Source organism: Sinohyriopsis cumingii, chromosome 17, assembly GCF_028554795.1.
Source record: "Sinohyriopsis cumingii isolate HCF-2022 chromosome 17, ASM2855479v2, whole genome shotgun sequence".
Classification (NCBI taxonomy): Eukaryota; Metazoa; Mollusca; class Bivalvia; order Unionida; family Unionidae; genus Sinohyriopsis; species Sinohyriopsis cumingii.
Genome location: NC_142977.1, coordinates 29,799,898 through 30,364,545, shown reverse-complemented (window position 1 = coordinate 30,364,545; position 564,648 = coordinate 29,799,898). Strand labels below are relative to the sequence as shown.

At 35.5% G+C, this 564,648-nt stretch overlaps 4 protein-coding genes across 12 annotated transcripts; 2 read left to right on the top strand and 2 right to left on the bottom strand.

Moving 5' to 3' along the window:
• Positions 1-27,913: 27,913 nt before the first annotated feature.
• LOC149778346 (carbohydrate sulfotransferase 10-like) lies at positions 27,914-30,248 on the bottom strand. The gene is made up of 2 exons (XM_089938313.1): positions 29,709-30,248; positions 27,914-29,223 (listed from the first exon to the last, which is right to left on the bottom strand). The coding sequence occupies exons 1-2, from the start codon at positions 29,875-29,877 to the stop codon at positions 27,998-28,000; spliced, it is 1,395 nt and encodes a 464-aa protein (XP_089794439.1). The 5' UTR covers positions 29,878-30,248; the 3' UTR covers positions 27,914-27,997.
• Positions 30,249-45,854: 15,606 nt separating this feature from the next.
• On the top strand, positions 45,855-107,505 carry LOC149778345 (ATP-binding cassette sub-family F member 1-like). Its single transcript, XM_089939167.1, has 19 exons — positions 45,855-46,137; positions 50,949-51,035; positions 53,763-53,988; positions 59,356-59,426; positions 60,090-60,206; positions 62,512-62,612; positions 65,584-65,669; positions 68,925-69,064; positions 72,209-72,357; positions 73,066-73,149; positions 74,473-74,597; positions 79,737-79,849; positions 80,629-80,803; positions 85,578-85,652; positions 89,831-89,901; positions 92,592-92,624; positions 94,023-94,256; positions 98,683-98,755; positions 102,581-107,505. The coding sequence occupies exons 1-19, from the start codon at positions 46,000-46,002 to the stop codon at positions 102,772-102,774; spliced, it is 2,292 nt and encodes a 763-aa protein (XP_089795293.1). The 5' UTR covers positions 45,855-45,999; the 3' UTR covers positions 102,775-107,505.
• Positions 107,506-137,949: 30,444 nt separating this feature from the next.
• Positions 137,950-515,048, top strand: LOC149778344 (disabled homolog 2-interacting protein-like). Of its 8 annotated transcripts, XR_016415494.1 has the most exons (25): positions 137,950-138,112; positions 170,998-171,125; positions 186,566-186,692; positions 242,439-242,492; positions 321,217-321,347; positions 327,283-327,392; positions 408,578-408,700; positions 418,494-418,538; positions 457,415-457,636; positions 461,763-461,864; positions 468,095-468,193; positions 471,275-471,360; positions 472,580-472,634; positions 474,533-474,665; positions 475,745-475,907; positions 476,431-476,510; positions 477,496-477,674; positions 481,211-481,350; positions 482,070-482,145; positions 484,168-484,258; positions 484,744-484,854; positions 487,352-488,752; positions 491,369-491,571; positions 496,602-496,717; positions 508,817-508,954. XR_016415494.1 is itself a non-coding variant. In XM_089939158.1 (24 exons), the coding sequence occupies exons 1-24, from the start codon at positions 138,040-138,042 to the stop codon at positions 509,067-509,069; spliced, it is 4,185 nt and encodes a 1,394-aa protein (XP_089795284.1). In that variant the 5' UTR covers positions 137,950-138,039; the 3' UTR covers positions 509,070-515,048. The 8 variants fall into 8 exon arrangements, 7 of the variants coding, with proteins under 7 accessions (XP_089795284.1, XP_089795285.1, XP_089795287.1 ...); XM_089939158.1 differs by lacking the exon at positions 496,602-496,717 and having other exon boundaries at positions 508,817-515,048; XM_089939159.1 differs by lacking the exons at positions 418,494-418,538; positions 496,602-496,717 and having other exon boundaries at positions 508,817-515,048.
• An 8,396-nt stretch (positions 515,049-523,444) lies between these two features.
• Positions 523,445-555,772, bottom strand: LOC149778343 (uncharacterized). Of its 2 annotated transcripts, none has more exons than XM_089939156.1 (9): positions 555,565-555,772; positions 554,247-554,472; positions 552,704-552,864; positions 548,674-548,901; positions 542,282-542,463; positions 541,684-541,858; positions 531,012-538,148; positions 530,026-530,190; positions 523,445-528,929 (listed from the first exon to the last, which is right to left on the bottom strand). In XM_089939156.1, exons 2-9 carry the CDS (start codon positions 554,453-554,455, stop codon positions 528,784-528,786), a joined length of 8,403 nt encoding a protein of 2,800 aa, XP_089795282.1. In that variant the 5' UTR covers positions 554,456-554,472; positions 555,565-555,772; the 3' UTR covers positions 523,445-528,783. The 2 variants fall into 2 exon arrangements, with proteins under 2 accessions (XP_089795282.1, XP_089795283.1); XM_089939157.1 differs by having other exon boundaries at positions 554,247-554,464.
• Between the last annotated feature and the right edge of the window lie 8,876 nt (positions 555,773-564,648).

The window sequence follows — 564,648 nt, the reverse complement described above, 5'->3', positions numbered from 1 at the left end:
TGTATGACCAAGATTGTTATTTTTTCTATCTACGGTAAATTGTCTTGGATCATTTTTCAGATACCGCCATAGCATTATACAATTACAACTTGCGCAATGATTATTCTGTTGTTGTTTCAGCGCATTAATAAAATCAACATCAAGATCAAAATTGCGTTTATTTTTTTTATCACAATGTTCATAACCAGATAATTTTTTTCTTATTATATCACCTCGATATTCATCGAGGTCATCACTAATCACTGACGAGTCCATGACGATTCGTCTCAATTGAGATATTTTTCTAACTCGAGACACTGCGAGATAAACCAAGTTCGACCATTCGATGTGATCATCAACGATCCAAACAACTGTATCAGTAATAGTTAATCCCTGAGATGAATGAATCGTCATCGCATATCCAAGCGTCCACGGGGATTTATCAGCACGTAGAGCATCTTCAACAACATCAACATCAACTGCAACAATATCATTTAACACTAAATTTTGTTTCTCGGTCTGTCCTGGTATATCAACGTCGATATTTTTTGCCGTCGCGTATCTGCTGGTCGATAACATAACGGAACTGACAACGTTGGAAACTTTTCTCGTTGTAACTGAAACAATTCCCGTTGAAGTTTATCACGAACTATCTTTCTGCTTGCAACTATCAAATCGTTTGGTCGCCACGTTTGCAGAAAGTCTTTCATGGGTGTTTCTGAAATTATTTCACGCAATATTTCACACTGAATTTTATTCGGTTGTAGTCTGATTAATTTTTTAAATTCCTTCAACGCTGCATCAAGTGCTCTATGATCATCAGATACTTCTTCAGCATAGTCAACGAAATTTTTCAGCCAATCATGTGGAGATGGTCCAGCTACGGGTGGTGGTTGACCATCATCGCCGCACATTATCACGGCAGTATTTCTTGTTAACAACCAATCAAGAAATGTTTTTAATGTTTCTAGCGGTACAGTGCATATCTCATCCCATATTATGATCCTTGGAATGTATTTCTCTCCCATCCTTAAAGATGTCCATGCATCACCCTTCCATCAGAAAAAGCTGTGATAAGTACAGGAATTAACACCGCGTTGTTTCATCTCTCTCGCTAGTCTATGTGTAGGTGTTAGTACAATCATATCTGAATTCTGAAATAGTTCGATAGCTCGAGTGGTTTTACCAGAACCGCCAGGTCCGTTTAGATAAACTGTTTTGTGTCTGGTTATTGGATCGTATACCGATGGTAACAACGAAGTTGTCAACGTTTGACATTTTTTACAGTAAATATCTTTAACCGCAACATCAGCGGATTCGGAATAATCGAACATATATTCATTTTTTATTCTCCACGAACCCCACGATGTATGAGTGCCTATGTTTAATCCTTCTAACAGTATTGAATGTTTTTATTTATATAAAACGAATCAGTAGCAACTCTGACGGCATGCGTAGAAACCTTATTCATCATCGATAATAGATTTATTGAAACATACGCGAGCATCGATGATCTTAAATGAGTATACTGAGGTGACTCACCGTCCATGTAGCTCACAATTGTACCTAATTTATTTCCATTTGACAAGAAAACTGTTTCTCGACTTATAAACGTGTTCTTGTTCATTGTATCAACGATTATAAAATCTAACTCAGTATCGTCCATGATCAATCTTGCACAATGTCGTCTGTGATCATATGCTGCTCCTTGTGTAAACTTGCCAATTATTTTTCTACCAAGATCCTTCGAATCGGTTTCGTCCGAATGTGGTAACCAAACCTCGGTTTGTTTTCGATATGATATAATTGCCTCACTTACAATCAACCGTGTTAATATCGTATAATCAAGCATATGCCGTAATAGTACTATTGGTGTCCACATTTTTTCTGAAAAATGTTTTCCAAACCAAACATAACAAATTGGATGAAGTCCTTTAGACATTTCGAATGACTCGATACGAGCGAATCCAGTTAGGTCAAAATCCGGTAATGGTCCATTTATCGATACTCGCGTCATTCCGTGCGTCGGATGACCGAATCGCTCAAAATATACAGAACAATCTCCGTATCCAAGAAAACTTCCGGGATAACACGCAACCATATCAACTGAAATAACATCTCTGTGATCGTATTTAGTATTCCACAATCCGCCGTGTCCATATTCGACACAACTCGATACTATGTCATTGAGAAAATCAAACCGAGTTGGTTTCCACGAATTTTTCTCTCTAGCAAAATGAGCCGCAACTGACGGAACAGTAAAACAGCTGCTCAATAATTCGTCAGCGTCATCAGTATATTGCAGTGCAAGATTTTTCATTTTTTCATGAAGAAGATCTGTTCGATAAATAACGCCATTTGGTCTCACAAACTGATCAAATTTCATATCTGATTCGTCGTTAGAACTCTGAAATAACCATACTGACACAGGATCGTTTTTACTTATTTCGTTAATAAAATCAAACATACCTCCATCAGAATTATCTATGGGATAACATTTAACAGTTCGATTTCGTGGAAACACTGTTACTGCGTTAGTCCACGCGTGTGCGTTATGATCAATAATTGTAATTGAGGCTCCTTTTGATTTATATTTTGATTCATACAATATCTCCCCTGTTATCGTCGCTACGGTTATTGGAAATTTTAATATTTTTCCTAACCCAGCTACATCTTTGATAGACGCACCGGTATCTTTAACCATATCTCCCCACGTGTTTATTATTTTACGTCTTTTATCCGTTAAGCCGTTTCCACGGGCCGCGTTCGTAAAATGTTCTGTTACTCGTTCAGCCACACAATTTATTTTTGAAAGTTTCATCGGTGATAGTTTATCAACGCTGGGTTTTTCATTTAACACATAGATTCCATAAATAACCGCGGTCACGGGATATGCTCGTTCATAATACGGTTTGTCAATGCCAGTCAATAGACCTGGTTTGGAATTTCTACTTAGTACGACAGTTTTTTTATTGCCGTGGACAGGATCATATTTGTCACGGATAATCCAATCATCTGTTTCTGTCAACACGACGAATTTTATTCTGAAAAGATACTTGCAATTATCAAGATAGTTAATGATAGTTGCTGCTCGTTTGTCGTTCATCATAGCGTTAACGATATTTTTGTTGCGTATAATCTTGAACGTTGACCAGACATGAGATGCACCATCTGTGTGAAATTCTTTCTTGGCGTTGTGAATTTTATTAATCAGACCTCTGTTTTTCGGATCAACCAAATATTTCATCGGTAAGTCAGAGGATATTCTGTCAAGATTAAATCTATTTCCACCTGAGGGTTTTATTCGGGATAATCTATCGAATTCGTTCATATATATCAAACAAATATTTAAATAAAGAATATATGTATACAATGTCTCAATGCAAATGGCTCATGGTGGGTTCAGTAAATCGATGCAATAAATCCTGTAGAGGTGAATTTTGTTGGATGCACTTACAGGGCATACGGCGGGGGAGTCTAGGACCAATACCGTGTCTGCAGTGTGGTGTTGGAGTGCGAGGCAAAACAGAATTATGCGGAAAGTGCGGGGGAAAACGGTTCAGAGAGCTTAAAAGATATTATGACAAAAAAAATAATAATAGTGAAAACGCTATAAAATCCGTGGAGGATTATATATCAAGATTTTCAGACAAACATTGATTTAAACAAATAATATTATTATAATGGAGCAAAATATATTTATCCCACATCCTGTCATCAAGAATTACGAATCAGATATTAATGGTATGATCAGACACTGCAGGTTAAAAAGACTGGTTGGTTATATTACTAATGTTGGTTATCTGATGTTCACATGCGGGGGGGAAAAGAAACATTATCTATGTCATAGATTTGTGTATGAATGTCACAAGGGGTTAATCAAAGATGGTTTTGTTATTGATCATACTGACGGGGATCCTCAAAACAACTCCTTATCCAACCTTTGTGTTGTCACGCAAAGCGCGAACTCTGCACGTGGTAATACTGGAAGATGTAAGACAGTTTCTAGAAGGGTAGTAAAGTCCACAAACATAGAAACCGGTGAAGAAATTACATTTCAGTCTATGAGCGCGGCTGCGAAATACTTTGATGTTAATCCGCGTTTGGTACAATTTATCGCAGAAAATATAACCAGATCTGCTTTCTCAAAAAAATATAAACAGAAAATCACCTTTCAGTATCAATAATTATCATCTCTACTTCGAATTAGATTTATTTTTTGGGGGGGTCAGAAATTATCATTATTATACTACTTATTTTTTGGTTCATGAAGGGAGGTAATCATATACAACATCCAAGGTCTGTGATGCCTACCCGTTTATGATTTCTAACTTACAAAAATATACAGTTCGTGTATTTTTCTGTTCTTTTCGTGAAACATTTAGAACAGCGCAACACGTAGAATACATGTATATTTTATCTAACCTACAGAAAACTGACATGTATATTCCAGCTTACTGAGCGCAGAATCCAGCGTCTAGTCTGTATCGATCGTGGGGTTAATTTTAGATCTACAGTACAGCACAGGGATCCTGCGTGCATTTACTCGATTACAGAAATACGTGCAGGAATTAAAAATCAGTTACATTTTCCTTGTTCAGTGCAGAAATTGTGTACGTGTGTGTGTGGTTCGAGTAATATTAGCAACTAAATACTCCATTGACTATGACACAGATTTACGAGTGGTTAAATCTCGTAAATATATTTCTCCACTGAACAGTTACAGAGAGGACTGAAAATCTCGTATAGTCACAGGAAGGATGAAAACATCTAACAGTTAGATGGCGTGGTATAGTAAATAATCCAGCTTTTATAAATAACTTGTTTGGTAAAAACGTATTTCTTGAACTCAGAATTGTTGGTTCCTTAGCTATATATTAACTTTCGAAACATATGTTCGTAACAAGGTTCGATAGCTCAAACAGTATGGCATTGGACTGTGACGCTCGCGGTCCAGGATCGAATCCCATGACTGACAATTGGTCGGGTGGTTACGCATATTAGCGATTTTTATAATTAATTGGGGCACCGCCAGCCTCTCTCCGCGAGAAACACCACCCATATATCAACTGGTACATGTTTTGTACCACCCACGGGTTGATTATTTGGTGGGTTCTCAGCGGAGAAAATGGCCTCTTCATTCATTCATTTCATTCATTGCATACTTGATGAACCTGCTAAAAGACTCGAATAGAGGTTCATTCATTGTATATATCCATTTCATTATATATTCATCATTGTATATATTCATTTCCTTAATTAAGTTATATGTTGGTGCCGTCCAATGCATAATCTGAGCTCGCTAATACACTCGATAGGAGCTCTTCATTCATTGTTGTCCTTGAAACATCCCGACGAACTCGCTAAAGACTCGATAGGGGTTCTGGGATAATTTTTTTTTTTATTTTAAAGATTTATATACTAAATAATGAACCATGAAAATATCAATGATGTAATTGTTGCTATCAAAATACTAGAGGAAAACGGGATTAATATATCTAATGAACTAAATCCTGAAAAAATAGTTTCTGATTTTGAGATTTTACAAGAACGTAAAAACCAGGGAATACACACACTATCATCTGAATACAAGCTCATGAAACGGATTCAGGCGGCAATGTTTCAGTCGCTAGCTACCGTAGAAGATAATCAGGTGAAGGAATTCATTCCTCTCTCTGCCGCCGTAGAAAGAATTAGATCGTTGTTATCCCACGAGTACGAGGAAAAGAAAACAATTAGTACTCGCATAAGACTATTGAGAAAACTTATGCTAGAGAGGAACCTAGTTGGTGAAACGATCCAAAATGAAAATGAAAATGACTGGCCTGACCACGTGTAGATCATATTTGTTCTGAATTATTATTTATTCTGAGATTATATTTATTCTGAATTATTATTTATTCTGAATTATTATTTATTCTGAGATTATATTTATTCTGAATTATTATTTATTCTGAATTATTATTTATTCTGAAATTATATTTATTCTGAGATTATATTTATTCTGAATTATTATTTATTCTGAATTATTATTTATTTTGCAATTTTGATGGGTTAGTTGGTACTTAGATTTATGTAAAATGATCGATTTTACAATTTTGATGGGTTAGTTGGTACTCAGATTTATGCAAATCAATCAAATTTCCAATTTTGATGGGTTAGTTGGTACTTAGATTTATTATTTATTCTGAATTATTATTATTTATTCTGAATTATTATTATTTATTCTGAATTATTATTATTTTTTCTGAATTATTATATTTATTTCTGAATTATTATTATTTTTTCTGAATTATTATATTTATTTCTGAATTATTATTTATTTCTGAATTTGATGGGTTAGTTGGTACTCAGATTTATGCAAATCAATCAAATTTGTAATTTTGATGGGTTAGTTGGTACTTAGATTCATGCAAATCAATCAAATTTATAATTTTGATGGGCTAGTTGGTACTCAGATTTATTATTTATTCTGAATTATTATTATTTATTCTGAATTATTATTATTTATTCTGAATTATTATATTTATTTCTGAATTATTATTTATTTCTGAATTTGATGGGTTAGTTGGTACTCAGATTTATGCAAATCAATCAAATTTATAATTCTGATGGGTTAGTTGGTACTCAGATTTATGCAAATCAATCAAATTTATAATTCTGATAGGTTAGTTGGTACTCAGATTTATGCAAATCAATCAAATTTATAATTCTGATGGGTTAGTTGGTACTCAGATTTATGTAAAATGATCGATTTTACAATTTTGATGGGTTAGTTGGTACTCAGATTTATGCAAATCAACCAAATTTATAATTCTGATGGGTTAGTTGGTACTCAGATTTATGCAAATCAATCAAATTTATAATTTTGATGGGTTAGTTGGTACTTAGATTTATTATTTATTCTGAATTATTATTATTTATTCTGAATTATTATTATTTATTCTGAATTATTATATTTATTTCTGAATTATTATTATTTTTTCTGAATTATTATATTTATTTTTGAATTATCATTTATTTCTGAATTTGATGGGTTAGTTGGTACTCAGACTTATGTGAAATGATCAAATTTGTAATTCTGATGGGTTAGTTGGTACTCAGACTTATGTGAAATGATCAAATTTGTAATTTTGATGGGCTAGTTGGTACTTAGAATCGAAGATTCTTATTTATGTGAAATGATCAAATTTATAATTCTGATGGGTTAGAGATTTATTATTTTTTCTGGATTATTATATTTATTTCTGAATTATTATTATTTATTCTGAATTTGATGTGTTAGTTGATGACTCAGATTTATGTGAAATGATCAAATTTTCAGAAAAAAAAATAAAATATTCAAAAAAGATGAATTTTTCAACACAATTACCTCATCAGATATATTTTGCACCAATATTTTTATTTATTAATTATTTTTTTAAGTTGATCGACTTCAATACAGGAGTGTGCCTGATCTCTGTCACAAATGATCTCGATAATATGTTCTTGACGGAGTTCATCTAACTGTTCTTGTGTTAATAAGAAATCCTCGCTTCCGTATTCATCAATAACTAAATTAACGTTAAATTGTTCTGTGTTTTGTGAAAACCATGTTCTGATGGCGTTTTCAGTGCTTCTTTGTCATGTATAAAAACCCTCACGTGCTGGTACATTATATATATTTATTGGATTAATTTAGAGTCGAAGATTCTTGATCAAAGATCTAAGACTTTACATATAAATTTATCACAAGCTCTTCTCCACGTAGGTCAATTAAGCGATTAAGGTGGTCTGTGAGTTTGAAATTTATTCGTGACAAATACTGATTATGCGTGCGTAAATAAACAGGATTGGTTGGTACTTGCACGATCAAATCCCCAGGGGGGACTTGTGGTGTAAATGTATATAAAATATATCCTTGTTGAGCTTGATTTGATTTTCCAAGATCTATTTGATAACTGCCTTCTATTACGTCACAAACTAGATTAACCGCGATTGTCGATGTTATATTAACGATTCCCGGAGATACGTGTCTTCCACCGCCGAGTGGATCATTATTATATCTAAGAACAGTTGTTGGTGGGGCTAGTTTTCTCCACGCATCGAGTATTTCAGAAAAACTTTCCGTGATAAGATCGTTGAGCGTTTTTCTTAATTCGCTGGTTTCAAATCCTGGTAGTGTAAATTTTAATAATTCTGCTTCAGTTATTTTATAATGATCAATGTATGCTTGTTTGATACTACCTTTTTCTCCTTCATCTGTAAAATCATGAGCATTTACTATCTCAATAATTTCCTGATTAAAATATTTAAGATCTAATACAATTTGATTTAAATGTTGTATCGTTGCAATGATCTGATGTTTTAGATCGTCATTAGGATACTCCAGGATATAGTTTTTAAACAACTGTGCTAGTATCGTTAATGTAGTTGTGTATTCAGTTCTAATTTTGTTAGCACGAAATCTGAAATTTCTTTCATAAACGATAACAACTAAAGTTTCTGTAACATCATAGATAGAAAACGGTGGTAAAGGATATCTTTTACCATCTTTCAAGGTGTAATAAGTATCCCTATTAGTCCATGGATACGAACCTCGGTATTCTGGAGTTGTTATAAAACTGGCTTCGTCAGTAAGAAATTCAATTAATTTTGGTTCTGGTGGTCCTTCATGTACCGGGGAAACATCAGGCCAACCTAGTACGGATCTGATTGAAGATTGATGAATATCAACGGCATAATCAGGAGAATGTATCTCTATCGTCGAGGACAGCGTCGGCTCATGAATATTAATCGATAGTTTTGCTTCCTTTCCTGTTATTGATTTTATTCTACGTTGAAATTCATCATTGATCTCCTCGATCTCATAACTACCAGTGGGTATTCCAACAACAACCCAGTCAGGTGTTCCATCGGGTTTGTTTTTATTAGCAAATACGAGCGAATTATTTGCTGGTGTACCATTAAATGATTTTGATTTGATATTTGGCCAGCTGTAATATACCCGTAATTGCGCTAGTGCAATTTCATTAGCGTGAATTGCAGTAGGAAAGTTAATACTAAATTCAGGATTAATCGAGCTTACCGAGATCATCGTTGTCTTGTGCGGGGTTGTGTTAGTCACGATCTGCTGCAGTAATTCCGTCATTATTAATATTTGTATCTTTAATACCGATACCTTCGTCGTATATTTTAGTTATCATTGAAAACTCGAAATCAGATATAATTCCATCACTGAGACTCGCTGATAACAACGAGGACAATTTCGAGTATGCTACCGTCGCTGTGTGTAATTTTATTATGAAATCGGATAATTTTTCATTCGTGCAAGTACATATTTTTTTTGCGATGATATTAAGTACACCTGCAATCGTTGTTGCTGCTGAAATACAAATAGTTACAGCTACTGGTGCCATCATTGTTACCGTGGATAATATTATTCCAGCTCCAGCAACAACAGCGGATACTGAATAAACAATCACGTCGACGATAACTAATCGTCGTCGGTATTTTTTTACTTTTACTGTATATTGTTCGACTTGATCTTTTAGCGCCGCCTGCCATTCACGCGCTTGATTGTACCTGTATTGTGCACCGTCCATATATTTTTATGCAGTAACCAATTGAGGTGTTTCAGCTACAAATTCCAAACACCACCACTAAGATGTTGCGGTTAATTTCTCATCAGCTGCTTCCAGAATAAATATTTCTTCAGTTCCGTTATTTAATATAACAGATGCAACCCCGGAAAACCTGTCGGTGGAATGACGCCATGGATACGTTGTGAAGATCTCAAATCGCGCAGCACTAAACACAGACAGCCTGTACACGCCAGTGACTGTTGCGGTATATTTGATTGTATTATTTTGCTGCGACCATGTTGCAAATCCCGATGATACCGTGCATACGATGTTTGTGATATGTCCGGGAATTATTCCGGCTGGGATTTTAATCAAACTGATTTTATTGACGACCTCAGGAATCCCCGCTACGATGTCTTGCTGTGTTTGTTTAATCGTGTCTAGGTTAGTTTTGATATCAACGAGTTTCATGTCAATGGCGTGCGGAGTGCCGAAGAATTCATCTACGGCATCATCGGTTTTTGAAAATTTCTTCGAAATCTTCCAAAAGCGCCTGCGTGAACATCATACTCGGCCCGTAACGTGGATAATTTACCGTCTACGGTGTCGACGTATTTTTTTGTTGCTGCGTCTTCGTCGGATGTTGGATCTCTTAAAACTACTATTTTATTTCCGTTCATGCTAAGTTCACCTGTCATTACGTCACCGGTATTTTTTACGCGATTAGCAACACTTTTTGCAATTTCATCTCTGATGGTTTTAAGTGACATACTTGAATCCTTAATTCTGCCGCTGTCAGTAAACACAGGAATATTATCCGTAGCTGCACCAAGTACTCGTCGGATTATATCATTCCATTTGATATTGCTTGTTTTTAGTTTACCATGTCGATCTTGAAAAATAACAACCTCATCTGGGTCAACTCCAGCCAGGTTCATAACGTCAGCGAGGTCATCCTTAGTCGCGTACTTTGACAAATCAACATCGCCGGATGCTCTCTTAACACGTGAGGATCTTCTTCCGTAAAAATCAACCATTATAATAAGACCTGTTGTTTAAAACGCTTTACGCGCAACGAATCGGTTGCTTGTATAATCATGCACGATTTTATGTGGCGGTTTGGATGATTTTGATATAGCGTTAAGTACATTAATTACTTCACGGCCGCATATTGGTGGATCTGTCATTATTTGTGTGGGTAACGTTGAATACCAAACTCTGGTTGTTGCGTGGAGTGGTGCGACATACTTGATAAATTCAACTGGTGGAGCTAACCCGTATGAATCGAAATAAACGATTCCACGTGGATCAACCGCGTATGATACCCAATGAGTACCACGTCCAGAACGTTCATCGAGATTAATAATACCTGTTTCTAGTTTGTTTGGTTGTTTTGGTAATTGATCTCGCATGAAAACACCTCTGAAGTTTTTTATTTTTAATCGTTTAGCAGCATCAAGTAAATCAAAATTTGATGCTGGAGCGTCTAACGTGGAAGCCTCAGACCCTTTCCCCAACGAGATCCTGGCAATCTTAAGCCGCGTCCCTTTTTTTGTATCCTTGCCCTGTTGCTTTCTTTAGAGCCATTCCAGCAGCTGTTCCAACAGCACCTAACGCGGCTGCTTTTGCTACGGCTGGCGCGGCAGCAGCTATTAATGCTGGTATAGCCGCGAGAAGTGGAAATATGCCACCGGTTTTAACCATGTCTTTGATGGCGCTCGGGGAAAGATGAAATTGAACTCCAGTTTTTGATTCCAGGGCTTTATTGAAATGTTTAATCTGATTATTTGTCAACGATAATTTGTTTGGACCACCACCAATTTGATCTCGTTTTAGTGATATTTTAGTTCCACATTTGTTGGTGGTTTTTGATTGAAGTTTTTTGACCTGACCAGGAGTCAGAGTAACATTAACATGACCATACGACATTTTTATATAAAATATATTTTTCTAAATAATGCGATTACAAATTTTCCACCGGTGCATCAACGACCCTCATTCGACCACTACCACCTTCAAGTAACATGGCTTTATCGCTAAGTATGACCGCGATTGCTCTGTAGAAGGCACCAGCACCTGGTGGATTAGTAACACGAGCTCGAAAGTGTATATCAACGACAGATTGTTTGGATAAATCAAGATGCTCCAGTGAAAAATAATAAATCGGATATAGACTTGTAAAATCTAATTGTGATATTTGCAAACCAGTATCTATATTTTGATCACGTCCCATGAATGACATTAAACGATGATATGCGCGCGCTACATGATTTTGATCAAAATTTAACAATATATCCTCTGCTGGTTCTTGATGTCCATTTATCCGTAAGAAAACTTCATTAACTCCAAGATTGTCAAATATCATATATGAATGTTCTTGATTATTTGTTCGGTCATTATTTTGCAGCGCAATAAAAATATGTCGTGGTGAAGAAACACCCTGTTGTGATGCTATATGCCATGTAAATAAACCATTAACATTACTTTGAATAGCATCTGTGGTTACTGTTAACCATGATAGCAATGATTTACCGCCTTGATCCATAAAAGAAAGTAATTTTTGTTCCTCAGTAATAGATGGAGTCATTACTGGCATCCACAGTGAAAGTTTTGATATATTTACTTTACCATCAGCAACACCAGCACCTCGCCAGATTGCATCATTATCATCGCCTTTTCTTACGAGCACAACTGTGTGTTTAGCTCCAAAGATGACCTTTCTAACATTTCTACAAAATCCAAAGATGTGAGATAATGGAATTGCACATGAAAAATTTCTATCATTTCCTGACAACGTTGCTCGGCGTGTTGCAAACCCTAAGTTGTAAGTCGCATTAACACTTCCTATAATATCAAAAGCAGCACCTGGTCTGTCTGCGTGCTCAAAGTCAGCCGGTTGTGGATCAACTGCAGTATCTCGAGGTGTCCGTATTTTGGTATACTGAACATGATCAGCGTTGTTGGTAATATCTTTAGCAAACATCATTGTTGGACCGGCTGATCTTGTGTAATCATCAGAATATCTCGCTAGACCAATTATTGTTGTAGCAACATCAACATCCTTCTGAATCGATTCGATATTTTTTCCATCAATCATGTATGTGGCGCTATCAAACAACGCCATAATCCCGTTGTTGACAAAACCAACGCGCAAATTAGCAGCATATGGCGTATTAGCTACAACATTCGTTACAAGTCTACCTTCTACTTCAATAAACGCCTCAGCGGGCAAGAAATATCTACTTGTATCATGAACCTGTAATTCGATTCTCCCCCGCTGATTTGGTTGTATTGCGTCATAAGAATAAAACTGATAATCACGTATAGATTCATACTTAAGGACAGGTGCCTCCATATCAAATGCTGGGTCTGATTCGCGCCTGAACATTTTTATTATAATTACCATTTTTCCAAATGATGATCATCGTCGACGAAGCCCGCTTCCTGCTATTAAATTTGCTGTTATATTTTTTTCCGCTTCTTCAGATAATTCCGCTAGTTTTTGATTTGCAGCTTGATTTATTATTTTACTTACGTCTGCTGGCATCACCTCAGTACTTGCCAGTTTCACAGGTGGTTGTTGTTTTCGTCGCAATAATCGTGCTAGTCTTTCTTTGATCGCCGAGAATGCCTTACCAGCAACATTGATAATTGCACCAGGAGCTTTATCACGAACAATATCGATAGCTTTCATCGATAATTGTTTTGCAATAGGTGCTGCTTTTGGAGCTATCCTTGTAAATAATCCCTGAATAACATCACCAAGTCCATCTCCGTAAGTAGCTCTGTAGATTGGTAATCGTGAGTTCACCGCTCTGACCGATACGGATTTACGATGATTATTGTGTATGATCATCTTATTTTATTTACCATTTATCTAATCGCCGTGACTAATCATCAACGAGCTCATCAATAAGCTCTCGGTAAACGCCAATATCCATGACACCACCTTGAAATAATCGCCGACAAATATCAGATGCTTCAATTATTATTTCTGGTGAATTATTTCCGGCACGTTTTCCTCCTATAAGAACTTCTAACCGTGACACATCATTAATGATATTATCAGGACAAACAAAATTATTTCCCAAACCACTGCCAGTAGCTCCTTCTTCTGTTGTCTCTGCTTCTTTAGATAAGGATTTTCTCGCTCTTTTAAGATACTTCTCTTTAAATTTCGGCGAAGAAGACTGTTGTTGTTCCATTTGTCGCAGAGGTGAAGAAGATTGTTGTTGTTCTATTTGTTGCAGAGGTGGAGGAAGTTGATACTGAGAGAGTTTTTCCTGTTTTAGTTGTTTTATTCTCTTTCTATAAAGTCTTTTTACTTCTTCATGAAGACTTTCGTATTCTGAACCTCTAGCTTGTTTTTTGTTGTAATATACGCGATATATCCATTTAATAAAATTATCATCATTTATTTTTTCATGACGGGTTTTAAAATACTAGATTTATTGAGCATACTATTTAATATTGCTTCAGGTAATCGTTCTTCTTTAGTATTTCTAATGTCTTCAACAATTCCTTTGTTAAATCTTGCAATCAATTCTAAGTTTTCTTCTACTGGTTTGGGTTCAGATGCAAGTTCTTCTCTCACGTCGGCGACTTCAGTACGAAGTTTTCCAATACCTTCAAGTATTTCTTCACCGACATGTGGAGGTTGAGCTGCAGCTATTTCCCTGGCTATGTCAGGTGGAAGATCTCGTAAAATCTTCTTTGTTTGTTTAGTTCTTCTTGCTATTTTTTCGGTTTGTTCCGCTGTTTGTTTTGATACCGGAAGAAGATCCTCTTTGATGACTGTTGTAACCTTTTCAGTAGCTGCAGTGACGGGCTTAAACAGTTTTTTAGTTTCTTCTTCATACTCAACTTGTGCTTCTTGCTGCGCTTGTAGATTTTTTCTGAATGAATCTCTAACAGGAAGAAATTTTTTGATTGCTTCTAATCGTTCTCGAGCTATTCTTGCAGTATGAGATTCCGGATGTACCATTTTATTATAATATAATGATTTAATTATAGCAGCAGAGGGGGTTCGTCTACAATTCTGTTTGGGACAAACAATAATCGTAGACGTGGTATTGACCTCTATGAAGGGTCATTATTTTTTTTGGTCCAAACACAAGGTGACCATTCCCTTAAGTGGTCTGATCCCCCCCTCTGCTGCTCTATCTAGTGAAGATATTTGTAAAATAAAAAAATTCTTGGAAAATAATTATTTTCGATTTAATAATACGAATGACATCCAAATAATGGGTTCTTTGATTGGTATTCTTATGGCTCCTTAATACGCTTCCCTTTTCATGGGTAGATTAGAAAAAGATTTTCTTCAAAGCGATAAGTTTGATCAATCTGTTGGGTTCATATTTTAGATGACATATTTATGATCTGGAACCATTCAACTGAAAAACTGAAAAAATATATTGATCTCATTTTCACCCGACGATTAAATTTACTTATACTACATCTAGTACGCATGTTTCATTTTTAGATGTAAATGTAATTAAAAACATATTGATAACACTATCTCTACAAATATTCACATAAAGGAAACAAACATCCACCAATATGTGGAATATTCTTCATGTCATCCCATGTCATGTAAAAACGGTATACCATATAGCCAGGCCAAAAGATACCAACGCATTATTTCAGATGATTGTCAATTACTAAATTCGTTGAATAAATTACAAACATATTTCCAAAATAGAAATTATCCTGCACATATAATTGATTCTGCGCTGAAAAAAGCCCGTAATCTTACTCAACATGAGGCTTTAAACACAGCATAATGTAAAATAGAGAAAAATATAATTCCTTTCAAAATACAAAATAATCCTTCATTACCTATTATAGGTCGTATAATTAATAAATATTATAGTCTCCTAAATTTATCCAAAAAAAAACAGCGTAAAATCACTTTACAAAAATAAACCGATTCTAGCTATACAAGAAAATGAAAAAGACAATTTTTGCGTCATCTAAATGTAACAGACATCGGTGCACTCAATGTGCAAACATCAGAGAAAGTACTTCTTTCAGTAGTGCTAATACAAAGAGGTATTTTCTCTACATGATAACACTAACTGCATATCAACTGATGTGATTTATTTGATAACCTGTAAAAAAAATGCAGCATGCAATATGTTGGACAAACACTTCAACAAATTTCTAAGAGAATGAACAGTCATCGCTTTCATATAAAAACAATTATAGAGATCCTCAGTTTCCCTCTAGTATTTCAAAACACTTTAACACCAGTAATCACTATCTACTCGACTTTTCTTTCATGCCGATAGATATTGTGCATGCCATGGTGATATGAATAGACTCATAAAAGAAATTCATTGGATTCATAAGTTAGATACTTTGTGTCCTAACGGCCTTAATGCCCATGCACTATATAAAATGTATAAAAAAAAAAATTTAATTGATATATTGAATAAACTTTATAACAATTTAATTATATGTTTGACTGTTTGTCTCTATCTTATTCTATTATTTTAATGAGTTTAACATGAAACATGCAATGACCGTATCAAGAAATAGAGTGTATTTGATTACGTGTACGACTGGGGAAAATGGGGATAAAGTTAGTTATGTCCCCATGAAAGAAGAACAGAAAGCATGCAAGGGAATAAAAATTTGATTTGTCGATTTAAAGGATCTATCTAACCTGATCTAACATTGAGATAAGAATCATAAACATTGATAATACGATGGTTTAAACAGTATGGTGTAAATAAAGCATAAATTGTCAAGCACTGAAGCTAAAAGTTTTGATAAATAAAGGGTGTTCTTTTGCCGTACTCACGTATCCACACCATTAGCTACAAAAAGTACAGCAACTGACATGGCATTTTACAGGAAAAATCGATTAGAATACAATTAGCAATTTTCTTAATAACGAAAGTATCCATATTCGGTGACTGCTCATGGACTCTTCTATCGCTTGTTCAAAAGACATTCTATGTTTGTTTAATATGTTTTCCCTGGATACCATGTATATAGTGTTTGACCAGTGAAAATACTTCCTTTCCTGTTAAGGATCACATAGGTCAAATGATGGAATTAGAATAACATCATTATGATACAGGTCACGAACTCCTTCAGGGGTTTAAAAAGAAGTCTTTGGTAAATGTCAACATATTGAACACCTAATAGTTACAATGAACTGTCTGATGTAATCTTTTGTTTAAGTGAATGTATAATGTTCAACATTTGCTACATGAGGCATTCTATTGGTTTCGTCCCTTTGCTATTTTTGAGTTTCCTATTTATTAATGTATTCTCTATTTTCCTTTCTCCTTGTCTGAAAATATTTTTTATTTTTCATCTCTCCAATGTATCATGTTTAACTCATAACAAAATTGCAATAATCGAGTTTGTTTAACCCATTCATATTTATTTTTTTCTTTTACATCTGGAACATACCATTGTATCCATACCATGCAATTATCTCTTTGATTTACACTTTGCATTGAAGAGAAATAAATTGCTTGTTGATTTTGCTTAAAATTATTAGGTTCACGTTTTTCATGTTACATAACTTAAGAACAAGAATCCAAACAAAAAACGGGGACTTACCTGGGATCTGAATTTCTGTAAAAAGTTTAGAAAAATTCAAAATTGTCTTTAAAATTTGTTTTGAATTTGTTTCGGAATTCTCACTGTCGCAGGTAAAGCGTTTAATTGCATACATTTGAGAAATCTTTAGAGAAGCCAGCAAGCATTCACAATGTCATTTAATATCGAGAATTTTGTTTCAAATCCAGCCCATAATCGGTTAGAGTCTAAAAAAAAACAAGGACAATTTGCTTCAGTTTGCCAGGCATTATGATCTTTCTAAAGCGAAAACACCTTTAAAAAAGCAAGAGACTATTTAATAAACTATTTAGTTGGAATGGAAATTTTGGTTAATAGTGCTTTGGGTTTGATTGGTATGTCTATATATCTGGTTTTGATATGAAATTAATGGAATTACAGCTAAAATACTAGATCAAACTGCAATAAAGAACGCTTCAGCTTTAGAAAGAAATGATGGAAAGAAAACGAACAGACAGAGATTTGTAATAAAAATGAAAATAATTAGAACTGACATGAGGAGCCCACCCCACCCCACCCCTACACAGACCCCGTTTTACAAACTCGTTCAGGGGTGTTTGATGTTACTAGAAATAGTAGGTTAATACTCACTATTCAGGAAAGAGTAGATACATAGTTACGTCACGTTTATACAACTGCTGAATGCCTCAAATGGCCAAGAGAGCATTGGACTTTCTTTATTACAAAGTTCATTTGCTGGCAAAAATCGTGAAGTCTACACTTCACTGTCGATACAACAAGGTGATGTTGGTAAGGAATATATATATATATATATATATATTGAAAGGTTATCAATTGGTACCTGAGGTACATTAATAAAGATTTAAGAATTGTGGAAAATGAACGGGACAAACCTGTGTTGACTTTGCTTGGAACTAATAATTATTTGATAAATGGTGCTCAGACAAAAAGGTTGATAAAGATTATGATATCCTCGAACAGCTCATATTAATTGAGGAGTTCAAGAAATCCATCAATAGTGATCTCAAGACCTATTTTAATCAACAAAACATGTAAACTTTCGTAATAGTTGTTCGCAAAGCTGATTATTAATGAATGACTCACAAAATTTCATTTGTCAGTAAGTCTCCATCTTGGCATTTTTTGTTAAAATGTAATTTCAGTCTCATACGAGTATTTCCAAATCTCAATCAGGCACAACATTTAAAAATCAAATTCCGATAAGACTGATCAGAAATCCGTATCTCTTCCTACGTTCATGTATTGTAAAAGGAAAGGACACGTCATTTCTGATTGCTACATAATTGAAACATAAGCAGCAGAATAAAGACAGAGCTGTTTTTATTTATAAGAGGTCGTTATAAGAGGTCACGGTCTTATACTGAAAGTAATAGATTTGTACATTTGTTGGCTCAAACAAACCCCCCGTCTGATAATATTTTGGAGGCTTATGAAACAGTCATGTCGAAAGGTTCTAGAACGCTTATTAGTGATTCTGCCAATTATATCTCTATTAAATTATTAATGGACTCTGGAGTTTCTCAAAAGCTTTTATTTTAATGTACTTTGTCTTTATCAGAGAATACTTCTACCGGTGCAAATGTTCTTATTCAGGGAGCAGAGTGCAAGTGTTTTAATGCTTCCCTCCGTTGTGTCAGTTTGGTATCATATTTAGTTTCAGGAATTGTGACAGCAGTAACTTCTGCCCCTATTGAGGGTATTTCTTTATTACTAGGCCTATGACCGAGTTCGAGATAGGGTCGTGGTGAATCCTTAGAAACTAGCAAGCATTGTTTGGATCAAAAAGTTGATCCTACTGGAAGTGAAATCCCGTATTTGTATCATGCTTGTGCAGTTTTTCTTTCTATAGGAAAATGAAAGCTCTTGAAAATGATGTTGATCAGAAGAAAAAAAACTTTAGCTGACAAATATAATGGTAATTTACTTAAAGAGGTCGCCTTTGTTCGTGTTACTGAACAATTACTAGATTTTGATCATTGTTAACATGTTTACTAATTATTTTCTTTATTAGGGCAATAAATCACAATCACTCATTTTCGAGCATAATTAAGATCCTGCAATATTCTGTTTGGTTTAAAGGTTTAGCAAAACTGAAACCACACAAGTCCCAGTGTGATACTTTGTGAAACGAAACAGGTTTTGTGGGAACATTGAGATCACCCGATGTGACGTTCTGTCGTATTGGGGTGGGGTTCTCCCAATATAATTTAATTAAATTAAATTGAAAGTTCCACCCTGGCTCGTTAGGTTAGAAAGTTAAATTAGTGATGATGTAGATTTACAGCTCTGAGCCCCCAGTCAGCAATGCCGACGGTTAAATTATAGAGAACACGAAGATGAAATTCAATCAATAACAATTTAATAAATGTGATAATTTAAAAACGATAACTTCCAATCACTCGTCTTTCCCTCGACCAAGTGACGGCCTAATTCATCCCGTGATTTACAGTGTGAGTTCGATTTTCCCCCTGTCCTTGCATCTACTCATCTATTTCTTCCCGCTGATTCTTCCTTCTTTCCGTTCCTCTAACTCCTTCTTTGTCTCTGTTTCTCTCTCTACTATCTCCTCCTCCAACTTCGCTCCAGACTTCAACTTCTTTCTTCTCCTTTCCCTCTCTATTATCTCCTCCAATTCCGCTCCCAGACTTCACTCCACCTTCTTCTCCTTCCCTCCTTTCCTCCGTCTCTCTATCCGAGACAACGGGACCAAACTTTAACTGGTCTGTCCCTCAAAGCTTCCTGTGAAAAACCACAAGGCGTTAACAAATGTTTTATCGAACCTCACCTCACACTATAACGACAATTAACCATCAGATAGCTGTCACTGTTTCGGCCACGAATGCATACTCATCGAAATTCCCACACACTTCTTGCAGGGTAAACAATGGCGTAATAACACAGTATCAACGAATTGTTATACAGACATCAATACATTGCGTCACGTCAGTATATACACATATATATTTAATCTCATCGTACTACAATCTGACAAAATCAGACGCATGTCTGTACATTACAAATATTCAACAATGGCAGAATCTATAATCATATGAACATATGTGTTAGTCTACTATAAAATACCCACATAGTAAATTACAATATTAACTCTTACGACGGCTGGCAAGCTATATAATTCTTTACAAATATCAACTCATTTCTTCAAAATATGCAAACATATTAACAAAACAAAGCAATTCTTCGTACTACGATTCTAGTAATAATAAAGTATACATACGACCTACAATTAAAATGCAGTCGCATTCCACAAAGACCGAACAAACATCTACTGACCTTTGAAGCTTTCTGTACTTAGAATTTCCCGCTCTAAGATTTTCCCGCCAATAACGAATGGCTATTCGGAGTTACGCTAACCTCTTCTCTGGGTAATTTCTCTCAGCGAACTAACTTTTGCCGGAAAACGCACGGATATCATTCTACCCAAATCAAGGTCTCCCCCCTATCTCGATTCTGATTGGGTGGCGCTGTGCCCCTGTCCAATCGTCTTAGCGGCCAGTTCAACCTGTCTGTCTGTTTGCAGGGGAAAGAAGTTAGGACACTCCCACTTCTTCATGCAATTTCTTTTGATCTGGGAACATTTCGACACCTAGGTGATAACTGGCTATCGGGCGCCTCGCAACTCCGATGTCCGGTTCTTCTATTCTAGCCACAACAGTCTTACGTAACGGATTAGTGCTAGCCTTCGGCAATGTTCGACATCAAACAATGACCCGTCAGAATTACCTTGATTATACATGTTTCAAACTGGCTACTCTGGGTCGGGGTAAACATGACACCCGAGTTACCCACTAATGACGAGTGGTCAGTCAGCTGTCAAGTTGTCGTTCCTAATTCATAGACAGAAACTTCTTATTAAACTGCCCTGGCTGTTCATTTATGTGTCATAAAGACTTATCACATAAACGTGAATCATTTTTATTGGCCGAGAATTAAAATTGATATTTCTAAATACTGTAGACCTTATCACATTTGTCAAATAGTAGCTAAACACAATAAATAGTTAGAAGATACGTAAGGCTCATCTGCAACCTATTCCTGCATTTGACGAACCATTTAGAAGAATAATGGTGGACTGTGTCGGTCCCCTACCTACGACCAAGCAAGGGAACCAATACATGTTGACCATAATATGTGCGTCCACAAGATTTGCAGAGGTAATTCATTTAATAAATATTAACATTAAAGCCATTGGAAAAGGTTTGGATAACTTTTTATAACACAAATTAGTCTTTCCAAATCTGCCCAGTCTGATCAAGGATCAAATTTATGTATGGAATTTTCCAACAACTTATGCATACACGTTCTTCATGAAACAAGAGCATCTGGAGCAGGAAACTAATCTGGCAATGGATTTTTTGGAAGTTCCAGGCAGTTTAAGAAGCCGGTTGGATATGACGCATGCGCAAAACTACATTCAAGCAACAGTACCAAATTTGGTAATGACAACCATGTCGGTTTTTGAAAGAAATAACCATTCTTGTCTTTCGAAGAATGATATGTATCGGAGAATATGGAGAGTGTTACAAATCAAGGGACTCATTTCTGAAGAGCTTGTTTTCCCAAACGAGGTGTTCGACAATCAAGGGTCGTCCGTAGTAATAGCACGAGCGCTAACAGATTATGTGTTAAAAAACCGACTTGAGTCGGATGTTGCTATGAAACAGAGGATTAGATTTCTTGAAAAGGCTTACGCACAAGTAAAGCAGGATGTTCTGATAGATGTGCAAAGAATTTTTGAGATGGATTTTATGCTGTTTGAATACGGAGTAACTCCTCCAGGATTTAATGAGGGTGACCAAAATTTTTACCATACCACTGCTTCAACAGATACTTAGTTTACCGTGAATGAACATTATCATACACATAGTTGGTGCTACTACTATTACGACAACTACCAAAGTAGCTCAAATGAGATTTTCGCCAAGGCAACATCTCGACATACCTATCTGAAACTCTTAGGAATGATGAATGACGTATACAATGTGGTTAAGAGAATTATTTCATAACCCCTTCTGCGCTTATAGAATATTTTAGTGTTTTAGAAACTCATAACGTAGAATCCTTTCTGTCCTCACAGAATATTGTATTGTATTCGAAACGCATAACGTAAAATCCTTTCTGTCCCTACATAATATTTTAGTGTATTCGAAATTCACAACGTCGAATACACGTATGTAAATATATATTATCATTTTATTCTCAGTGTAAATGTCATATTTGATTTGGACATTATACATTGTTGGACAATTAACGTCCAATTATCTTGCTGTTATAAAGGACTCTTGTGATCCCATTTTTCTTGTATAAATTATCCCATTCTTTATATCGGGTATCATAATCAATAAAAATAAACTTTTCATAATGACATATTTTGTTCCTTATAAGCCATGCTTCAAATGCACAGTATTTACTTTTTTCTTCCTATCAATAAGAAAGAATTATCATTGTTGTTTCAAATGCAGCAATCCAAATGTGTATTCTGTTGCCCCTTTGCCAGTTCGAAAGCAGAATTATTTTTCAAGGAAGACTATCCGCATTTGGTACTGCCTAATACAAGAAACAATTGATTCGCATTATTTGGCTATTGTGTAAAAGTTTCATACTTTGGTCCTAATAAGAGTTAATAACTCTGATCGGTTAAGAATTAAAATGTTTTTAAAAACTTTTTTTAAACAATGTTGCTTGGTCGACTAGAACCAACATAATTTCATTTCCCATTTAACTTCCAGGCTTCATACGATGATGAGCAATGTAACGTTGTAAGCCTCATTTTGGCGCCCGGAGACATATGTGCCCCCCACCCCACCCCACCCCACCCCCAGCTACGCCTCTGGCTGAGATGACTAGAGGCTTGTGTTGTGTTTGCTTGGTATTGATTGGGGGGGGGGGTATCTGTCTGGTGCCCATTTTCCAAAAAATAAAAAGGTATTTTATGTTTTTGTGTTTCCCCCTCAGGTATGTAGTATGTTTTATTTAAAATAGAATTTTATATCAAAAATTTAGTCTTAGAATTTTTGATGGGGTATTTATGTTTCTTTTGTGTTATCTAAAAGGTTGTTCGTCCGATCCTGGTTTTTTCCACCTTGCTCGAAGTTCCTTCCCTTGTATTTTTTCTGACCTTTGCTAGAGGTTGCCTAGGTCTCAGTGTATGCTATATGTAGTGGTACTATATTGTGTATATGCTATTATATATATATATATATATATATATATATATATATATATATATATATATATATATATATATATATATATGTGTGTGTGTGTGTGTGTGAGACAGCAATTTTAGATCCAGTGTTCTTTTTCCCAGTTGTATTTCTTTTTTACTAATTTGGATTTAGGATCCGATGCATTCTATTGTTATATTCGATTAAATAGTTTTGGTTTTTGAATTTTGACGATGGAACGGTGTACTATCTTTTTCCTTTTTTTTTTGTAAAAAAATTTCCTATTGTTTTAATCGAGTGCTAATATGTGTCGTTACTCGTGGTAGTTCTAGGAGTATCAATATGTAGGTTACACTCGATTCAAGGTCCACACTTCTTTATTTTCATTGTGTTTCTCCTGAGTCGACTTAGGCCTCCTTTTATTAATTTATCTAAATATTGTATTAGAAAGAATCCAAAATTGTTTATTTTCCACGTGTGGGTTGGTCAAACCATACAGTACGGGAGCTGTATGGTTTTAAGATAGATAAAGAGTTAGTAAAATATGAATTATCCCCTGTTTGTGTTTTATGTCTGTGTTTGGTCTGTTTATAATCTACATGGGGTATTTTTTCAACTCTTTCATGGGCCTGTCCACTTCGCGTAGCGCCATGTGACTTAGCCCTATGATGTCATAGTCTTTACTTTCCCCATGTAGGTTCCTTGTATCTATGTATATTTTGTCTATAAGTTTTCTAAGTTAGGTAAGAATTGTGTATGTATTTATATATATATATATATAGAGAGAGAGAGAGAGAGAGAGAGAGAGATAATAATAATCTCTCTTTTTCCCTCTTATACTCCTCTTTACCTCTTTATCACAATTATTTGCTCACAGGCCATCATGGTTTCTACTATGTACTCTGTAATTTTGTATAAAGTTTTTTCTTATTGAAGTCTCCATCCATGTATAATATATTTGCCTTTTGATATCTCCCCCCTTTGTTTATTTCTTCTGTCACTTTCAATCTACATGTTTTCCTGCTCTCGCACTGTATAATTGTGTGTAGTTTACTAAAAGGGTCTTTTTTTACACAGTGGACATTTTGGCGATACTCTGACCATGTGCCATCTCACTGCTACCTCTCCTGTCAACCATGCATTGTGCATGTATTTGAAGCAGAGGCTTTGTACTTTTAGGGAGCGTAATTTGGTCCAGTGCCCTCATGCTCTTTTCCAGTTAATCTCTGTGTTCTCATGTTCTACTTTACTTTTAGTTTATTTTTGTTTTTCTATTATTTCCTCTCTAATGTATCTATATGTTAGTTTTTCCTCCTGGTCCCATAAACATTTTATATCCCTATATTTGGTTAGTATTTCTTTGATATGTCTAAATTTTCTTGGTATTTCTAGTTTTTTTTTACAAGTTTATTATTTTTATAAATGTCCCCCCTGTTTCTCATTGTGAACCCAGACCAGTAGATGTATATTCCCTCCCATGGTGATGTTGGTATTGCTTTAATCTTTTTAAATCTATTTATAATATTTGCAGTCTTTATCCAAATGGGGTTGGGGAATGCTAGTCCCCCCCCCTTGTGCTCTATATAAAGTTTCCCTCTTGACGTAGTGGGTCTTAAAATCCCATATGTAATTAATAATCTCCTTATCTAGTTTTTCTGAATTTTTATTTTTTATGTTAATAGACTTGGTAATAAAATTTATATTCGCGTACATGTACGTTTTGGCCACTTGGGCACATTCCATTAGACATTCAGATAATACTGAAAATACCAAATTAATATTTAAACAATGCATTTCAGAAAGCCAGACCGCTGCCCCCTGAGACCTTTACTGGAGTCCGGTATAACAACAACGGTCAAAATGGCGGATTTCACCCCTATTTATACGTGCTGGAAACACACTCGGGGAAATTCGTAACAAAGTTTTGACTAAATATGGAAGAATCCGGAAAGATTAACCTGAGCGCCTCCTAGTAGAAAGACAAGCGCCCAATACACACACGTGGCAGGATCCAGTTTTGTAAATTGGCCCCTGGCAAATTTCTTAACTTACGGCTATGGTGTGACTTTTTCAGCTATTATTGTTTAGTATTGATAGATATGGATATATTTGTGAACTAGGTGTTTTGGGCTTGTGTTGTTCTTGAAATTGATGTCAGGCATGTACACCTTCCATAGTTGCTCTGCAGTATGTTGATAGTGAAATACCAATTGTTGGCTAGGAAGAAGAGCTAGCCTCCCATAGCAGTAGACACGTGGGTTCAAGGCAACTAGAGTATCTCAAAAACGGCTTGGATGACAACTATTCTGAATTGCATCAAACAATTTAGTAGACAATGTTTTTCAAAATTTTCATCCAGGGAAATCGCTTGCGTTTGCACTGTGAGCACCACATTCTGTCAAAAATGGCATTTGGATGTGAAAAATGCAGGTATAAAATATGGGTTGGGGTGCATGATCCTCTGCTGCTGTGAACTGCCATTGACTTCTCTGGTCAAGTGAATAATATTCTTATGCTTTGTTTTAATATAGGTATCTAAAAATATGGACCTTTTTGACCTCACTTGTGTATTTGAATTTTTATGATTTTGTATACTAGGTCGCTGATTGCGGCATTAAATTTGTACATAAAAACTGGACCCTGCCCCCACAATAGTAAAAATGGCGCCCGATTTCAGATGACAAAAATAGCAATTATTTCACAATAAATTATACAAAAGATTCAACATCGATGATGAACAGTTGCATGACACTAGTGACGAAAAATTATGAACATACACGAGTCTTACCTTAATCCTGGAGAAAAGATGGATACAATTGCCTATTTCTCTCTCAAAATAGTTGGTAAGTGATAACAGTTTACAATCCTATCATGTACACACTGAGTTTCAAAAATCTTTATCCAGATGATAAATATTTAAACAAATCATTTTTATATGATTTACATATTTTATCAAATTAATTTTTCTTTGTGCAAGGGTCATATATCAAAATAATTTTGCTACAAGTACTATTATTTGCATTGAAAACAGAGGTACAACTTTCCAACATGAAGGGAATGTTAACAATAAAAGGATATATAAATTATCTCAAACAATAATGATATGTGCAAATGCACTTTATAAGAATATAAGTTGACATGTAATCAGGATTGTTTCATTATTTCTACCGTTTCCCCATCCTAGCAATTTAAACTAACATGATTAATACGCGGATTTTCTTTATTTAAAAAAAAATATTTTTCTTATAACAATAGCGACTATTGTATTAATATGTACAATCTGAAGCATTATATGTGCAAACTAAATTTTAAAGGATTACCTTTGTAGTGTTTAGTTAACATACGTATTTGAGAAATGAATTTGAGTATTATGCACAGAATTATGTAGATTGTTAGGTTGTGGTCAGAGTTAATTTTTTAATCCGCTATTAGGTTCCATCTTAGTAAACTAGTGCATATATTCATGTGACATGTTAGAATTTACACATGCTTGAATTGTGAATTTGAAAAAATGGTTAAAGTGTGTAAGATTAGTTAATATGGATGTATGGATATGTCAGAGCATGGATATTTGAATATTTGGGTATTTTGTATGAGTTGTAATGAAAAGAAATGCGCCTGATTGTTGTGATATTGTTTAGTATAATAGGATTAGGAATATTTACTGATGTGACGCCATTTATTGATGTATGTATGATAAATCATCGATACCGTGCTTTATTGCGATGTTGTTTTACCATACAAGAATGTATGAGTATTTCGATGTGAATGAATGTGTGACCGAAACAATTTAATAGCTGATATCTGATGACAGGCTGGGTGTAGTGTGAGATGAGACGGCTAAGGAAAGTATTGTACCGTCCTTGTGTTTTCACAGGAAGCTCTTTTTTTTTTGGGGGGGGGGGGACAGAACCTCTGGTTCACTGAGTCTCCAGTCTCTAAGAGGGAAGACGGAAGTGAAACTTACAGAGCAGTCGGAATCGACAAGTCAAGGAGGAGGAAGAAAATGAGTCGAGGACGAAAAAGTGGAGAAGGAGGAAGAATATAGAGGAGTCGATGAGGGGAATGAATTTGAAGAGAGTCGGGAGGAAGAGGAGAATGAATCTGAGGAATAGGAGAGAAGAATACACAGATGAGTAGATTGCAAGGACAGGTGGAAAGCTATCTCACACTACAAATCAAATGATGCAATAGGCTATCACAGGATCGAGCGGAAGGAGAGTGATTGGGAAATTTTAATCATTTGACTACTGAATTGTCATTAAAGTGCTATTCGTTGAATTTCATTGTTTTTCTACTATATTCAGTCATTAAGCCATCGGCTTTGCTGACTGTGGGCTCGGAGCTTTACATCTATCTTTCACTAATTTAACTTTCAACCAGAATCGAGCCTGGGTGAGTATTCTATAATAATATTTCAAATAAAATATTGGGAGCACTCCACCCCAACCATAACACATCTGTCACAGTGGTGGGATAAGAACCCGTCACGACACAAATACACTAAAACATTTTATTATTTACCACTTCACAGAAGTTATTAATCGGACCTAAGGGGACCTGAAAGGTATGACGGATTGTTGGGATGGAGAAAAAATCATTTGAACTCATTTAGTAGTAGTAGCCTAGTAATAGTAGTAGCAGTAGTAGTGGTAACACGTATGTTATGCTATACAAATATTTATTGGTTAATTAAGTATCTGTTGAAGCAGTTGTGTAAATGAAAATTTGGTCGCCCTTTTTAAAACCGGGGGGATTTACTCCGTATTCAAACAACACAAAATCCATCGCAAAAATCCCCTGTACTTTTCTCAAAACATTCCGCTTCACTTGTGCGTAAGCTCTCTCTAGAAACTTAATCCTCTGTTTCCTAGCAACAACGGTTTCTAGGGTGTTCTGTACTACATAGTCTGTTAGTGCACGTGCTATTCGTACAGACGACCCTTGATTGTCAAACACTTCCTTTGGGAACTCGAGTTCTTCGGAGACGATTCCCTCAAATTGTAACACATTCCAAATTCTTTGATATATATCACTCTTTGCTAGACACGACCGCTTATTTCTTTCAAACGCCTCCATGGTTGTCATAACCAAATTTGGCACAGTTGCTTCGATATAATTTCCTTCATCTGTCGTATCTAACCGGCTCCTTAAACTGCCTGGGACTTCCAGAAAATCCAAAGCAAAATTAGTTTCCACTTTCAGACGCTCTTGTTTTATAAAAAATGCATACTTGTGACGACAAGGGTCACACAAAAGAGCCACTGGTGCAAAATGTGGATCGAGTCCGTACTTTGTAGACAATGCATTTGCCACTATATACTTCAGGACAATTTCGAAGGAGACGACTCTGTTCTGACACTCATTTTTAACAGTTGCATTGCTGTCTTTTTCCCTACCAGAAATTCTATTTTCAATTTTTAGTAGTTCAGCCGTAAACTCTCCAAATTTCTCGAGATAAACTTTATCGATGTATGCCGAAAAAAGACGAGACCATGGATCCCTTGTAACCATAAAACTCTGTGCATTATTTATCATGGAATCAGTGCAGGACTTAGCCTTTCTGTAAAACAAGTCTCCATGTACTTCCGTCCCAGAGTATGTTTCTATTTCCTCTGCTTGTTCAGGATGGGAAATCATATAAAGGGCCCGACCCCAAAAAGTACTCCCACTTTTAGGAACCTTGCAAAAGCAAACGTCTTTAGAAGTAAATTGCTCCACTGGTGTGTATGTGTAGATATTCTTCTCCACTGGAGACCGGAAACTAGAAAAATATCGTTTCACCAAATTTGTAGTGCAAACATTCCTCAAGTGGTTCATTCTCCGTCGAACTTCGTCTTCTACCATTTCATTTGTGAGTCTCTTAGTTACTGTTGTCTTCGATGAATATTTGGACCAGGTGGCTGCGGTCTGGCTTTCTGAAATGCATTGTTTAAATATTAATTTGGTATTTTTAGTATTATCTCAATGTACTCTACATACCAACGAAGTTAAATTTGACCAGCTATTAGCAACACGAGTCATCATCATATGATATGCCCCTACCCCACCCTAAGTGACTAGCGTATGAAAAGTCTACTAATTGAAGTACTCTATGGCCTATTATTCTCAATTCTTCTAATACTTATATTAGTTCCAAGTTCGCAATATTTATATTACTTATACTAGTACCTTGTATACTACTTATTCTATACTACTTATTCAAAATTTTGTTTCCATGGCAACATAAAGAATATTATAAATATCAAAAGTCACGTCATCTTAGCTAGCCGCAATTAATATCTGGTAGGAAACATAATGATTTCTTGAAAATTTCGTACATAGGAAGTTCTTTTGTGTGTGTGTGTGTGTATATATATATATATATATATATATATATATATATATATATATATATATATACCTGGATGTGGCAGTCCAGATGGTGAAAGGTATAACCAAGCAAAAAGTGAAATAATCGTTGAAATTATGAGAAAACAAAAGACTCTTTTCTTTTTCGTGTATGTCCTCCTAAGTTTGTTCATGTCCATCGTTAACTTTGTGATGGATAAGCCAAGCTTAACGGTTTTCATTTCCCTTGATTCTTCATTAATTCGTTAGTCTTTCTTCTTGGTACCTCATGATGCAGATTTACTGGTCAATGGGAGATTTTTGTGAAATGGTTTTCGTCTAAATAACCGAAGCTCTTTTCCATCGTCCTTTACTCTCATTAAGAAACATGCTTGTCACGTAAAAATAGCTTTCTAAAACAAGGCGAGTCAGCGGTAGAAGCAGAACTGAAACTGCGACCTTGCCTCCCGAAACGGTTTTTATCCCGGAAAATGCAAACTATTTCATGTTCAAAATGAGTTCCATTCATGTTCGACACACATCAAACGCTGTATCCAAATTGTCTGCTTTTATTAACCGAATATTTTAAAATATTCCAAAAATATAAAACCGTCCAAAGTCATTGCATTTACTGAGGATCGTATACTGCATATGAAAGATAATCAAAAGAATTCTGTGTGCATATTCAAATCCTGTAGTTTGACACCTGTTACCGTTATGGTGTCAAAGTTTGACGAAACTTGATTCCCTTTCAGTGAGTGTAATGAAGCGAAGAAAAGATATGTAATTTTAAAAGAGAATGTCAACTAAGCCAAGAAATATTGATCTGTAATGTTTTCAATCGGATTATTTCGTCCGTACATGTACACTCGCTTTAACTATACACAATTTACACACCCACATAAATGCATACAAATACCGACAAACATGCGTAGACGCGCATATCGATGCAGTTTTAACCACACACACACACACACACACATACATACATACATACATACATACATACATACATACATACATGCATGCGTGCATGCACGCATACATACATACATACATACTTCCTATGTACACTTCATATCCTCACACTGTGTATTCTGTCGGGTTCCTACATGAAAGAATAAAGTCACAGCGATTTTCAATATTAGCAATTAGAAATTTTTTCTATGCTTTTCATGCTTCTTATTATAAGCGGTAATATTTGGGGGTTCTTTGTTGTTGTTGTTGTTTCTACTGTTGCTGCTGTTTCACGTAGACTTGGCCTTATACACTTTACCAGTAGACATTTAATAATCAGGCAAACTTATAAAAGCTCTAAAATCAGATAAAAATTATTTGTTCCAAGAGGGGTTCTTTTATTTATTTATTTACTTGTCTTACCGTATTTACTCGCCTATAATTCGAGTCAGACTGTAAACAACAACGGCCCTGATCGGACATAGCATTATGCGCCTGCACATCAGGGTCTATCATTTTTGTTCTACTGATTGCTCCTAACAAACTGCACAAACCCAGAGCTGACGGAGCAGTTCACTATATCTAAGCTCATCCAGAGATGGAAAACTGTGCTACTGGTCTCTTAATTACATAAGATAAATTGAAACGAATTTCATTTAAATCTAAAACAAAATCGCTTCTGTATTTCAGTTGATGCTATGAAAAATCAAAGTTACTATATATTCTCTTTATCTGAGTACAGTTTATGGGACCATGTCATAAGCTGGTTTGTTTTAACTAATGTTTGGGCCATCTCCTCCCCCCTCCCCCCGGCCAGGAAACAGGCGGCCGACATAATATTTGTGATTTCTAAGGAGATGATAAGGACTCAAGGTAATAATTCAGTTCCCATAGTAACCTATGCAAACACCATATTAAAAATTCAATAACTTTAAATGTACGAGTGTTCATTATCAAACCTATATTTATCAGTATAGATGAAACCTGGATGTCAGCTTCTGTGTAGAGAAAAGGATGTGAGCCGCAGCACTTTCTGGGCCTACGCGTGTTTGAAACCTGTGCTTTCAAGTCGGCACTAAAGAGTCGGGTGCTAATTTCAGTAATGAGTGTTCCAAACTCAAGATTGTTAAGGGACTGAAATTCCATCAAGAAAACAATGTCTCTATTGTTTTCAGTTACAACTAGGATAAGCTCTCAAACGATTCTTTTTCCTAACAAATAACTTACATTATTAACCAATCCTAGCTAGCCAAACCCATATATACTCTATTTTATGATCACCTCTTTCCAGGCTGGTTCCCATTTTTCGTACAATTAGTACCGTGTGTCCAGAAGGTGCTAACTAAGAATGGCTGACTGCTGGAACTTTAACTGCTCATGTGGAATATATATATATATATATATATATATATATATATATATATATATATATATATATATATATATATATATATATATATATGGTGATCACAGCTATCAGATCCGCTCATCAGATCAGATATTTATCTATTGATGAATTCATTGATGAAATTTGATTTCGTGTTCCAAAGCTTGTAAGCAACACTTTCGTAGCAGAGTAAGGCAAATGTAGCGAGATGACTGGACCTGTTGGATCAAAAGTGATAAGTATAAAACAGTTCGAGCTAATGTTGGTCACTGTATGTTTTCTGCGATCATGACAATACTTTTTACTTGAGTCGGGTTCAGAAATGAAAATCCATGTTTCATCACCTGTGACAATCTCACTGAAACGTCTCTGGAAGCCCATTAAATATTCTGCGAGTAGCTGTTTGGCTATTTAAACTTTAGTCTATTTTTATTTAAACGATTCTTCAACACGTTCAGTGTACTAAAAACATTAAGGGCCGTGATAATATAAATATCTTCCACAGTGTATCGAACATGTTCATCCATTCCCCTTTTCACAACAACCACAACTCACCAATCACAGACAACACTCATTCAGGACGTGAATTCGCGACCATCTTTAAAACGACTTTAAAATTATAGGGTATGACAGAGAATTACACCAATACACTTCTTCAAGTCGGCTTTGAAATCATTTTGACAGCATCCTTAGACAGACCGGATTTTTCATTACGTTCTTTGCTCAGTTGCAGAATTGTTCTCATTCTGCAACGTTTTTGTTTTCCTCCATCACCGTCTCATTTACCTCTGATACGTTACACGCATATATCTGCAGGTACCAGGTGTGCTGCACTTGCAGCTGCAGATCTTTGTATTGAAGGTTATTTAGTCAGTCTATAGCGTTATGTATATCTGATTTAATTGTTTGTAAGTTTTAAAATCTTTTTATTTTTAATTTCATTATAGTCAAAATAATGTAGTTCTGTTACTAGTTACTTTTTCCAGAAAATAGTTTGACCTTGACTGTTCATTTTTGTAAACACATAAGGCTGACCTGGTTCCCGACCTTAATTTAAAATTAGTAAAAGTCACGCGAACAAGCTTTTTTTTCTAAATTTATTTTTATTGTGGGAATAATAAGAGTGGGATCGAGGCTGTACTGAATACGTGACCCTAAGCTTTTAAATAGCTTTATTGAAGTAAACAATATTTTTATTTTATTCTTTGATTAAAATGATCGATTCTTGTCAAGGCCATGCTGGGAGTACGTGATGCGAACATGATTACGTGACCGTTATCTGGGCATCTGTTTTCCGTGATATTCAAGTTTTAAATCATTGCTTAGAGAGATTTATCTCTGTTTTTGCTTCTAAAACTAGGACGTGAAGGTGTTTCTTTTGTTTTCTCATTTTGGGAATTACATTTTAATGTTTGTTTGAATTATTTGAATTCTAAAAGATTAATTCTTTCTCTGGAAATATTTTGAGTGCTCATACAGAATTCTCGAACAAAGAAATTTCTTAAAATTTTTATTCGGATTTCCAAAACCGGAGTGTTATTTCTTGCGTGTTTCTACAAGGAACTGTAGACTTCAACACAGTACAGGATAAATCATACGTCAAAGACATCCATCCTGGATTCTTCGTCGTGACTCGAACTGGAATTCATTAGAATATTTCATGATTAGGACATCTAAAATTTTATTCTTGGAGTATTTTTGGATTTGATTCTTAAAACCGTAAGGTCTTACTTTTAATAAACGTTTGTTTACGAACATTCCAAGTGTGACAATGCGTCTCACTTTGGATTAATCTGATTAAAATCAGATCTCCGCTGTCCTACATGAAGATCTGTCGACGGCCGCTTAGGGGTCATGTTCTGGTGACCTTTGAATTAGCCAATGGAAATGCAGCTTTCAAAAATCTGAAAGAGAATCAAATCGTACACATTGATGCTCTTCGTCTACACTGCGCTGTCTCCAAACGTGAAGATATAAGATCTCATCTGATTGACTGATAAAATTAGCGATTATTGTAATAACATAGGTTACCAGAACATGATCCTTAAGTAGCCGCTGTCAGATCTTCATGTATAATAGTGGAGATCAGACTGTAATCAGATTGGACATTGGATTAAACCTATACATGTTATAAAATTTGGACCATTATTCATTTTCATATAAATGTTGAATATTGCTATATTATTATTGAACTACGGTCAGGTGTCTGAGTGTCCACCTTGTGTACAGTGAACTGGATCTTATCGGCAACCACATTTGACCTAGATCACTTCTTATGTGTAGCAAGGTTATTTAGTGACCATAGAGTCATTTATCGGAAGGCTCGCAAACTAAATGGCCAGAGGTACACTAGGATCATAGGGGTTCGTATCGTTGGTTACAATTTATCTACAAATCTTACATGTACTTATATAATCCAGGTACATGTATGATTTTAGTGGTAAATAGAAAGCAACGATACGAGAGCTTGTGACTGAAATCATCGATAAGAAGTAATGGAATAACAGTTGTTAACGGGTCAGGTAGACTAAACAAGCTGAGAATTGCTACGCATTCACCTCAGTACTGCTTGTTTAGCAGAGTCTTATCCCTTGTCACCTAGATGCCTTCGTGTGTATATGTGTGATTTTTAATGTTTAAGGAAGCTTTAAAAAAATGATTACGCTACGTTGTCTGCAGAGTGACAGTTGATAGTGATGTCTAGCACTGGGGCATCATGGCTTAACACCAGTTTGATTTTTCGGCAGTGTTTGGTGTTACTGTGTTGGTCACTTTGCTTTGATATAAATGTGGTTATGTACGATACTGATCGATACACAATGTAGACCCAGGCAATGAATTAATTGATTGTGGCAACAGATAACGTGTTTTCGATCGACTGATTTTTTCTACGATAGCATGGAATGTGCACTGGGAAGCTGAGAATATTTTATATTGAGAAATATTGAAAGATTGCTGCGGTGGTTAAGTATAACAATTGCAAAGACAAACACCATGGTCGATTCTCTAACGGTGGTATTAATCTACCAAAGGACCGGGATTTAAGAAGTGTAGCAGTAACACTGAAATCGCTTTATTGACTGAATGCATCGTACATATTTATCAAGGAGATGTAAACAATGATGTACGCGTTCTTATTAACATATGCGGAAAATTGATTAAGTTGGAAGTGACCTTAGAAATAGAACGAAATAAAAAAAATATAAAAAAATAAAAATAAAAGAAATCTGCGGATTATTGATCACGAAAGAGTACACCCAAAAAAAGGAATAACTCACCCACTGTGTCTGAATTTTTTGATGATGATAGTGAGACTTGTTCTATCTGTAATGATGAGGATATCCAAGAGCACGCTAATGAAAGAAATGCTTTTGGGTCATTGATATATATATGGCGTCCGAACTCACTACTCTACAGAGTATATACGAAAAGTGTTATAACGACACCGACAGCAATTTTCAGATGCTATTGGTAAAAACAACGAAGCAAAACGATTAAGGAAATTTACCAGCGCTGTCGGAAATTTGATGTTACTGAATACAAAAGCACAAAATCTTGTCGCACTTGAGTTGGAGCAGTACTCAGTGATGGGTGACTTGAGTTACTTTAGTCCGATACTTAGTTGAAATTTAACTTATACGCGTTTTCCAGTGAATTTACATCTTCGTTTGCAAACTTTTATACTGATATAAAAAATAATTTAAAATTTCGAGTTACTATAAAGTCGCGTAGTAGATTCTGTAATACTCACTACCCGCCTATGCTTAATATCAGTGTACCGTTTGTTGTGGAATAGAAGAAAATACATCGGCGAATGTTATGTATACTCAATCAGATTTTTAAAAAATGGGAGATGGTTATGAAGACTCCAATGTGTCCATTGAATACATGGATACATCGAACTACATCAGTGTTTCCACCAATTAGATCAACGTTTGCGTGTATGTATATAAAACCCCAAGGCATTGGAACGTAATAAGTGCAAAGCTGTCTGCCTTGAAAAATATTAACTATGTAGCCGAACATGCCATAACAAATACTGTAAAAAAAAATGCAATGTTCTTATGCCATGGTCTGGGCGTTGGGCCTTGTCTTAAGTGCAGTATCGGAGTCGGATCATATAATCATCTTTGCCAACCCAGTGGGTCAGCTCGTGAATACTATCAGCTATAAACTCACATCACAAACACATGTGACTGCACAGACAGATAAAACCAAAAACAATAAAAGATAAATAAATGAAATAATAACTTGGATCGAAGCGATTATAGTTTCTGGTCGTGATACAAATATAAAAATTAAAACAAGCCATTGACGAAATTCTTGCATAAGCATGACTAATGTACCCGAGTTAAAACAGCTGGCACGACAGCATGGAATATACATATCAAGTCGTAAGAGTAAGGCTGAAATACTTGATATATTGAGACCCATAATTACACTGAATCCACAGCCACCACTAGTTGCCATTGCATCATCAATAACAACAATAACAATTACCAATAAAACGACGATACAACAACTAAAACAATTTGCAAGTCGGCATAATATCCGAATACTGAGAGGTGCAAGAAAAGCACACATCCTTATAAAATTAGTTGAGTACGAAGAAATCCATTTTCGCCGTCTTGAATCGGCTATCGCTATGAAGCGGCTAAATATGTTCGTGCAAAAACACAGCAATCACAAGTTCCTGAATTCAAATTTCAAAAATGTGATGGCAAATTGGAAAATATCGTGGCAATTATCACACCCACATACACGCCAGGTAAAGACCCTCAACAACTATTTATAAAATATGATTCCTGGAATCGTGTTAGAACACTTTGGTCACATTGGCGTTAAAGCAGACATTGTGCTTAACTCTCATCTTGTTATGCCGCTTAGTTGTGACGAGGATGGATTTAAAGTTATTGCACCGTGGATTCACAGTGGTGTCCGCGTCATCCTGAACCACACGACACCAGTGACATTAGCGATGAAATTAGCACAGGCATTGAAAAGATTCTGGAAACGTTGGAAAAATACACCAATAAAGGATCGGGATGAACCCTCGAAAGATGTGAGTAAGTCGAGGTACATCTCGAACCGTATCAACCGTTTCGTGGATTCAGTTACACAGCAACATCAGCGTGGATCCCACCAAGGTCAGCTATAAACGTAAAGAATTTTGACAATCGTTGTTTTGACTTGTAAATTTGATCGGCGTCATATCCGGCCAGTGGTAATCAAAATCTGCCTCGAAAATAACAATAACACCTGTGTAAACCTAGCTTTGATGATGTTGAATTTCCAGCGCAGGTTACCAAAGCCACGCCGAAGAAATCTGAAAAACTTAATCCAGGTATCACTGTTAATGTGTTCGCTTATGATAAAGGCTTTTATCCGTTTGCATTATCTCCACATGGACAGCATGAATTAACTCAGATTAATTTGTTGCTGTTGAGTGAAATGAAACAATCAGACTAAGTACCGGTATCGCACTACGTATGGATAAAGAATCTTGGTCGGTTTCTTAACCGACACAGTAAGCATCATAACTAGAAAATTCCATGCAGACGTTCCATTCATGTATTTAAAATTCAGCAACTGCAAATCTGTAATGAGTTTTACTGAAGTATTGTCATTGAAAAACAGCAGCAAACAATAATATCAGAACCTGGTTAAAAACAAATTGTCAAATTTACTGCAATACAACAAAATATGAAAGTCCCCTATATCATATACGCAGAACATGAATGATCTTAATGTTTCAGTGGCAGTTGTGTCAGGCTCTGCCGTCAAAGACACATGCATCTGATATCGATCGAAGTATGCAAATCGCCTAACGAATCTCATGTGGGTGTTGTTATGTAACAGTACAATGTGATTGCAAAACTGAACCACCAGTCCTTTATCGTACCTAGATCACCAGTTTTCTTGACAGAGTTGAGGTGTTTCTTAGATCGCTCGAAGTTACGCAAAATGGATTCGACAGCAGCCTTATTCATCAGCAATCATGCTTTTGAAAGATGATAACATTCGTGAGTTTTTAGTAGCCATTCATCGTATTTGTGGAAAAGCTTTCACTTCACTTGATAGCAAGGTTCGTGACGTCACTGGTGCGTACAGAGGTGCTGAACACAACTCGTGTAATTTGCAACTGAGAATTGACGAAAACAAAACAAAAATTCCTGTGTTGCTTCATACCTTACGTTTGTATGATTGTCACGTAATAATGCAAGCAGTAACCACTTCATCAGGATTACCAAAAAGCGTGATCCACAACAACATGGAAAAAATACATTACGTTTAGGCTGTGACAATTGCATTTCATCGATTCATTCAGTTTATGAATTTGTCCTAGAACAAGTTAACGAACAATCTGACGGCAGAGAACCAGTAATCATTCGTCAATACTGTTCATCCAGTACGGATATTTTAACGAGGAAAGGTGTGTATTAATAAGAGTACTTGATTGACTTGGACACAATTGCTGAACCTCATTTGCCACCGAAGCGTTTTATTCATTGTTGTCATGTGAAGATATCTCAGAAAAAGGTAATATTACTACTTGTGGAGCAAGCTCGGAAGAAACATGCAAAAAAAGTTTGGTCAGCATTCGAATGTAAAAGCCTCGGTGACTATCACGATATGTAGCTGAGTACATTTGGGTTGTTCCTTGCTGATTTGTTTGAAAAAATTCGCGATACTGCCTTGCAACTGTACAAGCTCGATCTTGCACATCACTTCTCGTCACCAGAATGAGTTGGGATGCACTGCTGTCCAGAACCAAAATCGAGCTGGAATTGCTCACTGACATTATCTGCACCTTTAAACGAGCGATTGCTCCGTGGCGGAATATCCATTTCAAGCCACATACACGCATATGCCAACAACTCACGGGTATGGCCACGCTGACCCCAACATATACATTATGTATCTAGATTTTTGAAAAAATAACCTTTATGGGTTGGTAATTATGCAACCACATCCGGTTGGTGGATGTAAGTGGATCGATCCTACGCACATTCACCTACAAAATACGTGCATGATCAACAGTGATCACCGATACTCCTATGAAGTTGACATAGAATATCTTAAACATTTGCATGACGTACACAACGATTATACGCTGACACCATAAGTGCAGTTGGTTGTCCCTGTATCAGTGCACTATCGTTGATGAATCCGGATGCAAAGTCACTGAATGAACCAAATTGATACTAAGGCTTAGGACGAAATACAACCAAGTTCTATACATGCGAAATCTACAGTTGTATCTGCGATTGGTTATGCGTGCAACCAAAATCCATCATGTGCTTGAATTTCGCCAGATGAATATGGATATGAGAATTAAGGCCACCGATGACTTTGAGAAGGACTATTTCAAACTCATGAACAATGCCGTGTTTGAGGAAGCATGTAGAATCTACACAAACTAATCAGCGTTGATCTTACCGTGATAGTGAGCAAGCCAGCTTTCGAAGGCTTGTCACTGACCGGTTCTTTGAATCCATAAAAATCTTTGATGGTGGACTTGTTGCCGTTGACAGTAAAAAAATAATCCAACTAAACTAACGCTGACAAAACCGGTCTATGCTGGTTCTTCCGTGCTGTACTTGTCGAAGCTGCTCATGTATGAGTTCTACTATGACAATATCAAGTCGTTTTTTCTGTCGTTTTTTCTTCAGGATTGGATCAAAATGATGTATATGGACACTGACTTGCTACTGGTGCATATCACCACCAGTGATGTGAACTCGGACATGGCACAACTTAGTTTGATTAACTGATTTGAAAACAGCGAGTATGCGAATGAACATCCGGTTTTTTAGTAACGCCAATAATATAAGCATTGGCAAGTTCAAAGACAAATGCTCGGGTAAACTAATCGAAGAATATGTGGAAATGCAACACAAAATGTACATTATTGTGGTCGGTGGCTCAAAAAATATAAAAAACATTCCATGGGTGACTGTGCAATAAGATTTCATCGACGAACTGTACGTAGAGTATCTTCGAAACCGACGTGAATTCGTTCACACGGCGAATATGATACTGTGCCAGAAACATCACATTGGTGTATACCGATGCACTAAGGGATGGATACTCCCCGATGGAATCACCACTTCCGCGTTTGGTCACCGTACTGTTGTAAACCAACTTACGATTGATAGTGGTTAACGTGTCAATACAAATACTGGTGGCAGTTCCGTATTTACTGGAATGACTTCCAATTCCTCTCGCACAAATGCACGGCTGGGAAGCTTTGGTTCAACAGGTGACGATCCCAATCAGTAATCTGTATGTGGTCATAGAGGATCAATTCGTTCAAAAATCGTTAATACATCTACTAACCATGCTGAAGCATTAGCACGACGTTGTTGCCCGGCTTCCAACTCTCCAGATCCATACAAATACCGAACAAACTTGAGTCCGAGTTGTTGTAATGGTGCTGGCTGTAAATCATTTTCTTAGTAAAAGTAATAGATTTTTTGTCGAATTGCATTGGCGAATTTTAATCCAGTCGTGCGTGTGACTTCATCGTTCATTGCTGATATTACCCATGGAAGTCATGCTACTCATTCCTGAGACCACCCTGGCTTTAAGAAGAATTCCTGTGTGTCCTGATGACCGAATAACCGTTCTGCAGGAAAGCGATTAAATCGTTTCACAATAGCTTGGTGACATGCACATTGACATGTCCGACACTAGTTTGGTTAACATCACAGCAACACATCCGAGAAATTCTCTGCCAGGATCCACTTGTAACAATCGTGGCAAAGTGAGCGGTCCACGTGCATAAATATGCTCGAGTGCATCTACAACACTTGTAGAATCTTTTGATGTCGATGGCTACGCTTCTTTATATTTACTGGTCACATCGACAATGGTTACGCGTAATTTACCTTGTCAATCACGAACACGAAAGAAATAAAACAATTTGCCTGATGGACCTCATTTAGTGTTTGGACATCGAACCAACCACGTGAAATTTTTCTTGGTACTGGTAGGTAAATTGGCAACAGCGCTTGTTTGGCCAACCATGTTCGAGCAATCCCAAGAGTGACCTTTGCCGAAATATGGAGATCACCAGTTAGTGCATCAATCTGACCTTTGAACTGAGTGCGATGTTCTTGTCGTTCCAGATGGGCTTCAGTTTTGTCACTACTGCTGTTGTCTGTGCACTCCAGGAGAGTACTTCATACTTCGATCCTTCATCTGTTACATTTGCCACCAATTACTTGAAGCTGTGGACTGTTTCTAGCTTCGTACCTTGGACCCTGATGTCCGTGCTGATGCCCTTGGTGTTGTTTGTTATCATTTTGGTCTTCTCTGCACTAATTTCCATGCCGTAGGCTGCAGAGTTTTTGTCAAGGCTCTTTACTAAGCTAGATAATTATTGCTCATTTCCTGCTAGTCTGTCAATGTCGTCGGCAAAACGTAAGTTGCTGACTGTTCTGCCTCCGATGCTGACTGTCCCTTCATGCTTTTCAATCGCGTCAGCCATGATTGTTTCCATAAAGATGTTGAATAGTGTCGGAGGTAGCAGGCAAGCTTTTCTGACTCCGACTGTCATTCTGAACCAGTCCCCTATGCTGCCGTTAAAGTATACAGCACTGGTGCCCTTGTCATAGAAGTGCTCTATTACTGTTGTCATTGATGTTGTACAGTCTCATGGTTGCCCACAAGGCTGCATGCCCTACCCTGTCAAATGCCTTCTTGAAATCCACGAAGACGTGGTACAAATCTTGCTGGTGTTGAAGGTACTTCTCACACAACATCCTGAGGTTGAATATCAGCTCTATTGTGCTGCCCCCTGCTCTGAAACCCGCCTGTTCCTCGGCAATGATCTTCTCCGCCTGTGGCTTTAGTCTGTTCAACAGTATCCTCAACATGACTTTGCTTGAATGGCTTATAAGACTGATTGTACGGTGGTTTTGACACTGTTGCAAGTTGCCTTTCTTGGGGAGGGTGATGATAAGTGATTGGGTCCACGGCGATGGCCAAACTCCTGTTTGCCAGATCTTGTTGCAGATATTTGTGAGGGAGATAATCGTTGCTTCTCTACCAGCTTGGATCAGTTCTGCATTGATGTTGTCTACTCCTGCTGATTTCCTCTTTTCCAGCTAGCTAACTGCGGCTTCCACTTCTTCACGTATGATAGGGTGGTTGTCGTTGTTAGTTGCTTGAGGGACGTTCAGTACCTCTGGATCTATTGTGTCTCGGTGGTTGTAAAGTTCTGCACAGTATTCTATCCATCTTTTCAGAATATCGTTTTCTTCTGTGAGACAGTTTCCGGCTTTGTCTTGTAAGGATGTAACCCGCCGTTGTTTTGTGCTTGTTAGAACTTCGACCAGTTGGAATGCTTTCCTGCAGTCGTTCCTTTTGAAGTTTTCCTCAATGTCTTTGGACTGTTCTTCTATCCAGTTCTCTTTTGCTTTTTCATGCTTTTCTTGACTTCCCGGTTGACTGCCTTTTACTGATCTACCCCTTATGTATCTTTCTTTTTCTTCTTCATTTTCCTCCTCTTGTCACACAGGTTCAGGACCTCAGCTGTGACCTAGGGCTTCTTGACTGGGCGATGTCTACCAAGGATCTCGCTGGCTGTTTTGGTCGTTGCTGTATCGAAAGTGGTGATCAACGTGTCCATGTCGGTATTGCCAGCATCGAGGATGATGAGCGATGCAACTTTTCCACCAATCATTGCCTGGAAGGCTTTTGCTACTTTGGGATCCTTCAGTTTCTCGAGATCAAATCTTATTCTACTCGCGTAAGTAAAAGCAATAAAACATTTTCGTGGTGTTTATCATGACTGGAAGTAAAGTTAAGTAGGGTAGAATTGTAATGTTGATAAATGGTGAGCGGCATCGTGGTTTGAGTTTTGTACCACCAATATCACGTATCACAAAACAAAAAGGAGACAAGTTTTATAAAGTAGCATTATCATCAACAGATGCCGGAGATGAAATTGACTTTGAAGTACTCAAAGTGTATTCTGAAGGATGGTTAACCGTCTTTGGCGTTTGTGTTTAAGATTAGATTTTATCATTATTATGTACCTAATGGAATCTGACCACGTTGGTGTGGTTGCGGAATTTACCGACGGGGTGTTGGATTAGCTGGCAGTGGGTGTTAACGTCAATATTTTTGTTCGACTTGCTGATGAATATCTGCGCCAGAGTTGTGTTACCAAACCATCCAACACACTGTCATACAATTTTGTTACGGGTCAAGTAGAAATCGCCATATGGTTTCACTCTGTAAATTCTTTCGGGCACTGACATTCGCCATAAACTCTACTCCCCCCCGCCATGATAGGGTCAAGTGTGTGGAAAATTTAAATTGATAAGAATGCATGAGTCACTTATATGTTAAGTAAGTCAATTTTAGTAGGTCGGGTGGCAGGGACCCAAAGGGGCAAAAAAGTCAAAATGCCCATTTTCATACTACTCCCAGATCGCCTTTCAGGGCCTCATCTGATCACCAGTATTCAGCTGAGTCTATTTTTATCTCGTGCCTCTCTTCATTCTCTCTCGAATCAATGTTTGCGCCACGTGCGAATGTTGTTACTATTAGATTAGTCACTAATGGAGTTTATCGAATGTATAATATTACTACTTTTGGAGCAAGCTCGGAAGAAATATCGGAATTACGGGAGACTTTGTTTATTGATTTTAAGGGGTGATACCTTTTAATTCTAAAATGAATATTTGAATGTCGTTTAAACCTATCATCTTGATAATTTCCAAGAACGGTTTATGTCAGGTAGCTGTTTTGACAAAACAATTTGTTCCTTCCATAATTTAGATAGATTGGAAGATTGGTGAAATTTATGATAAATGGCGTGCATTGGGGTTTGAACTTCAAACTTGTTATCATGTGACGTCACAAAACGTGTGTACGTCTATATCCGCCATTTTGAGTCCCTAGCCCTTCAAACCGGCACCTAATAACATTGTTTTTCCCGCATAATTACGAAGGCATGTCTCATTTTGTGCGTAAGAATATAATAATACATCACATTCTGTTGTGCATGTCAACTGCACGAGACTGAAGGCGTGACTTTTCTACTTGTTTTCTTCAAGTAAAACATTTAAATTTCAACCATCATTGTTATTCTTTCATAAACAAAATAGATCGATCAATAAACCAACGCATAAACAAATGGAGACACAAACAAGTAGAAACATGTAATGATTTTCAATGTTCATGGGCTAAAATCAATAATTTGGCTATCGTTCAAGTTAAAAAGCTAATTGTTAATAAAAAGTTCATATTTCTAAAAGTATTTCAGGAAGACTTCTTTTTAACATTCGACACAAAGTCATGTTCCGTTTGGCAAGTATTTCGTTTGAACAAACTGAAGATGAAACTTCTTTGAACGGTTATCGCTTTTATTCAGTATCATCCTACGTCCAACATCACCACAAATACAACATTTGACCATACTAATTAAACTGATTTGTCAACAGTTTTTGGCACAAATACTGTTGTCGTGAAAAGGATTTGTACATAAACGTTCTGGCATAAAACACATGCTGCGAAATTTTAATTCGTAACTGAATTTGTATCCCGAAAATCATTGTCCAGAACCACTATGTTAAGATGACAAGCTTAGTGATACACTTTTTTAAAAAAAAAAACACTTTTAAAAAATGTCAATATTGTCTTTTTGTAAAAATAAATAAAAAATAACTGCATTTCTATTTGATAGTAATATGCACGATTACATTTCAACTTTACTATTCTGTCTTTCGATATAAGCAAGGGAACTTCCAGCTTTATTTTTATTTTCGTGTTATAGGGCACTTAATTTCAAGTATAATCTATGTATCGTTTCTATGAAGTAAATGTCCTTATCGACAGTTAAATCAGATTATTATCTTGAATATACATGATGACTAATGTTGGCAAACGTTTCTTAGGGACTCAAAATGGCGGCGCAAGGTGTGCACACGTTACATTATGGGCATTTATGTACTCAATCCTGACGTCTGTGAAAACAACCCAATTTCCGATTGTGTAGTTTGGTTCTCGGGCCTTACTTGCTACCACACATGTATTAGTACCATAGGGGACCAGTCTACTGATTGCGCAACAAAATTAGTCTGGTTCCCTGCTAAGTATTCCCGCTGCGTTGCACTCTGTTTTATTAGTATAGTATATATTAGTACAGGGGGCGCTCACCAGTTATTATGTACTTTAGAGAGAGTGACGTATGTAAGGTTAAGTTGTTTGCATTTAAAACATGCACATTGGAGAGAACGGTGGCATACCTCTATGCTACATTAATGTAATGTGGATGATATTTCTTTGGATATTGTACTTTTGGAAATTGTACACGATTTAAACACACTGCTAACTAAAATGAATTCTCCCTTGTGCTAAAAAAATCAGCCTGAATTAGTCTAAAGCACACTATCCACAGCGGCTATTAAAATAGGGAAAATGAATTTTGCCAGACTAGACAACACCATCTTTTGAAAGTGCAATGAATGAATTACCAAATATATCAAATGTAACGAAAGTTATGGGCTCTTTTTTATACAATTTACCTCTTAATTCAGGAAGTGAAAATGATTAAGTGGAGCTAGCACTTTTTTTGAAAGATGCACATCTGGATTAAGGCAAAGCTGTATACTCTATAACCCTTATTACACCCATCACTCATATACCAAAGTAAAGAGAATTAGAGGTTCTTTGAATTTTACCTAAGATATACAATGTCTTTTTTTAAATGACCGGTATAACCAGTGAGAAAAGCCGGGGAAATTCTTTTTCTTTAAAATCCTACCTCATGTAAAATACGAAACTGTAGAGCGCCACCTGAGCGGCGTACAACACAGAGAGCATACTGAGCAGGGAACCAGACTAATGTTGTTGCGCAATGAAGAAATACGGCAAATGATCAGACAACAAATATAGATTGGTTGAGGACCAGTCGGATAACATACATGTGTTCAGCAATCCTTACTGTTACAAAAAACACGATTTTTAAACAGTTATTTTCCGGCAGAAGCAAAAGATAAGTAAAATGCCGAAGAAAACCAAAGGAAAAAAGAGGGACGACGATTGGGACGATTCAGAATTGGTGAGGAAAGCGGAAGAAAAGATGAAGTCTCTGTCAATGGAAAACAACGAAGAAAATATGGAAGGCAAAAAGTCGAAAAAGGTTCATATAACAAATGATATTATTCAACCAATATATAGTTAACCTTGGTGTAAAGCTACCCTGTTCCTGAATCAGCGCATTTGCTAACATATTACTGCCCCTTGTACCACACTCCTGTAGAAGTGCCACGGGGTGGGGGTGGGGGTACTTGGAACTATCAAAAAGTAATGTGCACATATTTCACCATACTGCGCATATATATATATATATATATATATATATATATATATATATATATATATATATATATATATATATCGTGCGTCATAAATGTTTGATGATCAAAAAGCAAACTAAAACTTGATTTAAATGATTTTTATACGATTATTTAGCGTTTCTTTGTATAGCCCAATTCATGTAATGAAGTCACCTGCTCGTACTTAATTGGACATGTGCGATGTAGTTGTTTTGGGTTCATCACTATTTTTCTGCACATGTTGGGCTATACATGACAGTGAGAATAACTGGCAGGGGAAGAGCTCGGTGGGGTGGGAGTGGATGTGAGTACTTTAGACCACTCTGTCAATCGGGGACTGGTATGTTAAAAGACGAATCATAATAAGTACACAGAATGAAAGTTAAAGTAACAAAGTATGAAAAGATATATATATATGGATCAGGATAACTTAATCAGGTTGCAAATGCAAAGGTATATATTCATTTTTTTATGGATTTTGTTTTGTGAAAGCATAATTACATATTTTTTTAAAAGTTATTCCTTTTGTCAGATGGAAAATAATATGATTATGGGGATGTACCAGTGGATGTATCCCACACACCCCTCATCTGACATTTCTTTGCCATATGGAATGGATTCAGCCCTTGACTCTGATTTTAAAAGCAGTTAACCTTTTCTGGGTCAAGAAAATTACCATGTAGATCATGTTTAACCTCATTTTTTGTGCAAATTACATCATCAGTTGCGATAATGCCAGACTTAACAGAAATAGCACCTTGTGAGTTATATACTGAAAAACTGACATTGTGTACACATTCTGGAAGATGCTGACTGCCCTTCCAACAACCTTATGATACAGATTCAGTTGTAACTATGACAGTTGAACAATAATGACAGTGACGGGCAAAAGAGTGTAGTTTTTTTAATGTGGGTGACATTGTTTTTTTAATTTGAATAAGAAATGGAATCAAATGAAGTGCACTAATTGGGTGTACAGTAGATTATAAATGAAATAAGTGACTTAAAAGAAAGATGAATTAAACTGAATCAGATCCAGCCATTCCAGTTATTACTCCTGTTGTGATCATTCTGTCCACCTAATTTTAAGTCTTTATTTATTTTAAAACAACATAAGTATATGATATATACAACAAAAATACCTAAATTCAAATTCTGCCTTCTTACAATCATAGTCTCATGCTTGTATATGTTCTTGTAAGTACTGGCCGATTTGCCATTTATCATACCTGTCCATCTGAGTAAAGTCAAGAATGATCAAGTGATGTCATTACTTAAATTTGGATAGAGGTTGGTTAAAAGTAAATAATTGATATCATAATTGTTTAAATCAATGAAAACACGTAAATACTTGTGTGCACTGGTTTTGAGCATATTTTACATTGGTGTTTCTGGTAACCAGTGACAAAGCATAGGGGTAGCCTAAATAATAAATTGTTTTTCTTGACATGACTGTTGGTGGAGAATAACTGGGTGAAGAAACGATTTGTGCTGGAGTGTTCACTTTATAATTCAGTAAGATTATCTGACCACTTGCTACAGTTTAATAAATTTATTTCAACGAACCTTTGTATCCTGAATGGTATGTTTAATCCCTCTTCTGTGAATCCATTGCATTCACTTTTTAATACTAATCACTGTCAGATAAGTAACACAAAGAAGCAAAACCAACAAGTTTAGTAAGATCAACAAGCAATTATTTTTTGGTATCCAGATCTACCTGCTAGAATGATAATGCTAATTTGCAGTTTACAGTTGCTGACAAAAGTAGTTGTGTGTGTATTGGGGGTGGGGGCTAAAGAGTTTATGTTAAAAATTAAAAAAATTCATCCAAAGCTTTATTTTTTCATGTGACATGATATTTGTTATCAATTTATTCACACATGTACTGTGTTAATTACTTGAATTGATGACTGGATCTTAAAATTTCATTTCCTGCATTCTGAAAACTTTGGTAAATAGGTAGTTAGAGGGTTTATTCAGCAAGTGAAGTTAGAAGTCAGCAGTCATTTAAAATATTGCATACGGTTATTAATTTGATTTAATTTAGTTGTCTGTCTGTAAGTTTGAATTTTTTTTTTATTTTTAATTTCATTACGTTTCAATTTAATGTAATTTTGTTTACTAGGAACTTGATATTTTTTCAGAAAATAGTTTGACATTGACTCTTCAGTTGTAAACACCTAAAGCTGACCTAGTTCCCAACCTTGATTTCAGAAATCACTGAGACAAGTAAACAGCTTGTTATTTTTATCTTATTATTTAAAGTAAAATGGTTGATTTTTGTCATGGTCATACTGGGACTATGTGCTTTTAGACATAAATACTTCTCGAAGGTTCTGAAAAGTTGACTCTCATCTGGGAACTTGTTTTGCATTTCAAGTTCCTGTATAATCTTTGTTTATAGAGTTGTGGCTTTTACGTTACACTGGAAAGTGTCAGTTGTGTAAGTTGGAGTTGCAATTTAATTTTTATTCTAATTATTTGGACTCTAAAGGATAATTCTTTTTCCTTGAAATATATGTTTACTCATACCGAATCTGAATTCATGGACATTAATTCAAACACCGGATTATTGTTTGTGAACAACACAGAATTGTAGACCTTACATCACCATAAAGGCTACAGTATATGTCATTGCTTTCCATCTTGGATTTTTCGTCTTAACTCGGAACTTGAATTCTTTAGAACGTTTCATTACTAGGACTTCTAAAATTTAATTTGTGGATTGTTTTTGGATTTGATTCTTAAAAATCTTAAGTTCTTACCTTTTCATTTATACAATAGGTTTTTTCCAAGGAACTAAATTATTTGTTATATTTTTCGAAGCTTGATGTATTCACTCTTTCTTTTGTTACTGTTTATTTGAGCCTAAACAAGTAACATAAGACATTATATGCTTGGCTTGTAAGTCTAACCCAAATGCAAACTGCACTGATACAGATCTGTCACCGCAAAATATGCCGACATATCTTGTTGTCGCAGAATAGAAACTGAGTGGGTTTATGGACTAAATGAATAAGACAAACACAGTGTGTGAAAGATGGAAATTTATGAAATGAATTGATAAAGAAAAATATATGGTGTAAAAATATAATGATTCTCTCACGCTCTCAACATACGATTGACCCAATCACTCTACACAAACATTCACACATTGAAAAAAAACCAAAAATATGAATTCAGTGTGAAATACAGATCCAAGAAACATCATGGACTGCAGATACGTTTCAAACAGTATTATATACTACAAGAGAGATTCACATAAGTATGGATTCTGATTAAGATTCAAAATGATCTTATATTCAAATGTTTTTCAAAATAATGTCATAAACTATAAGAGAGATTCACATAATCTCTTGGATCACAACTTAGATTCAAAATAATCTTATGAACATAAAAATGCACCCAATTGGAACAACAATTGAACCAAACGTATGCATCTAGACCCCTTGTACAGTCGCACGATTCCTTGGGTTGGCCCACACACTTATCGGCCGCTTGCACCCTTCATGGATCCACCACATACGTATGCACATATACAGACAGTATGCGGCCTCCTTTTGAATTAGCTACGTCTACGTCCATGGCACATACATGCGTATTGACAGCATGCAGCCTTAAATGTTCTTGAAGCTCTAAACAGCTTCAGATAGCGCTAGACATCTCTAGTCAGAGTCAGCTACAATAAAAACAAACTGGTCATAATAATAGTTTCTGTAAAATCTCTGGATATATGCTAATACATTAAAGTTAACCTCTAACAGTGACTTGTAGTTCAAAGTTCAAATCTGCATTGTAATAAATGCATTATTACGCGATAAGACATTACAAACCGAATAAGCTTCGCATATCAAATGAAATATTAATTTGACACTTACCCCTATGGCTGGAGAACAATGGAGAGCATACACTCCTTGACATGATCCAAAACAACCAGTGTAGGTTTAGAAATTGATCTTACTTAAATCCATAGGAGAGTGAGCAATAGTCGAGGTAAAATACCTGTGCATATCATGTTATTAACGTCCCTCGTCGCAAGTAATTTCCGGCGAGGTACATGTTAATACAGTCGCTTACCTGGAAAAACACTTACTCACCCTAGATAACATTGTACGTATGTACAACAAAAAATAGTCCAATAGTTCTAAGGCAAAACCAAGTTATTTTTTTTTGCCTAATTCTGTGACACTTGTTCTGTACAGTTTTTTTTAGGCATAATCAGTAGAATGATCAAAATACACCCTAATCTGCTTCACATTATGCAACAGCAGATCAGGGTCTATGTTGTTTGCAGTTGGAATGTGCTTTTAATCAAGTCTGTATGATACTTAAAGATCTGAAGGAATGAGATACTTAAAGTGTATTGGGTTCAGTAATCCGTTTGTTTTATAGATTTGATGACTTCAGGTAAATGATGTAATAATTTTAGAGAATGAAAAGAGGATTTGAAAGATAACATTTTGATTGATAATTGTTACATAAATGTTATTGCTACTCCTGTTGAATGGATGTTTTCAGCAATTAGCAGTTAAAAAGATGTGGTTTTGGCCAGTCGAGCATCAGGAACTTTTTTAAATGTATTTTTAGTCATTATTTAATTTTCCTTCGACAGAAAAATACAGAGAAGGGCAAATCAGCTAAGTTGAGACAACTAGCCGCTGAACTGGCCACTGAAACAGATATTCCAGAAGAGGAACAGGTACTGATGGATAGTTTGCATTTTGTTTTATTTTAATTCACATTGTGCATGTTCATACATGAAGAATCAATAATGTAATGATGCCATATTATGGTAGTAGTCAATACATTTCAAAATCAGATGATATCCTAGTGGAATAGACTGGAGAGAAACTGGTGGTTGTTATGGGTTTAATGTCATTTCTAAGTGCAAGATAGGATATACATGGCAGCCAGATTAACTGATGGAGGAAGAACCCAGGAAACCCCCAGTAAGAACCACCTGCACATAGGAAGCCACTGTCAGGCTTTTCACATACCTCTCTGAGATGGAAAAAAGGTAGCCCAGATTTATATTTAGTGCCTCAGAGTTCAAAGCCTCCATTTCTTTTTCTTGTTATGATCGATTCACTATATTCTAGTATGAAATATTTTTATGTTTTATTTTATTTTGAAAACCATAACAAGCCATGATATGTAATAGACCAAAGTAGCCTGTGGGACTACCTGTATCCTTTCTTACACAAATGATGGCCCATGCCCGCGATTCTTTTATGTGCATGTAACAATATTTTGAAAATTTTTGTGTAAAATTTACCGTTGACTCTTGTGCCATGGTTACAAACAACAACTACAATTACAACAGCAACATTGATCGAGTGTTTTTCTGGAAGTCGAATCTGGGTTTTTTTCATGCCAATATTTAACACATTTGCAATCAACGTAGGGCATGTTTAAGCAATCATCCGTGTCTTTGTGTATGTCAATAAAGAGAGTTTCTAACAAAGACATAAAGGTTCGACATCTATTTATACAATTTTCAGAAATAGTTTGTTGGAAAATCATGAGTGGACATTTTTTTAAAAATGATATCCAGAATTTAATGTTAAAACAATTTACACCATATAAATGCAGATTTACTGTAATAAACAATTAGTTGAAAACCTGTAAAATATGAAAAAGTGAATGAGGAAATGGTCAAGAATTTTTATTCATCTGATATCAATTGTTCAATAGTGAATAATTCAAAGTCAGTTGTTTTTATAGTAGTTTATTGTTTTCATTGATTTTAGTTTATGATTCTATCCTGAATATGCCTGTGGTCATAGGATCCCATTTTATTTTGAATATGACTACAGTCGTGCTCTACTATGTATGTGTGCAGTGTCTCTAGAATCATCACAAACGTGGTTGGGAAAGAAATTGTTGGCTTCAAAATCGATCGAGAAAATGATGGATGACAACTTAAATGTAAACATTGATGTTGATAGTGAGGGTGGTGACATTGAGTTGACGATTTGGATGATTCTGATGATAATATTGACTTAAATGATGGGTTAGAATTGAATCAAGTTGATGAAAGAGAGGATGCATGGCTTCATGCACTTTTCGACATTGATTCAGAGAATGAAGCTGGCTTTGAAGGCTTTTAAGAGGAATGAGTCCATTATGATTTTTCACCTCAGCTTCAGCCACGATTTAAATTGATGGAAGGAACAACTGTTCAACACCCAGAAGAAGCCGATGCACAACATTACTTTGGGATACTTTAATCTGGAAATAAATTGATGAAACAAACCATTACGCTGAACAGGCACGTAGAAAGAATTCCCACCACCACCAAAGTCACAAGATGGACGCCAGTCGATATTCCTTCAATGAAGGCCTTTACAGGCTTATATCAAATCTGTCACGAGTCATGATTTTACTGAAGGAAATGACAAATATATACTTATTTTGTTGCCAATAATTATGTCTTGATTGAAGATAACTTATTCCCTTGTCAAAGTTTTCATGAGAAACTGCACGCTGAAGTACATTCTAGAATGTGAAGTAAGCAAATTGTACCCGGTGTTCTGTTGTCCAATTTTAGTAAAATTATTATAACGTTTCAACTAACTGTGCAAAACTTCAAATTTGGTCCAAAATACTAGAAATAGAATTATCTTTATTTTATTCACGTACTATATGTATTAGCATTTCGTTCATCTTCATGAACGAAAGATTCACTGAACATCATGCTAAATTTTTATAATGTGTGGGGTTTTTCTTCTTCTTTCAAGTCATGTTTAAAATACATTTGTGTGCATGTACATTGGTAAATGATAACAAAACATATATCACTGTTGCAAATTTTATTACCTTTTCAGAGATAATAGTTTTGTAATTTTAAAAAAGAAATAACAATGTTACAGCATTTTTAGTAACATGGTGAAGGTCATCACAGTTTCTGTTGCTGTATGATGCTCCATTTTACCACATTGTATTTAGAATTGTTTCTCAGGAATCAGGCACTCTAGTTGAATTGGTAAACAGGATAAAATGGGTTAATGAAACTATTACCGCAGATCCTAGTGTGATCGGTGGGTGTCCAGTTTTCTCAGCTGATGGCAGCAAATCACCTACTCCTCAAAAATTCTTCCTAGAGTTTCCCTACATCATATGCACCAGATGTGGCTCTGTTATAGGTTTGGCCAGCAAAAAATAGTATGCTCTACACCAGTGTCTCACCTTGGTTTTGTAGGCAATAACACCATAGATATCATTAAAGTGATTGTATTCCAGTGTCTCAACTTTGTAGGGAAGAACACCAGACATTGATAAAGTGTTTGTATACCAGTGTCTAACCTTGGCATTGTTGGCAATAACATTAGAGACATCATAAATGTGTGTAATGTAGTTTACCTTAGATTTATTGGCAATTATCTGTGATTTAAATTCAAATGTATCAGATAATTATAACTTTTAGAAAGAAGATCCCCCGCCAAAGAAAGACAGGGAGAAGAAAGGCAAGACAGTTAAGGAAGGGAAGAATAATAGAGCAGAATTAGATGAGAAGAAGAAGAATGCCGAGCCGGTGAGGGCAATGGAAGGGGAGGAAGATGATGAAGAAGAGGTAGAAGAGGACCAGAGGGGGAGAAGCATAGAAAATGGGGATCATGAGGAGGGAGAGAGCAACCAGCAGGAAGAGAACAGTAAGAGAAGTTGTGATCTTCACAGTTTTATCATTCATTAATACTTTGTACATGGAGTTTTGAAATAGCTAATATTTGGTTTCTGCAGCTTCTGAAAGGTTTTGCACTGAAATGAGATATTTTCTGAGGCAGTACTTAAAATGTTATAATTTGAATCTTTTGGGGTATATCCTACTCTGCAAATTCCTCACAAAACAAAAGCAACTGAGACATAAAGTTTTGTCAGGTCCAGATAAAGTAAGTGAATTATTATCCTGTACATGACTGGTAAAATCCATACCCTGACGTATCTTGGACTGTTCATGTTCAAAGTCAGACAAGTAAAATGTTCCATGTTGCTAGCCTGGGACATGTGCTTCTTTTCCTGTTTTTAATTTCATATTTTGTAGTTTTATCTACCTTTATCTGACAAGTCATCTGGTGAAGCTTTTTTCACCTAGGTCATATGTCCCAAAGGATTAAGAAACAAAATCAATTTGTAATGAATTTGTATCCCCACCCCACCGCAGGTTCTAATAAAATGTTTTTTTAAAACACTTATGATAATAAAAAAAGAAAACCTTATATTGTTATCATTTATTCCTTTGTATTCATTATGAGCGTTAAAGAATAAAATATATCCCCTAGCTCCGTATACCAGTATATAGTTTTCGCTTCCATACCGTAGTGTGGATCACTTATGTATGATAACACACAATACGTTGTTCATTGACATGCTCCAAGGTTTTAATATGTTATCTGACTGAAAACTGGATCAACAAAATCACAAACAAGAGGGAAATAATTGATACCTTGAAGACAACCACATGACAATGTGTTAGGTGCAAAATAACCAAAATTAAATTATATCCAGGTCAACTATACAGACATGATTTTTCTCCATTTTAAAGCTGAATTCCACTTTTCTCCTGACTTGAATACGATTTGCCTTGATATAGTCCGTTTTTTTTATTATTTATATCATCTCTGATCTGATTTTTTAAAAACAGTCTGTTCGGTCTCATTCCACTACGACCCTTATATCGTTCCATATATTAGTTAGCCCACAACTCTGGTAAAGAGTATTCTGATTGGTCAAAAGTTTAAATTTATCCAGTGAACCTTCGTGTAATGGAAACTGATGGCAATGGAAAGAAGAAGCAGGGGCAAATTTGACCCCTGGATCTGGGGCACTGCCCCATGAGACCTCATTCGGGGAGGAATCTCAAACCCCACCTCCCATAACATTTTATCAGCTTTTTTGGTAAGTTTGTTAGTTTTTCAACTGATTATTTTGTTACATATTATGATCATAAATTGCACCAGGAGCATTTTTTTATGATTGTAAGAACTAGTATTTCGCCAACAATATGATCATTAAAGTGTACTTTGACCTCATTCCTCGACAGACTGATAAGATGGGGTCAAAAGTGTGAGAATTAGCATGACTAGTGCATATCTGAAAAAATCATGACTTGAGTCCTGGCAGTTTCTGTTTTAGGTGATGTGTTGCCTCTAATGATAATTTTTCACGGTATGAGAAAGCTAAAATAAATATTCATGCACCGAAAGAATGAATCATGCATGTGCAGGAGAAGGGTCGTATTGATGAGATGGTGCTGCAGCGGATTAAAATTTTAACTCGAGTACACAGTTTTATATTCTTTTTAAATACAATTTCAGTTGGAGTGCATTGTCCAACATGAAATTTTCGAATGATTTGAAAGGTGTCCCACAACTTACAACTTGAGAAAATGATGTGTCCCAGATCATACAGTACACAAAAAAATTACTTTCAAAATTAATTTATGATGTCCCAACAAAATATGTGTCCACTTATATACAGTAAATATGGCACCTCTTAAAGCTAACTCTTCATAAAGGTGAAATTTCATCTTTTAGACAAAGGGTAGTAACTCTTGCCAATTATGGAGCCAGCTTTCCCTTATCTGCATTCTTTACCTACATGGCAGTGCAAACAAATTCTGATGCCTGGGGCCCCACTAATTTCAGATTGGACCCATCCTGTATTTTAAAAGAGGTACCTGTAAGGCTTATCAAAAGAAAATAAGCAAATTTGTCAGAAAAAACTTTGATTGCGCTGATGAAATGCAGCAGTGTATTTTCAGGATGTTCTCTTACCTGCCATAACATAGCGCAATCTGATTAAAATCAAATCACCACTTGAAGTGGAGATTGTAACACTGCATGGTGTACTAAAAATATGTTTTGTTCTCTCAAACCCTCCTGACATGGTCATGTTTCAAGAAAACAATTTTCAGTCATCAAAATAGTGTATCATAAACAGAAAACAGTCATGTTGTAGCTTATGTAAAACTATCCTTTGGGAAGTTTAAATAGCAGTAATGAAATGGCAAGGAGGTCAGGCATAAACTGTCATTTCATTTCACATATTACTTAATTGGCTGTCAATAGTGTGTGAGATGTGTTTGAAGACTGCATTGAGTGAGCCCATTGTGCTAATTTGGATGAGTATGATCAGGACTTGGAACAACCCAATATAGGTAGTTCAAAGAGTTCTAGATGCATGTAGGAGAACTGAAGTTATTAAGTATCATTGCTGTGAAAATGTTTGAGCCATGTGTATTACATTTTTTTGACAAGTTTGTGAACAGCATTAACATTTCTTTGATATATAACACACAAAGCATGGTCTTTCAGTTGTCAATATAGTGTTAAAGTGTGATTTGTGTTTTAAGCTAATTAAAGGAGTAATGAGCTACCAACAGTATCCATGAAGCCCAACAAAAATAAGTTTCAGAGCTGGTCAACAGAGTTTTACTTTGTGAAGCACCCTGGCAAAAAAAAAAATAAGGTGGGGGAGAGCAATTAATTCTTTGCACATACAGCAAAGACATATTGACATGCGCAGTTTGGAATCCAGCAGAGAATTTTAACACCAGGACCATCCAGTCTCTAGTGAGTGTAATGACACAAACTGATACTTCAACCCCCTATTGAATTTATTTTGAATTTTAGCAACTGCAACATTGTGTGACAAAAATTATTAAAAAGAGGAAATTTTGGGCATGTGGAAATTAGAGTTCGGGCTTGTCTAATTTCATTCAGGGCTTGTGATTTTAATAAAGTCATCAGCCCTGGGCCTGTGTTTAAAAAAACATTCTTTGAGCACTGCACAGTGGTAGATGAATGGGCTATGATGGCGTTGCATCACTGTTACCTAGGGGTATTGCCTGCCTCTCCACACTCTACCACCATACATGATAATAAAGGGCTATATATCTGTGACTCAGAATACTAAAGCTTTTTCCAGAAAGACAGGTACCAGCCATGTCTTCACTTCTTAATTTGGACTCTTCGGCCATTTTCCAACTAGTGGAAAAATTGGCCACCTGCTACCACCACACATGACTGTAAAGTCAAAACATTGGTTGACAATGACACCTTTTCAGCTGCTTCTCCAGTTGGCAAAACTCAAAGAGATTAACAGTCAGCTGCCCAAATGTTTTTGTGATCCAGGGAATGCTAAAGCTTTTTTCGGGAAAGCCAGGTACCAGCCAATTCTTAATTGTTGAATCAGCGTTCTTTGGTGATTTTCAGACTGGTGGAAAAATTGGTCAACCAACATGATTTTGAGTCTATTGCCCAAATTGTTTGGGGTCATAAAGAGAGCAACTCACCATGCAAGAGCTAATGCATTGACTTCCTCTGCCAATCTTGAATTAATATGTTGTGTTTCATGTATATGCACCATGTACCCAGACTTTAAGAGTGACTCACTCCAGTTGGCTCAGCATTGCTGTTTGGTATCAAAATTGAAGAAATTCAGGAATTACCCTTCAAGCTGGTTGTTCCACATTTTAGAAACCTGCCATCCGAAAACAACAGAAGGATCCCCAATTATGACTCTATGAGAAATAGTTACATTAGAGGCCTTGCATTTGAATTTTTCTTCTTTGGATTGTCCTCATGACCTACCTTGCAAAAATTAGTAAACTAATTTTATCAAAATAGGAAAGATCACCACATTTGACTACTGCTTTTATTAATGTGAAAGATCCCTCTCTGGCAGAAAAAAAAGAGTCAAATATGACATAATTAAGGGACAAAAAATTTCAGCCACTCTGGGTTGATAATTATCCATGGGTTGGATTCATTGACCCTGCAGAAAATATGTCTTGCAGCTATTGCAAACAATCTGTCAAACTGGCATGTGTTGGAAATTCAGCTAGTTTATTTGTCAATGTAAATTACAAAATCAGGATTTAATCAACCAAGACACATGATAGTTTTGGACCTGTGTAGATTAGTATTGGTCTGACACTGGCCAGCGTGTGCTGAAAATCTCTTTAGTGAAAATTACATTATGAAGGGAGGACAACTGCTTCATACAGTATACAGAGTTGTCCTTCCAACAATCTTTCATAGAGTTTGTGCCCTTCAGGTCATCTGATACTTGACATTTCTTCATGTTTTCTGGACCCGATAAACATGGATCTTACATGCTTCTACAATCATTTGGGAGGTAATGTGGGCTTACACCTTCCTTCCATCAGTTTTGATCACGACAATAATTAAGAAATGAGGATTTCAATATCTCTGATTGCCTAAGATGGAAAAACTCCTGATCAGTGTTCAGAGATTTCATTGCTATGATTTATGCAGTTTTTCTTTCCTTGTAAAAATATTTCTTGTATCAGAAGGAAATGAGATTTTCAGTATTCCTGTACCTGCAAACTGTAACATCATTGCATCATGTGTTTTAAGTCTTGAAAGTTTAATGTCTCATTGTCAAAGTCTATCACAAGCCAGTCTATTTTTTTCATACAGTTGTAGTCCCATATCTCTGTGGTCTTTAATGGAGTTAGGTTAGAATAGACCTAGTGACAGATTTCATGTGAAGTCATATTTGGAGAAATATTTCCATAATTGATGAATTAAATGTCAGAGCATGTAAGCAAGGTACTGCTGCATCTTGAAAAAGTAACGGTAGTACCATGGTCTAAATTTATGGCTGCTGTCAAGTACTATAAGGTAAACAGCTGCACTTTCAGAAAAGGAATCACAACTACAACAACCTTAATATTGTGTTTCAGAAATTGTGCAGGTGTTAAATTCATTCCCTGCAATAACAATCCAGTTGCATCAAATGCCTGTTAAGTTTTCACACATTATGTCAACTTTTTATCTTGTTTGGCCAGCATTACTTAAAAAAGAAGAAAGAGAAAAGACTCAAAACTCCTTAATCAGTGCTTCACCAAATGTACCAACTTTGGCAATGAACATACTGGCAAAATGTATTTGGCTACTGTGAGGAAAATTAATATTCTGGTCCTGGTGATTTTGCTTCACAATGATGTGTGTATATGTTTCATATCAATTAATGTATAACTGTTTTTATTGCAGAAGATGCCAAGGAAACTTCAGAAGAGAAGCCCAGGCTGAGTAAAAAGGAGATGAAGAAACTAAAAAAGAAGGTTTGTTGTTATTCCTTACATTTGACAACCTTATTTATCACCCCATCCCCACCCCCATGACAGAAAAGTGATGCAGAGTTTGGGCCCCTTAGTATTGAGTATACACATATTTTAGTATAAAACAAAGGGTATTAACTTTTGTACAGTGTATCTCTCAAGCTGTATCAACTAGGCCATCAGTATTATCAGTACTTTGATTAATTTGATTAATTTTAATCTGCAACCCATCTGAAGCACATGACTATCAAAAATGGTATCCCAGTAATATCATCATCATTAACTTTTCTATGTAATTCTCATGATCTTGGGTTAAAACTACATTATCGAGTAGGCTCAGTTAGAACTACATTCGAAAAGATAGGGAAACCTGTCCATAGTAATATTTCATTGAACCATATTGAAGTGGTCATTATAAATAAGTGATTTTAATTTTTGTTTCAATGTGTATGGATTTTTGTATGAGTTGTACCCATGGAACTTGGCATTTCTACACAGATGGTCTTTAGAAGCAAGTGATTGCTGTAGCTGTTCTGACTATTTATTAATCATATACATGATTTTAAAGTGAGATAAGTTTGGAGATTTTAACAAAAAAATCTTGTTTATGCCTTAATATATTCCCACAATAATAATAATAATAATAATAATAATAACTTTCTTTAGATGGAGTATGAGAAGGAACTGGAGAGTTTAAGTACCGACAACATTAATAACTTCTCCGTATCCCAAGCAGAGAAGTCTGCCAAGGCTGCTACACTGGAAAACCAACAGGATATCAAGGTAAATACATGGAAGATAATTCCATTTTATATCATTGTAAATGTTTAAACTGAAAAAATGAAGAATTTGTTTTAAACTGAGATACAAGTTATTACCCTGCACATAAAAATGTAGTCAGTATAGTATTCACTTTATGTGTTTGCCCTTCTGTCCACCTGTCTGGATTGTAAGTCCTTTATTGCTGCATCTGTAACTAGGTAACTGGGTGGAATTCTCAGATTCACAACAGAACTCTTTTGATGAATATATAAATAGATTGTTTAATAATGGATGACTTGAATGAGCAGCTAATTATGAAAATGTGCATATATATATAATCCAAATATTGGATTTAATTAACATAAGAACGCACAGACTTAATGATGAAAAATACAACTTAATTAATTTAGCAAAAATAAAGAAATGGGGTGAATGGTTCACAGTGATCTGATAATGAAACAGTGGATATAGTTTACTTAGGTAGTAAAGGGTGTAAACTTTTACTCATGTAGTAAAATGCATTCACTCAGGCAGCAAAATTATGGTGATTAAAAAAAGGGACAGATATACAACTTATCTTTACAGTCCCAAAGGATACACTGGGTTTTACGAACCCCAAAATTAGCCCATGGCTAACAAATTACATGTACAGAGATACACTCTGTCATCAGTACACTGTTTCAGCTCCACAGCTGCTACAGTTCAGCTTCACAGCTGCTACAGACTCGGAACGCTTCAGACACAGACATTCTGGTCTCTCCAGACACAGACAGTAGACATTCTGGACACCCCGGTCACAGGCAGCTCTACAGCTGAAGATGTGCAAGTCCTTGAAGTAGCCTGTCCACTGATAAGACTATTTCATACTGTAAAGAAATGTACATACGGTGAGGTATTTATACACAGACAGTCTGTGCAATGTAGACATTCGATTCGTCCCATTGAGAGCACTTCGCACATGGGGCATGGGATGAACCGAACTCAGTATCTCAAAATACGACACAATATACACAAATCACCCTCGGGTATCGTGGTACACAAAAAACGAAAACTCCAGTACATGTATTCAGTAAATAAAAGAGTTTAATTCCGTGACATCATCAGATTTGATTCATACATATAAAGCATTTGATAATTGGGTTATTGTGAACTTTTTGCAGGATTTATTGAAAATTGCTATTTTAAAAAATGTCTCGGCTTTAATTTTGGTAACCTTTCGCCTATTGCCTCCCAACTTACCTTGAAGCGTGTATCTTGAGATGAAAACTTGTCTGTGTTGCTGGGTGCATCTTGAGATGAAAACTTGTCTGGGTTGCTGTGATCTACTTGTCGTAGTTTATTCAGCAATGCCTCTTTTCAGATTTGTACTTGATTACCTTAACATGGAATTTTTACTGTTATATCTTTGGATGAGGGTGTTGCCACAGTGGCAGTCAAACTTTTACTACTATAGTGGGGATATAAACTATAGTACTTTCTTCTCCCACTTATGAAATATATCTGCCCTCACATATGTTATTCTGAGTTATATTTCCATAGTTAAGGATGTTTCATTTTTCATTATTTTCATCCATCAGTTCCTATCTCAACCCATCAAGAAGAACACTGCATAATCTGTGTAGTTTTATCTAGGCAACATGGATGTGCCATAACAGAAGTGGATGAAAAAGAACTCCAGCCAAGTATGAATATATTTTTAAAAATAGTTATCGACAGGAATTGTGCAAGTTGTCAGTGACTGAACTGACAAGATCTTTGTCTGTTTGATAGTGTCACCCATACAGTAGTTGTTAAACTCTACAACAAATGCTACAAGGTTTTAATGAAAAATGTCTGATAATAGTTTAAGTAGTGATTTTAACTCACATGACACTCATATTTATGTTTGAAAATGATAGACATATCAGGGATAGATGAGTGTAGATTGTACACTATTATTAGGTGACAGTCAAAATTTGAGTTCAGTATCTTTTACTGAATTAGACTTCAAGCTTTCAAAGGTCACACAATTCATGATTGAATGCAGAAATGTATGTAATTTGGATTGTTTATGTAGCTTTAAAAAAAATTCAGTCAGATCGATATGATGTCTGCATTGTGGTAGTTTATAGTGATGTCTAGCACTGGGTCATCATGCCACAGACATGTAACTTGTTGCCCCACCCAGTCACATTATAAACTGTCGTCTCACAAAGCATAGTAAATTCACAGGATTAGCAGTTAATCATCCTATTTTGAGCATTATATCATACCAGTTAGTATAGTGAATAAAAGCACGATCAATGAGACTTGACTGTAGTCTGTATGCTATAAATTTTTATTTCAGGTGGAGAAGTTCTCAATCTCTGCCAGTGGAAAGGATCTATTTATTAATGCTAGTCTGTTTATCACAGCAGGTCGGAGATATGGTCTAGTTGGACCCAATGGGTAACATTGTGTTTTTAACTCATAGATTTTTTCCTGTTAAATCATTAGTTAAACTACAGTTAACATCAGTGAGTTAAAATTTGGCTTTTATAAAAAGAACTGCTTAATATATCCTTACCATGTTGGTTCATGGATAATTTTACTGGTCATTCATGGATAATTTTACTGGTCATTCTCAGTATTTGTTTTACAACAGTCTGGACCATCAATTGACAGTGTCCAAGAAAACCAAACAATATATTTCATGGCTACCTGCATCTGAAAATGTAGCCGATGGACTTTTTCAACAGTTGGGATCAGTAGTCAGCCTGTGTTGTAGCTTGTGGGCCTGCATATTAGAAATGGGCAAACATCATAGAAATGGACATATATTAGAGAAATAGACATACATCATAGAAATGACATATATTATAGAAATAGGCATGCATCATAGAAATGGACATATAGAAATAGGCATACATCATAGAAATGGACATACAGAAATAGGCATACATCATAGAAATGGACATATATTATAGAAATAGGCATACATCATAGAGATGGGCGTATGTCATATCAAAGGCATACATTTTAGTATATGTGTGTGGAAATTTCCTGCTTATGAAAGTTGGGCTCTTCACAGTAGCATTATCTCTTTTGCCAAAGTAGTGATAGTATAATTTGAGACAATATAGTAATAGTATATAGTAGTAGGAATCTAGTGGCTCACTTCTAGGCAAAATGCCTTTAAAAGGCTTGTGATGTAAAATTGTGCAGTTGATTCATAGTAGATTGATAATATATATGACATGTACTAAAGATTGATACATAGATGCATTCTTAACCTCTGTCCATAAATTGTTCTCCTCTGGTTCCTTAGCTAGAAGTATACAGAATAATACATAACAATTAAGGGCTGCTTGTACAACATCAATGAAAAGTATAAAAATGCTTATAACCGAAAAGTGGTTGACAGAAATGATTACTTTATTTTAAAAAATATAGGTATTTACCCATATTAAACATTTCAGGCTCAGTAAGCCATTTCATGAGTACTCTAAAGTGGTCTAAAAAGAGCATTGCTTTCAGACTTGAATGAGTCTGACATTTTGACATGAAAATGTATCGCTCAGCAGTTTGATTGAGCAAATTGTAAATTTGTTTGTGAAACTGATTAATTTTTACTAACTACTAAAGTACTGATTGGGTCATGCATACTTGGCAGATTAAATAAAATATTCTATTCAGTATTTTGGTAACAGTGGTAGTTTGATATACAATCATTCATGTTTCCGCAAAAAGATATTCATGTAGGTTTATTTTAGGCACTGTGATCTGTGATTTTTCTAGGCTGGCATCATTCAGATTATACTTACAAAATATTTAAAAAGATCTGGATTTGAGTAATGGGTAAAATTTGAAAAACCCTGACTTGAGTAGCATAACAATGCCGATAATGACAAAACTAGTTCAGTGATCCACCTTGGTCCCAGCTTTGTGGGATTTCCCTCCAAAGCCATGAATACATCTATTCTTCTGTTGCTAAAAATAGTTAATTTTTCTAATAATAATGCACTTTTTGTATCTTTTTTATTGGTCTTTCACCTTGAAAGGACTGAGTCAATGAAAGGGGCATAATTACAATACTAATTCTAAAAGAAAATGATTAAACTCAAGTAGTTACCTCCCCTGATAAAGTTTGACTGCTTTTGTGGATGACATGAAACAATACAGAAATATTTGCTTTGAAAAATGTTATTCTGAGTTAAGAAATAGAGAAGAAAAGACAAAACAAATTTGATTCAGATTACATGCATTGATATTGGTACTTATATATGGTTATAAAAAGGAATATGGTCATCAGTCTCTCACAAATTTAAATCCGTCACATGTATACTGGTAATGTAGCATATTGCCTAAACCCTCAGAGACACTAGTATTAGATGTACACAGTTTGTACAACCTTGAAAAATCTTTGAATTGGTTGAAAAGCTAATTTAACGTTTCCCAAGACCTCTTGAATTTGTGTTAGAAATATAAAACTTTGAAACTGATAAAAGCATCAACATTTTAAATTCAGAGTTATTAGTGTTTATACATTTAAAAAAAAAAAAATAAATTCAAGAAATGGGGAAAAAATTGTATGAATCAAATGACATGACATGGGTGGTTACTAGATGGAGTAGCATTCCTTGGCTCTAGTGGTGCTACTTAGTTATGTAATATATTTTTTCTTTTACGTTTGTACCTTTAAAATTTATACAGTGATAAGCAAAGTAAAAGTGAAGAAAGTTAAATTTTTGGTAAGAAGAAAAACTTTTTAAGTCCTTGAAAACTCAAGAAAAATGCTCGTAAAAAGCAATTTCTGGGTATATACCTCGACTTACTAATGTCTAATCTTTTTATTTCATTATAATCAATTTTGGAATGTAAATGACTTAGTAATCTTTTATTTTAAATCAGTTTCTAAATGGAGATCATGAGGATATCTCAGTATGCCTTGTCACAGGTATTACATAAATGTAACTTTGTTCATCCAGCAGTTCTTCCATCTGTCTTTGACAAACTTGGTTCAACCAGCATTTCTTCCATCTGTCTTTGACAAACTTGGTTCACCCAGCATTTCTTCCATCTGTCTTTGACAGACTTGGTTCACCCAGCAGTTCTTCCATCTGTCTTTGACAAACTTGGTTCACCCAGCAATCCTTCCATCAGTCTTTGACAAACTTGGTCAGGTCTTATGCAAGTTTCTCAGTCAAGTTAGAACTTAGGTGCTTAATTTTAATGTGAAAATTGTTAGGTTTCTCTCACTCTCTCATTCTGTTTCTATAATTTTAGCGGTCATACTCCTTTACTGCATAACTAGGAACTAACAGTATTCACAGTGACAGACATTATTTGTGCATTTTATGGACACATTAATCCTTTTCCTTTATTCATGTTAGGTTTTGGTCTGTTTCTTGTACAGAAGTGTTCTCTTTATGTTTTACAGTTACGGCAAGACAACCTTGTTGCGACACATACAGCTGAGAGCCCTCAATATCCCTTCAAATATCGATGTGCTCTATTGTGAACAAGGTATATTCATCTTGATTGTTATGGCTAAGCACAGGTGGCATGCTGAACTGTCACAGAGAACTGCATCCAGATTAAAAAAATAATAAATGTGTATGTTTTATTATTAGAATTTTCCAGTTGTTTTCGAATGTATCACTGCAAAATCCTAAAGAATAAGCAGTGGCTGATATTTTGGAGTTATCACCAGAGCGTGATGTGATTTAAAAAAATAACTCTGATCTGAGTGTTATTATGATTTTGAAATCTTTCCAATACTTCATCAGCTGGAGACAACTAATCTGTTAATTAACTTCAGGGGCCATCAAATTATCAACAATTTTGAAAATGAAGCCAGCTTGGCTTCTAAGAAGCACCTAATTAGGTTTGTGTGGAATCACTCATGAGCATTGACATGACAGTTGGTGGACACCTTTTGCATTGGGATAGATGAAGGAATACCACATACATGATTACATTAAGACCCAATTAAAAGATACAAAATTAAATATGAATTGCACTAACAAGACTTTTTAAACTGGTATTTATTTTAAACAGTTTTGTCACCAGTATTCATTACCAACATTTTCATTAATAGATATTTTATCATGTGTTATTTATTGAGAAAATCAGGGATGGTCCTGGCTTTTAAAAAGCTGTCGCCAAAAAAATCGCCAACCTCAATATTTTGTCGCCAATTTTCAAAAAGTGTCGCCAAAACAAGTAGTGTACATTTTTCCAAGTGTTAATTTAGTCTATTAATGTAACAGGCAATGAAAATTACAAAAGATGTGTTAGTTAATACTTTAATTACAACAAGCATTAACAAAATGTTACAAACTGTTACATGAAGATCTGTTGCGATTTTAGAGTTGCCCACTTGTTAAATGCAGTTTCAAAGTCTAATTTTTCACATCTGTACATGCTGATTCTCATTAAATTCTCGAGAGATGAGATGCAGAGCTTATTTCTGATGTCAGTTTTTATGAAGTTCATCTTACTGAATCCAAGTTCACAGTCTACAGTGCTGACAGGTGACACCAGTAGTCTCTCAGCAGCCCCCCCCCCCATAGCTAGCATCCCAGAGCTTGTAGTGAATTGCTTCCTAAATCCCAAGAATGATCACTGAATGCGGTATAAATTTTCTCGACAAGGAAAATAGGATCTCCATTCCCACGAATGAAACTTACACGAGTCAACACCTGGCAATATTGGACCGTATATATAAGCATAAATTCACACCCAATTTAGGGATTCTTTCACTCCTGTATTTTGAGAAATAAATAATTATTATTAATTATGCAAAACTTTTGTTGTTTTTTTTTTTGCTATTTCTTGTTGTGGAGTTTAAGTCTCTGCAGCCGTAACACGGAATTGATGGCAAAAGGAAAAGATCAATGAGTAAAATGCTGCACTGGCGACAGATATAATTGTGATTGAGATTTTTTTCATTTGCTTTGTATTTATACACAGTCGGTACTTCAAAGGTTATAAGTTTTCTATGAAGGTTTAGCAAAACTATTGTATTGGTATATGTATAAAAAAAAAAAACACACAGAAGGATTAGCCATACAGTTTAATTGTATCTGTTATTTGCGTCTTCAGAAGTCGGTCAGTTGTAGGTATAGTGCGGTAGCATAATTGATCACAGCATACAGTACTCAGCCCAGATGTCAGCATAAGCAGATTATGATGTAACAATGCACTGTAAAGATGGGGTTGTCAATACGAACAAAGGATCGTTTGTGTAACAGATTGATTCCAATGCATTGCTTAGTCAAGTTTGTGGCTTCCTTTTGTTCTCGCTTTTAATTTATCCAGTCCAAATCCATGATTGTGTACAAATTAAATAACCAAAAAGTATGTCGCCAAAAAAATCGCCAGATGGGATATTTTTGTCGCCAATAAGGAAAAAAAATCGCAATTTGCGACATTGGTGAAGCCCAGGACGATCCCTGGAAAATAATTTTGTTAAAGAAAATGTTGCAGAATGTGATTTATCATTTCATAATGATTCCTAATTTCCATGAACTGACCACCATTTTTATTGATAAAATGAGTGATAAATCAAGCTATCTTTGTCCAATTGTGATTGCAATTTTATAAATATTTAACAATATAAGCATATGGAACCCACTCTTGCCATGTCTTCATGAGTTCACTGGGTATGCTAAAATGAAGAAGTGGTGTATTTACAGTGTTAGAACTTTTTTTTAAAATTTGCACCTTATAGTCAGTATTATGCTGACATACCCTTAAAGCTCAATACAGACATATTCTTTGCTGCCTATTTGTGTATTTTACACAAATGAATGAAATATTTTTTAATTATAAAAGACAATTTAAATGTAAGCATTTTGTCCCAAGCTTTCAGCATATTGTTCTTTTTTGAGCACACTCCCATATTTTTATGGTGACATATTTGGTCAATATAAATTATGTTGTCAGTACAAGTTCCAGATGATTGAGAAGATGTTATTACCATTTTGTTGTGAGAACACATGCTCAGATAGAGCTATGTAATCAAAAGCACCCTGAATTACTGTTGTTCTGGGTCACTGATCCATCTGATGCATTGTACAATGCATGGTTAATGTTCTGATGACACTTTTTGTAAGGTATTGTATTTTGGGTACTTTATGCTGGTCATGTTACACTCCATTGAATTTAAAAAAGAATTTAGATCTAAACCAGGAAGCAAAATATGCTACTTATTTGGTTCTTATTTTGAGGCCCGGTACTTGGATTATGTTACAAACATTGATGAATAATATCTATTGGTTTTGTTAATCAGTTCTTCACTTGGAGTAATATAAAATCATGTCTTTCTTAAATACTGATATATTTGCAAAGAATGAGGACATTGTTCAATTATTTGTCAAGATGTAGAATATCTTGACCTTGTTAATAGGAGTAGAATCTTGTAAAAAAAATTAATTCCCACTGTAACAGTGTGTGCTTTTCCACCTTCAAAGATATTCCCCATGTGGTTGATCTCTGGCGTGATTAGAAAATATTTTTGTTACAGTTATAGAAGAAGTATAATTTCCCTTTCTTCCTTAGAAATTATTTCCTATGTTTAGTAATCAGTCCCTATATTTTTTGGCTGCAAATAAACAAAAAAAAACATTTTCCCAGTCATTTGTATCATTGAGTAGGTATTATTTTCTGATTTTTTTGACTAACCTTTCATTCTCTGGTTGTTCTGTGATGTGGAAAACAAATTTTTCAAATTACGTGCAATTATACAATAAATATTTCATTTTCATTTTCATCTAGAGGTTGTGGCTGATGACACCAGGGCATTTGATGCTGTTTTAAAATCTGACAAAAAACGATTACACCTGATAGAGGAAGAAAAGAAGTTGATGGAAGAGGCGAACAAAGGGAATACCCATAACACTGACCGTCTTAATGAGGTAACTGTGGCATTCTCCATACTATTTTTTTAGTTACATAGTAGGAGGACAAGTCTTTATACATAGGAGGAGGACAAGTCTTTATACATAGTAGGAGGACAAGTCTTTATATGCCCCTCAATGAATGTGGATTATAGTCTTACCCTTATCTATCCATCAGTTTGTCTGGTCAAGTTTTTCATTTAGGTTTTTCAGGAGGGGAAATAAAGTTTTGACATTCTTGTCCAGAGACAAGTAGAATTTTAAATTGTGCAGTAAAATCTATTTTATGACGATATAACAAAATATAAGATTGCATCCAGATTAAATCCAGATATTCAGTGTATGCAACAAAATGTTTTTACAATGCACACTGCATATAACTATATATATATATATATATTATAAAGTTCTACAATGCCTATTGCATGGTGTTTTACTTGAATGTTTATGTTTGCTATTTGAAAACAGATTTACAATCTGACCATTTTCCTGTCCTTGTCCTCATAGAGGACCTGTGTAGTACACTGGTAATATACTTGCCTGACACCTTTCTTGGCCCAGGTTTAATGATGCATTGTAGTAGCTGCATATGCATTGAACGTAAATTGGGGTGGATTATGTCACCAATATAAGCATAGTTGGATGTACATGTAGGTATCATTCACATTTTAAGGCCATGATAAAGAGTCTGTGTTAAATTTGAGTAAAAGGTGTGTGTGTGTGTGTGTGTGTGTGTGTGTATTTGTTACATCTTATCAGGGCTGATGTTTGGGACACAGTATTTTAATGAATCTATGACTCCATTTGATTGGGTTTAATCTATGCTCAACCAGGACATGTCATTGTGGAATTTACATAAAATAGATGCCGATTCCCAAGGAGAGAAAAAAGAGATTTAATGTGCCAACCACTTTAGTCAAGGATTGTATTTTTTTATGAATATGAAAAAATTCCATGAAGTGATCTTTTACAAGTCACTATATTCCGCCAATCTCTTTTCCAAAATTCTTATGGTGAAACTAGGAATTGTCTGGAAATAAATTTATTCCATAATATTTCTTGGCTGAGAACATGCTACTAAACTGTAACAGCCTAGATGAAAATAGGATACAAATTCAAGTATTGAGGTACATTTGACTTTAACCCTTTTTATGAACATTGTTGACTAAAGTAAAAGTTTTGTAATCTCAACTAGTTTTGAAAGTCATGTTCTTCCAGTAGTCGTGTGATCTTGAGGTAGCACCATTTTGCATTTGTGAAGGAAGCCAAGTTTTGATAAGAGTTGGTTATGAAACGAGGGATAGCTAATCTTTAGATCAACTGGTCATGGATTAGACAAGCTTATGGGACAGTCAGTCATCCATTGTCTGTCTCTCTGTCGATTAGCACAAATTTGTTATCACTACTTCGTCTATACTACCTGCAGGATATCCATGAAATTTTATACACATTCATCCCATGGTCTAGTTAGTCCTAAATGAAAATGGTTCTGCTCAAACATCCAGCTATCATGGAACATTTTTATCGCTTCTCCAGAACAAAAAGGCATGTCAACATGGAATTTTCACCAGAAGATTTGATGATGTCTAGTTAGTTCTTAAAATAAAAAGAAAACAAGTCTGTTTGGACATCAGTATGGCTGCCACAGTAGCCATGTTGAAAATCTTGTTTTCTCTACTCCATTTGAATGGATGTTCCTATCAATCTTGAATTTTCACTAAACAGCTTTTTTATGATGTCTAGCTGGTTCTAAATGAACATAGTACCAATCTGAGATCAAATATGGCTACCTTGTCATCTTAAAAATCTTGTTATTGCTACTCCTTCTAAATGGAAAGTCGTATCAGCATGGGGTTTGTGCCACACAATTTTTTTATGATGTTGGTACTAAATGAAAATGGTGCCACCATTACATACTTTAGGCAAAAAAAGAAATTAGTTTCCAATTGCACTGGTTTTAAAATTAGGGTGGGTAGGTCATTTATTATTTTTAAACATATATTTAATGCCCTTGTTTTCTATCCATTTGAGGGAGGGGGGAGCTTGGGTCAGCATTGAGAAACAGATAGTTGGCCAATTGGAAACATTTATTTTTTTGCCTTATGGACACCATATCTTGAAAAAGTTGTTATTGCTACTCTTCTTGAATGGATATTAGTATTAGCATAGTGTTTTCAGTTAAAGACTTCTTATGATGTTTAGCTGATCCTAAATGAAAATGTTGCCAATCTGAAATCCAGTTTGATCATCACAGCAACCATCTTGAAATCTTACCGCCACTTCTGAATGGAAAGTCATATTGGCATAGGATTTTTCACCAGAAGACTTCTTATGGTGTCTAGTGTGTCTTAAGTAAAACACAGCATTGATATGATATCCAACATGACAGTCACAGTATCAAGGGTATTCACCAAACGATTTTGTATGACAAGTTGGTACTAAATGAAAATGGCGCTGATCTGACATCCAGTCTTGCCACCGTGGCAACCATGTTGAAAATGTTATTGTTACTTCTTCTAAATGCAGACATGATTTTTCTCCGTTTTAAAGTAGAATTCCGCTTTTCTTCTGACTTGAATCAGATTTTTCTTGATATAGTCCGGGTTTTTTTTATATCATCTCGGATCCAGTTTTACTATGCAAATGTACATGATTTGTTTACAAGTGCTGGCATCTGTGTCCATTGTTTGTTTACCATAGAAAGTAGTTCCTAAATGCACATTAATGCAATATGAAGGTGTGCAATATCGTAAAATACTGAATGATACTGACAATGTAAAGTTAACAGAGAAAAAAATTAGCATATAATAATGGTCTTATCTTGAATTGCTGGAAATTCTTTATGGCCAATAGAATATCAGACTGCATATTAATCAATATGATCAAATAGATAATGATCCATATGAACAAAGCAATTAAACCCATAAAAGCCCAGACAAAAGTCAAACAGAAAGTGAAACTTCCATTATATCATTTTATGAGATTGACTGATTATGATCACACCATTGGCCTCTTGGCTTCTTCTTTCTCAAACATTTCTGAAACATCATGCTGAGTCATAGAGTATTTGAATGAAGTTCGTAGAGCTTACTGCACAAATCCATTAATATGTTTTTAAAACAATGTTAAAATTCTTGAAATGCCTCTGTCTCTTGTTGCCAGATATATGAAGAGCTGCGAGCCATTGGTGCAGATTCTGCAGAACCACGGGCCAGGCGTATTCTGGCTGGTCTGGGTTTCACAGCAGAGATGATGGAGAGAAAAACAAGAGACTTGTCTGGTGGCTGGAGAATGAGAGTTTCATTGGCTAGGTCAGGAATGATAATAATGTACAGTAATAGCTCTTAAATAATAACAGATACGTTGTAATAAATAAGCTCGATATTTCATGACTTTAGCACTCATATCTAGGGACTATATTTTAGAACACGTTATCAAAAAAAAATTGTTTTACAGTTTTACATTCAATCATTATTTTTATATCAGGGCAGTAAAACATACATGGGACCCAGGGTAGACACTTTTAATGTGGGGTACTCAACCATAGATAAAATTTAGAATTTTCTTATTATTTTAATATGAATTCCGCGAAATCACAGTACCCAAGCATGTTTTAAAAAATCTGCCTTCCCTGGGTACCATGTATGTTTAAACAGAACATCCCTCAGTACATTTTCATGAACTTACATTTCAGTGACACAGAAGTTTCACAAATACATTACCCGCTACATGTATATCATCTTTTGCAAGATTAGTTTCATTGGAAAATTTACAAAATACTTAACAAAACTTTGTGACTTACTGTAGATTCAAGTAAATTCTATTCGTGTACATACTAATAGGATGCTTATTCCATACAACTTTAAAAAGTTGAAGAAGTCAAGCCCAGATTTTTTATTCAAGTTTACTATGGTTGCATACCTGTGACTCAATTACATTGGTACTCAGTGAATAAGTCAAGTGATGTAGAATATTGATGCATGAGATATCAAAGTTTTTACTGTAGTTTTTTTTTGCAGAGCTTTGTTTCTGGAGCCAACATTGTTACTACTGGATGAGCCTACAAACCACTTAGATCTTAATGCAGTCATTTGGCTTGACAAGTATGTATTTCATTTTTTTTACAGTCCTAGCTTTATCACAACATAATCCTTAATATGCCAACATAAATATTCTTATAGAAAATATTGTTTACAGTACTGTTTATACTCACTTGAAGCTCTCCAATGGCCTAAGTGATTAGAGCATCTGCCTCAGATGGGGGAGGTTTTTTGATCGAACCCCAACCAAGTCATGCCAGAGACTTATTAAAATGGTACTAGCAGCTGCCTTGCTTGGCACTCACCATTAAGAAGTTTGCATTAAGACTGATTGGCCTTTTGTCAAAATAATGTGACTGGGTGGGACATGATGCTCCAGTGCTAGACATCACTATAAACTGCCACACTGCGGACACAGTAGTGATATGACAGAAATTGTTTAAAAGCTACATCAAAAATCCAAATCAAACACATATGCTCACTTGTCAAATCCAACTTCAAACTTATATAATGCAGCAGAGGGTCTGGAACTATGCAGTTTATTAGGAGTAAAAAGTAGAATAAACATCATAGACTTTGACCTGCATGCAATTTATATTCCTGTAGATCAGGGTCTGTGTCTGTTTGCCATTGGACCAAACTTATGAGTAAGCATATAAGTGGTGTCCTCTGCATTTAAATGGTATTATGAACATTGTTGGCTAAATTAAATTTCTAAACATTTGAAAGTATGTGTCTTGTCTTTGGGAAGAATGTAAATTACACAAGAACCTTTTTAGTTCTTTTTTTTTCCTGCTCAGATGCAAAACTCATGAAACTTTTATGAAATATGTGGTAGCATTAAAGTGATATATGATGGCAGATATCAATTCTGTTGAGGATTACATAAATATTTTGTTGTTTGATAATGGAAACATGCTAAATTATTTTGTCATTTACCAAGGTTTGAGGACTGCATTTGGTTATTGTTTCAAGGAGGAAACAAGGTATGCAGATTACTGTATTTTGTTTATGTATATTTGCTAATTTCAATTTGTAAGCAGTGTGAGGGCATTTTCAAGTACTGACCAAATGGTTCTGGAACTGGTCAGTACTTGTTAACATCAGGGCAATGTAAAGTTACAAGTACTGACCAGTTCCAGACCATTTGGTACTTTATTAGAATTTGTGAAAAAGGATGATTATGATGATTTGAGTTTAAAGATAACATTTTTATAATCCTTAACCTGTCAGATCCAGAACTTCTCAAACCCATTGCCAAAATTGATTTCAATTTAGTCAGCTTCATTTGGTATGAGATGATCAGAATTTATTTTGTTTTGTTAATGTTAGTCAGGCAGCTTATAAATAGTTCACTGTATTCATTTGCTTTACTTTTTTGTTCAGTTACCTCCAGATGTGGAAGAAGACTTTGCTCGTAGTGTCACATGACCAGAGTTTTCTCGACAATGTTTGTACGGACATAATTCATCTAGATCAGCAACAACTCTTCTACTATAGAGGAAATTATAGTATGTTTTATAAAGCATTTTGTTAACAAACACTACCGATTTTTAAACTTAAACAATATTATATTGTATAACAAACATATCTTGTATGCTCCAATGTTAACCTTATATGTTCTTGAGAAAGAGAAGAACCTGGAAAAACTTTAAACTTTGGATGAGTGACCATATATCCTTGTATTTGTAAGAACCAAGCATGGAACATACAACTACTAAGGTATTAAGTGAGGGCGTTACATCTTTAAGTTGGTCTAGGTTTGGATAGTAGTTACAGTTAATAGTTCAAAGAATGTGAATGATTGCTTGGTATTACTCTGGTTACCTTGTGGCAGATCCCAAAGATTACACTAAAATATATAGAATATATGGTAACTTTGATAACTGTTTTTGTTTGATTTGAATCAAATTATGTAATTTAGGATTTGTTATCCTAACTAATAAAACTAAAATGTTATAGTTTTTTGTCAATTAGGAAAGATTTTTTTATGTAAAAGAGGGTAGGTGGGGCTTAAAACAAATAGTGGAGCTACTAATAGGTCATACCACTCATGTCCAAAGTTTCAGTGTCTATTGCTGGTGTGTAAGGGTACATGGCTGTCCCTCCAAGGTCTTTCATTTCCTCCAAGTTAACAAGTGATTTAAAATGTGTATTGTTCAATATTTAAAATGTGTATTGTTCAATTTTTATGGGTTTTTTTCTTCTTCTGAAAAGCTGTATTTTTGTATAGTTATTAAATCTTACAAAGCTTTATGATGATATTTGTGGGTAGCTATGTTGATATTCGTGGGTAGCTACAAGAGTTTTGTTGTTTGGGTAGCTGACTTGCTTTCTCAATGTTGTGGGTTCAGTACCTGCCTGGTGTACCAGAGTCAGACACCTCTGTGTGTGCATTGGAAGAAGTACATTTTACCATTCCCATATGATGTTGTAGGCAGCATCTTTGCTAGCGAAGGTTCTGATGTTAACCTATCTGCACCTTGCACATTAATCAGATATTTCAGTGCTTTGGTTATGTGAATTTCATGGGGTGCAGCAGTAAGCCACAACATAGTCAAAATCAAGTTGTTCATATTTGAACACTGTTGCTACATGATCAAGACATGGGAAGAACACATCTGGAATGGACTCATAAATAAATAATTTTTTACTGCTCGATTGTGTTAGCCTTTCCCTCAAATAAACCTGTAATGGTAAGGGAGACAACTCATGAAATCCAATAGTTGTTACTAGAATAAAGCACTGAAATATCTGATCAATCTGCTCAGCTGTAGATAGGTTAACATATTGGAACTTTGGCTAGCATAGATGTGTAGGGAATTGTAGTCCTAAAAGTGCTATTAGAAACCAGCCAACAACATTATTATTTTTTATTTTACTTACTGTAATTTCATATGGTTTATCATGTTATAATATTTAATAACATTTTGCAATTATTATTGTATTAATATTTTGCGATTATTATTTTATCCTTACTTTCTATTCATCAAAAAGAAAATGGGAATAATTTTATTTGAGTAGAATCATCATTGTTTCATGCCTTATTTACTTCCTTATATGTTGGGAGCAACTACAAACAATCGTCCCAGATTATACACCAGCAGATCAGGATTTTGTTTTTACTCTAAAGATTACTCATTTAAAAAATTGCATTAACCCAGATCTGCATTATGTGATGGTGAATCTGGATCTGTTCAGTTTGTACTTAGACTTGATTTGTTATCAAAAATATACTTCATACAAACTAGCATATTGAGTTTGTAGTCTATTATCAAGTGCATACTGCATACAATTCTATTATCAAGTACATACTGCATAAAACTAGCATAATGAATTTGTACTCTATTATCAAGTACATACTGCATAAAACTAGCATATTGAGTTTGTACTTTATTATCAAGTACATACTGCATACAACTAGCATATTGAGTTTGTACTCTGTTATCAAGTGCATACTGCATACAACTAGCATAATGAGTTTGTACTCTATTATCAAGTACATACTGCATAAAACTAGCATAATGAGTTTGTACTCTATTATCAAGTGCATACTTCATACAACTAGCATATTGAGTTTGTACTCTATTATCAAGTGCATACTGCATACAACTAGCATAATGAGTTTGTACTCTGTTATTGTCAAGTATATACTTCATACAACTAGCATAATGAGTTTGTACTCTGTTATCAAGTATATACTTCATACAACTAGCATAATGAGTTTGTACTCTATTATTATCAAGTATATACTTCATACAGCTAGCATACTGAATTTGTACTCTGTTATTATCAAGTATATACTTCATACAACTAGCATACTGAATTTGTACTCTATTATTATCAAGTGTATACTTCATACAACCAACGTACTGAGTTTGTATTCTATTATTATCATATACTTCATACAACTAGCATACTGAGTTTGTACTCAGTTATCAAGTACATTCTTCATACAACTAGCATACTGAGTTTGTACTCTATCAGTGTTTCCCTTTACGCACATTTTACGCTGGAGAAAATTGATGCACACATTTTGTTTCTGTGCGGTTTTTTTTTTTTTTTTATGCAAAGGATTGGACAATGGATGGTATCGTATATACTTCGAGCATAGGCATTGACTGGTTCCCCACTTTGTTTGCTCCCTGCCTTGTGCTCCTCTATTCGTATAGCAGAGTGCAACGCAGGGAACATATGAAACGATAAACCAGGCTAGCATAGGCAATGTTATGACGGAGTAGCTTCTCCTAATTTCGCGAGCTCTTACGCGATTTCCGTTGAGCTCAGCAAGCTGTCATCTAGATGTTTAACCTCAATGCCTGTTGCACTAGAAAGTGATCTCCAGATTAAAACGTCGTGCACTAACAATCATCAGCGAAGAAAGTGAAAGAAGCAGAACACAAAAGAGTAACCGTGGATCTAACTTTAATGAAAAATGGAGAAAATAATTCCCTTGACTGGAATATGGCACATCCATTAGGATTACCGGTGTGACTTCTGATCGCGTGATTGCAAAGACTGCAAAAGTGAATAATCCTTTCGTGACAGGGTTTTAGGATTTTAAAATATCTGCCCTCGTTCGCTACAAGATATCTGGAGAACACATTATAACCCAAGATATTCTTTCACAACAAAGAAATCAGTAAAGTTGCAGAGAGAAATGCGTTATATGGATTACAAAGTCAGTGGGTCATTGCAGATTTTGTTGGTTTTTAACTTTGCTCAATAAAAGAAAGCTCTTAAAGTTCAAGTGTAACTTATTGGAAAGAAGATGAATCATTATCCTCCTTGATATTTGGACAAATGTGTTCTAGGATGAAGTACAATGAAATACACATTTTATGAAAGGCAGTAAATTAACTGCCATTTGGTTAAAAAGATTAATTTGGCTTTTTGTGTTGGCTTGTATGTAATGTGTTGGGCTATAATATTGCTTCATATTGATTATAAGGAGACCGTTAAAAGTACGACTTTAAAAGAAAAATGAACTAATAAAATTGTTCTTTAATGGACAGTGCATTTGTTTGTTAATTGTGCATGTTGGTTTATTTGTATGTTTAGAGAGAGAGAGAGAGAGAGTATGTTGTGAAAGTTGCAATATCCTATTTCAAGCTGAAAAGTACGAGTCATATGAAAATTTGTCAGTACATTTTTGACCCCCACATTTTTTATTTGCCCCCCAGTTCTGACACCAGAGATTTTTTTTTACCCTCAATTTTACAGCCCTGGGGGATACACTGACTCTGTTATCAAGTACATACTGCATAAAACTAGCATAATGAGTTTGTACTCTATTATCAAGTACATACTTCATACAACTAGCATACTGAATTGGGTGGTAAACATTTGTAACAAACTGGAGGTCATCTACCATGAATGAACACTATTCAGGTTATATTTTCATTGCTGCTGGCAGTACCTTTTTATTTCCTTTAATGGTGAGACAATTGTATCACTTTTTCTGGCAGCAACACAAATGGTGGTAGTGTTGACTTAGTTTGCCCTAGATTGTATCTGCAGAGACAATTTGCAGATATGGGGGGGTGGGAATGCCCTATTGCATTTTGTTTACATCAAGTGGATATGTTTTGTTCTCATGCCCTGAAAAAGAGTTGATATCATTGATCATATGTCATAATAAACATAGCATCAAAAGTATAAAAAATGACATGAAGCAGATATAGAACTAATTGATCGTACAGCTTTCTTCATGACTGGTATGTTTGTACTTTTGTTTATCTCCAAGGTGTCAAGTGACATTCATTGTATTCATTGTTAATGTTACTTAGTCAACACTTGCAGCATTATCTAGCTATTTTGGGTGCTTAATCCTTGTTTAATTTTGTTTCTTATCAAGCCTCAGTTTGTCTTCCTGTTGCATAGCGATACAACCCAAAGCAAGTTGGTTGAAACAAGCTAGCACCAGTGGTGTCATTGAGATGTTATAGTTAAATTTGTTTGAAAGTGATGTACCTCCTGAATCACTTGCTATGTAGCACTATTAATTCCAGAAATGGATCAAAAAGTGGGGCTATTTAAAAGAAACAGCAATCACAAATATCTTTTTTTGTTTATGCAACAAATTAAAACATGTCAACATCATGGGTACTCATATCATGGAATGATTAAGTTTTACACTTCCTTTTAACTTTTCCAGCTTTCTTTGTTTTGCTTCAGTAGTTGTTGAGTCATATTATTGCATGGTTTTGTATGATTTCCTTGTCTGCTAAAATAATGTTGTCCACTGTCCAGGACAGTTATATATTTTAGTGGACAAGGAAATTTTAGCAAATCATGCTATAATCTGACTCAATGATGATAGACACTAACCGTGTCCAAAAGACACATGTTCAGAAATGATATTAGGTGATATAACTTTTACTTTATGACTATGAAGGGAAAAGACAAAAGTGTTTGCCCCTTTTTGCTTTGGACACTTGAGTGTTATATTTATTGACCTCACCCTATGCCTCTGTTGTCTGTTGATTGAAAGCTTTGTTGTCTACACCACCTCAGAGCAAATAGTTTGGTCTGTTCCCTGCATAAGCATGAATAAAACATTTTTGTATTTGTTTCTAACTAATAATCAGCACCAAGAATTCCTATCATTGACAGCTTTTAACATTACAGTTACTTTTGTTACATTGCAGCAACCTTCAAGAAAATGTTAGTCCAGAAAAAAAAGGAGCAGACAAAGGCATATGATAAACAGGAAAAGTCTCTAAAAGATATGAAACAATCTGGGAAATCTACCAAGCAAGCTGTAAGTCTTGTTGGCATTACTTTCTTGACGAATACCATAAGTGGTAAAATTTTAGTTTTAGTAAATTTCAACAATTTCCTGTTTCTTAAAATAATCTCTGTATGAATTTTTCAATAATTGCCAGAACAATTAAGTTTATTAAAAATGTCATTTACAGCCCTTACAGGACAGACAAATGCTAAATTTGCAAGAAATATAAATTTGTGGATGGACTGAACTGAACTTACAGAATAATTTTAAAGCAGAAAATACAACACCATATGTACTCACTTATAAGTTCAGTTGAACTGCAAACAGTACAGACCCTCAGTGAATAATTTTAAAGTGAAGACAATTAACTCTATGATATGCTTGCCTGCCCATTTGATTTTGGTTTTCAAGGGCACAGTCATATAAAGTTTCTGTTAAGGTTTTGAATAAAAAAGTTTAGTTTGCTTACATTTCTTAAACCAATTGATAAATTTTGTTTATACATTTACTTATATTGAATTATTATGAATCTAAGACAGTTTATTATGCAGAAAATTTGTTTGTTCCTTGAGATTGATGTCATTTCATGAAGGATTTTGTTAAAGTATTTTTTTTTATTTGATTACACATCCTGGACCTGTAGATGGGTTTCCTTCATACTTTGGATGAGTCATTATGAAGCTGAACGATTCATTTTGCATCACTGTCACTCAGCCATTTAAACTTGTGGTCAAGATATCGTGTTTTACAGCAGTGTTTCCATCATGAGCTTGATGTGCATGCACTGACCTTGTTTTTATATTCAATAGGAATCCAAGGCAAAAGATGCCCTAACAAGAAAGCAGCAGAAGAATCGCCAGAAACAAAACCTATTTCAAGAGGAAGAGAAAAAAATGGATCTGCTTCAGAAACCCAAGGAGTATATTGTCAGGTTCACATTTCCAAACCCTGCTCCACTCAACCCGCCAGTTCTGGGCCTTTCAGGTAAGTAGAGCAAGGTGTTCTCAGGGAGTGCCCTAGACAATGTCCTTTGTCATTTTTATTCATAAATATTTTAGTTAAGATATTTCTTTTGTATCATATATGGTATATACTTGCTTGTAAGTTAAGTCCTTGCTTATAAGCAAGGATATACATTAAATCCTTTACATATAACGTGTCGCTAGGTTATCCGTGCTTAATCAAGTTGGTGGTGGATATAGCAATTGGTTTTCTCTGCCTGGTATTACATGATTATCCATGCTCAGTCAAGTTGGTGGTGGATATATCATTAAGTTCCTTCAGCCTGTCGTTTGTTTCAGGAGCAAAACTCAAAACTATTTGCAATTCATAAATTGTAAATTTTTTTACATTTTCATCTGTCATCTCCATCCATCATTCACACTTTCCTATTTGAAGTATGATTTCAAACTTTGTTCAGGAAATCTCTATGAAACTTGGTAAATATCAGTTCGGCGTGTCTTTTGCAGTTCATAATTCTGTAGCCATATTTTGTAATTCTATCCATCCAACACCTGTGTTTCTGTTGCAAAACCCAAAAACTGTTTAAGATGTCTCTATCACAGACATGCCTTTGCATCTGCAAATACGCATTTAATGTTGAAAATCCACAAAAGTGGGGATAAAAAATCTGCATGTCATAAAATATGCTATCACCAACCAGAATAGGAAATTATCAAATCTGCGCATGCACAATCATTTAAGAAAGTCATTGCAAATACGTGTGTTCTGAGGTGGTTCTGATATAAAAATCTACATTCACAGATTCTTTTACATTCTGTTTACGATGTGTTGTTTTTTATTCTGGACAAAAAAATTCATGTCTTCTAAAAAGCAATTGGATATCGATGAAAGTGATTCAAAACTTACATTAAAATATGCTCTCAATGTTTTTGTAAAGAATACACTGAGGAATATGAATTCATAAAGCCAGGAAACAATGCAGACACAAATGCTTTCAGCAACATCTGTAATTGTGAATTTTCAATAAAGTCTGGAGGAATGTTCGATATATGCAGACACTTTTCAGGAAAAAGTAATCCGATCAAGAAAAAGAAGTTAAACGCTCTGAGAAAATTGTTGGATCTAGAGTGACCTCATCTTCTATGCCCAAGTTTGATGTAATGAGAGCTGAAGTAATGTTAGTAGATATTATTACTGAACTCAATCTGCCTATAAGCACACTTGATACATTTTCAAAGGCTTTTAAAATTATGCTTAGTGACTCTGATATTGCTCAACAATTTCACTGTGGTAGATCAAATGGAACTGCTATTGTTAAAGGAATAATGGCCAGTATTACGTTTAAGTTAGCTGAAAGAATGCGGAATTGCCCATTCACTGTTTCTACAGATTGAAGCAGTGATCAAGGAAACTTCAAGAACTTTCCTCTTGTTATCAGAGCTGTTGATCCAGTAACAGACATTCTCTCAATCCATGTTTGTGAAGAAACATTCAATCTTATACAGAATGTATTACAAGTTCATAACATTCCTTGGAAGAATTGCTTGGCTGTTGGGTCTGACAGCGCCCCTGTGATGGTTGGGAAAAACAGAGGAGTCTTTGGGTTTATGAGTAAAGAGCAACCTAATTTATATCTTTCAGGCTGTGTTTCACCTGATACATATAGCGGCAGAAAAGGGTGCTGCATATTTGCCACTTAATGTTGACCAGCTTTTGATTGATGTATATTGTTATTTGGACAAATGCAGTGAACGTCAATCAGTGTTCAAAGATACGCAGATTCTATATGATACAAAAGCAAATAAAATTCTAAAACATGTTTCAACTTGATGACTAAGCATCCACAGGTACTTACAAAGACTTCTAAACAACTGGGACCCGCCTCATGAATTTTTCAAAGAGCAAGAGAAGCCTGCATCACCCAGATCTTTAATCGAAAGAGTAAGTAAGCTGAGACACACCTTCTCTTCTCCAACAAATTGCCTAGTATGTCTTATCTTGGTAGATGCTTAAAAACCATTTGATGATGTGAATATAGAGCTACAGTGCGACACCATTAATACATGTGCTAAAAAGACGTCTTGAAAAGCTTCTTAAAACCATTCTTTTTAAGTTTGTGAAGCCTTCAGCTATGCTTTATTAGTCTGTAAGAGAAGTTCATGAGAGAGAGGATAAAGATATTTTGATTGGACAGCCTGCAACAGATATTATTGCTAGAAAAGATGAGGACCACCTGAGAGAACAGAGGCTGCAAGATTTTTACGATGGGGCAAGAAAGTTTTTTGAAACATCAGCAAAATACATTAGAGACAAGTTGCCCCTTAAAGATGACTTATAAAGCATGCTGAAATTTTGGATCCTGCATTGCAGCTAGAAGCTAAAATGGCATCTTTGGATTATTTCTTTGAAAGATTTTAAGTACTATTACCTGAGGAAGTGACAGCAGCAGATGTGAAATTGGAAATGGCACTATATTGGTCCACAGATATTCATTCATGTCTGAGAAATAGAATCAGTGAAACCTGGGTTGCTATCAGCCAGCTGAAGGAAGATGAAACAGTTGTCTTCAAAATATTGTCAAAAATAATGCTTTCATTAATGACAATTCATCTGCACACTGTGAGCGAGTTTTCTCCCTAGTGAGAAAAAATCAAGAGTTCAGGAGTAGATTGAGTGCAGAGACTATAGAGGCACTTTTAATTTCAAAATCTAGACCAGGGTCAGCTACAGACAGGATCTACACTGAAAGTGAGCTGCAGGACCTAAAAAGTGCTTACTACAGGTCCCTTAGGATGAATTAAGTAATCCTGGACTTGAATTTTGTATATTTATATATATTGTAAACAGGTGGGTAATGAGTTTTATACATAACTATTTATTATAAATAAGCATTTCTGGTATTTAATGAAGTCTTGAAAGAATGTAGTATGTTTATTCATGCTAACATACTTCTGTTCATCATTTTTGGTGGTGGCATCCCTCAAAACATTTTCTGGGGTAGGCATGTCTCCTATCAGGTATGATACAAATGTTAGACTACTAGTGCCATTATGAAATTAAATTAGTGTCGCCTCTGTGAAACATGATACTCATCTAAGTCTAGTGTTTCCTGTTTGTAATAAATTATACATGTTAGACTGGTGTTACCTCTATGAAATATGATACAAATGTTGAAGTGTATGTTAATATATTAGTGTAGGCACATTTACTTATCTTAAATCAAATACTGATCATTGTTCTAAAATTTAACACTAAATTTATTTTAACCAAATTTTATTCAGTTCAAATTGTTGAAAACTCTGTACCATAAATATCAAAAATAAAACCAAACTTCCACATGAAACTTTTTGATCACTATGGACTTGAACATTGGTGGCCAGATAGTAAACTGGATCAAGAAAAGAGGATGTTGGGTCTGTCATAACAAATAACTGGGTAGTACAACATTTTCATTGTGACATCACAGCATGTTATAGTCAGTCCAGTTTGTAGTGAATCACACTTTTAGGTTAACCTTCTCCAAAAATGTCCACATCCTTTTACATTGACTTTGCCATATGCATTTCTCGGGGCATGTATATTATGACCTTCAAAGGAAATATGGATGTATGAGGATCCAAATAAAGTGAATAATTTCCATTTAAAGGTATATGTACATGAAATTCTTAATTCTAAGTATTTACACCTGTTGCTGAAATAGTTGGAATTGAATGCCTACATGACCTGTATGATGTGTACTTTAGACTAGTGGAGCCTTTTGAAAATTTATTTATTTGATAGACTAGTGGTACCCCTGTGAAATATGATGCACGTATTAGACTGGTTTGTGCCTTTATGAAAAATGATACACATGTTAGACAGGTAGTTCATTTATGAAATATTCTACTCTTGATAGACTGGTTTGTTCTTCTGGTGTAGCCGAAGTGGTCTAAATCGCTCACCATTCTGGATCACTGCTATTCACCTGTCTGCATGGGTTGAGGCTCAGGCTTAGCCAGTGGGATACATAAGAAAGCTTCCCCTGGATGGGTGGTTCTTTCCAGGGGGTTTTCCCAGGTTCTTCCTTCACTTATACTAGCCACCATATATAGCCTATCAAACCCTATATCAACAACAATAGTTCCTTTTGCTATTTAGAAGTCTTCCGGTATTTATATTTTGTCCATTTGTCTCTTCATCATCATTATATGCATCATTCACAATTTTGTTTCTGGAACAAAATGCGTGATGTATATTACTTCTTTGTAGTTTTTGTGTGGGGCTGGACGTATAGATGACTTTATCTTCTTATTCATATTTATTCATGTCTAGACTTTACCATAAAAATACTCTCTGGCCATAGTAGCTTGAAGCATGATGAAACAGTGTCATTGAGCAATGCAAAATCTTTTGTAGTTCTTTTATAAGTAGAGCATGGGTTTTTATGAAATGAAATAATTATACATTTTGAATAACATATCATATGAACAGCATAGATCTGTTTTTTTTCTTGTAGATCAGTGTCAATGCTGTTCTTGTTGTTAGTAAACACTGTAGACTCGGGTCTGTTAGCACAACATGTAGGTGTTATATACCTCAATTAACATGGTAGACAAAGTATACAATTATATTACATGGGTAGGTCTGTGTGTTTTTCTTTGGTATGCTGCCTAGTTTACACCAAGGAAGAGAGTTCTAATAATGATGACGTCAAAATGAAAACAGTATGGCGGTTTTATTACCAAAAATTAATGGTCCCTTAATTAATTTCAATTTTCCTACAACTTTTATTGTAATTATATATGTATCCTTTCAGGTGTCACATTTGCCTATGAGGGACATGAGTTACTTTTCAAAGATCTTAACTTTGGTATAGATATGAGCTCCAGAGGTGAGTCTTATTGTTCCCCATTTTAACTTTGACATAGATATTAGCTCCAGAGGTGAGTCTTATTGTTCCCCATTTTAACTGTGGTATAGATATGAGCTCCAGAGGTGAGTCTTATTGTTCCCCATTTTAACTGTGGTATAGATATGAGCTCCAGAGGTGAGTCTTATTGTTCCCCATTTTAACTTTGGTATAGATATGAGCTCCAGAGGTGAGTCTTATTGTTCCCCATTTTAACTTTGGAACAGATGTGAGCTCCAGAGGTGAGTCTTATTTGTCATAGACCAGAAGAGCCTGTTTATTATTCCTGCTGCTCCAAAACTACTTGTAGGAATTCCATGCAACTTGACACGTTCATTTTGAGGTCTAGTTTGTTCTGAATGAGATTAGCTTGAGACTCCAATATGACTGTCAAAACAGCCATCTTGACAATAATGTTGTCGCTATTCCTCAGGAATGAATGGTCATGTCAGCATAAGGTTTTCACTAAAAGACATTTTATTATAGTTAATTGCCTTAAATGAAAATGGTGTCAGACTGACATTAAGCATGGATGCCATGGCAGCCATCTTGATTTTTTAAAATCACTTTTGTTTGATATGTATGGTCGTATTGATGGGGTGTTTTCATCAAAGACTTAATGTAATGTCTGGTTGCCCCTAAATGAAAATTGCAGTAATATTACATCAGATAGTAATATTACATCAGATATGATCACCCATGCAGTCATCTTCAAAATCTTGTGTCAATAATTCACTTAAATGGAAAGTCATATCAGCATGGAATTTTCACCAGAAAGCTTCTTTGAATCTCAAGTTGGTCCTAATTGAAAACAATGCCAATCATGAATCCCATATGACTGCCATGATGACCATCTTAAAAAGTTTGTTACCAATATTCCGCCTGAATGGATGGCCATACTGACATTGTCATTAAAAGACTTCTACTCACATCAAGTTGCGTCTAAATGAAAATGGTGCCAATTAAATCCAATATGCTCACTGTTGTGGTCAGTTTTAAATCTTGTTAATGCTCAAGAATATCTGAGACAGTTTTAGCATTCAGCAATTAAAAGGAAGAAATGGTCTCAGATTCACAAATTCATTTTAAGATGTAGACTATCAGTCACATGGTGGAACTCTTGTTATTTTTTAAGATCCTGTCTGTCTTGGTAGACTGATGTTATAATAACCTTTTCAGTTTTTTAAAAATCTGAAAGTAACTTCTCAGATCAGAATATATACCTTTCATTTTCTTTATGATCTATAATTTTGAACCCCATTTTTTTAATTCAGTAAATACTGATGAAAATGTGTCACTTGTGCAAACATTCACTGACAATAGTTTATTAAATTCAGAACCTCTCATTAGAAGTTTTGTTAATACTTTTAGTACATTACTAATGTAAACAATGGCCAGGGGACTTTTCTTTTCATAAAGTCTGCAGAGTATCCATTTACACTGGTGCTGGTTAGTCAGTCTGGTCATAGTGGGTTTATGGTATGGATGCATGTCCATTTTCTGTCCATCAACATTTGCTTGCAACCACTCGTATGGCCATATTTTTTTTTATCCATTTTCGAACAAACTTGAAATGTAGGTTTTTGACATCATTACATTGTGAGTTCAAATGTGAACAAGAACTATTCATCATCTTGCATAAGGTATATCTTATATCTGACTGGTTGAGGTTATTACCAATGGAGTCCATATTTCTGATTCTGTTTTGATCAAACTTGAGATATGTACTTTATGATCAAGATGACCACTCAGGTGGTCTAGTGGTTAAAGCGTCCGCCTCATATGCGGGAGGTTGTGGGTTCAATATCTGGTCGAGTCATACCAAAGACTTACAGAAATGGTACTAACATATTTCTCGCTTGGCACTCAACATTAAGAAGTTAGTGTTAGGACTGGTCGGCCTGGTGCCAGGATAATGTGACTGGGTGGTGGGACATCATGCTACATGTCTACGGCATGATGCTCCAGTGCTAGACATCACTATAAACTGCCACACTGCTGACATCGTAGCGATGTGACTGAAAAATTGTTAAAGCTACATTAAAATCCAAATCACACACATGATCAAGATATTTGACACATTCAGTAATGAGCATGATACATCCATAGTACTGAGGTGTTGTTTTATCTAATTGGTTTAACTTTCTACCACTTAAAAGACTTTTTTTTTCAAAAGGAGTAAGCTTGATAAATAATAAATCATCAAGCTGGCAACTAGTTTTATTATGAGAAAGATATGAGACTGTTAGAGAAATTCAGGGCAGTTAGAAATAGTTCACATTTTTATGCAATTTAAATAAATTTGTACCTTTAAAATACATTTTCTCACTCTCTTTTCATAAATTTAACCAAGGGAAATTAGCCATGATAGTGACTATTGCATAGCATAGGTTTGGAGTTTAGAGTTATTCTCCTTGGCAGGATATTAGAATGTGATATGCAAAATAAATTTTATAACACACAATGTGTTAATTTCAGTAGAACAATGTATAATTTAAAAATTTGCAAAATAATAACACCTTAAAAATTAAAAAAGAAATATTATAGAATGTGCAGTTGTAGGTTAGTGTAAATTTCCATTCAGTGTTGTAATTAAGGATCAAAGTTTTTTAACACAATAATAGGTTTGTTTTCAAGTAACATATTTCTTACAAAAGCCATGCCTAATTTTACAGATTTATTTGCAGAGAATTTCTTTCTTAAAATATAACCACGTTTCAAATTCTTTAATATTTGGAAGCAAGTTGGATGTTTGGTGAAATAAAGTTAGACAGTCACTACAATGGATATGTTCAGGTACCTGAAGCATTTGTCACTGATAAGTTATCACATTCATTCTGCATTATCTTCAGGCGTTTCACATATCCAATGCCACTACGTGCAAATTATTTGAAACATTAAACATTTACAGATATAAATACTAAGAGTAAGGAAATGTGTCACCTAAAACAAAATTACTTGTGAATTATAATTTAAATTCATGGGAAAGACATGTGACTGTATATCATGCAGTTAAAAGATATGTTATTTGTGTTTTCAAATGGTAGTAATATTTATTTTCATAATGTTTATTTTCCCGTTTAATTTGAATCTTTGATTTCAAGGTCACGGGAACTACCTGTTCGGCTATACTCAGACACAAATGCATAATTAATGAGCATGACCTCGATTCTATGAGCCCGATTGGCTGATCTGAATAACAGTATATTTTTAGCAAAGTCAAAAAAGCCATGTGCATGTTACAATTATTAGAATGTAATGTTGATGTAGTGTTTAAAAATTAGAGTGTTTACAGAGGACTCCTGTGTAAGTGATTTTCTGTGCCCCAGATATGTAAAAAATTCCATCCAAATACGTGTGATTAAGCATTTCCAAATCCTCTCTATACCTAAGTGGAGTGCACAGTGGGAAGAATTTGAATTAGGAAACCATTCTTCATCTTCAAGACATGAGGTGCTGCTTATTCAAGAAACCTGGACATTTTTCACAAGGGAGAAATTGACTTCAGCCATCAATTTTTTATGCGCCTGACAGGACTCATAGAATGGTGTGTAATTTTTCATTTCCTGCGTCAGAGACGCACATTTGTGAGTTTTTGGAAGCTGTGATTATGTACATGTCCCCACTTCAAGATTTCTGAAAACCATTTTGTTAATCTGCAACCCAATCCCAATGTCTCAAAGTTCCAGGCCTCTGTCTTAATTGGTGCAGGAGTTGGAAGCCGTTACTTGTACATCAAGAGAAGTAGGATAGCATAATCCTAACCATTATTTTTAAAAACGTGAGGATAAATATACATTTTTAGTCGTGGTTTTTTTTTTTTTTGGACCCATTAGTATGATCAGACATAAGTATCATTTTATCGATGATGATGGCAGTAGTGGTGGCATAAACATTGTTGAGAATTTTGTGTTTATCATTGTTGCAAGTCAGATTCATGGAGATGCATCAAGTCATACAGGGGAATGTGTCAAGTCAAAAACAGTTGTACCTCAAGTAAAAAACGTGGTTTAAAACACTTCAAAAATGGGAATACATCAATACATATACAGGGGAATATATCAAGACTTGGACACAGGTGAGATTCAGGTGAGACACAGGTTCCATGAAACACTTCATTTTCTGATAAATGCATTGCTTCATTTTGTTATCTGTTTCAGTGGCCATTGTTGGACCCAATGGAGTGGGTAAAAGTACCTTCTTGAAACTTCTCACAGGAGATCTACAACCTGTAAGTAAAATAGAGGATTTTGTCTTAATGTACATTTTGATGTAAAATTCATTAGGTTTGTTGAATAGTACAGAGAGTCCATCATTGAGATGCAATTTCTTCTAGTAATTACCATTTTGACCAATCCGTCTGTCTGTCCATTCACAATTCTTCAGCAAATCAGTATTTTCTAAATAATTATTAAATAGACCTGCATGTGCTTTCATGGGTTTAACCTCATGTAGAAGGGCTATGGCTCCCAGATTTCTTGTCCCCCATACTTTCGTTTCTGCAAAATTATTTAACCAAACTTTTGTTTCATTTCAACTAAATCTGCTGTATCTTTCAAATAGCTCATAGCCATCACTCTAACATTTAATTTACTCTTTTCACATTTCAATACAGAGAGCATATCACATTTATCATGATTTCTCTGAATGTGAATTAGAAAAACAAAATTGAAGCATGAATTTCACTTGACAAGACTTGTTTGACAGATATTTATTTCTCCATTTTGTTACAGATAGGTATTTTCCACCATTTTTATTGCTTGCTGTTTCCTTGTGTATTGTTTTTTTTTATTGGGAAAGTTTGGATCACACCTTAATCCTGTATCAGGAGATGCTACCTCACCATACAATATAATCTATTGTTTTCCAGAAATGTTTTTCATACTACAACAGCATTGTCCTTGAACATAATGATTTTGTGAATTTCACAGTTTATTTTGAAATCTAAACTTGAAAATCCAGCCACCAGGTATTTTAGAATCCATCCAGTCTTTTTTCTGTTTTAATCCCAGGTAACAGGCAAATGGCATTTTTAAGCAGCGTATATCTTACATATACCAGTAACTAATGGTTTCAGTTTCTCCCCGTTAGCACTGCATACTAACATGACCATAAGCAAAAGGTCACCTTGGAGGACAAAATAAGTGTGTGTTTGTTAATGCAACGGCAGCATTAAATCCCTGTGGCAGCAGGAGATAACTGTAGGACAAAGTATGTGTTGGAAATGGCAGATCAACATAAGTTGAGACCGTGGACTTTTGTCGACATTAGTTTCATTTGTTATCTTGACAAATCTGGTAAAACCAGACGATGGACCTTTATATTTTGATTTTATTTGCTGAGATATTAAGATTGTAAACATCAGCAATGCCAGTGTAATTGGGTAGGACTCTATATCTGTTTTATAGGGTACTACTCACCACTACCATGAGTGGGTCACAGTGACCTTCTTTTCATGTTCTGTTGATTACAGTTTGTCTGGCACTAGTGGTTCACTCATTAAACATGATGGCTATGTTTATCTTGGAGGGTACTACTCACCATGGGCACAAGTAGATAACAAAGACCTACTTGTTTGGGTGAGTTTGCAGGGTTGTTTGATTATGCCATAGGAACACAGGGTAGACATGGTAACCCTTGGAATTCTTGTTTTAATTTTATATGCTTTGAAAGGATTGATGCAATTACAGCAATGAAAATAATGATGGGATTATGAGCTTTGAAAGGAATTATGGGGATGGAGGCCTTGACTGTAATGATGAAATTGTAGACCTTAAAAGGAATGATAGTGGGGTTGTAGGTCTTGAAGTAAATGATGAAATTTTACGTATTGACCACATTTTCTACAATTTGATTGGATGTTAATGGTCATATGATACTGATCTGGATTTTGTTTAATGCATAAATAAATTCTGCACACTACTTTAGGTTCCTTGTTTCCATGTAATTTTATGTCAAGTTTCATCTGTATCAATGCCTTACCCCATAATAACAAGAAGAAGCTACCCACCTACTCTCCTGAGATTTCCGATAAAAGTTTACAAATCCCAGATTAAAACTGCCCTTATGAAGTTAAAACAATGCAATTGCACAGTCCTACCTGCACTCCAACACTCTCTTCTCTTGCTGAAGAAGGTATATGGCAGACTTTACAAGCCAATCTTTAGAATTTATGGGTTTTGCATTGATAACATATTCCAGCAGCTGTTAAAGGTCAGGGTCATATCACGAGCAAGGGATCTCACTAAAATGGACACAAGTGTGCTTATGGAAGATCGAAATACACAGAAAGGAAGAAAAACGATTGCTATAACATGTGCAATACACAAGCAATAGTTATAACACCATGTGCAATACACAAGCAGATGTTATAAACAGGAAGGGCCTGGTTTAAATAGCATCAGCCATTTTTCTTTTTTAAAATTTTTAAAAGTTGTCATAATTAGCTCGTGCGATAACTGGCATTACCCCCATGACACTGTTACATAATAATGGACCAGACACTGTTACGTAATGATGGACCACTCTTGGCTGACGAAGATGTGACTATGTATTCAGCTGCAGTGAAGAGGCAATTGAAAGAAAACTTCCAACTACCTATAAGCGAACGCTTTGTTAATAAAACATGCTGATATGATGACAGAAAGAATGTAAATTGGAACTATAAGGATTAAATGATCATGGTTGGTTATTTATTGATGTGTAAATTGTTATCTAATCACTCACAAAGTTAACATAAAGTTCTTCAGACTTTATTTACTTGGTGAGTGATTAGGTCAGATTTACACATCAGTAAATACCCATACATTATCATTTAATCCAGTATGAAAGGAATGATGCGATTTTAGGCCTTGATGGGAATGATGGTATTGTAGGCCATAAAATGAATGATGAATTTTAATTTAATATTTTTTATTTCAGACAAAGGGAAATGTTATCAGGAATCACAGATTGGTAGGTAACTTAAATGTGCATATGGATGGTTGGGTAACATAAGGGGAAGCATAAAATAGCTTGTTATATGGATGGTTGGGTAACATAAGGGGAAGCATAAAATAGCTTGTTATATGGCATGTGGTATTTTATACAAGGGCTGCCTATTCAGATCCATAATAGTTGATACAAAATCAACAGTTCTAATCATTTATGACACATATGGGAACATACACAGTTATTGTGGTCCATCAGATTGTGGTGTATATTCATTTTGGATGATATTTCAGCCAGTAACATGTAAATGAACCTGAAATCCATGTAAGAAAGGGCACCTTGTTGGTCAGAATGACAGTAACATCTTGGTTACAATACTAAACTATTGCCTTGTGTAGGTGGGATTGCAGGCTTTCTCTCAAATCAGTTTCAGTTGCCTAAGAAGGTGTTACTTGCAGACTGTTGCAGAATTAAATTGTTTACGTGTATGTTCTGTTCACACCACAAAGGTATTTATATTTATGTGCATATTTGTTGGTGTTGGTTGGTTTTTAACAATATTTTTATAAATCTGTATGTTCTCAATTTACATTGCACTTGCAATTTGAAGAAATCTTTGGCAACTTGCAATTTATTACTCATCTGTCCAGCCTGTAACCAAGTCTGAAACATCTACCATAATCACCAGAGCATGAAAATTGTTCCCATACAGTACAGATGTTATTAAATACAGTTTAGACCTTTGAACTGAGCACACAACATACCCAAGAACATCAGTAAACATTAGTTACACAATTTATGGGGGGGGGGGATATGAAAGGATCTTCAGATTGAATATTATTGAATGATTGTAATTTATTGTATACATTTTTATGGCCAGCTCTGTCATTTTTTTTCGTGACAGCATCAGTGTTGTGCAGTTTAATGAGTGGGACAATTACTCTTAAAATAATGCTAAATGATATACTCTTGTGTACTATATATTTTATTGTGTATTCATGATATCTTGTGTGTTATGTGGTATATTATGTGTTATGTGATATCTTGTGTTAGTTTTTAAAAAATATGTGCCAGGGTACTTTGATTTCACAGAGTTCATATAAAAATGATAGGAAAATTCTAAATTGTATCTATGGATGAGTACCCAACTTTAAAAGTGCCTTCCCTGGGTCCCATATATGTTTTAATGGATAACCCTTACATTATATCTTCGTGTGTAGCATATTTTCTTATGTGTTGCATGCTATCATGTGTTATGGTATCTTGTGTTGTGTATACCTTGTCTGTTACATGAAATCTTCTGTATTACTTAATATATTGTGTGTTATGTGATACCTTCTTGTGTGCATGGATTCATTTGTTGTTTGAAAGAGAAAGATCCTGATTAAGCTTTTCTATTAAAATGTTTTGTTTTTCTTTTAGAGGATAGGTAAGTATGATCAGCACTCTGCCGACCAGTTGAATTCGGATGAAACTCCTGTGGAGCATATGCAGCGGAACTTTAACATGCAATATCAAGATTCTCGTAAAATACTCGGCAGATTTGGCTTGGCATCACATGCTCATACAATCAAAAACCGTGATCTGTCTGGTGGACAGAAAGCAAGAGTCGCCTTTGCAGACCTTTCCTGCAGGGAACCTGATGTTTTGATACTGGTTCGTAATATATTTTCATTACTGTTTTTATTATTGTTGTGACAGCTGCTGATATTTTGCATTGACAGAGCAGTTGACCAGATAGATAAAACACATTGCTGTCAAATCTCTCTAATGCCTGTCTTCAGTAAAACCTGTCTCAAAGACCAGATCTGGGGCCAGTTAGTTACGAATCTATTAGTCTGAACTATAATTTACATTTTAATTTTTTTTTCATAGTTATGATGCCTTACTTTGGACAGATGGACTTACATTACAAAGGTTCATTTTGGCTGCCCTTGTACCAGTGACCATTTTTTTTATCTTAGGTGAAAAATATTTTTCTTTATGGCACCATTAAGGTGCATAAAAAAAGGACCCAAGAAAAGATCATTATGGCTAATTTTAGACTGAATTGAGCTAATATCCAAGCTTACAGAATAGAGTGCAACACATTACCAAAGAGGTGTAAAACGATCAGTTTCATTGGCAGCAGATATGTCTTACTGATCATGATTGTCTTGGGCACAAATCCAGAGTACTTAATCAATGGTCATTCATAGAAAATACAAATCCAGAGTACTTAATCAGTGGTCATTCATAGAAAATACAAATCCAGAGTACTTAATCAATGGTTATTCATAGAAAATACAAATCCAGAGTACTTAATCAATGGTCATTCATAGAAAATACAAAGAAACAAAGATGAAATCTTATGGAGAAACACTACTGCATTTACTTCCCAAGTAATGTACAGTGAGGAAAAACTGTAGACCCAAATAACCAAAATAAATTCTGAAGGGGAAAGGTTAATCAAGCTGGAGGAAATCAGATGCATGTATGAAGGCTTGCGACAGCTGGGGGGAAGCTGACAATAATTACAGGTGCTGGGGTAATAGATTTATTCATTTTTGCCATAAAATATGAACTTGTACGGTGCGTATGGCTTGAATCTGTTGTTATTTGATCCAGACTAGATTGCATGGTGTACTAAAATTTTATTGTCCACTAAAATAACTCGCATGAAAAGTGGAAAGTTGTTGTAGTGGACATGAAAACTGTAGCAAACTGTGCTAAAGTGCAACTGACATCTGATTCAAAGTATATAATGCTGGAAAAGTTTATATATTCAGAAAATAATACATTCACAGTAGGAGTGCTTGTGATAATAATGTGTTTGAACCTCTTGAAAAAACAAAAACTAGGTCAGGATATATATACAACTTGTTTTGTTTCTTTCTGTATTATTTTACTTTTTGACTCTGTACTTTTTGACCCACTGTTCCAGTTTCAGGAATGAACACTGCATTAACTGCTAGAGTGTAATAATTGCTCTTTGATTACATTTGATCAAATTAGTTATGTGTTGTATGCATGCATTTTGAAAGTGACAAGATCATGTTTGCCTTCATAACCACAAGTACAATGCTTGGAAACATTTTGTTTCTGTAATTGTATAACATAGGATTGCTAAAAGTAGCCATTTTGATTTAATAACTAAATATGTACATGTTCTACAGTTTGATTTCATTTAGGAATGTGAGGTATGCAAGAAAGATGTGTTTTGTAAGGAATGAAAAAAGATTGTCCATGTACAAGACCATATTTATTCAGGGCAGTTTTTATTTTTAGCTTTTGTAAAGAGAAAAAAAGACGATTTTTAGTTACCTAATGATTTTGATCTTCCTCATGTATTACGACCCTACTATATTCCATTATCATTAAACCACTAAATCAACAATTCATTCTTGTTTTAATTACGATGTACATTGTCACAACAACCACATGGCTATGCAGTGTTATTTACACGGTAAGTAAACATGCTAGCGCTTTGGTTATTCCAGCTGAAAACCGATTTAGGGCAAGAATGGACAGAAGATGTCAAATAATTGATGCTGCCAGTAGGGAATTGAGGCTCTCTTGAGGGAAATGAAAATTTGTCAATGTGCTATTGAATCCATTGTCCATACAGCAGTTGTTATAAGGACAAGCAATCAAACGCATTACTTGTTATTTGAACTCGCCAATAAAGATAACAATAGATGGGTATATTGAAGAATAGATTTGCAATAGAATGTTAATTTTATCCAAGTCAAAACAGTACAAGCACTTATATATACATACAAATCGATTTAATGGAGTCCATGACTTTCAAATTTACAGTAGAAAATGACAAGCTTTTTATATTTTACTTTTGCATGACTATAATGAAACAATAAGACTAGTTGACTAAGGGTCTGTGGTCTTCACTTTAGCATGTACTGAGATGTAATTTTTGTTTTATAAGAAAACATCAGAGGGCTTCCAAGCTCATTTTAAAATGCACATGGTGTTTTGTTACTTTATAAGGAGAACTAATTACCGATAATATTTAAAGATATTGTCTTTGAAGTTCTTTATCCATTTGTTAATAAACACCAGTAGATATTGTAATGACAATAAGAGAGCATATGCATCAATCAATGTATTTTCTCACCAACAATTATTAATTTTTGTAAAAACAAAATCGCAATTTGATACTATCGATCTTTTTTGCAAATGTAGATCTTATTAGTAGAAATTTCATGTCCAATAATTTAATGGATTTTTCAAAAAACACAGAGTGATATGTATGCAGAATTATGATACATTTGACTAATTATGATTTTGATAATTTGATTGTGTACAAAAAATTAAAGGATACGAAATACAGTATGTTTAAAAAAAATTGTAGATAAAAAAGATGTTTCACAAATAAAGTGGGTCAGGTGGGAATATTTTATTGTCATAGATGGAAAAACCACTTGTGACAGTACAAAATGTTTCCACTTCACTCCTGAAATATTTCCTTGTATCCACTTTTTAAAAAAAAAGAATTTTTGTTTTTATTTAAACTTTTTCAGGCAAAAACTCGATTTGCTTGTATTTCTGTCTCCTTTCTGCACCAGAGTGATTAATGGCTAAATTTCAACATCCATGAAAAGAAGTTCTGAAATGTTCAATGATTTTAGGACAGTGATCTTTTGTGTAATTTGACTGTACAAATAATACTTAAATTGTGTATTTTGTCAATTAGTTGCTGTTTTCAAATGCAAATAAAGAGAGTTTTATTTTGATTTACATTTTTCTTGCGTGGATTGATATATTGAACATTGTTGGTGTGGGGGTTCTGTACAAACATTACACAGCAGATTTAAGAACATAACCTATTTATAAAAAAGATTTGAATGATTGTGAGTTCATTGGTTATTTTGGTTCTTTATTTTATTTTGTTCATTTCTGCATTCCAACATAAATGTTTGGCCTTGGAAGACTTATCATAATCTAGTTCAGTAATGGACACTAGACACAAATTTTGATCATCACTTAAGTTTGGCATGCAATTAAAATGCATAAATGGTTGATTTATCGGTCATTTTCAAACATCGTTATCATTTTTTTTAGCGTCAAAATCATTACTTAAAAAATTGTATTCCTATATTTAACCAAGTGGGTTTTTTTTTTCTTAAAAATGTTTTAGTTGGTCATAGAGTCTGTATAGCATATGATATTGTATGAGTGACAAAAGATCAACTAGGAACAGATGATGCAGGTTCAATCGCTAATTTTTTGCAGGTTTCATGTGGAAAACTAGTAAGTTAATACTTGAAGCCAACGTTTTGTTGTTTGGAGGTCGCTCTTGGACATTTTTTGATGGTTGCTCCCTGTTAAATAAATATATACCAATAAGTCTACAGTCTTGAATGGGGGTGGAGGGAAGAGAGAAAGAAGGAACAGAAGAAGAAGAAAAATGAAACAGGCCTAGATAGGGAGATGTAGATTTGAATAACATTCATATATTTCCTTAGTTGAAAAAGTTCCAAAGTGATATCAACTATGTGGCAGTTTTGACACTGTGTTGATAAAATATTTCACCCACTTATATATTTCATTAAAGTTGATGGGTGGCCGAGTGGACTTTTTCTTATCACTGCCTTCTCTCCTCTGTCCACATGGGTTTGAGTCTTGGGCTCGGCCAATGTGGGTATGTGAGAAAGCTTGCCAGTAGCTTCCCCTTCATCGGTGGTTCTTGTTAGGGCTTTCCTAGATTCTTCTTTGACCAATTTCTACTGGCCACCATGTTTAGCCTATCATGTGCTGAAAAATGGTGTTAAACCTACAACAACAGCATATATTTCAGTATCTCATTATGAAATATATAATTAGTATGGGGTATACTTTTTTAGTTATGTACACTGGCTTTAAAAGTTTGATCCTCCTATTTGGGGTAACTGATGTTTTCATGGTGTTGTATCTAGTTACCGTGAATGGCTGAAAAGAAAGCATGTAGATATGTAACCTTGTCTAGCTTTTGTTGGTTTTATTTTGAGTCTCCAATTATGTATGGGTTTTTTTATAGTTGTGTGAAATGTATTTTTTAGTTTTGTTGTAATTTGTTCACAATTGTCCTAAATTTTGGGTATTGCAGGATGAACCTACCAACAATTTGGACATAGAGTCTATAGACGCCTTGTCTGATGCTATCAATGAGTTTGAAGGCGGTAAGTACATATATTTTGAATCTCATTAAAAGTGTCATTTGTTGAGGAATTTGTAATTTTAATTCAGAATTAAGTACACAAAATAGTAATGCATTTTTTTTCTATAATAAAATATTTAAAACTCCCAAAAATGCAAATCATTCTAATCATAATAGAAGGTATGCCAAGTTTGACCCAATCTGCTGCCAAGGTTGCTTAGAAAGGCTGTTGTGTAAGTAATTTCATGTTAATGCAGTAAGTATAATTTACATAATGATAGAATTTATTTTCAACTTTTTTATATGCTGTTATTTGTAATGATACTGATTTTGTTATAAAAAAAATGTTGATATTACCTAATGCAAAAGAACCAGAGCTTTAATATGGAGCTGGATGTAGAGGTCGACGGGACATCTAACTTGAATCCAATTTTTCTTGATATAGTACTTTTTTAAAATTATCTCCAATCTGGTTTTTTTAAACCAGTCTGTTTGGTCCCATTCTGTAACAACCCTTGTAACATATTCATTCCATATATTAGGTAGCCCATGGCTCTCGTAAAGAGTATTCTGATTGGTCAAAAGTTTAAATTCATTCAGTGAATCTTCATGTAATGGAAACTGATGGCAATGGACAGAAGAAGCGTGCTTGCAAAAAATGGCGTCCCAAGTTGTCGAGAGAGACCATGACAAAAGAAGTTTAAATAAAGGTTTAAAAAACATATGGGAATGGCTGGAGCAAAAGGCGATGGAAATTTAGTTGGTCAGTTTTTAAGAAAACTGAAAGCTAGAGGACTGGCATTTTGTGATTTCTCCTCTATGGTAATGGCAGTTGGAAGAGTTTGGAACAGCACCTACAACAGAAGCTGCATACGTACAAATTGAAGCTCAGAAGAAAGATTTTTTGCATGAGATAACAGATGTAGCTCTCTGTCAGAATATGCGCAATGCATGTCACCATTACAAGCACCAGCTTGAAAGGAAAAAAGGCACTTATTGAAAAGGAAAAGAAATGATTGCACATTGAGCCAAAAAATCAGTCAGAAAGGAAAGCTAAAGAAATCTTTGCCAAAGCCACAAAAAGAGCTCGACTGGGATATCAACAGGTTGTGTCCATTGGAGGAAAAGACAAGTGAATGTATGGGATTATTTGTACATAGTTGATGTACTTGGGTGTTTATTTTACAGATTTGTTATGAAAAGAGAGAAGTATAATATATTTGCTGCAAAAATTGACAAATCATTGGGACTTAATTACGATGTGAACACTGACATGCACATGAAATAACTTGAGCACCAATAGTATTGGAGAACAAATTCATGTGACAATAAATATTGTGAAATTATTAAAGTTGAAAATGTTTGATAACGTTGTTAGTTTTTCAGATGATTATTTTGTTATATATTATGATCATAAGTTGCACCAGGAGCAGTTTTTGATGAGTGTAAAATGCATTTTTGGGCAGGGACCTTTGGTCTCCTGGACCCCCGGATCGGGGAACACTGCCCTCAAGACCCCATTGGGGGGAGGACCCCTCCATCAAATTTTCAGCTTTTTTTGTGGAATATCAAAATCATTTCTGCAAGTAAAAGTTCTATTTTTTTTAAAGTAATAATGTTTTACTAAATATCTTCATTAAATATCTCAATTTTTGTCCTGCCTTTATTTTTTAAAGCGTAGCACTACTTTACTTTACTCCAACTTTCTTGCAAAGGGTTGCTGGAAAGATTGTAATGTGTAAACTATCACTCAGTGATTATGATACATTTGTGACATAGTACTCCTCATAATGGTGTAATTGGAATAGAATATATTGCCTTATAATGAGACTGACCACCTTATAATGAACAAATAATTTAATTAGACCTATAGAAGTTCTCTCCCATGGATATTGATCGGCTGATGTAAACTCTTTGGTGACAGTAGTAAGCAGTGCCTTAAAAGAAAATTATGATGATACCTGAAATAATGTTTCAAATATTAATATTAATTTTCTATTGGCATATAAAAGAAAGGAAGATTTAGAATAATATTGTTGAGATTATCTTGAGTAATCTGTTTATCATAGTAACAAGGACATTACCATAGTAACAAGGACCAGGAGTAGCAGTATCTCTAAGAGTTGTGTTCTTCCATCTGATCTTATGTAAATTGCCGTCATTTGAATTCTCTAAGCTTACTCAGTGTTCAATGCTTCATTTGTGTGTGTTTATGATAATGTGAATTAAATTATAATTCAAGTTTTTCAGCCATTTGGTAGCACACATTTATTATGACTACTTAATCTGCTTAGAGGACTCCCATGAAACATTACAGCCACATTCATCCCTAGGTATAGATGGTCCTCAATTAAAATGGGGCCAGTCAAACATCCAATATGGCCACCATCTTGACAATCTTGTTATTGCTACTTCTTTTGAATGGATGGACATATCAACATGAGGTTTTCAGTTAAAGACTTTTTATGATGTCCAAATGGACCTAGATGAAAATGGTGCCAATCTATTTCCAATATGGCTAACATCTTGTTATCACTACTCCTAAATGGAAAGTCTTATCAGCATGTATTTTGACCAAAGAACTTCATATTTCTGGTTGGTCCTAACTGGAAATGATCTGACCTCCAATATGGTAACCACAGTGGTCATTTTGAAAATATTATCACTACATATTCAGCATGGTTTGTCATATCACTATAACCAAAAGACATTGTAAATGTCTAGTTGGCCCTAAATGAAAATAGTGCAAATCTGTGTGGCAGCCATGACAGCTATGTTGTAAATATTGAAATCACCTTTCCTCATAAAAGGAACGTCGTATCGAGCTGGGTTTTTCACCAGAAGACTTCTTATGAAATCTAGTTACTTCTAACAGAAAATGGAGTAATTCTGACCACCAGTATGGTTGTAGTGAGGTTTTCACCAAAAGACATTGTAGGATATCATTGGTCCTAAAAGAAATTTGTTTCAATCTGTTATCCAGTATGACTGCTTTGCTTGGGCATCTTGAAAATATTGTTATTGCTGCTCCTCCTGAATGGATGGTCACGTTGACATAGGCTTTTAACCAAAACACTTCTTATTATGCATAATTTTACCTATTGAAAATGGTACCAACCATACATCCACTATAGCCACCACAGCAGCCATATTGAAAAAATCAAGATTTAGTAGATAAAATGAAGAAATGGTCTTATTTTGGATTCCTGTATAAAAAAAATTGGCAATAGTACATTAGCCCATTAGAGGGACTCTTGTTTAACGAGGCATACATTTTTAAGCATCAAGTTGCCTCAGCTTGTACAGTATCTACATGGTTGAAACCACTCCAGTGTCCTAAGTGGTTAGAGTACCCTCCTCAGATGTGGTAGATGGCATGTTCAAACCCCGGCTGAGTTATACCAACTTATAAAAATGGTACATACAGCTGCCACGCTTGGTGCTCAGCATTAAGATGTTAGTGTTAGGACTGGTCACCCTGGTGTCAGGATAATGTGACTGGGTTTGACATGATGCTACATTTCTGTGGCATGATGCCCCTGTGTTAGACATCACTGTCACACTGCTGACATCATAGTGATATGACTGAAAAATTGTTAAAGCTACGTTAAAACTCAAAATCACACAAGCAGACATAGTTGAATACATGCACACATAGTTGAATACACAGTGATTTAGAAATGTTATTTCAGATAGCATATTTACAAAGCTAGTTTGTTTTCTAGTCCAATCTCAGTACACAGATGGCTGTTTCAGTGTAGGATTGCTTTCAAGGGCCAGTTTAAATGTGTAAATTTATTTTCAAAGATTGTAATTGACTTTCTTTTTTGATTTTCTTTCCCTCCAGGTGTAATCATTGTAAGCCATGACCAAAGATTGATACTAGAGACAGAATGCCAGCTGTGGGTGGTAGAAGATAAGCAGATCAATGAGATTGATGGAGGTTTTGATGATTATAGAAAGGAACTTTTGGAAGCTTTGGGGGAGCAAATTGCAATACCACAACCTATATCAATAGCTGAAGCTGTGGCCTGCTCCTAAATGGACTGTATTTTGTACACACACTGTCAATCAGATCATCAAAAGGAAGGATAATAACCAGTTTTTAGGTCTACAGGTCATAGACCAAAATAGCTTATGGGATGGCTTGTTGTCCATGAACTGTTGTCATTCATTTTTTTAGCTGCATGTTAGCATAAATTTGGTGTTAGTACTTTTCCTAAGCTATTTGGCCAGTTGTCTTGAAACTTGAAATACATACACATCCTAGAGTCTAGCTGGACCTAAGTGAAAATGCTGCTGCATATATATCCATTATGGCCACCATAGCTGCGATCTTGAATATATTTTATCACTTACCTTCTTTTATGGATGGTCCATAGGTTTCAGTTAAAGACTTTCTTTGAAGTCTAATTGGTCTTAAATGAACATGGTGCTATTCTGACTTAAAATATGGTCACCATAGAAGCCATCTTGAATATCTTGTTATCGCTACTCTTCCTGGATGAATTGTCATATCAGCATGACATTTTTACCAAAAGACTGTTAGGTCTAGTTAGCCCTGAATGATGCAGATCTGCCATCCTATATGGTCATCCTGACAGAACTATTCTTCCTACTCCTCCTCAACAAAAATTCATACCAACATGGAGTTTTCTTCAGAATTATGTGATGGCATGTTGTCCATCAACTGTGATCATCCATCCATCCACTGACACAAATTATTGCTACTTCTAAGCTACTTGGAGGAAACTTTTCACACACATTCATCCCAAGGTCCAGTTGGATGTAAATGGCCTAAATGAAATTGGTCTGATTGGACATCCAGTATGACCAACACAGTAGCCATCTTAAAAATTTTGATCTATTGCTTCTCTGAAATGGTTGGTCCTATCAACATGGAAACTTCACTAAAGGACTTCTATTGTTTAGTTGGTTCTAAATGAAATTGGTACTGATCTGACTTCCATTATGGATGCCATGGCAGCCATATTGAAAATCTTGTTACTACTCATTCAGTGTAGCTGCTAGGGTGGCTAATTTGAAAATAATATCACACAAGAATATCAGATGGTTTCAACATGTGGCAGTTAAATAAAAATGTCTTATCTGAAATTCATGGAAATTCTTTTTGGATAGTAGACCTTCAGTTCTTTTGAATGACCCCTTAGAAAGAAGCTTTTGGCCACTGGGGGAGAAGAAATACATGTAGCAGTGTTGTATCTACCCCTAAAAGTAGCTGAGCTGCTAAATGGTCTATTTTGTGTACATACTGTTTTATGTGCCTTTCAGACAGTTGAAAGGGAAGATATTAATTTGTCTTTTTAAGAAGGAACTGTTGGAATCTGTAGTACAGTAATAGTAATGACACAGGTTGTATCTGTCCCCAGAATTTAACACCATTATTGCTTAGCCTTTCTTATCATGTTGACCTCTATGTAGGTCAGTGTTGATTTAAATATTTTTCAGACATTAATATGTCATGCTAATATACAGTTTGGATACAGGGTTCTCATTCAGAGCTTAAAAATGGAAGTTGAAGCCTCCCAGCCTGGAAAAAAATAGGGTCCCAGATAATATTTTTAAAAAATTAAAAATTGGGGTCCAAATCCTAGAGACAGGATTACCAGTAACCATTATTTAGCTATAGAATGTTATAGTGGTTGAAGGATTAATTGTACATCACAAAGTAAACAGTGTAATGCCCTGTCGTCAGAAGTCTTGTTTAGTCGGTCAGTACATAAACTCAAACATATAACAGTTTAAGTAAATGAAACCCCAATTGTAAGGCATCATTTTTCAAATAGTATTGTGAGTGAAAAGTTGGCTATCATATTTAGAATTGATCTTCACTTCCCCAAAACTGCATTTACTCATATTTATAATTTATTGTATCATTAGTGTTATTAATAATGTTGATGACAAATCAAGTTTTACGGATTCTTTTCACATTATGATGCCTTACTCTCAAAAAATGAGTGATATGTTACATTGAACATAAAATTGACTTTATTATCAATATTTCAAACTATTACATACTGAGATGTAGTGTTTTGCAAGAATTATATATGCCCTTGCATCTCGTGTTTTTTTATGAATCTAGTTACAAAAATGTAAATATTTTTTATTCCAGTTCTAGTGTAATGGCGATCTGTATGTATTTGTGTACTAAAGTTACACTGCTATCATTGGAGTAAATTTGTCAGAACTTCCGATATTTATACCTTATCATTAAATCATACATGATGATATTTTAATCCAAGCCACAAAATTCATTATGAATTTGTGGTGTTGAAAACAATCCGTCTAAAGGCCTATTGACTATAATATTTCAAAGTTGGAATTTCAAACATTTGTTGATAAACTGTACAGATGTGAAACCTGGCCTTGCTATCAGAACAATCAGGCACCTAATTGGCCAATCGGGTACCAATCCAGAGGTAAGTTCACTGCCTCATCCAGAGAGATTGCACAGCTCAGTTGATCCTCTTTTTTTTACCCCAGCCCATTCATTAAATTAATCACATCAACAAAAAAGTCATGTTGATGGATATTGTTACATGTGTTAATGTTTAATTACTCAGTGATGCATAGCTCATGTTTAAGAACATACTTCTTTTGAAGTATACAGTAATGGTAAAAGCAGTAATGAGAATGAGTGAAGATATAAAACATGATGCTATAGTATTTTATATTATTAATTATTAATACCATGTAATTGTTTTAAATTATCTATTGTCAATTCTTATGACTGGTAGATGAATAATAGCAGAAGAATACATATTGTGCATATTTTTTTAAATAAGGAATTTAACACAATTACTGCTTATATGTTAATATTGTGTTACCAGTAGCATTATATAATGATGTAAAATTACTCATTTTTTGCACATGTAAAGCTTGAACACATCAGATACATTGATCTGTGTGCTCTTAAGATCAACCGTTTGTTATTAATGTTTGAAGATCTGGTTTGGAGGGATTATGGTACACTGTCCATTATATGTTACTAAATAAAGCTTGTGTTGTGAAAAATAATAACAAACTCAAAGGTCATGTTAAAATTAGTAGCAAATGTAAATATCCACTACCCTTTCATGTCAGTCATAGGATGAAACTCAAATTTCAGTGATTGAGTAGACCTGATAGTAGTTATCTTCCTTTGATATTCTTTCGCTGCTGGTATTATAAGTGGAAACAAGAGTTGAAAATGCTTTTAAATGGAAAAGACAATATTTTCTGCAATAATATTATAAATTTTTATGTAAATACTCCAGCCACATATAAAGAAATTAACATTTAGAAAAATATAAAGATTATTACAGCAGTATGTGCAATTTTCCAGATTTTGACAGATTTCTGTCTTTAGACACCACCAGTCAGATTTTAGGGAATTTACAGATTCATTCTTGCATTATCTGAACAAATTCCTTTATCTCTGCATCATGTTTTATTAGGCTTTACCATTATGATTGCAGTATTTGTAAGCTGCATTTGATTGGTCCAGGGGCCCCGAGTGGCTGAGTGGTCTAAAGTGCTCACCGTTCTGGATCACTACCATCTCACCTCTGTCTGCGTGGGTTTGAGTCACAGGTTCGGCTAGTGTGGATATGTGGGAAAGCCTGCCAGTAGCTTCTCGTGGGTCAGTGGTTCTTCCCGGAGGTTTTCCAGGGTTCTTCTTCCACCAGTTATACTGGCTGCCATGTATAGCCTATCTTGTGCTGAAAATGGCATTAAACCCTAGAACAACTAGAACAACAACTTGATTGGTCCATCCAGGCACTGGCTGGAGGTTTTATGTGGTTTCAGCCATTTGAAAAGTGTTGTAGTAAATAACTTTACCTGTGTTTCCTGGCATATTGGAGAAATAGCTGTTAAAAAAAGCATTCCTACTCATGTTTAAGAAACTAATTTCAAACATTCAGTGGACTCAAATCACTTAAAAAGGGTATTATGAAAAGGTTAATTGGAACAGCTGCAGGAATAGGTCTGTAATGGGGTGTTAATGTCAGACTATATTAAAAGAATCAGGATACATGATGCAATGACAAGATTATGTATGGGTCATCAGGAAAAGAGAATTATACAGACATTTAATGTTGCAAAATACATTTTAAAAATACAAGAGCAAAATTAATCCAATGCAAGAAATATTCATTCAGGATCTGCAGGACAATTATAATTAAAAATCATGTTCACAGTATGAGGTTTGTGATACAGACGAAAGAGGGATCATGTTAAAATGCAGCAATGTTAAGTTTCTAGGTAAGGTCAGAGTGTTTTTATATCGTTGCAAATTAGTTATGTAGTTTACCTGCAGTGCTACTTAAAGATTGAATTTTATTCCACTGTTTCATCACTGCAGTTGTTGGCTTACTAGACAATTTGTAGTAAGCTTATAAACATCATATACTGCAGCAAATAAAATACTTCCCCCGTAAAATTAATTTCTCAGTATCTAAAGTTAATCAGGAAATTGCTAGAATTACTTTCAGACCATATTGAAAGAATTCAGGGTCCTGGAATTAAAGGATTTTATCCGCCATTTATTCACACTGAATATTGTTGCTGACAATGTACAGGTATGTACAGGTTCATAGGAAGAAGCAATATAATGATATAGAAGTTTGATACTTTGAATCAGTGTTTTATCCATTCCAGAAAGACTGCCTGGATTCATGCATGTCTTAGACAAAAAGAAAATTGAAGAAATAATTATAATGACTTTAGAACTGGAGAATTATGAAATAAAATCTGTCAAAATTGAAATAATTGTTTCTCAGTTTCTCTACACACACAGACAGACAGAGGCTATAATCCAATCTGTTTTGTGCTGTATACTATGTAATTACTGTATACAAATGGAATTGTTACAGTAATTTAACAATTGTTCATAACTTGTAGAATACTCTAGGCAAATTCATGTGAAGATTACTGGTACTCATTTGTAATGCCCCTCAATTGCTTGTGTCATTCATCAAATCATGGTCAAGGTATTTCAGCTAAACTTGGTATTGAACTGCCATTTATGCTTAGAATTTTCTGTATTCAGTATATTTTTTAGCATGGAAACAAAGTGCAACAAAAATAAAGCAGCAGGGAAGTTTAACAGACCATCGCGTTCCGCCAAAATAAACCTTCCTACGCGAACTTTCTCCGTAGAAGCCTCAGATTTCACTTTTACAGCCTTCTACGGAAGCTAATTTTCGTGCATTTCAGACTGAGTGCATCGGGTGGTCGCGCCGGTGTGTTAGTAAATATAGCGTCCAGGACAGGAAAAATAAATGAAGGGAATTTTTTGTTGTTTTTTGTTGCAACGTTGGGCTGCTTTCTCATGAATAAATTTGATCGAGACCAATTCGATACCGACTGCGTGGATCGTGAAGATTTATCGTGATGAAACCATGCGGCGTTGCCTGAGCGCGGCTGAACAAATTTTTAAATTTATTTATATCCATGTCGCCGTTGCACCAGGTCTGATGGATATTTCTCAGCGTGTGCGTGTCTACGCCATTGAACACCGATAAAATATTGCAATTGTCCCTAATCACCTTGGGAATTTGCGTATTATCTCTGTGTCACGTAAATAACATCGGTGTTTTTGTGTCTGCCACGCGAGAATATTCTAGCCGGGTTGGTCTGCTTGTCCAGCATAACATCGTCGAAAACAACAAGATTATTAACATCGCCGTCCAAATTTTCCACGGATGGAGCTTCATTGATGTCTGTGATGAATTCGATTGTGCCTTCGTCGGTATTATCGCTAAATTCTTTTAACACTTGATAACAACGTTGATCGTCAACGGATGGTGCAACCAAGTACAATTTGTCCCATTTTAGCCATCGCATGATCAAATTCAATAACAATTGCGTCTTACCAGATCCAGATGGGCCGATGATTATCATTCTAATCGAATTCGGTAATGCCGCATGATGTTTCACCTGCTCGCGTCGTTTCGTGGCTGAAAAATCAATTACATTCATGTTACTAGAATACATGGATCTATATTGTGTTAAGTGTCGCACACACACAGCTACGATAAATCCAACCGAAATCGTTACACGCAATAACAGAAACGCAATTGCAGGAGAATGCGAAGTTTGCAAGACACGCAAGTTTAGATTTGTAAAACAAAAGCTAGAAGAACCGGAGGAGATATCGCAGCCTCCTTGACAAATCTACCTGGGACCCCCTGGGCGAAATATCCCGGAGAGAAGCATCTACCAGGGTACAATTATTGCGGACCCGGAACGAGACTCGATATCAGACTCGACGATAATAATCAACCATTTCATAGTGAAAATCCGGTAAACGCTATCGATAAAGCGTGTTACTACCACGATCTCGCATACCGCAGCGGAGATTTACAACAAAGGCATCTTGCTGATATCAAACTAATTCACGCACTAGACGCGATTCCTGATAAAAGTTTCAAAGAGAAATTGGCATCCTGGTTGATAAAAGGCGCGATGAAAGGTAAATTAGTATTCGGTGCTGGTAAATAATATGGAACAAATATATTATTCTCCGCGAGGATTTTGGCGAGGAAAATCAGCGATTGCCAAACTCGCCAAGGCCGCTAAAGTAAAACAATCCGTCGCTGAAGCGTGGCTATCAAAACAGGCAATCTGGCAAATATATCTTCCTCCGCCTAAAAAAATACCGTACGCGAGTTTCACTGTCAGTGTACCTAATGAAGTCCATCAAGCGGATCTGATGTTTCTTCCTCACGATACCGTCGACGGAGTCACATATAAATATGTCCTGACAGTCGTTGATATCGCTAGCAGGTATAAAGAAGCGGAGCCGTTATCGAATAAAACAGCAACGGAAATTGCCAAGGCATTTAGCGAAATTTACTCACGATCCCCGTTAACATGGCCGAATCTTCTCCAGGTTGATCCAGGTCGAGAATTTCTTGGCGCGGTTACTTCACTGATGAAAAAGAATAATGTTAAAATCCGTCGCGGTATTGTAGGTGTTCATCACAATCAAGCTATCGTCGAAAGATTCAATAAAACGCTCGCGGAACGATTATTCGGATATCAGTACGCGCGTGAATTTATTCAGAATAATCGATCTCACGATTGGGTATCAAGATTGCCTCATGTGATTAACGCGTTAAATAATGAGACGACTCGAACGATAGCAATGAAACCCGCAATTGCAATTACAAAATCAAATATACCTCTGAAGCGAGATTCCACAATTCAGCCTGTACTAGGTAGCGTCACAGTCAGGTATTTATATAAAGAAGGCGAGGCTGAAGGAGGCAGAAAAAAAGCAACCGACCCAACCTGGAGTGTTACAACACACAAAATATCTGCCGTAACAAGATCATCAGGAAGACCAGCGATTTATATCCTAGATTCGTTAGCGCCTCAACGCGGATTTACCAAAGAAGAATTACAAATAGTCCCCGAAGATACTCAATTACCACCAGCGTCATTGAGATAATTTACTCGAATTCGTCCTAGTTGAGATAATTTTCTTACTCTCGACACGGCTAAATATACCAAATTTGACCAAGAAATTCTGTCATCGACGATCCAAACTTGGCCATCTACGGTCAATCCTTGTGATGAATGTATCGTTGTTGCGTATCCTAGTTTCCATGGTGATTTTTCTGCATTTATCGCGTCATTGACAAGATTAATATCAACAAAGATAATATCATTCAAGACCAAAATCTTTTCCTCTCCGCATGGCAAAGTAACGTCAATATTTTGTCGCCTAGTATTAGCGGGCCTATAGCATAACGGTACCTGCAACGTGGGAAATTTCTCGCAATGCAGCTTGAATAACATTTCCTGAATAATATCACGAACAATTTTCCTACTAGCGACGATCAAATGATCGGGACGCCACAAATTTAGAAAATCGCTCATCGGAGTCTCGTCGATTATTTTCCTCATGACGTCACATTGAATCTTATTCGGCTGTAATCGAATCAATTTTTTGAATTCTGTTAGTAAAGTATCCGTCGATCTATAATCAGCGTCGATTTCCTCATAATAGTCAACGAAGTTTCTGAGCCATTCGTGAGGAGATTCGCCATCGATAGGATCAGGCTGGCCGTGATCTCCGCACATTATCACGGCGGTATTTTTTCCTTGCAGCCAAGCTAATATCGATTTTAATGTATCCAAATTCACTGTGCAAATCTCATCAAATATAATGATCTTGTTAATATATTTGTTTCCCATGCGTGCCGATTCCCATGATCCACCGCTGTACTTGAAATAACTGTGATACGTGCAAGAATTAACTCCGCGTTGCTTTATTTCTCGCGCTAATCTGTGAGTCGGAGTCAACACAATCATATCAGAATTTGCAAATAAGTTTATCGCTCGCGTTGTTTTACCGCTACCGCCAGGTCCATTTAGGTAAACGAATTTACTGCGTGAAATTGGGTGAAACCCAGATGCGGCCTTGGAAGATTCTCCAAATTTACCTCGATGAAATTCATCGCGATCTTCAACATCGGCGTCTTCACAATAATCTAGAATATCTTCGTTTTTTATCCTCCAAGTTCCCCTGGAGCTACCATCGGTGATTAAATTTTCCAGCCTACACTGGTATTTTTTATCGATATAGAACGAATCCGTCGCGACTCTTACCGCGATATCAGAAAATTTGTTTATCATCGACAGCAAATTTATACTAACATAAGCGAGCATCGATGATCGTAAATGTGTATATTGCGCTGATTCTCCGTCAAGGTAGCTAATCACGGTACCTAACTTTGCTCCATCGATGATAATATTCTCTCTATTGCAAAATATTCCTCGTGATACCGTATCGGCGATTATAAAATCCATCTCGGCGTTGTTGATAAACAACCTAGCGTGTCGATGTTTATGATCAACGGATCCACCTTGAGTAAATTTACCGATTATTTTTCTTCCTATATCTTTCGCGTTGTCACAGTCCGTCGGTAACCACACATTAGTTTGTTTTCTGTAGGATATAATCGCCTCGCTTACTGTCAACGACACTAACATCGATGAATCTAGCATATATCTCAATAACACCGTAGGAACCCAACGGCGCTGAGATAAATGCCTACCGAACCAAATGTAGCAAATTTTATGTAAATTTTCAGCAAACTCGAACGAAGTAACACAAGCGAATCCGGTCATGACAAAATCAGGCAACGGCCCGTTAATTGCTACTCTTGTCATCTCGCTGGTAGGATGGCCGAATTTAGCAAAATAATCTGCACAATCGCCATATCCAAGGAAACTTCCAGGATAACACGCGCTCATGTCAACAGAGATCATATCTTCGAAATCATACCTGGTATTCCACAATCCGCCATGGCCGTATTCGATACAACTAAGTTGAATATCAGCGAGGAATTCGTTCTTTGTAGGCTTCCACGGGTTTTTCTCTCTAGCGGCGTGAGCGGCCACAGACGGAACTGTAAAGCAATTCGTTAGTAACTGATCGGGATTAGACGAATATTTTACCGCAAGTTTTTTCATCGACTCGTGTAATATCTCATCCCGGTAAATATCACCGCATGGCAAAATAAACTGATCGTATTTTTCTTCACTCGAGAATAACCATATCGATATTGGATCAGATGCGCTTAATTTTTTGATAAATCTAAACATAGCATCGGAATTGTCCTTCGCAGAAAATTCCGTAGAATTTTCAACGGGATAAAATTTAACAATACGATCTCGTGGAAATATCATTACCGACTGCGACCACGCGTGGGAATTGTGATCGACAATCTCGATTGGTGATCCTCGGGATTTATACGGTGATGAGTATAATATTTCTCCCGATAACGTTTTCACCGTAATTGGAAATTTCAGTTTTTTGCTCAACGCAGCTACGTCATCCACCGATGCACCATTAGCGACAGTCTTCGCCCACGCATTAATTTTATTCAACCTCAACTGGGTCAGACCAGATCCACGTCGGGCGTTTTTCATGTGCTCGATAGCACGCTCGGCCACGCAATTTATCATTGGCGATTCTTTCATCGCAGGTAGATTTTTCACATCCGGATTATTATTTAGCCGATAAATTCCATAAACAACTGCACTAGATGGATATGCCCTAGCATAATAAGAACCATCGATTCCAAGTAATAATCCATGCTTAGAGTTTTTATCGAGAACATTTTTCTTACCGCCACGCACTGGATCTCGTTTATCGCGAATAATCCAAGTATCGTCGGGCATTTGTGCGATAAATTTTATTCCAAAGATAAATCGCTCTTCGGAGTGTTCGGTTTTTATATGCTCGATTATTTTCTTGGCTCGTTCCAGATTCATCGTAGCGTCAACAGAGTTCGTTTTCCAAGTCGACCAAGTGTGAATCGCTCCATCATCGAAAAATTCTTTTTTCGCTCGGTCAACTTCAGGAATAATATATTCTGCCTCATCAAGATCAAATGCGTCCATAATTATATTTTAGACAAATGTTTAAATTATAATGAATCAATGCAAGTGGATACTAATCGGTTCAGCAAATAATTGTGATAAATCCTGTAGAGGCGATTATTGCGGCGCTCACATACACGCGATTCGACGTGGCAGTAAAGGACCACAGCGATGTTTAGTTTGTCAAGTTGGCACGCGAGGAAAAACTCGGTTGTGTTTGGTTTGTGCAGGAAAAAATTATCGAGAATTGCGGAGATATTACGAAAAAAGATCCTCGTCAGTGATAACATGCGAAGAAGATTATATTAATCGATTTAAGGCAAATAATGATTTAGACATATAATTATCATATATGAATCAAAAATCAGCGATTCCTGAATCAACAGCAATTTCTGAGTTTAAATCTCATCCTACGATCACTGGATACGAATCATCATCGAATGGCGTCGTCAGACATATCAAAACAGGAAATCAAGTCGGTATAATCGATAAATTTGGATATCTCAAATTTACCATCAACAAAAACAAAAAACGAAGATGCACGAGTTATTCCAATCACAAGTTTATATTCGAATGCTTCCACGGACCAATAAAAATCGGTCTTGTTATTGACCACATCGACGGAAATAAGTTAAATAACAAATTATCCAATCTTCGGGCGGTGACTCTGAGTGAAAATTCCAAATTTGGTAATGCCGGTGGCGTACGGCGACCAGCTAAGGCGGTCAAATCGATAAATCGAGAAACAAATGAGGAAATTGTATTCACATCGATGAATGCCGCTGCAAGATATTTTAGTATTAATCCAGCATCGGTGCAACGTGTGACAGAAAAAATAATCAACGCGACATTCTCCTACAAACTCGGCTCATGGATCGAGTTTTGTTATACTCCGATAATATCAGATTCGGAAAGTGAAATCGAAGATTTTTGAAATTGAAGATTACAAATATAAATATAAATGAATGAAGAAAATGTAAACAACATCATCGAGGCCATCGAGGATTTAAAAAATAAAAATGTAAATTTATCCTCAGATTTGGACACGGGTAAAATCCGGTCCGAATTTGAGACGATCGTCCAAGGGAAACTCGAATATAGGTACACGCTACCATCCGAATATAAGTTTATAAAGAAAATCCAGATTGCCATGTACCAATCTCTCGCATCTGTCAGTGATGATCAAATCGAGGATTTTGTTAAATTATCGACGCTGGTAGAAAAAGTAAGGTCGAGTTTATCTGATGAATACGAATCGAGAAAAATTACTAGCTCGCGCGTCAGGCAGCTAAAAAAGCTGGTCGATGAAAATAAAATTAGAATTGGAATCGAAGATTCTTAAGATTCTCAAGATTCCCAGAATCGAAGATTCTGAAGATTCTATCACAAAAAAAACAAAATTTCCTGATTTTTATTATTTTTTTACTGAAATTGTGCAATTTTCTTGTTTCTGACTACCATTTACCCCAACAAATTTACGAAATTATATAAATTACTCAATTTGACGGGTATTTACCCCAACAAATTTACTAAATTATATAAATTACTCAATTTGACGGGTATTTACCCCATCAAAAACATAAAATTACACAAATTTCTTAATTTCAAGAATCTCCGATTCTAATTTTTATTAATTTTTTTTTATTATTTACTGAATTAATTTATTTACTGAAATTGTGCAATTTTCTTAATTTTGACGGGTATTTACCCCACCAAAAACATAAAATTACACAAATTACTTAATTTGACGGGTATTTACCCCAACAGATTTACTAAATTATATAAATTACTCAATTTGACGGGTATTTATCCCATCAAAATTAAGAAATTTTACTAATTTTGAAAATTTCCCTGGTTTTTATTTATTTTTTTGGTCATTTTTCTCTGGCGGGCAGATTTAAAAATCTTGAGAATCTTAAGAATCTTCGATTCCAATTCTACGATCTCACCAGCAAATTGATACTCAGCGTTTCTCCGCGTATATCAAGTAAATGTCCATTTTGGTCCGTCAGTTTGAAATTTATCCTTGATAATAATCGATTGTGACATCGTAGGTAAAATGGATTTACTGGCTCTTTTATTATCAAAGAACCCGGAGATGCGCTAGGTGAAAACGAATATAAGATAAATCCCTGCTGTGCCTGCTCTGACACAGACGAATCCACGTTGTAGCTACCTTCGACGACATCCGCGTGAAGATAAATCGCGATAACCTCCGTTATGTTAACGATACCTGGCGAGATATGCCGCCCTTGCCCGGCAGGATTATTATTATGTTTGAGAATCGATTCTGATTGTATTTTTTTAGTCCACGCGGCATGTAATTTCGGAAATAAATCATCGATGGTATCAGTGACGGATTTTCTCATTTTATCAACATCATAATCGGGAAATTTGAAATTTGGTAGCGTTTCCTCGGTTAATCCGAATACTGTCATGAATTTTTGTTTTTCTCCTGAATTTTTGATCAACTCGAATTTGCTAATAGGAAGAACATAATCGGCAATTGATATATCGTCGATTATCGCCCGAATGAACATGTTGTGATAATATTCAACATCATTCGCGAGTTGATTTAAAATCTTCACGCGTTCGATAATTTCGCTACATGAACCTGATTTATTTAAGATGCATTCATGAAAGGATTCCCGCAATAAATTTAATTGTAATTTATGTTCTTGAATAAATTCGTCGAGGGTTCTTCTTATCAAGATACCGTCTACGGGGGTTATTATCCTGTTAATATTGGTAGCGTCGAAGATTTTCACACCGGGGGGAATTTTAGGAAGAGACAACCACGAGAGAATTCTTTCGTCCCTAAAAGTAAAAGCGAACATTACCAGGTTAAATTTGTGGTTGTTCCTGAGATTAATGGCGCTGTGGATTATAGGTTTATGTCTGATATCTCCGTACCATCCTTCGTCGGTGATAAAATCTGATTTTTTTGGCTCCGGTAGTTCTGGAGGAGCTTCTTCGTGCCAACCTGGAATAATAAAATCTGGTTTTTCTGGTTTTGCCAGAGGTGCGATTTCGGGCCAACCTAGAACTGTCCTAATCGATGACTGGTAAATATCGACGATATATGGCGATTTTACTTCGATTATCGACGACAACGTTGGATCGTGCGAGGATATTTTTATTCCTGGAGTAGCATCGCCAGTTATATTCGATATTCTACTGGTAAGTTCCTTATCTAGTTGCTCAATTTCGTAACTGCCTGTTGGTATGCCAACGACGATCCAATCGGGAGTTCCATCGGGGCGGTTTTTATTGGCAAAAACAAGCGAATTATTCGATGATAATCTACCAAATGATTTCGATCTAACATTGGGCCAGCTGTTATAGACGCGTAACTGTGACAGCGCAATTTCTTTAACGCTAATTGGTGTTGGAAAATCGATACTAAATTCTGGCCTGGTTGAGCTTGCCGATATCAGTGTCGTTATCGGTGGTGTCGTGTTTGTCACGATTTGAGTTAGTTCCGACATTATTGATATTCATTTGTTCAATCTCAGAGTAGATATTTACCATCACAGAAAATTCTAGATCGGATATAACGCCGTCGTTGAGACTCTCAGAAAGCAGCGACGATAATTTCGAATACGCCTCGTTGACCTGGGATAATTTACTCGTGTATAGAGACAATTTTTCATTCGTGCACGAGGATATTTTTTTCGCGATGATATTAAGAACACCAGCGATTGTCGTTGTCGATGAGATTATTATCGTTACTACGATTGGCGCGATTGTTGTTACCGCGGATAAGATTATTCCCGCACCGGCGATTATTGCACTTACCGCGTACACGGCGACATCGATGGCAACTAATCTGCGTTGATATTTTTTTATTTTTACCTGATACTCGTCGAGGAGCTTTTTTAGCGAATCCTGCCATAAACGCGCCTGATTGTATCGGTAGTCCGATGCGGTCATTTATTATTAATTTTTCCAATCAATTATTGGAAATGGAATTCCGGAAATATATTCGAAAATTATAAAATAATTAGTTGGTTCCGTCGTGGATCTATCTGGTGGTTCTAGCTCAAATATTTCCATGATACCTTTTTCCAACAAAATATTTAAAAATCCGGAAAATTCATTGGATATGTGGTGCCATTTGTGTGACCTTGGTGTTATCTTGAATCCTACCTTGGAAAAAACGTATACTCGATATGCACCGGTAGATATCGGGGTGTGGTAAAACGTGTTATTTTCGGGGGTCCATGTATCTAATATCGTTCCCATCGTAAATGACATAACACCAGCAATATCTCTCTCTCTCAAATCCTCTGGTATGACAATACGTTTTAATTTATCAAGACTCACTGATGATATTTTTGTGTTAATATCGCTAATTTTTGTAGTTGCGTCGAGAAGTTTCGTGTTCAAATCTCGAATTTCTCCGTCGTACACAGATGTATCGACTTTTTGACTCGCCAATTCACGTACCACGTCAATTTCCTCTTTAATTTTAGTAATATCATCGTCGATTTTTTTCGTTTTCTCGCTGAGATCGTCGTGTGATGTTTTATCGCTTTTCTGACTCATTACGATATTTATTTCGGTAATATCGGTGAAAACGTTAGTGATGTCATTGCTGATTTTTCCTACCTTTTCGCTAAGATCATCGTGCGATGCTTGGTCGACTTTTTTCTTTGCAAGTTCGTCTGCGGCGGTGGAGATATTATCGACGGATGTTTTTATATCTTCCTCGATTTTTTTGCTAAATTTGGTTAAGGTATCGTCGAGTTTTTTAAGATCGTTATTTAGCCTGTTAAGTCTTTTTGTCACTCTGTCCTGAAGATCATCGTGTAATGCTTTATCGGCCTTCAGAAGCAACGTTGCTGATAGCTCGTTGTCCTTTTTTTCCACATCCGCGATATTAGCCTTCAGGGGTAACTTCGCTATAATATCGGCGATATCAGCGATGGATTTTGATACCGAATCTGACAGGCTAGTAAATTGATTAATGCGATCGTTATATTCGTCTCGCTTGATTATATCAGTTATTTTGACGTTGCTTGTGTGTAATCTTCCTTCGCGGCTCTGAAAAATAGCAGCTTCGCCAGGATCTACCTCTGACAGCGATAGAAGATTATTAATATCATCCCTGGTTGCGAATTTTGATAGATCGACGTCAGTCACTTCTGCTTCCTTCTTCCTGTAGATGAATCTACCGTAAATATCAACCATGATATTTATCTATGGCATATTCAAATACGATTCTATGATACGGGTCGGATGATTTTGAAATTGCATCAAGGACATTAATTGATTCAGGACCGCATATCGGTGGATCCATTAACGTCTGCGTCGGAAGTGTCGAATACCAAATCGGAATATTTAACTTTGACACGTAACTGATAAATTCTTTCGGTGGTGCTAGTCCGTATGAGTCAAAATAAACACCTTCGCGAGGATTAATCGCGTAGGCGACCCAGTGTGTGCCAGGGCCGGTACTTGAGTCGAGATTTATTATTCCCGTCTCGGTAGGGTTCGGTTTTTCTGGTAGTTGATCCCGCATAAATACGCCTCTGAAAAATTTTATTTTTTTATTTTTTGCTTCGTTGAATAAATCTAAATTTGAGGCTGGTAGGCTAATTTCAGACCGGATCCGTACGGGGGTCGTCTTAGATAAAGGCCGGATCCGTACATGGGAGGTCGTCTTAGATAGAGGCCGCTTCCCTTTTTTTTACCGTATCGCCCTCCCATTACTTTATGCGCTAATGTAGCACCTGCGGCTCCAACCGCACCTAACCCTAACGCTTTTGCACCTGCTATTAACGCGGGAATAGCAGCTAGCAGAGGGAAAATTCCACCCGTTTTGACCATGTCTCTGATGGCGCCTATGCTAAGACTCACATGAACGCCGGAATTCGCTGATTTAGCTTTGGTGAAGCGTTCACGTTGACCCCTAGTTAGCGATAGTTTGTTAGGACCACCATGAATTTGATCATTTTTCAAGGTTAATTTCAAACCGCATCGTTTGACTGTTGCTGTTTGGAGTTTTTTCATCTGACCCGGGGTCAGAGTTACGCTGACGTGTTCGTATGGCATATTAATAATCGTTTAATCTAAATTTAGAAATCTTAAAATCTTCGATTTTAAAGTTACATTTTCTCGACAGGTGCGTCGATGACTCTCATTCTACCACTGATTCCTTCCAAGATCATTGTCCTATCGCTGAGAATAACCGCGATCGCTTTGTGATTAAGTCCACCTGTGTCAATTCTGGCTTTGAAATGGATATCAACGACAGATTGCTTTACCAAATCGAGATGTTCCAGGGAAAAGTAATAGATAGGATAGCGAGTATTAAAATCCAGCTGTGATATTTGCAATCCGGTATCGATATTTTGATCACGACCCATGAAACTTAACAAGCGATGATACGCACGAGCCGTCGAATGATTTTCAAAATCAATTGATATTTCCTCGGATGGTTCTTGTTGGCCATTTATTCTCAACGACACATTTGTTGCTCCAATGTGATCAAATATCATGTGACTGTATAATTGATGATATCTACTGGTACGCAAAAAAGCGATAAAGATATGCCTGGGTGCAGAGGTACCCTGCTGCGATGCAATACGCCAGGTAAAATCACCATTAATATTGATAGTTGTGGAATCTGTTGTTGTTGTCAACCAAGACATAACAGATTTACCGCCTTGGTTCATGAATGATAATAATTTTTCTTCCTCGATTATTGATGGAGTTATCGCTGGCATCCACAAAGTAAATTTAAGTAATCTTACTATGCCGTTATTATTCGCGGCATCATTGGGACCTATCACGCCAGTAGCGTAATCGACAGCACCTTCTCGCCAGATAGCATCGTTGCTATTTTCCTTCCTGACGAATATGACGGTATGTTTTGCTCCATAGATAATTTTCCTGAAATGCCTACAAAATCCGAATATATGAGATAACGGAATAGCACAAGAGAATCTTCTGCGATCTCCTGCCAGCGTGAGTTTTCGTGTAGTAAATCTGAGATTATAATCATGATTAATATTAATGATCATATCTTCGACACCAGCGGGAGCAGCAGGAGTGGCGCGATCAACCGGTCTTCTGACGATATACGGATTACTATCGGGGCGATTAGAATTGTCTTTGGCAAACATCATACTAGGGCCAGCTGATCTAGTAAAATCATCCGAGTATCTAGCTAGGCCTATTATTGTCGTTGCTAAGTCAACATCATTAGTAATTGACTCAATCTCTCTTCCGTCGATCATATAAGTGGCGTTTTTGAATAATGCCATAATACCGTTGTTAACAAATCCGACCCTAAAATCTCCTTCATAGGCGGTATTATCTGTTTTAAGAATTTCTCCAACAACTTCGATATATGCCTCAGATGGAAGAAAATATCTTGTTGTATCGTGAACTTGAATTTCCAAGCGATTTCCAGTATTTGGTTCAACTGCGTCGTATGAGAAATACTGGAAATCACGCACGGATGTATCTCTACCTACAGGCTCATCCATGTCGAACACTTCGTTTGACACTTGTGCAAACATTTATTAATAAGAATTTCATCTAAAACGAAGACCGCTACCCGAAATAAAACTTGTATTCGCTACTTCATTTGCTAGATTTGTGTTAGCAACTTCCTGTGCTAGCTCATTTATTTTTTTATTTGCTGCGTCGTTTATAGCTTTACTGACCTCGGGGGGCATTTCGCTGGTGCTAGGTAATTTGACAGGTTGTTTTTTTTTACGCGTTAAATTTGATATTTTACCTCTGACAAAATCGAAGCCTTTAGTGGCCAAATTACCAATACCAGAAACGACAGTCTCGCCTATCTTTCCTATTGCTTTTGACGCGAATTGCTTAGCTGCGGGTCCTATTTTAGGGACTACTCGCGTAACGAAACTTTTAACGATGTCGCCGAGTCCATTGCCGTGAATATATTTGTATACAGGCAATCGAGAGTTAACTATGCGGACCTGTCTAGGTCTGCGCTGATGTTTGTGAACAATCATGTTATTTCAATTGCGTTGTTTTAATCGATGAGTTCGTCAACGAGTTCTTTGTAAATGTAAGAATCGATTACGCCGCCGCGGAATAATCGCTGACAAATATCTGAGGCCTCGTTGATTATTTCAGAAGAATTGTTTCCGGCTCGCTTTCCTCCGATTAATATTTCAAGGCGAGATACATCGTTGACAACGCTGTCAGGGCAAACGGTATATCCGCTTCCTGTTTTTGGTTCTGGAGATGAATCACTATGCCACCCTGAAAATATATCTTCCTCCTCTTCTTCTTCTTCTGTTTCCTTCGGTTTTTCTGTTTCTTTTATTTTTTCTAGAAATTTTTGGTAACCCGGATCATCAAGTTTGATGGGTCTTTTCTTTGAAGCAAAATATACCGCGGGAATCCAATCATCTTTGGTATATCTATCAAAATGTCTGGGAAACAAATATTTTCCTCTTTCTTCGAAACCAAATTTGGCAACGTTAATTAAATTATCCTCGCTCTCCCTGAGATGTTCAATAGCATCAGTGGTAAAATGTATATAAGAAGTTGTAAATTTTTTCCCCCCTGTGGGAGAAAGTACCGAAGATGTATCAGTGGATTTTATTTGTTTTGGTCTTGCCCCCAATTCCTGCGGTTGTGGTCCTATCGATTTTCCTATGTTGGATAAATGCCTCGCATTTGCGGCTTCTGAAAAACGAGTATAAATAGGATCAGATTTCATCGCCCGGGGGAAATTAACTCTAGCTCGGTATATATTATTATACCAAATGTCTCGCGATTTAATTTTTTTCAATCCGTCTTCTGTTAAAAAACTCGCCCTAATGTTAAAAGAATCTTCCGCAAACCCACCAAGTGCATCAATATTATCACCAAACAAATCAAATTGTTTCGTCATTGTGTTCCAACCACCATCAGTAAATTTTTCTTTTATTACATCTCGAGGTTCTCTCCCCTGACTATCCTCTTCTTCTTCTTCTACTTGCTGTGGTTGTTCTTGTGGCACTTGTGCTTGTGCTTGTACTTGCTGCAATTGTTCTTGCCGCGCTTGTGCTTGTGCTTGTACTTGTGCTTGGTGAATTTGATCCAGTCTATCTGGCACTGCTCGAGTATGTTCCTCAATATCTTTCACCATGGGAACAATTCCGCGTTTCCTGAGTTCCTTATCATCTTTTTTGTCACCATATGCGACTCGCTCAACTGTTTCGGTAACTGGACTTAACAATCTCGACGATAAATCGGTAAGATGATACTTCGCGTCTTCGTAATCGCGAACATTTTTCTTGAATAATTTTTTTGCCGGGATAAGTTTCTTTAGTGCCGCTAATTGCTCTCGCGCTAATCTAGCGGAATGAGGCTCTCCAACTGTGCTAGTTTTCGAACTCATATTATTTTCAAGTATATTATTTTAATGCGACGTAAAATTGGCCAAAGCAGCCCAACGTTGCAACAAAAAACAACAAAAAATTCCCTTCATTTATTTTTCCTGTCCTGGACGCTATATTTACTAACACACCGGCGCGACCACCCGATGCACTCAGTCTGAAATGCACGAAAATTAGCTTCCGTAGAAGGCTGTAAAAGTGAAATCTGAGGCTTCTACGGAGAAAGTTCGCGTAGGAAGGTTTATTTTGGCGGAACGCGATGGTCTGTTAAACTTCCCTGCTGCTAAAATAATATATATTGAATACAGCAGCAGAGGATATTAACATAAGTATTATCAAACTGAGTGCTGGACACTAGGATATGACTCGATGCATGAGGGGGGAAGGGACAGATGGTATATGATATCTCTAAGTTTATGTAAGTATTTTTATTAACTAATGAAATTAGACTTTATTGGATATGAAATATGAAGCGGATTGGTTGTACTGAAGGAATACAAATCATATACATTGTTTAACAGCATGTCTCTACGAATTCAAACAACAACAGAATGTCCTATGTACATATCTCCAAGGTCATTAGTATATTTGATAGAGCAACTAATATTTTAGTTTAAAAAATCACAGGAATTATTCATTAAATTTGAACATACATTTAAGGACAACTTGCCATCATCTGGAATTTTACAGTTTCCATTAAGTTAAATTGAGAGTAATGTTTCAGTTTTAAACTGACCGCTCCAGTGGCCTAGGTGTTAGAGCATCCGCCTCAGATGCGGGAGGTCGTGGGTTCGATCCCCGGTCGAGACATACCAAAAACTTAAAGGGTACTAACAGCTGCCTCGCTTGGCACTCAGCATTAAGAGGTTAGTGTTAGGACTGGTCGGCCTGGTGTCAGGATAATGTGACTGGGTAGGACATCTTGCTACATGTCTGCGACATGATGCCCCTGTGCTAGACATCACTATAATCTGTCACATTGCAGACATCATAGTGATATGACTTAAAAATTGTTAAAGCTACGTTAAAAATCCAAATCACACACACATGCACATTTTTGAACTTGAATATAAAGGATTGCTAGAGTTATTTACCATTTTTTAAACACACACACACACATTAGTATTAGTATTATTATATACATATATACACACCACATACATTAAATATAACATGACATTTAAAGTGTTGGTATAAAGCAAATTGATATACCAATACTATTGGTATGTCAAACTGTGATCCGCCCATAGCGCAATAATACAAATATGTAAATATTCTTTCAACTGCAGGCCTATAGATCAATGGTGAATTTCTACTCATTCATTATTCATAAATGACATATGAAAATAACGATAAAAATTATTAATAGTCCCTGTTTTCTAAATGATATTAAAATGGTACACAATTTTTCATTGGAATCCTTTCATTTTTCCATTCTCCTCTCGTGTGTAATTAACAAAATAAGCACAAATCTGGAATGAGAGAAAAACATATTGCACTGGACGAAAACATTAAAACTGAACTTGTACCAAGTAAGCTACAGTAATCTGGTTCGTCGTAACAGCATGTTTACACTTTAATTGGGATCTATATACAGTGTCCATAATATCAATGATACATAGTTGCAATAGCCAGTGACACTAGGCCTATATGTTAATTTGTCAATTACGAGGCACACATACTGTATTGTATTTTAATCTTTTGTTGTTTCTTAAACCTATTATAATGTTCTAAAAATCGATTATTAAGTATTAAATATAAAAATGTCCAAATGGTTGTCCCTGCCCTCTCTCTCTCTCTCTGGATTATCATAGCTAGATACATGTGAAAATCCATGAAAATACGAGTGTTGTCTCTGAACCAATGAATGGTAGTAATGTTAGTCAAGCCGTCCAAAGCGGCGAGAGATAGAGAATTCTTTAGTCTTTAGAAATGTTAATTAAAGCAGAATAATGACCTCGATGAACTGTCAATATATTAAAATATATTAATTACCTCTTGTTGGTTCGTCATCACTTAGTTTCTATTCCACCCTAATTTCCATACGCCAGTACATGAATGCCTGACAGTTCAGGTTCAATGTACAAAAAGGTAACCATGTTTGCAGTGCACTACTTTCGTCATAAAAAAACATTTCATGTTTAAATCATGAGTGTGTCTTATTTGGATTTAGTAAATGTGAATAAAAATAGAAACAGGCAGAGTACAATCGACTTATCAATTTGCATGTGTTATTGTGAACAAGAAGAAAAATCGTAGAACTACATTTTGTAGCGGACACACTCGCAGGGATGTTAGTTCATTCGCTCGGTCAATACACAGTTACACACAATACACAAATATTTGAAATTCGTTGTAATATTCATTGATAATTTGTCCAACAAACCTGCTCATCATATTGTAACATCATTCAAAGTGTAACATAAAAACCATAAAGAAGAAAATAAGTTTGCATATTACAATATGAATGAGGGTGACCATATAGTCTTAGGCGCTTGACTTTTCTGATCACTGAAATGTCGCCTCTGTCCATGAGGGTTCGAATCTTCGGCCTGGTCAATGTGGGTATATGAGAAAGCTTACTGGTATCTTCCAGTGGGTGTTGTTTCTTTCCAGAGTTTTCCCGGGCTTTTCCTCCACAAGATATACTTTATAGCCTATAATGTGCTGAAAAATGGCATTAAACCCACGAAAATATGGTTATAGCATTTAGATTTTTTTAACCAAAATACCATTTGAATATTTTCAATAAACAAAATGTAAAGTTATTATTTGAATTAATATATCTGGAAAACGTTTTGGAACTTTTCATACAACAGGCCAGAATGGACAGCTTTTAACAAAGTGTAATGCATATAAATTTGCCCATGGTTTTTATTGATTTCTCATTTAAATATTGCTTTTTATGATGTATTAACCCCCAACCCACACTCCCAAAAAATAATTTTGTAAAGGGTTATTGATTAGTAACGATAGCTTAACATTTTACTGTTACTGTTGAATGTCTCTTTTGAGTAAAATCTCTTTTTTCAGTGGACATCCAACAGCCCCGTCCCAACACATATAACTAGATAGAAATTTAGGATCTCCCCATATCGATTTAAATATAATGGCTGTACGTGTTATTATCGTTGTCCTACCTTTTTCTGGTGTTTATGTATTTTCTCTTTCGTTTCCGAGTTTCTACTTGTAAGTGACATCTGCCCTGGAAGTAGTTTGAGTTTGTTTTTGCTTGTTACTAAGTAACAGCCCTAAATATAGTATTCCCTTTATCATATTGTCCATGAAAGTATACTCTACTTCCTTACTTACTCGGCCGCCAAATAAAGATGTACATAATGCATATAATTTTGTATAGTAAATAATTTTGATATCATGCACTGTAGTGTTCAGTCTTTAATTTGGACAATTTGAAACATCAAGTGTCAATCATTACTCAGGTTTTTGGAGGTGTTAATGGAAAATATGAAGATGATACAAATAAGTTCATAAATCATAGGTACAGCTAAAACAACAATAAAAAAACAACAACATTGAAACGCATTTTCACAGAGTGTTAGGTATCTCAAGTTAAATCACAAAGAATACAAGTCTGTCGTCCTCACGTGAACAGATTGTATTCAAGTATGCTGAAACTCGTTGAGTATCAAACACTTAAATATAAAAATGCAAAATATCTGCTTTTCACCTAGGAGAGTAACAAACATTTTTTAAATTCAAGAAACGTTTATTTAACATCTGCGATAAAATTATACCTGAAAATTATACAAGGAGGCCTGGTCATTTAACTGGAAATGACAGAGGTTCTGCTCACATAGTTGAAATTTAAATTTCAAATATTTTAAATTCGTCGTAATATTCATTGATAATTTGTCCAACACACCTGCTCATCAAGGAGTTAATAAGGCAGGATCATGATCAGAGAGCGACCAAAAGTTGTTGAAACAATATTGACTGTTTTAACGTATGTAAATAAGATTTCCGAAGAAGGGTTCGTATCCTTTTGAGTAATCTTGATACATTTTTTACAGATGCAACGTAAACTCAACACCACTTACTGAGAAATTTTATTCAACACTGTTTAACTCGAATATGTCATGAGAATATTATCAGTACGTTAAGGGTGTCGTCGAATAGTTTAACCTTCAAACATTATACAATCATCGTAATTACTAGTTACAATAATGTTATGCTACGTTTTCTTAGGAGTTTCCTGATGTTTGGCTAAATATATTGCAAGTTCTAAATATTACAGTACACCACGTATAATCAGTGATTCAAGTTGGAAGGTATCGGGTGTAGAACTTGAATTTGTCATGGCTTATGAACAAGCTTATAGTGGAATGCAAGGAGGGATTTATATGAAGCCAGTGATATGCAAAATCAAACTAAGAATACTATGCTCGTCACAATGGAAAGAAACCACTGTGAAAAACCAAAGTCATATAGTTCGTATGGTACTGTGTGATAATACATATCGGTTAAATCAGGAAAAATAAATAATAAATTCAATGTACAAAAATGTTTTACACACTTCGGATGACAACGAATCCGGCTACCTTTTTGAGCTAGATTTGAAATTCTTGACACATGCACAATTCAAAGAAGAAAATTGTTTTGTCAGACCTTCCAAAAGAATTAGTGGTTCATAAAAAAGGCAACCCAAACCTAATGTACATTGACACAGAAAAATACAACATTCGATACGGGGCCCCGAGTGGTCGGGTGGTCTAAAGCGCTCTCCGTTACGGATAACTGCCATCTCACTTCTGTCTGCGTGGGTTCGAGTCTTGGATTCGGCCAATGTTGGTATGTGAGAAAGCTTGCCAGCAGCTTCTCGTGGGTCGGTGGTTCTTTCCAGGGTTTTCCTGGGTTCTTCATCCACCATTAATACTGGCCGCCATGTATAGCCTATCGTGTGCTGAAAAAAAGCGTTAAACCCCACAACAGCAACAACATTCGATACAAAACCGAAAATATATGTACAGTTAAAACTAACACTGAAACAAAACTGCGTATATTTATCCTTTTCGAGCAACAACAGTGTTTGCAGTCGCATTTTGAGCTTAATACAGCGTCTTATATCGAACTCAATACAGTATCTACAATCATATATCGAAGTCAACAATCCTACGTTGAGTTTATTACGGTGTCTGCAATCCTATATCGAGCTCAATGCAATGGTTGCAATCCTATATCGAACTCTATAAAATAGATGCAATCCTATATCAAGCTCAATGCAGTGGTTGTACTTTTATATCAAACTCAAAACTGGCTGTAATCCTATATCGAACTCAATAAAATAGCTGCAATCCTACATCTAGCTCAAAACAGTGATTGCAATCCTTTATCGAGCTCAATGCAGTGGTTGCAATCATATATTAAACTTGAAAAAACGATTACATTCCTATATCGAGCTCGATACAGTGTTTGCAATCACACATCGCGCTCAATACAGTGGCTGTCATCCTATATCGAGCTCGATACCGTGGTTGCAATCCTCTATCGAGCTCAATGCAGTGGCTGCAATCCTATATCGAACTCAAATGGTTGCTATCCTATATCGAGCTCAATACTAATTTGCTATGAAAGCAACAAATGACTTCAACAATGACCTCCTGAAATTGACGAGTGTCTCAGTGTTTCGCAAGCAGTTTGAAAATCTCTTAAGTAAAGAATAACTGATAAAATTTGTTTGAATGAAAATAAATATGGTAAACTTAAAGACCCAATGCCGCCATTACGTGCAACCAGTCGTATATGCCTTATCATCGGAATAAATACTGAATGTTAAAAGATATTGGTCCTAAACATTGTTGGTTTTCTTTAAAACCATATAATATCGACGTTTCATCACATTATGAGCCATGTAATTTCTCCTTCGAACTGAGAAACCCTGACATTTTTCACTTCTGTACGAATTAATTCGATGTTGATCGGCGACGTTCGTGGGTAAACCGATTTCAACCGAAAGTTGCAATACAAGATTTGATGATGTCACCAGTGTAAACTTCAGGTGGCGCTCAGTAGTTTCGTCTTTTACATAAGGATTATATTCCGAAAGAAAAAGAATTTCCCCTGTTTTCAACACTCGTTTTACTGGCTATTTTAAAACAAAGCCTTTGTACATCACAGGTGTTGTTGGCTTTATTGCATATGTGCGCGTATAAAACAAAAAACTGCAAGCACCGCTTGGTCATTTTCACTTCCAGGACTTAAGAGATAATTGTATAAACATAGCCTATAACATTTTTGACATTTTATATATTTTGTAATTCATTCATTGCACTTTAAGTAGCTGGTATTGTCTAATCCGGCAACATCTATTTTCCCTATTTTAATAATTGCTAAAGATAGTTTCTTTTAGACTAACTCATGTTGATTTTTCGAGCATATGAAATTAGTCATTATTGTTAACTGTGTGTTTTAGATCATGTACAATTTCCACAAGAACAATGTTCAGAGAAATTTCAGACAAAGTACATGACAGTAACCTAGAGGTATGCCAACATTCCCTCCACTGTGCATGTTGAAATTCCGACAACTTCACCTCACAAGTGTCAGTCTTTCTGAAATTAATATAAGAAGCTAATACCACGCTATATCGGTTTGTATTCGCTCTTCAGTGCATACTCCAACTCCCCAGCTGACGACCAGTAGTCTTATTTTTTTATCCAATGCACGCTTTTCCTCTCAGATTCTCTTAGAAATGAGGGCCTTCCCCTCTTCATTCCCTTTCAAACAAATTTGTGCTCCACGTGCAAATGTTATTTTTATTAGATCGGTTCCTAACAGAATTTCTCGAATGTATGACTTCACTACTTTTGGAGCATTCTGGAAAAATATCGGAAATACAAGCTAATTCGTTGACTTGAATATATGAAAGTCGTTTAAACCTAACATCTTGATTATTCCCAAGAGCGTTGCTTTTTTAACAAATCATTTCCTGCCTTCCATAACTTAGATTTGAAGAATGGTGAAATTTATTATAAACGGTGCCATTTGGGGCTTTAAAAAAAAAGAGATATCATTCGAGAGGAGATCTATAACTGGAAATGATTTGTTTTTTATAATTAGCATGAAAAGCAAAGATGACACTCACTAGTCAATGCAAAGAGGAGTTGCAATATCAATATGTTATTCTAAGGAAGAGATTGCTGTATGAGTGTTGGCTACAACACTTTAAAAACATACAAGACTCTAATGAACAGTAACAAAAGAAAGAATGAAAACAACAAGCTTTGAAAAATTTAACAAATAATGTATTTTCCTGGAAAAACGCTGTAAAAATGAAGGGGAAAAAATTCGGTTTTAAGAATCAAATTCAAAAATAATCCATGAATAATACATGAATTAAATTTTTAGACGTCCTAGTAAAGAAATATTCTAATGAATTCAAGTGCGAGTCCCGACGAAAAATCCAAAATGGAAGGCGATGATTTATACTGTAGTCAGTATAGTGCTGTAGTGTCTATAGTTATTCGTTCTTCCACAGACAATAAAATTCCGGTGTTTCAATTTCCGAATAAAATTTAAAGAAATGTCTTTGTCCACGAATTCTGTATTAGCACTAAAATATTTCTAGGAAAAAAAATTACTCTCTTAGAATTCCAATAATTTGAATAAAAATATAAATATAACTCCTAAATGGTCACAAGCAAACACTTTCCAGTGTAAAGGTTAAAGCACAAACTGAGAAATATCGCTAAACATCACTATTAAATCTAACTACTGCTCAATTTCGGGAAACCCAGGATTGAGATACACAGGCTGTTTACAAATCTAAAATCATGTACTCCCAGTATGACGTTGATAAAAACCAATCATTTTATTCCGAGAATAAATTAAAAATAGAAATCAAGGTCGGGAACAAAGTCAGAAATAGAAAGTGTTTCTTTTATTAGGTATTTATGAAAATATTCTGGTCAAACTAAATTTTCTGGAAAAAATCAAATTCTTAGTAAACAAAATTAAATTACTTTGACATGTAATGAAATTAAAAATATATTTTTTAAAACTTACAAACAATTAAATGAAATCAAATATAAATTAAATCTATCTATCTATCTATCTATCTATCTATCTATCTATCTATCTATGTGTGTGTGTGTGTGTGTTTTAACAAGCAGTTGTTAACATGGTATAAGAGAAAATATGCTATTTGATGACACCAGCTGTTTGAGAAAGGGAAATGATATGCCACACATAAACAAGCAGTTGTCGGAGTATTCAAAGATGAAATCAATGACGCACCTTTTACAGAGATTTATGGCTCAATTAAAATCTAAAATCGATATGGTGTAAAAGGTATGTGGGAGTTCAAAGAAGTGCGCAATCAACGAACATTTCATATTTCGGATGAATGGGGATTATTTACTCAGTAACATGGACATTAATCAACAACTGAATCTAATGTCATTCGTTCATTCATGATGCACACAACTAAAAGGAGTAAGGCAGTTTGTTGTGTTATCATGACAAATTATATTTATTTTGACAACGCAAACATCTTTTCTTGTGGCTATTTACAACAGGAAATTTGGATTTCTTCAAAATTCAAAAGAAAAAAACTAATGTCTCATCAAGCAATGATTTCTGTTGCAAAGAAATTGTGCTGAAACGGTATTTCATCAATCCATCCCCCCAAATCATAAAAGATATCACTACACAAAAAATATACAAGCTATAATTAACTCTGGACATTTTTCTCTCGATTTATAAATTTATAAAAACATACGAAGAACGAAGATAGTGTAAAATGCAGGGGTGAAAAGAAATACATACAAAACGTCTGAGGAAATTTCAATTGCTGTCGCCATTTAGATATGAACAAATTAAAAAATAGAAAATCACTTGCACAGTGTACAAATCCACCATGTGTGATGGAGTAAAAGAAGTAAATAAGACTGAGCAAAGAGAAAAAAAAAAGAAAATAAAACGTTTTTTTAATAAATAAAAAATAATGAAGGAGTAAATATTATACCGGTAGATACTGAAAACAAAATAAACATATGAGAGGCGGTGGAAGAGAGATGACATTTAGTTATGAAGACTAAAACGTTGAAATAATGGGTAATGAGTTACCCACGAACTTAAATGCAATATTAAAAACCCAACCACTTACTAAAATAAAATTGATGTGATGGAAAGCAGTATACCGAATACTGGCAATAAAATGATATTATAATAATAAATGAGTGAGAATTTCAAGTATTAGACCGATACTGGTTTATTTATTTATTTATTTATTTATTTATTTATTTATTTATTTATTTGTTATGTATTTATTTATTTATTTATTTATTTATTTATTTTTAACGGTTAGAATTAAGTCAGCTAGATATATTTCAGCTAAATATGGAATACCACTGAAATATAATGGAAGTCCAAGCTTCTTTTTTATTACTATGGTTGGGCAGATTTAGGTGAAAAACTACTTGAAACCATGGAAGATGAGTTGGAGTTCGCTAAGCTAGAGGCAGACAGAATAAAAGCAATATTCTGTTGAAAGCGAATTGTTTAATTCAAGAAACCCAACATAACCAACTAACAAGAGAGATACCTAAAGAAAAATATTTAAATATATAATTTACGTAGAATACAACAGAGGTGACTGATGACTGATAATAAAATTATATCGTCTTTATCTTGGTTTTATTTGCAGTGTAACTTTAAAACAGATCAGTTATAACTAGTATGTGGTGGTGGTGGTGGTGGTGTGGGGTTTAACGCCATTTTTCAGCACACGATAGGCTATGCATTGCGGCCAGTATTAATGGTGGAGGAAGAACCCGGGAAAACCCCGGGAAGAACCACCGACCCACGAGAAGCTACTGGCAAGCTTTCTCACATACCCACATTGGTCGAATCCGAGACTCGAACCCACGTAGACAGAGGTGAGATGGCAGTGATCCGTAACGGAGAGCGCTTTAGACCACTCGGCCACTCGGGGCCCCATAACTAGTATGTGTGATGGCTTGATTCAGAACTGCCATTTAAGTATGCAGGGGTTCCTATAAGGCACCCCCCCCCCGCCTCAACTCTCTCTCTCTCTCTTGAGGAATTTTCTTTCACAGAGTACTGATTTATAGAACAAAAGGAAGGAAGGAAGACAAGAAGGAAATGTTAGATGAATACAACGCATATTTTATTAGCTTTTAGATAGTACAACTTGAGATTTCCTCGTGGAATTAATAATAATAATAATAATAACGACTTTTTTTTAGAGAAGGTAAATCAGTTAGTTACAAAACTAATCTACCTTGAGGCCTTCTAGCTCTTGTGTACAATATATGCAGTATATACAATGTAATATAAAACATCTGGCTTGACATTAAATAATTAAGTGATTCTAAAAATCAAAGTATCACGCCTGGAGCATATGCACAGGCATCTGTGAACACATAAACATATATGAGATATAAAATATCCTGCATGGAAAAATTAAACTGTGAAAATGATGCAAAAGTTCAAAAGAGCAGTCAGTATTTATATTACTAGAACTGTTCACTTCTCTTAAGGTTTCATCCATTTGAGACACCAATTATGAAAAGAATAAACGCTAACCGCCTTTCGTATGTCACTGGGAATGTTGTACCATGCCAGTGGACCAGTATATTGAAAATAGTTTTGAAACAATTCCTTCTTTGGCCTTGGTATAATTTAATTTTTACTTCTCACGGACCTTAAATTTGGAGTTCTATCAACATCTCTTTGTTTAAAGATATTGCTTAGATGAACAGGAATGGCTTTTCTGGATACTTTATACACCAATTTGACTTTTCTAAGAAATATTCTTTCATGTATTGTTAAAATCTTTATATTATTCATTATTCTTTATATTATTCATTGCATTCTGGAAATTGCCTATGCATGGATCTAGAATTAAACGGCATGTCCTCTTTTGGAGTCTTAAAAGTGTTGTTATGCTTGAATTAGAGGCATTACCCTAAATTACATTACAAGAGTCCAGATATGGCTGAATATAACCTTTATAAAAGATGACCATATAATGAATAGGAATGTGTGTTTTGATTTTCTTCAGTAGCCAAAGATAAGAAAAAAACTTTTATGAGACATGTTTAATGTGAATATACCAAGTAAGATTGTCATCTACATAGAACTTTGTCATGAAAGGCCATATTAAAACTCACATTTTAAATTGAACATGGAGTTTATCGCTATCTAACCTTGCTCTGTGTTGTTGTATTGTAACTAGCAGGGCTTTTTTTCTGTATTTATGATCATATGATCATACTGTTTTTCTTGCACCATATTTGAGATCTGCTGAGAGCATCTTGTAAATTAGTTTCAAATACAGTTTCAGTTTTATCCATCTCAGACAGTGTAATTTCATCTGCACAGAGGTCAGTGGAAGAAATTGAAGTACCTATTTTGAGAGGTAAGTCGTTGATGGATAGAATGAATAGCAGAGATCCAAGAATAGAGCCCTGTGGTACTCCACAATTAATATTTTTACTTTTAGAAAGGTAAGCTTTTATAGATGTTTTATACATTGTATCAGTTAAGTAAGAAATAAACCACTTTAGGAAGTTTTCATTGCATTGACAGATTTATAGCTTTTCAATCAAAATTTCACAGTCTACAAGCTCGAAAGCTTTACGAAAATCAACCATAATATAGCCTGCCATTTATCCTTGATCTAATGCTTTCAGCCATTTATCAAACAAAGATGTAAGTGAAGTTTCAGAGGAGTGATTCTGTCTGAAGACAGACTAATTAACATAAATAAGACCATACGTGTTGAAATAATTGAAAAAGAATCATGTACATATTTTTCTAGTAACTTGGAAAGAAATGGAAGGATTGAGATGTGTCTGTAGTTATTTAGATCATCTTTTGTTCCATTTTTATGCAATTATGTTATCTTGGTAGTTGTCTGTGGAAATTTAATAGATCTAATACTTTAATTGCAAATGAAATATATACTCTCTACAACTGCAAATGTAGCTACCTTTAGTAACTTTGGTACAATCATATCAAGTCCTGTAGCTTTTCAATGGTTCATTTTTTTCTTCAAAACTATATTTCGCGCAAATTCAGGACTCATTTAAGGAATTTCAAACTTTATGTTGTATGGGAATTTTATAGCACAAAAAGTTTCGAGTCCCAGATGATCAGATGAAGTTATGGGTTCATCAAGTTTTTTTCTTCAGGAATTTGAACGAAAAAGTCATTAAAAATATTTTAGATGTCAGTTGAATTATAAATGCTCTCATGATTGAGGGATAAAATTTCAGTTTTACATTTCCCAAACTGTAAAATCTCTCCAGATAGCTTTCGAGTTATTTCTATTTTTTTATCAAGCACTTTTTCGTAGTGCGCTTGTTTGGCTTGACGTGTCATTTTATTAACTTATCAAAAATACTATATTCAGTTTGATTCAGGCCCCCCCCCCCCGCAATTTGCATGTGCTGTGAAACGTAAAATTGATGTTGCCTATATACGAAAAATAACAAGCCCGTCAAGTTTTGACCCCCCCCCCCATCAAATTTTGCCCCCCCCCCCCCCCCCGAACAAAGTTGAAATGCCGTCCCTAGTTAGATTTCCTACAGATACGAGCTGGTCTCTTTGTTTTATTGCATCTAACATTTCAGTGGAGATCCAGCCTGGCTGGTGATCTTTCTTTATCCTGTGTTTTTTAAAGTGGCATGTATGTCTACTGTTTTTATGAAACGGTCCGTCCAAATATCTAAAACATCATCAATATATTAATTATTCATTCAGTTTTTATATCTACTACTTGAATAATAGCGTTTACATTGTATTCTTATCGATTAAAAGACTTACGCCGTAAAATTGGGGTCAGTATGATTAAAAGCAGATCTCACTGTGGGCTAATTTTAATCAGATTGATGAAGTGGTTAGAATAAAAACAAAATGTAAAAAGAAAGAAGCTACTGGTTTACATCCACATAGTGTGCCTTATCTAAGGAAACAAACCACACGAAGCATGTTTAAGTGCATTGCTTATCAATACTTCAGTTATTTCATATGAAGCGTGATTTTTGCACACGCTTCTGCAGCAGATTGTATAACGGTGTCAACCCACCTAGACGACAAGGCAATGTTTACCATTATGAGCCACGTGATTTTTCATGATAAATATAGCACTCCATCGAATACCAGCACGTGCGTTAATGATTAATTCGCCACGAAAGTTTATCATTTTACTCAAAGGAACAATTGAATTAAATTAAAGCAACAATTCTATTTGAATAAAACAACTTACAGCGACATAATTTCGTTGTTTTATGAGCGATATTTGCAAAGGGATTTGTTATTGGTGCGGATTATCTTGCATGTTTACAATTTTTGTTGTTAAACGGGGTTCTCTAAGGGTAATTTATTAAATTTGTCGATCTTTAAAAACAGTAACGTTAAACGCGATATTATGTGATTGTTGTTTATATAAACAAAATACATTTACAGTAAATTGCACACACTAAACATGATTCAGATCTGAATATGCGAAACCAAGCTCAATTTGTCCAGAGAGAGAGAGAGAGAGAGAGAGAGAGAGAGAAATACGAATCAGGGATGCCTATATTTGCATGGTGGTACATATATCGCGATTTCCGTTTGATTTACCAGGAATAGTATAATATATGTCTACTAGCGTGCTTGTTGGTCACATTGTTTACGAACTAGTCAACTTAACAAGTAAATAAAATGCTGCAGTTTTAAGAATGTATTGGCACTTACAAGTAGACGAAATTACTGGACTTACAAAGTTTAATCAGTGTCAGATTAAGGCCCTAAGCACTGGAAATATTTTAGTGCCCTCATATGAAACTAAAAATAAAACCAACAAAAAATAATTAAAAAAAAATAAAATAAATGAATAACAATATTAAAACCTAATAACGTGGGAAAATACCAGTGTTGCCATCATTCCAAATCTAATTACTCGTACATGCAGATCGAAATGTTCATATATAATTCATTCAATTTTATCATTAACAATTAATATGAATGTTTCCTTGTGCCTTTGTTGGGCTAGTGCCATAAGCACGTGTTTAGTGTACTTGATGGGTAATCCGTCACTGAATTGAATACTTTTGATAATACAATTTTTAAAAAAATGTATTACGGCTGGTTTTATGATGAAATACAGTGTCCATTGATTTAAATGGTTGGAAAACAACTATTCATAGTGATGACAAAATCAAGCTAATTGTAAAATGTGTTGTAAATACAATCAGAAAAAGGTATTGTCGAAACGTATCTATTGCGATATAAATTATATCATGACTTCTTAGTCGTGGTGCATCTTGTCGTCTTAAAATATACAATCGTTTCGTTGACAGTCATTATTTTTTAAAATTAGAAATTAATATGTTTCAAAGCAAAACTTAACCTGGCCAAGAATATTCTAGGCTTAAGAAATAATTGTATTTTGTAAAACAACGTGTTGCAACATGTTTTCTTTGAATATACACTTCATAAATCAGTTTTAAAAAATGCTGTGAATTATTAAGTAAAAGATAATTGTAACTTAAATTTAATTTTGGGTTGTATTTTGTTAGCAACAAATCATAAGGAAGCTCGATAGATAAATAGGAAAATCGGTAAAGAGACGGGTGTTTGGAGTAAACAGATATTTAGATATATGACATTGTATCTTTTATCTTTATCGTTCACACACACACACACACACACACACACACACACACACACACATATATATATATATATATATATATATATATATATATATATATATATATATATATATATATATATATATATATATATATATATATATAAAGAGAGAGAGAGAGAGAGAGAGAGTATGTAAATGATGGAATATTTTCATATAGTTTTTGGTAAGGAACACTAGTAGACTATACAGACGGCCAATTAATAATTGAAAATGCTTAAGAAGGAAACGTAACTTTTATTAACACTTATCGGTTATAGCATTGTTCTACTTAGAGTTTGATCCAAACATGTCTCCATGACCCATTTTACCGATCTTTACCAAGAATGCCTCCAATATGTATTTTACCAATCCATACTCAGATATTTTATGAAAGTTATTTTCTTCTTTAATCATTACTTGTTTATTTATGAGTTTTTATTTCTTTCTTTTCTGTAATAGAATATAACAGGACTTACATGAAAGATTTTTTCCTCGTTCTTATGTTGTTTTATCGCTCGATTTAAATGTTACAGATTGGTGTTAAGTTCGATCGACAAATACAATAACTCCTTAAAATATATAAGTATAGTGCTTTATATGAAAATAATGCAACATACCAAAAACAGTGTTTCTATTTATTATTTTGCGTCTTTAGAAATAAATTATGTTCATACTGCTAGCTACTACAACCTTACAGTTTTTGACATACCCTTTATGGAGCCTCGTCATTTCGAAACGGTGCGATTGATGAATCATTGCTCTGAGTGGCGGATACGACAAAATGTGAAAGGGGAAGTGAGTTATCGGGACGCGTTCAATCGATGTACTACTACTTGCGAATATACTACATGTAAAACATAGAGAAACGTGATGGCACTTTCATCTTATAATAGAAAGGATATTCCTTTTCCAAGCAGAATCTTTGGGTGGCTTAATGTCTGGGGTAAGTGTTTTAATTATTTTACTTTGTAAACTGCTTTGATGTGCGACTTCAGGGCAAGCAGACGTCAGGTAATAATCGTAGTCGCACGACCAGAGACACCGAGGCCCATTATAATTCTCCGAGGCGTGTAGTTTATTTAAACATTTTGAACTTTTAAAGAAAACAGGGACTCCATTGGCACCGAACATTGTTAGTAACAATTAGTGTTCCAGGTATCCTCTTCATCATTTCGCCATTGTAGATCAATATTTATTCAGATGCCGTTGATATTGCCCAGATTTTTATTTAGCTATATGATCAAAGCGGTGTTTAAAAAAATTGATCTCTGTTTGAAACAAATAATCGTACTCTTTACCTTTTTTTAACAGTTTATCTGTCTCTTCTTTGATCTTTAATGAAGAAGAATAAAATGTCCCTATTAGGCTCTAAGTTCAAATTACGTCAACCATCAAATTTTACTTCATAAGTAACTTAACGCCTTGCCTCGAGCAGTCTTTAAAATCAATCATTCTAGATCGCACAAGCAGGCAAGATTACATGATGAATAATACCGTCACCTTTAAAAAGGGACCCATCAAACGGTGATACACGTACAAAGTCCAGTGTACCAAATTTCAGGCAACAGCTTATCATATTAAACTGCAGGAAAGTTGAAACAGTGATGAATTAAGCAGACTGAAACAATGTAATTTTATTGTTTTTATTATATACGGAATGAAAAACGCCCATAGCTATTTGACACAAAAGCATAGCACGTGCGACACAGTGCACTGAGTATAGGTATTTAAGATAGACCAACAAGTATCTCAGTTTTTTTACCTTCTTCTGACATCAGAAATATACCCCCCCCCCCCATACACCCCCAAACAAAGCAGATAATAAAAAACAAAAACAAAAAAACAAAAAACAAAAAACAAAAACGGATATGTAATGTTTATATATATATATATATATATATATACATACAATGAGTAGTATAGTCCCTGGTACTTAAAGTATTGGATTAAAACAGCTCATTTAGGTGCACAAATCAGTTTAGGGATTTTTAATTTTTTTGAAAGATGTTTTTCAAATCTTTTAAACATTACTATAATATATATGCAAAAGTCAGTTTTGGGATTTTAATTGTTTTTAATAAATATTTTTTAATTTTATACACACACACACACACACACACACACATATATATATATATATATATATATATATATATATATATATATATATATATATATATATGATTGGTATATATTATATACTAAGCACTTTAATCAAGTACTGGGCAAAAACACCTTAGTTTGATATACAAATCAATTTCATTCTTGTAAAATTTATTTAAAATTTTTTTTTTAACCTGGGGGAAAATTTGTTGGGTTAGCAACGAAAAACAAGGAGAGTTGGCTAACCGGAAACATCGTCTTTTTGGGTCTTAGAAATATAAAGTCAATAATTAGTCATGAGCTATTGGGAATGGCCTTAATTGTACAGGAGTAAATGTAGCTAAAATTTAAACATCTTATGCTTTCAATTAAATTTTCGTTTTTAAAATCACAAAGGGGTTTGCCACAAGGGGATGGTGCTGGAAAAATATATTTTTGAGCTCTGTAAAACCTTATGAATCTTGATTTTAGAATGCTTTAGTATCTGTACAGTCAGTTCTAAGAACAGATTTCTGCTGTCATATGTAGCTGTCATGTGTTAATCCAAAATCATCTGTATAAGAATGAACGGGTACAAATTTGTCTGAATTGGTCATGGCTGTATATAAATGTAATATGGACACTTAACATTTTTTTTTACCATTCTTATTAGACAGAGAAACAGAAAATTTATTTTACCATCACGGATAATTTGAAGCATGACTGTTTAATGGCCTCCCTGATAATTATGACATAAGGCTGAAGACTTTAAGCTGCCATTCCTGTAAAAGCAAGAAGTGTATAAAACAAAATAAACAGGAAAAAAATATAAAGCTTGCAATACCCTGCATGATTTAATGTCTTGTTTGGAAATTTTATATAATTATATCTAGTTATTTATAGGTGACTACAGGGGAAACAAAAAGTTATTGTCCACTAGCCCGAGGTTAGTAAATTCTTGTTGGACTAGTTGTTTTCATAATTTGAATAGTCCAATTAATGATTAACTGTAATTATTGCTGGTTATATTCCAGGCCAAAAATTAGGGATAATACTAGCTTGAGGCTAGTAAATTTCTTGTTGGGCTGGTTGTTTTCATAATTTGAATCATCCAATTAATTGTAATTATTGCTAGTTATATTCAGGGCCAGAAATTTGTGATAGTCTGCTAGCCTGTGGCAAGTAAATAACTTGTTGGCCCTGTAGTTTTCATGATTTTAATAGTCTGATGGCTAGTTTTTAATTAAGATTCATTTATCGCTCGTCAGCATATACATGTATTTACTATGTCATAGGTATTTTAAAAAATATCTAAATGATTGGATGGTGGCTAAGTTCTCTTGGAGCTAATTGCATAAATCTGCATGATTCAGTTGCTCCCTACAGAGTTAGAACAATTGGAATTTGACTTCTTGTATTTGAAAGCAAGGCTGTATAAATCTTGACTGGTTTTCTTAGATTGATAAAATAAAGTTGTATGTCAAAGACTGTAAACTAGATTTATGTTCTTGTTATACTGGCCACCATATAGAGCCTATCATGTGCTGAGAATTGGTGTTAAACCCAAAACAACAACATCAAAATGTGATTGTAGTGCCATTTTCATAAAAATCCCTATTATGATGAACCATTCTATCTTTAAAGGATTAGCATTTATAGAGACAAATATATATTCCATTTTGAGATTCCTATTGTTTGTAAATCCACCAAAAACTGATACTGTCATGAGAGACCTCACCTTGATTTCACTTTAGCTCAACAGTATCTATGAGAAATGATTTGTTTGTAGAGTTACAATATAGAATGACCAGGGTGAATGAGGTCTTTGTTTTTTTATCTTATTTATTTTTTGTTCTGGATGATGAAGCTTCTGACAGATATTTTCCCAGTCATGTTAATTTCTAGATAATCAAATTTTAATCCTGTTGTGAACTTGTGATGAATATTTTCAAGCAGCTTCAGTGGTTTTCTGAAGCAAGATGGATACTTTTGGATTATGAATGATGGTCTTATTTGAGTGTTGTTAATATAGATATGTTGTGTGACATTGTTTTGTGAGAAGGACTAAAAGATTCAAGAAAAGGACTGGTTTCTCAGTCTATTAATCTTTCTGGTTACAAGGAAATTTATGTTAAATTTTAGGCCTGGTGTATTCAATGTCTTGTGTAACCGCTCTGGTGGCCTTGTGGTTACAGCATCCACCTCAGATGCAGGAGGTCATGGGTTCGATTCCTGGCTGAGTCATACAAAGACTTAAAAATGGTACTTACAGTTGCCTTGCTTGGTACTCATCATTAAGAGGTTAGTGTCAGGACTTGTCTGCCTGGTGTCAGGATAATATGACTGGGTGGGACATCATGCTACATGTATGCGACATGATGCCCCAGTGCTAGATATCACTATAAACTGCCACACTGCAGACATCATAGCGATCTGACTGAAAAATTGTTAAAGCTACGTTAAAAGTCCAAATCACACACACACACACTCAATACCTTGTTATGTACACCTCACATAGGACATTAAATTACATCGACTTTTAAATATAGCAGTCTTGGCTCAATACAATATGACCTGGAATTCCTTTTTACATGTACATGGTAGCCTGCAGAGTTTCAGGTTGATTTATCCTTTATTAATTTTACATTTTTTAATTTACTCTAGTCAGTTTGAGAATTTCCAGAAGTGCAAGTGGTAGAACAGAATTGTTGAAAAATAAAACAAATGTAAAAATACACTGTAAACAGTCATGAGCTATTTATGTCAATAAAGACATACATTCGCCTAAGATTGATCATTTTACAGTATGAGTTGTATTCAAAATAGAAAGCAGGTAGCTCATGCTTCAGCAAATAGATTCACTATTAGGTGACTTCTGTATAATTAGCACCAAAGTGCTTTGAGTGGGTGTGGGGCCAAGCAGGTGTGTCCCCACTTCCAATGAGCAAGAAACAACCAGAATGCTTCCTGGAGCAAGTTTACTTTACAGATCATCCTTTCATTCATTACTGCATTCATTCCTTCATCCATCCACCCACCCACCCATCCATCCATCCATCCATCCATCCATTCATTCATTCATTCATTCATTCATACAAGGTTAATTACCTGGGTAGTTTTTATGGAATGGGTTACTGTCTCTATGCCCAACCCCACCTCTTTTATCCGGGTTTGGAACTGGTGGATTAGTTTCTGAATGAGGTCTTCCAGGTAGATGTTTTTCTTTTCAGTCCAGTGGTTACAATTATGCTCAAGAAACTTGAAAACAATGCAGGAACTTCAAGAAGCTTTGTCCTACTAGGAGTTCTGTCCCACAGGCCCCTTACCTACTTGTTTACTTCTTTAGCAAAAGTAGATGTAATAAAAGTCCTCTGTAACTGATGATACAAGCCCTAGTAGCAAGTCCTTAGGTAGATATTATAAAAGTCCTCCATAACTGATGATACATGTTTTGATAGGATGACCTTGTGTTGATGTAATAAAAGCTTGGGGATTTGTGCTGGCAGTTGCCCAATGTAGTATCATGAAATCATCTTTTTCTTGTTTATCCAAATTTCTATGGTTTTGAGAGAATAAAATATCAATATTTGTCATTATTTAAATTCATGGACTTTCTTCTTGTTCGCAGAGTATTAGTATTCAGTGGGTCATTAAATTTTTGGTTTGATGTAGATACTATGAAATTCCAGAAAATGGGTATCCCACCAAAAATGTGAATTTACTTTAAAATATTACTGTTTGAAGTAAGACCTTGTACTGATAATTAGATACATGTGTATGTATTGCAAGCAATGAATGTAAGCATAACTTTATACCAGTTTTGCATTCATTCCACTGATTATATAGCCTGTACTCTATGCTCTATTCAGCACATTACACCTAACACTGTAACAGCTGACACCAGCTTATTTCCTGTTTGAATCAGGATGTGAGATCAATGCAGCAGATGTAGATAAAGAGTTTTGGGTACACATGGACATTTCATTAAATACAGGCATATGACAGTGAAGATTGCTCTTCACGTTTTTTTTGTCACAGATATTGAAACTCATTTGTTAAAGACCTACAATCTAAGTTTTTATTGGTTATGGGAGGGTATTGCAGCTATGATCTCTTATCAGTCAATGAGATGAGGTGATTGGAAGAGAGAATTTAATTGGCTCAGTTTATCAGCATGAAAGATCATGTTTTTCAACAGTCTGAGAAAGTTTTACTGGGGCTAGCAATGATTGGTTAAGCAGATTTATTCATTTTCTTGAGAAAGAAGAAAATCCTGTTACAGACTTCTATGGGTGAATAAAGAATGTAGCAGTTTATTGTCCATGGCTTGTGAATATAGTCTGAGCACCAGACACCTCAAGGAGATGCAAATTTTTATTAAAAAAAGTCATTTTAAAGTTTTTTTCTGCCCGTACAAGAAGTATTTGTACTCCTGTATGAAATTGAACAATCAGTGTCAGTGAAATTCATATCTCCATCTATGATTACTTTATCCCTCAATTCCAGCATTATTTTTAACCTTAGGGCCAGTTCTTCTAGTGTTGGATCAGCCTGTGTTGGTTATATATATATATATATATATATATATATATATATATATATATACTGTATATATATATATATATATATATATACACCACAACCAAATCAAAGATAACCATTTCTCACTTGGTTGTGTAGTCTTTCCAAAGTGATGGATTGTGTTTAAGAGTCTTTCCAAAGTGATGAACATATTAATTGTATCTGTGTAGAAGAAACATTTTCTGCCATTAAAAAAAAATATTGTTGGTTATATTTTATGTTACAGTATCACACCTCTATAATAATAATAATAATAATAATAATAATAATAAAGACTTTATTTAGAGACGGTAACTGGAACTAATCTACCTTGAGGCCTTCTATCTGTTATGTACAATATATACATTATATACAACATGTTGTGAAGAATGTGGCTTGACACTAGATAATTAAGTGATTTTAAAAAAATCAAAGTATCAAGCCTGGAACATATGCACAGGCATCATGAACACATAAACATGTTATAAAATATAAAATATCATACTGCATTGAAAACTTCAACTGTGAAAATGATGCGAAATTACAGAAAAGCAGGTGGTATTCATTGTACTAGAACTGTTCAGTTGACTAAAGATTTCATCCAATGAGACATTGATTATGAAAAGAAGAAATACTAGGAGCCTTCCTTATGTCACTGGGAATGTTGTTCCATACCAGTGGACCAGTATATTCAAAACTTTTTTTAAAAATGATTCCTTCTTTGGCCTTGGTATAATGTGTATTTTACTTCTTATGGACCTTAAATTTGGAGTACCATAAGCATCTCTCTGGTGAAAGATATTGCCTAGATAGACAGAAATGACTTTTCTGGGTACTTGGCCTTTCTAAGAAATTTGGAGTACCATCAACATCTCTTTGGTGAAAGATATTGCCTAGATAGACAGAAATGACTTTTCTGGATACTTTATACATCAATTTGTCCATTCTAAGAAATATTCTTTCATGTATTGTTAAGATCTTTATATTATTTATTACATCCTGGAAATTGTCTATATACTGATCTAGAACTAAATAGCAAGCCCTCTTTTGGAGTCTTAAAAGTGTTGTTATGTTTGAATTAGAGGTTACTACCCCAAATTACATTACAATAGTTCAGACATGGCTGAATATAACTATTATAGAAGATGACCCTATACTGAAAAGGAATGTGTGTTTTGATTTTCTTAAGTAGCCAAAGATAAGAATGAACCTTTTTTGGAACATGTTTAATGTGAATAGACCAAGTAAGATTGTTATCTATGAATACACCAAGAATTTTATCATGAGAGGTCATATTAAGGCTCACATTGGCAAATAGAACCTGGAGTACGTCGCTATCTAGACTTGCTCATTTTTGTTGCGTTGTAAGTAGAAGGGCTTTCGTCTTTTCTGTATTTATGATCATACTGTTTTCCTTGCATCATAATTGAAGTCTGTTGAGAGCATCTTGTAAGTTATTTTCAAGTACCATTTTGGTTTTACCCATCTCAGACAGTGTAGTATCATCTGCATAGAGGTCAATGGAAGAAATTGAAGTTCCAATCTTAAGCGGTAAGTCATTGATAAATAGAATGAATAACAGAGGTCCAAGGATAGAGCCCTGTGGTACCCCACAATTAATATTTTTACTTTGGGAAAGTTGAACATTTAAAGATATGTTTTGCACTTTATCGGTTAAGTAAGAAGCAAACCAGTTTTGGGAGTTTTCACTGCATGGATAGATTTTTAGTTTTTCAAGCAAAATTTCATGGTCTACAAGGTGAAAAACTTTATGAAAATCAACCATAATAGTGTCTACCATTTCTCCTTGATCTATTGCTTTCATCCATTTGTCAATCAAAGATACAAGTGCAGTTTCACAGGAGTGATTCTGTCAAAAGCCAGACTGATTATCATGAATAAGATCATAATTGTTAAAATAGTTGAGAAAAGAATCATGTACATGTTTTTCTAGTAATTTGGAGAGACAAGGAAGGATAGAGATGGGTCTGTAGTTATTTACGTCATCTTTTGTTCCCGCTTTATGCAGTGGTATAACCATGGCAGTTTTCCATGTTTGTGGAAATTGATTAGACCTAATACTTTGGTTGCAGATGAAAGCTATACTCCCTACAATTGCAGGTGCAGCTGCCTTTAGTAACCTTGGTCCAATCATATCAAGTCCTCTAGATTTACAATCATCCATTTTTTTAAAACATATTTCAACAAAAATTCTGAACTCATTTCAGGAATTTCAAACTTTATATTGTTTAGTAGATTTTAGCACAAAAATGTTTGTTTCCAGATGATCAGATGAAGTCCTGGGTTCTTTAAGTTTATCAGCAATTTGAACAAAAAAGTCATTAAAAATGTTTGAAATGCCAGTTGGATTATCAGTATAAATGCCTTCATGATTGAGGGATAACATTTCAGTTTTACTCTTACAATGAAGTAATTAAATCCACCCAATTCATTTTTATTTGATCATTGAGAAGGTCTCTATTTATATCACCTAGAATGTAAAATTCTTTCTCTTCATTTGAAATTTTATCAACTTGAAGTTCAGAATATTCACACCAATCAGTATGTGATGGTGGGGGTCTGTACACAAAACCTACTAAGTAGGGCTTAGCTTTTTATGGAGTGATGAGAAGTCCATGATAACATGGTGGGCTAATTCAGTCCATAAAGAATTAAGCATGATATGTAAATTCTCTTAATCTGGTGTACAGTGTTTCAAAATAATTTGTAATGTGAAAATAAGGTCATAAACCTGTTCATTATAAGATGAGACTGGCCAAAATTAAACTCAAACAAGAAAAGCTTCACCTGAACATACCTGGAAGTCTCAGTTGGCACAGTTTTGCTTGACACTTGTGTCATAACAAACTTTCATTTCGTCAGAATGTGCATGTAGGGTTCCTGTAGTTAAACAAGTTTTGCTCAAGGCTAGTTAATTGAGTGAGTCAGTCTACACAAACATACATTATCCTTAAATTAGTCATTTTGCCTATCTAGAAAACCTTAGAAATTATCCAGCAAAAACATGCAAGTTATATAAACCTTTATGACACATGGAGTAATTTTCTGTATAGTTTAAATTGTATAGAACAAATATCTTAACTTAATACATTTTAATTCACTTAAAATATTGACTTCAAAAACTGTAGTGTTACTTGAGATTCTGTAATGTCTATGAATTTCTTATTCGATTGAGAACGGCCATTGTAGTGCCATTGTTTTGTAAAAAAGTAAAACAATCATCCATTGGGAATATAATCCTAAGGAGTAAATTGCTGGAAAGAGGAGTTTTACATTGAGCTTATGACCTGTTTACAATAAAATTGAAGAATATTTTGTCTTAACTCCTAGACAATCCCAGCTGGTTCCAGGTGTTGCATTTCAACCATATATGTATACTGTATGCAAGTACAGGTAATATGTCTTGGAAATGGATAAGTGGAGTGACTTGTGTATGATTTGATGAACTTGTCTATGATTTGATAATGTGCAAGTCTGTTTCTGGTGGATTTTGTGGATTTAATACCTTTTTTGCTAGATTTAGTTTTCTTTGCACAAGATCCATCTGGCATAGATTGAAATATAAAAATTGCTTCATACAGTATCATTATCTTGATGTTGCAATCAGTTTTTGTTATCGAAGTAAGTAGACAGTGAAAATTTGATCATGCCGGAAACTTGGAGATTATTCTAGTAATTAAATTTTGTCTTTTGTGACACTTGGAGATTATTATAGTTGCTATATTTTATCCTACATTTCTGTTAAGAGATTATTCCAGTTAATAATTTTTATACAGACAAGACACTTGCCCTTGCGGGGCCCCGAATGGCTCAGTTGCCCTTGCAACCCTGATGTGGAAAAAATCTTTTATCATATGGCATTGACCATACATACATGGTTTTGCAGGCAGCCTCTGGCTCCTCTTGAAAGATGTGCAGATGGTATCAGTTTGGAAAGTAAAATGGCTAGACCAGCTCAGAAACCACTTCCACATTGGACAGGACATAAAGCAAGCCACATAACTAGTCCCTTCCATCTTCAAGGGGTTCAGCAATGATCTACTCCATATAAACCAACAAAATAATCTTAGGGCATCAATTGGGACTATCTTCATGGGATCACCCTCAATAACTGACCCAGTCAAAATCCAATTCTCACTGCAAACTATCTACAGTTTCTTAAGTACTGACCACTTTTCATTGAACCCACCTAAAAGAAGAGTAGCACAATCATTGAACCTGGTAAAACAGTGGTTAAAGAAACTGAACCAATAGTCCACCTTGGTACATGTACATGTATCTCCAGGAGAAACATTACAAAAAGACTGAAAAAGTGGTTAAGATTCACTGGCAGAGAAGAGTACTGTATTTTGTCATGGAACCAGGCCTATATGGGGAGAATGGGGTGAACCTAATTCAATCTTACAATATGTATCACATCTTATTGCATTCATGATCTCTACAGCAGAATTTGCAATGCTGAAAATAATTAAGCAAAATATTCTTCATTAGAATAGCTTTCTCCAAGACCACTCTGGGGGCCTAAGTGGTTAGAGCATCTGCCTCAGATGTGGAAGGTTGCGAGTTTGTGCCCTTGCCAAGCCATACCAAAGACTTTGGTTCTCAAGCCATTGCCTCGCTTTGTGCTTAGCATTAAGAGGTTAGTGCTAAGTGACTGGTTGGCCTGGTGTCAGGATAATATGATTGGGTGGTTCATGATGCTACATGTCTGTGGCATGATGCCCCAGTGCTGGACACCACTATAAACTGCCACACTGCAGACATTGTAGCGATATGACTGAATTATTTATAAAGCTACATCAAAAATCCAAATTGCACACACACACACACACACATCTAAATAGATGTGTCACAGCTGCAATCTATATTCTTTTATAATATAGACTTACTAAAAATAACATGGCATTTTAAGTGTAGGTATAAAGCAAATTGATATGCCAATACTATTGGTATATCAAATTGTGATCTGCCCATGGCGCAATAATACAAATATATAAATATTCATTCAACTGCGGGCCTATAGATCAATGATGAATTTCTGCTCATTCATTATTCATAAATGACATGTAAATAACAGTAAAAAGTATTAATAGTCCCTGTTTTCTAAATAATATTAACATGGTACACAGTTTCATGGGAATCCTTTCTTTTTTCCATTCCCCTCTCCCCTGTCATGCGTAAGGGAAAATATAAGCAAAAATGTAGAGTGGGAGAGAAAAACTTTGATCTGTACCAAGTAACCTATAGCAATTTGGTGAAAATCCGTGAAAATATGAGTGTTTGGGATTTTCACTTGTGTCATACAACGTCTCTTGACCTATGAATGATGGTGAAGTAACCTCCAGTATCTGGTTCATTGTAAGGGTATGTTTATGCTTTCTTTGGGATCTATCTACAGTGTTCATAATATCAATGATAATGGTTGCAATAGCCAGTCAACACTAAGTCTATATGTTAATTTTGTTAATTACAAGGTACACATACTGTAGCGTATTTAATGCTTTGTTGTTGTTGTTTCTTAAACCTATGATAATGTTCTAAAAATCGATTATTCATTATTTAATATAAAAATGTCCAAATGGTTTCCCCCGCCCCATCTCCCTCTCTCTCTGATTATCATAGCTAGATATGGGTGAAAATCCATGAAAATAGAGTGCTGGGGATTTTCGCGTGTCTTACAACGTCTCTAGACCTATGAATGATGGTGAAGTTTAGTCAAACCATCTGGGGGGGTGGGGGAGAGAGAGAATTTTAGTCTTTAGAAATATTAATGGAAGTAGAAAAATGACTTAAATGAGCTGTCAATATATTAAAATATTTTAATTACCTCTTGTTGGTTTGTCATTTCGCTTAGTTTCTTTTCTATGCTAATTTCCATATGCCAGTACATGAATGCCTGATAGTTCAGGTTCAGTGTACAAGAAGCTAACTGTGTCTGTGGTGCACTACTTTCTCTTTATTCATAAAAATCGTATTTCATGTTTAAACCATGAGTGTATCTTATATTGATTCAGTAAATATGAGTAAAAATAGGAACTCGAAAAGAAAACAATGAGCTTATCAATTTGCATATGTGATTATGAACAAGAGGAAATATTGTAGAACTATATTTTGTAGTGAACACACTCACAGGGATGTGAGGAGTTCATTCACTCGGTCAATACACAGTTGCTCAGAGCATATCGTAACTCCATTCAAAGTGCAAATACTGTATGTGTATTTATATGTGACATAAATAATATGTATAGTATGTACGCTGTATCAATGATATACCACTTGTTATATAATAAAAAAAATTGGGGGGGGGCCCGAGTGGCCGAGTGGTCTACAGTGCTCAACATTATGGATCACTACCATCTCACCTCTGTCTGCGTGGGTTCAAGTCTTGGATTTGGCTAACAACAACAGCAAGAAGTATAAATTTGTTTGGTTTTAATGAAAAATTTATACATCTCGTCGTATATCATTGAGTTGTTGTTGTTGTAGGGTTTAAAGCCATTTTTCAGCACACGATAGGCTATACATGGCGGCCAGTATTAATGGTGGAGGAAGAACCTGGGAAATCCCCGGAAAAAAACCACCGCCCCTCAAGAAGCTACTGGCAAGCTTTCTCACATACCCACATTGGCCGAATCTGAGGCTCGAACCCACGCAGACAGAGGTGAGATGGCAGTGATCCGTAACGGAGAGTGCTTTAGACCACTCGACCACTTGGGGCCCTGCTCGTATATCATTGATACAACATAAATACTATATATATATAGTGTTTAATTCATCAAGCAATAACACTGCAATTAAATAGAAGAAAAAAAATCCAACATGATACATTTTCCTCGTAGCAAACTTCAAAAGGTAAACTTCATGTAAACACAACACTAATTATGTTGACAAATTGTTGTTTGTTTAATTGTAATAGACACAAGTTCAAAATGATTGAAGCTGATATATTCATGCACATGAATTCTTTAGTAAATGAATTAATCTTCTTGCATCTCAATTCAGCAGTGTTCTAATACATGCTGAGAGTTTTCATGATTAAGTAAAAGGTATTATGAGGAATTTGTAACTCTAGGAATTCAACTGTGTGCAAGTTCAGTGGTTCTGCATTGTGACAGTGACCATATTGGGCTTTCATTGATGCGGCTGAACAAGATCTGGTGGCACTTACATGATTATTCTGTATAATTTATTCATATTAAAACAAAGAAAAGTTTTAATCAGCAACTTTGTTAATTTCTGACAGAAACATGTAAAAATAGTTCTCTTTGAAAGTAAGTACATTGTATCATATTTTATGAGTCGAAGGCAGGAATTGTATCATCATAACTCTACATTACATTGAAGAGTAAATCTCTAGAACTTAACTATTGGTAATACTATTTCTGTCTTAATGAGATGGATAATTATTTCTGCCAAAACTACAGTTTAAAGCATTATTTTTTGTAGTCTCTGGCACAAAACTGGGCCACCTTACAAGCATAGTTTTGATCCAGTGGATGGAATTATTGTTAGAATAAAAGAGGGAAGGTGGTTGATCATGATTAACTAACATTTTCTCCCATGCAGTTGCTTGAAGGGTGTTTATGAAGGAGAAATAAATCAGATGGGTCATATAAAAGCAGTTGTTTCCACTCCACATCATATTTTAAAACTGGTTGTTATTGGCTAGTAAGAAATAACGAAATGAGAAATAATGTCATTGGGAGCTTTTACTCATGCTTACCCTCCAGTTTACTCCACTAATGGCCCCCATCCATCACACCTAAGGTTTGCTTGGATGGGAGCCAGTTACGGTAAATTTGTTTGCATGTTTAAACATGTGTTGAATGAAATGCAACACAAAACACTGAAATCAAATAGACATATTTCTTTTTTTTAAAATGTAAAATTCACATTTCACATCGTGTAAATAAATTTTGAAATTTCTGAATGAGGTCCAGTCTGCTGTTGTTAAAAAAATGTTCTCCTATTGAAACATCCACTTCTGTAGGCAGATGCCAATATAAATGGGCTTTTCAATACTGGATTTCACTACCTGTCATTTGTAGCTCGCTTTCATTCACTTACTAGACTGCTTTTGAAGTAAGAAACCACTTAGCACATTTCCAGAGAATTCTGTTAAGATAATGTTACAGTTTGTGCATAGGAAAAAGTCTTTACTCAAGAAAAATGAGGGATTTTAAATGACAGCAACTTAAACTCAACATTCTGTGGAAGAAACATATTAATTGAAAACAAGAGTACATGTCTGACATCCCAAGTAAAAGCATGCTTTTCTTTAAGTGGGTTCATAATGATACCTCTCATAAATTTTGCATCAAAACACCATTTCTGGCCTTATCATTGTAGGGCTTACAATCATGTACTTGTGTATATTTACTACACTATATTATTTACCTAGCTTTACAACTAGGGGCGGCCTGTCCATATAGGCAAACTATGCAATTGCCTAGATCATCAAGTTATATGGGGCGCCAAATTTTAGAAGTTTTCCAGGCATTGGGGGTATAGATTGCATGGTTCTCCAAGGGTGCCAGTTGCTGGTAGCAATTCTAGGGCTGCTGCTGTTTACAATTTAGCATGTCTTGAATGTGCAGGTGTACCAGTAGTTTTCAATCTGACAGTATATCAAGTCTTGCTGTATCACAGTGATATAACCCAGAAAGTCTTCTAATAAATTTACAATAATCCCAAAATAGTGTTTTAAACCAAACTGTCATTGAGCACATTGTAATTCCAATGATTAACTTAAAAAAAATGATTCCTCTCAAATTACAACTGAACACAATCTGTTTCCGTATCTTGGTTTAAGAGGACTGTTTCAGAATTTTTGCTCTTAGTTCTTTTCTTAAAGTGTGGATAATATTTCACATCAGAATGTGGCATCACTAGGGCAAAGCCACAGTTTGTAAGAAATGGTTGTTCAGCAATACACATCAGAATGTGGCATCACTAGGGAAAAGCCATATTTGATGAGAAAGGGGCCCTGAGTGGCCAAGTGGTCTAAAGTGCCTCCATTACGGATCACTGCCATCTCACTTCTGTCTGCGTAGATTTGAGTCTCAGTTTCGGCCAATGTGGGTATGTGAGAAAGCTTGCCAGTAGCTTCTCGAGGGTCGGTGGTTCTTTCCAGGGATTTCCCAGGTTCTTCCTCCACCATTAATAGTGGCCACCATGTATAACCTATTGTGTGCTGAAAAATGGCATTAAACCCTACAACAACAACAACAACATTTGATGAGAAATGGTTGTTGAGCAATGCACATCAGAATGTGCCATCACTAGGGAAAAGCCACAGTTGATGAGAAATGGTTGCTCAGCAATACACATCGGGTAGTTTAATGATCTTTCTGTTCAAATATTCCATCAAACTTCATTACATATCTTTGCAAAACTTTTTATTAACTGACCTTCAGTAAGTAAATTTTTATTTTCAATATAAACCATATCAAGCTTGCAAGCCACTGTTTCTACAAAAGCATCATATATACAGGTCCAAAAAGTTTGCCTGGTTGCGTTTAAAATTGTGATGTGGTGTATCCCTACATTGCTGCAAGAGGCAATGTCATGACCGTCCAAGGATGTGTTACTTTAACTACAAGATATATTCAAGAAAAGCCTGTCTTACGAATGTAATCATGTCATAATAGGAGGTAAAAGAAAAATTGCAAATGCAACAATCAAACGTTGGTTGAGGTATGGCATGCAGATTGTCAATGACTTACATGTAAATAGCTGTCAGCTATTAGCCCAGTGAGAAGATTGGGGTAAAGGTTGCATTTCAGATTGGTTTGGATTAATCAGCAATGAATGGATCTCCATGTGAAACCCAGACTGGGGTCCTGTCCTATATTTTCCATGTTGCAAGTAATCATCATTCATTACAGAAGCATGAATAATGTGTCATCATTGGGTTGCTTGTATTGTTCTTTTTAACTTGGTGTTTTACCCTTTATTGGTTTCCTTTTTATTTTAGTTCTCTTTCGCGTCATAATTGAGCATGATTAAGATTCCAAAGAGACCTCGTCAGCAACCATAAGCCTATAACTGAGCAAAAAGCTAGTATAGCTTGACCTGCAAAGCATTCAAAGCTTGACTGTGCTATTACAAGTTACAACAATATAATAAACAGCAAGTATGTTTATTTTCAAATAAAGCCTTGATACAATACTGACCACAAGATTGGAACAAGTCTGTAGAACTGGTTGCATTTTCAGGCACTTTGTTATTGAGACAAGTTACAGTGTTAGACTCAGTTTGATTGTTATACAAGCACTCATTCAGCCAATATACATTGATGCTTAAACCAGGTTTCATTGGGAGAAAAAAAAAGCAGCAAACTAATCAGTGAAGGCAGGGGTAAAAAGAAAATTGCACCCTTTGTAAGTGTTCAGCCCTCGTATGGTAAAGACAGTAAGTCTGTTAAACTGAATCATGATAAAACCAAGAGTAGTTTCCAAACAGATGTTCTGTAACTCAATGTCATGTCTCATTGCAATTTTGAAAAGTATCATGGTTTAATGGAGAATTAAGATGCTTTTTGAACAAACAAAACACAATTTACTTTAAAACAAAGTAACAGTTAATAGCATTATGTTAGCCTTTGGCATCTCATGTATAAATTTGCTTTTTCACCCAGCTGCTTGCTTGACAGGTGCTCTTTAAAGAGAAGTCAAATTGTGTCATCATTCACATCGATCAAGATTATGCATTATCAAATTCACCAACAGACGATATGATTTGGAATGGGAAACTTCGTAAAGTCGCACAGACTTGATTGCATTCCATTAACAGCTGCTATGAAGCACCATTTTGTCCCACAAATACATTTTCAATACATGTTATACAAATTTAAGGTGAAAATGTGTAAGGGCATGGTTAAAGTAATCCATGTAGAACAGTGGTTCCCAACCTTTTCAAGTATGAGGACCCCTTCTTAACTTCCCCCAAAAATGTGCACATCACGATGTGCTAATAGTTGTAATTTTAGTCATCCTTGGAATAACCCTGTGGGTCAGCAGCCCACAGGTATGGAATCATTGCTGTAGAGTTAAAGTCAGGGGATGATACTGGCAGCTGGATGCTAAAACACTTTGAATAAACCCTTTAGAATAATATCACTGGTGGACAGTTTTTGACCTATTTTATCATTATGGAGGACAACCTGGCAATTTCTTCTATACAGGGATGTTCATATTTGCCATTAGATACTATTGATAGTGAGTCATTTTCAGTACATAAATAGGGCTTCAACATTGACACCTTTTGTTTGGTTTACTCTCTGTAAACATTTGCAAAATTGGTCACTCTGTAAATAAACAAGCACAGGGACACAGGAATTACCAGTTCCAATTGAATGATCTCGTTTCCACATCTCAGCTTAAGATGACTTTTCAGATTGCATATGTGGCATCACTAGTAGAAAGCTCAAGTGTCTGGCTTGGATTGGTTGTGTTGCACATTGCACCACATTACACATCATGTTCATTTACTGATAGTGCTGACAAAAGTTTCTGAGAAGTAAATTATTTGACTTGATGGAACTTGATCGATGAGAGAATCTTTGATGAGTAACATTTGATTTAAACATGCTTGCAAGGCACTGCAGTTTTTTAGTCTTTGTAGATCCTATAAAAGCATTCTTTGTGCATTTACATGGAGTATGTCGGGTTGTACAATTTATTTGTTCATTTTGTACACACATACATATGCAACAGTACTCAACGATATCAATATGATCCTAAGTAAAGTTTAACCTATTCAACAAAGACATGTCTTGTAATCTGAATCAAATCATAATAAATGGACAGCAAACGAAACAACTTCAATCTAAGCAAGGAATGTGGTACACCCTGTCAAAGGCTTGCATATAAGTTTATATCTGCCTGTAATCTGCATACTAGAAGAACTACAACTAAGCTGATCATTAGTAATTTTCCATTTTCAGAGCATACATATCTTAAGATTTTGAAGTCTGCATGTATCACACATTATCCAGAGCAAGAAAGCAGGATTTTCAGTTGTACAACTAAGCCGTCAACACAAAAAAAATGGCACTACTCTACTAAAGAGAGACCTTCTGAAGACGAAAAGATCATCAGGTTTATAAGTGTATCAGTAATGTATCATATCGTAGTCTGTGTATCATGATTCATATCAATGCATGGCAAAGGTGATGTTTCACACATAATTTACTTTGATTTACAGGATTCTGTATAAGAACTTCCTTTGTATCTAACTCATATTATCTCAGTTATCATTTTAACTGACCACTTGTGTATCCCCAAATCAGTTCACAGATTTGATTGGCTTAATTGTTCATCCAGATCCCATGGTTATATGATTAATTAGATTTGAAGTCTTTCAGGTGGCAAGGATATTAGTTACACAGATATAGACTTACAAGTCTTGGAGGATGATAACAAATGTTAGTGGAACTTTGTTACTAGTATATTTTTCTTTTGATTTGGGTCAGGACTACATATATTTTGTTTTAAAGGTTCAACAATATTTGCTGCCATATTGCCATATAATATAACTAAAAAGCACATGGTATGAAGACTAATGTCTCTTGTGTGGACCCTGGGGCAGTCCTTCAATCATAGTCCAGGAAATAAGCTTTCACACCTCAGTTGTTATGTATGATGTGTATGTAGAATGTTCAGATGAAGGGGAAAACATAGTGACCAGTTAGTTGCATGGGATAATTAGGATAATTATAGGCACCTTATTGCCAGTGATGGGCATTTCAAGTTAGAAGATAGTCATTTAAGTTCATTTGACTGGTAAACACCCAAGATATAAATGGACACATTTTGGACAGAAATGCTAATAAAACTTGATCACCACTGCCACAAATTATGTATGTTGCTGGTGTTAGCAGTGTGTCCCCAAGCCCTTTTGCATATAGCTGGAATTCTTCTCATAAGTGGTTGTGATGTGACATTATCAAGTGATATGCCTATCTCTTTGCTGCCCTAGGTGAGTTAATTATTAGCAGGTGGATCCAGACTTCCTGGGATTGTCAACTTACCCCAGGAAAGGTGATATTGATATATTTGTGCCATGCTGTATGAGATTGGGAGGGAGTTTTTATCACCTAGAAGTGTTCTTAATATATCTTTGCCAATATATGCTATCTCAAACATTTGTATGGCTTCTTGAGTAGGATTGCATTCCAACATAGTGTTTTTAGTATTGATGCAAAATCACTTCAGTGTATACAAGAGAATGATTTTATTCACCATGAGTGTTGATTGTAAATATTGTCTATAAAAGATACACTTTTGAAATATAGGGATATGACAGAGTTATGGCAAATAGATAGTAAAAAGAGTTATGACTGGATCAGAGAAGATGTAACTAAAAGAATAAGATGTAGAGGTAAAGAACAAGACAACTGGGGGGATTAACTGGGCAAGAACTTGGAAAAACGGGGAGAAAATAAGAGTGTTAAAACACAAGTATTATTTTTAAATATCTGCACAACGCCTGGCTTACAGGCAAAGAAGCTGTTAAACGTCGTATGATGAGGATAATACCGAAATGCAAATTTTACCAAACTACATACGATTGCCCAGTGTGATAAAAAAATAATAATAGGATACTACTGATTATGGAAATATGTAAAAAAAAATACAAATACCAGAGGAACAATATATTTTGTGTAGATGTGGATTATGAAAATAAAGTGGTTTTTAAAATAATTGATTGTATAATATCAACAATGATTTCCTGTGGCCAGGTGATAAAAATTATCAAATAATGAATGCTGTTAAAAACTTTTTTGTTTAAAGGACTTTTTATATAAGGTGAAGCTTCAGTACAGAGGGAGAGATGGGGGATGATATTTGGTAATACCGCCCGCTAGGGGTGAGTAATGCAAAAGTGAGCTGGAGCCCAGCCCCCAATTCTGTCCTCATAGTATAAAAAAATGAAACTCAAACATAGAACTGAATAATATTTTATTTTTTTTAAAATTATTTTTTTCCCCCACTAAATATAGATTAAGAGTAACAGGGAACTACCATATGGGTGAAGTAATTTGCACAGACATCGCAGGGCTATGTCACAAGGCGCTACCCAAAGTGAACAGACCTGTGAAAGAGCAACAGAAAAACCCATACGGTGGAAATGGACAAACAGAACAAATAACAAGGGGAGTAAAAAAAACTCACAATAAATAAGGACCTACCCACACTAACCTGTAGGGACTAACACCATAACAAGAAAAAAAATTAAAATATACTTTTGGAAATTTTATAACTTTTCCATAAATAAAGGAGAAGACTATATTCTGCAAAAGGAGAAACATTAACAAATAAAGAAAAATGTGGATCCTTATTCAGATATAGCCTCTCAGTCTGAAGTACTTATGATATAGCGAGAAAACGACACACAATTATCACTCATCTAAAACATTAAGTTTCTTTTTAAAACTACATATTACACCGTTTTCTCAACAAAATTCAAACTTTCTCAGTAAATTAAATCAAACTGTTTAAAAATCCAAACAAATCTCAATAATTTGGAAATAATTTCCAAACTGAAACTAACTTTATGATAAGACAACTGGGAATATTTTGATAATGTCTGCCATCTCAACATAGAAATATATAGCACACACACAATATACATGTAGCAAACACATATAGCATACATGTGACTAAGGAGATCTCTGGCAAAGATCACCAAACTAAAAGGGGAAGGAACTCCGACATTGGGGACTAAAACCCAGAGTAGGATGAACAACCCTATAGATCATACTAAGGATACAAATACCCCATCAAAAATTCTAAATTTGAAAAAATTTTGATCAAAATTCTATAAGAAAATATACAAACATACATACCTTTGGGTGATACACAAACATATAACAACACTTTTAATTGTTTTTGGAAATTGGGGGGGGATCTGTCTGGTGCCCCCCCCCCCCCGAAATATTGTTTATTGTAACAAAGCATTGTTTTGGTATACCTATGCTTCTTTAAATGATCTTGTTTCATGATTTTGATTGAGTAATGCAGTCTTAATCAAATTAATTTATCTCCTACAACAGGTAAAGGTTTGTATTAAGCTGTTAGATGATTCTAGTTTTCCCTTCTAAACATAAAGTAACAAAAAATGGCCTTGTATTTTTTGAAGATTTTCAGTGGCATTCTAGGTTTTCACTTGGATTTAGTTAATTTCAAAGAAAAATTACACAAGTTCATAGAAACTGAAAATTAGTCCAATGAAATAGCATGATTTGATGTCAATAATTGTCCCATAAAACTAAAATAAATGCAGTTTTTATGTACTGTTTGCATGTCTTGTATTTGCTTACTTTTACTAAACCGACTATTTTTATAAATGCCCCCACCTAATTTTCAGATGGGAAGTGGGTGTGAAATTTTGGGTTGTAAACAGTGAAAACTTTGTCAGCCTGTTTATCATCCTTTGTTCAGCCATCCTGCCCTGTGTGTACATTACACAAGTGGATAGCATTTGTGGGAAGATAATTTGGGTCATGCGATCATCTGAAGTGGCATATTCAAGCACCTGTCATTGAGCCTATTGCCGTGGTATATAAATTAGTTGTCTTGCCATATCATTACATATATGCAAAACCTTTTAAAACTAGGTCTCACGTTGATAATAGTGTACTTCCCATTTTGAGTACAGAGTTCCTTTCAGCATCGTTTAAAATGTGTATAACACATTTTACTGTTTGTCCATATGTCTGTCGTTTTTCTGCCTAATTCATTTCCACACATCAGCTTCAACTCTCCACTCTACCTTTATCAAACTCTCTAAGTAGATTGCATTTGGATAAAGATAAAAATCTAGTAGGCTCAAGTGGGATTTTGGGCTTCTAAGGCCAAGGTCAATCACTGAAGACAGAAAACTGTTTCCACAGAATAAATTGTATGTCAGATACATTTGACTAAACATTAATAATGGCTTACATATGATAGAAGAAACATTGATTTTGTGGTTGACCAGAGGTTAATAATACCATGACTGAAGGAAGAAATAAATTTTTTCACAGCATTAGTTATTCATCTTAGACCTAATGCTGTAGACCAGGGGTCTCAAACACCATCTTGGACCCGTGATTCAAACATTGCCTGTTCAGCAACGAATTACTTGTGGCCAGATCCAAAGAATGGCATAGAGTAGAATGCATCAGAGTTGCATAAGCTGACAAGTAGGAGGAAACCCCGACCAAAAAAAAGAAAAAACTGAAACTGAAACAAATGCCACTGGACCATCAATGTCAGGTCTTTGGGATTTGTTTTCTGTGGCCTGTGACGAACTTGTCTGTACCGTCAACGAAACAACCCACGTGGATGATGCCATTAACGCGATGCTTGAATTGTATCTGGGCATCCCTTTGTTGCCACGAGAAGAAGACATATACGGCTGGTGGAATGCTCACAGGTTTCATTTCTCCTAATTGGCCAAATTAGCTAGATGCTATTTGTCCACACCAGCTTCAAGCGTTCTGAGCGAGCGGCTGTTTAGTTGTGTAGGCAGGACTTTTTCGGATTGTCGTGGATTGTTACTTGGCAAGAAGGGAGAAATGTTACTGTTGCTTAAATACATCCTACCTCATCTAGGTTATCAGTATTAGCTGCATCCAGCATACAGTGATGTATAACTTTTAGACTTAAAGTAGGTGTATTATTACATCTTTGCTATTCTCATTCCCCCAAGTCTTTCCCGAAACAGACATTGGGTCGCATATCCTGCCTCCCAGGAGTGCAGGACGATGGTCTTTTTGTCCTTGTTGAAACCAATGAGTTTGACACAGCTGACGGATGTGCTACCTGCTCCCTTTGGATACTCTGCCCATTCTCACCCTTTGGTTAAGGAGGCAGAGGAAGAAAAATCCTGGTTGTTTGATAAAGCAGTAAATAAGGATTAACACCTCTTGCCCAGTGAGTTGTGCCCCAAATCTTAAGATTCTGGTGACTCCAAAACTACCTGCTGCTATTGCCAGATTCCCTCCTCCGGCTCCTTAATGTTCCAGTAAGTTAGGCTGCTCCCTCAAAATAATTATAAGTGCCAGAATGCATGCCCAGTATGTGTATGGTTCTCCTGTGTTGTGGAAGATTCTGGTTTACCCAAATGTCATTTGGTCAGGTATGTTCCTAACAGAAAAGTACTAGCTATGCAGTATTATAAGAATAAGGTAAATTTTAATGATATATTGATCTGTCTGAGAGAACTGTCAGTCAGCATTTGCTACAACTTTAGGCTATCCACTGAGTTTCAATAAATAGTATTTTGTGTTTTTTTAAAGCCCTGATTACATATTTCTTGTCTTTTTATTCATTTACAAAGGGCTTTTGCTATCACTTTTTCTGACGATAGTTTATATTAATAAAGCCTTTGCCATATCATTGTTAATGGTACAGTGTGTTTGAACTGACAGTAGTTTTACTGCCAACTGTAACATTTCCATTTTTTCAGATTTTTTACATGTCAAGATAGCTACTTAATGTAGGAACTGGATAAATAAATCACAATATTTACCCCAGGTATAGTTAATCATAATACATACTGGAATATGTGTGACAGAACCAGGATTTCAACCGGTAGATTGGCTTCTAAACCAGCAGATTTTTTATTGGCATAAAGTTTTTGTTTTAAGAGGACAGTATTAAATCAAATGCATTTTTTTTCTCATAATATGTAGTCTCTTCATACAATAACAAAACAGAAAGTTTTGAACTTTAATCAGATTTGGATGGAAAATGTTATAATATTAATTAATTAATACATGTCATTATATTGTCAGTTACTGAAAAAAATAAGATTTGTTTATCTTCAGGTTCACTGCAGAGATTTATTTAAATGAAATCTAATAGCAAGTTTAGCATTCCTTCACAAGACCAGTGTCTGGTGACCACTGATGACATTCGTTGTGATTATTACTTGTAAGCTTCACACTTTGCAGACTCTCACTAGTTCTCTGATCCAGATTCCCTCCTTTATCACTTTGTATTTTGTGAACGATGTAGAATGTTCCCTCTGTGTCAGCTATAGAATGTTGTAAGGACAAAACTACAGCGATCACTCCACAAAGAATCTCAAAAACTTCAATTTTCCTGCTACTGGGTTTGTAAGGTTGCTGACTGCCATTTCTCCTGCAAGCTGTGTTCAACCTGATTAGAAAGTTTCTGACTTAAAAAGAATTATTCCTGAGCCCCATCCTCAAGGTCTTCTTTCATGTCCGAAGGATCCAGATCCAAAAACCTGTCGGCAAGCTTCACCACTGTAAATAAAAAAGAAAAACATTGATTTAAACTTTAGATTAACAATACATGATGTATTTATGCTTCTGTTAATACATCCAAACTTTAAAATTTATTGTCTTGCAGTTTTATTTATCTAGGGCTTGAACTTCAGTATGTACATTAAAACTGCATAATAATTTATGGCATAATAAGATGCTTACCTTTGAAACACACACTGCAAACTCTGAATGTCTGCTACTGGTAAATGTCTGCACACACTTAAACTCCAATCTCTCGTAATATTTCATAGGTGCTGGAGTTTAATTTGACATGAATTGAAAGTACCTTAATAACTAAATAATATACATTGTCTAAATAAACATTTTCTTTTATTCCTTTGAACGAACTGAACAATGACGCCTAAAACTTCTTTATAAACTGTATCTTGTACCTATTATATCTACAAATAACTGTTAAACATATTCTTTTGAAATTCAAATAATTTTAGCCTGTAATTGTAGCTATTAATCCGTTTAAAGTATTTTTTGAATTAATATCCTATGTACATTTTGATTCTTTCAGGTAAATCTTTTGTCCATCTAAGTATTGCATGTATTTGTACACACTACAGATTGATGATTAACTTCCATTTTCTAAAAGTGCACATGGTACTAGGCTGAAATAAATATTCCCCACCCATCACTCCTATTTAGATATAAGCAAGGGCCTTCCATCGACTTAAAGATATCAGATAAAATAATTCAATCAAGAATGTACAATTTGTAATCATCAACTATCAAATTTTACACAAGAGAGAGATATGCAAGAATTCTAAGCAAAACATGACCTTGAAGGTGCCCTGCCAACTTGGCCCTTTGTAGTTCTAATTGTAATGCATATACTATAGTCATCATCGCAAGTCATGGAAGACAATCTAGTATTCCTATTTCATCCATTGATATTTCCTTGTTTTGTTATGAGTTCACATAATCAAAAAAATATGTCATCAACAAGAGTATAATAATCTCTGAAGCATAAATGAACTTAAAGAGCATGACAAATTAAGTTTGTTATCAATGATGAAAAGATTTAACTGCACTCGCAGTGATTGGTTAAGCAGGTTTATGCATGTCGATGTGACACGAGGAAACTCCCACATAGGTAGCCACATGCGATAAAATGAAAATAGAAGATTGTCTCCTGTGGTTTGCAGCAGTGATATACTAGTATATTTTATTGGGAAAATGACATTAGCACATACTGTGTTTAGCTCACAGAGTCTGAGTAATGTCTCTATTTGTGTCATCAGGGGACCAAAACAACTGCTGAAAACTGTAAAGTACATAGAGTATACCTTAAAAGCAGAGAGAAGAAGCTACTTTAGTTCTTGCAGTCTTAAACAGACTAACTTAATGTTGTGCAGTGCATGCATCTGTTCAGCACAGTAATATAATAATAATAAAATCAAATGATAAATATGTTTTTCAATCATTTGATCACCTCACCATGCCAAGGCAATGGTGAGCTTATGGCATGTCCATGTGTCCATCATGCATCTTGTATTGTTGGCCTTTCAACAATGTACAATTTTTCCAGATGCACACAATCTGAATGAGTTGATGGAATCTATTAAAACTGTTTGTATGTGATCTGTCACATACCTTCCTAAACACACACACACACACACATTACACCCACCCACCTCATGGGCAAGAGTTTATAAACATATTATTTAATTTTTTTTACCTACATTGTTTTTAGATGTATAATGACCTGGAACAAGCTTCTTAAGATCCTTATATAAAAAAATTAAAAAGGGGAAGGATATTTTGAACACATAAGTATTTTATTTATTTCCTCCTTGTGCAAGAGGTGTAATTCTTCATAAGTTCTTTCTAAGACTTGTGTTTACAAAGCTGATGAATTATTATATTGTAAAATCAGTGATTTATGTAGTGTTTTGATGTATGTAAATGTTCTTTGGACCAGTATTATGTGGCATGGACAACAATAGCCCTTTTGCTTCATGTTAAATATCAATTATCACATTTTATGAGCTAATGAGTTGACAAAGGAGCTCTCAGATCACTTTACCACCCCTTAGGTAAACTAGTATTTTCTAGTTATGCCATATTTTTACTTGTTAGAGTTCTCATATTGATAAAATCCCACTAAAGATCTTGACATTACTTCTCAACCTAGTTTATCCAGTGTAGCAAGTGGTTGCAGAATTTCACTTGCCTAAATACTTAGTATTGTTATCAGATCTTGAGATGAAAAATGGAACATAAAAAATTACTTTATAAAGCAATGCAGTAAATTGTAGTCGTATGGTTCAAAGGATGCTGGTTGTGGTATTTGTAGCCAGGTCATTTATATATATCATAAGCAAAGTTGAAAACAGCATACTGTTTAAGTAAAATTTCAGTTAAATCATGGAGGCTTAGGTCACTGCAGATTCAATAAAGATTATTCTCACTATGTCTGAAAGTGGGCACTATTACTGGTAATTACATTGTTGAAGTGGAATTTAGACTTCTTATGTTTGTAATTTTTTAATGCTTTAGTGGATTAAAACCAAATTTATTATGAGACAGTATGTTAACAATACCAAAGTTAAGTTCAATTTTCAACATTTCATGGAGTTAATGGTCACAGTTTCACTGGGAACAGTGCTGTCCAACCTGCGGCCCGCCAGCTGATTTTAAATGGCCTGCCAGAGCTCGAGCAGCTATATAGTCATTGCTTTTCAGTTTTCTGCTGCGGCCCTTGGCTTCAAGAAAAACATTTTTCAGTGGCCCATGGTGTCAAAAAGGTTGGACAGCATTGACTTGGAACATTGCCCTTAAGTTTCTGTTCATTTACTTCAAAGAGACATTGTGCAATGAAACCAAAATAAAATAGATTGAAGTCAGATTTGAAAGTTGGCTTTTTCCATTAAAATTCTAGAGTAATAGACCCAATTTGACTTGGAAATTTGTCGTTCAGTCACATCATTTTGGCAGGGACATCTGTATTGTATGGATAAATTCATATTTCCTTTTTTTTGAAAAATGTAGATTATTTTCTCCTGGAAATTCCATTTGAAGCAGAATATATAGGAGTGCATTGTTATAAAATGGAATGTATAATAATAATAATGAGGACTTTGTATAGTACCTAATCTTTAGAAGCTCTAAGCACTTTACAACATTAGACAACACCTATAAGATAAAAAAACATATAATAATATTATTACAAAAACAAACACCATGAAATTAGAAAAAACATTAAAAAATGTTAAAAAAACTTGTTGAGAATATTTCAGGTTGGAAACATTATTAGATCTTTAAGTTTGTTCTTGCAGTCGAAATAAGTGAGTTTTGAGAGCCCTCTTGAATGTGATCACTGTGTCTTTGTGTCTGAAAGTTCAGTGGGCAATTCATTCCACGTTGCTGGGCCCTGGTATGTAAAAGAACGCTGTCCATATGACTTTGTTTTCATAGTGGGAATAAAGAGTATACGATTGTCAGAAGAGGAGTGTAATTATCTTGCTGGTGTGTACACATGGGTGAGATCGGATAGGTATCTTGGACTAGAGTCCGACAGTGAAACATAGCATAGAGAACAAATTTTGTGTTTGATTCTGGATCGAATGGATAGTCAGTGTAGGGTACAGAGCAGCGGGGAGGTGTGCTCTGATCGTGGTACTCTAAGTATGATCCAAGCAGGTGTGTTTTGAACTTTCTGAAGTTTCTGGAGTAGATATTGAGATGAACCAGACAGAATTGAGTTACAATAGTCCAGTCTTAAAGTACTAATGAACACAGAAGTGTTTTAGTGGCATCATCTGAAAGATATTTGCGAACTGAGCTGCCTGTGTGCCTGTCACCTATTTTGTTTCTGTACAGTGACTAGAGTTCTCCAACATCTACAACTATTAGACTTTTTAAACCACTTGCATTTTGGGTAAGAGAAAAGCCTATTGAATTCTTGTCAGATGGTCAAAGGTCAAGGCCAGAATACTTTCTGTCAAATTTCCAGTCAAGTTCTTTTAAGCAGTTTTCGAGAAGAAGCATTTGAATTTTTTTATATTTTGCAAAGATGGTCATGTTTGAAAATGAAAATGAAAGCTGTTCATCTCAGGACACATTCTGTTTAATCTGGTTTAATTTCTTTTAGTGGCTTTTGAGAAGTCATTTGCATGTTTTTCAGAATTTAGTAATGTCAGCCATATTTGTTAGCAGACCAGTGTCATTTGTACAAATCTGAAATCCCTCAGTGCAAGCACATGTAATCCTGTTAAGTTTTTGCGATGTTCTTCAAATTTGTTGTTATTTTCAGTAATGGTATACAGTATATAATTTTGCAAATTTGAAAGCTTTTCATGTAAGGATGCTGTTAGATTTGGTCAAATTCTTTTGAGCTGTTTTTGCGATGCTGTTTAGATTACTATACTACAGTATGGGGTAATTCAAATGATAAAAACATAGCAAAGCTAGCACATCTTCAAAAAAGATCATTTTGGGCTAATATCAATCCAAAAGAAAGCATAGAAAATTTATTTGGTGAGTTAAAAACATTACCTATTAAAGATTGAATCCGGTTGAGAAAAGCCAAATTAATGTACAGGAGGATATCCGACAATAGTGCTCCTGAATATTTACAATCACTCACCACCTGTGATCCATGTCTACCAAACAATATAAAATTCCCAAACAAAATAAAGAATTGTTCAAAAGAAGTTTCGAATACTCTGGAACTTTGCTCTGGAATAGTATTTTAGTTGAGATTAGAAATGCCACTTTATTTCCTTCTTCCAAAAACAATATATCTTGTGGATTCAGAGATGCAGTTAAAATAAATAAATATCCCTTTGTATGATAGCCTCAGGGTAGATTAGTTCTGCAGCTAATTGTGTTACTCTCTTTACATAAAATTGTTCTTATTATTGTTGTTATTATTATTGTTTAGTGATGTTTCTAATTTTAGTAATGGTAACCACATTTGATTTGGAGATCAGCATCAATTGTACAACTCTGAAAGCCATTCATGCAAGGATGCTCTCATCCAGATTTGACTGAATTTTGTCAATTGGGCTTTGAGAAGTTGAAAAGAACAAGTCCTGACATTTGACTCACTGTGGATATATACCATGACATTGATTTTGTTTCAGCTGGATTAATGTGGAGCTGCTAACAACATCTTTTCATGATACATGTTTCAGTAAACTTTGATTTAATAAACTTGCCCCTTTTACCACATTAGCAAAAATTGAAACTGCATCAATAGAGAGCTGGTGTTTGAATTATTGATTAGTTACAGGATAACGTTGAATTTAAAAGTATTTTTTCTCTTATAAATTGTGTTGAAGTGTTCGCTGTGTGCATATCATGTGCTTGTACAGTATGCTTGAGCTAAACATTCTAAAGGTAAAAATGGTTGAGGACTTTGCAGAGAACATTCAGCCTGTGTTGTTGTAGCCTTACGCCCAGGTTAGCGGGGAAAAAGCAATTTAGCAGTAGGTGATATTTTTGTTTCATAAATTTAAATGGATTCATTTGAACATCTTAAGGCATAAATTGTGAAACATTTTACAAGTTTACATATTTATTTAATGATGTGTCAGTGGAACAAAAACATAGATGTCAAGTTTGCTTTTAACTGTTTAACTTAATTGATATAGATTTGTTCTTATCTGATCTGATGGGCAACCTATTTGCAGATTCAGCATTTTATCTGATGTGACTTTTAACCAGTTTGTGCCTTCAGGTGCTTTTGGCATTAATGGGGTACCTGAGATATTTGCATAGATAGTGTGCCTCATTGCACCATAATGGATTCAATAATCCTCTTATGTGATATTTAAAAGTACACTTGAGCTGGGTAACAAAGAGCTTCCCTCCAAAGAGCTGATCTAAATCAGTAACTTGGGTAATTAAGGATTTCCTGTTCAATTTTTCTTTCTGTACTTGATCAATAAAGGCTTGTTCTGTAAGCAAGGTTGTTCTGTAAGGGAATTTGTTATGTTCATATTTATCTAGCCAGTTAGGCTGTTAGAGAATCATATTATAATTGAAGTGTTTTTTTTTTTTTTTTATCCCTATCATTTAATCTAAATCAATTTGTTTTCACAGTGTTAGCTGTGTTATTCAATCTGGAGCAACAGTGAAACCTTGTGTGAAATAGGGATACAAATACTTAGTTGCCACCTAATTAATTAACTGGATATGTTGTGGCATTTATCCATACTATGATTTCTTAATAATAATAATAATGATAATGATAATAATAATAAATACATTTTTATGTTTTGAAGTTGCCACATTACATTACAAAAACAAATACCCCTTTTATCCCACAGCTATTTACCTGTGTGCAATTAATTTTGATTGCATACTTTTTCTGTCACACACACACACACACACACTTAGGATGTATGAATGGACCCCTTTTAGTATGTTGGAATAAAAAAAAATGATACATAACATTTAATAACTTTTGTTGCTGTTGTTCTTGGTTTTAACAGTACTGTTAGCATAAACTGGAAACACTGAGGTACATGTACCTGACCCAGGCTGGCCTTAGTCAGGTGTGGAATCGATGACCCTTGGATTAAGAGTCTGAGCTACTGCAACTCACAACAAATTTGTTTGATAAATAACTTTGAATAATTTTTTTATGTTGAATAATTATTTGTTAGCATAGACTGGACATTCAGAGGCATCAACCCAGGCTGGCCTGGGCAGGTAGGTAACCAATGGTAAATGGACAGAAAATTACAGGACAGAAATTCCCAAACATGCATGAGACATAATATCATAGCAGAAAAGGTCACAATTTGCATTATCATAGTCGCAGGACATAAGGTCACACTTTGAATCTTTGAAAACTTATTTATAAAAGAAAATGTCATTATGTTCTCTTATTCTTAATGATTTCAGTGAATGAATGGCTTCACAGGAGACTGGTAATTGTTTAGAAATTGAAATATTAAGGGAAAATTCTAAAACAAGCATATAACATTGAGATCATTGAGGTTTATTTAAGGCTTACTCTGTGACAAGAAAAGTAGCTTTGTTAAGGATATCCAGGTAACATTTTGGTTGCAGTCTTTAAGATGCAGTAGGTATCCAAGTCGTAAAAAGAGAACCACAACACCTAGTTCTACTACTGAAGAGACTAAAAAAAATTGTGTACTGAACATATGTCAGGCAGGAAGACCATTCCCAAGTTTCTTTGTTGTTTTCTTGCAAACATTTCACTGACAGGATATACAGAATTGCAAGAAGAATTATGAGACTAAGACTGCATTAACCATTTAAATGAAATCATTTATAAACTTTTGCATTAGCAATGGCAGTTAGAACAATGCGATTATTTTGTTAATACTGTTTATATTCTTATTTTGTTGCAGACTGCTATAAAATATCTTGATAATGTTAAAAATCATATGGCTGTTACTTATTTATTATCTTAATATCTCAATGGAGAAGGTAAAATTAATTAATTTATGTTCTTTATATGAAAACCAGCAAAATTCCAAAATTCCAAGTTTGACTATATCCTGCGACATTTCTATCCTACATATATCTTATAATAGTAAAAATTAAAATTGTGACTTTCTTATAACCAGGACTGATGACCCATTGATTATGAGTTTGAGCTACTACAGCTCCAAACCTGTAGTAAATAAAAATCTCCATGTCAGCACAGCTTCAGTGATAATGTCTTATAACTTCGGCTTTGGATTAGTTGCATTTTAGAATTGTAATAAAAGAGACATTACAGCTGAACTTGGAAAACTTCATTACAACCATGACACAACCTTACCAAGGACAGTTAGTCCAATGCATTTAATAACTAGATAGTGAAAGCATCCCATTGCTCAGTTGCACAAGGTCATTTAGTAAACGTATGATTTAGCTAATTAATATTAATATTTAATGTTCGACTTATGTCATATTATCACTGATTTTCACAGGGAAATTTTTTAAATTTATTAGGCATTCACACTGAATTACATGTTCTGGAGAAAACACCAATTTTTTTTCTCTCAGTATTATTTTCATTACAATATTAACATTCATTTCAAGTCAGTGCTCGAGTGACAAATCTCTTTTCAGCTGTTGTTACTTAATATTTTGGATCCTACTTGATTTGCAGTTTTGAAAATTGGCTTGTGGATATGCTGGAACAAAAGTAACTCATACCAAACTAGGTCAACTACATCCAATTTTAATCCTTGAATGGCTTCTGTATTTTTCTTATCTGGGACCCTGTTTTACCAAGTCTCATGAAACTTGGTGTGTGACTGTGTCACAAAGAAAGTAACTTTACCATGCCAAAACTAGTTCAATGTAATATGACTATGTGACTTTTTACTTTTCAAGAATTCATTAATTATATCATCTGTATCTTGGACTCTGTTTCATGTGCACTTTTGAAATTTTTTATGTGGATGTATCTTACCAAAAGTAACAGAACCATAATAACACTAGGTTGATGTGACATTATAATTGAGTGACATTTTATTTGCAGCTGTTATGCCCCCTATTTCGTCTAAACTGACAAAATTTCCATTGTTGATGCATATCAGGGTGGGTAATCCTGTCATATAAAACAAGGTCTTTGTGATCTAATTTTCATGCTTGAGTTGGCTATTCGTCTTTTTCAGCTATTTGTTATACCCTTAGTGTCTTGGACACCTTTTCTACCAAATGCGTGAAATTGGTATGTAGATGCATGTCAAGGGGAGTAACTCAACCATACCAAAAGTAGGTCACTGATCTAACTTTAATGCTTGAATGACTAGAGTATAATCTATATAGACATCTCTATATCAGTTTGGATATTGTCAACTACTCCAAATGAAGTCCTGATGGCAGGTTGTGTTTAATATTTTAACATAAACTTATATGTAAATCAGAATGTAAGTATATCAGTATTTCTTTTCTTTCAGATGTTCCCCCATGCCAGATTGATGATATCACATTTCAAGCAGGGAGGCCACCAAAAGCCAACTGGGATCCATTCTTCTGTGTGATTCGACAAGATCTGAAGACCTTCACTTGCCATAAATCTGAAGAGGTAGAAGTCATTGAATTTTGAACATATATGAGCCTTCATTACCTAACTGATGAGATTTTTTTAATTCATCTCAGAACATGTTTCTCAAACATAATGATGGCAATGATGATAATGTTGGTGGTAGAAATGGTGTTGGTGGTGGTGGCAGTAGCAGCTTAAGCTTGATCCTGGTAACTACAGAGGTCACATTGATGCATACATTTGCATCCTGGATAGAAATAATCAATCAGGATGAAGAAATAAAACATCCAGTATTGCAGTGATGTCAGATAGTTAGAATGGGATGCACATGATGCATTTTGCATTCAAGTTTGTAATAGTTTTGCTTATATTCATTCTCAATAATCCTTCATGAAGTAAGAGAAGGTTTCAAATAGCCAGTACTTAAATGATTTAAAAAAATCATGTTTCATGCCTATACAAAAGAGTCCCAGTCATTTGCACCATCTACTGTAAGTGTAAATGTGGTGATGAAAGAGGTCTTTTGGATTCTGTATTAGTCTGGTTTCCAATCTTTACCTGGTTAATTTTAGATTGACGATCACTAGTTGGGATTCTGATCAGTGTACAGTAATTTGCTGTGTTTTTATGTAAACCAAATGGTGCATGTATCCTAAATTATAGAAAGAGTCTTTCTTCAGTAGTAGTTGTGGTTTTCTCCAAAAATCAGTGATTTTAGTACTGTGCTGTAACAAATAAATAAATAAATAAATAAATATATACGTATATATATATATGTGTGTGTGTGTGTGTGTGTGTGTGTGTGTGGTATAGTGCTGGTGCTTCAGGGAATAGTTTTAGTATCGTAGTCATTCTATTCCTTAGGATTTAAATTCTAATAGGAATGTTTGCTACCAGTAATTAGAACTATGCATGTTTGCATTTATCTCGGTATTATGCAGAGTATTCATTCAGATGAATCACAACCATCGATAAATCTTAGACCAGTCTGTTGCAGACAATAAAGTAAGAGTATTTTATGTTATGCAAGTTTTTATGATGGCAGTTTGAATTGAATGGATTTTTGTATAAAGAAAAGAGTAATAAATCTAATCTTGGTACAACATTTTATTATTCCTTTCATTTTCAGCAGTAGCATCACTTTTCTTTTTCTTATCATCCTTAATGATCTGACAACACATGTATATTAAATACAATAAGTAGAAAAGACAGGTACTGGAAACTCTCTTCATACCTGTACATCTGCATTGTCACAATATTAATTGCGATATAATTCTTTTTATTCATAATGCAGTAGCTAAATTAAAACAGACACATGTAAAAGATAACATTTATTGCAGTAATGAAGTTGAATTATCAAATACCTCAGCCTTTATGATCTCCAGGAAGATATCAGCCAGAAAATACAGGGAGATGAGGGGTTTGCATCACATGTAGCTAAGTTTTCATTGGTCCTTAAATTAACAATTCAAAGCAAACACCTGATCCATTAAATTGATACCTCACAAAAATAGTGAAGGCACAATATTGAAGAAAAATCTTCACATATAATTCAAAACAATGCAGTATCTTTGAAAGCTGGTTAAAAACTCTTGCCTATTACAAAGACATTCTAACAATCAGTATTTGTCTGTCAACTTGAAGTCAATAGATATTCAACAGTGTAAATATATATGATCAATTACAGTATAGCTAATTATTGCAGAGGTCATATATTAGTGAGGAAAGATGGAAGAGATAAGAGTGGTTGGGAATCATGTAATAATTTGAAAATGTTCATTTTATGAATGTTTTCATTGCAAAAAAATATATGCATATTAACTTCACATTTTGAAAAGGTAAATCTGAACATCCTTTCCTTAGAGATAAGCAGTGTGAAAAGAAAATGTCTTAGAGCTCTACATTTTTGACATTGTAACAGAAGGTGTTCATCAGTTTCAATATGTCTGAATGAAATATGGTTATTGTTGTAATTCAGGGGTGCACAACCTTTTTTGGCCAAGGGCCAGTTTGCATTTTCTAAGACCACTTGAGGGCCACAAACACTAATTTCTTTAATTACTATTCATGCACCAGATCTCTCTGTTGTTTTAATTTGCCCTGAAGGCCGGACAGAACTCCTTTGTGGGCCCAATCTGGCCCACGGGCTAGGGGTTGTACACCCCTGTTGTATTTGAATTATCTTGGCTATTTCTACAAATCAAAAATAAGCATCAGATGTATATTAAAGTTTGTTCCACATAGCATCACAGATTTTATTCTCTCTATAACTCGACAGATTTTGAAGTCAGTGTCATCAAATGTAGCTAAAAGTACCTAATTCATTTCACATGAAGCATTTAAAACAAATACAGTTACAGATAGAGTAAAATTTTTGACGCTATGTGGAATGGACTATAGTATAGTAAGCAATATGCAGAAAGTCGTACATTTTGTTTGATGGAAATTTCTTCATAAATAAAGTAACTATAATCAATTTGGACTACCTCTGCTTTTTCTGTGATTGATTGACCAATAAGTTGCAAATAAAAAAAAACAGTTTGATGCATATGCTACTTCTTGGTCAAGCCTTATTTCATACTGTTAGGTATATTTAACTTGCACTGTTTGTTAGTTTGTTTTATTCGTTATATGCTGTGGATAATTTTATTTTGGACTTGACCTTGTCCAGAAATCAAGTTCATTTTCTACAGTACCTGAATCATTGATTTTGGTTTTGTAAACATCAGGTTTTATCTAATTCTGAGTCCAGAACATTGCAATTTTCCATGAAATGCTGGGTCTGCCTGTTGTTGACCACACATCTTATATTATAATTATAACTAAGAGTTTATCTTGTAAATATTTGGAACCTTCCAAAAATATTTTTTTTTCTCCATTAGGCAATAATTTTCTTTAGAAAATGCTAATTGTAACCTGAGGTCAAGTAGAGGACTATATAATATTGTTCAGTTAGAAATTATTCATTCTTGCTGTAAAATCTAAGCAAAATCAGTTGTATTATTACTGTTTCCAGTATTTATTTGGACTAGAATTTATTTATCCAAATTATTTAATTCAAGTTATTCTTCCCTGGAAAAACCAAGAAAATATCATTCTTGGAAACAGAGCCTTGAATTTATTAATATCAAATTAGGATATATTCTTGAATTGTATTATTGTGATTCAACAACAAAATTTGGTACATCACTGTGACACAGACAAACCACTACAAGCAAATCAACACTTTCAGCATTGGATTTATTTTGGAATACCACTACTATTTATACAGAACTTTGATCTCTAGGACTTGTTTTAGTAATTCAAGGATTATTTGGGATTTATTTTGCAATACAAAAAGTAAGTTATTTTCACATTTTCACTTTGTATTCTAAGGTAATAAATTATTTGTTGAATTTTACAAAACTTGTTGGTTTTTGCTTTATTCTATTACTTAAATTCAGATCATAGAGTTGTAATACATATATGAGATTTCATCTTGTTGGTTGTCTGGAGCTAGATCATGGTACATTTTGAAAAGGTAAATCTGAACATCCTTTCCTTAGAGATAACTGTGTGAAAGGTAAATAGTATTCCACATTAAGACCTAACCTTTTATGCAGTTAATTGGTCTTTTGACAAAATCTTTTTTTGTTAAGTTGGGTAAAAATTGTGTGATATTTAATTAAATTTAGCAGTCTTATACAGTAGTGAAAACTTTGTTTTTGTTTAAGCCAGTAGGGGCTACCTCCCTTGCTTTAGTTCAAACCGGTCCACATGGCAAGGGGTGTAATCCTTGATAGCTTGTGTGCTAGGTTTAATTGTCACAGTTTTGTTGTTTATAACATAGATTTAATAATAATAATAATAATAATAATAATAATGACCTTATTTAAAGAGGGTAACACAATTAGCTAAGAAATAATCTACCTTGAGGCCCTCGTACAAAGGAATTTATTTATTTTAGTTGCATCTCTGAAGCCACTAGATATATTGGGTTTGGAAGAAGGAAATATAGTGGGCGTTTCTAATCTCAACTGGAATACTATTCCAGAGCAGAGTTCCAGAGTATTGGGAACTTTTTTTAAAATAACTCCTTATTTGGTTTGGGAATTTTATACTGTTTGGTAGACATGGATTGCAGGTGGGGAGTATTACCAGGTAGCCTACTGGAATAGTGATTGTAAATATTCAGGAGCACTATTATGGGATATCCTGTACATTAATTTGGCTTTTCTCAAACAGATTCGGTCTTTAATAGGTAATATTTTTAACTTACCAGCTAAATTTTCCTTGCTTTCTTTCTGGATGGATATTAACCCGTATGCTCCTTTTTGAAGATGTGCCAGCTTTGCTACGTTTTTATCATTTGAATTACCCCATACTGTATTACATTAGTCTAAATAGGGTTGTATGTAACTGTTATAAAATAGTTATCCATGCCTTTCAGGGAGAAAATGTCTTATCCTACTGAGAAGCCATAAACTTGATTTGACCTTTTTACTGATATGTTTAATATGTTCAGTCCATGATAGGTTATTATCTACCAGAACACCAAGTAGTTTATCATGACAGACCATTTGCAAATTTGTATCCTTCCATGTCAGACATAGTTTATCACTATCAAGATTTGTCCTTTTTTTGCTGTGTTGAGATAAGTAATATTTTTGTTTTACTGGTATTTATCACCATGCCATGGCATGTGCACCAGTTTTCCAGTTTGTTTAGGTTATTCTGTAAAGAAATTTCAAGTTCATTGTGTTTTGGATGTCTGACAATGTTATGTCATCTGCACAGAGATCTGTAGATGATATCAAGTCTCTTAGTAATTAATATTAATTTATTTATTAATAAATAAAATAAATAGTAATGGAACTAGAATAGAGCCTTGTGATACTCCATATCCAATTGTTCCAGGATTTCATGACCCACCATGTCAAAAGCTTTCCTGAAATCTACAAATACAGATCATATTATTCTACCTTGGTCAAGTGCCTGAAGCCATTTATCAGGTAGGGAGATCAAGGCAGTCTTACAGGAATGTTTCTGTCTAAAGCCTGATTAATTAGGGTGTAACAACAAGTGTTTGGTTAAATATGACATGAATGAGTCATGGACATGTTTTTCAATCAATTTTGACAAGTTGGGTAGTATTGAGATTGGTCGGTAGTTATCAGCGTCATCCTTAGAACACGATTTATGAGTAGGAGTTGCTTTTGCAGTTTTCCATATTTTGGGGACAGATGAGGTTGCAATACTAATATTGATTATGAATGTTATGCTATCTACAATAGCATAGGCAGAAGATTTAATGGGTCATGGATCAATCTGATCAAGTCCTGTAGCTTTCTTGGTATCAAGTTCACTGAGATATTTTTTAACAAAGTTTTTTATACTGGCGGTTTAGAGAAACATACCTCCTTAGGAATTTAGCTGCTGCAGAACTTTTTCAGTTCATTAAAGTTGTTTTCTATCACTAGTTCTTTTAACTTTGTGGTAATGTTGGTGAAAAAATCATTGAAAACATTTGCAATGTCAGTGTCATCAGTGACAATGGTGTCATTTACCAGAAGTGAGTGAATTTTATTTGTCTGATCTTTGTGTGTTCCTCCAGTTTGTTCATTGAAGACTTTCCAAATGGAGTTTGTGTTGCTCTTTTTGTTTTCAAGCAATGATTGGTAATAGTTTTGTTTAGCTTTTTTAATCATACTTTTTGTTTTATTTCTCCATACTTTATATTGTGCATTGTTTCCCATAGCCTTAAATTGGTCTTGTGTTTTCATAGCATCCAGGATTTCAGTAGTTAGCCAGTTAGGTTGGATTTCAGACTTTGCTCTATGTACTTTCAGCGGTGCATGCTTAGAGACTACATCCATGAATAAGTCAGTCCACACCCTCAGAGCTTCATCTATGTCATCCAAATTTTGGATCATATTCCATGAAACTTTATATAGGTCATTGAGGAATTGTTCTTCATTAAAATTTTTGAATGATCTGTAAGTGATCGTTTTGTATGTATTTTTCTTCATTTCTCTTGCATGTAACCTTTCGTGGCAAAAGAGTAGTATAGTGGTCACTAAGACCAACATTCAGTACATTAACACAAGCCACATTGTCTGGTATGTTGGTATAAATGTGATCAATAAGAGTGCTTGATTTTTCTGTTACCCTTGTGGGATCATTTACCAGCTGATCTAGGCCTAATGATTCAATAAATTCCATCCAGTTGTTCCTTATTTGAGTATTGAGAAGGTCCTTTTTTAGATTGTTGAGTATGTATATTTCTTTCTCCTGTGCAATAATATTTTCCATTTGTTTCAAAAAGTTTTCATTCCAAATTGCTTTGGAGGAACGTGGCCTATAAATGAAACCAGCGAGGAATGATTTTGAAATTGTTTGAATATTTTCCATGCAGATACTCTCAATTTCTTGTGACTCCATGTCAAGTCGCCTTTCTGCATTTACATCTTCCCTAATGTATACAAGACCTCCCCTGCTGTCTCTATGTCCCTGCGTAATGGTTTATTGTAGCCTTGACAGTGAAATAGATCATCATTGTGGTTAGCATTTAATTTGGTTTCAATGAGTCCTAAAACATGTATATTATTTTCCTTGGAAGACATCATTAACTTAATCTGGTCTATTTTTCCCACTATACCGTGTACATTTAAGCAACCTATGTTAAAACCTTTTGTATTTAGTTTCATATCAATTATATATATGTCATCATGCAATGGGGTGGTACTCACTGAGATTGTCTCCATACTACTTTTATCATTCTGACATCCTATTTCTATATTTAAATGTTCATATATATTAACGTCTTCAAATTCACATACAGACCCTGAAAATCCATTAACAAGAGTCTCATTAGGTACATTTAGATTTGTTGTAAATGAAGTATTGGCATTCTCTTCTTAGCCAGCTTCCTAATATGTATAATACATTGATTGTCAGTCTTTGTGTCCATATTTATGGCCTCTGAAGCACTCAATCTGTTTGCCATGATGGCATACTTGTGTCATGTGCCCAGTTTCTCCACAGTAGAGACATTACTTTTCTTTATAGTGTCTGAAAATGGGGGCATACATGTTAATATTTCTCAGTAGTTGTGAGGTTCCTTTTCTGCTTAAATGAATGTTATCTATGTGGTAGAGACTTAGGTTGACATCCTGGTTCTGAAGAAAGAAAGATATGTATTGTGGAATTTACTGTAGGTTGAAGTCTTCACATCGGTCAGTTATCAGATCATTGATTTCTTTCACCATGGCGTCCACATGAGGAGGTAATCCTGATACCATTATTTTACTTGTATTTGGGCTGCAATACTTAGCAGCATACAGTAAACCTTCAAAATCTGTTCTGATTTGATTTAGTGACCTTCCCTCACTGGCATCATTTTCACCTACTAAAATAATAATTTGGTAAGGTTACTATTCATTATTCTGTCCATGATGTTGTCGATTTTTGCACGTCTTAGAGTCTTGTACATCTGTTTTGAAAAGTCTCATTGGTATTATACTTTTCAATATTGAGGAACCAATTATTAGAGTCCTATATTTTCTAGCTTGTGATTTCATGTGTTGGACTCTGGACTGTGTTTCAGACACATCTCTCGGAGGAAGATGTGCTGAAATTTGTGTTTCAGTTGTGTGAACTAATTGAGCTGATGTTGATACATTTGTCTGAGCACTGGGAAATGCAGTTTTTGGTGCAGGCAACATACTTGTCTGAGCTTAGGGCCATGGTGTACACTTATTGATGTTGCAGGTGTGACACATTACTGAGAGAGGAATACTGTTGTTTGCAATGCAGGATTAATTTGATTTGCATATGTGCTTTAGTACAAATCCATCAACACATATTACTGATGGTAAAAAGGAATTATTTTAATCATTGTTAAATTACCAATTTCTTATGTTCATCTCCCATTTTCTTTCCTGAAGCAAGATAAAGCTAAACATTTAAGTCACTGCCCTAAAAAAAGGAAATGCCTTATGCTAAATTGGTATACCTGTGTGGAAAGGGAATACATTTTGGTTAAGCATATAGGGTTGTTTTAAAAATGGATTTATAAGAACAAATGTTTAAAGACAAGTGACTCACCAGTTTCTTAGTTTCTTGGGTTTTTTTTGTGCAGTTCTTTATTTTAATGCAGTTGGCACCATATTGGGCATGTGTGTCAAATGCCACTGGATGCACTAGCAAAATTAGACTTATGCAGAATGAATGAATGAATGAATGAATGAATGAATGAACAAACAAATGAATGAACGAGTGAATGAATGAGTGAACAAATGAACAAACAAATGAACATATGAATTAATGTATGACTGACTGACTGACTGACTGACTGAATGAATGAATGAATGAACTGTTATGCTGCAGTGCAGTTGAACAATGCTATATAAATTGAAAACTCATTATAACATGCTTCATTAGGACATAAATTGGATGACATGGCTTCAGAAATTTTATAATAATTTCAAGAATTATTTGTAGTTATATGTACTAACAAACTTTAGTGCAAAATAAACAAGAGTTTGATTTAATAATTAGGCAAGATATGTTTTATTACTGCTTGCTTATTTTTGAAAGATGTTAAATCCTTAAAAAGCTGACAGTTTAGTTAATCTAACTATGATTGAACCCAGAGCAATGAAACCATTATGTGTTCTTTGTGTTTTTGTTCAATACCTGCTGAATCAGTCATAATACATATCCTCTGAAACAAAGTTTATTGCCACATAATCCACATCCCTCTTCATCATTTTTATTTTTGAGTTAGAAATGCTAATAATTACTTCAAAACACTCCCATATACAGAAGACCCTTATCATTGTGATCCTACTGTTACATGTATAACTGTACCAGTATCCACTGTTGACTGGAATATAACCTTGTAGGAGTGGAGAGATTTACTGTTATACTAAAACATACTACTCCCTGTTTTTGCTCTGCAGTTAAGTGCAAAGTCATCGTTAAAAACACAAGTGTTGATGAATACAGGTTTTCTTTAACTTATATAAAATGATAAATCTTTTTATGTAGCTCCTTTATGTAATTTCTGTTATAGTGACTTTCAAGCCAAAATACAATTTTTGTTTAGAAACTTCTCAAGTCTGAATAAAAATCCAGACCATGAGTACGTCCAGTAAATATGAAAGTTTTGTAAAATGCAGTGTTTCATAAGTTAGCATGAGTGTATTTTTTTGTTGCCAAGAAATTTGGTATTTGGATTTAAATGGAATCTACAGAAAAATTCCAGAAATTATGCTTCTTTGTATAATTTTGTTGGAGTTGCTATAATGGTCACCGTGAGTCTGGCTAGAGGGTACACGGCTTTCAAATGTTTATGCTTTAGTTACCATTTCTGTTTTACTGGTAACTGTATGTACCAAAGAATGGTTCTCATCCCAAAAATTAATATGTAATAACTGTTTCAAGTATTTCATGTTTAATAATGCATTAAGTTGAAACTGCTTCACCGAAGCCTGTATTTGTGCACCCTCCTCAACTGCCTTGTATAGCTGTATTGATACATGTGCAATATATTGTCTTCAGTTAAGTTGATTTGCTTGGATATTGCACAATGCAGTACATAGCATCATGGTACTTGTGGACCCTGACCATTGTGCTATAGCTTGGTTCCACTGTACATACATACATACATACACAACTTAATCTAAAGTCTGTTTCAGTTTAATATTGTAATATACACCCCTAAGTTAGAAAATGTCAGTGCCCCGTGTGTCTTTAATAGAAGAAATATTGCTTGTAAAAATAGTGCATCCCTTTATCGATAACTTTTGCACAATGGTTCCAGAAACATAGACTGCACTATAATCAAGGGCGCGAGGGACCTCTGAAAAATGAAGTTGGTGTCATTCCAGCTCAGCATTGAGAAAATTGTGTAGGAGGTGTAGCTATTAAAATGCTGAGTACTTGTTTTATAATTTTGATGGGAATAATTGTCATTACACTGTTTGATCTAATGAAATTGTTTACTTTTCAGTATAAATTACCTTTATTTTCAAGATAACCAATCTCTCAAAGACTGTGAAAGCACAACTCCATTAGGTTTCAACACATCATGCACATATTCCTTATTGTCTGCCTGCAAAACATTGTGTATTATGTCACTGCTTTTTGCACAACAAAACAAGATTTCATTGTTGAAAAAGTGCAGATATTTGTTTTGTGAAAAAACTGTCAGCATTGAAGCTTGAATTTTTTAAATGATTTATTACTGGAATATTGATGCCGTGATTTCATTGCAAGTAATAGTGAAACATCTGCTCATCTTTGAGCAAATCTCTGAGTGCTAATTCAGGAATTTTAAGTTCACTGCAAACATCAGAACTTGCTTCTCCATTATGAACTCTGTTAACCAAAACTTTCATTTCTCTGGATACTCCTTTCACTTGGTTGCCTTGCTATCTTTGATCAAGTATGTGAATGAGTAGGATAATACAAGGAATTTAATTACAATATTATAACTGCTTGAGTGGTCAGTTGAAATGAGTTGACCTGACATACGGCCATGACCACTAGCTCTTATGCAGGTAGGATTTGCTTGCCTTTTAACACTTTGTTTTTAAAAATTCCATTCCCTTGATTCGATTTGATACAGTAGATATAATTAACATGATATTACAAAGCAGGTGTGCTCATAATTGAGTGTAAGTGCAACAGATATGTCCACGAATTGGAGATAAAACACAGCTGGCATTTAATAAGGTTTTCATAGAAATGCCAGCAGACATAGCTGAGATGGTAGATTGATATTTTTCATCTTTGAATCCAAGAGGGAATATCACATTTATGATGATTACACTGAAACCAAATTAAAATATACAACTAAAATACAAATTTCACTTGACAAAACTTATTTCATTGCTGTTTTTTTCTTATTGTTTTGCCACCAGTAGGCATTAGTGATGAACATTTTTTGAGAGTTTGAACCTTACCATGTACTGGGAATATTTTGTGTGAGGAAAAATGTGTATAGGTCTTCTTTTTATAAGTTGAGAATTTCTTGATGTTGATTCAGATTTTCAGATGCTAACCACCATTTTCAGTTATGTCTAGCAGTATATCAGGGTTTCCTAATTTTATCACAATTGTTTTCATATTTGACTAGCTAAGGTTATTAATCGTTTTGCCATTTTAATGAAAACCACTGAGAGTAATGCCTGCCTTAAAGCATGTATTTTTCATACATGAATATTGTATATTCATGTGAAGAAATATTGACTATATTCATCTATGTATGTATGTATGTATGTATGTATGTATGTATGTATGTATGTATGTATGTATGTATGTGAGCATGTATGTATGTATGTTTGTATGTGAGCATGCATGTATGTATTCACAGGATGGCTATATAATATGGAGTCAGTTTAAGTGTCACCCAAAGGGAATACGAAACTTAAGATAAAGGCAAAAAAGATCAAATCCTTAGAATAAAATGTAAGGTTTGTTATATAGGCCACATTCTTTTAAAAAGTACAAGACCTTAAATTCTGAGCTGAAACATTATAGTTCTTGTTACACCTTTTAGGATGGTACATTGGGTCTGTTGCAGATCATCTAACCTGGAGGGCTTAGTTGAGATGATTGGTTTTAACTCTTTGTTTAATTTAACTGCATGTAAACTTGACTGCAGCAAGAAGGAGGAACAGTGTTTTTGCATATTGCATATATATGAGCTGAATTCTAAATGTACTCAGAGTTGTTACATACTCAATGCCATTAAATTGCAAATGCCCATAACATGTAGATGTGCTTTTAAATGTATCATCTTTCATGTCAAAATGTTATTGCCCTTTTTCAGTTTATATTATATCTCCACCATGGCAGAACCTTGTAATCAGCATAGTGTAGGAACCAATAAACATAATTTGATGCAGTTTGGATCTTGATGGACGTATCATAGGTTTTATCTCAGCTCCATTTAGGATAGAGTTATAGCCCAAGTTCAAGAACCGTTCAGTGTATTCTGATGTAATTTGGTATAAACATAGCCTCATAGACTTAAAGCTGTGTGTCTTTTATGGGTTGAGTTTCATTTCTAATAGCTATGTTGGAATGATCTTGACTATGGTTTTTGAAAGATAATTTCACCAGTGTTTTTTTGCATGCAACTTTTGTTTGATGAGTCCCTGAAATACTTTAATTTCAAGCATTCCATATTATTATTTAGAAGGCTTATGGCTTGGATGCACATCCTCCAAACACTAATTTCTGCAATGTAATTTTAATGAGGGATATTACATTTAAGCCAGAGTTATAATGCACCATTTGGATTTTCAACATTCACTTGGCATTTGGAAGAATTATTGCCCCATAATTCCTATTTTTTAAAAACACTTTGGTTGCCCAACAGCTCATTTAGGACTCTTGATACTACTTCAGTTCACACAGTAAACCTATGCAAATATGATGATATTTAAAATTCATTAACTTAAAATTTTTAATGCTCATGATCAATTCAATATTTATCAGAATATATACATCACAATAACAGCTTTTATGTAGAGAAAACTATAAGCAGCATCATTTTCTGGATCTACATGTGTTTGAAGCATGTTCTTTCCATTCCACACCAGAGAGTCATATGATAATTTCAGTAACATGTTTTTCAAACTCAAGTACATCAATAAAACATTGTTGCTATATTTTTTCTCAGTTACAACCAGGATAAGTTGTCAAAAGTTTTTGCTAAAATCTAACTTTCATTATCAACCAGTTGTGGCCATCCAAACATATCTACCTATTTTATCTTTACCCATTTCTAGACTGGTTGCCGTTGTTCCATATACCATGGGTACCACGAATCCACTAAGGTACTGCTGATTAGATTGTGGAAGGACTAATAGCATTGCTACTTGGTCTGTTTATTTTTAAAGATGTCTTAAAAAATCTTTCCAGGTTATAATGTTTATTGCAAAATTATGCTAATTTGTACACTTTCAAGTAAATTAATATTTGAAGTTGTAATAAGATCTACATTAGTGTTGTTCTAGCATTGTAAAATTAGCTGCATTCTGAAAAATTTGTTTACCTTATGCTTCACATGTGATTAGAAACTTTCCACTTTAGAATGTGGTCATACATTCTTCAAAAAAGTAGACAATACATGTTACTATTATCTGCAATGAAATATCAGCACTACTGGATGACAAAAGTTTAAATTATATGCCAGCAACACTAGTTTCATGAAACATTGCCCTACCTTGTTCTTTTGTTGTTTTCTACATACATGTAAATCTTCTGCAAAGAAAGATGCATTCAGCAGAGTCTGTCAAGCTGTGCAGAAAAAACTGCATGAGATGCAGGACACATGGCTGAGCCAAAAGGCTGATGATACTCAGTCCTTTGCTGACAGACATGACATGAAGAATTTCTGTAGTGCTGTATGTGATGTTTATGACCCAGTAAACAGCAGGCACAGCCCCTCTCTTGAGCACAGATGGCAGCACTTTCATAACCGAGAAGGAGAAGATACTGGATCGCTGGGTGGAACACTTTGACAGTGTTCTCCACAGACCCTCTTCCATCAATGATGAAGTGATCAACTGTCTACCGCAAGTGGAGATCAATGAGAGATTGGCTGACCCTCCAACAGTGCTGGAAATTCACAAGGCCATTGAGCTCCTGTCTAGTGGGAAAGCTCCAGGAGCAGACTACACCCCAGCTGAAATCTACAAGTCTGGTGGGCCAAAGCTTGTAGAAAGACTAACAGAGATGTTCTGTGGGATGTGGAAGCAGAAACGCATACACCAGGAATTCAAAAATGCATCCATCATCCACATTTACAAATGTAAAGGCAATCGCCAATCCTGTGACAACCATAGAGGAATCACTCTACTCTGCATCGCAGGCAAGATCTTCGCCAGGGTACTGCTGAACAGACTCACAGAGCACCTTGATCATGGCCTACTGCCAGAAAGTCAGGATGGCTTCAGAAAATATCCAGCTATACATCACAATGTGGACCTGACTAAGGCATTCAACACTGTCAGCTGGGAAGGCCTTTGGAAGATCATGACCAAATTTGGATGTCCAGATGTCTTCATTGAAATGGTGAGGCATTTTCATGACAGCATGCTTGTCAGAGTGCAGGACCAGGGCAACTATTCCGAACCCTTTGCAGTCATGAATGTTGTGAAACAAGGATGCATCTTATCACCCACTCTCTTCAGCCTCATGTTCTCCGCAATGTTGATAGATGCTTTCAAGGACAGTGATGTGGGAGTAGGTCTCTGATACTTTCTGGATGGGAAGTTATTCAACCTGAGGAGGCTTTAAACCAAATCCAAAGTCCAAGTTGAGAACATTCGAGACCTCCTGTTTGCAGATGACTGTGCCCTCAACACAGCACAGAGGCAGGCATGCAACAGATCATGGACCTTTTTTCCACAGCGTCCATCAACTTCGAACTCATCATCTCTACCAGTAAGACCGAGGTTCTGCATCAGCCAGCTTCCGAAGAAGATTACCTGAAACCATCCATCGCTGTCATTGGCCAGAAGCTCAAAAATGTCAACAGGTTCACATACCTCGGCAGCACCCTGTCACAAGCAGTCCACTTAGATGATGAGGTCAACGCCAGGATTGCCAAAACCAGCATAGCATTTGGCAGACTCCACTCAAATGTCTGGGACAGGAGAGGCATCAAGCTTGTCACCAAACTCAAAGTCTACGCAGTAGTTGTTCTCCCCTGCCTCCTCTATACTTGCGAGACCTGGACTGTGTACAGCTGCCATGTTAAAAAACTGAACCACTTCCATATATAACTCATTGAGAAAACTAATGAGAATCAGATGGCAGGACAAGGTACCGAACACAGAGGTGCACACTCAGGCTGGCATGACAAGCATCCATACCATGCTGTGCAAGGCACAACTCTGATGGGCAGGCCATGTTGTCTGCCTGCCGGTAGAGCGCCTACCTATGAAGGTCTTCTGTGGAGAGCTACAGCAAGGCAAGATATCTCATGGTGGTCAAAAAAAGAGGTACAAGGACACCCTCAAGGTCATGCTGAAGAAGTTAGGCATTGACCCTGACAGCTGGGAGAGTGTTACTGTTGATCAATCTGCTTGGCGCAGTCAAGTTTATGCCGCAGTGGCAGCCATTGAGGACAAAAGACTGGTGAATGCAGCTAAGAAATGTGATCTGCGCAAATCCAGGAACAGCATTTCTGCAACTCACAGTCAGCAACCTGTACATCCATATTCCTAGTGCAGCAGACTCTTCCAGGCCCAGATCAGATTGAGCAGCCATCTCCTGACCCACCCCAAGTGAATCAATGATATTGTATGGTCTTCATCGACATCAGTGGATGAACATCATCATCATCAGTCAGTTTTATTTAGTATTTCTTTAGAAAAAAACATGTCATCATCTTCATCAATTATATCCTTATTTGCTTATGAGATCTGTAGTATATTTTGCAAAAACATAAGAATTTTTATTTTAACTTTTTTCAATAGGTCAAAGAATTGCCTGGATTGGTAGAATTGCCCAATATCCGTTTAGATGAAGGGAAGTGGGAATTTGACAGAAGATGGGGTTATGAGACACTGAAAAGTATCAAGGAAAATGCCTTACAGCACAGAGGTAAGATATAAAAAGTATCAAGGAAAATGCCTTACACCACAGAGGCAAGATATAAAATTTATCAAGGAAAATGCCTAACAGCACAGAGGTAAAATACAAAAGGTATCAAAGAAAATGCTTTACAGAACAGGTAAGGTACACAAAATATTAAGGAAAATGCGTTGCGGCACAGAGATAAGACATAAACAGAGATTAATCATCTTTCCATACAGCATCTTTCACTACCTGCTGTGTTATTTAGTACATTTACTTAAAAATTATAGATGCAGATACAAGAAATAGCTCTTGATAGAATTTTTTAAAAAGAATTGTGGCTTGCTGATCTGAATTACACACAACCTGAGTGAATACTAGATTTATTACTTTGTTTTGCCTCATGTACAATTTACTGATGGTTTGTTAAGCAGCGTGATTTGCCATTAAGTATTGAGGGAGATATTCATCAACTTAACCAGTGCCAACAAGACTCTTTTAGATTATTTAAATTGGAAATAGATACTCTACCTATCATGGAATTAAAGAGCATGCAGAATGTACTGGAATATAGCTTGATAAGGGTCTAAATCAGTTGTTTTTATTCTACTGGAGGATTATTTTAGAGAGGTTTACACTAGAAATGTCATGATTAATCACTTAACATTACCATTGGATCATATCAGCATTCTCTGATTCATTTTATTGGAATTTGCACCTTGACCTAGTTAGTACATTTGGGTTTTGTACAACTAATTGATCAGAAAAAAATCAGAAATCTGTGGAATTCTAGCCTTAGAGCTTTTTTCTGATTTTTTAAAAATTGAAGTCAGCATTGATGTCCCCGATATTAACTGTATAAAAAATTATTCTTTTTTAAGCATGTGAGAGACGTCTCTGATTGTCAGCGAAACTCTATGGTTCAGAGGTTAAATTTGTCTCACCCCCCTTTCCATTTAGAAAAACAGTGTCATTCTGAAACTAACAACATTGTATTTTACATTATGTTTTAGGCTAAATTTAAATTGTTTGTTTGCATATGCGAAATCACCATTGTGAAATGTGTCTCTGTAGGTTGCCATTTTTTTAATTATAGTTTAGACTTTGGTGATATGGTACAGCTCTACATATTCATATGGCTGTTTAGAGTGCTCAGTAACGTACAGTGGAAGCTTGAATATTTCCCTTCAAATGATGAAGTAAATAGACTGTAAAACCATCAGAAAAACTTTGACATATTACCCCACCTCCTAATAAAAATGGAATAAAGTTAGGGTCAGACCATTTTTCTTATAGACAGGTTTTGTAAGGTTGGTAGGCAATTGTAATATTTATATATATGCCTGCCATATGTTATGTTATGATGTTATCCATCTGTCCATCATTCTGCCATAAAACTTTGTGATTTGAACTTGGGGTAAGTAAAAACCTTATTGATTTAGGGTAGAAAAAAACCCCACAAAGGTCAAGGTTGCTATGACAAAAAAGAAGAAAAATAGTTTCTGCACAGTAAATCAAGTTCTTCATTACCTACAGTTGCTAAACTTTGTGGATGGCTTGTAGTTGGGGTAAAGAAGAACCAGATATTGTTTTTAAAGCATGATATATTCAGGTGAAACTAATGTAGAATTTGGCATTTTACAGTCATAGGTAAGCTTAAGTTAGTAATGAAACCAAACAAAGCATGATCAGCCAGTTTCTGACATTTGGAATATCATTCTTCTTTTCCTTTGATGTTCTACACAAAATCTCTTCTTATATCGGAACATTTAATCATTCAAATCTTATGTCAATTCAAGTGACATTTGTATCATGTCTTTTGTGTGCTGTATTTATTATTTTCTCCTTGCTTTCATGTATTTCCCATTTTGTTGATTTTGAGGGTTTGATTACATTGATATCAGAATGATGCTTCTTGTTTCATCTCTCACATAGTATCTGGCAACAAGGTAAGTAACTTCTACCAAACAGATGTTTGTTTCCCTTATATTTCTTTCAGCTTTCAGTAATGCATTAAGGCATTGGTAAATTCATACATAAAATGTCAGTGTGAGATACACATCACCAGGCCTATATGGCTGGAAAGTAGGGACCTGCTTTTTCCTTTCCATCTCTGGAGAATGCCCTTCATTCCCAGAAGGGATTTATGTCACTTTATTATGTAGGGTAGTTGTCAGCTTCCATTAGAGAGCTGTTTGAGATAAGGAAATCACCTGTTTTGTATGTGTGTGTGTTTGTGTGTGCTTGTGTAGGATGCTTTTAGCTCCCAAGAGAGAGTGAACCTTGGTACTGTCTGGTTGAGGAAAGTTTCTAGTGCCTAATAGTATTATCCCTGCCTTTCCAATCCAATGATAATGCAGTCATCTTGCTCAGGTGGACCTTGATTTAAATCAAAGATATTACGTTCATCAAGATGGTCGCTATTGCTTAACTGGCTTTAAGCAGCTGTTCAAGAATTTTGTACTGTTTTTCATGATATATGTGCTTGTTGTCTGTCCTTATCTTCATTTTTGTGTTCATCATGCATTGGCTGATCTGTTCGAATGTGTTTCTTCATCTTCTTGTTTTGGAAACAAGAACAATTAGACTTTTTCTCAGCTGTCTTGCTCCACTGCTACAACTTCGTTTGTTGTTGAACAAACCACCATCATGTGGTACTCGCCAGTCGACCCATTTATGCTATGATGGACTGTCATTAATTGCTTTAAATGACCACTCCTTGGCTCTCCAAACTACATTGTGCACTAGACTAAACAACCTGGCACTACATTCATCATTACTTATATGTAAACTGAAGTGAAAAAAGAAACATTGTGTCAAAGCTGGCTGGTGTTGAACAGGAAGAATTCCAGTTATCTCCCTTTTTCCCTTTCTGCCACTGCAATTTAAAAACACAGACCTTAATTTAGATAACCTAATTCAAATCCCTATTAAATTGTCAACCTTTGTGTGAATTATCCAAGAGATACTGCTGCGTATCACATTGTTTAATGCCCAATCAGTAGGACCACCAGAAAAGTGCACAGAAAAAGTTAATTTTATCAATGATCAGAGTATCAGCATCTTTTTCCTGGCAGAAACATGGTTAAAAACATCAGGTGATGAGCCCAGGTGTGCAGATCTGACACCCACCAGTCACTCCATCAAGTCTTTCCCCCACCACTCTCGCGAAGGTATAATTGCTGTCATCGTAAAGAACTCAATGTTCAGCCGTCTTAACCACGCTACAACCTTCAGTTTCTACCACACATCATTTGAACTAGTACAAACCACACTCGCACTGGAACAAAGGTAAGTCCATTTTTCTGTCTCTACCGCCATCCTCCTAGTAGAAAACACAAGCTGACTAAATCTCTCTTTTTGGAGCAGTGTCTGAATCTCCTGGAGTATGGAAATTTGATAGGTGGCAACCTGATTATTCTTGGAGATTTCAACTTTCACCTTGACTGTTCTGAAAACCCATACACATCAAAACTCCTAGATTCCATTCACGTTTTCAATCTCAAACAGTCAGCCAACCTACCCATAAACATAGTCACATTTTAGACTGGATTCTTCATAGAACTGATATGGTCCTCCCTGGTGTCCCACAAACTTGCATCAGATCACCTCTGCATTATATGCCATCTTGATGTATCAGTCCCTAACCCTCCACCTTTATTTGCTACTAAGAGAAACCTCCATATGATAAATAGAACCCAGCTATTGCCTGACATCCAAGCAAACCTAGTGATTTGGTTACCTCTTACAGCAGAACAACTTGATAACTGCCTGCTTTAATTGCTCAACAAATATGCCCCAGCAACCATGTGCAGAGTATCAATTCAAACATGTTCTCTGTGGTATAGAAGTGTTAGGGACCAGCTTTGCACTGCTAAAAGAGACCACCATAAAGCTAAGAGGCTTTGGCTGTCCACCAGACTCACTATTCATAAGCAAATCTATGAAGCTGCTAAGAAGAACGTCACAAAGTCCATACAGCGAAATCAGCCTACCACAGTACTAAGATCATGGAAAGTTCCAGCTGCAGAGAGCTCTTCGAGATTACTAACAAGCTAATGTCAAGGAACAAATGTACACCACTTCCAACTACCTTCTCTCCAGTCAACCCTCCCAACCTGTTTGCAAATTTCTTCTGTGACAAAGTACAAACCATTAGAGATAAGCTTGACAACACAATTTCAGTTGACTCATCATCACCATACAGTTGGGATACAGAATTTCAGCGGCAACTATTAGCAGCATTTGAACCTGTCTCTATGGATTTAGTGATGAAGAGTGTACCAAAGTCATGTGAACTTGATCCAATTCCAACATCACTGCTGCTTGAGTGCTTAGATCCAATATTGCATTCCCTAATTGGTGTTATTAACACCTCTCTCTCATATGGGGAATTTCCATCATTTATCAAAAGTGCCATTGTATAAAGCCTCTGCTAAAGAACCCAACACTCAACCATAATGATTTAAAGAACTAACACCCAGTTTCTAATCTCCCATTCATGTAAAAAACTTAGAAAAAGGTGTTCTCTCCCAACTTGTATCTGAATTCAAACAGTCCTTTCAGCAATTTACAGTCTACATATTGCCCTTGCCACAGTACTGAAACTACTCTTCTGAAAGTAGTTAATGTTTGACTTTCTGTCAGCTTTGGATAGTGGAAAGATTACAGACCTCACCCTCCTTGACTTGTCTGCAGCATTTGACACAATAGACCGTGATATATTACTTCACCATCTCCAGCATGTATTTGGCATTCATGATACAGCCTTATTATGGTTCAAGTCCAGCTTGGTCAACAGGACACAAATTGTGTTTGCAAATGGAATACACTCCAGTCCAGTTGATATATGTTGTGGTGGTCCACAGGGGTGTGTTCTTAGACCTGTTCTCTTCATTCTGTACACTCAGCCACTCTCAAGTGTCATAGATTGTCATCCAGTGTCTCACCAGTTGTACACTGATGACACCCAAATATACAAATCTAGACACCCAACTGAAGTTGATGCTACCATCCAGGATGCAGAGAGGTGCATTTCCAATGTGAAATCATGGATGACATGTAACATGCTGCAAATGAATGATGATAAAATGGAAGCCATTCTGATTACAACACAAAGATGTTCTCACTCACATCCTTTACCTCAGACAATAAATATCAGCAACACCAACATTAAGTTCACACAATCAGTACGAAACCTAGGTGTTACTCTCGACAGTACTCTTGACAGTACTTTCACATTGCACCAACATGTCATGAACGTATGCAAGGCATCATATCTTGAGCTGAGGCGCATCAGCTCCATTCACAAATATCTTTCAGTTGATGCCACTGAAACACTTGTGTGTTCCTTAGTACTTTCAAGACTGGACTATCGTAACTCAATTCTGTCTTGTTCATCTCAATATCTACTCCAGAAACTTCAAAAAGTTCAAAACACAGCTTCTTTGACCACCCTGAGAGTACCACAATCAGAGTACACCTCCCCTGCTCTGTACCCTTCACTTTCTATCCAGTCCATCCAGAATCAAACACAAAATGTGTTTTCTGTGCTACATTTCACTGACAGGCTCCAGTTCAACATACCTATTCGACATCACCCATGTGTACACACCAGCAAGATACTTATGCTCCTCTTCTCTCACTCGTATTCTCATTAAAATGAAGTCATATGGACAACGTTCTTTTGCATACCAGGGTCCAACAATGTGGAATGAATTGCCCACTGAAACACAAAGACACAGTGATCTCGTTCAAGAGCACTCTTAAAACGCCCCTGTTTCGACTGCAAGAACAGAAAGACCTAATAATATTTCCTTACCTTAAATATTTTCAGCATTTTTTCTGTTATGTTTTTTTAATTTCATGGTGGTTTTTTTTGTAATCATATCATTTTATATGTTTTTTGAGGTGTTGTCTAATGTTGTAAAGCGCTTAGAGCTTCTAAAGATTATACAAAGTCTTCATTATTATTATTATTATTATTAATATAAGGTCTACATCATCTGGCTGGTCATGTTCCACCAGACATGAGGTAATGTGTCAGGTGAAGGTTACAGTCATCAAAATTCTGTCACTGGTTATTAGGTACTGGGCACAAGGCACTAGGCTTCAATCAAGTGACCATCATAGGTCTGGCATTGGACACTGGTCATTGGACACTGGGTGATATCCCAAGTGATATTCACCAAGTGTCTGTCAAGGAGCAGCAAGCACCAGGCATCAAGTCACCTGGCACTGGACACCATTTGCCACATATGTTGTATGGTGCTGGTCTTATGTTTTCAGTATCAGGTCACTGATAAGGGAGCACCAAGTGCCAGTTTCCAGACACCAGGTACTGGACACCTGCCGATGTACATCCATTATGCAAGACTGGTCTTCAAATTGGGTGCCCGATTTTGACCACCACTGGTCTTGGGAAAGAGATAGGTTCAATAACCTGCTTTTCTTTCTGTTTCTATTCTGTCACTTTGGGAACTTGCTTTGAGTTTTGAAAACTGGTCATAGGGAAGCATCGAGATATCCTATCCGGATATATACCCTTTGCTGCGTTCCTATTCAACCCTATGGAGCTCGGGGACTCCTACCACCTAATGGCGAGTTGGGTGTATCTCCTTTTCAGAAAATGACACCATGGATGCCTGTGCTTTAACTTCATGGATCAGCATTCCAAGATCTTCCCCCCTCTTCTTGCATCAATATTAAAACCATGAATTGTTCTTTGGTTTTCGCTGTGTTTCAGATGGACCGAAAACTTAGTGTCTTATTTAACTATAAGTACCTGAAATACTTACACATAAATCAAGTCCAATTGCAAAAAGAATAGACCTGGATCTGCTGTTACCTAATGTGCTTCAGATCAGTGTCTGATTTGTTTGTTTTACTATTTAGCCATTACAAACTGCATATACCCCAAATCTGTTGGTGGGTGCATTTGATGGCAGATCTGGGTTTATGTGGTATGTTACTTTTAAGTGAGCATATATGGTATTTAGTTTGAAAATGATGCACACTGTCATTTGATCAAGACTTGATGATAAATAGCAAAGAATAAAGAGCATATGTCTGAATTCTTTTGAGTTCAGCTTGACTAAAATGTGGAATTATGCAACTGAATTAAACCCTTTTTGATTTAATATATGTCAAATAGCAACAGTTCATGTATATTCAGTCACTGAAAATTAATTTGAAAAAGTTAATACTGAATCCTACTCTTTTTGTTGTTTGGAGTTCATTTTAAGGCATTTTTTGACAGAACATCCCTGTATATTAAACAAATGTGTGCTAGAGGGTTTGCAGTGCTGACTCATTTTAAGATCTGTTCATCCTGAGTTAAGAAGTAAAATGATATAGGCCTGATATAGGAAATACATATTTGAATAAATAATAGTAAATATATTTTCGATTGGGAAAAGAAAGGTTCCAAAAGTGATATCACCTCTGTAGCAATATCATTTTTCTCCCACTGATATATATTATTATCTCATGATGCAATACATAATAATAACGATTTATTGTTGTGGATGTTGACAAGTGTCTGTTTTGAGCAAGATGCAGCTTAGCCATATGCATTGACTGACGAATAGTTACTTTGTAGTCACTTAGTATGAACCTATATGATCTAAGTAATTCAGGGTCAATTTAGTTAATTTACTGGCATACAAGTCTTTCATTTTTCATTTGTATAATGTTACCAAGAAGTTTTTGAATGTAGATTTTAGAGATCTTTACATAATACTGAACAAAAAGACACTCTCAAGTGATGGAGAAGGATAAATTTACCTTGTCTGTGTTCTCAATTATTGTTCCGTTATTTGTGTATTTTCCTATTTTTTGAAATTACAATTCCTATATTCAACAACATTTAGCTATGTTGTCAGCATAAGTGGTTTAACTCATTTTTGAGATGATTACACACACACACACACATGCAAATTGTCACACACATACGCAAATTGTCACACACATATACACAAACACATGCATACAAACACATGCATACAAACATACACACATATACGGTAATATTGTCAGACACACAGAGAGAGAATTGTCACACACAAACACAAACACACATACATACAAACACACATGCACACAAACACACATACACAGAGTAGAATTGTCACACACACACACACACACACACACAGACTCACACACAGAGTAGAATGTTTTGAGAGATCACCCATTCTAGCTACGTGGAAATCAGGATTACAGGCAGGTCAAGTCTGAACACTATTTAATATTGAATAATGAGTGCATTAACCATGTGGTCTCCCAGGATGGATGGTCATCCTGTATTTTAACACATGCACATGGTGCTGATATTTAGAAAAGTAGTATGGAAAGTATACATGTAAATAATTTTCACACTTTGATGTAAAACGGAATAAACAGGAGTGAATTTTTTCTTTGTAACATTTTCAGTCCATTCAGTATGCTCCTTGATTCACACTTGTCGGGGTGATATCATATCAGTCATTAGCATATATGTTTTTGCCCCATCTTTGTGATGTCTTCTGTACACATGGAATACTTAATACAAAGAAGTTCACTACTGTCATCATGAATAAATTCAAATGATCAAGTATGCTCCACTGCCAAAAGAGTCGGCCTGCTGTTGAAATTAGATAAATCATCCATTATTACAAATATGTGTTTTGGAATATCTAAATATATTGTATTTCCCCTATGTTAATTTTATAGGGTTGTACTAAGGAAATTGGTATAAAGTGGGATGGCCTTATCATTGGATTTATGAGCATAGAGTTGATACTCATAATATGATATTTATGGTATCTCTAATCAATTACATCTTGTATTCACTCACCTGAGCTGTTGTGTTTTACCTTTCTTATCATATTACCTTTCCTTTGCTACTTAACTTGAAAAGGTAGCAGATTTCTCTTTTACTATGCCATATAGTGTATCATCTTTTATCTGATATTTTCATTGTGTAGACAACCAGAGGAAGCCCCATTATCTCACACATTGTTTGCATGTCAATTTATTTGTAAATGTTTATCAAGCTTTCTTAATGTTTTGTTTGGTTGATCTTTTTAATGATGATTATTATCCATTTAAAGATAGTTTAAGTAGAAACCCTTGATTGGAACAAAAATTTTAAACAAGGACATTTATCATATTGTAGAATTTGAGTTGCATGTATCTTGCATGTCTCCAGATAAAAATCAAATGACCTGCCACCATTTTTTGTTATTAGCACATCGCCTGGCTAATAAGGCCAGGAGAGTTTATGAAATCATCCTTTGTCATTAGGTGTGTGTGTCTGTGATTTGGATTTTTAACATAGTTTTTAAAAAAATTCAGTCATATCGCTATGATGTCTGCAGTGTGGCATTTTGTAGTGATGTCTAGCACTGGGGCATCATGCTGCAGACATGTAGCATGATGTCCCACCCAGTCACATTATCCTGACACCAGGCCTACCAGTCGTAACACTAACCTCTTAATGCTGAGCACCACGTGAGGAAGCTGTTAGTACCATTTTTACAAGTCTTTGGTATGACTCTGCAGGAGATGTCATTAGGTGTCATGTGATTTCTGTTTGTTCACAGTCGCTACTTCTCAAATACAGCTCAACAGAACAAAATTTGAAAATATGGCTATCTTTACTGAAAATAGACAAACATTTTTAAAAACAGCTTATCAGAATTTGGTTAAATATAAAAGCACCCTTGCAGATGGTTTTTCAAATTTGTACAGCATTTCTGGTATGAAAACAATACAGATTGAAAGAAGACTCCTTATGAGAATTAGTTTAGTTTATAAAGTTGTATATAATGTGTACTAATAAGTACATAGGAAGGTGACTGACTGGTCTCCAGTCAAATCATTGGTCCAACCCAAATGTTATATAGTATTATGTACATTTGTGACTAATTGTGTCAGAAATGTACTCTGATCTTGTGTTTGCTAGTGGTGTGCATAGATTGAGATACCTTTAGATATAGGCAAAAGGACACTTAGTAATATATTCGGTTATGCAGGGACTAACCAGTACCCATCAGTTTGATAAATCTCAGATATGACAAATTACCTGCACAATCAGTAAAGATATTGCAGCTGAGTTGATCCATTTACTTCATGTTCACTGTTTATCTTCACATGTTAACAACCATTTTGGGCCATTATACAAGGTTTTTGAGATCATCTCAAAGATTTTTAGGTGTTTTTGCTACTGCACCTAAACTACTGGGAGGATTGCCATGAAATTGTTTACACACATGTTCATCACATGGTCTTGTTGGTTTTAAATGAAAAAGGTGTCACATGGATATCTAATATGGCCACCATGGAAATCTTGTTATCTCTGCTTCACCTGAAACAATATATTAACATGTTTTTTGATAGATGTTTTATGATACATTGATGGTCCATAAATATGCAGTTGGTGTTGACCTGACATCCAGTATGGTCACCAGAGTGGCAATCTTAAATATCTTCTTGCTTTACTACCAAACAGATTCACGTACATGTACTGACATGGGGTTCTCACACAGAATAAGTTCTTATGATGTCTAGTAGGTTCTAAATGAAAATAATGCCCATTGGGCATCCATGGTGGCTATCTTTAAAATCTTGTTGCAACTCCACTCAAGTCACGGATCATATTGACATGCTGGATTTATTAAAAGAGTTTAATTTATCTAATTGATTCCTAATTAAATTTTATCGCTACACTTTCTGAATGGATGATCATAGTGACATGGAATTTTTCACTGAGAGACTTCTTATGATGTCTTGTGTTCCTAAATGAAAATGGTACTGATTTGATAGTGGCCACCTTTACAATTTTATCACTTTACCATCTGAATGGATGGTTGTGTCAGCATGAGTTCCAATTCCTAATATATTTCTGTGTAACATTGTGCTTTTACCACACAGATATCGATAACAGTTATCCTCGATATAATAACTCATTTATTCTATATATCTTTTCTTTAGATATGGAATAAAGCGATCAGTTTCTGTAATGGAACAGTTTTGGTTTCTTTTGATTCTGTTCAAAAAGTGTATGATGTGCTACTTTTACTGAAAGTTTAATGAGCAGAATGAAATTTTTTATTTTTTTAAAAGTGGTGAATCTATTGGTATCAGATGACCTCAGTATAAAATATCTTAGGTAAGCATCTAGATCAGGCATAGGCATCTTCCTCCAGGATGGAATATTGACTTTTAAAGCCATGATCTATAATGTGAATTATTCAATAAAACCTCGTCATGGGCCAGATCCAGCCCACAGGTCATATTTTCCCCACCCCTGATATAATGTGTAAGAAGAAATTGCTACATATGTATATTTGGTCTTATTTCCCAATGCATTAGTTAAGTACAAGTTGTAGTAGCTGCTGCTGTTGTTATTCTTATTAGTAGTACATGTAGTAGTAGTAGTAGTAGCATTGCAGAATCATGTTTTGATTTCTTCAAACATCATATCTGAACCTAAAAGAGTAAATGGTGATTACTGTTTTATTACATATAGATGGCCTATGAGATATGGTGGTTGTTGCTATGTTGCTATGTTTCACACAAGCATAATCCCTCCATGAAGTGGGAGCCATGGTAGTTCATTTTCTAGAGTGTTTAACTTGTAATCCAAGGATCACAGGTTTGAGACCCACCCAGGCCAGGCTGGGTGACTGTCTGCTCCACTGTGTCCTTCAGAAATGCACTTTGCTCCCATTCCACAGCATAATATAACCAATAATATGTTAAAAGTACCATTAAACCAGCAAACTAACCAACCCTCCAGAAAAAACCAAGCCATTCAGCTACCCCAAAATGCAAAAAAAAATCACATTAAATTTTCTATTTGAAATTTTTGTCTTTTCATAACTCTATATCAGTGTAGTTAAAAGCTGAGATTTTTGTCCAGCTGCATGTACATATACTAATGAAAAGTGGGTAGACATTGGTTTGCTTAAGCATAACTGACTTGACCTGAGTCATTTCATCATTGTGCCAATAAAATGATGTTTGAAAAGCATTTTGTTAGTTAATTGTTCATATTTTGTTCAGCATTGTATACTAATTGACATGTAAGTTACTTAATAACTGTTTATAATGATTTTAAGAACCATTAACCCTCAATAACTGCTTATCTTGACTAATAACTGTTAAACAATCATATTGCAAGTCATATGGGAATCACCTGGATATTTCATAGGTTGCATCGGTCTATTTGTATTTCTTGAAACAGCTGAAGTGAAGAAAAAAACAGATTGAAAAGCAATGTTAACTCAACAGCAGACTGCATGAAAATTGGAGCTGATGGTATAATCCAGGTTTTGCATTGTGACCTTGACATTTAAAATGGGAGAAAAACTGGAGCGATCAAACAGTGTACATATAGTTTCATGTTTAAAATAATTCAGACTGTATTTGGATACATGAAAAAACCATTTTAATTACATTTGTGATAATTTATTTGTATCCCATTCTCTGCAGTTAGGATATAGTAATATTTTGAAACTAACAGCTATATACTTTTCTAACATATTTGAACAAGTGTCACTCTCTATAAAATAAAATTTTGCATTAACAGCTCTTTGATAAGGAATTTCAGCTAGGACCATTTAGATGCTGCTTCATATTTTAATTGATAACACAGATGCCATTGAAAACATGATGTACCCTCTATCCTGTTTAACAGCAAAAAGACCAAAGAGATCTGCCTGAGGTTTTTATACTTATTGAAGCAAAGTTATTAGTTCCAATGTTTGCCACAATGGTTGCCATTATATATAATATACATTTGTAAGAGTTAATGGCTGCTGTTTTCAGGCATGAGTATGTGTCAGAGTCCTTTACTAGGTTAGTACTAAGACACTCCCTCACTATAAGGACCTTCATTATAACAGTTCTTGCTATGCTGTGGTAGTAGTAAAATTGTTATGTGTTGCGTACTTTATTATAAATTCATATACTCATTTGCAGCAGCAGGGAGGGCGAATCCTACAAGATACTTTTCCGAGATACCCCATCCACGGAAACTATTCCCGATAGAAGCGTTATTTCCATGAAATAACACTTTTATTCAGAAAACGAGACAAAAAAAAATGTCCTTGAAAATGCTTTGTATTTCCGCTGATATAACGCGAGTTACTTCAATAAATCCGACTCGTATCCGACATAATTTCCACGGTGAGGTATCATCGAAAAATCAGGTGTAGTTTGCGCCCCCCTGCTGCTGTGAGAAGTCGAAGATTTCCAAGGAAAAACATTTTTATGTTAACCATACAATGTATCAAGTCCGATACGGTATCGTGTCCGCGGGTCGTGTAAATTTATTGTCACAAATCCATGCGGGTTTCTTTGAGCGCGACTAAAGAAATTTTTGAATTTATTTATGTCCATATCACCGCTACACCATGTCTGATGAATATTTCTCAGCGTATGAACATCAACTCCATTGAATATCGCAAGAAGATTACAATTATCCCTGATTACTTTAGGAATTTGTGTATAACGCTGAGTAACATAAATCACATCAGTGTTTTTGTGACGTCCCCGGGAAAATATTCTTGCAGGATTTTTTTGCTTGTCCAGCATCACATCATCATACACTACTAGGTTATTTATTTCCCCGTCGAGGTCTTCAACGCTGGGAGCTTCTTCGATATCAGTGATAAATTCAACTACTTCCTCGCCATCTTCACTCAGCGCTTTTGCACTCTCATTAAAATCTTTTATAACATTATAGCATCGCTGATCATCTACAGATGGTGCTACCAAATACAGCTTATCCCACTTCATCCACTTCATTATCATGTTCAACAGCAGTTGCGTTTTACCTGATCCTGACGGTCCTATGATGATCATTCTGATAGAGTTTGGTAGCACTGAATTATGCTTAACTGGCTCCTTTCTTCGCGTCGCAGAAAAATCAGTGATCTCCATTTGTATATAAGGAATAATAATTATGGATTTATATTGTGTAAAGTGTAAGGCACGAACCCCTACAAACGACATAACAACCATTACAACAAAAAATAACAGACAAGCACTTTCTGGTAAGTGTGCGCGATGTGGCACAAAAAAATTTAGATTTCAAAAAAAAAGCCTGACAAAGTCAGCGGAGGTGACATTGCAGCAACCCTCGGACGACTTTCAGGTACCCCTTGGGCTAAATATCCCGGAGAAAAACATCTCCCAGGATACAATTACTGCGGTCCAGGGACACGACTAGATATCAGACTTGATGAACAATCTAAACCAAAACCGGGAGAGTATCCGATAAACGCTATCGACGCAGCGTGTCACATACATGATGTTGCTTATCGAAGTAAAGATCTACAAGACAGGCATATCGCGGATGTGAAATTAATTCATGCACTAAGCGCCATAAAAAATAAATCATTTAAGGAGTCACTCGCTAATTGGTTAATAAGATCAGCGATGAAATCTAAATTAGTATTAGGCGCTGGATAATTAAATAAAAATGCAAGCGATTTATTATTCCCCAATCGGATACTGGAGAGGTAACTCAGCAATTAATAAACTCGCCAACGCGGCATCAGTAACACGCGAGGTTGCCAAAAAATGGCTGTCAAAACAAGCAATATGGCAAATCTACTTACCACCACCTCGACAAATCAATTTTGCACATTTTGATGTTAGTACCCCCAATGAAGTTCATCAGGCTGACATACTATTCCTGCCTCATGATACTGTCCGTAGAAAAACATACAAATACGTGCTAACAGTAGTTGATGTTGCCAGTAGATACAAAGAAGCAGAACCGTCAGCGACTAAAACAGCGTCCGAAGTTGCCTCTGCGTTTAAACGAATTTATCAGCGAGGACCTCTAAGCTGGCCACGATTATTACAAGTTGATCCTGGCAAGGAATTTCAGGGCGCGGTATCATCACTGACAAAGCAGCATAACGTTGTTATACGACGAGGGCATACTGAAATTCATCGGGATCAGGCAATTGTTGAGCGATTTAATAGAACACTCGCTGAGAGATTATTCGGATACCAGTACGCGAGGGAATTCATTTACGATACGAGATCTCGTGAATGGGTTGCAAGACTGCCAAACGTGATAGCCGCACTGAATAATGAAATTACCAGAACAACAAACATGAGACCTGTAAATGCAATCACAAAAAAATATATACCCCGCGTCAGTGAACGTGTTTCAACGCAGCCAACGACGCTAGCGTCCCCACTGCTGGGTAATGTCACCGTTAGGTATTTATACGAACCAGGCGAACTAGAAGGAGGAAAAAAAAGAGCAACCGATCCCACATGGAGTGTTACCACACACAAGATATCCAGCATAACCAGATCAACTGGGAGAAACGCAATCTACAGATTAGATTCAACTGCTCCTCAGCGTGGATTCACACGCGAGCAACTTCAGGTGATTCCCACGGATACACAATTACCACCTCGATCACTTAAATAACTGCAGCAACACCTCTGCGTCGATTACACTCAAGACAGGTCAGCATTACATTTTCACGCGTATGACCGAGATTGCTGTCTATTCTATCCACGGTAAATTGTCTTGGGTCGTTTTTCGGATACTGCCATAATAATAAACAATTACAACTCGCACAGTGATTATTCTGACGCTCACGTAACGACAACACAGCGTTGATATCCAGGTTAAACTCTCTATTATTTTTCTTGTCGCTTTGTCGGTAACTGTCTAATTTTTTTCTTATTTGATCTTTTTGCGTTAACTCAACAACGGCTGACTTCGTTGACGTATCTAATACAATTCTTCGTAACTGAGCCATCTTTCTTACTCTGGACACGGCTAAATAAACTAAATTTGACCATTCGATGCGGTCATCAACGATCCAAACAGTTGTATCAGAAATAGTTAATCCTTGTGCTGAATGAATCGTCATAGCATATCCTAGTGTCCACGGTGATTTATTTATTGCTAATGCATCTTCGACCGCATCGACGTTAACTGTTACTATATCATTCAATACTAAATTTTGTTTCTCTGGTTTTCCGGGAATATCAACATCAATATTCTGCAATCGTGTATCATCTGGTCTATAACATAACGGCACTTCCAATGTTGGAAATTTCTGCCGCTGTAACTGAAATAGTCGCCGCTGAAGTGTATCTCTGACTGATTTTCTACTTGCAACAATTAAATCATCTGGTTTCCACGCCGTTAAAAAGTTATCAAATGAAGTCTCTGGAATTATTTCACGCATTATTTCACATTGGACTTTATTGGTTTGTAGCCTAATTAGTTTTTTAAACTCCTTTAATGTGTCATCAAGCGCTCTGATGTCATCACGCATTTCCTCGTAATAATCAACAAACCCTCTCAACCATTCGTGGGGAGATTCGCCGACAAATGGTGGTGGTTGACCATGATCGCCGCACATCACAACTGCGGTATTTTTCGTTAACAACCACGTCAGGAACCGTTGTAATGTATCCAGCGGCACAGTGTCTATTTCATCCCAGATGATTTTCTCCGGGATATACTTCGTTCCCATTCGCTCAGGAGTCCATGTACCGCCGCTGTATTTGAAAAAGCCGTGATAAGTGCAGGCCTTTACTCCGCGTTGTATCATTTCTCTGGCAAGTCTGTGTGTTGGTGTTAGCACGACCAAATCAGAACCGCGAAATAGTTCGATTGCACGAGTTGTCTTACCACAGCCTCCAGGTCCGTTCAAATAAACTGTTCTGTGTCTAGCAATTGGATCGTACACAGAAGGCAACGACAAAGTTGTCCACGACAAGGTTGTTGATTTACGATATTCATCTTTAATTTCAACATCAGCTGATTCACAGTACGCGTGCAACTCTTCCTTTTTTACTCGCCATGTTCCCCATTGATCATCCGATGTTGGTAAATCTAACGCTGTTAAATCGTCTTCGTTAATATAAAACGAATCTGTTGCAACCCTTACCGCGAAGGGAACTCTATTCACCATCGACAATAAATTTATAGAAACATAAGCCAGCATAGAGGATCTCAAATGAGTGTACTGAGCTGAATCACCGTCGATATAACTAACAACTGTTCCTAATCGTTTTCCAGGCATCCCCGGCAATGATATTATTATATCCTCGCGGCTACAAAATGTATCTTTCGCAGTAGTATCAGCGATAATGAAATTTAATTCTTCTTCATCCATAATTAATCGACTGTGATGTCGTTTATGATCATATGCTCCACCTTGAGTAAATTTACCTATCAATCTTCGGCCGAGATCTTTACAGTTGCGCTCATCATGTTTATACGCCAGTGTGCGTAATTCTTCTTCAGACGCTGTAGGATAATTTAATTTTAAGTCAGAATAACACGCAGTATCAGTTGGAGTTGGTAACCAAACTGAGGTTTGTTTTGAGTAACAAATAATCCCCTCACTGACAACAACAGATGTTAGTATTGTTTTGTCAACCATAAACCGCAACAACGGAAACGGCACCCACTTCCTTTCGTGGAAATGTCTGCCAAACCAAGCATAATTAATAGGATGTAACCGTGTTGCAAATTCGAACGATTCCACGCGAGCAAATCCAGTCAGGTCAAAATCAGGTAAAGGTCCGTTAATAGCTACTCTTGTCATTAAATTTGTGGGATGTCCAAATCGTTTAAAGTATTCAGCGCATTCGCCATAGCCAAGAAAACTTCCTGGATAGCACGCAATCATATCCACCGATACCATATTATCACTAACAAATACACTATTCCATAAACCGCCGTGTCCGTATTCGATGCAACTCTGCTGAACATTCTCGAGAAAACTCTTCATGGTTGGTTTCCAATTATTTTTTTGTCGTGCTATATGTGCGGCAACACTTGGAACAGTAAAACAATTAGTTAGTAATTGATCAACTTGCTCAGTTGAATATTTTTCTGTGAGCGCTTTCATTTCATTTTGTAACTCCGCAGTTCTATATATTTCTCCGTTCGGGGTCACGAACTGGTCATAATCACCAACTTCAGAACTTCTAAACAACCATACCGATACCGGATCGGTTTTACTCATTTGATAAATACAATCAAACATACCCGCGGAATAATACCTTATAACACGATCGCGTGGAAATATTTTAACTGATTCCGTCCAGGCGTGGCTGTTATGATCAATAATTGTTATTGAAGCTCCACTACGGTTGTATTTTGATTTATACAATTCCTCGCCTGTTAGTGATAATACCGTTATAGGAAATCTTAATAATTTTTCTAGCGCGGCAACATCCTTAATTGTGGCCCCTGTATCTTTGACTCGATTAGCCCATGTTGTTATTTTATTTTTTCTGATCTCAGTTAGACCATTTCCACGTGCTGCGTTTTTAAAATGTTCCATTACTCGCTCAGCTACACAATTTAACATTACTGATGTTTTCATTGGCGTGAGTTTATCTACACTTGGTTTCTTTATCGGATATATTCCGTAAACGACTGCAGTTACTGGATACGATCTGGCGTAATACGGTATATCAACCCCCGTCAACATTCCTGGTCTAGAATTATTGCTCAACAAAATAGTTTTCCTTTTAATGTCAAGGATAGGATCATTTTTATCACGGATAATCCACGTGTCATCGTCGTTTTCGTTGACCACTTTGACAATAAATTTTATTCTGAGCAAGTACTTCTGAGAAACGCTAGCGTTCCCATCAAGAAACCCAATAATTGTTTTCGCCGTAGTATCATTCATGGTAGCATCAACAACACCTTTGGTGTTATCGCGAATAATTTTATATGTCGACCACACATGTGCGGCACCATCACGACGAAACTCTTCTTTGGCGTTCTTGATAACACCAAGCAGTTCCTTTAACTCTCTTCGTCGTGGATCAGCGGTTAACCGGTCAAGATCGAATCGAGAACCTGATACGGGTTTTATTCTGGATAGTCTTTCAAATTCCTCCATATTATAATTAAGACAAGTATTTAAATAGACAAAAATATTATATATAATGAACGGAAACTCAAAGAGTTTCTCATGCAAGTGGATCAAACTAAATTCATCAGCGCCGTGTAACAGACGTTGCAGAGGCGAATACTGTGGACAACATGCTCAACAGGTCCGCGGTGGGAGTCTAGGACCGATACCGTGTATCAGATGCGGCATTGGAGTACGAGGAAAAACTCAATTATGTTCAGCGTGTGGTGGAAAACGCTATCGAGAACTAAAACGGTATTATGATAAAAAAAATCCAGCCTCGAACGCTCTCACGGAGCGTGATTACATAAATAAGTTTTCAGGCAAATTATGAATTAGACAAATGATTTGCTTATAGTATAATGAATCAAGAATTCGTCCCCGAACAAGAATTTGTTCCACATCCAACTATTCCAAATTATGAGGCAAACCGAGATGGCATAGTACGACACTGCACGCGAAGACGACCAGTTGGTACAGTTGATAATGCTGGTTATTTAAGATTTACTGCCACGTGCTCAAAGAGGTATTTATGTCATCGTTTCGTCTATGAGGTTTTTAACGGAGTGATCCCTAAGGGTTTTGTCATTGATCACATTAACGGTAACATACTTGATAACTCTACAAACAATCTTCGCGTGGTCACTCAGAGCAAGAACTGCCTACTGGGTAACACAGGGTGTTGTAAAACAGTTGCAAGAAGAGCTATTAAATCTATAAACGCAATTACAGGTGAAGAAATTGTATTCCAGTCAATAAACGCCGCCAGTAGGTATTTCGGTATTTGTTCACCTGTTGTACAGCATGTCGCAACCGGGATCTACAAAACAGCATTTTCCAAGAAGCTCAAACAGAAGATTTCATTCTGTTATATCATTGACACAAAGGACTCATGAAGAGTACCCGGTAAGTGATAACCGCTCATCTATCTCTGGAAACGCTAGCGTTTCTCTGGAAATGCAAAGCATTTCTCTGGAAGTCAAAGGGGTTTCTCGTGCATTTAAAAATATAAAAATATATAATAATATGAATCACGAAAATATAAATACCATACTTGTTGAAATTAAAGAATTACAACAGCGAGGTTTTAATATTTTACTAGACACTGAAACAATTATGTCAGATTTTGAATCCTTGAATGAGCTATCACGGTCCGGGAAGAACAATCTCCCTGCCAGATATAGGTTCATTAAGGGTTTGCAAGATCGCATTTACAGATCACTTGCCACGATAACGTCCAATCAGGTATCTGAATTTATTCCACTGTGCCGTGCAGTTGAGAAGATCAGGCTTGGATTGTCATCCGAGTATGAGACTCGAAAATTAATTAACACCAGGGTGAGACTGTTAAAAGGTTATATAAAGAACGGAAACTCAAAGAGTTTCTTAGACACGGAAATGCCTACTAGTATTTGTGACGCCCAAGTATAAATACCGCAGCGTGTGACTCACAGCACAAAGTAGAACCTGAGAACGCTAGCCCCGCTTGGAGTTGAGAAATTCAAAGGTAAAAAAAAAGTGTATTATTTTTTTTTTGCCTTGGAATTTCTCAACTCAATGAGTGTTCAGGATTTGCTTGAGCGTTTCTGCATCAATACAACAATGAGAATAGTTCATAATCTGTTCTCGTTGACACCAAGCTGTGATCATATGATTTTGCTGTAACTGCGTCAATTGTGACCGAGTTAACAAGAAGTCTTCGTCGCCGTACACGTCAACGATTATTCGAACGGGGAAATACTGTCCCGAGAAACTCTTTGAGTTGAGAAACTCTTTTGAGTTTCCAAATGCGGTTTTTATTGCCTCGTAAAGAATTTGCTTATCATGAATATGAACTCGTGCATGAATGTATTCATACATTATACACAACCGTTTTTTTTAAATGCGTGCTAGGACTTCACCAGTAAGTTTATACTAACAGTCTCGCCACGCAGGTCCAACAAATTCCCCCGTTGGTCGGCAAGTTTGAAATTTATCGTTGACAACCACGAGTTATGACACCGTAGATAGACCACATTGATTGGTTCTTGCACAATCAGAAAACCAGGGGGGTCTTTTGGTGTGAACGTATACAGAATAAACCCCTGTTGTGCCGTCGTTGTGTCAGCGCCAGCGCTGTAACTGCCATCGATGACGTCACATACAAGATTGACCGCGATAACATCTGTGATCGAAACGATCCCCGGTGAGATGTGTCTGCCATCGGCGGATGTACTGTTGTCGTGTCTTAAAATAACAGGTTGTGGTTTTGTTCGCGTGTACGCGGCAAGAATATCTTCGAAAGATTCCGCGATGAGATCCTGGACTGATTTTCTCAGCGTGGGCGCGTTATATCCAGGAAGTGTAAATTCTGAAATCTTCTCCACGGAAGTACCATACAGGGCTGCAAATTTTTTTCCTTTGTTCGGATCATCCAGAAATTTTTGAATTACTTTTTGATTTATAATTTCCATCACGGATGCGAGTTTGTTTAGTTTTTCTATGGTTGTGATAATGTCACCGCGTGGTCTTGTTATATCAGAAATATAATCTTGGAAATATCCCCGCAACAGTTCTAGCTGTTTTTGATGCATTTGTTTGATCGGAACAAATAACTCAGATTCTATCGTGGATACATGTAAAATGAAGAGAGAGTTGGGATACCCGCCTCCGCGGAATTCTAAACCCAAATCGTCTTCGAAAATTGAATTGAATTGAACTTCTTCTATTAGTGGTTGATGTCGAATTAAAACAAAATTGTCGCTGCCGACGCTGGCGACAAGGTCGTGTACTTCTTCTTTCGTGGTCTCGAAATCCGACTTCAGTGGCAGTTCCGGACCCGGTTCAACCCCGGGTCGTTCTTTTGGCCATCCTAATACGGCCCTGATTGAGCTGTTATAAATATCCACGGCGTATCCTGGCGTTGAGATTTCAATGACCGCAGACAGCGTTGGTTCATGAGCTGTTATAGATATTTTGGCTTCCTTGCCGGTGATTCGTTTTATTTGGCGTTGTATCTCATTGTTGATTTCTTCGATCTGATAACTCCCAGTGGGTAGCGTAATTGTATTCCAGTCAAGTTCGTCAGAGTCGGCTTTGGTTTTCCACGAAAACACAAACGAATTATTTGGCTGCTGACCACCAAATGATGCCGCTCTGACATTAGGCCAGCTGTGATACACACTGAGCTTTGCTAATGCGATTTCACTCACACGAATTGGAGTTGGAAAATTAATGCTGAATTCTGGCTTCGTCGAACTTGCTGAGATCATTGTGGTCCTTACCGGTGTTGTGTTTGTGACTATTTGCTGAAGCAGTTCTTGTGACATTATTTATTTGTTTAGTTTTCAAATAGTCATTGTACGCATCTGACATTAGTTTGAATTCAGAATCTGATATCAACGCAGCATCGCTACTTTGCACGTCTAACGATGATGATATCAGCGATGATAATTTCTGATATGCGGTCGTGGCTGTATTTAATTTTGTCGTGTAATCGTGTAATTTTGTGTTAGCACACGAGGATATTTTTTTTGCTATGATGCCGAAAACTCCTGCCGTGGTTGTGGTCGCACAAACAGAGATCGTGGCAGCGACTACTGCTGTTACCGGAGTGACCGCTGATAGTATTACTCCCGCGGATGCAACAACGGCAGATACTGAATAAACCATAATATCCAGCACTGTTATGCGGCGCTTGTATTTTTTTACTTTTTGACTGGTTACTTCGATGACAGTTTTTAACTCAGATTGCCACTCACGGACTTGATTGTATCGATATTGTTGAGCATCTGGCGTCGTTGACATTTATTTAAAAATCGCTGCCGATTTTCAATTACGCGGTAACCAATTGAGGTGTTGCAGCGACGAATTCCAAACACCACCAGTAAGATGTTGCTGTTAAACTATCGTCGTCGGCTTCAAGCATAAATGTTTCCTCGGTTCCGCTGTTTAGTATTACGGTTACAACCCCGGAATACTTATCGGTGGAATGTCTCCAAGGATATGTTGTGAAGATTTCAAATTTAGCGGCTGAAAACACAGACAACCTGTAAACACCGGTGGCTGTTGCTGTATATTTGATAGTGTTATTTTGTCGTGACCATGTTGCGAATCCCGATGATACCGTGAATACGATGTTGGTGATATGCCCTGGAGTAACTCCAGTGGGAACTTTAATCAAACTGGTTTTGTTAACGATCTCAGGAATTCCCGATACAATATCCTGCTGTGTTTGTTTGATCGTGTTAATGTCGGTCTTGATTTCAACGAGTTTCACATCGGCGACTGGAGGAGTCCCAAAGAACTTATCCACGGTCTCACCAGTTTTTTGAAAGTTTCTTTGGAGTCTTTTAAACCCGTTCACGTGAACATCATACTCTGACCGCAGCGTATTTAGTTTACCGTTGATGATGTCCACGTATTGTTTGTTTGACGCATCCTGGTCGGATTCGGGATTCGCTAACGCGGTTATTTTGTTGCCGCTCATGCTGAGTTCGCCTGTCATCGTGTCACCGGCTTTTTTCACACATTTATCAACACCTTTATCAATACTGTCTTTGATGCTTGCGATTGATATATTCGAGTCCTTGATCCGGCCGCCATCACTAAATGCAGCGAAGTTATCCTTGGTAGCTCCAAGAACTCTGCGAATTATATCATTCCACTTAATGTTGCTCGTTCTTAGTTTTCCTTGCCTGTCTTGGAAAATAGCAACTTCATCTGGGTCAACTCCGGCTAGATTCAAAAGATTATCGACTTCATCTCGGGTCGCATATTTTGAGAGATCAGCATCTGTGCTTGGTTTACCTCTTCGTGTGAAAGGTCTTCCGTAAATATCCACCATTATTCTTATTGCTGTTTTTTAAATGCGAGCATGAAAATGCTAAGCATTTCTCGATGCGGTATATTCATACACTACTTTATGAGGAGGAGTTGATGGATTTCTTGAGATTGCATCAAGAACATTTAAGACCTCGTTCCCACAAATGGGCGGATCAATTAATGTTTGTGTTGGTAGCGTCGACTGCCACACTGGAATTGGAAATCCGAAGGATTTCTTGGAGAATCTGCTGTTGAGAGTGCGAGGCACTCCGCGGACATACCTGAGAAACTCAACTGGCGGTGCTAAACCGTACGAATCAAAATAGATAATTCCACGTGGATCGATCGCGTAAGCAACCCAGTGAGTTCCCGGACCGTCTTTGTTGTCGAGATTGATAATGCCAGTTTCTGGATTATTCGGTTGTTGCGGTAATTGATCTCGCATAAATACTCCTCTGAAATGTTTTACACGCAATTTTTTAACAGCATCGAGTAAATCAAAATTAGAAGCTGGAAGCTTCAACATCGGGGACACTTTATGTTTCGGCGTTAGAAATTTTTTGGATACCATGATGCGGGAGTTCCCGGTAGTCTTAGCCCTGATCCGCGAGCGGATCTCCCCTTTTTTTTGTACCCCTGTCCGGTTGTTTTCTTTAGTGCCATTCCAGCTGCGGCAAGAGCTGGTGCAACAAGACCTAATATGCGTGCTCGCGTTGCGGGGGAATTTGATGACGATGAAGCTAAAAGTGCCGGAAGGGCCGCAAGTGGTAATATACCACCCGTTGTCGTGCCCCGTTTGCTATATCGCCCCCCGGTTGCCTTCTTTAGTGCCATTCCAGCTGCGGTTCCAACTGCACCAAGTGCTGCGGCTTTTGCTACGGCTGGTGCTGCCGCGGCAATCAACGCCGGTATTGCTGCGAGAAGAGGAAATATTCCACCGGTTTTAGTCATGTCCGCGATAGCTGCAGCAGAGAAATCAAGTCGGACACCGGTTTTTGCTGTTAGTGCCTTATTAAAATGTTTAATCTGAGTATTAGTCAACGACAGCTTGTTTGGACCACCAGTAATCTGATCTCGTTTTAGTGTTATTGATGTCCCGCACGTGCTAGCGTGTTTCGATTGCAATTTCTTCGTTTGACCGGAAGTCAAGGTGACATTAACGTGACTGTATGACATTATATTTCAGAAACTAATCTAATTGTTACATGTTTTCTACTGGAGCGTCAATAACTCTCATTCGTCCGCCAACACCTTCAAGTAGCATTGCTTTATCGGAGAGTATAACCGCGACAGCTCTAAAACCATCAACGGGAAACTCACCAACGTTAGCCTTGAAGTGTATATCAACGACAGATTGTCTTGTTAGATCCAAATGTTCCAGCGAAAAGTAATAAATCGGATACAGCGTTGTAAAATCCAGTTGTGATATCTGCAACCCGGTATCAATATTTTGGTCACGTCCCATAAATGTCATCAAACGATGATACGCACGCGCGACCTGATTGTTTGTATAATCTATCAGTATGTCCTCAGATGGTTCTTGATGCCCGTTTATTCGCAGCGAAACCTCAGAGACATTAAGTTTGTCAAATATCATATTACTTTGTAGTTGGGAATTCAACCTCGCATTTTGCTGGAGTGCAACAAAAATATGTCGCGGCGCTGATATTCCCTGTTGTGATGATATATGCCACGTAAACTGCCCGAGACCGGCACCTTGAATGGAATCTGTTGATGTTGTTAACCACGATATCAGTGATTTACCGCCTGTGTCCATGAAAGAGAGTAACCGTTGCTCTTCAGTGATCGATGGGGACATCACTGGCATCCACAAAGCAAGCTTGAATAATATTACTTTACCGCCAGCAACACCGTCTTCTCGCCAGATGGCGTCAACGTCATCACTTTTTCGGTTAAGTACAACTGTATGATTGACTCCAAAAATAACCTTTCTGACATGTCTGCAAAATCCAAAGATGTGAGACAGTGGAATTGCGCATGAAAATCTCCTACGTTCACCTGATAACATTAATTTACGTGTAGCAAAACCTAAATTGTAATTAGGGTTGGGAAATGATAAATTTTCTACTGTATCAACAGCAACAGGAGGAACAGCACGGTTGGTTGGTTGTCTCATAATGCTAGATCTGTGATCAGGATGATCAGAATTATCCTTAGCGAACATCATAGTCGGACCAGCTGATCTAGTGTAATCATCTGAGTATCTCGCTAATCCCAGGATTGTTGTAGCAACGTCAACATTATCCTGAATTATTTCAATTTCTCTTCCGTCAATGCTGTATGAAGCACTTTTGAACAGCGCCATGATACCGTTGTTAACAAAACCAACTCGAACATTAGCTCCGTATGGTGTATTAGCGACAACATCTGTTACAAGTTCACCCGTGACTTCAAGAAATGCTTCAGCGGGCAGGAAATATCTACTTGTATCCTGGACTCGTAATTCAATTCGTCCGCGTTGATTAGGTACTGTTGCCTCATAAGAATAATACTGATAATCGCGCACGGACTCATCTTTTAGTGTTGGTGCATCCATGTCGAACGCTGGATCAGATATACGTTTAAACATTTTATATAAAATTATTGTCTTCTAAAACGAAATCCGCTTCCTGATATCAGGCTTGTATTTATTTGTTCGGGTGTTTGGGTTACAAGCTCTGCAAGTTTTTGATTGGCAGCCTGATTTATTACTTTACTGACGTCCGCGGGCATAAGTTCAGTACTGGCCAGTTTCACCGGTGGCGGTTTTTTTGATCTACGAGTTAACCGTGACAGTCTGTCCTTGATTGACGCGAATGCTTTCCCGGCGAGATCACCAACAGATCCAAGGGCTTTATCCTTAATGACATCAATAGCTTTCATCGACAATTGTTTTGCAATCGGTAACACCTTAGGGGCTATTCTTGAAAACAAACCAGTAACTGTATCACCGAGACCATCTCCGTAGGTTGCTCTGTAGACTGGTAATCGTGAGTTCACTACGCGGACTGGTAACACGCTAGCGTGTCTGGGTTGAGAATTGTGCACGATCATTTTATTTAATTATTGTTTCTCTAACTAAATTTGCTAGTCGCTGTGGTAACCATCCGCGAGTTCATCAATGAGCCCCCGGTAGATGCTGATATCCATGATGCCACGCTGAAATAGTCGTTGACAGATATCTGCGGCTTCGTTTATTATTTCCGGAGAGTTGTTTCCGGCACGTCTTCCTCCGATGAGAACTTCCAACCGTGATACGTCATTGACGATATTATCAGGGCAAGTAATGTGACCACCAAGACCACTACCTGTAGCTCCAAAGAGGCCAAGATCTCCGAGAACATCACTGCCTTCATCTGGACGCTTCTCTGGTGGCGGTGAATAGGGAGGAGGAGATCCTTGTTGTCTACTTTTGTCAATTTTCTTCATTGCGCCTATAAGTGCTGAAAATTTTGAATCGTTAGATTTAACCGTTTTCTTGTCGTAGTATATACGATACACCCACTTAACAAAATTGTAATCAGCCGTGGACTTATATTTCTTGTTTAAAACTTTTTCTTTGTTGCGTAAACCCCCTAATATCAATTCAGGTAATTTTTCTTCTGGCGTATTTTTAAGGAATTTAATAAAACCCGGATCAAATCTCGCAGTTAGTTCAACAATTTCCTTTGCTGGTTGGGGTGTAGCAGCTTCGGAGACTTCAGCGACTTCAGCGACGGGTGGAGGCTGAGCTGCAACTATGTCAGCCGGAAGATCTTGTAAAATCTTTTTTGTTTGCTTCGTTCTTTTTGCTATTTTTTGAGTCAACGGGATAATACCCAACTTTTCTCTCTCCTCCTCTTTAATATCGCCCCATATTGCCTTTTCAGCGGCTGTTGCGGCTTTTTGTGTAGCTGTTGTAACGGGTTTAAATAATTCTTCCGCGCCAGCTGCAAATTCGATTTTTGCTTCTTGTCTTGCTTGTAATTTTTCTCTGACACTATCACGGACAGGAATAAATTTTTTAATTGCTTCGAGTCGTTCTCGTGCTAGTCTAGATGCGCGAGATTCGCCAATATTTGCCATTATTTATTTGTCCATGATTTAATTCCCCCGCATGGATTTGTGACAATAAATTTACACGACCCGCGGACACGATACCGTATCGGACTTGATACATTGTATGGTTAACATAAAAATGTTTTTCCTTGGAAATCTTCGACTTCTCACAGCAGCAGGGGGGCGCAAACTACACCTGATTTTTCGATGATACCTCACCGTGGAAATTATGTCGGATACGAGTCGGATTTATTGAAGTAACTCGCGTTATATCAGCGGAAATACAAAGCATTTTCAAGGACATTTTTTTTTGTCTCGTTTTCTGAATAAAAGTGTTATTTCATGGAAATAACGCTTCTATCGGGAATAGTTTCCGTGGATGGGGTATCTCGGAAAAGTATCTTGTAGGATTCGCCCCCCCTGCTGCTTTTGCTCCCATGGACAGCATTATAATGAGAAAGTGCTACATGTAGGATGCAAAGTGTAACGGTTAATTACTGACTGGTTTAGCGATAGTCTTTACAAATTTCAGAGCCAGCATTTTAAGGATTTCATATTTTTTACTTTTATGTAATTTTTTAACTTTTAATTTTTTTTACCATCTTTATCTTTCAGCTTTTATTTATTACTACTGATACTTCATGTTTATCTTTCCTTAGAAGAATTTATGTTTGCAAAGATATTTTTGAAATTTTATACTGTTTACCTTTTTAGATCTTTACTTTCAAGCAGCACCATATATAGCTGGTATTGTACCAATCTGCATTTAAGCCCTAATGCATACATGCATAAAAATGTTGGAGAAAAAATTTAAATTTGAATCAAATTAAAGCAACCATAAACCATATATTCTGAGCAAATGTTCATTCTGATTTCATCACATATTCCCCAAATAGCAAACAATTGTCATAATTCATGGACCAGTGGATCAAAATTATATCCATTTATGCAGATATTGGAGCAAGTACAATAAAATCTGTTATGAGCAACCTCTGTATGAGCGACCACATGTCATTTCCTACCACAGTCATAATGCATGGATCGATTTTATTATATAAATGTTCTGCTGAATGTGACCAGCAGCTTCAATGTCTTGGCAAAATATGCACTTTTACACTGTTGTGATTAACTTCATTGCAGATTTAGGGATAAACTCCACCAAACTTTATTTAATCCAATGACTGCTTACATGTGCTATAAAAATAAAAAAAGAGACTTGCTACCGGTATCTGAGATTGTGTGGGTACGCTTATAGTGTTTCATATTTTCTATTGCAAACCAGACTAAAGTACCTGTTGAGTATTCCAGCACTTAGCCGGGTTCCCAGCCTTATAGTAGCGGAACTTTCATAGCTTAGCTGCCAATATGTATGAGTAGGACCCAGTATCCAGCTCTATGAATGACCATATCACAGGAACAGAGACAGACACCACTGACCTTTACGTAATCATTTGTAACAACGATCGCTTGAATACTAAAGATTGTTCTGATCAAAAACATGCATGAAAAGAACAAAAAAAAAAGATTCTGGCTACCAGTTTGTATATAGTGACAGATGGTACAGTCCATAAACCAGGCTAATGTACATGTCGCGAATAAGCCATTGTAGTGTCAAAATTAAGGACTCATGGTACTAATTCAGTTCCTATGGTAAACCTATGCAAACACCATGCTATTAAAGATTCGATAACTTAAAATTTTTGAGTGCTCATGATCAATCCTATATTTATCAGTATAGATGAAACCTGGATGTCATCTTCTGTGTAGAGGAAAGGATATGAGCCATGGTATTTTCTAGACCTGCATGTGTTTAAAACATGTGCTTTCAATTCCGCACCAAAGAGTCAGGTGCTAATTTTAGTAATGAGTGTTCCAAACTTACGACTGTTACTGGACTGAAATTCCATCAATAAAACAATGTCTCTATTTTTTTCACTTACAACTAGGATAAGCTCTCAAAAGATTCTTTTTCTTACAACATGACTTAAATTATTAACCAATCCTGGTCAGCCTAACCCATATATACTCTATTTGATGTTCACCCATTTCCAGGCTGGTTCCTATTTTTCCATACCATTAGTACCGTGTGTCCGTAAGGTACTAGGTACTGGTCACGTATTTTGTTGTCTTTAGAGTTAATCTGTATTGCATATAGCTGAATAAGGTTTGTCTATTAAACCAGCAAGTGAGAATCGTTTGAGGGTTTCAATTGATAGTTTTAAAGGCTTGTGATGTTGTTGTTTTTTTTTACCCCGATGTTACTGTGATCACAGGGGCTCGTATCGTTGCTTAAAATTGACCTGTCATACATGTACTATATAATAAATATTATTATATAGTACATGTATGACAGGTCAACTTTAAGCAACAATACTAGTTCCTGTGACTGTGATTACATGCCAGTTATCAAGCTGTTGTCTATTCAAGTTGGTGCAACTTGGTTGCACACTTTGTTTATAGAGTTAATCCCTGCATATCTTCTTTGAATTAAGCCATTGACTTCTGTCTATGAGTAAATGATTCTGTTTCTGGATGAGATAACTGTTTTCTTTTTTATTTCATTAACTGTTAGACATGAAATGCACATGTATAGATTTGTCATATTTTTCTAAAGCTTTCTCAAAACCGTCTTGAGAGTCGATATTACAACTGAGCACTCATAATGTTAACACCTAGTACCTAAATAACAGTGGAAGAACCTCCAACTAAAACGAGAACAATTTTAACGCTGTGGAAAATAATTATTTTAACTGAAAGAAGTGAAAAAGAGAAAACCACTGACAAAGTAGTTTTTTAAATGTCAGTAAAACAAATTCAGGGTGTTATAAATGAAAAGGAGTAAATCAGGAATGATTTCATATGCTAATACATGTACATGTGCTCTTCAAATGTAAATATGATTTCATGTTTAATGATAGAAGTATATTTTTATTACTTTATAATTGTTTTCAGATGAATGCTTACAATATTTTAGCAAGAACTATTAATACAGAGTAGAATATATGCACAGTGATTGTGGTTTTCTTTAAATTGTGCTGAAACTGGACCTTGGAAATGGTCTTTTTGTATAAACCTGTTATGAGAGACCACCTGTCTTAAGAGACCATTTTTTGTTGGCAGAAGGGGTGGTATCTCATAACAGGTTTTACTGTGTGTGCTTAACTTTATGCCAAAAATACACCTGAAGCTATTGTTGTTGTAAGGTACAGGTTTGTTTTGTAAGTTCATCATAAAGATGGATGCTTTCATCTCCCCTTTGCAATAGATTAAATTTGCCTATACACAGTAGTTGGCAGTGCATCAAGAAATAAGGTATATGTGCATGTAAAACACGATTTCTTTCCAATTATTAATACAGACTTTTCTACCTGTGTACATAGCCCACAAACTTTGAATTGCATGTTGCGCAGTATATTGATCTTAGAATGTATTCTTTGTCACTGAAACTTCAAATAAATTGTGTAAACTAATGTTTTGTTAACTATACTTGATTCAGGGTCAACATAGAATATGTGCATGAATAAATAATTAGCAAAGAATATGTAAAGGGTTTATAACTTACAGGGCATACATTAATATATTAATAAATGAATCAATGGAATGGCATGTAAGGATTCTTCACAGTTTTCAGTGGTGTCTTGTGCATAGTAGCATTATGTTAAATTCGAGATCAGTTTGGTTGAATGCTGTTTTGTTGTGCCTGATCTTATGTAACTGCACACCTAATGGGGGAAATTTTCTTGTACACATTTAATTCAATATGAAGTCTTTAATTCTACTTCCTGACTCCCTGATTGACTAAAGGACTCATTGGCTCCCTGCAGTGTAGTTCTGTAATCATATTATGGAAATATATCCACTTTCCATTCACTCTCTTTGCAAAATTTAGTGTACCAGAAATTCAAAAATTATAAATTAATTGGGAAATTACTATCCAATATTTCCTTGTGATCAATATTTTAAATTACACTGTAATTACTTAACTCTATTTTATGCACTTTACACATTGCTACAAAGTTTGAAACAGTTGGTCAACAATCTAAAGATTTGGCTGTACAAAGTCAGAAATGTTCCCATCTGTATATGGTATACAGCAAACTTGGTTGTTTCTCCTTAACTATCAACATTAAAAGTTGTATAATAAACAATTGCGTTAAAGTGGTTAGTTGTTATGAAGGAAAATTATATTATTATGTGTAAATTGACAATAAATGATTACTTGAAGTAAAATCAGTATTAGAAAATGTTGGGTTAAGTTACATATGGTGAAATCAAAGTTTTTTGTCATTTAAATGGTTAACAAATTTGGTAGAACAATGACTAAAACATCAATACATACAAGCTTGGGCAGCTAACATCAATATGTCATTTAAAGGTCTAAATTACCGGTTATTTAAAACAACAGTAATTTGGATATAGCAAAGATCTGTTTCTTATTACCCAAAAATATATCTAAAACTTTAATTAAGTTTATAACTGCAAATTATAGGTTTCCTGCTGAAACTGGTAGGTGGGCTAAAGTTCTCTATTATAAAAAATACTGCAGACTTTGTCGGTCTCAAGAAATATGGGATCAGTGTCACTATCTTCTATCTTGTTCTTATTTTCGTGATGAAAATGTATACCTTACTTTTACACTTCCAGGACAACATTGATAAATATAATCAGTTAATGAATACAGGTATTTTATGACTCTTAAAAATATTTGCAGGGTTTTAGATTATGTTTTTCAAATATTGTTTGCCCTGTTCAGCATTATGTAATATCATCACACACACACACACACATACATACATACATATATATATATATATATATATATATATATATATATATATATATATATATATATATATGCATGTTCCTTTTCTTATATACACCTGATATGTTGTAATTTTTACATCTTGAGTGTATTAAAGTCTTGTCTTCTCATGTCTTGTCTTGTCAAACAGACTATCAGTGATTTATTGTAAGTCTATCAATACAAAATTCTCCACCAATAATAGGTTTCTCTGTTTCAGTTGCTTGCAAGTCTGGATGCAACATCACCCTCTGGGCTAATTACCACCATATTTAACAGGGATTGCTGCTACTAACAGCAAACACATATGCACCAATCTATCACAGCCAAATGACAATTCATTTTATCAAGAGAATTATATTCAAATTTAAGGTCTCCTCTAAGACAGACAACTACATTACCACATGAAATAATTAAATTTAACACTATGATAGATGTATCTAGCATAAACTTGTTGCAGCTTGAGTATGTGGATGCAGGTTTCACACAACTTTTTTGTTCAATTCCTTCAAATCTTAACTCGTGGACATGGATTTTTGTCATGAAAAAAGAAAAATATACACCTCCTACTTTTCTTTATTGCATGTCCATACATTTCTTTGAGTTAATAAAGGTGATAAAAGCTATAAGATCCCAGTTAATATCCATTTTTGGTAATTAAAACATTCAGGGTTTCTGGCAGATTGACAAGATGTAAAGTCTTCAATGGCTGCTGGTGTTATGTATCTTTTAGGTTCAAGGCACATGTACAATGATGCAGATTTAATTATTTTAAGGTTGAATTAATGACAGAAGGGACTAAATTTATGTAAAATCATTTGTTGTATAGTTCATGAATTATTATATAAAAATTAAAACTAAGTGAAAAAAGTTGCAATTATTATTATAATGCAGGTAGATAATAAGTGTATGCAAGTAGGTATTTACAAACTTTATAAAGTCATCTAATGTCCAGGACAAGCTGATGGGAAAATTGAACTTGCCCATGGGAAAGTTGAGCCACCCCAGTCATATACATGAATAAAACAAACTATAAAGTTAAGGACATCCATTTGTTATATGGCACCTTTGGTTCAGTTATCATTATCTGTGAGATTTGTTGCCCACAGTGTTATTGCCAGCATCAAGTAAATAATAAAATATGAAGTTAATGGACAGATTAACTGAGCTCTGAGCAGATATATAGAATAGAACAACATGAGCCTGGTATGTAAAATATAACAATTTAATGAATTACATAAACAAAATTAAATTAACATGGCATTTGTAGGATACACTTAGAGAAAAAGATTGTCTTAGGAATTTAATTTCAAAATTTATAAGAAATATGATTTGCCAGTTATGTTATACCAGTAAAACAAATTCATCCTTGGATGAAGTGTATGATCAAACTCATTTTGCTCAGCATGTCTGCATTACCTGTTTTTTTCTGGTTCTCTCAAAATCAATGTTGGTGACAGGTCAGAGTCACCATATTCCTTTTTCTCTTCTCTCTAATTATCCAGCCTCTTCCAGCTCATCAACCTTACTTGGTTGTCTGCTCTCTTTTTGCACTGTGTGGTGCACATATGGAACTATTTTTTCTCCATGTGTCTTCTGAAACTTGCTTTCTTTCTATGAAGCAGAATCTCTCTTTTCCATGTCCCTCAACTTACTGACAACTGTCCCTTGGACAATTTAATGAGAAATACGTTTTGTTATTTCCTGGAGGTAAAAAGTCTTGGCTTACCACAGAAACTTGAACTGACTACTGTTGTGAGGGAAATTACTTAAAACCTTGAATTTCATCTGGGAATCCCATCCCCCTAATTAGCTTAGCCAGACAGGATTAGTTTTATCTAACCGCAAAAAATTTAACAAGGACATAAAAGTTAGAATAATTGTCTCAATTTCATCTGTATTTCTAACTTGTCTGGAAAAACTCATTTTTGACACTGAATATTTCAAATGGCACATATTTTCTCTGGTTTGTCTCTGGGCCTGTCCCAGGAGTTGGGCAAGTGGATTTGATAATCCCCGATTTTAAGTTAAGCTATTTCCCGTGAACCACATATTCAAGCATGTTCAATTTTTTCACAGGTTATGTAAGTACTTAATGCAAAGTTTGTTGTTGTTGAGTTTAATTATAGTGGCATGTGCACAATTGTGCATGTACCACTTTTTTCTGACTGCACTGCAGCCTGCTAGTTTTTCCTGGGGGAGGGAATGGTGCCACCTCCCCCAGGCTTTTATGGGTTCAAGAAACCTGATAGTTTGGCCTCGATCTGTGGGTCCATAAAGGTCCCTTACAGTTGAATGGTTGGCTGTCATTAGTGGGAAGGAGAACTCAGGAATGGTCCTGGTTGCTTCACGTCGCAGGTTTCTTGTTGCATTTGCCTGGTGTTTCTTGCTTTTTTTTTCTGCTTTTTTTTCCAAAATGTTCTAAAAAGGGTGTGTGTTCAATGCTGTTTATAGAGGTTGTTAGGAGAAATCATGTATGAAGAGAAAGTTTGTTACATTAAGGTAAGTGTCCACGTAAAAGATGTTAGTACAGTACAGATAATAAAGTTAAGGTGGAATAATGTTAGAGCAAATTAGATTATGTCATTTTTTTAGCACTGCTAGTGTATTAAGTGTGTTGTTTTTGTTTTTGGGTTTAACACCATTTTCAATGCAAGGTAAGGCTATACATGGTGGTCAGTATAATTATTGGAGGAGGAACCTAGGAAAACCATGGGAAGCTACTGGCAATCTTTCTCACATACCGACACTTGTCTGAGCCCAAGGATTGAACCCACACAGAGGTGAGATGGCATTAATCAGTAAAGGTGAGCGCTTTGGCCCCAAGTACTTTGTGCTAGTTCCCTTAATCCTGTTAAAATGTTGGAAGATGGGGAACACAGCATACCCAGCCCATGGAATCCCAGGTAGAGCACTGAAGTATCTCATCTTGTAAATTTGAGCCTATCATTAGACAGGGCTTTATTAGATACAAAATTTGCCTCAATTTTGTAAAGTTTGGGGATGGGCGTGTAATGAAACTTGAGCATTTTGATCATCAGAGAAGCACATGTATTGTACACATCATGTTATGCTGTAATATATGGTACTTGAGTTGGCATTGTGAAGTGCTTGAGGGACAATAGTTTCCATTAACCTTCTGAATGGTTCTGAAATGCTTCTTCAGTCAGGCAAAACATGGAGCTAAATATGACATAGATTGCAGAGACATCTACATGGGTTTGATCAATGTAGGCATGAATTATTTGTTCTACACATGAACTATTATGCAGTATTTGTTTACATGGCAAGTAACAGTATATGTGCCTGAACTAATACATCATTAACAGTGGAATTGTTCTTGTGCCAGGTTTTAATACATCGTTGTTTATTTGATGCATTTTTTTGCATGTTATAGAACTGTAAACAGTTAGATTAGAAAGATTAATTCCGTTCAAAGTGTTGTGTATAATGTTTAATTTTGGATAATCTTTTTAATTGGAAGATAATTTGGATACAGAAGCATTCAAGTTATTGAGAATATCAATTTAGATTGTTGGATTTAACTAATTGTGGAATTTAATTCAAAATATGTTTTCTTTCCTGTGAAGGAACTTGAAGGAATAATGCAGATCAAGAGTGCTGTTTGTTACCTGTAGTTGTGGATAATCTGTTTATGTCTGGAAATATTAGGCTACAGTGGTATTTGAGAGTAGGTTTTATTTGTTCCTATTATTGAAGGAAAGAAATTTTTCATAAATGATTGGAATTCAGTTTTTATTGAATTTTACCAGAGTACAAGTTAAGTTGGTTTAACCTCACTGAATACATGAGAATATTTTTTATGTGTAGAGTTATGAGGTTGCTTTTTGTTTGGAATACTTAGAGGTAACCAGAATAATAAGCCAGTACTCTAATTTTCACAAAGAATGTTGGCTATCACTGGTAGAGAAGTTTTTAATTTATATCCATTGATTACACTTGAAATGCGACCTGGTCTAAGTGGTTAGAGCAGGGGTGGGCAAACTATGGCCTGTGGGCTGCATGCGGCCTGCCAAGGGTTTTCATGTGGCCTAGGAACAAGTCATCATTCGCACTGACTCTGTTTATGTTACTCTGTTTATCAAATAAATGTGCTTCTTTTGAAGTTTAAGTTTTCAAATATTAACAACATATTAACAACTGAAAATTAATTAGATGTTATTTAAAAAGACCTTTTGTTTTTGCTATTTCAAATATTAATTATTTTACTTAATGAACTATACGGCCCGCGACAAGGTGTACATTTGTGTATGTGGCACTTGCACTGGAAAGTTTGCCCACCTCTGGGTTAGAGCATCTGCTTTAGATGTGGGAGGTTGATAGTTTGAACCCTGGACGAGTCATACTAAAACTACAAGTAGTACGAAAATAGTAGCAACAGCTTTCTTGCTTTATTAAGAGGTTAGTGTTAGGACTGGTTGGCCTGGTGTCAGGATAATGTGACTGGGTGGGACATCATGCTACATGTCTGCGGCATGATGCCCCAGTGCTAGACATCACTATAAACTGCCACACTGCAGACATCATAGTGATATGACTGAAAAATTGTTAAAGCTATGTTAACACTCCAACTCTTAACTCACACACACACAATTTAAATGCTTTGTTTTCAAAGTGAAGTTATTGCAAGTTATATTTGTAATTTTTGTAAAACTTGGTAAGAACTTAGGTTGTCTAGACATTTTATAATTTCTTTGTTTGAAGTGTCAGATCCAAGAATTGTACTGTCATGGTACCTTTAGTACTAATTGGTTGCACAGTTTTGCCTTTTGACAAGCATTTCTGTTGCCAGCTCTTTTTCTTTTATGTAAAACATTGCCTGTTCATTATGGTAGTGTTAGTATTAGGTACTTTTTCTTTATTTTATTGTTATTTTCTTACTTTTTTCTTCTTTGATATTTGGAAAACAGATTTCAAATCTAGCATTTTGACCAGTTAAAATGAGATAATTTCGGGTGAAATCTTGCTACATAGTTATGACTGATCTTGTAGGAAAGAACGTTTGGACTTTATGGACCATGTCTAATGGAGTTGAACAACCTGGTTAGAATCAAAATCTGCATATACATGTAATGCATTGATGTGATAGACTCTTAACAAGTTTCATGTTGGGTGACTTTCGGAATGCCTGGTCCATATATTTTTGTGACCTGTGGATAATTGGGATAAAATGATCATTAAAAACATTATGTTCCAAGTGACATTTTTCACTTTCCTACATGTGAAAATTGCAACTTGATTGGTAACTTGCTTGGTAACTTGATTGGTAACTTGAGTGGTAACTTGATTGGTGAATTGATAGGTCAGTAGCACATGACATTGTATCTGTGACTGTCATATCTCCGATATTTTGAAGATCAGATTTAAATCATATTGTGGAATCTATTTTATAGTCTACAGTTAAAAAAACCAAAACATTGTACTTAAAGCAAAGCATAGAGTTTCAAAATAATACTTGATATACTGAACAGTAATTAGCTTTGATATAAATAGCCACAATTATCTCCTCAATGTTGCAACTGTGTAAACATCTGCTCATCAGATTATCTCCCTGGAAGTCTATTTCTGTGTAGTCAGAAAAATATCTTGATGAGTTATACAGAGATTCTACAACAGTTTATGTAGATCACAGCTTAAGGATTCTAGTTCCCGAGTAAGTGAGAACCTTTAGTACAAGAAAAATTGATACAGTGCTGCACATTGAGTGGGGGATTTCCTTTAATTTATGTCCCTCTAATCTTGACTCATGTGCACCCATTAGGTGAGCATTTTTTGCTGTTGCTTTTAAGGCAAACAATTATTTGTATGTTTTGATCAAGTTCCTATCAAAACAACATAGGCAATAACTCAAATCCAAAAAATAAAATGTGCATAGAAATCTTTAGAATGATGGAGATACTGAGAATTAATTGACCAGGATTCCAGGAGTCAAATCAGTCAATCAGATGATAAGTTAGTTTGATATTTTATTTTTAATGGTATAAATGAAATACTGTATATACTTTTAAATTGAGTCCATCTGCCAACTGCACAGACCCAGATCTTCTGTCTCATAATGCACTAGTGTCATGTCTGGCTTTATTTAGTTTGTTAGGAATTAAAAGTCAGTAGAACAAAACACTTGAACTCTTATCTGCCAGCAGAATAAGATTAGCAGATCCAGGTTTATGTTTTATACTGTTGGACTTGTACACAAGTATGTATGGTATGTACATATAATGCATATCCATTTTTCAAATCACACATAATTATCTTCAGAAGATTGAGATGATATTTTTCATGAGAGAATAGGATGACTTTTACCTTGAAAATTTAGGAAATAATGGAACAAATTTGATGTAGATCAGGTTGTGTCCTGTTGATTGGTGAAACATGATCAGTATTTCCTAACAAGGAGTGGTTAAAACAAGCAGTGCAGCATGTCAACAATAAGCAAGTAAATAAATAATTTAAATGATTAACAGTACAGTTGCAATGAGGTGTAATTTCTCAGCCTTAGGTGTTCGGGATAGGCATTGTTATAGGTAACTATGAGAGGTTTATACAAGGTTGCTATGACATTAGAGATGGAAAATCATTATTACAAGGAAACTATTTTGTTTTGAAACACATGACATAATGTTCCCATCAGGATGGGAAGTTGTCCAATTAATTATATATACCAGTGATACATTGTAGCCATTGTTTTATTGAGATTTTTTTTCTCATTTTTCCATTACAAAGGTTTTCTTGCTTTTGTTAAATTAACTAAGCTTTGAGTTTTGAATTTGTTTTTGTTTAAATGACATATGAGGGTGGTTAAGTCAGTGTTTTGGGATGGATTGGTGATGGTGTTTAGTAACTATCTTATGAGGGCTTGTGGTAGTTGTCTTCCCTGTAGCTAAAGAAATAACTTTGCTAGATCATATTCCCATCTACACACATTACCTATTACTGAAAGCCATTTTATAAAAGAGAGCAGTATTTTTCAGATGTTCTGGAGATAAGACCCACTGACCAGACCACCTTGAATGGGGTCATCTACCCCTATACAGCTTTTTACTAAAGGATCTTGTGTTAAGAAGGAAAAGGAGTACTCCTTAACAGTATACTTGTTTTGCTTGTGCATAACAAGCATGCAGACGTCTTTTATGAGAAATAGTGTAGACTGATCATCAACTAACTCTGTAATACTACATTCTAATTCTCATTCAGAATTTGTCATTTGAACTTTCTGGTTCAAAGTTTTTGTGTGATTTACTAGTGTGATTGAGACAGTTATTCCGTGTGGATATTTGTTGACTATGGGGAGATGTCCTTGTGATCATGTTTGCATACTATTAATGTTGATGTTGCTCTGGAAAAGTTAAATGTGGCATGAAAGAACACATTCATATATATGACAGAACACATTTTTTCTTGGCACTTATTGAGTCAGAGCAAAAGGTAACAGTGCAGTATATTCTGGGTAGGTACTTTTATTACCAACAAAAAAATTTCAAGGTGAATTGTTACCTCATCAGTAATGTTACCTTTACATTCATGGAAATTCTGGTTATGATGATACATATTATCTGTTGCCATTGTGATTTTCTGGACTGTAGCTGCATGCATGAGTGAAATGAGGTTATTCTGATATGTATACACAGAGACTGTTAGGCCTCTTACGCTAGAACAGACCTCTTCAGTTTTCTTCTTAACTCAAAGTGTTGTCATAGAGATTATATTCATTAGGATATCAGGATATAAACATTGACTTTTAATGACCAGAGGAATAACGTAAACATAGATGCCCAGAATGTTTCTACATCGCTCAAAGAAATACAGTTTTGGTAAGTACAGGAGTTTCAATCCTAATTTAGTACAGTTGTCACTGTCCTGAAGGACCACCCCCTTGACAAAATATGATGGTTATAACACTTTGTAATTAAAAAAATCCCTGCATTGAGAATCTGTTCTGTCTTAGAAGTAGCCTTACTTGTCATTCAAGACAGGCTTTACTGCAGTTACTTTCACATCAATTTAGGCTTACTCTTTGGTTATTTGCCATGTATTTCAATATATTTAAAGTAAAATAACTTTTATATTGTCATTTCTGTTTGAAGGCTCTATATACATTTTAGGATAGGTGAAAGTTAAATGCAAATTCAAGGAGCTTAGCCCTCAATCCAATTTGGTGTTCACCAGCCAGCCAGCATATCTAATAACTTATTATCAAAGTATTTGTACCTGAGGGTGGATCGATGACTGTTACTTCCACTGGTCATAGACTGAGAAGAGCTTATGGTATGGTCTGTTGTTTGTTGTCTGTTAGCACAAGTTTGTTGGGGGGGCCCCGAGTGGCCGAGTGGTCTAAAGTGCTCACTGTTCCGGATCACTGCCATCTCACCTCTGTCTGCATGGGTTCGAGTCCAAGGCTCGGCTAGCATGGGTACGTGGGAAAGCCTGCCAGTAGCTTCTCGTGGGTCAGTGGTTCTTCCGTGGGTTTTCCAGGGTTCTTCCTCCACCAGTTATACTGGCCGCCATGTATAGCCTATCTTGTGCTGAAAAATGGCGTTAAACCCTAGAACAGCAGCAACAGCAACAAGTTTGTTGTGACTACTCCTCCTAAACTGTTCAGAGGATTGCAATGAAACTTGAGTCCATTGTCTAGTTGGTCATATATGAAAATGGTGGAGATTTGATGTCCAATGTGGCCATCACAGTGGCCATCGTGAAAATCTTGTTATGGCTGCTCGTCCTGAATAAAATTGCTGTGGAGTTAATATACCAGAAGATTTCTTATGCTGTCTAGTTGGATGTAAATGATAATAGTGCTGATTTTGATGTCCAGTTTGGCCAACAGAGTGGCCATCTTGAAATTATTGTTATCTATGCTTCTTCTGAATGGATGGTCACATCAAAATGTGGTTTTTACTAAACATGTAATGATATTTAGTTGGTCCTAAATGATAATAGTGCTACACATACATTAACTATGCCTGTCAAAGTAACCATCTTGAAAATCTTGTTATCAGTATTTTATTCTGAGTGATTTTCACTGAAATTCGTCTTGTGATGTCTAGTTCATTGTATATTTAAATTTTGCTGGTTCAGCTTTCTATATGGCTGCCACAATGGCCTTCTTAACTGAACCTCCAGACCTGCCTCTAAATCCTTCCTTAATGTAAAGGTAACATGCAGACACTTTTTGTTGAGATATTACATGCCTTTTAATAGTACAATTCCTGATCTTTTTTTGCAATCTTCATGCAAGAATGGTATCCATTTTAGCGTGTGAATATTACAGGGCACCTACATTGATGAACATTTTATCTGTGGATGAATGTGTGTGTTTTAGAAATAAATAGAGGACATTGGCTAGAAATGACTGAATAACAGATATATTTCATCTCATGTGTGAACATACTTTAGCAAAGTTTCTTTCTATTTATGCTTAAACATATTGGCTAGCAATATGTATAACAAATTGATAGCAGATATCTTACTGGATCCTGTGCAGTGTCAGTGGTTTACTGTTTATGTTCTGCTGTGTTTTGAAAATATAAAACGTAACATAATTCTCCATCCCCATTCAAAGTAAAATAGCATATTAAGATTTTTTTGTGTGCACCATGTTGGATTTTAACTTGCTTCATCAATAACGGGATGCAGCCATACTTACCACTGTAGTATGCAAGCATCCTATAATAACTTCAAACTTTCTTGGTTATAATGTTATCATTGTCTATTCACAGGCAGTGAGACAATATATTTTTTCAATCCAGTGAATTATCAAAATTATTTCTCTCAGAAAATCCAGTAATTCACAGCCTAACAGATAAATCTTCAGCATACTTATTTCTTCAACATGATTTGATTAAAAAATATTTCAAGGTATTTGAGGTGCAGAAATTTAAAATGGTACTGCTAATAATCCAGTATGTCTGCTACAGTGGCTGTCTTGAAAATCTTGTCATTGTTATTCCTCAGTGGATGGTCATATCAGCATGGGTTTTCTTTAAAAGACTTTCTGATGAAGTTTAGTTGATCCTAAATGAAAATGGTGCCAATATGATGTTCAGTATGGCCACCATGGCAGCCATTTTGAAAATCATTTTGTCTCTACTCCACCTGAATGGAAGGTCTTATCTACATTGGGATTCAGTATAAGACATCTTATGAAGTCTAGTTGATTTTAGATTAAAATGGCACTTCTTGGGAAGCAAATATATATGACTGCCTCATTGGCCATCTTGAAAATCTTTTTATTGCTATTCCTCTTGAATGGAAAAAGATATCAAAATGAGGTTTTGGATGAATTTTTTTCTTCTGATGTCTACTTGGTTCCAAAGAAAATGGTGATGATCTGACATCCATTATGTCCACCATGGCAACCATCATACTTGGACAGAGCATCATTTTTGACATGGTTATTTCATAGGAAGACTTCTATTTGGTCCCAAATGACCATTTTGCCAATGTGGCCTCCATTTAGGCAACTTCAGTTGTCATCTGGAAATCTTGTTATTGCTACTCCTAGATGGATGGTCAAATTATCATTTTGTTTTCAGCTGAAGACATCTTGTGATGTCTGGTTGGTCATATATGAAAATGGTGTCAGTATGACATCCATTATGGCAACATGACTGCTAGCTTGAAAAGCTTTTTATCACTAGGCCTCCTAAATGGAAAATCATATTGACATGGGGTTTTCACCAGAAGACTTCTTATGGTGTCTATAGTTGGGCCTAAATAAAAATGATGCTGATCTGACATCAATATAGCCACCATGGTGACCATCTTGAAAAATTTATTATTCTGCTCCTCAGTGGATGGTAAAATTCACATTGGTTTTTCAAAAAAAGACCTCTAATCATGCCTGGTTGGTCCAGTATGAAAGTGTTATTGATCTTACATTCAGTATAGCCACCAGAGTGGTCAATTTGAACATCTTATTGCTAAGAAGGTATCCAAGATAGTTTAATTTATCAGCAGTTAAAAAGAAGATATGGTCTATCTTTAATTCCTTGAAATTTGTTTTGTTCATTAGAGCATCATCCCTTTGATAGACTGTAAGAGTATATCTGATTAACTTTAACTACCTTCTCATATACTTATTTATTATTAGATTCTTTGTTGTACAGAATTATCAAAATTTTGTTCTTATTTGTTTCCCTGTTCGCTTCCAAATCCAGAACAGTTTTTGACCTAGGGCACGATGATGTAACATGCTCAGAGATTGTGACATCAAGGATGGATTTCACTAAAAATACTTGAATCTTAACTTAAATTTAAGTCCCAAATGCCTTATGGCTTGACATCAATTTAAGTTCCAAATCCACTTAAGGAGCTGGAGTTGCTCAGTGGTTAGCATGCTAGATTTGCACCCAAAAGGATGCAGGCTCAAATCCAACTTAAATTCGGATCATCAGTCCTGGTTGGCTATCATGGCACATTCATGGGCAAAGAACATTAATACAGTTTGCTTGCCACTAAATAACCTATTGTGATACTTGTGCTGTACAATATAAAAACAATCCAAACCTATTCTGAATTGCTGAAATTTAAATCTTACATAAAATTTACAAATGATTTTTTAAATCCAAACTTAATTTATGATTTATGTTGGTAAATTGAGTCTGTATTATATATGGTAATATTTAAGTTTGACTTAAAATTGATCAATGAAATGAGTAAAGTCCAGATGTATATTCCAACATATATTGGTGAAAGGCCCGGTTTTGGAGATCAGAAAAACTTGAACTTGAGTTGTAAAATTGGCCAGTCAGAAATGGTCTTCCAAAAGTAAAATCTCTTTCAGTTGTTTGATCACAAATTTCATGCACACACAAACTTAAGCTCAAGCGTTTTATGATTTCCAGGCCAAATCTCAGATGCAGATTTTTTACTGGTTATCATGCAGTCTCGTCATTTATCAGTCTGAAAGTTAACTAAGTAAAAGGAAAGTAAAATTGAATAAACAAATACTAAGACTGGAATGAAGAATACAAAGTAATTGTTAATAAAACACCATGCAAAATAAACAATAACTCACCTGAGCCACAGGGGCATTGAGGCATTGATCAGAATTCTAAATTGTGCTCTTGAACCAGACTCCTATTGGTTTAAAGTCTCTATCTTAAAAGATGAAGTAGTAGTTGTGCATTATTATGCATGGACATACCAGTAATATACAAGTTGTGCACAGTTAGCCTAAGTGCAGAAACCTGTGTACTTCAGACTTACATGCATAGACTGACAACATCTTGTCTCTTTAGTGGATGTAAAACTCTTTAGCAGACTGGTTACAACTCCATTATGGAGTCATTTGACACTGACATCAAGATACTCTGAGAAGGAGCCACATTGTTAGAATTTATATGATGACATCAGATAATAAAAGGGCAGTTACAGTGAAAATCTTTAAAATGTTAATTTTTTCATGCATTTTGTGAAACATGTATATATTAAAAGTCTGTTCCTCTGGTGAAATGTACTCCAGCTAATTCAAGAAATTTACTGCTAAAATTAGTAAGGAATTAGTTTGTCCTCAATTACCTACTACATTAATTAACTCACTTAACTTAGGTTTGATTTTCTGTTTTGTGTGACATCATCCTAGCACAAGCTGATCAGCCTCTAAAATAGAGCTGCATTGATTCCATGGTCAAATCAAGTTAAAATAATAGATTTTGTGCAATATACTTTAATAAATTGTGATAAAAAACAAAAATGATAACTGCATTAGTTTTGTTAAAAATAGTGTTATATTATACAGAAGGAAGAAGAAGTAGGGATGTACTGATTTCTGTCAAACTGAGCAGTCAGTTGAAGAGCTGTATGGGCAGGCACCACTCTTTATATTTTTACCCAGCTTATTTGAAGGAATGGGATAATCACAAGTCTTTCTAAATGATGATAAATGGAGTTGGACATATCATTTAGACAATCATAATGGAGAAAATTTGAGAGTTGGCCAGTGTTAGAGGGACAGAAGAAGAATATTAAAATATAAATTGGCCACTTTAATATGGAATATAAATTTTAACTGTAAACACATTTATTTATTTAATCTTTGCCTAATAGATCTATAGCAGAAAAATTTTAAGCAAAGATGAAAACATGACAAAACTATATGATGAGATAAGGGGGCAGGGTCTAACATTTGCCATTTTAAAGAACTACAGTCTGTTTTTGAAAAGAATTGTTGTCAGTATTATTATTATTAAAATTGGTCATCTGATATACTTGTTTTCTCAGTGTGATTTGTGTGATAGTTGTATCAGGAAAGTAAATGTTAAAGTGTGATAGTTGTGACATAATCCAAGATAGTAATGCAGTGTTTGACTGCACAGTATTTTTTTCAAGTAATCATCATTATTTGGTATTAGTAGTTTCATTTTCTAAAAATTTCCACAGCACCACTAAAATTTTAATAACCTATCGCAAATTCTGTATACAATAATCTCTACATCAGCAAGATTTTTGTTCTAAAATATATCACACCTGCATACATATCAGGGGCATATAATACCTGTACCAACTTTTGTGAGAGTCATTTTTTCAGATGCAGGTAGTCATAAATGATGCAAAATAAATTTATAACAACAACTAATGTATATATTCGCATATAAGGTGAGTGTAACTGAAAACTGCATAGACCCAGATCTGCCATCACATAATGCATTGGCAATCTGGGTCTGTTCATCAGTTTATTAGGGATAATCAGTAGAACAAACAACATAGACCCTAATTTGGATGTGCATAATGTTATGGTGGAGCAGGATCTTTGTTGTTTGTTTGCCTCAGCTTATAAGCAAGTATATATTGTAGCAAATGAAGATAGGAAAACAAATTGAAACAAACACGTTCATAATTCACCTTTAAGTTTTTGTAATGTAAATATGTGAGAATTTGGTGCATGTGTTGGGTACTTGTTTTAGTATCAATTCAGTACATGTGAGTGTTCTCTGTTGAACTGTGTAATTCAGGTGTTAAAGTTCATGTATGACCAGTCACTACTACCGGTACACTCTCCAGTGTGACATCTATTCCTCACCTCTCTATTAGGGTTCTCTTCATACTGTGAATACTTTTAATGATAAGGTTGAATGTTTTGTAATATATGTCTGTTTGAATTCCTAAATAGAGGCTCTGTTTCTCAAAGGGATGGCAGACAGATGAATCATGATGTTGCAAGGCATGACCACATTCATGTGTTATACAGAGTACAGATTTTCCACTAGTATTAACCTCTCAGTGGGTAACTTGTGTTACTTCATATTAAATTTTAAGGCCTTTACAGAACTTGTTCAAGTTTCATATGCCCCCTATAAAGAGGAATGTACATTAATATGATGTTATCCATCTGTCTGTCTGTCCATCCATCCATGCATCTGTTTCTTTCCAATTTTGTTTCCACACAATGACACAACTTTGTAAGTAGCTTGTATTTGCAGCATGGAAGAAACATCTCAGTTTTTGGCTCCAAAGACACGGGGACTGAAAGACGGAAACTGTTCCTACACAATAACTTGTCTTGTGTACCAGATACCTAACTTTATAAATCACTTGCATTTAAGATAGAAAAGATACATGTTGATTCTGGGGTCCAAAGGTCAAGTATATAATGTCACTAAGAATAAAAATGTTATTAAAGCATGAATATGGGACAAAGAAAGCACCTATTTACGGTGAGGTCGAACGTCAAAGTGAAAGGGAAAGGATAGGATTTCCACAATTTTTTTAATGTTTTTTACTGCCTGCCTTGACAAAATTTTGTAGATGGTTTGCATTTGAGACAGGTAAAATATTTATTGATCTGGGGGCTTAAAAGTCAGATAACAAGGTCAGAAGAACTTTCAGAAGAAAATTAATTAAAGTTCAAGGCACCTTTCAGTTTTGTGATCAGTAGGTCAGAAGTCAAGATTATCAAAACTGAAGAAGAAAAATAATTTTTGTGAAATAACTTGATATGGTAGGTATGAATGTACTATTTACACTACTCTTGTTTATATGCCACAAAGCAGAAGCCACTTGAGGTAGTTTGGTTTTGGTTTGGTGCTTTTGACTCAGTAACACAATTAGGTCTTTCAGTACCAAGGCGGTTGGAATAAAGTGCCTTGCCCAGGGACACACCATAGAAGCTCATCCAGGCTGGTCTGATGTTAGTATTTGACCCTACAACCTTTTGGTTGAGAATCTGGCATGCTAACCATTGAACTACCATGGCTCTCACACTTGAGGTGGACACTTTCAAAAAACTTGTACAAATCTGTTTGTTCATTGCTGAATAGAAAAATGAAGTTTGTGCACTCTAACACTTCATAAATGCAGCACTTGGGCAGCTTTGCCACTGCGTCAGAATGTTACATTCTGTTTGTTTCTGATTTGGAAATTAAAATTTATGTTGTAAACTATACCTAATACCTGCCTCTTTAATAAGTTAAATTGCATTTCTTTAAGTTGTCAATGACAGCACTGTGAGTTATGCCAGCGATTTCAGTAAAAGCAAATTGCATAAAGCCTACAGGAATGTAACATGTATTTGATTGGTTTAGTGTCCAAAAGTGCAGCGGTAAAATTTATGCTGTACTGTTGAAAAATTGGTGCCATTGCAGTAGGGGTGAAGAGATACACCTGTGCTGCATATCGATGCGATTTATGATACACAGCCTGCGATGCAATACATATCGATACACTTGATGGTCTTTAGATTATTGAAAGTTAGGTGATGCTCCTTTCTATATGTTGACATACTGGTTGTATTTCCAGTATGCAGATTACAGATAGAGATATACTTATCATATATATTTATATGTAATTCTCATTGATGACAAGAAAACAAAAATACTTTCAAACAGACTATTTGTTGCTGTCAGTGAGTTTTATTCAGCATTTTAGGCCATTTAATTGTGGTTCCATTTAACTCACTTTAGCCACCTGGCTGTTAGTTTTGGACTACAAAGATTACTTTGAAAACATCTTATTACCAATTTCGTGTCGAACTTAAACTTTGAAGACATTATGATGTTATCTTCAAAGCAGAAGAAATAAAGCAAATTCCTCGACAAAAAAAATCTCATCTTGAACAAATCTGGGCTTGGCAATGGGGATGAATACCAGCAAAATTTATCACATTGTTCTGCATATGCAAAAGACTGTTGTGGCCACAGGTACTTGTATTTATTAGTGAAGAAGGAAAACTATTGACAATACCCAGTTCTATTCTGTAATATTTTCAAAATATTCACACGAGGTGATAAACTTCATCTGTTTGAAATCTGCCCCCTTACTGATTCTATGCTAATTTTATTCATTCATGGTTAATATTTTTGCATAAAAAGAGACATTCCAAATTCATTCCCCATGTATAATTTAAGGAGAGATGCTGCCAGGATTTTATCCTAAGCAGGACTTCACCCTTTGTCACCAAAATAAGGGGAGAGTAGAAAAGAAGGAGGGGGAGGAAGAAACAGTCATGGTTCATTATTTACCTAAGATTTCAATACTCCACTTTTCTTTAGAGCTCTTCTGAAATCAGAATATTTAAAAGATATGACCTTTAGTTGTATAAGTATTAATCTGCTTATTATTTCTGAGCATAGTCTGTTTCTTATCTGTGTATGGATATTTTCTGTGCTTCTTTCTGAAAGGGCATATGCATAGCTAGCTTTGTCAGCTTGAAGATGTTGGGAAACTGATCATTATGGTAGAATTTTCCAGTTCTTTTGGATACATCTGATCCAAAATAGGATTTTACACTAACACAATCTTACTTTCTGAATCATTAGTTTACTACTATGCCAGATTTCTTACCTGTTCCATACTGCTGTATTAGGGTTTTTTGTCAATCAATGCCAGAGTCTGCTTGTGCAGACAGAGCTATTCAAAATAGATATCTTCTTAATTTTTCAACCTTATTTATTCGGTTTATCTTAACCCTGATATGGATACATGGTTTTGTAGCATATGATTCACAGAAGTAAATTGATTGATAAAAAAAATGAAAATTGCATTCTTCTTTTAAATGATCTCTATTTGAATTAGGCTCATTATTCTGCCCTTTCGTCATTAAATTTTGAAATATACTGCTGAAAGGAAGACTGACTGTCATGCCCTCTGTTTTTGTCCATCCAACATGTACATCTAACTTGTATTTAATACCATTTTCAGGATCAAAAATTACTCACTGGTACCTCCAATAACAATTTACCAGCTCAGTTATGATCCAATATACTTCATGAGTCTAAAAATTATTGTCATCATCACTATCACCAGCCATTACTTGGCAAATGAAAACATCATGAACCAAACTGGGAATGTGACATTTTGGGATATCTAGGTTGCCTTTATTTTATACATGAATTTGTAAAACTTCCTTCGTGGAGGGTTCAAACTATGCCATAACGCTTGTTTCAGGGCACAATGTGCAAATCAAATTTAGTTTAACAACCATTTTTGTCATACTTGAAGACTCCAGATGTGTAAATAGTTGCCTACTCAGAAAAACAGATGTCGTGACAAGAATGGTTACATGAAAATGGTATACTTCATCTAGTACATTTTCATATGCAGGACTTTCAACTAATTTGCCAGAGTTCTCATGCATCACAGTTCTCCAAATGTGCGAATTCATACATGTTTTGCACAATTTCTGTTTAGTACTTTATATATCAATGACTTTAGAGCAAAGTTTCTATGTTGCTTTGCTAGTACTTCCTTTCTGTCATGCAAGGAAATATGCTACACTGATTGCTTATTGGTAGTTATTATTTAACCTCAACAATCAGTAACCACCAAAAAGATTTGAACATAAAATATTTCACTGCATGACACATTGGTTGTGTAGCTTTCAAATCGACCAAAGTAGACAAGATCAAATTCATTGTTGAAACTTTGAGTAAAATTGGTTATTAAAGTACTTCATTATATTCATTATGCATGTGGAACATGTTTGGAATGTATCCTTTATGTTGAACATGTTGCTGGTTCCAATAATTAGCCTGGAATTGGGGTGGGGGCAGATTACAAACCATGTCACTTTGTTTGAATTTGCAGACAGCAAGCGAATATTCTCAATAGTCTTTTCTATTTTTAGTGATAAAAATGAGTGCTTTTGACTGTAAATGCTGTTTCAGATGAATTCAATATTTAATTATTAATAAGGCAAACTAATAATAATTAATCATAACTGCTGAAGACTAAAATTACTTATATACAGTAAGTAACGTTTGTATCGATTCTCCTTCTCTTGTATCGATATGTGTATCTTTACACTAAAAGTATTGATGCATCAATATATCGATGAATTGTTTCACCTGTACATTGCAATATGATTGATGATGTAAAGAATGATTTTGATAATCATTTTGGCATCAAGGTATGTATCCGTCTATCCACACCCTTGATTAATCTCAGTGTTTAATTTTTTTTTTTCATGCCTGGCTGTAAGGCCAAGTGGGCTTGTGGTACTGCTCTAAATCTGTAATGTGTCTTTGATCTAGCATTAAGTGGATGTCACCACTCTGAAGCCCATATTTCTGACCTGATGATTTCAATTAAACTTGGAACATGGGTTTATTTCAGCAAAACCAACCTCTGATGAGTTTGATAATGAGCAAGAGTTTATATTATTGGCATCCGGTAGTCTTCAGATATGATGGAAGTGCACTCATGAGATGTCCCAGTTGGTGGTTGTGCAGCATCTGCTGTGGCTGTGGAGTCCAACATGGGAGTGGCAGTCCTTGCTGCACTTGAAGGTTGAGTCTGGTGTGGGTTGGACTGGCTTCTTCTTCCTCTGAGATCACTTTTCATCAGCTAGCAAGTGTAGCTTGTCCTTGCCTGCTTTCAGACCAGTGATCAGAGTGTGTCACCAGCTGGACCTGTCTAGAGCAAGCTCTTTCCAGGTGTTGACATCAATGTCAAGGGCTTTCATGTCATGCTTGCAGACATCCTTGAAGGGGAGATGTTGCCATCTGATCGACCTTTTGCCAGATGCAAGTTTCAAATAAAGAATATCTTTTGGGATCCATCCATCATCCATCCATTGTACATGGCCCAGCTATCTGATGTGATGTTGGCGGAGGAGTTTGACCATGCTGTGAATCTTGGCACATTTAAGCACCTTGTTGTTTGTTACTCAATCACTCCAGGTGATCCAGAGTATGCATTGGAGGCATTGCTTGTGAAAGGTGCTCAGTCTTTTCTCTTGTGAGGTGTACAGATTCCAGGTTTTACTGACATACATTAGAGTGCTTAGCACGCATGCACAGTACACAGAGATCTTAGTGTTCAGGATCAGCATGCTGTTGTTCCACACTCTCTGCGACAACCTGGAGAGAGTTGTAGATGCCTTTCCAATCCACTTGTTGAGCTCAGCATGGAGCAAGAGGTTCATGGTGATTGTAGAGCTGAGGTACATAAACTGACTGACTGCCTCAAGTTCGTAGTTGTTGATGATGATGCTTGGGGAGTCTGCATCCTGAGCCATTACGTTTGTTTTCTTTAGGCTGATGGTCAACCCAAACTCATCACATGCTCTAGCAAAGTGGACCATCAGGTGCCGTATTTCAGCTTCTGTGTGAGTTGCTAGAGAAGCATGGCCTGCGAAGAGCATGTCCCTGATGGTTGCTTCATGCACTTTGCTCTTTGCCTTCAGTTGTGCCAGGTTCAGTAGTCTGCTGTCTGATTGCGCGTGCAGGTAGATTCTTTCTTTGGATGTCCCAAAGGTGGGTTTGAGCAGGACAGTGAAGAAGATGCCAAAGAGCATGGGGGCAAGGACACAGCCCTGTTTCACTCTGCGGATATCGAAGGGGGTCGGACATTGAGCCACCATACTGCACTGTCCCTTTCATGTCATCTTGGAATGACTGGATCATGCTTAGCAGCTTTGGAGGGAATTCAGTCTTTGCCAGGATTGTGAAGAGTCCGTCTCTGCTGACCAGATCGAACACTTTGGTGAAGTCTATAAATGCCAAGAAGAGGGGTCTGTGTTGTTCTCTGCATTTCTCCTGCAGTTGCCTGACGGAGAAGATCATGTTGACTGTGGACTGTGACTCTGGATACACTACTGTCAGCAAGGGACTGCAGTCTGTTCAGGATGACGTGTGCAAAGACTTTACCCATGATGTAGAGAAGGGATATGCCTCTGTCATTGTTCTTTGACTGCTTCTTACCAAAAGTCCATGTGGCTGTGCTGTACACAGTCTCTCTGATGTGATCCCATCTCTCTTTGGCACTGCCCTTGGGAGTTTCTGAACCAAACGTCTTGGAGAGGGCATAGGTGAATTCCTCAGCCTTGTCTAGATATGATGTCTTGCTCACATCAGTGCTTGGTTTACCCTCTTGCCTGGAGCGGTGGATCTTCGGCTGAAGCTTCATTTTGCAGCACACCAGTGAGTGGTTCATGTCGCTGTCAGCACTGTGGAAGGTATGGATAAGAAGCACACCCTTCATAGCAGACTGTCTCGTAGTGATCAAGTCCAGCTGGTGTCAGATTTTGGACTGGGGATGCCTCCAAGACACTTTATGCTGTGGCTCTATCTGAAAGAATGAATTGGTAATGCTGAGGTCATGGTACGAGTACATCTCTGGGAGATGCTGTCCATTTTCATTCATCTTCCCAATGCCAAACTTGCCAAGACAGGAAGGACAAGAGTCATGGTCGGCACCCACCCTAGCATTGCAGTCACCCTTGTAATATCAAGTTCTCTTCCTTGGGAATTTTGTCGATGAGCCAGTCTTACTCATTGTTGAACTCAACCTTGGTTTCTGCAGTGGTGCCTAGTGTGGGAGTTTAAACATTGATCAAGTTGACATGCCCAGTTATGGTGTGGAGTCGGAAGGATAGCAGTCTTCAGTTTCCTTGTTGGCAGGGTTCTATCATCCCCAGCAGAATGTTCCTGATGGTGAATCCAACACCAAACTCTATGGCTTCATTGGTGCTCTTTCCTTGCCAGAAGATTATGTAGTTCTTTTCTCTGAGGGACCCGGAATTTGGTAGCTATGTCTTCTGTTGTGAGGCAACATCGGCCTGGAGACTTGCAAGTTCATCGTTGATGACTGAAGTCTTTCAAACATCGCTGATTGCCTGGAGATCACCTAAAAGCCCAGTCTGCATGGTCCAGACATTCTAGGTAACTAGCTTGAGGATTGGAGGTTTTCTTTTGTTATTTCTTGGTGCAGTAGTTGCAATCTGCTTGTCAGATACTCACATACATTAAGCTATATGCACCCAGCAAAGCAGGTGAATTGTGGTGTGATGGCACCTTATTGGCTGGGGGCTGCCCAGCTTGAGGCTGGCGGTAACTGTCAAGTAAGACCTGTTGGTCTCTCCCAACATTGGAAGCAATCTCTGGCATCTGACTCTACACCAGTCGAGTGGTAACTTATAACCGGTAAACTGTTGAGTTTCATGTTGTGTTGATGCTGTGAAGCAAAGCTGGAGTATCCTCTCCAGGGCACAAGCCTGGGCAGGGTGATATGGAAAATTAGCTGTTGCCCATGCAGCTTATTCCCCCTCTCCATGCAGCTGATGGATCCAGGGGAAAGGAGAAGCCAATGCATCATGGTACCAGCTACATCACAGGAGTTGCCGAGATGACACTGAAAGCAATGCCAAGTCGCCTTAGGGACTCTGTCTCTGGATTTTCTGTTGGGGTTTACTACCTTAGCCTTTCCCATGAGAGGGTATAGTCACAAGTCAGCGAAGGTTTGAAGTCATAGTTTACCTTCTTCTAGATGGGCGACCATCCAAGGTTAATGAGCCCCATCTGCCTGAAGCATCTGGTTTTATCATTGGGGGATTTCCAAGGGAAGTGGGTGCTTATCTCCCACATCTCTTACCGGCAATAACAACCCTTGGAACCTAATGAGCATGAACCATGCACATTAATCAGGTGATCTTGCATCTGATTTACTGAAATTTTTACCACTTATCAGGCAATATTTTTGATAAGTTGAGTTTTTTATCATCAAGATTATGGATGATTTAGATCACGAGCATGAGATATATTTACTAATTATGCCTTTAACTTCAGAGAGAAATTTATGAGGATATGGATCAGTAAGTTGCAGATTTGGAATAAAAAGTGGCCAGGGCATTAAAAAGATGGATCCAAAAATTCCCTGCCCCCCCCCCCCCATCCCCCGATCCAACATATACCCTTCTGCATATGGGCAAGCGAAATAGCCAATGAAAAATGATGTTTATAACATAACTAGGTATCTGGCCTAATGAAAATCTCTTGGAAGCAGATGTATTTGGAAGTAGCACCCAGAATGGGTTTCCTTCTCCCATTTCAGGCAAAAATGATAAAAAATTTCAGGGGTTAATGAGTTAAATAGGACGTGCTTTTACAATACAACTTTAGCCTACTTAGTCAAGTTAGTGAAAAGTATAGCTGCTAAGTTAAATAAACCAGGTGAGCAATATCAGAACCAATAGGGGTGCCTGTTAATATAGGTCTTTTCTTACAGATATATATTGGTACAAATATATCTTTTGATATCAGTAAATACCAAACCTGTTGCTATTGCAGTGCTGTTACTTTTCTGGGTGGCCCAACTGTATGACAAAAATGTGTCCTCCTATTTCGGTGAAACAGAAGTTTCCAGAGCACTTGATAACCCCTGGGACACTCCACAGACATGACAACCATGTATACTATCCTCCTTTTTTCCCCCAGCCTCATGGCTGTAATATCTGCATTGTTTATGTTGAAAATTTGCCATGGCTTTGGTGGTTGAAAAGTGATTTGACTATATCTCCTCTGCTCATATTCCTCGTAAATATTTGGATTATACCCCGGATTGTTGCCAGATTCTTTCCTCCCACCCCACACTGATGTTTCACTAAATTAGGCTGTGCCCTGGATAAGAATGAAGGCCACATATGGACATCATGTCTCTGGGGTGTCCCAGGAGTGATGTAGTGTTCTGGAGTCCTGTGGTTCAACCTAATGGGAAGACAAGTTTTTGTCATACAGTTGAGTATTTTCCACTTGGAAGTGTACCAGATATGTAATAGCGACATATAAGAATAATATTAAAATTAGTTTACCCCACCCCAGATCTCCCAGATAAACATTTTACTAGTTCTGCTGATGTGATGTCACTAGTGAAACCCAGTTTTTGACAGTAACATTTCCATTGATATTTTTAAATCCTCATAAACAGGACAGTTATACAGTAATTTTATTTTTTCTCACTGCAACTGAATTTACAATCCTTTTTCAGTGTCATCCGAGCGCCTGTTCAGAGCGAAACTATTGGATCCAGAAAGTCTACCTGGTAAGGAACTATAACAAGTCGTACTAAGAAAGACATTTTCTTTGAAGATTGTATTCTTTCAACTTGTATTACAATCAGCCCTGTCCAGTAGGTGATGGTACACAGTTAGTAACTCGCTTGACCTACCTGAGTGTCTGGAAGGATGTACATGTATTAGATTTGTTACTTGGGCTGGCTTGGTGGGGGTTGAGAAGATTAAAAAATAACTGTTGGCCATTAACCCGTGCAGTGACAATTTACACAGAAAGTGGGATGGCCATGATAGTTGTCAATACAAAAGTTGCCTAAGTTCACATGACCTTAAGTTTTAAATGCACAATTTCCTGCTTTTCGGTGGAGAAATGTAAGGTGAAGGTGGTGTGATACATGTATCAGAAGGTACTATTAAACTTTTTAATACTGATTTGATTGAGACCTTTAATTTGGTTATTGGCTGAAAGGTCTCTGTTATTGTAAGACTATGCATGCACATGTATTCAGCTTGTAACAGATGAATATACTAATTCTTTCATTAGAGGTGAAAAAGATTAATATCCTGCATTCTGTTTTACAATAGATAATTATGTTGCAGAAATTTTAATAAATGATACAAACTAATAATTAGCTACTTTGTTAATTCCTTGAGATTCCTGCATGGAGAGCTTTTGCTCTGTTTGACTAATGTTATTAATAGAGTTCCTCTTGATCAGGTTTGATAGGACTTGGCAAAGAGGATCAAACCATCACTTTGAAACACCTGGCTTCTCCTGTTTTATTGCCTAGGGCAGGTATAAAATAGCTGTATTATGTACTGTATATACTTGCTTATATGTGGAGTCCAAGTGCAAATATTGCAGGATCAGGTCTTCTTTCACATATTGCATAGGCAGATATGGGTCTATGCAGCATCAGTAGGAGTGTGTGTCACTGTGTGATTTGGATTTTTAACTTAGCTTTAACACTTTTTCAGTCATATCACTATGATGTCTGCGTTGTGGCAGCTCATAGTGATGTCTAACACTGGGACATCATGCCACAGACATGTAGCATGTTGTCCCACCCAGTCACATTATCCTGACACTAGGCTGACCAGTCCTAACACTAACCTCTTAACACATTAACCCCTAGCGACGACTTTACGGGGCAGGAGGTAGTAGCCTACTGCCGAGCTGTGTAGCATCATGGTCATGCATGATACACTAAAGTGGGTGGTATTATAGAAAGGTAGACAGATGTAGCTCTACAATGATACCAAATAATCTGGAATAATTTCTAGTTGCACTACAAAATACAGATAGAAAAACCTCATTTTTTCGACCTGACTTTTTTTACGCCAAATTTGCCCGTGGTCGGAATCCCATTTTGTGTCCAGATTTTAGACATTTTGGTCTCAGATCTAAGGCAAACCAGTATGAACTGCAAACAGACAGATGAGCCTTTGCAAAAAGTAGGATAAGATGGGCATTTGGAATAAAGAGTGGTCTCCATACAAAAATAATTTCTCTGTTTAGCAAAAAAAAAAAAAAAAAAATAAATTAAAAAAAATAGAAGTACATGTTTTACCCTTCTGCTCAAATAGCCAACGGAAAATGATGTTTCTAACACAACCAGGCAGTATGTTATTGAAAGATGACCGGGCATTTGGTGTTTTCGAGTCTATTCAGAAATAGCTTTCAAAATGTGTTTCCTACTCGATTTTCAGCCAAAAATGGCAAAAAGCTCCAGGGGTTAATGTGTTAATGCTGAGTGCCAAGCAAGCAATGTTCCCTCTAAGCTGCATGTGTGCATCCATATAGCTGCTCAGACAACCCATTGAAACTGAATTATTCTCCATGCAGCAGATAAGAATTACCAACTATTCAATCCAACATTATTTTTTGCAATTTGTACAGATGTTTTATGATCTAAAAAATTTGCTCAAGTCACCGTAATGCTTGCACAATACAGCACACATAGCATGCACATAGTTTGCACATCTACCATTTGCTTAGAGGGAACGTTGCAAGCAAGGCAGCTGTTGGTACAATTTTTATACTCGGTTGGGGATCGAACCTATGACCTCCTGCATCCAAGGTGGATGCTCTAACCACACTAGGCCACTGGAGAGTCCATCATTAGAAGTAACCATAGAGCAAACAACGTGGACCCTGATCTAATGTTACATTCTGTGAATGGCAGATCTTCGTCTATATAATTTTTAAGGAGTAATCATAGAGCAAACAACATGGACCCTGATCTAATGGTACATTTAGTGAAAGGCAGATCTTGGTCTATGCATTTTGTTTGGAGTAATTAGTAGAACAAACAACATAAACCCTGCTCATTATGTGATGGCGAATTAGGGTCTGTGTTGCTTGCAGTTGGACTCAAATTATAAGCAGTTATTCATGGTGCATGTGGACTGACTTAAAACAATCAAGCAAGCAAATTATGGATTATGCAGTAACTAATTTGCCTACTAGATTCAGAGAATGCACAGTCGATATTAGAGCTGGGTATCACAAAAGATTTTCTTCCTCTGAATTTCTGAACATACCATGATACATGCCATGTTATCCTGCTGTTATATTAGGGACCACAAATTTAATCTTCTGGTGCTGGGGCTACAAAAATATCTTGATCAGATTTATAGCAAGATAACATCATATTGTATCCATTCTATTTTTTATAAAAAATGAAGCTAAATATCTGAGATAAAAGAAAATTCCTTGGCTCAAAAGAAAATTGCAGCCCCTCCCCTTAAATGGTCACTACCTTGTAGTCAATGAATGTGCAGTGACCATATTAATAGTTGTCATTTAAAAACTAACTAAAATGGGATGATTAAGCTTACACTATAGCTGACACCCTACAAAAAACATTGTGCTGACATTAGACAGTTTTCAATGAAAACAAAGAAGGTGTTGACTTTGAAGCCTACATTCTACTTTGAGGGGGATGCCAACACCAAGGCTGATTATTTATCAGTGAGGATCATTAAACATGAAACACACTAACTCAGCAAACTAGAAAATATTAGTGCACTTAAGAAATTACATAAAATTTGAACAGAAAACAATTGCTCTCCAGAAATGTTTAGGGATGTTTCAGAGTCTTATAAAGGATGCATGTGCTTAACACATTAACATACACTAGCAAATAGCTATAAATGGCATTTTTCAAACAAAATTTGGATTTGGCCCAAATATTTTTCACAATATACCATTTGGTCACCAGGTTGGCATATTTGACAAGTTTTTAACATATGATTAAAGGCTCATGGATATAATTATTTTTGTTGTATAAATTAATTTATGACAAATACAATTGTTTGGTAAAAAAACCTAGTATTTTTAATTATTTTATTGTGTCAAATGAAAACGTGCTGCTAATATCACTGAACTTGTGATGAGATTACTCTGAAATTTCAACAGATTCCATACTGATGAAAACTTCAGAATTACCAGTGCGGTGAAAAAGTACCATGGTACATTCTACTGGAAAAAATGCCATGGTAAACCAGTGTGCCACTAATACTTTGCACCTCTAGCTGATATAATAACATATGTCTTTATTTGTGGAGACAATTGCTTTACAGAAAGACTAATTATCCAACTCTGATAATGTAAAAGTGCTTTCCATAAAATGGCTTGTGAAATGTAAAGGATTGAAATCTGAATGGCCACATTAAAAAGGAAATTTGCCATGGATCATGGAATGGATATTACAGTCGTATAGGTGCTACTTTCAGTATGTATTATTATGATGTGGATTTAGGAAATGTTTTTGTAAGTAGTGGTAATATAATGACTGTTTCTTTACTTTGCCAAGGTTTCACTAACAAGTTGGCTACGTGTTTTATCTTTGGGTCATTTGAATAGCACTATGAAATAATGAAGATTTCTTTAAATTTGGAAAGTGAATTTCCAAGTAATTGCTCAGGAGAATTTGTCTTAATCTGGATGAAAGCATTTCATGGATTTCAAAATTATACAGATAAAATTGATTCATGATCAGATATGGTAACCATTACTATCAATGGAACATCCTTCAGATTATTTCTTTGAGGAAAAAATAAAAACATGCAGTAGAATTTTGACTTCAGATATAGCCACCATTAGCGATGACAGAAATTTAAATTTCTTCTAAAAAACATCACTTGAATTTGCCTGGTTTCACAGAAATCATTTTGATATGATGGGATTTTCAGTTTTTACAAATTGTGCTTATTTGCCAATAAAGGTGGGTGGTGTTACTAAATTTGGAAAAGAACCACTAACTTCTTCAAAATAACTTCCCAACAGAATTTGACTATATTTGACAGCATCCTAACTTGAACACATTTCAGATTGGAACATTTATGATACCATTTCAATGTCAGATATGGCTACTGCTATTAAAAGATGGAAAAACATTTGTACAACTTTATTTAAAAATTCACATAACATAATTTGACCAACTTTTACACAAAAGAACCCAGACACTGGGGAAGTTAAGCATAGGATAAATGTCGCCAGTGTACTTTCAAATAGGGATGAAGATGCAAGAATTAGAGAAACCCTGGGATAGTTGGAATCAATAGATTTGAGGAATTTAAACAGAAATCATTATGTTGATCCCAATTTTTTGGCAAAATGCTCTTATGTTTGGCTGTTTGGCAGATGTCATAGAGTTGAGTGATCTCTTGCCTTCTTTGGCCTCTTGTTTAGTAATTTATCCAGCCATCTTTCAACAGGCATATAAATAGACATTCATACATATATTCATACATTGTTTTTATTGGTCCTTAGAGTTTCAAGATGACCATGACATCACTAACTACTTTGGTTTATGTGAGTTTGTGAGTGGCTGATTGATTTGTGTTCTTAACTGAACACACACACACACACACACACACACACACACACACACAGTTGAAATAAGGTGCATATAGGAAATTATTTTGCAACCCAAATCTATTTGCCCTTCAAGCTAAAATTTCTCGATGGCCTTTTGAGCAAGAAGTGATTTCTTCCAAGAATCTTGACTTAGCTCAAGTCCTCCTGATTACATGCATCCAATAATTTTGAAATTGATTATGGTCTCTTACTGATATTTATTCATTTAGTCAGTGTAAAAGTTATGGTAAACCAGAAAGTTTATAACATTGTTCATAATTTCTAAGTACTGAAAGATGTCCTTCGTATATCTAAAGTTCATGGCAAAGTGTTTGGTATATCACTTACATCAGTTTTGGAACCAATTGGTTGGAACTTGTACATGTCATGGGCTTATCTCAAGTGAAATAGCACCACTCTTGGAAATCAATCCTTTTTTTTCACAATTGACTGCTCTATGGAATTGCCATTGTTTTGTATGTCCAGAACTATTGTTTGACCTTTGAGTTTGATGCGATATATTCTCATTCACAAGTGGAATCCAACTGTCAGCTGAAGAGACCCAGATCTGCTGATATATAATAAGCAGGCATATCTGGGTCTATGCAGCATTATGAGGTGTAATCAGTAGAGCAAAGATCGTAGATATTGTTCTGATGGTGCATTATGTGATGGCAGAACAGGGTCTATGTTGTTTGCAGCTGGGTATATTGTACTTGAAAACTTGTATTGATGATGTCCCGTTGATCCTTTTGAAATTAAGGAAACCAGAAGTCCTTGGAGACGGGTAGTTTAGTCAACTCAAAAATGAGGATTTGTTGAATAGTTTACAAGCAAAATTATGATTTAGTGATTCAACATTTTTGTTACAGATGTTTCTTAAAGGTCTAGAGAGTAGTTTTTAGTATTTCTATCCCATTCATTTTTCATTGCCTGGAATATGTTAGAAGTATTTTGGAAATGGTATGAGAAAGTGGGTGTAGCATAAATTATTTTGTCTTTGTTGCTCACAGTTAAGATGTTTTCTTTATCCATTTTTTTCTGGAATGTAAAATGATATGAAATGTTACATCAGAAAGATTTACTATTAGGATATGTGTCTTTTGTTTCAAAAACAAAACTTGACAAAAAGCCCCCTAAACATTATTTTTATAGGAATTTTAATAGCTAAAATAAGAAAACCAGATTACCAATAACAGTATTACTGTATATGTGTTATTAATTTTGATAATTATTCCATTTCTAACAGTTTCTGGTCCTGCCTGTTTGATTAGGCTGCCACAAATGAAGACAGGACACAATTTGAAAATGTGCATTGTCTTTAGAATTAATAATCATAATAATAATAATAATAATAATAATAATAATAAAGACTATTTAGTAAATGTAACTCAGTTAGTTACAGAACTAATTGACCTTGAGGCCTTCTATCTGTTTTGTACAATATATACAGTATATACAACATCAGTGTATCAAGCCAGGAGCATATGAACAGGCATCTGTGAACACATAAACAGATACAAAATATAAAATATCATCCTGCATTTTTTAGCTGAAGAAATATGGCAAATTGGCCAAGTGTAAAAAAGAAACCAGTTAATTATTTCTGGAAGAGTTAAATATTTTTTTTTCAAGCATGCAAGTTGACTAAGCACCAGCATTAAAATTGTTTCTGAGTGATCTTGTCTGACTCTGTACAAAATTGTTTCTCTTGGTCACATTTTGCGTGTACATTCTTGAAATAGAAATTAATTTGATATTCAAATGCCTTACATTTATTCAGCAGAGTTTATAGATCTAGAGAGCAAAATATATTGGTAATCATGAACACATTAAACAAAGCAGTAATGTATATTGAAGCACTCAGCAGTATTGGCGATTGTCTTTGTTTGGATCACCTGGCCTTTTGAAAATATTGATATGCCCAGTTCATTGAGGTGCACTTTGAGTGTCAGCTGCTGTATTAAGAACCGTTCTTTCCATTGTTCATGTGACACTAACCATCTGTTCCTTCCTGTGTCTACTTGGTCCAAGGGAGGCAAATTTGATAATTCACAGAATATAATGTTGCTTTGGAGACCACAAAGAAATTATTGCTCTAGGAGAAATAATTTGAGAAATAAAGATGAGCTTTTGTAGTACAGTGGGAGTGTTCAGATATTGACTGGACATTTAAGAATGTTGGATAACAATCAACATGGACTCATTCCTGTTCATAACATGTTTTACTGACCACTGACACAAGGGTATTAGAGGAAATCAGGAATTTGATGGCAGAATTCATTTTACAAGTAGCCTGGTCAGATCTTAATACAGGCTAACTATGTACAAAGATGGGAATTAGCAGCTGAATATTGAATTATCAGTTTATATTGTTGGATTTTATTTTTGATTTGCATAACCATAATCCGTTGCTATGTTTGAATCACAAGTTTTATTCTTCAAGAATTTAAGGATTAATCACAGGAACTTGCTGAGCTTTTCATTTGTTTTAAATGACTAGAATTGGAAAATGAAAAAAAGGGTGTTTATCTTCAAGTATTTGGGCCGTTTTAAATTCCAAGGTAAGATGGCAGCTGTTTTTTCCATATGATTGGTGATCAGGATTGTTTTGCTCATTTATCTGGTGTTTCACTTTTGTTGAGCTGTTGGGGTTATTTTATGTACTGTACCATAGTCCTCAGTAAGGATCAAAATATACTGATTTGTTAAATTTAGGGGGATGGTGGTATTTTTGATGTTACAAATGTTCACTGGACATACTGATGGTGCTCCACTGGACATCATATTATAACATGCCTAACCGATTTGAGGGGTTGTTTCTAAAGCATATTAAAGTTCAAACCTCTCTCCATATGTGAATGTGCAACATTCCATGTTTCAATCACTTGCAGTTCATAAAGAATATTTACAAGGAAGCTATGCTCATAAAAACATTTTTGCTAAAAACAATATAATTAAGTAATAAGCAAATGTTACTTGATAAATTTTTATGACTTTTTGTGAAAATTTAATGATGCTAAAATATTATGGTATAGCTTAATGTATTAAATAGAAGTGAAAAATCAGAGCCCATGTAAAAATGAATCAGGCTTGACCCAAATAAGGTGACTTATGGCAGGTTAGACTATAACTATCAATACAAGTGGAATGGTAGTCAGGCAGGAACATCTAGGAGTACTTGTTAACAGTTCTGAATGTTCATTCTGAGATAAGCAGAGTTCATGAAGTTGATGTACTTTGGCACTTTAAAAAAAACAACACTAATGTTGTGAAGGAATGTGTACTATAGCAGTCATGGGGCTGAATGCAAATGGAGTTGTCTTATTTAGCACATGGGTTCTTTTGTTCATTGATAAGATCTCATAATTGGTCTACAGGATATATCTAACAGTCTGTACTCTTGTACCAGAAGAACTGTTGATTTAGACAAGCATACATGCCACATATTGTTCTTGGCTTGAGATCTTGTGTATGTGTGTATATATACCTATGCATGCACATGTCTTAATAGTTAAATTTCTTTGCAACTGTGCTTATCTGGCAATTTTTCAGTGATAAGGCCCCCCTCCATTTTTACCAACATTTGGTGAATATTTAGTAAAGATATCTGTTTCTGATTATAAGATCACCCCCCACCCCCCTCCAATTTTGAAACACTTATTAGACATATTAGGCTGCTCCACCTACAACTCCCAAGTTTATCAAAATCAAACATTGGATGAGAGAATTGTTTGATTTGAATAATACTTTTGTTCATGCTTAAAACATACAGTGAAACCTATCTATATTTCTACTTATGTTTGTAGAATTTGTCCTCAGTGTTTGTGTTTGTTTATGCCTCTGTGTATGTGCACATTTGCATATTATTCCATTGTCTTAGTACAAGTCACCTTCAAACCATTACCTAAAATTCATTTAAATTTTTTTAATAATCATTGACTTTGTTGCCCTCCATTTTACATTATGTAACTGCTCAATCATGATATACCTGTCTTATGAAAATAAGTGTTAAGGATTAGCTTGCAAAATATCTTGATAAGATTTTTAATATTATTGACAAAATTTGATGTGTTATATACTTACAAAACGTTAATGAATAGTGGAAAAAAAATGAAGTAAGGAACTAAATAAAGTTTCAAGTTGTATGTTGATTTTTTTAATTTTATTGTAACCACCTTTACTGCATCCTGGTGAGGGATTTTGAATCACCATGCAGTGAGACTCATTACACTTTAGATTCAGTAAAGGTCTGTTCAGTAAACTTCTCATTTTGAAAATGCTTCATGGATGATTAGTTTTGGAAAAGCGAATCACTTTTTTAGAAGCACTTGTAGCAAGTTGGTAAATTTAATAGGAAGGAATTTTAATTGGGTCAAATCATTCAGTTAGCAGCTGTTTCAGTCATTTTTGATGAATTTTGTTTTATTTCAATCAAATTTAGATTGATTTAAACTGGTCATTAAAATCAGAAAGGAGAAACTCAATTTAACTTGATTGAATGAAACTCAATTTAACTTAATTGAATAAAAAAGAATTTAACCTCCAATTTAGATGGGAGTAAAGTCCAGATGCTGATGAGTCATAGCAGTTTGACTTCTCTAATTTTCCTGTAACTAATTGAAGATGTCATGTTACATAGTTTGAGATATTAGTAATGATTGGAAAGAAGTTACAGTTTTTCTGTTTTCCTAACTTAATTTCCTACTTAATAGCATTAATCCAACACCATTGAAAAAGCAAATTCCAGTTTTTTGGTTTTTATTTAAATTCTTTCAGACATCTATCAAGTTTCAATTTATTTGATGATCCTTGAATCTCCCCTCAAAGTTCTTTGTGGGTTTTTAATTATCTCCACCTCCTGATCCTCAAAAACCATATTACTGGTATTAAACCCACTTTCAATTAAGAGCTCTATTTTGTGTCTTTTTATTGAAATAATAGCCACAGGGGTTATTAAAACTTTGGTAATTTCAGATATTTATTTGGCATTTAGTTAATATATATTACCTGCTTAACATTTCCTTTGTTCAGGCCTGTCAGAAGTAACATGAAATTAAATAAAATTGATATTGTTTCCACCTGTGGAAAAAGTATTTTAAAAATCCAGATGCTTAACGAGTCATTTACATTAGATGTTGTTTGGATACAAGGCAGTTGTTTTCATGTTTTTATTCAGAATTTGAAAGAAGGTTAGTGTATCTTTGGGTAGAAGGAATAGGTTTTGTTTTTGTATTGCTAATTTATAGATAGCTTTTTTTTTCTTTTACACTGAGAGGTGGTGTGTACCAGCAGAGACTTCCCATTGCAGGATCCTGACAGATGTCAAATGAAGTTGTACTATTTGAATTTACACATACTATACCTGTACAGTATAATGAAAACTTTATAATAATGTACTAATTCAGGTGTTTTAACGATGTTGCCGACTTGGTGTCAAAAAACTGTCAACTGTGTACTGGAACACATTGATGATATTCTTACATAGCAAGAAGAGAGATTAGTGAGCAGTGCATTCAGGTTGTAGATCGTTTTATTTTGGTATCTCTCTGACACATTATTAAGTGTAACATGTATTGATTGGGAATACATTACAATTCAGGTTGTGACAGTAGATCCTTTTATTTCGGTATCTGTCTGACACATTATTAAGTGTAACATGTATTGATTGGGAATACATTACAATTCAGGTTGTGACAGTAGATCCTTTTATTTCGGTATCTGTCTGACACATTATTAAGTGTAACATGTATTGATTGGGAATACATTACAATTCAGGTTGTGACAGTAGATCCTTTTATATTAGTATCTCTCTGATACTTTATTAAGTGTAACATGTATTGATTGGGAATACATTGCAAAAGAGTGGATGTTGGGGCTTTTGTGTTCCAGCTACATATTTCAAGGTTTTACTGAGGTGTTAGTAATCATGATTTCTCTCAAATGTGATATATAAATTTTGCATATAAGCATGTTGAATATTAATATTGTGGGTTTTTCAATGAGCTTTAATAAGTGTTGGATGATCTTGAACTGGACTATCTTTAGCATGCACCCGTTTAACCTACTTTCTTTATCAATTACTGATTGTTATACATCAATGAAACTGCATGTGACAGCCATATTGTGAGTATAGTATATGATTTTAAATCATTAATTCCAAAAGTTATTCATAACTTTGGTGAGTAAATTACTTTATATGACTTAAGTTTTTTAGAATATGGAACAAATATTTAGTGTGATACTTTTCTTAAGTGTTACTGGAAGATTTCTGCAGAAAGATAGGTGGGTGGGAAAGTTACAGGTCAAATTACCGGTATATAGGGGTACACATTCATATGCTGAAATATTGTTCCAAGGACACTGTTTGCATTATGAAAAAAAAGAGTTAGTAGAGATTACTCAATCCTAAAAGCCAGAGTTCATTGACTGGTTTCTGTTACTTTTCCTCTCTGTGGCCATAGGATGTTCTTCAGTTCTCTTCATCTTAGGTGGGAAGCCATTATATTGACTTTCATTTTGACAGTACCAGCTGTGGGTACTGCACAATAAACTATGACCTTTAAGATCTATTCATAGGCAAAAAATAGGGGTCTTCATGATTATATCTTTAGATGCTTAAGGCATACCCACCTGCCTGTGTTCACATAATGTTTAACACACACACACAATGAACTGTTTTTGGTAACTTTTTAACTTTTTACATTTTCGATGGCATTTATTTTGTTTACATACCTTAACATCAACAACCTGCCAAAAATCAGTTATTATATCATTTCTTATGCTACCTTTTATCTGTCAATTAACACCACCTATCCTTCTACCTGTATCCATCCTTTTCTATTTATATTGTACAAAACTGTCAACTTTGCATGACTTGCAGATAATCAGTGACTATTACTTTAAGTGCTAAAAATTAGATACATCTTTTTCCTAATTTATTGTAAAATGATACATTTACCCTACATGTAGTTAAAATGATATTCCTTTTCAGCATCAATTGACATATTACTTCTTTGGCTAAATGCCATTTGAATGTAATTACTTCATTTTCAATAATCCGAGCATCTGCAGTTGATAAATGTTATTTTGGATGAATACACATACCAAATCTGCATGGTCTTGGAAAAAAAACCAACACACATGGTTTGGATATATGAATCGTATTCAGAATAAATCATATTCATGATTGAGATTGGATAAATGAACCATATGCATGAATGAGGTTTTGGATAAATGAACCATATGCATGAATGAGGTTTTGGATAAATGAGGTTCTTTTTTAGTTCATAACTAATGTTATTACAGTTGAAAAGAAGAATACAATTTACTTGTGATTTTTGGAATTTTATACAAAAAGTATCTTTTAATTTCATGAATAACATGTTTCTGAAGATATTTATATTTTTATTGTTTTAAATACAAGAAGAGCATATGTGATGGGCCTGCATCCATTGTCTTTTGTTAACTGTTATGTGTTAATATTTACTGGAAAGTCATGAAACTTGGTCAAGGTTCATCCTCAGGTCTAGTTTGTCCTAAATGATAATGATGTGTTATTTTGTTAAATCTCCTCCATAACACAGGGTTTTGTTCAAATGGGATTTCCACTTACAGATTTTGACATGCAGCAGGTCTTTGTTGAAAATGGTACCCATCTGCTGTCTGACATGGTCCTGATGGTGGCAGTCTTACAAATCTTGTTATAGCTTCTTTTGTATTGACTGGTCAGATTGATATCCTTATCTCTAAAGAAAAATGTGAAGTGTAGATGGTTCTGTTTGAAATTGATGCCAATCTGATGTTCATCATATCCACCATTGTCTTAAAAATTTAGGTACTGACATCATCTGTCTTGCCAGACAATCCACTTTGATTTCTACACAGTAACACCATTAAATATTATTGGATTTCAACCAAAATTTTGTACACGGCCAGACTCTTTTGTTACCTTGGCTAAATTTGATTGTTAGCTTTTTGAGTCATCATTAGTAGAATTATAGCTGCTGATTTTCAGACCCACCTGCTTCTTCACTTGATTATTATTAGATTTCAACTGAATTTTGAATGCAGTTTGATACTGATAAGACCTTAGCTGAGTTTAATTGTCATTTGTTTTTGTCATTATTTAGTAGAGTTATAACCCTTGATGGTCAGACCTACCCACTTTGATTTCTGAAGAACAAATCCCATGGATTTCATCCTAATTTGATATGAAGCTTGATATTGATGAGCATTTTTGTAGAGTTATAGCCCCTGCTTATTAGATCATTTGATTATTATTGGAGTTCAACCAAATTTGCTATGATGCTTTATACTGATAAGACCTAGGACAAGTTCACTTGTCAGTCTCCTACATCATCATTTTTTTAGAGTTACAGCCCCTGCTTCTTAGATCCCTTGATTATTATTGGATTTCAGCCAAATCTGCTATGATGCTTGTATTGACAAGACCTTGGAGAAGTCGTCAGCATTTAGTCTTTGTTCAGAAGTTCATTTATGTTGAATATGTCCCTTACACATGTATGTGCATTTCAACCAAATTATTATAGAATGCAGGGTGTTTTGCTATTGTTATTCAGCATTCACCATTGTTGTTTTGCGTTTATAGCCATTGATTGACAGATTTTCATTTCAGCACAATAACTCCCTTAATGAATATTTTATCCAGCTTTGGTATATTGGTTGTTTTTTTTAAATTTATCGCATGTAGTGGAGTTTGATTGTCAGCATTCTGTGTCATCATTTTGCATAGTTAGAGCTTCTGATTATTGCACCAACATGAGACCTTAGCTGAGTTGAGTTGTTGATATTCTGCATCATCATTTAGGATAGTTGTGCCCTTAAATTTCCTAACCTACTCACTTTTGATTATGCACAGTAACTCTCTTAATTATATCTGTATTTCATCCAGATTTTATTGGTAGCTTCATATTAGTGAGGTTCTGGCTTAGTTAAATTGTCAGCATTCTGTATCATCATTTTGTGGAATTATAGTCCCTGATTAATGGACCCACACACTTTTGCATATTACAGCTCCTTTTTCATTATTGAATTTCATCCATAATTGCTAGACAGTATGGTATTGATGAGTCCAGTTATCAGCATTATATCCATTGTTTCATTGAGCTACAGCCCCTGGTTGTTGAACACTGCAACGTCGCCCTCTGATATAGAGGGGTGGTTAATTGGGTTTGGCTGTGTTATCCACAGGATGACCTCCCTCGATATTGTAGCCTGGCAAGAGTGAAAGAAGAACGGAATTTCAACAGAGGACTGAGCGAGAATACTGGGAAGAAATAAAACAATATGAGCTCCCTTTGACAAGAAAATAACAAATTTAATCAGAACAAATTAAAACGGTAATTCAAATTCAAGTTAGATTATATAAGTAGAATTTAACAGGTGTGTCCAATTTGGATTTATCACATCATCATAATGAGAGGTGAAAGAGCGCAATATCCACAATTGATTGCATCACCTTTATATACTTTGACCGTATCTGAACATCTCCTAGTTCATCCTTCCAACTCTAGGTTCTGCCCCTTCATGGACATCCTGGTGCTTTTACTCTGACCTCGTCCTTCTTTCTTTCTTTTCCCATACTCTAATCTTCGGATTGTCTCGTCCTTCTCTCCGAAAGCTGTTTCTTAAAGGACAAATTCACCCCATAATACTGTATATATATATATATATATTATTTAAATGTACATACAATTCCCTTAAAGTTATTCAGAGCCTGTGGCTATCCACACACTGAGTAAATTCTGACTTAGTACGGTAGGACATTGACCTCGCTTTCCTGCGGCAAGTTTTGAATTACCACGTGACTAGTAAGTATTACCGTATTAATTTACATATGCTACTTCATGTTTGATCACTATTGCATGAAATTCAAAAGAAATGTAAAAATGTAATCACGGCATTCCTTAACTACAAGATTATCCAAGCATTACAGAATCAGATATAATTAGGTAATTATCGTTAACTCACGATGATCTGTATCGTCCTAACAATAAAGGGAGTTATTTCATATAACCATATGAAATCCTACACATATAAACATTTGGATTGCATACAATCAATTCTACCAATGAACTAATAACTGTATAATTAAAAAAGGTAAACTGCATAACAATTCTATCAGCAACACTTTCCATGAAATTGAATAAAATATATTGCATAATAACTCTGGCATCAATACTCTCCATGAAATTGAATAAAGCAAGTTGCATAACAACTCTGACATCAACACATTTCCATGAATTGAATAAATGACACATAATATGGATACCTAGTGATAGCAAACACATTTGGATAAAACAAGCAATCAAATAATAGAATATTACGTGAAACTAAAATTGCAAACCTCGTCGCTGCTTTTCTTTCAGGACTTCCGTGTCCTAGCACTAATCATGCCTTTATTTTTATACAATGACCACTGGTCCCTTTCTTGTTTAACGAGGAAAGCACTAATCTTTAGGCTTCCATGAAGTCGAGACAAAGTTTCCTCTCGTTGGAAATTTATTGTGAACAAATTTATAAATTAGGTCCTCTTAACTCTAGGGTCAGACAGTATATGATGCATCCAAATATAACACATGTATTACCTACATTTTTTCTGCTGTGTGTAAAAAATATATTACATTACCTGCAGATGTATATAACCCCCAGGTTTTCATAAAGAATAATAAACAACCAAAATGTGAGCTGGCTTCTTTCATTATGCACATTGTATATAATATTAGGGTATGGTGAATCATCCTTTCTGTTTACAACTGAACTGTACCAGAGCCATTTCAAGCAAATATAATTCATAATTAGTTTTCTCACTTTGAGCCATTTCACACATTCCACAATGATGCCATATGCTCGCTTTGTTAAGTGCAGGACCAAAGTGCCTATCCATTGCTGGTAATTCAAAATAAATTAAATAGTCACCTACCCATAAATAATCATCAGATGGAATGTATTACATGCGTGTGTGTGTGTGTGTCTCTCTCTCTCTCTCTCTCTCTCTCTCTCTATATATATATATATATATATATATATATATACACACACACACACACACACTCCACAGGCGGGAGGGGGGGCATAGTAGGGAAAAACTTAATAACTCACAATTGCTATATATTCGCTAAGTTATGGTACTCTGCACCTTAAATGTTGTGAAAAAACTTGCAGACAAAATTGTTTATCACCTCGGACATCTTCAGTGGTGTCCATTTACTAAAATGGGTCATTAGTAGAGGACATTGGTTGTTTATAACAAATAACAGGGTAGTATAAATTGTTTTCAGCACATGCTACTTTCATTGTGACATACCATTCAACATTCAGTCAAGTCTGTACTGGATCACATTTTTCTGTTGGCCTCTTCCAAAAATGTCTACATAATTTATTGGAGTGAAACAATTCATTGATACATCGATGCATCAGTACTTTTGCCGAAATGATACACATATTGGTACAAGAGATGGAGAGTTAATACAAAACAATACATACCATATGCATGTTTTTTTAGTATTCAACAGTCATGAATAATTATTATTAGTTGCCTTGTTATTCTGTAAAATTAATAATCCATCTGAAACAGCATTTGCAGTCACAGGCACTCTAGTAAAAATGAAAAAGATTATTTGAGAATACCCACTTGCCATCTACAAGTTAACTCAAAGTGACATGATTTGTAGTTTGCCGATCCCTTTCATTTCATGTTAATTATCTTAACCCAGAAGTATGTTCAGCATATACTATACATTCCGAACATATTCTGTAGGTATAATGAAGTACTTTACTCATCATTTAATAACCACCTTCACGTGAAGTTTATGCTTGGAATTGTATTTTGACTCCTTTGGTCAATTTGAAAGCTACACTTCCAGTGTGTTGCATGTTGAAATATGTTAAATTGAATTATCATTTGTGGTTATTGCTTGTTCCACTCCAGGTTAAACAATAACCACCAATCATAAATTAATGTAGCTTATTCTCTGTGTGACAAACAGGAAATATTGGCAGAGCAACAGTAAGACTTCGCAGGAAAGTCATTAGATATGTCAGGTACTTAAGCAGAGATGACTTAAGGGTGTGCCATTGTGTAAATCATGCAAAAAATGTTTTTTTGAATTTGCGTGCTTGGAGAACAGCAAAATGTGAAAAATCTCACAAATTCATTGAAAGTCCCACATATGAAAATGAGCTCGGCGAAGTATACAATTTTTATATTTTCTTGCTGAAGAAACCAACACTAGACCATAACGATTTAAAGAACTACTGCCCAGTTTTCTAATCTCCCATTCATATAAAAAATCTTAGAAAAGATTGTTCTATCCCAGCTTGTATCTCATCTAAATTCAAACAGTCTTTTTAGCAATGTACAGTCTGCATATCGCCCTTGCCACAGTACTGAAACTACTCTTCTAAAAGTAGTTAATGACATTCTCTCTGCGTTGGATAGTGGAAAGATTACAGTCCTCATCGTCATTGATTTGTCTGCAGTATTTGACAAAATAGACCATGATATATTACTTCACTGTCTCCAGCATGTATTTGGCATTCATGATACAGCCGTACTGTGGCTGAAGTCCTACTTGGTCAACAGGACACAAATTGTATCTGCAAATGGAATACACTCCGGCCCAGTTGATCTATGTTGTGGTGCTGCACAGGGGTTTGTTCTTGGACCTATTTTCTTCATTCTGTACACTCAGTCGCTCTCAAGTGTCATAGATCATCATCCAGTGTCTCACCAATTGTACGCTGATGACACCCAAATATACAAATCTAGCCATCCAACTGAAGTTGATGCTACCGTCCAAGGTGTAGAGAGGTGCATTTCTGATGTGAAATCATGGATTACATGTAACATGCTGCAGATGAATGAAGATAAAACTGAGGCCATTCTGATCACAACACAAAGACTTTCTCATTCACATCCTTTATCTCAAACAATAAATATCAGCAACGCCAACATTAAATTCACACAATCAGTATGAAACCTAGGTGTTACTCTGGACAGTACTTATTGCACCAACATGTCATGAACATATGCAAGGCTGCATATCTTGAGCTGAGACACATCAGCTCAATTCACAAATATCTTTCAGTTGATGCCACTAAAACACTTGTGTGTTCATTAGTACTTTCAAGATTGGACTATTGTAACTCAGTTCTGTCTGGTTCAGCTCAATATCTACTCCAGAAACTTCAGAAAGTTAAAAACATAGCTGCTCGGATCATACTTAGAGTATCACAATCAGAGCACACCTCCCCGCTGCTCTGTACCCTACACTGGCTATCCATTTGATCCAGAATCAAACACAAAATTTGTTCTCTGTGCTACGTTTCACTGTCGGACTCTAGTCCAACATACCTATCCGACCTCACCCATGTGTACACACCAGCAAGATACTTATGCTCCACTTCTGACAATCGTATACTCATTTTTCCCACTATGAAAACAAAGTCATATGGACAGCATTCTTTTGCATACCAGGGCCCAGCAGTGTGGAATGAATTGCCGACTGAACTTTTAGACACAAAGTCACAGTGATCGCATTCAAGAGGGCTGTCAAAACTCACTTATTTCGACTGCAAGAACAAACTTAAAGACCTAAAAAAGTTTCCGACCTGAAATATTCTCAGCATGTTTTTTATTTTTTAATGTTTTTCTAATTTCATGGTGTTTGTTTTTTGTAATAATATTATTATATGTTTTTTATCTTATAGGTGTTGTCTAATGTTGTCAAGCGCTTAGAGCTTCTAAAGATTAGGCACTATACAAAGTCCTCATTATTATTATTATTATTATTATATAACTGTTCTTATTGAGACTTGTGTTTTTCGGGTATCAACTAGCTATGTACATGCCCCTTCAGAAAGAAGCACTGAACAATACTGATACAAGGAAAAGTAGCATAGTATGCTCAGAAATAATTAACAGATTAATGCTTATATAACTAGAGGGGGCCCCGAGTGGCCGAGTGGTCTAAAGCGCTCTTCGTTACGGATCACTGCCATCTCACCTATGTCTGCGGCGGTTCGAGTCTAAGATTCAGCCAATGTGGGCATGTGAGAAAGCTTGCCAGTAGCTTCTCGTGGGTCGGTGGTTCTTTCCGGGTTCTTCCTCCACCATTAATACTGGCCGCCATATATAGCCCTATCGTGCTGAAAAATGGCGTTAAACCCCACAACAACAACAACAACAACATATAACTAGAGGTGATATCTGTCAAAGATGTTGATTTCAGTAGAGCTATAAGAAAGATTAAGAAAGAAAGACAGATATTGAAGTTTAGGTAAATATTGACCTATGACCATTTGTTCCTCCCCTCCTTTTTACTTTGATAAAGGATGAGGTCTCCCTTAAGATAAAATCCTGTCATCATCTCTCCTCAAATGGTATATGGGAAACAAATTTGGAATTTCTCTTTTTTTTTTGTGCCAAGATATTTAACCAGTGAATGAAGGTGCTGATGGAATAAATGAAATTAGCATAGAATGAGCGATGGGGCAGATTTAAAACTGCTCAAGTTTATCACCTTGTGTAAGTTAAAAGAAAATAGTGGAATAGGACTGGGTATAGTCAATAGTTTTCTTTCTTCACTAACAAATACAAGTACCTGTGGCTGCAGCAGTATTTTCCTTCTGCTGGAAATAAAATGTGATTGATTTTGTTGGTATTCAACCTTATTCCCATGCCTGGATTTGTTCTATATAAGATTGCCTTTGCATGAGGAAATTGCATTATTTCTACTGTTTTGAAGATAACATCTTCCAAGTGTAACTGAGACATGAAATTGGTAATAATATATTTTCATTCATGTTGTACAAAACAAAGGGAGTTAAATGGAGCCACCAGTATATGCTCTAAAACATTGGATAAAACTCACTGCAAACAACAGGTAGTCTGTTTGAAAGTATTGTTGATATCTTTTCATTAACACATTAACCCCTAGCGACGACTTAACGGGGCAAGAGGTAGTAGCCTACTGCCGAGCTCTGTAACGTCATGGTCATGCATGATGCACTAAAGTGGGTGGTATTATATAAAGGTAGACAGATGTAGCTCTACAATGATACCAAATAATCTGGAATATCTAGTTCCACTACAAAATACAGAAGAAAAAAACTCATGTTTTGGACCCAACATTTTACTACCCAAAATTCGCCTGTGGTCGGAATCCGAATTTGTGTCTGGATTTTAGACTTTTCGGTCTCAGATTTAAGGCAAACCGGTATGAACTGCAAACAGACAGATGAGTCTTTGCAAAAAGTAGGATAAGATGGGCATTTGGAATAAAAAGTGGTCTCCAAACAAAATAAATGGCCTTGTTTAACAAAAAAAATAATCCAACTTTTACCCTTCTACTCATGTGTGAGTCAAATAGCCAATGAAAAACAATGTTTCTAAGACAACTAGGCAGTATGTTATTCAAAGATCATCGTGGATTTGGTGTTTTCGGATCTGTTTAGAAATAGCTTTCAAAATGTGTTTCCTACTTGATTTTCAGGCAAAAATGTCAAAAACCTCCAGGGGTTAATGTGTTAATGAGAATTAGATATAAATATATGATAACTATATGTCTGTCTGTAGTCTGCTTACTGGAAATACAAACCAAGAATGTCAACATACATGAAAGGGCACCAATCTTTCAGACATGGAAAGACCATCAAGTTCATGTGTATCGATAATGTATTGCATTGCAGGCTGCATATCATGAATTGTATTGATACGCAACACAGGTGTATCATTTCACCCCAAATAATTTAATATTGATTTTGCTGTATGTGTTTCTCAGGGCATGTCAGTAATGACATTTTAAAGTAATATGAATGAATCATATATCCAAATAAAGTGAATAATTGTTATTTAAAGGTATTTGTTATATAATTCTAAAATACTACACCCAGTACTGAAATAGTCAGTTCAGAATGCCTACATGACCAGGATAACATTTACTGGCACATTTGGGCCGCTTGGTATCTGTGGTTGTGAGCAGACATGCATGAATGGATTTTTATCAAACCCAGTTTGTGGATATATCTGAAAAGCTACTATGATGTCACTTGAGTAACTTCAATTTAAAAAGAAACACAATCATTTATCAAACCACATTTATCCTGTGCATGTATGACATTACCTGAAATGGGTTAGATAATCTTGTATCCATTACATCAGGTTCAAAGTCTGAGAAATTGATAGAGATTTTGTACTGCACTTATGGTGTGAACATGTTTAATCAGATGTATAAGAAAATATTTTTGTTACTAAATTTGCTATGTTGGAGTTACACAATATGAAAAGATAAAAAGAAGGAGAAAATTTTGAATTCCTACCAATTCATTTTGGTGATATTAATCTCAAATTTTAGTAATTTTTGTATTCTCCAGTATTTGGCACATGATGTTTTGTCTTCTAAAATTTAACAAGTTTGAGGTGTCTAAGAAAATGATAAATACATTTTTTTGCAACTAAAAAAACATCTACAAAAACTGTTGGAAAAATTATAAGATTTATAAGTCATCCACATTGTTCAGGTTTATACAAGTGGTAATTTCTCAATCACCTTATTTAAAGTCAGGGATTATATTGCCATGAAATCAGTCTGGAGGGTGAGTATATCAGTGCATTACTCTCTCACTGTAGGGACTGGAGGATGAATATATTTACACAGTATTCCATCACTACTGGGCCTGGATGGTGACTATATTAATTTGTTATTTCCTCACTATAAAACCTGAAGGATGGTTATATTAATACTGTACTCCCTCTTTGTAAGGCAAGGAGAAAGATTATAATACAGTATTTCCTCACTGTATGGCCTTAATGATGACTATTAATACAGTAGTCCCTCACTGTAATTCCTGGATGATGACTATATTAATACAGTGCTCCGTCACTATTAGGCCTGGAAGATTATTATGTTACTCCCTTACTATAAGGTCCTCATTATTACATGGTTACTGTTATAAGACAAATATGGTCATTGACCAGATTTCATTATTTGGTAATAGAATTATATGTATCATCTACATCATTATAAGGCAGTATACTCAGCATGTACAACATTATAATGAGGGAGTACCATATTGTGAATTCATTATTTGTATGGGGTACAATTTTCATGGATTTTATGCTTGGTTTAAAGTACAAATTTAAAGAGCCAGCAAACAATGAACCTCCTGTGGAAACAGCAGTACAAAATCCTCAATCCACCATAAATATGTACCTTTAAAATGTAAATTGTTTGTAGACATTAAAACTTGTATCCACGCAAAAAATTTAATTCACAGCATATAACAATTTAAGTTGAGAGCTTGCTAAGATGCTGACATTAATATTTTAAGATATCTGATTTGTTTCCTTGAAAGATACTGAAGGTTATATTGCTCAATATCTTTATTTGCATACATTGTGTACAAAACAGAAGGACTTGGGTAAAAATTTTAATATGTGTGACTTTAAAAGTGAGCCATATTTAAATTCCTTAAAAAAATCCCATCTTACTTGGGAAGTTTATACAATATATTGTTTTCTGTGAATTTATACAGTACAATATTAGATATATAATTTGTAATATTGAAGTGGCATGACTGTCATTACTGGTTATTTTGCCTGTTGTTGTAATGTTGTCTTTTCAGTGTCATCATTTTCTAGACTGGTATTTTTTTCAGATCTTAATGTGTATTGCTGCAATAACTCCAGAGAGCATGTTCCTCCTCACAAGAAGAGAATACCCAATTTCCATAAATTTTTCCGTATGTACACACAGTTACAGTTCATGGGAAGGGTCACTTGGTCACTACAAAAAGTACACAGATTTCTATAGTGATCTTTAATGCTGAGTCTACTGTTAGTATATGTTGTCTACATTGTCAGCTTAAGATGTCAGTATAATTCAGTTTGATTTTCATTTAAAGCAAACAAAATTACCAACTCTTACAAACATTCTTAATCATTGTTATTAGATGTTTAAGTACAGCAGGCACATTTGGAAAGAATGCTTTATTTGTAATTCAAGCATTGAATTTTTTTAGTACAATATTGGTTCTTCTGTCCTTGACCTTTAGTAATTTTATCAAAACATTACAACTGAAGCAAGAAGGTTAATGTGGCCTGTCTTCGTGTTGTAAATTACTCACAAAATCTTATCATAATTGATATCAATCTTATTATGTGATGCTTAATTTACCTATTGGTATTCCATGATACAGAAGACATTACATGTAAGGTTATGTCATATTCTGGTAGTTGGAGTAAATTGCCCTAAGACACACCATGGTGGCTGACATGGTTTAATTTGGACAAGATCTGAACCCATATCCATCTGCTTATAAGATGGGCACTCTAACCTCTGAGTCATAATGTAAAGCTAAATATTTTTTCCCCATATTTTTATATTTTGTGTTTATGAGCTTTCGTTTCAGTTGTGTTTTTTAGTGATTGACAAGGACATGTTATACTTAGCAAATCAAGTATCACTGTAGATCTCTGAAGCAAAATTTTTGTAGTGATGAAATATTTCAAATCTATGCACAGTTTGAGGTGAAGCACAGTTTTGTTGTGGTGGGTTTTATCAGTATCATTATCATGTGAACCATACCAGATGATTCTGAAAGGAGGCATTTTGGATCATTATGACTTTCTAATAAATTAATGTCAGATAGAATAGTAATTATAGCTACGTCTCCCATGATGAGATGAGGGAGAATATGGTGCTGCTCATTAATTTTTCAAGTGAAGGGCTTAAAATCGGATTCAGAAAAACTGATATTCTTCATAAATATTCACCGTAGTTTTCCAAAAATATTTGTGGGTTTATTTATCACCAATAATCAGATTACCATCAGATAAATATGGTATTTTCTGGAATTGGTTTGAATAATTTAACTTTAACACATGCTCAGAGTTCATTTTATTTTTGACAGGCCTATTACTGAAGGTGATTTAACTAGTCTTTATTGATTTTAAAAGGCCTGTAAATTTTGAGAGTAATTTTTATAAAATAATTTGTATCCAAAGTAACATGATTACTAGGATTCTATGGTCTTAAATATAAGTAACAAGAAAGAGCAAGACCAGCATGTTTTGTATAATTGAAAACATATTCATTTCCCCAAAATACAGAGTGAAAGGATTTCAGTTTGGTGAATGAAATCATAAAATCTTAAATGTTATATCAGTTCCAATAGTTTTGAGTAATCCGAATGAGTTCCAAGTGTATTCTGAATGACAGTAATGTACAGATGTGTCATCAGCACAAAAAGTTACTATGTTTAAACAATTACTATGTTATAATGCAAAAATATATTTAAATTAATTCACAATGATTCCAATACAAGCTATAAATCCAGATGTCTTTAAATGAATTCAGAGTAATTCTGTACAGCTTTAAATTAATTTGAAGTATGTCATATCCTGTAATTCCAATGAATGATTATATTAAATAAATGAATCAATCCTCCCCATAAATCTTCCAAGATAAATAGTACTACTAAGAATGCCTAATTCTGAGTATTAATTGTTGATATAAGATAACGTAATAGCGATAATGCAGTATGAGGCTTTCAGTGAATCATGTTGGTATTTTGAAATCACTCTTATCAATGAACATATCAGCTGTTACAACACCGACCAGTAAGGAGCTAGGTCAGCTTGGTCACTCACATTACAGATCACATGATGTTTGCTTGCACTAACAGTATAACTCGACCGTGAAACCCTTGAATGAAACAATGAAACAATTTATGCACTATATATGATTTTCTTTAAAGTGTGAACTTACAGTTGATAAGGAATATTGTATTTGAAATATCAGAAACTGAATGACCCTCCCAAAACCAATTATTATGAAAATAATACACATAATATAGATAAACAAAGCATGGTAACCTTGACTGGGTCAGAATCTAATGTATACTCTTCAGCAGTGCACAGCCACAGAATGATATTGTACAATAATTGGTTTTTTGGTTGTTTTTTTCTCAAGAAATATTGAACACTTTGTAAAGTTAATTATTTATTTCATTATGGAAATGGTCTTATCACTTTCATTTATTTAGTTATATAGCAAAGATGTTTGCTTCATTTACTAAATGACAACACAAATTGCTGCAAAACACATTTTTCAGGTCATTTACCTTGTATTATTGGAATAATTTTTATCATTTTAAGTATATATTTTTTTATGTTTTCTAATTTCATGGTGGTTTTTTTGGTAATCATATCATTATATATGTATTTTATGTTATAGGCGCTATACAAAGTCCTCATTATTATTATTATTATTATTATATATTTTGCCAATTTATGAAATTTAAAGACTACTGGATTATTTTGGAAATACTTCTGGATTATTTTGGACCATAAAGGTCTTCCTTGATATTTCAAAGTGTGAATTTTAGTTTTGTGTTCTGTAGTATCTTTTTAAAATGAATTTAGGATGGATCAGAAAGTAAAATGTGACCACAGTGTGTATTGGCATTCCCAGACATTTTAACAATACAGTTTGTCAAGGGTTTTATGGTACAACAACATGGGAAATATGCAGAGGCAATTGGAGTAAAGTGTGTTTTGTCCAGAGACACACTAGTATAGCTGACCTAGTCTGATTTGATGGTAGGATTTGAACCTGCTTAATTCTGGTCCTGAGTCCATTGCTCTAACCAATGAAACATGGTGTACTCCAAGATGATTTATAAACCTGATCTCTTTAAATTCAGTTATTAAAGAAAGTGTGTTTGCTGTAAACTTTAATTCATCAATGTAATTATTTTCATCATTGTCTATTAAATACTATATATACATTTCTAAATCCCAAGGAAGGATACCTTCAGACCTGACACAGTTACATATATTGATAGGATGTATTGTAATATACTCCCTGTACCTTTATGTTATTATAGTCTTCATGGACGAAGGGGAAATACTCTTGAGAGACTTTATAAATTTGTCATAAATATATCCTTTTCCTTTATAAGTTCATCTAGGGTTGTGGTTTGTGCTTTATTGTTTTGGTTTGTTTATAAACTTCATGTATTTGTAAACATGTAATATTACATGTACAGTATGACCTTGTAAACTTCAAGTACATTTATATGCAGTAAAACCTGTTATGAGAGACCACCCCTCCTGCCAACAAAAAATGGTCTCTCAAAATAGGTGGTCTCTCATAAGAGGTTTGTTCAAAAAGACAAGTCTCCAAGGTCCAGTATCAGAACAAGAAAAATAACAGCAATCACCGTAAATATTCTGTTCTTTATTAAAGGTTATTGCTAATATATTGTATGCATTGATACAGCAATAAAGATATACTTCTATCATTAAACATGAAATCACATTTACATTTGAAGATCACATGCACATGTATTAGCATATGAAATTGTTTCTGACTTACTTCTCCTTTATAACCCACAAAATTTGTTTTACTGACGTTAAAACTGCTATTTTGCGAGTGGTCTACTGTTTCTTTCACTTTCAGTTACAGTAATTGTTTTCTCCAGCATTACAATTTGTCTTATTTTAGTTGGAGGTTCTTCCATTGTTATTTAGGTACTAGGTATTAACATTATGAGTGCTCAATTGTAAAATTGACTGTAAAGACAGTTTTGATTAGGCTTTAGGAAAATATGAAAATCTATACATGTGCATTGCATATCTAATAATTAATGCAATAAAAAGAAACAGTTATCTCATTCAGAAATAGAATCATTTACTCATAGACAAGAGTCACTGGTTTAATTCAAAGAAGACATACAGGGATATTGACTCTATAAGTTGTTCGTAGCAGTTCAAAATGCATATTTGCCAAGACATCATGGTCGCTGGTTATGTTCAGCAGGTGGTTGCTCAAGACAGAGCATTTGTATAATAAAATTGATCCATGCATTATGATTGTGGTCAGAAATGACAGGTGGTTGCTCATAGCAGAGGTCACTCATAAGAGCTTCTACTGTACTTACAGTGCACTGTATACATTTGTACAATGCATGGTCTGTCATATGTGTTAGATATAATTCTATATACATTTTATTCAGTCATTTTATAAACTAAAATCTTGAGGTGTCAGAAGCCTTTTTGCCCCACCACAGCCATGGTAAGGACATGCATATGTTACCTGTGTCCACCAATCTGTTCATCCATGGATCACACCACAGTTTTCAGATATTGTGTTGGGGTATCTGTGTTCCATAAGCAAATCTTTAGTTGAAAAAACTTCTAATTTCACAGAATATTCACTTTGCTTATTGTTTTGACTTTATGGTCTTAAACTTGGTAACAGAAAAGAGTGAAACTCAACAATTTTGTACAGTTCAAAACTATAATTTATTTCTTTAAAATAGAGAGTGAAAATTAAACATAACTTACAAAATGGTGAATGAAATCCTAAATAGTGCTAAAAGCTTTATCACAAGTCCAAAATTATATTGTAATCCAAATGAGTTCCATTGGTAATCCAAATGAAGTTCACTCTGTTGTACTGATATGCCAGTAATCATGATGTATCACAGTGATATAATCCAAAATGTTTTTGAATGAAATCACAGTAATTCAATACAGTTACTATATCTGAAAAGTCTGAACACTTTGTAAATGAAATAAATAAATCCACTCAAATGATCACAGCTATTTGTCTTTTCTAAGACTGATGTTAATGCTAAGAATAACTAATTTAAAAAATAGATGCAGTACAGAAAGCAGACCAAGGTTCACCTAACATTTTAATATTTTGAACTCCAGCTGTAAATAAGGTCAAGTACTTTAGCAGCTAGCCACTCAGAAATTAGATCAGTGGGATTTCCCAAGGGGGGATTCCATGACCTGTACTGAACTCATCAACATGTTTACTTGCATAAAAAAGTACATCTCACTATCTTTGAAACTATGAATGTGTTTGCAAGAATGACCTCATCTTAGTATTCAGTATGCTATTTAGTAAATGACCTTTTCAATCTAGAATCATGAAAATTAACAGTATATGATGAAACGTTTACATCAGTATCATAAAACCATTTCTGGGGATAGGGATGGTGGTGGTGATGAGTATGTGTGTAAGGGAAATGGGACTGCCGATAACTAAAACTGCATACTTTTTACACATTGTTATCCTTTTGTACACCACCCAGATGTGAAGCTACCAACCAATCACTGCAGGTCAGGGGGAGATTCCCAATTGGCTTCTGTTGGAATGATGTCATTATTGTTCAATTACTGGTTACTGTCCTCTAATATTACCTTGTCAAGAAGACAGATATTTTACTTGTTACTGTTGTCTAATATTACTTTGTCAAGGAGACATATTTTACAGGTTACTGTCGTCTAATATTAGCTTGTCAAGGAGACATATTTTACTGGTTACTGTCGTCTAATATTAGTTTGTCAAGGAGACAGATATTTTACTGGTTACTGTCGTCTAATATTAGCTTGTCAAGGAGAAAGATATTTTACTGGTTACTGTCATCTAATATTAGCTTGTCAAGGAGACAGATATTTTACTGGTTACTGTCGTCTTATATTAGCTTGTCAAGGAGACATATTTTACTGGTTACTGTCGTCGAATATTACTTTGTCAAGGAGACATATTTTACTGGTTACTGTCATCTAATATTAGCTTGTCAAGGAGACAGATATTTTACTGGTTACTGTCATCTAATATTACTTTGTCAAGGAGACATATTTTACTGGTTACTGTCGTCTAATATTAGCTTGTCAAGGAGACAGATATTTTACTGGTTACTGTCGTCTAATATTAGCTTGTCAAGGAGACATATTTGACTGGTTACTGTCGTCTAATATTAGCTTGTCAAGGAGACAGATATTTTACTGGTTACTGTCGTCTAATATTACTTTGTCAAGGAGACAGATATTTTACTGGTTACTGTTGTCTAATATTAGCTTGTCAAGGAGACAGATATTTTACTGGTTACTGTCGTCTAATATTAGCTTGTCAAGGAGACATATTTTACTGGTTACTGTCGTCTAATATTAGCTTGTCAAGGAGACAGATATTTTACTGGTTACTGTCGTCTAATATTAGCTTGTCAAGGAGACAGATATTTTACTGGTTACTGTCATCTAATATTAGCTTATCAAGGGAGTTTTCACTGCATTGATAGATTTGTAGTTTTTAAAGCAAAATTTCATGGTCTACAAGATCAAAAGCTTTACGAAAATCAACCATAATAGTGCCTACCATTTCTTCTTGCTCTAATGCTCTCAGCCATTTATCAATGAAAGATACAAGTGCAGTTTCACAGGAGTGATTCTGGCGAAAGCCAGACTGATTATCATGAATAAGATCATAAGTGTTTAAATAGTTGAGAAAAGAATCATGTACATGTTTTTCTAGTAATTTGGAGAGACAAGGAAGGATAGAGATGGGTCTGTAGTTATTTACTTCATCTTTTGTTCCTGCTTTATGCAATGGTATAACCTTGGCAGTTTTCCATGTTTGTGGAAATTTATTAGAACTAATACTTTCATTGCAAATGAAAGCTATACTCTCTACAATTGCAGGTGCAGCTACCTTTAGTAGCCTTGGTCCAATCATATTAAGTCCTGTAGCTTTACAATCATCTATTTTTTTAATATATTTCAACACAAATTCGGGACTCATTTCAGGAATTTCAAACTTTATATTGTTTGGTAGTTTTTTAGCACAAAAAGTTTGAGTTCCAGATGATCAGATGAAGTTCTGGGTTCTTTAAGTTTTTCAGCAATTTGAACAAAAAAGTTGTTAAAAATATTTGAGATGTCAGCTGGGTTATCAGTGTATTGATGATTGTATGCTATCCAAGTTTTCATATGTGTAGGATTTCATAGGGTTATATGAAATAATTTCCTTTGTCTGTTAGGACAATACATATTATCATGAGTTAATGATAATCACATACAATGTATTTATATCTGATTTTGTAATGTTTAAATAATCTTTTAAGTTTGGGATTGCTGTGAGCTAGAATTTTGTGAATTTTATACAATAGTAATCGAACATTTGGTAGCATAGGTAAAGAGATATGGTAACGTTAGATATACCACTGACTTGTTAATTATGGCCTGTCACTGTGAAGCGCGGGTGATGTTCTATCGGATTAGTTCAGAATTTATGCAGTGTTCAGATAGTTATTTATGCTTCTGAGTAATGTAAATGAGGGAATTTATGTACATATAGAAAGTGGTACATACAGAGATTATGGGGTAATTTTGTCCTTTAAGGAACAGCTTCCTGGGGAAATATGGGACAGTCTGAAGACAGAGGTAAAAATAAAGGAGTGAGAAGTTCAGAATAAAGGACTAGGAAGTCCAGGAAGGGGTGAAGTATAGAGAATAGGAAGGCTCGAGGAAATAGGAAGATGTTGATACACGGTCAAAGGAGGAAGGTGATGCAATCAGTCATGGACATTGCGCTCTTTTCACCACTTGTTATTATGCTGAAATAAATCCAAATTAGACACTACTACTAAATTCTATTGGCATAATTTAGATTGAATAGGAATTGCCGCTATTAATTTGTTTTGATTAAATTTGTTATTTTTCTTGTCTAAGGGGCTTGTATTGCATTATTTCTTCCCGATATTCTTGCTCAGATCTCTGTTGAAATTCTATCTTCCACTCCCACCAGGCTATAATATCAAGAGAGGTCATCGTCTAGATAATGCCAGCCAAATCCAATTAACCACCCCTCTTACTAAGAGGGCAACATTACACAGTGTAGACTTGTTTCTTTCTTTTGTACTTTTTGTAGCAGGTAAGGTTTAAATACGAAGATTCATAAACTGTTTATCATGTTTCACCCTAGTGAATAACTCATCAATCTCTCCCTCTCTTTTCTGCAAACTTGGAGTGGAATCAAACACCTTGAACAGATTTTCAGCTTCAGCCATGATTCATAATTAGTGACCACCAGTCTTACTAATACTAAATAGTAATAGGCATTCACTGAGTCAGATTTGTATAAATAACAGCTATATTATTTTGATGACGAGGTGGTGAGGTCATGAAAGATATCATTGTACACTTGTATTATCACAGTTGGTATTGTTGAAAGCATGAGCTCTTCCAACAATATCTGAAAACAGTATTTTAGACACTTCCTTGTGACCAGTTTGTCTCGTTAAGTCGGGAAGTCAGAGCCTGAGGTAGAAGATCAGGTTTGTTGTTTTTCATCAGGTGAAGAAGAACTGGTACTGCTTAACTCCTGTGTGTGATCATTCTTGTATACAGAGAATAGTCACATCTTTTTGTACTGTGGTATCTGTTAAGTATATGTTCAGTGATACCCATCATAAATGGCGACCTCAAAATAATAACTCTCATTTATTAAGTCCCTTCTGGTTTTAAGTTAATACTATTTGTATATAAGAGACACCTGCTAACAAAGGACACTTTCTGCAATCTTCTTATGTAATCATATTTACCGGTATAAAAAAGCTTGACTTTAACGCATTTTATGTAGCAGTACTTTTAAACTCATAAACTGGTCCAGCTGCTGCAAATCACATAGACTGTAATCTGCCATCACATAATGCACTAGCAGATCAGGGTCTGTCTTGTTTGTTTTACTGATTACTATGAAGGCCTGAGTTGGTTTATTGTGTAACCGTGACCCAGTTTTCAAGGATACATTTTGTGCCTGGAAAAAGGCTATGTTTTGTATGGAAGATAATTCTGTTTCTTTCTGTTACAAACCTAAATTAATTTCATTTGCAGATAACAGTGGTGCAAAAAATATTTTGCCTGGATTCGCTCAGACTAAAAATAATGCCATAAAACTTCTTTTCCTAATTCAAAAGCCCAGTCAGTCAGCCATATAATATTTAAAACTGATTATTTTGAACATTATAATGATATTATGTATATTTTCCAGTGACAAACATTTGATTATTCAGTTAGCCTTTTGTTGGGTGATTGTTATAGGGTTGTTCAGCACTGGCTTTTGTGTGATGTCATGAATCACTGCCTCATACATGTATCTATAAATAGAATTTATCTCCAGTTTCAAACAAACAGTCAATAATATGGTGGACCAGCATCACAAACAGTTATTTTAACATCTATTATTTAAAAAAATGTATTTATTGTATGTCCTGCAAAAGATTAGGGATATTTTTGTTGTTGATGGAGACAGCAGTTACAACTAGGTTAAGATTGTATGAACAAAGTTTTATGTTGAAGCTTTACAATTCTGAAACAGTAAACATTGTAGTGAAGTGAGAAGTTACACTACCACTGAATAAAATAATATCCATGAATATACTCACCTTTAAGCAGATACCATGTTATAACAAACAGCTTTAAAGTGAGTCATTGCTGTATATACCAAAAATACACTCCTTGAACACCCCACAAAGACCTGAAGGTTCTTGATTATTGTATACATGTAGCACATGAGAACAAAAAATTGTCTTACCAATTACACCCATAACTAGGCTAAATATGCTTTATCCAAAAAAAATTGGTATTTATATTTTGAAGTGACATATGAATTTCCCCTTAGAATCAATTAAATGACTCATTGAGCTTAGGAGCTTAAATGAATGGGTAGCCACCTGTGGTATAATCACCATGTACACTTTATTTAGCGTCTTTATATATTTATTTATATTTGGTACATTATAGAATATTAAAGGAAAATGTGAATATGCTCTGAGAATTCTGACTCAAAATTGTTAAATCAGGTGGTTGCAAAAACTTTAGAAAGGAAGAAATGAATAAGATAGTAGCTTTACCTGTGTCAAGACATTAGTTGTGCCGTCATCTCACTGTAAACATAGTCATCTAACAGTCTGATACATATACCACACTACCTCACTTTAAGACTCTTCATTATAATATATTTCCTGTTATAAGACCTGTATAATCATGGATCCCATTTCATTAACTGGTAGTAAAATTATATGTACAACCAACATTTACCTAAATATCTGAACATTAAAAAATAATTACTTTTCTCACTGTTTGGATAATTTGTGTACTAACAAAAAATTGTCAGTTTTCCCAATTAGTTTGTCCATTAATTTTCCTTAGAAAATGCTTGAAATGACTTGGCACTAAAATTCCAAATATGGCAATAATTGCCCTAATATATGTAATGGAACCAAATTACTTAGACTGATTTACAAAATCAAATGCAGAATACCATTATTTATATTCATTGCTTTTTCTTTATGGTCATGTTTACCAAGCTTTGTCTGGGGAAACTGCGTGATCACATGTTCCTGATCATGTCAGCTTTTCTATGTAAAGACAACTTCACTTAATCTGCATGATCATTAGGATAATCAAAGCAGCTTCAGGCCCAGATGGTTGGCTACTCAATCACCAGTTCTTCTGGTGCAGCTAAAACATTCCTTAGTTTATGTACTGACCGCTCCGGGAGGTTATGGCTTCGAACACCGGCCGAGTCATACCAAAATGGTACTGACAGCTGCCTTGCTTGACGCTCAGCATTAAGACGTTAGTGTTAGGACTGGTCGGCCTGGTGTCAGGATAATGTGACTAGGTGGGACATCATGCTATGTGTCTTCTGTATGATGCCCCATTGCTAGACATCACTATAAACTGCCACATTGCAGACATCGTAGTGATATGACTGAAACATTGTTAAAAGTTATGTTAAAAATCCTAATCACACAGTTTATGTACTAACTTGAATATAATTTTTGTGAAGATTTTAAGAAACTTTCTTGATGTCCAAAACTTTTAGTACTATTTAAAATTATTAAAATTAAAGTGGCTAATTAAGGTAATTATGGTATGTACTTTGTTTATAAGGTGCTCTCTCTGTAAGTCAGTATATTTTGTGGTAACCATGGACAGTATTACAATAAAAGTGAGTACTGTTAAGAAGTGTATGGGTTGATACATCCAGTTTGATGTTGTTTTAGGGTTTAATGCCATTTTTCAACACAAGATAGGCTATACATGGCAGCCAGTATAACTGGTAGAGGAAAACCCCGGGAAGAAACAACTGACCCACAAGAAGCTACTGGTGAACTTTCTCACATACCCACATTAGCTGAGCCTTAGCATCCTGTTTGAAGCTGGATCGATAGGTAGATGACTATAGTGTTGACAAGATAGTAATAGTAAAATTTGTAAATTTGTTACTGCCACATGTAGAAACATCTCAAGACAGTTTAGTAATATTTTTTAAAAAACATTTATTTATTAGTAATAGCAAATTGTCAAGGATATCTTGTGTAATATTTTTTAGAGATAACTTTGGTTGTATTTATTAGTTAAATCCCAGTTGATCTACCAATTTATTAATAAATAAATATGTAAAAAATGTAGGCTGGTCTTATTTTCAAACCCAGATATCCTTAGTAAATATTCACCACACGTTTTTAATAAAAGTGATGGGCTTTTCATCATCAAGTATGTGCTTATCATTGGATAAATACAATAACATTTTCTTTTGAACTCTTGGTTTGATCATGTGAGTTGCATGAAACTTAATAGTTTTTCAGTTTACTGTTTTTAATCCATGAAATTAATCATTAATCTTATTGTCAGTTAAAGGGTTTCAGCAAAGGAGATCATTTGTATTGGTCAATATGGTAATAAAAGTCACTTGAGATACATTGTACAGGTAAATGACATATAGAGTACTGCACTATGATATCCTGGATTGCTGCTCAGAAACTTTGGAGTGGTCTACAAATAAAGGTGCAAATGCAATTGGCATATCATCTGCAGGAGAAAAAAGTTTTTGGGTTATCATGTACATCTTACTTTTGGCAGGCAACCCACAGAATGGCATGATACAGTTCTTTTTCTGGCTCAATGTTTATGTTTCTTAGAGGTTCAGTGAAGGAATTGACATTTGTGACATTATTCAAAGACCTTCTTATATCACTTCCTAAACTAAGCATACCTTTGTAGTTAGTTATAGGTGGCTACGTATGACAGCTGAGGTGATTGACTAACATCACAATGTATTTTTGTTGTGGGCCCAGACTTTTAAGCTAATGCCTGCTCAAGATGACTGATTATTGGTTTATTTGTATATACTTTATGTAGCCATTAGTGTGAATAATGAATGAATAGCTCAGATCTTCAAAGACAGCCAAGTCTGTTGTGATATTGAACAAATATAGTGTACGAAATGGCCTTGTTCATGGTTAGATTGTTAGGTCATGTCATGTAATGATGTGTATTGGATGTGTACCATGTACTGGCAGAACTGCAAGAACTTGGGGCCAAGATGGGAAATAGTAAGTAGTTTAGATGTCTTTTTCTTGATCTGCCCATTTCTGTGACCTGCAGCATGTATATTGAATTTTGTTGTACTTGTTTAATAATAATGTTACAGACAAGAGTTGGGTGCTGGAATTTTTTTAATATCCATAAGTTTTAAGCTATATTTTATGTTTCTTCATTTCATTTAGGGGCCTTGGGTGGCTGAGGGTTAAAAAATGGTTGATTTTACAGATCACTAACATCTCACCTGTCTGTATGGGTTTGATTCTCGAGCTTGGTCAGTGTGGAGATGTGAGATTAAGCTTGCCAGTATCTTTCTGTGGGTTGGTGGGTCTTACCAGGGTTTTCCCAGGTTCATCCTCCACCAGCTATACTGGCTGCCATATAGAGCCTATCATGTGCTGAAAAATGCTGTTCAACCCACAAAAACAATCAACATTTAATGCCAGATTATTACATGTTTCAAAGGACTTTACATGAATTGAGATTCAGTAGGTACTAAACAAATCTCATGTCATTGTGACATTATTGTGTAGGAGATATTTGACTCTCTTATACAGAGATGTCTTTCCGTAACTGAGGGATCTCAAAATTCTAATGATTACCAGGGGACATATACAAAAAAATCTGCCCAGGATAGCTCATATATACATGTATGGTTCAGTTTAAGGTTGTTGAACAGCAAGAAAATCTTGGCCAACCACCCATCTAAATTCTGGAGCTCCCCCACCTTCCCAAAGCTTTTTAATGGGAATTTTAAGTCCCCCCTGGGCTAGTGCCCCCTCCCCCTTATTGTTGTGGGGGTTGCATGGTCGGTTTCTGTGCCATTAGTTTTAGGGCATACGTATTGTTACTTTAGGTGTTACTTTAATCGGAGTGTTAGATGCTGAATGAAAATGCTATTGTGAACTTGTCATTCAAGGTTAAAAACTGAATAAAAAAATTGAGAAGCAGGTTTTTTAAAGTTTTATTTGTCTGAGGCAAAAGCATTGAAATTGAATTTTTAATTTTGGTTAGATCATTAAAACAGATTAGTGTACCGTATATACTCGTGTATAAGCCTGTTTGCATATAACCCAACCCCCCAAACTGAACAGGTATAAACGCTAAAAAGTGCATGACCTGTGTATAAGCCAACCCACAACTCCGCGACATCTCAGGATGCACGAGGTAAGTTCTAAATGCATTTATTTAGGCAAACTTATATTTTAAAACAATCTTAAGTAATTTATTTAATTTTCTGTTTTCTTATTGTTTCTGCCTAATTTAGATTTGTGTATAATCTGATCGAACGATGACAAGAATGTAGCAGTTGTGAGTTGCTGTAACACTACCTCTCCCATTTGACTCGATTATTTTTTGTTTATGCATTATTGCATTGGACATTTTATATTAGTGCACCGGTGCGAATATTACCCAAGAAGCTGCACCACGCCAAGAAGAGGGGTCACCCACGTATCAACATCTGCTGTGCAAGCAACCCAGAGAAAACACAGCAGTTCATCAGCAAACTGAAGGAAGCCCTCACCAAAGTAACACCTGATGACACCATTGATTCCAAGTGGTCCCATATCCGTGACTCTGTGTACAATTCAGCCATCACAACTTACGGGAAGAGGGAGCGAAAGAATGTCGACTGGTATGAGGCAAACTGGGAGGAGATGGAGCCCGTGACTGAGGCAAAGAGGAAAGCCCTCCTGGCATACAAGGCTGCACCTAGCCCCAGAACACTACAAGCCCTCAGGATTGCAAGGAATAACGCCCAGAAGACTGCCCGCCGCTGTGCCAACACCTACTGGCTGAACCTTTGCAACAGTATACAGACAGCTGCTGACACCGGGGATACAAGAGGAATGTATGAGGGTATCAAAAAGGCGACAGGCCCCCCCAGCTACAAGACCACCCCCCCTCAAGTCCAAGACAGGCGAAGTCATCACAGACCAGGGGAAACAACTGCAGCGATGGGTTGAGCACTATCTCGAGCTATATGCAACCCAAAACAGTGTCACTGGAACTGCCCTGGACGCCATTCCAGACCTGCCTGTCATGGAGGAGCTAGACACACAGCCCACCCTGGAAGAGCTCGGAAAAGCCATCGATTGCCTTGCCTGTGGGAAGGCTCCTGGAAGCGACGGCATTCCGCCTGAAGTCCTCAAGAGCAGAAAACCAGCACTGCTCCAGCCCCTACACACACTCCTCTGCCTTTGCTGGGAACAGGGATACATCCCACAGGACATGCGTGATGCCAACATCGTCACTTTGTACAAAAACAAAGGAGACCGTAGCGACTGCAACAACTATCGGGGCATCTCCCTCCTCAGCATCGTTGGAAAGGCCTTTGCCCGTGTTGCCTTGGCGCGCTTGCAGATCCTAGCCTCCCGCGTCTACCCAGAGTCCCAGTGTGGATTTTGAGCCGGCAGGTCAACTGTAGACATGATCTTCTCACTACGTCAGCTGCAGGAGAAGTGTCGCGAGCAGCGGATGCCCCTCTACATTGCCTTCATAGACCTGACGAAGGCGTTTGACATGGTTAGTCGGAGTGGACTCTTCAGACTCCTGCAGAAGATCGGCTGCCCCCCACGTCTGCTTGCTGTCATTATGTCGTTCCACGAGAACATGCACAGCACAGTGTGCTTCAATGGCGCAACATCTGAAGCATTCCCAGTCATTAGCGGAGTCAAACAAGGCTGTGTCCTTGCACCGACGCTCTTTGCCATCTTCTTCTCCATGCTTCTCCAGTACGCATTCAAGGACTGCAGCGAGGGAGTGTACATCCATACCAGGGCTGATGGCAAGCTGTTCAACATCGCCCGTCTCCGTGCTAAGACTAAAGTCACAGAGGTACTCATCCGTGAATTGCTCTTTGCTGACGATGCAGCCTTGACATCACACACGGAAGATGGACTTCAGCAGCTGGTATGCTGCCTCTTCCATGCATGTAAGGAATTTGGACTGACCATCAGTTTGAAGAAAACGAATGTCATGGCACAGGACACAGACTCCCCTCCCTCTGTCTCCATCGATGGGTACAATTTGGAAGTTGTCGAGAACTTCACATACCTCGGGTCTAACATCTCCAGCTCACTCTCCATTGATTCTGAGGTGGGCGGCAGGATTGCCAAGGCAGCAGCAGTGATGGCCAGACTTAACCAGAGGGTCTGGAACAACCCCAACCTCACAGAGAAGACCAAAATGCGTGTCTACCAAGCGTGCGTGCTCAGCTCACTTCTCTACAGCAGCGAAACATGGACCACCTATGCAAGACACGAGAGGAAACTCAACAGCTTCCACCTAAGATGTCTGCAGCGCATTCTGCACATCCAGTGGCAGGACAAAGTACCCAACACAGAGGTTCTAGAATGCGCCAACATGAACAGCATGTCCTCCATACTCAGCGAGAGGCGCCTTCGCTGGCTCGGCCATGTCAAGAGAATGGACCCAGGTCGCATTCCCAAGGACCTGTTATATGGGGAGTTAGCAGAAGGTGCACGACCAACTGGATGACCACATCTGCGCTACAGAGATGTTTGCAAGAAGGATATGAAGACAGCAAACATCAATGTCAGCGACTGGGAGAGCTGTGCAAACAACCGTTCCAGCTGGCGTCAAGCTGTCAGGCAGGGAGTTCAAAACGCAGAGGAGAAGAGAAGAATAAAGCAAGCTGAAAAGAGAGCTAAAAAGAAGGATAAGCAAAAGCGTACTTTGGAGCTATGCCATCGTCTCCCATAGACGGACGGATGCCAAGAATTTAGATTTGTGTATAATCTGATCGAACGATGACAAGAATGTAGCAGTTGTGAGTTGCTGTAACACTACCTCTCCCATTTGACTCGATTATTTTTTGTTTATGCATTATTGCATTGGACATTTTATATTAGTGCTCCGGTAATATTACGGTTTTACTTTGCTTTTAAATTTTAAATACCTAACTCATTAAAATGTAATCCCAGCATGACAACACAATGAATGACAATACAGTTCGATTCAACGCTCGCAATTAGGCTGCTGAACGTATTTATATAATGGCGCCACTGCATGTACATTGTAGGTTTGATCATGCGCTGAATTAAGCACATCCCATAGAGTCGAATCATGGGTACCATTGCGCTAAACTTTAATGATATTTTCAAAATACAATAATGAAATTTCAGAAATAATGCTTCGAATATTATGCTAAAACTGCAAAAGCTGATTTGTAGTTTGCTTTGATGTAAGCGACCTTACACCGTACCTGTCAACTTTCACATCAGGAGGAAAAAAAACCTGATTTTTGGGGTCACTCCACGCCTACCTCCTGATTTCATATCTTCCAATGTTTGCAGAGAAGTCCCAATTATTACATTATGTCTTTGATTTTCATTTTTTCTAAACAAGAAAAGTCCTACATGTTCTGTTGTATTACCTGTGGATTATTGTTGTGACAAAATAATTACTTTACCAGAAAGAATTCACTTCTTCACTAAATAGAATGTTAAGGTTAAACATTATTCACGTAAATTATAGATTTTTAGAAAATTAAACAACTATACAACAATAAAAAATAAACCAGAACAAAACAAATCATCCACAATTAATTTCAATCCCAAGAGTGATCACTACGAATGCTATAACTCCATATGCTATAGTGCCATTCCCATGAAAGAAACTTACACAAGTGAACACCTGCCATTTTTATACCGTAAATACCAAGGTTAATTAACATGGTTAAATTAAAAGAAAGAATGAAAATACATACCACGCAGCAAATGTGTCATCAAAAAACTAATTCAGAATACATGTTTTATAATAAACACTACTAAATGCTTTACAAGTTGATAATAATAATAATGAGGACTTTGTATAGCGCCTACTCTTTAGAAGCTGTAAGCGCTTTACAACATTAGACAACACCTATAAGATAAAAAACATAAAATGATATGATTACAAAAACAAACACCATGAAATTAGAAAACATTAAAAAACATGCTGAGAATATTTAACACATTAACCCCTGGAGCTTATTGTCATGTTTGCCTGAAAATCGAGTAGGAAACACATTTTGAAAGCTATTTCTGAATAGACTCGAAAACACCAAATCCCCAGTCATCTTTCAATAACATACTGCCTAGTGGTGTTAGAAACATCGATTTTCATTGGCTATTTGACTTGTGCATGAGCAGAAGGGTAAAAGTTGGACTTTTTTGTTTTTGCTAAACGGAGCCATTATTTTTGTATGGAGACCACTCTTTATTCCAAATGCCCATCTTATCCTACTTTTTGCAAAGGCTCATCTGTCTTGTTTGCAGTTTATACTGGTTTGCCTTAGATCTGAGACCAAAAAGTCTAAAATCCAGACACAAAATTGGATTCCGACCACGGGCGAATTTTGGGTAAAAAAATGTCGGGTCCAAAAAAATGAGGTTTTTCTATCTTTTTTTAATATAGTGCAACTAGATATTCCAGATTATTTGGTATCATTGTAGAGCTACATCTGTCTACCTTTCTATAATACTGCCCACTTTAGTGTATCTTGCATGACCATGACGCTAAAGAGCTTGGCAGTAGGCTAATACCTCCTGCCCCGTAAAGTCGTTGCTGGGGGTTAATGTGTTAAGGTAGGAAACATTATTAGGTCTTTAAGTTGTGATCACTGTGTCTTTTTGTCTAAGTTCAGTGGGCAATTCATTCCACGTTGCTGGGCCCTGGTATGCAAAAGAACGCTGTTCATATGACTTTGTTTTCATAGTGGGAATTATGAGTATATGATTGTCAGAAGAGGAGCGTAAGTATCTTGTTGGTGTGTACACATGGGTGAGGTCGGATAGGTATGTTGGACTAGAGTCCGACAATGAAACGTAGCACAGAGAACAAATTTTGTGTTTGATTCTGGATCGAATGGATAGCCAGTGGGTACAGAGCAGCGGCGAGGTGTGCTCTGATTGTGATACTCTAAGTATGATCCGAGCAGCTGTGTTTTGAACTTTTTGAAGTTTCAAGAGCAGATATTGAGATGAACCAGACAGAATTGAGTTACAATAGTCAGTCTTGAAAGTACTAATGAACACACAAGTGTTTTAGTGGCATCAACTGAAAGATATTTGCGAATAGAGCTGATGCTTCTCAGCTCAAGATATGCAGCCTTGCATATGTTCATGACATGTTGGTGCAATGTGAGAGTACTGTCCAGAGTAACACCTAGGTTTCATACTGATTTTTGTGAATTTAATGTTGATGTTGCTGATATTTATTGTTTGAAGTAAAGGATGTGAATGAGAAAGTCTTTGTGTTGTGATCAGAATGGCCTCAGTTTTATCATCATTCATCTGCAGCTTGTTACATGTCATCCATGATTTCACATCAGAAATGCACCTCTCTACACCTTGGATGGTAGCATCAACTTCAGTTGGGTGGCTACATTTGTATATTTGGGTGTCATCAGTGTACAATTGGTGAGACACTGGATGATGATCTATGACACTTGAGAGCGACTGAGTGTACAGAATGAAGAGAACAGGTCCAAGAACAGACCCCTGTGCAACACCACAACATAGATCAACTGGGCCGGAGTGTATTCCATTTGCAGATACAGTTTGTGTCCTGTTGACCAAGTAGGACTTCAGCCACAGTAAGGCTGTATCATGAATGCCAAATACATGCTGGAGACGGTGAAGTAATATATCATGGTCTATTGTGTCAAATGCTGCAGACAAATCAAGGAGGGTGAGGACTGTAATCTTTCTGCTATCCAACGCAGAGAGAATGTCATTAACTAATTTTAGAAGAGTAGTTTCAGTACTGTGGCAAGGGTGATGAGCAGATTGTACATTGCTAAAAAGACTGTTTGAATTTAGATGAGATACAAGCTGGGATAGAACAACCTTTTCTAAGATTTTTTATATGAATTTTGATATGATTAGGAACTGGGCGGTAGTTCTTTAAATCGTTATGGTCTAGTGTTGATTTCTTCAGCAGAGGCTTTACAATGGCGGTTTTGAAAAATGATGGGAATTCCCCGGATGAGAAAGAGGTATTAATAACATCAGTTAGTGAAGGCAATACTGGATCTAAGCACTCAGGCAGCAGTGATGTTGGAATTGGATCAAGTTCACATGACTTTGTTGCACTCATCATCAGGATTGTACGTACGAAATCCATAGAGACAGGTTCAGATGCTGCTAATGGTTGCCACTCAAATTCTGTATCCCAACTGTATGGTGACGACGAGTCATTTGAAATTGTGGTGTCAAGCTTATCTCAAATGGTTTGTACTTTGTCACGGAAGAAATTTGCAAACATGTCCGGAAGGTCGACTGGAGAGAAGTTAGTTGGAAGTGGTGTAGATTTGTTCCTTGACATTAGCTTGTTAGTAATCTCGAAGAGCTCTTTGCAGCTGGAACTTTCCGTGATCTTAGTAGTATAGTGGGCTGATTTCGCTGGATGGACTATATTTGTGACATTCTTCTTAGCGGTTTCATAGATTTGCTTATGAATAGTGAGCCTGGTGGAAAGCCAAAGCCTCTCATCTTTACGGCGGTCTCTTTTAGCAGTGCAAAGCTGGTCCCTAACACTGCTATACCATGGAGAACACTTTTGAATTGATACTCTGCACTTGGTAACTGGGGCATGTTTGTCAAGCAATGAACGCAGGCAGTTATCGAGTTGTTCTGAGGTAGGAGGTAAGCAAGTTGTTAGGTTAGCTTGGATGTTGTGCATTAGTTTGGTTCTATTTATCATACGGAGGTTTTTTTTAGTAGCAGATAAAGGTGGAGGGTTAGGGACTGATACGTCAAGATGGCATATAATGCAGAGGTGATCTGATGCAAGGTCATGGGATACCAGGGAGGACCGTAGAATGTTATCATCAGGTCTGTGAAGAATCCAGTCTAAATTGTGACCATGTTTATGGGTGGGTTGGTTAACTGACTGTTTGAGGTTGAAAACATTAATGGAATCTATGAGTTTTGATGTGTTTGGGTTTCCGGGACAGTCCAAGTGAAAGTTGAAATCTCCAAGAATAATCAGGTTACCACCTATCAAATTTCCATAGTCCAGGAGATTCGGAAACTGCTTCAAAAAGATAGAGTCAGCCAGCTTGTTTTTTCTGCTAGGAGGAGGGCGGTATAGGCAGAAAAAATGGACTGACCTTTTCTCCAGTGTGAGTGTGGTTTGGACTAGTTCAAACGATGTGTGGTCGAAATTGAATGTTGTGGTGTGGTAAGATGTTTTATCATGGAGTTCTTTGTGATGACAGCAATTCCACCTCCGCGAGAATTACGGGGGAATAACTTGATGGAGTAACCAGTGGGTGTTAGATCCACACACTTGGGCTCATTGCCTGATGTCTTTAGCCATGTTTCTGTCAGGAAAAAGATGTCGATATTCTGGTCGTTGATAAAATTAACTATTTCTGTGCGCTTTTCCAGTGGTCCTACTGAATAAGCATTGAATAATGCAATATTGATAATAAGGGAATAAGGTCGGATATACAAAGAGGGGAAAATAGTTGCCACATGTAAGGTACCAGGCTATTTTGGTACCTTTTGTTCAACAAAACTGGGAATCCTTTATTTGCCAATCAATTGCTGGTGCTTGCATAACACACAATAGTGTAGAACATGGTTTCTTTGAATTACGACGGCGGGCCAGTCATTTTCACAACATAGTTGCATCGATAAGGATTAACTTTTAAGTAGTTATGCTAGCTTTCTTGCTTGTTTATTTAAGACTAATCTTTAGCTGTTGTGCAGTTTGACCACAGATGACCCGAATATGAAAATAGGGCATGACCTGGGGGAAAATAGGGCACATCACAGGGAAAAACGGTAAGTCTTTTTGCGAATTTCATGCATATTGGACCAGGAAGATCGATCAATATTTAGTGAAAACAAGGCATTGAAAATACCATGAAATACCTCCCAATTTTAGGTCCCAATCATTTTTTATTCAGTTTCCCTACTTGGCTTTTGAAAAGTTCATAGGTATGCCTTACAAACCGTTTTACAAAATTATGGTAATCGTGCTAATATTATGGAATAAAAGGCAATTACACTGTGATCAATGTATTGGTATAGTTGCCGGTCAAAAGTCCCTCTTAACACAAGCCAGTTTCATGGTTTTAATGATTAACTGGCCTGTACTGCTGTCACAAAATGAAAGACAAATTCGCCGAATATCAACATAGGAGATGCTAAAACATCAAGCTTTCCATTGTGTGGAAAGTTATGATGTTTGTTCAGCCAAAACACAAAACTAAAATTGATTGATGTTGATCTTAGTTGATGAGAATTTTAGCCTTTATTATTACCACTCTTCCTGAACATGTAAATTATGCTGGTTATGTGCCTTGTACAATTAAACATGCATACCTTTTTAAAAATATTACCACAATTTGTAGGATCACTTATATCATTGAAAATGAGTAACTTGTGAGCGCGTGATTCAACGTATATGAAACAGCTATTAAGGACTAGCTGAAATGTTATCTGGAAGAATGCAATTGAGTCGAAATAATGAATAAAGCAAAATCTGCATCTAATATGTTTGGGAATAAAAAAGGATTTAAGAGATGCTATGCACACTTTGCACTGTTTAAGTACTGTACATTATAGTTTAGCCTGTCTCATGTGTAAACTCAACTGGCCTGTGAATTATTAAGTCTGTATTTACCATTATTTAATTTCATGTTGGAGAAATCAGAAAATATGTACATGCAAAATAATAACAAAATCAATCATTGTACTGTATAACAGTTTAATAAATGTCGGGTTACTGAAAGTTATTTATTTTACATGCCTATGTCTTAGGACTTGGAAAAAATTACTGTTTCATGTCCCAAGATTTACAGCCAATACAGTAGTCAACAAAAAGATCTAATAACTGTAAAATTTAGACATTGGCCCGTGGATAAGCCGACCCCCTCCTTCTTCCAGGCCTTTAATTTTTCCTAAATTATTTGGCTTATATGCGAGTATATATGGTAAATCAACAGTTTTTTTTATATGTAAGAATTAGTTAATGGTTAAGAGTTCATCGTTTGCTGTATCAGTAAAACAAAACATTCTAATCTCAGTTGTAAAATTCCAGCATCAGTAATGACCAATATTCTAAATTCAATCATCAAATTCCAGCATCAATAACTACAAACAGTAAAAAATCAATCAGATTAAACTGTTCAGTATTTAGGACAGACTTTTCTTTAATTCACACTGCCATTATATTGTTCACATTTTCAAGATAATTAACTCAGGAAGACTAGGTCTTTTCGTCTCTCTCTCTCTCTCTCTCTCTCTCTCCATTAACCCACTCCCATTGGAATTCCTCAATCCTGCATCACTCAGTGCTTCTATGAATTTTTTTTTACCTATGCACACTTGGCAGTGTTATGTAATTCACTTGGATTACATTTTCCCCCTGAAATCCCATGATTTATTTTCACTCAACCAGGGGTAAATCTTGGGAAGTTTTGCACTTGGCTTTCTTGCCTAGCTCATTAGGAATTCAGGTATGGTGTTTGTTGTCTTTACTGATAGGGTGTGTTTGGAAGGGGGGAGGGGAATGGTGTGAAATATTGTTCCCCTTTCAGAGGGTCAAATGTATAGCTGTTACATGGTCAGTGGCATCTACCTAACAGGATTTGCCAGGCTTTGTCACTGGGGAGCATATTAATAAATACATGTGTATCAAACTACCAGTAATTTTCAGTTAGTTCATATATGCCCTGCATCAGAGGGAGTAGAGAGAGAAGGAAGGTCACATGCACTACTGTTTAATACCATTATTACTACATCAGATTTTACTTTTGCATCTAGTATTACTAATACTCCTTGTAACAGTTTAACTACTACTACTATAACTATGCTACCTTTCTATAATACCACCCACTTTAGTGTATCATGCATGACCTTGACGCTACAGAGCTCGGCAGTAGGCTACTACCTCCTGCCACGTAAACTTGTCACCAGGGGTCAACGTGTTAATGCTGAGCACCAAGGGAGGCAGCTGCTAATACCATTTTTGCATTTTAGGTATGACTCAGCTTGGGTTTGATAAGAAATATATGAATCCATGAATAAAACTTGTTTTCCACCAGAATGTTTTAATGATATCATTTAGTTAGAAAATTATTCCATTTTTTTAATGAAATTTAAAGAGATTTTCCTGAACTTTGCCTAACTATATATCATGAGTAGATGGTATGTCATGCCCCCTGCCTCAAGTTCAGCAAAGAAAAATGTACAGGTGACACTCAGTTTATGCCACAGATGCATTCCTGAGGTTATGTCGTAAATCAAAAACGATTTTCCCATAGGATACTTGTAATTTAAGGAAGTTCTTTTGCAAATTATACCTCTAAGTTTTCAAGTAATGATTATTTATGCATAGTTTTTAAACAAATTAATGCATATAAAATGTACGTGAGCTGTGTGCAAGTCATGGCACATAGCACCAGTAATGGCATAAAAACAAACACAGTAGTGCAAATTGAATGTTATTTCTTCATTATAAAAATGAGAGCACTTAAATCCAATTGGCATAAGCGAGTGTTGCCTATAATTCTGTGACTTGCATCCTTGAGTATAACTTTGTTTAACCACTGAAGACATTTTCCTGAAACTTTGCCCTACTATATATTATGGTTAGACAGTGTGTCATATACCACAGTCACACCACTTGCATCGAGGTCAGTGTCACAGAAAATGCAATGCAGTGACCTGTCTGGAATATCATGTTTGAACCACTGAAAATATTTTGATAAAACTTTGATGAAATATGTATCATGACAAGATGGTGAATCACATACCATGGCTTTGTATACTCCCTCCCGGTTAAGATCATGGCTAGGGAAAATGTAGTTATGTGATGTGTACCCATGTCTGGAATATAATTTTTGAACCACTAAAGACATTTTAATGAAACTCAGACCATGAGTAGACAGTGTGTTGTATATCATAGCCAGGGCCGGCGCTACCATATAGGCAAACTAGGCAGCCACCTAGGGCGCTGATTTCAGGGGGCGCATTTCTCCAAATCAACAACAGTTTTGAAAAATAAATAAATAAATTTCAGTTTTATTGAGGGTCGTTTTTTATCCTGGTTTATTTCATACAGGACAAATAGTCGAGTAGATTCAGTCTGACCGAAACACCAGGCTGACCGGAACAAGCAGAATGAGTGAGTGAAAATCGCGCGTATACGAAACTTTCAGAACGTAATTATGTTCGCATGTTTTTATAGGCCACAAGTTTTTCCGTGGAATCACGCGTATATGAAACCTTCAGTTTGTCACGGAAACCAAATTGGGGGGGGGTAACTCCTTATTTTAATGGTATAAACAAGGAAAGAAATGGCCTGTGTGGGGTGTGCTTCAGGAACTTGACAGGAAGAAAGGTCTGGGAACATTTGGTAAGTTTTGTATCATCATTTTCACCCCGTTAAACTGTCCAAGTACTGTAAATTGCAGACTTATTTTGTCAAGCGTTTCACTGGTTAATAAAAGACAGTAGCCAGAGAAAAGCCTGTCACAAGTGCATGTATTGTGCTTAGCGAAGTTAGCGATGCCAAAATGATCATCTAATCACTTATTGTTTATAAATTTTGAAATTGATATTTTCCTTGTTTGCGGGGTGGGGGGGCACCAGAATCTAACCTTGCCTAGGGCGCCAGATAGTCTGGCGCCGGCCCTGATCATAGCCCTCAGAGGTCATGCTTATTAGTATGGACAAAGGTCACAAGAAGGGCATATTATGTGCCCTTTATGGCAATTTCATTTTATATGGTTGTAAGCTTTTTTGATTATCTTTGCTGGTTAAAATTTATCAGTATGAAAAGGGAGCTTTTCCCCTGATGGAGCCATTTGAATGTGAAAGAGACTATGAACATATTACAGCAGTCTGGAGAATAAGAATGGTGCATATTATTAGACTGGAGAATAAGAATGGTGTATATTATTAGACTGGAGAATAAAAATGGTATATATTATTAGACTGGAGAATAAGAATGGTGTATATTATCAGACTGGAGAATAAGAATGGTGTATATTATCAGACTGGAGAATAAGAATGGTGTATATTATCCGACTGGAGAATAAGAATGGTGTATATTATCCGACTGGAGAATAAGAATGGTGTATATTATCAGACTGGAGAATAAGAATGGTGTATATTATTAGAGTGGAGAATAATAATGTTGTATATTATCAGACTGGAGAATAAGAATAGTGTATATTCTCAGACTGAGAATAAGAATGTTGTATATTATCAATCAGGAGAATAAAAATTGTGTGTATTGTCAAACTGAGAACAAGAATAGTGTATATTACTGATTGAAGAACAAGAATGATGTATATTTTTAGATTGGAAAACAAGAGTGTTGTATATTATTAGACTGGAGAATAAGAATGGTGTCGATTATCAGTCTGGAGAGAGTGAACAGTGAGCCAGAAGAGAGCACTTATTTTGGTAGGTATTATAATTATATCAATCGGCTGATTGCTTCTGCATGCAGTTTCAGGAAAGTTCAGACTGGTTCTATTTTTATCACAAGACAGACTAGCAAGGATATAAAGTATCATCAGGGGTTAGTCCAGCAAAATGCTGATTTTGTCAGGTGGTTTTGATTTGGGAATTTGTCATTTACTAATTTTCCCATGTTATCTAAAGAAATAATTTTGTTTATCAAAAGTTACCTTCTAAAATTGCACCCCCCCCCCTTTCCAGACTTGGGAATGTAGAATAGGCCTGATGTTCTCTTGTGCATGTCTTTAGGGACAACTAATGGAGGCAACCATTTTGCCTGGGGATGCATTACTTGATATTATTTTCCAGCTGGGAAGGTATTGGGACCTATTAACTGTGCATCTTGTATGTATTTTAAGGATTTTACATTGTTGCCATGATCTTTGTTTTGTATGCTCCTATTTTATGCTGTTTTTGTACTACCTATGTTGCCAAGATTGTGCTACGTGTCTTTTAACCTTTTGCTAAGGCTGCCAACACAGGATGGCCTGGATGGGTATTGAACCTGTGTCATTTGGATTATGAGTCAGATGATGTGTGCATACATACATGTGTGCATGCATACATATGTGTGTACAGAGACATACATACATACATGCATACATACATACATACATACATACATGACATTCTATATTAATTAACTCATAAATATATTGTAACTTTATTTGTTATTGCAGATAATTGTGCTAATATCCAGTTGAGAAAGTAAAAATTGCTAATAGCACATTTATTGACAAGCTTTTCAGCCAATAAATTTCCATTGTGTCATTGATTTATAAGCAGATTTGCCAGGAGTGGAATGAATTTCATACGAATATAGTATAAGTACAGAGTATTACATGTTTTCAGATGGAATAGTCATTGCCTATCCATGACATAGATTAAGCTGTGATGCAACACCTTACTGTTCAGATTGAGAATCACCCTTACACCACATGAGATAATCTTAACTGTCAGAATGACTGTCTATCAGTATATCACTCAGTCCATACTTAGTTAATTGAATTGCTTAATCTCTACCACATTCCCTCTCCTGTATACACTTATGTTAGTTACTTTATCCCATCAGGTGGCTTCTGACCATAGATTAAGCACTGGCAATTTCCAATCTGTATTATTGATAATTATGATGATTCTTAATGACAGGTGCCATACATAATCTAGTTATATAGGACTGGGTCTTTATTATTAGGTCTAGTTTGCACAGAGCTTTGGGGTGGTGGTTATATGAGCATATACCTCCTATACTCACAGAAAAGTTGGATTCAGCTGCAAGCAACATAGACCCTGATCTGCTGGTTTGTTATGCAATGACATCTGGATCTGTGCGGTGTGCAGTTTGATTTGACCTGTATGCAAGTATATATGGTATGTCTTAATCAGATAAGACTTTGCCACAGGTTTCTTTGTTTGTATTGTATGGCAAATCAAATACCACTCCTTGCCCTTCTTACCAATTTTCAAGTCTAGCACTTTTGCAAGGAAGTCTTTATTGATTGTACATGTTTCTATTTTATTGTCACTGTTTATTGCCCGATTCATCACAACAGAGGAAAACATAATACATTGGTTGGGTGCAACCAAGAATTCAGAGAAAAATGGGATGCATATATTGATGTTACATTGGCTAATGAAGATCCAATAGGCTTTGCCGATGTTGCTTGGATGGAAATGGCTGATACAATTAAATACATTTTTCTAATTGTTCTGAACAAGTCCTATTGTTTCTTTGAAGAGCATAGTTCAGTTGCTTGGTCTCTTTGTACATGAACTGCTGGTAATTGCAGATATGAAACCGATGTCCCTTCTGATTGGTCAGTTTTGCCTGTTTTGCAAGAGTAAATATGTATATACATATGTAGGGTTTAATGGCACATCAGCACAATGCTGAAGATGTGTTGCAGATTAATATATGATATATAGACTATAAAAAAGAATTGCAAAACATACTTATAAAAAGACAAACCCTTGTATATAAATATGAAGTACAGAAAAATATAAATACAAGGCAGCACTGGAAGAAAAATTCAGCATGATTTTTTGGGGTATTTTTTCTTCATATTCAATATGAAATTCTGAATGATTAGTTATCCCCAACAAAGTTCTGAATGAAACTACAACTTCAGTAGCAGTTATCCCCAGCAATATTTTGCTCACCTGGACCTTTTTCAAGTTGTTTTGAACAATTTGAAATAAAAAAGATGACATTCAATTATGATAAGTGTACATGAAGTTATGCCATTAATCAGCTGTCAAACCCAGGTGGAATCAGTGGTGTACAATAGGACAAATTAATTTTTTTACTGTGACATTTATACATGGCTATGAGCAAATGGAAATTAGGGAAGCTGGGAATATTGATGATATTTAGTGTGTAGTAGAAATTGGAACTTACCACGTGTTTTGCTGTCAGAAACTTTTATTACGCTAATTTTTGCTGATTATCATATTGTACTGATTACTTAATAATACATAGTTAAAAATATAAACTAACATAGTTCTTAAAGTAAGACATTGAGCTAACGTTTCTTAGTGTTAAACTTTTAAATTGGTACTTTTTTGTTTTAATGCTCGTTTGTTTTCACAATATGAAAAACTTAAGGCATATGTGCTATAAGTGAAAATGGAAAAAAATCATAAATGATTTTTAACTGATAGAAGGAAAATTATATGGTAACTTTATAAATGAATCAGTTATTTAAACCAGAGATACATGTAAAGCTGATATATCAGGAAAACCTGTAACTTGTAGCTAACACACACACACATATATATAAGTAATAGAAATGGGGTTAATGGTGGAGTGTATGTCAAGTAATATGAACTTTTATGTTGTTTTTTTTTGGTTTGCATTGTTAGAATCATGCAATTCTTTGTTAGTAGGAACTTTTTTATCACTGTTTGTGTGTATTGATAAATTTATCTCACAAACATCTATAAAAAAAACAAAATGAGTCATCTATGATTAAGCCAGTGTTGTTGCAGCAGTGTATAGCACAATCTTGTCTGAATATTGATTTTGTTTTAAATTGTCATTTTTACGATGGCATGTAACAATGATTATTTGTTCCCAGTTTTGCAACTGATTCCTGCTATCATGTGACCAATTAGACTCTGGTAGTCAGGTCTGCTTGACCTGCAGTTGACATTTTTTCTTCTGCCTTTTCTCAATTATGGCACAATGATTCGTTATTTAGGTTTTGTAATATTGCGTTGTAATCAAACCACCATATCATTTGTTGCAGTGTCCACATAAAAAATATCCATCTTGTTCATATCATTTGTAAAAAGTTGAAGAAAAAAAAACAACAGTTTATCTCATTTTCTCATTCTGAATAAGTGATGGAATTTCAGGGTCTATTCTAGATCAGGGGACCTTCCCCTTTAATACAGTAAGGACATATTTTTAGAATTCAGGAGGGATTTAATAAAGAAATAAATTTAGTGATTGAAAATCACATATTCTGTTGATATTCTTCAATGCATTTTTTTAAAATAAGCATTAATCCTGCAATTGTGAGTGCAAGAATAGTCACAGTAATACACATGTATACCAGAAATGTCTCTCTTGTCACACAAAACTTAAAACTCGTACACTGCAAATTGAGTTTCTGCTTTAGATTTGACAGAGAACTAAGTAAAAACTTCAAAAAGTATAGGAATTATTCAATGTTTCCTAATTATCAGTCATCAAGCTCAATATCCGTTGCATTCAAAAAGAAAAACTTAGCCTTAGAATGTACAAGTATGCACAAGGTATTGAGTAGCTTTGAGTGTTATAGTTATGGATTAAAGTATTTTGAGATGATTGTTTATTTTGAAGTGAAAACTTTGCTGTCATTAAGTTCAGAACATGAATGTGTAGAAGCATGTCCAGTACTGCAACATAACATATTCATTGTTATGTACTAAATTTATCGCAATATGAAAATTGTTTCCAGTGTTGGCAGTAGGGAAGGAAAAACGCATATTTTGGAGTATAATTTTGTTTGTAAATCTCTCTCTCTCTTTCTCTCTCTCTACCTGAGTTATCTGAATTGAATTTTAAATTGATAATTTTTAAAATTTGTGTACCTATATATGGACTGAAACAATACCTTTTTTTGCCCTGTGATAAATATAATTGGCATAGTTTGCAAAACATCAGGTCTAAAATAAAATAATGTGATATGGGTACTCATAAAGAAATGCAGATATGGCCATAACAAAATTACCATTTGACATGCCTTATATTTATCATACATTTCCTATATTAAGCCAAGGAGGCTTGGTCTTGTAAATAGAATGATGTGGTGGTTAGGTGGGGGGTATAATTGGATGGTTGGACAAGACTTTGATTAATAAAACTGTGCATAATTAATTCTAAGTTTTGGGGTTGGGCTTATCATTAAGTATGCATTAAAAATCATAGGAAAAATGTGGTACTTGCACAAGGTTTTCACATGGCTTGTCATTTATGCATTATCATTGTGTGTTTGTATGTGTGCTTGTATGTGTGTAATTTGGATTTTTAATGTAGCTTTAAAAAATGTTCAGTCACCGCTACAATATTTACAGTTTGGCAGCTTATAGTGATGTCTAACACTGGGGCATCATGTCACAGGCATGTAGCATCATCTCCCACCTAGTCACTATATCTTGACATCAGGCTGACCAGTCCTAACACTAACCTCATGATGCTGAGCAACAGGCGAGGCAGTAGCTAGTACCATGTTTACAAGTCTTTGGTATGGCATAGACAGGTTTGAACCTGCAACCTCCCGCTTCTGAGGCAGACGCTCTAACCACTTAGGCTACTGGAGTGGTGCATTATCTTTTTGCATAGTATGGTCTTCTCTGTTTTTTATATTTGGAGCAATGTGCTCTATTTGGTGTTTTATGGCACATCAACACTTTGAGAGTTTAATCTTGCTGAGGCAAGTAGAGTTCAGTGGCTTGCTCAAAGAGACACCACCATACCTTATGCTGGCAGATCCAATTGTGGGATTCAAACACACATCCATTGTACATATTATTACATTATTATTGGTCAGTTGATTCTTAGGCAGATCATTTGCATACTTCTGCAAAATTCAACATTATTTGTGGACATTTCTATCAGCTTTTATACAATATTTTCATGCAGGGAGCCATGGGATTATTTTGTGACATTTGCAGAAATGTATAGAAGTTATGAAGAATGTCCACTCTGGCACAGTGAAGTATATTTGTTTGGGGGGGTTATTGGCACTTTTAAAACTATAATGGCTATATTATGCCAAGGAATTGGTTGCTAAGCACCTTTTGCATGCACACACCAGGGCATTTAACCTGGGCTGGCCCTGAATAGTATCAAACCAATGCCCCTAGGAGTACCAGTACAGTCAAGTTGATAATGTAACTAGTTGGTAGATTTGCTTTGAAGTGATCATGTGTGCTGCTGCTGAAACATTCTTCATCTGATGCCATTGTTGTATGGTTTGAAATCAATTTCCGGCACACTGACTATAAGGCCTCTTAGTGTAATGCAGTCCTTCTTTTAACACTTAGGGGCCCTGAGTGGCCAAGTGGTCTAAAGTGCTCACCATTACAGATCACTGCCATCTCACCGCTGTCTGCGTGGGTTTGAGTCTCAGGCTCAGCCAGTGTGGGTTTGTGAGAAAGCTTGCAAGTAGCTTTTCATGGGTTGGTGGTTCTTTTGGGGGTTTTTCCCGGGTTCTTTCTCCACCATTAATACTGGCTGCCATGTATAGCCTATCTTGTGCTGAAAAATGGTGTTAAACCCTACAATAACAACAACAATTTTAACACTTACATGGTCATTGGTGTGATTCAGTTAATTCAAGGTTGTTAATTGTAGTCGCTGAACACTGGGATGTTGAACTTTCTTTTTCAAAAGGTGATTGCCCTATTGCTTCTCATGGCCATTCATATTTCATGAAAATGCTCCTTTGTAGGTGTTTTTTCAAAAAAAGATAATTTCATTTTTTTTAAATCCAATTTTTCTAGACCAATTGCTTTGTGAAATCAGTACAAGCTGCCTTAGTAAATACTTCTCTACCAATGACATCTGTTAACAATAAGACAACATATTAAAATCATTTTTCTTATATTTTTAGTTATGAGCTTCATCTTCTATTATAAAGAGACATCTCCATAAAGAACACAAATGTTTGTTATCTCTTGTGGCCATTATAGACAGGTTTCACTGGATACATGTTCGGTCAGCCCTGAACATTTGTACTTAGATACTCAGAAGCTTTCTATATTCAGTGAGCAATAAAAGATACATAAGGCTGCAGTTAAACATTAACATCATGCCTAAATTGTATGTATATTATTTCCAGTTGGTTTTTTGTAGGTGTACAGTTAATTGCAGTCATGCAGACTGCATTCATCCCACTAAAGGCAGTGTCCAAAATCAATATCATGTTGTTGCTGTATTGGAAACTTCCGATGTATTAAGCAGTGATTTGACCAATTTTGTATGGATTGCTTCCATAATTGCATGTGGGATTTATTGTATAAATTTCAATGGAAGCCTGATTAAGTTTCATTTGTAGCTTTTGCTTCTATACTGGCAAAGCTGATGAGTCAGGTTGTCTGAGCATTGACATAAAGCTGAAACTTGATGAACATCTTCTGCTTGCAGCTGAATTTATTATTCTCTTGACAAAATCAACTGGCTGATAATATTGCCATGAGCTCTGAGCAGTTCATGACTGCATTTGCAAATAGGCTGCTGATCTCTTTGCTTCATCACTGTTACAGAGTCAATAATGACCATGCAAGGCACCTATACTGAAACTTGGGTACTGTATTTACCGCATATGTTGGGACACCGTATTTGTTGGTACACCATAAATTAATTTTAAAAGTAATTTTTTTGTGCACTGTATGTTCTGGGACACATCATTTTTTTTGAGTCGTAAGTTGTGGGACACCTTTTAAATCATTAGAAAATTACATGTCGGAAATTGCAATCTAACTGAAATTTTATTTTTTAAATATAAAACTGTACTTGAAATAAAACTCTTTAATCCACTGCAGCAGCATCTCATCAACACAAACCTTTTCCTGCACACGTATGGTCTATTATTTTGGTACATGAATACTTTTTTAACTTTCTCATACCGTGAAAAATTGTTGGAGGCAACACACCACCTGAAGTGGAAACTGCAAGAACAAAAGGAAGATTTTTTTCAAATCTGCACTAGTCTTGCTAATTCTCAGACTTTTGATGCCCATCTTATCGTCAGTCCATCCAGGAATGCGATCAAAGTACACTAGAGTTTCATCCATGTTAATGATCATATTGTCGGCGAAATGATCTGACTGTTTCTCTTCTGGCCATCACAAATTCATCACGTGATTTTATTTTCTCCAAATTTTCTGGATGATGCTGGGTCATCGATGTTCGCGCACGAAGCACTTTATTGTGCAACTTTAAAAACTGTTCCATTGTTTTACTTTATTGTCAAACTTTTTGTGAATCCTGTTGAAAAGGAACCAAAGTTAGCTTCCATATCTCTGCCGTCTTTGTATATTCAAAGCTAAAAAAATAAATCGGCACACTTAAAAGAATCCAGTAGTCGGCAACTGAGGTCAGCTTGCTTTGCAATAAAATAACCTTTGTATTGATATCCTTTAAAAAAAAATCGGCTTCCGAGTCCAAAGTCGGCTTCCAACGTCTGCTTGCTTTGTAATAAAAATAACCTTTGTCTTTGATGTCCTGTCGGCAAGTTCAAAGAAGTTTACTGCTGGCTGCCAGTTGTGTTTATTTACCACCACAGCTTATATGTGCTTGGCATCTTTAGTAATAATTAATACAAAGGTGCAATGATGTCTGCGGGTAAATATTAATGATACTTATGTAACCCACGCTGGCGAAAAGATTGTCACTTGCACTCAAGTGAATGTGTTTTCAGATAATGATTTTTATTTGCGAGATACTGGCATAGAGTATAGTTCTCTTCTGGCCTTAACAACTTCATCACATTATTTTCTTTTCTCCAAATATTCTGGGTGACGCTGGGTCATCAACGTCTGTGCACAAAGCACTATATTGTGTCACTTTAAAATTTGTTCCATTGTTTCAATTTAGTTTAAAAATTCCTGTGAATACAGTTGAAAACAAATCCAAGTATGCTACCATATCTCGGCCGTCTTTATATATTCAAAAAAATAAATAAAAAAAATCGGCTCACTTCACATAATCCATAGTCAACTTCCGATGTCGGCTTGCTTTGCAATAAAATAACCTTTGTATTGATATCCTTTACAAAATAAAGTAACCGGGGTCGGCTTCTGAGATCGCCTGCTTTGTAATAAAAAAATAACCTTTAGTCTTTGATGTCCTGTCGGTAGGTTCAAAGAAGGAGTTAACTGCTTGCTGCCAGTCGTGTTTATTCACCACCAGGGCTTATATGTGCTTGTTTTAGTAAGGATAATTATGTAACCCTAGCTGGTGAAAAGACTGTCACTTGCACTCAAGTGAATGTGTTTCAAATGATGATTTTTATTTGCGACATATTGTCATACAGTAGACCTGGATATAATTCAATCTTGATTATTTTACACCCAACACCATGTCATGCGTGAATGGTGTCTTCAAGGTATCAGTTGACTATTTCCCTCTTGTATGCGATTTTGTTGGCTCCAGTTTTCAGTCGGATAACATGTTCAAACCTTTGAGCACAACCACACACAACTGTTTCTCAGTGTTCATGTCAATGAACAACATGGTGTGTGGTATCGGACATAATTGATACACACTACAGTATGGAAGCCTATGCTACTTATATGGATTTCATGGAAATATTTTATTCTTTAATGCTCATGTTGAAAAAAGGAATAAATGATAACAACACAAGGTTAGTTTTTTTCTTTTTATTATCAATTAAGCGTTTTATTTATCTATTTTATTGTGACGTGCAGTGGGGGGGGAGCACAAATGCAATACAAATTTATTTCGTTTCTTAAGTCTTGGGACATATGACCAAAGTGAAAAAATGTTTCACCATAATTTCTGGGACAGGAAAAAAAAATTATTTTATTGTGTCCCAACATATGCGGTAAATACGGTACTGTATATACAGTATATACTTACTTATAAGTCGAGTCTATGCTGTTTGTTCTACTGATTACTTCCAACAAACTGCACAGACCCAGATCTGCCAGCAAATTATGCGATGTCAGATCTGTGTCTAACCAGTTTGCCGTTGGACTCAAGCAAGTACATACTGTAAATTTTCTACTGACTCGTTTACATTATTCATGAAATCTCATCACAGTGATCCATTGTCTTTCTCTTTATCGTATAATTTTATATTCATGAAATAGACTTTACCAATAAAAATGCAAGAAACTGTTGGATGAATTCCATGCTTAAAATAGTAAATGGTATATTTTATTGACAACAAAAAAATATAGGAAAGCCTTAATGCCATGAGGCCCCTCTATACATGGATTGGTCCCATCCTGTATTCCAAGCGAGTTGTCCACTGGGCCTCTAAAACAAATGTTTTCTAAAATGTGTGAAAGAAACCTTGAGCCCACATGAAATGCAGCATTGTCATTTTGAAATTCTTGAAAGACAACAGTAAATTATTAATACTAAGCCTCCTGCTGGAGACCCATCTGTATTTACCTCCATCTCATGAACATATTTGCTTATTTGTATTGAAAACTATAAACTTTGTGTACCAAATAAGGCATATGACAAATAAATGGGAAATACTTCTATTTCTGTTTTATGTTTTACACTGGCTACCTACAAATTAGCACTCACTTGTACTATATGAATATAAAAAGATATGAATACTAATAAGCTGTCCCTTGCTTGGTGATGCATTGTCAGTTAAATATATTGAGTGAAGCTTGTACGATTGTTTTACAAGTAAGCTAAACTAGGGGATTAAAAGACCCAATACATTGTTTTTTACCTTAGATTTTTGACCTTAGAAGAACCAAGACTATTACATTATATTTTAATGTGTGTGTGTGTGTGTCTCTCTCTCTAACTTTTAATGTAGCTTTAATTGTTTTTGAGTCATATCATTGTGATGTATACAATGTGGCTTTTTATAGTGATTATCACTGGAGCATCATGTCACTGACATGTAGCATCATGTCCAACCCAATTAGATTATCTGGACACTAGGCTGACCAGTCTTAACATTAACCTATTAATGTTGAGCAGCGAGCAAGCAAGCAGGCAAGGCAGCTGCTAGTACCATTTCTATAAGTCTTTGGTATGACTCGGCCTGGGCTTGAACCCACAACCTCCTGCATCAGAGGTGGACATTCTAACCATTTAGGCCACTAGAGTGGTCCAGAATTTTTTCTTATATTTTAATTTAGTTCAAAACATTAATAGTAGCTGATTATATTGATATAGAGTGTCTGCTGTAATTGTGACACGGTACTATCACTCAAACTAATAGGAAACTTTAAACCACCATTTTTACTGTCTGATATACAAAATACCAATGCTGTTCTGACTTGATTTCTGTTGTTGACTTTAACAGAGAAATGTGGAGACTTTTGCAACATTCAGAAAATGAAACTTCTTCAGGGCCCTGAATATTCTTCTCTACAGATATTGTTGAAATACATAGTCTGTACATAAACCAGAAGGTAAAGCTGAAGGCATGCAGTCAGAGATTGCAAGAGCAGAGATTAATGCTCCAAATTTCACCCCTGAGCATACAGAAATTGAAAATATTGGAAATCTCAATAATCGTTAGCTCCTCTTAAGCAGAATATGACTGGGGCTGGGCTCTAGTCTTGTGAACAGTATCACAAGTATAAAGGGCCTTTTAATTTTTGGGTTAGGGGTGTTAAAATAATAGTAAAAAAATCTGTGGCCTTCTTGGGCAAGTGATTTTAAGTCAGTGCAGGTGATTATTTTTTAAGCCACCTGGCTGGGTCTGTGTCTGAAAAAAATTATTTTAGCACTGCTCTATATACCTTGACACCCCAACATTGCTATCCAGATGTAAGTAATGGGGTTAGGGATGTTGGAGGAAATTCAGATAGCTTGGCTCAAATCTTTCAGCATTAAAATGACTATGTGGTTGAGTAACTAACTTCTTTTTACAAGTCCTTAATAATTTTGTACAAGATATAATAAATAATACACAGCCAGCTCTCAACAGATTTTCCTTGCAAGTCAGGGTATAATGGAATTCATCTTGTGAATCTTATAGTTGATATTATATTTAAACACCCAGAAACAGGCAATAATTCTAAGTATAATTGACTGAGAACAAAAGTTGCCAAAAATAATTCTTATTAAATGTAAAAACTGTCAATAAATATTGGGACATAATTTTGTTTGTCTGCGGAACATATTATGTTACATTTGTCTGTCCATCTATTTTCTTTTTTTTTTTCTCAATACAGTAACTAACCTCTCCAGTGGCCTAATGGTTACTGAGCATCTGCCTTGGATGCATGAAGTCATGGGTTCGATTCCCGCCGAGTCATACCAAAGACTTATAAAAATGGTACTAACAGCTGCCTCATTTGGTGCTCAGCATTAAGAGGTTAGTGTTAGGACTGGTCGGCCTGGTGTCAGAATAATGTGACTGGGACGGACATCGTGCTACATGTTTGCAGCATGATGTCCCAGTGCTAGACATCACAATAAACTGCCACACTGCAGACATCGTAGCAATATGACTTAATAATTGTTAAAGCTACGTTAAAAATCCAAATCACACACTCAGTAGAGTAACTCTAGTTCTCCACCATCTACCATTACCAACTGTACTGGATGGCTCACTTGCATGTGGGGTCAGGAAAGAACCTATTGTTTTCAGGATCAAGAAATCAAAGGTCAGGATCACTGTGATCGAAAGAAGAAATCCTGCACAAACTTTGTGGATGGTTTTCACTTGGAGTTGGTAAGAAACCTGTTGATTTGGGGTCAAGGGACCAAAAGTAAAGGTCTCTGACAAAGAAGAAAAAAGTTTTTTGCACAGTGACATTAGTTCTACGTCACAAGGGCCCAAAAAACATGCCCCACTTGTTGATGTTCATTACATGGGCAACCTGTATACAAATTTCATTCAAATATTGGAAGAGATGTGGCTATTGACCAGTGGTGTGGTGAACAGACAGATGGATGACATGACAATATTTTCCTGCATACCTAGTAATTATGAGAATAATAAAGTATAGTCAATGTATAGGTTCTGTACATTTTGACTAGGTCTTCTAAAGGAACCTATATAATGTTAAGTATGGTAGGCATTTTAGGTACTTTTGTGGCAGGCTGCTCCAATCTTATCTGATGGTCATGCATGGAAACTATACATATCATGGTTAGTTTGGATCTGTAATTATCTTGTCATCTTGTTGACATCTGTTTGTGCCAAAGTTTCCAAGAAAGAAATAAAAAAATTGTCCAGGATCTTTGGATTTTGCCACTGGAATGGCCTTCAAGAGTCAGTGTTCCTTACTGAACTTTCTTGACTTGGGCTGTCTTTACATTAGTTTATGATGCAATAATGTGATTTTTATTTTGGCTTAAAATGCTTGTATTTCTCACCATGTGAAAAGCCCTTGATTTAGATCATACATTGTTTTAGGAACTTGGAACTCTCCTCAGATTTTCACTAATTGGTGAGTCACAGGTGGGAAGTTACTGGAGTCTGCTATAAAGTAAATAATGATGATGATGATGATGGTGGTGATAATGGTGATAATATCAATGATGATGTTGATAGTGATGATTATGACAACTAAAGAGAAAGAGGTTGATGCAGGAGTGAACATGTATCCATTTGAGCATCAGGAAATGGTTGAGTCTGACTTCTAAATTTCTTGTATTCACCAGAATGCTTGTCTTATTACCCTTTTGCTTTTCACAAATGCTTAGAGGTTGATCTCTTCTCTGCTGAAAAGATAGATCCAGTTGATTTTTGACTGAACAGATAGTGGGGAAATGAGGTACTTAAGTGGTTGATAGGCTCTGCAGGGATACTGGCCATGTAATTATTTTCTCATTATTGTTCTTCACAGATGAGGTGATGATATAGTACCCTCTTGGTGTATTTATTTATTTAAGCATAACTTATCAAAGGGACCTATAATGTGTAATTACAATTTTTGGCCTAAATACTAACTGCACATTTCTGTGTTGGTATGATTGTAATGGCATGCGTGGTGTTGTGTGATTTTCTCCTTTTTTTGTTTCTGTACTGACATACATTTGTAAGAGTATCCTCATATTTGGTATGCATGTAGTAATCACATCCATTAATCTATCCATCAGTCTGTTTTAAACATTAATGGAAATAGCTGAGTTCAGCCAAATTTTGTTTGCTGCTTTTGATTTTTTTTCTGCAAGTCATGATCCAGCAGGGATATATCTTTTGATTACCCTGCTTTCTAATGTTAGGTTTCACTAGCATAACTTGACCAAGGATTGTTTGATTTCAGCCAGATATTATTACCTTGAACCAGTTTGAGTTTCAGCATTCCACATAATTTACAGGAGTTATGGCCCTTGAGACCTCTTCTCCAAATTTAAATTTCCATAATATAAGTTTGTAAGGGACAAATTTTGTGCACAAATTTAGTGTCACATTCACTGTCTTCGTATTAAAAAAAATTGTAAAACATAAAATAAGCAAGTGAGGTCAGAAAAGTCCATATTTTTGGATAGTTATATTAAAACAAAGTGTATGAATGTTATTCACATGACCAGAGAAGTAAATGGCAGTTCATAGCAAAAGAAGTTGAAGCACCCCAACCCCAAATTCATACCTACATTGTTCACATCCTAAGGTCATTTTTAACACCATACTATGCTCACAGAGCAAATGCAAGCCCATTTTGGATTTCAACTAAATATGGTCTGCACCTTTATAATTGATAGGAGTATTTAATACTTTCATATACATGAACTTTGACAACTGATGACCTGTCCTGTTTAACTTATTCTTTTACAGGATTGTCAGATTTCAACTAAATTTGGTGTGCAGTTTTTTTTATTTAAGAGATCTCAATCATCTACTTCCTGTGAGATTAAACATTAACTGCAGGTAGCGGTGTGATCTCTCATTTTTCCCCAGCTTTGTGTTTTGCACAAGGATCATCATGGATTTAAAAAAAACTATATGCAGCTTTAAATTTATTCAACTCTTTCAGGAGTTTGACTGTAAGCATTTTACATCATCATTTTATAGATTTATGGCCATATTTTACTATACACCTCCATTCATGACCACAAAGTCTGTCTCTTTAGGACCATGTAAATGTTTTTTTCTTTCTCCAAAGGCATGGACAGTCAGTTTTCAGTTGTATGGATGATCAGTGGTAAGGTGGGTCGGTGTACCAAGGGAATATTTACAACACTGTCATGTATCACTATGCTATCCATGCCTGTATCACAAAAATTCTCCAGATTACTCCCAAAATTGAGATTTTACAATATTTTGCTGCTGATACTTAAGACAAAATTAGGATTTTCATCAGACGTACAGAGAATAGAAATGCTTTGAAGTTTTAAAGATGAACACTTGGAACTCTTTTTATTTTCGAGAAAAAAGAAACTTTAGAAATTCCTCAAACTTTTGGAAAATCTCAGAATTCTAATCCCAGATAAGTCTAAGCTTTTCCATCAAAGTAACATTGATTATTTAATGCAGAGGCAATTGGAGTAAATTACCTTGCCCATGGATGTACCTTGGTAGTTGAGACAAGTTAGTCCAATGGTAGTATTTGAGTCTGCACCCTTTTGGTCACAAGTGCAGCATGTTAGCTGCTTAACTATGGCCTTTGGCTCCATTAGTCACCTCTTTGTAGCACATGTGAGAGCACATTGAGACAAAGTTTACATCCCCAAGCCCTTGTATCAGAAAAATCAGACCAACTTAAAAGATTGTGACTGCATTTTAATCCCTGATGCCTGCTAGAAAGGTTCTGTAAAAACATTTAATTGTTACTATGTAACCAAGCAATAACAATGTTTGGATAAGTCCATTTGAGGAAGATTATAATTTTGCAATATTTAGTGAAAATGGGACCAAACCCTTTTTAGTGAAACTATCCTTAGGAAAAACCTATACATGTATAAAGGACACATGCTCATTAACAAAGGCTGTTATTAGCCCCTTTTTCTTGGGTTTACTTTTCTGCAGTATTTAAATTGACTTCTGCCACAATTGACAACAATTTTTTGTTTCCTTGATTGCTCTTTGTCAACAGGTGTCATAATATTTTAGTAAAATATATATTAAGATGTACTGTTATTTGCCAGTTTCATATTGCAACATTATTTTATAGTATTGGTGTCTGGACCTTGTTTTCAACATTATTGGGGGAGCCTGGATTTTGTGAAATAGATTTTGGTTTTTAGCATGAAAAGGGCAAAGTAGGTGTACATGATAATTATTGTCTTAAACAGGATTGGGCCCCCATTCTGGTCAGCAGTGAAAAGTTGATAGGTATACAGGATATTAATCAATTTGTACAGGATTGGCTAACAGTCTGGTCTGTAGTCCAAATTCAAGCACCACAATATAGATTGAATGATGCATATGCCATGATTATATATATTAATGATGTCTGGACCTTGTTATCAACAGCACTGGGAGAATCAGAATTTTATGCAATGGATTTTGGATTTTTAGCATCAGAAAGGTCTCAGATGGTCCAATTATTTTAAGTCTTCGACAGAAAAATAAATATTTGGTTTTGCTTTTTAGGAGGGTTGCTGGGCAGGCATTTGTTTGCTGCATCCCTTACCCCCTAAATTAGCTCAGAGAGTACTGGTGTGTCTATGATATACTTTGGTGAGATGATGGAGAATTTTGAATATTTAATATTTGTGACTGAATACTGTGAACAGCTATATTAGAAAATTCCATGTACAGTTTGCATACTCTTAATAATAAAGGAAGGCTGCACACTAGGACATGTGTTAACATGTTTCATTAAAGGTTATGAATAATTTTTGTCCCATTTTGCAAGGCAGTTGGGATCTAAGCTTTGATACTATGCATACCCTATTTCATGTAATTTTTCGTACACGAAAAAATAATTATTAGTTTCAGTGTACGAAAAATTATATGTAAAATAAATAATTATCATCTAGTGGTACTGACTGTGTATGATAAATAAAGGGATCATACCTGGACAAGTTCTACGGAACACACGCTACTTAACAACCTAACGGTACAAACGTACGAAGTAAATGTATATTTTCTGTCTCATTCTGCTCTCAATTCAAGAATCTAATTACAATAAAAATAAAAACACTCAAAAAGATTTTTGTTGCTATTAGTGAACAAGACAGAGAGAGAGAGACAGAGAAAGAGAGAGAGACAGAGAGAGGATTATGTCTCAGTGTGCAAGCTTGCCTGCATTTATAGCATATGTAGCTGGTATGTTGTGTAATGTTGGCAAAATGATTTTGAATTGGTTTGAACATGTATTAGTTATGGGTATTATTTATTGGTAAATTTTACGCATCGATACGAGTCCACATTGTAAAAAAATTAAGTGCAACTAAAAAATAAAAATAAAGAACATGAAATCACATTTTAGTTAATGTGTGTGGGCGTGCATGCACACATGTGTGTGTGTTGAGAGAGAGCAAGAGATGAAAAAAAATTTTGTCAGTGTACAAGATCGTATTTATTCAGGGTGGTTTTTATTTGTTGCTTTTGCAAAGAGAAAAAAGACTATTTTCAGTTACCTGACGATTGTGATAATCCTCATGTATTATGACCCTACTATATTCCATTATCAATAAACACTGCTAAATCAACAATTCTTTCTTGTATTAATTGCGATGTACATTGTCACAACAACCACATGACTATGCAGTGTTATTTACATGGTAATTAAACATGCTTAGCACTTTGGTTATCCAGTTGAAACCAGATTGAGGGCAAGAATGGATGGAAGAGGTCAAATCAGCGAGGCTGCCAGTAGGGAAATGAGGCTTTATTTAGGGAAATGAAAATCTGTCGATGTGCTATTGAAGCCATTGTCCATACAGCAGATGTTATAAGGACAAGCGATCATATGCATTACTTGTTATTCGAACTCACCAATAAAGATAATAGTAGGGTATATTGTAGAATAGATTTGAAATAAAATGTTAATTATATCCAAGTCAAAACAGAACAAGCACTTAAAGATAGTGTATGTATATATACAAATCGATTTAACGGAGTCCGTGACTTTCAAATTTACAATGGAAAATGACATGGTTTTTATATTTTATGTTTGTATGACTCATTGTATCAATCTGCAAAAAGACTAGTTGACCAATAGTCTGCGGTCTTAACTTTTGCATGTACTGAGATGTAATATTTGTTGGATAAGAAAAAATCAAAGGTCTTCCAAACTCATTTTAAAATGCACATGGTGTTTTGTTATGGTGATGCATTTAATAGGAGAACTAATTAACGATAATACTTAAAGGTATGGTCTGTGAAGTCCTTTGTCCATTTGTTAATAAACACCAGTAGATATTGTAATGACAATAAGTGAGCTTATACACAGTCACCCACAGGATTTTATGCAGGGAGGCCAGTCAGAATTGGGGTGGACTCGTGTGACACCCCCACCCCCGACCTATGCTGCGGGCACCCATGCTTATGCATCAATCATTGTATTTTCTCACCAACAATTAATTATTAATTTTTGTAACAACAAAATGTCTATAGGTATTTTTGATCCTTTTTTGCAAACGTAAATCTTCTTAGTAGAAATTTTATGTCAGATAATTTAATGATTTTTTTGAAAAATACAAAAAATTATGATAAATTTAAATAATTATTCTTTTGATAACTGGATTGTGTATGAAAAATTAAAAGATACAAAAAAATACATGAAATCAGGTAATATAGAATCACTAGTTAATATGCATGGGCGTAACAGTCAATTTAATAGTATCATTGAAACTTGTCTATTACTGAAGATTGACTTTTATTGCCTAGGCATAATTTTGCAGCAGATTTCCCGAGGGATTATGCACTTTGCAAACTTCATGCTTATTTAGGCTGTTGGCAGATTTCATGCTGGATTTAGGCACTTTGCAAATTTCATGCTTATTTAGACTGTTTGCAGATTTCATGCAGGATTAGGCTGTTGGCAGTTTTCATAATCAAGACTGATGACCATTCAGTTCTTGGGGATGTAAAATAGAGGTGGGAAAGTATTTAGTTACAGTTAGATGTAGCTTAGTATACAGACTGCCACCAGCAGCCTGTAGGACTATTACTACTATGGAGAAAGCTAATGCAGTTGATGGGTAGCAGGACTATACCATATAGTATGCACCAGGTATACAAAGTGTGTGTGTTTATGAGAATAGTCGTGTCAGTGCAGACTAGAATATCACTTGAGAAAGATCTTAACATTACAGAAAAAGCCTGAATTAACAAAGATATGCACCATTGATGCCAGTGCTGGTTGTTTCTTGTAATTTGTCACTGATATCAGGAGAAATAGCTTGTATGTCTCTGAATCAGACAGTTGTCAATTAACCACTTGATTGTTATCCATCACCAGGAATACATTGCAGCTTAGTGCAGCGTGTGAACCGTTTGATGCACATAGCAAAGTATTGCTTTAATATAGTTGCATTTCTCAAGGTAGATGTGGATGAAAAATGTCTGGTCAGCTGGGAAATAATTCATTTGGATCATGTGTAATGGCTGATTAGCTTTCCAAAGCTACAATGGCAACAAATTTTACTTCTAAAGTTTAGGAATCAGCAATGTATATTACACCTGTTATAATTTTTAAAAAGTGTTACGGAGCTATCACAATTGATAAACTGTTTCCCTTTTTGGAAACTCTTCCTTAAAATTCATATCTGAATGTCAAAAATAATTGATGTTTTTGATAGAACAACTTGATCATTGTTGCTGAAAAAAAACCCAGCAGATATTGTGAATATAAGAAATTTTCAAACATTCAGAGGAAGTAGATCACAATGATCCTTGTCAGATTCTTCAAGAGGCTTTTCAGTAAGTATGATGTTACTTTATGTAAGTATTGATTTTATTTTAAAAAAGTTACACTGTTAAATCTTCAGAGATGAGGATGAAAATACCTTTGTTAATACTAGTTCCTGCCAAAATCCCCAGAGGTGATTAGGATTTTAAAAATGTGATTCATTCCATAAAAACAGCTTATTTGTCTACTAAACATTAATGGGACTGCGCTGTTTTCAGATTTTTATTCTGAAGTTAACAACATTTGCTAGTTTAACATACCCAGTATGTGCGGTTGTATAACTGATGTAAGGATATACAAATTTCTTAGCAAAGGAACATGCAGAAATAACAAACTTTGGCAACCACCAGGTACTTGAGAAGTGCCAACCCTGCTTACAAATTTAACATGATCTCAGAAAAGTGTGATATTAATTGAGATTGCACACATAAATGAGATGACCTTGCTCTGATTGGCTGACCTTATTTACTCTCAGCATGCCATATTTTGATCAAGCTTGGGATATTGGCATGTATCAGCATGACCTAGGATAAATTTAATAATAAGTGACATCCATGCGTTTTAATGAGGTGCCTACCATTCTGGAGACTGAGTTTAAACTGGATATTATTTCGGTTTGGTAAAGACGTTTATATCACCATGCTATTTAATAATTGAGATATTTGCCCCATATTAATGAAGTGATCTTGTATCTAATTGGCTAAGCTTGTTGCTTCTCTTGAGACTGTATTTCTCATCGTATTTCAATAAAATGTGATAAACAGGTCTGTGTCATCAAGATCCTGAATGAATGTGATGGTGATTGAGTTACACATACTAAACATTTTTTCCTTCAGTTTTTACTTAATTGGCAAGATCCATATGATATAAAAAGAATGAGATAGTATGCATTTGACAATCTTACAAAAGTATGTATGAATTCTTGATGAAAGGGTCGACAGTTAAATTATGAATGCATTTTATATAATATCAGACCTAATTTAAGCCTCTTGTTCAGCTGCTTGTATAAATGTCATCCTCATTTGAAGCATTCAGAAAACTAAGTACATATTTTCTTTGTCAGGAAGTACAAGTGTGATATGGTGTAGGGATATAACAAGGCCAAAGGATGAGATATATATATGCTATCAGAAAATATAAATTCAGTATCAATATTGAATACTGTATCAATTTTTTTAAGGTTAAATGGATATGTAATGAAAATAAGTTTTAAATGATTGTATTGGGGCACCATGTGACAGTGATCTAAGGCACTTGCTTTGACAGATTGCTACTCATCATACACACCCCAATCCACGTGAGTTTGAGTCTTGTCATGCCATTATCTTCTCATAGGTCAGTGGTTCTTCCAGGGGTCTTTCTGGATTCTTCCTCCACCAAATATACTGGCTGCCATATATTTCTATCATGTGGTAAAAAATGGTGTTAAATCCACAAAACCATAAAAACGTATCAAATTGTAGGAGCTCTTAGCATCCTAACATTTGAAATACACTTAAAATATTGTTTAGCATAGCAGAGAAGTTACTGAACAGTATTGTATAGTAAACCTTTCCATAAAAGTAACTTTCCACCCACCACTATGATTCTCATAGTCACTAAATATGTTCACAAAATAATTTTCATTTTCTCTATATGTACTTCAACTTTATATCACATGAACATCCATCCAACGTGACCACAAGAATTTGATAAACAAGCTTAAAAAATTACATGAAAATATATACACATATTTTTGCAAATTAAAATTTTTTTGTAAATTCCCTACAGCCATATTCAAAATTGAGTAAAATGCTCCATGGCACAGGGAAATCTTTTCTCTTCCTTCAGTCATGACATTTTTATATTTACATTTGCCTTGGATATATGGAGGTGGAATTTAACATTCTGGTAAGGTTAATCTTGATGCATGTTTCCAGATTTAACATTTTTATACTCGGGCACAAGAAGCAGAAAGAAAATCTTTTTTTTGAGTTAAAAGAAATTTTTTAGATGACTAGAAAATTTAAACAAATTGGTGATTCCATTACAAATCAATAAATTTTATGAAAAATCCAGTTTGTGGAGAAACCAACAGGTGCAGTCAAGCTATGAAAGAACAGATTATCTTTATAGTGTGGAAGCTGTCTATCTCTTTTGCAGAACATGTTCATGTAGATGTACCATCAGATAGAAACACAGTATTTGTTTGTTTACTTTGTCAAAAGAAGCATGAAGTCTGGGATGGAAGTCTTTGATATAACAGTATCAGCCAACAGATGTTACTAGTACCATACATAAACATTATTAAAACCTGCAGCTCTTAAATCACTTGGTTCACTCTACAGTTAGCTGTTACAAAAATCTCTTGTTATAACAAACTTATTTATTTTTAATGACCAAGTGTAACAGATGCATTGCATCCTAGGACCAACAGTGAATTAGTACTGTATAAACTTACTTTTAAGTTGAGTCAAAGTACATGTACAAATTTCATTGACCCATATCTACCATGATATAATGCACTGGCAGATCTGACTCAGTGCAGTTTGTTGTGAGTTATCAGTTGAAGAAACATCACAGACCCTTATCTGCTAGCACATTACGTGATGACAGATCAGGGTCTATGTTGTTTGCAGTTGGATTATAAGCAAATATTTATGTAAGCTAGAATCCAGACTTGCAACCAAAAGATTGCTGATTCATGTCCTACCATCAAATCAGCCAAGTCTGCTACCATGGTGTGACCTTGGACAAAGCATTGTAATCCATATACCACAAAGAAAAACTGGATTTGTTGCCAAGCTGTAAAACACCAAAACAAAGCCCATCAGTCCATTACCTACCATAACAGTCACATCAACTGCCAATTATCAATATAACCATGCAGCTCATATCTTGGTTCAGATTTGTCTTGCACTTTGTTTTTTTTCTTTTTCTTTTTTAATTCATTTATATTTAAATCAGTCTTCTAAATAATGTTGCATGCATGTATGGAATTCACCTTAGCACTTGTAAACTGTAAAAAGTTACTGTGTTAATTTTTTAGATTATGTGCTGGTGAAGCAGGGGAGACTTGACAGTCTTCATAATTTGTGGTCTATTATAGGGTGAAAAGTACCTGAAAGCTTGAAATCTTGCATTATATTTTTAAGCCTTAATTTTGTGTCATCATTAAACCCCTCCTGGATGCAGAAAATGTATGCACATTTCAGTAGATAAAAATTACATAGGTCTCAATAAGGTGGAGTGGAGACTCAAACTGGCAGTTTTGTTAACAAGGGGCCTTGAGCCCTAAGAGCAATAACATTTGTATAAACATATTTGTCTGGATTTTAAAATTTTCCCACACCACTACCTGACCTGGTGTTTGATGAATTATTGGTATTATCTTTGTTTCTTTGAAATATGATGACTTCTGTTACATTTGAGAAGATAGATATATAATTAAAAAGTAACAAATTATTGCACAATTACATTCAGTCTCAAACAACCAAGATGTTATTAAATTACAAGATTATCATAGAATATTAACAATAAAAATGAAGGAGTAAAACAGTTATTACATTACATTATACATTATTGAAACTTGAAAGATGGCTCCACTTTATGTGAAAGACATCTGTTATATTGTTTAAATTAGCTATTTATTAATGAGCCATTTAGTTTTATGGGAGAAAACAATACTTTTATGTGAATTTAGGATTGTATGCTCCACAACAAGACATGTAGGCAAGATGTTTTGCAAGCAATAGTAGGAACTTTATTAACCCATTAAAATTAGCATTTCCAATAAAAATAGTTTATGAGAAATTATAATATTTTGGCATTTAAATTAGTATTTTCAAGAAAAACATTTTATGAGAAATTATAATATTTTGGCATTTAAATTAGTATTTTCAAGAAAAACATTTTATGGGAAATTATAATATCTGGCATTTAAATTAGTATTTCCAAGAAAAGCATTTGATGAGAAATCATACTATTTGGGACATAAATTAGCATTTCCAATAAAAACATTTTGTAAGAAATTATAATATTTGGTATATAAATTAGCATTTTGAACACAAACATTTTGTGAGCAATTATATTATTTTGGGGTTTAAATTAGTATTTCCAATAAAAACATATTATGAAAAATTATTACATTTGTGATATAAATTCAGATTCATGCATCAAATAATCTCCAGAACATTTCAGTAACTGGACATTCTTAAAATAAGTGCTTCTTTTTTTTCTATTGTTATGAAACTACATTTGATATCATCATTACATTATATTGTTTCCAATAATTGATTTGTAACAATAATTCAATATATATATAAATTTTGTATCCATTTTGCAGTGCTTTGCATTTTTCAAGAGCTTTGTCTAAGATTTAACTTAATCTTAGTAAATAATTCCTAAGTAATTTTTTGGTTACGAGAAAGTTTTATTTTGGGAAATACGAACATATTGTTAACATGTTCATCTTAAATTCTTCTTTTTCAAAGTGCTGATACATTTGATTTAATAGGAAAAATACTCTATATACATGCACAATTATTAGAAAGTGTTATTTGCTTTCCTGAATAATGATATGTGTGCATCAAAAAGATGTTGAACTTGTACAGGTCCATTTCACTGCCACCTGCCAGTTGAAAACTAGTAATATTAACTAAAATATCCTGTGACAAACAACAAAAATATAAACCAAATTTATCATGGTTTGGCAGTCAGTTAGTCTTGAATTTGCTGGAATAGGGACTGAAGCCTGGATTCTTGAAGTGCAGACTGTTACCCATTGGCTGTCTGGTTTGTATTGGGACCAGGATTTACTGTTACAGTACCAGATGGATGAAGGATCAATACTCAGAATACACATTAAGTATTCCCTGCAGGTCAGGATGTGATAAACATCAGCACTAAGCCTTTTCCTGATAACATCAGGACAAAATGATGTGTACCTACCATTGTATCTCCATGGTTCCTGGCCAACTTTGCTTGCTTAAGTCTCAGGCCATAAAGATCAGGCTCTGATATCTGATATAATTCTGTGTTTGTCTGTTAGAAGGTCCCTTCATTTATAAAATAAGGACAGCTTGTATTCAGTGTCTCTCTGTTAGCAGGTCCCTTCATTTATAAAATAAGGACAGCTTGTATTCAGTGTCTGTCTGTTAGCAGGTCCCTTCATTTATAAAATCAGGACAGCTTGTGTTCAATGTCAGTCTGTCTGTTAGCAGGTCCCTTCATTTATAAAATCAGGACAGCTTGTCAGTCTGTCTGTTAGCAGCCACCTTCATTTATAGAATAAGGACAGCTTGTGTTCAGTGTTTGTCTATCTGTATGCAGGTCCCTTCATTTATAAAATCAGGACAGCTTGTATTCAGTGTTTGTCTGTCTGTCTGTTAGCAGGTCCCTTCATTTATAAAATCAGGACAGCTTGTATTCAGTGTTTGTCTGTCTGTCTGTTAGCAGGTCCCTTCATTTATAAAATCAGGACAGCTTGTGTTCAGTGTCTGCCTGTCTGTTAGTAGGCCTCTTTGTTTATAAAATCCAGACAGCTTGTGTTCAATGTCTGTCTCTGTCAGCAGGTCCCTTCATTTATAAAATCAGGACAGCTTGTGTTCAGTATCTGTTGTCAACATCTGACAGCTTCTTAGCAATAGTACTAGCTTGAATGATGAACCATAATGGAACATAGGCTAAGATCTGTGATTTCTGTCCATCTGACTGCCTGTCTGTATATCTGTGTGTCTGCCAGTAACCCATTCATTAGATGGAAAAAAATGGACAAGATCATATTCTGAGTTTATCTCAGCATCTGACAAGTGGATCCTTGCTTGTCAACCTGTTTTAGAGCATAGACTCCACTCTGATTTCTGTTGATCTCTTTGTAACTCTTTGTTATATATAAATTCAGGAGAGGTTCTTTTGAATAGTGCTTATTTGAATGTTGGAACAGGCTAGAGCATGGAGTGATTTTCTGTCAGTTGAATCCTTTTCAATGATAAGAGCAGATCAATGTTATGTCAGAACTTGTCTTAACACCAACAAGTAACAGCTTTCATAGGACACTGCCTGTTTACCTTAAATGTTATTGTTAATGCTAAAAGACAGTGTATATTACAAATTTGCTAATGTTACTGATTTAATGCATATACTGTACCAAGCAGGTACTGAAAATAACAGTAAGATTTAAGTGTTTCTTGTACATGTGTTCATCTCATGTTCTGTCCTGTACCATTATGTATTTCACATATTTGGTTTCCACTAGTTGAATTTTGAAGGTTTTGATGGATCAGAATGAAATTTGATATAATACTTTATATTAAGAAGTCCTAAATCAATTATACTATTATCATTTTCTGGCAGCAAAAATTTAAGAGAGTTTATGACCCCTATTTGACTTCAAATCAAATTTTTTTTTTCTCTCAAGACTGAAGGACTTCATGGATTGAAACAAAATTTGGTAGGTTGCTTTTACATTGATAAGTCCTACATTAAATTAAGTTTTCAAAACATTTCCAGCAATACCTGGTGATATTATGGCCCTTTTGACTTTAGTACTTTTTACCAGCTTATGGATTGAAATCATTGGTATGAGGCTATATATGAAGAAGACCTAGGCACTTTTCAGTTCTCAACTTCTATCAGCAATATTTTACAGTGTTATGACCCACTTATTTGACTTAGTTATGTTTAGACTTTGAATATTGGATGATATTATTAGGATCTCAAAAGAGGTAGCTAACAAATAAAATCCATGCATTTTAATAAGGTTATCCTGCATCTTATTGGGTGAACTAGTTACCACTCTTGACACCATATTTCTTATTCTAGTTTGATCAGACTTGAAATCATCAAGGATTCTGAGGAACTTATTATGAGCAAGATTCCTTCATGTTAATCATGTAATCTTGTGTCTTATTGGCTATGGTTATTACCACTCATAAAACTGTATTTCTAATATGAGTTTGATTAAAATTGGAATACAGGCTTGTATACATTATCAGGATCTCATCTGAGTTTACTAATGAGTGAGACCCATGAATATTAATCTTGCATCTGAATCACTGAGCATCATACCATTCAAGAGATGGTGTTTTTCTGGGCCATTTTCATCAAGCTTGAGGTAAATTGGTGTTAATCAAGGTGTTATATTTGTATTAGGTGATCTTTTATCTTATTGGCTGAACTTGTCAGCACTCGTTAGGTCATATTTCTGATCCGACTTAACAGTAAATGCCTAAATGATCACCATGTTGTAATGTTTTACTAATGAGTGAGCTCCACACATATTAATGAGTTGTATTGCATCTAATTTGTTGAGCTTGATACAACTTTTGTGGCTCTACTTTTGATGAGATTTTTATGGAGCTTGATAAATAGGCCTATGTCATCAAGATATCCAGTGAGTTTTATTGTCAGCAAAATCAATGCATAATAATGAGGTGATCTGTCATCAGATTAGCTTAGTATCTTAACACTAAGAAATAGTGTCTCTGATCTAATTTTAATTTTAAAAAATGAGGTAAATAGGCTAATGCTTTCTGTTTGTTGATGAGTTTTATTTTGAGCAAGGCATTTGGATACATATGAGGTGATCTTGCACCTGATTGGCTGATTACCATTCTAGAAAGTGTATTTTTTATATTATGATTAAACATGGTAAGTAGGCTTATGTAATTAAAGCCTTTTGTTAGTATGATTATTAACAAAATCCTGACCTGTTAATAACATGATCATGTATTTGATTGGCTGAGCTTGTCAACGCACGGACAGTTATATTTTTAACTTTTCTTTGATCAAACTTCTTAAATAGCCCTGTGTTATCAAGATGTTGGATGAGTATAGTTATGAACAAAATCAATGCATATTTATGAGGTAATCTTGTATCTATATGGTTTATTAACACTCTTGAGAATTTCAATTAGACTTTGTTTTAGGTTGATAAAGAAGCTCATATTATCATTTTGTTAGGTTGTTTAATAAGTGGGATCTGTGTTTATTAATGATATGATCTAGCTGCATATGATTGGCTGAGCTTAATACCTGTAAATCTCAGAGTTGATTTCTAATTAAATTTCAGTAAAACTTGGTAAATAGGTTTAAATCATCAAGAGCATGGACGAGTTTGAATATAATAAGAGGCTGTATATAGTTAATATGCCTTATCTTGTGAAAACAAATTCTCATACTCTTGTAACATATGTAAAATTGAATGATGTAAAGCTTGGAAGATAATTTACATGGGGTTATATTCTTACATTACAGTTTAAACAAGCTTTTGTAATGGTCTGTTGTCTGGTTGTGTAGACTGGTGAGCAATATCAGGCCCACTTGTTTCTCTTTTCAGCCTAATTTTATGGCATGAGAGCTCTTATTTGACTTGGCACTTTGCCTTTGATTGCATCATATTGGTGAAGACATAGACACTGTCTAGTTTACTATATCATTGTAATGATATCTGCATGCCTGGCCAAGGTCAAGGTTACAGATTAAAAAAGTTTTACACTATTTGTTTCCTGGCAGTTTCCTGTAGACTGTGCTATTTGTATCCTAAAACCTGTATTGATTGAAATGTACCAATTCTGATGACAGCTGGTTATGGTTCTTTGGGGAATGGTTCTTTGTGGAGAGGGTCAATACAGTCCTACAGTGTCACTAATCTATCTGTTTTGCTGATATCATTGTGCTGAATTAGATATTTGTTTAACACATCAACACTTTCAAGGTTTTATATCATGTGGAGACAATTAGAATAAAGTGCCTTGCCCAAGAGCATACCACAGTAGCCAATTCAGGATGACCATGTTGTGGGAAATGAACCCACATCTTTCTGATGATTGGCTTAACATATTAACTAGCAAGCCACCTTAGCTCCTTGTAAGGTTATGCTTATGTATGTGGTCTTTAGAGAAGATACTTGGCAGGTTGTCATGCAGCAAAAAAATTTGCTGTAAAAGAGACTTTATTCCTATGAAATCCTGCTGAAAAGCTGCCACAAAAGTTAAAAGTAATTGTACTAAACCCTAAAATATTTTCATGTAGTTGTGTCTTCTTATCATGTATACTTGATATGATAAAAATGGATGTTTCAAAGTGTCTTTTGTTTCCATAGAATTTTGATAATAGATGTTAAAAGACAAGAAAATATGAGAATTGAATGCTCACCCAGCATGGTTTATATATAAATAGTTCAGTTTCTGTAACAAAGCAGGTAGTGTGGAGATGTAGAGCAGTTTTAAGTGTTGCTGATCATGAGATGATGTGTAGATAATTAGTCTAATTTTAGCCTTTTTCTTGGTGAGATACGGAACATTTCACAGCTGACAGAGAAGTTTATGTCCCTGTCAACTCCTGATAACCAGTTCACATTTGCAGCATCAATAGTGGCTGAAAGTTTACTGCTGTATCCATGTTGAAACTTCGACAGATCACTTCAAAAACTTGTTTACATTCTGTGTAAACTAGGAGACTTTGTAACAGTAGTAAGAAATACCTAGTCATCCAGGATATCCTTATGGAATGCATATGTACATTCATGGAAGAATTTGACACAAATGTTACAAGTATGATTGTGTGTTGCCATGAAACTGTACTGACATAAAAATACAGTGTGAAGATCTAAAGCAATCTAAGTCATGATGAGTTACATTCGACAATTGAAAACCCCCCATCAGTGACAAAGGAGGAAGATGTGTCATTCTTCAAATATGCATTGATAGATAGAGATGGAGATTCTGTATTGTTGTGTACGAAACATAAACTGCCACAGATATTGTAGGTTGTCTTCTAATTCTCAACCATCGAAGCAGATAAAGATTTGTTGGAGTTTAAGCAAAGGTAGCACAAAAACGTTAGTATTAAATTATGATGGAATAAATGAAGACCATGAGAAAGGTTAATTTTTATAGTTTTATGTCTTGTGAAGAAAATATATCTGCTAACTAGTAAAAGTACAAATTTCAAGTGTTAGATGTATTAGAGTTCTTCATGTGAGAAGGGCATTTATCTTTTTAAAGATGCGCATCTGATTGAATGATGCAATTTTATGCAAAGTCACTATGTTTAGCAGTGTAAGATGAGTGCAATTTTATGCAAAGTCACTCTTGTTTAACAGTGTAAGATGAGTGCAATGTTATGCAAAGTCATTCTTCTTTAACAGTGTAAGGTGTGTGCAATTTTATGCAAAGTCACTCTTGTTTAACGGTGTAAGATGAGTGCAATTTTATGCAAAGTTACTCTTGTTAACAGTATGAGTGCAGTTTTATGCAAAGTCACTCTTCTTTAACAGTGTAAGATGAGTGCAGTTTTATGCAGTCACTCTTGTTTAACAGTGTAAGATGAGTGCTATTTTATGCAAAGTCACTCTTGTTTAACAGTGTAAGATGAGTGCAATTTTATGCAGTCACTCTTCTTTAACAGTGTAAGATGAGTGCAATTTTATGCAAAGTCAATCTTGTTAACAGTGTAAGATGGTGCAATCATATGCAAAGTCACTCTTGTTTAACAGTATGAGTGCAATTTTATGCAAAGAAACTCTTATTTAACAGTATAAGATGGGTGCAATTTTATGCAAAGTCACTCTTGTTTAACAGTATAAGATGGGTGCAATTTTATGCAAAGTCACTCTTGTTTAACAGTATAAGATGAGTGCAATTTTATGCAAAGAAACTCTTCTTTAACACTTTTGTCATTCCATTTTTTTTGTTGAGAAAATAATGACATAGGCTGCATAGTCAGTGGTGTCTTGATCAACATCATGTAGAGATCTTGCTGTTGTTGTTGTAGGTTTTAATGCCATTTTTCAGCACAAGTTAGGTTATACATGATGGCCAGTATAAATGGTGGAGGAAGAACCCAGGAAAAGTCCAAAAAGAACCACTGACCCTGGCAAGCTTTTTCACCTACCCACATTGGTGAACCCAAGACTCGAACCCACACAGACAGAGGTGAGATGGCAGTGATCCATAATGGTGAGCACTTTAGACAACTCGGCCACTCTGGGCTCTGTAGAGTTCTTGTGCAAGATAATATTTAAGATTTTGTGCAAGCTAATGTTAAAGTTTTAGGGCACTTTGACGTAACTAACAAAGGTGGTAGGCAGCAGCTAGAGTAAGGGCAAGTCATGAAGTGTTCTCTGGACCCCTTGTTTTGTTTACTGAGCTAGTCATTGTTTTGGGAAGTTCAATAGCATTTCAGAATGCAAGTTATGATTTGCAGTTTGATATTGTGATTTCTTTTGTTTCCAGATTCCTCTTATGAAAAGCTAGTTGGAGATCATGATCATGATCATCGGGGGAGTGCGCCAGTGATACCAGCTGCAGTGGATGAAAAAGACTCGAGCATGGATGCTATAACATCGACCCCATCAAGATTTACAGTAAGCACTGGCTTCTTATTTCGAGGACAATTTTCATGTTTTACTTTTTAGTGAAATAAATTTTTCGATACAAGTCATGATCTTTAGAGCTCTAAGACATGTGCATTAAAGTAATGCTTGTGTTGTTAAAAAATACAAGTTATCAAGATAAAAAAGATCACCTTTTGAATTAAGACTGCTGAATTTCAAAATATGTGACTTTCAGCTAGCATATTTAGATGTTAACAACAGTCTCATGAGAGATTTGAAAATATATGAAGATATTAAAACAGTCTTTTCAAGGGATGAATTCACAAGAAGTTGAAATATGTTCATGACAGGTTTTAAAAAACTACAGAGTTCACTTATAACCTTAGGTCTTCACATCTGTTATGTATGTTTCATGAATAATGTCATTTTACATGCAAATGACAATGTTATGCATGCTGTTTTTGTACTTATGAGATGTTCGTGGAATATTTGATTAAATTTCAGTTTCTCAGGACATGCATTTTATTTTAGATGACAAAAATAATGCCCCTTACATGTTGTTGAAATCAAAATTAGAAATTAACATTTCTTAGTGTTTGAGGAAATATTGTCTGCACTGCTTCATTCCTACTAACAGGCTTATAATATAAGGGCAATAACTCTGTATAGAAGTCAAAAGCCTTAATGAAGTAGCCTCCCTTAAATATATGGTCATTCATTGGTTGAGTGACTGCACAAATTACTAACATCACCATCATTATCACAGTCACAACCATGGCAAATACCACTAAAAAACCTGTGGCTACTACCAGTAACAGCAACAACAACAGCAAATAATTATTTTGCCACTTGAATAATTTTACAGAGGAATGGTAAAAAAATAAATGTGAAGTATATTAGCTTTTGTTTTCACATGCAGTGGAAATATGTGCTAAGTGCCTTTCCTAAGGAAACATTGGATACCTTAGGCAGGTATTGAACCTGTGACCCTTGGATCATATGTCCAATGTTCTACCAACTATGCTTTTTTGACATAATTTAACAGCATAATGACCCCTGTTTGACCTAAACTTCTTCTCTTCAGTTGCATTATATTGGTAGGGGCATCCTTGGTGAATGGAGACATATTTATTTATAGACTGTTCATATTTTGCCAGTAAAAAGCATCAGGGCAGGCTTGTTGATAAATGCTTGGACTCACCCATGTTAGTCAGCAGTGTGCCATTTTATATGAAAATACCTGATGGGGATCATATCATGACACTTGAAAAACACTACTCTTTGCTCCTAAATCCCCCACCTAAGACATGGTTGTTTTTATAGAAATGGTTTAAATAAAAGAGAGAGAGAGAGAGAGAGAGAGAGAGAGAGAGAGAGAGAGAGAGAGATTGAGATTTCAGGGCACCACAGTATATGTCTATGACCTGTAACTTGTATAAATATTAAACAGTCGTGACCTGCTAATGGAATGCTACAATCCCTGGGCAGTTTGTGGAGATAACTGTCATGGAAGCAATTAAAAGGTACAGTCAATCAGATTAAGTAAAACCATAATTCTGCATACTAATTGACACAATAACTAGAGTGACTTCCTGTTTGCTGTTGATTTAGGTACTGCTGTGGTATAGCCTATTAGGCTAATTTGCATTGTTAAAGAGTGCAAATTCATACAAGAATTTTTAAAAAAATGTAGTTGTGATTCAGGGAAAGATGAACCATAGGTGAAATGAGTCAGACCTGGTAATAAAACTAGCTACTGACTTTGAGTTTGTGAAGGTCAGTGGAGCAGGATGGACCATTTTATATTTTAGGCACCATACTGGCATTGGTAATTCTGGATTACATGAGTTTCATCAATTTAGAAACATGAAGGATGCAGAAAGAACATTTCAATTTGATACTAGGGGGAAATTTGGATAGATTACCAATCAAAAATTAAAGATGAACAGTAATGTTATTTGCATCACTTTCAAACTTCCAATGAATTACTGAGAGCAGCAAGTCTGTATCTATAAGGTAATAATGTATTCCACCCTTCAATGGATTGTCAAGACAGAAACTTGGTGTATTTCTTTTTTATTTCATGTCTGTACATGTGATTATGTGTGTGCACAGATATGTATGGGTGGTGATGATATAAATGGGTGGTGATGATTGTAATTGTATTAAATGCTTCAAAGAAAACATCTTATTTTATTTTCATTGAGATTTGAACTTCATTCGTTTTTTGTAGGTTTATATGAATAGATGAATTACTCTCAAAGTGTTCAGTGTCATTTATTTGGGTCATGTGCCCTGACCCCTTTTGAGTGCACTGAGTGTCAGAAAACCAACAATATAAATATCTGGAAGTTTGGCAGATAGTGTTATGTGAGGGACTATTCTAACTTAACCTCACCATGACCTTCACAGTCACAGCCATTGCTACCACTGCCAACATCAACAACAACAGTGACAAATAGATCTCGTTACTTTGAAAATTTCACAAAGGAATTCAGTTGTGATTTACAGAAGTACTAATTATGTAAATCAGTCACTGTGTTATTTCTCTTTTTATGGCTGTACTAACTAAATGTATGCCTACTGGCATAGTATTTGAATGTAAATAGTGGATCACTTATGAGTCCAGGGTCTAAAAGGGATGTAAAAGAGGATGGTGTAATACTTTCTTGGATTGTGTTGAATAGGTTTGGGAAACAATGAATTATAGAGGGGTCTCCTACCTTAGTGACCTTTTCCCTGCCTTTTCTCCATAACTAAAATATCCCACTAGAGACTTAAAAAATCTCCATTCATTTTGATGACTAATTTATGGCATAACAATGAATGCACATGTAATTTCTGACAAGTTTTCACAACAAAAAATTCTACAAACAGATTTTATTATCAAGAGCATTATCTTGTCTTGACTAAAATGCCCTTTTAAAGCTTTTCAGAACCTGACTTCAAAACCATGCAGGAAAGAGCTCTTTTGTCCCATTGTGAGAATTAGTGCTTTGTTAGAATGAACGCTGTGTATATAATATAAACACATTAGGCACCTACCTTGTAAATCCGATGACAAATAGAGTGGGTGGGTTTATCATGGGGCAAGGCTTCTTATTGAACACATGTTAGCAGGAAACAAGACAAAGTAGACACTTTTCTGGTATCAGAGGTGTTTGTGTTGTGAATAGTTAAAGTTTATCATTTGCATCTATTTTCCAAACCACTTAATTGCTTCTCATCATACTTTCACATTTATTATGTAGCTAAGGGAATTAAGTGTATTGCATGCTTCCTTGCCCCCATTTGCCTTGGGGTTAGGGTCATAGTGATAGAACATTTGTGCTCCAGGTTTGGTGAATGTTTTTTTATTTGCTTGTATTTCCAAATGGATATTCAGGATGACTCATAACAACTCTAACACTGTTCATTCTCTATTGCACATGCTTTTCTCCTTAATGATGGAGTAAAGGTTACAGCCATAGAAAATTTGTGTCTAAGGTGTTTTTTAAGTATTATTTCCTAAATGCCTTAATGAATTTTTCTTCATAGTTTGGATGAATCCTAATGAAGCTAAGCCAACTAATTGTGTGACATGCTCACTCAGTCTTTTGACCTTAGCATGAAGGGGACACACAATAATGCTTTGATCTTGATGTGCAAGCCCTGGCCTTCTTTAAATCAGGCATTTGTTTTCTTGGGTTATAGGCTCAGTGGCTGTGGGCTTTATCATTTTGCAACAACAACAAAAACAATACAAAACAACAGTATACCATTAGGGAACACAATTTTCAGTGGGTAAATTTATAGTATGGGGAAAACATTCTGCAAGATTTTGAAATATTTCTCATTGGGACAGGCCCATATTCATCCCCTGGCAACCATGAAAAAGATTGTGTACATAAACTATTAGCTTAGTTATGTAATTGTTTTGAAGATGCTTATCATTTAGCAGGGGCTTATGATTGGAGACATATGGTACAAATGTAATTGTTATTATATTGTAGCAGGGGCTTATCATTGGAGACGTATGGTTCAAATGTATTTGTTATTATAATGTAGCAGGGGCTTGTCATTGGAGAAATACAGTATCACAGTATTTTGTTATTATCAATTAGATTGATGTTACATGAGAACATTAGTTAACTTGAGAAGTATTGATGATAAATATTTCATCTTGACTTCCACTTTGAAATGTCATAACACTCTATGTATGAATCAGGGGTTAGGAGAAGTGTGCTTTTTATCAGAGGTGAAGAATATACAGTCAGACGCCTGGCTGTCTATGCAGGGCACTTAAGGAACCAGATAAAATTTAAGGACTGCATTCCTTTATAAAGATAACTCATGAAAGTTGTGTCCCTATGATCAGGTAACCATTTTGATGGCAGTGTCTGCTATCATACATTTGACTATACTGGTCACTTGTATATAAGTCACTTACATACAGCAGCCTTCTTTTTTGACAAGACACTTATATGTCTTTCCAATAGCTATCTGTATTATACAAAAGTAACAGCCACATGTATCGTTACATTAAGACTTGTTTGCATCTAAGAACATCCACATTTATCTGTATAATGGCCATCTGTCCAGAAATGTGAGATTCTGCAACCCTCACTCTGTGACCTTTACAATTAGATTTGGGTATGAATTTTGAACTAGGTCTGTTTTAACTAAATAATGCTCCCAGCATTTTTATACCTTAGAGGTGAAATTTACCTGTAATTTCAGTGATGAAGTCATTGTAATGTCTGATATGTGTTTGCTGAGAGGCAGCTTAAGTCAGCATGACATTCAGTTACCGTAAAGTTAAAATGGTATCTTGGCCATCATGGCTTTTCACTCTTCGATTATGAAATTAGAGGTATCAGATAATAATCAGTCGATCACATGACAAGCTCACTTCCTTTCTAAACTTCATTTTGTGCAGTGGCTACAGATAAGATTGGGGACCCCGAGTGGCAGAGTGGTCTAAAGTGCTCTCCGTTAAGGATCACTGCCATCTCACCTTTGTCTGCATGGGTTTGAGTCTTGGATTCGGCCAGTGTGGGTATGTGAGAAAGTTTGCCAGTAGCTTCTCGTGGGTCGGTGGTTCTTTCCGGGGTTTTCCAAGGTTCTTCCTCCACCATTAATACTGGCTGCCATGTATAGCCTATCGTGTGCTGAAAAATGGCGTTAAACCCACAACAAAAAAAACAACAACAGATTAGATTGACAGTGAAGGAATGAAGGAATAAATTGCTGCATAAATAGCAAAATGTTGTCATTGTCAGTTTTGAAGGAAAAGTGAAAGAAAATGAAAAGAGAGAGAGAGAGTCTTATGATCATTACTGAGAAGTTTGACATCAAATTCAAATAAGTATCATCAGTTATACATTCTGCAGCAGTGGGAAAAGACAATGGAGGTATTGGTATATGACCTAATATTAGTACTAAGATGGAGAATGATACCTACAGCCAGATGTTTGCACCCTGATTTTATTGACAAGGTTTGAAATACAATTGGTGATTGACTTTTAAATGAAAATATTAAATATTTAAAAATTAATTGTACCTTTTTCTCTTTTACCTTTACATTGGCCAGTGTGAAATAGCTTGCCTTTAACTTCATGTTGGTCGATGTTTCTTACTGTGTCTTTTCCATGGTTCTTCTGCCACCAGTTATACTGCCAGCATGTATAGCTTATTGTGTGCTGAAAAATACCATTAACCCCACAAAAAACAACTTACTTTATTGTAATTATTACTTATTTCTGTGTGATCCCCTTCTTAAAAGGCTACCCTCTTATAAGGCCACTTTCCTGCTGTCCAAGGATGACCTTATAAGAGGGGAATTTCTGCAACCCCTAAAGCTATTCTGCATATATTTCATGTATTGGCATCAGTAAAACATGTTGAGAAATGTTAATTAGTGATGGCATTTACTAAACTGGTACAATTAAGGAAAAACTAACTTTCTTTCCTCATTATTTTTCAGAACTTTTTAATCCGTAAAGGTTTTAAATCCAACCTGAAAAGGACCAAGAGTGCCTTGAAACTTGATCGGAAGCATTCAGCACCCCCACCACACATGATCGACAATGATTCGTAAGTCTGTTTAAACTTTTTTGTAGAATTTGAGTGAAAACTGCATAAATTCAAGTCCTGAAACTGTTGTCACTTCATCTCACTAAAGAATGCTCATCATTCCAGTTTGTAATATTGACTTTTGGCATATGTAGCTCTCTGAAACCATGTATTGAACAAATTTCCTCTTACAGAAGAAAGAGTTACTGCCCATATCAAGTGAAATCAAGTGACCATTGAGCGAGCACAGTACATGGCATAATAAGTATTCAATATGGCATCTTCACCAGCCAAGGTTCATCAATCCACCTTGATACAAACAGACCCATGGCATACATAGCTAGCTGGAATAGTGTCTAATGTGCTGATATATTATTGGAAGCTGCTCTGATCATATTGCTTGTTACATTTACCTTTTAAGATAGTTTTCAGTACAGTCAAACTTGTCAATAGTGACCACCCATGGGAAAAAGGCAGAACTGGCCACTGTACATAGGTGACCGCTGTATACAGGTTCACATTTTAAAATTTGTTTTTGAACAAATACCATTCATTATTGTTATTATTATCATTATTATTATTATTATTGCAGTAAAATATATTTGGGAGACCACTGCTTTGAGAGACCAGGATTTCCTTGCAGATTTACTGATTATATAGTACCTGATATAGTATTTCACCATGTTATGAAGGACCACCTATCTTGAGATACCTTCATTTTTTGGACAGAAGGGGTGGTCTTTCAAGACAGGTTCTACGTTTTTTTAATAATTATTATTATTATTATTGCTGTTGTTTATCAAGATTGTTTATTAAGATTGTTTATGTGCACTTTATAACAAAATCCTAAATTACATGTACATGTTGTTTGCACCTAAAATTATGTTCCATACAAGATTTCTGCTCACTTTAATCAAGTCACTAAATTAAATACTCACCAAGTTTGTTAACACTTTAACACATTAACCCTTGGAGGTTTTTGACATTTTTTCCTGAAAATCGAGTAGGAAACACATTTTGAAAGCTATTTCTGAACAGATCCGAAAACACAGAATCCCTGCTGATCTTTCAATAACATACTGCCTTGTTGTGTTAGAAACATCGTTTTTCATTGGCTATTTGACTCTGCATGAGCAGAAGGGTAAAAGTTGGATTTTTTTTTGTTGCTAAACAGGGCCATTTTTTTTGTATGGAGACCACTCTTTATTCCAAATGCCCATCTTATCCTACTTTTTGCAAAGGCTCATCTGTCTGTTTGCAGTTCATACTGGTTTGCCTTAGATCTGAGACCAAAAAGTCTAAAATCCGAACACAAACTCGGATTCCAACCACGGGCGAACTTCAGGTAGAAAAAAGTCGGGTAAAAGAAACGAGTTTTTTTTATCTGTATTTTGTAGTGCAACTTGATATTCCAGATTATTTGGTATCATTGTAGAGCTACATCTGTCTACCTTTATATAATACCAACCACTTTAGTGTATCATGCATGACCATGACGCTACAGAGCTCAGCAGTAGACTACTACCTCCTGCCTTGTTAAGTCGTCGCTAGGGGTTAATGTGTTAAGAGACCATTTGGGTTAGCCAGTTGTGCATCTCACTGAGATAAAAGACATTTGGCTTATGTGAGAAGCCAGTGATGAATAGGAAATCAAAATATGACTATTCTGTGTGACCTATGAACCAAAACTTTGCATGTCAGAAAATGTCTTCATATTGAATGACCCCTGATCCAAATGAAAAGAGATGTAATTCTTATCTCTTCTGATAGTTAAAATTTTTTCATCAGAGATAATAATAATAATAATGAGGACTTTGTATAGTGCCTAGTCTTTATAAGCACTAAGCACTTTACAACATTAGACAACACCTATAAGATAAAAAACATAATAATATTATTACAAAAGCAAACACCATGAAATTAGAAAAACATTAAAAAATAAAAAACATGCTGAGAATATTTCAGGTAGGAAACATTATTAGGTCTTTAAGTTTGTTCTTGCAGTCAAAATAAGTGAGTTTTGAGAGCCCTTTTGAATGTGATCACTGTGTCTTTGTGTCTAAGTTCAGTTGGCAATTCATCCACATTGCTGGGCCCTGGTATGCAAAAGAATGCTGTCCGTATGACTTTGTTTTCATAGTGGGAATAATGAGTATAGATAGCTTTAATTCACAGTTAAATCAAACCATGCCAGTTATACAAGCATGAAAGGTGACTTCATTTCTGCTGCAACAACACAAATACCTTTCCCACCATCCAGCAAACAAATTGCTTTGACCCTTTTACCCATGTGGTAAAAACTGTCTCACTTTTGAATTTGAGATACTGACACCTTTGAGTTACACTGTCAATGTGACTGGAGCATGATGAGTACACAAGAGAAATGTTTCCACATCGATTCACATAATATTCTTTATCCAAACAATGTCTTCCTCATGAAGCAAAAGACTAAGCTGTCATTGTAGATATGTGCCAGTGACCACTTAAGGCAGGGAAAAATGACTGCAGAAGGCAGGTGACTGTTACATGACATTTATGTAGGAAATTATCTGGGGATATTAGAATGGCCATTGTGAAAAGCTGACTGCTGAGTTTAGGACAGGTTTGACAGTGGCCTCTACAGAAACATATTTCGTGTTAGTTTGTCTGATTTAAACTTTCCCATTGCACGTTTTTCTTTCTAGTCAAGGCATGTTGACATCATTGAAGTTACCATATTGAATTCCTAATGGGTCATGTAATTGGTTCTCCCGCTGCCCATTTAATTTCACTTGTTTTGGGCAGTAATTCTTGCATTTCCAATTGATCTCTTGATCAGTGAATGGTTTTAGCTAGCTGCATATTTATTCTCTTCTGTGCTCACCAGAGGTCTTGGGTAAAACTCTACATATTTCTTGGTAACAGATTTCTGCTGCTGGCTTTCAGCACAGCTACGAAACTTAAATTTTGTGTCATAATTTGCTGTTGTTAATTTCAAATACTGATAGCTTAATACTTATTCCTTTGGATATTTAAAGGATGTTTTCTCGCCTGTGCTGCCTCCCCCCCCCCCATTCCTACTCCTCCAGAGATGTGAATATTTAGATCAACATAATAATGCTGCAGTAATTCTTTTTCATATTTTTTCATATTTGCTTAAGGATTGAAGCATGTGAAAATGATGTTTCAAACATTTTTTCACATTCTTTGGCTTAAATGGATTTTAGTCTCTCCATACTCATGGCCTAGCATCCACACTTTTGACAAATATAGTTTTTAATAATAGTAGAAAATGTTTTTATCAGCAAATCACAGTAGTTTAAGAAATGGCTTTAAATGTTCATTTAACCCTCTATAAAGAAACGAAAAGTTAGAAAATTATTTTAAAGGTTATTTATAGCAGTTGTTTACCATATTAACCAGGACATTACCATAAGTAAAATGGATATTACCATAATAACAAAGACATTACCACAATAAAGAGGACATTACCATAGTAAGAAAAAAATTACCATAACAAAAAGAACGTTATTATAGCCAAAAGGACCACGAATAGTAATATCTGTAAAGCTGTGTTCTGTTTTGTAAATCTATTTGTCATGAAAGATCATTTTGTTTCATGCTTTTCATGCTCAAGTGCTTGATATAATGTAATAACCTCAAATGAAAGATCAATGCTCTTGGATGGCCATGTTTTCTTGGCAGATTCAAGGGGGCAGTCTCTCAAAGCAGGTTTCACTGTATTATACCAGTATGTATTATTAGAAGTTCAGAAAAAAGGACATTTTTTAAGAAACAAGTTTGGAATTGCAAGAATTGCTTTAGAGAGGAAGGGCTGCATTGTATAGTCTTTTACACTTCTTTAAGTAATGGAAGGACCATAGCTCTGTAAGTAAAATCTTGTGCTCCGAGCATAGCTGGAGTTGCTATGTCATATGCTGGCATGGTCTGAACTATCATATGTTGAATGTTGGTAGCCCAGTGGGCAATTAAATGCTGTCATAATTAGTTTGACAATTGTTTTTGAGTGATATTTGTTGAAGACTTGTTACATGTAACTGCTCCATGTAATGGTGCCTTCTCTTGATCATTAATTTAAACTGAACCATCAGTTGTGTTGTGTTTTTTTTTTAACTGGACTTTTATCGTATTTTGAACCAGCAGCAGAGTGAAGTAGTTTATATTATACAAAATGCTGTGCTTGACTGTATTGCTTAACTCATTACCCCTGGAGGTTTTTGTCGTTTTCACCTGAAATGTGAGTAGGAAACACATTTTGAAAGCGATTTCTGAATACATCCTAATACATCGACTTCAAGAGATTTCCCATTAACCTAATGCCTAGTTGTGTTAGAAACATTGTTTTTCATTGGCTATTTCACTTGCGTATTAACAGAAGGGTAAAAGTTGGAATTTTTATATAAATAATAGCTTAACTGACCCATCATTTTCGTATTGAGACCACTCTTTAATCCAAATGCTCATCTTATCCTACTTTTTGCAAAGGTTTGCCTGTCTGTTTGCAGTTCAGACCGGTCTGCGCTAGATCTGAGGCCAAAATAAAAAGAAGTCTAAAATCCAGACACAAAATCAGATTCTGACCATGGGTGAATTTTTAGTGGAAAAAAAAGGTCCATAAAACTAGGTTTTTCCCTCTCTATTTTGTAGTACAACTAGAACATCCAGATTATTGGTATCATTGTAGAGCTACATCTGTCTACCTTTCTATAATACCACCCACTTTAGTGTATCATACATGACCTTGACGCTACAGAGCTCAGCAGTACGTAGGCTATGCTAAGGGGGTTGATGATGAGTTAAGGGGAAAGATGAAAGATAAACCAGACACTATAACAGTATCAAGAAACTGGCTCTGTTCCAAGAAATTACTTTTTGTCTCACTCACTTGTAGAAGCTATAGCAGCAGTTAGGTGTATCTTGAATAGAATTTGCCAGACAGTCTAAATTGAGATACTTTCTAAAAAATCATCATGTCATCATTTGGAGAATTGCTTAGGTCTAATTTGTACAAGGTTTTACATGAACTAGTAGTATATTCGACTCTTTGTGCAAGTTTTACCAGGGTACATGTACCTCGAACATTCGCGAGGTTAGGTTCCAGAGCCAGTCGCGAATCAGGAGGAATCGCGAATGTTTGGTACGAGTCACTAAAAATGCTAATAAATGCTATTTCTAGGGTTTAAACCCTAAATATGACCCAGATCATGCTCCCAAAGCACTTTAATTTCATTTAAAAGTTAGCTTAATACATTACCCTTAAAAAGAGAAATAAATGGTTGACGTAAAAATAGAGTACAGTACAGTATCGCCTAATGGGTATTTGCCACACTAGTGCATTTACAGTACGGTACATGTATACTAATATTACCCCTATACTAATTCATTGGCTGCCGTTTTCTTTTGCACTCACAGTAAGGTAAAACCAAGTAACGAATGGGACTGTAAACTTAATGACTGACATTTTCTTTGTCATTGTCAGGAAGGTAAACTAGGTAAACTTCATATGTCACAGAAGTCATATACCGAAGGTACAATTCAATAAAATAAAAAAAACATGTACGTAGAGGGTACCAATGAAAATTTCGCGAATCCGTGAATTCGCGAATCCAGAAACGCGAATGCACGAGGTATTACTGTATATCATTTTTCTAGAAGTTGAGCAAGCATATCATTTTAAGGAAGAAATGGTACATTTTATTTATAACATTTCTCAAGACATTGCTAAAATCATCATGTCTTTTGCCATTTTCTTATCACTACAAACTCCAGTGATTGGTCATATAGGACTCATGAAAAAATAATTGCCGAGTAACTTATTCTTGTCCTTAAAACAAAACAAAAAGTATTTCATTAGAAGAGATAGAGACGGAGTTATCAAGAGGCGAATTCAGGATAGCATGTTATATGGGGTGTTACTGCAATTATAAAGAGGCTGGGATTCTCCTGGGCAGCTTGGGCCTTGGAGTCTAGAATGGGTGTAAAGCTGTGCTCATGAAAAAGTTCATTCAAAATTTAAACTTTTTATGAATTAATTGGATCTGTTTGGCATTAGAAACACATGTCTTGACTGTAAGTACAAAATCTACTGAGCTGTACTGAATCCTTTAGATTGTACCAAGGTGACCCAAATTATGGTGCCATATTTATTTATGACACATACCAGTGATGGCTAATGTTGATTTACATTACAGGAAATGGTGATGTATGGCAAATAAGCAAGATATTATTTAGTGAAAGTATGAAGATGCTGGCTGTTAATGGAGATCCATTTGCTTAGTGTAGGCTCAATATAAGCTGTGTTAAACAATGACTGATTACTGATATTCAAAATCCCTCAGTTTAATTCTTTAATATGTTATGTTGTGTGAGCCATCATCATTATATCAAGGCAAGGACCATAATTATTGCATTTAGCGGTATATCTTAAATGAGGAAATACAACATATCTGCAAGCAGAAAGCAAAGGTGACCTTTTTTCACAGATGAGATCTATATTGTTGGCAGATATGTTTATGATGTCTGGTTAACTAACTTAAATGAGACAAGATTATATCATTGCACATCACATCTATTTAAACTGAACCAGTCTACATCACAGTCTAAACTCCATAGTGCAGTAAGACTTGTAAAATTTAACCAAAGCTTAAACATTGCTTGAAACCCTGTCTTTATCTCACTAGATAGATTGTTGTCTTTGCTCATATGCAGTAAACATTTCTTTCATATGAAAGTTATTCATTTATTTTATTATTTATTCATACGTTTCACTTGGTCATTTAGTGGAATTCACTGGAATGGTGCCCCCTTAAATGCAGTTTGCTTGTTTTCATATCTTCTTGTTGAAGAGTACTTAGGGGAGATAACAATTTGAAAGTCCCCTGTTGCCTGTTACATGTGTCCAATTCTGATTGTTATTACCATTTTCTAATCATCACATTTCCAATACAGCAGAACCTTGTAAACAGCCTAGTTCAAGCACCCGACTGATACTTTTAGGCAGTTTGGCATGTCATAGAAATAATTAATTTAATTTCCAGCATTCCACAATATTATTTACAGGAGATTCGACACTTTAGTGCCCATCCTCCTGACTTGGGTTTCCACTGCATACATTTTTTTCAGCTTTGTTCTATTTGAAACAAGCAGTTTTATATTATGAGACCTTGAATGAGTTTAATTTCCCATTATCATTTAAAAGAGTTGTGGCCCCTGAATGCCCATCATCTTAAGTTTGATTTCCACAACTTAACCTTCCTAAGGAATATTGCATTTCAGTTGGAGTTGTCATGCACCGTAATATTGATGAGACTTTATCTGATTAGATTTTCAGCATTCATCTCATCATTTAAAAGAGTTGTGGCCCTTGAATGCATTCATCTTGCAGCTTTGTTTTCAAATATCACTATATATTTTACGGCTTTGTAGAACAAGTTATTTAGGGGTAGGGGACCTCTGCCAAACACCCATCTCATTTAGCTCTATCTTATCTATTATATAGCTCTATTTTCTCAAGAGTTACATTAAACACCTGTCTATAAAAAAATTGGTTGTTGCTGAGTTTCCTTTACAGACAATTTTTATTGTACATTAGTCCCACACTATAAAGTATCTTAGTTCACAGTGTGGTCCCTCACTGTAAAGCACCTTAGTACAAAGTGTGGTTTCTCACTATAAAGCATCTTATTACTAAGTGTGGTCCATCATTATAAAGCACCTTAGTGCACAGTATGGTCCCTCACTATAAAGCACCTTAGTACAAAGTGTGATCTTTTAATGTAAAGCATCTTAGTACATTGTGGTTCCTAACTATAAAGCAACTTACTACACAGTATGGTCCCTCACTTCACTATAAAGCTTTTACTACACAATGTGGTCCCTCACTATAAAGTACCTTATTACACAATATGGTCCATCACTATAAAGCATCTTGAATTCACAGCACCATCGTTTACAGTATGATTCCTCACTGTATCATGTCTGTGTATACAGTATGGTTATTTGTTTATTCTAAATTTAATGTCATGTTATGGTTCTCAGGATGGCAGTGAATATAAGCAATTGTCAAAATGTAAATTTGGTAAAAGAGATCTAAGTGCAGATCAGTGGCAGTCTTTATATTGCACTTAAAATTCATTATTAATGAGTAAACGTGCATGGGTCATTGTCTATTTATGGCTCAATTTGATGAAAAGAAAACTAAGTAGCTTAACCATCTGAGGGTTAAATGAGGTCCCAACCAGCGTTGCATTCCATGCATAATGTTTTTTTTTTAAAAGTAACTTTTGGGCATTTATAGGGTAAGCAAAAAAAAATGTCAGGCTAGAACATGAGATTCCTGTGCATCAACAAAGATTGCACATGATGACTTTTAAGATCACTCTGCAAACATAGTTATGGATTGGCTCCAGGGGTTTATTTAATGCAGTTCTAGCTTTGAAACTTCAGTTGATTTGTGATTACTTACAGTTCTTATGTCATGTGTTTAGTCTCAAATAAACAGTAACACAAGAAAGAGTGAAAACAACAAGCTTTTAAAAATATAATTTATTTCCCTGGAAAAATTCTGTAAAAATGAAAAAAAATATGAACTTATGGTTTTGTAGAATCAAATCCAAATATAATCCAAGAATAAAATCTTAATAGTTCTAATAACAAAATGTTCTACCGATTTCACGTTCGAATCCTGACAAAGAATCCAAGATGGAAGACGATGACATATGCTGCAGTCTGTATTGTTGAAGTCTACAGTTCCTTGTAGAAACAAGAATTATCACTCCAGTTTTGGAAATTAAAATAAATTTCTTATAAGAACTGTCTTTGATTAAGAATCTCACATGAACACATGTATTTTCCAGAAAAATAACAGAATTAATCCTTTAGAATCCAAGTAATTTGAATTAACTCCAAACATCATAAATGCAACTTCCAATTTAACAGCCCAGCTTCTACGCAGCTTAATTCTCCAACACATGAGTTATATCGTATTCTAAACATAAATAAGGGGTCATGTGATCATCTTCTAGAAGGTTATAGAAACTATATACTTGTTAAGGATCACATCTACCCAGTGTGACCCTGACGAAAATCAATCATTTTACTCTAAGAAATAAAAAATTAAAAAAATTGTTTACATCTTAAAGACAATTACACATTATTTTTCTATGTAACAGGAGATAGATGCAGAAATCAACATTCTTAAAGTTTGTAAGGTTTGAAGAGATTTTTTAATTTACAGTTGTTTGTTGGAATTACTGTGAATTCACTTGAAGACTATTTGGATTATTTTGGATTTACCATGAAGTCACTTAAAGACATTTGGATTTCGTGACTTCTGTATGTTGAGACATCTGTTCATTATAGTTATCATTTGGAATACCTTTGGAAATGTAATTGGATTACATTGGATCTATTGGATTTGATAGAAATCTTTAGGAAATATTAATTCCTACCATACTGTAAGTTATAGTCGGCTCCACTTAAATGTATAGATCGCTTAAGTGCATAGCGAAAATATACATGAATTCCACTTAAATGTATACTCCGTTTATATACATAGCTTGGTTCCGGTCCCGAGGCTATGCAAATAAGCAGAGTTCACTGTATTTTTTATTCTTTCACTTTGTCTTTTAGAAAACTAAATTAATATTGTTGGTTGTCACTTTTCTTGTTATGTACTTTAAGCCCCTAGGTCATAACGGTAGTGCAGCCTCACTTATAACATGATATTTTAAGGTTTTCCTGAACTGTGCCAAAAGTGAAGGATCACTATATATAAAATAAGTATCAAGGCTGAGAATTTGGCATGTTTTTTATTAAAGTAATCAAGCATCATAATCAGATTAAAATCAAGATGTACTTACAATAAGGAGATCCGACAGGTACCTGGGTACCTTTGAAATTCCTAGTCCACTTATTTTAAAAGCACTGTATTTCATGCTGTAAATAAATGTTGTTACATGTATTATTCATAATGTTTTGTTCTGAATGCAATTTTTCATATTCACAATTTGGAGTTGTAATTTGATTGATGAATAGAAAGGTCAGCAGAACATCAGATCACCATTGTTTCAGAGATCATAATTTTGATTGGATTGTTAGATACCTGTACACTTTTTTCTGTATCTGTTCTTGAGATGGAAACAAACCCAATCTCTCTGATTTGTGTATGCCAACCATATGGAGAGGTGTATTATGTTCTTATATTGTTTATACATCCCTCTTTCTGTTGACAATTTTGTTTCTGTACAATAATTTGATTTGTTCTCATGTACAATTACTAAACTTGGTGTTTGGCTTACAACTTCGGTAAGGAAAAACTAATTTCTGCAAAGAAAAGTTTCAGTTATTTACATCTAGAAGTATTAAATATGGGTAGCCTTATGATGTTGTATTCAAAGGACTCTTGTTTCACATGAGAAAGTATTATTTTGAAACTATCAGGTTGTGCTGAAAATGTGTTAAAGGTTGAAGTTTCACCCAAACACTTAAGACCTAGTCATCAGATATGCTAGATAAACCAGACACAGCATGAGTGGTCTGGCATTTGTAACAAAAAAGATGAAAGAGGAAACTTCTCAGATGTTGCCAACCTGGTCACCTCAAGTAGATGTGATATCCTGTAATGTCTTCAAGGTCTGCCAGTGTAGAAGCATGATTTATGAATTTGTTGGTAGTTATTGATACTCTTGGATTTAGATCACTCATAATTGCATTTTGCAGTAAAGTGGTTTGTGTATTTAAAAAAAAAATTAACATTGCATGATGTTTATGCTATTTAAAACTTTGTATGAAAATGAAAGATTATAGCTAAAGATAAAAAGTGTAAATCAGGATGTCCCATATATACTTGCTTATAAGATGAGTCCAACTGTGAATGGCACAGACCCATATCTGCCGGCGCATTATGTGCCAGCAGATCTATGTCTGTGCAGTTTGTTAGGATTAATTAGTTGAACAAGCAGCATGGACCTTGATCTGGAGGTGCATTATTCTACAGCAGATCAGGATCTCTGTTGTTTGTAGTTTGACTTGACTTAGAATTGAGAATATACAGTAATAAATTCTTACATTATCATTATTATAGAATACTGCTAGTACCTAATTGTATTAGAGAACACTGCTAGTACCTAATTGTATTAGAGAACAATGCCAGTACCTAATTGTATTAGAGAACAATGCCAGTACCTAATTGTATTAGAGAACACTGCTAGTACCTAAATGTATTTAGAGAACACTGCTAGTACCAAATTGTTTTGAGAACACTGCTAGTCAATAATTGGGACCATTCCAGTGGCCTAGTGGGTAGGGTGTCCGCTTTGGATGTGGGAGGTCACTTGTTTGAACCCTGGCTGAGTGATACCAAAGAGTTATAAAAATGGTACTAGCAGCTGCCTTGCTTGGCACTCAGCATTAAGAGGTTAGTGTTAAGACTGGTCAGCCTGGTGTCAGGATAATGTGACTGGGTGGGACATGATGCTATATGTCTGCAGCATGATGCCCCAGGGCTAGACATCACAATAAACTGCCACACTGCATACATCATAGTGATATGACTGAAAAATTGTTGAAGCTATGTTAAAAATCCAAATATCACACACACACACACACACACACACACACACACACACACACACACACACACACAGTACCAAATTGTATAAGAAACACTGCTACATCATTTACAGGATATATTGATTATTGGTGTCCCAGTTTCTCATTCATTTGGTTTGAAGTTATTTAAATGTTAATGAAAGATATTTTGTTTGAAGAAAAAAACAAAGTTTTTCTTGTTGTTGCTGTTAAAATGAAAAAGAGGGAAAATGTATTCTATACTACCACACATGTTTGTAGTTTGACTCGACTTAGAATTGTGAATATACAGTAATAAATTCTTACATTGTATTCAGTATCTGTATTATAGAACACTGCTAGTACCTAACTGTGTTAGAGAACACTGCTAGTACCTAATTGTATTAGAGAGATCCTGATCTGCTGTAGAATAATGCACCTCCAGATCAGGGTCCATGCTGCTTGTTCAACTAATTAATCCTAACAATTTAACACAGTTTTCAAAATCATGTCAAAAGTGATTTTTATGGTTTTTTACTTAGGGCCATTTTGCTAGCACTTGTAGACTGTGTGGAGAAAAGGAAACAGGGTTTTAATTGAATTTTTTTTGTTCTGGGTCAATTTCTTGTACATTCACTGTGAAAATGGAATGTGAACACTTGAGGTGATTGGTTGAATACATCATGGAGCCATTATATCCTGTTTTGTGTGATTGTTGACACTCTGAAGTGGCAAGAATACTGGGGTTTTGTGTGGAACATTTGCCATTTGAAAGACACAAAAAATGTCAGAATGAAGGGTCTTAGATTTCCAATTTTCCCATTGAGCAGGAGGCTTGCATGTTAAAGGTTAATGAAAATAAAATATAACTTTCACACAATACATATGGTGTCAAAGCCATTTTGGTCTGTAGATTTATTTGATTTGGTACCAGTTGGCTATTATTGATGTTTTTTTATTTTGTGGAAATGTCAAAAATAATTACCTTTTTGTATCAGGCCTTTGTGGAATCATTGCTGTCTTTATGCAATTCTTTTGTTTCATTTTTCAAATTAGGACAAATGTGATAATTAAAGATCAGTCATTTTAATGAGAATGAATTTTTCATTAGGGCATCACATTTTACAGGATGTACTGATATAAAAATAGGAGTTGTATTTGACAAACCTTTTTATCCAATAAGGAAAATAAAATGAAAGATGGTACAATGGAATTTGATTTGAAAAGAACCTCAGATGTATCTTTGCAAAATATTGGACAGATTTTAGAGATTATTTATTTGTTTTTAGAAATCTGAGTTCATGTTGAGTTGGGTTTGATCCATGCAAATGCAGATTGATCACTTTAAGTAGGGTTTGATTCATGCAGATGCAGGTTGATTGCTTTAAGTAAGGTTTGATCCATGCAGATGCAGATGGATCGCTTTAAGTAGGGTTTGATCCATGCAGATGCAGATTGATTGCTTTAAGTAGGGTTTGATCCATGCAGATGCAGATTGATTGCTTTAAGTAGGGTTTGATCCATGCAGATGCCGATTGATCGCTTTAAGTAGGGTTTAATCCATGCAGATGCAGATTGATTGCTTTAAGCAGGGTTTGATCCTTGCAGATGCAGATTCATTGCTTTGATTAGGGTTGATCCATGCAGATGTAGGTTGAAACTAGAAGTCTCAAGCAAAGCAGAATTATTCCCATGCTTTTTTAAGTTCCCATATCTGCCTCCCCAGCTCTTCAACTCAAGGTAGTGCTGGATCCAACTTAAAAATTATTTTGCACATTTGCGAATCACCCAACCATATACCAGTGTAAACACTATAACAAATTATGTACTTGGAGCTATGCAGTACATGTACTATGGTATTCATGCATACATGCATTCACATCCATACAGGCATAACATAATCCCATCTGTTCTTCATAAAATGTGTTTCGATAATTTTCTTTATTATGTTTCTGTTTAGAACCTAATATATTCGCTATTGTAAATGATAAAAAAGTGACCCAATGTATCCACATAAATGATACTCCCTCCCACCCACATTATAGATTTAAAATCCTAAGCTCATTTTACTTGCCAGACATGACTGACAGATGAGTTCGCATGACCAGTGGGTAACTCAGTATATCAGACATTGGACATAGGCTGTAATTAAAAACAAAACTGATACTAGCAACAACAGCTAACATTTATTGTCATCTTTTGAGGACCTGGTTGAATAAAACTTAACTACCGAACAGGACCAAAAAATTTCGTCAGTTATGTGTTATGTATTTTCAGTGTACATTAGTAAGTCTTCTTTCAGTCCAAAAGAATTTTTAAATCTGTTGAGTTGCATAAAATAATGTTCATTGGTTAAAAAAAATTCGTAGTATAGTTTTCTGAAAGAAAATATAATTTTAAAAAAATAGTTTGACCAAAAACTAATAGAATCAATCCGAACATTCTTGGTCTTTTCCATCAAGTTGAGTATGTGGTGCACTTTGCTAAATGTGAATCACCAATACCTATACAAATATTTTGTGCTCTCCAACAACTGTGTCTAAGGTTATTTCTTGATGTAAATGGCTGAGTGATTTTCTTATTACTAGCAAAGTCTATAAAGATGATGCTAAAAGTTCATTAACATCTAATCTGGAACCCAAAAATGTTACATTTTATGGTAAATTAAATGGCTCTATGCATCAACATTTTCTTACATGTAACAACTTGTTATACTTCCTTTGAATGTTTTTATATTAAATTTCACACATATCTATCCACCATAAATTTTCAACGAAAGTATAAATAAGAGCATCAGAATTTCAGGATCCCTGGTTTTACACACACACACACACGTGATTCAGTTAGAAATGTTTTAGATGAAACTTTACCTACCTATGTATTGAAATAACTATTATCAATGTATTTTTATATATTTCTTTTTCCATTTTCATGTAAAATGGTAACATGTAAGTTTGTCATCTCAGCAATGTGTATTTTAACTTCTTTTGAATAATATCTGCTCTTCTCACCATGACTTAATAGACTGTAATTCATTTGAACTACAGTTTAATAGGATAAAATCAATATGCAGTTTGTTATACTCTGGGGTTCATTTTTCCCAGATGTATATAAAGTTTGAAAATAATAAATTGTCATTTAATGACTTACCCCTGGTTCCTATTATGATTTAAAAAAAAAAAAAACATCTGAAATCATCTTCCTTAAATTTAGAATTTTCAATATCTTTCTTATTGTTTGGGTTAGAACTAAGATCTTTTCACCGAACATTGAGAAGGCATTATGGATTAAAATGCACTCTAATACTTCTCATTTTTCTGAAATTAGTCTTGTTCAGTTTCGTTTTATCTATAAGAAAAATGTGGATTTCCTCAAATTTGAGTGTATTCTTAACTCATTTTTTTTCTCCAAAGAATAAAAGGAGTACAAGTGTAAAATTTTAAAACTTCACAAGTTTATTTATCCTTTGTATTATATCTACTTAACACAAAAATCCAGCATTGTCAGAAATATCAGAAACAAGTTACAGTAAAATCTTTCTTGGACAACAGTTTGTGAAACTTTGTGAAACCTTGTCCTGTCTGGCTGCATAGTTTTTGTCGACTGCTTTACTCTTGTTCATGAATAATATCTGTTTATTTTGGCCATGTGGAATCATAAAAAAATAAATAAAAAAAATAGGTATACAATTTTTTTTTAGATAAATTTTCCTGACAGTTATCTTTTACTTGACCCAAATTTCAGATTGTTTACTGCATATAAAATAAACCTGTACACCCCTATATGGTTTCATGGACTAGTCCACACATACACAAAACACACCACAGGAACAGACTGACTTAATACACACACACAAACACAGAGACACACAGTGTTTCGAAAAACCGGTGGGAGGTTGATTCATCATTTAATTGTATCTCTCTACTGGAAATCCCTTAGCCACAGCCTGGTTGACCCAGAAATATACTTTGAATATTCAAGCTGTGAACTTAAAGCGTAAATCATCTGGATATTACATGAAGGGGTACTTTCAAGTCAAAATGGATTGTTTTACTGTTGTAGGTAAGTTGTACGAAAGGTGGACGCTACATGCAATTGTCGAATGGATAGTGACAATTTGCAGTATGTAATTATGCTGGATTGTGTATTGCATGAATGATAAATGTAATTCACACGATACAACAAGGTGATGACACTACTCAATCACGTATTTTATTACGGATGTCATCTTTGACTCCATAATGCTTCTACTTGCATCGAGTTGGGAGTGTGATTTTCTTGCTTCATCTTTAATATACCTTATCAGGTCCACAGTGGCTCGTTACAAAGAAAATCAAGGGATGGGGGTTCTAACCTGTAATAATATAACACTTTTTATTACATGTTAAAACCCCCATCCATTGATTTTCTTTGTAACGAGCCCCTGTGCTTTTATAATTCAAAATTGATGGAATAGTTAGTATGTACTTATGTAGTCCTACCATGTAAGACATAGCACATGTTGGTTTTATATTAGTGCTATGTCTTACTATCCAAATAACGGCCTTATATAGCGTGTTCCGATGGCGCTGACATCGGAACGAGTAGTCAAAGTTTCAGGAATATCTCACACATTTGGCAGCATATATCGACACACTTCCACTAATTTATGTAATATACTTACTGTGCTGTCTTTATCCTGGCGGAATGAAAATATGACACTAGCATATGGACACATTTTCATGTTCCATTGACATACATTTGAATTTGTTGCAATGCGACGGTAGTCATGGTATGCAGAATTATGTTTAAGTTGGTTCATGTGGCGGATATGTTTCTTGAATGAAACGAAACGCTGCTTTACAGTTTCAATAGGCATAATATATTTTTATTCGTTTTGTTAAAGAATAATATTTCAACTTAACCTGATTTTGGCATTCCCAGCTTTCATCGCTTTCCAATCAACTGAAATGTAGGCCAACGAAACTTGAAAACAGGTCCATTTCCTTTGTGAGAATTTGAATTTATTAGAGAAAAGACATCAGAGTAAGTAACATCTGACTAAACCGTTATAACTTTACTTTGTAGAAAAGCGCTGTTATTTCAGTTGCTAGTTCTGTGAGATATTCCTGAAAGTTGGACTTTCGCTAGTTAGTTGACAATAAAATACACTACACAGCGCTGTTAGTTAGGCAGTAAGACCCTGATGCCCAAAACAAATATCAGCGTCAAGGCCTTACATGTATGACTAGTACTTATGATGATGATGGCATGTTCACAGCATTAACGAAGGGTAGTGGTTAGTCCTACAGTGTATTAGACATAGCACATGTTTTTGTTTTAGTGCTATGCCTTACTATCCAAATAACGGCCTTGTATAGCGTCTTCCAATGTTGTTGACATTGGCATGAGTAATAAAAGTTTCTGGAACATCTCGCACACTTGGCACCTTATATTGACACTCTTCCACTAATTTATGTGTAGTAAATATGCTTACTGTACTGTCTTTATCCTGGCGGAATGAAAATATGATACTAGAAAATGGACGCATTTCTATGTTCCGTTGACATACATTTGAATTTATTGCAATGCATTGGTAGTTGAGGTATGGCAAAGTAAGTTCAAGTAGGTTCATATTGGGGATATGTTTCTTGAACGAAATGAACCGTTGCTTACAGTTCCAAAGGCATAATATATTTTTATTCGTTTTGTTAAAAGAATAATATAACAACTTAACCTGATTTTGGCATTCCTAGCTTTCATTGCTTTCCAGCCAACTAAAATTTAGGCCAACAAAACTTGAAAACAGGTCCATTTCTTTTGTGAGCATTTGAATTTATTAGAGAAAAGACATCAGAGTAAGTAAAATCTGACTAAAACATTATGATTTTACTGTGTAGAAAAGCGTTGTTATTTTAGTTGTAAGTTGTATGAAATATTCCTGAAAATTTAAATTTTGTAGCGATGTTAGTCGACATCAAAACACACTACACAGAGCCGTTGGTTAGGCTGTAAGACCTTGACTTCCGCAACATAATATCAGTGTCGAGGTAGGACTAGGTAGTGGTTATCTTGGGGATGCTTGATGGTGATCTTGATTTTATATTATCTTTCTGGATAATACAGACTTATTGGCAAAAAAATATCAAGGAGACAATGAAGAGGAATTGAATTTGATAAAAGAAGTTATTTTCTTTAATTCATTGCATGTAATTTGCTACTAAAGTTGAGAAAGGTACATACCCATGCAAAAACCTAGAAGATGGTCAAAAAGTGACTCTATTATGTTTACAGTAGTGAAAAAAGTGCATATGCCCCACATACCTTGACAAGACACGGGACACATTGAGCCTTCTTTCTTGTGGAGCCTGCGTTAGTGGAAAGTTTAACATGTTGATAACTTTTTGCAGTATCAGTTTTGAAAGATGAATGTAAGGGTTTTAGTGCAAGTTCATTTTTCATGTATTTCATAAACCCTTGATAATTTCTCGTCATAACCAGTGCTGGATTACCCATTAAGTACAATAAGCGCTTACTTAGGGCACTAGCCTAACAGGAGCACCAGAACAATATTCAGATTAATTGTTGATGATAAAAATTGAATGAATTACATATGACCATTTCGATCTGCATATAGAAGTATTTTGATTTGGAATGGTGGCAACACTTGTATTTTCCCATCTTTTTAGCTTTTAATTTTTTTTTGTAGTTTCATATTTTGTAGCGGAAGGGGGAGGGACACCATAATATTTTCAGCGCTTAGGGCCATGTAAGGCCTTAATGTGGCTCTGGGTTAACATATTGGAATCTTGTCTTACAAAGATGCATCATAACTCCCAGATCAGATGAATTTTGTTCATACTTGGGATGAATAATTATAATGCCAAGACAATTCAATTTTTTAAAATGTTTGCTTACCCTTTTTGACTTTGGGGTCAAGGTTGCATATCTTACAGCAGTGCTTTGATATTGGTTCCTAAAATAACCAGAGGTGCCTTGTTTTGCCAGACATACACTTTGCTAAGTGCCAATATGTAATGGTGATGTGATTATACTGTGTAGTCCAAATTAGGCTTAAGTTATGTTTTCAATCACAAATAAAAGAACTATGGTGACTCAATGATTAGGATGCCTTACTTGTGACCAAAATGGTACATGTTGCATTCTATCACTAGATCAGTTCCTGTCAGTTACCATTGTATCCCAAGGTAAGACACTTTACTCTGTTATTGCCTCGGCACTTAATCTTTTGCCTTAACACTAAGCTTTCACTGTTACTGTGCTGTAAAACACCCTACCAAAGCAAAACCTGTCACAATAGCTGCTGAAGGAAGAAGTTTAAATTATGTTTTAATTTTTTTGTTCCATAAGAAATGTGAAATGTGTACATGTTCGTTAGTAAATAGTATATAGCGGTCTTCTCTTCAAGAGACTTCTGAATATCTTATTGGTAGGAAACAATGACTTTATGATTAAGTGCCTTTTAGGTTACTACTCCTAGACATATTTAAGTGGGGTTGACCATATACTGCTTACTGCAAAGATAGGAGGGTGTGTTACTGAAATTTTTTATATATCCACATTGTAGTGGTATAATTTGCATTATAGGCCTCCCCCCATTGTGTATCGTTCTGGTTACAAATAAAAACCATGGGTCAGTCAGTAAAAACTGTTTAGTTTGGTTCGAATGGATTTAAATGAATCATATATCATAGTTACACCCATTTGTTAAAATTTTCTCTTCTCCCATTTTTTTTAAATATAAAAATGTAGTTAGTTGGGTAACTTGAACCACACTTTTTATTGGCCTTACCACAGGCACGTAGTATTTACCTGATTATGTCACCAACCTGTTTGAGAGTTTCAAAGATCCAGATCTGCAGTCTTGTCATGTGTTGGTAGGATGTTCTCCATCCATCCAATCAGTTGCGGTGTTACATTTTTCATTTCCACACAATAACATTAGCCATCTGCCTAGTCCTAAAATGTAAGATGTATCACATGATATTTTTGTTCTGGCGCTATATCTTACTGCCTTAATAACATCCTTGTGTAGTGTACTCCCAAAATCGACTGACAGGAGGACAAGAGGTAACATTTTCAGAAATATCTCACACTGCATATCGACACTCTCCAACAAATTTAAATCAATTTATTATACTTATGGAATAAAAATCTGACAGTAGAAAAATGGACACATATTCCAGTTACATTCAGTTGGTTGGAAGGTGGTGGAAGCTGGGATTGCCAAAATCAGATTAGGTTGAAGAATGTTTCTTAAGAGAAATGAATATCAGTATACTAATATTGAAGAAAGTGTTTAGAAGGCTTCATTTTGTTGAGATAGTTATAAAATTAGTAAGCCTACTGATTTTGGGATCAAAGAGGCAAAGATCAATCTGAGTTATCCAAAAGAGGTTCAAGGCACCCAGGACCCTGTAATGCTTCTGTTGGACATACAGTATTCCAAGATTGTACAACCTATATACTGTAACCACAGCAAGTAACCCATGACATTCAGTCTTCTGAAACTTAAGATTATGTAGATTAACATTTTTCAAAACAGGCTAAAGTTGTTAGCAGAAAGATAATTGCAAGCACAGAAAAAAAGATTTTATATTTAAAAAGTGTCATAGATTACATGAAACTTGAAATATGGTTAAAAAGATAAAAATAACACCCCAAGGGAAATTGCTGGGTCATTTTTGTCTCCAAGATTTTTTTTTTCTTCAATGACTTGTTTTAGATCAAGTTTTTGACTAGACTTTCTAGATGGCTCATGCTTGGTGTATGAAAGAAACCAGCATAGTTGGGGCTGTTGAAGTAGTGGTCAGGGTTATGGTTGGTCTAAAGATATATATGTAATGGTTTCTGCAAAGTAAGTTTAGTTCAAGACCACATACCTTCACTGAGATCTGTTGGTCAGTAATCTCCAAAGCAGTGGTCTCAAATACACAGCCCATGGGCTGCATGTGACCTGCCAAGCCATATCCTGTGGCCCACAAGGTGTCACAAGTGTGTGAGTGATTTAGATTTTCAACATAGCATTTACAATTTTTCAGACATATTGTTATGATGTCTGTGGTGTGGCAGTTTATAATATAGTGATGTCTAGCACTTGGGCATCATGCTGCAGACATGTAGCATCATGTCCTACCCAGTCATGTTATTCCGACACCAGAATTACCAGTCCTAACACTAACCTCTTAATGTTGAACGCCTAGCAAGGCAGCTGTTAGTACTATTTTTTTATAAGTCTTGGGTATGACTCAGCCGGGGATTGAACCTGCAACCTTTACACATCTGAAGCAGACACTCTAATCACTAGACTACTGGAGCATTTTTAAAAACAAGAGATAACAAAGGTGGTGCAGCCCTTGGGCCATCAAAAATGCCCTCATGCGACCCTCAGGGTGGTTTGAGTTTGAGACCCCTGCTCCAAAGTCTGCCATACCTCACTAGGACCTATGTAAGGGGCTGTTAAACTTGGGGCAAGTGTATAATGTACTGCTTATGGTATTCTTGTTAGAAGTTATAGTGGTAAACACACAAGTGGTTTGGTCTTGTAAACTGCAAAACATAAAATGTATTGGTAATATTCGTGAAAAAACTATCAGCTTTCATATGGTTATTTAATAGAAATTGCTCTTTAAAGTGATCAAATTAATGTTTTAAAGAAAGTCTTATTGTATGTGAGAACTTAAAAGTTTTTCATGGAACAAACAAAGGTCAGCAGCATCAACAGTTTAGCAGAGGTTTCTCCAGTAATGAGAGTAGTCTTTTCTGGATCTTCCTTTACTGGTCCAGGACTTGCAAGTTTTCAAAATTGATTTTATAGATTTTTTTTATGTGAACCCTTGCATTTGAGAGAAGTGTTTGACAGAGCATCTTCGCCAGCCATGTTGCAATGTGTTAACCTTATCTACGCCTTGGCAGATCATTCAGACATTTCAGTGCTTCGGGTCTGTGAATTTCATTCAATGCAGTGGCAAGCCACCGCATCCAATCAAAATCAAGTTGTTCAGATTTAATGTTCCTTTAAGATCAAGATAAGTGGAGCATACAACTGGAATGTACTCAAAAATAAACAATTTTCTACTGTTGATCTGTGTTTGTATAAATACATCCTTACCCTTAAATGCACATGTCATGGCTTCTCTGGTATGTAGTCTTACTTTCAGTGTTAAACTTGCGAAGTATCCTTTTGAAGTCAGTTGCCTCCACCATTTTCAGCCGACTTACAGTGCACCGTTGTTACTTACTATTGGTTAGTTGGCATTGCATATTAAGGGAGACAACTCATGTAACTCGGACCAAACTCTGAATGATCTGCCAAGGTGTAGATAGGCACTTCGGAACCTTGGCTAGTGAAGATGACTACAGAGACCTGGAAACTGAAATATGTGTAGTTGGATGTAGTGGAAGGAAGCATCAGAGTGTAGGGGGTTGGGGCAGTGGAGCTTACTGGGCAGGGTTCTATCATAACATACTGGCCTGGAGGAGAAAATGGAATATACGTTGTTTGCTTGAAATTATATCAGTGTTTGTTCTCAATATGTTGAGCAGTCATTGTAGACATTGTGGGACAAATTTGGCTATCATTTCAGCTACCATAGAAAACATATGGAAATGCCATGATATTACAAAATCATTAACTTTAATTTCTGAATGCTCATGTTCAAGCCTATGTTTCGAAGTATAGACCCATCCATGATGCAAGCTTCTGCATGGAGAAAGCCATATGTCCCACTGCATTTTTGTTACCTACATTTGTTGGAAATGTGCTTACAATACTGCACCTATTAAGAATTGGGTGCTAATTTCAGTAGAGTTTTCCATAGTTAAACCTGTAAATCGTAAAAGGACTGAAATTCCATCAATAAAACTTTCTTTCATTTTCTTTTCAGTTATAAATTGGATATGCTATTAAAAAAAATCCTTTTACGATAAGTTAACTTTTCATCATCAAACAATGAAGGCTAAGCAGTCCCAGAAATACTCTTATTTTCACCTATTTCTAGACTGTTCCTATTTCAGCATATAATGAGTCCTGCATATCAATTGCTGGTTGATTATGTGATGGCATTTCTGGGTATGTACTATTACAGAGTTCTAAACAATATTTCATGTAATTGGGTAATTTACTCCCTTTGCTACTAAATGGACATGTTCAAATTGTAATTGGGTGTTTCCTATACACTGTTAATTGCAGCTTATGATAGCTTGTCTTCAGGATGTTTGTTATTTCATTGAGAATGTGTTAAACAGCTTAGTGAACAAAACAGTTTATAATTGATTATTATGCTTTAAAAAAAAATTGTTTTCTCATTTCAGCCAAGCACTTTTATTTTAAAATTTGACAAATTTGGATCTTGAAACATTGTGCTTACAGCGGGAGAAATATGTAGACAACTGTAGACTAACTGCTTAAAGGTCACTTAAGGAGAAGATTTTATAAATGTAAATTTTCTCCATGTAACTTATATAATATTCAAACAGATATGTGGAAATTGCAATTCAGTATTCAAACGGACTATTTTTTTTTAATTCTTTCCAATAATTATTGTTGGTTTTCCTTGTCTTCTCTCAATCAGTCAATGACCATATTCATTGTAGATGTAGAATTGTTACTTTAAATGTGTTACATTTCCACGAACTAATGTTCCTGAAATGTCACAAACACCTGCACTATTAATTCCTACATTAAAAAGTTCTTTTAATGCATCACATATGCACTGATGATTCCTACTTTGAAACACAATAACGATGCAATATAACTTTGTAATAACAGCCAGTTTGGGGTCTTGGGTATAGACAATGCAATATAACTTTACAATAAGAACAAATATGGGGTCTTGACTATAGAAGATTCAAACACAAGTATAAATATAAGCCACCATAATTGACTTTGAACTGTTTTGCTTATTTTTAATGCACTGGAAAAATAAATTCTTTGTTCATTTTGAATCAGTTAACATAAAACACAGATGTGCAGCTAATTACATGATCTCTTTATGTGCTTTTGGTTGCATGTAACATACTGGGGCAGTGTTCTTTATGTACAGACATGTCATAGTAATTTCTTATTCATGAAAGATAGCTTGAAATAGGACTGACTTTTCCCCCGTTTTTTTTTCTTCTTTTCATGTGGCTTCACGTTCAAGTATACCAGTGAAAAATTTGACTAGACAGCTGTGACAATACAACAAAGGATTGAATAGGCCCTTTGATTATATACATGAGGACAAAAAGATACCAGTTAAGATAAATACTGTGTATATATTCACATTCAAGTCATGTCCAGTTGTAAACTGAACAGACCCAGATCTCCCATCATATAATGTGACAGTAGATTTGAGTATATGCAGTTTGTCAGTCAAACAAACAACAAAGACCCTGATTTGCTGGCACATTGTCAGGGTCTTTGTTGTTTGCAGTTTGGACTAAGTGAGCTTACATTGTAGGTTGAGTAGTCAGCAGGTATGGCCAATTTTGATTTCTAATTCCTTAAAGTTACATTTGACACATTTTTATTGTTAAGGGTTTGAGATATTGTGTACATGTACCATTATCAAAACTGCTCTATAAACTATGAAAAAAGTTCGGCAATAAGAGCAAGATGTGTAAAAAAAAAATCTGTAATTGTGTGTAATGTAAAAACTATACTTAGAACAATGATAAACAGATGTATTTCCACAGTTCAATGCATTTATGATATTGGAAGAAATTGAATCATGTTTTTAATGAAGACAATACGTGATATACTGTATATAAGAGAGCATTGAGTGAATATGCATTGTACAAACTAGTACTGAATATTGAGCTTGCATAGTGCAGATGCTGTCATGACATTTACAGTAATGAATGTCACAGTATGCATATTGAAAATCCAGGACATTGTTTTATGCTCAGTAACAATATCTACATGTACATATTATTGACTGACATTGATCTATTGCAATGTATGAACAAATTTGCAACCTCATCCAATTTGCCATCGCTATTTTTAGAAAATTTTGCCTGAGCCAAAGTGATGAAATTACATTGATGGATGATCTTTTGTCAGACCACTGATTGAATGACTGTTGGCTCAAACACTGCATCATCATTTGATTGATAAAGGCATTCATAGACAACCAGGGTCACCTTGGCCAAATTGGCTCAGTTGCATTCAGTATAGAGTGTCTTTAAAAAAATGGGAGCTTTTCAAAATCAATACAAATTACCATCTATCCCAGACATTTTGGCTGGATGCAATCAAATTCTATAGAAGCTCAGGCTGGTTAAGTGCAGGTTCCCCTGCCAGAAAGAGTCATTTAATTATAAAGTACAGTATGTGATAGTATTTAGACTCCAATGTTTAGCTATGTAATTGATTTTGATAGCAGTTTAATCAAGAGATTTTTCATTGTGAAATTCTTTTCAGAAGAAGGTATTTTTGCCATTAGGTGTGTACTAGATTGATGAGGAGGATACCATTAATGATGGAGTACATCATTACTCACCAGTCTAGTTCACCAGGGTTCTTCAAACAGTGCTTCCCTTTTGCCCTCATTTGTGCATTTGACACCTCCATATTTTTAATTTGACCCACATTTCCGTCTCCAAGGTTTGTTCTTCACTCAGTGTGATCCCAGTTCTGACACCAAGGGGATTTTTGACCATCAATCTTGCATCTGGAGGGGAAAGACTATTCAAACTGCAATGAACTCTTGTGGTGGGGAGCAACATTTTCACAGAAAGATTATGCTGGGGAAATGTTCATCAGATTTGAATATTTTTTAAAAATCCTAAGCGAAATTGGGCTACTTGCATGAAATTTTACTCTCCCCCCCTGCAATGAGTTTTAGTTGTCAAGACTCAGTCAGTTAGGGAATTGTATTCAAATGAAACTGCTAAATGAGAAACCTTGATATAACAGCCACATATTTAATAACCAGTTGGATACAATACATGTTGTTTTAATTTATACAGGCATTTAAAATTTACATTTCCTGTTTCCCATGTTATTTAATTTACATAGGGGTTAGCAGATTTCTAAAAGGAATAGGACTGTTGGAAAGATGAAATCCGATGCCTCTGCCTAGGCAGGTTATTTACAGATTTGAAGGGACAGGTACAGATTTGAAGTTCGCTTGCTCATTGGTAATTAAACTTTATTGAAAGCCTGTTATACATGAGTGTATGTATGTATGTATGTATGCATTAATACTGACTATATACATGTAGTGCTAGTTATAGCTAAATAAAAAAAATGTAATATATAAATTGGAGAAAAAGACTTTAGGAGCATAAACCCTTCTAAGCAAACATTAGTATGTAGTCCTATAAGATAAAAAGATAGAGACTTTAAACTTCTTTACATGGGATATAAAATAAAAAATGAAGTTATCATACAATCCTTAAAATATTGGTTCAAAATTTATTTTATAAGCCACATTCTTTTTAAAAAAATCCAAAATTTTCAATGGTGGTAAATCTTCATAAAGCTTTTACCTTGAGTTGATCTGTTTATAAAAAAAACTGGAAGTCAATACACACCACAAGAATGTGCTCCACTGTCTGTGGATACTTGCGTGGTATGCAGTCTTGTCCACTGTCAGTGGATACTTGCTAGGTATGCAGTCTTGTCCACTGTCAGTAGATACTTGCTAGGTATGCAGTCTAGTCCAGGTAAATTCACCCTCTGGAGGTATACTTTATCAGGCATGTACTGTGTCCTGCATGTAAGTGGCACATTAGGCTATTTCAATAAAGGATTTGTCTTGCTGAGAGGGACACTCTTTAGCATGTAGGGCTTGTGTTTTGTAAACTGCAAGAGAATAGTGAATAGCTGGTAGTGTTGAGAAGAGTTATTCACTTGCAGCTTTTTATGACATGATAAGATATCTCAAACTGGTGGAACCTGTAAACATATCAGTATTTGTGAAAGGCAGCTGCCATGAAATCTGGGACAAAAGTTGAGAAGTTCGCTCAGAAAAGAATATGGAAGTCTATGGAAGTGGCTGAATTCTATGTTTTGAAGCAGCATGATGGCATGCAAGAGCAATCACACTCCTTAGAACCTAAGTCCAGCCAATGTGATCTATACAATCAGTAGTGGTGTTTGTTGATTAAGGTTCATTGACTTTTTGAATATAACAGGTAACACATATAAAGACAAATTATTCCAAAGGAAAAAAAATTTTAATTTATAAAACAGGTATCCAATTGGAAAAATATTTAACCAAATTCCCTAAGAAAAAGTTCACTTACCTAGTTTGAAATTTAGGATGTCAAACCATAAATTACAGGTCAAAACTTGGCAATGGAACAATATTCCAAATAAAGAAAGAAAATGTATCAGGTGTCAGACTGAGATTTTGAGTGTGTCACGTTTGCCTGCCCGCGATTACGCAAGTCAGGAACAAAGGAATGGGTTAGCACAATGAGTGTGTCGACCCTGCACTGTTAAGGCGATTTTGTTTGTACAAGAACCCCCCCGTTAGGTGTTAACCCTCGCATATAGATGTTAGAAGCTTTGTTCTAAGAACAAAGGACCCTCAACGCTATTGTAAATCTCCCCGCTTTGACAGATGGCCTGAGGCTCGTCTGTTAAGCTCAACCGACTGGGGGTAGAATTTATATCCAATCAGAACTGAGGAAGGGTGGGGCCATCAATTCGAACCAGAACTTAACAGTCATTTGAACTAATAACGAATTAGTGATTTGTAAGCCGTTGTACTGGTAAAGCAGAATGTACTCACTCCGAGGGAGCCACTTGTGATTTGGCGGGAAAACTCTTAGTACATTCTAAGGACAGAAAGCTTCGTAAAGGAAGCTTTTGGGGACAGAGTAGTCAAGTCCCAAGTCTCAGAGAGACAGGATAGAAGTAGGCGGAGAAAATCTCCGTTGAAGGAGAAATAGAGAATAGAAGTAGGTGGGGAACAAGCCTCGTTGAAGGAGGAGGAGAAAAGAAGACAAAAGAGGAAGAGGACAGGAAGAATCGGAGAACGCCGGAAGGAGGAAAGCAATTGGCGTAGTAAACACAGATGAGTAGAAACCAAGTACAGGGGAAAGCCATCTCACACTATAATCACGTGATGAAATAGGTTGTCACATGGTCGAGAGGAAGTAGATTGGTTGAGAAATTAATATCGTTTAATTTGTATTAAATTGTTATTCTTTTGGATTTCACCTTTGTGTTCTTAATAATATAATTGTTGGTATTGCTGACTGGGCTCGGAGCTTTACCTCTCTCTATCACTAATTTCACTTCCTACAAAAACGAGCCAGGGTGGGAATTCTACAGAAATTCAAATAAATTTGGGAGCACCCCACCCCAACGCATAGCAGTGAGTCACATAGAACTTCACAGAGTGATTAATTCCATTACACTTTGAATAGTAATTCTTTTGAGAGGTTTGACTAAATTTGATTGAAAAATATTATTACATATACAACCAAATGCATGTACAGTGCTTTGAAACAGCAACATTTAATAACGAACACGAACAAAATACTAGTGAAAAATTCAGGCATATTTGTAACAAAATTATCAATGAATTAGAAACTGAATAAAGGACAGGATATTTTACATTTCAGGTATTTGCTACTGTTTTAAATATTAAGTGAAATATGTCTAAATCAATTTCATTCAAATCAATGATCAATTTCATTTACATACTCCTTTGGCTTGTAATATTTAGAAAAATCTGTTTTCCTCATCCCATTTCCAGTCTTGCAGCATTTTCTCACTTCTCCTGCATATTTTTGTTACATCTTGATGGCTTCTTATTTGATAGAAAATTGATTGTACTTGACTGTGGGCCGTATATATATATATATATATATACATATATATATATATATATATATATATATATATATATATATATATATATATATATATATATATATGGCCTGAGTATGATTATTTTTCAATAAAGTTTAATACTTCTGTTCAGTAGCTCTTCAATATTTTTTTTACAATGGTGTTATCATATAAGCACTTGGCAATAAGTCAATATTACAACACAGCTGCAAACGTCTACTGAAATCCAATTTAACTTGTAATGCTATCGCTGTTTTCCGTCTTTTAAGTAGATTTAGATTATGAGCATTTATCACAGTATCCGAGTCGCATGTATCATGATGTTGTCTAACTGTAACTTCGCCATGTACATTACTTCATATTTGCAAGAAGGCTAATTATCATAAAGTGTTCTGACTATTTAAAGGGATTTCAGTATCAAAGGAACTTTCAGCAGACATGATGATGGTGTTTTTTATTATCCTAGGTATCTTTTGTAAATGTATGAACGAAAATCAATCAAAACCCAGCCATGCCTATTCATAACTTAAAAAGAACTTTCTACTAATATTGAAACTTGGAACTAAAACAGTAAACAACAGGATCTGAACCTGTTTGGGCTTGCTTTAATTTGGGTATTTCAGGTTTTAAAGCTGCTTACTATAACACAGTGACAGAGTCCCTGGAGGTTCAGGTGCCTAATGGGGCATGCACTCTGAGTGGACAGAAGAGTTTCAATTCAAGCAGAGTAACCTAGATTTCAAAAAGGCCTATACCACCTGTTCTCTGATTGGTGATGTATAAGTGATGCCACAGTCCATTTATGGGTTTCATCTGAAGCATGTTGGTGGAGTTTTCATTCCGCATATTTTGTCAAATGTATAGGACATGCCTAGTTCTAATATAATATTTGAGTCAGCATGTGGAATCTTCAATTCAGAAACAGGGGACTGCATGGCAGCTTTGGCTGCTTTTGTTCCACTTTCATTACTCTTCATACTAGGCAGGCAATAGTCCAGATGACTTGTTTGCTGTATTTTGAGCATATAGCTTATTTCTGCAAGACCTAGGCAATTAAAGGGTTTTATGTTTAAAGTATTCTAAGGTCTTCAGGTGTGGAAATCAGATTAAAATAGATGATATAATGGTGTGTGTGTGAGTGGTTTTGATGTGGTTCAAAGATTTGAGTATTGCTGTGATTTATGTGCTAATGATGCAGGCTTTGTTTGATAGTCTCTTCAAGATGGTGCCATTAGATGTTAAAAGAGCAGGTGCAACTTTGTCTTCATCTTTTGCAGTTATATATAGGGATGTATGGTCATCATAGGAGACAATGATTTCATTAAATTTGATCTGAAAAATGATTTTATGATTAACAGAAGAGCAGGCAAAGATCAAAAATAATTTTTGAGAGTTGTAATATCAAAGATGGTAATTTTGAAAACAGAATTTTGTGGTATTGGCAAGACAGAATTTTGCTGCTTTTAGACGAGGATGACTTCGTATGCCACATATACAAGATTATATCAATTTGTACCTGGATTTGATGGTCACCTGATCAACAAGGCCATTTGTTGCAGGTTTAATGAGTGGTCCTTGATTGATTTCATCACCCAATAATAGTTTGTGTAATCAGGAGTTTGAATAATTGGGGAAAAAACCTGCAATAAATTTAATATGATTTATTGTCAGAGTGATGCAGTGGGATCAGTCAAACCTATAAATATAGTACATGTATGTATGTGTGTGTGTGATTTGGATTTTTAACGTAGCTTTAACAATTTTATAGTCATACCACTACAATATCTGCATTGTGGCAGTTTATAGTGATGTCTAGCACTAGGGCATCGTGTTACAGACATTATCATGACACCAGGCAGACCAGTCCTAACACTAACCTTAATGCTGAGCACCTAGCATTGGGCAGCAGTTAGTGAAGTATAGCAAGATTAGTTTTTGGAATGTGGTGCCTGATAGAATGTGGAGGCATTCCATTCCTTGGTCTAGTCACCCAACTGTGCTCTCATCCCATCTGCTGGTCTGGTCTGGTCACCCATCTGTGTTCTCATCCCATCTGCTGGTCTGGTCTGATCACCCATCTGTGTTCTATATGTAAAAGGCAAGTGAGAAGTGGATCACCTTCCTTAATAAGGGTACAACAATGTGCTGGTAAGCCAAGTTCATTGCACTGTTTTGGCATTGGCAAAATATTGACTTGGCATGAAAAAAAAGGTTCATAAATATAAGACAGTTCATTTAGGTATGAAAGCACATGTTTCAGCATTTTAATGTCAGAGTTAAAATACTTGGCAATGGAGATGGTAAAACAACAGAAGAAATTACTATAATTACAATAGTTTAGCTAAATGTCAGTTTTGACAAAATGTCTTGAAAATATTGATCATCTTAGGTATCATGTTGTTAGCGCACAAGTCAAAAGCGTGCACGACAAAAGTGCGCACCGATAAAAGCACACAAGGCATAAATTATAAAAGTTAATATATCAAATAAATAAGCAAATATTCGCTTTTTAAAATAATGTTTAATATTATTAATATGAATTTCAGTGTATTATTTATGTAGTATAAAATGCAACATTATGTGCATAATCAAGACAAACATTCAAGGCAAAACAATTAAAAAAATTAATATGATTTTCATTTCATTATGTCTATCATTTTTCAAATTGCAACGATGACTGCTCACTGGAAACCATGATTCAAACTATTAGTTTATTTCATTTGAAATGAGACATTTATCAATCAAAGTCATAATAAGATTACAGGCTTATAGTTTATGCTGCGCGCTTTTGACAGCACGCATTTGATGGGCATATTTCGCGGCGCGCTTTTGTCGGCACGCTAACGACGGGGTGCCACCATCTTGATATGAAAATGCCATCCACAGGCATACATTTAGTCTACATGCTTATTATTTGGATGATATTAATAAATAGTACATGTACATGCTACACTGTGGGCAGCTTGAATAGACTGACCAAATCAAGATGTATCTGGCCTTGGTTGAACTAATATTAATCTGTGAATTCTTCAGTACATGTCGAAAATCAATATAGTGACCCTTCTACCTGTGAATGAATGTACATGTATCTTGGAAAGTTTAGTATTGTGTTTATGCATGCAGCCATTTTTAATTGATTTCTAAGCTGTAATATTACTGAAAGAATGTGTTGATGTAATTACATTGAAGGTCCTATGTATCATAGAGATCTCAGGCTGACTGGCATATTTCTCCCATGTGATAATGATACCCACTGTTGGACCATGTTTCATTCTCCATGATCTGAAGATGGTGGAGTGTCTTTCAGGGTTTACCAGGTGAATTTTGCACAGTAATTAATCTTGTAGAAACATTTCAGTATGTCACAGATGGTTGGGGGGGGGGGCGGACTGGCAATAATTGGCTTTAATAGCTTAGCAAGCTTTAGGTAGTAGTAGATTGCCAGGTGGCGCTGGGGCCCCGAGTGGCCGAGTGGTCTAAAGCGCTCTTCGTTATGGATCACTGCCATCTCACCTTTGTCTGCGGCGGTTCGAGTCTAAGATTCAGCCAGTGGGGGCATGTGAGAAAGCTTGCCAGTAGCTTCTCGTGGGTCGGTGGTTCTTTCCGGGGTTTTCCGGGTTCTTCCTCCACCATTAATACTGGCCGCCATGTATAGCCTATCGTGCTGAAAAATGGCGTTAAACCCCACAACAACAACAACAACCAGGTGGCTAGTTTTAGGGATTGTTGCCAGGCAGCTAGTGTTAGGATTGTTGGAGATGGACATAAGTGCCTGGCAGCTAGTGAAAGGGATTGTTGGAACTGGACTTGAGTGCCAGGTAGCTAGCATTATGGATGTAAAATCATAATAATGCTCTCTCTCTCTCTGACACAATATGAGACTAATATTTATATAGTGCCCCTGCCCACAGATCCACAGATTTGTTATTGCCCCAGCCCACAGATCCATATATTTGTTATTCCATGAATGAATGCATATTTTTTTCTTCACAGTATATCAAAAATCATTACAAGAAAGAACTAAACTTAGCCTTTAGGAATAATTTTTATTTTTGTATGCTCGTGCATCACTCTCCGGAACTCAGCTTTCTCAAGTTTTAATTTCACCTCTGTAATCCTTTGATTAATGTCAGAGAAATCATACATTATGTTAATGAGAACCCATGCATTGGGTAAATTTTGGAACTTGTGTGATTTTGTTTCACTGCAGTCATGTATCAGTGCGATTTTTTTTACACATTTTTTAAATCACTTTTATCTTTTCACTGCAGGGAGTGCACTAACACTGACCTCATATGATAATTAACAAAGTCTATTGTGCAAACTGCAACAGAAATAAGGAAATTAATGTATCTGTACATCCTGATAACAGAGAAAAAATATTATTCCTTGGACAGAATGTATTGATACTGTTTTTGAGGTATTGTTGATATGTTAATATTATCTAAAATTTGATCTGGCATTAAGTCTTTTTCATTTTCTTCATTGGAACTAGCAAATTTTTATAATTAGGGGATGTGTCACATTTTTTCAGTATCAGAAAGTTAGCAAATTGTCCTCAAGAAATGATAACGATGTAGATGAAAGTGATGGGATTAAATAATCCTCAGCTACATTTGTACCCGATATATATTTTTGGAAATAGTTCACGATAGATTGGAAACTTGACTTTATAACACAGTTAACATGTTAGGTTTTCAAACATTTTTATACATGCTCTTATTTGTACAATTTACACACAGCTTTAGACTGTGGTAAATTTTCTTGACTGATGGGCCAGCCTTCACTATCATCACTGTGTACATAATGTCATACAGTACTAGTGCACCTTTGAGATCTTCACAGATGAACTATTGTTGGAATGAGGAGGGAATCCTTAAATTTTGTACCTTAATGCCAGCCTCTAATTCCATGAAAATTAGTACCCCACAAATGAAAGTAAATGTGCAGTATATTCATAAACATGTTTGTATGTTTTTAAGAATGTCTGAATTGGTAGTTGTAACTTCTTGTTGGAGATATTTCTTAGATACTGAAATTCTGTATGCATAGCAGTTGAAGTCCTTCAGCTTTTTAGTAGAATATGTGAAACATTTTTGCACTGGTTAAACTCAAACCTTTTGTGTATGTTTTTGATTGAATGCTGATATGTATGACCTTTACAACTTTTAATTGTATTTAATGCCTGGTTCTCCATTGAAAGCAACATGAATGAGTATCAGATTTTAAAGGGCAAAGTCCTTGATTTACAGCCAAGGTATTGAATGTGACTATGAGCACGCACAGATGATGAAGCTTAAATTCTCATTTTCGAAAGCTCTTTAATTTTCACTAGCTCTGTTGCTTTGCTAGAAAATAATGGAGCGTTTTAGAATTTTTCCTATTATGTGCAGGAAAGACTGGATTTTTAACTAGACTGAAAGATGCAACAGTAGAACATTTTAGAGGGTTTGAGATGTGTAAAACTTGTGTTGGCCATTACGTTAAAAGTGTTTTAACATGCCATACTGATACTTTCCGAGGACTGCAGTGACAACAAAGATGGTATTAAATTTAATAGATTTATATCTATAATTATAGTGTTAGATACCACTACTTGTGAGGCTAATGTAGACACGGTCACCAATGGACTCAAATGTAGATACTGCCACTTGGACTCTAATGTAGACATCGTCACTTGGAGTCTAATGCAGACACTGTCACTTGGAGTCTAATGTAGACATGGTCACCAATGGACTCAAATGTAGATACTGCCACTTGGACTCTAATGTAGACATCGTCACTTGAAGTCTCATGTAGACACAGTCACTTGGAGTCTAATGCAGACACTGTCACTTGAAGTCTAATGCAGACACGCCTGTACGAAATGATCATCAATTATTCATGAACTGGCATGAACTGTTCTTGAATTGTTCATGAACCTATTTCATCCTGAATCATAAAATAACCCTAGAAGTGGTTTTTTTAAAAATAGTGTAAGATGCAAAATATTATCTTAAAAACGGTATTTAATTTCAGATAAATTTCCAATATGCAACAAAGAACATGTAAACTGACAACCGATATTCTTATTTCTACTCTTAGCAACACTTTTTATATGTTTTTTTAATTTTTCTTTGAAAATTTTCAAGAGATATTCGGCAACTGTTGTGTTCAATCAACTGTTGAAGCATATTTCATTGTCAAGAGGCTGTCCTTCCACTAGGTTTTCTCCTGATATGATTAATCTTTATCCCAGAGACTGACCTGTCAGATAACTCTTTTGTGAAGAAGTTCAGGGCCTTTAATTTAATCAGATCCTGCCCACTGTCACTACTGAATGTCTCCATCAGCATCTTGAGTTGTTCCATCCAATCTGTATTTGGATCGTTAACATTGCTGCAGCAGTCACTATTTAATGTCTCTTCCATCTTGGCTATAGGATCCTCCAGTTTTCAAAATTTCCTCCTTAGTCTACAAACTTCATCCTCTAATAATTTTACTTTTATGCTGTCTGATCTGAAAGAAAGATCAGTAAAGTTACTTAATTACAGATAACCTCTGATCAACATTGTCTTCAGCTTTTAGCACATTATTTTTGTACCCCACTTTATTTCATGATCCAACTCAAAATTATTTAATCCCTTACACTTAATACACAAACTTAATGAGCATTTATATTATTGGAGAATTTGGTCACTTGTATTTTAACTGAAATTGTCTAGCCATAGGTATAGTCACAGGTGTTGGATGTTTTAATCAATAAAGTATGACAACATTTTTTGACAACATAGTTACAGTAAATAACCATATCTGTGTATGTGTATATATATATATATATATATATATATATATATATATATATATATATATATTTAGTACAGATAATGGTTATTTAGTGCTTTCAATTTTTTTTGCCATTTTCTATTGATAAAACGTCAGATTTGTGTAAGCCCTTACTATGTCACTAATGCATCCACTTCATCTCCGCATGTTGTGTATATCTGCTTCCGGTTTCATCACATTATTTGCACCTGTATTGTGCACAAGTTGACACATTAACTATTTTAGAGTTTTTAGTTGTTTCATATTACCAAATTACATCAGATCATAGAAATAATGGCATCATGAAAAAGAAAACGATATAGAATATCTCAATTCCTATCGTAGATGCAGTACCGCGTCTGGTATCAGGATCGAAAGGGGAGGGGCTATGATAATGTTTACTGATTTTCAAAAATTCGAAGAGCAAGTTTAAATTAGGTCTGAACAAAATCATTTATCATTAGTTTGGTTTAAACTATTATGATGACATATAAAAACCAATAAAATATCGATATAATTTCCACTGAAATAATCATGAATGACCAAGAAAAAAGATACCGTAATTTTGAAGATCCTGGCTGGGTATGCTTTTCAGCTTAATTTTGCTCTCACTAAATCATTTCCTTCATATTCTTCATAATTGCTTCTCTGTGCTTTTACTTAAACAAAATGATGTTGACAATATTCTCATCTGTCCATTCCATGGGAGTCCATGGTTTTTATTTGAGGTTTTTACTTGTGGCAGAACCTTTTGCATGCTTTTTCGTTTGTGAGGAAAAGGAGGCTCAGCTGCTGAAATCTCGCACATATATTAACCAACCATACCACATCTTCTTTTACAGTCAACCAGTCAGGATAATTATTGTTTGCGTAGTTTGGTTTTTACGGCAAATTGGTAACCAGTGATTAAGTCAATAGAATATGCAGTTTATGACAGTAATGAACAAAAGCGTGAGAACAAAATCATTGAAAGCTTTTATAGCAAATACATTTTGTTTATGCTGGCCAGTAAATATTATCCATATTAATCCAGAACTACTCAAGTTAAGTACACAAGTAATGAATAAAAGATCTATATGAACATTTATAAAGTATCATATCATACTGGTTTGACCTAGATCTGAGACTGAAAAGTCTAAAATCCGGACACAAACTCAGATTCCAACCATGGGCGATCTTTGGGTAGAAAAAAACTAGATATTCCAGATTATTTGGTATCATTGTAGAGCTACATCTGTCTACCTTTCTATAATACCACCCACTTTAGTGTATCTTACATAACCTTGAAGCTACAGAGTTCAGCAGTAGACTACTACCTCCTGCCACATAAACTTGTCTGCAGGGGTATGTGTTAATGTTGTTGGACTGAGTGATGGAGGGCAATCATATTTATTACTGAAGGAATGCGATCTTATTTGTTATTTATGGAGGGTGATTATAATTGTTACTGAGGATGGGCGATTTTATTTGTTAGCAATTGTGGGTGATCATATTTGTTACCCAATCCAGGGTGAATATATTAGTTACTGAGAGTGGGTCATCATATTGCTGTTGTGGCAGGTGATCATATTTGTTATTGTGGTAGTGGCATTAATATTATTGAGGGAGGGTGATCACATTCGTTATTGATGCCAGGTGATATTTTTTCACAGGGAGGGAGATCAAGTTTTTTACTAAGGTAGGTTGATCATAATTATTGAGGGAGTGAAGTCATATTTGTTATGGAGACGGAAAGTGACCATATTTTATAATGACAGACGGTGGTAAAATTTGCTACTGAATGAAGGTGATTACGTTTGTTATTAGGGAGGTTGGTAATGTTTTACTATTGAGGGAGGGTAATCATATTTATAACTCTGAGAGGGCGATGATATTTGTTATTAAGGGAGGTTAATCATATATGTTTTTCCAGGACATGGTGGCTGTGTTTGTTGTTGATGGTGAGAGGTCAGGGAGTGATCATATTTGTTATTAAGAGGGTGATCACATTTGTTACTATATTGCACAATGATGAGTGGATGACAAGATTTGGGATTCATGGGCAAGGGTCACTTTATGTGTAGTTCAGATTCTTCTGTATAACATGGACTCCATCTTCACTGAGAGAGGTGGGGACAATCATATTATTTTCTGTTTCAGTAAGGGGAGCAGAAGACTACAAATGTTTTGGAGCCAGATGTAGCTGGAAAGAATGGGGCAGGGAGTTGATGGGAGGGTATCTATTATTTGAATATTTTTGAGAAATTTTGAATTTATTTTTATTAAATTACAGAATTAAAATTGCAGCTTTGATGCTTTTAAGTTTTTTATGACCAACGTTGGAGTGGCAATGTTGCCATTGTAATAGGTAGTTCTAGTAAATCATTGAGAATGGAGTTCTCTGGCAATAAGTTGCTAATAATGGACAGTTAGATTGGCCTACTATACTGATCTGGATATGTAATATTATAAATTGCACTGGTGTCATTTTTAATGTCATAAAGTAACATGATTACCTTTGAGAAAGTTCTCAGTGCAACTCTTGAATCCATATGCTTTGTAGATCTAACATCTTACTCATTTTTTATATAATTGGTATTACAATTAAATTATGTACATACATCATCTCATTTTCATGACCAATTCAGCTTTTATTTCCTTAATGACATACCGCTCTGGTGACCTAGTGGTTACAGCATCTGCCTTGGAAGCGGAAGGTCGTGGGTTTGATACCCGCCGAGTCTTACCAAAGACTTTCAAAAATGGTACTAACAGCTGCCTCGCTTGGCGCTCAGCATTAAGAGGCTAATGTTAGGACTGGTCGGCCTGGTGTCAGGATAATGTGACTGGGTGGGAAATCATGCTACATGTCTGCGGCATGATGCCCCAGTGCTAGACATCACTATAAACATCGTAGCAATATGACTGCAAAATTGTTAAAGCTACGTTAAAAATCCAAATCACACACACACACACACACACAATCCTTAATGACTTGTGGATTTTTTGTCTTGGTCTTGCACCCAGGTGTGGGGAGGATCGAGATATTATTAATTTTTATTTTGCTTTACATTAACAGTAGGAAACAGCAGCAGAGGGGGCGAATCCTACAAAGGTCTAGAGACCACCAAATGATAAAATAAGCCTTAAAAAAAAAGCTAATCCTACAACAAAACGAGACTTCCAAATGCTAAAATAAGCCTTCAGAAAGGGGGGGGGTTCTACAACAGCAACGAGACAAAAAAACGCGACCCCCCCCCCCCAACTTGTTGTCGCCGCCCGGGGCTGCTCTCTTCGAGTTTCTCACGTTAACCATACAATGTATCAAGTCCGATACGGTATCGTGTCCGCGGGTCGTGTAAATTTATTGTCACAAATCCATGCGGGGTTCTTTGAGCGCGACTAAAGAAATTTTTGAATTTATTTATGTCCATATCACCGCTACACCATGTCTGATGAATGTTTCTCAGCGTGTGAACATCAACTCCATTAAACACCGCAAGAAGATTACAGTTGTCTCTAATTACTTTAGGAATTTGTGTATAACGCTGAGTAACATAAATCACATCAGTGTTTTTATGACGACCTCGTGAAAATATTCTTGCAGGATTTTTTTGCTTGTCCAGCATCACATCATCATACACTACTAGGTTATTTATTTCCCCGTTAAGGTCTTCCACGGACGGAGCTTCTTCAATATCAGTTATAAATTCAACAACATCCTCGCCGTCTTCACTCAGCGCTTTTGCACTCTCATTAAAATCTTTTATAACATCATAACAACGTTGATCATCCACAGACGGAGCTATCAAGTATAGTTTGTCCCATTTCATCCACTTCATTATCATGTTCAGTAGCAGTTGCGTTTTACCTGATTCTGACGGTCCTATGATGATCATTCTGATAGAATTTGGTAGCACGGAATTATGCTTGACTGGTTCTTTCCTTCGCGTCGCAGAAAAATCAGTGATCTCCATTTGTATATAAGGAATAATAATTATGGATTTATATTGTGTAAAGTGTAAGGCACGAACCCCTACAAACGACATAACAACCATTACAACAAAAAATAACAGACAAGCACTTTCTGGTAAGTGTGCGCGATGTGGCACAAAAAAATTTAGATTTCAAAAAAAAAGCCTGACAAAGTCAGCGGAGGTGACATCGCAGCAACCCTCGGACGACTTCCAGGTACCCCTTGGGCTAAATATCCCGGAGAAAAGCATCTCCCAGGATACAATTACTGCGGTCCAGGGACACGACTAGATATCAGACTTGATGAACAATCTAAACCAAAACCGGGAGAGTATCCGATAAACGCTATCGACGCAGCGTGTCACATACATGATGTTGCTTATCGAAGTAAAGATCTACAAGACAGGCATATCGCGGATGTGAAATTAATTCATGCACTAAGCGCCATAAAAAATAAATCATTTAAGGAGTCACTCGCTAATTGGTTAGTAAGATCAGCGATGAAATCTAAATTAGCATTAGGCGCTGGATAATTAATAACAATGGAAGCATTTCCAATGCAAGCGATTTATTATTCCCCGGCCGGATACTGGAGAGGTAACTCAGCAATTAATAAACTCGCCAACGCGGCATCAGTAACACGCGAGGTTGCCAAAAAATGGCTGTCAAAACAAGCAATATGGCAAATCTACTTACCACCACCTCGACAAATCAATTTTGCACATTTTGATGTTAGTACCCCCAATGAAGTTCATCAGGCTGACATACTATTCCTGCCTCATGATACTGTCCGTAGAAAAACATACAAATACGCGCTAACAGTAGTTGATGTTGCCAGTAGATACAAAGAAGCAGAACCGTTAGCGACTAAAACAGCCGCTGAAGTTGCCTCTGCGTTTAAACGAATTTATCAGCGAGGACCTCTAAGCTGGCCCCGATTATTACAAGTTGATCCTGGTAAAGAATTTCAGGGCGCGGTATCATCACTGACAAAGCAGCATAACGTTACCATACGACGAGGGCATACTGAAATTCATCGGGATCAAGCAATTGTTGAGCGATTTAATAGAACACTCGCTGAGAGATTATTCGGATACCAGTACGCGAGGGAATTCATTTACGATACGAGATCTCGTGAATGGGTTGCAAGACTGCCAAACGTGATAGCCGCGCTGAATAATGAAATTACCAGAACAACAAACATGAGACCTGTAAATGCAATCACAAAAAAATATATACCCCCCGTCAGTGAACGCGGACAACAGCAACAAAATGTTTCAGCGAGGCCAGTGCTAGGTAATGTCACCGTTAGGTATTTATACGAACCAGGCGAACTAGAAGGAGGAAAAAAAAGAGCAACCGATCCCACATGGAGTGTCACCACACACAAGATATCCAGCATAACCAGATCAACTGGGAGAAACGCAATCTACAGATTAGATTCAACTGCTCCTCAGCGTGGATTCACACGCGAGCAACTTCAGGTGATTCCCACGGATACACAATTACCACCTCGATCACTTAAATAACTGCAGCAACCCCCCTGCGTCGGTTACACTCAAGACAGGTCAGCATTACATTTTCACGTGTATGACCGCGACTGCTATCTATTCTATCTACGGTGAATTGCCTTGGGTCGTTTTTCGAATACTGCCACAGCAATAAACAATTACAACTCGCACAGTGATTATTCTGCTGTTGTTGTAATTGTATAATAAATGTTTCGTCGAGATCAAACTCGTTACCATTTTTTTTGTCGCTCTGTTTGTAACCGGCTAATTTCTTTCTTATTGTATCATCGGCGATTGATCTGTTGATGCTGTCGTTGATAACATCATCTAATACAATTCTTTGTAACTGAGCTATCCTTCTTACTCTTGACACGGCTAAATAAACTAAATTTGACCACTCGATGCGATCATCAACAATCCAAACTGTTGTATCTGAAATAGTTAGTCCCTGCGAACTGTGGATGGTCATAGCGTATCCTAGCGTCCACGGGGATTTGCTCATTTTCAGTGCCTGTTCGACAGCATCAACATCAACTGTGACAATATCATTTAATACTAAATTCTGTTTCTCCGGACCCGACGCAGATACGCGCGTTGGAATATCAACATCAATATTCTGCAATCGCGTATCAGCTGGTCTATAACACAACGGCACGCCCAACATGGGAAATTTCTTCTGATGTAACTGAAATAACTGCTGCTGAAGCATGTCCCTGACTATCTTTCTACTTGCAACAATTAAATCATCTGGTTTCCACGTTTCCCAAAAGTCGCTCAGCTCCGTCTGTGGAATTATTTCACGCATTATCTCACACTGGACTTTATTGGTTTGTAGCCTGATCAACGCCTTAAACTCTTTCAGCGTTTCATCGAGTGCTCTAAAATCGTTAGTTATTTCCTCATAATAATCTACAAAAGTTTTCAGCCACGTGTGTGGAGATTCACCTGTAAATGGCGGTGGTTGACCATGATCGCCGCACATCACCACTGCGGTATTTTTCTTTAGCAACCAATCCAGAAACTGTTTTAATATATCTAACGGCACAGTGTCTATCTCATCCCAGATTATTTTCTCGGGAATATATTTCGTTCCCATTCGTTCAGGTGTCCACGTGCCGCCGCTGTATTTGAAAAAACTGTGATACGTGCACGCGTTAACATCCCGTTGTCTCATCTCCCTGGCAAGTCTGTGTGTGGGAGTCAGCACGACCAAGTCAGAACCGCGAAATAATTCAATCGCCCGAGTTGTTTTACCAGAACCACCGGGACCGTTCAGATAAACTGTTTTGTGTCTTGTAACAGGATCGTGCACCGGCGGCAACAACGACGTCGAAGACATTTCTGCGCTGCGATACTCATCCACGATTTCAACGTCAGCTGATTCACAATATCCGTGTAACATTTCATTCTTTATTCTCCACGAGCCCCACGATGGATCATCCGATATAACATTATTCAACACCGCTAAGTGTTTTTTATCAATATAAAATGAATCCGTTGCAACTCTTACTGCGTCAACGGGAAATCTATTAATCATCGACAACAAATTTATGGATACATAAGCTAGCATCGAAGATCTCAAATGTGTGTACTGAGATGATTCTCCGTCGATATAACTAAAAACAGTCCCTAGTTTTTCTCCGTTTGACAGAAACACATCTTCGCGTTTACAGAACATGTTGTTCGTGGCTGCATCAGCGACAACAAGATCCAATTCAGTCTTGTTCATGATTAATCGACTGTGATGTTGTTTATGATCATACGCTCCACCTTGAGTGAATTTTCCTATTATTTTTCGTCCTAGATCTTTTGCTGTGCTTGCATCATTTTTGATAATATCGTCGATAGAAGCTTCTGGATATTCTCGTGACCAATCTTCGATGACTTCTTGTGACGTAACCGGAGTTGGCAACCAAACTTCGGTTTGACGACAATAACATATAATCGCTTCGCTGACCGTCAGCGACAACAGTATTCGACTGTCAAGCATGTATCGCAATAACACTATCGGTGCCCATCGCTGTTCAACGAAATGTCTGCCAAACCAAACATAACACACAGGATGTAAATCCTTAGCGAATTTAAACGACGACACACAAGCAAATCCGGTCAAGTCAAAATCAGGCAATGGTCCGTTTACAGCAACTCTTGTCATCGAGTTTGTAACGTGGCCAAACCGTTTAAAATATTCGCTGCATTCTCCACGCCCAAGGAAACTTCCTGGATAACACGCCGTCATGTCCACGGATATCATATCGCGGTAATCATACCGAGTATTCCACAAACCGCCGTGTCCGTATTCGACACAGCTCTGTTGGATATCCCCAAGGAAACTTTTCGGAGTTGGTCTCCATGAATTTCGTTCCCGGGCTACATGCGCGGCAACACCCGGGACAGTAAAACAGTGTCGCAGTAACGTATCAGTGTCCGTCGCATGATATTTTTCTGCGAGTTTTTTCATTTCGTGCTGTAACGCCGCCGTTCTGTATATTTCCCCGTCGGGTCTCACAAACTGATTATATTCTCCATCTTCGCTCGAGAATAACCACACCGACACTGGATCGGTTTTACTTATCCGATGAATACAATCAAACATATTTCCCGAGTAATACTTCACAACACGGTCTCACGGAAATATTCTAACCTGGTCAGTCCAAGCGTGACTGTTATGATCGATAATATTTATTGAAGCTCCATTGCGATTATATTTCGACTCGTACAATACCGTACCGGTTAACGATGAAACCGTTATAGGAAATCTCAGCGAGCGTTCCAACGCGGCAACATCATTTATTGACGCTCCTGTATCCGCTACTCGTTTAGCCCATTCTGTTATTTTATTTTTTCTGATCTCGGTTAGACCATTTCCACGTGGTGCATTTTTAAAATGTTCCATTACTCGCTCAGCTACACAATTCATCCTTGACTCTGTCAATGGCGACACCCTCATCGGGGCGAGTTTATCGACACTTGGTTTCTTTATCGGATAAATTCCATAAACGACCGCGGTCACAGGATACGCTCTGGCATAATACGGTTTATCAATCCCAACAAGTACTCCCGGGTTTGAGTCTTTGCTCAACAAAATGGTTTTTCCGCGCGGATCAAGAACAGGGTCTAGTTTGTCTCTGATAATCCACTTTCGGGTTCCCTCGTCGTCGACTCCAACAATAAATTTTATCTGCACGAAATATCTTCTCGTGTCGAGATACTCAATTATATTACGCGCGATTGTATCGTTGATGGTACCATCAATGATGAAACTCAAGGAGTTTTCACGGGAAACTCTTCGAGGAGAAATGCTTTGCATTTCCGGGATAATTTTATACGAAGACCACGTGTGTGCGGCACCATCACGACGAAACTCTTCTTTGGCATCCTTGATAACACCAATTACCGTTGCTAACTCTCTTCGTCGACGATCAGTGGTTAACCGGTCAAGATCGAATCGAGAACCTGCGGGTTTTATTCTGGATAGTCTTTCAAAACTCATTATTATAATTAAGACAAGTATTTAAATAGACAAATATATTATATGCACCAATGCAAGTGGATTAAACTAAATTCATCAGCGCCGTGTAACAGACGTTGCAGAGGCGAATACTGTGGACAACATGCTCAACAGGTCCGCGGTGGGAGTCTAGGACCGATACCGTGTATCAGATGCGGCATTGGAGTACGAGGAAAAACTCAATTATGTTCAGCGTGTGGTGGAAAACGCTATCGAGAACTAAAACGGTATTATGATAAAAAAAATCCAGACTCGAACACTCTCTCGGAGCGTGATTACATAAATAAGTTTTCAGGCAAATTATGAATTAGACAAATGATTTGCTTATAGTATAATGAATCAAGAATTCGTCCCCGAACAAGAATTTGTTCCACATCCAACTATTCCAAATTATGAGGCAAACCGAGATGGCACGGTGCGACACTGCACGCGAAGACGACCAGTTGGTACAGTTGATAATGCTGGTTATTTAAGATTTACTGCCACGTGCGGAAAGAGGTATTTATGTCATCGTTTCGTCTATGAATGTTTCTTTGGAGTGATCCCTAAGGGTTTTGTCATTGATCACATTAACGGTAACATACTTGATAACTCTATAAACAATCTTCGCGCGGTCACTCAGAGCAAGAACTGCCTACTGGGTAACACAGGGTGTTGTAAAACAGTTGCAAGAAGAGCTATTAAATCTATAAACGCAGGTGAAGAAATTGTATTCCAGTCAATAAACGCCGCCAGTAGGTATTTCGGTATTTGTTCACCTGTTGTACAGCATGTCGCAACCGGGATCTACAAAACAGCATTTTCCAAGAAGCTCAAACAGAAGATTTCATTCTGTTATATCATTGACACAAACAACGATAACTCAGTATAATACCTGTAAATGCAATCACAAAAAAAAATCCTAACAAAGAACAGTAACCGGAAGAGTACCACAGCGTGCTTTACATTCCCGGTAAAAAAAATGTATTATTTTTTTTTGCGCGAGCGTGGAAACTCAAAGAGTTTCTCATGCTAGCATCGCCAGAGAAATGCAATGCATTTCCAATTTTGGAAATGTTTTACATGAGAAGTCCTTAGACTTCCAGGATTTGCTTGAGCGCTTCAGCATCAATACAACAATGAGAATAGTTCATGATCTGTTCTCGTTGACACCAAGCTGTGATCATATGATTTTGCTGTAACTGCGTCAATTGTGACCGCGTCAACAAGAAGTCTTCGTCGCCGTACACGTCAACGATTATTTTAACGGGGAAATACTGTTCCAGGGACTGAATCTTTGAGTTTCCAGAAACGCTAGCGTTTCCAAATGCGGTTTTTATTGCCTCGTGAAGAATTTGCTTATCATGAATATGAACTCGTGCGTGAATGTATTCATACATTATACACAACTGTTTTTTTTTAAATGCGTGAAACTCTTTGAGTTCGAGTGATGCAGAGCATTTCCAAAATGTGCTTTGCGTGGAAACTCTTTGAGTTTCAGGATTTCACCAGTAAGTTCACCGAGATTGTCTCGCCACGCAGGTCCAACAAATTTCCCCGTTGGTCGGTGAGTTTGAAATTTATCGTTGACAACCACGGATTATTACACCGTAGATAGACCACATTGATTGGTTCTTGCACAATCAGAAAACCAGGGGGGTCTTTTGGTGTGAACGTATACAGGATAAACCCCTGTTGGGCCGTAGTGTCAGCGCTAGCGCTGTAGCTACCGTCGATGACGTCACATACAAGATTGACCGCGATAACATCTGTGATATTTACGATCCCGACGGAGATGTGTCTGCCGTCCCCGGTAGTGCTGTTGTCGTGCTTGAGAATAACAGGTTGTGGTTTTGTTCGCGTGTACGCGGCAAGAATATCTTCGAAAGATTTATCAATAAGATCCTGAACCGATTTTTTTAACTCGGGCACATTATATCCGGGGAGTTTAAACCCCGGAATATCTTCCACAGAGATTTTATACAACGTCGCAAATTTTATTCTTCTGTCCGGGGTAGGATCAATCAGAAATCTTTGAATTACTATATGATTTGTAAATATCATCAAGGATGCGAGTTTATTTAGTTTTTCTATGGTAGTGATAATTTTATTACGAGTCGCGATTTTATCACTGGAAGAAATATACTCTTGAAAATACCACCGCAATAGTCTTAGCTCTTCTTGATGATATTGTTTGATCAGATCAAATATATTAGATTCTATCGCGGTTACGTGCATAAAAGAGAAACCACGGTCGGGGGGGGACCCGGTTCTGTGAAAACTTAACCCCAACCCGTCTTCGAAGGTATCCGTGAAATGAACTCCATCCATTATTGGTGGAGTTTGAGGTATACCAAATTTGTCGGTCCGCGGTCTCGCGAAAAGGTCGTGTAGTTCTTGTTTATCGGTCTCGAAATCCGATTTTTTAGGTTCTGGTGGACCCTGTTCAAACCCCGGTTGTATTTGTGGCCATCCTAATACGGTCCTGATTGAACTATTGTATATATCCACGGCGTATCCCGGTGTTGAGATTTCAATGACCGCAGACAGCGTTGGTTCATGAGCTGTTATAGATATTTTGGCTTCCTTGCCGGTGATTCGTTTTATTTGGCGTTGTATCTCATTATTGATTTCTTCGATCTGATAACTCCCAGTGGGAAGTGTAATTGTATCCCATTCAAATTCACGTTGTTGTGGGTCCGCGCTGGGTTTCCCGAACACGAATGAATTATTTGGCTGCAGACCACCAAATGATGCCGACCTGATATTGGGCCAGCTGTGATACACACTGAGCTTTGCCAACGCGATTTCACTCACACGAATTGGAGTTCGAAAATTAATACCGAATTGTGGTGTCGTCGAGGACACTGAGATCATTGTGGTCCTTACCGGTGTTGTGTTTGTGACTATTTGTTGAAGCAGTTCCTGTGGCGTTGCCATCAGTGACATTATTTATTTGTTTAGTTTTCAAATAGTCATTGTACGCATCTGACATTAGTTTAAATTCAGAATCTGATATCGACGCGGCGTCGCTGGATTGCGCGTCTAACGATGATGATATCAGTGATGATAATTTCTGATATGCGGTCGTGGCTGTATTTAATTTTGTCGTGTAATCGTGTAATTTCGTGTTAGCACACGAGGATATTTTTTTTGCTATGATGCCGAAAACTCCTGCCGTGGTTGTGGTCGCACAAACAGAGATCGTGGCAGCGACTACTGCTGTTACCGGAGTGACCGCTGATAGTATTACTCCCGCGGATGCAACAACGGCAGATACTGAATAAACCATAACGTCTAACACTGTTATGCGTCTGCGGTATTTTTTTACTTTTTGGGACGTCGCGTCGATGACAGTTTTTAACTCAGATTGCCACTCACGGACTTGATTGTATCGATATTGTTGAGCATCTGGAAATCCTTCGAATTTCAACGTTGACATATTATTTAAAATCGCTGGCGATTTTCAATTACGCGGTAACCAATTGAGGTGTTTCTGCGACGAATTCCAAACACCACCAGTAAGATGTTGCTGTTAAACTATCGTCGTCGGCTTCAAGCATAAATGTTTCCTCGGTTCCGCTGTTTAGTATTACAGTGCAAACCCCGGAATACTTATCGGTGGAATGTCTCCAAGGATATGTTGTGAAGATTTCAAATTTAGCGGCTGAAAACACAGACAACCTGTAAACACCGGTGGCTGTTGCTGTATATTTGATAGTGCTATTTTGTCGTGACCATGTTGCGAATCCCGATGATACCGTGAATACGATGTTGGTGATATGCCCCGGAGTAACTCCAGTGGGAACTTTAATCAAACTGGTTTTGTTAACGATCTCAGGAATTCCCGATACGATATCCTGCTGTGTTTGTTTGATCGTGCTGATGTCGTTCTTTACATCAGCGAGGTTTACACCGACGACTGGAGGAGTCCCAAAGAACTTATCCACGGTTTCACTGGTTTTTTGAAGGTTTCTTTGGAGTCTTTTAAACCCGTTCACGTGAACATCATACTCTGACCGCAGCGTATTTAGTTTACCGTTGATGATGTCCACGTATTGTTTGTTTGACGCATCCTGGTCGGATTCGGGATTCGCTAACGCGGTTATTTTGTTGCCGCTCATGCTGAGTTCGCCGGTCATTACGTCGCCGGATTTTATTACTCTGTCGATGATTAGGCCAGCAACGAGTTGGTACTGCGTGTCGACGTATTGTTTATTTGCGGCATCTTCGAGACCTTCCGGATTTTTTAGAACGGTTATTTTGTTGCCGTTCATGCTGAGTTCGCCTGTCATCGTGTCACCGGCTTTTTTCACACATTTATCAACACCTTTATCAATACTGTCTTTGATGCTTGCGATTGATATGTTCGAGTCCTTGATCCGGCCGCCATCACTAAATGCAACGAAGTTATCCTTGGTAGCTCCAAGAACTCTGCAAATTATATCATTCCACTTAATGTTGCTCGTTCTTAGTATTCCTTGCCTGTCTTGGAAAATAGCAACTTCATCTGGGTCAACTCCAGCTATATTCAAAAGATTATCGACTTCATCTCGGGTCGCATATTTTGAGAGATCAACATCTGTGCTTGGTTTACCTCTTCGTGTGAAAGGTCTTCCGTAAATATCCACCATTATTCTTATTGCTGTTTTTTAAATGCGAGCATGAAAATGCTAAGCATTTCTCGATGCGGTATATTCATACATTACCTTATGAGGAGGAGTTGCTGGATTTCTTGAGATTGCATCAAGAACATTTAAAACCTCGCTCCCACAAATGGGCGGATCAATTAATGTTTGTGTTGGTAGCGTCGACTGCCACACTGGAATTGGAGATCCTTCGGATTTCTTGGAGAATCTGCTGTTGAGAGTGCGAGGCACTCCGCGGACATACTTGAGAAACTCAGTTGGCGGTGCTAAACCGTACGAATCGAAATAGATAATTCCACGTGGATCGATCGCGTAAGCAACCCAGTGAGTTCCCGGACCATCTTTGTTGTCGAGATTGATAATGCCAGTTTCTGGATTATTCGGCCGCGTCGGTAATTGATCTCGCATAAATACTCCTCTGAAATGTTTTACACGCAATTTTTTAACAGCATCGAGTAAATCAAAATTGCTCATCGGAAACTGCGTCTTACGAAGCGTTTTTAAACCCGTTTTGGGTACCATGATGCCGGAGTTCCTGGTAGTCTTAGACCTGATCCGCGAGCGGATTTCCCCTTTTTTTTCTTATACCCTTTTCCGGTTACTTTCTTTAGTGCCATTCCAGCTGCGGTTCCAACTGCACCAAGTGCTGCTGCCTTTGCTACGGCTGGTGCTGCCGCGGCAATCAACGCCGGTATTGCTGCGAGAAGAGGAAATATTCCACCGGTTTTAGTCATGTCCTTGATAGCTGCAGCAGAGAAATTAAGTCGGACACCGGTTTTTGCTGTTAGTGCCTTATTAAAATGTTTAATCTGAGTATTAGTCAACGACAGCTTGTCTGGACCACCAACAAGTTGATCTCGTTTTAGTGTTATTGATGTCCCGCACGTGCTTGCGTTCTTCGATTGCAATTTCTTCGTTTGACCGGAAGTCAAGGTGACATTAACATGACTGTATGACATTATATCCTAAGTTTGATTTTAATTGCGTTACATATTCTCGATTGGAGCGTCGATGACCCTCATTCGTCCGCCAACACCTTCAAGCAGCATTGCTTTATCGGAGAGTATAACCGCAATCACTCTGTAACCACCAGCAGGAGCACCTACACGAGCTCGGAAATGTAGGTCGACAACAGATTGTTTAACCAGATCAAGATGTTCCAGCGAAAAGTAATAAATCGGATATAAACTCATAAAGTCTCGCTGTGATATTTGCAGGCCAGTGTCTACATTAAGGTCGCGCCCCATAAATGACATCAGACGATGATACGCGCGTGCGACACGATGATGTTCGAAATCTATTAATATATCCTCAGATGGCTCCTGATGCCCATTTATTCTCAACGAAACTTCAGAAACTCCAAGTGTATCAAATACCATTGGATTTCTTTCCTGGCTACCTATTCTAGCACGGAGTTGAAATGCAATGAAAATATGTCGTGGTGCTGATACTCCTTGTTGCGATGATATATGCCATGTAAACAACCCGCCGTGATCACCTTGAATAACGTCTGTGGTTGTTGTTTTCCAGGATAGCAGTGATTTACCGTCCGTGTTCATGAAAGACAACAGTCGTTCTTCTTTGGTGATTGACGGAGACAACACTGGCATCCACAACCACAGTTTAGTTAGTATTACCTGACCAGGGGCAACAGCAGCATCTCGCCAGATAGCGTCATTATCATCAGGTTTTCGCACAAGTACAACTGTGTGTTTGGCACCGAATATGACCTTGTGGACATCTCTGCAGAATCCAAAGATGTGAGACAATGGAATCACACCTGAGAACTCTTCATCTCCACTTAACATCGATCTACGTGTTGCAAAACCCAAATTAAAATTTTCGTTCATCGATGCAACTGCGTCACCGGCAGCATTCATTGTTACATTCCTGTTCTCGGGGATGTCGGTTATATCCTTTGCAAACATCATTGATGGTCCGGCTGATCTGGTGTAATCATCCGAGTATCTCGCCAACCCGAGAATTGTTGTGGCAACGTCGACGTTATCATGAATTGTTTCAATTTCTTTTCCATCTATCATGTAAATAGCGGATTTAAATAACGCCATGATGCCGTTGTTAACAAATCCAACTCGGTCGCCGATTCCGTAGTTAGTGTTATCATTCTTTAAAAGCCTACCTTCAACTTCGATGAAGGCCTCAGCGGGCAAGAAGTATCTACTTGTATCCTGGACCTGTAGTTCAATTCTTCCGCGTTGGTTAGGATCACGTGCTTCATAAGAATAATATTGAAAATCACGTACAGAATCATCTTTAAGTACTGGTTTGGACATATCAAACGCGTCATTGGATTTTCGTGCAAACATTATTATTATTTGTGATGATCTAATTAAAATGTTATCGTCACCGGAAACCACTACCAGCTATCAAATTAGCAGTTACACTATCTTGCAACGCTTTGGAGGTAATTCCTGCTGTTGCGATCTCAGCTAATTTCTGATTTACGGCCTTATTTACTACGCTACTAACATTTGCTGGCATAGCTTCAGTGGATGGTAGTTTTACTGGCACCAACCTCTCGACTGGGTTTTTTTTTCGTATCAGCTGTGCTAGTCGATCCTTGATTGATTGAAATGCTTTCCCGGCAAGACTACCAACAGTGCCAATGGCTTTATCCTTGACAACATCAGCGGCTTTCATCGCGAATTGTTTTGCTAACGGTCCAGCTTTCGGAGCGATTCTTGTGACTAAATCCCTAACAACATCACCGACTCCATCTCCGTAAACAACCTCGTATACTGGTAATCGTGAGTTTACTACTCTGACACTTCTTGGTCTGCGAAAAGAATCGTGTAGTATCATTTTATTTAATTATTGTTTATCTAACTGAATTTGCTAGCAAATTTAATTATTAGTCGCTGTGGTAACCATCTGCGAGTTCATCAATGAGTCCCCGGTAAACGCCGATATCCATGATGCCACGCTGAAATAGTCTCTGACAGATATCTGCGGCTTCATTTATAATTTCCGGAGAGTTGTTTCCGGCACGTCTTCCTCCGATGAGAACTTCCAACCGTGATACGTCATTGACGATGCTATCAGGACAGATGTGGTTATTATATCCGCTGCCTGTTTTCTCTTTTTCTTGTTGTTCTAATTTCTGAATTTTCTCTCTTATTTCGTTAATTTCTTTTCCCTTTTTGTTGTATTGAACAACTGCGGCTTGGTATGCATCCTTATTTTCCTTATTTCTTTTGTCAAGTTTCCATTTTTCTTCTACAACTTTTTGAAAATCGAACTTTTCCCTCACCAGGTCACTTTCTTTTATGAGTAATTCTTTTAGTGTTGGTGAGGGCGGCGAAATGGACGACGAAACAGGAGTGGAAAAATCATCATCGTCATCGGGAGCGCTAGCGCCCATTTGTTCACGCGATAAAAATTCAGGCACTGGATCGGGCAGTGTCATTTGCAGGATTTGAGCTTGTGTTTTCTTCGCCGGTATTTTTGCCTGCTTTTTCATTTCCCTTTCCTGAATTTTTGCCTGCCTTTCCCTTTCCATCTCTTGTATTTTTGCCCGCCTTTCCTTTTCCCTTGCCTCCATTCGTTTGTCTCTTAGTTCCTTATTAACCCCAATTACGCCAGTTTTTATAAAACTATAGGTATCATCAATGTTAGGTATTCGAGAATAGCCTCGGTTTACTTTATAAACATAATCCCGCCACTCACCCTGGGTCATACCCAAGCCAGCTCCTGGTTTTAGAAAATCTTGCCGGTTAGGATAATTTAAGACAATCCAAGCAGAAAACTTCTTAAGCTCATCTATGTTAGTAAGCGGAATATTTTTTATTTCAGTAATACCATCTTCGGTAAATTTATCAATAAATGTTTTTTTAGCAACTGTCACTACTCCGGCGGCACCTGGATCAGCTACAGCACCTGCATCTGCCTGTTGCTGTTTAAGTTCTTCTATTGCTTGAAGTAGCCCTCGTTTTGTTTTGGTAGGGTCGGCAAGATCAGGTTTTCCTACAATTGCAGTTTTAACTTCACCAGTAGCTGCTGTAATAGGCTTAAATAATTCCTCCGCAGATGTTGCAAACTCAACTCGCGCTTCTTGTCTTGCTTTTAATTTTTCCTTGACGGAATCACGAACCGGAAGAAATTTTTTAATCGCGGCTAGTCGTTGTCGTGCCAATCTAGTTGTGAGTGCTTCTCCGATATTTGCCATTATTTGATAACCTGCGATTTAATTATCGCGCATGGATTTGTAACAATAAATTTACACGACCCGCGGACACGATACCGTATCGGACTTGATACATTGTATGGTTAACGTAAGAAACTCGAAGAGAGCAGCACCGGGCGGGCGACAACAAGTTGGGGGGGGGGGGTCGCGTTTTTTTGTCTCGTTGCTGTTGTAGAACCCCCCCCCTTTCTGAAGGCTTATTTTAGCATTTGGAAGTCTCGTTTTGTTGTAGGATTAGCTTTTTTTTTAAGGCTTATTTTATCATTTGGTGGTCTCTAGACCTTTGTAGGATTCGCCCCCTCTGCTGCTGAAACTGCTTTGTGTGGAACTCCCTTCCTATTCACAAAAGGGCAGCTTTTATAATGGGGGATTGGAGATATTTCTTCTACATAAACCCACCCATGCTGATTATTGATTCAAAAAGCTGCAGTATTCAGAGTAACACTACCAGCATGTAAATTAATTGTGTTGCCATCATGGTCAGTATTGTTGCTGTTGAACCATATATTTGTTGAAATTATACTGGGGGCCTGGATGCCTTTGTAGAAATCACAATGAGAAAGATTCAAAATATGTTCCCCCCCCATTTGATTACATGTATTTCTTTTATGTACAGAGACATGATTTTTTTTTATAGTATCAGACCATTGTCTTTTCTTTTTTGTACAATCCTTTTATAATTGTACAGGGCATAATCTAGCCTGTCCAGGAAGGAGCAGGATTTCTTTATGGGAAAATAGTCAACTGTCTTTTCACATGTACTTCTGACACAATGCAGTAGAAACTGCTATTAAACAAACAGCCTTTGTGAATGTGTCTTCTCTTAGAGGCTTCAAGGTGGAACAGCAGTGCTTAGGGAGGACGTGTATATCCACTGTTACTCTTTTCAAGTGTCAATTTAATTAACATGTTGTAAAAGCATTTACCATTTTTATGTAGATTTTATCAAAGAACTTAAAATCGTAAGTTGGAAATAATCCCACAGAAATGTAAGAAGTGCTGATGGCACCAGTTGTTAAATAGAAGGCAGTTGAAGCAATATGGAAGCATTTCTGGTTTAACAATAAGATAACATTGTAATAGGTACCTGTAGTAGAATTTTGATTTGTATTGTGACAGGTCAACATATTTATCATTTAAAAACGCCACATTAAGATTAATTTTGACAGCAAAATAGGATAAGAGTTACAATGGGAATGCCATATATGATAATGACAGAAGCATAAATCATTGTACATGTTGTTTTGAATGTGTGTGGGATGGTTTAAGTTACAGGTTAAACTTACTTTAGGAAATAATATGGCAGCCTTGAAAATATATTATGCATGGAAATTATCTAAATCTTACCTTGAGCGGATTTATACTTTGAGAACATGTACCCAGCTTTATTTATTTAACTCGTTAATCTCTTGCACCCACCATTTACTTATCAAGAGGCTGTACCCTACTTCCGAGCTCTGTAGCATCAAGGTCATTTAAGGTGCATCAAAGTGGGTGGTATTACAGAACAGTAGACAGTTTTAGCTCTACAATGATACCAAATAATATGGACTTTCTAGTTGCATTACTATATACAGAGGAAAAAACATTTATTTTGAGATCCAATTTTTGTACACCAGAATATTCGCTCATCGTCAGAATCCAATTTTGTGCCTGGAGTTTAGACTTTTTGGCCACAGATCTAAGGCAGACACAACATCTACAAGTAATGTTAAACATTTCTAATAATTACTTCTGCAACCATTTATGTCCATGAGTGTGTAAAGTAGTTATGGGCTGATAGATCAACCAATTTTTCTTTTAGTTTGATACTGACTTTTACGAGATTCATTTATTGCACCCCCTGATCACATGTGGTCTGCAAGTTCCATTCACATGGTCTGCAGAAGGGTTGTGGGATAATTGAGAACTTGAACTTGGCTAAAAATGAACAGGCATTAGAAAAGAAAGACTACTGATATTAAAATATTAGTTATGTGCTTTTATTTGTATAAAATATGTTAACTATTATTAAGCTTTTTTTTAATATATAGTGCTTAGATGCAAAGCACTGTCTTTTCAATAGTTAGGTAACGATACAATCAGTGTTACAAGAAATTATTAAGTTTTCTGCTGAGACATCAGCAGTGTTCAAGTTTTCAACCAAAACAAATGTTTGAGAACCACTGTACTAGACTGTTTGTTTGAACTGAAATAAAATGATGAAACTGATTCATATTCAACCATTGTTCACTGGCATTCAAATAACTTTCGAATTTCCATGATCAAGCCAATTTTTATAAATAATCGTTTACTACCTACTCAGATGTTGTAATTATGCCATATTGGACTGTCTGAAATCAACAAGCCGGTGTATATCTATAGAGAAATTATTTAGATGGACATACTTTATTGGGTTCACTGCCATGTATAAAATATATGTACAGTTGTAATGGAGGAAGGTTTGAATTAAATCACAGGACGCAGCATTTTCTTATTTTCTTGGTGCTTATTTATGCATGGAGAGCATTCCCACCTATGCAAACTACACAACATTCTTCTCAATTCATTTATACAATGCAGCCTCTTAAAATCAGCCTGACGCCGATGGAATGCATAATTTTTACCATGGTGATGGAACTACCATATATACTCACCAATAACTAAACTCCAACTGCTTACCGTGCAGACCTAGCTCTGCAGTTTATTAGATGTAATCAGTAAAAACTATAACATAGACCCTGAACTGCCAGCATATTATGCAACAGCAGGCATTTTTTTATAGTTGGACATAACAATTTAACTGATTATATATAGTAGGTGCCTGTTTATGAGATGCTATATACTCTGAATTAATTTATTTTTGAGGATATCATTTTGAGAAATTTTGCAAAAAGAAGGGCATTGTTGATGGCACTTGTTTGTGTTTGTACCTCATCCAAAAGTCTCATTGATCACGACTACTGCATTTGTTGGTTTTTTAAGATTTTGGTTACTATGTGGCATCCATGAATTCCATAAAATTAGTAAGCTCTGACTAGTGGTGAATTTATTGGATGTGCCTTCAGTGGAAAGTAGTGAAAATAAACCCTGACTAGATATGACAGGTTCTTGCTTAAAGAAGGTGACCAGTATCACAGGTTGAAATATCATTCTCTGGGCCAGGCAAATGCTGATTTAATATTACCTGTCAAATTTAGACAGTGCCCACTACCCTGCAGTTCTGTATATTACACTATTCTCAATATATCACAATTCTATATATATCATGGTACTCGGTATGACACAGTTCAGTACAGAACTGGGTCAGCATTTATAAATACCATCTACAATGTTATGATGAGAGAGGAGAGAGAGCTCAGTCAGTGTGCTTTGCTCTCAGCATGCAGTAATAATAAAGCTAATCAGACTGGAACAGACCAATTGAGTTACAGCTGGCATCAAAAGTACTTAAAAAAACTCTTTTACATGATCAGAATTAGGTCATTAAATCAAGGATGGGGACAAGTTATAAGGATTGATGGTCTTCTGTTGGAGGCAATACTGTACAAGGAAATTGCAAAGTATGTGATTTAATCATGTCCTGATGCTATCTTTATCATGCCAGCTGCCTGGAGTGTGCACTTCATCTACACTTCTAGCATCAGGACCAGCAAACAAATGTTAGGTATGCTGTAACATTTTATATATATATATATATATATATATATATATATATATATATATATATATATATATATATATATATATATATATATATATATATATCACATGCAACCTAACAATTTTTTTAGGATAATTATTTATGGTTAGTAGGAACAAACCTTGGTACAAAAAGTTTCTGTATTAATGGGGAGTTTCTTATCTGTTTGAAACAAGGAAAGGGGATTTCCTGGATTAGGATGAATTCAGTAAAGAATTATAAAGTTTGGACTTCAAAATGCCAGATTTTCACACATTTGATTGATTTTTCTGCACAACTTTTTAGAAATGAGTGAATCCCACAATTGCACGTCTGTAAATAGAACCAGCAATATGATGAGGATATGCTGTATATACTCAACAATTAGTCTAGATCTGTAACCAATATGGACCCTGTTCTGCTGCCACATCATGTGCCAGCAGATCAAGATCTCTGTTTGTTTGAATGATTACACTTGACAAAATGCATGGATCCAGATTTGCTGGCTCATTTCGGGAAAGCAGATACAGGAATGTAGTTTCAGATATAGGAAATTAAATATAGGGTTCCCAAAATGTTTACTGAAAAATATTCAGAATATCACCAAATTTCAAATTTTCACATGTCTTGTCAGAAGTAGGTCTTTACATAGAGCCCAAAACACATTTTCCAAAAGCTTGTAAGTGCATAGGTTAAAGTTATTTAAAGATGTGTAAAAATTCTCCCTCCAGATTTATGGTCTTTCATTAAGTTACAGGAAAAGAATCTCATATTTTAATTTCTCTGAAAGATTATGAAAATCGGCATTATCTAGCCTTTATTCTGGGTTTAGAAAACAAGGAAAATAATGAAAGAAATAAGTCCACTTTATCATGTGTTTGCCAAAGTTTATCTGGTATGGCTTTCATCTTATTTGGCTTCCTCTGATATATTCTTGCTTTTTTTGCTGTTGATAGTTAAAGATACTAGTGCATGATGGTCTTTTAGAATCCATTAGTCTTCACTTTATCTTGAGGTTTTGCCTCACTTTATCTGGTGAGGGTCATATCTTATTGCTCTTATTCTCATATCATTACTTTTTTCAAGCAAGGAAATTGGAGCCTTGATGGAAAGTGTTCATCTTGAGAATAGATAATGGTTGACTGAAGGCAGATCTGAAATTAGATTACCTTTATGAAAATAATAGAATTGACACAGATCTCTGTAACAACCAATGTAATTGTGATAGAGAAAAACTAGCTTGCTTGTACAAGAACAATCATCAAGTTGTTATGGTTATCCAAGCTACTAGCATTCCCCTGGGGAAAGGAAGCCTTACAGACAGGTGACTGCTCAATAAAGCTTTGTTTTTGTAATTATTTGGTGTAGACAGAAAAAAGCTCTATATTGCTTAGCAGTGGGAGTAAGTGCCTTTGCTCAGGGATATGTCTGCACTGATCTGGACAGGATTTGAACTTGGTACTTTTTGTTCCCAAGTCTGGCAGCTAACCACTGAGCCATCCACCGCTCCAGAGAACCATAGTTTAAGGCAGGTTATTGCTTAATAGAGATAGTCTCCTGAACAGGTTTTACTGTGCCTTATAGATTTTGCTTTTCTTTTCTTTCTTTTTTTGTAACTGAATCTCGTTTTAAGTTTGTCTGAAATTTATTTCAAGAACTGGCCACAATTTTACAGAAAGTAATTTTTCAGATGTATCAAAAGATGTTGTCCAGGTTTGTTTTATCATTAAAGGAAAGGAAAATAGCAGCAACAGAATAAATGCCTGCTATGCACATCAGTTTGAAAGTTCTTGTAATTAAATCCATTACTTGGACAATGTAGCAAGAACAGCAAGCTCATGCAAATTTAGCAGGTCTTGTAGATACATTTTTGCTTCTTGAAGACTGATTCAGAGGTTGTGATGATGTGAAATTCTGTTTTTGGCACATTATCTATCAAACTTGAAAATTTTTTTTCCTTGTTTGCATGCAGAAACCTAAAGATTTAATGTGTAAAAAGAAAGGGATTTGGAAGTAAATGATTTTTTACTCTGCCGTAACTCTTGTTTATGCATTCAAAAATTCAACTGCTGCCTTGAAATGCTTGTAATTCTAGACATCAGTAAAGTATATACATTTACAGAGCAGGTATATGTGTAAACTAACGTGCACATGGCTATTAGTGATGCAGGATTCCAATTAAATTAGGGATTTCTTCATCTCATCTTCAGAAGACCATCGGATGGATTTTTCTATTCTAAAGTGAATGTGGCATCTCAAGTAAAATGTCAAAATTTGACAAAAATCATCTGTAATGCACATAAAAGAATGTTACACATTAGGTTTGTTTGTTGATGATCCTCATTTTATTGGATTAATTTATCTTAGACTCCTCCACTTTAAACGAATACACTGGTCAACAGTGAAATCATTACTGACTTGAAAAGGCCCTAATCTGTAGTATTTTGGTGTGCCGAACACGAATATAACCGTGAAAAATTTGTATTGGCTCTCGTTTTGAAGATATTCATATACCTCATTTTCTGTGTTTCACTGTGTAAATTTCTCCAGTAGGACTGCAGCAACATCCGGAATAATGATGTAACATTGCATAATACCATCATGCTCACATCATCCACAGTTGATTGCATCATTTTCTGATGCAATGCAATACTAATGCCATGCGGCTGCTGAAGTAAGTTGACGTCAGCAGTGTACTATACATGTGTAGGCCTATTATACTAATGCCAGGCGGCTGCTGAAGCTGACGTAAGCAGTGTACTATATAAAGCCCAATCAGATAGGTTCAGCATTTAAAATATTTTAGACGTTGTGCGAGACAGTTCAAGCTACTGTTACATAAAACTTATTATTTTATCCATTTACGTACAATAAAGAACAGTAATGCCTCGAAAGTGTGTTAATACCGCGGACAATTTTTGCTATATTTGTGGGGAAGTGACATTTGCCAACCAGAAGAAAAGTATCAATTCTCAAGTGAAGATGGCATATCATCTTTACTTCGGATGCAAGGTTGGTGACCAAGACAAGCCTTGGGCTCCGCATATATGCTGTGCTACATGTACAACACAGCTTTCACAGTGGTTGAATTGCAAAAGGTCATCAATGCCGTTTGCAGTCCCAATGGTGTGGAGAGAGCCAAGCAACCACCTAAATGACTGTTACTTCTGCTTGGTTCCTCCTCTTTCCGGCGGAATAACGAAGCGAAAGAAGTCGAGAATAGTCTACCCAAACATTCCGTCTGCATTGAGACCAGTTCCACATGGTGAGGGACTTCCTATTCCAGAACCTCCAGCAGAATATTCTCTTGATTCATCTGACGAAGACAAAGGTGAGTCGACCTGTTCTTCTCCTGGTCCATCAGCATGCAGTGATCCAGATTTTCACTGTGGTGCATCATCAACCCCACACAGAATAACACAGGAAGAACTAAATGACCTGATTCGTGATTTGGACTTATCAAAGAACAAGGCAGAATTGCTAGGATCAAGACTCCAACAATGGAATCTTCTAGAAGAAGATGTCACAATTACTGCATATCGAAAGCGCCACCAGCAATTGGAGCCTTTCTTCAGAAAGGAAAGTAATCTGATATTCTGTTCCGATATTGAGGGCCTAATGAATGCTTTAAAAATCACTCATGACCCACAAGAATGGAGACTATTTGTGGACTCTTCGAAACTGAGTCTCAAGGCTGTGCTTTTGCACAATGGAAACATTCTTCCATCTATTCCAGTAGCGTATGCTGTCCACATGAAAGAGACATACGATAACTTAAGGCAGCTACTGAATTCCATTGAGTATAACAAGTACAGCTGGCACCTCTGTGGTGATTTGAAGGTAGTTGCCCTTTTAATGGGACTGCAGCAAGGATATACAAAATACATGTGTTTCTTATGCGAGTGGGATAGCCGAGCAAGGGAAATGCACTACATGAGGAAGGAATGGACTCACAGGCAGAATGTAGCCATTGGAGAGAAGAATATCCAACACCCAGCTCTGGTTGAGGCTCAGAAAATCTTGCTACCACCCCTTCACATCAAACTAGGTTTGATGAAGAACTTCGTGAAAGCCATTGACCGGACTTTGCCAGCATTCCGATACCTGCATGAAAAATTCCCTCGACTCAGCGAAGCAAAGATTAAAGAGGGAGTTTTTGTGGGTCCTCAGATTCGAGAGCTTTTCAAAGATGACCGGTTCAACAACTTGCTGGAAGGTGACGCGAAACAAGCATGGAATGCTTTTCGCCTAGTTTCTACAAACTTCCTCGGAAATGTTAGGGCAGAAAACTATAAGGAACTAGTAGAAGACATGTTGATGAAGTATAAGAAACTTGGCTGCAATATGTCTCTAAAGATTCACTTTCTTCATTCCCATTTGGATTTCTTTCCTAGCAACTGTGGTATTGTTAGTGATGAACACGGCGAACGTTTTCATCAAGATATCGCAACAATGGAACAAAGATACCAGGGAAAATGGTCCACTACAATGCTGGCTGACTACTGCTGGACACTCCTCAGAGATGCTCCCGAACAGCTGTACAAGAGACAGGCGAAGAAATCTAAGATGTAGTCAATGACTTTTTTATAGGTAGGCTATTACAGTTGACCTTTTACTATTGGAATGCATTTCGTTATGTAAACATTAATTTCTTGCAGATTACAAAAAAACTAGAGCCAATTTTGCAATTTGACTGTCATATTCGTGTTCAGCACATAAAAATTGATAAGAATTGACTAATTTTATTTCAGTAACATGACTTTTGTAAAAAGTTGTTGTCCAGTGATATCATAACCATGTCAAGGGTATGCATTTAAAACCCATGTTCAACTGACTGCAGAGTATTCATCATGTGGGTGAGTGGGCACGAGTTTGAATCTGAACATACCTAAGGAGCATCAGATAACAATAAAAGGGCATTCTGTAAGTAAGGTTTCAGTTTCCCAGGAAAAGAGGAAAAGTTACTGATGAAGTCTAAATAATTTATATGCATCAAATTTGTTGCTGGTATGGGAATGTATAAAGCCATTTTTCTGGAAATTTGCTTCTTTACGATCATATTCATCAAGATTACATCTTCTTTCACTACTGAATATTGCTGTGAAGCATACCCCTGGATCCATCCTAAAACTTCACTCCTCTCAACAATCAAAGTCTGTCTTTGTAGATTTTGAATAAGATTTCTTTTTGTGTGGAAATGTTGAGGAAACTAGTATGATAGAGGACCCAGATATTGTGTAAGCATTACATCATACATTTATCAAGAATGTTGCCTAGCCATTGTCTTTTGCTCAACAATTGATAATTGATGAATTGCTCCAAATAAGATAACAACGACTATTTATTTTTATTTTATTTTCTGTGAAACTGAACTTGTTTCTTTTTTTTATAGCTTTACTGATCATAGCAAAAGTTTGTTATCACTACTCTTCCTAAACTACTTAGGCATATTGCCATAAACATTCATGCACACATTCATCCCTTGGTCTAGTTAGTCCTAAATAAAATGTTGCTGCTTTTAATCTTCAAACTCTTGTTATTGCTACTCCTCCAGAGTGGATAGTCATATGAACTTGGATTTTTCACTAAAAGACGTCTTGTGATGCAAGTTTGTCCCAAATAAAAATCGTACCAGTCTGACATTTAATCTCCTCCAGAGTGGATAGTCATATGAATATGGGTTTTTCACTAAAAGACGTCTTGTGATGCTAATTTGTCCCGAATGAAAATCGTACCAATCTGTCATTTTAGTTCTCCTCCAGAGTAGATAGTCATATTATCATGGGTTTTTCACTAAAAGACCTCTCGTGATGCTAGTTTGTCCCAAATGAAAATCGCACCAGTCTGACATTTAATCTCCTCCAGAGTGGATAGTCATATGAACATGGGTTTTTCACTAAAAGATGTCTTGTGATGCTAGTTTGTCCCAAATGAAAATCATACCAGTCTGACATTTAATCTCTTCCAGAGTGGATAGTCATATGAACATCGGTTTTTCACTAAAAGACCTCTTGTGATGCTAGTTTGTCCCAAATGAAAATCACACCAGTCTGACATTTAGTCTCTTCCAGAGTGGACAGTCATATGAACATGGGTTTTTCACTAAAAGACCTCTTGTGATGCTAGTTTGTCCCAAATGAAAATCGCACCAGTCTGACATTTAATCCCTTCCAGAGTGGATTGTCATATGATCATGGGTTTTTCACTAAAAGACATCTTATGATGCTAATTTGTCCCTAATGAAGATTATACCAATCTGTCATTTTGGTTCTCCTCCAGAGTGGATAGTCATATGAACATGGGTTTTTCACTGAAAGACATCTTGTGATGCTAGTTTGTCCCGAATGAAAATCGCACCAGTCTGACATTTAATCTCCTCCAGAGTGGATAGTCATATGAACATGGGTTTTTCACTAAAAGACCTCTCTTGATGCTAGTTTGTCCCAAATGAAAATCGCACCAGTCTGACATTTAATCTCCTCCAGAGTGGATAGTCGTATGATCATGGGTTTTTCACTAAAAGATGTCTTGTAATGCTAGTTTGTCCTTAATGAAAATCGTACCAATCTGACATATAATCTTAAAAATCTTGCAGGGGCATTTCAGTGAAAGAAGTCATACTATATGTAGCTGGTCCTAAATAAAAATGGTGCTGTGACATCCAGTATTGGCCCCAAGGACAGTCAACTTGAAAATATTGTTATCTTAACTCCACTTGAGCAGATATTAATATTGACATGGTGTTTGGTTGAGGAAGAACACAAGAAAATGCTAGTAAGAACCACCAACCCATGGGATGCTACTGGCAAAGTGATGTCCAGTTAATCTTGAATAAAAATGGTGCCGATCTGACATTCAGTATGGCCACAACACAGTGGCCATCACCGCTCCTGTGGCCTAGTGGTTAGAGTATCCACCTCGGATGCGGAAGGATGTGGGTTCGATCCCCGGCCAAGTCATACCAAAGACTTACAAAAATGGTACTAACAGCTGCCTCACTTGGCGCTCAGCATTAAGAGGTTAGTGTTAGGATTGGTTCGGCCTGGTGTCAGATAATGTGACTGGGTGGGACACCATGCTACATGTCTGAGGCATGATACTAGACATCACTATAAACTGCCACACTACAGGCATCATAGCGATATGATTGAAAAATTGTTAAAGCTATGTTAAAAATCAAAATCACACACACACAGTGGCCATCTTAAAATTTTTGTTAGGGCTATTTTTTTAGAATCAGTGGTTGAATCAACACAAGGGTTTCACTAATAGACTTCATATGATCTCTGTCTAGTTGGTCCTAAATAAAGATGTTGACAGTTGTGCATAAAAAATTTTTTGTCACTGCAGTATGGTCATATCAACATAGGGTTTTCACCAAAAGACTTCTAATGATGTCTGCTTTATTCTAAATGAAAATGGTGCTAAGGTGATATCCAGTTTGTGCACCACAGCGGCTACTTTGAAAAGCTTGTTATCACTGAAGAATATTAGAGATGGTTTCAAAACTCCACCATTAAAAGAGAGAAACAATTTTATCATGAATTCCATAAAATTATTTTTGCTCAATTTAGCACTAGTCCATTAAAGAAACTCTTCTTTAAAATGTGTATCACTTTTCAAGGATGTATTTTCTGTTGATGCATTAAATTTCAAGAAAATTGTAATGATAAAATGTTGAGGTTAAGCATACACACAGTGCAACTGTCCAGATGTCTAACCATTTGTGCTATGGGACATCCTCTTGGTAAGAGAACCTTAACACATTAACCCCTAGCGACGAGTTAACGTGGCAGTAGGTAGTAGCCTACTGCCGAGCTCTGTAGCGTCATGGTCATGCATGATAGACTAAAGTGGGTGGTATTATAGAAAGGTAGACAGATATAGCTCTACAATGATACCAAATAATCTGGAATTTCTACAAAATATAGAGGATAAAACCTCATCATTTTGACCTGATTTTTTTTCTACCCAAAATTCGCCCATGGTCAGAATACTATTTTGTGTCTGGATTTTAGACGTTTTGGTGTCAGATCTAAGGCAGACCGGTATGAACTGTAAACAGACAGATGAACCTTTGCAAAAAGTAGGATAAGATGGGCATTTAGAATAAAGAGTGGTCTTGATACGAAAATAATGGGTCCTTTAAACAAGAAAAAAAAAAAAGCATCAACTTTTACCCTTCTGCTCATGTGCAAGCCAAATAGCCATGAAAAATGATGTTTCTAACACTAGGCAGTATGTTATTGGAAGATCACCTGGAAGTGGGTGTTTTCATACGTATTCAGAAATAGTTTCCTACTCAAATTTCAGGCGAAAACAACAAAAACCTCCAGGGGTTAATGTGTTAACAGAATAGTTATCATTATGCAGTAGATCACACATTGCCCAGGACAAAATTGACCAGTTAATGAAAAAATTGAAAATCATTTATATGAGTTCTTCTAATTTTCTCACAGGTAAAGTATTTTTCCTCGTGCAGCTCTTTCCTGGCTCTTCATTAGTTTTTGTCTCAAATGCTGTGTCATCTATCAAAATTAATGTAGCCATTCATTTCTGACTGCCCATGTAAATACATTTGTCTTGTCCAAATTATCTATATCATGTTGTCATATGTTTAGGGGGAGCTATGGTAGTGGAGTTGGTTTAGTGTCAGACTTGTCATCCAATGGCTGTGGGACAACTTTTGATGCTGAAATATTTCATCAGTTAAGGCAGGTTAACTTGAAATTTGAACACTCTCAACCAGTTTGACCTAAATTTACCTGGAAATATCTTGCTTTATTTTATGGCACATATTCATGTTGTGTTTAATTGACTGAGCTTTATGGAATTTATACCTGAAAAATATTGCCAAAGTATGTTAAATTGAATTTGGAGGACAGTACTATAGTCTAACTTGGACCTCATCCATGGAACAGTGGTGTGTGCAGTAGTTTTATCTACCCGTGTCTTGCATCAAATATGCAGACTTTTGCTATTCATCGCCGGTACATAATTTGATGCACCTCAGCATTACGTTTTGCTAATTAACACAAAACAAAGTTTTGGTCTAACTACTTTAATGGCTGGGTTACAACTCTCGCAGACAGGGAAAGCATGCACACATCAGTTTCTTATGCTAATGTTATAATACATTAGGATACAACTAAGTGTGGAGCCTGGAGCTGACCTTATGTGATCTGTAACTGTCACATCATTTGTAGCAACAGGATGTTAGTACCATATAGTTATCTCGCCCAAGAAAGAGGCGGAAAATAAATGTGTGATTTTAAAGTGATTCTCACAAGAAACTATTGTTTTGTTCATACCCTTCTCATGCATAGAAGCAAGAATTTCCATTCCAGTTACTTGTAAGATAAAAGATAATTTTGTGCAGCAATGGCTGAGAAGATATAGCTTGTTACGTTTTCAAAAAAAAGTTAAGTCATGTGAAGAATGAAAGTGAAGACTGCAAAATTTGCCATTAGTGACAGCATTGGCATATGAAAGCACTGGCATAGCCAACAATAAATGCCTTGTCATATATGCTCAGATTATTTTTGATGACATGAAACCATCAGCATGATATTTAACAAGCATAGAATGTCCAGATGCTTCTGGCAAGGGAATCGCCTTATTGGCTTTTGTCATATTATATAACTAATATTTTTGTTGTGTATTTAAACAATATAATTATTTTTTAAAAACTACTGAAGACTGTACATCGGCTTGAATAAAACTCCTAGGCTTGGATTTTGACTTGCTGTTTTTTGACGTGATGAGTCAAATGACTTACATGAATCCATTTGTAAATAAAACACTGTGTGTGTATGAAGTGTGATTTGGATTTGTAATACTGGTTCAAAAAGCATTCAGTCATACCGTTACAATGTCTGCAGTGTGGCAGTTTATGTTAATGTCCTGTTCTGGTGCATCATGCCACAGAGATGTGGCATCATGACCCACCCAGTCACATTATCCTGACAACAGGCTGACCAGTCCTATACTAAATCTTAATACTTAGCACCAAGTGAGGTAGCTGCTGGTACCATATTTTTTATAAGCCTGGATTAAACTTGTGACCTGCGTCCGAAGCAGATGCTCTAACCACCTAGGCCACCAGAGTGTTGGGAACAGTGATTAAGAAGGTTCGGGGTTTAGGGCTTTCTGTGCATTTATTCATTATTAATTTTTATTTTTTTCAGTTCAATATTTTCTTCCTTGTTCCTTTAGCTGCCCGCCTGCCCCCCCCCCCCCCTGAAAATATGTTTCCAGCTGGCCAACCATCTGTTTGTCATTCCTGACCCTAGCACTTTTTTCTCTCAGTGTAAAAAAATATACCAGAAATTAATTTGTGCATCAAATTGAGCTGATTTTTGTAGTACTTGAAGTGTTCAGTACATTATATATACTAATCATTGTAATATATACATATGTTTAAAAAATAGAAAAAAATAATGATCTACCTGCCCTAATTTTAAAACAAGTGCAATTGTTAAGGAAACACATATGGAGGGACTTTATATGAATGCATGGGACCATTTATTTCATTTTATTAGCTGAACTGCAGTAAAAGCTCAGTCGATTTTGTCTCTTTGTATTCTTGATTTTCCCTTGTGTTGATGCAATTTGTCTTGCGACAATTATTTTGATTCATTTGTCATATACAGTAAATGTGAGCAGTATTTAATGTTTATTTGTTTATTTTGTTTGCTAAATTATTTGAATTTAAAAATGTACTCTATCACTGATAAAAGCTTTATAGGACTATAGTCTAGAAGCTGTGTCTGATGTCATTAACAAATATCACATGCCTAGTTTGCATTAACAGAATTTTGAAGCAAAGAAAAGATCAGACACAAAACCTAGAAAGCTGCTGTCATTACAATTAGAGTGGTATAATATATCCTTTGATATGTTGAATCTTTTCTTGCTTGCGGAAAAAAGTAAACATCAGCCAGTGATATGGATCTACCATTAGGTAAAAAAGCAACAGGAGCTGGGTTAAAAGACATCTGTTTTTTTCTGTTTAGGGTATCAGTTTTCTCACATGGCACCATGGAACTTAATGGCCCAGTTGGACAACACAACAAAGCCACTGTTTATGGTGCATGCAAGTGGTAAATAACAGAATGAGGGTTACTCTAATGAAAACCTAATGGAACTGGAGGGCAGTAAAGTTAGAAGAAGGGAATGATAGAGGATAATTTAACTTGCTTAGATGTAACTAGTGGGACAAAGATAAATGCTGTGAGTATTGACACTTTAAACTGGAGATGACAGGTGTGGATGGGGTGCAGAATGGACTTAATGTCTCTTAATTTTGCCTACTATCTCCTGTGTTGTATAATCAGACCCTTCCCCTTCTGATTAACACATACTAGGGTCTAGACAAGTTGATAGCATCCCAGACATAAAGTAATTTCCACCATTGAAAGAAGAGGAATTATATCAATATGGCACATATTGGTAGTAATGGAAGACAGTATTCCAAAGGTTAGCAGTCAGCTAGAGTGCTGAGCAGTGTGTCTTTATAGTGATTCCAAATTCTTCTTGGCAGTCTTGGAAGAGTTAGCAGTCAGCTAGAGTACTGAGTAGTGTGTCTTTATAGTGATTCTAAAGTCTTCTTGGCAGTCTTGGAAAAGTTAGCTGTCAGCTAGAGTACTGAGCAGTGTGTCTTCATAGTGATTCTGCTCATCTTTGGAGCTTTGAGGTCACCTAGGAAGCTGAGTATTTTGTCTTTTTAGCGATTTTAACTTCTTATTGGAGGGCTTAATAATCACCTATTGAGGTGAGCAGTATATCCTAATATACCTTCGGTAGCCAACTCTATATACACCTTGCCTTATCGAGTAAATATTTATATCCTTCATTTCTGTGACTTTCATTGGATGCGGTGTCAAGTCAGTGCAGCGTCAAATCAAAATTATGTTCAAATTTGAACACTGTTCCTATGTGATTGTGTCAAGCGGAGCACACAACTTGAATGGACTGATAAATAAACAAATTTCCAGTGACAGTCCGTGGTTGCACAAATACTTCTCACCCATATAGACCTTTAATGGCTTCCCTGTGGTACATAGTGATACTTTTGATGTTAAACTTACAAAGTATCCTTTTTAGGTCAATTGCCACCACTGTTTTCAGCTGATGTACAATGCACCATGCTATCGGCTTGTTTGAATTACATACTAAGGGAGGCAGCATGTGAAATCCAATAGGTGTTGCAAGGACAAAGCACCAATATAACTGTTCAATCTTCCAAGGTATAGATAGGGTTATTGGAATCTTGGTTAGTGAAGATGATCTTAATGGTGATTTTAACCTTTGAAGAGGTTTGTAATATCATAGGGAGCTGAACAATGATCTGATTTTAACATATTGGAGAGGTTAGCAATCACCTAGGGTGCTGAGCAATATGTTTCAATAGTGATTCCAACTTTTTGTAGAGATTATTGGTTGCCTTGTGAGTTGTGCAGTGTATTTTGATAGTGATTCTTCTTCTTGGAGAGCTTAGTGGTTGCCAAGGGAGCTGAGCAATAGTGATCTTAAGTTCTTTTTATATTTAACATAAAATAAATCAGTTTCAGAAGAGAATTTGCCAATTATATTTGCCCGATGTGCATGTTGAAGAAAAATGTTGCATTAAATTATAATACGTATCCATATAAATGCACTGTACATCTGTACACCTACCTGATAGAGTATCTTTTTAAAAATATAAGTATGTGTTACACAGTTGTTTTTCCAAATTTTCATTTATCTCATAAGGAACATTTTACAGTTGATGCTACCAAAATGAAGGTTGATTGATCTGGGAAATGGTTCCACAGCTCTTTCAAAATGTGCGCTTAGTTTGTCTATAAAATTGAAATTGCATCATAATATTTAGGGGTATTTCTCTTCCACTGTGATCTCCACTGTTGTAGGTGAAGATATGATAGCAACCTTTCAGATGTCATTGTCTGGTGACCTTTGAATTAGCCAGTGGAAATTCAGCTTTCAAACATTTGAAAGTAAATCAAATCATTTGGCACATGTTGATGTTCTTCAGTCACACTACTCAGTTTCCCCAATATTGAGATGTAAGACTTCATCTGAATGACTGATAAAATTAGAGATTATGATAATAACATAAGTCACCAGAACATGACCCCTAAGTGGTCACTGTCAGATCTTGATATGGATCTGATTTTAATGACTGGTTTCTCTTTATTTTTCCAGCTGAACAATTTTAGTTGGAAACACCTGCAGGGCACATAATAAGGAGACAAAGAACTTTAAAGCCAATTCATTTCAAAACTTGGGAAAATTTCAGATTTTTTTTATTTATATACCTGCTATACTTTCCCTTTTCTGTATAGGCTTTTGATTACTGTAGGTTAAAACTCTTTTCAAGCCTTTGTTCTCTGTTCTGGAATACAGTTCACACGTGTTTGATGTTAATTTTGCAAGATTAATCAGCAGCAGTTGGAGTAGAGCATATAACATTGCTTCTTTTATTCTATGAGAATACTTTCTCACTTGAGTATTGATTATGTCCATCAATTTGCCTGGCATCGACACTTAGGGTTTACACTTGGCTCTTATTTTTCTTCAGAAAGACAGATATTGATGCACACATTGGTATTTCAGTGGGTCATGTCGAGTACTACATCTTTAGTAATAATGGGATCACTGACATTTTATGGTTCACTGCTTATGATCTAACCATCACATTTAACGTTTTTTTCCCCTTGGGAACTGTTGCCAATGAAGTCACATAACTTAGAATGTAATTGTGTCATGATGAGTAAGTTCTGAACCCTTCCATGAAAACTAGGTCACTTTGAACTATATTTCATGGTTTCGTGGTTCATGCTACATTTTTGTGAGACATTATTGCTCACAGTCACATTAGTTGATAGTTTCATGTGTAAATCCTTGATTGAAGAGGAACATAAAAATTTCTACAATGATTTGTACCCATGTATAAAAAATTCATATACAGTGTTATATTCGGGACAGTTGACAGAAGTTAAGTATTTCCAGTTTTCTGGCCATGTACACATTAATTAGAACTGCATTTCAGGGAATGTTCTGCTTCTGCAGTCTAAAACTTCAAGCAGTATCATTATAGCACACTCAGACCATGGCCTTATGGACAGTAATCATTTTGTTTCACAGGTCTTAGCTTTCTGGTCTATATAGTAGAGAAAACAAGAGATGTGTGTGTTCTTGTATATTAATGAAATGATTATTTTAACAGTGCATGTAATATACTTTTGGATTTTGAAAATGCTGATGATATTAGAGACATAACAATAGATTATGTAGCTTAAGTAGCAACAGTAATTTGTATATAATTTTAAAAGAAATAGATATTTTATACTTGAATATTTTTGCCAGTCATATCCACTAAAGTTCATTTCTGTAACATTTGAAAGTGTGAGTGAGAGTCTGATCATATATATATATATATATATATATATATATATATATATATATATATATATATATATATAAACAGATAAACTTCTTTACAACTTATTATTGAGATAACTAAGGTTTAGTTTAACATAGAAAACACAGATTTGTGCATCAGAAACAATTAAGCCAGTTAAGGAAATATCATATCAGGATGTCTCCTCCTCCTATATATATATATATTTGAATTGGTGTAGTGAAAAGAAACATAGCTGAAACATTTGTCTGTTTGTTCTGCCTGCTAATTCCTCATGTAGTTGCCGCCACATGGCACAACTACAACATTATTCCTGGTTTACAGTCTGACAGTATCACCATTTGGTGGTATTCTTGTCCAAAAATTGAACTTTTGGGCAGTAATGATATTTTCATAATATAGTTAGCTATGGAAAATAATCATGCTCTATTCTTTTGTGTGATTGATTAGTGTTTACTGGCATATCAATACATTGAAGAGTATATGATACCAAGACAATTGGAATAAAGTCCTTTGCTAGAGATGCACTACCCCCAGCAGCTGATGATCACACACCTTGTCAGGGCAGGATTTAAACCTGCGCCTGTCTAGTTGTGAGTCTGATAGGCTGACTAATGAGCCACCACTTGTTCAGGTCTGTGTAATCTGAACATTGTGCTAGCCAAGCAATATTGTACCATGTGTGATGTGGTCCACCTGTCTGTCATAGTCTATTTTAATAGGATGTTAACTTGGGTAGACATATATTCACTTGTGTACTTTGATTTTCATATTGTTTAATGCATGATGTTTGGTCTGTGCTACATGGGTCAGTTGGCAGCATTGTTTTGGAATGGCATTATTCAAACATTATTGTGTGACTGTTCCAGTGGCCTTAAGTGGTTAGAGCATCCACCTCGGATGCGGGAGGTCATGGGTTTGATCCCCACGAGTCATACCAAAGACTTACATAAATGGTACTGACAGCTGCCTCGCTTGGCGCTCAGCATTAAGAGGTTAGACTGATTGGCCTGGTGTCTTGATAATGTGACTGGTTAGGACAGCATGCTACATGTGGCATGATGCCCTAGTGCTAGACATCACTATAAACTGCCACACTGCAGACATCATAGCAGTATGACTGAAAAATTGTTAAAGCTACCTTAAAAATTCAAATCACACACACACACACACCAACATTATTGTGTTGTTTACTGAATTTTGGAAGGGGGAAAAGCCTCCCTCTCCTTCATTATATCAGCACATGAACTTGACAGTGGGGTGGGGGACAAAAATCTTTTGGCAACAGCTTGTCAATCATTGAATAGATATTGGAAAATGTAATTACGAATATGTAATTTTTTTTTTTTAAATGGGACAATTTTATTTTTACAGATGAAAGAAATTGTTTATTATAAGACCATGGAATGGAAGGAAGGAAAGTTATTAATTTAATGAGAAGTTCTTGATCATAGTGGAAAACCATCTTTGCTAGCCAAGATTTTGATATGATAATCCTACCTACCCCTTAGCAGATCAAACATATATTGGTGGTTTGTCCTAGTGACTTCTATTGGATTTCACGAGTTGCCTCCCTTAGCATGTAATGCCAGCTAACCAGTAGCGTGGTGAATTGTATATCGGCTGAAAATTGTGTTTGCAACTGACCTAAAAAGGATACTTTTGAAGTTTAACATCAAAAGTATGACTATGTACCAGAGGGAGGCCATTACAGGTGTATTTGATTTTGAGTGAAAGGTATTTGTGCTAATACAGACCTACACTGGAAATTTGCTTATGTATCAGTCCATTCAAATTGTGAGCTCCCCATGACAGCATATAGGAACATTGTTCAAATTTGAACAACTTAAATTTGATTGGATGCAGTGGTTGCAGCTGCATTTATCACATTTAACCTTTGCTAGCGAAGATGGCGAAAAACCTCCATTTTTAAGGTCATCTTTATTCAGTGAAACACCTGACTTAAAGTATCACTTCTTTAAGATTCACTTTGGACCAAGTTATTGTGAAAATGAACCTTAATTAGACAACTATCTGTCTTGAGAGACTATTTTTCTCAATTTCCAGATGTGCTTGCTTGCAACAGACTTGTTATTCCTTGGTTAGTTTGTAATTGAGGGATTGTTAGAGCAGAGTCAGGTGTTTGCCAGCTCATCAGCGTTCCTCATTATGGCAGAAAAATTTAAGTGAAAGTAAAATAAATTCTCAGTTCATACTTAAAATTTCACATCAGTTTGATATTAAATTTCTGGTACTGTTTGAATTTGTATATTGTAATAAAGTAAAAAAACTTTGCAATCCATCAAGCTATGATTGACAGGTGGGCAAAGTCTGGGATCTATCAGTTGGAACCTACTTGTAAAAGTACTTGTTGGCCTAGTAATGGAGAGTGGTTGACCCACTAAGCATAGTTAACAGCTGGTCTAAATACCTGCTTGACATTGTGTGTTACTGGGTGGGGGGCATATTTTTGATTTGTGGAGATCGCTATTTTTACCTTCAAAGGATCCAAGTGACTGTCAGTTGAATCATAATGGATATAATTAAATCATGGCAGGTATACTGAACCATATCAAGATACCAGGTGGAAATGAGAAATAGAACAGCAGGATCTGGGAGGAATATATGCACTTTATCATTGATATCCCATAAGATGTGTACATTTTTCATTAACAAGAAACAAGGCTTGCCGAGTTTCCATTTAATGAAAAATTTATGAGTGGTATATCAATAATACAGCATACATACTATGCAGATATTTTATTTTTATCACAGATACACATACTTGCATTTCAAATAGTTAAGATAGACTGCAAGCAACTGTGTATTGATGGAATGAATGAACTCTGCACATCTGTTTCTAGGGCATCCTATAAAAATGTAGTTCTTTACTTTTTTGCTTGTAATTGCAATCTCCTTTGTAATGGCAAGTTGTCTCTTTTATAATCTGAACTTCTATTTTAATTTATATTGATTAAATAAATATAAGACACACTTATGATTTAAACACGAAATATGGTTTAAAAGAAGAAAGTAGAGCATTACAAACATGGCATAGTTAATAACTTGAACATTGAATGCACAGCATACTGAAATGAGTGGGGAAATGTAAACTACCGGTAAGTGAACTGAGAAACCAGCAAGAGCTAATTCAAACATTTAAACATATTACAGTCGATCTAAGTCATTATTATCATTTAATTAACATTACTACCAAACATAGTTATTTCTTTCCTCCATTACTATCTTTCTCCTTTTCATTGGTTTGTGTGATTATATTTTGCTGTCATTCATAAGTCTAGACGCATCATTGCATGGCACAGTCAAAAATCTGCCATGCTCGTTTTGTCATGGATTTTTGCTGTCAAAACCTCAACTATGGTTGATTGATTGATAAACAGAGAAAGAGATGTGCGGTTGGGGAGACTTGCCGATTATCATTAAAGACAAGAGGCATGGATGTATATGGTAATTTTAGTTTAAATAACTTGAAGCAGTCACATATGGTAATGTTAGAAACAAATTCTAAATAAGTTCACACATGGGATCTTGACTCTCAGGCTGACCCATAGGACTTTTGTCTGTGTTTGTCATCACTGTAAAGGCAAGGATTTAGACTGTTAATTAACCCTGTCAGACATTGTCTCTATTCTGTATGCCCATGTATAAAAAACACCAATCTGTTCTAAATAATGGGCAGTCATCTTAAATGGTAGCTTGGGTGAACATTAAAGAATTTTAAAGTTATACTGATATTACACTGTGGTGTTAAAAGAACCCCATAAAATTTTTGGTGGCAGCAGTGGTGGGATCCCTAAAATGATGAAGAAAGAGAAGAAGAAAAGAAACACTTGGATAAGTTTCAAAGGGATAAGACCATAATGAGAGTATAGCCAGCAGTGGATTCTGTGAAAGTACTAAATGTCTAGTTTAAAATGGTGTGGTCTGTTTTTATAGTGAGCTGTGGATTCGTTGAATTATTTAAGGTCTGTTTTAATTCTTTACTCATTATGTATTTAACTTTTTGGATGTGAATTTCAGTGGAAATTGTGGCCAAGTTTTAAAAATAGGGATTAGGGATTTCGGAATTGTGGCACAGTTTTAAAACTAGATTCCATTTTAAAATGAGTTTTTGTTGCAGATTTTGGTGGAATTGTGGCCAAGTTTTGAAACTGGATATAGTTTTGAAATGAACTTTTTGCTTTGGATTGTGGTGGAATTGTAGCTGCATTTTCAAACTAGATTACATTTTAATAATGGTCCCTTCTAAAGGAAGACAAAAATGAAAGAAGATTGGAATTGCACTCAGGATGACAGAAAAGGAGAGATTTTGATATTGAAAGACAAACATTTAGGACTGTTAAAGTTTGCATACTCACGTAGTTCATGTTTAGATCATTTTATTATATATAATAATAATAATAATAATAATGAGGACTTTGTATAGCGCCTAATCTTTAGAAGCTTTAAGCGCTTTGCAACATTAGACAACACCTATAAGATAAAAAACATAATAGTATTATTACAAAAACAAACACCATGAAATTAGAAAAAAATGAAAAAATAAAAACATGCTGAGAATATTTCAGGTAGGAAACATTATTAGGTCTTTAAGATTGTTCTTGCAGTCGAAATAAGTGAGTTTTGAGAGCCCTCTTGAATGTGATCACTGTGTCTTTGTGTCTAAGTTCAGTGGGCAATTCATTCCACGTTGCTGGGCTCTGGGATGCAAAAGAACGCTGTCCATATGACTTTGTTTTCATAGTGGGAATAATGAGTATACAATTGTCAGAAGAGGAGTGTAAGTATCTTGCTGGTGTGTACACATGGGTGAGGTCGGATATGTATGTTGGACTAGAGTCCGACAGTGAAACGTAGCACAGAGAACAAATTTTGTGTTTGATTCTGGATTGAATGGATAGCCGGTGTAGGGTACAGAACAGCAGGGAGGTGTGCTCTGATCGTGGTACTCTAAGTATGATCCGAGCAGCTGTGTTTTTAATTTTTTGAAGTTTCTGGAGTAGATATTGAGATGAACCAGAAAGAATTGAGTTACTGTACAATAGTCCAGTCTTGAAAGTACTAATGAACACACAAGTGTTTTAGTGGCATCAACTGAAAGATATTTGCAAATTGAGCTGATGTGTCTCAGCTCAAGATATGCAGCCTTGCACATGTTCATGACATGTTGGTGCAATGTGAGAGTACTGTCCAGAGTAACACCTATATTTCATACTGATTGTGTGAATTTAATGTTGGCGTTGCTGATATTTATTGTTTGAGGTAAAGGATGTGAATGAGAAAGTCTCTGTGTTGTGATCAGAATTTTGTAATTTATATCAGTGAAAAACCAGAGCAAAATCGTTACTTTGGTAATGCGGATTGGTTTAATTTTAAGTGGCTCTAAAATGTTTGTTGAAGATGTTGAACAAAATGTCATTTGAATAAGGAAATATTTGGTGAGTCATTGAATGCATACACAACATACTATTTGATAGAACTCTAATTGCCAGGTTGATACTAGAACTGTTAAATTCCATGAAATAAGGTACATGTAATTGCATAGACATTTATACAATACAGCCTAATAGTGACTCATCAGTCTTGCTCATCCATCCTTTATAATTTTGTTTGAAAATTAAGGGGAAGGTGTTGCTGTCATATTAATGCCTAACATTTCCATCAGTGTTGTTGTATAAATATTAATTATCATTAAAACAAGAGGCATGGATGTATATAGTCCTGCATGTAAGACCTTGATGATGATATTTATGTTTTGGGCATCAGGGTCTTACTACCTTTAACTAACAGCACTGTGTAGTGTATTTTGATGTCAACTAACATCGTAACGAAAGTCATTTTCAGGAATATCTCACACAACTGGCAACTAAAATAATGGTGCTTTCTACAATGTAAAGTCATAATGTTTTAGTCAGACTTTACTGACTCTGACGTCTTTTCTCTAATAAATTCAAATTCTCACAAAAGAAATGGACCTGTTTTCAAGTTTCGTTGGCCTACAATTCAGTTCAACAAAATTGGGAATCTTTTATTTGCCAATCAATTGCTGGTGCTTGCATAACACACAGTAGTGTAGAACATGGTTTCTTTGAATTATGACGGAAGGACAGTCATTTTCACAGAATAGTTGAATCGATAAGCAGGATTTATTAACTTCTAAATAGTTGTACTGGCTTTCTTGCTTGTTTATTTAAGACTAACCTTTAGCTGTTGTGCAGTTTGGCCACAGATGACCAGAATATGAAAATAGGGCATGTCCTGGGGGAAAATAAGGGGCGTCACAAGGAAAAACAGTGTGTCCTTTGCGAATTTCATGCATACTGGACCCAGAAGATCGGTCAGTATTTAGTGAAACCAAGATTTTAAAAATGACATGAAAACCTCACGATTTTAGGTCCCAATCTTTCTATTTTTTTATTCAGTCTCCCCACTTGGATTTTGAAAAGTTTACAAATATGCCTTACATCCCATTTTACAAAACTACGGTAATCATGCTAATATTATGGAATGAAAGGCAATTACACATCAATGTATTGATATAGTTGCTGGTCAAAATTCCTCTTAACACAAGCCAGTTTCAGGGTTTTAATGATTAACTGGCCTGTAATGCTGTCGGAAAACGAAAGACAAATCAGACCAACTATCAACAAAAGAGATGCTGAAACATCAAGCTCTCCATTGTGTGGAAAGTTATGATGTTGGCCAAAACACAAGAGTAAAGTAGATTGATGATGATCTTAGATGATTACAGTGAGAATTTTAGCATTCATTATTACCACTCTTATTGAACGTGTAAGTTATTATTGATTTTGTTATTATTTTGCATGTGCATATTTTCTGATTTCTCCAACATGAAATTAAATAAAGGAAAATGCAGACTTCATAATTCGTGGGCCGTTATTGAGTTTACCCAGGAGACCAGGCTGAACTATTTTTTTTTTATAACAGTTAAATACGTGTTGGGACACCAGAAGTGATTTCATTTACATGCATATATCTTAGGACACAGATTTTTTTAAATTTTTTTGTGTCCCAAGATTTTACAGCCATTACAGTAGTCAACAGAACGACTTAAAAACTGTTTAGACATTGGCCCATGTATAAGCTGAACCCCCTTCTTCCAGGGCTTTATTTTTTCCTAAATTATTCAGCTTATGTGCGAGTATATACAGTAGTTCACACATGGGATCCTGACTATCAGGCTGACCCATAGGACTTGGGTCTGTGTTTGTCATCACTGTAAAGGCAAGAATTTAACTCTATTCTGTAGTTTTGATAAACTACTGTCCTGGTGTAAAAAGATAATACCAATCTGTTCTGTGTAAGGGGCAGTTGGCTTAAACCCTAACTTGGGTGAACATGACAGAATTTTAAAGCTATACTGGTTATTTAACTGAGATGTTAAAAAAAAAATACCTGTTAACACCATCCCTATGTTTTAGGCTAAGACTAGTGTACAATTCATTCAGAAGATCCTTCTTGCATCATCCCGTCACTGTTGCTTGTATGCATTGGAGAACCCAACAATAAAGTACAGAAGTTGTGGCCGCATCAAAACGTTGCTGGCTTTAAAATGGGAAGGCATAAAATCTGATGACCATTTAGAAGGTTGTCCTAAAATGTTTTTATATGTGCTGTTAGTTTGTGGTGGTGGTGGTGGTTGAACTGTTTCAGAAGTCTGGTTGTGGTGGTGTTGGTGGTTGAATGGTTTACAAGCTTTCTTGGCTGATGTTACCAGCTGTTGATATTTACTCTCTTTAGAATAGTAACCTTTTATGTGCATAACTTTTGTAAAAGCACGTGTGTACATATTCTTATTCATATTATGGGAGGTTTGAAAACGATCATGAAGCACAAAATTAATGAAAATGGCTATTTGTCTGTTGTGATTAAATGAAAAACAAAAATTTAACGAGTTTCATTTTAGATAATAGAATAAATTTTTGATGATTGTATATTTCTCTGTGCTCAAATTGGCACATATAACTTGTAATGTTGCCCTCTTAGTAAGAGGGGTAGTTAATTGGATTTGGCTGGTGTTATCTAGAGAATGACCTCGCTCGAAATTATAGCCCGGTGTAAGTGGAAATATAGAATTTCAACTGAGAACTGAGCAAGACTGCTGAGGAGAAATAATGCAATACGAGTCCCCATAGACAAGAAAAATAACAAAATGTAATCAGTAACAATTAAAAGCAGCAACTCCAATTCAGTCTAAGTTATGTCAGCAGAATTTAATTGCCAGTGTATAATTTGAATTTATTTCATCATAATAATGAATGGTGAAAAGAGTACAATGTCCATGACTTTCCTCCCTTGACATGTATCAATGCCTTCCTTTTTCCTTGAGCCTTCCTATTCTCTGTGCTTCACCCCTTTCTAGACTTCCTAGTCCTTTATTCTGAACCCGTCACTTTTTTTCGGACTTGTGTCTTTGGACTGTACATCTCTCCCCAGAAAGCAGTTCCTTAAAGGACAAAATTGCCCCTATGTACTACACGTACATAAAATTCCCTCACTTACGTTACTCAGAAGCATACTAGCTATTCACACTGCATAAATTATGAACTAATCTGATAGAACAGAACCCTCGCTTCACAATGACCAGCCATAATTGTACATCTAATGTTATCATATCTCTATACCTACACTACCACATGCTCGATTACTATTGCATAAAATTCACAAAATTCTAGCTCACAGCAATCCCTAACTTACAAGATTATTTAAACATTACAGGATTAATTATAAATATGCAATTATCATTAACTCTTCATAATCAATATTGTCCTAACAGATCAAGAAAATTATTTCATATAACCCTATGAAATCCTACACATATGAAAACTTGGAATCATGCAATCGTCAAGTCTATAAATAAACTAGTAACTGTAAAATTAAAGAGATAAATTGCATAACAACTCTAGCATTAACAGATTTCCATAAAATTGAATAAATGATACATAATATGAATTTTAGTCATGTCAAACACATTTGCATAAAGCAATTAAAAATAGAAAATTGCGTGGAAAATTAAAACTGTGTACCTTAATGTGTCCTAGCACTAAACCCTGTCTTTTCTTAAAAGACGACCATCTGGTCCCCTTTTCTTGTTTAACGAGGAAAGCACTGATCTTTTTTAGGCTTCCCCTAGAGTCAGACTTCTCCTTTCTTTGGATATTTTAAGACTAATGAATTTCGACCAAGGTCATCACTTTAAATTCACATTACTTCTAAACTGTATGCCTTAATTTACTCTGCCCAATCATAAGCAGCGGTTCCTAAATTATCCAGAGATAATCATTTCTTCCATCAGATTTCAGACAGCATAGAATCTGTAAAGTATGGGCATATCAATTTCCATTTGAAAATGATAATTTGACATGGGTTCCTATCAAACAGTGATGGTTGGTAGCTCAAATGTTTGCTTTCTCAGGACAGTATAGCAATGCCCAGGTCGAATCTCACTGAGTCATAAATGCTAGCCTTTCAAGTTTTAACACTGATACTGGGGAGAAAAGAACTTAGGTCGAAGTGACCCTTCACAAAGACTTATCTGGCTTAAATGTGATACAGTTTTAATGCTCAATGCATTCAACTTTAAGGTTCAATACCATAATACAGTTCAAAATTCAACACTACATATAACTATATTTCAAATTGTGGAATGTTTTCTCGGTTTTGCAAAAATCTTGTCCAGAAAGTAGTTTAGATTTAATCTGTGCACAGTATTAGTTTGAATGGCCATTCTAAATAGGATTCAAGAGGACAAAGCGTTGAAAGAATAAAAAGATAAATTGTTCACTTGTATCTTGTTTGAGGAGCCCAGCAAACTCCTATCTTGCACAAACCAACTACACTATCCCAGGCTTGGGGCAGTTTGGATGCAAGTCACTTTTCTATGTCAAAGTTTGCTTCAAGAAAGCAAAAGTTATCTTCACCTTGCCATAAATTATTGCTTTCCCTCAGCCCCCACCCCAACCTTTGTCCTCATGAACCGATTATTTTCATTTCTTTAGTATGTTTTAGTTTTTGTTTATTATATTCACATTATTTACTTTGTTTTTTATGCATACACGGGCATGGTTCTTCCTCACCAACTTTTTTCTGTTTTTCCTCCCATATAGTGGCACATTTGTGGGTTCTTTGAAGCGTACTATGAGCTTGGGTCGGTTGACACGGAAACGAACTCGCACCAAGTCCAGCAGCACAAGTAGCAATCAACAGAGCAGTAGTCACCAGCATTCATTGTGAGTATCTCAAAGTAAATAAAACTTTGTGGGCCTTATAACATAATAAGCTTGAAAATTCATGGCCTGAATAATATAATCAGCATAAAAATTCATGGGCCATATAACATAGTAAGGATAAAAAACTCCCACTTTAAATCACTCTCTGCCATGTATGTGCATGTACATTATGACAGAGCTTCAGGAACACATCTATGGCATAAATCAAGCATCACCCCTAGCATGATCTGTGACCTGTTAGCATTCTAGTTAATATGGACGAGTGATGTCAAAGGTTGATTCTAAAATGCAAGAGACGTTTTTATTTCAAGGAATGTAATTTGGATGGTCATTTTTTTTATGCAAGGAGTAACATTAGTTTTCTCCAGTCCTGGGAGGATATAAAAGTAAGAACGCTTTTCTCACATATTATAATCGATATGATACAGAATTTTGATGTGATGAAATGAGTGTAATGGCTGAAGGAAAAAAATCTGTATTTCTTGAAATAGTACACACACACACACACACACACACACACAATTTGATATCACATTTATTGCATTTAAAAAATGTAAAAGGTAATTTATATTTAAGAAAGACAAAAAATGGAGAGAAAGAAAATGACACATAGTAGATTATTTGTATTTGATGATGTAACAAGACTGTGTGGTTCCAGAAACATCAAATGGGAAAGAAAAACTTTTCATGGATGCAGCAAAAAACACAAACATTTATATTACTCAAATTAAGAATAATAACCAAGTAAAAACAAGTGAAGCAAGAATGTATAAAAATTATATTGAGTGAAATCTTTCATTATCCATTTTGATTATTCATTTTAGAGTGTCTTTTAATGTATTTCATAATTTTCAGTGAAAAGTAAAACTGTTGCTGTTTTACATCACCAACCACTTAAAGATGACAGTTTTCATATACATGTATTAAGCCATATGTTCAGTATATTAAATAAAATTGTGTCTCCATCATGACAGTTACAACATCATTTGCATATCGGCAACGAAAGATTTTATTGATGTCCTACATAACATCTTCATAACTGCCAACCCTCATGATTTTGGAGTGAATTTCATGACTTTCTTCAGCGATTCACAGGTTCACACCACATGCAGAAAAATCACAAATTCCCCAATTCTCAATTATTTTACATTTTCCTGTTAAGTGCTAAATGCTAGTTGTGATATAGGCTGTTGCTGAAACGTTCGGGTACTGCTAGTCGTGATATTAGTAGAACTATAGCCTATTGGTACAGTTTGCCCAGTAGGAAGCATTTTAGTGTATTTTAATCTATATGTATATGTGTAGTTTTACAAATGCTTTTGAAAGAAACCAGGGCCCGACCAGAATTTTTTAACTGCACCAGCGATGCCAACATTGGTTTGAATTACCGTTTAGCATTGCATCTTTAAAACATCTTAACCACCAAGGACAAAGAAATGTATTACACAAAAGGTGAAATTTAGTTTGGTATATACCAAACATCTGCCATGCATTCAGCCATCAAATACCGATATATCATTTTTGCACGCAGTGTGCCACAAATTTTAGCATCGGGCATGGTGGTAGAGATGATGTGAGGAGGCACATTGGTAGCAAAAAGACATAGAGGTTGGGAAACTGCATGAAGACAGCTTTTTCGAGTGTTGGAATTTTTCAGAGTGAAAGATTAGCATATATTATAATTTGCTTGAGTTCACAATTTTCTGCACATGCGCCAACACCCCTAATTGTTCACCATTCGATGTTTCATCTTCTGGAATAATACCATTTCATAATCAAGCTACACTGCATTTAAAAATTTTCAACTCCAAGGAAAAAGATTTGTATTCCACAAAAAGTGAAGTATAGATTGGAGCACACCAAAATTTGGCCTTGCATTCAGCCATCAAATATCGATGTACATTATGCTTTTCACACGTTTTGTTTGTCCCTATACCCCTGAATTGTTGCCAGCTGCATTTTCTGTTTTGAGTTGCTCTTGATTGACTGTTTTTTTTTGTGATTGTAGCATGAATGGAACTTTTAAGTACATACACTGACCTTGTGAATACTTTAGAAATTTTGCAGGTACAGTGGCCAGATAAATCTCAGTTTTTTTATATATAATTATTTAAAGTTTGTATGAACTGCTCACCTTACTGAACTGACATTTGATTCCCAGTTAAAGTACAGTAACAGAGAATTTCACAGCTAGCACCAGCATATCCTGAACAGTTTTGATTTGCTTTCATCTGCTCCAGATGTTTTAGTAGTGGTTTTGTTTTGGCTCTGTACACAAATGCACATGCACACTTACCCACCCACCCCACAATCTGCCCCCTCTACACTCCACCCAACTTTACATTGAGAAGATCCAGGTCTAGTTTGTCTTTAACCATTTTGCAACAAATTTAACAGATTTATAGCCCTTGTTTCACTTCGAATTTGGATCATTGTTTCATTTTTGTTCAACAACTTTTGAAGGACTTTATGGATGATGCTGATATGTTGTTATATATGGCTACCATTGTTAAAAGTTGAAAAACATTTACATAACTTAAAAACCACTTGACAGAATTTGACAATCTTAACAGAAAGCATCATAGTATAGAAGCTTTTCAGTACTGGACAAATTATATTGATGCATCTTTAAACATGAAGATACTTGTGATACTGTTAAACAGTTCTCATAATATATGCAATCAACAACACTTCAAGAAATGTCTAATAAAATTGTATTAGTAAACATTTTTACAGTTTTACTATATTTTCTAGTAGATGTACCAAAAAAAAAGACAGACAATGCAGTATTTCAGGGTCTCAGATTTCATGGACAGTGGCTGTTGCATTCGACTTGTACATTTAGGCAGATATATAAGCTGGGTGAACAATCTCAACCCCACTTGAGTCTCTTTTGTTGGCACGATATTTTATTTAAATTAGCCAGAATCCTGCAAATGCACATTTTAGAACTGACATTTAAATATTGTACTGATTTTTGCACATCTTTTCTCTTCTTCTGATGTTTATGAATAGTAGGTAAAGATTTTAATTACAATTTTTTTAAATACCCAAACTCAAATTTCCTATTTAGAAAAATGATATGCAAAAATCAGTACAATATTTAAATGTCAGTTCTAAAATGTGCATTTGCAGGATTTTGGCTAATTTAAATAAAATATCGTGCCAAAAAATAGAACAAAAGTTTTGAAAATTACTCATCATATTTGTAAGCCCTACTTTTATTTCATCATTAAATCCCTTGTATATTCAGACATTTGGCCCCTTTGTTGGGTGGTGGGGGTGGGGCAGATGTTAATCCCCTTCATTTGCAGTGTTATAATTGACTCTCAGTTTGCTGTTGAAAACCAGTTCTTGATTTTTGAAGTAAAAGTGATTCGTTGAGACGGTAGATATGATGTTTTCTTGCAATTAATTGCCTTCTGCTCATTTACTTTTACATCATCCACCCAAAACACTAGCCGACTAATGAATTGGTGACTCAGAAATTTTTAACAGACGATTGTTTAAGCTGGCTGCTGGTTCTTAAGGAGAACACAGGAAAATAATTTATTGAAGACACAAGTGACAGCCTTAAATTAGATGCACTTAAGTTTCAATGAAGTTTTCCCAGAATGAAATCAAGCAGCCATGCACTAAGATGAAACAGATGCACAAGGCAGCTGCAGCAGATGGGCATATAGAATATGGTAGACATTATCTGCAGTGTCATGTGATGAATGGATACCGTGCTGATTCATCCAGTCTGTTTGCTGCATGTAATAATAATGATCATTCTTGGCAACATAGATTGCCTCACATAATTGTCCATGGGCTTCTCACAGAATAACCAAAAATTTGGTTGCAGTGTTTGACAAAAAAGTTAAAGTATAGTCAGAAGTTAAATTAGATTTAGTGCCTATCTCTTTTAATTTCTACTCTTTTTGACAAATGAAAATCATAAAAATTTACACAGTATTTAAAAACTTTTTCTTTTTTGAACCTTGATCCAGATATAAACACAGGTAGTGTGCATCTGACCTTTTCCCTCTGCCTCTTTTCAACTTGAAAAAATTAGACATTTCTTTGATCAGTTATTTACATTTGTCCTTTGGAATCATGTTTTGATGCCTTCATCTTTTTTAAAATCTGTTCCCTGTTTTGTTTCTGGACAGTAACTCAAGTTCCTAACCAAATTTTTAAAACAATTTTCACTAAGGGCAAGGAAGAACCCTCTACCTGTCATGCTCAAAAGGTCAAGATCATTCATCATGGTCATATTTGTTTTGTTATCCATAATACTTAAAGTACAGATACCATTGAAAAAACATCTTTTTAACAGCTTTTAAAAAATCAGTAGAATTACCAGTAGATCAGATTTGACAAATAATCTTGGCATGAAGGGTTTTTGAGTTCACACAAATGATACTAATCAGCCATCTTTTGATGGCAGCAGTTACTTTAAAAAAAAACGTATATAAATTTCTTAAGTAACTGAATAGAATGTTAGCCAGTTTAGCAGAAAGCATTTTGAAGGGCTTTCTCTTGACATATTTCCATCATCAGATATTGCTGCTGTTATTAAAATTGTAAACCCCCCCCCTCCAAAAAAAATATTTACACAATTTTGTTTAAATTTTAAGTGATCATCTTTGGCAATATTAGACAGATTGCTTATGTGCCAATGAATATCAATGCAGTCTGATTTTTATAGTTCTCTGACATGATATAATGGAGCTCAGATGGACACTGATTGGAGGTTAAATTGTGTTGACCTGTCTGTTTCACCAGCAAAATTACAGCTCTCAAATTTATGAAAGTGAAAAGCTTCATTTAGAACATATTGTTTTTGATGATAAACTCTCCCTAAAGTGAAATGCTGCTATTTGTGTGATAGAATATGAAAAGTCATTGGACAGGAAATTAAGTAATAGTTGGCAAAATGTGAAGCTATGCAGGTGCTTGTCATATCTACGTATTGCAAGTAGGTCATATTGCAAGTAGATCAATATTTTAGTCACATTGATATGAAGATGAATTTTTTTTAGAAACCTTGAAATGATTCTTTTTATGATATAGGTTATCAACAGTATTAAAAGAAACTTTTGGAGAAAGCATCATACTAATATTGACTTCTTGTCCATCTGATCTTTATTGGCTATAAGGCAGATGTCAGGTTGTTGAGTAATTTCAGGTTCACTATGAGCCCTTTGTTTTAACTGTGCCATTAGGGCACCTACTTAAAATTGTAAATATTTAGGTTCTGCTCTTGTAAAAATTAATGGGTCATTTTAAACCTGCACTCATGAGAATTTTTGGATCACCATGACACATTCATGGACAGATGTCAATTTTTTTTCTGCAGGGATAGAATAGTCATGGTGACTCAGTTTTTAACATGCCAATGCTCACAATGGGTTCAAGTTCTACTAATGGATTAGCCCTGGTCAGCTAAAGTAGTATGTCCCTGATCCAAGCTTATTACTCCAGTTGCCTTAGCACTAAATGACCTACCTGTGTTGCTGCACCATAAAATGTCAAAATACAAAAAATCAGTCTGTACGGCACTTAAAATATTGCCATTTTGATCGATTTTGTCATTCTATTGAACCATGTGACATGTGCTTGAAGTTATAATGATGGGCATTAGGCAGATTCTCTATTCGTGGTTTACATCAGGCATATGCAGTATTTTCCAGGGCACAAGCCAGATAGAGATTTTTATGTGTAGCTGTATGATGTCAGTTTAACCCAATGGAAATAGGTTTATGCCAGATGCAGTCCACAGGCTATATGCTGGATGCAGTCCACAGGCTGTAGGTTGCACATGCCTAGTTAATAGTATTAAATGACAGCTGTCTTTCTGTATATAGAGAAAATCATTTTTCAAAACTAAAAAATCTGGAAGTTAGTGTCAACAGATTTAGCTGCAGCACATTTTTTTTGACATAATAAGTACCTGGGGTAGTAAAATATATAAAAGATAGATGTAACAGCTTGAATATGGAGGACTATGATTCTTAAATATTATTGTTATTATTATTATATTGCTTATGCCCAAAATAGTTTTCTCATACATTCTGAATATATTCTGTGCAACATCCAGATGGTTAATGTCACGTGTAAAATTTGATTCACCAGTCAGGTGGTGTTGCCTTGGATGAAATAGTCAAGCTTATGTTTTGCCTTCAGAAAGTTCCTTTTCAGTCCCTTGCAATTTTAAAACTCCAAAATTCAGTCCTTTACTAAACTAAATTCATTAATGATTTTAAAAAGACGTGAGATTCTTTCTAAGATGGAAATTTTGTTGAGGAGCCCACATTAGTGAAACTGAAGCATAGCATACACTTTTCCGGCACTGCTAGCAGCATCAACAGTTTATTAAAATTTGGTTAATGCTTCTTTTTTTACTTATGCCTTTATTGATTGCTGCCATTCAACTTTGTCCTCATGGATTTGAGTCTCGGGCTTGGCTAATATTGGTATGTGAGAAAGCTGTCAGTTGCTTCCTGTGGGTCATTAGTTCTTACTGGGGGTTTTCCCTGGGTTCATCCTCCACAGTTTATACTGGCCGCTATGTATAGTTTATCTTGAGCTGAGAAATGGCTTTAAAACTTCTCCCCCAACAACAACAACATTAAGGTTTTTTTAGTTTAACACTATTTTACAGTACACTTTATTTGGTGGAGGAAGAACAGCTAACCTATGGGAAGTTACTGCCAAGCTTTCTCACATACCAATGTTAGTCAGCTGAGACTTGAACCAACATGAACAGAGGTGAGATGTCATTGATCTGTGAAGGCAGCACCTTAGACTATGCAGCCACCCAAGGCAAATTTTTAATAGTATAAAGATGATATTCACGGCTTATCTGTTCAGGGTCTTTTATAGCAGAAGAGTAGTGAAGGTCAGGTCAAGTCATTCTGTGCCTGAAGGGACAGAGGCACCATTATCTACTTATACAAATCATGTATTCTGGTCATGTCATTCTTGTGAGAAGTCATGTAGGGAAGGCTGTTAATGTGGTGATATTTGAATCCATTTAATGTCACACATTTATTTGCCCTGGTAGACATGAAATGACCACAGGCCTTGATAATATTGATAGATATGCATGGTCATTGGCATTATATGAACTTTACTTGATGAAAGTGCCCCTGCCTTGAATAATTTACGAAATTTGATTTGAAAAACATCAGAGGGGTTTAAAGAAAAGAATATTAGTGACAAAGGTATATCAGAAAGTTATCATCCAGTATCACTCTTGGCTTTGATATTTTCATGATGAGGTAATACTAACGACCAAACGGTAACCATTTTGCTGTGGTGTGACGTTGAGATTGAGTACTTAATTTACTCTGCTACTTTGTATGTGCCAGAGTTAAAACAAAGGTCACAGAAGACAGTATGAGATATTTTGAATGAAATTTGTTTGATACTGAATCCTTAAATAAAAATTACATTCTTGATATTAATGTTCTTGATCATAGTGATGGGAGATGTCATGGCTTAGTGTGCTGAAGTAATGACCAAAATGATGTGGGTTCAAGTACTGCTTGTCAGCCTGGGTGACAACCAAGGTCTGTCCTGATTTATGAGCATTTTATGCACAGAATTTGTTAGACTGAGACATCGTTTCAGATTGCCAAAGCAAAACATATAGGTTGTTTGTCATTTGGGTTTCAATATCACTCAACTTTCACTTGAACTAAAGTGCCATCTTTTCACTCAAAGAATCCTTCACGTACATTTTTGATACAACTTATTCTTTTGCCTGCATCTGAAAATAGCCAGAGGCCATATCAGTGAAGACATTTTGTTTTCAAGTTTTGTTATCCCATTGAATGGCTGGTTATTATGGGTTTAGCCTGATATGCAGCCAACAATATGCATGGTGGACAGTATACCTGCTGGTGGAGGAATCCAGGAAAACCCAGTAAAGAACCACCGACCCACTGTAAGATTTAAGCTTTCTCACATACCCACTTTGGCCAGGCCCAAGATTCCAACCTGGAGTGACATAGGTCACATGGTATGTCTGCAAACTGTAAAGGTGAGCGTCTTGGACCACTTGGCTACAGGGGTCCCCAGTTATTCTGCAGGTATTTAATAGGAGTGATTGTACCTGTTGCTATGTCTCTAAAGAGTTTCATTTCCAGCACATAGCTCGCCCACTGTTCATGATGGGGGTATGTCCTTGGATGGTGGCCATTTGAGACAGTGAAAAACCATTAATTGTTATGAAACATTTGAAATAAAAAAGCCTGCAACTTCTTGCCATATGTTTGAATTTTTTCATACATCATCACTTTCAGGATAATTAGTCAAAATCAAGCAAGTCTTTGGGTTTGTTTTGATTGCAGTGTTCTTTGCCATAACCATGGTGAATGCTAGCTTGTAGTCTTCTTTTACTGTAGTTATTAGCCAACCACATACACAGATGTAGGTGAAAATGTGGATCAGGTGCACATAACCTAAGTAGAATACAGCATCGTTCTTCTAAAGAAAAAAAATAAAACAGTTTTGAAAGGTATGTTCTCTTAGAAATGGCTGATCTGCATGTCATCCTGCCTGTTGCATAATACTGACCGAAAATGGCAGACATGAAGCTTTAGGTTTGGATAAACTGGTGTCAAATAAAAAAATGCAGAATCATTTGTCTGGCAACTCTTTGAGCTGAAAATTTCCCGAAAGATTAAAAATTAATCTTTAGCCTTGCCATTTGTTTGCACTGTAGTGTGGAGGTTAGGTTCACAGTTGTGCTTACAAACTTTGACTTCCCACATTCTACAGCATCATCTATTCATCACCACTATTTTCAGAGTTGGAAAGATGCAAATTAAACAGGAACCTATCTCATATAGCTAAGACTTGCCCAGAAGTTAAATTACACTCAGCGTGTTCTCTATTTAATATTTGTGCACCTTCTATAGCGCTAGCCAGTATATTGCAATACATTATGCAAATACACTGTCCAGTATTGCAGTAGATCAATTTTGGTGATGTCCAGTCCAACTTTTAGTGCATGGGTCTCAATCAAAGGTACAGGAAGCATTTTGGTTTTATTAAATCTGTATGTTTTCTTTGATTTGCTTCATCATATTTATCATTATTACTTTCTTCATTATCATGTTTTTCCTTACTTCTTTAACTGCCATTTCAAACTGTATTCATTTTCCATGTTTTCATTTTCATGCTTTCATTAGTACAATCAACTTAAGTTACAGTGACCAGTTTGGTTGCAAGCAATTTTGTTGTAACTTTTGAGACATTTATTCTGGCGAACTATCACTTTCTCATTAGGCTGTAAATAACCAAATGCTGCTATGCTTGTCACACCATTAATTTTTCATCTGACAAAGTAAGATTAATGATAGCTTTCCATAAAAACTATTTAAAAAAATAAGAAGCACAATGTACACTTGGCTGAAACAGAGTGGTAGGTAGATCAGAAATAACCTCATTTAAATAAGGGTAACAACTTCTTGAAACTGTCATTGTAAATGTTTGTTACTGACCAATAAATGTTGGCTTTAAACCTTCAATTTTCCAGTATATCAGTCAAATCTATTAGTATGTAGATTCATCCCCCCTTTGTTATTAAATATTGTATTTTAGCAAATGCTGTTGTAACGAAAGTTGACTGAATTGTTTTTTATCTAGTTGCTTTTAGGATATCATTTATTATTACCTTTTTTACTCTGTTTTGCATTACCTTTTTCATTGTCATTTTCATGATATATTTATCAGCATTTTAATAATTATCATCAAAATGGAATCATTATCATTGTATCCACATCTTTTCTCCATACAGCCCCTGTGAGTGTGTCATTCCTACACGTGAAAGCATCCATATATGGTAGGCATGAAACTAATTGGTAGTTCATAGAAATATTTTCTACCACTACTACTACTTCTGTATTGCTGTAATTTTCATACACATTCTAGTAATTGTTTTTGCTGGTCATACACCAGAAGAGCATAATGGTTAATCTGTTTTCTACCATCCATCTATCCATTAGCACTTAGTTTTTTTTATCACTTTTCCCCATAAACTACATGGAGGAATTCCATGAATATTAACACACGTATTCATCCTATGGTCTAGTTGGTCCTAAATGAAAATGGTGGACTTCAGAAAATTGCTACTCCTTCTGGATGGATCATCATATCAACATGGGGGTTTCTCTTGAAAAAACAAAAACATCTTATGAAGTCTAGCTGGTTCTAAATGAAAATGCTGCTGATCTGACACTCATTATGAAAATCTTGTCAGTCCTCCTGAATGGATGGTCATATCAACTTTGTGTTTTCACTGGAAGGCTACTTACGATGTATATAGTTGGTCTTAATTGAAAACATTACTGATCTGACATCTAGTACAGCCACTATGGCAACCTTCATGAAAATCTTGTTGCTGTATGTCCTGAATGTATGTCATATCAAAATGGAATTTCCCTTAAAACAATTCTTATGAAGTCTAGTTGGAATGAAATAAAAATGGTGCCAATCTTATGACCAGTATGGCCACCATTGTAGAAATCTTTGATTTGTTTTCAGGGATCTCCTTTTACAGGAATTGATATTGACATGTGATTTTCACTGGAAGAATTATGATAATATTCATTTGGTCCTTAAAAAATCATGCTAATTTGATGCCTAATAATGCAACACAGCAATGATCTTGAAAATCATTTTATTGCTACTCTTCCTAAATGGAAAGTTTTATCTTGAAATTATTATCTATATTCCTCTTCAGATGGATGGGGTTTTCATCAGTAGATGTCTTGTGATACTTAGTTGGTCCTAGATGAAAATGGTGCCAGTCATGCATCTAATATGGCTGCCATGATGATCATTAAAAATCAAGTTGTCACTACTTTCCCTGAATGGATGACATTGGGTTTTCTCCAGAAGACTTGTCCTACTTGAAAATGGTGCCAAGCTGACATCCTCTATGTGTACAATAGCAGCTGATTTAAACATCTTGTTACAGCTGAAAAATATGAGAGATGGTTTCAGCACTCAAAAGTTAAAAGAAAGAAATGGTCTTACCTTGAATTCCTGGAAATTCTTTACACTCTAAAGAGTGCAAGTCAATTTAAGCAATGGTTGTTTACTTTAAGATTTACAAATATTTATAGATAAAAGAGATTTTGATGAAAATTCAAAATCATTTTTAAAAAAAATTAAAACCATTAGAAAGGTTTTAATAAAAATAAAAAATAAAAGTTTCTTTCTTCAAAAAGTTAAATAATTTTTATAAATTTATGGTGTATTTAAAAGGGTATGAAAATTTACAGCCAATACATTAACTGATTTTTATTTACCATTGTATACATCTTTGCATGGAATTTTTGTTTGTTTGATGTATGAATTACATTGTTATGTCCAATCAACATAAAGATTTGATTTAATCTGCATGTTTGGCAGACTGGTCCAGGTTGGGAAGCCTGATCTTCATGTATATATTTTTTCATTGCCTTTCTTTGATCATATCTGTATTGTGTATGCATGCATATTTTTACGAATCTTTTCTCAGACATTGTTGCATAACACCATTGCATTTGGAAGAGACTGTTTAGAGTTGATTTGTCTTGTCTGCAACATGAATTTGTGTTACAGGCTGTATTTTTAGATGATCATTCATAATAATCCTCTGGGCCAAGTTCACAATATTGTTTTTGCTAAGCTTTTCAATTTTGTTGAAAGGTTCATATCTTTGCAGGTTGCATTCTTTTGTCTTCTTATTTACTGATATTTTAGCATCAGTTAATTTAATCTCCCACCAGTATAATGGATATTATTTTCATTTTTTCACATGTCATTAAATTTTAAATCAGTAATAACTGCTCAGGGTTGTTGATATACTAAGCCTGTGTGCATTGAATTGCGAACGTTTATGAATACCAGTGTTATAAAATTGAATTTTCTTTTCCTTTTTCTAATACAAAATGATGCCAGATCTGCACTAGCATTTAGTTGGCATATCAAAGTCTGTCTGTATGCTGTTCATTATCGTGTGCCATCTTTACAACACTGGTCATGAGAGCAATAAAGGCTTGTCATAGCATTGTCAATATCGCCTTAGATGGGGTGTGGGGTGTGTGTGAGGTACATGATGTGCAGAAAACAAAGAATTCAGCCAGTATAAAGAAATCATTGGCTGTACTGATGTTATTTTTTTTTTTTTGTACTATGTTGTACTGAAATGAAGGTACATGTATATCTTTATTTTGAATGAGAAGCATCAAGCACAATCTACCAGTGCAGATTTGGAGATAAGCTTTTAACAGCTCCATCCCATCGATTCTCTTGCCACTTGATTCATTAATGATTGGTCTACAGTCCAGAAAAGTTTGGAGTTGATGAATGGAGTTTTACCAGACTCAATCATGCTTGGGTTTGCAGTTATCTTTTCATGGTTGAGTGCAGATCATATTGAGATAGATATGTTACTATATGAATCAACACATGAGCAAACATCACAGGACTTGTCAAGCAGGTAAAATTTGATTATGAGTAATTATGTGGAATAAATACTGCTTGAATTACCTGGAGTTGAGAAGGACAGGAATGTGTATTAGAATGTAGTCACCTAATCTGTAATATACTGTATGATTTATCCAAAGAACAGATGTGTAACATCGCTTAAATGCATTTTTGTGATTTACATTGCTGGCCAACTGAAGGTGCTTTTAAAGGTCTGGTTTACAGATTGATAGAAGACACTTTTCTCCTATTAATGATTTAGTGGGAGATCAAAGTTGTCTTGTGTTTTACATCATGTGTTCAAGGGGGTCAAGTTTTCTGTCAGGTGTATGATGAGGTCTCGGTTACTACACAATGAAATTATCAGAGAACATGACTGGCAAAGCTCTGTGCCATGTTGGGACCTTTGTATGTATGTATTATGTATCGAAGATCATGAAATCCTTGTATTTGCTGGATATGACCAGTAGATGAAAGGTTAGAAGAAAAAAATACTGGTGTTGTATAAATGTTGTATAATTTTTTGAAAGATAATAATTATCTTTACAAACAATTATTCTTACATGAAATCAGTTAATCAAGCAAGAATAATACAAACACTAAAGCAACAGCAAATCCGGAATAAAAAATGACAAATTTTACAGTGCTTTTAATAATTAAGTATATAAAATGTTTTTTTCTTTGTCACAACTTGTTCAGTGTTCTTTGATTGTTTTGATATTAAATTTCAGAATCATATTTGTGGTCACTTGAATTTTGGGCAAAAAATGTCTGGCGTGAGCCGTATGAATTTCTGAATCTCATGGATGAATGGGTGGATCCCAACCTTGCAACATTTGGAATGTATAAAATGACAAATACCTTGGCATTTAACAATGTGGATTTTTCCTCAAGCAATTATTGAAGTCCTACATGATTGACTAGCTGCTACCATGGCATGCATTATTTTTTAATGAGACATGGAATGTGGCCAAACCATTTGTGTGTTGTGCTGCTGTGTTCATTGATCAGCATTTTGGACTGTAAGCCAAAGAGCTAGTTGTTGTCCAAGGTTGCCCAAGTTGGCTGCTGTGTGTCTGAAATAAGACAGTTTACTCTAATTGCCTTGGTACTATATAGACTTGCAATGTTTTAATGTGTAGGTCAGTGTTTTGCCAGCAAGAATATGTATAGATTAGTAATGGCAAAGTGTATCAATTAATTTTATCCAGTTTGTCAAAATTGTTGAGTATATCCCAGCAGTAAATGACAAAATAAAATTTATACGTGAAAAATTGTGGCTAACTAGATTATTTTATCCTTTCTTTGTCAAATTTAAATAGGTTTTTTTTTATACAGAGATATTTCATCTTTTCTGTTTTCAGCTTTTTTCTCCAAAAATCTAATTTCAAGCCTGTTTTGATGGAGAATTGAGTCATCAGTTATGTTGTTGATAAAGTGAAATAATATTTTGTTTTCCAATCAGTGTGCAAACTAATTGATTTGATCAGGTACATGTATATATGGCTATGATATCAGAAGTGATGATTCATGCAATAATTACCTGTCATGCTTTCCCAATCTATGACTAAACATAGCAGCAGTAAACTGAAACCAGGCTTGTGTGTTGAAATTCATTTCCTCATTTGTGTACCAAGTGTATTGCATGAGTACTGTTGAGTGCATTGGTAGTGGTTTGCCAGTGTATTCTGGAGATGTACTTTACTTGTATATCATTAATCCTTAAGATGATATCATTTATCCATATATTCAGTGGGGGCTAGATTACAGCTTGTGTTATTATCAGTTTCTAAAAATAGGATCTGATTTTCCAAGTAAATCATGCCTAAATTTGGCTGTTCAAGCAATGTGCTATGAATTGAGATTCTAATTTTTGGAGAAAGATATTATTCTGCACTCAAAGTCATGAAGACCTCTCTTGTGAAAGGTATTATACTTTAAAAAGGTACAGAAATTCAGTATAAATCATTTTGAGTCAGGGAGTGGTCATTAAGATCTGCTGTCTGTTAATTGTTAATTGATGATACTTGAAGTTTTACACAAGGAACAGTGGTTTTTTTTATATATCTTGGAATCTTCATTGTGATCTACCTGAAATATATTCATTACTTTGGACTTAAATTTTACTTGAATTTAAAAATTTATGTATTTTCTCTTGTTAGATATTTGATCAGTGAATCATATGGTTTTAATAATAAGTACCCTAAATTTAAGTATGTGTTGGGAATGTATATACACTCAAAATTGATGTGTATAAAAGGCCCCATGTACATGTATGTAACAAAGCAATTGATATTAACTTGTACCTCAAGTCCACCTGTTCCCTTCTAGATGGCATCATTCAAGATACTCACCTTAATAGTTGTTTTGTTTTTCTTTCAAGTTTGACTATTTATTAACAAGTCATATGTCATTGGAACACTTTGCCTGTAGGAGATAGAATGCAAATGATCATGACTAATATTTCCCAGGAGCAAAGCTATCTTGACAGTGTTTATCCAGAGAAGTTAAACAAAGATTCTCACAAAGAAATCAGTTGCAGCCTGGCTGGTTGTGATGTAAACTATTTATCTTCTGTCTTAGTGTGATGTAAACTTTTTGTACTAAGACTGTTCTTGAGTTGGGATAGGAGGCAATCAGTACAATTATGAAGGAACTGGTAATTTTCAGTATCATGGGAAAATTCCTATTCAAAATAAGGAGTGGGTGATTGCAGATTCCAATTGTTTGGACTACACAGAGGGAAGCCATGTGTATGCTGTTTGACAGTACTATCTGGTAAGTGTGGAAGAAATTTTTTAAATTCATAACTTCAGAAAGTAGGTGTGCTAAGAATTGAGAGAGAAAATATTGTTAGAATAAGGCTATGAAAGAATGAACAAAGTGTTCAGGTTGGTCGGTGGGATGCTGTTTGTTAAAATACCAACGTTATGAGATGCTTGCTAAAAGGAGAAAATAAAATAAATAGAAGGAATTTACATTATTTTGCCCTCCCTTTTAAAATTGTATATTGATAGCTATTCTATGAATAATAAAGTCAATCTCTGTAAAATATTGTCCACTGATAAAGATATTCGTTTCAAAGTGTACCTGATCCTGATGAATCCATCTTGTGTATGTGTTAATTGTCTGCAGGATGAAGCACACACTGTATTTGTCTGTGTACAATTGGAGACCTATAACGGGGAAATAATCAGAGATTATTATTATTACTATTAATAATAATACTACTATTATTACATGTCATGCATAATCAATTGAACAAACAGTGTTGACTGTGATATGCATACACATGCAATGGCAGGTTTATGACTGCTCTGGTGGCCTAGTGGTTAGAGCGTCCACCTCAGTTGTGGAAGGTCATGGGTTGTAACCCTGGCAGAATCATACCAAAGAATTATAAAAGCAGTACTAACAGCTGCCTCACTAGGTGCTTAGAGGTTAGTGTTAGGACTGGTCAACCTGGTATCAGGATAATGTATGAAGGTGGGATATGATGCTACATATCAGCAGCATGATGTCCCAGTGCTAGGGGGGCAGGGTCCAGTTTTTATGTACAAATTTAATGCCGGAATCAGTGACCTAGTATAAAAAAATGATAAAAAATCAAATACACAAGTGAGGTCAAAAAGGTCCATATTTTTAGATACCTGTATTAAAACAGAGCATAAGAATAGTATTCACTTGACCAGAGAAGTCAATGGCAGTTCATAGCAGAAGAGGTTTATGCACCCCAACCCCTATTTTATACCTGCATTTTTCACATCCAAATGCCATTTTTGACAGCATGTAGTACTCACAGTGCAAACGCAAGCCCTTTCCCTGGATGAAACTTTTGAAAAACATTGTCTACTAAATAGTTTGATGCAATTCAGAATAGTTGTCATCCAAGCCGTTTTTGAGATACTCTAGTTGCCTTGAACCCACGTGTCTACTGCTATGGGAGGCTAGCTCTTCTTCCTAGCCAACTATTGGTATTTCACTGTCAACATACTGCAGAGCAACTATGGAAGGTGTACATGACTGACATCAATTTCAAGAACAACACAAGCCCAAAACACCTAGTTCACAAATATATCCATATCTATAAATAGTAAACAATAATAGCTGAAAAAGTCACACCATAGCCTTAAGTTAAGAAATTTGCCAGGGGCCAAATTACGAAACTGGACCCTGCCACCTTAAGAATTTGGCTGAAAATGGTTTATGTCAAAAGTTGTGTACATATCACATATTTAGACATTATCTAGTACAATGGTATAAAGGAAAACTTTTTGTGCACAAAACTAAAAATGGTATTATGCTTTTAAAAAAGTTACCTCTTTGCGGCAAAAAGCACTGCATTATTTACATTGTGAATTATGACTGACTGCATTTCTTGAAAGATTTCAAATTGTTTGCAACCTACAATGCTCTTGGTCTTTGTTTACCACCATAGCATCAGTACAAAATCAAAATTCCTTTACAATGTTTCATGAATGTCAACAAGAGATCTGGAAGTTATACATTTTAGGAGGGAATAACAGAAATGCTATGTTAGGTGTCAGTGACAGAAGTGAAAAGTTTCTCTAAACTCTTCTAGCAAACTTAAAGAAATCACACATTTAAGTAAATCATGTGCTGTAGAAGTTCTCTTAGACTGATATAAAAGAAGTGGTTCCTAACTTTTCATTATCATTCTGGAGATGCTAATAGCAACATCAGTGTTGTGTCAGTGTATATTGTGGGGGGGGGTAATCGCAACACAAGTCTAGCTAGTCTGGAAAAGTCAAAGTTTAATCAATTAGCATTAGACAATGCTGGAATATTGATATACTGATGTGTAGGACCCTAAAACTTACAAAGAGTGACATATCAAATAAATTCATTGATACATAGCCAATGAAATTGACCATACATACACAAATTACTCAATACAGTTTAACAGAGAAATTTCTTCTCAGACACCAATTTACTTACAACTGACTTTAATGTTTTCTGGAGTTTACAAAATCATAGTAAATAATAAGATAAGGTATAGAACAAATATTTATAGTGGAAAATCCAGTTCAAGGTAAAAAGCATATCACCGGCTTGGCTTTTGATAAGCACGTACCATAAAACAACTCCTGCAGAAGCTAAGTCTGTCCGTCAAAGTCACTCTCTTGTGCACTTAGATCAGAACGACTATCTGGATGAGATTGAAGCTATTGTTTCTTTCAGCATGACTAACTGATTAATCCTAATCTCTTACTATGCAAACTGACACCTGCAAAAAGAAAAGAAACAAGTGATACTGATGTACTTTTAACATTCAGTGAAAACATAAGACTTTCAGAGGAGAAACTGTATGTGCATTGTCAAATGCATGAAGCTGCCACTTAATTTTAAGCTTTTCCCCCTTTGTTAACTGAACCTAGAAATTTCAAGATATATACATAACATTGAAACATTTTCTACTATCACCCAAGTGTGAGATATGAATCTCTTATGTCAACTTCATAGTGGGGTCATGAAGGTAGAAACTATGTCGGTGTGCTAAGACTTTCATTCTTCTCACCAAAATATACCAAGTAATATGCCATATGCATCATTATTTCTAAGACTGTTCCACTGGTGACATTCAATATTCACAACAGTATGTTTATGTATGATTCCTCTGAATTCTATCTGCTCCTGTGCAGTTAAATTACTTTAAAGAATACATGTTGACATGCTATGCAATTGTTTAGGTGTGTCTGTATTGAAATGTGAATAGTATTCATAAAAATAGAGGTGCAAAACCTTGACAGCTACAGAAAGTGCAAGACAGTACATTATGGTTACCATTTTGTTCCCATATTTAGTAAGTTATATCCAAAATATGCTACTTTGTCATGATGTAAACAGTTCTGACATGGAGGTACAAAACACAGTTACCTCCCTCTCCAAAGAGCATCACATACAACACTATGTAATATATGGAAAAAGGAAGGAGATATAATAAAGGTAATGCATAAAAATTATTTAAATATACACAAAGAAACAGAAAAGTATAATAGATGTGGCTGACTGCACCATCAAAAACTGATCAATTTTCCTTAAGGGGGCAGGGTCCAGTTTTTATGTACAAATTTAATGCCGGAATCAGTGACCTAGTATAAAAAATCATAAAAAATCAAATACACAAGTGAGGTCATAAAGGTCCATATTTTTAGATACCTGTATTAAAACAGAGCATAAGAATAGTATTCACTTGACCAGAGAAGTCAATGGCAGTTCATAGCAGAAGAGGTTTATGCACCCCAACCCCTATTTTATACCTGCATTTTTCACATCCAAATGCCATTTTTGACAGCATGTAGTACTCACAGTGCAAACGCAAGCCCTTTCCCTGGATGAAACTTTTGAAAAACATTGTCTACTAAATAGTTTGATGCAATTCAGAATAGTTGTCATCCAAGCCGTTTTTGAGATACTTGCCTTGCCTTGAACCCACGTGTCTACCGCTATGGGAGGCTAGCTCTTCTTCCTAGCCAACTATTGGTATTTCACTATCAACATACTGCAGAGCAACTATGGAAGGTGTACATGACTGACATCAATTTCAAGAACAACACAAGCCCAAAACACCTAGTTCACAAATATATCCATATCTATAAATAGTAAACAATAATAGCTGAAAAAGTCACACCATAGCCTTAAGTTAAGAAATTTGCCAAATCCAAATTACGAAACTGGACCCTGCCACCTAGACATCACTATAAATTGCCACACTGCAGACATCGCATTGATATGACAATTTTATTTAAAAAAAGCTATGTTAAAAATCCAAACTACACACACAATGACAGATTATTGTCTATGTTGAGCTGGAGTTGTAAGAGAGTATATATGGTATAGTATTGTGACATAAAGGTGGAAGACAAGAACTGATTCAGCAGGGAGAAGGTCTCTGCTTCAGTCAGACTGTAGTTATTTGTGGTTGAATGATTTAAGCAATAGTTTCGTTTAGAAAAAAAGGTGTAGATTTTAATGTTAAAGTAACGAAAATTCACTAAAAGAAAAGTAAAACATTCTTTGTATTATCATAAAAGGGGTCAAATTTATACAAAATATGCAGGAATATGGCATATTTACATTTCCTAAACTTTTAATGAGTTCTCTCCATTTCTTTGCTGATGACTCAACCTCTAGCAAACTTTTTCAGCATAATATTATACTAACAGAAATTAACACTATGCAAGGATCTATTTTACTATCAGTAAGAAATTTATGGCAGAAATTACAGACAGGCCAGATGTTTAGTACGATGCTTGCCCCTGATCTGTTAATGTCAGCATGGAATCTACAATAGCTGATACACAGTTGGCATGAAACTACCATACTTTGGAAAAAGATTAGATGTTCAGCATGTGTATTGGTAGTGAAGGATGGGGCAGACATCTTTAGTGCATTGCCTGTAATTTAGCTGGAAATGAAGGTAAAAATACTGCCATCATTAAACTCCTGCCACTTTTGACACAGGGAAATGGATGCAGGTGCATGCTAGTTAAGGGTCATGTACAGTAAAACCTGTCTTGTGAGACCACTGCTTTGAAAGACCACCTGTCTTGAGAGACCATGTTCTCCTTGTGTAGTAGGGACTTTTTATGTGATTTAACTGTTTCCCAATTTTCTTGTCTTGTACATAGGCATTTTGAATAGAATCCACATTTCAAGAAATGTTCTGCTTTTGCAGTCCAAAACAATACAAGCTGAATCTTTACAGCACACTCACCCCGTGGCCTTATGGACATCAATCATTTGGTTTAACAGGTCTAGCTCTATGGTCTATAGAAGTGAGAACAACAGGCATTTGTGGTTATGCAAAGTAAGTAAATGATTATTTACAAGACTTATAATTAGTTTTAGATTTTGGAAAATGCTGATGATATTAGAGACAAGATAGTAGATTAAGTTTCTCTAATTAATTAGAGTAACTTATATATAGATTTTAAAGAAATAGATACTCTGACAATCTTTGCCGACCCTTACACATAAACTACATTTATTTAACATTTATATTTTGAGAAAGAGGTTGAAAGTGAGTGTGAATCTGATCAGATATATTATAATTATTTATATGTTTTCAAATCAACTTCCAGACAACTCATTAGTGAGATATCAAATGTTTAGTTTAATATAGGAAACGCAGATCTGTGTACCAGAAACAATCAAGCCAGTTATAGAAATATGATATCAGGATGTCTCATGTGAAGTCTGCTAGGCTGATTGATAATAATTGTGGCAACAAGTTGCAAAGAAGAAGAGCACATTACCAACGAATATAGGTCATCAATCATCAAGCCTGAAGCAACCAGGAGGTCAAGTCAGCAACAGAGAACCTAACCCTGGATGAAGTAACAACCCAGAAATCAACAAGAAGAGGGGAAAGAAAACAACAAAAACAGCGACTTTCACAGTTGCCTTAAAACATGGGTTCTTCCTTTGGCTATTGAAGACTTCTTTTGTATAACAATGTCTTATGTGGCCCAAATCAGACATGATCCTTTCCAATCCACATTCAGAATTAACATGATCCTTTCCAAACCACACTCAGAATTAACAGCTTGAGCTCAAAATACGAGACCCAATCGGGCGACTAACACCCAGCTGATTGGCACTGTTTTCTGGTGGGTTTTTTTTCTTCTTCTCAAAATCTGAGTACACTCTGTACACAAAATTCCAACTATTATAATGTATGGTAAACAAAGTTACAAAACTCAATTGATTAAGTTAATTACACAAGTGGCTTACACAACATTGGAACAAATCTTTATTGTCCCATGTCTCTTGACAGACCATTAGTTTTTGGCAGAAGAGGTGGTCTTTCAAAACAGATTCTGCTGTATTATATACTGTTGACCTCATAAAAGGGTTTTTCTAAAGCAGAGATGACCTTTTGCATGCAAGTTTGGTATTTTCTAAATTGGCAAATTCAGCAGTATGCTTAAATGTGTATATATACTTAAGAGCAGTAAGCAGTCTGCTGCAAAGGCATAGCATTTTTGTACAGATTATTGTTAGTCAGCATGCTTGCTCGTGTAGTTGGCTGCCTCGTTGTGTCCTGGAGAAGCCTGCTGACACTCCCAATTCAATAGGTCTTTGTACTAGTGTTCAGTATACTGATGTATCCTTAAATGCTCCAGAGTCAAATAGTCATGTATTAGCTGTTAGTGACTAGATAAAATAAATATTATAAGGCTGAGAGACATTCTTAACTAACAGTCCATATATTATTAGCAGAAACTTGTTCCTCAAAACTATCATTCTAATTTGGCATCAATTTCAGTACATGTACTCTGAATTTCAAAAAGATTAAAGGATGGAAGAAATGGACTTACAGTTAATTCTTACAAAAATTAATTTTGGCAATCTGAGTATCAGTCCCTTCAAGTGACTTGCGTTCACTTTACTATATTTTTTCTCCTGCTGTATTAAGTAATAAAATACTAATTAATCTAGCTGCTTTGATGAAACCGTTGTTGTAGTATTGATTATATCCAGTATACTAAGTTTGGTATAATATTATAATATTAAACTCTTATTCGTTAAATTATTTCATGATTAGTGCTTAAGGTGGAATTCTTTCAAAGAAGCTGCATTGTTGCCAACTTGCTATACCTTTGTCAGTTATTACTTTTTAATGGTGGTCAAGTGGTCAAAAACACTTGCCTTGACCAATTGCTGCCATCTCACCTCATTGTGAGTTCAAGTCTCAGGCAAGACCAATGTGGTTATGTGAGAAAGCTTACCACTGGTTTTTTGTGGGTCATTGATTCTTACTGGGGATTTCTAGAGTTCTTCTTCAACCAATTATACTGGCTATCATGTAGAGCCTCTCATTGTGCTGAAAAATGGCATTAAACCTTAAGAAGCAACAACATTCCACTGGAAATGAAGTTAAATTATTGCCATATGTTGTTCAATAAAACATTGCCTGCAGAAATAACTGACACACTCCTACAGGTGATTATAAACTAGAGGAAGCAAACTGGCATTTACAGTGATATAGAAAGGTTTTTTTATTGTTAAATTGTTATCATTTGACAGTAACAACAGCTAAATTGTAAGGATTACATATTTCAAAACATTTCTTTGAAAAATTAGTAAATGTATGGTCATTTATTATATTCTGATGGATTAATGATTAGACAAGAACAACATGGCGACATTGTTGGCTGTTTAAACTTGTAAAAAACACAAACTAACTTTTACCAACTGGTGACATACTGAAAAGTAAATGTGCTTTGTAATTCGTTATGTGATTGTGCTATGTTTTCCACTGAATTCAGACCAATATGACCTGTGACAAAATTATTGATTATTTTAAATCTGTGTGTGTGCATATTTTTGATGGAATTACTTGTATTGTGGATTCAATGTATATGATGAAATTTGCGGGTGAGTACACGGTGTTGATACTCTATTCATGCTATACATTAGACATGTATATACACACGCACACACTCCCCATAACCCCATAATAGGTTGACCACCATCAGGTCAGTAGACACCATCCCGGGGTCACCTTACAACTAAACATTTCTGGCTATAAGATAATCTAGGGACAATAAATATAATGCACATAAAAAGTAAAAAAAAAAACGTTCACAGGTATGCATGCACACAGCACACAATCACTTTAGACACAGATAGACTGAAACAAATATACAGTGTCTAGGTTTTATAGACTGTGATATTACAGTATAAGGATTGCACAAGTTACCTGTTCATGATGGAGCCATTATTTTGAAGAAATTGGTCCTCTTTTTTATTTAACTTAGCTGTATATTTTTCAGTGTTCTTATGCATTTCAGCTATTTCTTAAAAGACTAAACGGAAAGATTCTGCTTATCAAAACTTAGACTATTGGTTTACATCATCATAATCTGAGACAAGTTTGGTAACAAGTGTGATTCATACATTTTATGGAGGTGATCTTGCTTCATATTGGATGATGTTGTTACCAGTCTGGAGAATATATGCTTATATCATCATGCTCATGGACGAGTTCAGTAACGAGCAAGATTTGTTGAAATTAATTAGGTGAACTTGGATTGGCTGAGCTTGTTACCAATCTGAAGGGTGTACTTCTGATAAAATTTTGATAAAATGCATAGTATTTGCATATATCATTAAGATCACAGACAAATTCATATTTTACATTGAACACAAAAATCCAGTCATATTAATGAGGTGATCTTCCTTCTAATTGATGCTTCCTGATAAGGTCACTAGCAGACTATATTCTGCCCATTTTACCTGGACGATGGGCAAACTAGCAGTTTCTCTAATGCAACCATAAAAATTGACCATTTTGAACAAGGAACAGTGAAGCATAATCAACTAATAAGTTACAAATACAGATGCTAACAGAAAGTCTGATGTGCATTCTGTTTATGTAAGTTTTGTAACAGTATCTTGAGATTCAGTAAAATAATTTCAAGTTCCAAACACCATATAATCACAATGGTAAATCTGCCAGCATGCCACAGATATGGCTGCTGATGACAGCATTCTGGAACTGTCTATTGGATGAGGTTGTTTTCAGTCTGGAAGCCATATTTCTGTTGAAATATAATTGAACAATTTTGAATGTGTACACAATAATAAATACAGCATGTAGCAATAAATTCTGCCCCCCCTTACAAATTTCATGGGAATCTTGCCCCCCCCCCCCCCCGGTTGGACAGGGACTTTGTTCTGAAAATATTTACACAGGCCATTTTAGTGAAATGGTAATAACAGTTAAATGCAAGTCATGTGAGCTACATCATGCCAACATGGGTCTCTTGTTTTTAAGGGCCTCATGCATTATATCAAAGGAAATAATGCCTGAATTTTTGGTTGTTTAAGGCCTCTTGTCTGATCTGGAATTAAATTTTGAGGATTTTATAGGGTAAATATAAAGCTTAAAAATTACTGCATCCTTTTCACTATCTACTTCTGACAAAAATATTTTATGTTGCGCACGTATCACAAACAAGATGATGTAAACTAATTCGAGGAGAGATCGTGACAATTTTAGTGGAAATGGGTCTTTCCTTGAAGGTTGTAGTAGTAGCTAGCGAGCTGCATAAGCTTTATGTCTGCCGGGTTCATATATCAAATATTGGATTATCGGTCTATGCAGAATTAATCATGACAGTTGAGGCACATTTCCTGCTTACTTTGTATTTTACACGTGTGGAATTTATGCAGCAAATTAAATATAGCTGCCGGGAAGACACAGCAGGTCGAACGCATATTACATGTAAAAGCTTACGTTTCATATTACTGCCTAGGAATTCATTCCTGCTTTTGAGTAATGACAATATAGGTGGTGTGTATCGCGTTTTGCATGTAGAATAACTAGCAGTTTCTTATGATAAACAACACAATCTGCTCTCTGGAAAGTTGGTCATGCCATCTTGCGTTTGCGACAATGTTTAGATATCAGCAAAAGCATGATGTGGTCTGATCGTTGAGCCTTTTTTATGTGGCATTGCTTTATGTTTTATATGTCTGCGGCAATGACCTGCCTCAGGTTTTCTCGCAGAATCATAGCAATGGACCTATCATGCTTTTCAAGTGATGCGATTTTAAGTTAACACCACAAATGTTTAGATGTACAAAAAAAAAAAAAAATTTTTCCCCCTCGTATACACTGGATCAGTCGTTCCCAAGCCCCGGGTTGCTAGAACAATCTGGGGAGTCGCTGTGGGTCGCCTTAATTTGTTTAAAAGTTATTTATTTATTTATAGGACGGCAAAATGTGTCAAAATGCGGAAACAGGGTCGTTCGTCACATGCATATATGTTTTAGGGTCGCTGCCCAAAAAGGTTGGGAACTCGTGAGCATGCTTAAGTCATCAAATCCGTCTGTAGTAGGTGTCCTGGTATTTTTGGGTCAATGTTGCTTTTAAAAAAATACGAACTAGCTAACCCGTATATAGTAGATACAATATTATTGAATGCCTGACTCTCAATTAAGTATGAAGGACCGTACAAGTTGCAATTAAAGATGGTCTGTTGTAACTTGGATACCAGATTTTCACTTTTAAAGCCCATGCAGATGAAACTGATTGGAATCAGTTTTTTCCCCTTGCTTGTTTCAAGTCATATCCCATTTAGGGACGAAACATTTCATTTTTCAGGATGAAAGTTTCTTTAGTGCAGTTATATTTTTTCTTCTACTACAGGATTTTTTCTCCACTAATACGATGGCACTAATTGGTTCTTTTTATCTGTATGTCGAAGCAAACACATTTTTTTACAAGGTAACTGGAGAGCCGACGTTTTGATTTCTACCCGTCCCCATTTAACAGTTGGTCCCTTCTGTCGTAGTACGACTCATACGAGCCAGTGGTTCACGTGATGTTAGTAGTCCAACGCGAGTGCTGCTGTTTTTATGAGAACACTGACATGATTTCTATTGAAAACTTTGAGATGTAAGCAGATGTGCATTTTATTTGTCAGTTTCTCCACGCTGTTAGTACAGATTCATACTGCTTTTCCTATTAGTCTTTTTTATCATTAGGGTAATTCCTTGAGGAATTTCGATTTGGGCTAAATCTTCATATGATTGGTATTGATGTAGATATCCGTGGGTTACTTAGAAAAGGCCATTACCCAGGTTTTGTTAGATACCCAAACTTGAATGTTAACAAGTCCTTTAGCCGCAGGCTTGTCAGGAAAGTGATAAGAAGAAGAGATAAACATGTTAAATAAAAACAAGAAAGGGTGATTTATTTAATGAGTAATGTCACAAGTTCATGACAAGTAATGGTAGTAACAAACTTCCGGTTATGTTAGCATTTTATCAATTGCAGATTCCTTAATCGTGACCGCTGGCCCGAAAGGTTAAATAACTAATTTTTTTTGTTGCTTTTTACTGCTCTTGAGAGATAAAAGCATACTGTGATTATGTGACCTAACAGTCATAGTTGACTGCATGAGTGAACGGTGGAGACTAAACTACATTATCAAAGTGACATGATAACTGACACGGACGAGTCAGAAATTAACCATAATTGTATGGAGAGCCAGAGCTATCGTGACGCTTGATTTGTACAGTGCGCGTAATTTCATTAATGAACGGCCACAGTTGAATAGGTGTCAAGTGTGCGGGCAAGATCACAGGTCATCGCCGATCGCTCAAAACAAGCACCCGCAATTAAACGGAATAGGGAGACACAACTGAACAATGTGTCAAATGTGCGGCTTTATTAAATAGTATGTCCACAGGGCGTCCTTTGGAAGCTTCAGCTGTTGACCAAACGCACCGTGGCAGATAACTCTGGATGTGTCACGTACGAACTAGATACTAGAGTATGAAGGGGCAAAATACAAATCAATTCAAAACTTGATATGCATTCAGTATGGCATAGTGATAATAACATGCACAAAATATAGTACCAATACAGGTTGTTCGGACCTTCACAAACGTGTGCACACCTGCGGTTAACAACGTGGATAGACTCTTGAATTATGCGGTGAGTAATAATTTGCGATTTTCTAATTAAAACATTATTTCAATCTAGAATACACGTTGAACATTTTCGATGAGAACAGGTGACATGAAATGGTAAAGGATCCGATTTGAGCATTGTTTTGTACTGCAGATAGCTAAGGAAATTTGCTGTAATATTTAATATCGTATTTTAACTATTGTCATCAGAATTTAGATACAGGTATTGTGTAATAACATAGATAAATAAATTGCATACCATGCACGCATTCCTGGAAGGGGACAGTGCACACTTAAGAAAGAAAAAAAAAATGTCTTGATTGAGACTGTTTAAACCTGATACAAACAGCTCGCATTTTCAATATGAATCATTGATTGTTCGATTTTTCAAAATTATTTAATATTGTTATAGATTTTTTAATGCAAAGCTTAGAAGTTGGCCCCACACTCGGCCTGAATTTAATTTTGTATTAAAACGAAGTTGCAAATGTAACTGAGTATGCACGGTATGCAAGAGTTAGATGTCTAGCGCCAGTTGTAAATATCATATCTATAAATCAGTTTTATTCCCTTGATAGGCACCCTTTATTAGCTAATAGTAACTTAAATAAGACACAGAAAATTTCATGACAACTGGTCTTCGGTGTAGAAAAAGAGAAGAGGAAGAATTCTGTAGTAAACCTAAAAGTAGCCCTTCAAAAGATTTGATTTTAAGCTCATATGTTATATCAACATTTAATTTTTTTATGAAAGCATTCAGTCCTAAACCTAGTTCTTTGGGTTCCATACTTATGGCAGGTGTTAAAAACATGTTCTAAATCTTCTTAAAGTGGACAATGTGGGCATTTGCCATTTGAGTTTATGTTGATTGTCAAATATTTCCCAAAGCTGCTGACTAATTTAGTTTTGCCTGTTAGTATCCTATTGATAAGTTTTTTACCCTGAACACGTATGATACAGGTTGCCATTTATAGTCTACAGTGTGTGAAAAAAATGGCATTAAACACATAACAGCAACATACCTAGTTGGTCCCAAATGAGAAACAGGTGCTAGTCGTATATTAAATGTTTGCCATGATGGCTGTTGTGAAAATCTTGTTGTCACTTCAACTACTGCCTAATAACCATTAGGACATGTGTTTTGACTAAATAACTATGTACATGTACTTTGTCCAAATGAAAATGGTGCCAATCTGACATTCAGTATGTTCACAACAGCTGTATTAAAAATCTTATCACTGCAGAAAATCAGAGATGGTTCAATATTCTGTAGTTAATAGGAAGAAATAGTCTTATTCAAATTACTGGAAATTGTTTTGACAGTAGGAGGAAATCTTGTTTGTTGACCTGACCAGAAAATTATTGTTATTAAAATGGCCTGGCACAGCATGCAAAACTAATGCCAGCCTACCAGTCTGAATGCCATCAAATTTCACTGTGGACTGGGGCAAAAAGCAATCTGTCTGTATGAGCAGTTTGAATTTTAGGTATATTGAGTACATTGTATATTGTATATCATATTAAAGGAAATTGTCGAAACCAAGTGACAAATAAATCATGGGAATTGTTTATGATGTCCACTCTGTGGGAGATGATTTGAATTGTTTATGATTATGCATTCAGTAGACACTTGTAATTCCAGTTAAAAACTCTTTCACATCCGTGTGATGTCCAACAATATATGCTACTTACAATTTCAAACTGAACCTGTAAACATATTTTGATTTTCAAAGACAATAGAGACTAAAAGCCAAATACAGCCCAGGAAAACAGCAATGTTCAAAAGGAATATGATGCCATCAGTTGAAAGCGATGTTTGAACAGATTTGACTTACTCACATTCCATGATTCTCATTTGAAAAGAATTCACAAATTAATGGACTTTACTCCTTGTCTCTTACTTTACTAATTAGCAATTCCTTGACATGCATTTTTAAAAATAGAATAATCAATTCTTTGTATACATGCATTAAATTTTTATGATACATATCTGCTGCATACAAGACAACTGAATTGTGCATATATTTCAGAACTCAAGGAAAAGTTGAAGTATGAATTTAAAATGAATGAATTCAGCAAATAATTTCAAACTTGCATCAATAAACACATTGTAGAGACAATACCTTTGTGCGTTTCTGCTCGTTGATCATCAGAGAATTTCCGATCTCTTCTCTAGATCTGGGTCTCTCAAATTTACAGGACCCATTGTCCTATGTACAATTTATTTAATGAGAAGAGTACTTTCTACTGATCCGTCAGACTTTCCCCTTTGGCAGGAAAGACTAAATAATGTCACAAGGAAGATTATTTTAAAACCCTGAATTCTGTATGGGAACACACCTATCAGGGCAGCTTCTTTAAATTTTTATCCCTCCCAAAGAAGTCAGAATAATTCTCTAGGCTCGTCTTTTTTGATAGCTATTTAGGAAAATATCATTTTATGTCACCCGTTTCAAATGGCCCATGACTTCCTAAATTTTTCCCAGGCATCTCCACTATTTCTTGCCTGCTACTATTGACCTTGCATTAACACTGCACTCTTATCTCAGGTTCTTAACTGTTCTATTCAAAATTCAATTCATGCTCTGAACTGAGCTGATTTCATCAATCATGGTGAACAATTTATGGAAAGTCTAGCCCATATGTCAGACTTAATGGTTAAGCATCATGCTGACCACAACAGAATGTAATGCAAAATTATCTGTAAAACATTTTGCACCATTACATACCAGATAATCTTTATTATATGCACATGGATCACAATGTATGTACATGTTGGATGTTTTAAATGATGATTGACCGACTGCATGAATAAGGTTTAATGACACATCAACACACAAAAGATTATTTCTTACAGATGCTATTGGAATATTATAAAAAATAGTACTAGAAGTTGCCTCACAGTGTGGTCTGCATTAAGAGGTTAGTGTTTTGAATGGTCGGCTTGGTGTCAGGATAATGTAACTGGATGGGACATGATGCCCCAGTGCTAGACAACACTAAAAACGGCTATACTGCATATGTTATAGCGACATAACTGGAAAATTGTTAAAGCTGTGTTAAAATCCAAACCACAAATATGCACATGCTATGGGAATAAAGTCAGGCAGAGGCTAGCCATTGTTAACCTGGCCTGACTTGTACAGGATTCAAAACCATGGTCTTCTGGTTGCTGACTAACCACTGAGCCACCATGACATCCTTCATTATGAAGGACAGTAGGTAAGTAAATTTATTGAACAGTTGATATGTCTTGCTTAGAAAGCCTAAAAATTGAAGTTCTCAAGAAGTCATCTGAAAATATAAAATACAAGGCTATGTCCATGCAACGATACAGAAAAGCTGTGTAGCTTTTGCTAGTGCTGCATTTTATAAAAGTTGTGTATTTTTTGAGAGAGGTAGTAATGAACTTGTTGAGCAGTAACTAGATAAAGGGATTGAACCAGTGTAGATTGCACAGAGAACTGACAATTTGAAGTATTTCAGACCAACACAGGTTAATTACTTTGCATAGGCCTTTTTTTGTTGTTCTTTATATATATGATCTTTGGTTTAAAGTCAATTTTTTTGCTGTCAGGAAGGAACATTGCAGTAATAAATATAAGACTTGGAATGGCAAAACTTTTGGCTTCTAGCAACATTCAAGATTTTGAGCTCTAGGAATATACATTATCAATTGCAACACAATCAGAAATTTTTTTTATAGTTTGGTGAACCAAGTAATCATTACAACTCCTTGAGTCTATTATTAGCCAACTTTTTGCTTAGATCTAATGGAGCGATCATTTAATTTTTTTTTGGGTGTGTATGTGGATCTTAAAGAGGAAAAGGATCCAGTTCTCAATTCCACTATATAAGACAAAGGTAAATGTATATTTATTTCATTATAGGAAGTAGCATACTGATACATCAATCAGTGGACACATGGTTGCATAGCCAGATAAATCAACCCTTTCATTGTTTAAATTTTCATGGCTTCATGTGGCTGTTTCATTAAATCCAACAACCAGTCAGACAGGGCTTTTCATTTTCTCACATTTAAATGTTTCTAATTGGCCATGCTGGAGAATGCCTCAATCAGTACATTGAATGCAGGATTAGACAAACAAACCATGGCAGATAATATTTGTAGAGGCAGGCCACATGACTAAAAACATCCAAAACATTCAGATGAGCAAATAAGCAAAAGCCCTTCTGCTGAATCAAATGGAACAGATGGATATAGCCCTGAATTTGAAATGTGACAGGAGATAAGGCAGTGTTTTTCCACATGAATTTACAAGTTGTCAAACAGAGTTTGATCTAGTAATATGCTTGTAGTATTGCCAAAATGCCCTATCAAGAGCCACAAGAAATATGCCAAAGTCCCCAAACTACCCTTTGGAATCGAGTCCTTTTGTTTCTCGGGTCATGTTCTGGCCTATACTGTAGAGAAAACAATGGGTATGTGCATTTATGTAAATTAAATGATAAGGCTATTTTCAATGCTTGTGATAATCTTTACATGTTGGAAATATTAATGATATTAGAGACAAGATAGTATATTAAGTGGCTCTAATTAGCATCAGGAATTTTTGTATGGTTTTAAAGGAAATGGAGAGTTTATACTTAGGTTTTTAAATATCTTGTCCAGTCCTTAACACATTAAATTTGAAATATCTTTACCAGACCTCAACACCTAACACCTAAAATACATTTAACATTTATATTTTGCTGCAGAGGTTGAAAGTGTAAGTGGGTCCAAGATGTAGTAATCATTTACATTTTAACAAATCCACTTCAATAAAAATCCTTATTAAGAAATTAAAGGTTTAAATTAATATAGGAAACAGATTTTTGTATCAGAAACACTCACGACAGCAGAATATGATACCAGGACGTCTTCTTAGAAGCCTTTAGTTTTATATATAAGGGGGCAGCAATGGTTATCAGAGGTACATTTCGAATTTAAATTTGGTTTAGTGTAGGGTAACAATTAAAAATGTGGCCTAAAAGTTTGTTGTCCTGTTAAATCCCCATGTATCCCCCACACTACAACAGCCTGTTAATTCCCCATGTATCCCCCACATTACAACCATCCTGTTAATTCCTCATGTATCCCCCACACTAGAACAGCCTGTTAATTCAACATGTATCCCCCACATTACAACAGCCTGTTAATTCCCCATGTATCCCCCACATTACAACCATCCTGTTAATTCCCCATGTATCCCCCACACTGGAACAGCCTGTTAATTCAACATGTATCTCCAACACTACAACAGCCTTAGTACTGCTAATAAAACTAAAATCATGATTTTGCATACTGAAAATAATAGCCAGTTATCATTATTATAATGAAAAGTATTAATTTAAAACCATTCATAAAGGATTGAGTATTGTACTTGAACTAGTATATAAGCAGAACAATTGCATGAAATTTCCAGTCTGTCTAAAGTTTTACCAGTAGAACTTTATACCTTTATTTGATGGAATGTAGCATGGACAACTGTAACCAGGCAAGAGGAGGAGGGATTTCACTAATTCCAGTTAGACAGTTTTGATGTTAATTAGTAGTAACTGCTGGGAGGTTAACCAGGATCAGTGTCTGTATCAATATGAATATTTACTTAGTGTGGCATGAAAATCTAATGCTAATGATATAATGGTACCTGGATCTCTGAAGCAGATTTGTGCAAAACTACTCCTCCCCCCAGCTGTAACCCTTTTTCCCATTAATTATGAAGGATATATGCTCTATTGGTTCTGGTCATTTGGATTATTATCATTGGGGCGGTGGTGTCAGAGTACACTGCACATAAACTAGTGGTGCATCCTCTTGTGTACATGGTGGACTATCAGAACTATTGAGATAGGCAGTGTGTTCTTAGATCAATAGCAAAGTGCTGCATTGAGATTCATAAACATCAAAGTTCCCATTTTTGATGTTTTTGCTAATGTCAGAGTTTAACCACTGGATTGATCTACATTGTTTGCCTTCTGTTGGATATGTCAAGATTGTTGAGCATGATTGCTTATGAAGCTATCTGAGGTTGCTTGCATTTCTTTGCATCTGAATTGTACATTTGGATAATGAATAATTAATTGACATAAGGGTTTTCTAAGTAAAGAAAGTCTGGATTTAAGAGATAAGTTTTCACTGGTTTGAGGAGCATTATGTTTGGAAATTTGAAAAAAATTCATGGATACACAAGCAAAATGATCTTCTGTTGGATAAAGATTCTGAGGTAGGTTAAGTTTTAGGCATAAAGTAATACAATTTTAATTTGTCCTTGTTTAGAAAGGTACAGATTTTAAGCAGTGAATCAGATTTAAAAGTTTGTTTGTTTATTTTTGACATTTTTAATTATCTACATTTATCACAGTTTAGTTTTTAAGATCATATATGGATTGTAAACATGAATTATCAATTCATATTTATGTGCAAAGATGCACATGTCAAGACCAGTAAAATAAATTGTAGTCTGAGAGAAGCCAGTCCAAACATAATGAAGTTAGCTATTGATGAAACCACTAAAATGAAATGGAAATTTAAAATTATAGCTGTAGGTGGTGAGACCAGTCCATAACCTAATGAAGGTAGATCATAAATACCTGATTAAAGTTCAGAAGTAAGGTCAGTTCCATTTAGTTGGATTTATTGACCTGAGGTAGGGCTGAGAAAGGACTGGAACACCAGTGGAAAACTTATTTTCACTCTTGGGATGGGGGTAAAATTTGTTGCAAAGACCTAGCCTGTATGACTGCAGATACCATTATTCCTGTCTGCTCGTAGGAATGTTTTTGATTAGTTAAAGGGACATACTGTGTATTAGGTTAATACAATACTTTTGCTCTGTTAAACACAACTTCAGAGAACATGGTACATTTACCCAGATCCACATCTACACATGGAATTACCATATTTTTGTCTACACTGTTTTATTTAGATGTATATTACTTTCATAGAGATTTTTTTAGGGTCTTAGGGTGCCAAAATTGAACATCAGTTCTAATGAGAAAGGGTTCACTTTAACAATTTACTTGTTACAATTTTCTTCACAGTAGATGGCTTTCATATTGAGAAGTTCACATATCCAATGTCTTTCAAGTGATGGATGTTACTTACAGTAAGAATTTGTGAGGTTTCATCTGAGACAGCAAATCTATCATTGTAAGCTTACCCACAGTCCACTTTGTAGAAACCTTACACAAAGTCCCCTTTTCTTGCAAGAGGTTTGTGTTTTGGCAGATTGTACCTTCTTTCAAGGTGTCTGCTTAATTTGGTTCTCATTATCTAGAGGTTGACTGCCCTCGATGTTATGTGATGAAACTTATAGGTGCAATAGATAGATATCTGAGCAGAGATATAGAACAGAACAACACGAGCCCCCATACATGTAAACAACAATTTAATCAATTACATAAAACAACTGTGAGAATTCATTACATCAGGAATATACTCTGCTTCTAGAAATAAAACTTTCACTGAATTACCAAAACACAAATGTATTTCAATAAAGTAGCTGATCTGTTTTACTGGTAGATTTAGTTCATCATAGGATAGAGTGAACAATCAAAGTCAGTGCCTTGTACAATTGCATAGCCGGTTCCTCCAGTTCACTCCACTTCCACTGTAGCTGTTCCTTCGACTTCCGTCGGTCCTCACTCTATGCTTAGCACGTAGATTCACAGATACCTGGATCTCAGGATAAGTACGTCTCACTATACATCTCAGGATATGTCCCAGAATACATCTCAGAGATAATAGGTTGCAGCTATTCTCTCTCTTTTAAAAAATATAAATAGAGACAACCTAAATTTTCTGTTGTTTATGATACAGGGACTTGCACTATCCCCCTCTCGTTATCAGATCTTACTATCAGTGCTAAACAGATGCTAAGGCTATCAGACGGCTCCACATTTCCTATAATGACCCTAGTTAGTTTAATGGCTAATTCATCATGCATTAACATCATGCATTAACACCACACGAGGCAAAACGGTTCTGAGCCAGCCTCAATTTATACAAGTGAATAAATAATAATAATGAGGACTTTGTCTAATCTATAGAAGCTCTAAGCGCTCTTCAACATTAGACAACACTTATAACATAAAAACATATATATGATTACAAAAACAAACACCATGAAATTAGAAAACATATTTTTAAAAATGCTGAAAATATTGAAGGTAGGAAACATTATTAGGTCTTTGTTTGTTCTTGCAGTCGAAATAAGTGAGTTTTAAGAGATCTCTTGAATGGGATCACTGTGTCTTTGTGCCTAAGTTCAGTGGGCAATTCATTCCACGTTGCTGGGTCCTGGGATGCAAAAGAACGCTGTCCATATGACTTTGTTTTCATAGTGGGAATAATGAGTATACGATTGTCAGAAGAGGAGTGTAAGTATCTTGCTGGTGTGTACACATGGGTGAGGTCGGATGGGTATGTTGGACTAGAGTCCGTCAGTGAAACGTAGCACAGAGAACACATTTTATGTTTGATTCTGGATCAAATGGATAGCCAATGTAGGGTACAGAGCAGTGGGGAGGTGTGCTCTGATCGTGGTACTCTAAGTATGATCCGAGCAGCTGTGTTTTGAAATTTTTGAAGTTTCTGGAGCAGATATTGAGATGAACCAGACAGAATTGAGTTACAGTAGTCCAGTCTTGAAAGTACTAATGAACACAGAAGTGTTTTAGTGGCATCATCTGAAAGATATTTGTGAATTAAGCTGATGCGTCTCAGCTCAAGATATGCAGCCTTGCATATGTTCATGACATGTTGGTGCAATGTGAGAGTACTGTCCAGAGTAACACCTAGGTTTCATACTGATTGTGTGAATTTAATGTTGGTATTTGCTGATATTTATTGTTTGAGGTAAAGGATGTGAATGAGAAAGTCTTTGTGTTGTGATCAGAATGGCCTCAGTTTTATCATCATTCATCTGCAGCTTGTTACATGTCATCCATGATTTCACATCAGAAATGCACCTTTCTACACATTGGATGGTAGCAATACATTACGTGCCTTACTACGTCATGGTCGCCGAATATACACTCAACCTTGATCATACGTGAAATCTAAATTATGTGAATTCACACGGATTTTCGTAACTCGTATTAACTAATGTAATGCATGAAATTCTTAGAACCAAATTCTTATGCAAACAAGACAACAAATTCAAACAATTCGTCAAACTTATCAAAAGATTAATGTACAACTTCCTATGCATACACTCAACACAGTTATATTTCATAAAGCAAATTGATATACAAATGAAGCAAATTGATTCATGCAAATATAAGTAAATAAATTAAGTAGAGCATTATACATGTATGTGGCATCAACAAATTACATGGAATTGTCACAGATACCTTTGAGCTTTCAGCGTTCCTAGCTTCTACCGCCAACTGTTGTTCGTCGATTTTCCTTGACAACAGTTCTCTTGGACAACAGTTTATGAGAGAATTTCTCCCAGATTTACTCTCGCTGTTTTTTTACACTTGTTTTCTCTTGCAGAAAAGCTTAGAGTAATTAAAATTTTCGATGTGACGATATCAAAACTAGGAAATTTAGTGTGGGAAACATGCCCCTTATTTAGCGTAATCAATCAGAATCAAATATATCTGCCACCATTTTCCTGAGGCACCAAACTCATGGTCAACTTGACCTTGTAGTTTGAGTAACAGTGTTCTGTGATCTTTCAATTTTGACATTTACACTGTGGAATCAAAGTTAGCTTTTGTCTTCACCAGTCTTCTTTTGGTTAAATAAATGAATGCTTAATTAAGAATGAAATTCAGCCCTCAAAAAGACATTACCGATCATGGCAGTATGGCGATTTGATATGCGTCTGTCCCCATAAATCTGATTAATTGTTCTCTGGTCTCAAACTAATATGTTCTTCATAGATTGCCAGAAATTTACCCCTTCACAATCGTCTACTCAGTATTCCACCAAGAAGTTGTACTAAAGGAAATCGCAACCAATGTCTTCAGCATGTGTTTTAAACATGAATACCTTTTACTTCATGTTGAAGGTTTACTAACAAATATGAATCCTCAATCTTGAATAACAGAGTGCATCTGTAACAAACTGAGAGCTTTTGCTTACTTGACAATTGTCAAAGATCTCATTTAATGACATTTCTCTGCTCATTTCAGTGTGTACACAAGAACATAAAAGGATAAAATAAACACCTGATGTAGTAGATAATTGTTTTATTGCATCACAACAGACCCTCAGAAGTCTTCAGATTAAGGGAGATTAGTGGCTTGTCAGATAATGTAAGCTAAGAAGATAATTGAAGAAGAAACACATCATAAAAAACCCATTCAAAAGTACTGTGCTTTTTTTCATAATTTACACATGGAAAGGTATTCCCTTCCTGTTTTAACTTTTTAAAAATATCCCTGGTGAAAAAGTGGCATTTTGCAAATAAAACGAGTTAAGTTTTCATTTTGATCTCTAATACATTCTTGTAATGGTCATTATTTAACCTCTTGTTTATTCTCATGGAGGGGGGTAAATTTACACAGGTCATAATTTATTTACTGTTCATTCATTTTTATATCTACTCCTCACTTGCCCACTTGTTTGCATCTATATCTGTTTGTGCAATTTTTTTTTAAATTTAAGGCTGAAATAGCGAACTGAATTAGATTATTAATAGCAGGTTATTCAGAAGAGAAAAAAAAGATACACAGGATAGTAATTGTCAGGTTGGAATCTGACAAGCATTGACAGGATCTTGAATGCACAGGGCAATAATTGTGAGCTTGGAATCTACCAGACTTTGATGGGGTCTTAAATGCACAGGGTTATAACTGTCAGGTTGAACTCAACAGACTTTGACAGGGTATTAAATGCACAGGGTAATAATTGTAAGCTTAGAATCTAACATTCTTTGACAGGGTCTTAAGTTCATAGAGTTATAATTGTCAAGTTAGATTCTTGCAAGCTTTGACATGGTATAAATTCACAGGGTAATAACTGATACATCCATCATGGAAAAATGGCTAAATATTTTTAAAATTTATTTTCATTATGAACAGAAAATATGGTAATGTATTGGAAGATTTCACAGTGTTTTGTAAGTAATTTTGCAGATCTCTCTCTCTCTCTCTCATAAAGATGTGTCTATCCTTGTCAGCCATGTCTTAACCACATCTTTTAATTTGTCATCGAAAGAATGATATAATGATTTGTTTTAACACTTTATTTTTCACTAGATTTGAGACTCTTTACAACTAGAGGTAAATTTTGAATACTAAAGGAAACTTTTTTATGGAGGTAGTCAAAAATGATTACAACATTTTGACAAATTCATTCTATGTTTTATTTTACTGTTATTAATTTAAAGATTGATTTTATTGCAGTTTATAGTCACTCACATGATTTACTGAGAAAGTGTTTCCTATGAAAGCTTGTAAGGCGGTAGGTTAAAACTTTCCTAGCAACTATATTTTACATGAAATAGTGTTGGTATCAAGCGTTCGTTGTTAAAAAAAAATTGCAAGAAGTAGTATCATTCAATAGATGATTGACATGTGAACTTTTATCAAAAGTTCTATGTACAAGGGATGGAAAATTGTTTTCCTAAATTTGTTAAAACTCTACAAGTAAAAGCTTAAAACTCAATTTTTTTTTTATTTACAAAATATAGCACATCTATCATTTTGATTGAAATGAGGAGGTTAATAATACAATTTCTCTACAACTGCTTATGCTGTTAGGACATATTTGTTATAAGTTTTCATGTTTTGAAACTACAACCCTCCCCACCTCCACCCCCCAAAAAATGTAATTTGTTTTGGATGAAATGTTATTCATTTATTTGCTTTTCTCTGTCACTCTGAGATTAACTGAAACAAAGCCACGACACAAATTACCTTGCAAGAAGTTTAGAGTATTGGCAGTGGGAGTTATTCATGTGAAAAACCTCTATTGATCCAAGTCCATGTTAAAATAATGGACCCAGGCCCAGTTCTAATTTGAATAAGAAAAATGCCAATAGGATCCTTCATTACAATCCTCCTTATAGGTATGGTTCATGGTTCAAGATCTGTTCTATCATAACTTCTAAGTTTAGTCGACTTTCAGTTCTTGGGCCTTGAGAGCCAGTTGTGCTGTGATTTAATTTTAAATGTTCTTTTGTGTACTAATAGGACACAACTTTTCTGGAAAATCCTTTGAAACAAGACTTCCTCAATAAGAAGTTGTTAGTATAGTAGAGATGAACAGTGTTAGAAGATGGGGCTTTTCCATCTGAATTACAATTTCAATTAAAAATCATTCATGCTTCAGCAGAAACATCCAATATACACCTCAGGCTTTATTGGGGCATAGCCCTTATGTCAGCGTTAATTGTTACATGTCATGCTGACTGCAACAAGATTCACTCAGTGCTTTGTTGCCATCTTTTAAAATTCACTATGTGAGTCTGTGCAGTTTGTTATCAGTAATCAGTATAACAAAGAATGTAGACCCTGATCTGCCAGCCCATTATGTGATAGGACAGACTTAATGTTGTTTGTACCTGAACCAGGCCTGTGAGTATATACTATAAGTTTGCTTTTATAATCAGGATTCCATATCCGAGATGCAAATGGTGAAAGTAGGCATATCACTGTGAAGCCTGTTAATGGGACTGTTTAATTAAAGATATTTGTCTAATTAAGATAAACCAATTTACCACATCTAACTTGCCTGCAAACCTATCTGGGCAGGTTTAGTTGATGGAAGACTGCTGGAAATTGTACTTGATATCATTGCCCAAACATCGTGCAGTTGTCCTATTGTTTGCATTCTGAAATATTTGCTCTGAGTCTTCAACTTCTGGTTTTTTCATAGAATGAAACATTTATTTGTTATGCTGAAATTATGTTGTTGTTGATAAGTTCTGTAGTGCATTGATTCCATTGAATAACTTGATCACATTACTAGTACTTCAATACAAGAAAAAGAAAGGCAATGAAAACTAAATTGCAATATCTTGTTTCATGTATCATCCTTACTCTTTCAGACATAACATTTTTCTCTCGCATTTACATAATAATTAAACAATTTCTTTTTCTTAAATTGGAAGGGGCCGGGACATTTTTTTATGTTGTCAGGGGCTATATAATAGAAGAAACATTACTCCCCAGATAAAAAAAATGTTTAAAGTGAATGAGTGTAAGCTGAAAGTGGGCCATATGAATTGTAAATCTAATTTCCATTCACAAATGTGTATGTTTATTCAAAAATATTATTAAATGTGGTATTTGTTGTTGTAATAAATAAATATTTTTGAATTAAATATCTGCAGTAGATAATCTAGCAGTGTTTTAAAAGTAAAGTATCAACATTAGATAGCCTGCCAAATGTTTTGAATGAGTAAAGATTTGCATGCTGCAAAAAATATGTATCGTTTAAAAAGTCTGTTCCTGATCCTGGCAAAGAAACTGATGAACTCAAAGAAATTATCTTTAGCTATCCCATGAAGAATTTGTATAGGTAGTGTTTTCATGAATTGTGCAAAAATTGAAATATGTATTTATCCTTTTGTCTGCTCACTTTTCAGCATGTCATAAAATGGTTACTTATGTGCTTAATTTCAGAATTTGTTAATTGTTGATTCTAATAAAGAAATAAAGTATATTAGGAATATGACACATATAACTTCACACAGGCCTAATGTACCCTAGTTTACTTAAATGCCTTATCTTTTGGAATAAAACAATTAAGGTCAATAGTAATCTACTGTAATTATTCTTAACTCCTCTGTTAGGTCCTATTGTTAACAAACTGTGGCAGTTGATTTCTCTGCACAACTTCAACCAGAGACCAATTATCACTTATTACAGTAACAGATGACTGCTAAGAAGGTCCCTGTGTGACAAGTATCCATCCAGGAATATATGCTGCATACCCTTGGGGATGATTATTCATGCATTAAAACCTAGATAAGAAATCAATGAGTAACAGGTTTTAACTAAGTGGATATGACTAAAGCTACATTTGATTAGTCTCCATATCAGATGGCAAAGTGGAAATCTCTTATATTTATTCAAATGGCAAATTCTAATCCCAAAAAATGAATTCCTGTAGCTTTTTCATCTGCTACTTTGGGTCCTGTTACATGACTTCACTAATTTGAATATTGCCTGAGGTCAAAGCACTAAGATTACAAGCAAACTGGGTACAGTACCTGCTAGTGGGGAAAGGATTACATTAATGAATCATTGCCAGTCTAATTAGGGGACAAATCCTATATTTGAATAAAAGCAATAGTCATTGGTTGTATTAATTAGGTTAGGTAAATTGAGAATTGTGGATCAGTTGGGAGTAATTGAGGACAGCACTGGCAGTGTGATTTGTACAGGGAAAAGTGAAGAGTATAAAGAAATGTGGCATGCATCATGGGTATACTGAAAACATCTGTGTCCTTGGAACCAGGACAGGGATCATTTTATATGCTTGTTTGACAATTATTTTGATTATCTCCTCTTGGAAGGGTGAATGGATGTTGTTGTTTTTTTTTATAAAAAAAAAATTATAGTCATTAATTTTGTTCAGGCCTACAATATTGACAAGTACAAGATATCTCTGTGCTGTGTACAATAGGATGTTCAGACCAAGTTAACAAACACCATAGGGTTGTCCAGGACAGAAGTCAACACTCCTTGTTGTTGTAACTTGGATTGCAATGCTTGAACTACAAGGAACTTAGTAACATTCTTTCCTGAAATTTGCTTTTCATTCATGCAGATTTTTTGAAGTACAGTGAAGTTAGTGGAATCATTGTTTTGATGTTACTGAAGCAGAGAAATCCCGTATATACACTTGATGACTTATTCAGTTGCCTTTATTGTATGCTATCAGTAATTTATTTTTCGTTATTTTAATAAAGATGGTCAACAAAAATGTGTGCATTTATTTGTATAGATCTTTAGAAATAAATGAAACTGTTGATTGCACAAAGTAAATGAGCAGGCAGTGTGTGTGCATATACTTCAGCCTACTTCAGACTGGTCAAATGTTTTAGTCATGTTATTCTTCATCCTTCAACCTCCTCCTCATACAGGTCAAACTGTTTGGTCCTACCCCACTTTAACATGTAACCTCCACCTCAGACTGATCAAATGTTTTAGTCTTGCTCTTCTTTATTATTCAACCTCTTCCTCAGGCAGGTCAAATGTCTCACCACACTTTAAACTGCAACCTCCACCTCAGACTAGCTAGATGTTTTGGTCCCACCCCTCATTGATCTGCAGCCTCTGAAATGTTTTAGTCCTGCTCTTTAACCAAAAACCTCCTCAAACAGACCAAAGTTCTCCTCCCACCCCTCTTTAACCTACAGCCTCCTCTTCAGACTAGCAAAATGTTTTGGACATAGCAAGATAATTTAATAATGCTCAGAGCCCGTTATATTGTATTTAATAGTTACTTTTTTGGGTCCCAGCAGTGTCTGTTCTAGGAAACTTGATGTATCATGTGAAAAGTACAGTCTGTAATCAAGCATACATTTAAGATCAAAAAAAACAATATTGACACTATTTTCTATAGTACTGGTAGATTGTGATTGAAAATAGTACCACTGTTGTTTTGTTCTTAGGTTAATTGCTCCATATTTAAACATCTTCTACCCTAAGATGCACTTACTGACCCTTGAATAAAGTAGCATAAAGAAGCCTATCAAATCCCACATATTGTTTTTTTAAAAAGAATTGAGTGGTAGTTTCCTGAAATACCACTTGCATATACATGTACTTAAATAATATGTTAAACTAAATTCGCTTCTTAGCTGCATTTGCAAACATTTAGGAGTTGTCAGATTCCTCTTGTAATTAAATGACTTTTATTTGCACTCCAGGCATTTTAGCCAGGAAAAAGGTATACACAACATTTGATTTTTTAATCAAATTAAAATTTATTAATCAAATATTTTACTATGAGAGAGGTTAGAATCCTGAAAATAATCAGTATATTTAATCATCTATTGTGCTGAAATTTGGAATAATGTGTTAAAATTGTGTGCTCAGACAGTTTCAGGACTACACTGTGCAAGGGCTTGGGATTTGTGTTTGGTCTTGTCTAAAAAACAAAGGCAAGATATATGTATTTGTACAAATTAGCTTGAGATTAGCTTGAGATTTTTTATCAGGATGTATATTTTTTGCCAATTAGCCCTTGACAGGGGCAATAGCATTACCAATATAGAGATTGTTTGCTCAAGTGTTTGAGAATCAGGTCTTGAGATCATAAACATTATTTATGATTGGTGGAAATGAAATTTCAACAAAATGTTCAAACTCCTTGAGTTTTATGATTTTCAGGCCAGATCACACGAGGATGGTACAGTAAATAAGAGAATTAGTATCTGGTGAGAAATATCCTCACACTTTACTTTCTGAAATTACAAAGAATTCTTTCTTACAGACTTGGACTTGATTCATAATACTGACATCAGATTGTTAAAGGATTTGACTTTGACCAGTTCAATGATGGCATTTTTATTGTAGTAAATTTTAATGGGAGAATTGTAATCTAGGGGCTAGAAGCTTTAATTTGGCAATGCTCCACTTTGTGCTAGACCATCAGGAAATTGGTAGCTAGCCCAGTGGTGTGTGAGAATGCTAAAACATCCAAATAGACCTTATTATGTAATTTTGGTACAGTAAAACCTGTCTTGAAAGACCACTGCTATGTGGGACCACCTGTCTTGAGAGACCATGTTCTCAATGCACAGATTGATTGATTTCGTAGCATTATGACCTGTTATGAGAGACCACCTGTCTTGAAAGACCATAATTTGTTGGCAAAAAGAGTGGTCTTTCAAGACAGGTTCTGCTGTATATGTTCATGATTCAAGTGCTTGGTCTTTCATTTTATGTCCTATTGTGAAAAATGTCATAAGAAATGCAGACAAACATCATAATGATGAATTGATGCAGAATATCGAAGTCATTGTATATAATGATTTCCATTTGTCGTGATTAGTTGCAGTCCCTACTGAATATTTCATGATCAAATGCATTTAGATGTATTGTTTCAATACCATAATACATTATGTGTGCAATAACTGCACTTTAGGAGCCATTATGCAGAGTATTATATAGATAGTTTTGAATAAATATCCAAGGTTACTGTGAAGTCAAAAGCAAACCGGAGTTACAACTGGAAAATCAGTGGGCCACCCAAAATATTTGTCAGCTTTCATATCTCTTAATAATTGCCATTAGACCAAAACTGATGCTAAATTTTTCTTGTTATTATAGAACATCAATTCAAAAATAAATTCAGTTTAACTGTATCTGTGAGAGTTGTAAATTGATACCAACCCAACCCAGGGAAATAGCTAGTGGTGTCATATTCATGTCGTAATGCACATGTTAGGGAAATAATAAGAAAATGTGTGTAATACTACTTCTACAGTGTAGAACCAGATAATGTTTGCAGTAGGCATACTTCAGATTTTGAATGCATTGTCTTACAAATCCATTTGCCACTTGTTGTTTTGGATTGTGACTGATGATGATCTCTTTGAAGGTAACTAGTGATAAAACTGTGTGCTTGTAGCTAATGCAATCTCCCCACAATTGATATATAACTCAAAAATTCAAGTCACACAGGTCATTTAGGCATTTATTACCACTTTGGTTATGGTTGTCATTTGTTAAATTTGATTATATGTACCTTTGGATAGTGATTGTGCACTTTATTTTGATCCTCATCAGTCATATTGCTTGTTGCACACTTTATTTTGATCCTCATCAGTCAGTATTCCTTGTTGCACACTTTATTTTGATCCTCATCAGTCAGTATTCCTTGTTGCACACTTTATTTTGGTCCTCATCAGTCATATTCCATGTTCACTTTATTTTGATCCTCATCAGTCATAGTCCTTGTTGCACACTTTATTTTGATCCTCATCAGTCATATTCCATGTTCACTTTATTTTGATCCTCATCAGTCATAGTCCTTGTTGCACACTTTATTTTGATGATCATCAGTCATTATAGTTGCACATTTTATTTTGATTTCACCAGTAGCATTCCATGTTCAATTTATTTTGATCCTCATCAGTCACATTCCATGTTGTTCACTTTAGTTTTGATCATCATCAGTTGCATTCTATCTTATTCACTTTATTTTGATCCTCATCACTTGCATTCCATGTTCACTTTATTTTAATCTTCATCAGTCAGTATTCCTTGTTGTTCACTTGATTTTGATCTTCATCACTCACATTCCATGTTGTTCACTTTATTTTGATCCTCATCAGTCACATTCCATGTTGTTCACTTTTTTTAAAATCCTCATCAGTCAGTATTCTGTTACACACTCAATTTGGTCCATGTCAGTATTCCTGGTTGTACAGCCTGTATTCCTGGTTGTAGTTTGATCCTTGTCAGTCAGTTTTTTTTCTTGTACACTTTATTTTGATCGTCATCCATTGGTAATTCTTGTACAGTGGAACCTGTCTTGAAAGACCACCCCTTCTGCCAAAACATAATGGTCTCTCATGACAGGTGGTCTCTCATAACAGGTTATAACACTATATAATCTCTAAATCTGTACATGGAGAACCTGGTCTCTCAAGACAGGCGGTCTCTCATAGCAGTGGTCTCTCAAGACAGGTTTTACTGTATACTTTATTTTGATCTTTATCACTCAATATTCCTTTTTGTGCACTTTATTTTGATCCTTGTCAGTCAGTATTTCTTGGGGTTCCATCATCATACGAATGCCTCGGGAAATATATACAATAAAGTCGGTATTGAATTTTGTTGAAGTTCTACATGAGACCAACCAGGAGGTGGAATCCCATCTGTTGTGTGTTTAGGCTTTAATAAACAGTAACAAAGAATGTGTGAAAACAACAAGCTTTGAAAAATTTAACAAATAATTTATTTCCCTGGAAAAACAATGTAAAAGTAATAAAAAAAGAACTTATGGTTTTAAAAAATCAAATCCAGAAATAATTCAAGAATAATCCACAAATTAAATTTTAGAATCCTAGTAATGAAATGTTCTAATGAATTCAAGTTCGAGTCCCATCAAAAATTCCAAAATGAAAGGTGATGACGTGTACTGTAGCCTTTATAGTACAGATGTGTCATCAGTTATTTGTTGATCCACAAACAATATTCTGGTGTTTGAGTTTCCAAATAAAATTTACATGAATGTCTTTGTCAAAGAATTCTGTATGAGCACTCAAATATTTCCAGGAAAAAAAATTCTTTTAAAATCCAAATAATTTGAATAAAAATTAAAATGTAACTTCAAACTGGTCACAAACAAACACTTTACAGTGTAAAGGCTCAACTGAGAAATATCTCTCTAAATATCACTATTAAATATGATTACTGCGCAGTTTTTGGAAAACCCATAATTGCCAAATTAAGGCTGTTTACATACCTAAAGTCCAATACTTTTACTCCGAAATAGAACAAAAATAGAAAGTTGTTTACTTGTCTCAGCAATTTCTGAATATAGGTTGAGAACTAAGTCAAAAATAGAAACAGTATTTCTATTATTAGGTGTTTATGAAAAGAGCCAGGTCAAACTGAATTTTCTGAAAAATATGCCAAATCAAGTAAACAAGATTACATTACTTTGACATTGTAACATCACCCTCTTAGTAAAAGGAGTGGTTAATTGGATTTGGTTGGCATTATCTAGAGGATGACCTCCCTGGGTATTAATAACCCAGTGGGAATGGAATGATAGAATTTTAACAGAGAACTGAGCAAGACTTGGGAAGAAATAATGCAACATGAGCCCCCATAGAGAAGAAAAATAACAATCCCTAACTTACAAGATTATTTGAACATTACAGCATCAGATATAAATATGCAATTATTGTTAACTCTAGATAATCAAAATCATCCTAACAGACCAAGAAAATTATTTGCATATAACCCTATGAAATCCTACACATATGAAAACTTGGATAGCCTGCAATCGTCAATCCTATCAATGAACTAGAAACTGTAAAATTAAAGAGATAAATTGCATAACAACTCTAGCATCAACAGATTTCCATGAAATTGAACAAATGATACATAATATGAATCCTAGTCAAACATTTGCAAAAAACAATCGAAAAATAGAAAATTACATGGAAAATTAAAATTGTGTACCTTAATGATGTTCTCTTTCAGAAATTGTGTGTCCTAGCACGAAACCCAGTCTTTTCTTACAAGACCAACCACCTGGTCCCCTTGCCTTGTTTAACGAGGAAAGCACCATTCTTTTTAGGCTTCCTTGTAGCCAAATTACTCTCTGGATTTTTAGAATAAATAATTTCGACTAAGATCATCTTTTTAAATTCACATTACTTTCAAAGTGTATGCCTTAATTTACTCCGCCCAATCGTAAGCAGCAGTTCCTAAATTATCCCAAGATAATCATTTCTTCCATCAGATTTCAGACAGCATAGAATCTATGAATTCAGTGTGGGGCATATCAATTTCAGTTTGAAATGTTTTACATTGATTGGGGGGAGAAGAAAGGGTCGAAGTGACCTATCACATAGCCTTTAAAACAGTGCATTAAAACTTTAAGGTTCAATACAATTCAGAGTTCAACACTTTACAGTCCCCTTTTCTTGTTTAATGAGGAAAGCACTGTTCTTTTTAGGCTTCCTCGGAGTCAAACTACTCTCTCTCAGGAATTTTAAGACTAAAGTCACTTTAAATTCACATTACTTCTAAAGTGTATGCCTTAATTTTCTCTGGCCAATCATAAGCAGTGGTTCCTAAATTATCCCAAGATAACCAACTTTTTGTCAAATACAGAAAGCTTAGAATCTGTGAAGTATGGTGCATCTCAATTTCCCTTTGAAAATGATAATTTGACATGGGTTCCTATGAAGCAGTTATGGTTTGTAGTTTAAATGTTTACTTTCTCAGAAAAGCATTGCAATGCCCTGTTCAAATCTCACTGAGTCATACATTTGCTAGCCTTTCATGTTTTAACACTGACATGGGGAGGGGGAAGAAAGGTCAAAGTGGCCCTTCACAAAGACTTTTCTTGCTTAAATGTGATAAAATTTTAATGCTCAATGCATTTAACATTAAAGTTCAATACAATTCAAACTTCGACACTTTACAGACATGTATTGAATTTTTTTCTTCTTTTCAACTTATAAAACAGGCAATTAAATTAAATCAAATATAAATTAAATCAAATATACATAACATCTACACGTGATTGAATGTTGTGCTATGATATCCTAGTGGAAATGCTGTGTATTGGTGGGGGGGAAATCGAATTACTCCCTGCGATGGTAATGACTAGACCAGGCTTCATCTATACTTGATCAAATTTGGTACAGGTCTGCCAAGATGAAAATCTGTAGTGTTTGCTGATTTTCATCATGAAGTGTTGTGATGACACCAAGGTGCAGATTACTTAACAATCAGGAATGATTAGACTTTAGGCAAACAAAATTAATATTTAAGTTTAGAACAACAGTTCGTAATTTATTTAAGATCTGTAAAGGTGCCAGCAAGACTATGTCGAAACATGCTCTCCACCCAGCGGTTTTGGAGCAGAGAGAATTTTGGACAGAGAATGTCACAGTATCCACAATTTAAGTGAGAGGATACTGACTTTGTTTCTCTAATTGTGCTTGCTATAGTTTCAAACAGAAAGAAACATTAACTATGCTGATATCAGTGCCATTACTTCTTCTGTTTGTGCTCAAGCATGGGAATTCTTTTTCCTCAAGGTTATGAATATTCGAAAATCATTTACTTACTGCAAACTGTGTAATTGTCATCAAACATTTCCAAGTCTATTCCTCATCTGTATTGCAGGTCACTCATAAGCTCGCGGTTACGTAACTCTCAGTCCCATGAATCTCTGCTGACAGACTCAGCTGTCATGCACTCTGTGGATTTGACTGCAACAGACATTGATGTCAAGCCCCTCCACAACAGCATTCTGGGACAAGACCATTGCTTCCAGGTGTCGACCAGTCATGGCAACAAATACATATCCTGCAGGTCATCTGAGGAGAGGGAAAAATGGATAGAAAGGTAAACTAAGTAGCTATATATGCAATTTAAGGAGCTTTAAATAAATTTAACATAATTTAGAGCATTTTTCTGAAAATTCTAAACAGATCTTTTCATTTTCCAGTCAGGTATATTTTTCTTACAAAAAGGTGTCTGGTCTTGTAGGTCACTGTTCCATGGCAGTATTATGGAGTTAACAAACAGTACTGTTGTCACTAGTTACACTGAAGTAATTTGAGCCCATAACTGCTGATTGCATTTTTTTCTGAAACCACAATATAGCAACAATGATGTAAATTATTTATGTTTTTTTCACTTCCTGGTATTTGAGCTTTTAATGTCTTCAAAAGAAGATACAGATATATTACATGTACATGTACTAAGCTTCACACTGTTTTCTTTCAACCCATATTGCCATACTTTTGATGAACTAATTCAAGTATTGTGGTTTAAATGGTCATGGAGTCCATAGCAGTACAAAAAACCCCATCTGGGATCATGGTATAGTGAAAGGCGTTATAATAAGGGAGAGATTTAAATAATAATAATCAAAATAATAATAATAATCACTTATTTAAAGAGGGTGACACAGTAAGTTTTATGGAACTAAACTTCCTTGTGGCCCTCTATAATTTCCATATTTACATTCAAAGTACTTGCACACACACACACACACACACACAGCATTAATAATAAGCTATATTTATATATGGACATGATAAACAGAAAATTTAAATGAAGATATTCCAACTCTGTGTTTCTCTCATTTGTTTAGTAGTAATAATTAATACAATAAAGTCTTGTCTGCATTTATTTCATGCCATTTTCCATACACCAGGAAACCATTCTAAGTAATGGTATCTGAATGGAGACCTCCAGGTCTGATTTTAGCTATTTTGAAATCCGTTGGTGTGTTGTATAATCCGCATTTGCATTTAAGTCGGTAGATGAAATATAGTTGTGTTTTCATTGGCAGTTCATTTATGGGTATGAGAAAAAGAGTGGGCCAAGTATTGATTCCAGTGTTTTTCTACATGTGATTGTTTCTTCTTTAGAAAAACTTCTACATGTATATATATTGACATTGTTTTCTGAACATTAGATATCAATTGTTAAATTGTCACATTGATATCTGTGCAATTGTTGACAAGAAAGAATTTCATGATCAACAAAGTAAAAGCTTTTTTATGATCAACTTATTTGGATTCAACTAATTTTTCTTAATTTAAGTCAGTAATGCTATAGAATAAAACCACAACATATAGGTGATTATGATGAAGGCACATTTCTGGAAGATCTCAGTAATGCTCCTTGGGGTATAATATAGTTGTATGATAATGATTTTACTATATGGACCCAACTTTTAAACAAGTGGTTGATAAGCAGATATCTTTGAAAACACATCGAATAAAAATGGATTTCCAGTCCGATTGGTTGACTCCATGCATTCTAGATGACATGAAAATCCATAGATATTATTTCAGATTTGTTGGTCAAGAAGTACATTACAAAACAGAGAAAAATAAAGTAAACGAGATGATCAATTGGGCAAATAAGTATTACTGTCAGTCGGCTTTAGAAATTAACTGTAAGAAGAATTTTTATATAGAAAGTTTTTATCAAACTAGTTGGTGGTAAGTGTTTCACAAGGTCATCGCCGAAAAATCTGGAAAATTTGTTCGTCTGTGTTTGAGTTGGACCAGGTTTCATATTAGAAGTTTGAAATTGGTCAGAGAACCAGACTAACTTTACAGCAGCATGTCAGACGCTTAGAACTGCACATATTTATTCATCCGAAGTGTCTGCATGATTAAACTGTTGATCATGGAATTTTTAAAAAATGGCGTTCAGCAAGCAATGCATATTTGGGGGCGCTCACCAGTTATTATGTACTTTTGAGAGAGTGACGTATGTAAGGTGAAGTTGTTTGCATTTAAAACATGCACAATGGAGAGAATGTTGGCATACCTCTATGCTACAGTAATGTAATGTGTATGGTATTTCTTTGGATATTGTACTTTTGGAATTGTACATGATTTAAGCACACTGCTAACTAAAATGACTGCTCCCTTGTGCTAAAAAATCGGCCTGAAATAGTATAAAGTACACTATACATAGCAGCTGTTAAAATAGGGAAAATGAATTTTGCCAAACTAGACAATACCAGCTTCTGAAATGCATGGAATGAATTACAAAATGTATAAAATGTAAAAAAAAACTTATCAGCTCTTTTTTATATAATTTACCTCTGAAGTTCAGGAAGTGAAAATGACCAAGTGGAGCTAGCACTCTTTTGAAAGGTGCACATCTGGAGTAAGTTCAGCTGTATGCTGTATAACCCATATTACACCCATCAATCATACACCAAAGAGGGCCCCGAGTGGTATAAAGTGCTCACCATTCTGGATCACTGCCATATCACCTCTGTCTGCGTGGGTTAGAGTCCAAGGCTCAGCTAGCATGGGTACGTGGGAAAGCCTGCCAGTAGCTTCTTGTGGGTTGGTGGTTCTTCTCTTGAGTTTTCCAGGTTTCTTCCTCCACCAGTTATACTGGCCACCATGTATAGCCTATCTTGTGCTGAAAAATGGCGTTAAACTCTAGAACAACATCAACAACAACATACACCAAAATAAATGGAATTAAAGGTTCTTTGAATTATACCTAAGATATACAAGGTCTTTTTTAAATGGTATAACCAGTGAGGAAAGCCAGGGAAATTCTTCTTCTTTAAAATTCTAACCCTGTGCAAAGTACGAAATTGTAGAGTGCCACCTTTAAGACAAAAGGGTAAATAAGCCTCTTACAAAGTGTTAATAATCAACACAGAAAAATAAAAAAGGAATATTCAGATTCTTGTGAATATAAGCTAGAAGGGACACAATTATGTTTATTGGACATCGTATGCCAATTTGAGTATGACTCATGGCAGGAAATATGATTGCCGTCGTCATGTGAAATGGAAAAAGGAATTTCCAAGAATTACATCAAGTTGAGAGATAGCAACAAGCCATTGAGCTCCATAGGGTTTGGAACTAAAATTTGTGCAACTGTGCTAGTGGTAAATAAAGTCTATGCATACTTTAAAACTTTTCAGTGGAACATGTTTGTCGTCGCTGCACATTCCGAATACTGAACTTTTAATTACGTTTCCAGCTTTACAATAACAGTTTATGATATTTTGTTACACCTTACTGAAAAATGGTCAAACTTAACGGAACTGCCTTACTGAGATGGACTCGTCAGGGTTGGCAGGTCTGAGTTCATCTAAAATCCAACAGGAAGGCCAGATTTCTGATGAGGTTGTTGAAATAGCAAATATATTCAGTGCATGTTTGACCGCTCTGGTGGCCTAGTGGTTAGAACGTTCGCCTCTGATGCAGGAGGTCATCGGTTCAATCTTTGACTGAGTCATACCAAACATTTACAAAAATGGTACTAACAGCTGCCTTGCTTGGTGCTCATCATTAAGAGATTGGTGTTAGGACTGGTCGGCCTGGTATCAGAATAATGTGACTGGGTGGGACATCATGCTACATGTCTGCAGCATGATGCCTCAGTGCTAGACATCACTATAAACTGCCACACTGCAGAAATCATAGCGATATGACTGAAAAATTGTTAAAGCTACATTAAAAATCCAAGTCACACACATGCACACACAAAGTGCATGTTTTTTCAGTATAAACCTCTAGAATTAAGGAACCCACTGTAAGCTATGATCACAATGAACTAAACAATTTCTGTTCACACAAAAGTTTTTTTATTTCTGCAGTACCAAATGAAAAGGCTTGGAAAATTTTGCGAACTATTGCAACATGGAAATCAAGAGGTCTAAATAACACTGGACCACATCTCCTGAGGTCTGCTGCAAATATAATATCTGACAGCATAGCTAACATATGTAATCAAAGCATATCCATCCACTTTAGTGGTTCCCCAGACATGGATCTGTGTATTTGTGTGTGTGTATATATAATGCTTCCAAGGAAAATTTGGCAATAGATATTGCACCTTTATTTCAATGTAGGTAATTATGGATGTCACAAAAGAAACTGGAATTTTTAAAAAATATTTGTTATTCACATAGTGGCACGGGTTGCACTGAATGATAGATACAATAAATGAAAAGACCGGTTTCTATTTGCAGTTTACGGAAAACTGTTCATCCACACCAAGAACACCACAGAAGAACAGACAACTCTCTAACAGTTTGGGTTGTTGAGGCAAAGAATCTAACTCCAAAGAAAAGGTAATAAATAGAAGTAAGAATTTCAAGAATAGCGGGAACATGCCTGGAGATCATAACTGAAGAGGTTGAGTTTGAGCTTGAAGATTTTGTCAGGGCATAAAAAAAGAACTTTATGTACAAATGAAGATAAAATCTCCATCATGGAAACGAGCTCACACTATATAGGCCAGACCTTTCTGAAGTTTTTTAAAAATCAAGCTGAGAAGTAATCATTGCTGGTGAAAAATATGTTTTAATTGCAAATTTTTTGTGATGTTTTTTTCTTGCCTGGCTAAAATATTGACCTTCACTGTTGAGTTTTGATACAAGCATACATGGATGCATATCCTGACTTGTGGCAACATCTTTTTCAGTATTGCACTTAATAAGTATATATTTTTCCACAGGCATGTATTTTTTTTTTTCTATATATGCCTACAACTGGCACTAAATTGCAAACATAAGGTTCATACAACCTTGAAAAGTCATTGGATCTGTGGGGTTGAACCAGCTTTGATTATGTTTATAAAACAATCCTTGAATTGTATTAAAAAAAAACTCATGAATTTATTCAAGGGAATGCAAACCATTAAAACTGGATGACTTTTTTATTATATTCCAGACATTTGTATATAAATTTTCCAAAAATAATAAATAAATTAGAAATATTTGGGTAAATAAAAATAATGACACTGGTTGTTGCTGGATGCGTTGTGTTTATTGTTACATGTTAATTATATATTGCTTCTACATTTTGTATCTGTTTATGCCATATTAATCAATGCTGTGAGAATTTTATTTCTAAAAGAGGAAAGAAAACCTTGGGATTTTTTTTTTTTCTCATGGACTGTACAAGCCATGTAATATTGTAGACCAGATTTGCCCCCCCCCCATTAATGCACAGGTAGATCAGACTGTATGTTGATGACTTGTACCTACTAGTAAAATGAACACATTAGACCTGATATACCAGTCCTTTATACAGTGGTAATATCAGGCACACATCCCGTGTGATTGTCTTTGTATTGGCATTGTGTTAAACAAAACTAAAGAGACCTAAAAATCTTCTTTGTTTTCGACTCAGTTGAACACAAGTAATTGCTTAGAATTATATAATAGCCCTTAAGAGCATGAGGTCTTAAAGTTAAAAGTTTTTGAACAGGTATAAATAGGAATATAATGTTTTGTGGTCAGATGACTAGATGTTCAGGTACAGAAGAGCTGGGCAGAATAAAGAACTAATGTTGGCTGCAGAGATAATTAATTTGTTGAAATTAACTAATACATATAGTGCCAAATAAACAAATAGAGATGTTGATAAAAAACGAAAATAGGATCAAACATTTTAATTGTAAAGTTTCTGAGCATCATTTTTGCTTACTTCTACTATCAACTGTACCTGTTTTGCCTACCAGGATTGACACAGCTTGGGGGAGGCACAATGGCACCATTGGATTGCAAGCACAATCAGTTCTATGTAAGAACTCTACAGTTTCAAATGAAGAGATCTTGTGATTAGCTTCTTTTCTTTTGGTATATTTACTGTACTCCAAAGTTTATTTATACTCCAGATCTACAGGCTAATTATGTGTGACACAGTCCAGAATTATAAGTGAAATGGGAAACCTCTATTTATTTTTTTTACCATACCATATACTTCAGTATTCCACTAATTTACTCTACATACTATAGTGCAAATCCGACACAGCTGCAAACTCCATTGACACAGCTCTGCCATTGCATAATGTGCCTGCAGATCTGGGTAGAAGATACAGTTTGTAAGGATTAACAAATAGAACAAATGACATAGTCCCTGATCTGCCAGCACATTATGCAACATGAAATCAGGGTCTGTATGGTTTTCACTTTGACCCAACAAGTGTTTATGAAAATGAGAATTTAATATAATTTTACATTATTTCTCCTATAATTAGCCTAAGGGGTCATATAATTCATTCTTCAAGAAGTTTTGTGTGGCCAGAAAAGTGGACCCTCCCCCCCTTGACATTTTTAATTACATTTGTTGAAACTTTCCATTAGTGGGAGATGGGCACTTTGTTTAGCAGTGACTTCTATGTTTGGAAATTAGGGGGCACGATACCATATTTGTACTGTGATAAGTTCATTACAAGATTTGCACTGCACAACCTGCATAACCAGTTAATTTTGTTCCATTCATACTACTTGATGCCACATTTGAGTAGACAGCTTGGTGTAGTGCACAGCTTATCTGTGGAAATATAGGGATGAAATGTAAATTAGAAACATGATAATCTTGGGAAGGGGATAAGAGGTAGGAGTCATTTGTCAGTCTCAACACAGTGGGGGGGGGGGGGGGAGAGTGTACCTTATTTACTCGCTTATAAGTTGAGTCATCGAAGATCCTGATCTGCTGTAACATGATGCAGCCACAGGTCAGGATATTTGTTGTTTGTTCTATTTATTACTACTAACAAACTGCACAGACCCAAATCTGCTGGTGCATTATGAAGTGGCAGATCTGGGTCTGTGCAGTTTGCAGTTGGACTGATCTTATAAGCAAGTATCGATGGTATTCATTGATACAGTAGATGTGGGATATTCTCCACAAAGAAGGTTTCTGTAATGTGAAGGAGACTATTCCAATCAAAGTCACTATGAATTTAATCCATCTGTTGGATGAGCCATTTGAAATGACCCAAAATAAACTGTCATTATTGTAACATAAATTTGATGGCAAGATTAAAAGAATTTTTTAGCCTTTAACATTGGAAACATGATTCATGGACACCTAAGTTTTGGAGCAGTAGTAGCTCAGGTTAGTATGTTGGACTGGGAACAAGAAGGTGTGTAGGTTCAAAATCAAGTGATGAGTAGGATGGCCACAATGTGCCCCAGTTCAAGAGACTTCACTCAAGATCCCATATCATGTTCTTGTACCATTAGCATACATGACAACAATGTGCTTTTGGCATAATCATTATACTTTCTCTTGCCAAATCACATCTCACCGCTCACCTGTAGATGAATTTTGAATGATCTTTTCCGGTACAAAAAAAATAAAAATGGTAATAAAAAGTTGTGTTTGTCACATATATTGTCATATCTTTTATTCCATTTATCATACAAGTTTTGGGGCCCCAAGTGGTCTAAAGCGCTCTCAGTTACGGATCACTGCCATCTCACCTCTGTCTGCGTGGGTTCGAGTCTCGGATTCAGCCAATGTGGGTATGTGAGAAAGCTTGCCAGTAGCTTCTCGTGGGTTGGTGGTTCTTTCTGGGGTTTTCCCGGGTTCTTCCTCCACCATTAATACTGGCCGCCATGTATAGCCTATTGTGTGCTGAAAAATGGTGTTAAACCCTACAACAACAACAACAACAACATACAAGTTTTAGAATATTCTAAAAAAGAAAAATTTCTGTGCAAGAATAGCATAAGAGCTAATTTGTACATCATAGATCTACATGTCCTTTCCAATTTTCTACTTGCAGCAACTGTATGTGACCTATTTCCAGAAAACAGATGGGTTTCTTTGATTCAATATATTAATAATGAAGTTAGTTAGCAGACCAGTCTGTACTTTTAAAGAAAATGATGCCAGATGTTTATTGAAGCAAGATTTTATGGTGTCTTGTGTATGACAATTGTTAGAGCAGATTTATCTTTTTAAACATAAACTCATGTCTGATCAGGAAACAAAAGGACACATTAACACTGCTTTACAAATTTGAAATTAAGATGGGAGTAATATAATCCATAACATGACTGAGTACAAAAGAATTTGTGAACTTCACAATCATTCAGCAAACGCTAGAGATGTAGAGTAGTTGAGTGTTGAATTTAAATAATTTGTCAGTATATTTTGTGTTTGTATTCTGGTTCTAATCCACATCGATTTTGTCCATTTTTTCCATGGATTTTGAGCTGCTGAAAGATTGGTTAGTAGCATAAATAAATGTACATTTGTAATACAGTCTACTGAAATTATAGCATGTAATATATAGATTACACTTTTTATGCTCAGATTTTGCTTTTCTGCACTTAAACCTATCCCGGGTTGGCATGTATGCATTTGACAGTGAACAGGAGCAGCACAACCTAACTTTGGGTTGCCTAAATTCAGATGCTCCAAATATGGCTTTGGTCCAGCCTCCATTCTGATTAGACCACTAATTCATTATCGGTAGATATCAATGTTAACATGAGGGAACAGAATACTGTGTGCACTCTATGATACAGTAAAATAGCACATGTACGTTTTGATTAACACAAGTGCAAAAATTCTGAAGACTCAAAATGATTTGCTTTCACTGCATTTCCTTGGAAAATATGTCCCAGAAATGGTTTACCATTAAAAGCTACCTTAATCATCAACCTGGCCAGATTAGGCATAAGAAAACTTTGCCTAATGCAAAAAAGATCAAAATTCAGTATGTGTGGAGACAGAATGTGTGTAGAAGTTGAAGCACTTAAAAATGTATCGTGCAAGTAAAAGAAAAAAAAAGAAAAAGTTCCATGCTGATATTCCAGCCTGTTCAACTTCAGATCCAGATATTGACTGATCCTGTTTGGGTCTGGATCTGGATTTTCATATTAGTTTATACCACTGGGAGGGTCATCAAACCAGGTCGGATGCAGCAGTTACATATTGTGGGATAAGTGGAATTATTTTGCACAGAGCAGGAATAATTCAAAAACTTGTTCTGTATTTGCTCAAATTTGACAGTTGTCTAACTTTCACAAAAATAGATAAGTCTTTTAAAAATGTGATAATTTTTTTTATATACTTTACCAAATTTTTTTTACATAAACAAGATAAGAGCCAATTTCATTAAAGATGTATTCCAATCTCGATCACACCTCTATGTACTGGCCATCTCTGATAAAAATCAAAATGTTTGGTCATGACACTATCCAGTTTATGGAGAGTTTACTGTAGATGAAGTGCTTTTGTCAAAAGAGTCCTCACTTTTAACCATTCCATCACGAAGGTATTTTTAGTCTTTACTGAAATGGCGCTATACTAACAATAGACTGTGGTATGGTATATTGAGAAAAACACTTGTCAGCTGGAGACAATAGGCTGGTAACTTGACTCTTGTTTCATTTCATTGGAAATGAATGTTTTAAGAAAGGTTAATAAGAGAAGGACAATTAGTCCTGATTGTACTTGAAACATTACCTCTTTTTCCTGTTTCAAATAGTATTTACAAATTCCAGGGACAATAATTTTTTGAATTGTCTGCATATTTTGAGCCAAAAATGCATGATATTTCATGTGTGCAAGCATACGCATGCTAATGTTCACAATGTTATACAACTGTGCCAATGCTATTTGGGACGAGACTTTCAACTTTGAAATATGAATGTGGTTTCATGGGGGTGGAAGAATGGGTCACATTTCAAATCACTGCTCTTCATGGGTTCTGTGTTCATGAATTTTGCAATTATTCTTTTTCTCTCTCTGTAAAAAAGAAATGACTCTTTCCCAAGTCTATGAATTCATGTACTGTCGTTTTTTTTTGTGTGCAAAATTATGAAATTTAATGCCTACAAAACTTGACAAGAATCTGGTATTTGTAATCCTTCTCAGTCATGCAATCAAACAAAAGTAACGGTGTTATACACAAGAATCTTACACGACCTTTTCCTCTTTTTTTTTTGAACTTAAGTTTGAGCCACTGTTTATAAAAATTAAGATATGTACATTTGTGAAATGTTCATGCAGCTTTTGTGTTTATTGTTTTTTTGTCTTTTGTATTTGCCTTGGATACAGTGGTAAAAGCACTATGGCTAGTTTACTTGTAGTCATGTGCTGTATTTGCAAAAGCATGCATAGAAATGAAAGTAAAATAGGTGAACAGACACTGGGTGAAATGTATGACCCTAAAATTCATAATGGTCAGCCATTAGTTTTATTTGATTTTTTATTCAGTTGAATGATGATAACAATATACTGAAATCTGCCATTGCTCTTACTCTGAAAATCATTATTTCAAAGTAGATAACAAATCAACATGAATATATTGAATAAACACAAGTGCTGCACAATGGGAACATTCTCCCACCTCAGACTGACCATGTCTCTCTATATTAACAAATTCCTTTTTCTTTACTATTTTAGGGGACATAGGTACATAACATAGGTACATAAAATGTACCTCCCCAAAACAGTTCAACAAAGGTGCAACAGTAGCTAAAGTTTTGAAAATCTTGCAAGTTGTTGTTTTAAGGCATTTGCAGAGATTTAATGCAGGCTTTCTTATTTGCAGATACTTCTGTGAGATTTTCCTGGACAAGACACTCTATGCCAAAACCTCAGTTAAGACTAAAGGGGAAATGCTGTTCTGGGGGGAACAGTTTGAATTCAAGTAAGTCACTTGAAGATGTTTAAGAAGTAGACTATATTAAGACTATACAGCCGTGCTTGCTAATTGCCAGTACACTTCATCATGAAGCAAGAAATGTGTCATTTGTATGACCTTTATTTATAAGATCTTTGTAAAGCGTACCATATATACCATCATATGTAACCCCAAATATGCTTTCTACACCATTTTCAGGCAAAAATTAATAGAATCTCGGGGGAAAAATTTGTTAATATAACGTCCATTTCTGATTTTGCTTAATCGAAAATGATTGCTTTAAGTTACTTGGTTTACATTTTTCAGGCAATCATTCTAGTTTAGTATTATGTAATGGGGACATTAAGTATTACCTTGTCCAATTGTCCATCCATCCTTCTGAATGGAAGACTCCATATAGCAACTTATGCCCTTTTAACTCTTTACCTTCTGCAAGTACTTGCTGCCCTGGCTACTAAGCCTGATTAGCAGCCTGCCTTCTAGCAGCAGTTTGTAGGCTGAACCCCAGAGCATCATAATAGCCGCCTGAGTGAGAACTTCTTGAGTTATTTACATGCTGTCTACATATTCTGTATCAATTTTGTCCCATGCAAACTATGTAATTTAATGAAAAATAAAATTTTAAGCACTTACCAATGTTTTGTGCCACTCATTTCCACCAACAAGTACATATAATCCACAGGAATCAATGTTTATATTCACATATTTATAATATAAAAAAAATATCTCAATATATGTATTTAAAATGTATATTAGATTACTTTTCTCACCACTATTTTGCACACCAATGTGTCCACTATTTTATTGCAGATTTGGTAATTTTTTATGATACTGCCTGAAGCACGTAAAAAGCAATATATCTCCCTTGCATTTTCTTCTAAAATAAATGCTGGCCCTGAAACTGCTGTAAAGTTGTCCACATTTACCGGTCTCACGTGTTACGACCAGATTTGATTATCTCGCGTTTCAGATAAATCTGAAATGTCAGGTGTCGAAACAGGACTTATACTAATGTCCAATCCTTCATCTTGAGTCTGGTTAAAATCAATATCATCACTTTCAAATCCTTCAAAACTTCCATCAGAATCGTCGTCGGAATACATGAATGTTGACATTTTGTTTTACTGTCACCTTTGACCTTGTTTTCAATAGAATTTTCTGCTTATATGCTGTAAAACTACTTACAGAATACGTTCATCATTTTATGAAAGGACTATTTTCATTGGCTAAATATTATAAAAGAGAACGGATGTTTGTAATTTCATCCAATACAAAGGTTTAATATGAAACGTGTATATGCGTATCTGGGGTTTCCCAACCCTTGGCCGGAAATGCATGTATGAGCCAGCTGGGACAGAGAGAGTATTATTAGCAGCTTGTATATGCGTCTCTGGTGTTACAAGGCTATTTTTATGGTCGCATATATGCGTTTGCAGAAGGTAAAGAGTTAATGGAAGATTCCATGATTTTCATCCTTTTAATGGAAGATTCCACAACTTCCATACTTTTAATGAAAGTTTCCATGACTTCTGTCCTTTAATATAAGATTCCATGCTTCATCCTATAATGGAAGATTCCATGACTCCATCCTTTTAATGGAAGACTCATTATACTGACATCAGAAATTATATAAATTGTCATGTTTTATTTATTTGGCAAAATGTTAAGAATGAAAACTCCACTAACATGTAACATCAGATCCATCATTAATAGTGACACCCATGATATAGAAGAGATTGCACATTGGATACACATACCAGACCAATTCATACCTTGTGAAGAAAGAACCTCAATCTAAAAAGATAGCCATGCCAGTGCACACTGACAGTTGAATATATTCTTGTTGAGTGTATCAAATTCCACAAGTCGAGACATAATTTTTTATTTTATTTTATTTTATATAAACTTCATTCAAAAACTTCATGATGTTGTCACACCAGAGTTGGTCATGGTACTGTGTTAAAAAGTTTAGTGTAAGGTGCATACATAGGCAGTGCATACATTGTTGTGACATTTGTACAGTAACATGCATCCATCCATTAGTTACCTTTCTTGGTTTTACACCATCTATCATTACCAGACTTTGTGGATGTCATGCAGTTGGGGAAATATAGAAGCCTATTGGTTTTTCAGTCAAAGAATACAATTTCAAGGTCGTTATGACTCAAAGAATATTGGTTTCTATATGAAAACATTAGTTGTAATTACAGAACTGGACATTTGTATGTTGGATAGGAAAAGCATAATGATTTTGGATTGAAAGGTCAAGTTCACTGTGATGAAAAAGGCTCACTGCATGCTCACTTTATTTAAACATCTTGCACCTGGAATAAGCTATGTGGATGGCTTCCACTAGTAGGAAAAAGTTTTATTTTGAATTAATTTTGGAGTCCAATGATCAAGGTATCAGAACTGAAAGGTTATTGTCGCTGGGTTGGAAACAAAAAATTATTCCTACACAAAACTGCCTTCACCAAAGTTTGTCAGTTGGAGTAAAAAGAAGCCTATTAATTTCATAATAACATTAGCTTCAGATAATGTATTGTGAATAAAGTTTGTGGAGGACTTGCACTTTAGGTAAGAAAGAAGCCATTTGATGTTGGGGACAAAATTTCAAAGGTCTTGATCAATGTGACACAAAGTAAAATGGTTTTGCATAGCATGTTTTGTTCTAGATTTTGTTCCTTGGCCAGAGTTTTTGGATGGATTGTACATAGTATAAAAAAGAGTCCATTTGATTTTGGCATCTCAAAACCAAAGGTCATGGTTGTAGTAAGCATAACAAGAGAATTTCCACACATGGTTTATTTCAAGACCACATACCATTACTATGCCAGGCTATATAAGGTTGAAATTTGTAAGAAATATTGGAATACAGAGGTCCCTCAGAATAACCTGTTTTATTAGAACTAGAGAAGTGTCCCATGCAATCAGTGAGGCTTTAGACTGATGATGTGCATCCCAGCTGAAACACATTGGAGTTTTAATCTGAATTGGCATTGTATTATTTGACTGTACCTCATTCTTATGTTGTGAAAATCAAACTACTTTTAGAAATTGAAAACACACTTTTTCTTTTCTTTTCAGCAATTTACCTTCAGTTGAAATCATCACTGTAAATTTATATAGAGAAGCAGACAAAAAGAAGAAAAAAGATAGAAATACACTGCTTGGTAAGTATATTACTTATTAGAATAAATTTTTAAGAAGTGGTGTACAACATGCAAATTACTATAGAGATCAGGATTCTGGTATGAACATTTGCTGAATCCTGAGGACTTATTAAGAGCCTAAGGCTTAAAGTGGTAGGGTTCTAACACGTAGGAAATCAGTAAGCATTTTTATCAGAAACAGTTTTTATCACAGGACAACTCTGTTGTCTAAATTAATAAGCCCATGTTGATTTTTCTATTTTGCACACTATAAAAACACCTCATAACATCACAAATGATGCCAAAATGTCAGTTTTATTGAAGCTTAATGTCTGATGCATACAGAAAATCATTTCATCGCACTATTTTGAAACTTTATTGAAATAATCTTGTGTTTTTAATTATGTGATAAATAGATCCATGCAACTGTGCTCATTTCAGTTGAAAATGTATGAAACTGTTAAATAACATCAGTCACTTCTTTCCAAATATGCAAATTATTGGATTCATTTTATGAATTTCATTTTTAGTGATTGTTGTTTTTACACGCAATTAAAAAAAAAAGAATTGTGGAAATGAAATGTAGGAAGAAAATTCAATGGGAGAAAAGCACAAAATGTACCCATCTGATACAGCTATTTTACATGTAGGTTTTTCCCAGTATGACACGCACAATAAATAGATTAGCTTATGTTACACAGAAAATGTAAGATGATGCACATGTACATGTCCATCATCTTACATAATACCATGTATTCTTGCTTACAAAACTGGTCCAACTGCACCCAAGACAGACCCTATTCTGCTAGCGCACAATGAACTGGCAGTTCACAGTCTATGTTGTTCTACTGACCGCTCTTAAGAAACTGCATAAACTCTGCTGGCATGTTATAAGATGGCAGATCTGTATGTGTCTGTGTAGTTGGAGTTTAGACACTACTTATAAGTAAGTATATATGGTAGATTAATTGGAATTAAAATCATGAGATGGGTGGGGGGAAGACGCATATTAGACAGTGTCAGCATTGTCATATTCATCCATGTGAAAAGTTATTTTTAAAATATTAGATACCTAAATTAGATATTTTGTAAAATATTAGGTATCAAAATTAGATGTTTTGTACTGAAAAATATTGTTATCTTTGTAAACTCAATCACTGCAAATGTCCTGGGTGAGAGATATTGCTGCAAAAAAAAAAAAATGTGTTGTACGTTAATTAGTAGCTTGTACATTTTCTAGGTTATATCAAGATTCTTGCTGCTGATGTTACAAATAGACAGTTTGTTGAAAGATGGTAAGTATTATTTATATCATATTTATAATTTTCTTTAAAAATAATTACTTTTCTCATAATGACATCTTTAATAATAATAATAATATCTTCTTTACAAACACTAATCTCCCTTTAGGCCCTCGTTTCTCTGCAGGTATTTACAGATAAAAATTCATGGGTGCTAAGAACTCTTTCTGTGATTTTAGTTTTCACCGTCCACTTATGAGGCAACTGCCTAGTTTAATACTTAGATTTGATAAGCTCTGAAATACTTCAATTACATAAAAGGCTGTTTTTAGGAGGTGTCAGTAATGGGATAGATTATTCAGTTCTAATGTATAATCTGTATTGGAGGCTGTTCTCTGAATTTACCATATATACTCAATTATAAATTGAATCCTGCTGCAAACAAGATAGACCATGATCTTCATTTTCATAATGTGCCATTAGAACAGTCTTTTTTGTTTGTTCTCTGATTACTCCTAACAAACTGCATAGACCCAGGTATATACCAGTCCCTTACTGTAATTATAGTCAGATTTGTGATGAGTTGTGATCAAATTTTCGGTTCCATCAATTATATCTTTATAGTATTGGAATGTAAACAAGCCACTTTGTGATATTCTTTATCAAAATGAATGTCTTTCAGATATGAAAATGAGCTGACTATAGTTTTTTTTCTTTCTGCTATATTGATATATTATTATATGCTCATTTTGTCTCCATTAACTTTACATTGTCAGAATTGTGCAATATTTTATGATATTGCACACCTTTATATTGCACTCCGGTGCCCAATATTGTATTGGGAACTACTTCATAAACAAATCATATAAACTCATGTATTAGATGATTCACATTTTTGTTTATTAAATTTGTTTCTAAATAAACTAAAGCAGATGTTTCATGGACTGCCACATACCACCTGCTGTGTAATGTTGCAATAACTTTTTTTATACAATGTTACAGATTTAGGCTAGCGATAGACTTCAGACAGGTCATAAAATTGTTGTGTCCCTACAAATAGCATGCAAGTGACAAGGTATAAAGAATCAAAAAAAATATACTTACAATTTTACATCCTGAATTTCCTCAAAATGTATTTTCTTAGTTCTGCAAATCCGAATTACATGAGCCATGTCATGGGTTCTAAATTTGATTACACATTTCCAAATTGTACTGTAATTTCAACTACATTCCAAGTGCAATTACATCCTCCTTACTACATTCAAAATGAAATAATCATAAAATTCCATAGCGTATTTTTGATAATTACAATTGAAAGACTTCATATTTTTCTCACGTTAAGATTCCAAACATTCAGTGACAGAACAGAAACACATTTGCAGATGTCAACACGCTGCTGCCTCACTGCTGAAACCAGATGTACTTCATGTAGAACTGGCACAGATAAATACAGTCCATAATCAAAATATTTCATAAAATCGACAAAAATACCAAAATCTATTCATTCCAGACCAAATGCAAAAGTTGTTGCAATGTGCAATCATTCACAATTTGACTTTAAATTTAAATTTTAAGTAGACCAAAACACCATTTTCTTTTGAAAGTGATGTCTTGCGTGCGACTTAGTTATTTTTCTGGGTGGAGTTATGTTCTTGTGAACTGATGAATCTGTGCTTGTGTATTTAGTTTGGAATGCGGCATAAATAAAAGTTACTGCATTTGTATGTGAAAATATGAACTCGTTTTGTTTTGTTGGATGGATACACTGCACTATCAAGGTCATGCAGTATATCGATCGATAAAAACTTGTTAATATTTTCCCATACAAATGCATTAACCTATAGGTATAGCATTATGAGGGAATTCAATAATTTCATATTAGTAACATATATTTACCAAAAAGATGATTTATTTAAAAAAGATGTTTTCAATATTTGCTATCTGTTCATTAGGTACAATACCAGCTCAGGTACAGTAGGAAAAGGAGGAAAAGAAAGTAAAACAGATCTTCCTATTGTCAGATTGAAAGCTCGATATCAGACAACACAGATACTACCCATGGAGCTGTATCAAGACTTTATACAGGTTAGTTGTCAGTCTGTTTTTAAATACAGGAAAGTCCATTTTCTTACTGAAAATGTAGGGAAGTAAATCCTACCCCATTGGAAAGAAAGACTGCAATTTTCTAATTGCATCTGGGATCACTTGAAGAAAATAATATAATAGATTGTGAAAATATGGTGTATGTTGTCCCTTATTGTATCAAGTCTTGCCAAAATTAATTCCTAGACATAATAATCACACTTGCTCAACTCCAAAAGACTCGTCAATACAAAAATATTGAAGGTAGTAATATTTTACCGTCATTAAATTTGTTAAAATTTCGAGACATCATCACATTCCCTCCAAGTAAATTTGATGAAATTTGTTCAGAAGTAAAATTGCACTGTGAAACAGATTATTTTCAAGGTAAATAACATTGTCTCTCCTAATTACTGAACATGATATCACAAAAAAAAGAAATTCCATGTTTTATAACAAATTGACATAGAACATTTCAGTAATTGATTACAATAATCTGTATCAGTTGTTTTTTTTTGTGTGGTTAGAGCGTCCGCCTCAGATGCAGGAGGTCGTGGGTTCGATCCCCAGCCGAGTCATACCAAAGGCTTACAAAAATGGTACTAACAGCTGCCTCACTTGGCGCTCAGCATTAAGAGGTTAGTGTTAGGACTGGATGGCCTGGTGTCTGGATAATGTGGGACATTATGCAACATGTCTGCGGCATGATGCCCCAGTGCTAGACATCACTATAAACTGTCACAATGCAGACATCATAGCAATATGACTGAAAAATTGTTAAAGCTGTGTTAAAAATCCAAATCACACAGACACACACACACATCAGTTTTTTTCCATTACTTTTTTTATAAAAATGTTTGCCTAATTCATGTCATCCTAATCAGTTCTGTAGGTATGTTTAGTAACCATCTCAGCATTGTAGCTGTTTCCATGTTTTCCATTGCCTGTTACTTACAACTGTAATTCATTTTCAGTCCCACTTTACGGTAGGTTTTGTATTCAGACTAAATGTAGGTTCTCACTTAGATTTGAATTAATTTCATAAAGCTTTCATTTTAAGGGGAGACAAACATTTTTTTCAGTACCTGAGCAACAGTTACTGTGTTCTCTGTGAGGTACTGGAACCCTTGCTAAGCATCAGGGACAAAGAGGAACTTGCTAGAACCATGATCAGGATCATGCAGAATCTTGATAAAGCCAAGGATTTCTTGTCAGAAGTTGTGATGGCAGAAGTCTTACATTTAGGTAATCATGAGATTCTTCTGACAATTTTAAGATTTTTGTATGACTCAGACAACAAATTCTGGTTATGGTGGATTACTTTTCCATCAAAAGTTCCTTTATTATTGCCTTGTGCTGTGAATTTTCAGCAAGATCAGTGTTTCATGGAACATATATTCTACTTCCTGAAACAATATTGTCTATTTGTCAGAGGGGTAAATTCTAAAATCATAATCTTACAGCCACTAAGAAGAACTCTACTTTTCTTTGGTCATTTACAATTTTTGTTAAGACAGCCTTTTATGGAATTTTAACATAGCAGTCATTTTGGGATCTACATCTTAACCAAAACCCTGAAATATTTTAACAGTTACATTTTTTACATTAGTCTTAATGTTAAAGCTGTTAACTTTTTACCTAAATAAAAAGCCTGCTCAGCAAAAATGGGAGTCTCTTGTTCTATTATGAATTTATTCTGAATATTATATTAACAATGTACATCTTTTGCTGAAAGATCAGTGTATTGATTGTTACTTCTTTCTTCCAGATAACCAACATTTAACATTCCGTGGCAATAGTATTGCAACAAAATCAATGGAAGCTTACATGAAACTTGTTGGAGAAAAGGTATGGTACATTGACTTGCCTATTGGTAATGATTTAAAATAACTTAATTTTTTTTTTGTTCATCTAGTAAGTCAACAAATTTAGTTAAAGTTTTCAAGTTGTCAGACTCAAAAATCTCTGCAATTTTTGTTTGATCAATTTGTTTTCTTTTTCAACAAAAATTGCAGAGATTTTTGAGTCTGACAGCTTGAAAACTTTAACTAAATTTTGGGCAGGGCAGAGACCAACATGTAGACCATAATATAGGTCACTGCCAAGTGCTAGTGCCAAAGAGGTTACATCAGTCCCTCATGCCATGTACTTTTTAACTTTGCTGTATTTGATTGTGTCATGAGTCACCACAGTCTGATCTTTACGACAAAATATATATAGCATTGGCCTAATTAAAAAGGAAAGAGACACTAGCAACAACAACTTTTATCATCCTCCTCAAAGATTTGTTTGAAGAACTGATCCAATAAAACTTTCTTATTGGACTTTAGAGTTGGTAGATTCCTGGGATTCTTGATGCGTGCTTGTGTGTGTGTGTGTGTTGGAGGAGTGGTGTTTAATGGCATGTCAGGGCTACATATTGCCAAGACGATTAAATATCCCCCAAAAACCCCAAGACATAAAGATGTAGCAAAAGAATTGGTAAAATATAAAGTCACGTTATTTTATATTACAAAAGCTTCACTTTTTTAAAATGTCAAAGTCCTCCTCAATTGTGATGCCATGGGAAATATGCCAGAGTGAAAATGTTTACTCCATTAGTTGCCTCTTGGAACATGGGGTGGAGCATATCAAACCTATTCTACATCCCAGAGCCTGCAGGGGACTTGGGTATGTACGAAGAAAGGACTTGATATTATGTATAGTAGCTGAATATGCACTTTGAAAGACAGAAAGATGCATTTCTTATGATTCATAAATTTGTGCTTTTATCCCTTCAGAAATATTGTAATTATGTTTAATTATGTTGCTAATGCATTTCTTTCAAATTTAGTATCTTCATGACACACTGGGTGACTTTGTGAAGACAGTTATAGAGTCAGATGATGACTGTGAGGTGGACCCAACCAAGATTGTCAATGCCAACCTTCTTTCTACACACCAGAAAAATCTTCAGATGTATTGTGAAATGGCTTGGACAAAAATCATCACCTCCTCTTCATTTTTCCCCAGGTAACATTACACTACAATAAAGAAGGGTTGATTCCATCCCCAGTATTCACAATTTATGATATATCAGTTTATCAATTATCAGGAGAGCTAAAAACTGAAAGTCCTGTATGTCTCTTAGATATCCACTGTGTTGGAAGAAAACCAATCAATGCATCAGAAGATTTTCGTAGTTGACCTTAAACTCTCCCCCGTCTTGTTGCACTGGTTCCACAATGGACTAAGGGAGATAACTTGGATTGATGGGTTTTAATTTGGCTGAATTTCTGCATTGCACTGCCATCAAGTCATTGGAGTTCTTGCATCAAGCCAAAGTTTACTGTATGAGCTACATAGATTGGCTTTTAAGTAATTTCCTGAAGATATTGTATTCATAATATCCTTTGCAGTTCAACTCACAGGAAAATGTCTGTCATTGAGGAAAGAAAAGAGAAGAAAAAAAAACTACCATATTCAATGACTGTTTGTAGCTAGATGTCTGAAAATCCAGTGAGAGCTTTTACATGGTCTAATGATCCAGGCAAAATCAGTTTTTTCCAATGTGTCCAGATAATCTACATTTTACTGTTTATTGTTACTAATTTCTACCTGACCATCTGTTTGGTTTGTTTTGTCTCTGTCCATTAGAAGGCTTTAGTTCTGTTGACAAAACACAAATTAATTCCTACTAGAATCATCAATGCTGCTGTAAGATGACATGACCTGAACCATATATAGTCTTAAAAGTCAGCCAGTGTACATGCAGTGTGATAGCAGATGTGGTCTGTTTAAGGATCTGTTCAAACCAAAAACACTATTAGATTGATTTCTTCATTGTAGTTATTTATAACACTACTTTTGTGTCAATGTAGGTTCAATTTTAGTTGAAATTACAACAGTAGGTAGATAGGTGTAGCTACCTCATGCAGATGGACATGTATGTAATAGTATATTTGAATAGCTGCCTCATACTGATGGACATGTATGTAATAGTATATTTGAATAGCTGCCTCATACTGATGGACATGTATGTAATAGTATATTTGAATAGCTACCTCATACTGATGGACATGTATGTAATAGTATATTTGAATAGCTGCCTCATACTGATGGACATGTATGTAATAGTATATTTGAATAGCTACCTTATACTGATGGACATACATGTAACAGTAGGTAGATGGTTATAGACCCCTCATTATAGATGGGCATGTATGTAACAGTAGGTAGATGGGTATTGACACTTCATATAGATTGGCACATATGTAACAGAAGGTAGATGGGTATTGACACTTCATATAGATGGGCACGTATGTAACAGAAGCTAGATGGGTATAGACAGCTTGTGTAGCTGGGTGTATATGTAACAGTGGGTATAGACATACAGACACATTGTACAGATGGGCATGTGTGTAATGGTTGGTAGGTATAGACATCTCATACAGATGGATAGATGTCTGTATCCATCCTGTACAGATAGGCTTGTATGTAATGTTTGGTGGGTATAGACACCTTGTTAGGGATGGGCATATGTGTAACAGTAGGTAGATGTGTGTAGACATCTTGTACAGATAGGCATGTATGTAATGTTTGGTGGGTATAGATACCTTGTATGGATGGCTATGTATATAACAGTAGCTAGATGGGTATAGACAGCTTGTACAGATAGGCTCGTATGTAATGTTTGGTGGGTATAGACACCTTGTTAGGGATGGGCATATATGTAACAGTAGGTAGATGTGTGTAGACATCTTGTACAGATAGGCATGTATGTAATGTTTGGTGGGTATAGATACCTTGTATGGATGGCTATGTATATAACAGTAGCTAGATGGGTATATACAACTTGTACAGATAGGCAGGTATGTGATGGTTGGTGGATATAGACACCTCATACAGATGGGTATAGACAGCTTGTACAGATAGGCTTGTATGTAATGTTTGGTGGGTATAGACACCTTGTAGGGATGGGCATATGTGTAACAGTAGGTAGATGGGTATAGACATCTTGTACAGATAGGCTTGTATGTAATGGTTGGTGGGTATAGACACCTCATACAGATGGGTGTAGACATTTTGTACAGATAGGCTTGTATGTAATGTTTGGTGGGTATAGACACCTCATACAGATGGGTATAGACATCTTGTACAGATAGGCTTGTATGTAATGTTTGGTGGGTATAGACACCTTGTAGGGATGGGCATATGTGTAACAGTAGGTAGATGGGTATTTACATCTTGTACAGATAGGCATGTATGTAATGGTTGGTGGGTATAAACACTTTGTATCGATGGGCATATATGTAACAGTAGGTAGATGTGTGTAGACATCTTGTACAAATGGGCATACATGTGACAGTAGGTAGATGGCTATAGACACTTCATACAGATGGGCATATATGTAACATTAGCTAAATGGGAATAGACACCTTGTGCAGAAGGGCATGCATGAAATAGCAGACAGATGGGTAAAGACAGTTTGTATTGGAGGGTATATATGTAACAATATATGTAACAGTAAGTAGATGGGTATAAGACAGCATGTACAGAAGGGCATGTATGTAACAGTTGTTAGATGGATATATACACCTTGTGGAGGTGGACATGTATATAACAGTAGGTAGTTGGATATAGATAGCTTTTACAGAAGCTCATGCATGTTAACAGTAGGTAGATGGGTATACACAGCATGTACAGAAGGGCATGTATGTAACAGTTGTTAGATGGATATAGACACCTTGTGGAGGTGGACATATATATAACAGTAGGTAGATGGGTATACACAACATGTACAGAAGGGCATGCATGTTAACAGTAGGTAGATGGGTATAAGACAGCATGTACAGAAGGGCATGTATGTAACAGTTGTTAGATGGATATAGACACCTTGTGGAGGTGGACATGTGTGTAACAGTAGGTAGATGGGTACACAGCATGTACAGAAGGGCATGCATTTTAACAGTAGGTAGATGGGTATAAGACAGCATGTACAGAAGGGCATGTATGTAACAGTTGTTAGATGGATATATACACCTTGTGGAGGTGGACATGTATATAACAGTAGGTAGTTGGGTATAGATAGTTTTTACAGAAGCTCATGCATGTTAACAGTAGGTAGATGGGTATACACAGCATGTACAGAAGGGCATGTATGTAACAGTTGTTAGATGGATATAGACACCTTGTGGAGGTGGACATATATATAACAGTAGGTAGATGGGTATACACAACATGTACAGAAGGGCATGTATGTAACAGTTGTTAGATGGATATATACACCTTGTGGAGGTGGACATGTATATAACAGTAGGTAGTTGGGTATAGATAGTTTTTACAGAAGCTCATGCATGTTAACAGTAGGTAGATGGGTATACACAGCATGTACAGAAGGGCATGCATGTTAACAGTAGGTAGATGGGTATAAGACAGCATGTACAGAAGGGCATGTATGTAACAGTTGGTATTTACTGGTGAGATGTGGCATTCTCTAGAATTTGTGTCTTAAAATTATAATGGATTGTCATTCAGTATGATAATTGTGGAGCAATTTTTCATTCTAGTGAGCTGAAGGAGGTCTTTAGTAGTTTCCGAGAGAAGTGTAATGATGGACAGAAGAGTGATAATTTAATCAGTGGATCAATCTTTCTGCGTTTTCTCTGTCCTGCTGTGCTGTCTCCAAGTCTGTTCAGCCTTACTCAAGGTATAGACAACACATCCTAAAGTTTAGGAAATACACCAACTCAAAAATATGACTGCTTTTGAATTTCATGTTAGCATTCACTTTCATCCTGGTTGATGACTTTTGACTTGATTCTGAAATAAGCTGCCCTGGATATTCACTTTCATTTCTTTCTTTCTTAATATGTAAACAAATCAAAAGAAAACAATAGATGTATTTTTTCAACTAAAAAAAATGATGGAATCTTTTTGTTTTATCATATGATTGACTGAAGCAAATTTGGCAGATGTTTGTCTTGTTAACCACACAAAATATATTTACAAGTTGACCAGTTTACAACATTGTACAAATGAGAAACAGGCTTTGCTTCCACAAAAATATGATATTAACACCATGCTGTTTAATATTACTTGACAATTAGGAAATAGCAATCCTGTACTTGATAACTTCAAAATGTTGTGATTTTACTGTACAAAATTGTTCTTTCATAGGTAAGCATAGCAAGGAAATAAATAGGACAGTAACAACATCATATCTGCCCTCAAATCCTCAAATGCAACATTTTGATCTCCCCCTTCCAAAATAGTATTGAAATTTTAATCTGGCCAGTACCTTAATAGTTATTCTCTTTGAATTATGGACTTAAAATTGCTGCAAATTTTGATAGAAAATGTGCTGGATTCGCAAATATGATGGAACAAAAGAAATACTTGTTGACTATTTTCTACTTAATTTTTCAGAGTTTCCTCCAGACAAAGCTTCCAGAAACTTGACACTGATAGCAAAGACTATTCAGAATCTTGCCAACTTCACAAAGTAAGTTTATCTTTTGTAAAACTGGTTATTGACCAGCAGAGCTTATGGGATGGTCTGTGTTTTCTTTTAGCACAAGTTGGTTATTACTACTACAAAGAGGATTGCCATTAAACTTTACACACATTGATCCCATGATTTAATGGTCCTAGATGAAAATGGTGGCACTTGAACATCCAATATGGCCATCACATCTAGAAAATCTTGTAATCACTATTCCTGAACAGCTTATCATAAATGTGATCCAGCCAGTGGTAGGATAAAATTACCATTTTAAAGAATGTCTACCACATATACCATTTAATAATTGAAATTTACCACTTAAAAAGTAAAAGGCATTTTAAACATTTATTTGAAGAAAACCCCATAATTTTCATGTTTTTCAGTGCATTCTTTACAGACACCTATTGGAACTAGATTACCCCAAAACCAAAAATATACCATTGCAGTGATATGCAGTTGTGTAATAGGCTTAAAAGGGCAAACATGTACGCAACAAATTGTTGATTGATTACATTATTGTTATAATCTGGAGAGTTTAAGGCAGACATTTTTATGAGGAGTTATGAGTAATAAAGGGACCAAAGTTTGTTCATGATTGCTTTTGAGTCATTGAATAAAAATCAGATGGCCTTTCACAGAGATGAGATAAAAAGGAGTCACCAACCCAAAAATTATTTCACCAGAAACACTCTAGTTATTATTTTCAGTTTTTATTATTTTTTTGGTGCTGGTCAGGATGTTTTTTAAGGAATATTTAAAGACTGTTTTTAATTGTTTTTCAGTTCTTTTTAAAATGCCAAAACATGTTTTCTCCTAATGCTAAAATCCATGGGCTAAAAAATGAGACTCAGGAATACATCTTAATGCCAACTCAAGAACTTCCTCCTCTGGATTAACTTAGCTTGGTGGCATATTGGAAAGCAGTTTTCAACCATAAAAAACCAGCCACAAGAAAAAACTTCTTTATTTGTTTTGTCATTGCCATTTCAAATGCTCGTACAAAGAGTACATCCTCCATTCTTGGCAAAATATAAAGTGTTTAATGGGAAATCTTAACCAGAAAACCATTCGGAGCTTGATAAGTGTTAATCACAAAAGGAGAGCACTAAGATTCATATTTACTACTTCATTGACTTTGCTTAAAAAATATTGTTTTCTGTTTACTTTTTATCCACTGTTCATGTTAAATTATTTAACTGGATGATTCTATACATCTTGGTCAGCACCATACTCATAAAATAAAAGTTAACATTGATCAAGATTTCAAATTTCAATGGCTTCTGTCCTTGTTTTTAGCTCACAACAATACGTTTTTTCCATGGTGTGTGTGCACTGTATTATTTAGAACTGTGAATTTTTGTGAGTAGATGCATCATAATGTTTGGGCCCAAACTAGTCTAAAACACTCACCATAATGGATCACTGCCATCTCAACACTGTCTACTTGGGTTTGAGTCTCAGGCTTGGCCAATGTAGATACATGAGAAAGCTTGCCAGTAGCTTCCCTTGGGTTGCTGATTCTTTGGGGGAATGTCCAGGTTCTCCTTCCACCAGTTATATTGGCTACCATATATAGCCTATCTTGTGCTGAAAATGATGTTAAAACCTGCTGTTGTTGTTGTAGGGCTTAACGCCATTTTTCAGCACACGATAGGCTATACATGGCGACCAGTATTAATGGTGGAGGAAGAACCCGGGAAAACCCATGGAAAGAACCACCAACCCACAAGAAGCTACTGGCAGGCTTTCTCACATACCCACATTGGCCGAATCTGAGACTCAAACCCATACAGATGGAGGTGAGATGGCAGTGATCTGTAATGGAGAGTGCTTTAGACCACTTGGCCACTTGGTTAAAACCTGCAACAACAGCAACATCATGATGAGTACTAAAGTTGGTCATGATTTAAGCATTATTTTGTATACAAAATAGTTAATGAAAATGGTTGAAAAGTGATAATGTTTTGACTATCTGAATTAATATTTAATGTGACACTAAGTCTAATGATTAATAAATTTCAGATTTGGTGGTAAAGAAGAATTCATGACATTCATGAATGACTTTGTGGAGCAGGAGTGGGCAAACATGAAGGACTTCTTAGCAAGGATATCTGTAAGTTATCTCCCCCAGCAGACCATGTCTCAGACACATTAATTTTAGCACATCATTCATAGAAACAGAGATTCTGTCTGAAAATGTGTGTGTGTGCATAAATCACTTCAAATAGTCATATTCTAAATGTATTGGAATAAAAATATAATGGTGCCTGTCTCTGAATAAAAGAATGAAAGTAATAGGAGAAGAAATATTGCTTAAGATGTTGGGAAAGCATATCCATGTTTTGGGATCCACCATTAGGCATAGTTTAAGAAGATTCTTAGAGTATATATATATATAGTTGGAAAATTGCAGTGCCTTGTTGGAATGTTTCAATAATAAAATAACTAGTAATTCATTGTTGAAGGTTTATTTTCTCTATCAAGAGACACTTGTTAAATCAACCAAAACTTCTACCTTATTGATGGAAATTTCTAGTCAAGGCTGATCTTTGTAATTTACTCTGTAATAGTTACCAATACCCTTTTTATGTCTTTCAGAAAGTAGAAAAGCGGGGCCAGTTTTTGGAGTTTGATGGTTACATTGACCTTGGGAAGGAGGTCTCTACAATGCATACATTACTGAAGGAAACACTGTCCAAAGAATTAGGGGTAAATCACTTACAATATGTTAACTTCATGCAAAAGACTAAAGCTGCTATCTTGACACTATCTCACTCATGGATGGGTCAAGTTTTAATTTCCTTTGGCCACAAAGCCAATTGAGTTATTTTTTAAGGTCCTGCATCTTTTGTGTGTTTGTAAGTTGTCCATCCATAAAATATTGCTTCTTACCACTTGAGTGGCCATATTCTGATTGAATTTTGATAAAAGATTTCGGAATATGGGTTTGTATTGTCCAGATTCCAGATGATATTTCTTTTTTTCTTCTTTTCAAAACAGCAACACGAGTAGGATTTTTAGTGCTAAGGCAATTGGAGTAAGTGGAGCTGACCTTGGGTATTCCAGTGGTAAGATTTTCCAACCCAATCCACCATGTCAAGAGTCAGGCACACACACTGAGCTACGTTGGCCCCTGCCTCCATTAAAGGCATGCAGTCTGTCCCTCATCTCTGTACAAAAAAACAATTTTTATCAAACTTGGTATATGGCCACTACCATCTCAGATGGGCGAAGATACACAGAGAGAAGATCGGTGCATTATTAATAGGTGCAATTTGCTTATGATTGGTTAAGTTTGTTACCACTTATGAGGTTGTTTCTAACCTGATTTAGATCAAACTTGGTAAATGTGTACTAATCAAGCTCATGGATGAATCTGATTATGAGCAAGATCACCTCATAGTCATTATGTGACTTTTGCATCTGATTGGCTGAGTTGTTAGCACACTAGCAGTTATAGGTCAGGTCAGATTTGGATCAAACAAGTTAAATAGGCTTATAGTATCAACTTACAAGATGAGTTTTATCATCACATATTTATGAGGTCATTTTGTTTCTAATTGAACCTGTTACCTTCTAGAAACCAAATTTTGATTGGTCATAATTTGGATTTTGCTTCCACATGTTAAGTTGACATCATCTTGGATTTTGATTGGTTCTGTAGTAAGAGTGGGGTTTGCACATTTTAATAGGATGATCTTGCATCTGATTGGCAGAGTTTATTTTCGTCCAGTTTTGATTGAACTTTTTAAATAGTTTTACACTAGCAAGATCTTGGATGAATTCTGTTATCAGAATGATACAAACATATTAACTTTGCCTTGAAAAGAATTTTCATCAGAATATTTAACATGGTGAAATTAACATAATATTAAGGTTTGGAAATAGTTTACATAGTTGTTTTCTTACATTACTAACTTTGGGTATTGAAATGGTCAACTTTTCACATTAGTATAATCAGATAAGCAATATTAGACTCCCTTGGGTCTCTTGTTCACTTACTTGCGTCTACTTAACCCATAGTCAGTTTTATAGACAGTAGGCAAAACCAATGTTACCTTTTATTTTGTATAAGAAACAAGTATATTAAAAGAGGTTTTTGTTTTGTCTTGATTTTCAAGACACGAATGTATTTTTTCTGTTAACAAAACAGCTTCAGTGACAACTGGTAGATGTGTTAAGGTCCCATAATGAAATTTGTGAAAGTCAGATATTTTGCGCATCAGCTGTAGTATTCCATTGAATCTTCAGGAGAATATTACTTCATGTCTCAGCTGTAGTATTCCATTGAATCTTCAGGAGAATATTACTTCATGTCTCAGCTCATGTATTCCATTGAATCTTCAGAAGAATATTATTTTTTGTCTCGGTTATATTATTCCATTGAAACTTAGGGATACTAATATTTTGTGTCTCTGTGGCAGTATTCCATTGAAACTTAGGGTTAATATTACTTAATGACTCAGTTGTAGCATTCCATTGAAACTTAGGGATAATATTACTTCATGTCTCAGTTGTAGTATTCCATTGAATCTTCAGGAGAATATTACTTCTTGTCTCAGTTGTAGTATTCCATTGAATCTTCAGGAGAATATTATTTTGTCTCATTTTTAGTATTCCATTGAATCTGCAGGAGAATATTATTTCATGTCTCAGTTTTAGTATTCCACTGAAACTTATGGATAATATTACTTCATGCCTATGTTAAATTTGTATTGCTGAATTATATTAAGCCTGTATTGACCAATTTCATTCTTGTCATTTTCTTGTATTGAATGACATATCCAGTCAAATTATACATATTGTGAATAAGCATCTTGTATCAAGGTCAAGTTTTTTGTTTATTGTAACACAACAGAAATCTTGTATCAAGGTCAAATCTTTTGTTTGTTATAACACAACAGAGATCTTGTATCAAGGTCAAGTTTTTTGTTTATTATAACATAACAGAAATCTTGTATCAAGGTCAAGTTTTTTGTTATTGTAACACAACAGAAATCTTGTATCAAGGTCAAGTTTTTTGTTATTGTAACACAACAGAAATCTTGTATCAAGGTCAAGTTTTTTGTTATTGTAACACAACAGAAATCTTGTATCAAGGTCAAGTTTTTTGTTATTGTAACACAACAGAAATCTTGTATCAAGGTCAAGTTTTTTGTTATTGTAACATAACAGAAATAAGGCAAGAGCATATTCTTCTTTGCAGAACAACACAGGAATGAAGGAGAAACTTGGAAACCTGCCAGAAATTTTAACTCAGATTGACATGGATATACAGGATCCAACTGTGACTCACAGAAAGCCAAATCCCAACAACCGGAGAAGCATGCATTATGATAATCTTGGAAATATTCAAGGACATATTCAGGCTAGAGGAACTGATGTGTCCTCTCCATCAGAGTTTCTAACAAACATGTTACAGCTGTGTGAAAAATCCACTGATGAAACACCATTTTTAAATTCAAGAGAATCCTCGCAACAGGGAAGTTTTGATGTTGGCAGTAGTCGGCAAGCAGCAATAGACTTGAATACAAGTGATGATTACGTCTCAAGTTGTGCAATTAGTTCTGTATCTTCTCACAAAGAAGAAATAAAAAATGTTTCAGTCAGGGCAAGGAAAAAAATTAATGAAAAGAAGGTTAACGAGTCTTGGAATAAAATGTTGAGTGCTGCTGATATAATAAATGGAGAGCATGTAGACCTAATTTCGTTCATGGATGAGGAAGTTGCAAATTCTTCAATGGAGTATGAAAATAATGTGAATGGAAGCCAGATGTCATTAAGTCAGGGTTCTACAATAGCGTCTTCAGGATATCAGTCATTTGGTTACAGTCAGTCAAATTCACCAATAGAAAATGCACACAACCATGATTTTGCACGAGATTATTCTCGGAACTTCATGTCTCAGTCAACTCCATTGTCTTTCGCAAATCCAATGTACAGACACAAACATGGTTCAGATTCTAGTAGGGGAACTACATCTTCTCCAATCCCTCAGACTCCAAGTACAAGCTCATTAAGCAGTAGCGATGAAGCTAACACAGTCAAAAATTGCAGTCTTGTGAAATCCGATAGGTCTGAAACACCAAGTGAAGCTTTGCGTAAAATTGCTCCAAAATTGTCTAGTTCTAGTAGCAATGAATCCATTCACGAGTCAGAGAAATCCAAATCTCAATGGACTGTGTCCATGTCCAATGTGGACAGTGCTAGAAAATACCCCATAGACCTACGCACATCTAGTCCCATTCTGAACTATGCTGGAAAGCACTCCAGCTCAAGTTCTAACCTCAGAAATACATCTCATTCCCATTATAACTGCAATACAATTGGCAGCACCCCCTTGAGGACTAATGAACTGTCTCATAGTGTAGATTTCATGTTCACATCAAATCATTATGGGGACCAGTTACGCCGCACTGCCACAGATACAGTTATATCACAAAGAAGTAACTCTCCTAAGGGTTATGGTGAAACTGCTCTGTTTTCATCCCATGGCAGTGTCTTTTCAGAAGATAGCTCTCGAAAGCTGTCCTCTCAGAATGCTGTACATATGGGTATTCGATCTGTGCAAAGGAAAATTCATGAGCAAGAAAAGACGAAACAAGAGGTAATTTTAAGAATTTGTTTAGCTCATTCATAGTCTGTAATTATACTTATAGGTACGAGTGACAAATGGAGTTTGCATAAATTTTTCACCAAATCTTGTGACTACTGAACATTTGTACACGGGCAGTTTACATTGAATAGTTATGTAGCAGCAGGATGTCATTGTATGTGTAAATGAAGATAATGTGTTACTTATTACAATAACTAGTGAATTATAAAAGATTCTTTGATTTAAAAAACAGACTTGCCAACCCTTATGATTTTGCCCCAAGTCTTAAGAAAATGACCCATAAAATACGGACTTAAGGAATAAAAGCAGAAATAATGGAAAATGTTTGTTGCAGATAAATCAGGATAATTGATTCATCTGTGTTTGATTTGGATCCTGGTTTCTTATTAGAATTAGTGGAGTTAATCAGGGAACCAGACTAACTTTACAGCAGTACCTCAAATGCTTTAAACTGCATGTTTTTTCATGCAAAGTTTTCTGCATGATCAAACGGATGGTTAGAGAATTTTTTTAAAATGACATCCAGGTAGCAATGCATGTTGATGATGAAAAGGAAAATAAGCCTCTTTAATGAAAAGTAATCTTCAGATTCTTGTGAGTAAAAATAGTAAGGGTCACAGTTATGTTTATTGGACATCATATGTCAATTTCAGTATGTTTCAATGAGAAATGATTGCCGTCATCACATGAAATGGAAAACAGATTCCAAGAATTATGTGAAGTTGCAACAAGCCATTGAACTGCATAGGCTCTGGAACTGAAGTTTGTGCAACTGTACTGTTGATAAATAAGGTCTACATGTACTTCACAAATCTTTCATTTGAATATGATGTTTACCGTTGCTACATGTTGTGAATACCAAGCTTTAAATATACTTTCCAGCTTTACAGTAACAGTTGATAATATTTTGTGACACCTTACTGAAAACTGGTTAAACTTATGGAGAAAAAAAAATTAACTGCCTTACTGAGATGCTCTCATCAGGGTTGGCAGGTCTGCTGTAAAGTTTGGAGTTGCGGTTTGTGAAACTGTGCTGGAGGTAACGAAGGTTGAAGTAAACCTTACAAACTTTTGACTTGAAAAACTGGTTTCCTTCTCTGCATCAGTCATGATTGATACTTCTGGAGGTTTAATTGCACGTTAGCAGTACGTTCATTTTTGTTACACTTTACTAAAACTGGGACCAACTTACAGAAGAAATTGACTACCTTACTGAGACAGTTCGGTTTGGCAGGTCTGAAAAAAATTAAAGCAATCTCCATGGAAATAGGTGCACATTAATAATCTGCTTTGATTGATTACTCAGTAATCATACTATTATACAGGTAAAACACGTTATAATGCAATGCTTGGTTTCCAAAGAATAACATAGTGATAGTGGTTGGATCACATTAACAAATGTTTTTAAAAACTTCCCCATAGAAAATGTGCATTGAAATTTCAGTGTCATCAGTTTTAACTAACCTCTTAATGATATATCGCAATATGTTTTAGAAAATTTCAGAAGTTAAGGCAACATTAAACACAGTGCTGGGAGTAAAAATCGGCTAGGGATATGAATAGGTGGCTTTTCCGAGAGCATGTATTTAGGATGAATCACATTATAATGGGTTCTACCTGTATTGTACTCCTTTCTTTTTACATATGGCAAGGTAGATATTAATTGGACATTTAGTTATCCTTTGGCCAGTTTACCTTCATGTAAAGATCAACTATGTATGCATTTTTCTTGTCAACACCATGTTAGAGAGAAGTGAGACATAGTCACTTTTCCATTGCCATTGCCATCAACAGTTTAAGGTTTCGGTTATATCTTTTCATTTTGTGATATTTCTTAAGCTGGACACTTTTTTAATTTTGAGGTGAAACATTATTTAGAACTGTGAAAATTCATTCAGTAACCTGTTTAGTCTTTTAACCTTTGGGTCACAGGTTCAAGTTTTAGAGCAATGATTTGATCATGGGATCAATATGCAGGTATTAGCCTTGCTGGAATTTTCAAGAATGTTTCATGGAAACAAGTGGCCAGACCTTGAGGTGTCATTTCAATCAGAGTTTGCTGGACTGCAGATTTCTGAATTTAGCCACATGATAGAACTTGAACATACATCAAAAATAAGAACTAAAACAGGAATTTTGCAATTTTTCGATAAGCAAAGTAATGGTCTTATATGATTGTTATTTAATTGTTGCATATTTTAAGTAATCCCATTTTAATGAATTAATTACATTTAACATAGAAGTTTCTTATAACAAAGATTTGTTTTTAGACTTGTGAAAATTTGACGATTAAGCTTGGTCATAAGCCTATTCGTTTGTTGGTTTAAAGAGTACCAGAATCTGTCAAGTTGGCCTGGTAGTGGCTATATTCCACTGAAGACAATATACTCTGTAGGACTTGTACAAGTATTAGATGTACTGAAACAGATGCTACATCATTGCCATTTAACATTTAGGTGGCACCTCTCTACATGTCACCAAAAATGTATTAATAACTTATTCCATGATTGTTCAAATGTTCATAGTTTAGACAGTTGTAAAACAAGTATAATTGCGGGGCACATTGTTTAAAAATTTAAGTCCCGAACGTTTTTATAATTCCTGCAGTATGAGAGTGAGGTGGAAATCTTGAAGCATCAGCTTGCAGAGGCACAGTTAAGGCTTCAGCGAGCAGAAGCCAAACTTATTGAACATGAGAGTGGAACACGGGAGCTCATTTCTGACTGGCAATTACGTTTAGAAGAGAGTGAGGAGCGCATGCGAAAACAACAAGTTGAGAAGGATGACCAGATGAAGAACATCATACAGAGGTTTGTGCTATGCTGAACTGTAATGTGGAGGTGTGAACTGTATCACTTTGTTTGATTTATGAAAATTTGATAATGTTATTTTGAATTTGCTGAATGGTCCCTTTATGAAATTATCTTAATATCATTTATGGCATTCAAAATTTATCATTTGTACTTATAAGTGGAGTCCACCTGCACACTGCACAAACCCAACCGTGCCATCGCATAATGTGTCAGCTGATCTGGGTCTGTGCAGTTTGTTGGGAGTAATTAGTAAAACAAACAATTTAGACCCTAAAAAGCCATTGCATTATGTAATGGCAGATCATAGTCTGACTTGACCTGTACATACATGAATATATATATATATATATATATATATATATATATATATATATATATATATATATATATATATATATGAAAACTAGTAATACTCATTTTCTCTGCTTCCTTTTAACAGACTATTCTGATAAAGAAATAGTCAAAAATAGTAGTTATACTTTTAATACTAGTAATGCATATCTTATTCTCAGAGTGTTGTGAATTGCTCCACAGTGAGTGTTTACTTTAAACACTAATTCTATGAATGCTTGTGTTGGCTTATTCATTTTGTTTTGGATTTTTGTTGTTGCTGGATAGCCCTAATTTCCTTACCATTGCTGTATTTCTTGGTTTATATATCATATTCTGATGCAAACAACATAGATCTAGATCAGGTGTCATAACATATCATGTAACAGGAATCTGCAGTCATATTAATTACCAGTAGATCAGTGTTGATAAAGTTTGTTCTACTTGTGATTTCAAGCAAACAGTCTAGATCAGAATCATTGAGATCAAACAGTTTTAAACTTGACTTTGAGTTTTCTCTTTCACTCAGTCAGAACTGACCATTGAAATAAAACATTGTTTGTGCTTGGTCAAACAAAAGTCTGTCTCAAGAGTTTTGTGATTTCCAGGCTTCAGGACATAAAACAGGAGCTTGCATTTGTGAGTGGTCAGAAGAAAACCTCAGGCTCAAGAGGTCCATGATTTTTAGGCCTGCTGGTATAGAATGGCATGCCAGATTTGACTTTGATGAAATTTTCTCCTTAAAATCATTGTTGAAATTTAGAAAAGGGTTGGCTTTTAAATTGTTGACCATGCATGTGAAACTTCCTTCAGCATGCAGGCTGGTTAAACAATTTTTAAAGCCACCCCATATGGAGTAAATAAGCTGATAATAAAACCAGGTCATGGGCTGCAGGTTGTACATGCCTGTTTCAGATATAAAAAAAATATGGCATTTCAGAATATTTACTGAATATACCTGTGTATAACAAAGAGAGGCCAACCAATACAGATATCATTATGAATGTTTTAAAATGAAAATTCCACGTTCTGAATTGTATTGATAAAATTGCAGATAATCAGACTTCTGGGGATACTTTTTAAAAAAAGGTGGTTTCGGTGTAAAGACGTGATAGAAATGTGTTTAGGCACAAGTTTGCAAAAATAATGCATGTAATAGTTTCTCACTTTGAAAAGCATTGTAAACAACAAGCTATCAGTCAGCTATAAAATGTGGGGAAAAAGACAATGCTGACAGTTTGTGAGGAAAAGTAATGTTTACGATTTTTGTTTTGATCAAAAGTGTTGAAGGAATTAAAGGTTTCAAATTGGAGAAATGGAGACATTATTTGTTATTATTGGACAATAATTGTTATTGACTTGGTACAGGTATTTTTAAGGTCATAGGAGAGTGCAGTATGTTTCTTCAAATGTTTGTTGCTTTTAATAAGGGGCCCCAAGTGGCTAAGTGGTCTAAAGCGCTCTCCGTTATGGATCACTGCCATCTCACCTCTGTCTGCGTGGGTTCGAGTCTAGGATTCGACCAATGTGGGTATGTGAGAAAGCTTGCCAGGAGCTTCTCGTGGGTCGGTTGTTCTTCCCGTGATTTTCCAGGGTTCTTCATCCACCATTAATACTGGCCGCCATGCATAACCTATCATGTGCTGAAAAATGGCATTAAACCCCACAACAACAGCAACTTTTAATAAATGTGTAATCCATTCAAGATGGGCTGCCAAGAACCCAAACAAATTTATGTTATGCTTCCTGAATATGATGGCATCTCTTGTATAAGTTGGATCCAGCTGTGAACTGCATTGATCCAGATCTGCCATATTGTAATGCACCTAGGTCTATGCAATTTTTTTGCTTGTTTTTGGAATTGTTAGTAGAACAGATCCTGATCTGCCAGAGCTGTATGCACCTTGCAGATATAGGTCTATGCAGTTTTGTTTTTTTGGAATTGTCAATATAACAAAATAGATCCAGATCTGCCAGAGCTTTATGCAGTGACAGAACAGGGTGTCTGTTGTTTGCAGTTGGACCAGACATAATATGCAAGTATATATTAGTATATCTTTTGATACATTCTAGGAGCATATTGTTATTTGATTCTTGTAAAACTTCATGATTGACCTACCCTAACTTAACTTTCACCAATGTCATCACAGGTTTCCAGATCTGGCAAAGAAGATCAAAAGTTTTATTTTTCTAGCACTTTATATTGTATGGCTGATTATGGATACTGATGGATACTAATTATTGATTAGAAGTTCCAACAGACTTCAGATAAACTGAGTTTACATGTTACATGCTTTTTTATTCACTTGATTTATTACCCAGCATAATAAGAAAAAAATCAGTGAAGGGTGAATAATGACAGATATTTGTTTTATGGACTGTTGAATGCAGATTAGTCTGTTTTAACAAAATACAATTAAACAAATTGAGAAAAATTATTCTTGCTGGTTTTTATCAAGCTTCATTGGTGATGACATATTTTTAATACATTGATGTTGTTGAGACCTTGCATATGAATTATTTGTCTTACTAACATGCTGTCAGATTCATTGTGCAAACTAACAGTGAATGGTTATGGACAAGGAGATGTGGCTTTATTATGTATTTATTGATCACCATTAGCAAGATTGGAGTTTAAATTAGAAATGCTTCTGTTAGGGGTTAGCTTATATTTGATCAAGCAGTGTGACAAAGGATGCTATTCGACTCACTGCACCCAAAGGAAACTAAATAGAATATATGTATCTTAACATTACCCAAAAATAATATGGTGAAAATATTGAGAATAAAAAAAATGAAACAGGAGACCAAATTTATTTTTAGAAAATGTATTGTTGACAACATTGAGTAAAACAGGTTTATGAAACCTTTATTTTCTATGCATGAAGGCAGGAGAGAACATCTCTAAGGCATATTTCTGAGAAGTATTTTTGGTGAGTGTTAGTAACCTTGGCAATCAGCATAATAGAACATATGGTAGCTTTAGATTATTGTTGCATATATTTTCAGGAACTTAATTGAGTAGAGCTGTATAGAAAAAAGCTATGATGGGGTCAGAGGGAGGGACTTGCACACAATGTCATCGAGTGGGCAGCATTTGTGTCATACAGTCAAACCTGTCAATAGCAACCACATGGCCAGTCTGTTTTTTGTGCACTGTTGACCACTGAAATAGGTTCACTTTTCAAACTTGGTTCTTGAAGAAATACGATGCACAAAGTACCATTATTTTTATTATATTTGACTGTTTTTACTATTATTTTAGGCATTTGTCATAATTTCTTATTCAAAGAATTCATTATATAAATTTATCTTATAGAAATTTTGATTAAAATAGGTTTAATTCATGGGTTTCGTCAAACCTTCCCTCAGTCTTATTTTTTATGCACATTTTTACTTCTATACATGGCGAGGAAGTAGCTGTATATTGTAGCTTGAATCTGCAGTCTCAGAAGTAACAGACTTAGGCCACATGTAGAAAATGTCAACCCAGTGACTGACAGGTCACCTTCGTTCAAAAATGTGTTATGCCTTTTTAGCTGAAACACTGCTCCCATAATGTGTTTGCTGTTAAATGTGCAAGAGTTTTCATCCTGTTTCATGTTCATGCTGCCGCTAACATATCATTCCTTGAAAAGTTTGATCCAACAGGATGTCTTAATATGAATTAGTGAATGTAGTATTGGTCTATTATTATACATATGAATTAGTGAATGTAGTATTGGTCTATTATTATACATATGAATTAGTGAATGTAGTATTGGTCTATTATTACACATTCTTGGACTGGATGTCTTAATATGAATTAGTGAATGTAGTATTGGTCTATTATTATACATTCTTGGACTGGAAAGAGTAAGTAAATGATTAAATGCCTGGTAATTCTTTTGTCTCAACCATTGACGGATAGATAATGAATATTTGGTATGTATATTGTGACTATCTGTTCATTTTTCTCAACCCACAATACATTTTACACATAGAGATTTATGCGGATCTTGCCATAATATTATCATAGTTTTCCCATTTTTTCCTTTTTTGACTTGTAATTACATTCAGCCCATCTACTTATCCAACATAGTAGCAATTTGATTTTTCACATTATATATAACATGTTGGAAGAGATTGTTACGTATTTGATCCCAAACCATTATTAATTAGTAAACACTGATCAGAACATAAAATATGGTCATCAGCACATGCAAACACACACACACACACACAAACCACATAAATGGAAGGGATGTAAAATGAAAATGTACATTAACTATTTGCCGTAACTATGAGTTTTTAAGCAAAATTGTGGCTTTATTCAAATTCTTAAATTATAAATGGCCAGTCTAAAATTACACAACATATTGACTAGAGTACATGACAGTCTTTATGTCAACAGTGTCTTTCTTGGGGACAAACAAATAATTGACATGTATGGTCAGTACACTGAATGACCACTTTAAGCAGAAAGAAACAATTTTTCAATTAGAAAGTATTGGGCGATTGACTGTAGAAGCTTGGTGACCATTTATAAAGTCAATTCATTGGGAGAAATATGAAATGGGAATGCTATATAAGGTAGCCAATAAGGCAGGTTTGACTGTATTTATATATTCTTTATCAAGCACATAAAGGGGAATTAATTCTGATGGCAAAACATGGCAGCCCTGTTCATATTAATATTGTCGGCATCATTACTGTAGGGAAGGAAGTGAGCCCAATGAAGAACTTTCAAATTATGAGCACTTGATCGACGGAGACTAACCCCTACCCCTCACCTACGTCTCACTCGGCTGATGGAATGGAGTGGTGTTAGCTGGTTTGTTTCCTGTTTTGCTTGTGCCTGCAGATTGTTAGCATGTGGAATTTATCCCACAACTGCTTTTTGTTCCTTGTATATATGTTACATTTTTGTCTTTCCTTCCTTTTTAACAATGAAAAAACTTTGTTGCTTTGACAGCTGGGTTTTGGAATACTGCTTATGTCCATGTTTCTTGTATATTTTGCCTAGTCTTGCAGACATTTTTTACTAAGAATACTGATTTCAAATCTATATCTCAGCATCCTGTTTCAAATTATATTCATTATACCTTTGCTTTTCAAACCATACTCATGATTGCATATATTTTAGATCTGTATTGAAATAAATCTTCTTTCGCAGTTTGAGACAGAGAAATGCCTTTGATATGTGGCTTAAAAAGATATTTATAACAAACTATACCCTTAATATAATCATCATTTTTCACTATTGACCAGTGCTTCTCTGTACTTAACAAACTGGAATCGTTGTCATTTTGTAATGTGGGTGGGGGGAGGAGAAAGTATGTGCATATAGTGTTTGAGTAAAGTCAGTGTGTTGTTATACTTTAAAAGTAGCCACACTTAATTTGAATTGATGTAGTAAGATAATATTTTCCATCCAACTCCAAACTTTAAAAAGTTCCAAGTGATCTTGTGGTCAGCAACATAGAAAGTTAGTATATTGCTTTGTTTGTTTTTATTTTTTATTTTTTGTTTGATTGGCCAGACTGTAAAGCATGTCCAGTGTATAGGTTGATGATGCATGTCCATCAGGCAGTTTGTCCATTTGATGATTGACACTTTAATTACAGGTGGTGGTGTGCCTCTGGCACTGTTGGCTACAGAATTATGTTACTTGGAATATAAATGCATCACCAAATATACTAAGACCATCACTCAAATTTAGATACCCATACCAATATTTTGCACACCAGTGACCTGCTTTTACCTCTGTAATTAGCTCAGTTTATTGAATACTTCTGCCTCAGTGTAAAGTCCAGTAAGACATGGATGCAATTATAATGAGACAACACCATTAGACAAAACAAAGCTTGCAGTCTGACCATAATTGGCTTTTCTTGTTTTAAATTTAGTGGTTCAAGTATGCTTTGCCGTGCAATTTAGGTTTCCTAAGGTGAGACATAGCTGTCAGAATGTATGTTGGTATTTTCTTTCATTCATTACATTTTACATCAGCACCTTTTTTAAATGGTTTTATCTGTATTTCAGCAGTGTTTGCCATCAGAACTGTAGTAACAGTTTATCGAATCACATTTTTGATAGCATCATAATATCATGGTACAGTACTTAGAATTATTACATTGGAACTTCTGAATAGAATGGCTGACTTTGTTCATCACATATGAATTCAATGTTAAGCATTGTTCAACTGTTGAGAGCTGCTTGTTACCACTCTGGAACCCTTTTTTTATATATATATATCCATTTTGATCAAATTTGGAATAAAAGCTTATCTCATCAAAATCTTGTCAGAGTTTGATAATGATCAAGATCCATTTATATTAATATGGTGATCCAATTAACTTAGCTTGTTACCACTCTGGAGGCCAGATTTCTGCTCTGATTTTGATGGAACTTTAGCATAACTCGCCAACAACTTTGATAATTTGATCATGTGGGAGAAAGATGAATTACTGGATTTCTATTTTGAGTTTAATAAAACTTGGAATGTAAGCATGTCACATCAACAGATTGGATGATTTGTAACGTGGGAGATTGATGCATTACCAGACTTCCATTCTGATTTTGATAAAACTTGGAATGTAAGCATATCTGATGAAGACCTTTAATAATTTGAGTCAGGGAGATTAATGCATAATAATTATGAAGTGATCTTGCAACTGATTGGTTGAGCTTGTTAACTACTCAGGAGGTCATATTTCCGATTGGTTTTGATCAAATTGGAAAAATAAGATTATATCATCAAACTTTCTCTTGCATTAATGAAGTGATCTTGCACGTAATAAGCTGATCTAACTGCTAATATGGAAGCCATATTTCTGATCTGATTTTGATCAAAATTGGAATGTGGGCTTATGCTATCAGTGTCTTGACCAAATCTGATAATGAATGAGGTTTGTGCATATTTGATAGGTTACCTGTTTTTTAATTGGTTGAGCTTGTTGCCAAGTCTGGAGGTCATATTTTTGATCTCATTTTGATCAGACTTTTGAATATAAGCTTATATACTCAAGATTATTCCGATGAAGAGAGTGGACTCATATTTGCCATGCTTGTGTCTGTTCTTGATACTTATTTGTTTTGATAGGATTTTGATCAAACTTGGTAAAATGACTTGAATTGTCAAGATCTTGGATAATGAGTTTCATTCATACATATTTTTGAAGTGATCATGAATCAGATTGTACGAGCATGGCATGAGTTGTGTGACTCAATTTCAGATCAGACTTATCAAAACTTGTTTCATAGTATTATACCTACTAGATCAGAGTGGTCCAGCTACAGGCCCACAGGTAATTTTTTGTGTGGCATGTGTTCATTTCTATAATCATAGTGTAATGACTAATGTATGTATGAATGTTATGTGTGTATGTATGTATGCCCACCTCTCCCTTGATAACTCACGCAAACAGCTTATGACACCATGTTAGTTGTGGATCCTGTTTTTTAAAACTAGAAATTGCACAAAAAATGAAGAAAATACGATATAAAATTGGTATCATGACACCTTAATAAATCACTTATTTTACAGTTGAAAATGGTTGATTTATGAAATTAACAACTTTTGATAAGGATTCATGTATTTTTTTACATTTTCTTTCCAAACAACATTTCCAGTAAATAACAATTAATAACAGTATGCAACAAAATTTTGGTCAATGAAAATGTCACTAACGCCTACTTGAGGCAGCAATTTGATAAATAAATACCAATTAAATAACTTTTTTCATCAAGTGAAATTTGTGTTCTATTACTACATGTTAGGTGAATGTAATATAATTAAATTACATATATTAGCATACTTATTCACAAATGTGATCAAAGATAGACACTGAAGTGAAATGAATACTTGATGAAATAAATTCTGGTTCACATGTACATTTTATTAATGAGTAGCTAGTGTCAGTGTTTGTAGTTAACTTGTAATTCCTGAATTGGCACTTGGAGATTTTCTCATAGTTGAGAAGAAGTTCACTATTACTTGAAATGAAATCATGGTATCAATATTTTACAAATAGAACAATAAAAAAAAATTGACTTTCAACATTGATGGCTGCTTCATGAACATAATGTCTTTTTAATAAAAGAAATATTGTTTGATTGTAAATTTAAATAAGTCGCTAGTCTGGTTCCCTGCTTATTATGCTCCTTGCTTTGCAAGCAACAAGTGGATCTTGGAACCAAACTACTCAACAGCAACATAAAGCAGTGATGTAATGCACTATGTTTTCACGTACACATGAAGGATTGTTGAACCCAGTTGGAATAATGTTAACGATCTGGATGGGCATCATGAAAATAAATGTCATTTTTACATAAAAATGAAAAACTTAATTTGGAAAAGCAATTATTTTGAATGTGATTGTAAAACGAGTATTCAGCCATTAAACAGATCAGCTCCATTGGTTTTCTCATGTCCAGTGAGGATAGCATCATTTCATGTTGCTATGAAGGTCCCTTGATAATTCGTGCACTTGTTTATAATTCGGTCTATGTTTTTGGACCCTGTTGTGTGCAAGTTATTGAGGAAGAGGTCTGTGTATGTATGGATGGATGGCCTACAAACTTTAGATTTTTGGTCCATGTAGCTCACATTTTTGAAGATGGACCACACTGCTCTAGATGTTTGAATGCTTTTGTTAATGATCCATACATATCTATGAGATAATTTTATATCTGATGAAGCTTACAACTTCCAGAGACCAGAATTTGATTGGGTTTTGCACAAACCTGGTCAATAAACATTTAACATGATGGTCTTAGGTTCTATAATAAGTAAGAACTATAGACACTAATGGAGGTAATTTTGCATCCGATCGATCTTTTACCTCACTAAAAACTTTATTTCTGATCTAATTTTAATAAAACTTGTTACATAGGATTATATCATGATCTTGGATGAATTCAGTTATGAACAAGATCTTATATGCATATTAATTATATCTTTATCATTGGAAATATTTTTTTAATGAAACCATGCTAAATGGTAAAAATTGATTTGATTTAAAAGGGCGGGGGGGTATTACATATGGATGTGTTCTTAAAATACAAGAACATCCTGTTGATTATAATTTCCAACTGTTAGGTTATGTAAGTCTGGTAAGCTTGTTTTATAGTTTACCAGAGTTCAAGAGATCATTTTTTTAATAACAGATTGTGATATAACATTAAGCCATTTCTCCTTCAGATTTGTTCCCCAATCAATTATATTTGGAATATTAGCTTGCTACCTCATGAATCCAGCCCTTCTAAAAGACAAATATCTTTTTTCTATCTCATTTAGACAAAGAGCAATAAATCTTGCCCATTACCTTCCCTTGCTACCACCAGTTGAGTATTTTTAGCTTCACTGCTGTTCTGATAACATCCCACGTTTGACCTCTGGCAATCCAAGCCATTTTAGTGTTCAAATTTGGGCATCCAACTTTCTTTTGGGATTTATTTTATGAGATAATCATTCTTCTTTTGGTTGTATATATTACTTTTTCCATTTCTGCTAAATTTGAGGGACTTTGTCACAGCTTGTCAATTTAAGACCTCATTACACCACATTATCTTTGACTTCATGTCTTCATTTATGAGTTAGTGTGACATTGACTATTTTTGCTTGCTCCATTAGTAACAGAGTTGGTTTTAATAAGATATTAACACGCTGCATTGCCAGTTTATTGTTTTTCCTTCTTGTGTCATTTCATTCGAATTTCAACTATATGCAATGCATAGGTTCATTGTTGTTGTTTTAGGGTTTAACGCCATTTTTCAGCACACGATAAGCTATACATGGTGGCCAGTAATAATGGTGTATGAAGAACCCGAGAAAACCCCAGAAAGAACCACCGAGCCATGAGAAGCTACTGGCATTCTTTCTCACATACCCACATTAGCCGATTCTGAGACTCGAAACCCATGCAGACAGAGGTGAGATGGCAGTGATCCATAACAGAGAGCACTTTAGACAATTTGGCCACTCTGGGCCCTTTGCATAAGTTCAGAGCATAGTCTTTAATGATTCAATGTGACACTGTTTTTGCCCGCTCCTTTAGTAATGGAGTGGGTTTTAGTGAGTTATTAACATGTTGATTTGCTAATTTATGCTTTGATTACCTTTCTGTGTCATTTCATATCTAAGATGGAATAAGTAGAGGAAGACAACCTAAATTTTGTCACTGGCAGTTATGAATCATTGGGGGAGTGTCCACAATTTCAGGTAGTCCAGTGGGTATAAGTTCCCCCCACATGTCCGAGCATGGCCATCCAGCATGGGGACCTTTTGAAGAAACAGTACAGCCAACTAGTTTGTCGCTTGCAGTTCCAACTCATTGGTGTCGTCTCCCTCCAATTTTTTGCAGATTGTGGGTGCAAGTACCCCCACATGTCCAAACATGGCCTTTGGGCCTGTAAGTCAGGATGCCTAGGGTTTTGTACCAGAACCATTGGATTAAACTCGTGATCCAACCTTTACTATGCTGGAGATTTCAGTGAGAAATCTGTTCATCCAGCCAGTCCCTTGGAGTGGCTGGTACTGGTGATGGTCAGAGTGTATTCTATACTGCCAGCATTAAGTACAACCATACACCAAGCAAACCAGCCAGCAGTTGTGGACTTAATGTTCACTGTTTATCCACAAAGGAGAACTAGTAACATTTCCAAAGAGGATGGACTTGAATCATTGGAACCACACAGTATGACTTGTCCAGGTTGCAAGTGGACCCAGATTCGGAATTGGTGAGTGTGACAAAGCTTCTTCTAATCAACAGTACTCATATCTGAACATGGAATGGACCGAATTAAGATTTTAAGGCCTGAGTTTAGGAAATTTATAGGGTTTTGGCAGCTTCAAAATGCCCCTCAACCCCTATTGCACAATAAGGTAAAACATTGATAGACTTGTATGAGGACGAAGAGACACTGCCCTTCTGGCTCCTTCCCCAGTCAGCTTAGATTATGGAGATATATGACCGACTTTCAGGCATAATTGGTGACCCAGGAAATTCCAGGGATTTCTTCTCAGAAAGCCAAGTCCAGTGACATTCTTTTATTGCTGGTATAAAACTCTACATCCTCAGTGTTAGATTTGGCCTCATTAGCAATCTAGGGTCACAAACTGGGCAGTGCACCATACCGTTGCCAGTACCTTGATGGCTTTGGTCAAGTTAGGCCAGATTCAATGCAGCACATGTCTGTGTTCCACATTTCTTAAATCTCCTGCTAGAGAAGCCCCAAGTGGAATTGGCGATATGTATAAATGCCAGTACGTACAGATGGGGTGCCCACCTGTTGCCAGACTTCACTACAATCATTGGCATGTGGGAGCCAGGGAAGTGGCCTCTGCACATCAACCTTCCAGACATGAAGACTGTCATCAATGGCTTTCACTTCTGAAAAGATGACTCTCAGGCGCATACAGTACTCGTGATGTCTGACAACCCTACGGTGATGACCTAACTCCTCAAACCGGGGCAACCAAATCACCAGACCTGTGTGTTCTGATTTGGCAGTTTCTATGTTGGTGCAACAATCTCCATATCAAAATAAAAATCTGGCACATTCCTGGCAGACTCAATGTCTTGGCCAATACTGTCCTCGACAGACAAAGTTCTTCACTTGGAATGGTCTCTCCATATTTTGGTCTTCACTTGCATCTGCTTACCTTGGGGGTGCCCAGTGATCGACCTTTTGGTGATAGGGTGGAATAACAAGTTACCCACCCTTGTGTCTCCAGTCCCATACCCAGAAGCCTGGTCAGTGCATGTACTGTCAATCAGTTGGGAGGGGTTGTGGGCATTTGCCTACCCTGTCACAGTCCTGATGCCAAATATAATCCAGATTATTATGAGGTCAGAAATGCAAGATGACTCTGATAACCTCTCTCATAGGGGACAAATTTGGGGTCATTAATCTACTCGATATAGTGACAGATCTGTCCTGGAAGATTACAGTCAACACGAATCCTGTCAAGCAAACATAGTTATGGGTGTTCCTCCCCTGACTGGACTGTCTTCTGCACCCATGGCTCTTATTGTGGCAGTCTTGTGAGACAAGCAATTTAAACCTTCAGTCATGGAGAGAATCTCGAGAGAAAGAAGGCCCACCACTCTGAAGGCTCATGAGGGAAAGTGGTATGCTTTCAGGTTCTAGTGCCATACCAGTATCATCGTCCCTCTGAGTACCTCAATCCCTCAAATGGATGACCTTTTTCTCTGACTTTTTTTAGGAGAAATGGTTGGCCCCAATTACTATCAAAGGCTACCACTCCATGATATTGTACCCGTTGCGGCATCATAGTATTGTGATATTGGCATATGACTGCAAAATTGTTAAAGCTATGTTAAAAATCCAAAACACTAACACACACACAATCAATATACTTGCAAGATACAGAGAAGAAGAGAAGAGACATAAAATATTTGTCTCGAATTACACTTTGTTAAAGTTACTATCATGCAAGACAAGTTTCCTGACAGCTTTAGCTTCCGCATGCAGGGTAAGCGAGCTGCATGCCCTTTCTGTTGACATGACCTATCTTCAGTTCTGACTGGATCCTCTTGACACAACAAGGCTTTGTAGCTAAAATAGGTTACTGTCTGTCAGTAGTCAGAATCATCATTTGCTCACTTTCTCCCATAGACAGGTCGAAAGCAGTGGCCATGCAAGATCCTGTTTGCGCACTCAGGCACTACTTGAAACAAACAGAGACAAGTCGTGGTACACGCAAATGCCTCTTCCTTCCAGTGAAAGCTGGGAAACTGGATATCTCCCCTCAAGTCTGAAATGGGTTATTTGCTTAGCATACTCTGGGGTCTCGCAAGATCAGAATCACCTCATGAAGATTACTCATTAGATTCAAGCCATCTCTGCATATCTTGCATTCAGACTTAATGTTTTGATGATACACAAGCTGTTGGCTGACATGCAGAGTCAACCTTCTTGACTTTTTACCTATGAGATTATGCTTCACAGAGTCAAACTTGGAATCTGGAAGGTCCGATAGCGTCAGCACATACAGTCACTAGATCCAATTAAAGCAATCAGCACAGTCAATCAGCTTCATTGGATTTGCCAGTGAAATTTTGCGGGTAAGATTTCAGTATTTAAAATTCTTTTTAACTCTGTGTAAGGGCTGCAGGTCAGGTGACCCTAGGCTGTGTTGCTTATTTCATTACGAGAATGTGTTATCATTTGCCTGGAGAATAAAGCCATCATTCCCTAGAAAGTTACCTAAAGTAGAGGTTAGATGCTCAGCATTCCCTCCTCCTATTACCCATTCTCCTAACATAATGTGATTGGGGAATGTATTTGATGGAGAAAGCAAATGTTTCAATTAACTATGTTTCTTCAAGAATACTTACCCAATTACATTACTTAAGACCCCTCCCAACCACCCTGCCAAATAAGCATCCTCAATAGTATATTGTTTATCTAAAAATTAGTGACACCTGGCAGTGGCAAGGGGAGTTAATGGACAAGAGTTATTGCCTTTTGTGTATATGAGATTTTAAAAAAGATGATTGTCGTTGTTTAGTAGGGCTGATTCCAGAGGTAGCAGGCTAATATTCTGAACATAATATGATTATGTAAGTAATCTTGGAGAAACATAATTTACTGAAAAATTTGCTGTCACACAGAAGCCTTTAAATATAATCTTGGATGTAAAATTTATGAAATCTGTTGAATAATATAAAATGGCAGACAGATGTTTGTGTATTATTTGATATAAGTTTTCATATGGAAAATTCTGAGGATTTTTTAGTTCAGATGTCAAAGTTCAAAGTGTTGACATGTTTATAGCGACATGTCAGATTCTATTATTCTTATTATTATTATTATCATTATTATTATTATTATTATTATTATTATTTAATCTTACAGTTATGGACATTGAAAAATCCCACAGAAGCAACAGTGTTGCTGTGTTGATTATTTCCATTTATTCTCTCCATGGCTTATCTTGTAGTGTTAATAAGTGCTTTTGACTTTAGTGGCACCTGAACTCTTTGCGAATTAGATTTGTAGTTTTTGCAGTGGTTTTGATAATGTACAACATGCTTTCAGTTGGGTCTTAATTTTGTTGTAGCTAAATTAGCCTTGCAAATTCACCATAGTGGCACTTTTCATTTGCCTGATGCTTGAGATGTTATAAAGAAAATTGTCTTAGATATAGTTAATGTAAAATTTGAAATATATGCTGAAAGCTTCATTTTCACATTCAAAAATACGCATGTGATTTGTGTGCTTTTGACTCTTATTTTTCCAGTGTGAAGTACCAAAAAACATACACACACATACACACACACACACACACATGGTAGCTCATTCGTTAGCATGCTGGACATGAACTGGATAGGGTATGGGTTTAAATCTTACAGTTGGATCAACATGAGTCTACTGTTACAGTGTATCTTTGAGCACTGCCTCAACAGTAAATATGTTGATTTTGTTATAAACAAAAAAGAAATCAGAAACCTGCCTCTGGGTACTGTTGAATGAAAGCCAGCCTCAGAATTGTTATCTTGTATGTAACCTTGTGCATGATTACATGTAAAGAAAGGAACATTTGCTAATAAAGTTATTAACAATGTAGACAAAATATACTTGATCATTAATACAGAAGCATGCATTTTCAAGATTCTTTTAAACCATGTTATGTGCATAATTATATGAATGTTTGTTAATGGCTTCTTGATCCAGATTAAGGATGTAGAATAGGACTGTTGCACCCTCCTGCTTGTTGCAAGATTTGACTGATGGAGATGATCTTTTTGCCATAGGGTGTATCCCATGGTGATGTTCTAGCTGGAATGGTCTTTAACTTGTTGGAAGATTGTGGTTTATATTGGCACTATAGCCAGTATTGTGCTGGTGTGCCATTAAACCATATACAGATTTTTTTGTATTCTACATTGTTTCAGAAACTTTCTTGGAAGTATAAACATAATTTCCCTGAATACTGTACCAGAAACATTATTTGTTTGCATTTTTAGTTAATGAACATACGCAAATTTGATTTGTGCAAGCTTTGTTGTGAGTTAAAGCTTTCTAAAATCTGTTGCAAAATAGAAGTTCCATATTGTAGCAGATATATCAGTCTGCATGACTGACAGTTCTTTTGGGGTAAATTAAGGTAATCAAGGTCAAGAGAGCATGGTTCATTAAAGCTTGAAAACTCCTTAAGTGTGACTGGTTGCCTTGAATTTTGAAAAAGTAGGTTTTATCCATGGAAAGAGTTTGAATTTGTTGTATGGCACAACAACATAAATAGATTACTTAGTACCAAGATAGTTGGAGTAATTTGACTTTCCCAAGGACACTACTGTAGCTGACCTAGGCTGATCCAGTGTTAGAATCCAAACCTGCACTCTTTGCAGCCGTGAGTTTTGGTAATTAAAAAAGGCATTGTTCCACCATAATTTCTGTCTCCGTTAGTTGCCTCTTGATATGTGGGAGGTCATATTGAGTATTCTAAAATCCTAAGCCTTCAGGGGAAATAAAATGAGATGTAATCCATCCATCCAGTAGAACAGGTTTGTTATTACTATTCCTCATGAACTACTTGGAGGATTTCCATGAAACTTTACATGCACATTTTTGTCCATAGGTCTTGTTGGTCCAAAATAAAATGATGTTGCTTGGACATCCGATATGGCCACCACAATGGCCAGCTTCAGATTGTTTTAATCACTACTCATACTGAATGGCTGATCATATCAGTGTTATGTTTTCACTGAAAGACATAATGACAGGTTGATAAGAAATAAAAATGATGCCAATCTGATGTCTAATGTGACTGCATTGATGGCCATATTGAAAATCTTGCTATTGCTACTCCTCTTAAATGGAAGTCTTATTGACATGGCATTTTCACCAAAAGACTTTTTATGATGTCTAGGTGCTCTTATATGAAAAATGGGGTCAATCCATTATCCAGTATTGCCAATGTTGCATCCATCTTGAAACCTTGTTATCACTACTACCCCTGAATGGATGGTCATATCAACATAGGCTTTTCACTGAAAGACTACTTATGATGTTTAGTTGGTCATGAATGAAAATGGGGCTGATTGGTTGGCTAATACGGCCACCACAATGGACATCTTGAAATTCTTGTTATCACTACTACTCCTGAAGGTGATGTAATATTGCCATGGGTTCACAAGTACACTTTTAGCCACCATGGCATCCATTTCGAAAATCTTGTTATTGTTGCTTCTTCGTAATAAAAAAACAACTTGGGGGTTTCCACCAGAAGACTTCTTATGATGCCTTATTAAACCTAACTGAAAATGTTGCCAAGATGAGAACCTTTAATTTAAAAATTTGGTTATCAATGAAGAATGTCAAAGATGCTTTCAACACTACAGATAATAGGAAGAAAGGTCTCTTCTTGAATTCCTGGAAATTCTATAGAGTTATACAGTTTTTTTTCTTCTACCTTTGCACCTACTTATGCAGCATGCAGTGACAATGTTACACAATAATGTAGTCCCTGTCCTTATAAACTACTTAAACAGTCATGAGATTTGACGTAAAGTAATCAAGGAAATTGCAGTGCATATAAACTTTACCATTTTAATCACGAATAAATTTTCCCTATTAAATCACGAATAGATTGTTTTCTTTAATTCAGATTTATTTGACTGTAATGAAAACTTATCTCTCTTGCCTGAGATTTTAATCCCAAGAGTATACATTTTTGCAGATAGCTATCTTCCTCTGCACAAAATGACAAGAAGGAAGACTGGATATAAACATAACAGTTCATCTGGCAGAGTCCTTATTTTTAACAATATGATGTAATTACTAGTTGTCCTTTATTTTGCTTCAAGTACCATGTTCCATTGCAGAATAATTCAAATTGAGTTGCATCCCTTTGATTGCATGGCAAAATAGCTATAGTTGCTTCTTTTTGTCTTTGCAGGTTGATAAGTGTAGAAGATGAGCTAAGGCATGAACAAGAAGAAATGCAGCAATCTATTCAGCAAAAGCAGAAAGTCATTGAAGCCCAGGAGAAGAGAATTCAGAGTCTGGATACTGCCAATAGCAAGTTGGTGGCAGCACTGAACAAACTTAAAGAACATTGTCAGACTACTCAAACCCAAAATGGATTAGCTGGGTCTTTGAAAGCAAAGCTTAAAACAGAGCTCCCATATTTCAAAACCAGCTCATGTTGAGGAGCTTTTTTACATGACAAATGAGAAATCCATATCTTAGGATTGTGGACGAAAAAGTGCAATAGAAATTCTGCCATTTGAAAGACTCCCTTTCATTATGGTGTTTGATAGTCTCTCTGGAGGGCGTCTTTGATTATAATGACAATACATGTTAAAAATGTTGTAAAATAGTCACATTTCCCATTAGCTATGCAGCTGGAAGTTATGTTGAAGTTCAATATTACATGTTTACTCCTGTCTTTCATGTAATAGTTTCAGACTAGTTCACATTTCATTTGTCCATGTTCTGTTACATTTTATAACGAAGCCATGGAATATGCCTCTGAAACACAGATTGAAATCTTGGTATTTTTGGCAGATTTCAGGATCATTTCATGAGGTTAGGATAGTATCCAGTTTGGGGGTGGGGGGCAGAGTTTTGTCATCCATACAGCATAAACTTTACTGTCATGCTAGGTGTAGAGAAACGGTATGTACTTTCATTTCGAGTATCATTTGCCTTTCTAAGACATAGGTATTTATATGTTTGCTTAAGTTGACACAGCAGTATATTTGCAAACAGGTTACAGAAAGTTATCACCAAGTGGCATACTATATTTTTATGGTTTCCATACCCTTCTGATTTTTAAGGAGGTCCTGGAATCCAGCTGGAATTTGAATTAGCAAAAATATCCTGGAAACCTTGAAATTTACTTTCTGTTATATGATATCCTGGAATTATATAATAAATATTTAAACTAAAAATTTTGTGGTAGAAAATGTTATTTTTCCACTGCAACTTTTCAGTGGACAGTTTGCAATTATCTTAAATGACTAAGAGGTTTTTGCACATATGCCTTGTTGTGTCTTTAATAAAAGCATCAGACTGTTATAATGGCTCCTGAAATTTGTCATTTTTGCCTTAAAATCTAGAAAATTCCTGGAAAATGATGATCTTTTTGGTGCAGGAACCCTGTACATTGCTGTTACAGTGTGCTATGCAGCTTTACTTACTGTTATATTATAGTGAGATGTCTGCTAAGCATCTTTACTGTTATATTATAGTGAGATGTCTGCTAAGCATCTTTACTGTTATATTATAGTGAGATGTCTGCTAAGCATCTTTACTGTTATATTATAGTGAGATGTCTGCTAAGCATCTTTACTCTTATATTATAGTGAGATGTCTGCTAAGCGTCTTTACTGTTATATTATAGTGAGATGTATCTTGTGCATCTTTACTTACTGTTATATTATAGTGAGATGTCTGCTAAGCATCTTTACTGATATATTATAGTGAGATGTCTGCTAAGCATCTTTACTGTTACATTATAGTGAGATGTCTGCTAAGCATCTTTACTGTTATATTATAGTGATATGTCTGCTATGCAGCTTTACTTACTGTTACATTATAGTGAGATGTCTGCTATGCAGCTTTACTGCTATATTATAGTGAGATGTATCCTGTGCAGCTTTACTTACTGTTATATTATAGTGAGATGTCTGCTGTGCAGCTTTACTTACTGTTATATTATAGTGAGATGTCTGGTCTGCAGCTTTACTTGCTGTTACTTTGTAGTGAGATGTCTGCTATGCAGCTTTGTTTAGTGTTATGTCACTGTAAGATGTTTGCTCTGCAGCTTTTCTTAGCTATTATGTTTGAGTAAAATGTTTGCTATGCAGTTTTGCTCAGCATAATGTTCCAGTAAAATGTTTCTATTGTAATTTTATTTATTAGCATTATGCTACAGCAAGATGTTCACCATGGAGCTTGCTTAGAGTTATGTTAGAGTAATATGTTTGCCATGGAGCTTGCTTAGTGTTATGTTACAGTAATATGTTTGCCATAGAGCTTTGCTTAGTGTTATGTTACAGTAATATGTTTGCCATAGAGCTTTGCTTAGCGTTATGTTACAGTAATATGTATGCCATGGAGCTTCCTTAGTGTTATGTTACAGTAATATGTATGCCATGGAGCTTGCTTAGTGTTATGTTACAGTAATATGTATGCCATGGAGCTTGCTTAGTGTTATGTTACAGTAATATGTTTGCCATGGAACTTGCTTAGTGTTATGTTACAGTAATATATTTGCCATAGAGCTTTGCTTAAGGTTATGTTTTTGTAAGATATAAAATTATGACATGAGGACTCCAGTGAAATTGTAAATGTCAAGTGATAAATGATGTTTATTTCTTCATACATTTCTTTTGAAATTGAGTTTTCTACAAAATGTATGTAATACATACCAAGATTGAGATTGCTTATACAGTAGAAATATTGCATCAGAGTATGACACCACGTTACTTTTCACTGTGCGATACAGTGTGTGAGTAAATAAGTAAGTTGTTGGTCCACCAAGTTAGTAATTATTGTTTTCGATTAAGGAAGGTCCTTTTCCGTCACACAGCAGTTAACTTGTAGAATATGTGTGATTAACTTGCATACAGTGAAATTATACACTGACTACTCCAAGACCAGTGAAATTATACACTGACTTCTCCAAGACCAGTGAAATAAGTTCGTTCAAAAGAAATTAATTTAAAAAAGAAAGAAGTTAAAGGGTTGTGATGATATTTCATTATTTCACTAGATCCTGAAATTTGTTAAATCTGAGTTGACTGTAAGTGGGACCCACTGCATGTACAAATACAATCTTTATTTTGTGTACCATTTTCATGTATTTATGAGATTGGATGAGCAAGCTTCAGCTGTGAGTGTTTTGTCATGTACCATTTATACTTGTGATTTAGATGCATGCATAACTGTATTGTGCCTTACAAAGTAATTGGTGCATATATTGATCACATTAATGAGCATTCTGTTATTGACTTGGTGTATACAAATTTCTCCCATTGTAAGTAAGGCTATCTTTTTATAATTGATTTAGATGACACAAGAAAATAGCAATCTGAAAACGTTTTCCTCACTTCCATTGCTGTCAGAAAACAGTTTAACATGATTATATTGTATCTTCATAATATTGTTTCTGCTATAGGAACAGGTGTATATATTTCTTCATAATTGTGTTTCTGCTGTAGGAACAGATATATATATTGCTAATCATTATCTGGAAATCCAATTTTTTCTCATTATTGAATATATATATATATATATATATATATATATATATATATATATATATCTATCAATCAATGCCTGAAATTATATTCCATAAGACTTCTTCCCAAGTCTTTCAATGTAAATATTACCTAGAGTGCAATTCCAATGTTTTACAGAGGTTTCTTTGAGAAATCTCTGGCAAATACATTTATGTATTTCAGAAACTGCTGGCCTGGTCAGATTTTATTTTTATTTCAATCAGCATAAAAAATTATGCATTAAAAGCAGTATTCAAAAACGTGCATAGATCCTTAGCAGTAAGGTGAAATTGGTACATCTTGTTACAACTCAGGAGTAGCTGACACATTTTTGAAGGAGATTACTTATGTTGCCTAAATATATTTTTTAAATTTCTTTAAATAATTGTTAGCTCTACTGGTCATAGACCAGTAGAGCCTATATGATGGCACATTATCCGTCATCCATCCATATGGATGGCACAAGTTTATTATTGCTGTTACTCCTACACTACTTGGAGGATTATGATGAAACTTCACTCACACACAGACACACACACACACACACACACACACAAAGTTCATTACAGGTTCAGGATGATCCTAAATTAAAACTGTGCCAGTAGGATATCCAATATAATTGCCACAGTGGCAATCTTAAAAATCTTATCATTGCTACTCCTAAATTGATGGCCATATCAACATTGGGTTTTTGCTAAAAGGCTTCTTGTAATTTCTAGTTGGCTGTATTCGAAAAATGTTATTGGTCTAACATCCAGTGTAACTGCCATGATTGCTGTCTTGAAAATCTTGTTGCTCCTTCCAAATGGGAAGTCTTATTGTTTTTACCAGAAGACTTCTTATGATATCTAGGTGTCCAATATGAAAATGTTGTCAATTTGACCTCAAATATGGCTGTAATGGTGACCATCTTGAAAATCTCGTTACTACTCCTGCTAGAGGCATGGTCATATTGACATGGTGTTTTCACCAAATGACTTCTAATATTTAATTGGTCCTAAATAAAAATTGTGCTATCTACATCTGAAATAGACATCATGATTACTATTTGGAAAATCTCGTCTACCTCTACAGAATGGATGGTCATATCAGCATGGAGTTTTCACCAGACAATTTATTATGTCAGCTTGGTCCTAAATGAATGGTTCCAATATTGTGTCCAGTAAGGATCCTGTTTGAAACTTGCTAAAACCTTGAGCATGCCCACAGGACAAGTAACCTCAAAATACTGCTGGACCTGTCCATAACCAACTGGTCTTGCATTCACAATTCAAGAAGACAGCATGAAGTCAGTGAATCAATGGTAAATGCAGGTATACATGAAATCAGACTATTAATAAGATTATCTACATTATGACAAATGGAAAAAGGAAAGAAAAACACATATGCATCAGTTTTATTAAATTCAGCATAACATGACAAAGCTACAAACTGTCTAGCTGATCCACATGACTCATCTAGAGGTAGGGCATTAAGATTGATGCAGCAATTGATGTCTTAATCATAGTTGTAATTCGATTGTGGATCCTTGTCCATTGACTTGTCAGTAATGGCATCAGAGCTTAAGAACAGCTCGCAAAGATGATGCCGTTGTATACAAAGTTATAGTTGCACATGAAATTTGGTCTGTGGAAAAATAAGTTCCAGCAGTGAATTGCTAGAACTAGATCAAATGCAACACACATGATCAAAATGTAGCTGAACAGTTGATGTTGTTTACTCATTTTTTGTTGATGCACCATGGTGAAATTTTCTGGCATCGGACCATCACACTGGTGGCTGTTTTGCACACTGAATATGACCACAATAGGTGAACACCTTGGGATCCTTGAAGTTCTTTTCTGCCAGTAAAGTGGCAGTCCCTTCAGTAGGACTTCAGTTGGAATGGAAAAAGAATTAAAAAATTCAGTCACACACATGGCCTTTAGGAATTTTGAAACTGGGTGGGTGGGCCTATGCAGATACGAGGCCAGACTTGGCTATCAAACAATTGTGTGCATAGTAGTCCAGTCGGGCAGCTGTTTGCAGGTCCACTCACTGCCACAGCTATATATAAAATTGCACAACCGAGTTTATCCTCCCTTGTTCCTACAGTGTTTATTTGGTCTGTAATTTAGCATTCTTTGTGTACTAATACAATAGGAGTGAAAATTAAACTGTCTAGATTACCAGGTCTCTACTAAATGTTTTATATTCTGCTTGTTTGGATTCATACAAACTTTTTGCTGACTGTGGAACCCTCATTAATTGGATTATTATTTTTGTTAACCTGTTATGGTTTATTATGATCCAAACTGACCTATCACTGAAGTGTAATGTCGTGATTTGATGGCTCTGTTAATGGGGAGGGGAACAGATAGTAAGACAGGAAGGGAGCTTGTTTTCTACATCTGAGGACTAAGTATTGATTGTCATTTCTTCATGAAAAATGTTAACAAATGCATGCACATGAAAGAGGCATTATTTAAAGTAAATGTGTGTGATGTGTAATTTAGTATGTGACATCTCTGTATTAGATATTTTTAAAAAAAATCCCATCTTCCCCAAGCATTAAAGTACATATGTCTATAGTATATTTTTATGTCAACACGTGAAGAAAACTTGCAGTCGCTATGTTAAATGGGCTGTTAATAGTCCTCATATCTTAATTCATACTGTAGTTTCTGTTGCACTGTAATGGTTTAGGGCATTTTTTATGCTAACATTCTTTTATGCAGTGTTGGTAAATCTGTACAGTGAATGTATATTAAATGGGGTTTCCGTTTTTGTAAGTAAAGTTCACATCTTAACTTATGACTTTGTTATGTTGCTTGTTTGAAAATCATTGTATATTGATATTTATTGACATTTTTTCGAAAATCATGTCAGGTAGGAGAAATAAAACAGTAAACCCATACAAAATGAGATTTCTTCATGTTTTACACTGCCACCACCACCAAACCAATCCCTATTTAGTATTACAATGGTAGTTTGAGGCAAAAATGCAGAGAACACTAGACAGTGTTCTATATATATATATATATATATATATATATATATATATATATATATATATATATATATATATATAAAAGTTTAGTAAATGGAATTAATAGCAATAAATGCAAAGATACTTGATGTTTCTTAAAATGAATGTTTAAGCCTAGATCTAAAAACATATTCTTACCCTCTTGTTACTTATTTTAAATTGATGCAGCACCTTTTGATTAATCATTTTGTGGGAGAAGTAGTTTCAAACAAATTCATTGAATTAGTTGGCAAAAATGTAACAAAAGTCTGCTTAAAACGTTTCAAATCTGGAATATACGCATTCACCCCAAACATCTGACACAGAGACTCTGATATTTTCTTGCATTCTATGCAGACATGGACAAGGAAGAAGTAAAGCAAACTTCTAAATAATCCATACACAAAGTCTACCAAATACTTTCAGTCTTGTCCTGTAACAGACATGTAGTTGCTAACTATTACGATTTTGGCCTATTCATTACAATTTAATAATAGTAATACATTCCCTTTTACTACCAGATTGCTTACCTTTCCAGGACAGAAAGTACTGTAAGTGGCATAAGAAAATTCCTTCCATTTGTTGGCAAGATCCAGAAAGGTCAGAACAAGAAATAACACAGACCCATAGCATAGGCCAATGCACAGTAACCATCCTCATTTTTCTAAGAACGTAGTTTTGAATCTGTTAAATTCATCATACTACAAGTTTCTGTATAGCACAAGTGTTTGCACCCTCAATCCCATATATCCAACTGGAATTTGAATTTAAAGAAAATATCCTAGAATTTGATATTTAAAAATTGAACTAAAAATAGGGGAAAGTACATGTTTATCCCCTACTGTTACTTTGCAGTGAATTGTTTTTGCAATGGTAATATTATGTTAGTAGCTATAGTTAAGTCTTGTAACTAAGAGATTTTTGCACATGTGCTGTATTTGTGTCTTTAAACAAAGTTACAAACTTTAAAAATGGCTCCTGAAATTTTTCATTTTTTCCTTCAAATCTCCTGGAAAATAAAAACCATATTGGTGCAGGAACTCTGTTTCAGGCTCTTGAGTAGGTACAGTCTCTCCATTCATCTATATATTTGCTTGTGACCAGCATTTTAGCCTAAATATAAAATGAAAACATATGGTTTGATGACTTGTTGACTAAATATTTTGTGTTTATTTTTAGACTTGCTTATTGGGTCGTATAACAGTATTATCTTCTGGTAGTGTGTTCCATCAGCATGATTTATAGTGCTTCAGTCTCAAACTCCTGGCATACCATAGTCTAATTGGTCATAAATGAAAATGGTGCTGCTTAGACATCTAGTATGACTGCCATAATGGCCATCTTGGCCATTTAAAAAAAAAAATTACTGCTCATTCTGAATATTAAGTTATAAAATGACATTTCACCAGAACACTCTTTACGAGGTTAGTCTTAAACAGAAATTGTGCTGATCTGATGTTTAATATGGCTACTACTGTGCCCCTCTTGAAAATCTTGTCACTTTTTCTCTGGAATGAATGGTCACATCGACATGTATTTTTAATTAAAATTCTTCTATGATGATATGAGATAAATATGACTGCATCAATAGTCTTTAATATTGTTTATCATTACTTCTTCAAGTTGACATTGTGCTTTCATGAAAGGACCTGCGTCTAGTTGGTACTAAGTAAAAATAATGCCATTCTCCAAAGAATTCGCCAAGAAACGCACAGAGATGCCGCCTTTTCCACCTTTCTTCAGGTCTCCTGCCTCCTACCTGTCAATTCAGTCGGCGGAGTATGAAGAGATTTGCGTCATACGCCCTCAGGCTTATAGGACAAGAAAATTACCTTGGGCTCGGCCAATGTGGGTATGTGAGAAAGCTTACCGGTAGCTTCTCATGGGTCGGTGGTTCTTTTCCGGGTTTTCCCGCGTTTTTCCTCCACCATTTAGACTGGCCGCCATGTATCGCCTATCTTGTGCTGAAAATGGCGTTAAACCCTATAAACAACAAAACAACAACAAGAAAATTACTTCCAGTTTTGAGAGACTCTCTCAGGCTGTCTCATATACAGATCTCCCTTTGCTCCACAATTCGGCTATGGTCAATTAGAAAGACGTTGTCAAGGCCAAGAGTAAGAAGCGGTCATTCCTCACCACCACCACCACCACCACCTGTCTTCCTCTATGCTGAGTCCTTTGGTCTCTGTGGCTGGCAACAAGGTACATACCCCTGCCTGGCTTCTTAAGCCTTGTGATGGACACTGGGGCTCACAAATGGGCATTTCCATGGAGACCTGGACTGACTTTCAAATTAAGATGCTTGAGGTTTTGGAACTTATGTCTAGGTTGCATGCATAGCCTCGCATATACAATCTTTTCTGGGCAGCTTCGTTCCATCTTCTATTTTTATATCTTCTTGTACTTAATTATACATTTTGCTGAAGTGCTGTGAAATACATACATACATACATACATACATACATACGATAGGAAGGTGGTTGGATGTCCATGTTAAGTATTTCAACTTGGCATATTCAGAAAGAAGAGTTTGGTGAAGCATGCTCTTAAAAGAAATGGAGTGTTGATGTTTCTTTAATATCGTTGGGAATGATATTCCACAGCACTGCTACAAAATTTATAAAAGATGTTTTGTATACAAACGTTTTGAATTTAGACGTATACAAATCAGAGTATGAAATATACCATGGATTGTGTGAATGAATATTGGAAACTGGAATTAGGAGATCGTTGATATATTGTTTAGTCATGTTATGAAAAGATTTATGTGTTAAAATAGCATCAAAAGAACTTTCCTCGAAAATTTCAAGGTAATCATTGTAAATTAGCAACTAATGTGAGGATAGTAGTCTTTTTGCGCTAATTCTAGTGGCTGGTTTTGCATTAGCAGCATTACAATTCCCTCGTATGATGCAACCATTATATATATATGATTATGTAGTCTTTAAGTAACAGAAAAGATAAAACCAACACGTTTTGTAAATTTAAACAAGCAATATTGTGAGTTGAATCCCAAATAATCATAAATGTTCTATCACAAGTCCAAAATTAAAGAATTTTCTAGAGAATTCCAATATTGGATGTACTGATCTACCAACAGTCTTGAATGAGCTGATGTAGCAATAGTCCAGATGTATGATTGATATAATCCAGAATGTGTCTGAATGAATCCAAAACGATCTCAAAGTAGTGTTTGTGTTCATAATGGTAATAAGCACATTGTAATTCTAATTAATTATTTTTAAATAAATGATTTCTCGTCAATTCTACCTGAACACAATACATAATTTCATAGACTGAACATAAAGGGGAATTAAAATCATTATGTTTACCTCATTCTTATATAAAAATATAAGACAATAAAATGTCCAGGATATGAGTAAAAACTTAGCTAAGTTTGTAAACATAGCCAACTATTTTTAAGACAGGTAGGCCAAAACTACTGTACTTTTAACCATGGATAAAGACAAAATAAATTAAATGTGCATAATACTGTTCACTAAGGCTATTCTGGAGGATATTGCAAAAAAATCTTCCCACGATAATTGCCTGTCAATCGTCACATCTCAAAGCTGTTGATTTTATTCTGGAGGATATTGCAGAACACGCATTTTTAAAAATTCTTCCACGATAGTGGCCTGTCAATCGTCACTGCTCAAAGCTGTTGGTTTTATTCTGGAGGATATTGCAGAACACGCATTTTTTTTTTTAAATCTTCCCACGATAGTTGCCTGTCAATTGTCACATCTCAAAGCTGTTGGTTTTCGATGTTATTTTTTTCCCCCTGAACCAATATATTGATATAATCTAAACTTGCTATTTTTGGCCACGATCCAATGATCAATTTTGTTTCTTCTTTTCTGTATTTAATTCAATGCGCTTGTTTCTTGTTTTGCGCCACTGTATAACAGTATCAACATCCTGTTGTAAAATTTGTTCAAGAGAAGGGATTGTATCATCCATGGCATGTAAGATTGTGATATCCGCAGAGATATCAGTGGTGGTATTCATATCGAAGAAGGAAATCATTAATGAGAAGGAGAATGATCAAAGAGCTAACAATAGAGCCTTCAGAGACTCCAAGTTTGAGATATTATAATAAACAAGAGATGTGTCACAAAAACAAACACATTGCTGTGCTTCATGAATTTTCTGTATAGTACAAGATGCCAGCACAAAGTTTACAAAAAATAATTATTCTATTTTACTATAGTATTTTTTATCGTCCCATATCAGAAGGAACAGGAGCTATGAAGCTTTTCTAAATTGTCCATGTGTCTATTTTTTTTTTATTTTAATGCAAATGCGTCAATACTGTTTCCATCTCTTTATTGACAACATGTTCCCTACTTTTTAAGTACTTGCAATTTATGCAGTTTTTGTAAGAAAAGAAGGAGTTTTGTATGCAACATTTAATCACTTAAAATTAAGTTATTGAATACATAAATGAATGAAACTTGAGCTCTATTTTTTTTAAAAAAGAATGTGTCTATGGAGAACGCAGTCAGTCGACTCTAATATAGTTTGCAGCTAATGAAATCGTTTTGTCAATGCATTCGGCACAATCTTTTATTAGGGATCAGGTTATTTTTGTACTTTCTTTTGTTGAGGAAATAATTTTAAGTCTTACTAATATAAAAGGCACATAGTACAGACAACAATAAAATGTAATTAGAAGATTTGTCAAATGCATGTGACATAACAGAATTGGTTGTATTTGTTGTATGTGTGTGTCGATTAAAAGTGCGTGTGATTTAAATTTTCAACGTGGCTTTAACAATTTTTCAGTCATATGGCTACAGTGTCTGCAGTGGCAGTTTATAGTAATGTCTAGCACTGGGGCATCATGCTGCAGACATGTATAAGGTTTAACGGTACTAATTGTACAACCCCAGGTGGTGGGAGCTTAAGGTGTATTCAGAAACGAAAAACAAAACAAGCTGAGATCGGAGCATTATGTAAGAGTTATACTATCTGTTTGGCTTTAAAAAAAAAAAGTTGAGCTTCTTGGCAACATGTGAGATTATGTTAATTCATATCTAGATCATATTTTGTATTTTTATGACTTTTTTTTTATAAATGTGGTATACGTGGCTGAATATGTGTTTGTCGTGACTAGAAAACTCTTAACAATGTCTAGTTCAAGCAGAGTTATCTCTCTTAAATGCAATGGAGTACCTGGTTTTGTCATTGTCAAATTGACAATCTAACATTGTTCTCTATGACAGTATGTGACATGCATACTGAGGTAGGTATATAAACTATATTTATTTCACACAACATTGACCGCTCCGGTGGTCTAGTGGTTAGAGCATCCGTCTCGGAAGCGGACGGTGATGGGTTCAAACCCCGGTCGAGTCATACCAAAGATTTGCAAAAATGGTACTAACAGCTGCCTCACTAGGCGCTCTGCATTAAGAGGTTAGTGTTGGGACTGGTCAGCCTGGTGTCAGGATAATGTGACTGGGTGAGACATCATGCTACATGTCTGCGGCATGACGTCCCAATGTTAGACATCACTATCAACTAACACACTGCAGCAGTATGGCTGAAAATTTGAAAAAAAATCAGAATCGTGATACCAGCATGATGTCCCACTCAGTCACATTATTCTGACACCAGGCCGATCAGTCATAACACTAACCTCTTGATGCTGAGTGCCTAGCTCATTTATATAAATCTTCGGTATGACTCGGCCGGGGTTCGAACCAGTATTCAGGGTGGACGCTCTAACCACTAGGCCACTATAATGGTATATTCATGTCTTTGAAAAGTTTTCTAATAAGTATTTCTTGAGAAACAAAGTTGACTCTTCCACAAAGAAGGTCCAATAAAATGGAAAAAGTCAGGGAAGTGTTTATGTAGGTCGCAATGGGTTTTTAAAATAATGTCGCTTGGAACTCACTTACTGAACTAGCTTCGTGCTTTTTTATTATCATTATCCTGTGCAATGCACAATGTTGATTGACATTCCATGAATATTACGTTAGCAGGTAATGCCGAAGTCATATCGACCGTTCTTTGAATTATAGTAGCAGGTAATAAACAGGTCAGGTGGCAGGGTCCAGTTTCGTAATTTGGCCCCTGGCAAATTTCTTAACTTAAGGCTATGGTGTGACTTTTTCAGCTATTATTGTTTAGTATTTATAGATATGGATATATTTGTGAACTAGGTGTTTTGGGTTTGTGTTGTTCTTGAAACTGATGTCAGGCATGTACACCTTCCATAGTTGCTCTGCAGTATGTTGATAGTGAAATACCAATAGTTGGCTAGGAAGAAGAGCTAGCCTCCCATAGCAGTAGACACGTGGGTTCAAGGCAACTAGAGTATCTCAAAAACGGCTTGGATGACAACTATTCTGAATTGCATCAAACTATTTAGTAGACAATGTTTTTCAAAATTTTCATCCAGGGAAAGGGCTTGCGTTTGCACTGTGAGCACCACATGCTGTCAAAAATGGCATTTGGATGTGAAAAATGCATGTATAAAATAGGGGTTGGGGTGCATAAACCTCTTCTGCTGTGAACTGTCATTGACTTCTCTGGTCAAGTGAATACTATTCTTATGCTTTGTTTTAATATAGGTATCTAAAAATATGGACCTTTTTGACCTCACTTGTGTATTTGATTTTTTATGATTTTTTTATACTAGGTCGCTGATTGCGGCATTAAATTTGTACATAAAAACTGGACCCTGCCCCCTCATATCCACCATTCTTCGAATACTACAATGACAGATAATTTACAGGTCATATCAACATATTGCATTAATAAAGTACATGTTGCCCGCGACTTTGCCTTTATCTGCTTATTTGCATCATAGGGTGTGGTCTTAAAAATTGCTTAATTGGTCCGCGCCTTGAGGAAGCTGCAAATACCTGATCTAAATAAACAACGTGAGGACATTGAAAGATTAACCTTTATTGCCACCATGCCACCATCAGTATATGGTGGTAGAAGAATTACTGTTAACCATATGCAGGAGAAGAAGAGTTTAGTGTAACTTAAATAAAATATATGTTTCATCACGACATGACTTCAGATAAATAAATATATATTAGCAGTAATCACACATGCATGCACGCACACCCACACCACGAGAGAGAGAGAGAGAGAGAGAGAGAGAGAGACCAACCGACGGAGAGGATGTATCTGGGTCAAAGCTCTGGTTTGTAATTTAATGTATGTTGCACCGGTACAAAGATTTAATTGCAGTGTGGCAGTTTGTAGTGATGCGTAGCACTGGGGCATCATGCATCATGTCCCACTCAGTCACATTATCCTGACACCGGGTCAACCAGTCATAACATTAACCTCTTAATGCTGAGCGCCTAGCGAGCGAGGCAGCTGTTAGAACAATTTTTATAAGTTTGTGGTATGACCCTGCCGGTGTTCGAATCCGCGACCTCCCTCATCCGAAGAATCGCTTTAGCCATTTAGGCCACCGGAGTGGTCGGTTCAACAGCTCTGGTCGAATGGTTAAGAGCCACCACGTATGGCTCGCCCCTCCCAGTCTGCATACAGATGTCTCAAGAGCCCCTTAATTCGCTGTAGACTCATTGATCCTGAGGCTTTGGTACCTCATTGCGAGAAAACCAATATCGTCCCCCGTTCCAACGTCACCATCGACAGCAAAATAAGGGTTATACGAAACCCCACAGTTCTACGACTCTACATCCAAAACAGCTAAAAAAAAGATAATGACTAGAGCCGTGCAGCACAGGAGACAGTAAAATAGAAATGCAATGATATATGCTACGCATGCGCTCACATGAAGTTGCTTCGCTAAGTATTAAATCATGCCATCACAACTACTGTACATTATTATTATTATTATTATTATTATTATTATTATTATTATTATTATTAAATTATTATTATTATTATGACTAGGTTCTTACATGAATCTGTATCCGACAATAATAATCTTATTGAATTAAAAGAGCTCGAAATTTTCTCATCCTTCAATACACACAACGTATAAATGAATTCGATTAGTCTGTTCACTGATAAAACGGCTAACTTAAAACAGACCAATCGTTGTGTTGTGATAATACAGTCTGATTTGATTGTACAAATAGCCTGTTTGTGGTGAAATCCACGGACCGACAACTTAAGGTAATCGGTTGTACCAATGCAAGCACATTGCTCGTGGGTGAACCGAACTCACTATTTCGAAATAACTAACGACATAATAACCACCCAAGAAAACTTTGTACGCGGAAACGAAACCTGATCACATTTTCGTTCAGGTATAATGCATACACATTAAGAACACACAATTCCGTGACAATATAAAATGTCTTTAATCAATTGCATTATAGTTTGCAAACAAATTAGGTTTCTTATTAACAGTCTTAAGAGGGTATCTAATACAGCTGTGATTTAATGGTGAACCGTCAGTGGCTTATTATCAAGTACAAAATTTGTCCAAAAAAAAATAGGTATTTTCAAATGATTATGTCCTTTTGTGTAGGATATCTAAAATATATGCTGCGTTCGGAATACGAATTTGTATTCAGATCATTGCAGTCTAATATCTCATCCAAGTAACAAGAATCTTATCCAAATCTCAATGAGGATTTTTTTTAAAAAGAAAATTATTAAATTGTGATATGTTAACTCAGATAGCGTTTGCCAGCTATTTTCTTCAAATAATACAGAGTATGTAATATGTTTACTTCGAGACCAGTTCTAATTCTAGCAGTTTCAAGTTCTATACATTCAAGCAGATACCAATGCTATTTCTAGGTTACTGCATTTGTATGCAAAATATGAACGAGTCTTTCTTTTCTTCTTCTTCTTCGGAAAAACGCTGCTCGGCCTTTGGGAGTACATTATTATTCCGAGAAGACAAGTTCATATTTTCCAATACAAATGAAGTAACATTTTTATTATAAAGTAATTTTCTTATTTACCTTAGGCTTAAATATATTTTAAAAAAATACTCCACAAGAAGCAAAATAACTGATTTAATGCTGTATTGAAAAAAATACACAACCGTATTTTCATCAATACACGATAACATTATTAACGTGCATATAGCGCCGCTCAAGAATTATAGTTCTGGCCTACTTAAAATTGAAATTTAGAGTCATTTTGTGAATGATGTCGCATTGCAACAACTTTTACATTTAGTTAGGAATTGATAGATTTTTTTATGTTGATCCAACTCAATTCTGCATTTCTGATCATGATGGACTGGATTCTAGATCAATTCAGTGCAGGAAGAAGAATGTGATTTCAGTTGGAAATGTATTCGAAATTACATTACAGTTTCGGTGTGTATCAAGTTTTGCAGGACATTCATTCGTATTTGCAGAACTAAGAAAATACATTTTGAGGAAATTCAAGATGCATAAATGTTAAGTATATTTATTACCATTCTTATTACCAGCTAAATAAGGCGCATGTTTATGCTCCGTCACTCGCATCTCGCATTTGGAGGACATCCAGCTATGACCTGTAGCATACAGCGTGTCTTCTATTGCTAGGCTAACATTGTATGAAAATACTTACACAGGGAAAATTGCAAAGAAGATGCTGTGTAACATTCCATTCAGCCAGAATAAATAATAGTTCTGGATCGTAATGGTTAATTGGCTCTGAGGCTCTTAGTTCCCTACCCACACCTTCAGCTGCATTTGTTTTCTCGAATCTAGTATTTTGACAGACTTGTAAAATGTACATCTCTGATAGATATGCTATAGCTATTGACCTCAGTATGCTTCATGCTACATTTTTATAGACCCAAGACAACACTCGTCATAGTCTGAACCATTCTATTTGTGAAAAGATACGAATATTTCTCCTAATAACTGTTTCAGTGATCTAAATGGTATTTTCAATCGATGAGTCTCTTACATTTGTTGTTGACTTTGCAAATATCACATTCTTTCGTGTGGTTGTTTAAAAGTTTTGTTCTGACTCAGTGAACTCGTCCACATCGTTAACTTTATCATTTATAATTTTAAATGGACGAAACAACTTGTTTAGTGCATACACAAACAAATCTAATCTACCGAAACCTAAATCGTCTACTAAACGAATGTGCATGGTTTGTTTTCAAAGTAGTTTCTAATACACTCTACTATTGTTAGGCACACGTGTCGTACAGGTGCGTGCAATATCAAGGTGTTCATTATCTTAAAATAGTGCACGATTCTGACAATGTAAAGTGAACGGAGATAAAATGAGCATATAATAAGTGTGCGTATTCTTGGATGGGTCTAATAAATTCTAAGTACATTTTCTTAAAAATAATTTTTCAATGTAGTTGACATTTAAGATATTAAGTCGACACATGTGCTTCAGTGAAGATATTACTTATCTGCCATTTTCAATAACATCAAGATGCCCACGATCATTGCTTCATTAAAAAATACGTCAATCAGCATTCAAACATTAATGTTTTAAGAGTAACCTATCTTGTGGGAATATAGTTTGTAACAACAAATAGCCTAGGCAAAGCAATCGTGGTTCAGTTTCTGCATTGCGGTCTTAGTAAGGCATTTAACAAGGTATGGAAATATAGACTTTATCTCAAACTTAAAAATATGCAGTATTCTAGATACACATTATAATTGGATTTTAAACTATCTAGAGAACAGACAGCAAATAATTAGATGGTAAAGTTTTTAATTAATCCGGAGAACAAGCTAAACAGGAGTTGCAGAGATCTGTCCTTAGCCCATTACTATTTCTTCTCTACATATATGACACAAATGAATATGTCTTGGGATTAAAATTGACCCTCGGAAAACGCTTCTAGTTGATCTTTTCTATAGAAGTCTTCGTTTCGTTTATTGAATAATGAAATAAATTAGAAGATACAAATGAAAATAAATCGGAAACTCCCAACTAGACTTTGTATTAAAATGCGACTGTAGTCTTGATATGATAACAGCATTCACAATAAGCCGCTTAAATACAGTCATAAAACGATTTGAAATTACAAATTTAACAAATGAACCTGCCGGAATTACTGCCAAGTCAAGAATTTGCATTGATCTATTAAATACAAACAAGTTATTCATTATTAATTAATACCGTTTGTGTCAAACCTTAACACAGCAAGCATTCAAATCCTATTTAAGAAATTCCTATGGATACAAATCATGCTACACTAGGACTTGCACAATCAGATAGAACAGATGAAACCTACTCTGACAGGAGTGTTAACCAATCTATGTGAATCTCATATACCACATAAAACAATAAACATAAAGGCAAATAACAAATCATTGATGACTAATGAAATTAGATTAACCATGCAATAATGTATATACTGCATTGAAAACAAAATTTAGCAATAAGAAGAATACATAGTTATATTATTAGAGGACCAACTATAGACAAAAATGTAATTGGACACTATAATTGAAGAATACCTTCAATCATTACAACCATCACTTCAACATAAGTATAAGTCTATCCGTTCATATAAAGGATAGAGCATGATAAAAAGCAACACTAAATTCAAAACTCAAGATGATTCTCCGCCTTCATTATAATGTAAAGATAATGTCAAATGGGTAATGATTTAATACTGAATTTATGACACGAGTCGAATAATGTCCAGCTTGTGCGAACCATGGCACGCAAACGTTGGACATTATTCAACAAGTTTCATAAATTTAATATTAAATCATTACCCATTTGAGATTTTTTGGGGGTTTTATTTCAGTGGAAATTATTTATATAGGATGAAGAATGAATAATTTCGTTCATTCTGACAGACGATGCACCTTTCATTTGTTGTACTTAAAATATAGTCCCAAACAATGTTGAACTATTAAAATTAGATTTTAATTTTTTTTACAAACTATAAATCAAGGAACAAGCGTCAAATCAGAATAAACATCATTTTTATAATGGCAAAATCATTTTTATAATGGCAAAATCATTTTTATAATGGCAAAATCATTTTTCAAAACAGAATGATTAATGCGATGTGATGTCACATTGTTAGATACGGTACACAGTAGGCCTGGAGTACATGTTTACCCTAAAATGTCCCTTTCAGAACAAAACATTTCATTGTTGCGGTTTTCATGTCAAATAGGATTACTGGATGCAGAAATTCCCATATTTACTGTAATGCATTTATGACCGGATACTTTGCAGTATTTGACTGGAATAGTAGACTGTATACATGATATAAACAAATTTCTTTTTTAGTCTGATTTGCATCACACATTTATCGCGTAAATATGCTGTGGTTGGATAAAGTTCTGTCAGTTGTGAGACCGTTTTTTGTCCACATTCTTCTGTGAACAGAGGTGAGCTTATTTACTTTTATAAGTTGACATTTAAACCACGCTTGTATTTAGGGTGGAATTTATGTTACAGATATACCTCCCCCTTCCATCTCCACCCACCCACACGCTATCAAATGAGCAATAACCTTAGTTTTGCTTCTTGTTGTTGTCCTTGTCTTGGAGTTTTACACCATTTTTCTTATGATGATTTAGTAATACATGACATAACAAACCTATGTGGGGGTAAATTGTCCATATTTTGACAGCCGAGAGAAATTTCCTCAATTTCCTTTCGGGAGTCGAGTTGAAAATGGCCTAAAAAATGTTTATTGAAAATGAATCATTCCAGAAGGCTTGGTTAAAAAGTTTTTTTTTCTTCTACCATCGCAGTCAATCATTAAATAGAATACTGCACACTATTTTAATTGACTTATTTGGACCAATCAGAATCATATAAAGTCATATGTTCACATGTTATAATATCCAGAAAAAACGTAAACTGCACATATTATAGGCAAAGTGTGCCGACTATGTGATAAAATGGTTAATTTCATATCCACGCACTAAACAAGGCCGAGGCACTATGTAAAAAAGGGTAATGGATGGTCTTGGAGGTGGTCACTGTGTACAAAAGGGAAATGAAAGAACCAAGAGGTGGGCCTTATGTACATAGGGAAAGGGGAGAAGGAAGCAGGGACCAGAAAGTGGGCACCATGTACATAGGGAAATGGGTGGACTAGGAGATGGGCACTATGTACAATTGGCAATGGGGAACCAGGAGGTGGACAATATATACATGAAGAAACGGGTGGACTAGGAGGCGGGCACTATGTACATAGGGAAATGGGGTGGGGGCAGGAAGTATGCACTATCTAAACGGGAAAATGGGGAACCAATAAGTGGGTACTATGTACAGGGGAAATGATTGGAGGGCTTGGGAGCTGGAGATACAGAATTACAGGATAAAAACGAATGACCTAACGTGGGGCGTGAATAAGGTAATCTAGTAATTATATTTGTTTCAAACTCATCATTTTATCCCGGATGCCATTAGGGTCAGTCAAAAGTAATAACAGGAAACAGAAAACGAACACACAGAGCAAAGGAAGGGCAGCTGGTCATAAATGCGAATACTGCGTTGCCCTCTTCAAGCGATGACAACACGTTTATACACATGAATACCATTAATTATCTAGGCCTTTTTAAGTTCAATATCACACGGACATTTAAAATATCTATATAAAATGCTGAATTTAACCCACCATTAGTGTTTTTAAAAAGGTACGTGGCTGCTTTACTCAGTTCCTATCAATGTCATATTACAACATCCCTCAAATGCAGTCGACGTGTGGACACCCCACAGGTCTCAAAATCTATACATCGGAAAGCCATTCTGGCTCATTGCAATCGTAATGCTCTTCATGGTTTCCATCCATCTGCTAGCCAGACTGTTGGAAAAAGTCTTGAAAATGTACGATCTATGTTTCGCTTCAAATTTCAGTGCATATGTTCCTATAAAATATAAGAATTAAGTCAATTAATTAATAATGTCTGATAAAACAAGTTATATTGTGTGCTTGGTTTTCGTTTAACATATCAATTTTAAGCCTATCGTTTATATTTAGATTAGTAAGAACAAGTTAAAACTATAGTGAATTAAATAATACTAAATAATACATATATTTAAAATATCAATTTTAAGCCTATCAAATAGATTAGTAAGAAGAAGTTAAAATATAGTGAATTAAATAATACTAAATAATACATTTATTGCAAGATGATATAAATAAACAACTGTAATATTTCCCATTGACTGTTGGAATGCATAACATTGTTAATATGGGAGTGTTGTCGAATTGAACTAAACGGGCTAGTTTAGCGGACGTAAAATGTAGCGATTTTCTTTAAAACAAAGGGTTTGAAATTTGACGCGTTTTATTTTAGCCATTTTAGATATAGTGATGTTTATATTTTTGCAGGAACGACAACATTAATGTGTTTTTCTTTTTGTACACGTTGAATTGTTCTGTACTAAACATTTCAACTGAGGTCTGGGCCAAAATGATTTTGTATCCCATTGAAGGAGGAAAAAAAAAAAGGAATAACAGATCAAGCAATATCACTGGCTTGACACATAATTAGAAATATTGCCTTAATTGGCTTGATTACAATTAATAAATTGCACTACTTGAACTTGTTATTCACAGTATAAATGTTAAGGTTAAATAAATTTTGCTGCACATTCCTGAAGTGATTAAATTTATTTATTATTCAATAATTACATCTGTACGAAAGATTGGGATCCCTCAGTAGCAAGGAAACATTCTCTTTGGGGACTAATTATAGAAACTGTAAGGTCATTTTTTACGAGTATGTTGAGACGAAAGACTGCGCAAGCATAATCGTTTAGCAAAATTAAGGATTTCTTCGTCCAATTTTAATTTGAAAATTACACAAGATGATAAACAATGCGACCGTATGTGTTATAGCCAATACTAAATTTTGATGGGACATGTCTCTTCGAGAGCAATGCCCGTAAGACAATATAACTCTCTCCATTGCTAAAAAAAAAATGCGATACGGCGAGGGTGATATCATAATAACCCACCATTGATGGTTTGAAGTGTTATGTGTTGTATGTCGTTGGAATCTAGAGACCTTTCTTGTCGATTTGATTTGTTTCTCCATCTGAGGAAAAATTTCGATGATGTGCCCTCCAGCTTTACGACGACAGGGTGGTCCCAACCCTTAGAGGTCTGCTTCAGAAAAGAACCTTTAAAAAGAAGATATAAAACGAAGTAAATCAAATAACCTGATAATAATGTTGGATTCTCTATCAATGCAAGTGTTTATTATTCAGGGGCATTGAAATTCCTCTGTAAAAAGTGAACGTCGGGATTCTTTATATCATATGCATAGGAATCTAAAAATTCTAATATTCTGTAATTTCTGCAATTAAATTTATTTTAATTGGCGTTACCGTTACCACCATCTCCATCAATAAAGTATATTTTTTAATCAAAATTGAAAACTAATCACAATAATTAAAAAAAATGGTTAAACATATATATTGTGGAGTTTTTCAAAGATCTATATTTCTTCCCGTTTATCTGGACCGCTCCAGTAGCCTAGTGGTTAGAGCGTCCACATCGGATGCGGGAGGTCGTGGGTTCGAAACCCGGCCGAGTCATACTAAAGACATATAAAAATGGTACTTACAGTTGCCTCGCTATGCGTTCAGCATTAAGAGGTTAGTGTTAGGAATGGTCAACCTGGTGTCAGGATAATGTGACTGGGTGGGACATCATGCTACATGTCTGTGGCATGATGCCCCAGTGCCATACATCACTATAATCTGCCACATTGCAGACATCGACTGGAAAATTGTTAAAGCTGCGTTACAAATCGAAATCACATCACACATCATACAGCTGCTTAATGTGGAATTTAATATGAAAATGTATGACAGATCACTTTGCATGAAAACTTTGAAGTAACTCTGATCATGGATGACCATTCTATAGTTTCTTGTGTCCGGTAACAGAAACAGTTAATTAATTATACAAACATTAAAATACATTTCGTTAAACCAACCTGTCAAAGTTGAAAATGATGAGTCTTTATCACTTTCAATTCCTCGATTGTCTTTGAGATTTTTCAGTGTTTCCGTCTCAATGGCGTTGTTCACATCCTTTAGTATCACGGTGTGATTATCACGACGCCCTTGTTTCAGCACGTTTCGGTCTGAATCATTTGTATTATTCAACGAGTCAGAATGTAACAACTTGTCACTCTTAGCATTGACTTCATTGTACGATATTATAGGCCGTGGTAAAACACTTTGGGGTTTCGCTAATTTGTTTTGTTGGGTCGAAAGTTTCTGATATTTGAGTTGTCTATCGTTTGATGTGGATTCAAGAACAAGTTTTGTCTTTCCTAGTTCTGGCAAATCTCTGATATGAAGATTCGGTGACACTGTAATATGTTCAATTAGCTCCATCATGAATAGAGACAGCATATTTCCTACTTTTGCATCGACGACGTCTTCATTATATGTGCATTCAAGATCAACAGTTTTGGAGTTCCTATCATATCTTATGGTGAAATGTGTTTCGTATGTGCCACTGATGTGGGCGATACCTAAAGGCTTTATCTCCTTTGCATCGTCTTGAATTTCGTAAAAGTCCATATCCGTCATACCAGCCATGTTCAGACCGTGTCTCTCGATATTTTGAACCAGTGAGTCGTTCATCGCCTGTTTGATCATTAGATAGGGATAGATGTTATTATCTGTGGTCTGAGCAACTGAATGCGAATTTCCCGTTATGTACGAATCTAGGGAGTCATCAGGATTGATGTGCGCAACCAATGGAAACGGATTGATCAAGCGACTGATGATCTTTCTAAATTGTGGAATATGAATTCTCAGATCGACTCTTGTGATGATTGGAATAGACTTCCTTTTTGTCAGTAGATGCAAGAGTAGCTGGTACACTGACGCGAAGAACTGAAATACCGTGATCTTTTTCTTTTGTGTGAAATTAAATATACTGTCTCGAAATCGAGATGGCAGTGTTGTAGAGTAGTATCGGTCATATGTACTATCGATGGGTTTGTAGTTTCCATCTCCGAGCGTAATGGGCTGCAACGTGCCAGCCAAATATTTCAACCAGAACTGCTGTAGTTCGTTGAGTCTTGGTTTCAGTGATCGTTTTAAAGTTGACTGTATATTTGGGAAGTTTGATTTTCCCTCAATGTCCTCAATGTCTGTGTTTTTCCATAGCTGCTCCCCAAGATACGCTATGTCCATCTTGATGATTCCAAAGGAATTGAGATCAAATACGACTTTGTGTGCTACTAATCTAAGAATTATTTGGTTGCTATTGCAAAGCCGAATAAATTTGACAGGCAATTCTTGGGTGATATCGATCTGGTAGTTCATTCTGGGATCTCTTTGTTCTGGAACTGTCGACAGTTCCATGTCATTGTCAAATCCGATTAATGAGTCTGAGCCTATGTTCTGTACGGGAACTACATTTGGTTCGTACTTTCCCTCTGTTGTTCGATGGAAAACTGTTCTCATTTGAGGATGTCGTTGATAGAGCAGTTCAAGGAGTTTCCTAAGTCCTCTTGTTGGAATGTGCGGCGCTACATCAAAATCAACAAGAATGAGAAACGTATGGTCACCTGGTCGTTGTTCATAGTCCTTAAGTATTACCTCTTGGATATAAGTCACGTCCACCTTGTGGTACGCTGATTCCCCTGCACCGGCCGAACTTGCTTCCACTGCAGAGAGAAACCCAGTGATGATATCATCTGCAAGATCTGACATCGTCGTCTCGTCTGAAAGTAGCTTTAAAATGGGTAGCTCATAGCCAGTTATATCCGCAATTCTGTTTACAAAGCTCATAGCAGCCATTGAATCAACACCTAGGCTCATGAAAAGAGTTTGTGGTTGCAGTGTTTCGACGTCTATCATGAATACATCCCCAGCAGTTTTATGGACTATACCTAAAACTACGTCTTTTCGTTCCTTTTCTGACATTTCACGAAGCGTCTTCAGGTCCAAGTCAGCGAGTTTTGTTGACGCTGATGATTGTGAGATCTGATTTATGAACTCAGGGAATATAACAGATTCAAATGTTGTCTTCCAGCTTTTGCTTGAACCCTGTATCAAGTTTTTGGTAAACTTTGGCCAAATAAACGAGTTGTATGTGATCTGCGGAACGTTCGTTGACAAAGCGTGCAAAAGACATGATCTGATCTGTGAAACAGAAAGACTGTTGAAACCCTCTCTACGCATTTGTTCTTCAACCACGGCATTGTCCTTTGCCATACCGATAGCTAATGGCCCCCAATTGATGCTTTGTCCACATAGCCCATTGGCTCGTCTGTAGTGAGCCAGAGAATCCATAAAAGCGTTCCCAGCTGCGTAGTTAGTTTGCCCTCTGTTTCCTAAAACAGACACAACTGAGGAGTGCATAACAAAGTAATCCAGCGGTAAATTAGCAGTGCACAGGTGTAAATTCCATGTACCCATTACTTTGGGATAAAGAGATCCTTGTAACTGTTCATCTGACATTTGGATCAGCAAAGAGTCTGACAAAGCTGCAGCCCCTTGGAATATACCCCTGATCTGTACATTTGAAAACTGTACTTCAATAGACCGTATAGCATTTTTGAGGGATGTAATATCTGTAACGTCTACTTGCATACTCACAATGTTACTACCACGCTGTTCTCTCACATCTCTAATCATCTTCGACTGTGACGAATCAGGACCACGTCTAGAGAAAATAGCAATAACACCTGCTCCTTTCTCGGCAAGTAGGATAACAATTTCCCATCCCAATCCCGTTAATCCACCAACAACGATGTAACAACCACTTGACCTGAACAAAGTTTCATCTGTGCATTTTGATTTCAATTTCAAAACTCCAGTTTTCAATGAAAGAGTCGGTGTCGGGATAGGAAAAATGGAGCGTACTCCTGCCCTGTCACTATTTCCAGGCCCTCTGAAACGCACAGGCTGTTGAGTAATGGTAAAGATTCTATCATCAGCAATGTGGGATGATGCAAGATGAGCGTGCTTTCTAATTATTTTATTTGATCGTTTAATCCAGCTGAATACCATGGGAAGGGAGCCACGCAGATTGCATGGTGAAAATATGCTCTCAGTTCCAAGTGTAACGATTTCAAGATGCCTGTACTTTCTTTGAATCAATCGTTGAAGGGAAACCGGTAACAATTGACGCAATGTGAGCAGCTGACGAACATTACCAGTTTCGAAAAATTTGTGGAACCATTCATGTGTCGATCTCAAAGCCGTGAGGTAAATCAATGCCGTTGGTCTCAGCTTTTCACTCGTGTTAGCTTCCGTTGAAGTTAAAATCGTCACTCTTTGGTTGCAGAATGTCAAAAGACTTTCGACAACTTTCCGCAAATGCGAAGATTCCTCATCTATGACTGCCAAAATATCAACATTCTTTTTCAGCTTCATTGCTAATTCCCATAGGATAGTTGCGAATGTCATCAAACCCGGTCGGTAATCCAGAAGACTTTCAATTGGACAAGTAGCATAGCGAGGCACATTAACGTGTGTTCCAGCAATCAACGGATAGCACACTACAAGTTTCTTTCCCTGAGCAAACTTATCTTTTCCAACATCTGACACTGTTTCATAGCCAACAGCCTCAAGGCTTACAATTTGGTATTCACACTTTTCCTCTTTGTTCCATACTTCTGCGCAATCTGCATCTTCTTCTTCAGTCAGAGAGTAGATTGTTTGATCATGAAGACATATTTCATTAAGGTGCACCATCATAAATTCGTCACCTTTTTCATTGCTGTTTTCATGCATGTAATTATCAATTTCATCTTGGTTTGTTGCTATCAAAAATGGGTCATAAATTATGTCTGGAAAAGATGATTTAACCAAGGCCATCTGTCCACTATCCAGTTTACTAACGCTGGGTTGCAACCTTAATCTCTTTGCATTGCAACGTGAAAATGTATTATAATATACGAGACCTCCGTGAATTGCAAGTTCTTCTGAAAATTCAAGTGGGAGGTTTCCAGAAGCAACCGCAGTGATCAAACATCCAAGCTGAACATTCCCCGATTTAATTGTCGGATGGATGTCAATTAAAGTGATGTTCTGCAGGAAACCTTTTTTCTTGGACAGCATTCCTTCTTTTTTGACAGATCTCGCTAGGCCCCACAGTTCAGCTCCATAAATATTTGATTCTGATGTCGCAGACGGCGTAATAGCTTGAGTTCCTTCCGTTACAACGAATAAAGGAACTAATTGCTGTCTCTCATGCATTAACTTTATTAGCTCTGCTAGCTGTTTAAAGGAAACTTTCAGTGTATCCAACACTACCCCACTTTCCTCAGTCGGTGACTCTAGTCTGCGTCCTGGTATAAATATTATCCCTCCTATATCGTTTGAGCGTTCCATCTCAAGAATATCAGCAAAATATTTTTTGTCTACTTTCCTTGCGCTCGTGTGGATCACTTTTAAGATACCATTCACGGGAAGGTTTCCTATGTCATCCCCGACCTTGTTGTTACATGTGAATGCCAGGAATGTTTTCTTCTGGTCATCTTTGGCAGCATGCATTACACTGTCAAACGGTAATATCTGCCAAGATTGCCAGAACGCAAGGTCAGTGTCATCACTTTTTCCGTCACTGATTTTCTGAGTGTGGAAGTTTTGATATTCGATAATAACATGGCCGTCGAAGGAAGTCAGTAGCGCATTGTAGTGACCTTCAGGGTAAACCTTGGTGTAGGCATACATGTTATGTTGTAAGAACTGGTTGTATACGATATTCTTAACATCTTTAGGTAGTCTCTTCTCATTTGTATTGCCTGTAGATATAACCCCTATCATCTGAAACATGGAGTCTAGTACTGCTGGATGGAGAATCGTCCGATTAAAATCTGCGGACAAAATTTCTGGTACTATTATTTCCGAGAAACATTCATTATTGTTCCTCCATGTTCTATTGTTTAATGTTAGGGTATCTCCATAGGTCAAACCGAAATTCTCGAGGCTCTCATAAACGTCACATTCCTGAGTACAACGGTCCCGAATGGATTGAATATCAATTGGTGCCCTTCTGGGTACGGTCCTTTTGCCGATTGTTCCATAGGTGACCAATGTATCTTTCTTTTTTACGAAGAATTGCATGTTTCCGTCAGTTGCTTCTTTTAAACTTACGGATAGCTCCTGACTTTTGCCTTGTGAGGGTGAAACTGGATTCTTGAATTCCAACGAGATTTCTATATTGTCTGGAGTAGTTTTGAAAATCTGTGTCCCGATGAAGAATGCAGCTTCTGCATAGATAGCACCTGGTACAAGCACCGTATCTTGTAACTTGTGATCATAAACAAAAGGTGTCGAAACTGGGTCAATATGAATTCTGAAATTCCATTTTCCTGTTGCTTGACTTATGAATGGATGTGATCCCAAAGTAATAGTTCCCTCCCTTCGCAACTGTGTGCTCTCTGGTTCAAAGAAACCCTTTACTCTGTTAAAATGATATTTCGGAACATCAGTGACTATGCCTCGATTGTGTATTATTTTTTCCCATTCCAAGTCCACCCCATTTTCATAAAGTGATCCAAGAGATGCAAGAACGGTGCGTCTTTCGGCATTTTCTTTCATGGAGCTAATACAAAGCTTATCTGCAGAGGGAAGAACACTTTTGATATGGGCGTAAAGTACAGGTTTCGGACCAATCTCTATAAATACATTTAGACAATCAACTCTAGAAGATTGTTCGATTGCTTGGCTGAATTTGACTGGCTGGCGAACATTTCTTGCCCAATAGGAAGCTGTTGAAAGACTTTCGTCGATAATTTGTTTGCCAAGAACTGTTGAATAGTACTCAATTGATGGAAAGTTTTCTTCTAAACCTGTTAGGATTTCTTTGATTTCCTTTTGGCAACTATCAACATGCTGGCTGTGATAAGCACAATTGACATCCAGCACTTTGATAAACACATTTTCTGACTTGTACTCAGCTTTTATGCGTTCTTTGATTCTTTCAATTGCCTCTGAATCGCCAGATAATGTACAGGAATCTGGACTACTGTATACAGCAACATTAACATTTCCCTCCTCCTCCACACATATATCTTCAACGATGTTGACATTCATATTGCTGACCACCATCATTGTACCCCCTGTCTTGTCGGCAAGAATTCTTGATCTGTGGTAGATTATTTTCACAGCATCTGCGAGACATATAGCTCCCGACGCGTATGCTGCTGCAACTTCCCCCACCGACTGACCAACAACTGCGTTTGGCTCAATTCCCCACGATCTCCACAGATGTAGAAGGCCAATCTGACACGTGAAGATAGCCAAGTGACCCTTGAAAGGATCATTTAAATCGGCCGACGTTTCAAGTGCTTCAAATATAGACCATTTTGTCATTGGGGTAAGAAGTATGTCGACTTCTCTCACTGCCTCCCGAAAAATAGGTTCATATAATATCATTTCTCTACACATGCCATTCCACGTTGTCCCAACACCACAGAAAACAAAGATAAACCTAATATTCTGAGAACGCGGAGGCTTCCTTGTTTCGACAGTATTTAGTACTGTATCACAGCCAATGATGACATCTTCTTTCGTGACTGCCAAAAAGGAAGCCCTGTATAGGAAGTGATCCCTTCTGCATGTCGATGTATAGGCCACATCAGCTAAATTGCAGCTTCCTTCTTTCTCAAAGAATGATTTCATATGTTCAAGACAACCACGGAGAGATAAGCGGTCTGCAGCAGAGACGCAAATCAAATGTGGCCCAATAACACCCATATTTTCTTTAACCTCTCTGTTGGAAACCCGAATTTGCTGAATGACAGAATGACTGTTTGTTCCACCAAATCCAAAGGAATTTACACATGCGACCCTTTCGCCCTTCTCGTCAGACTCCCAGATTTCATTCTCCAGGGGAACTCGAATATCATACTGACCGAAATTTATTTTCTGGTTGAAATTCTTCTTCTCCTCATCAATATGTAAAGACCGAACAATAAGGCCATTTTTCATCATAAGCAGAACTTTTATAACTCCAGCTACACCAGCACTGGCTTCCAGGTGACCTATGTTGCTTTTTACCGAACCCATCGTAATTTTTCTCATCGCTTTTTTCTCTCCAGTGAAAAAGTTCCCTAATGCATTAGCTTCTATGGGATCTCCAACCGGCGTGCCTGTTCCTGCATAAAGAAAGGCATGTAAAATAATAAACAATACTTGTTGTCAAATTATGATCTTTTGCCTACTACATGATAACTCGAACTTGTTAATAACTCAGAGGGATCTGTTGTTCATCGCCACTTAGTAAATATTTCCTTGGTTGAACACTTTATTAATCCCATTGATTCTATCAATGTGTTGTTGCGTCACACTTGCTAGATTTTTTATATTTCCCTCGTGATGTCATTATGCCATACAATGAAAGCGGGACTTATACTTACTTCAAAGTCTGATCAACAAAAATCAGCGATTTTCATGAATAGGAAATAGAAACGCATACTTGTTATAAATTTAAATACTGTTTGAGCAACGACCTTGATAGATCGCGAATGGGCACAATAATATAAATTAAAGATAATTTGAAATAAATTTCCTTGACTTTAATGAACATTCGTGCTAAATCCCATAGGCACTAAACGTTCGAAAGAAAGCCCACAAAATAAACCACTTCCCCCATTGGACACCAACAATAACGCAAATTTTGAAAATAAGTCGTCCAATGTCTAAATGGCATTTGCATCGGAATGTAAATAAGTCTCTAAGATAAACAGGCGAATATATTAAATTCACATCTTGCATACATATAGGTTACAATGTGGGTGTTTCGATACATTTTGTCTACAATAATTGGGGTATGAGTTATCTAAAAAATCCAGACAACAAATTGTAAAATCCGGCCTCATTTACCATACAGCTGACATACTCTTCATTTACGTTTAATTATTTAGAAAGAATGAAGAATAAATATATCATATTCTTATTGCATAATTATATAATTCCAATTTCTTTGAATGAATTGAGTTTTCTGTCGTAGATACAACGGTCAGGTGACAATTGTTTGGGATCGCTTGTACCTTTTTAAAGTCTGAGACTCCTTTAGTTTCATAGCAGATTTCTAACGACAACTAACAAGTTGCAGACTTTATAGTGAAATAAGTGAATTTGTTTCATTTCAATCCGATTTAAAATATCGTGACAAGCCTTTTCTCCTTAAAAGTGCATATATTTCCTGACACTTTCTGCGGTCGTCGGCCACATTCTCTAGCAATGCTGCTTGCGGCCAATTTTTCCATAAAGTTCATAAGGATTTAAAATATCCAATGCCATTACGATTGAAGAGACACTAACGGCCCAAGAAAAAAGATGCCATGGATTTAAGGAGACTGTGATTGATTTTAGAAGCGCTGAAATTTAATGAACAACATAAAGAACGCTGAATTATTCGAGCGATGCCCTATGACCTACATCATCCGTAGATATAATTTTGTTCTTGTACCTCTTCAATTAATTCTTCGTGAATTGATGTCAATGGAAAAAAAGAAGGTCTTTAATATAATCACTTCAGGTGATCAGGTAAATGCGGAATTGAGATGTTATCACATATTCGGTTTTTGAGAGCCGGCTCGTTATCAAATAGCTTTGCAAGAGGAATTCAGAATTTTGTAACGACTGGTTTTTATTGTAAGAGAATGGTAGACGATCGCGCTTGATTGAATCCAACTTCTTTACATTTTGTACAGATGAAACTGGCATGGAGTACATAACTCCAATTCATAAAGCAGCTAAAATGAATAATCACGCTTGTTTGGATGACCACTTTAAAGAAACACGAGACAAACAGATACAACTGTCATTTATCTGTCCTTAAAAATCAGTCAAGGTCCCGAATGAAAGAGGAAAGAAGTCATCGAAATACTGCAGCAAAGAGGGGCTGAAATCTACACAGTAAGCTAAAAGATTATATACGAGTGAACCTTTAAAGCCAAAGCAATTCTCCTCATCCATGCCAGAGATTTGTGAAAAAGTCCAATGTTACACTCACCGGGAGAAAGCAATTCAAGTTATGAGTAATGCTGAGTTTTGATACCAAAATTATTTTGTTTATAGCAGATATGAATTTTGAGGTGTATATAAAGACTGGCAGATCAAGTTGTATAAAAAGTTTTCAGTTCTGATTTAGAAAATATGGTTAATGGTGGTCATCAGTTGTCTGTATCAACTACATACATCAACCCCCACGTGACTTCAAATCAGAACTTTCAAATCCACGTCAAATCTTCAAACAGATTCAACACTTTAATAGCATGTTCTTCTTGCACTCCAACACTCAGCACTGTAATCAAGCAAAACACACGACAGACTTTGCCATTATCGGTACCTTCAGTAACTGCACATTTCGTTGCACAGTTAAAACATGAACCGGCCTATAGGCTATTCGCGCTACGTACATGACATACAATTAAGTTACTGCTGATGTTGTGTACAATTTATTTCATATTTCTTGATACCTGGAAACCGCTTACTTCCTCTTGTTAGTATTTTTCTTTTATTTCATTGATACTTTAATACGTTACGGCACGTTTGTCTCAACTCTGAGTTTGCACGATGCGTCATTTGTTTTTATTCGGGTCATGGCCATATAATTATGAACAGCGGAACATACTAGCAGTGGATACAAATGGTATTTATTTATTTATTTATTTTGGGGTCGGAGAAAAGATCGAATTGGGTAAAATGCAAGATCATCAAAAGCCAAACAGATCAATTATTAACTCCTGTATTGTGATTCTGTACGTGCTCGGCATTCGTTGACAAAATTTGCATAAAATCCAACGTACTTTCTGTCATCTATGCTTGATCAGGTCAAATTTCGACAAATACTCAGACATGATTGCTAATCCAATAGTAATTTTGGGTACACTGATAATTCTTTTTCTTCGTGTACCAGGTATTTATGCAAATACACGCTTAGGTCTAAAGTAAGGCATGATATAAAACAAGCTGATCAGAAATTACGTTTCTTAAATTCGAGTCCTTATTTGAATTTTTAGAGTACCCATATAAACAATGGAACTATTCTGTATGAAATCGTTTCAGCACAATCTAATTTTAAAGAATCATTTTCATTCAAAAGGGCTTGTTTTCCCCTGTTCCCGTTTTTTGATTCAAGCTCAGTTCAATCAATACGTCTTATAATGTCTTATGTGTTGCGACATAATCTTACGTATTTCGATGTGCACGAATTTGACCATTGCATATTCAAATATTGATATGAAAATATACACTGTATGTGCAAAGTTGACAAAGTAAAGACATATAAAGAAAACATTCAGCAAATCAAGCAATACTACTACTATTACTACTACTACTAATAATAATGAATTGTAAGTCGCGACTGACACAAATATCTGTAAATAGGACATTTTGCACCAAATTTAGAAAGTGACAATAATTTTAACAAATCCAACCTAACTTAGTATTTTAAATGCCATAACTAGCTATTGTACATCCACTTTTAGAATACACATTTTTACACGAATGAAGTATAGAAATGTACAAATATTAACCTGTTATTATCAAAAGTAATTAAAAAGGCATTTGAAAGCATTGAAAATGATCAATAATTTCTGGAAAGGCTACTACTTGATAAGGATAAAATACAGATGAAAGTTCCGTCCTTAAAGGCTTGAAGAAATCACAAAGAAATATAACAACCGTGAGCTTCGATATACTGTATCTTTGATTTGTCAATGTTCTGTCCCTCGTATACTGTTCTTAGAAGTTCCAACTGTTGCTGTCCCGAAGGAGCTGTAATTGGATGCATTGTGGAGCCATCCTGGTTGCATCCCGTTGTAATTATTGCCCAGACCTTTCTGTTCTTCTTTAGAGCCTAGATAAATTGCAGAAAATTACCTAGTAATTGATCTCGACTTAACATTTATTTTTATTATAGAATAATGTGACACACAAATGTAAATTTTAACATGAGGATAAAGTCTAGATTATCACCCCAGATGTATAGATTGCAGTAAACATATTATGTATATGGTTTGGATTCTTGCAAAAGGCAGAATATATATATATATATATATATATATATATATATATATATATATATATATATATATATATATATATATATATATATATATATATATATATATATATATTCTCTTTTATCAATGATTTGTAACTTGTACTTCAGATTATGTTCACTCATAAACATTAACATTAACATAGCAATAAAAGAAGACAAAACGAATGCCCGACAGATCGACAATAATGTGCTGTTTACTATGAATAAGTATAATACCGTATCTAGTTTTTGTAGAATGACCACTCCGCATCCTTCACCTCTGGCATATCCGTCTGCTACGTCTGAAAATGCATGGCACTGACCTCTTGCGGACATCATCCGTGCTTTACATAGAGCTATGAATGTTTCCGGGTACAAGATGCTATTGACGCCTCCACAAATTGCCATCTGGATTTCACCTATCATCAAATATATATAGTTGGTGTGAAAAGCGAAAATATGATTGCGTACTGTGTAATTTACTATTTGGCATGACTACTCCGGTGGCCTGGTGGTTAGAGCGTCCGCCTCGGAAGAGGAAGGTCGTGGGTTCGAAATGGTACTAACAGCTGCGATGCTAGGCGCTCAGCATTAAGAGGTTAGTGTTAGGACTGATCGACATGGTGTTAGGATAATGTGACTGGGTGGGACATGATACTACATGTCTGCGGCATGATGCTCCAGTGCTAGACATCACTATAAACTGCCACACTGCAGACATCGTAGCGATATGACTGAAACATTGTTAAAGCTACGTTAAAAATCCTAATCACACACACACATACACACACACACTATTTGGCATAACATTCTGATAATCAATCCATCATAGGTTTAAAATAATTTAATTTTGTATTATTGTTGTTTGTCTTCATGATGTTGTCATTATTGCGGAAAAGGGAATTGCCCCTCCGTCCTTTTGTTTCCCCGCATTTTTTCTTTGTAAATGATTAGGACTGGGACAATTTTTTTTCTATTTTTGTACGTCCCGTATAAGGGATAAGATAACAATACGAAATCAGACTTATAAAACTGCCAAAATTATAAGAGAGTTGAACGAATCATATTCTTTGTTTATACATGTCGTATTCAGGTATGATGCCAGTACTAATAAAACATACAATTCGCAATATCAACAACACCTAACCGACTTACTAAAGTTAAGTTGGGGGACAACATTCTGGCTTTAAGAACAATTTGCAAACGAACTTAATAGCTTTGCAAGATCAATCTACAGTGCTTCAGCGAAGACTGAGATAAAATGTATAGAACATTTTTTTGGTGACTAGGTATCGAATTAGCAGTTTTAAAATTGACCACAAATTGAAGGAAAGTCACACACTGCTGAAATTAAAGTATCTGTTTTAAGGCGATCGTTCTATATTATGGCTAATATCACCTAAAGACAGGCTCAATGCATTCTCTGGACATTCGTTTTATACCATTTTAACTCTATTAGATTCAGTGGATTTAGAACATAATGTTTTGTTGTTTGCAAATTATAAAAAATATAGCGAATTAAATGAATGGTCAAATGAACAATTTGCTTGCATATATAGCAAACGAACGAGAAAAGGAGGTCATAAGCGAGTGTATGTAAATCACATGAATAACCATGCAGTTATCGTTGACATACACAATAGAAAAATAGAAAATAATGCGAAAAGGGATTTAGGTACGTTTTGATGGTGTTACACACACACACACACACACACACACACACACACACACACAATGAACCAGAAAGAGGATTGATGGTTTACCAAACTGGTTGATGCGTTACTGATCATGACTCCAGCCGAAATACTCAAGAAAATTTTACAGATACCTGGTACAAATAAATATATCTAGTTATTTGACAAGTGATACATTTGCATCAGCTAAACTGAATCAGTTAAAAGGTTAGAATTTTGAAATATGGAAAATTATTGCTGGAACGAAAATTCCTAATATTGCAGTGGAAATATGTAAAATAAGGCAAGTAATTTCAGGTGATTTGTTCATTCATAAGCTTTAAGACATTAACGGAGAATGTCGGGAAGTTCTGTTTACGAATAATACTTAGCTGCACCGGTTAATAAAGATGTCATATACAAAGTTGAATAGATCATAAAGACCAATGGAATGAACGCTAACAAGCACGCCCTCCTGAATTGCTAAGACATGATGATTCATTTAGCAGTAGGGAGCCAACAGAAAATTCTTGTGGTATTAAGTAAATAAGGAGGAAATGTACATACATAATGATATTACGTAGGACAATGGTTAAAAATTATATAACTTTAATTTACACCACATCTTCTAAAAAGCTGAAAAAATAAAATATACAAGATGTTGAACATGAAAAAGCAGACGATGAAAGTTATAAATATCGGTCTAATCTCACAGATATTAATTATCGCCTGAAATGTAATGTAAAGAATATATATATATATATATATATATATATATATATATATATATATATATATATATATATATATATATATATATATATATATATATATATACTACAAAGTACACCAGAGGTCCAATTATTGTAAAATGTTGCAATTATCCTAGGTGAATCTGACTGTAAAGATATGAAATTAAAATAATATCAAATAATATTCTGTCGAGAAAATTAAATGAATGAATCAACAAAGATTCAAGAAACACACGTGAATGTGGAAACAACAATGATAAAGGTGCATTATGTTGGCACAACAAAAGATAATTTCACTTAATTATTTTTTAAAGTTTAAATGGTGGTCTTAGGTTCACTCGTAGGCTGTACAATGAATCTAAAACTGTCTACAAGCACAGTTGTGCTTGTAACTATTATTTCTTTTCCTTCGTCGATCAGCCTACCAAGCACGAAATCTTTATCAAATTATATTTATTTCATGTCTTTGTGAGGTAGAATTTGTCTTTCTTTATCTATTTTGATGAATAGATATGTTATAATAGGAATAAAAAATAGTTTTTTTTTTATTTTGTGTATTTGTAATTGTTACATTTTGTCATAGATTTCTTTGTAATTTACAATATTCCCCACAGTCTTCAGCTTCGACTTTAGATTACATATTTTTGCTTCACAAAAAATTCCACAAACCAAACTTAAATTTGTCATGGAGGTTCTCTTTACACATCGATGGTCTGGCCCGTAATTGGATAAAGCAAAATCTTGTTCTTTTGTGACATGGATGACAAATTAAATTATGTAACTATGGATTTTTAGTGATCTTACAGAAGAGAAATTATGAACTATTTAAAGAAAATAAATCTCCAGTATGTCTTATTCAAGATACGCACATTATACAGAAGTTGGAGAATTACATACTATCACCTTGGGGCTATGTATGTTTTTGTTCTAATTCCTTTTCATCAAACTCTAGAGTGTGTGGCTACAAAATAAAGATTTTCAATTCACCACTCATAAAGTCAAGAAGATAATACTGGAAGTAAAATAAATATTCTAGATATAACACAAACAATTACAGATTAACTTTGATTAATATACAAGGATCCCTGACAATCCAAATTTCTAATTAGAAATCAAGAAGTATCTAACAGCCTTCAGCAGTAATCATGTTATAACTGTGCTCTTTTTTAATTTTTTTGGAGTGTATAAATGCATGCATGCACACATGTATGTATGTATGTATGTATGTATGTATGTATGTATGTATGTATGCAAATTAGTTTACTGGTATTATATACTTTCCAGAAATTAGTTTAACCTGACTGTTTAGTCGAAAACACATAAAAATGGAACTTTGTATCTTTTTGCTGACCTAGTTCTTGACCTTGATTGTGAATCAAGTAAACAACTTCTTGTTTTATTTATTTTTATTGTAGTATACATAGAGTGAGATTGAGGCTGTACTGGAATACGTGACGTTAGACATATAAATATCATCTAAACTGTGCTGGAAGGTGATCACGTGCCCCTCATACGGGCATCTATTTTGCGTCTTACTTGACCGTATAACCTTTGTCTTTAGTTAAATTAGTCGATTGGGCTTTTTACCTTGGACACTGAAAAGTATTTTTTTGTGACAAGATGAGTCTAAATTTTAGTTTTGGGAATTATTGATTCTTTTTCCTGGAAATATTTGAGTGTTCATACAGAATTCTTGGACAAAAACCTTTCTTGAAATTTTATTCGGAAACTCAAACACCGGAATATTGTTTGTGGATCAACAAAGAACTGTAGACACATCTGTACTATAAAGGCTACAGTATACGTCATCGCCTTCCATTTTGGAATTTTTGTCGGGACTCGAACTTGAATTCATTAGAACATTTCATTACTAGGACTTCTAAAATTTAATTCGTGGATTATTCTTTGATGATTTTTGGATTTGATTCATAAACCATAAGTTCTTAATTTTTCATTTTTATATTTTCTTTTCCAGAGAAATAAATTATTTGTTAAATTTTACAAAGCTTGTTGTTTTCACTTTTGTTACTGTTTATTAGAGCCTAAACACCTAACACAACAGAGAGAGAGAGAGAGAGAGAGAGAGAGAGAGAGAGAGAGAGTATAATAATATAATATGGACATATACTGTTGGCAATGTTTCAAATTTACCAAAAGGAAGAGAAGGACAGATTCCTCTATCTCTTTTATAGAATGACTCCAAGATCGATTAAGTCACTCTTGCAGTTAGAATTGAAAGGGTCCTTTTAATAATCATCGATATTTTTTATGAACGAGTTATGAAGGATATACAGCGATATATTGGAAGACTACTATGAAAGTCGGTAAAGCAGTTCTTTTAAAACTTGCTTTGTCCATGTTGATGCATCTTTTTTTCTGCATATCCAATATAAAACTGCAGAAGTATATAGAAGGCCTCAAATTAGATTAGTTCTGTAACTAAGTTACCTTCTCTGAATAAAGTCTTTATTATTATTATTATTATTATTATTATTTTAAATCAAAAGCTAATCGTGCTTATTTCAGTTTGCATGAGGCGGTAATGAGGAGTTAAACGTAAAGTCGTTGTATCTTCTGAAAATGAGGGAGGATTAATATGACAAATTCGTTCATTAGGTTAATTAAGAATCGATGGGTCGAAAGATTACTGAAAATGAAAATGGATTGTGCGAAAATTAAGGCTCTGCAACAATAAATAAAAATTTAGGAAATTAGACAAAAAGCATTAAGATCATAAAAAGAAACAGTTTTTGAGGGAATGTCACTTTATGGAAACACAAAGTCCAGATGAATATCTATCATCATTTTCGCTAGCGAAGGTTCCGATATGATAACCCTCTGTACACCTTGGCGTATAGAGCAGATGTTTCTATGTTTCGGGTATGTGAATTTGATTGGATGCGGCGGCAAGTCACCTCTTCCAATCAGAATTAACTTATTAGAATCTGAACACTGTTCCTACACGATCGAGACAAGGGGAGCACACAACTTGAATGGACTGATAAATAAACAATTTTTCACTTAAATACACCCGCAATGGCTTCCCTCTGGTACGTAGTCATACTTTCAATTTTAAAGTTACAAAGCATAATTTTTAAGTCAATTTCCTCCACCATTTTCGGCCGATGTACAATGCACCGCAATTACACGCTCTTGGTTAGTTGGCATTGCACACTAAGGGAGGCAACTCATGAAATCCATTAGATGTCGCTAGCACAAAGCACTAAAATATCGGTTCGATCCGCCAAGGTGGAGATAGGGTTATCATGTGGAAACCTTTATGAGCTAATATGATCTATCATATAATACTTTAAATCGTGTACCTTTCATACTGTGCTCTTAATATAAGTCCTTGATCCTTGATAGAAGCTGGCATTCAAATGTTTCTTGATTTAGTAGATGCTTAGGGTCATTTAATACAATTTGAAATAATGGCTTAATGGTGTCTCGGTTTCCAAGTAAATATTTAAGTTTGATATTAAATGTTCTCGTATATGCACGATTACAAACATAAATTGTCCAACTCCGTCCATTTGACATCGCTATGGTGACCTAGTGGTTAGAGCGTTGGCCCGGGATGTGGGAGGTCGTGGGTTCGAACCTGGCCGGGTCATACCAAAGACTTCTAAAAATGGTACTTACAGCTGTCTCGCTAGGCGCTCAGCATTAAGAGGTCAGTATTAGGATTGGTTAGCTTGGTATCAGGATAATGTGACAGGGTGGGACATCATGCTACATGTCTGCGGCAAGATGCCCCAGTGCAAGACATTACTTTAAACTGCCACATTGCAGATATCGCATCGTTATGACTGGAAATTTTGTAAAGCTATTTTAAAAATCTAAATCACACACACACACACACACACACACACACACACACACACACATCGTCCATTTATAAACTAATGCTGCGGAGGCCATTTCCTTTTCGATTATTAAGATAACCAGAGATTGTAGACAAAACAATCAAGTAAAATTACCAATTTTCTTCTGACATTGGCGTGTATTAGATTTCCTCTCTAATTCCAACTATGTTTGTTGTGAAATTCTAGTGACAACTACAGAATATTATACTTGTACACGAAATAGGTCTTTGCAAGCAAAATTAGGAATATTTATTAAAATGTTACTGACCTGTGCGCAAATTCATGCGCGTAGAGGTATTTGAATCATATAGTGTCTGTCACATGCATGAGCTACATACCTGATCGTATGGACTGTATTCCAAGATGAATGGCAACCAGGGACGATGAGCAGGCGGTATCGATAGTCATGCTTGGCCCAAGTAAGTTATACACGTAGGACACTCTGGCTGATATGATGCTTGAATGCATCCCTGTAACCGTGTAGTTTGCATCCCTCTCTCTTTCGTTAGTCTTACCGACCTTGAAATCGTCATAGAGGGCCATCTTGTAGTCATCGTTCATGCACCCTTATTAAAAAATGTTAAAGTGCTTATTAAAAATCCGAGAAATATCCAAACAAATGTTATACACCTTATTTCTGATTGTGAACTCAAGAAACCAGTTTTGTTATCCATCTTTGAAGTATATCTGCACTTTATACTTTGGTGACATCCTGATAAAATTATTCCCATTTTAACCGTTTTTAAGTTGATTATTGTTTATTCCTTCAGCTACTTAAATCAACAAAACCACTATCAACTCGACTAACTAAACCATAAGTTTCAACAATGTGTTTATGTTCTTAACATTTGTTTTGCGTTTTGCCGAGATAGGACAATATCTGTTTTACGATAAATATCATTAACATACATACATTCACATCTCTCTCTCTCTCTCTCTCTCTCTCTCTCTCTCTATATATATATATATATATATATATATATATATGCCAGTTTGTATAAGAGAGCTCGCCATTACAGATCACCTTGCAGATCGGAAACAAAACACGTACTAAGCTTTAAAAGATTAACATTGATGGATGCATCTCTTATAATGAAACTAACATTTGTTATCCCCAGCCAGCTTAAAAAAGGTCTTCAACATTCATTATGTCTTGTTATGATATTACTACTAAAGTGGTTGAAGTATTGATGCACAAAGGCTATACGTACTATTACCATGTCCGCACAAAGGCTATATGTACTATTAGTAAGACCGCACAAAGACTATATGTACTATTACTAAGTCCGCACAACGGCTATATGTATTATTACTATGTCCGCACAAAGGCTATATGTACTATTACTATGTCCGCACAAAGGCTATATATACTATTACTAAGTCCACACAAAGGCTATACGTACTATTACTAAGTCCGCACAACGGCTATATGTACTATTACTATGTCCGCACAATGACTATATGTACTATAAGTAAGTCCGCACAACGGCTATATGTACTACTACTATGTCCGCACAATGACTATATTTACTATTACTAAGTCCGCACAACGGCTATATGTACTATTACTATGTCCGCACAATGATTATAGGTACTATAAGTAAGTCCGCACAACGGCTATATGTACTACTACTATGTCCGTACAATGACTATATTTACTATTACTATGTCCGCACAATGACTATAGGTACTATAAGTAACTCCGCACAACGGCTATATGTACTACTACTATGTCCGCACAATGACTATATTTACTATTACTAAGTCCGTACAACGGCTATATGTACTATTACTATGTCCGTACAAAGGAAATATGTACTATTACTATGTCCGCACAAAGGCTATATGTACTATTACTATGTCCGCACAAAGGCTATATGTACTATTACTAAATCCGCACAAAGGCTATATATGCTTTTACTATGTTCTCACAAAGGCTGTAGGTACCATTACTAAGTCCGCACAAAGGCTATAGGGACTATTACTATGTCCGCACAAAGGCTATAGGTACTATTATTAAGTCCGCACAAAGGCTAACGGCAATATTACTATGTCCGCACAAAGGCAGTATGCACTATTACTATGTCCGCACAAAGGCTATATGTACTATTACTATGTCCGCACAATGACTATAGGTACTATAAGTAAGTCCGCACAACGGCTATATGTACTACTACTATGTCCGCACAATGACTATATTTACTATTACTAAGCCCGCACAACGGCTATATGTACTATTACTATGTCCGCACAATGACTATAGGTACTATAAGTAAGTCCGCACAACGGCTATATGTACTATTACTATGTCCGTACAAAGGAAATATGTACTATAACTATATCCGCACAAAGGCTGTATGTACTATTACTATGTCCGCACAAAGGCTATATGTACTATTACTAAATCCGCACAAAGGCTATATTTGCTTTTACTATGTTCTCACAAAGGCTATAGGTACCATTACTAAGTCCGCACAATGGCTATAGGTACTATTACTATGTCCGCACAAAGGCTATATATACTATTACTATGTCCGCACAAAGGCTATAGGTACCATTACTAAGTCCGCACAAAGGCTATAGGGACTATTACTATGTCCGCACAAAGGCTATAGGTACTATTATTAAGTCCGCACAAAGGCTAACGGCACTATTACTATGTCCGCACAAAGGCTATATGTACTATTACTATGTCCTCAGAACGGCTATATGTACTATTACTAAGTCCTCACAAAGGCTATATGTACTATTACTAAGTCCGCATAAAGGCTATAGGTACTATTACTAAGTCCGCACAAAGCCTATAGGTACTATTACTATGTCCGCACAAAGGCTATATGTACTATTACTATGTCCGTACAAAGGAAATATGTACTATTACTATGTCCGCACAAAGGCTATATGTACTATTACTATGTCCGCACAAAGGCTATATGTACTATTACTAAATCCGCACAAAGGCTATATATGTTTTTACTATGTTCTCACAAAGGCTATAGGTACCATTACTAAGTCCGCACAATGGCTATAGGTACTATTACTAAGTCCGCACAAAGGCTATATATACTATTACTATGTCCGCACAAAGGCTATAGGTACCATTACTAAGTCCGCACAAAGACTATAGGGACTATTACTATGTCCGCACAAAGGCTATAGGTACTATTATTAAGTCCGCACAAAGGCTAACGGCACTATTACTATGTCCGCACAAAGGCTATATGTACTATTACTATGTCCTCAGAACGGCTATATGTACTATTACTAAGTCCTCACAAAGGCTATATGTACTATTACTAAGTCCGCATAAAGGCTATAGGTACTATTACTAAGTCCGCACAAAGCCTATAGGTACTATTACTATGTCCGCACAAAGGCTATAGGTAGTATTACTAAGTCCGCACAAAGACTATATGTACTATTGCTAAGTCCGCACGAAGGCTATATGTACTATTACTAAGTCCGCACAAAGAATATAGGTACTATTACCAAGTCTACACAAAGGCTATAGGTACTATTGCTATGTCCATACAAAGGCTATATGTACTATTACTAAGTCCCCACAAACCCTATATGTACTATTACCAAGTCCACACAAAGGCTATAGGTAGTCCCCACAAAGACTATATGTACTATTGCTAAGTCCGCACAAAGGCTGTATGTACTATTACTAAGTCCGCACAAAGACTATAGGTACTATTACCAAGTCCGCACAAAGGCTATAGGTACTATTACTAAGTCCGCACAAAGGCAATATGTGCTATTGCTAAGTCCTTATAATGTTCATCAGCAAATATTCATTCGTTCTGCTGTTGTTGTTGAGATGGATTTTTTTCCTATCAGCAATCATTATTTTGATATATGTGGTAAAATAAATAAAAAATGTTAAAACAAGAAGAGAGTTTTAAAATCCCGAGTGTTGGATTTGAAAATTAATACAATTAAATAAAAGATGATATTTTCAAGAATGTTTTACATGAATTCTTTCTCACATCCATTTACTTATACATTCCAAAATATGGTCCTGTCAAGAAATAAGAAACCACAATCAAACATAACAAAACAGCAACAACAATAACACAATTAAAAATACAAAGAAATGAAAACAATCAAAATAGAAATTTAGTTATTGCGTTTCAAATAAATCAACAATAACGTCATTTTGGAGATATCAGTTTCAGATCCTTGTTATACAATTGTCTTGCTTTAATTCAAGAGAATATGAGTAGTTTTCTACAAAAGTCGTTCTCTGAAGTTATATGGTGCAATGCTATTGTTTGGCTGAAAATGACCCCTATAGTACCCATCCTTTTAAACCGTGAGACTTTACTTGCCAGACATTAGTTAATAATTTCACATTGTATTTACCTATGTAGACTCCTGTGTTGGAACCATTCATCTCCTGTCTAGTGATGCCGCCATCTTCCAGTGCCATGTGGACGCACTCTAAAGTGTACCGCTGCTGAAGGTCAATCCTGTCCGACTCAGCGTCACTGATGCCGAACAATTTGCTATCCCATTCATCATGTCTTGCATTTAAAAAAATATAAAAAACATACAAACATAAAATACAAACAAATAAATACGGATATTTCGCATTAGTAAAAAACTGTTACTCATAATTCAACTATGCAATTAAACAAATTGATGGAAATTTCAAAGGACACCAATTTCAGTATGTTCATTTTTTACTTGTAATAAATTCCTAAATTTGAATAACGGTATACATAATCAAGCCCATTTAAGACACCCTCAGTTCTTTGTTTTACAATAGTCTAGACAACGTCACTTAGCTCCACGGTAAATTAATATTTTACACATATTTTAGACTTTCTTCATTTTTCCCACTTAGTGCTAAAGATCAGAGGTTTCTATCGCAAGAAGCTTTCATGGAGTCACATTTGCATCTTGACACTTACTAGTTGAAGCGTTTAGTGATGCATAGTCTAGCAAGATAAAATTGACAGAGATTTGTCGTTTTAAAATAGAGAGCTGAGTTCAACAACATAATGTCTAAACTATACAAATCTATCATATTATCTTTGTAAAACATTAAACATCCAAGAAAACTTAAATAGTCCCGAAATCCCACGATTCTTATGATATTTACCACCGGTGAAGGCAGGAATAATTATAATTGCTTTATATTCTTAGAAGTGGTGAATGGATGCGGCTTCTCACAATAGTTTTCAAATATGAATCATTTAATTTGAAATTGGTACACCGGATAAATTCTGTTTCAAAGATTCCGAGGTGGAGTTATGGTCCTCATGAAATTTTGCGGTCTGAGGCGATAGGTCTGAACTTCTTGTTTATTTGCAAGAAAGGTCTACGGAAGAGATAAAAGCTAATGCTTATTCACAAAAAAGCGTTTAATTAAATTTAAATAAACACAGCCTTCAATAATTCATTTAACTAGATATAAATGCTATTAATAATAGTAGAGAAAGTTTATTTCTATCACTGCTCCATACTCTTTTATTTAAGAAGTGATTGCTTCTGAAAAGACACACCAATATTGCAAAATGACACACTAAGATTGGAAAAGGAGATTCCAAAATCACGAAATCGTTTCTAAGCTAACCTGTTACGTAAAAGAAAAACAAACAGCAAAGTGCTCGTGTGGCCTTAAAGATCAAATAATTCATAGCTAAATTGCGGTTGAGTAATTTGTTGTGTATGGGCAATCCCCCAATTCTTTGCAAAGTACTTACTTTGGCAATGGCTACGTAGCCCAAATAAATCTATATCTGATACATTTTGGTTATTTTCTTTCTTTATTGTATAAGTCTGCAGCAATAAACATTGTAAAATTAATCTTTTATGATATCAAGTCTTTTTCGGTCGGTGATCAACGTTTTGCTTAAGGAAGCCTTCTCAAAATGAAACCTCAGAAAGAAGATAGTTTTACCTGTCCATTAGCCCTGCTCGGTTAGTGTACAGTTTACCACTGGCATTGGGATCAGGATCATAGTAAGCGTCGTTGTCCCATCTATTCTTTGGAATTTCTTTGACGTGGTTCTCTCCATTCTTTAACAGACGCCAGAACTCGTCTACATCTTTTGCACCGGGAAACATGCCTCCAATGCCAACGATGGCGATTGCACCTTCCGTGTCCATCTATGAATTCTGCAATGCTTGTTGGGGGAATGATTCAATTTATAAGTTTTTAATTCGAATGGCTTGCAGGATGCTTACTATTTTGTCTCACATCCTTATTTATTCAGAAAAGAAAATCTTTAGAATCTGTCATGTCATGTTGAAAGAGCAGCTTGTTAAGTGTTAGCAAGTCAGAGACAATTTTTTCTACAATATCTCCTTCTGACAAAGTTTAATTTTTCAGTTTCAAATGATGTATTTAGATAAAAGGAAACACGTATTTGCAACTTAACAATGTATCATTATGGAAGCAATATTGTTTATTTGCGACTGCGCAAGCGCACATCAAAAGTTGCATTAGTCCAATGAAGACCTTAAATTTTTTATAAAGTTATCGACCCTACAGTTATTCCTAATTATCAATCTTCCATTGACTTTAACTTGTCATTGATACATACAAGAAAAGGGAAAATCAAAATTACACCGCCTTCCCTAACAAATTGTCACATTAAAATTGATTCAGATGAAGTGCGATTCATAGCAACAACGCTGTATATTTTCAAGAATGGTTCATTCATGATTGTGAAGAGTTTGCTAGTAATTCCCAACGGAGAAAGCTTTGTGAAAAATCTTCCGTGCCAGTACAGTGTCAAACGCTTTCTTGCAAATAAGTAGAAATCTGAAGCTAAACGTTTCGATTGTAATTCCGTTTTGATGACCACAACTGTTATCAATGCATTTTGGCATAGGAAACTATAGGGTACCATTTTGGGGGCAGAAGACTAATCAATATTTTTTCTGCCGAAATTTTGAGCGGTTTGGAAGACTTCCAACGAGACTAAAAAATATTTACAATTTAGAAATGGTTAGCGACATTTCCAAATATAAATAATACCATTTTCTGGAACAGATACATTTAATGAATTAACTTTTGTTTTACAATTTGAGTTCGGCATTCTCGAGGAGATTTTACCCATCTTACCAGGATAGCTTATAAAGAAATGGAATTTTGCTTCTCTACAGCATTTACCTTAAGATTTAAGTATATTTTAGCATACTAGTGAAGTAAAGTGAAGTCTACAAACAGATGCGATGATACATAAGAAAAAGAGATTGCAGAAATGTCTTACCTCAGTTCAGAAGCTGGCGTCCATACGTCAGTTGTGTATCTATATTGAACATAGATTTCGAGTTCATTTCGTTTTTCATGATGATGTGTACTTCAAGATCTGATGTTGATGACCGAATTCAGGTGAGAAGATAAATATATACAATGACCCGGCCGAGCGAGACAATATAAATACTTCGCTCTTGGACACTATGTGCCAAATATATGTTCTTAGTTGGCGCTCTGGGGTCCTTATATATCAGTTACAACGGTTTCATTCCTATTCATTACCCTTCTAATCGACAGAGCAGCTGTGATTAATGTGTCAATCACGCTTGTAAAATAATCATGTCCATATTATAAAGCAAAAGTTTTGCATAAGCATTTTAAAACCATATCACGTACAAGGCTAAAAATAAGCTGTCTGTCAAGAGCGTCTTCGTTTACGCCCAATTTATTTTAGCGCGACCATTCCCTACATACCGCTGAAGGGGAAACGTATCAGTAACAAACAAAATCACATGCAGCTGTTTTGACTATCACGTAGAGGTGCGTTTATCATTGCGGTTGATCTCAAATGCACTCCGTTTGAGAGCTGAAGAATTTCTACGCTTCTGAATATACATATTTATAATCCCAAAATTTGGTATGTTCGTAGTCGACTAAGAAACTTTATAGCTAAAAACTGAGCTGTACCTTTAAATGGTACAATCGTTTTTTACGTTCAATCTTTTATTGTTTTGCGTATATATTTGTATAAAATAATTGACAAGACATACCTAATAATTGTATTGTTCTTGTTCTTGTTTCTTTTCATGTTCATCAGATAATTGGTATATTTTTATTATTAGCGAATAAATGTGATTGAAATTGAAATGTACTTACCAAATGGATGAAGTGGGGTGCTTGCGAGTGATTGAGGAGGATCGGTGGAAAAGTTGCTTCTGAACTTTGCCAAGTTTCTCATTTTCATAAAGAAATGTGTGTACTCTCTCTCTCTCTCATATATATATATATATATATATATATATATATATATATATATATATATATATATATATATATATATATCTGCAAACTAGAATGGTAACCCTCTAAATTTGATCCACTAAAATATAATGTGTGCATATTTATTGGTAAATCCAGATCAAACTATAGTATTCAATGTGTAGAAAACTAGGCCGTATCTCAATCAAAGCTGTAGAAAATTCAAGTTTCTATTTGTGTTCCAAACTTTCAGCTTCGTAACTCAGAGAGTATTGTGACCAATTTCCAGGCACGCTCTTGGAGAGTTCATTTACGAGATATAAACTATTTCCTTGCAAGACGTTTAGCAAAGTCGTCAGTAAAATTATTATACTCAAAATAGAAAACATACGTTCTTGGATGAATAAGATTCATTCAGAAGAGAGAGAGAGAGAGAGAGAGAGAGAGAGAGAGAGAGAGAGAGAAGATTCATTCAGGAGAGAGAGAGAGAGAAGGAGAGATTCATTCAGGAGAGAGAGAGAGAGAGAACGCAAAAGTGGCAGGATGACTTAAACATATGGAATATAATATCTTCCTACCATTCACTACCACATACTCAAGTTTGTAACTTCAAAGTTGGTACTTAGCATATAAGATACAATAAGAAACATTCATATCTGACTTAGTGAACACAACTTGTCGAACACAAAGACAAACAGGAACATACGCTTAAAGTGCAATAGGCATAGGGCCTTGCTATAAAGTTAGTACTCCCCCCTTATTGCAACTTACTATATTTCTGGAGTCAATGTTATTCCACATTCCAAATGTTGCATATGTTACCATTATTAACACTTTTCAACTCGAAAACTTGAAGAAACGTTTTTCACTGTGTATAAAGTAGCGTTAGTGATTGTTGTGTGTGACGAAAATAAAAATTTAAGACATTAAAACTGTGGACAGTTTTAATCTGAACTTGAAGACGACTTATTTTTATTTAGAACCACATGTGTTACATAGTTTATCTCAGCGAAAACTAAATAATTAAAAAAAACCAAAACTGATGAGAATTGACACATACTATTAATGTAAAAAGTTACCATGACAATTTCAGAATTCGTACACTAGAGAAAACAATAACTAATAATTCGTACAAGGAAATTTAAAACCAAAATTATCAAAGGAATTAAAACGTTAAGTATATATCGTGCTGTCAAGATGTAATTTTTAAATGACGAATATATATCAAATTTAGACTCCGTGTAAGTATCGTTTGCATTTATGGAGTCTAATTTCAAATATTTATTAGGTAAAACAAACTTAAAAGGTGACATAGCAATAAATTCTACGAGAGTACATTGCAAAACACTACACGTAGAGCTAGCCTAGAACGTTGTTGCACAGGACAACTGACAAAACGAGGTATATATAATTGTTATATATTTCCTTGTATGCATGATATTCTAAACGTAGTTTTGACAGATTATTCCGTAAATGCAGACGCATGTTCTGATGTCTAATTAAAAGGCATGATCTGTGCTGCAAGTTTCCAGGCCACGCACAGACCCCTTGCCGGTTGTTTTATTTTATATTGGAAATTCATTACACCTTAAGCTGAGATTTACGAGTACTTATATGGCGAGACCTAATCTGCAATTTGATTTTGTGTGTGTATGTGTGATTTAGATTGTAACGTAGTTTTAACAAGTTTTTAGTCATATGGCTACGATGTCTGCAGTGTGGCAGTTTATATTGATGTCTTGCGCTGGGCATCATCTGCCGACATGTAGCATCATGTCCCACCCAGACATATTATAAATGGAGAACTAATTTGCAAATCATTTTAAGATGATACCATTTAATCTAATTCAGAAGATGAGTAATCGTACCCTAATTTCATTAGCAATAATGAGAAACTGATTTTACAGATATGGTGGTGAGAGTGAGCATTATATAACGCTTATTGTATAGTTGTATAACCTTTAGCTCCAAAGGTTGAAAACATTAGAAACAAAATTTGCGGATAAATCATTCACATGTCATTATTATGTTGAGAGAGAGAGAGAGAGAGAGATTTATTTATTTATTTCTGGGAAATATTCTCGATAAATCGTATCATGATAAGTTTAATTTATTTTGATTTAAATTGTTTTTCAATTAATTGATTCGGGTTTAGATTTAATTGTCAGTCATTATCTAGGGTCAGCAAAGATTTGAAATTTCATAATCAGTATTATATGACTCGTATAGGTTGCAACTTTGAACGTACATTTTGTGGGTCTAGATCTTTCGTTAGCAAATGTAGGAGAACTTCTTTACCCCTTCATAAGAGTAGTCCTCATTGATTTAAATCAACTTTACTTCCCTTGAGATATTATGATGAATGACATGGGAATTTTAATCAAATCATGCAAATATTATGCAAATGGAACATTTGACGTTGAATTAATAGTACATGTAGTTTAGGTAACCCTCTTAACTCCTGACCGACTGCTTGACCTATCTAGAATAAAGAGAACGAAAAGGATTGGGTTAGCATTGACAAATAGTCTAGAATAAAGAGAACAGAAAGGATTGGGTTAGCATTGACACCTGGTCTAGAATAAAGAGAACAGAAAGGATTGGGTTAGCATTGACACCTAGTCTAGAATAAAGAGAACAACAAGGATTGGGTTAGCATTGACACCTAGTCTAGAATAAGGAGAACATGAAGGATTGGGTTAGCATTCACACCTAGTCTAGAATAAAGAGAACAGAAAGGATTGGGTTAGCATTGACACCTAGTCTAGAATAAGGAGAACAGAAAGGATTGGGTTAGAATTCACACCTAATGGGTGCATCATGCTAATCAGCTGGTCATTGAAACTTAAGTCATTTGACAGCTGCTATGCATTCATCGCGCTAAGATTGAATACTTGACAACTTGGTTTTTGTCTCCTTATTCGTGTCACTCAGTGTTATGTTACCTGCTTCGGTTTGAAGTGCATGCTATAACAAATGAAAACAAGAAGTTAATCCTTTTGTATCATGACTTTTCCTTTCATTGCGTTAGATGTCATCCATTTGGTACCCTGAACATATTTGTTTGTCTGAGATAATTGGCTATGGTTAGGCATAAAGAATGGAAATGCTGCAGCAGCTAGCTCAATACTGAGGAATCATCCACAATCTAACTTCTTGAATACATATCGCGTTTTTGATCTAGTTTTCTGAAAAACGTCTGGTTACGAATTTGTTTTAAATATTCTTGAGATGGTTTCAGTTAAACATAAATGTCATTTCATTGTGAATATTGCTAACTAAGTTCACTGTATGTTCATCGAAATGTGTTATCTTAGGACTTAATTTCAAGAATACTTGTAGTTAAAAGTTAAATCGATGATGGATTATGGTAAATGTATGTTAATAACTTATTAAGATGGTTTTCTATGCGATACATACATACATACATACATACATATATATATATATATATATATATATATATATATATATATATATATATATATATATATATATATATATATATATATATATATATATATATATTACTATTGAATTATTACCATAATCATAATATAATTAATAACATAATCATGTCTGCAATTTAATCAGTACAGATCATTTCAATTTAAATAATTGTAAGTCTGAGTTTAACATTTTACATTAATTCTGTTAGTTTTCAAAGCTCGACCAATATGTCACAAATCAGATAGATATTGCTTGATTTGTAAATTTATCAAAAGATCTAGTCTGGTATTACTGTTTGTCCATTATGTGAGGACTTTGTGCCTCGTTGCTTTGTAATAATCACTGCAACTTGAATGTCCAGGTGTACATTTCTTTGCTAGTTTGCACGGTACATTGGTAAAGTAGAAATAATAATTACAGGACAACTTATTCACTAACTAATTTGTGGTCAAACAGTACTTTTTTATACTCCAAAACAACAAAACAAACACGACATTGAAATTATATGCTTTGGTAGTCATAGAAAATTGTGCATTTGCAAAATATAGAGCTCATCATTGCATCCAAAATGATCCGAAACAGTTCAAAGGATAACGTCAACTGAATTTATTTCTGTTTTAGTCCACATTATCCCCATAGCAATATGAACAATCTTGGATCTTAGATGATATTTGCCTAAAACAGCGTCTGATTTATTTAAAAAACTCTATTCTTCTCTGAACTGAGAAACGTTGAAGTATTTCACATATCAACTTTGCAAATACAAGTAATCAATACAGCTCGGTGTCGAATACGATATGATCTCTTGACACGAACTGTTTTAATCATTATGTTTTAAATATAACCCAGTCATATAGGGATTATCGCTGTGACGTCATTAGCAATGTTTATGTTTGGTGGTGGTTGTCCTGGTCAAGTTAGCAGAAAGGTCATACGCTTACTCCATATTTGACGACAAACTGATGTTGTCATCAGAATTGTCTGTTTTTTTTGTAACTATCATTCACATTGACTCAGAGTAAATATTTAAAATTAAAGACGATAGAACTGGTCGAGAAACGGACGATTACGTATATTTTAGAATCGTCTTTGTTCCTCCATTATATTTCAGTTTTAAGCTAAATATGAAATTGATTTATGTTCATCTTAAGTTAGAATCATGTGTGCTTCAAATAAATACACGTTTTTAAGGGGAGATTTTAATGCCAGAACTTACAGCGTCAAGACTAATTCCTTTTTAAACGCATCTATTTTGGTGCATATTACCTTGCCTTTTCAATGACATCGAGTGAATTCTCGATTAATATGAATTTGCTAAGATGTGAGTAGCACTAGTAGATCGTATTAGTGATAGCAATTTGTAGAAATAATAAATCGATTTTAAACACATCCGTCCCAATTATTTCAAATTTCGTACCAATTTGTTTCCCCATTAACGTCAAGAAGGAGGGCCGGCCATTTACACGTCCCATTTAGCGTCTGTCTGGCAAACAAGAAACTAGAAATAAAACCCCATCATGCACGTCTTATTTTTCAAACAATATTCTACATGACATTCCTTCAAATACATCCTTCTGTCAAATATCAGTCATCAATCGCGACATAAATTGCACGATTTCGCGCACACTATTTAGAATCGTTATGATGGTAATACCAGTATACTTCACGTCTGTGGTTTTGCTCCTGCGACAAAAGATATCACCAATAAGAAGAACATACCAAGATAGACGTCGTAAGACACAAATAACTTCCGAGAAAAAATAAAAGAAAGACTCCATCCTCGTGCAGCTAAACGTTGGGATGTTTTGCCATTCATAAAGAACATAAAAAAATCATCGACACTGTGTGCAATTGTTGTTTGAATGTCATGAAAGGAAATGTACCTTTGTTCGCAATACAGAAACAATGATAAGAAAACAGCATAACGTTCGTCGTAAAATGGTGTAAAAGAAAATACACATCAGTAAAATGAAACACAAATGCTGGTTTAACGAGGATGATTTCATCTTATGATGGTAGACCTTTGTTAAAAATGGCTGCTTCTTTTTGTTAGGATAGATTTCTTGACCACGTTAAGGAGGAATCATGAGATAAGGAGAGAGAAGGAAACAGAACACACTTTTCTGGAAGACATAACATTTGTACCTTAGGATCGTCTCGAAGAACAAAAAGTCACCTCTATCCATACATACGAGGTATGGAACTCCATCAATGATATAAATAACGGATATTTCATTTACCTCCGCATCACAATCTGTCTGAAATTTCATGGTTAAAAGAAGAACTACAATCGTCGACGGATCAAATAGATTTGTAAGAAACAGAAAAATCGCAACGGTATGGCCAAATATTGCAACGCTCTCGAAGCAGGTAACGTATTTAGGGGCAACAACATGCACAGTTAACCCCATCATAGAGACACTTTTAAATAGAATTTACTACATTTCTGCACAAACTGTATCGTGCTGCTAAAACGAAACATAAGGAGTAAATTTGCCATATATATAACAATGGTTATAAAACAAATTCAACAAGAGGTTTACAGAAGTCATACCTAAGTGACCACCATCGATCATTAATGGCAAACAGATTTTGTTGATGCCCCTTCATTTACATTGTAGAATCGTGGTTACAAATAATTATTCAGTGATATTTACGTCATTTAAAAATCCTTTTTTTTATTAGTTTCTTTGACTCCAAAAAAAGTTCAGGGTTAAAACGAGTTTTAACATAGGTACCGAAACAAAGAGCTCGTCATCCTCAATAATGACAGTGAGACAAAGCACCGAATTTCTGAACAAAGTTTTTCAAAGAGAATCGAAAAAGAGAAGTTCCATTTTTCATCACTGAAAATTCTGAAACGGAAGTATGTGAAGTGGAATGTTTTAACGTATATGGAAATATTTTACACATCAACACACTCAAGTGTATATAGATCTGGTGTTATGTCTTGCCTAACCGTACTATCAATTTTATCATCGAAACATTGGATGTGTACCCAAAGAAGTGAACACTAAAAATAAAGTGATGGTTGTTGACCGATTATTGAGCACGCCACCATCCACCGTACAGAAGGAAGTGATTTTAAAGATTGCAAATTGTGTTCGCATTGGAAAAACAAAGCGCAATTTCGACAACGCTTCATTACCTAATTGGATAATTGAATTATTTCGTGTCACTTTACATTTGAATGTTACCCTCATGTCTAAAAGTTGGAAGAGAAGTGCTAAGAGGAACATTTTACAACGAGTAACCAAAACTGAAGACAACTTATACAATATCGAAAGTATTCTCGATCGAAGAGCATGAAAAGTAGGTAAACGCTGACCGTCTTCAAGAAGTGATACCGAAAGTATATCCACCAAAGTTTGATTCTTGAATTGATGCTTCACATGTCGTCGACCACAAACTGAAGAATAAACCATCTTGCTGATAAAGATAGTAGCGACGTCTTTGTCATAGTGTTCGTGTCTTCAGGAACTACATAAACAATCGTCTCTTCTGACAAATCTTTGTGGTGTATTGTATTGTGTCATCGTAACAGCGAGTGTCAGTTTGAATTTGGAACAAGGAGACCAAAATAAATCAAGTGGGGACAGAATCGATCACACATCGGTTTCCGATGGTGCTGTTAACAGCGTATCACTTAATTTCCATTGTTAGATTGTGTTTTATACTTCTCATTCAAAACAATTATATCCAGTATTCAGTATAAGAAAAGTCTACTCAGTGTATTGTTTTTTCTTCACAGCCCTTCCTTGAAATATACTAAGGACAGTAAAAACAACAACGGTAGCTGTGCAACCAACGCCAGGTTCCACCACAACAATTCTTCCAAACACAACAAACACAATGAGAATAGTTTGTTGTGTGCAAAATATGGAAAATTATCCTCCTTTCATATATAATTTCTCCTCGGAAACCAGAAATATCGAACTAGTTTGATTAACCTTATATAGTGGCAATTCTATGGATTTGTTTCCCAAAACGAGATTCTTTAGAATGTTCCAAGTGATAACCCGATCTGTGTGTCATGGCATTAACGTTTATAACGAGTCAAAAACTTCAATAATAAGATTTACATCATGTATCGTCTATGCCATATATGGCTACTTCAGCTCATATCAAGTTTGAAATCAAAAGGCAAACCGATGTTTACATCGCTCTGAATAAGCCAGACTTAACTGTACACCGTTTGGAAGTTTTACCTAAAGAGGCAAACGACAGCTGTCAAACATTGATCAAAGCTACAGCTAAATATCCCATAAGATTAGTAGCAGTGAAAATTCACCATTGCCTTTGGTGATGTCAAGATGACCAGAAGAAGAACAACATTTAGCTTCCTGTTTTCTTCAGGTCGTGTCTGAGAGAGTTACAGATCTAACAAGAGAATATTGTTATGAATGTCAAATGGATCATCCTAGTCAGACAGATGCATGATGATCAGAGTAGAAGAGAGGTTGGAATAGTATTCGGAGGAGGCATATACTCTAATCTCAGAGGACAATATTGTGAAAAACTGGTATAAAAACTTGTGTGACCATTCCATACATCAGCTGACTTCTTTCACGTCCATATAGAGCGATGCGATGAAGCTCTATGGCAATCGAGAGCATAGCAAGAACAAGACAATATTTCTAAAGGACATTGACAAACATGGTAAAATAAG

Coding starts and splice junctions, on each gene's coding strand:
- LOC149778346 (XM_089938313.1), bottom strand. CDS start 29,877: ATGAAAACCGTTAAGCTTGGCTTATCCATCACAAAGTTAACGATGGAC. Junction 29,224..29,708: donor ATCTGGACTGCCACATCCAG/GTATATATATAT, acceptor AATGCATTTCAG/AAAGCCAGACCGCAGCCACC.
- LOC149778345 (XM_089939167.1), top strand. CDS start 46,000: ATGCCGAAGAAAACCAAAGGAAAAAAGAGGGACGACGATTGGGACGAT. Junction 74,598..79,736: donor CTACTATAGAGGAAATTATA/GTATGTTTTATA, acceptor GTTACATTGCAG/CAACCTTCAAGAAAATGTTA. Junction 89,902..92,591: donor TCACAGGAGATCTACAACCT/GTAAGTAAAATA, acceptor TTTTTATTTCAG/ACAAAGGGAAATGTTATCAG.
- LOC149778344 (XM_089939158.1), top strand. CDS start 138,040: ATGGCACTTTCATCTTATAATAGAAAGGATATTCCTTTTCCAAGCAGA. Junction 242,493..321,216: donor GGATCCAGAAAGTCTACCTG/GTAAGGAACTAT, acceptor TTTTGTTTCCAG/ATTCCTCTTATGAAAAGCTA. Junction 461,865..468,094: donor AATCTAACTCCAAAGAAAAG/GTAATAAATAGA, acceptor TCTTATTTGCAG/ATACTTCTGTGAGATTTTCC.
- LOC149778343 (XM_089939156.1), bottom strand. CDS start 554,455: ATGGACACGGAAGGTGCAATCGCCATCGTTGGCATTGGAGGCATGTTT. Junction 530,191..531,011: donor ATCATTTTCAACTTTGACAG/GTTGGTTTAACG, acceptor TTCTTTTTAAAG/GTTCTTTTCTGAAGCAGACC. Junction 528,930..530,025: donor AACACTTCAAACCATCAATG/GTGGGTTATTAT, acceptor TATATTTTATAG/GAACATATGCACTGAAATTT.